Source organism: Salmo salar, chromosome 17, assembly GCF_965601325.2.
Source record: "Salmo salar chromosome 17, fSalSal1, whole genome shotgun sequence".
Taxonomy (NCBI): domain Eukaryota; kingdom Metazoa; phylum Chordata; class Actinopteri; order Salmoniformes; family Salmonidae; genus Salmo; species Salmo salar.
In genome coordinates, this window is record NC_138307.1 from 2,587,247 (window position 1) to 3,163,962 (window position 576,716).

General features: G+C 42.4%; 1 protein-coding gene across 2 annotated transcripts; it reads left to right on the top strand.

Annotated features, from left to right (window-relative positions):
- Window positions 1-4,677: 4,677 nt before the first annotated feature.
- On the top strand, window positions 4,678-438,168 carry ncam2a (neural cell adhesion molecule 2a). Of its 2 annotated transcripts, XM_014151337.3 has the most exons (17): window positions 4,678-5,053; window positions 294,599-294,673; window positions 319,810-320,016; window positions 322,413-322,568; window positions 325,098-325,235; window positions 340,724-340,841; window positions 345,437-345,606; window positions 348,830-348,975; window positions 352,678-352,828; window positions 356,161-356,348; window positions 356,638-356,734; window positions 360,784-360,957; window positions 367,130-367,371; window positions 383,036-383,210; window positions 429,158-429,365; window positions 433,450-433,566; window positions 434,989-438,168. In XM_014151337.3, exons 1-17 carry the CDS (start codon window positions 5,011-5,013, stop codon window positions 435,101-435,103), a joined length of 2,520 nt encoding a protein of 839 aa, XP_014006812.3. In that variant the 5' UTR covers window positions 4,678-5,010; the 3' UTR covers window positions 435,104-438,168. The 2 variants fall into 2 exon arrangements, with proteins under 2 accessions (XP_014006812.3, XP_014006813.3); XM_014151338.3 differs by lacking the exon at window positions 433,450-433,566 and having other exon boundaries at window positions 4,689-5,053.
- Window positions 438,169-576,716: the final 138,548 nt, after the last annotated feature.

Sequence of the window (576,716 nt, forward strand, 5' to 3'; positions counted from 1 at the left end):
TGCTGACAGTTTATCACAGAGTCACTGTTATTTTGCCACAGAACACAAGAAGGAAAGACAATTCTGTTAAATATCAGCTTCCTCCTGATGTATGATGACTCATAACTGTTTAGCTAGATCAGTATGGATTACTTATCATTTACCCGCTGTCATGCTGAACATGCTGAACTGAATATTGGGAGCAATTATGTGACGTTTATCTTGTGTATACAGGCTACGGAGAGGATCTTCCCTTCCTAGGGATTTTCATTTCATTCCTAGGAGGTGCTGTGTTTGAATTAGATGAAGAGGGGAGATGAATTTGGTAAGAATGAGTCATTCACAATATTTACTTTACGACATTACAGTCAACAGAAATCAATTGTGAAGCGAAATTAAATGTATCTAGCTATATTCTGTGTGAGTATGTGACTGTGTTGTGAATCTTGGTTTGAGTAAAATCCACTGTTGTCAGAATGTGAATCTTTCATTTTCACACTTCATTTTAAAATGAACGCTACATTCAAGTAGTGATGGGAAACCAAGGCTTTCGGAACCCTTTGGGGCTTTCACCAAATTGTCCCGAAAAATTGTTAATTACTCAGAGCTTTTAACACAATCCACATTAGTGACATCTGCTGATCAGGAAAATCTTTCAACATGTTTGATGTTTATATAGACTTGTTTCCCATTGTGTTACATATCTATATCTCCAAGATGCTTTACTATATCCTAATTCTATATTGTATATGTAGGGCAGACAATTGACTACTTCCATTCCACATTATAGCAATATCAGAGTTTGCAATATTGGGTTCCATGAGCTTATGTGTATGTATTTTCTCAAAATCTAAAGGCACAACCTAGATTTGAGCCAATGTCTTAAGTAGCTGGACATGTTATTACTCCAACATCGTGAAAGTGACAAACTGACACGTTTTCATTTTCGTGGAAAACAACTTTATATAGAAAGAGTACCTTTGATTTGACGGCCTGCACATGCGCAGTTTGGCGTGAGATGACCGTTTGACCCAATGACGTGTTTCTACGCATGAGCTTAGCTAGCCAACGTCAGTATGACATCGCGTACAAGCATGATCAGGGATTTCTATTAGAGAAGTAGTTTCTACATATTTTCATACTAAACCGTCTTTGTAAATACTGTTCTTTATTCTTGCAGTTCATGACACAGTGTGTACACTGCTTTTTTCATTTAGCCCACGCCTGAAAGTTATAACCTCAATGGCACTGCTGAAGTGGGCCACATGACACAGAGAGCAATAGGGAACAGCTGTTGTGATGTGTTACCACAGAGAACCTGGTCTCTGACTCGGGACGGACATTGTAACAGCAGTCTTCATGCATCGCTTGTGCAGTTGACCGGTGCCACTATACAGTATGTCATCATCACCAAATGTTCTCTTGTTAGTCACGATTCGCAACAGGGTGTTATATCAGTGTGTTGTACATTTTCTGGCACCACACACACATGCATGCAAATGAACACACACAAACACAAATATGCCCACACACACACACGTGTAACACACACAGTTTCACCCTACACAAACCTCCATTTACACACACACACACGCAAACATACACACAAACACACACACACACACTGTATCTGACAAATTCCAGTCAATAACCGCTGGCCAGGGGAATAAAGAGATGGAGCTAGTGAACAAGAAAGTGTAGAAAGGAAGGGAGTAGCACACATGTGCACACACACACACACACACACACACACACACACACACACACACACACACACACACACACACACACACACACTCTGACGTACACACAATGCTATTGATTACAGACTATCACAAAATGGGTTGCCAGGGCAACAACCGAGTTTCTGGGGGGACACTGTTGATGAGCCAGTAAACAGATCCCTTGTGATGATTGTGGCTGTGGAGATCTGGTTACCATACTATCGCCTTCCAGTCGCTCTAGAAAACATCAAGGTACTGCTTCGACTTCTTCCAAGGCAGATCCCCATGAGGAGAAACAACCCAGCGTGTCTGTTTGGTCACCAAAACACATCTCTGCTTCCCAAATGGCACCCTTTATAGTGCACTACTTTTGACCAGAGACCATAGTGCCATTTAGGACACACTCATTGAGCGGCATCTAATTGGAACGAACAGGAGGGGCATCCCAGCAGTTGTGTGGGCTAAAAGAACTAGAAGTCAGGTAAATAAAGGAGAGATTTATTTTCCTAAAGCTTGAAGCCCTAGTAGATTATATCTTTGAGGATGTGTCAGGGATACTGAATTTTAGACTTGATTTGGCTTGTTCCCTTCAGCTCCTAGTGGAGCAAAGGGCCTCAATGGTTCATCTCCAGCGAACTCTGTTCTGGGAGGTTTTCTTGACCACATTCTGGGTGTTTTTTAGGGCACATGCTTACTGTCTGATTGACATCCCCTCTGTCGTTATCGTTAGACTGAAACAAGGGTGATAATGTCTTTGCACAGCTTAATTTATGGATATATTTGATCCAATCATCACTAAGCCATCTGCTTGCATGAAGAGTAGTGATCAGATCTACTTTTTGCATATGCAACCTTCGGCTGACACCACATGCTTGTGCCAGTGTGTGCCATCTGAATGACTTTGCTCTGGCAGTGTGTTGGGACCATCGGGTTGTTTTCTTAAGCTACTGGATTGATTAGACATAAACCAGAATGGCTTAGGTGTTTTGACTAGTGATGCTGCAAGGGTGTGTTGTTGAATGAGCGGTGCTGCTGCAGTGTCATAGGCCAGCCATACTGTAGTGAGTGGAGCTGTCTATGGTGCTGAAATGGATGCTCTTCATTCACACCAATGTCCCTAATAGTGGCACAGGGTGTTAGAGGAGCCCGTTTTTATATAACCCCCCCGCCTCACCACCCCCACCACCAGACAGGCCCCAGTTCTCCATATTCTATTAGAGTATGATAAAGTAGCTATGTCTAAAATAAAACGGCTCAGGCACAACATAAAGCTAGCATGACAATGTTTCTATTCTTGCTCAACTTCTGCTACGTTTCCTTGAAAGCATGTTCCAACCCAGATATTTAGAGAGACAACATGAACATAAAAATGGCCTCTTTCCCACAGTACGAAGGCAACAAAATGTTTTCACAGCGCAATCCTGGTGCATAAATGTCAATGGAGTTAATGGACGTCACGGCTATTCCTTTGAGACAAGAGGCTGAATGGCTGCGTTTTGTGTTTCTTTTCTACCTCATATTGTTAGAGGGCAGAGATATATTTTATATTCTTCTGGGCTGAATGGCTTTGAACTTTAAGAGCTCAGTGGGCAAAAGGAGCAACACAATTACCAACCTTTTAAAGAGTGATTTAGCCTTAGACACCATGACAGTGGCAGTGGCAGCGGTTAAGTTGCATAACTTTCATTTTTTAGGCAGAAACCACAACCACTTGTTCTGAGGAGAATGGTGAAGTGTGTCAAGTGCTTTGATATTGTTATTGTCACACATCTCAAATAGCATCTTGATACCGCCTAAATATAGTGAGGAATCTGCTGACTTACATGATGTCACTTTCACACCTTTCCTCAGCTACATTTGTGTTCATATTACCATTGAATGTGTCTTGGGTTGTTAGCATGCACTGCCAGATGAAAGAACTACAATAGACGGGTGTAGAATATATTAATGAATTGATCAAGACTACCTGTGTGTGTGGGAGAGGGAGAGAGAGTGTTTGTGGTGTAGGAGGGGGCATGATACATGTGGGGTCACTATCCTATGAATTTCAGACTCTAATGTCAATCATATCCACATACACAGTTAATTCGTAAAATGTAGTGTCAACTGTGAAGTTTGGTGGAAGAGGAACAATGGTTGTTCATGGTTTGGGCTAGGTCCCTTAGTTCGAGAGAAGGGGAACCTCAATGCTACAGCATACAATGACATTTTAGATGATTCTGTGCTTCTAACTTTGTGGCAACAGTTTGGGTAAGGCCCTTTCCTATTTCAGCATGACAATGCCCCATGCACAAAATGAGGTCCATACAGAAATGGTTTGTCAAGATTGTTGTGGAAGAACTTGACTGGCCTGCACAGAGCCCTGACCTCAACCCCATTCAACACCTTTGGGATGAATTGGACGCTGGTGGCGAGCCAGGCCTAATTGCCCAACAACAGTGCCCAACCTCACTAATGCTCTTGTGGCTGAATGTGCCTGCAGCAATGTTCCAACATGTTCCAATATCTAGGAAAGCCTTCTAAAAAGAGTGGAGGCTGTTATAGCAGCAAAGGAGGGACCAACTCTATATTAATGCTCATTATTTTGGAATGAGATGTTCGATGTATCATGCAGATTTAGTTTGGATAGCATACTGCAAGTGAGTTACAAGGTGTGTGCCAAGAAACAATCAAATTAAAAAATTACAAATATTTTTTTCAAGCTGAATGTGCATATCATTCGTACAAACATACAGCCAGCCATTCGCTGTTCTCGTGTGTGCGCGCGCGTGCCTGATAGAGAGAGAGAGGACAGGGAGAAGAGACCTGCGGTAGGGACAGTTCTCTCCACAACCCGTAAATAATGAAACGGTTCATGTCACACGGATTTATTCATTAAGATGTGACACTGCAAGTTGCACAGTCCATCATCCATCATCCGTTAGTTTGACTTTTAAAACATAGCTCCCTAACAAATTATTGAACAATAATTTAAACTATTTTTTTTTTTTTTATAAACCATAGTGAAACAATTATTGGAGTGATCTGGACCTTTAAATGAAAGTTACTTCCTCTTTTTTTCTAGAGGGGTATAGTGAGTGATGCTGTATAAATGCGGACTGCTCAGTTGAGTCAGGCAACGAAGGAGTAAAAAGTAAGCGCGAGCTGTGGAGCAAGCGCGCGCGTCAGAGAGGGAGCGAGAGAACGCCAGCGGACCTCAAGACGGAGGACGAACGGAGTGTCACGGTTCCTGCTATAATAACAGCTACTAAAAAACCTCCGCTAACAGCGAACGCTGGAAGCAGTCCGTCAGCCAAACCTGCTCAAAATGATTCTCCAACTCCTATGGTTTCTTGTCTGCGGCAGTCAAGGTAGGGAGAAATGTTTCTTGGCGTTGTGGACTTCGTGGATAAGTTGCTGTATTCGCCTACACTTGTCCATATCCCTATCTGCGGGAACAGTTATATTAGGGAGATGTGGGAGAAGGACCGCAGAGAGCGAGCAAGAGAGAGAGGGGCGGATTGCTTGACCGCTGGTGTTTTGTAGTTTCAGCACGTCTTCCAAAGATTGGAATGCTTGCTTTTTGAGAAGGGGATTATCAAGACCCCTTTGACTTCACTAAACTGTTCTGGTGTTTTTATTCAGATATTGAATGTGACATCCATCGATTGGTAGAGTAGCTATATCTGGTATAAAAAAAAATATTCAATAGGAGAGAAAGATTTGTGGATAGATGCATGTGGTTGTGGAACGACATCAGTAGGATGTGCTTTGTTTCGTTTTTTAATTTATTTTTATCAAGGAGAACAACAAATCGCAAAAAGCAGTGTTATGATATGGGTGATTGTCTAGGGACAGCAGAAGGTGTCCGTGGCATGCAGTTGGCAATGCGCAGATTATTTAGCTGTATTTTGTTAACACACAGCGCATCATAACACAACAACCTCAGGGACAGTTATTTAAATTCAAACTGTTTATTCTTTGATTGATAAATAACTACGCTTTTGTGGAACAATTCAAAGGCATCATTACCCTCAAGTGTTTAGCATTTAAAATGCATTAATTTATATCCTAGGCTTTCGAATGGGTGATGGAGACTCGGTGCAGAATTTGCATTCTTCACAGTGACAGAGTATCGATGATTTAACAAGAACTGAGTAGGTATAGACTAAAACTGTAGATGGATTAGTTTTGGGTGAACATGTAATCCCAGAATTGGGCACATGGACATGTATGAATGGCGAGAAGGATTGCTCACCCATGAGAGCGATTGCATGTCACTAGCGCATCAAGGGACACATCAAACCCGGTTACATTATCATGCTTGGCTTTTTAGTGTCCAACGGTACCTCTGAAGTTAGCGTTCAATTGCGGGCAGTCAAGCACTACGCTTGGCCACATTCGTTTTCTTACGTGGAACGGCAGGTGGGGGTAGAGCGCTGCAAATTAATATTCAGTCAGAGGATAGGCTATATATGATTGTAAAATTAGGCTTGTGGCCAATCCGAAGAGAAGGGCATTCGTTTTTGAGATGCCTCTACCACAGACTATGTTTTTTTCAAATCTCTAATGTCTCCCATTTATGAAATGTATGGTTGTGAAAAAAATATTTTACTGCAAAAGTGGTTATATTTATAGATATTGTGACACTCCCCCTAAACTCAAAATGTGCAGAATAATGTCTGGCTGGAGGGGGGATTGGCCACAAACTCATGTAACCCAATATCGCAAGCTCTGATATTGCACAAAATGTGGGATACAAGTAGTCAGTTGTACGCCCTACATACACAAACAAAAAACATTAGGATATCTTATTGCATATTGGAAATATAGACCTGGAAACATAGATACAATAGGCAGAAATATTAACTATGAATATTTAGGATGATGGTGAGGTTTACTTTTTGGTAGCTGATTAATAGACAACTTTCCAAGTCAAATGTGCTCCCTTTCAGTGCTGTATGGTCCTGCCTGGCAAAAATACATAGGCCTACAATTCCATGTGTTTTGATGTTGTGGTTATTGTAATCAGCTCTAAAGAAAGCAAGTGGGCTCAGACATCAATTACATTTTTTGGGGGGGTCCAAGGTTCCTTGACGGATTGTGTATCTTTAGCCTCTACTCATGCAATTTAGTTAGGGGCCACCACAGAGTATCTTTGGGGCCACCCTGGATTTAGCCACAAGTCCAATATGGTGTCCAAAATCCAATATGGCTACCATAATACCATTTGATGAAGGTCAAATCATGTGTAAATATGAATGTTGTGTATATGAGGCTTTTTTCTGAGTAGTGTAGCACTCATGCGCATAAAGATTGTTTTTTTTCCTGAACTCAATATGGTCAACATAATTACACTCAGACACCGTTGCCTGGATATAAATTTCCCTAATTGATTTTGTATTGTTATTCTGTCTTAATTAAAATGTTTTCATACGGCTCTTGGTTTAACTAGGACTATGAGTGGCACTGCCATGCCTCGTGTTTGAATGGCTAAAGCCAACTAGCATTTCAATGTCTGTAACCATTGTGTATGGGGAGGATGCAATCACATAGGATTGCAAGCTCATAAGGCAGGTTTTCACCACATTGAACCAACACACCGTTCCAATGTCAATGCCATCCTGAATCTCCCAGGACTGTCCTCAATACGCCCACTCCATCAGTCCCCCCTCTGGCAGTTAATAAAGACAGACACCATGGAACTGGACTGCCACATGTCAGTATGCCGTTCAACAGCCGAAATGCCATCTGGAAAGTGCTGCCGTGCATTGCCCTCATATGCACCTATTTTGCTACCACCCGTGGCTAGCCTCTTGAGGATACCCTACCCTATACCCTACAAAATGCCACAGCGCATTTTGAAAAAAATTCGTTCCCATTTTCAACGGCCTACTAATCAAACTCAGAAGCTAGGACATGCATATACTTATTATATATGGATAGCAAACACCCTAAAGTTTCTAAAACTGTTTGAATGGTGTCTGTGAGTATAACAGAACTCCTATGGCAGTCAAAACCCCGAGACCGATTGAAACAGGAAGTGGAATTCAGAATTGTGGACTCGACTTCTCATCTTTCCCTATTAATCACACCGTTAACAATGGTTCAGTGAGCACTTCCTATTGCTTCCACTAGATGTCGCCAGTCTTTTCACAGTGGTTTGAGCCTTATACAGTCGAAACTCAGTGAATGAGACGCGTTGGAAATTGGTCACAAGGGATGGGCCATCACCATTATGACGCCGGCGGCCATGTCTACCCCCACCTTTGGAAACGGTTTGAAACACAATGAAATCATCCCCCTCGAATCTTATTGGCTCTCTTGGTGTTACAGGCCCTGAAGATTAATGTTTTACAACGTTTGACATGTTTGAACGAACCTAAATGGGAAAAAAACGTTTTATTTCGAAACGGCTGTGCCGCGCCCGGCAGAGTATTTGGATACAGCATTCAGACGCGCTAACAACAGAAAGCTAATGGAACATAAATGATGGACTTTTTCGACCGAAAATACATCTGTTGTGGACCTGGGATTCCTGGAAGTGCTTTCTGATGAAGACAACTAAAGGTAGGCGATTATTGACAATATTATACAAGATGAGATGTGACATGCGATTGTTCCAAGATGGTGCCGAGCTCGGTTTATTAGCTCATTTTCTGTGTATCGCATCTCCTTTTATCGCAAAGTGTGATTACCCAGTAAAGTTAATGTAAAATCTGGTATGACAGGTGTTCTCAAGAGATATTCATCTATAAATGTTAGATTGACAATATAAATTTAAAAAATCGTTTTCGAATAGTAATAAATGGAATTATGCGCTGTTTTCCGGGACGCATTTGAGGGGAAAATAGTCAGTCAACGTTACGCGCCGATGTAAAATGCTGTTTTTATATATAAATATGACCTTTATTGAACAAAAGAATGCATGCATTGTATAACATGATGGCCTAGGTGTGTCATCTGATGAAGTTTGTAAAAGGTTAGTGCTGCATTTAGCTGTTTTTTGGTTATTTGTGACGCAAGTGGTTGGTCAGAAAATGGCTATGTTGCTGCTTTTTACGATGGACTCATCTAACATAATCTAATGATTTGCTTTTCCTGTAAAACCTTTTTGAAATCGGACGACGTGGGTCGATTCAGGAGAGGTGTATCTATAAAAAAAAAAAAAAAAATATTACTTAAAAAAAATATATATATATGATTTTTTTTTAATGCTAATTGGCGATATGATTTTTCGCTGGATTTTGATCCCGCTAACGGGATCAGACGCTGAAGAGGCTAGCCAGCCCATGTGACACCTGAACTGGACTTTTATGTGAAGAATGAGCATTGGTCTGAAACTGTTCAGTCATCCCTATAAGGACATATGGCAAACTAGAGGTCCCTTAGGATGGTCAAACTTAAACAAAAATGCTGTACCTGATTGTGTATGTTGACTGGCGATTGACTGCAGTTGTGCATGGTGGTTGGGGATTGACTTGTGCACCATGCTTTATCAGCTCCACCTCCTCTGCAAGCCCTTTACTTTCCATCAATGCCTATGGATCATCTTCAAATGTATGTGTGTGGAGCTGGGCTATGTCCCTCATAACCAATGCCTCATAGTCATAGTCTATGACCTACACTCTAACCTGAGGTCACCCTCACAGGGTCTGTCACTCTGCTCATCTCCTGCTGGGTCCAGACCATAATCACAGCCAACTATCCACAGTAAATATCGACCAAATATTCATCCTACCCGACTTCTAAAGGAATATGTAGGACGTGACCTGCAATACTTTTTGCCACGTTCAACAAAACTACAACCGCTGGTCAATTAGGAGTTGGAAAGATCTAAGAGCAGGTCTGTTTATGACAGCCCCTTCACAGACTCTCTCCTTCACAACCAGACAACCAACCATTCCACTACTGGAGAGTCCCCAGCATTATTCAGGCTCAGATAACATTCCAGTTAGTCAATGGGTCTTGTTGGCATGCAAGCTGCATCTGCTGAGTGCCTGCACCCAACTGTTGTAAAAATGGAAACTGATCAGCACACAGCCCTGAATACCCTGCCAGTCATACAGGAAGGATGTTGCCCTTGTCGCTGCAGTTTTCCCAGAAAGAGCAGTTAGCTGTGCAACCTGGTCAGGGCCCATAACTACAACCACTATTGGCTAATTTGTATTAGAGGTCGACCGATTAATTGGCAGGGCCGATTTCAAGTTTTCATAACAATCGGTAATCAGCCTTTTTGGACACTGATTATGGCCGATTACATTGCAATCCACGAGGAAACTGCGTGGCAGGCTGACTACCTGTTACGTGAGTGCAGCAAGGAGCCAAGGTAAGTTGCTAGCTAGCATTAAACTTATCTTATAAAAAAAACAATCAATCTTCACATAATCACTAGTTAACTACACATGGTTGATGCATATAATCAATGCGGTGCATGTTAATTTATCATCGAATCACTTCAACTTCGCCAAACGGGTGACGATTTAACAAATGCGCATTCACGAAAAATGTACCTAACCATAAACATCAATGCCTTTCTTAAAATCAATACACAGAAGTATATATTTTTTAAACCTGCATTTTTAGTTAAAAGAAATTCATGTTAACTGTGAACTAATTTGCCAGAATTTTACATAAATTATGACAACATTGAAGGTTGTGCAATGTAACAGCAATATTTAGACTTAGGGATGCCACCCGTTCGATAAAATACGTAACGGTTCCATATTTCACTGAAAGAATAAACATTTTGTTTTCAAAATGATAGTTTCCGGATTTGACCATTTTAATAACCAAAGGCTCGTATTTCTGTTTATTATATTATAATTAAGTCTATGATTTGATAGAGTAGTCTGACTGAGCGGTGGTGGGCAGCAGCAGGCTCGTAAGCATGAATTCAAACAGGACTTTACTGCGTTTGCCAGCAGCTCTTAGCAATGCTTGAAGCACAGCACTGTTTGTGACTTCAAGCCTATCAACTCCCGAGATTAGGCTGTCAATGCTACAGTGCCTATAAAAACATCCAATAGTCAAAGGTATATCTAATACAAATGGTATAGCGAGAAGTAGTTGACACCTCATAATTCCTATAATAACTACAACCTAAAACTTCTTAACTGGGAATATGTTCTGAGCAAGGAACTTAAACATTAGCTTTTTTACATGGCACATATTGCAAATTTTGCACTGTTTTTGCATTATTTAAACCAAATTGAACATGTTTCATTATTTATTTTAGACTAAATACATTTTATTTATGTATTATATTATTTTAAAATAAAAGCGTTCATTCAGTATTGTTGTAATTGTCAGTATTACAAATATATACATGTAAAAATGGTCTTAAAATTATTATTTTTTTCAATCGGTATCGGCTTTTTTTTGGTCCTTTCATAATCGGTCAACCTCTACTTTGTATCCTCCCCCTGTTAGGACACACTCATGTCCTGTCACCTCAAATACTTTGAATCAACCTTGCACACTTAGTTTCAGTGGTGAAAAGAGGGGAGATTGTACAGTACATATACGCTACTGGAGTGTCTGACTTGTATTACAGGTTGCTTTCCTGTAACTTGGTTACGCTACTACTGTATGTGCTTGTGTTGTAAAAAAACATGAACACACATTGTAAAGCTAGTTTGCTTCTGCTATTCAAACACGAGGCATGGCAGTGCCTCTCATAGTTAAGGTTATGTCAAGAGTCGTATGAAACCCTTTTAATAAAGACAGAATAACACAATACAAAATTAACCAGGGCAATTTATATCCAGGCAATGGTGTCTGAGTGTAATTGTTGGCCTTATTTGATTTGGATTAAAAATGTTTTTGTGTAAATTAGTCTTTATGGTCATGATTGGTATTATGCTAGCCATGTTGGATTATGGATGCCATATTGGATTTGAGGCTAAATCCAGGGTGACCCCAAAAATAATCTGTGGTGGCCCCTGACTAAATTGCATGAGTAGAGGCTAAAGGAACCCTGGACCCCCCAAAGCATTTAATTTTGATGTCTGAGGCCACTTGTATTCTTTAGAGCCGATTTTACAATAGCCACAACATCAGAAGACATGTAAAAAAAAAAAATAATAATAAATTTGTAAAAACACCAGGAAATCACCTTCAAATGATTTAGAATTTTGGAAATCTGTTCCCAAGTATTCCGACATATAATTGACACGTGATCACATACAATTGTAAGCAAGGTTCGAAATTATGTTTTAATTAAATATTATCGGTTTGGGTTTATTGCGGTCAATTTGAAGTCTACAAATGATTTGTAGTTATGTTCCGGACCCCGACCATCCGCTCAAGGAAATATTAGCCCGTGGCTGAATCTAGTTGATGATCCCTGCTGTACAGACTTCATTATTTCAGTTGGCTTTCTTCTGACTCAGAACTAAATGGTATATTATAGTTGCCTTTGTGTGCTTTAAACATATTTTACAGTTGACAAATAACTCCCATTCCCTGGCACCTCTGACATTGACAAAACTTTCTCACATTGTCACATTGTCTCAACAGAGGTCCCCCTGGTCCCTCTAGCTATATCCAACCCACCTTACGATGCACTTTTGGCTTTTACAACCTTTCAGGAATTAAGTTCGCTATTTGTTCGCTATGCCATTTGAGAGAGGATTATTTTTTTTTGCCTGGGCAGAGTGTTCTCTCTGTTAGAGCAACATTAGCATTAGAAATCCCAGCGAGGCTTCCTCTCGGCAGGTCATCGGTTATGCATCCTTGAAGGTTTATGTATTTAGAGTTTTTCCGGTGCTCAGTGAAATGAATTATATGCTCCTCCATGCTCGCCCAGAGACCATCCAGTGAGATGTTAAGTGGCATAATTAAGATATTTCTTTGATTCACTGGGAGACATGTCAGCGGCAGAGGATTTAAAAGATTTATGCCCCTGTGCACTCTTTGCACTGTGGAGACGTACGTGCACAGACATAGGTATGTATGTATGTCTTCATCTACACTGATTGAAGTGGATTTAGCAAGTGACATCAACAATGAATCATAGCTTTCACCTGGTCAGTCTGTCATGGTGTTCCTAATGTTTTGTACACTCAGTGTATATACATGCTCCTGTATCTGTGTGTGTGTGTGCTGTCCTCTCGGTTGTGTGTGTGTGTGTGTGTTATATTACAAGCACATATAGGTGAACCGGTTTGTGTCAAGAACTGCAATGTTGCTTTGTTTTTAATGCTCCACAGTTTCTCGTGTGTATTAGGAATGGTCCACCACCCAAAGGACATCCAGCCAACTTGACACAACTGTAGGAAGCATTGGAGTCAACATGGGCCAGCATCCCTGTGGAACGCTTTTGACACCTTGCAGAGTCCATGCCCGATGAATTAAGGCTGTTCTGAGGGCGAAGGGGGGTGCAACTCAATATTAGGAAGGTGTTCCTAATGTTTTGTAAACTCTGTGTATACACACACACACACACACACACACACACACACACACACACACACACACACACACACACACACACACACACACACAGTTTCGTCGTCAGAGCCTCAAGCTGAACCAACACCTTTTCCAATGCATTCCTAGCAAAAATCACACCATATTAATTTCTGCATGAACGTATTAGGCTAACATTCTCTGGGAATAGTTGAGCACACACAATCCTTTTACATTATGTAACGCCACTCAGAAAGTCCCATTAAAGACATGCAAAAGCTGTTCACATAAGGAATGGCCCGTGTCTTCGCTCGGCGCGCACAGGAATTGATTGCATTATTTGATTAATAGAGTGGGAAGGGGGGAACACATATACAGACGCGCATATGAAAATGGAATGGCCCCCGGAGGGGAATCGCATATGAAAAATCAATTTAAAGAAGGACTGGAGTCAGCAGGGCCTCCGAAATCGTACAAAGGCCAATCTCAATGTTATGGATATGCTATTTATTTCACCCTTTCTTAGCTCCTTTTTGATTTTTCATATGTCCTTTAGCAGTCAATCCCGTAATGTTTTAGAATTGGGGGGCGGAATTTGCATAGATAAGAAAAAAAAAAAGACTGCACACAGTTCATCGGCACTCTTGAGATACAGTATGTGTGGATATACATATGGAAGATCTATAAACTAGTGCAGTTTGCATCTGTAGGGAGTAAGTGGCAATGTAGCATAAAGGGAGAACATAAAGCTGCCAGAAAGGTTTGAGAATCAATTTGTTGGATTTGACATTGATAATGGACAGCTTCAAACTTTGTACTTATGTTAATGCTTAGTAAATCTGTCTCTTTGAGCCACATGCTATGCAACGACTGAGTCATTCTACCGGGGTTCAATACATTGACACACAGATCTAACATATACACTATATATACAAAAGTATGTGGACACCCCTTCAAATGAGGGGATTCGGCTATTTCAGCCACACCCGTTACAGACAGGTGTATCAAATCAAGCACACAGCCATGTAATCTCCATAGACAAACATTGGCAGTAGAATGGCCCGTACTGAAGAGCTCAGTGACTTTCAACGTTGCACTGTCATAGGATGTCACCTTTCGAAAAAGTCAATTCAGAATACAATAACATTCTAGAGGACTCTGTGCTTCCAACTTTGTGGTAACAGTTTGGGGAAGGCCCTTTCCTGTTTCAGCATGACAATGGCCCTGTGCACAAAGCGAGGTCCATACAGAAATGGTTTGTTGAGATCGGTGTGGAAGAACTTGACTGGCATGCACAGAGCACTGACTTTAATTGGAACAATTGCAATGAATTGGAACGCCGATTGCGAGCCAGGCCTAATTGCCCAACATCAGTGAGGGCCCAACCTCACTAATGCACTTGTGGCTGAATGGAAACAAGTCCCTTCAGCAATGTTCCAACGTCTAGTGGAAAGCCTTCCCAGAGGAGTGAAGGCTGTTATAGCAGCAAAGGATGCGACAAAATCCATTTTAATACCCATGATTTTGGAGTGAGATGTTTGATGTGTAGGTGTCCACATACATTTGGTCATGTAGTGTATATTCGCTGTGTGTTTGAACATTGCTTTGCATAGGGATGTTGTAGATTGTTTGCTTTTATGAGTTACAGGTAAAACTCTTTCTTCCCAGCTTTCTTCCACCTGCTTATACATACAGTTGAAGTCAGAAGTTTACATACATTTATGTTGGAGTCATTTAAGCTAGTTTTTCAACCACTCCACAAATGTATTGTTAACAAACTATAGTTTTGGCAAGTCGGTTAAGACATCTACTTTGTGCATGACACAAGTCATTTTTCCAACAATTGTTTACAAACAGATTATTTCACTGTATCACAATTCCAGTGGGTCAGAAGTTCACATACACTAAGTTGACTGTGCCTTTAAACAGCTTGGAAAATTCCAGAAAATGTTGTCATGGCTTTAGAAGCTTCTGATAGGCTATTTGACATCATTTGAGTCAATTGGAGGTGTACCTGTGGATGTATTTCAATGGCCTACCTTCCAACTCAGTGTCTCTTTGCTTGACATAATGGGAAAATCAAAAGAAATGAGCCAAGATCGCAGAAAATAAATTGTAGACCTCCACAAGTCTGGTTCATCCTTGGGAGAAATGTTCAAATGCTTGAAGTTACCAGGTTCATCTGTACAAACAATAGTACGCAAGTATAAACGCCATGGGACCACGTAGCCGTCATACTTCTCAGGAAGGAGACATGTTCTGTCTCCTAGAGATGAACGTGCTTTGGTGCGAAAAGTGCAAATCAATCCCAGAACAACAGCAAAGGACCTTGTGTCCTATATCGACATAACCTGAAAGGCCGCTCAGCAAGGAAGAAGCCACTGCTCCAAAACCGCCATAAAAAAGCCAGACGACGGTTTGCAACTGCACATGGGGACAAAGATCGTACTTTTTGGAGAAATGTCCTCTGGTCTGATGAAACAAGAATATAACTGTTTGGCCATAATGACCATCATTATGTTTGGAGGAGAAAGGGGGACGCTTGCAAGCCGAAGAACACCCTCCCAACCGTGAAGCACGGGGGTGGCAGCATCATGTTATGGGAATGCTTTGCTGCAGGAGGGACTGGTGCACTTCACAAAATAAATGGCATCATGAGGAAAGAAAATTATGTGGATATATTGACGCAACATCTCAAGACATCAGTCAGGAAGTTAAAGCTTAGTCGCAAATGGGTCTTCCAAATGGACAATGACCCTAAGCATACTTCCAAAGTTGTGGCATAATGGCTTAAGGACAACAAAGTCAAGGTATTGGAGTGGACAGAGTAGCCTATTGGTTAGAGTGTAGGACTTGTAACCGAAAGGTTGCAAGATCGAATCCCTGAGCTGACAAGATAAAAATCTGTCATTCTGCTCCTGAACAAGGCAGTTAACCCACTGTTCCTAGGCCATCATTGAAAATAAGATTTTGTTCTAAACTGACTTGCCTAGTTAAATAAAGGTAAAAAAAACTGAAGCCCTGACCTCAACCCTATAGAACATTTCTGGGCAGAACTGAAAAGGCGTGTGCGAGCAAGGAGGCCTACAAACCTGACTCAGTTACACCTGCTCTGTCAGGAGGAATGGGCCAAAATTCACCCAACTTATTGTTGGAAACTTGTGGAGAGCCACCCAAAATGTTTGACCCAAGTTAAACAATTTAAAGGCAATGCTACCAAATACTAATTGCGTGTATGTAAACTTCTGACCCACTGGGAATGTGATGAAAGAAATAAAAGCTGTATAAATCATTCTCTCTACTATTATTCTGACATTTCACGTTCTTAAAATGAAATGGTGATCATACCTGACCTAAGACAGGGAATTGTTACTAGGATTAAATGTCAGGAATTGTGAAACTGAGTTTAAATGTATTTGGCTAAGGTGTATGTAAACTTCCGACTTCAACTGTATGTTTTATACTGCATGTGAGTTCAGTAACAAGTAAAACGTGTGTGTGTGTGTGTGTGTGTGTGTGTGTGTGTGTGTGTGTGTGTGTGTGTGTGTGTGTGTGTGTGTGTGTGTGTGTGTGTGTGTGTGTGTGTGTGTGTGTGTGTGTGTGTGTGTGTGTGTGTGTGTGTGTGTGTGTGTGTGTGTGTGTGTGTGTGTGTGTGTGTGTGTGTGTGAAAAAGGAATGGGAAAGCAGGGGTAAAAAAAAAGCAAGAGGGAGGCTAAGAGAGGGATAGAAGAGATATTAAGTTTAGATTCATTCAATTGAAGTGAATCCGATTGCATCTAGTCAAATTGCGTTCGGCAGAATGCAGTCTGGCTGTGCCAAAATTAATCAACAGTAATTGAATCTTGCCGGGACAGAATTGTTTTAGGACAGACTGACGTGATTGGAAGAGGCAGCTGCATGTTACGTTCTAACGTGTTCCCGTGGTTTATTCTGTCCTCTACAGGGGTCCTTGGGTCTGGCTTTGTCTTATAGTCAGGCAGTCTAATGGGCACCACAGAGGTGCAGAGGCAGCAGGGTTAGGCCCCGGGCTCCTTATTATAGACTGGGGGGAGGCAGGGACTGGTTCCCCTGACAGGGGCACAGAGGAAGATGGGATGTACTAACTCAAAGACTTGGGCACACACACACACACACACACACACACACACACACACACACACACACACACACACACACACACACACACACACACACCGGCCATCAATCCAAAGCCTTTAGGCCTACATCTCTCTTGTCCCACTCTTGGGGTCCACTGTGTTGTAGGCCGGGGCATGGCACTGGCGGGCATGATTAAATGAAGCATTGAGGGCGGTAAGGATGGCAGTGCAGCTTCACAATGGGACTGTGTAGGGATGACCCAGTTAGATAGTATTAATAACTTTATAACTGTGATTGGAGGAGCCACATTGGACCATTGTCAGAGCAGAGGGGTCATGCCCATTGAAACTGATGGGGCATGTGCCCTCTTTCCATTTGGATAATAAAAATATACAAGCTAAAGGTTATTGTACACCATATTTATTTTAAGTTTTTTTTGGACACTGGCAATGGACACGCCTAAAGCTCTGCAAAACAATATAACTTTCCCAGAGAGGTGCAAAGACGGGGAGTGTGGACAGACACTGGAGACAGACAAGCGTAAAACAAGCGTTGTCGATTCACTTCAAAAACAAGTTTATCTTGACGAGACAAAAGCGTCGCACTGAAGTCCTGCAGGTTGTAAAATAGATTGGTCCCAAACCAAACGGAACCGTATCGACAGCGAATTGGTAAAACCAATTGACAGATGGAAAGCCAGAGACTGACAACCTCAGACACTGACAACCTGCCAGGGCAGATAGATTGAGACAATCGCAGAGAGATTATAGACTACAGTACTGTAAGATCGTTGGGAAGTGTATATCGACTGGCAAAGAGAAACCATACCATCCCGCCTTTTAGAGCTGATGCCAGACCTTATCCAGTAAAAGTGTGGAGTAAGCAAATAAAGCGCTTTGTTATTGGACGGTCAATCAGGGAGATGGAGAATGGGACTAATGCTAAAGATGGCAGTGTTGGGCTAGCAGACACTAAAGAGCTGGTGCAAGATTCTGCATTGATTTCCCCCTTACTCAGTCACCCAGACCCAGACAGCCTCACTACACACACCCATCATAATGAAGAGGCGAGAGAAGGAGAGAAAGGAAGTGTCGTGTTGCACGTGCATGGTCTATAAAATTCACATGCATGCAGATAGACAAGCAGAAGCACACACACACACATATGCAGGTATTGCACACATTCACAATTGTAGATAGACACATACATTCAAAACATGTATCGCTTTCTCCTGTTGTCTCTTGCACTCTCCCCTTCTCGACTGTTTCAATTAAATTTGCTTTATTGGCATGATAACTCAGTAATTTACACAGGAACATTTTAAATCAATAGCAACAGGGATAAAATATAATCCTGCTGTACTACAAATAACAATTATCCTAATTAACTTCACAGTAATGAGAGCAATAACAAAACAGAAATAACGGCATACATTTATTTATACCTATTGTTCCGGTCATTGTCCCTTAGCTTGTGGCAGGAAGCCACATGTTGGCCTGCCAACATAGCACAATGTGGCTTCTCTCCCAATCGGTTTTTCTGTTAGGATTCATGTTCTTTGTATTGGTTGATAATCACTGGGTAGAATATTGTTTTCAACTCTCTTGGTTTCAGGTTGATGTGAAAATGCTTTCTCTATGTCTTCCGGATAAGTAACTCTCGAAGGGATATTTGGCCTCGGCTATGAGTATGGGGTTAATGTATGCACTCTTTCTCTGTCGGTCTCTCTCCCTCTCTCTTTCCCTTTCTGTCTCTTCAGTCTCCCTATCTCTTGCCTATCCCAACCTAATCTCTCTTCCCTCCTCTCTTTACCTCCCTCCCTCCCTCCCTTAGAGTGGGGGAACAGAACAAGGAGCTCCTGGCTCGTCTCCTGCTGGTTAATTAACCCAAACTGTGATTGATGGGCTCTCCAGCGAGTGCCACGGGCTGCCTGCCATTGACCTGCCCGGGAACACGGCCCCAGTCTGCCAATCACAGCTCAGAATTACTAATGGGGCGTAAACTTAGCCCACCACCGCCTCACTTTGGCATGTCCCAACAGAGACATAGGCTGTCTACAGCTGGTTTGTGTTCATTATGGCATGCAAAATATGATTATTTAAAACGTTTTGCAATGGAAAGTAATTGTTTCTCATTACATAGGCCTAACACCTGGGTTGTGTTCATTAGGGCACTCAACAGACGATCATTTAAAACAGTTGTGCAACAGAAATTGAAAGCTAATGTTTTTTATTGGACAATTCCAGTTAGTCCATCCCTGTTTCTGTCTGTTTTCTTCTGCTTGGTGCCGGGTGTCCCCGTGTTATGGACCAATCCTTGTGTCTGTTTGATTTCTTGTGTTTGGCCTCTGGTCGTCTCACCTCCTGCTGAAATGGAGCTGAAGAAAGACTAGAGATGGAGTCTGGTCATATTTGCAGATTCTCAAATTTCATGCCCAGTGCCAAGCGTCTTGTTTATGGGCAGTGCTTTATGAGGGGAGAGAAGATGGAGGGAGGGAGGACACTTGATACATGCCATGCCCTGCTTCAGAGAAACTTCTCAGAAGTCCAGTACCTTCTGCCACTGTGTAGGGGCTTTAAACAAAATCCCCCTGTACGTGTGGGTAAGGCTGTGTAACACGACTGGGCATTCCACTGAGGTTCTCTCTCGTACTCGTCATGGTCCGGCTACTCTCGTCTCAGTTCTTGAGGTCCGCAGAGAGGAGATATCTCGATTCTCCCTACGTGAACGGTTTCTAAAGCAGAGTCTGTTTGTCTTCACAGAGGAAGTTAATGATGTTTGTTATTGCTGAGACTCATTACACATATTAATACTGTAGATAAGGATTTAGTTTGACTTTTTACACTTTCTCTATTTTCCCACAATGCCTCTGGGATCATACCCACGTCTTCCAGGTCAAGCCGAGGTTCAAAATTCTCTCACTGTTTTAGTGTCTACTCGACTTCTCTCGTTAGTCTTTCAACAATTCAACGGGGCGGCCTCGCCAGGTGTGTCGGGCAGACAGTAGGCGTTATTATTATCTTTGACATGCATCTCTTATTTTTCTTTGTCTCCTCCGTTATTCCCCACTGGGATCGAGTTTCTCTTTCCGCCAACAACGCGTGGATGCGTAACCATGGACGATGGTGCATGCACCTCTTCCGTGAGAATACAATTCATTAATTCTCATCCAGTATTTACTTAGCTGTGTGTGTGTGTGTGTGTGTGTGTGTGTGTGTGTGTGTGTGTGTGTGTGTGTGTGTGTGTGTGTGTGTGTGTGTGTGTGTGTGTGTGTGTGTGTGTGTGTGTGTGTGTGTGTGTGTGTGTGTGTGTGTGTGTGTGTGTGTGTGTGTGTGTGTGTGTGTGTGTGTGTGTGTGTGTGCTAGTCCTGTTTATGGACATATTGCTGCTCCAGATGGAGTAACAGCTTCTCCCCAGGTGTCGATCTAACTCTCTCTCTCTCTCTCTCTCTCTTCCTGGTAAAATTCACCTGGGCCATAGCATGCCACTGGGACACCTGACAGATTATCTTTGTAGATATACCTGACTTCCCCCTTTCCCTCAGGTGCTAGTTCCGCAAGCTAATCTTGCAAGAAAACAATTTGAATTCATGAGAATGTGTTATTCCCTGTTTATACAACGGAAGGGTCTAATGCTGATTACCACCGGCTAAATCTATGACATTAAAATGCCTATTTACTCTGTTCCATCTGACTGCGCAATCCACTGTCTCATCAGCCTAGCCAGGCAATTTATAAACTTGATCTCCACTATAAAAGCATCTAGATATTATCTCATATTTCGTTTAGACTAACATTTAGTGTCGGGATCAGACAGGCAGGCAGCTTTTCTCAGCTAGTCGAAATCATGGATCCGCATGTGCAGCTAGTTTGCGGTCTTTCCAGCTTCAGTTTGAAGTGATTGTGTTAGCTGTGTTGTTGGCTAGCTCCTCTGAACAACAGTGTCCTGACGAGAGAGCACATTTTCTATGCCAGGCAAAATTGTGCATCATTAGCTCATTGCTATGGATGTATACAAATAAATGTAACTAGAAAACAGCTTAAACAAACGCAAATGCAGCTACTTTGCTGTTATTGACGTGACTAAGTTAGCCGTTGATGGCTAGCTAGCAAGCAAGGGATAAGAACGTTGCCAGCCAGTATGACAATGGAACATTTAGAGCGAATGACGTCTCTTGCAACCGAACCGATAGAACGAACGACCAGCCAGCTTGGGTAGCAACCCTAAATTTGTGTCGGAACTATATCTTGTGGAAGAATGAAATAGTATGAATAAATTAATCAAAATAATATTTTTGATGAAAATAAGGATATTTGAATATGTTGGTAAGTCCTCCAATGCTCAGACACTGTGTACACGTTCATCTGAGGACTATTCTCTGGAGTTAAGAACTAGAAGGTAGAAGATTGGAATCTTGTCCACTGAATTATTTCTGTATCCAGTTGATATTCAATTGTCTGATACTTTTATATTTGTGGTCTTGCCAATGAAGTGTACGCGCAAGCCACTGAAGTAGGTTTGAAATGATTTGACTTTCAAATGATGGAGGAAGGGAGAGAGCGATGCAAGCCTTTTGAAGGGTCTTGGATACCATGCATGCCCACATTCCTCTCCTGAACATAAACCCCTTGTTGATGGCTGTTGTACTGACTGGTATAAAGAACCCCACAGGGACCTGGGCCAGCTTAGCAACTGAGCAACCACAGTAAACACACACAAAGCCAAAATTGAGGATCCGTCGAATATCCAAGACTGGCAGTTCTAACTTGATTTGGACAAAATAACAGGATCAATCCAATTGGTACTTGTGAGGGGCAGTTCACCAACAAAGTGATATGGATAGAGCACTGTCCATGTAACCATCTGGGTCTCAGTAGGTGTAGGAGTGTTGATCAATAATCCGTTTTTCCCTTTAAATCATAATGAGAGGGAACCTGATCCTAGATCAGCACTAGCATTTAGACTGTAGTCCATCATTTCTGTGGCTTTTAGGAAATATGTATTTTAAGCTTCCTGCTCCTTATCCACATGGCAGTGGTAAGCAACATGGGGAATAAGACATCATTTCTGGACTCCGGGCTGAAATCAGAGCAACAAATGGACAAAAGAAATGCTCTGCAGCGCCACTCTGGAGTCAATAAGAACAATATCAACATACAGCCAGACTGCCAGGGGAGGATGTAGCCAGCTAGAGCGCCCTTGAGGCTGGTTCCCAAGTGGCACCCTATTCCCTTTATAGTGTACTACTTTTGACAAGGACCCATAGGACTCTGCTCAAAAGTGGTGCACTATATAGAGAATAGGGTGCAAGTTTGGACACAGCCTAAGAGGTGGTGGTGGTCAAAGCCACATTTAATAGAGTTTCTCAGACGATAGGGTAGTTTCATTTGAAACAGTCACGCAACATAAAGCCCAAGTAGAAATGGTTAGACTCTCAGTAGGCCTTGGACGTCACTGGCAGTCCTGGAATGGAATTACCTGGGTGAAACTGGGATTGTGTGTGTGTGTGTGTGTGTGTGTGTGTGTGTGTGTGTGTGTGTGTGTGTGTGTGTGTGTGTGTGTGTGTGTGTGTGCGCGCGCACTCACGGCCACCCACCCACCCATTCACCTTTGTCCATCTCCCCTGAGGGGTATGATGCCCGGTCTGACTTAATCATAAGAGGACAAAGACACAGTTACACAGAGGCACCACCTCACCCTGGAATTCAGACCTCATTTCCCTGTTTTTTTTTGAGAGATGGGACTCAATCTCTATTTCTCACACTCTTTCTCCTTTTCTCTCTACATTTTCACTCTCCTACTGCACCTCCTGGGGTTACTATGAAGACTAGTAGGGCTGATAGTGTGTGCTATTCTCCATATTGTCGTTAACGCTCACCTGACTACATGCATATTAGATTTACTCTTTCTTGTTATGTCTCACTCTCTCCTCTCTTGCTCATTCTTTCTTTGTCTGTTTCTTTCTTTCTTTCTCTCTCTCACACACACACACACACACACACTTGTGGGAAGGAAGGATTAACAGAATGACTACTCATAAAACTGTACAGAAAGTACAGCATCTGCTTCAAGTGCTACAGTACCACACCTCTCCCTCATGCAAAGGGACAATCACAACCTACTTCTTTGTGCTATTTGAGTGAACATGGACAGCAGAGTGAATACCTATGCTTTTCTATAGCCATTTCTGAGCTCGGTACCTGGCACCACTTATAAGATATGAATGATTTCTTTTGTCGGCTTATGAACACGCATGACCTCTGCCTGTCTGCCTGGTCTTTAGCAGAAATAATAGTCATAGTTTAATGGAGAATTCTATTGGTAGGACTACAGTTCCACACGTTGGAATTGAATGCTGAATGATTGTCATTATGTTTAAAAATCCCAAAATCGAATCAAACATTTTTTGAGGATAATGGTTATTTCAACCTTTTTTTATTGTTTGGCATGATGCGTTTACAGTAGCATATTTTTACTGTCATCACAATATTTTTCTGCAGACGTAACACTTCTTTAATATATTTTGTATTTATTAGGATCCCCATTGGCTGCTGCTTCTGTGTGCATGGCAGTCTGCAATATGTTGGTGGATAGAGGATGCTTATTATGCTTATTTATAAACTCTTACCTAACAGCGTGCCACTGATGACGTGCTTTCTAGAATCTTCCTCCAGAGTCTAGAATTTCCCCCTCTTATATTTTATAGGTGGGCCTACCTAGCTTACCTAACTTCGCCCTAGTTCTACCGCCCGACTGATTACGCAACACTTTACAAGGAAACACTTTTCGAGAAAGACAAGCGATACTCCCTCTTGTCACTGTCAGTGTGCATTGCACCTCTTGAGAGGTCCATTTGTTTGAGGGTGCAAGTGTCCCGCAAGATGAGAGGTGATGAGACCAGAAATGTATGCCGTGATGAAGTGTGTCGTGTTAAGCCGGGTGAGGCATCACCATGGCGTTGGTGGATGCTCCGTCTCCCTGCTGCTGAAGGGACCAGTTTACCTGTAATAGATTGGAAGGACTCCAAACAGTTCAGACTCTCCTACTGTACTGTAGCACCTGGGGCCCAATATATCAAGCATCTGAGAGTAAGAGTGCTTATTTAGGATCGGTTTTGTCTTGTAGATCCCAATGAATACGATTACATGGATCCTAGATCAGCACTCTTATTTTGAGATGTCTGATATATACATCCCCTGAGCGCTGAGATGCACAGATGGGCCTACCTACGCTAAGCAGGCTGTCATGTGAATATGAGTGCTGCTGAAATGATTGGTTATACTGTATACACCGCTTCGGCTATCATTCTGTGAAATTTGACACCGTTTCTGTGTAAATGAAATGTGATGGATATCCAAATCTCATCCATAAGGTGGAACATGAGATGACGTGAGACAGTACAAGGGAGAGAGTTGATATTAGTGTTCGGGTGAAAACCAAGGTCTGTGTGTGTACGTATCGCTGTGTTTGTGTGCGCGTGTTCGAGATGTGTTAATGTGTGTTTTTAATCTGTGAATTTTGCTTACTCTCTGGTTCTCAATGTGTCAAATTGCTCCTCTATGGCTGGTGTCCCTGAGTATTGACTCACGCTGCTGCTCTCACATCTTACGGCATCAGCAAAACGGCATGCAAAACAGTCCACACGCTGACATGATCTGTTCCTGGATCCCACTCATTAGTCATTAGCTGTACTGCTCTCCTCCAGATGTCATCAATCTATCACCCCTTTGCTGGCTAAATGTGTTGTTCAGCTAGATATACCACCACACACTAACATATAGCCTTAGTACCAGCAGACATACCAGTACACACAAGCATAGTGTATACAATTTACACTACATGGCCAAAGGTATGTGGACACCTGCTTGTTGAAAATCTCATTCCAAAATCATGGGCATTAATATGGAGTTGGTCCCCCTTTGCTGCTATAACAGCCTCCACTCTTCTGGGAAGGCTTTCCACTAGATGTTGGAACATTGCTGCAGGGACTTGCTTTCACTAAGCCACAAGAGCCTTAGTGAGGTCGGACACTGATGTTGGGTGATTAGGCCTGGCTCGCAGTTGGCGTTCCAATTCATCCCCAAGGTGTTCGATGGATTTGAGGTCCGGGCTCTTTACAGGCCAGTCAAGTTCTTCCACACCGATCTCGAGAAACCATTTCTGTATGGACCTCGCTTTTGTGCACAGGGCCATTGTCATGCTGAAACAGGAAAAGGCCTTCCCCAAACTTTTACCATAAAGTTGGAAGCACAGACTCGTTGAGAATGTCATTGTATGCTGTTGCTTCAAGATTTCCCTTCAATGGAACTAAGGGGCCTAGGGACGAACCATGTAAAACATCCCCAGACCATTATTCCTCATCCACCAAACTTTACAGTTGGCACTATGTATTTGGGCAGGTAGCGTTCTCCTGGCACCCACCAAACCCAGATTCGGCCATCGGACTGGACTGCCAGATGGTGAAGTGTGATTCATCACACCAGACAACGCGTTTCCAGTGCTCCAGAGTCCAATGGCGACGAGCTTTACACCACTCCAGCCGACGCTTGGCATTGTGTATGGTGAACTTAGGCTTGTGAGCGGCTGCTCATGAAGCTCCCAACTAACAGTGATTGTGCTGACGTTGCTTGCAGAGGCAGTTTGAAACTCGGTAGTGAGTGTTGCAACCAAAGACAGACGATTTTTACATTCTACACGGTTCAGCACTCGTCGGCCCCGTTCTGTGAGCTTGTGTGGCCTACCACTTTGCAGCTTAGCCGTTGTTGCTCCTAGACATTTCCACTTCACAATAACATCCTATGATGGTGCCATGTTTAAAGTCACTGAGCTCTTCAGTACTGGCCATTCTACTGCCAGTGTTTGTTTATGGAGATTGCATGGCTGTGTGCTCTATTTTATACACCTGTCAGCATCGGGTGTGGCTGACATAATGTCCACATACTTTTGGCCATGTATTGTATGATCAGAGGGCTACATCCTAACTTGATTTATGCAACTCAGACTTTTGCATAAACATGCATTGGTGCTAATGGGAGATGTATAAATACAACCTAATTGAGCCGATATGTTAATCTCTACAACCAGAACCAGTGCCAGAATATGACCTGATACAACCTAAATTTAAGCTATAAGGTCTTGTGAACATTTTTAAGAATGTGAACGGTACCAAACTGAGTTAATAAATTCTAAAGAGCTCTACTGTGAAGTAAATAATGGTGTCTGTGTAGATAATTGTCTTCGATGTGATTGATTTCTACCACCACTAACTTCTACACACCATTAACACATTCACTGATTTACAGATTGAATGTATCTTGTCTGCAAGGATGTGTGTATTTACATTAATGCGTGTGTGTGCACGTACATGTCTGCCCGAGTGTACAGTTGAAGTCGGATGTTTACATACACCTTAGCCAAATACATTTAAACTCAGTTTTTCACAATTCCTGACATTTAATCCAAGCAAAAAATTCCTGTCTTAGGTCAGTTAGGATCAACACTTTATTATTCTGATATTTCACATTCTTAAAATAGAGTGATTTATTTCAGCTCTTATTTCTTAAATCACATTCCCAGTGGGTCAGAAGTTTACATACACTCAATTAGTATTTGGTAGCATTGCCTTTATAATTGATTAACTTGGGTCAAACATTTCGGGTAGCCTTCCACAAGCTTCCCACAATAAATTGGGTGAATTTTGGCCCATTCCACCTGACAGAGCTGGTGTAACTGAGTCAGGTTTGTAGGCCTCCTTGCTCGCACACACTCATTCAGTTCTGCCCACAAATTTTCTATAGGATTGAGGTCAGGGCTTTGTGATGGCCACTGCAATACCTTGACTTTGTTGTCCTTAAGCCATTTTGCCACAACTTTGGAAGTATGCTTGGGGTCATTGTCCATTTGGAAGACCCATTTGCGACCAAGCTTTAATTTCCTGACTGATGTCTTGAGATGTTGCTTCAATATGTTCACATCATTTTCCATCCTCATGATGCCATCTATTTTGTGAAGTGCACCAGTCCCTCCTGCAGCAAAGCACCCCCACAACATGATGCTGCCATCCCCGTGCTTCACGGTTGGGATGGTGTACTTCGGCTTGCAAGCCTCCCCCTTCTTCCTTGCTGAGCGGCCTTTGAAGTTATGTCGATATAGGACTCGTTTTACTGTGGATATAGATACTTTTGTACCTGTTTAATCCAGCATCTTCACAAGGTCCTTTGCTGTTGTTCTGGGATTGATTTGCACTTTTCGCACCAAAGTACGTTCACCTGTAGGAGACAGAACACGTCTCCTTCCTGAGCGGTATGACGGCTATGTGGTCCCATGGTGTTTATGCTTCCGTACTATTGTTTGTACAGATGAACGTGGTACCTTCAGGCGTTTGGAAATTGCTCCCAAGGATGAACCAGACTTGAGGTCTACAATATCTTTGTTTGAGGTCTTGGCTGATTTCTTTTGATTTTCCCATCATGTCAAGCAAAGAGGCACTGGGTTTGAAGGTAGACCTTGAAATACATCCACAGGTACACCTCCAAATTGACTCAAATGATGTCAATTAGCCTATCAGAAGCTTCTAAAGACATTACATAATTTTCTGGAATTTTCCAAGCTGTTTAAAGTCACTGTCAACTTAGTGTATGTAAACTTCTGACCCACTGGAATTGTGATACAGTGAAATAATCTGTTTGTAAACAATTGTTGGAAAAATGACTTGTGTCATGCACGAAGTAGATGTCCTAACCAACTTGCCAAAATTATAGTTTGTTAATAACAAGAAATTTGTGGAGTGGTTGAAAAACTAGTTTTAATGACTCCAACCTAAGTGTATGTAAAATTCCGACTTCAAATGTATGTGAGTCATGCACAGAAAGGGGAGCTTTTGTTTGTACTGCTGGGCCAGTGATTCTATCACGGCTAATCTGCCGGTAGTGGAATTGTGCTGTGAGCTAATAGATGAGTCGGCTCCACTTCATCTCCCTCTACAGGGAGCCACTGGGGTGGAGAGAGGGGGTCCACGGCTCTGGATCTCTGGGTCTGTGTGAGTGGGTGTGTGTAGCACTCCCAGTCTGTGTGTGTCACTGTGTATGTTTTTGTATGTGCCCTGGCCCCAGTAAGATCACTATCTCAGTGATGACCTATAGTTACCCCTGCGTCCCCAGGCACTGCAGCAATTATAGAGGACAAGTGAGGGCGCAGATACATGGTGGGGCAGTGTGTGTTTGTGTACGGCTGTGTGTCTCTGTCTATGTGTGTGTGAGTTGCATGTGCAAATACATGCTCCCACCTATTGATTTCTAGTTATCCACACAAGTGAGTTTTTCCACAGATATGCAAAGAGCAGTGGCCTGTCAACCTGAAAGGAGATGAAGCCTTTCCACCACATAGAGTACGAGCTCTAGACACACACGCACGCGCACGCGCACACACACAGCACATTCAAGTTGCATGCAGGATATTAAAATAAAAGTAAACAAATTCAACTAACGTACTGCTAGTCTTTCTGGAGTGGGTCCCTCTTAATCTCTGTGGAGTGGCATACGGATGCTGAGGTGTGTATGGATACCTAGCCCCTTTAAGCAGTGTGTGTGTCCCTTAGAATCTTTAAACAGTAGTGTGTGTGTGTGTGTGTGTAGTTATTTGGCTGTTGCTGATGTGTCTATTTGTGTGTTAGGAGAGTGTCGACAGGGACTGAGGGGGGACTGAGTATGGCAGAGTGGGGTTGTAGGGAGGAGACGTTGATTTACGACCTGCTTTTAATCAGCCCGCAGAAAATGTTATTAGAAACCGCTCACCCCAACTCTCACACTCCTCACCACCTGGAAATGAAACTGCCTGCACAATGGCACTCTGGGATAGCCATTGGTAGTTAGTCCTGGAGATCACCTGTTAGTGAGCCACGGGAAAGGAGGGATGGGGAGGGTAGGAGCTGTGAAAGTGTTGTATTGGTGAATGGGATCTGCAGAGGCAGGGATTGATGGAGGAAGGGGGTAGCACATGGAGGTAAGAAACAAAGGCGGCTCTCGAGTGGCGCAGCGGTCTAAGGCACTGCATCTCAGTGCATGAAACTGTGCGACACCCTGGCTCGAATCCACATCCGGCCGTGATTGGTAGTCCCATAGGGCAGCGCACAATTGGCCCAGCGTTGTCCGGGTTTGGCCAGAGTAGGCTGTCATTGTAAATAAGAATTTGTTTGTAACTGACTTGACTAGTTAAAAAAAAGAGTGGTGTTGGTGCATGACATATGACAGAGAGGGATGAAAATGGAAGAAAGGACAGTAAAAACAGTAGAAAGCAGTGAGTCTTGATAGATGCTGCTTTGTGGGTGTCTAGGGGATATGCAGATGGTATACAGGAGTGGGCACCCATGCCCTGTCATTGCACCTTAGAGCAGTTTGCTGAGCTATAGTGATGGTGGATATCTCTGGCTTGTGCTCAGCTCTCTGTTTGACGTCAGTGCTGCTGCCACTGGCCTCGCCTGGGAGCGTTCAGCATGACAGGAGAGAACAAAACGCGTGCGCACACACACACACTGCAGTCTCCAATCTCCTAATGCTGTTGACAGTCCAGGATAAGACCATTCATTATTAACTAACCCCTCACTGTGTTTTGATTTACCTGTCGCTCTAGTGTGTGTGTGTGTGTGTGTGTGTGTTTGGGGGGGTACCTGATTGTTTGCTTGTGTGTGTGTGTGTGGGGGGGAGTACATGTTTGTTTTGTGTGTATTTCTTGGTTTGTTTGACTGTAAATGGATCGTGCATATCTGGCTGTTTGTTTTCACTGTGTTTGTGTTCCTGCTTCAGCATGTGAAATTTCTCAATTCTGGCTGTCACAGCACAGCATAATTGAGCATCAGCCAGCCGCAAGCTCTTCTGTTGGCAAACCGAGTGTATGCATTGTGCTTACACCAACCTGTGTGTGTGTGTGTGTGGTGTGGTGTGTGTCTCTCTCTCTCTCTCTCTGTCTCTGTCTCTGTCTCTGTAATAGTCAAGTTGAACATAGTGCCAGTGTTTTAGTCACCGTTACAAAAAGCAGTTAGTTGCCTGCCAAAACATCTAAGACAGTTTGAACAAAATAAATGTTTTACCTTTCTAAATTCTTTTGTCATTTATAAACTGTAAGTTGACTCAATTGTAATCACTGTTTCAGCTGTAAGGAATCTGTTTCAAATTGACATCAATCCAATTTTATTAGACACTTACTTCATTTGCAGACAGTCTTATTCAGAGTGACTTACTGGAGCAATTAGCATTAAATGCCTCACTTAAGGGTACAGTGACAGATTTTTCACCTTGTTGGCTGGGGGATTTGAACCAGCAACCTCTTGGTTACTGGCCCAAGGCTCTTAACCGCTAGGCTACCTGGTGCAGATCAATACATGCGGATCAGTAAGCACATTGATTGCCTAAGTGCCGTGTTAACATTAGTGATGGGGGGGAAATCGAAAGTTAAATATTGGGATTTTATTTTTGACTGTATCGTATCGTTTTGACAATATCGCAATATTTTTTTTCTGAGCTATTTGGCTGTACCTGTTCCAAAACTCCAATATTTTTCCTTCATACATTTAGCTTGTGTTCCGTTTTCTTTTTAAATAGGGAGCCGACATATGATGAGCAATATGTTTGGAACATCGAATCACCATAAAATCACAGAATCGCAATGCATATAGAATTGTGAGAATCATAAGAATCACAAAACATAGTGCCTTAAAGTATTCACACCCTTTGACTTTTACCACAATTTGTTTTGTTACAGCCTGAATAAAACATTGATTCCATTGAGATTGTCACTGGCCTACACACAATACCCCATAATTTTAAAGTGGAATAATATTTTTTCGAAAAATGAGAAGCTGAAATGTCTAAAGTCAATAAGTATTCAATCCCTTTTTTTATGGCAAGCCTAAATAAATTCAGGAGTAAAAAAGTGCTTAACAAGTCACATAATAATTTGCATGGACTCACACTGTGTGCAATAATAGTGTTTAACGTGATTACCTCATCACTGTACCACTGTGCTGTAAGAGGGGGCTTTGCAAAAGTATTCACCCCCCCTTGGCATTTTTCCTATTTTGTTGCATTACAAGCTGTAATTCAAAAGAGTCCAAATTGGTGAAGTGAAATGAAAAAAATAACTTGTTTCAAAAAATTATAGAAAATAAAAAACGGAAAAGTGGTGCGTGCATATGCTATGAAGGCCCTAAATAAGATCTGGTGCAACCAATTACCTTCAGAAGTCACATAATTAGTTAAATTGCACACAGGTGGACTTTATTTAAGTGTCACATGATCTGTCATATGCTCTCAGTGTGTATATATACACCTGTTCTGAAAGGCCCCATAGTGTGCAACAAGCAATGGGCACCACCAAGCAAGCAGCATCATGAAGACCAAGGAGCTCTCCAAACAGGTCAGGGACAAAGTTGTGGAGAAGTACAGATCAGAGTTGGGTTATCAAACAATATCCAAAACTTTGAACATCCCACTGAGCACCATTAAATCCATTACTAAAAAATGGTAAGAATATGGCACCACAACAAACCTGCCAAGAGAGGGCCGCCCACAAAAACTCTTTCAGTCTTCCAGAGATTTGAGACTGGGAGGGAGGTTCACCTTCCAGCAGGACAATGACCCTAAGCATACTGCTAAAGTAACACTCGAGGGGTTTAAGGGTAAACATTTAAATGTCTTGGAATGGCCTAGTCAAAGCCCAGACCTCAATCCAATTGAGAATCTGTGGTATGACTTAAAGATTGCTGTACAGGAGCTGGAGCAGTTTTGCCTTGAAGAATGGGCAAAAATCCCAGTGGCTAGATGTGCCAAGCTTATAGAGACATACCCCAAGAGACTTGCAGCTATAATTGCTCCAAAAGGTGGCTCTACAAACTATTGACTTTGGGGGGTGAATAGTTATGCACACAAGTTTGTTGTCTTATTTCTTGTCTGTTTCACACACAAAAGAAATTGCGTTTTCAAAGTGGTAGGCATGTTGTGTAAATCAAATGATACAAACCCCCCAAAAATCTATGTTAATTCCAGGTTGTAAGGAAACAAAATAGGAAAAATGCCAAGGGGGTGAATACTTTCGCAAGCCACTGTACATACAATCTTTAAGGTCCCTCTGTCGAGCAGTGAATTACATACACAGATTCAACCACCAAAAACAGGGACGTTTTCCAATGCCTCCCAAAGAAAAGGGCCCCTATTGGTAGATATTTTTCTTTTTAAAAGCCGACATTTTATATCCCTTTGAGCATGGTGAAGTTTTTAATTACACTTTGGATGGTGTATCAGTCACTACAGGCGTCTCTCCTAACTCCGTGCCCGAGAGGAAGGAAATCGCTCAGGGATTTCAGCATGAGGCCAATGGTGACTTTAAAACAGTTACAGAGTTTAATATCTGTGATAGAAGAAAACTGAGGATGGATCAACAACATTGTAGTTACTCCACAATACTAACATAATTGACAGTGAAATGAAGGAAACTTGTACAGAATAAAAAATATTCCAAAACTTGCATCTTGTTTGCAACAAGGCACTAAAGTAATACTGCAAAACGTTTGGCAAAGTAATTCACTTTTTGTCCTGAATACAAAGTGTTATGTTTCATGGCAAATAAAAAAAAACACATTACTGAGTACCACTCTCCATATTTTCAAGCATGGTGGTGACTGCATCATGTTATTGGTATGCTTGTAATCTTTAAGGAATGGGGAGTTTTTCAGGATAAACAAAAAATCCGAAATGGAGCTAAACCCAGGCAAAATCCTAAAGGAAAACCTGATTGTCTGCTTTCCACCAGACACTGCGAGATTAATTCAGCTTTCAGCAGTACAATAACCTAAAACACTGGAGTTGCTTACCAAGAGAGTGAGTTTCCTGAGTGGCCGAGTTAGTTTTGACTTAAATCTACTTAAAACCTGGGCTGCCCGAGTGGCGCAGTGGTCTAAGGCACTGCATCACAGTGCTAGCTGTGCCACTAGGGATTATGGGTTTGAGTCCAGGCTCTGTCGCAGCCATCTGTAACCGGGAGACCCATGGGGCGGCGCACAATTGGCCCAGCGTAGTCCGGGTTAGGGGAGGGTTTGGCCGGCAGGGATGTCCTTGTCCCATTGTGCATTAGCGACTCCTGTGGCGGGCCGGGCGCAGTGCACGCTGATACGGTTGCCAGGTGTACAGTGTTTCTTCCGACACATTGATTCGGCTGGCTTCCGGGTTAAGTGGGCATTGTGTCAACAAGCAGTGCGGCTAGGCTGAGTTGTGTTTCGCAGGACGCACGGCCCTCGACCTTCGCCTCTCCTGAGTTCATACGGGAGTTGCAGGGATGAAACAAGACTGTAACTACCAATTGGATACCATGAAAAAGGGGTAAAACATTTTTATGAAATCTATTTAAATCTATGGCAAGATCTGAAAACAGCTATGATCTACAACTGATTTGATAGACCTTGAAGAGTTCTGACAATAATAATGGGCAAATGTTGAACAATCCAGGTGTGGAAAGCTCTTAGTGACTTACCCAGAAATAACTCACAGCTGTAATCCCTGCCAAAGGTGCTTCTACAAAGCGGTGTGAATACTTATGTCAATTAGATATTTCTGTATTTCGTTTTCAATAAATTTGCTAATATTTCTAAAAACATGTTTTCACGTTATCATTATGGGGTATTGTGTGTAGATGTGTGAGAACATTATTAATACATGTTTAATTCAGGCTGTAACACAACAAAATGTGGAATAAATCCAGGGGTATGAATACTTTCTGAAGAACTGTATATCGGCATCAAAGTATTGCAATTCCCAGCCCTATTTTGCATGCAGTGTTGGTCTGATCCACACTTGTTTTATCAGTGAGCAGTGCTGAGCACACTGATCCTGCTCAAGGGGTGAGCTTGTTGTATTCTTCTAACACGATTTGAAGGTACTGTAACGGGATGCAGATGGTGTCTATCAGAGGGAGAATAGATTAATCCTGGATCAATGGATGGATGAGAGGGAAAAGGGGTAGGGAGACCGAAGGAGAGGGGGAAAGGGAGAGAGATTACAAACAAAAGGGGAAGAAGGAGGTAGGCCTAGTTGCATGCAAAACACACCTCATCTGCAGGCAATTACTTTTGCTCTTCTCTCATGCTCTTTCTCTCTCTCCCTCCCTTTACTCACTCACTCACTCACTCACTCACTCACTCACTCACTCACTCACTCACTCACTCACTCACTCACTCACTCACTCACTCACTCACTCACACCCCAGCACAACAGACTTTCACTGCCTCGTTAATGTTGTCTGTGTCTCCCAGAGGGTGGCACATGGCAAGCACGATTGTAAAGTTTCCTGTTAAATGCCATCTGTGCCAGCCCCCAGGCCACCACTGTGCTTTTAGAGAGCTGTGTGTGTCACCACAGAAGCCTGATGTACCAGGGACCATCTATTCTCTAATGTTGTGAAGTTTGTGTCACCACGACAGATCTCGGCGTACCAGGGACCTTCTATTTTCTTGTGTTTTGAAGTCTCACAGCACCCAACAACTGTATCTTAACAGTGTGAAAACCACCAGGGTTGGTTGTCTCCTAGCCCAGCAGTGTTAGAGAGATTGTGAACTTGTCAGGTATGGCTGTACTGTGACAGCGTTACATGGATTCCGCCATGAAGGAGTGATACAACAGGGATGGCATTACCTGTGAGAATGGGATGTTTGCTGGGGCAACTGTCCCTATTTGATCCATGTGATGGCGAGACTTGACAAATGCACTGTAAAACATAAGTTGCACCTTCGTCACTGTTTGAACGTTCTCAAGTTGTCTTCCGCCATAGTGCTGCCCAAAATTTGTGATAAGCCGGATAATTTGAATTGAGGCAAATGACTGTTTCGTCAAAATTACACTAGTCGCCTGGAAATACTATGACATTGCTAAATTAGACAAATATTTAGTAGGAGACAACTTTGCTATCGTTATCATGTCATAAAATGTACTTTAGATAGATGGCAATGTTTTCATTTGCTAGCTAATTTAGTCCAAAATAGCTAGCAGTGCTATTGTCAGCTAGCTGAAATCCGGTGGTCTCCCCTCAATCTTAGCTAGCTAGCTAACGACATACTGCATAAAAAGTAAATATGCAACAACAAAATTATGACAAAAGGTTTTCCTACTAATTATATGCCCCTTTTGAAAAATATAATTGTATATCCAAGCCACTGTTATGCACTTTTGATAATCTTTCTCAGCGCTCATTGACAACGCTCAGAATATTCAGTCGGGCATCAGTCCTAAAACTAATGTTAAAAAAAATTGTAACGGAATGTGCAACCCATGAATAGTGTGGACTTAAGTCTGCACGGACTCTAGTCTGCTTGTGTGCCTGTAGCTAGGATATAATTCTGATAATATGTAGATGTGAATAGCATTATATTTCTGTCTAGACTGTGAACCTCCAAATTCTAGGGCTATGAAAAGTAGTGCGTTGTATAGTTAAACTGGTTGTCAGTTTTACATTCAAACTTGTGAAAGATTGACTTTTTCTATTCTGGGGCATCATTTAGGCTGTTTTTGTCCTACTTTACCCACTCACTGTATCATGTCAATTTGTAACTACTCTGGAGATGATGGTAATGGAACTCTCAACGTCCGGAACACAAAAGGAGGGTTCATTAGCTCCAACCGTTCCACCATGTTCACAACCCCCCCCCCCCCCCCCCCCTGTAAGCCTTTTAACGCTGTAGGGTTCAGTTGCTCCTCTCCTCCATCTGGGAGGGGAAAAGAAGGAGGGAGGGAGAGATGAAGCACAGCGGAGGAACACAGGCTAATTTCATTTGCAGCTGTTCATCATGTGCGCAGAGCATAATTTATTTAAAGAGATAAGGCACTAATGCTATCAGCCTGCACCGCTGCTGGGCTGTGCCAGAGCCCTGTGACGTGTGTGTGTGTGCTTGTCTTCTAATGTGTAGCTTCTTGTGTATGTTAGCGTGCGTTTGTGTGTTTGTGTTGCCATCTTGCATGTGCTTGTGTGTGTCTGGTTCTAGGTGGGGATTGGAGGGTGTTTGCTTATCTTCACACTCTGTCTGGTTTTGTGTTTGCTCTCCTGGCTTTAACCCAGTGTTTTGTAGATTTTGGGTAATGAGATATGTAATCGTTTGGGATACAGCAGGACGGGGACACACACACACACACAGCTTGGTCTACTTTTACTGTGCCTGTAAAACTCTGGTCACAAGGTATAAGGCCTCGGGCTTACTCTCCCTCTAATATTTACATTATTAACTGGGTTTGTTCCTTTAGAGATGTGGAACAGACATTTCCTGATCATAATGTCATACCTGTAATAGCCTAGGTTTAAAAACTAGCCTCATAGGGACACATTAGATAGAAGCGATTGAGTGGAGACTTGTAGAAAGAGATGCAGTAAGGTTAGTAACAGGATTGGAGTGGTGAAGATAAGACTAGTTGTATCTCTCTACTGATAGCCAAGGCCAATTTTCCATTCCCCACTACTGCTCCTCCCCCCTCTCTCTCCCTTCTCTTTGGATAAATCAGAGGCTGGATGAGATTTTCTTTTCCCACGACTGCTGTTCTGGACCCTGCTGCAGCTCTCCCTCCCTCTCGATCGCTCTCCCTCCCTCTCGATCGCTCTACCTCCCTCTCGTTCGCTCTCCCTCCCTCTCGTTCGCTCTCCCTCCCTCTCGATCGCTCTCTCTCGATCGCTCTCGCTCGCTCTCCTTCTCTCTCGATCGCTCTCCCTCCCTCTCGATCGCTCTCCCTCCCTCTCGTTCGCTCTCCCTCCCTCTCGTTCGCTCTCCCTCCCTCTCGATCGCTCTCTCTCGATCGCTCTCGCTCGCTCTCCTTCTCTCTCGATCGCTCTCCCTCTCTCTCGATCGCTCTCTCTCTCTCGATCTCGATATATCTCGATATCTCTCTGATGTTCACACTGTACAGTCGTGGCCAAAATTTTTGAGAATGAAACAAATATTAATTTTCACAAAGTATGCTGCCTCAGTTTGTATGATGGCAATTTGCATATACTCCAGAATGTTATGAAGAGTGATCAGATGAATTGCAATTAATTGCAAAGTCCCTCTTTGCCATACAAATGAACTGAATCCCCCAAAAACATTTCCACTGCATTTCAGCCCTGCCACAAAAGGACCAGCTGACATCATGTCATTGATTCTTTCGTTAACACAGGTGTGAGTGTTGACGAGGACAAGGCTGGAGATCACTCTGTCATGCTGATTGAGTTCAAATAACAGACTGGAAGCTTCAAAAGGAGGGTGGTGCTTGGAATCATTGTTCTTCCTCTGTCAACCATGGTTACCTGCAAGGAAACACATGCCGTCATCATTGCTTTGCACAAAAAAAGGGCTTCACAGGCAAGGACATTGCTGCCAGTAAGATTGCACCTAAATCAACCATTTATCGGATCATCAACAACTTCAAGGAGAGCGGTTCAATTGTTGTGAAGAAGGCTTCAGGGCACCCAAGAAAGTCCAACAAGTGCCAGGACCGTCTCCTAAAGTTGATTCAGCTGCGGAATCGGGGCACCACCAGTACAGAGCTTGCTCAGGAATGGCAGCAGGCAGGTGTGAGTGCATCTGCACGCACAGTGAGGTGAAGGAGGATGGCCTGGTGTCAAGAAGGGCAGCAAAGAAGCCACTTCTCTCCAGGAAAAACATCAGGGACAGACTGATATTCTGCAAAAGGTACAGGGATTGGACTCCTGAGGACTGGGGTAAAGTCATTTTCTCTGATTAATCCCCTTTCCGATTGTTTGGGGCATCCGGAAGAAAGCTTGTCCGGAGAAGACAAGGTGAGCGCTACCATCAGTCCTGTGTCATGCCAACGGTAAAGCATCCTGAGACCATTCATGTGTGGGGTTGCTTCTCAGCCAAGGGAGTGGGCTCACTCACAATTTTGCCTAAGAACACATCCATGAATAAAGAATGGTACCAACACATCCTCCGAGAGCAACTTCTCCAATCCATCCAGGAACAGTTTGGTGACGAACATTGCCTTTTCCAGCATGATGGAGCACCTTACCATAAGGCAAAAGTGATAACTAAGTGGCTCGGGGAACAAAGCATTGATATTTTGGGTCCATGGCCAGGAAACTCCCCAGACCTTAATCCCATTGAGAATTTGTGGTCAATCCTCAAGAGGCAGGTGGAAAAACAAAAACAACAAATTCCGACAAGCTCCAAGCATTGATTATGCAAGAATGGGCTGCCACCAGTCAGGATGTGGCCCAGAAGTTAATTGACAGCATGCCAGGGCGGATTGCAGAGGTCTTGAAAAAGAAGGGTCAACACTGCAAATATTGACTCTTTGCATCAACTTCATGTAATTGTCATTAAAAGCCTTTGACACTTATAAAAGGCATGTAATTATACTTCTGTATTCCATAGTAACATCTGACAAAAATATCTAAAGACACTGAAGCAGCAAACTTTGTGGAAATTAATATTTGTGTCATTCTCAAAACTTTTTGCCACAACTGTACTACGAAACAAACACACACTCCCTTGCCTTCCACCTGTTCCCTCACACAACCCCTGCAGCTGCACAGCAATCTACCTGCACACACACATTTTCCTTCTCTCTTTCCTCATCACTCAAACCACCCCAGCTCTCTCTGTCTCTCTCTCATGCTCTATCCCCCTAGTGCTTATCTTTCACACTACCATCCTCCCACCTCCTCCCCCTTCCCCTCTTTCTCTCTCTCTTCACCAGAACTCAAATGGTTCTTATTGATCAGTTTAATCTAAAGCGTTAGAATCCAATACCGCCTGTATTTTCTGCTTCATGCACCGCAGCCACTCGATAGCGTTTAGACACTGAGGATGTGTGCGTGCGTGCGCCTGTCTGTGACAGGAAGCCAGCGGGATGTCAGCGAGTGCACTGTGAAATGCATGGTGGGAAGGAGGAGGACTGCCTCCTGCTAATGAAGTTAGCTACCATACATGGTTCTCCTCTCGCTGTCAGCTTTGACAAAAACAAATCTACTTGTTTTTTTCTCACACCATTCTAGCCTTATTTACCCATCTGCTCCTCTCTCCTATTCACTCCCTCGTTCTCTATCGTTGGCAATACGTCAGACAAACTGTCATGCTCGTGGTGGGAGAAAGTGATTTCCATTTGAATTAACGGGAGCTTGTGGCGCTGGAGCACGTTAACGGCAGCAAATGAACGCCTGTCAAAACAAGCTCCAACTTAAATGATCTGTCTATTCATCAGATAATTGACCATTAGGCTTGACATATACTTCATGGCCAAAATTGTGTGGACACATACTTGTCAAACATCTCATTCCAAAATAATGGGCAATAATATGGAGTTGGTCCCCACTTCGCTGCTATAACAGCCTCCACTCTTCTGGGAAGGCTTTCAACTAGATGTTGGAACAGTGCTGCGGGGACTTGTTTACATTTAGCCACAAGAGCATTAGTTATGTCGGTTACTGATATTGGGTGATTAAGGCCTGGCTTGCAGTCAGCATTCCAATTTATCCTAGCCCGAACCATGAAAAACAGCCCCAGATGATTATTCCTCCTCCACCAAACTTTACAGTTGGCACTATGCATTCGGGCAGGTAGTGTTCTCCTGGCATCCGCCAAACCCAGGTTCGTCCATCAGACTGCCAGCTGGTGATGCGTGATTCATCACTCAGAGAACGCGTTTCCACTGCTCCAGAGTCCAATGGAAGCGAGATTTACACCACTCCAGCCGACACTTGGTATTGCGCAAGGTGATCTTAGGCTTGTGTGCGACTGCTCGGCCATGGAAACCCATTTCATGAAGCTCCCGACAAACAGTTATTGTGCTGACGTTGCTTCCATAGGCAGTTTGGAACTCTGTAATGCGTTGCAACCGAGGACAGACAATTTTTACACACTACGTGCTTCAACGCTCGTCGGAGTGTTTCTGTCTGTAATAAGGACCTTATTGTTGGGAAACTCATTCTGATTGGCTGGCCCTGGCTCTTCAGTTTGTCGGCCTGGCTCCCAAGTGGGTGGGCTCCTGCCTAGTTGTGAAATTCATAGATAAGGGACAAATTAATTTATTTCAATTGACAGATTTCCTTTTATATGAACTATAACTCAGCAAGATCTTTTAAATGGTTGCGTTTTATATTTTTTTTCAGTATATAAGATAGAGGCTTAGTTCTCTCTCTCTCTGTGTGTGTGTGTGTGTGTGTGTGTGTGTGTGTGTGTGTGTGTGTGTGTGTGTGTGTGTGTGTGTGTGTGTGTGTGTGTGTGTGTGTGTGTGTGTGTGTGTGTGTGTGTGTGTGTGTGTGTGTGTGTGTGTGTGTGTGTGTGTGTGTGTGTGTGTGTGTGTGTGTGTGTGTGTGTGTGTGTGTGTGGAGAGAGCCCTGGAGTCAGTGTAGTTGTGAGCATAGACAGAGGAAACAGGTGGTGGCAGAGTTCTGATCCTAATGCATCTGAATGTCTGTGAGAACGACCTGTCTGATCACATCAAAACATACAAGGACTCCCTCCGTCTGCATGCCTTTGATGATTATGCGTCAGCGTCTCTCCAAGAGTCTCTCTATCTCTCTCTCATTCTTTCTCTCTCGCTATCCCTCTCTCTTTCTTTTCTTTTTCTCTCTTTATTTTCTCTCTCTCCTCTCTGATCTCTCCATCTCGCTGTCCTCTTTCATTCAATGCAATTTGTTGTTGTTACTTTAGGAGTTTGTCCTTCGGTTTGTCATGGCTCTGTACACGGAGTATGCCAAACATTAGGAACACCTTCCTAGTATTGAGTTGCACCCACCCCCCTTTTTTGCCCTCAGAACAGTCTGAATTTGTCAGGCCATGGACTCTACAAGGTGTCGAAAGCATTCCACAGGGATGCTGGCCCATGTTGACGGCAATGCGTCACACAGTTGTGTCAAGTTGGCTGGATGTCCTTTGGGTGGTGGACCATTCTTGATACACACATGAAATTGTTGAGATTGAAAAACAGTTCATGACACAAACCGGTGCGCTTGGCAACTACTACCATACCCTGTTCAAAGGCACTTAAATATTTTGTCATGCCGATTCACCCTCTGAATGGCACACATACATAATCCATGTCTCAAAGCTTAAAAATTATTCTTTAACCTTTCTCCTCCTGTTCATTAACACTGATTTGATTGTCTTTAACAAGTGACATCAATAAGGTATCATTGCTTTCACCTGGATTGGCCTGGTCAGTCTGTCATGGAAAGAGCATCTCTTGAAACCACTTTATTCTTCTGAGGGGTGTTTTTCGACAGCTCTGTTTTGATCTCAGTGGAAGTGTGTGCATTAGTGTTGCACAGTATACCGTTCTTCTGTCAAATGTGTCTCACATCGTATACTGATGGAGAAGATCAAGTCTATCAGTGCAGCCATTGTCCCATTGACAGTGTGAGCACACCGTGCATGCTTCTTGCCTGCTCCACTTACTCATTGCTAGCTAGTCCATCCTGAGGAACCTGGGAGTCTGGGCTGCATCATGTTAGCTCCCCACTCATGCTGCACAGAAGTTAACATACTTGAATAATTCAACACGGCCGGTATCAAATCAAACTTTATTTTTATATAGCACATTTCAGACATGAATACAACACAGTGCACTTCACAGGAAAAAACGAATAAACAATGAAAATATTTACTACACAAACATAAGAGGATAAAAGTTTTAAGTATCAATTTAAAACTGAAAGACTAAAAAAGCCCCATAAGGAAAAGCAAGGCTAAAAAATATGTCCACAGCTTTGAACCCCATCAGGTTCTCTGGCAGACTATTCCAGAGGCAGGGGGCATAGTAATAAAAAAGCTGCCTCTCCATGCCTCTTGATCGGTAGAAATGGTAGCATAAATGGCAAAATGGCACTCCACATGACAAAGTTTGTCGACTCCTGATGTAGCCTATCCGGTAGAAAGAGTAGTAGCCTATGTCTTTTTCTGTAGCCAACAGACTGGAGACCAAAATTATTACAATGTTATGAGAGACACTTTTACGCACCTCCAATCAAATGGCACCCTACCATATAAAAATAAGACACCATATCCTAAAAACAGGACAGGTCAAAATAATAAAATGGACCATATGGGATGAAATTACCACTCACGACTGCCTTCGGGGAGTTTCACTCTGTGGGCTAAGTTTGTATTTGTCCATTTTTGATGAGCTGATCATAGCAAAGATGAAAATAATTCAGCATTTACCGCTATGTTGATTCTCATTGCAAATAGGCTCAAGACAACTCTGTAGCTGATTTTCAGATCTTAAATAATCTAAATGGTTAGTGTTAAGCATTTGTCAGGAATCAGGACTAATATAGCCAATGCAACTGCCTGTTTTTTTTTTTACAAATAGTAGGCCTACCATGTGGATGGTCATTCGTAACATAACAGCGAGTACTTTTATAACATGAGTGCTACTTCTATGCAAATGTTGTTGATCAGTACAATAAGTCCCAAATGGAAGGGAAACTCTTTGTCAGCTGTAGCTCCATAGACTCCACTGAAATCAGCCAAAACAAGTTCAATAACTTAATGCATTGTAACGCCCTGGCCATAGAGAGGGGTTTTTTGTTCTTTATTTTGGTTAGGCCAGGGTGTTACATTGGGTGGGCGTTCTATGTTCCTTTTTCTATGTTTTGGTATTTCTTTGTTTTGGGCCATGTGTGTGGCTCCCAATCAGGCACAGCTGAAGCTCGTTGCTGCTGATTGGGAGTCACACATAAGGAGCATGTTTTTCCTTTGGGTTTTGTGGGTAATTGTTTCTGTTTTGAGTATTTTCCAAACAGGACTGTTTGCTGTCGTTTGTTCATTTTGTAGTGTTCTCTTGTTTATTTGAATTAAAATTCTAATGATGAACACATCCTCTGCTGCACCTTGGTTCCCTCTTCCAGACAGCCGTTACATGCATGCACACAATCCTATTGAAATATGTATTCACCTGTATTGTGAATAGGCCTAAGCTACAGTACATTTTGATTTACCCAGTTTATCGATAGATATTTACCATTCAAATAAGTGATTAACATTGTTAGGTACACTACCGTTCAAAAGTTTGGGGTCACTTAGAAATGTCCTTGTTTTTAAAATAAGCACATTTTTTTTGTCCATTAAAATAACATATAATTGATCAGAAATACAGTGTAGACATTGTTAATGTTGTAAATGTCAATTGTAGCTGGAAACGGCAGATTTTTTATGGAATATCTACATAGGCGTACAGAGGCCCATTATCAGCAACCTTCACTCCTGTGTTCCAATGACGCGTTGTATTAGCTAATCCAAGTTTATCATTTTGAAAGGCTAATTGAAATAGTACCCGCAAAACACCAGTCTCAACATCAACAGTGAAGAGGCGACTCCGGGATACTGGCCTTCTAGGCAGAGTTCTTCTGTCCAGTGTCTGTGTTCTTTTGCACATCTTAATCTTTTCTTTTTATTGGCCAGTCTGAGATATGGCTTTTTCTTTGCAACTCTGCCTAGAAGGCCAGCATCCCGGAGTCACCTCTTCACTGTTGATGTTGAGACTGGTGTTTTACGGGTTTTATTTAATGAAGCTGCCAGTTGAGGACTTGTGAAGCATCTGTTTCTCAAACTAGACACTCTAATGTACTTGACCTCTTGCTCAGTTGTGCACCGGGGCCTCCCACTCTTTCTATTCTGGTTAGAGCCAGTTTGCGCTGTTCTGTGAAGGGAGTAGTACACAACGTTATACGAGATCTTCCGTTACTTGGACATTTCTCACATGGAATAGCCTTCATTTCTCAGAACAAGAATAGACTGACGAGTTTCAGAAGGAAGTCCTTTGTGAGCCTGTAATCGAACCCACAAATGCTGATGCTCCAGATACTCAACTAGTCGAAAGAAGGCCAGTTTTATTTCTTCTTTTATCAAAACAACAGTTTTCAGCTGTGCTAACGTCATTTCAAAAGGGTTTTCTAATGATCAATTAGCCTTTTAAAATTATAATCTTGGATTAGCTAACACAACGTGCCATTGGAAACAGGAGTGATGGTTGCTGATAATGGGCCTCTGTACGCCTAAAATAAGCCATTTCCAGCTACAATTGTCATTTACAACATTAACAATGTCTACACTATATTTCTGATCAATTTGCTGTTCTTTTAATGGACAAAAAATGTGCTTTTCTTTAAAAAACAAGGACATTTCTAAGTGACCCCAAACATTTGAGTGGTAGTGTATACGCAACATGTAAATGTAATATAAACGCAACATGTAAAGTGTTGGTCTCATGTTTCATGTGCTAAAATGAAATAATCCATATGCACTAAAAGCGTATTTCTCTCAAATTTTGTGCACAAATATTTACATCCTTGTCAGTGAGCATTTCCCCTTTGCCAGGATAACCCATACACCTGACAGGGTGGCATATCAAGAAGCTGATTAAACAGAATGATCATTACACAATAAAAGGCCACTCTAAAATGTGCAGTTTTGTCACACAACACCATGCCACAGATGTCTCAAGTTTTGAGGGAGCGTGCAATTGGCATGCTGACTGCAGGAATGTCCACCAGAGCTGTTGCCAGATAATTGAATGTTAATTTCCCTACCATAACGTTGTTTTAGAGAAATTGGCAAAATGTACAACTGGCCTCTCTATCCGTAGACCACGTTTAACCATGCCAGCCCAGGATCTCCACATCCGTCTTCTTCACTTGCGGGATCATCTGAGACCAGCCACCCGGACAGCTGATGAAACTGAGGAGTATTTCTGTCTGTAATAAAACCAGGCCCAGCAATGGCTGCACCCCTGCTCAGTCATGTGAAATCCATAGATTAGGGCCTAATTAATTTATTTCAATTGATTGATGTCCATATATGAACTGTAACTCAGTAAAATTGTTGAAATTGTTGTGTTTTATATTTTTATTCAGTATAGTTAGGTTGCTAAAAACTAAGTCAAATTGACTGTATAATGGAAGGCCCAGTATCTGCTGGTTTCTGGATTTTCCTTTCAATTAAGACATAGACAACCAGATGAGTGGAGTTCCTTACTAACCAGTGACCTTAATTCATCAATCAAGTACAAGGGAGGAGCGAAAACTCGCAGACACTGAGCCCTCCGTGGAATGAGTTTGACACATGGTATAATTGATTCATTAATGCATATATTGCTGTCTCAGAAAAAATGCCATCAACATTTTCACAATTAAAGATATTCAATTCAAAAGATGCGCAACAATTGAACAGCGGAGTAGCTGAGTTTTTCTGTCTGGATCAAATGCCATTCTGTGACTGGTTAATACGCCTTCTTTTTTTGCTTTGGTTGTTGTGTATGTGCATGTCTGTTTTATGTGTACGTGTGTGTGCAGAGGTGGGTAGAGTACTGAAAATCTGTACTTAAGTAAAAGTGCTGTTACTTAGATTGTAATTTGCTCAAGTAAATAGCCCTCTTAAGAAACTAAAGTAAAATATTAAGTATCCGGTCAGACAGTACTACTTACAAATTTAGTTTGGATTATTTTTTACACCTTATTGTAAACTGTGAACGCAAACAAAAATAACAACTTAGTGCAATTGATTTTACATTCATTTATTTTTTAAGCCTGCCAGCACCATCTTGCAACACAGGTAGTCTCCAATGAAGACTGACATCAACGTCTTGTAGGCTGTACAGTTTCAATTAGTCAAAGTTGACTTAATATCTTGCAGAAACCACATTTCCATCCACAGTTTTCATGTGATGTAAAGTCATACCATATTTCTCAGCTGAGAAATGGTGGTGGAAATACCTTTTTATGTGAAAATATTGATTTAATAACCATATCGAAATAAACTTGTCCTGTGATGACATGGTGTGTGTGTGTGTGGTCCTTCCACTACGACTCGGGGAACCATGCAGTTTATTAGGTTACAGATTAAATAAATTACACTTTCACCACACTGTGGTGAACCACAAACTTCATAAGGTTTAAGCTTGATGCCTCTTTCCAATAAATGTCGAGGGCCTTATTCTGCTGACATGATGAAGGATGCGTGACTGCCGTTTTGACAAAAACATTCTCGCTCTTATCTATAATCTCATCATGTAGACTAGCATCCCCGCAGAGCCTACCCACACTGTATCTGCGAGCTGTTGACTAAAGTGCAAGTGCCAAGACAAGAGTAAATGCGATTGAAACACTGAACATGAGATTTTTATTCGGTTCATGTGAGCGGAAAAGCGTGCACTACGTCATCACGCTCTGAATTTTATCTGCAACAAGACAGTTTGGTGGAAAGACACCACTGGTGGGAAAATGCATATCTTTTCTTTATGCAGATTATAGAAAATTAGCATGAAAATCTGTCACAAATTGGATTGAAACCTAGCTAATGTGCTCAATTCCATCCAGACATTGGAATAATTTCAATAGCATTAATTAGCAATAATTACAATTAGAGCTCCAAGACAGGATTGTGTCGAGGCACAGATCTGGGAAAGGGTACCAAAACATTCTGCAGCATTGAAGGTCCACAAGAACACAGTGGCCTCATCATTCTTAAATGGAAGAAGCTTGGAACCACCAAGACTCTTCCTAGAGCTGGCCGCCTGGCCAAACTGAGCAATCGGGGGAGAAGGGCCTTGGTCAGGGAGGTGACCAAGAACCCGATGGTCACTCTGACAGAGCTCCAGAGTTCCTCTGTGGAGATGGGAGAACCTTCCAGAAGGACAACCATCTCTGTAGCACTCCACCAGTCAGGCCTTTATGATAGAGTGACCAGACGGAAGCCATTACTTAGTAAAAGGCACTTGGAGTTTGCCAAAAGGCACCTAAAGGAATATCAGACCATGAGAAACAAGATTCTCTGGTCTGATGAAACCAAGATTGAACTCTTTGGTCTGAATGCCAAGAGTCACATTTGGAGGAAACCTGGCACCATCCACTACGGTGAAGCATGATGGTGGCAGCATCATGCTGTGGGGATGTTTTTCAGCGGTAGGGACTAGGAGACTAGTCAGGATCGAGGCAAGATGAACGGAGCAAAGTACAGAGATACTTGAAGATACCTTCTCCAGAGTGCTCAGGACGTCAGACTGGGGTGACGGTTTACATTCCAACAGGACACTGACCCTAAGCACAAGCCATGACAATGCAGGAGTGGTTTAGGGACAAGTCTCTGAATGTCCTTGAGTGGCCCAGCCAGAGCCCGGACTTGAACCCGATCAAACATCTCTGGAGAGACCTGGAAATAGCTGTGCAGCAACGCTGCCCATCCTACCCGACAGTGCTTGAGAGGATCTGCAGAGAAGAATGGGAGAAACTCCCCAAATACAGGTGTCCCAAGCTTGTAGCGTCATACCTAAGAAGACTCGAGGCAATGGACAAGAGTTTTGATGACGATATTTATAATACATTTTATTAGTCAATGGGTCGTGAAACATTTTACATACGTAAGGGGGAACCAATAGTATTGATTCATGAAAAAATTATCAAATTTGGAGTAACAAGGTTTTCATTCGACAGCTACGATATAATCATATAAATCTATGCAACTAAAGTTACTTCCTTCAGAAATAGTACAAGTACAGCCCACAGAGTAACAAGAAAAGTACTACTTTGTCCCAAAATTTTGTTAAGTACATTGTCGCGTCGTTGACTATCATTAAATATGAAGATTGTATATGTAACCGATGTGAAATGGCTAGTTAGTTAACGGTGGTGCGCGCTAATAGCGTTTCAATCAGTGACGTCACTCGCTCTGAGACTTGAAGTAGGGTTTCCCCTTGCGTTGCAAGGGCTGCGGCTTTTGTGGCGCGATGGGTAACGATGCTTCGGTGGGTGTCAGTTGTTGATGTGTGCAAGGGTCCCTGGTTCGAGCCCGGGTTGGGGCGAAGAGAGGGACGGAACCTACACTGTTATATATATTATCAAGTCAATTCTCAGTGTAATTTAATTACGCGATTAAACTAGTCATGTAACTTTAATTATTAACTAGGAAGTCGGGGCACCACGGAAAAATGTTGTTTACAGCGTCAATTTCCCGAATATATCTCTGAATATAAATTTTCATATCTTATCAAAACAGTTGCTTATTAACCTCTTGGGGCTATGTGGGACGCTAGCGTGCCACCCGTGGTGCACCCTATCAACAGCAGGTGCATTTCAAGAGCGGCAAATTTGAAACCAAATAAATGTCAAAATTCATTCAATTTTTCAAACATACAACTATCTTACACCCTTTGAAAGATAAACATCTCCTTAATCTAACCACGTTGTCCGATTTCAAAAAGGTTTTACGGCGAAAGCATATAGTTAGATTATGTTAGGAGAGTACATTGACAATAGCTGTGTGTAATGTTTTGTCAATTCAAAGACAGGCGTCACCAAAACCATAAAACCAGCTAAAATGATGCACTAACCTTTGACAATCTCCATCAGATGACACTCCTAGGACATTATGTTAGACAATACATGCATTTTTAGTTCTATCAAGTTCATATTTATATCCAAAAACAGCGTTTTACTATGGCGTTGATGTTCAGGAAATCGTTTCCCTCCAATAACCGGCAGTCAAGTCAGCGTCACAAATTAAATAATTAAAATTAGAAAACATTGGTAAAATATTATATTGTCATTTAAAGAATTATAGATTTACATCTCTTGAACGCAATCGACTTGCCAGATTTAAAAATAACCTTACTGGGAAATCACACTTTGCAATAATCTGAGCACTGCGCCCAGAAAAATATGCTTTGCGATACAGACTGACCGCCATGTTGGAGAGATCTAAAATCGAAAATACTATGTAAATAATCCATTACCTTTGATTCTCTTCATCAGATGTCACTTCCAGGAATCCCAGGTCCATAACGAATGTAGTTTTGTTCAAAAAAGCTCATCATTTATGTCCAAAAAGCTCCGTGTTGTTAGCACATGATCTAAGCCCGACGGACTTCACTTCATGAACGAGGGGAAAAAATATATTTACGTTCGTTCAAACATGTCAAATGTTGTACAGCATAAATCATTAGTGCCTTTTTTAACCAGAACATGAATAATATTCAAGGTGGACGAATGCATTCTCTTTTAAAACGTATTGGAACGAGGGTACCCAACATGACCTCGCGCGCTAGAGTCTAATCGGCCATCACCGTTCCAAGGCTCTTGTTCGGTCAGATCTCACAGTAGAAGACTCAAAACACTTTGTAAAGGCTGGTGACATCTAGTGGAAGCAATAGGAAGTGCCAAAACATTAATAAGCCCCTGTGTGTTTCAATGGCATAGGCTTAAAGGTAATTCAACACATCAGGTATCCACTTCCTGTCAGAATCTGTCTCAGGGTTTTGCCTGCCAAATGAGTTCTGTTATACTCACAGACACCATTCAAACAGTTTTAGAAACTTTAGGGTATTTTCTATCCATATATAATAAGTATATGCATATTCTAGTTACTGGGTAGGATTAGTAACCAGATTAAATCGGGTACGTTTTTTTATCCAGCCGTGAAAATACTGCCCCCTAGCCCCAACAGGTTAATGCATTTTACCTCATCAGTTCGCAAACCCTTGGATATCTACACAAATCGTAGCATAGAATCATGAATCGGCAATATACAAATTGTCTTAATTATTTATTTACTAACTTAATCACAGAATTACACACACACACACACACACACACACACACACACACACACACACACACACACACACACACACACAATTAGTTACATTACATTACATTTAAGTCATTTAGCAGACTCTCTTATCCAGAGCGACTTACAAAATGGTGCATTCACCTTATGATATCCAGTGGAACAACCACTTTACAATAGTGCATCTAAATATTTTAAGGGGGGGGGGGGGGGTTAGAAGGATTACTTTATCCTATCCTTGGGGTTTCAGGTGTCTCCGGAAGGTGGTGATTGACTCCGCTGTCCTGGCGTCGTGAGGGAGCTTGTTCCACCATTGGGGTGCCAGAGCAGCGAACAGTTTTGACTGGGCTGAGTGGGAACTGTGCTTCCTCAGAGGTAGGGGGCCAGCAGGCCAGTGGTGGATGAACGCAGTGCCCTTGTTTGGGTGTAGGGCCTGATCAGAGCCTGAAGGTATGGAGGTGCCGTTCCCTTCACAGCTCCGTAGGCAATCACCATGGTCTTGTAGCGGATGCGAGCTTCAACTGGAAGCCAGTGGAGAGAGCGGAGGAGCGGGGTGACGTGAGAGAACTTGGGAAGGTTGAACACCAGACGGGCTGCGGCGTTCTGGATGAGTTGTAGGGGTTTAATGGCACAGGCAGGGAGCCCAGCCAACAGCGAGTTGCAGTAATCCAGACGGGAGATGACAAGTGCCTGGATTAGGACCTGCGCCGCTTCCTGTGTGAGGCAGGGTCGTACTCTGCGAATGTTGTAGAGCATGAACCTACAGGATCGGGTCACCGCCTTGATGTTAGTGGAGAACGACAGGGTGTTGTCCAGGATCACGCCAAGGTTCTTAGCACTCTGGGAGGAGGACACAAGGGAGTTGTCAACCGTGATGGCGAGATCATGGAACGGGCAGTCCTTCCCCGGGAGGAAGAGCAGCTCCGTCTTGCCGAGGTTCAGCTTGAGCTGGTGATCCGTCATCCACATTGATATGTCTGACAGACATGCAGAGATGCGATTCGCCGCCTGGTTATCAGAAGGGGGAAAGGAGAAGATTAATTGTGTGTCGTCTGCATAGCAATGATAGGAGAGACCATGTGAGGATATGACAGAGCCAAGTGACTTGGTGTATAGCGAGAATAGGAGAGGGCCTAGAACAGAGCCCTGGGGGACACCAGTGGTGAGAGCGCATGGTGCGGAGACAGATTCTCGCCACGCCACCTGGTAGGAGCGACCTGTCAGGTAGGACGCAATCCAAGCGTGGGCCGCGCCGGAGATGCCCAACTCGGAGAGGGTGGAGAGGAGGATCTGATGGTTCACAGTATCAAAGGCAGCAGATAGGTCTAGAAGTATGAGAGCAGAGGAGAGAGAGTTAGCTTTAGCAGTGCGGAGAGCCTCCGTGACACAGAGAAGAGCAGTCTCAGTTGAATGCCCAGTCTTGAAACCTGACTGATTAGGATCAAGAAGGTCATTCTGAGAGAGATAGCAGGAGAGCTGGCCAAGGACGGCACGTTCAAGAGTTTTGGAGAGAAAAGAAAGAAGGGATACTGGTCTGTAGTTGTTGACATCGGAGGGATCGAGTGTAGGCTTTTTCAGAAAAATTTTAGTTCATACATTTGGAATTACATGATACAAAGAAAAAGTCCCTAGCGGATGAAAATTATATGATGGCTTGGTTGACAAAGGAAAGGGGGTGGGGACCACTCAAGAGCAGGAGATTCATAGCTGATAACTACACTCATAGAAATTGCTAATACTTTGAATATGAACAACCGCTCATTCGAAAATAAATAGCAATTTACATATTTACGAGTGTATGTCTTGTTGTCTCTCTGTGGTCGCTGGTCCATCTGCTGGAGAGAGTCAGTCGACAGAAAGTCTCTGGTTGTGTTCATAATGGATACGTCAGGCGTACCAAAGGTTTTCGCATAGAATAATGTTTCGGCGGTTGTCGGTATTCTTGTCCAAGGCTTCGTACATTTCCGGCTGCAGATTGATAGTTCGACGGCTTAGGATTTCTTTCTTCTGTAAGAGTTTTTAACCATTTCCAGCCATGTAGACAATGCTCCACGCTGTATGGTCTTGTCTTTTGGTAGAGTTGTAGTGCCAACCATTTGAACATGTATCTAGCTACCTCTTCATATTTTCTGGTCTTAGAAATTCAACCATTTGCAACCTTAGCTTAAACCGTGGTTTGCGTGGTCTGGTGTGAATTGCATCACATGGGCTTTTATACTTGGGTAGAAAAGGGCGTCTCATCATGTTTGTGCCCACCTGGGCGTGGCTATTGACTGTGCATAAGTTACAATAAAACAACCAATTCTCATTTAGAAGACTAAATCACATTGTTATCTTTTCAAAAGTATTCTTATTCATTCATCTTATACAACCTTCAGATGTAAACCTGACAGCTGGGAAATGTACACATTAAGAGATGTAGTTGTGTGTTTTCTGTCCTTCATGAGATCACCAAATGAAACACACTCAACATGACTGTTCCTTAAGTGTCCACGGACCATTCCCACATTCTCAAAAATATAAATATTGTTTAATTCTCCCATTTTGAGGATTATGAGTTTTGGCAAGAGAAGCTCTTTTTTCTTCATAGATTCTCTCCCTCAATACTGCATGGCAGTTTCTACCAGGTATTTATGACCATTGTAAAACCTGATGTGGGAGAGAGAGTGAGGGAGAGGGGGAGCCACGATATACACCCAAAAAGGGCCACGTCGTGACATGTAATGCATTACTTGTAGCGCGTTACACACACACACACACACACACACACACACACACACACACACACACACACACACACACACACACACACACACACACACTTGCTTGTGCATCTTTGTGAACCTATGTGTGAGTGTTTTGGTGGGGGGGTTGTATGTGTGTAGGACAGAGATCAGTGTAAAATTAAGGTAGGAAGTCATCATGCTCTCATAAAGCTGTCAAACTGCAGTCTTTTCCCAACCACTGGACTATTACAGGGCTATCAAATGGCTACCATAATGCAGTCACCAGGCCAGCACACACACTCCCAAGTCATTCCTCACAGGCGTCTCCTTAATAACATCCCCTAGTCTTTGTCCCTCCTTTCTCTGTGTGTGTGTGTGTGTGTGTGTGTGTGTGTGTGTGTGTGGGTGTGTGTGTGTGTGTGTGTGTACTTTTGCCTCTGGCTTTCTGTCACTGCATTCCCTCTCTCACTTTCTGTCTTACTCTATCTGGTTGGGTCCTGTCTCATGAGCCTCCAGTCCTAGCCCTGCCCCTGGTGTGTGATTACAGTTGATACGCTTCCCCAGCTACCCCTCACCACTCTGAGGGAGCTAGGAGGGAGCTGTCCAGCTGCCAGGGCTGAATTGTGCCTCTAAGGAGCTCCACTCTAGTGCTACTCCAGTGCTGTCCATGGTGCTGAATATAGTTAGCAAGGATAACTAGCTTAATCTGTGCTGCTGGCTATTTTAGCAATGGGTCCTGTTTCTCCCATTGTAAGTAGGTGGAGACGTTCACATTTTAATAGGGATGTTGATGTGATTGATTGATTTTAGTAGTGACATATTTGCAGGTGGGCGTTTTTAGACAGAAGGAGAGAGATATAGAGAATAAGAGGGTGTGTGTGAATGAGAGCAAGAGTGACAGGGAGACAGGAAGCAAGCGAGAGAGCTTCAGAGAGAGCATGAATGAGAGTGAAAGAGAGGAAAATACAAGCCAGGCTTTGAACAACAAACTCCTTCAGGGAGTGTATAAGTACGTACAGTATGTGTCACTTAAAAAAACAGTTGTATTGGTCCTTTATCTCAATATCAAATTGTTTCTGGTTAATAATTACTGTAAGTACCTTACTGTGATTGTTTAGTAGTGGCATGAGTGGGGAATGGAAAAATGAAATCTAGCTGTTAATAGCAATGAGGTGTGGAACTTTGTTATTGGTCTAACTAATTTACTACATCCCACCAAAAACAGGCTGAAATTTCAGGCGGTCTTTTCAAACAGCTCTTTCACTAAAAGGGCATTATCATAATTTTCACAGTACTATTTCAACCCCATATTGTTGTAAAATATGTAAAACACATGAATATCATGTTTTTGACTGCACTGGGCCTTTTAAGCATTCCGTAATCACATCTCTCACTCGAAGAGGACCAGAAGCTCATCTCTTGGGAGTGCACTCAGAAGGATTTATCTAGACTATAGAGAGAAAACATAAAGATGGTAGGGAGGGGAATCTGTGTTGTGAGAATGTAAAATGAGAAGTGAACTGTGTGTCTGAGTCTCAAATGTTTGTTGTGTGTGTGTAGGAGCGTGTTTCTCTCTGTGTGTTTGTGACTGTGGTTCAAAGACGTGCTCCACACAGCAGGGGTGCCTAGTGCCTCGGGTCTCAATAGGCTCATACGGCAACATCCTCTCCCCACTGTGGGAAATACAGCAATGATATATCCTCTATCTCCACAGAGATGTAACACGATGATGTAATAAAGTCCATAGAGACGTTTTATAATTCTATGCTGGAATTGGAACTAGAGCCATTTTGAGACATTATATGGAAAAACAACACAACAGCAGCTGGGTTTCTATCAATCACCAATGTATATATGATTCATTTAAATGATAAAAACATCAGTAAATGACATATATTGGGTCTTAAAGGGTTGGACTTTGTTATGATGCCCGTATTCGTAAAGCATCTCACAGTAGAGTGCTGATCTAAGATCAGTTTTGCATTTTAAATTCTAATGAATGCAGAGGGTGGACCTGATCCTAGATCCTAGCACTCTTTATGAATACAGGTCCTGAACCACCAATTAGAATATGTGCTATGCTAGTCTTCAAGGAATGTCTGAGTCAAATAATCGTCTTGCTCTATTTGATGCCGATTACAGTGTGGCATTGGAGTTTTCACTAGACATAATGTCTCTAGAAGATTTACCATCGAGCAGAATTTAACGACACTAATCTGATAAGACGTTTAATCAAGATCAAGTGGAGCTGAGATTAGGCTGTTTTAAACCAGTTATAGCTGCTTCTCCCGACAAACTGTATCTGTGTCTTAAATAGCACTCTATTGCCTATAAAGGGCACTACTTTTGCCCAGAGCCATAATGACCCTGGTCAAAAGTAGTGCACTAAATAATTTATAGGATGCCCTTTGAGAAGCTTTTAGGGACTCAGCGGAAGTAACCTATTAGTAATTGTTATTGCTGATCTGTGTAACTTCCATGACTTTGTGACTTCCATGAGTTTGTGTAACACGCATGAGTGTGCGCTTACATTACATGCATACGCCTGTGTGTTACACAAACTCATGGAGTGTAAGCGCACACACTCATGCACGTAGGCTTGTAAGCGTTCACACACACATATGAACACACACACCTTACCTCTTCCAATAATCATGAAGTATCTTTGAGAGAGGTTGCCTATACATAGTTTGGGGTCATGACATCACCCACATTGCCTCTAGTGGGCTAATGTTTTAAAAAACTAGTAGGGGAAAGAGATAAGTAAGAAATAGCTGATATGGAGACTGTTTGATAGAGAGAGTGGGGGTGAGGTAGAGCCAGAAATTAAGGGCAGGAGAGGAGGGGTGAGGAATGAGAGCAAGAGGGAGATGAAGAGAGGAGGGTAGATGATTGAGAGGGAGAACAGAGAGAAGGATGGCAGGAGTTGAGAGTTCATTAATATTAAAGATCCTGTTTGAACGTTTAATTATAAGCCTCAGTGATTTCCCGAGCTCTTAACTTTCACAATGTTCATCTAGCACTCTGTTCCTCTGACGCACACGTCAGCACAATGCAAAAAGCTGTTTTATTTTATCGAATGCCACTTTAAACAGATGTAATAAACGTCACTACCGCCGGCAATGACTCTGGCTGTCTCGCTATAACACGCCGACTTTAATCATTTTTATTTTATAGGTTTTATTTCATCTCGTCATATGGTAAAGGAATAGAACGATCTCTCGTTGTTCATTTGGGTGGGTGTGTGTGTGGTTTTCCCTCTTCCTCCCTCCTACCTGGCCAGTGAAGATGAACACGAAAGTGTCCCTCAAAAGTCGTAGGAAGTATGCATGCATAAACAACAACAGCAAACCCACAAGAGTGGCCACTAATATTGAATAGGTCCTCCTCATCCACCTCATTATCATCTTCAGCATAATTGTGATCAAAACAACAAACTAGGAATTAATCACTCTCCCGTTGTTATACCGACAAACATTTCAAGCCTTTTTGGACTTTTGAGTGGACTAGGAGGCTTTATAAAAACACTACAAAGTAAAATTCCAACCCCGCATTGTTGATTTGTTATTGTTTGTTTGCATTTTCAGTATTTCTCTCTATTTTATATGCATCCCTAATTTTGTTGTTAATTGCTATCTAACCTTTAACTAGGTTTAGCGACATTTTGTGATTTACAAATGGTGGTGGCATGACAATAACAATTAACTACTTCAACACAGCAAACACTCTGTTTTCCCCCTGTTAATTATCTTCTCAAAAGCACCTTTGGAAAGTGAACAAATGACGACGCAACTCAATTGGTGTCTGCGTGCTCAGTCGCTGATGATGGCCAGACAAAGAACGTTGAGACAGCGAGGAAATCAGTGGACAAAGTAACAGAAATAATTTTGATGCCCCTTTTTGCTGGACAGACGTGTAATGTGTAGGCACTCTATTCCAGAATACTTAAACCGTGAGGAAGTCATCTCAACTCAATATAAGGAAGGTGTTCGTAATGTTTGCCATACTCAGTGTATATCTAAATCATTTTCTTAATACTATTTTAAGTGGTACGGTCCATCTTCCAGTCTATTCCTTTCCGTAGTACAATTGTTTTAAAATAAAGATAATAGATCATTGGTTTGGAACTCCATGATGTCTGAATATAGGCCTACTTTCTGAGATTTTAAATAGAAGACACAAAACATAAGGTTCTGTCTTTCCTTTTGCCTTGGACTCCAGCGAGTGACAACTGATCCTTTGAAAATGAGACCGCCCTGTTTAAGGAACAAATTTGTCTCTCTTGTAAATTTAATGCACTTTTCAGAAAAAGTATTGCCACTTAAGTCATCTTGTCTTGAGTACAATTATTTAGTAAAATATAATAGCCCTAAAAAGATGCCATTTTGTCATGTGGCTCAGTTGGTAGAGCATGGTGTTTGCAACGCCAGGGTTGTGGGTTCGATTCCCACGGGGGACCAGTACGGAGAAAAAATGTATGAAATGTATACATTCACTACTGTAAGTCACTCTGGATAAGAGCGTCTGCTAAATGACTAAAATGTAAATGCAAAATGTTCTCACAATCTCTTGCCCCTCTTTGTCACCCTGGCATGGCACTGATTGGATACAGACAGTTAATTTGAATATCTGATGAACTATCATCCAATTAGTGACTTGCTGATTGTAGGACCTGCTGTAGCAAAGCAGGTCTTCATTTATGTAGAAGCCTCTGCTCTGCGCTAATGTTGGCATCCTCTGTCTGTGTGTGGTGTGTCCGTACCTGCATGCCCATGTGTTTTTGTCTTCAAGTGTGTGTGTGTGTGTGTGTGTGTGTGTGTGTGTGTGTGTTTCTCACGCGTTGTGTGTTCCTTCATGTGTAGGTGTGTGAATGGAGCACTGCTGTGGATGTTAAACACACGGCCAACCTTGGCCTGTTCAAGGGCACTCATTCACATTCAGCGGAATTTAAACACCTGCATGTGGTCGCCAGGGAAACCGGGAATCTGGGCGCTCTCAGGAACCTCATTAGCATATGCGCATAGCTTCCAAGTTCAAGGATATAAATTAACTTACATGTACCCATAAATATGTATCTGGCTTCATGTTCACTTCAGAAAGCTGCCTTTGATTTAAGGGATTGCATGGTGACCCTGGAGTTCTCTGTAATTGTTGCTTTATCCAAGTGAAATATGTGATAAATGCAGTTGTATGTAGTATAAAACTATAAATAGCTTTTCTATTATGTATGAACCTAGATGTATCTGGTTACCGCTTTTGTATTACTTCTCGCAATTGTAAATTGGTTGTCTTGAAAAATTAAACTGGTGTCCCTGCAGGCCACTTGGATCTCCTTTTGTGGGTGTGTTTTTGCGTCTACATTATTTTCACAATATGGACCATTTAGGGGTGTGAATGTTGGGATCCTTAACGTAAAGAAAAATCTGTAATAGAAAAACAATGTTTTTTTTGGGGGGGGGGGGGGGGGTTCCCCATAAAATGTTTATCACAGTGCAGTTGGCTCGCCTGCTCTTTCTCATTGACACACACTTGCATCAAAAGCAGTCTTTGGTCTGTTGCGTGTAGAATATCCTAGCCTATTCATTGGTGATGGGCCCTGCTTTACTGAAGTTGCGAGACATTGCAAGGCAAGAAATTGCAAGATGCAGCTTTAGATTGCCAATAGATATGCCTAAAGTAGAGTTATGACCTGCCTATACTTTGTCCCTCCCCGCTCGCTCCGTCCCTCCCTAGCTCACTAAGAAAGATCAGAGTGTTTGTGTTCTCGGAAGTATGGCAACTAATCAGTCGATTCCTAGCAGACGATTCCTACCAATAAAAAAAGCTATGTCCTTCTCTGACTTTTCCTAAATGTTTTGTATTTTACATTGCTTATTTGTCAGAATTTTGAAATGTTTAGAGCCTTTTCTTCAGTTCTTTTCATACTTATATACATTGTGTGTGTGTGTACACATATGTGGGCACCCCTTAAAATGAATGGATTCAGTCATTTCAGCCATACCCGTTGCTGACAGGTGTATAAAATCGACCACACAGCCATGCCATCTCTATAGCCAAACATTGGCAGTAGAATGGCCTCACTAATGAGCTCAGTGACTTTCGATGTGGCACCGTCATAGGATACCACCTTTCCAACAAGTCAGTTTGTCATATTTCTGCCCTGCTAGAGCTGCCCTGGTCAACAGTAAGTGCTGTTATTGTGAAGTGGAAAGCAAGTCCCCGCAGCAATGTTCCAACATCTAGCAGAAAGCCATCCCAGAAGAGTGGAGGCTGTTTATAGCAGCAAAGGGAGTCCAACTATTAATGCCCATGATTTTTGGAATAAGATGTTCAACGAGCAGGTGTCCACATACTTCTGGTCATGTTGTGTACCTATTCACAACTTAACCAGCCAAGACAAATGTGCTGTAGGAAGTTGGTACCCAGATAGGCGCTAATGTCTCTCTCTCTCCACACTGAATGAATGATGAATGGGCAATTAATTGTCCACGTTACTTGACAATTAAAGGGTGAAGAGGTCGATTTAATTTAGAAAAACAATAGTGTAATGATGAGATTATTATGTCTATTTGTCAGCATTGGCGCTCATGTTTATAGCAAATCATTTGACAGAGCGCCTTGCGGGTTGATATCATTCTCTTTTAAATTTTACTTTGTAAAAAGAAGCATTTACAGGACTATTTTTATTTACTATAATTATATTACTAATCAAATGTATTGTAAGGGAAACGGAAACGTCTTTGACTCTCTCCTAGTTGATGAGTAAAGGGACGCAAAACGATGCCAGTCAGCCTGCACAGCTGGCCCATGGAAACTAATTTCACATCTAATAGTTAGCCAAAACTAAAGACAATCTGATGAGTGACAATATTATCAGTTGTCAAATTGTAAATTTAGAGAGAGCTTGGAATTGACAAAGGCAGTGAAAGGAGCAGCACTTTATCAAATCAAATTTATATAGCCCTTCTTACATCAGCTGATATCACAAAGTGCTGTCCAGAAACCCAGCCTAAAACCCCAAACAGCAAGCAATGCAGGTGTAGAAGCACGGTGGCTAGGAAAAACTCCCTAGAAAGGCCAAAACCTAGGAAGAAACCTAGAGAGGAACCAGGCTATGAGGGGTGGCCAGTCCTCTTCTGGCTGTGCCGGGTGGAGATTATAACAGCACATGGCCTAGATGTTCAAATGTTCATAAATGACCAGCATTGTCAAATAATAATAATCATAGTAGTTGTCGAGGGTGCAACAAGTCAGTAACACAAGAGTAAGTGTCAGTTGGCTTTTTCATAGCCGAACTTTGAGAGTATCTCTACCGCTCCTGCTGTCTCTAGAGAGTTGAAAACAGCAGGTCTGGGACAGGTAGCACGTCCGGTGAATATGTCAGGGTTACAGCAGGTCTGGGACAACAGGTCTGGGACAGGTAGAACGTCCGGTGAACAGGTCAGGGTTCCATAGCTGCAGGCAGAACAGTTGGAACTGGAGCAGCAGCATGGCCAGGTGAACTGGGGACAGCAAGGAGTCATCAAGCCAGGTAGTCCTGAGGCATGGTCCTAGGGCTCAGGTCCTCCGAGAGAGAGAAAGAAAGAGAAAGAGAGAATTAGAGAGAGCATATTTAAATTCACACAGGACACTGGAAAAGACAAGAGAAATACTCCAGATGTGACAGACTGACCCTAGCCCCCCGACACATAAACTACTGCAGCATAAATACTGGAGCTGAGACAATTATATAACAATAATTATCAAATCTTCCTTCGGAGTCACATGCATGTAAAACTTATTTTTTTTAAATTATTATTCTAAAATGGATGAAATTGCTTTTCCTCATCGGTCTACAGACAATATCCCACAATGACAAAGCAAAAACCGGTTTTCAGAAATGTTTGCACATTTATAAAAAACAAAAAACAAAACATTTAAATATCACATTTACATAAGTATTCAGACCCTTTACTCTACTTTGTTGAAGTACCTTTTGGCAGTGATTACAGCCTCGAGTCTTCTTAGGTTTGATGCTGAAAGGTTGGCACACCTGTATTTGGGGAGTTTTTCCCATTCTTGTATACAGATCCTCTTAAGCTCTGTCAGGCTGGATAGGGAGCGTCGCTGCACAGCTATGTTCAGATCTCATGAAATGTTTGATCGGGTTCAAGTCATGGCTCTGGCTGGGCCACTTAAGGACATTCAGAGACTTGTCCCTAGGCCACTCCTGTGTTGTCTTGGCTGTGTGCTTAGGATTGCTGTGCTGTTTGAAGGTGAACCTTCACCCCACAATGAAGTCCTGAGTGCTCTGAAGCAGGTTTTCATCATGGATCTCTCTGTGCTTTGCTCCGTTCATCTTTCCCTCTATCCTGACTAGTCTCCCAGTCCCTGCCGCTGAAAAACATCCCCACATCATGATGCTGTCACCACCATGCTTCACAGAAGGGATGGTGCCAGGTTTCCTCCAAACATGACACTTGGCATCAGACCAGAGAATCTTGTTTCTTATGGTCTGAGAGTCTTTTAGGTGCCTTTTGGCAAACTCCAAGAGGGCTGTCATGTGCCTTTTTTACTGAGTGGAAAAGGGAAGGGGTCTGAATACTTCCTGTCTGTGTGTGTGTGTGTGTGTGTGTGTGTGTGTGTGTGTGTGTGTGTGTGTGTGTGTGTGTGTGTGTGTGTGTGTGTGTGTGTGTGTGTGTGTGTGTGTGTGTGTGTGTGTGTGTGTGTGTGTGTGTGTGTGTGTGTGTGTGTGTGTGTGTGTATACAGATGAAGTCGGAAGTTTACATACACCTTAGCCAAATACATTTAAACTCAGGTTTTCAATTCCTGACATTTAATCCTAGTAAGAATTCCCTGTTTTAGGTCAGTTAGGACCACCACTTCATTTTAAGAATGTGAAATGTCAGAATAATAGTAGAGAGAATGATTTATTTCAGCTTTTATCACATTCCCAGTGGGTCAGAAGTTTACATACACTCAATTAGTTTTTGGTAGCATTGCCTTTAAATTGTTTAACTTGGGTCAAACGTTTCGGGTAACTTTCCACAAGCTTCACACAATAAGGTGGTTGAATTTTGACCCATTCCTCCTGACAGAGTTGGTGTAACTGAGTCAGGTTTGAAGGCCTACTTGCTCGCACATGCTTTTTCAGTTCTGCCCACACATTTTCTATAGGATTGAGGTCAGGGCTTTGTGATGGCCACTCCAATACCTTGACTTTGTTGTCCTTAAGCCATTTTGCCACAACTTTGGAAGTATGCTTGGGGTCATTGTCCATTAGGAAGACCCATTTGCGACCAAGCTTTAACTTCCTGACTGATGTTTTTTCAGTATATCCACATAATTTTCCATCCTCATGATGGATTTTGTGAAGTGCACCAGTCCCTCCTGCAGCAAAGCACCCCCACAACATGATGCTGCCACCCCACTGCTTCACGGTTGGGATGGTGTTCTTCAGCTTGCAAGCGTCCCCCTTTTTCCTCCAAACATAACGATGGTCATTATGGCCAAACAGTTATATTTTTGTTTCATCAGACCAGAGGAAATTTCTCCAAAAAGTACGATCTTTGTCCCCATGTGCAGTTGCAAACCATAGTCTGTTTTTTTTATGGCGGTTTTGGAGCAGTGGCTTCTTCCTTGCTGAGCGGCCTTTAAGGTTATGTCGATATAGGACTTGTTTTGCTGTGGTTATAGATACTTTTGTACTCGCTTCCTCCAGCATCTTCACAATGTCATTTGCTGTTGTTCTGGGATTGATCTGCACTTTTTGCACCAAAGCACGTTCATCTCTAGGAGACAGAACATGTCTCCTTCCTGAGCGGTATGACAGCTGCATGGTCCCATGGTGTTTATACTTGCTTACTATTGTTTGTGCAAATTAACGTGGTACCTTCAGGCGATTGGAAATTGCTCCCAAGGATGAATCACTTTGGAGGTCTACAATTTATTTTCTGAGGTCTTGGCTGATTTCTTTTGATTTTCCCATCATGTCAAGCAAAGATGCATTGAGTTTGAAGGTAGGCCTTGAAATACATCCACAGGTACACCTCCAATTGACGCAAATTATGTCAATTGGCCTATCAGAAGCTTCTAAAGCCATGACATCACTTTCTGGAATTTTCCAAGCTGTTTAAAGGCACAGTCAATTTAGTGTATGTAAACTTCTGACCCACTGGAATTGTGATACAGTGAATTTTAAGTGAAATAATCTGTCTGGAAACAATTGTTAGGAAAATTACGTGTGTCATGCACAAAGTAGATGTTCTAACCAACTTGCCAAAACTGTAGTTTGTTAACAATAAATTTGTAGAGTGGTTGAAACAGGAGTTTTAGTGACTCCAACCTAAGTGTATGTAAACTTCCAACTTCAACTGTATATGTGTGTATGTGTGTGTGTGTGTACCGCTGTTTCTTTGACACTTACCTTTGTCAAATAACTCTCAATTCAAGAGGTGCCGTGCTATTTCCAAATATCTCCTTTCCAAGAATATCCACACTGTCCAAGCGTTAAGCGCATAACCACTCGCGCAGCAGCAATGCTCTGGCTACTAAGCAAAGACTACTAACATAACAAACTGAAAATAGGCTATTATTTTTTTTTTGTTTAAATACATTTTGTTATTTCCACAATGTTTTTTTAGACCTATCAAAATACATTTATATTTGTGATTTTAACTCTTGAACTAGTGTTTTTTCTTTTTTTCTTTTAGCCTAGAGTAACAAACGAATGAAAATACTCTTATGTTCATTGGCAGGAACTGGTGTCGATAATAGGCTGTAGACCTACGTTTTTAACGAGGTCTTTGTAGAATTATACAAAATATATCCTTGACTTTATCTAAACAAATTACTACTGTTCTTATATTTTTACGTGGATATATTTCCACAAATATTTCTTAATGTAATTCATCCTTTACAATTGTTTATGCACTATTTGTCAAGCGTTGGTGCTAATGTTTGTGCACCTTGTGGGTTTATATGCATCTGATGCGTATGCTAAAGAGGACGCCCGGCAACGTTCTCAACGTTCTTTAGCGGGTACTTATAAACTGAAAGGCCAGATGGTTCTAGTGTTAAAAAGCCGTTGTGTACCCTTACAGACAAACGAACAGGCCGTAGCCGAGGCGCTTTCAATGGCATATGACTGTCGTAGGACCGGGCAAATTGCCGTGGAATTTTATGATTGTTTTCAGAAACACCCCCCCCCCTCAATAAAAAGGCAATTTAAACGTTAAGCAAAATTGTCCATTTGTCACATCCCTACGTCCAACAGTACTGAGTGCTAAGACGAGCCCAGTAATCATGTGAAATAAAAAGCACTCTTCCTGGCTCCAGCTCGATAATAACACAAGCAAGGGGCAGAGACTTCAAATGTCACAACCGGCAGTATATCCATCCGCTTGTTAGCAACCGCAGGGGTTAGTGCTGTTGCTGGCCCACTAGGCACACACGTCAATTTTTTTTCATTGAAATGACGTGAAAACATTGATTCAACCAGTGTGTGTGCCCAGTGGGATGGCATTAAGAACCAAGACTTTTTCTTTTTCACCCAGCTCAAGAGGAAGATGAGGCATTAAGAGGGCTCGGCTCTCTTCCTCTTTCTTTCTTCTTTAAGGAGAAAGGGATGTTTGAGGGAAGGAAAGATGAAAGGAGCTGCCATTCAAGCTGGCTTCAATGGAGGTGTTGGCTGTATGTGAAAGGGTTGAGAGACGGCACTCGTGGAGAGAGGAGAGATGGAAGGGGGGATAGAGAGATGGTTAAAGAAAGGGGGAAAGAGGTAGGGAGGGAGACAGGAAGGGAGAAAGGGGGAACAAGCTGTGGCGTAAGAGGGAGGGAGAGAGTGATGGTAAGGAGGGAAAGAGGTAAGTTGAACTAGAGAAAGGCAACACCTGTGGCGAGATGGAGGGAGCGAGCAAAACAGCAAAAGACAGATGGAGGGGGTAGAGTTAATAGGTAGAACCGCCCTAACAGTGAGGACTGCACACCTGCTTTATGCACCAACAGGAGGCCTTTCCTGCCCGCTAGTCATTCATTGAGTATGCCATACAGGCCTTTATTCAGCCTGCTATGGAAGAGTGCGAAAGCTACGACTCTCACATGTATGTGTTCAGGTTAATAGAGGGTTCTGACAGTGCAGGCTTGAATGGATGCATATGTACTGTGGGTCATGTTAGGGACAATGTGAGTAGATGTATAGTACCCAAAATACAATACATTGAATGGATGGATCTATTTGAAGTGTTTTTTTTTTCACTAGTGAACTCTGCATCACGACTCGGGATATGACCTAGGTGCAGACACAGGGGGCGGATATTTTGATACTCAGAATATTTATTATGCAAAGGGCAGGCAGAGGTTCGTAATCCAAGGCAGCGTCAAACAGGGACAGAACGGCAGGTTTAGGCTCAGGACAGGCAGAGAGGTCAGATCCGGGAAGACTAGAAAAACAAACTTGAGAAACGGGAAACACGCTGGTAAGACCTGACAAGACCAACTGGCATAGACAAACGGAAAGCGCAGGTATAAATACCCCGGAGATAATATGGACAAATGGGAGACACCTGTTGGGGGGTGGAGACCATCACAAGACAGGTGAAACAGATCAGGATGTGACAGTAAGATGTTCCTATGGGTTATGTCAGTCAAGGCCAATGTGAGTAGATACAGTACATACAATACAAACATTATTGTCCATTCAGAGTCATTGAATGTTTGTTAAACGTAACCATCCAATGTCCATATGGGATATACTGTGTAGAGATTACTCACATGGACATACTATAACAGTGTGAAAGTTGCACTGTAAAGCTATGGTGGTGTGACGGGGAAGGGTGTGGTGTGGGTGTCACTGACAAGTCCCTTTAAAGGGGCAATCAGCAGTTGCTACAACCATTTTGGACTTATAAATTAAAGATATGTACCCATTGGTTCTTAAAGATTATAACTTAGAAATGCCTCATGAGCTTTGTTCATCTGTCGTACCCCATCAGAACCCAAAATATAAGCTTGTTTTACTCCAACCTTTGTAAATAAAGAAAATGTAAACAAACACTATATTGCCCCAAAACATGGTTAAAATTCTAAATTGATCCTTGCATCCATAGTGCTGTCTATGAATTCAAGAGTGGTTATGTTTCTCCAGCCCCACCCCTCATTTCTTTTACCGACTAGGGGCGGGGACCGCTTTGTTATTGTTTCTACTGCTGATTGCCCCTTTAATACTTGACAATGATGGGGATCTAAGAGAGATCACAGTGGGAAGTTGGGGTGAGAAGATATCTATTTTTCGCTCTCTCTGACACACACACACACACACACACTATATGAGTGGAAATTTTACTCCACCTCAGATAGTTAAATAGAACTAAATATCTTAGTAATGCTCCACTTCCTGCCATCTGGGCCAGATGCATATTCATTGTATTGCTGCTACAGCAATAGGCTCATACATATAAAACATTATACACAGAGCTCTGGGCAAATGCTACAAATTGGGTTTCATCTCATGTCACATTCACAGAATCTCACAATCTTGAAGACGCACGCACACACAACGCACGCACACACACTCTTTATCTCTGTAACCTGATTCTACACACTGTGTGTATTTGTGTGTGGTGGTGGTTGGAATAATATGTGTGGCATGTGGGCTTCTATAGTGTGCGTGGCCAAGTCATTAGAATGGGCCCCGAGGGAGAGGCTTTGATAAGGGGACAGTTTATAAACAGCTCTCTTGTGACCCTAAAGTGCTTTGTTTTTGTCAATGTCCCTCTTAGACATGCACAGTCACACAGACGCAAACATGCAGGGATACATGCACACACACAGACTCTGAAGCGTGCAAGCACACATCAACAAACAGATTTCTACACACATACACACACAGACAAACAATTGCATTACAATAAACTCCAGGTTTAAAGTAGTGTCCTCCACTCACAGGATATGATAGGATAGAAGAGTTTTCCCAATGTCACCTAGAGCATTGTATGCAGGTGATATTACTTCAGCATAGTTAGTACAGCTGCGATTACTACAATGGTCATTCAATATGTCCATTGGGCATACTGAACTATACATGGGCTGGCGGCCATCTGGTAGCTTCTGGTTTAATGTAAGATTGTGTTTTTTTCAACTAGCTATATAGTGGTTATCAGTGTTCTTAACAAGGTTGTGTGACTACTACAGTACAGTAAGGCTCTTATCTCTCTGGTAAATAGTGATTTAAAGTCACTGATTGGCCACTCGGCCACTCCTTGATTAGAAGGAAAGAATGAAAGCCATTAGTATAGCACTCCTCCAGGTCTTGAGTTGAATAGCCCTGCTGTACAGCTAACAGTAGCTGGACATGGGAGGAGAGGATCCACACAAGCTATTTTAACATATCTGAGCTAAGCTAACCTAAACCTTTTAAGGCCAGAGTGGATGAGTGCATCTAACAGAGCAATAGATGATACCTGTATAATGTTACAGCGCAGAGGCACAGAGTGCCTCATCAGCGGTGTGATGACACAGAGAAGTAGACCTATACAAACGGTCTCTTTGCATAAGAGGTGAACAGGGAAGCTCTGATGAGAGTTTTAGTGGGTGGTCATATTTCTCCAGGTCCTAATAAACATGGGACTAATGGATGACGCTTAGAGTAGTGGTTAGAGAGAAAGAGGCTCTTATTTCTAAATATATACTTGTAAATTGTACCTTTGACAAGCGGATGCATGCGCGCACACTTGTTTTTTTCTGTCCTAATTTACTCCTCTCTTTGTCCTCTCTATAACCTCTCTATAATCTTTCTTGCCCTCTTGCTCTACTCTCTACCGCTCTCTCTACCTCTGTGGCTGCTGTGGTTTGCTTCCACACCTGCACACTGTGCATATGAGACATGACAAGTGTGAATGATTCAGATGAATTGAGTTGGGCTCCAGCCTGCTGGAAAGCAAGATGAATAGAGAGGGATAGAGTGAGATAAAGAGAGACAGATTTAGAGAGGGAGAGAAGGAGATGGAATTGAGAGAGGGTGAGCGAGAGATGGAGAGATAATGTGAGAGAGAGGAAGATGGAGAGAAAAGGAGAGAGAGAGGGAGATGTTACTGAACTCAATCTGAACTACCCCCCCACCCACTCAACATCTTCCCACCCTCCATCTCACACATGCCCATATCAACCACCAACCCACCAGAGCTGTCAAGCTGTTAACTGAAGCTATCCTTGAGTAGCACCAAAATAAATACAATTTCCGCCTTTCCTCATTAATAAACAATGTAAATCTCTCTCTTTTTATTTTTCTCTCTCCTGTTGTTGCTATGTTTTCCTGCTGAGAATGCGAGTTAATGCATTCTGGTAGGGAGACGCATGCATGCTAGTGTGTGTGTGTGTGTGTGTGTGTGTGTGTGTGTGTGTGTGTGTGTGTGTGTGTGTGGTCCTCCGCCAAACTGACAGTCAATTAGCGTGATGAGAAGTGACAGCTAGCGACCGAGTAGAGCCCTAGCTAGTGGCCTCTTGGCTGATAAGACAGGTCGGGACAGGCCATGTACATACTCTTTCACACACACAGAGACACACGATGGAAAGAGACAAAAGGTGTTTAACGTGAGTAAAACATTTAATAAAAACGTTTTAGATCACAAACGTCCACACTGTCGTAACCAGTTGTGTCAGGTTAGGGCTAATAAGTTCTGACTTGTTCTTCAGGGTTAGACGTGGCTTTCCTTGTTGTCGATCAGAAAGTTAAAACTGATTAAATTATCTGTTGCAGCGTTTGTGTAATTTAAGACAAGTGAATTTAAAGTGCATCAACAGCAATATTACATAAACCATCTTGACATGTGTCAACGTAGATTTCCTATCAAATTTTGGAAACTTCTCCCTTTTGGAAACAACAATTTAGCATATCTTAGTTCCATTGATCTATGTTGGAATCATGAGGGATCGCTTCCATTGACTAAAAGGGGTCCAATATTTACACAACACCCCATTGCTGTAAAAAGCACGGCTAGGTGTAATGTAATTGAACGTATCCCATGTTGGAATCATGGGAATAATTTTTGACTGGGGGATTGTGACAGAAAAATTAGGTATTCACCTTATTTGTTGGATATGTAACAATTATTTACCTAAACAGTGAGATATTTCTGTCCTGCTAATGCTGAGTTTTATCGTGTCCACTCTAGCATCCTGGTGATAACCTACAGCTGGCCTTCCAGTGGCAGGATGTGGGGTGGTTGTGACTGGGATAGAGAGGATTAGAACAAAGGCCTCAATGGTTCTTAGACATCCTGACCTGGGAAATTAGGCCAGGGTCGAGGGTTAAGATAACGCCAGGGGCAGATAAAGACAGGATGAGCCCAAAGTGGCTTATGGTGCCTCCCAATCTATATGGGAGGGGTGGAACCAAGCATTCTGGGTATTAGCTATATAAACTGTGCATTTTCTGTAAAGGGTAGGCTCTCAGCCTAACAGTCAGAACAAGACTGCTGGGCTGACGGCTTAATTATTGCAATAATGAATCTATATTAAATAAAGATGATTGTTTGAAGAAATTACCAAGTCTCTCTCAGTACTGAATTTCCACGACAGGATCCAGTATCTTCGCTCCTGAACTGTAAATGCACTGCTGGCTGTAGTGTCGTTTAGTGGATCCCGGGCTTGTTCACTCTATATTGAAATCACGGGGAATCTCTTCCCATAGAGATCCTATTCAATTATTAAACTATATGTTATTCTATGTCACTTCCATTGACTGAAGGGTCCAATATCTAATAATGCACTGTTTGGTTTAGTGTATCCCAGGCCATTTCACTACCTTTTCCAATCTTCTCCACTCTGCCCCGCATTGTCCACACCACGGGGACTGGATCAGGGCTGGTCAGCACCTGATAAATTAGATCAATGATAGTCACTGTACCGAGAGTCTCGGGGAAGTGGGAAGGGGGAGAGAGAGAGGTAGGGAGGGAGATAAATAGAGGGACGCCGTCTAATGGCCTTGAAACAGAAAAACAGTGATGGGAGGGAAGAGAAGAAGAGAGGGAATAAAGGATGAGAGAGACAAGGAGAGATGGGGGTAGATGTACACACAGAGAGAGAGTTGGGGGAGGGGGGAAAAGAAAGGTAGACGAAGAACGAGGAGGGAAGAAGGAGGAGGAGAGAACGCCTCTCACTAACAGTCACCAGTTACATACTGTCTGTAAAACTGAGATTTGAGGCATTGCCACTTTGTACTATGTCTATTTACACTTCAGCTAACTTCAAAACGACACTATGATCTCAAGTGTTGTTTTAGCTTTAGCTTGATTGCAGACCTGTGTTATGGATCAAGTGAAGTATCTCTACCGTACCAAGATTGCAAATGAGAGAATTGAATGCAGTAGCTGCATCTTTAGTGGTGTAATATGGATTCTCGTTTCTTTGCTAGTTGCTGTTATTGAGACTCCGGTTTCAGTCTCTCTTTCTTCTTCCTGAGTTGTGAGGATGAGACGGCAGTCATTGTAGGATCAAAGGTAGCGCTAGACTGTTGTCTGAGATGCCTAATCAGAAATCCAGTCAGAGCTCTTCCTGACTTCAGTGTGTGTGTGCTTGGTCTGTGCACATCTGTTGTTGACGCGATGTTGTTTACACTTTTGAAAGCTTTCCATTTCATCTTCTTTCCCCTTGTTTACTCTGTGTTTGATGACGCCATGTCTTCATACATTAGCAGGATGTATTGAAGTGGTTGACAAGTGGCACTAAATGATGATTCCATACTCTGTTAATAGGACTGAAGTTAGAAAGACCTAAGACCTGTGAATAACAGCAGCAACTCTAAATATTTTACTCTAAATTGTAAAGCACTGTCAAAACATTGGGGAAGTGTTAGTGCAGGGCTAGGCAACATATGGCCATTCAATCTGGCCCGTGGGAGATTTAAGTAAAAATAAAATAAATACACTCCAGGCCATTCTAGAACGTCTAAAACTATATACAAAGTATGTTGGAATTATAATGGCCCGCAAATTGCTTTTGACGAACAAATCCGTCCCCCAAAAATTTGTGTGGGCCTTTCGCTGAGTTTTGAAATCACAAAAATGTATTGCCCACCCCTGGGTTAGTGGATAGTCCTGTACTTACATTTCTTTCTTGCACTAACCCGCTCACTTGTCTTTTCTTACAAGCAGGGATTTCCCTGATAAGCTGTTTTATTTATGAAAGTTTACCAAACTGTGATATTTTATCCTTTTTTTCAACATTGAGTCCAACTGAGACCATTGAGCCCTGCATTTTACAGTTACACAAAATTGACAAAATAATAAAATACATACACATTCAAGAAAAACAAGCACATTCCTCAGCAGAGAGGGTGCAAAGAAACTAAATGCTGTTTTTCCTAATTCTGACGGAATTTGAGGTTGTCTTACCTTACTTAGTTGAATGCACAGATTGTTTTGGATAAGAGCATCTGCAAAATAAATGTAAATTGTAATATAGGTCAGTTGAACAATTTGTTGTAGTTAAACATTTACAAACGGTGTGTAAGGGGACTCGGACAATAAAGTGCTACCCAGTGTTGGTTACAGGTGGTCGCTGCCACCATTCATTTTGATAGCTTACTTGAGTTGTAAAAAAAAAGAAAAGGAATACAGGGTATGAGCGTAGCCACAACGTGGCTAATTAGATACGCGAGAGAGATGAAATGTCTTCCATTGAAACAAGCCGTTCAGGTGCAAAGGAGAAATTGGCTTGTTAGCGTAATTAGCCAGATCGCTTGCAAAGCCGCGGCTCATCTAAAAGAGAAATTAGAGAGCGAGGGAGTAAAAAAGAGAGGGAATGGAGTGTAGAAGAGGTGTCATTTGTAAAAAAAAATGTACCACCTACAGAGAAAGATGTAGAGAAAACCCTACCCCTGTCTGTAATCTTTCGCCACCAGAGGATCATTTCTGTTACCCTGGAAACAAGGAATGAGGCATTCTAGTTTGAAAACTTTTACAAGCCCCCCTGCCCACACAATCTGAGATCGTTTGGTAGCTACCAGAAAACTTCCAGAAAACATTTGATGCATGGCAATAACATTACTATGAATTTATCTTAAGGTAAGAAGGATCCACATGAACAATTAGGATTCAGCCCATAGACACAGACAAAGGAGTTCCCAACACTGAAGACCACACAGATGACTCATGACCTCTCACACTGTAGTTGATAGAATACTGCTCCTTTGATCAGGGGTAGCGAACCTGTAGACAAAGGCTGTCTGGGTCTGGGCCGTGAACATCTAACACAGATCCATGGCCAGTAACTGGCTAACCCTGTTGTGCACCCAACTTAATTATTATCTAACTCTGTGTTCCCTACAAAACAATAGAAATCCCAAATGGTACCCTATAGGGGACCTGGTCAAAAGTAGTGCACTATGTAAGGAATAGAGTGCCATTTAGGATGGAGACACATTTCCAACTCTACCTAAGCTTGAGTAAAATTGAGGGAGTGAGTTAGTATGCAGTCGATAGAGACTGCAGAGAGAGGGGAGGAGAGGGAGAGAGAGAGAGAATACAATTACAAGCAATTACTGCACAGGGCTTTCAAAACAACGAAGAAAAGATGCAGAGATGAGTGGGTGGGTGTATTGAGGCTGTGTGTGTGTATGTATGCAGGTAAAGATTGACATGTTCACCCGCCTCTGCCTCATATTAAACAGTGAACAACACACCAAGCCATGCACACAAACACACCAAGCCAAACACAATCACCAGCGAGAGGCCAAAGACTGGGTGCAGAGCCCTGTTGAACTACTGTATATTACCACCCTGACTGTAGGGCAACAAGCCCCAGGTCTGAACACAACGTTGAATCAACGTCAGTCCTACCCAGTACCCACTACATGCAGGCATGGCGGGGCGGAAAGACCATCATTCACTTATGCCTTGACAAAACACCCCATTTGCATACAAATATGTCATATTTGCATAGCGGTGGTGGCGCTGGAATGGAATTTGCATGTGAGACATGGAGACCGGAGCAAAAGTATTCACGTGCAACGACAGGCATGTGTTAATACTTAATGTAACTGTCCTCGCTGCTTTTGGGTCGGCATGGCCTCGGCTAGTTGTCTGTCGACTGCAAAGCTGTAACGAAGGACAAAGTCATTAGAATTCTCGCCATCGCTCATTTGAATTCTCACTGTTTCTGTCCCACATCCAAAAGCTATAAGCTTGAGCCCGATCCATCATTGTTTCCGTCTCCTCCAAACAACTAGCACATATCTCTCGCTCTCTCTCGATATCGCTCTCGCTCTCTCGCTCTCTTTCTCGCTCTCCTTGTCTCTTTTTTTCTTTAACTCACTCTATATCCCCCCATCCCTCATTTTCAACCACGTCAATCTCTCCTCCCCTCACTCTCTCAGGCGCCAACCCTCTATTTCTCTACTCGAGTCACAGTATTAATTTCTTAAATTCCCTTTCAAAACCCGACAACGTTCTCCCATTTCAATTGGACTCTCTTAACAGTATACCAATGCTTATCGTCTTCCCACCCACTTTCACCAGATATCACATTATCAGTGACTCTGCCCTAGGAGTATTGACTCATGGTGTCTCTGAATCTCAGGCGGTGTCCCGAATGGCACTCTATTCCCTACATAGTGCACTACTTGTGACCAGAGCCATATGGGCCCTGGTCAAAGGTATTACACTCTACATGGACTAGGGTGCCATTTGAGACACACCCTCAGTTAGTATGGACTCACAGACCCTGACAGTCTCTGAATATGACGGGATCCTATTCAGAATGCTAAATTGCCTCGGTGTATAACACAATGAAGGCCCGGTTCCATTGAAAAAGGCCACCAGTGGCCCCGGGCGGGCATTAACATTATCACGAATATAAACCTTCTCTAACTGTGGTAATAGAGGAGTCAGAATGGGGAGTACTTTTGTACTCCTTAATATGGGGAGTACTGAGGGAGAATGATTAGCATTTTCATGATTCATCAAGGGAGATTGAGGGGATTTTGGATTGAGTGATGATGAGTTGGCAAATGGCTGCATCTTCTGGTGTGTAGTGTGGTGCTGAGTTTGAAGCGACTGTCATTGATACGTCTATGCTGATGGTGTTAGTTGTATTGTATCGCTTCAGGTCTTGTTTAGGTATATTCTTGTACATTTTAGATACCATTGAAGTTTGGCCATGTACTTGACATTTTACAATCTGACACATGCACATACACACGTGTAGACAGGCGCGCACACACACACAGACACCAACAAATTGCTTATCCTTCTCCCACGTAAAGTTGTTGATTATGGATAACAGCTTGGGTGTCACGTCCTGACCAGTATAAGGGTTATTTCTTATTGTAGTTTGGTCAGGACGTGGCAGAGGCTATTTGTTTTATGTGGTTCGGTGTGGTGGTTTATTTAGTAGGGCGTTTGATTTATTATTTCCAGGTTTTTGGTTAATGTTTGTATTTCTGTGGTCTCTGGTCTTTTGTATTTCTATGTCTGGTTTATTGGGGTTGGACTCTCAATTGGAGGCAGGTGTTTTCTCCTTGCCTCTGATTGGGAGTCCTATATATGGGTATGTGTTTGGTTTAGTGTTTGTGGGAGATTGTTTCTTGTTTTGCATGTGTGAGCCTGACAAGACTGTTTTGTTGTTCGTGCGTTCTTTGTTGTTTTTTGGTGTTCACTTTATCTTAAAATAAATACAAGATGAGCATCCACATTCCTGCTGCGTTTTGGTCCTCCATTCCCGACGACAACCGTTACATTGGGCCTTTGGACGAAGGCCTGATGGATAGATTAGACCCTGGGCACGGAGCACTTGGCCATCATTCACTTATTGGATCATTTGAAAAATAATAATTTTAAATATTAGATGTCAGTATCATAGCTAATTCCTGTCCCAATTTTCAAATGGTCCATCTGGAGAGAGAGTGAGTGAGAGAGCAAGACACAGAACGAGAAAGAAAGAGAAACAGAGAGGTATAAAAAGAGAAATATATATTTTCCTTTCCCCTAACCCTACCACCCCTCACCTAATTGGAATAAACTAATAGACAACAACACTTACGCTTCTACTTACAGCTTATACATACTATATACAGTACTAGTCAAATGTTTGGACACACACTCATTCAAGGGTTTTCTTTTTTTAAAACATTTTCTACATTGTAGAATAATAGTGAAGACACAAACTATGAAATAACACATATTGAATCATGTAGTAACCGAAAGTGTTAAACAAATCAAAATATATTTCATATTTGAGATTCAAAGTAGCCACCCTTTGCCTTTGACAACTTTGCGCACTCTTGGCATTCTCTCAACCAGCTTCATGAGGTAGTCACCTGGAATGCATTAAAATGAACAGGTGTGCATTGTTTGTGGAATTTCTTTCCTTAATGTGTTTGAGCCAATCAGTTGTGTTGTGACAAGGTAGGGGTGGTATACAGATGATAGCCCTATTTGTTAAAAGACAGAGTCCATATTATGACAAGAACAGCTCAAATAAGCAAAGAGAAACAACAGTCCATCATTACTTTAAGACATGAAGGTCAGTCAATCTGGAAAATGTCAAGAACTTTGAATGTTTCTTCAAGTGCAGTCATTAAAACCATCAAGCGCTATGTCACAGATAATGTCGTTGTGTTGAAGGGAGGACCAATACGCAGCGGGAATGTGGATACTCGTCTTTTTAATAAAACATGAGCAAAGCATCCACAGGAAAAACCAATAAACAATACTCACGACAAGAACAGTGTGGCAGGCTAAACAAAAGCAGTGCTCACAAACAACTACCCACAACCACAAAGAAAAACACACACCTGTTTATAGGACTCCCAATCAGAGGCAACTAGAAACACCTGCCTCCAATTGAGAGTCCAGCACCCAACCTACATATAGAAAACCTACCTAGAACCTACACACAACACAAACCCTCTGCCACATCCTGACCAAAACTAATACAATTACTCCCTCTGCTGGTCAGGACGTGACACGCTATGATGAAACTGGCTATCATGAGGACCGCCACAGGAAAGGAAGACCCAGAGTTACCTCTGCTGCAGAGGATAAGTTCAATAGAATGAACTGCACCTCCCTGACCAAGGCCCTTCTCCCCCAATTGCTCAGTTTGGCCCGGGCGGCCAGCTCTAGGAAGAGTCTTGGTGAATCCAAACTTCTTCTATTTAAAAATGATGGAGGACACTGTGTTATTGGGGACCTTCAATGCTGCGGACATTTTTTGGAACCCTTCCCCAGATCTGTGCCTCGACACAATCCTGTCTCGGCGTTCAACGGACAACTCCTTCAACCTCATGGCTTGGTTTTTGCCCTGACATGCACTGTCAACTGTGGGACCTTATATAGACAGGTGTGTGCCTTTCCAAATCATGTCCAGTCAATGGAATTTACCACAGGTGGACTCCAATCAATTTGTAGAAACCTCTCAAGGATGATCAATGGAAACAGGATGCACCTGAGCTCAATTTCGAGTCTCATAATAGTCTGGATACTTAGTGGCAAGAACAAGTATGTGAACCCTTTGGAAATACTTGGATTTCTGCATAAATTGGTCTTAAAATTTGATCTGATCTTCATCTAGGTCACAGCAATAGACAAACATAGTCTGCTTAGATGAATAACACACAAACAACCATATGTTTTCATGTCTTTATTGAACACACCGTGTAAACATTCACAGTGCAGGGTGGAAAACATATGTGAACCCTTGGATTTAATAACAGGTTGCTCCTTCTTTGGCAGCAATAACCTCAACCAAATGTTTTCTGTAGTTGCGGATCAGACCTGCACATTTACGCCTGCACAACGGTCAGGAGAAATTTTGGACCATTCCTGTTTACCAAACTGTTTCAGTTCAGCAATATTCTTGGGATGTCTGGTGTGAACTGCTCTCTTGAGGTCATGCCACAGCATCTCAATCGGGTTGAGGTCAGGACACTGACTGGTCCACTCCAGAAGGCCTTTTTCTTCTGTTAAAGCCATTCTGCTGTTAAAGCCATTCTGTGTTTTGGGTCGTTGTCCTGTTGCATCACCCAACTTCTGTTGAGCTTCAATTGGTGGACAGCCTAACATTCTCCTGCAAAATGCCTTGATAAACTTGGGAATTCATTTTTCTGTTGATGATAGCAAGCTGTCTAGGCCCTGAGGCAGCAAAGCTGCCCCAAACCAAGATGCTCCCTCCACCATACTTTACAGTTGGGATGAGGTTTTGATGTTGGTGTGCTGTGCCTTTTTTTCCCCCCACACATAGTGTGTTCCTTCCAAACAACTCAAATGTAGTTTCCTCTGTCCACAGAATATTTTGCCAGTAGCGCTGTGGAACATCCTTTTGCACTTTTGCAAACTTCAGACGTGCAGCAATGTTTTTTTTGGACAGCAGTGGCTTCTTCCATGGTGTCCTTCCATGGTGTCCTCTGTTGACATGTTGTAGACTTGTCAACAGAGATGTTAGCATGTTCCAGAGATTTCTGTAAGTCTTTATCTGACACTCTAAATTTCTAAAAACTCATTCTGCGCAGTGCTCTTGCAGTCATCATTACAGGATGGCCACTCCTAGGGAGAGTAGCAACAGTGCTGAACTTTCTCCATTTATAGACAATTTGTCTTACTGTGGACTGATGAACATCAATGCTTTTAGAGATACTTTTGGAACCCTTTCCAGCTTTATGCAAGTCAACAATTCTTAATCGTAGGTCTTTTGAGATCTCTTTTGTTCAAGGCATGGTTCACATCAGGCAATGCTTCTTGTGAATAGCAAACTCAAATTTGAGATATATTTTATATATAGGGCAAGGCAGCTCTAACCAATATCTCGTCTCATTGATTGGACTTCAAGTTAGGTGACTCCTGACTCCAATTAGCGTTTGGAGAAGTCATTAGCCTAGGGGTTATAATTTTCCAACCTACACTGTGAATGTTTAAATTATGTATTCAATATAGACAAGAAAAATACAATAATTTGTGTGTTATTAATTTAAGCACACTGTTGTCTATTGTTGTGACTTAGATGAAGATCAGATCAAATGTGATGACCATTTTATGCAGAAATCCAGGTAATTCCAAAGGGTTCACATACTTTTTCTTGCCACTTGAATGACACTTCCAATTTTGGCGGAAATACCGGGAGAAAATATGATTTATTCTCGCGATGGAACATTTATATAATACCGGGAAAATATGAAACCCTAATATCCATAGGCCTATCCTTCCCTCTCTCATTCATTCTTTTCTCATGTGAGCAGAGAGAGGGGCTGTCAACAGTTTAATGAAAAATGTTTCATTGTGAAAACATGTTACTATCAATGTTCCTAAACAGATTTCACTTGGTTTCCCAAATTAATCACTGGGTAGCTACAGGAACAGGGTAGGAGAGCCCATGGCATACAGAGTTTGTGCGGAATATCAGCTGTCGCGTGGTGAGGTGAGAGGCTCCATGCTCCTCAAACAGTGGTTGATGTGTGGAGTGAAATAACCGTTCCTGCCCATTTGATAATGGGCCATTTTTATTGTGAACTAATTTGATATATTAGTAAAGACCATATCAAATTGAGAATAGTCTGATGCGTGAATATATGATCACTTGATGAGAGAACGGCGTGTGCTGCATGAGGCAAGGTGTCACGTCCTGACCCTTGTAAGAGGTCATTTTCCATAGTAGAGTGGTCAGGGCGTGACAGGTGGTTGTTTTGGGTGGTTTTGGGTTTTCTGTTTATATGTGGGCTTTTTCTAGATTTCTATTTCTATGTTTTGGCCAGGTATGGTTTCCAATCAGAGGCAGGTGTCTATCGTTGTCTCTGATTGGAAGCCATACTTAGGCAGCCTGTTTTTCCTTTGGGTTTTGTGGGTAGTTGTTTTCCGTTTTGTCAGAGTGTACCTTAGGGAACTGTTGTCAGTCGTTTTATTGTTTTGGTTCAAGTGTCTTCATTAAAAGTTTAAATATGAGCACTATACACGCTGCGCCTTGGTCTACTCATTCTGACACTTGTGACACAAGGAGCGCAAGCTTTTTTTTGCGACTTTCTCCAATCGTCAATAGCCTATAGTCGCATCATGCATCCCATATATCTTTTGATTTCTAAGGCATTCAAAGGTTTTTATCATTTACAGCTAAAGTTGCCAAATAACTTTAACGTATAGGACCTGTTTCAAATGATCACTTTCACGCTCAACATAGCCACTTCATATGTGCATTCGCTCCGGAATATGAAAAAATATCCTTTCTATTTTATTCAGCTAAGTTAAATATTCTTCTTACTATAAAATCATAGTATATAAAATAATGTCACGGGACTTATAAGCTTATCTTGTTTGCTAAATGAACAAGCCTACAGCCTATGGCATGGTGCATAGCGAGATAAGTAGGCCAACTCATTATGTTCTTCTGAAATACATTTTCTTCATATCATTATGTTTCTTTAGACCTGCCTAAAATAAATCATGGATTTATTGTGATGGTGTATATTCAATTGATTTATAAGACTTTTTTTTAAATGTAGACGTTCCAAGGCGCGCATCAGCGGCTTATATAGCGGCTTGGAGGCCTGGATATGCTAAACATTTGTATGTTAATTAACGGTCAATTACTGTGAGACCAGCAGTTTTTTTCTATGACAATAATTTGCTGACAATGTCATGACCACCACAGCCCTACTCCTCTCTCTTTCAAAATATCACTTTTTTTCATATGCCTTGTTCTCATTCCCTCCACTCCATGGGTTGAAGTGCTAGGTAGAGCTATGATAGTCATCCATTCTGATTAGGCTAACATTGGCCACAGCAGGTGATCTCTATATGCGAGTATAGCCATCTACTGCATGATGGCTGAAAGCCATGTCACATGCTGTTTCATTCTATTCTGGAGTGTTCATGAGGCTTCCTCCCACATAGCTACAAAGGCATGCGATGTGAGTCACACCTAACCAACCAACCAACCCCATAGCTTTTCAATCATTTTTTAAATTTCCTCTTTAGGAAAAAATAGACATCTGGCAGGTGTGTTGTTGAGATAAACCCTTATTGATTGGGTTTTGTCTCAAGGTTTGGAAATGTAGCATTGATGTGGAGAATGGCGCATGTTCAGTCATGGCATTGGTACCACATGGTTCGGTTGACACCAAGTGGCAATGTTTTCATGGCGTTTTGGAGGGTATAGCACATGGTGGCTCAATAAAGACTACATTTACCTCAATGCGAAAGGTGGACATAAAGCATTGTGAAACCCAGAAATTGCTAATCTGCAAGACACACTGCTGCTGAGATATTGAGATAATAGGTCGGTGTCATTTGTCTACTGCACTCTCTTACACCCACATACGCTCTCATCGGATCTTGTATGGATCTGAGTCTAGGGGCTCACACGGTTTGATCTGCACAAGGATTTCCAAGCACCCCCCACACACCTTCACTTCCCCTGCTTACCTCCTTTTCCTCTAAGCATCCTTCAGAGCTGCCTGAAAAGGACATCAAAGGCATATCGGCAATCACTAACACCCCCCCCCCCCCCCCGGTTCCATTAAAGTTTCTCCTTCTTTAACGAATTACAGCACCTCGCCTTATCCTAGGGACCCTAGTGATCTCCCCCCACCCTCCCCTCCCCTTTTCTTCCTTTCCCTCCATCCATCTATTGATCAAACTCTCTGCCAACCGCCGAAGTAAACTTTTTCGCTCTCTTCTTTTTTTGCCCCCGCCATCTTGGCGATTCCCAGTAGCACCCTGATGAGCAGTGTCGGTGAGCAGAAGCCTGATTACGAGAACGTTAGCGGAGATGCTAATTAGTCCTCGACTGGAGAAGGATATCATTAAGGAGAACTGTAGGAGCCCAGGGGGGAACTCAGGTTGTCAGAGGGAGGGGTGTTGCTGGTTGCTGTTGCTTGTTGTACACCAATGCGTCTGAGGGTGGAAAGTTTTGCTCGACATATTCAAATGAGTCGGTGAAGATCCAGCACAAATTAAAAATATTAAGTCATGGCAATATTAGTGTTTGTTTTGTTCTATAATGAAAAAATGTTATGCTAAAGAAACATCCCTTTGATTTTTACACTACCTGGATCAGATTGCCGTTGAACTAATTAATGTATTTATCTCTTTCTCCCTCCATCATGCTTGCTGATGGTCATGGATCTGTCTACATAGGTAAGTCAACCATGATTCATTCCTTTGCCTACACGTACAAAACCTTGCCGCTGGCAATTATTGGCTCTGGTCACCCCAGTACCCCTGTCTACACACACAGACACACACACACACACACACACACACACACACACACACACACACACACACACACACACACACACACACACACACACACCAGTAATAGCATTAATATCTATTTTGCACTCAGATGAATGGACCCACCTGCAGTGTTACACCTCTCTGCAAAGTGAGAGCAACATATGGCTCATAACAAAGAAGAGATTTGTTGTTACATATTAAATCTGACAGATTGTGTTTGAACTGCCGCAGGAGTGTGTGGTGTATTTAGAATGCATGAAGAAAACCATTTATCACTTAGAGACGGCGAATGCTGTTGGCTGTTCGTGTGAAAGAGGTTCCATACGCAGAAGTGATTTGTTTGTGTGTGCATGTTTGCGTGTGCCTGTTTGCGTGTGTGTGTGTGTCTGGGTGTGCGTGCGTGCGTGCATATTTATTTATGTACAGTTAAAGTCCGAAATGTACATACACCTTAGCCAAATACATTTAAACTCAGTTTTTCACAATTACTGGCATTTAATCCTAGTAAAAATTCCCTGTCTTAAGTCAGCTGGATCACCACTTAATTTTAAGAATTTGAAATGTCAGAATAACAGTAGAGATAATTATTTATTTCAGCTTTTATTTATTTTATCACATTCCTAGTGGGTCAGAAGTTTACGTACACTCAATTAGTATTTGGTAGCATTGCCTTTAAATTGTTTAACCTTGGTCAAATGTTTTGGGTAGTCTTCCACAAGCTTCCCACAATAAGTTGGGTGAACTTTGGCCCATTCCTCCTGACAGAGCAGGTGTAACTGAGTCAGGTTTGTAGGTCTCCTTACTCGCACACGCTTTTTCAGTTCTGCCCACAATTTTTCTATGGGATTGAGGTCAGGGCTTTGTGATGTCCACTCCAATACCTTGACTTTGTTGTCCTTAAGTCATTTTGACACAACTTTGGAAGTATGCTTGGGGTCATTGTCCATTTGGAAGATCCATTTGCGACCAAGCTTTAACCTCCTGACTGATGTCTTGAGATGTTGCGTCAATATATCCACATAATTTTCCATCCTCATGATGCCATCTATTTTGTGAAGTGCACCAGTCCCTCCTGCAGCAAAGCACCCCCACAACATGGTGCTACCACCCCCGTGCTTCATGGTTGGGATGGTGTTCTTCGGCTTGCAAGCCTCCCTCTTTTTCCTCCAAACATAACGATGGTCATTATGGCCAAACAGTTCTATTTTTGTTTCATTTGACCAGAGGACATTTTTCCAAAAAGTACAATCTTTGTCCCCATGTGCAGTTGCAAACCATAGTCTGGCTTTTTATATGGCGGTTTTGGAGCAGTGGCTTCTTCCTTGCTGAGCGGCCTTTCAGGTTACGTCGATATAGGACTCGTTTCACTCTGGATATAGATACTTTTGTACCTGTTTCCTCCTGCATCACCACAAGGTCCTTTGCTGTTGTTCTGGGATTGATTTGCACTTTTCGCACTAAAGTACGTTTATCTCTAGGAGACAACGCGTCTCCTTCCTTAGCTGTATGACGGCTGCGTGGTCCCATTGTGTTTATACTTGCGTACTATTGTTTGTACAGATGAACGTGGTACCTTCAGGCATTTGGAAATTGCTCCAAAGGATGAACTCGACTTGTGGAGGTCTACAATTTCTTTTCTGAGGTCTTGGCTGATTTCTTTTGAATTTCCCATGATGCCAAGCAAAGAGGCACTGAGTTTGAAGGTAGGCCTTGAAATACATCCACAGGTACACCTCCAATTGACTCAAATGATGTCAATTAGCCTATCAGAAGCTTCTAACGCCATGACATAATTTTCTGGAATTTTCCAAGCTGTTTAAAAGCACAGTCAATTTAGTGTATGTAAACTTCTGACCCACTGGAATTGTGATACAGTGAATTATATGTGAAATAATCTGTCTGTAAACAATTGTTGGAACAATTACTTGTGTCATGTACAAAGTAGATGTCCTACCCGACTTGCCAAAACTATAGTTTGTTAATAGGCGGGACGAATTCGTCCCACCTACGTAACAGCCAGTGTAATCCAGTGGCGCGATTTTCAAAACGTTAAAAATCCTATTACTTCAATTTCTCAAACATATGACTATTTTACAGCCATTTAAAGACAAGACTCTCGTTAATCTAACCACACTGTCCGATTTCAAAAAGGCTTTACCACGAAAGCAAAACATTAGATTATGTCAGCAGAGTACCAAGCCAGAAATAATCAGACACCCATTTTTCAAGCCAGCATATAATGTCACCAAAACCCAGAAGACAGCTAAATGCAGCACTCACCTTTGATGATCTTCATCAGATGACAACCCTAGGACATTATGTTATACAATACATGCATGTTTTGTTCAATCAAGTTCATATTTATATCAAAAAACAGCTTTTTACATTAGCATGTGACGTTCAGAACTAGCATACCCCCGCAAACTTCCGGGGAATTCGCTAACATTTTACTAAATTACTCACGATAAACGTTCACAAAAATGCATAACAATTATTTTAAGAATTATAGATACAGACCTCCTCTATGCACTCGATATGTCCGATTTTAAAATAGCTTTTTGGTGAAAGCACATTTTGCAATATTCTAAGTACATAGCCCAGGCTTCACGGGCTCGCTATTTAGACACCCGGCAAGTTTAGCACTCACCATAATCATATTTACTATTATAAAAGTTTGATTACCTTTTGTTGTCTTCATCAGAATGCACACCCAGGACTGCTATTTCAATAACAAATGTTGGTTTGGTCCAAAATAATCCATCGTTATATCCGAATAGCGGCGTTTTGTTCGTGCGTTCCAGACACTATCCGAAATAGTAAAGAAGTGTCACGCGTATGGCGCAATTCGTGACAATAAAATTCTAAATATTCCATTACCGTACTTCGAAGCATGTCAACCGCTGTTTAAAATCAATTTTTACGACACTTTTCTCGTAGAAAAGCGATAATATTCCGACAGGGAATCTCCTTTTCGGCAAACAGAGGAAAAAATCCCAAAGGCGGGGGCGGTCGGGGTCACGCGCATAAGCCCGTGTCCCTTGATCGGCCACTTGAGAAAGGCGATAATGTGTTTCAGCCTGGGGCTGGAATGACGACATTCTGTTTTTTCCCGGGCTCTGAGCGCCTATGGACGACGTGGGAAGTGTCACGTTAGAGCAGAGATCCTTAGTAAATGATAGAGATGGAAAAGAAGTTCAACAAATGGTCAGACAGGCCACTTCCTGTAAAGGAATCTCTCAGGTTTTGACCTGCCATTTGAGTTCTGTTATACTCACAGACACCATTCAAACAGTTTTAGAAAATTTAGGGTGTTTTCTATCCATATGTAATAAGTATATGCATATTCTAGTTACTGGGTAGGAGTGGTAACCAGATTAAATCGGGTATGTTTTTTATCCAGCCGTGTCAATACTGCCCCCTAGCCCTAACAGGTTGCAATACATTTGCGGAGTGGTTGAAAAATGAATTTAATGATTCCAACCTAAGTGTATGTAAACTTCCGACTTAACCTGTATGTATCTATGTGCATATGCGTGTGTGTCCAGTGCACATGAGTGTGTCCAGTGCACATGAGTGTGTGCAGTGCACATGAGTTTGTCCATAATGTGTGTGTTTCTTCACACTATGGCTCGCATCAGAAACGTTTGATGAGAGATTTGACATCAACTGCTCTACTGTACACTGGCTTTCCTGCATGTGCGTTAGACATTAGTAATTGTTTGGGTTATTGTTATGGCCTCCATTGTGTGTCACGATTCCTGGTAGTTGCACTTTTTCTTCTCACACACGCACACACACACCCCCCTTCATAATGATTGATTCCAGTGTTAAACAGAATATTAATTTAAGGCATGCGACTGTAGTGTTTTTCTTGCTGTCACTAATAATGATGGCACTGTCTGGGATGTAAAATAATTGTATTGTTACTGAATTGAGTCTGCTTTGAGACTATAGGGATTTCATTTGCAATATAGAGCATTGACGGTTCATCTTCAACTACTTTGAAGCAAATTTAGTTGTTGGTTTTTTACTTCGCTGTAGTAAAGCTTAACTTTTTAATGCCCAGAGCTGTAGATTATATCATGTTATGGCTAGGGGGCAGTATTTTCACGGCTGGATAAAAAACGTACCCGATTTAACCTGTTAGGGCTAGGGGGCAGTATTTACACCGCCGGATAAAAAACGTACCCAATTTAATCTGGTTACCACTCCTACCCAGTAACTAGAATATGCATATACTTATTACATATGGATAGAAAACACCCTAAAGTTTCTAAAACTGTTTGAATGGTGTCTGTGAGTATAACAGAGGCAAAAACCTGAGAAGGTTTCATGCAGGCAGTGGCCTGTCTGACAAGGTGTTGTTGTTCTTGCTTCTGTTTATTGAAGAGTCAGGATCTTAGCTGTAACGTGACATTTCCCACAGCTCCAATAGGCTCTCAGAGCCCGGGAAAAACCTGAACGATGACGAGGCAGCCTCAGGCTGAAACACATAATCGCATTTGCCAAGTGGCCCATCAGAGGACAATGGAATTAGGCGCGTGCCCGATTCGACCCAGTGATATATTTTCCTTCGGCTGTTTATCTAATTGCAGATTCCCGGTCGGAATATTATCGCTTTTTTTACGAGAAAAATGGCATAAAAATTGATTTTAAACAGCGGTTGACATGCTTCGAAGTACGGTAATTAAATATTTAGAAATCTTTTGTCACGAAATGCGCCGTGCGCGCGACCGTTATTTACCATTGGGATAGTGTCTGGGACGCACGAACAAAACGTCGCTGTTGGAACATAACTATGGATTATTTTGGACCAAACCTACATTTGTTATTGAAGTAGAAGTCCTGGGAGTGCATTCTGACGAAGAACAGGAAAAGTAAGACCATTTTTCTAATAGTAAATCTGATATTGGTGAGTGCTAAACCTGCTGGGTGTCTAAATAGCTAGACCTGTGATGCCGGGCTATGTACTTAGAATATTGCAAAATGTGCTTTCACCGAAAAGCTATTTTAAAATCGGACATATCGAGTGCATAGAGGAGTAATGTATCTATAATTCTTAAAATAATTGTTATGCTTTTTGTGAACGTTTATCGTGAGTAATTTAGTAAATTGTTAGTAAATTCGGCGGAAGTTTGCGGGGGGTATGCTAGTTCTGAACGTCACATGCTAATGTAAAAAGCTGTTTTTTGATATAAATATGAACTTGATTGAACAAAACATGCATGTATTGTATAACATAATGTCCTAGGTGTGTCATCTGATGAAGATCATCAAAGGTTAGTGCTGCATTTAGCTGTCTTCTGGGTTTTTGTGACATTATATGCTAGCTTGAAAAATGGGTGTCTGATTATTTCTGGCTTGATACTCTGCTGACATAATCTAATGTTTTGCTTTCGCTGTAAAGCCTTTTTGAAATCGGACAGTGTGGTTAGATAAAGGAGAGTCTTGTCTTTAAAATGCTGTGAAATAGTCATATGTTTGAAAAATTGAAGTTTTTGTATTTTTGAGGAATTTGTAATTCGCGCCACGCCTATCATTGGATATTGGAGCAGGTGTTCCGCTAGCGGAACGTCTAGATGTAAGAGGATATTTTACACTGGGGGTCATTAACCCCTTAGTCCTGGGTTTGGAATGATCATTCAAGAAGTGTGTTTTTTAGGAGAGAAACTTCCTTTCTTCCTTCCTTCCCCCCCTCATCTCATGAAATGTTCCTTGGAAGTAGGCCCGAGAACCAGGCTATCATTAGTCTTAGATAATTTTTCCTAATATACACAGGGTAATGTTGTCTGCTATGTGGCAATGGGAAAATGTAGATTCCTTCTTCCTTTTGCAACAGTGCAGTGTGGAACTTACCCTGCTAATAACACCAATCAGTTAGCTCGGCAACGGCAGCACCAGGCTCTCTCATTGGGCCATAATATGCTTGGATGGACTACAAGCTGTTCCAAAGCCGTTTGTTGTCGGTCACCAGATGTAGTCCAAAAAGCCCCTGGAAGTACCTGGATGCTCATAAAGACTCTGGGAAGAATGTTCTGTGGACAGATGATTCAAAAGTACGACTTTTTGGACGACATTGGTCCCATTATGCCTGAAAAACCAAATGCTGCATTACACAGTAAGAACCTCATAACAACGGTCCAGCATGGTACTGATAGTGTGATGGTTTGGGAATGGTTTGCTGCCTCAGGACCTGGACGACATGCCTTAATAGAAGGACATTCTCCTGTAGAGAATTCTACAGGAGAATGTCAGGCCATCCGTCTGTGAGCTGAAGCTGAAGCGCTGCTGGGTCATGCAGCAAAACAATGATCCAAAACACACAATCAAGGCTACCTGAAAATGGCTAAACAGCAACACATTTCAAGTTTTGGAATGGCCTAGTCGAAGTCCAGACATAATGTTGTGGCAGGACTTGAAATGCGCCGTTCATGCTTGAAAACCTACAAATGTCGCTGAGTTAAATCAGATCTGCATGTATGAGTGGGCCAAAATTCCTCCACAGCAATATGAAACTGATCATCAACTACAGGAATCATTTGGTTGCAGTCATTGCAGCTAAAGGTGGGACAAATAGTTATTGAGTATAAGGGGGCAACTACTTTTTCACACAGGGGAATTGGGTGTTGCATAACTTTGTTAATTAAATAAATCAAATACGTATCAACGCAGGTTTCCTTTACCTAATATTAGGTTTTGGTTGATGATCTGATAATTCACTTTCAATAATATGCAGAAATATAGAAAATCAGAAAGGGGGAAAATACTTTTTCATGGCACTGTACATAATTAGATCCAGAAGCCATTATGAACTCACTGAGAGGACCATTCTGATTCGACTTGTTATTTTATAGACAGGTTTAAGTACCTGTCTATTAGAGATGGGCTACAATACAATGCCTCTACTGTAGTCAATCATCCTTCTCCATCAGTCTCTTTTAATACCTTGCTTAAACGCAGCCACCCTAATGGCACCTGCAACCAAGCTGAGCCGCAAATCGTACCCTATTACCTTTATAGAGCCGCTACTTTTGACCAGGGCCCATAGGGAGATCCATATGGGCAATAGGGTGCCATTTGGAACACATGCCCCCCCCTCCCAAGTCTCGCACCAGACTTTAAAATTTATACTTTTCCAGTGTAATGCTGTTCTCCGGGAGTTCGAAAGGTTACCTTTTATCCCCAAAGATCGCACATTACCACGCTAAGTGCTTTTTTTACGGCCTCCCTGCCATCGCCCAAGCTTAAACCTGCCCGCCGATATATTAAAAGCCTTTTTCTAAGTAGTAGGGCGTTTAATAAGGATGCGTCCGTAACTACCTATCCTCTCTCCTTTCTCTCTCCACAAATCTCTGTCAATGTTTTATCTCCTGTATTTTCTTTTAACACTCAACTCTCGTCTCTCGTCTTTTTAGTGTCTTTATTTTTTTATTTTTTATTATTTTTTTGTGAATGCATAAAATGGCAATGTGCTCTCGTAAAGAGTGCTTATTGCACCTTTGATATCAATATTAAGAAGGAATGGAATCGGGTTGTGCTTGGTGTTTGGCGTCAGTGGTTTGGCAGTCGTCCCTCTTAGATTGAAGCTCATCTAGGCTCTCGTCTCATATTCAGCTCGTACTGATGGAGATGTTGGCAGACAGAGGGCAGAAGATTCCGGAGTCTCCTTGAATGCCTTGATTATGTGATGAAAGCACTGGCTCAATCACACAGAGCCAGCCTCTGCTGGAAATGAAAAGGGCTGTGTTCCAAATGGCACCCTATTGCCTTTATTTGCACTACTTTTGACCAGAGCCCTATAGGCCCTGGTCAAAAGTAGTGCAATACATAGGGATTAGGGTACCATTTGGGAAGCAAACCACAGAAGAGGGAGAAAATATAGCAACAGTGTCTGGAGAAGCAGCCGGTCTGATCCCGCCGTTTATGAATCAGTGAGACCAAATGTAGCCATGATCAAAACCAGCAGTCATTCTATGAATCAATGATGAGTTTGAGTGTGAATGATTGTTGCTGTGCCAGGAAATAGAACCAACCAAGCACACATAACCCAGTGTCTTTGCTTCCACTCAAATAAGTGTTCAACCAGAAAATGACAACTTTATGATCAGAAAATTATTATGCCAACCAAAAAACTAAGTCTTTATGATAACCCATGAAACGTTTTGCTTACTGGGAATCACTGTTTTTAACCAGGTAGCCTATGACAAATAATGTAATCACAATTCAGGGTCCCAGAGGTTCCACGTGTACAGTATATCCATAACTGGCCTCGTGCTTTCTCATTACGAGATGAAGGTTACTGACAAGCTACGGTGCATCTGCTTTTGAGGCAACACACACGCTCACGCTCACACACACACACACACACACACACACACACACACACACACACACACACACACACACACACAGCAGGAAGCCATTTACCCCTCCCCCGTTCCCCAGGTACATTATTGATTGACTACTCGGTTGGAGTGTCATCCTCTGCCGTGCTGTTCTCTGTACTGTTTTCTCCGGCTTGGTGAAGGTCAATCCCTGCAGAGTCTAACACTTCAAAAAGAAAGATAACTTTACTCATATTCTCTACAGCAAGCAGCAGGGTAAGGATTGTGTATCGAAGGGTAAAGAGTTTATCAGCTGGATTGGGGATGGTTCGGGATGGTTCGATCCGTATGTGGGCTGTTGGAGACATGCGGTCCCATTGGGGGGGTTATGGGGCGTGAGAGCAGTGGGTAGGTGTTGGGTTGAATCGGTTTTGTTGCATTGACGGCGCAATTGAAGTCTACCTATTGATCTGCTATCGATCTGCAGGTGAGTGGTAGATAAGCTGATCGACAGGCCCAGACAAGCTGTTGACGTTTCCGACAGCTGCGGATGACGATGAAGGACGGCGAGGACGCCACAAAGTCACACGTCTGCCCAAAGTCATCGCTGTCGCTGTTCAAGTCAGACAACATTGTCTATCTACAGTAACTACCCTTAGACAGTAAGAGGACTCACCTCATTCCCTTGGCTACCAACACTGTAATTGGAGCCTAGATGAAATTAGCCATCATCTGCGTCAAGGTAAATATATTTTCCCTGACAGGGCCAAATCAATCAATTGATCAATTTTTATTTGATAAAGCAATGGAGGTGTCAGGTAGAGTTGTAAATGTAATGGATGGGAAATCAATGCAACAAAGAAATATATGCAATGTGAAACGTAGGCTAAGTTAATTTAGAGCTGTGTTCCATTTTGAAGGTCTTACATTCATCGATAAAACAAATAGCTTTCCATGTTAGTCATGATTTTTGTTTAGAGGCTATGACAAAGTTCAAGGATGTTACCTCAAACAACTCCAATCATCTGGGTTGTTGTAACATATCATTATTTATTGAAGACATATTGTACTTTTTCATTGTTTAGGGATGACGGTAATTAAGCCTGTTTTGAACGTGTGAGGCTAACAATGCCAATCCAAAATGGCCGCCTAAGACTAAAAAATAAAAGCCAAATTTAAGACTTCGGACACCAGCTTACTTCTGACCTGTGAATACACTGAAGAAAAAAACATAATGGCTAATACAATACTACAGCACAGCTAACACAGCCAAGCTTTGCCACAGGCTTGGAAAACAAAGGTAAGACGCCTAGCTCTGTTCTCGGCTGCGAAACTTCACAAAGCTGTAAATGGCAATTATATCATAAATAATGGATAGTACTTCAGCCAAACAGTTAGCCGGTCCCTCTGGTGCCGACTCTCCCTGGAGGCTAATGGTTATGGCTTAACGGACTCGCACGGTCAAACAAGCTCAGATGCGCTCTAGCTCTGGGGTTTTTTGCCACCCTTTGCAGCTTGGTTGTTCTCAGATCTCTGGACACCCTTGCTCTGAGAACTTCTATCGTAGCAGTGATGTGTTTTCTCTTGCTCCCTTTCACTTTTTCTCTCTCAATTTCTATCAGAGGAGCAAGGAAGCTTTCTTTGAAAGGGAATAGGAGATATTATGCAGCTAGTCACACTTCCAGACTATGTTAACTCATCTACAGTGGGATTTCTCTCCCTCCCTCCTTTTCTCTCTCTGCCTCTCTCTCTCTGTCTCTCTGTGGGGAACGTTAGCCACCCACCCAGGCTGACAAGAACATGAGGGAAGAAATGAGGGCTCAAGGGGAAGAAAAAGAAAGGGAAGGAGTACAAGAGTACAAGGGGAGGGAGGTGGGGTAGGAGGGAGAGAGGAGGTCATAGGAAGGAGATGTGAAAAGTTACCCCAGTGGGCAAGCAGCTTTGGTCGGTCTTATGTGGCCTCCTTTTTCTCCCATCATCCAGGGTACCATTTCCTTAGGCGGATGTAGTAGCATAATGCTATCCTCTGATTGTATCCCAAATGGCACCCTGGTCTCTATATAGTGCTCTACTTTTGACCAGCGCTAGTTTCTAAAAGTAGTTCAATATATAGGGAATATGGTGCCATTTGGGATGCACATTATTTCTCCATGCTTTTCCCCCTCCATCTCAAATCTGGTGGTTCAGGCATCTTGGGAGGTGGTTTGTGTAATAAATAGCTTCTCCTTTGCTATGCTGATTAAATATTTTGATTTATTTGCATTGTTAAGTTGGGGAAAAAAGGTATGGAAATGGCTATTGTTTCCTTCACAACTAATATATCATATATATTCCAGGTTCTTACCATTCTCAGGCCATCTCTTTATGCTCACTGGTTGGCTGTCCCTGTCGCCACACACTCACGCAGGCACACATACATACATACATACATACATACATACATACATACATACATACATACATACATACAGTTGAAGTCGGAAGTTTACATACACCTTAGCCAAATACATTTAAACTCCGTTTTTCACAATGCCTGACATTTAATCCAGGTAAAAATTCCCTGTCTTAGGTCAGTTAGGATCACCATTTCCACAAGCTTCCCACAATAAGTTGGGTGAATTTTGGCCCATTCCTTCTGACAGAGCTGGTGTAACTGAGTCAGGTTTGTAGGCCTCCTTGCTCGCACATGCTTTTTCAGTTCTGCCCACACATTTTCGATAGGATTGAGGTCAGGGCTTTGTTATGGCCACTCCAATACCTTGACTTTGTTGTCCTTAAGCCATTTTGCCACACATTTGGAAGTATGCTTGAGGTCATTGTCCATTTGGAAGACCCATTTACGACCAAGCTAACTTCCTGACTGATACTTACATACTAATGTTTGTACAAATGAACGTGGTACCTTCAGGCATTTAGAAATTGCTCCCAAGTATGAACCAGACTTGTGGAGGTCTACCATTTTTTCTGAGGTCTTGGCTGATTTCTTTTGATTTTTCCCATGATGTCAAGCAAAGAGACACTGAGTTTGAAGGTAGGCCTTGAAATACATCCACAGGTACACCTCCAATTGACTCAAATTATGTCAAGTGGCCTATCAGAAGCTTCTAAAGCCATGATGTAATTTTCTGGAATTTTCCAAGCTGTTTAAAGGCACAGTCAATTTAGTATATGTAAACTTCTGACCCACTGGAATTGTGATACAGTGAATTATGAGTGAAATAATCTGTTTGTAAACAATTGTTGGAAAAAATTACTTGTGTCATGCACAAAGTAGATGTCCTAACCGACTTGCCAAAACTATGGTTTGTTATCAAGAAATTTGTGGATTGGTTGAAAAACGAGTTTTAAAGACTCCAACCTAAGTGAATGTAAACTTCCGGCTTCAACTGTACATACATACAGTGGCTTGCGAAAGTATTAACCCCTCTTGGCATTTTTCCTGTTTTGTTGCCTTACACCCTGGAATTAAAATAGATTTGAGGGGTTTGTATCATTTGATTTACACAACATGCCTACCACTTTGAAGATGCAAAATATTTTTTCTTGTGACACAAACAAGAAATAAGACAAAAAAATAGAACATGAGCGTGCATAACTATTCACCCCCCCCCAAAAGTCAATACTTTGTAGAGTCACCTTTTGCAGCAATCACAGCTGCAAGTCTCTTGGGGTATGTCTCTATAAGTTTGGCACATCCAGCCACTGGGATTTTTGCCCATTCAATGCAAAACTGCTCCAGCTTCTTCAAGTTGGATGGGTTCCGCTGGTGTACAGAAATCTTTGTCATACTACAGATTCTCAATTGGATTGAGGTCTGGGAATTGACTAGGCCATTCCAAGAAATTTAAATGTTTCCCCTTAAACCACTCGAGTGTTGCTTTAGCAGTATGCTTAGGGTCATTGTCCTGCTGGAAGGTGAACCTACGTCCCAGTCTCAAATCTCTGGAAGGCTGAAACAGGTTTCCCTCAATTTCCCTGTATTTAGAGCCATCCATCATTCCTTCAATTCTGACCAGTTTCTCAGTCCCTGCCGATGAAAAACATCCCCACTGCATGATGCTGCCACCACCGTGCTTCACTGTGGGGATGGTGTTCTCGGGTGATGAGAGGTGTTGGGTTTGCGCCAGACATAGCGTTTTCCTTGATGGCCAAAAAGCTCAACTTTTGTCTCATCTGACCAGAGTACCTTCTTCCATATGTTTGGGGAGTCTCCCACATGCTTTTTGGCGAACACAAAACATGTTTGCTTATTTTTTTATGGCCACTCTTCCGTATAGCCCAGCTCTATGGAGTGTTCGGCTTAAAGTGGTCCTATGAACAGATACTCCAATCTCCGCTGTGGAGCTTTGCAGGTCCTTCAGGGTTATCATTGGTCTCTTTGTTGCCTCTCAGATTAATGCCTGGTCCATGAGTTTTGGTGGGCGGCCCTCTGTTGGCAGATTTGTTGTGGTGCCATATTCTTTCCATGTTTTAATAAAGGATTTACATTTTACATTTACATTTTAGTAATTTAGCAGACACTCTTATCCAGAGCGACTTACAGTTGCGAATACATACATTTCATTTCATGCATTTTTTTTTTTGTACTGGCCCCCCATGGGAAACGAACCCACAACCCTGGCGTTGCACACACCATGCTGGCGTTGCAAACACCATGCTCTACCAACTGAGCCACACATTGCATAATGGTGCATAATGGATTTAATCGTGCTCCATGGGATGATCAAAGTTTTTGATATTATTTTATAACCCAACCCTGATCTGTACTTCTCCACAACTTTGTCCCTGACCTGTTTGGAGAGCTCCTTGGTCTTCATGGTGCCGCTTGCTTGGTGGTGCCCCTTGCTTTGTGGTGTTGACAAGTGTGTGTGTATATATATACTGAGATCATGTGACAGATCATGTGACACTTAGCTTGCACACAGGTGTACTTTATTTAACTAATTACACAGGTGTACTTTATTTAACTAATTACATGTCTTCTGAAGGTAATTGGTTGCATCAGATCTTATTTAGGGGCTTCCTAGCAAGGGGGTAAATACATATGCACGCACCACTTTTCCATTTTGAAATTTTTTTGTTTTTACTATTTTGTGTGTGTCCATTACATGAAATCCAAATAAAAATCTATTTACATTACAGGTTGTAATGCAACAAAATAGGAAAAAAGCCAAGGGGGAGAATACTTTTGCAAGGCACTGTACACCCATGCACACACACACACCCCACCCCACCCCACCTCTCATAAGTAGAACCAGAGTGAAGGGCATGTGCCCCCTGGCTCCCCCCTGCTCCCTCTCCCTCCCCTCTGGCTGCTCATGGCTGGGTTATTGATGGCCCTTCACAGGAGCAGTGATGGGATCAGCCCTTGCCTCATCACAGGACAGGGGACCTGCTGCTGCTGCGGTTGAATCCCCATTTCATCAGTTCTACAGCACACACACACACACATACAGTATCTACTTATATTTCCAACACAACTCACACCCAAATGTAATCTTGTTTTCACACAGACACATTTTATCTAAAAAATCATCAGTCTTAAGACAATGTGTTTTCTCTCTACTCAAATGTGGCATTCGAGTCCCACCAATATTATTTGTTCCAACATTGTATCACTTGGCGTTTCACTCTTACCATCCTTTTTTACAACTCTGTATGCTGTAGAATATGGATATGTTCAACATTGTATTTCTTGACAATCTGCGTTTCCATTAGCCATCAATTGCCCACTTTTGACCCCACCAATTCTTTTTTAAGCCGATAATTAAAACTGTTGCCGCCAAAACTGACTGGGAGAAGAAAAAAAATCCCATTGCAAAATAATGCTTTTTATTAATTGATGGAAATACCAGATGATGGAAATACATTTGACCATCATGCTTGTCGGTCTATAGGTTCATTTGCATAATTTAGTTAACTTAAATTGGCCTGTGTGTATTTTTGTTAGTCATCATGTAATCTTATTTATCCAACACAACTATCACACAATTACAGCATACAGAGCCTATTTTGAGTGGGATTTCTCCTGCAGCTCCTCAGCTGATTGCTGCTGGAGTAAAACATGAGCTTTTATAAGCCCATTCAGTGCGTAACAATTCTAGATGCGTGATAACAGTTTTGGTGCACGATTAAAAATGCCTGTTTTTATTTCTCAAACCATTCTAGTGCAGGCAACAGGCTATCATCGCGTCACCCACCACTGTACCATGTCAGCTGGAGGCAGTATGCATTTTGAAAATATCCTTTTTGTAAAAAAAATGAAATATATATATATATAAAATATTTATTTTACCCCTTTTTTTTCTCCCCAATTGGTAGTTACCATCTTGTCCAATCGCTGCAACTCCCATATGGACTCGGGAGAGGGGAAGGTCGAGAGCCATGCGTCCTCTGAAACATGACCCTGTCAAGCCACACTGCTTCTTGATACGTTGCTCGCTTAACCCGGAAGCCAGCCACACCAATGTGTTGGAGGAAACACTGTACATCTGGCGACCGTGCCAGCGTGCATGCGCCTGGCCTGCCACAAGATTGCAATGGGACTAGGACATCCTGGCCGGCCAAACCCTCTCCTAACCTGGACGATGCTGGGCCAATTGTGCGAATGGAACTCATAACTTATAGGCCAATGCAGCAGTAAGCCTATAATTTCCATTGCTCTTTCACACCAAGGATTGGTGATTATCGAGAGGGTGATTGTTGGAAAGATTTTTCAAGTAGCTTGCTGTGAGGAACTATAGTTTTAATATACACTGAACAAAAATATAAATGCAACATGTAAAGTGTTGGTCCCATGTTTCATGAGCTGAAATAAAAGATCCCAGAAATGTTCCATACGCACCAATAGCTTATTTCTCTAAAATGTTGTGCACACATTTGTTTACATTCCTGTTAGTGAGCATTTCTTCTTTGCCAAGATAATCCATCCACCTGACAGATTAAACAGCAGGATCATTACACAGGTGCACCTTGTGCTGGGGATAATAAAAGGCCACTCTGTGCAGTTTTGTCACAACACATTGCCACAGATGTCTCAGGTTTTGAGGGAGCATGACTGCAAGAATGTGCACCAGAGCTGTTGCCAGAGAATAGAATGTTCATTCATAATTGAGTGTTCATTCATCTACCATAAGCAGCCTCCAACGTCATTTTAGAGAATTTGGCAGTCCGTCCATCCAGCATCACAACCGCAGACCACGTGTATCCGCGCCAGCCCCGGACCTCCACATCCGTCTTCTTCACCTGCGGGATCGTCTGAGACCAGCCACCTGGACAGCTGATGAAACAGAGTATTGCTGTCTGTAATAAAGACCTTTTGTGGGAAAAAAACTAATTCTGATTGGTAGGGCCTGGCTCCCCAGTGGGTGGGCCTTGCTCCCAAGCGGGAGGCCCTATGCCCTCACAGGCACACCCATGGATGCGCCCCTGCCCAGTCATGGGAAATCTATGGATTAGGGCATAATTCATTTCAATTGACAGATTTTCTTATATGACCTGTAACTCGGTAAAATCATTGAAATTGTTCAATGTTGCATTTATATTTTTGATCAGTATATTATAATTCGCAATGAATGTTAAAACACTTTTCTACATTTCTGCACTGCAGGCCAGATACTTCTATGCATTCTCAGGTGCTCGTGCTCCCTCAACATTATCAGGACAGAGAAACCAGACACATGCTCATTGTTCATATGGTGATCTCCAAACAAAAGACAAAACATTTACAAATGTCATAAATTATGGTTATGAAATTAAGCAAAACTTGTTTCTCATAAGTGTAGCAGATTGTAAACTCTGCAAACAACATTTCCACTCCGAGAATGAGAATGGTAAATGACTGTAATTAATGTATGGATTAACAGAAATGAATATAACCAAATTACGGGATTAACGGTACATTTACTACTGGTGACATACACTACATACAGTAAAGTATGTGGACACCCCTTCAAATTAGTGGATTTGGCTATTTCATTGGTACAATGGCCTTACTGAAGAGCTCAGTGACATTCAACGTGGCACCCTCATAGGATGCCACATTTCCAATAAGTCAATTCATAAATTTTCTGCCCTGCTAGAGCTGCCCTGGTCAACTGTAAGAGCTGTTATTGTGAAGTGGAAACGTCTAGGAGCAACAATGGCTCAGCCGCAAAGTGGTAGCCCACACAAGCTCACAGAACGGGAGTGCTGAAGCGCGTAGTGCTTACAAATCGTCTGTCCTCAATTGCAACACTCACTACTAAGTTCAAAACTGCCTCTGGAAGCAACGTCAGCACAATAACTGTTCGTCGGGAGCTTCATGAAATGTGTTTCCATTGCCGAGCAGCCGCACACAAGCCTAAGATCACCATGCGCAATGCCAATGATTTTGGAACAAGATGTTCGACAAGCATATGTCCACATACTTTTGGTCACGTAGTGTATGTAATGGGAAATTGATAAACATTTTTTTTAATCAAAGGGCGAGCAATTCACACAATGAAACAATGAATGCGCAAGAATTGGCGGGAGACAGCAGAGCCATTCTGGAGAGAGACTCGCCTATATCTTCGCCACACACCCCTTCCCTTCTTCTTGTCAACATTACACCCAAGACGCATTATCTTAAAAAAATGTTTTTGATGCTTTTCACTGACAGCTACAACTCAATAATCAGCTAGGCCTATTGCCACCCGTGCTGCCCAAATCGCAGTCTTCTCAAATAAGCCTACGAGCTTGTGATTAGTAGCAATCACAGCTATTTCATTATTTTATTTGTTTCTGTATAGACAGGAGTAATTATATAATTTTGGCACATTTATTTACATTTACTCCCCTATTGGACCCACCGCTATGCCATTTATATCAACTTTCTTTCGTTGTTCAGAAGCCAAAGACACAATCCTAGTCATATAATCAACCCATCCTAGTTGTTGCATCTTTAGATTCCCCCTCTTTCTAAGTTTCTAAGAGATTTATCATCTCTGTCACATATGGACCCGCTATCAGGTGTGCTGTTTAGGATGGTATTTTCCCACAAATTGCATTTTGGCAGATTTTTGAAAATGATGTTTTATTGGCTGCTTCATTACATGAGTTGCATGTTCTATTATGATGCATTACCATAATCTAAACGTGATTTATGTCATTCTGATCATTGTGGGTGTATGCCCTAATTGGCTATGAACCCAATGCATATGGGTCCGGTGAATCTCTCAAATGGCCGGTAAATTTCCTAACAGAACTCCTGTTCACCAATGCACATACCATACTTTCTTACCACTTGTAAACAACCTGAAGAATATGATTTGATCCAACATTGTATCTTTTGACAATTCACTCTTAGCTTCCTTTCTTACTACTCTGTATGCCGCGAACAATCTCCTGAATGAGTATGTAATCGCAACATCTCTCTCTTGCTCTCTCTCTCTCTCTCTTACACATACAATGAGTGTGTAATGGAAGCATCGACCCATAGCCACAGCACAGCCCTTCCATATGCTCTACCTCATACATGATTTAACCACGCGGCCACGATATGCTGGCTCCTGGAGCAGAAGCTCATCGCCAGGGTCATTACTGGGATCCGTCCGTAATGGCACGCTATTCATTATGTAGTGCTTTTGGTCAGAAGTAGTACACTATAGGGAATAGGGTGCCATTTAGGACACACACACTGTTTAGACGCAACATTGATTTGTTTTGGAAACCCGTTAATACTGTAATTGCTGGCTTTAGTCTCCAATTAGCATACACTTCCATATGTATGATTAAGATCCCCATATATTATCATCATCGTAAATGCTCACTACTTCAGCTAGCGTAGCGCAGCACAAAGAGCTAATGCATATTAACGTCGAAGGGAGGGAGACGTGAAGGGAGACCCATAGCCACGGGAAGTAGGGGTGATGGGGGTGCTTTATCTATAAAAATATATATCACAAATGTAGTCCACTGGTCCTTTACCAGTATTAGCGGACTGATATAGACATCGGTAGCAGGGGGGAAAAAATCTGCATCCCTGCTTTGGCAAAAAAGATAGTTTTATAATTCCAGGAATCCATTGGAATTGTAAGAGTTATTGCCCTGTCCCTTTCTCTGCGATTTTGTTATTCTAATGGAATCTAGAAATAACAAAACCCTGACTTAAACATTTACATCAAAATGTGCAAAGTTATAGGCAAAGACTCAAAACATCCACATCAAATCAAATATTTTTCTTTATCAAAATGTGACATGGAAAACAAATACAAATATACATTACTGTCTTGTACATAGGCTGGTCATCTAGGGTTGTACCTGTAGACTTTCCATCAACATGAAGGAAAGCAATGCACAATACAGTAATTAAGTACATTGAGACATCAAGTGGTATATGATGTGGCTTAGTTGGTAAATGTTGTGGGGTCAATTCCCACAGAGGTCCAGTGCGAAAAAGTATGAAAATGTATGCTCTGGATAAGTGTCAACAAAAATGGAAAAGGAATGAACAGATCTTTTCAGTTTTCACATAGATATAATTTGCAGTTGCAAAGTATTTTAAGAAACTGGAAAACTTATATCAAGCAAGTGTTTTTATATTTTATTCCAAGTTTTATCAGATTAACTGTTTGGTACAGACTATTATTAGATTCAAGTTACTTATGCTGGTTTCACCCCCCCCCCCCCCCCCCCCCCCCCGTTGGAAAAATAAATCGCAGCACTCTGTCTCTTTTTCTTTCTCTCCTTCCTTAGATTAAATGTTTGCCCCTCTTCCATCTCTCTATGACCTAATTAGTTGTGTTATAAATCAAATAACCCCTGGACTGTAATGGTGTGAGTTATGAAGATGCGTTGACCTTCGACCACTGGGATGTTATTTGACCTTAGCTGCTCACCATATAATGGACCTTGGCAAGTTCCTGTTGTTGTCCTTTGAGCGAGCTGATTGTTGACTGCTTACTGGATGCCTATACTATAGAGCTTTGAAGGCTCTCTGTCTGTATGCATGATTTGTAAATGTTTAAAATAACATGCCTATAGTAAAGAGCATTAAATCCTAGGGAAATGTGAGGTAAATGTTTATTTCAAACAGTGTTTGTATATTTTGACCAAGATGGTTGGATAGCTTATTCCTTCAATGTTTAATTCCCTCTGGTGGGAAATAGCATTGACAGATGCAAAAGAGGCAAACACTTAGAACATTTGGCCCAAACTTTTATGAAGCCCAAAAACAGTTTTCTCTCTGTCCTATTCCTTCAGTGGTCCAAATGTATTTAGTGAAGTCCAGTCTACCCACAGTGATAGGGCAGTGAGCCAAGCTACTGTTTTTAACTGTGTATTTGTTGGCTGCTATTTAGTCTATATGACAGCCTGACTGCTGGTTAGAGGGAAACGAAGATGCCAACTTTTCTCTAATAGGAGCAGGCCTAGCCCAAGTGCATTGTGGGAGACCGCGAGCAGATGGTCTGATTGGAGGAAAGACTACGATGATAAGATGGCCCTGAGCGAGCGCTCCCTCCATCCACTGACTTTCCGTTCTGTTCATTCTAAGCTAGGGCATCCACCTGTACCTTTCTCTCATCCTTTCCCCTGTTCTGTTCATCCTGTCTTTTCTCTTGAATAGAGATGACAGGATGGCCCCGAGCAAGCACTCCTCCATCGCCCGCCTTCTGTTTACTCTCAGCTAGGCCTTGTACCTTTCTCTCCTCCTTTCACTCTGACTGTCTCACCCTGCCGTGGGCCTTTTTGTAGGCAACAATATAGGCTTGTGTGTGTGTGTGTGTATTTTTATTTTTTACCCCTTTTTCTCCCCAATTTTGTGGCATCCAATTGGTAGTTACAGACTTGTTTGTACAGGAGTTGCAGGGATGAGATGACTCGGGAGAGGCGAAGGTCAAGAGCCGTGCGTCCTTCAAAACACAAACCAACCAAGCCACACTGCTTCTTGACACAATGCCCACTTAACCCGGAAGCTAGCCACACCAATGTATCAGAGGAAACACCGTTCACCTGGCAACTGTGTCAGCTTGCACTGTGCCCGGCCCGCCACAGGAGTCGCTGGTGCGCGATGAGACAAGGACATCCCTGCCGGCCAAACTTTCCCCTAACCTGGACGACGCTGGGCCAATTGTGCACTGCTCCATGGGCCTCCCGGTTGCGGTCGGCTGCAACAGAGCCTGGACTCGAACCCAGAATTTCTAGTGGCACAGCTAGCACTGCGATGCAGTGCCTTAGACCACTGCGCCACTCAGGAGGTGTATACATTTTTCTATCATAATTTCAACCGATAACTTGCCTCCTTTCAATAATTTTGTTAATCCCTTCTCTTATCGTGGACTGTCTCACCCTACCTTGGGCATTGACAAAATTTTGTTGCTAACAATATGGGGAGGAAAACGATAGCCTATACTCGGGTTGAATTGAGATTTTGTTTGTGTGAATACTTTTTTCCCTATTATCCATTGAAAGGGATATCTCAATTCCCCAGTATCACACCAAAAAGTCTTAATCGATTGTATGTGGGTGGCATTAAATGAGCATGAGTCTCGATGCATGCCTTCTCAAAGATTAGCCCAAGCACCTTTGGAATAGATCCATAACAAAACATGTACAACATAAGAAAATAACACTGTTACAAGTTGAATAATTTGTTTTGGTGACACTCTGGATGCTTTGACATGGACAGGTGGAGAGGAGATGTATTCAAAGCCTTGGAACGCATTACCAGACACAGTAGTTATTTAAATGCATCCCAACGATCTGACGGGAGGTAGCAGTCTTACACACACGAGCACGGGCACGCACATAGCCAAACGCTAACAACGGAACATGACTCCTTTGACACAAACAGAAGGTGCTGTTTTTCAGTCTTACAAACATTCCTCCCTTCAACAAACATAAGGTCACTGGCGGTATAAGCAGGAAGAGCATGGAATGTGCCATGTAGGAAAGATTATCTATTATATTGAGAAGATGGTTGACTGACCGCTCTAACAATGGAAATACATGTCGGCAAAGGTGAAAGGCATTAGGAGGCGAGATCAGGTGGGCACATTCTAGCCAATGAGAGTGCAGATACGCAAGTGAGGCACAACTCCAAAAAAAAACAGGCATCTGATATAAAATAGTTTTCTCAAAGTTGCCTGAATATCATGTGCATTACACTTATATCAGCACACTCATAACACTAACCATTATGAAACGTCTATTCGATCAAATAAGCCTCACGTATCAAAATAGCGATTCACTTGGTTTGCTTAACCCTTATTTTCACGCTGAGAGATTTTGGTTGGAGTTGACCCTCTCGCTTTGCCTCTTCCTCTCTTCAGTAGAAGTGTCAGAGGACCTTGAGGGATGGTTGAAAGGTTAGAGGTCAACTGGCAAACATGGACAGTGTGAACAAAGCAAAACTGACAGAATAAAAATAAGTAAACTTTTAACAACATGGCTAAAAGTGTAAGCATTAAGAGGGGTGCTAAAATTCACTCAACACCGAAGCACAAGCACGCAGCAATGTATTTTTCAAAAGAACATTCTCACTCGTGGTTTTAAAACATCAATATTTGAGACACGCTTTCTCTTTTCTCATCGGTGCGTGTTTGAGCGGCTCCCGCAGCAGGTGCCAGACAAAGGGTCTTTATTTGTCCTGGAGGGACAGTGTTACATTGGAAGTTGACTAGATGGAAATTAGAAAGTTAAATAACATTCCTCAGAATCACTCTAAGTGCTTTATGACAAGGGATTTGGGGGGAGCTAGCAGTAAATTCCATTAAATTGCAAAATTATATAGCCAAAATTTGTTTACTCCTATCTATACAAACATTTAATAAAATAATTCAAAATAGGCTACTAGATCAGAAAGTATGATTTGTCCACAGAGGATCATTAACATAAAAAAAGTGGATTGTTTTAAATTGCAAAGAAAGGACAACTCTTTTTTGCAAACAGTGGTTGATTTATATTATTAGCCTAAATTATGACTATCCAATCCTATCATCATATTAGGAATAGTAGACTATCTCACATAGTGCAATTGGAAAGTATTCAGACCCTTTGAGTTTTTGAACATTTTGTTACTTTACAGCCTTTTATTCTAAAATTGATTAAATTGTTTCTTTTCCCTCATCATTCTACACACAATACCCAATAATGACAAAGCAAAAATAGTTTTTAGAAAACATTTAAAAGAAAATCATATCTGAAATATCAAATTTCCCTAAGTTTTCAGACCCTTTACTCTACTTTGTTGAAGCACCTTTGGCAGAGATTTCAGCCTCGAGTCTTCTTTGGTATGACGCTACAAGCGTGACACACCTGTATTTCGGGAGTTTCTCCCATTCTTCTCTGCAGATCCTCTCAAGCTCTCAGGTTGGATGGGGAGTGTTGCCGCACAGCTATTTTCATGTCTATCCAGAGATGTTCAATCGGGTTCAAGTCAGGGCTCTGGCTGGGCCACAAAGACATTGAGACTTGTCCCGAAGCCACTCCTGCGTTGTCTTGGCTGTGTGCTTAGGGTCGTTGTCCTGTTGGAAGGTGAACCTTCACCCTAGTCTGAGGTCCTGAGCGCTCTGGAGCAGGGTTTCATCAAGGATCTCTCTGTACTTTGCTCTGTTCATCTTTCCCTCAAACCTGACTAATCTCAAAGTCCTTGTCGCTGAAAAACATCCCCACAGCATGGTGGTGGCAGCATCACGCTTCACGTAGAGATGGTGCCAGGTTTCCTCAAGACGTAAAAAATAGTAGCTATTTTTAATCGTGGCCATAGTTTTTTTTTATACGTGATTGCCTTTACAATTGTTGCGCAATGATTCGGCTTATTAAAGCACGTTTCACTCCAGCAGCAACAAACAGCTGTTTGAGCTGTATCACCTCTCGTGCTACATCGACTGGTATTTCAATCAATGAGTATGCTAAAATGTATTATCTCACAATGGGATTTTTTTCTAATGCCTAACAATTGTCCAGTGCCAATTTTATCGCCTTTTAATTTTTTTATTGGCCAAAAGCCGGCTTTTACTGGCTAAAATAAACCCTGGTGTATGTGTGTGTGTCTAGTCCCAGCCCGGTCAGTGATAGACAGCTCCTGGCAGGCCCCCCAGGCGATGAGTCTTAAATACAGCGCTGCGAGCCAGAGAGGAGTTCCACTGCCCAGGGCTATGCCAGCTGCTGCACTGATACTCTCCGCAGGGGTGCCAACGCTGCGCCATTGTGTATGTGTATTGTGTGTGAGTGTGTGTCTCGGAGAAAGAAAAGAGTTCAGACCGTTAACTTTTAATTATGTCGCTTTTTTTGTTCTGCGACTCATTCAGCCACAAACAAATGTTCAGATAGCTACAGTTGAAGTCGGAAGTTTACATACACCTTAGCCAAATACATTTAAACTCAGTTTTTCACAATTCCTGACATTTAATCTTAGTAAGAATTCCCTGTCTTAGGTCAGTTAGGATCACCACTTTATTTTAAGAATGTGAAATGTCAGAATAATAGTAGAGAAACATTTTTTTCAGCTTTTATTTATTTCATCACATTCCCAGTGGGTCAGAAGTTTACATACACTCAATTAGTATTTGGTAGCATTGCCTTTAAATTGTTTAACTTGGGTCAAACGTTTCAGGTAGCCTTCCACAATAAGTTGGGTGAATTTTGGCCCATTCCTCCTGACAGAGCTGGTGTAACTGAGTCAGGTTTGTAGGCCTCCTTGCTCGCACACGCTTTTTCAGTTCTGCCCACAAATGTTCTATAGGATTGAGGTCAGGGCTGTGATGGCCACTCCATGTTGTCCTTCAGTCATTTCCTCATGATGCCATCTATTTTGTAAAGTGCACCAGTCCCTCCTGCAGCAAAGCACCCCTACAACATGATGCTGCTACCCCCGTGCTTCACGGTTGGGATGGTGTTCTTCGGCTTGCAAGCCTCCCCCTTTTTCCTCTAAAAATAACGATGGTCATTATGGCCAAACAGTTATTTTTTTGTTTCATCAGACAAGAGGACATTTCTCCGAAACGTAAGATCTTTGTCCCCGTGTGCAGTTGCAAACCGTAGTCTGGCTTTATGGCGGTTTTGGAGCAGTGGCTTCTTCCTTGCTGATCGGCCTTTCAGGTTATGTCGATATAGGACCAGTTTTACTCTGGATATAGATACTTTTGTACCCGTTTCCTCCAGCATCTTCACAAGGTCCTTTGCTGTTTTTCTGGGATTGATTTGCACTTTTCGCACCAAAGTACATTTATCTCTAGGAGACAGAACGCGTCTCCTTCCTGAATGGTATGACGACTGCGTGGTCCCATGGTGTTTATACTTGCATACTATTGTTTGTACAGATGAACGTGGTACCTTCAGGCGTTTGGAAATTGTTCCCAAGGATGAACCAGACTTGTGGAGGTCTACAATTTATTTTCTGAGGTCTTGGCTGATTTCTTTTGATTTTCCCATGATGTCAAGCAAAGAGGCACTGAGTTTGAAGGTAGGCCTTGAAATACATCCAATTGACTCAAATGATGTCAATTAGCCTATCAGAAGCTTCTAAAGCCATGACATTTTGTGGAATTTTCAGTCAACTTAGTGTATGTAAACTTCTGACCCACTGGAATTGTGATACAGTGAATTATGAGTGAAATAATCTGTCTGTAAACAATTGTTTGAAAAAATACTTGTCATGCACAAAGTAGATGTCCTACCCGACTTGCCAAAACTATAGTTTGTTAACAACACATTTGTGGAGTGGTTGAAAAATGAGTTAATGACTTTTAAACTCCCGACTTCAACTGTATATTGGTTGGGAGCTATTGTTTCCGGTTTTAATTAAGTACCTGCTATTGTGGTTAATTAGCTAGCACTTGTCTGCTTTCATTTTGCGTTAATTTACATCTGAGTCAATTGGTGCCGTTTTACCCGTGCGCAACTGCTGAATCACTTCCACTACCTTGATCACATTATGAATAGTTATTAGGGATGCAAGGTGTTTTGTGAAATCACTGATTCTGCGCAGTCAGACTGCAATGGAGTTGATCTCAAACACAATCCATTATTAGGTACGGAAGAATCCTGAGTCACGTGATATGAGGGAGAAACTTTGCATTTAAGGGGATTGGCCTGAGAAAAGTGCTGGGTAGAATTACTGCTGTACATCACCTTGTATCCTAAACATCTACTCATGTCACTACAATCTGTGCATTGCCTTGCCTAAGGTGATCCCTTAGATGTGCTGTTCATGTAGCCTGTAGTGAGAGGTGTTAGTCTGTACCAGTGTTGGGAACCTAGCCCTAAGAAAAGTGCACAGCTGAATTAGGACCATACTTAAGACTTTGCTGGATTGGACACTTGTCTCAGGTAGTGGGAGGCTCCCATTGTGGCTCAGTAGTCTAAGGCACTGCATCTCAGTCCGAGGCATCACTGCATACCCTTGTTCGATTCCAGGCTGTATCCCAACCGGCCGTGATTGGGAGTCCCATAGGGCGGCGCACAATTGGCCCAGCATCGTCCGGGTTAGGGGTTGGCCGTTGTTGTAAATAAGAATTTGTTCTTAACTGACATTCCTAGTTAAATAAAGAAAATATAGCACTCACTGCAGCTTACCACCTCAATCCAACCAAGTCAAACGCCACTTCCTTATTCCTTAGGTTCCTGTAAACACCACCTGACTGACCAGCGACCCTGACGACGTGAACAGTGTTTCCTCGCTACGTGCGGGATCTAATTCTGTCCTGTGATTGGATGTGAGAGAAGCATTAGAGAAGGGATAGAGTGCAGGCTGTGCTTAGCACATATCAGCAGTCAACACGCCCACACAGTGTGAGATGGTGGCTCTGCATCACGTTTGCTCATCCATGTCCTACTCCTGCTGGGTCTTGACGTGTGTATGCACATACGTATCTGTAATGCATACCCAGCTGTAGCAAATGTTTTGTATTTGTACTCGGAAGATAGAATTAAGGTGTTTTAAAAGTAACAATCCCACTCATCCTGCATGCTAGACTACCTGGACCCAAGCAGTCCATCTTCCACTGCAGGTCTGTGTGTCCCAAATGGCACCTTATTCCCTACATAGTGCACTAACTTTGACCTGAGCCCTATGGACCCTGGTCAAAAGCAGGGCACTGCATATGGAATAGGGTGACATTTGGGATGCACCCTAAATCACGGAAATTCCACTCAACAACCTTGCTTATGGTACGAGCCCAACATCAAGACTACGGTGTGCATTGTTTTCACGCCATCATGATCCCAAAGGATGCTTCATTGTGTCCGTCGCTAAAATTGCAGGTTTCTAGTTTGTGCATGCATATTTTTGCATGTGTGGCCAGTAGTGTTGTCACGATAGCCAAACTGACTTCCATACCAGGTTTAGTATCACAATTATTTATACCGTCACAATACTCACTACCAAAACAATGCCACTGCAAAATAGGCACTTGATCTATACAAAAACTCAGCTACTGCTCTGTTCAATCGTTGGGCATCTTTTGAGTTTAATGTCATTACACATTTCAGAGACTGCCATATTCATTAATGAATCAATTTTACCTTGTTTTTAACCAATTTATTTGAATGGTTAACCTCTGCTGATAAACTGAGTAAATCAAGAGATTGCCTAGGCCTATTCACAATACAGGTGAATGCATATCGTAGCAGGCTCAAGGGTGTGGGGTTTCCATGTCACCAAGTTTAATAACAAAACATGCACCAGTAGCACAAATAGAATGCAAATGGGGAATTTATTAGGGATTTTGGTACACTGGGGAAGGGGGAAAATTCACCAATCACCTCAGTCCAGAAGCTGTGCGTGTTGTCCGTTCCGTTTGCCAGGGGTAATCCTCACACTCGGGTCCTCAGCCAATCTGGTACACAAGGGGGGTAATCCGACAGTCCAGGTTACAACGGGTAATCTCACAGATATTGCTCTCTGTTCTTCCACTCTTCATAACATTCCTGGCTCTCTCCTACTATGCCCCTTTTGTGCAGGCTGCTTCCTCCTTTACACCCAAGCACTCCCTGGCTTAACGACACACAGCCTTGCCTTGTTGGGGCAGGAAGTCCATATAAGGCTCGGGGTTGGAGCGAGCAGGTTGCAAGATATCTCCCCTCAATAACCAGTGTGTGCATGCATTGAGTTATTGCACTTGTTTTGGCTGATTTCATGGGGCTAAAGATGACTATTCCATTTGGGACTTATTTTATTGTACTGATCAACAATATTAGCATAGAAGTAGCTTACTTTAACCAGTAATGACGTACTGTAATTCATGAGGCAAGAGGGAGGCAATAGATCATCTTTGGGAGAGCGAGATCGATTTAGTGATTAAATAACGTTTTGGTGGCAGTCAGCTTTGAAATCAGCATATTTTGCATTATGATTTGCATATTATTACAGAGTACCAGAAGGTAGTGAATTGATAACTTCAGCTGTAAGCTAGCAAGAAGAGTTAGCCTACAAAGCTGGAAGCTACCAGTATCTTCTTGCATCGTAAAGTGTTCTAGCCTGTATTGACATTGTTTTGCGAACAGTAATTAACAGTTTCAACATATCTACATTATTCAAGTGTGTTAACTTCTGTGCATCATGAGTGGGGATTTAAACATGATGTAGCCCAGACTCCCAGTGGAGGCTAAGTGTAGCAGGCAAGGTGCTTTCGCGCTCTAAGGGGGACATCGGCTGTGCTGATAGAGTATACTGTGCAACACTAGTGGCCAGTGATCACAGCCACCTGGAAATTCTCTTCCACCTGGAAATTACCCAAGTCATTGCAAAATGTGAGGTAGAGGCCCTATGCACAGCAGGAAAACTGAGTACCTCAAATTCATAGACAGTGCTATGGATGCAAGGACCATCCAATGACAAAATGTAACTTTTAACCATATTTTTGGGCTATACAGTTTTTGTTTACATTTACTGTTTACTAACATTGGAGTAAAACAAGCTTATATTTTGGGTTCTGATAGGGTGCAACATTTAACTAAGCTCATGAGACATTTACCAGTTATTTCTCCAAGAATCAATGGGTACATCATAATTTATAAGTACAAAAATGAATGTTTCCCCTTTAACACTTTGTGCAGAATATTGAATGACCAACTCCATGTCACAGGTGTCATTTATTCAATGTCTATCCTCTTCCTACACCTCCAACCCGCTAGGATGTGCCCCAAATCACACCCTCTATATAGGGAAAAGAGTTCCATTTGGGACACAGACCAGAAGAGCCAGTCTGACACTGCTGCTTGAATATCTGTTTCTGTCTGATTTTAAAATGACTGTCTTAACATGGGATGTCTCCCAAATTGCTCACTATTCCCTATATAGTGCACTACTCTGGTCAAAAGTAGTGCACTATGTAGGGAATAGAGTGTCATCTGGGATGAACACGTGGGTTTTAGCTCGATGGTTATATATCCTGTCTCCCCCAGGACTATCCAGCAAGGACCATCCCCACTGAACTAATCACATACATACATACATACATACATACATACATACATACATACATACATACATACATACATACATACATACATACATACATACAGTTGAAGTCGGAAAACTTGTTTTTCAACTACTCCACAAATGTCTTGTTAACAAACTATAGTTTTGGCAAGTCGGTTAGGACTACTTTGTGCATGACACAAGTAATTTTTCTAACAATTGTTTACAGACAGATTATTTCACTTATAATTTACTGTATCACAATTCCAGTGGGTCAGAAGTTTACATGCACTAAGTTGACTGTGCCTTTAAACAGCTTGGAAAAATCCAGAAAATGATGTCATGGTTTTAGAAGCTTCTAATAGGCTAATTGACATAATTTGAGTCCATTTGGAGGTGTACCTGTGGATGTATTTCAAGGCCTACCTTCAAACTCAGTGCCTTTTTGCTTGAAATCATGGGAAAATCTAAAGAAATCAGCCAAGACCTCAGAAAAAAATGGTAGACCTCCACAAGTCTGGTTCATCCTTGGGTGCAATTTACAAACGCCTGAAGGTAACACGTTCATCTGTACAAACAATAGTACGCAAGTATAAACACATGGGACCACGCAGCCATCATACCGCTCAGGAAGGAGACACGTTCTGTCTCCTAGAGATGAAGGTGCAAATCAATCCCATAACAACAGGAAAGGACCTTGTGAAGATGCTGGAGGAAACAGGTACAAAAGTATCTATATCCACAGTAAAACGAGTCCTATGTTGACATAACCTGAAAGGCCACACAGCAAGGAAGAAGCCACTGCTCCAAAAACGCCATAAATAAGCCAGACTACGGTTTGCAACTGCACATGGGGACAAAGATCGTTTTTTTGGAGAAATGTCCTCTGGTCTGATGAAACAGTAATAGAACTGTTTGACCATAATGACCGTCGTTATGTTTGGAGGAAAAAGGGGGAGGCTTGCAAGCAGAAGACCATCATCCCAACCGTGAAGCACGGGGTGGCAGCATCATGTTGTGGGGGTGCTTTGCTGCAGGAGGGTCTGGTGCACTTCACACAATAGATGGCATCATGAGGAAGGAAAATTATGTGGATATATTGAATCAACATCTCAAGACATCAGTCAGGAATTTAAAGCTTAGGTCTTCCAAATGGACAATGACCCCAAGCATACTTCCAAAGTTGTGGAAAAATAGCTTAAGGACAACAAAGTCAGGGTACTGGAGTGGCCATCACAAAGCCCTGACCTCAAAATTTGTGGGCAGAACTGAAAAAGCGTGTGGGAGCATGGAGGCCGACAAACCTGACTCAGTTACTCCTGTTACACCATTCAGGAGGAATGAGGCAAAATTCACCCAACTTATTGTGGGAAGCTTGTGGAAGGCTACCGGAAACGTTTGACCAAAGTTAAACAATTTAAAGGCAATGCTACCAAATACTAATTGAGTGTATGTAAACTTCTGACCCACTGGGTGATGAAAGAAATAAAAGCTGAAATAAATCATTCTCTCTATTATTCTGACATTTCACATTCTTAAGATAAAGTAGTGAGCCTAACTGACCTAAGACAGGGAATTTTTACTAGGTTAAATGTCAGGAATTGTGAAAAACTGAGTTTAAATGTATATGCCGTATGTAAACTTCTGACTTTAACTGTATATATATATATATATATATATATATATATATATCTTTTTTTTTTACTTAACTAGGCAAGTCAGTCAAGAACAAATTCTTATTTTCAATGACGGCCTAGGAACAGTGGGTTAACTGCTTTGTTCAGGGGCAGAACAACAGATTTTTACCTGGTCAGCTCTGGGATTCGCTCTTGCAACCTTTTGGTTACAAGTCCAACGCTCTAGCCACTAGGCTACCTGCCGCACCGATACATACATACATACATACATACATACATACATACATACACAATGGTGATTAGTGGGATGAAGCGGATGTGTGGACAGGGTCCTCGGTCCTTCATTTTGCTAATTGCTGCAGTATTGGATACAATTTGAATTATGATCCATTATAGGGAGGAGGGAGCCCTATGGCACACTGCTGTGCTCAGACCAGGCCAGATCAACAGATCATTCTCCCAGTGATGTATCTGTTGGAGGGGAAGAGTAGAGATCAGAAATAAAGGATGACAAAGCGAGTGCAGAGCGATAAATCAGGCGACTCAATGTGAAAGGAGCGTGAAAGACATGTTCACATCCATCCTTGTCCAAACCGGCATGGCCACCCTTCTCTCTGTCTCTCGCTCTCTGTCTCGCTCTCTCTCTCTCTCTCTCTCTCTCTCTCTCTCTCTCTCTCTCTCGGGGAGCCATGTCTCAATGACATTTTCATAGGGCCGGCCTGTAATTTTATGTAAGGTTAGCTGTTCTCTGAGCACAAAGCCAGAACGCTGTAAAAGCAAACAGAGGGAGAAAAAAGAACAAATTGCTCTTTTAACTTGCCCGGACAAGAGGTGCTCTTTTAAGTATATTAAGACAAAGTACAAATGGTGCTACAGTGTCACTAACCTGAGCAGAGGGGTAGGGGACTGTGACTAAATCTAATAGAAAAACATAACACTAGGTACGTCCCTAATGGCAGCTTATTTCGTACATAGTGAACTACTTTTGACCAGGGCTCATGTAGGGATTTGTGTGCCGTTTTGGACGAGGTTACTGATAGCAGAGGATTGATTAGAATCAACAACAAAGGGGGAAGGTCATCTTTTAGTTTTAGTCTGCCCTCAAAATAAATACAAGAAAAACATACACAGACAAGTGCCGACAAGCATTCACCCACTAACCACACACACACACTCCATCCTTTATGATTATGGCTGTCATAAAGAGCCCTCTGGTGATGAATGGCAACACCTGTCTGGGCGGTAGAATGCCATGTAATGGCCGGCATCAGGACCAGGGGGGTGTGTCTCCGCTAATGGAGGAACATGGCCTACAGGACTGTGGTGAGAGATAGAGAGCGTGTGTCTCTGTACATGGGTGCGTGCCTCCATGCGCATGCTTGTGGGTTCGTGTGTGCGCATGTGTTCCCTCCGTAGCCCAGTGCAGCCGTGCAGCCCATCCACAGCTGGCATTCCACAGATAGACAGGTAGCTCAGGTGGCCAACAGAGTCCCAGATGCACACGAACATGTTAGCGAAAACGTGTTTTCACTGTACGCATGTACTTTATCACTATTTTCACAATTTTTATCACTATTATCACTATTTTGTCATGTCGTTTTGCTTATCTGTGTGTGTATTTTGTTATGTTTGCTATATAGCCCTCACAGTAGTTATTCTGTGTGACTTTTCAGCTACCATAGTTGATATGGCCAGAGTTTGGTAGAGGTCTTTGAACTCAACAAGTGCTTTTGTATGTTAGTGCATGTATCCTCGTCTCTGTTGTTGGTATGGCTTCAGTGGCCCTCTCGCTGGCAAGCTCTCAAATCATTGAGCCAGTTAACAGTAGTCTCTTCCTATGGGCTGCTGGTGCAGCTGACTCATGCTGAATTCCACCCCATTTTCACCCCTAGGATTTAATAGATATACAGTAAGCATAATGATAATCACTTCACATTGTATTCTGATTGGCTGGGTGGAAATATTGAAATGAAGAATAGATACCTGCACACTGACGAATGACTGGATAATTCATCAGTGTCCCGGTATCTATTCTTGATTCAGTTTATCTTTTGGTACCGAGGACATGCAAGTTATTGGATGTGCGTATACTACGTTTAAAACTGGATGGGAATATTACCATATTTCTTAGCCTTTCCAATAATGTCAGATCTGCAGGAGAGCCTAGCTGGTAGAGGCTAGTGGTTGATTTAGATACACATAACTTACTGTAATAAAGCAGATTTATCTGCTCTCTTCTGTTACTGTAACAACCCCCAGCCTGGTGTGAAAGGAGTGTTAACGATGGACTATGCCAGAGATGTGTGATTACACTCAGCCGCTCCAGACTGCAGCATGGTGTGAAACTGCAGACACTGTAACTGTGAGAATGAGCTCCTGGCGCAGCCCGTTACCATCTTACTGAGTCTCAACATTTGGAGTCTGTTGTTTCCCTCATTATCATATAGGTACAGTGCAAAGTCTCCCCTATGTACAGATCTAGGATCAGCTTCCCCTCCCCAAATCCTAACCTTAATCATTAGTTGGGGAAATGCCAAACTGAACCACCCTCAGCTTCACTCTACTCCCTTATCATGTAACTACAACAGGAAGCTTCAAGCCAGTCAATGATGGGCAGAAAACCAGATGGCGCCAATGGCTCAAAGGAGAATGCATGCAAGGAGCAATGGGAAGAAGATGAGAAAGAGTGAATTAAAAGAGTGAATTAAAGTGGGATAACTCTGCAGGAAGAGAGGGAAATGTCATGTGCTATCGGAGGAAGCAAAATACAACAGAGCGAACGGAAGGAAAACACATTTACTTCATCAGAGAACTAGAGAGGGAGAAAGAGAATGAAATTGAGTCTGAGCAGGAGAAAAAAAAGAGAACAAGAGTGAAAGAGAGTGGAAAGAGAGAGGTAGAGCGAGACTACATCAAACCCTGCCTCACAGGCTTTGTCCTTATTTCTCACCCTGTCATTCTAAGCCACCCCCACTGTCGATAACCTCCACTTGCTCCCTAACCCCTCCGTCTCCGATACCCCCACCCACCTCATATCCAGTCCATAGCAGCTGGTAGCATACACCCGTCCCCGTTCCCCACACATTCCCGTCCAGGTCCAGACCACCTCTCACCAGCTGGATTGAAACTTGTTTTGGCTTCATGTCCATTTAGGCTTAACGCCATCTCCAATGGCGTATCGATACATTTAAGTGGTAGGAGGGAGTGGTAAGGGAAAAACAAAGTCTTGGCTTCAGCCGGGTTGCAATGGACCCAGAGTAGAGTTCAGCCAACCAACAGAGGTACGAAAGGTTTGATTGTGGAGTGAGCTTCAAGGGGGTAGTGTGTGCAGACGTCTGTTGTGTTGCTATGGAGGAAGGCAGGCCGTCATCAAGGATTTTTACCCATGCTTGAGCAGACTTTATTATTTATTAAACTAGGTAAGTCAGTTAAGAACAAAGTCTTATTTACAATGACTGCCAACCCCTGCCAAACCCAGACAATGCTCGGCCAATTGTGCACTGCCCTGTGATGCAGCCTGGATTCGAACCAGGGACTGCAGTGATGCCTCTTGCACTGAGATGCAGTGCCTTAGACCGCTGCGGTGTGTGTGTGTGTATATATATATATATATACACACACACACACTTTTGTATATACACTTTTGGTATATCAAGTCATCTTCTTCATGCATAGATGAGTCGATTATTACCAGTGACTGATGCTTCCCGTACTGTCACTCGGGGAAGACTCTAACCTTTATCTATTTTTATCTCCAATAAGAATTCCGTCTTTCGACGTAACTTGTCCCAGTAACATGCCTTTTGATCTTTCGTAATTAACGTTGACTGAAGCGGCACGTTTGATCGGCTGCCGTGTTTTTACTTCGGCTTGAAGTATGCCTTGAAATACTGTCAACCCGTGGTGAATAGCGGTACATAACAATGGTGAAAGCGGCAAATAGTGGTTAGCCTATTTTCGACGACCTAATGGAATGTTCTGAGAACATTCACATAACATATTTTGGTTTGCTAGCTTTCCTCTCCTACCTGTAGCAATGGTGAAGCAGCAAACAATGGTTAGCCTAGTGTCTCTGGCACCTTTCCTACAACCTAATGGAACGTTCTGAGAACATTCACATAACCTATTTTTGGTTTGCTGGGTAGTCTCTCTAGCAGGCTGTATGATTTATGTTGGCTGTTGATGAAATATAAATATATCAGAAGAGGAGGCTTGGGGACAGTCTGGGAGATGGGACATTTGTAACTATCAGTGCCCTGATGTAGTATCTCAGAGTTCAAGAGGTGAGCCACTACATACATTATCTATATCTAGATATGATGTAGTATCTTCGGTCCAGAAATGTAGGTTTTGGGATCCTTTATCTATAGGCCCGACAGCAGAGTCTTCCCTTTTTCTCCTCATAATTAATTTGGTTAGTCTTCTGCCTGGCAAAACGGTTGTTTTTCAGAATGGATATTTAAGTCCTGGCTTTTTGTGGAAGCCATGGGATTTTTGGGAAGCTTAGGGTTGTGAACTTTGGTGTTCTGGCTATATTCCCCAATCTGGCCCTCACGGTATCATAGCCAATTAATTCTCCCCATGTTCAATTTGGCAAAATATGTCTTCACCTAATTCAGTAATAGCTGATGTGTAGTGAGTGTTATAGTACAAAACGGCAGTAAATGTTGATACTTGAGAAGTACAGTATACTCTACATGCAATATATTATCATCATTGTCTTTACGTTCTGTCCCTCTTTCTCCCTTTCACTCTCCTCTCACTTCCTCATTCTACTTTTCACTCTCCCCCTCTCCTTATCTCTCTGTCATCCTGCTCATCCCTCTCCCAGAGGAGGAACAGTACAGTGTGTCCTTCACCAGTCTCAGTGGAAATATGAGGGGAGCAGCTCCATTGACAGCCACCCTGCATCATACCAAAATGCCAGTATCTCGCTCGCTCGGCCTGTCCCTCTCTCTCTCTCTCTCTCTCTCTCCCCCTCTCCCTCCCTCTCCCCGTCTCTTGCAGATTTAAGCCTCTTGCTCACTTGCTATTTATATTTCTCTGTATTATGTGGCAGCAACAGGATTTCTTAGGCCTAAACCATGTTCATATCACCACCACCAACCTTGGGCCATGGGGTTTTCATTCAAAAAAGATTGGACATGATCCACATACTTTATGTGAATGAATGATAGTATGAGTGGCAGTAGTAGTAGTTGTACTTTATTGATCCCAAGGATAAATAGATACATTCCCTGGCCTATGTAGGCCTATTGTCATAGGCTTTTCACAAATATAAAAATAACTTGTAAATCCGTTTTTGATTGAATCTTAGTTTTTATATTGTGATATGTTTACCATGAAACAATGGCAACAGAGCGCAATATAGGGTGCCTTTATTGCCCTTTTTTATGAGTGTATGAATTCATTCTTTGCTTGTCGTTTGGTTTTTATTGGGCCCAAGCCATGTCTTCCCAGCCCTTTGCTCCTGGCTTGGTCCATGACATTGGGAGCCAAGGTGCCCTATACTGTGGTTTTACTGCTTTACGAAACAAAGACAGTCCAGTCCTAAGTTTAATGACAGAAATGGGATGTGTCCCACATGGTGCCCTATTCCTTATAGTGCATTTGTTTTGACCAGAGCCCTATGAGTTTCTCTAAGGGGGGGGGGGGGGGGGGTTCCACTCAAAGTTCTCCTCAATCACTAGCTCTTAGACTAATGAGTTCTTCCTGGGTTTATTTCATTACTTTTAATGGCTTTGTAATTGTGTGCGTTTAAAAAGATTCAGAGTAAAAAAACAATTATGGATACACACACACTGTCACACACATATACACACACACACACTCAAAAAGCACTCCCCTCAGCCATTGTCATTAAGCGAAAGGGCATTTAAATGGAGTGATTGAGTGATTGGCTGATTTGGATCCAATCAAGAGTAATTTTACCCTGTGTGACAGACCTTTAAAGAGCCTGTGTGTCCCAAATGGCACCCTATTCCCTATATAGTGCAGTACTTTTGAACAGGGCCCATAGGCCTCTGGTCAAAAGTAGTGCATCATGTAAGGAATAGGGTGCATTACTCTCTAACGGCACATGAAAAAAAGGATTCAGGAAAAAAGTTATGGTATTGGCCAATAAAGGAATTGCACTGTCGCTACCAAGAAAACATAACAATATTTGACCGTATACTTAGAATTTAAGTTCATAACAAGAATATACTGAGAATTGAAGAACACATAAAAAAATTGTCACAAACACATATTTTGCAGATGTTATTGAGGGTGTAGCAAAATGCTTGTGATTTATTACCCTTAGCTATTTTTGTAAAGATTTTCGCAGTTAAAGAATTCATAATAACTCATTACAGTGGACTCATTATGAGGTGTAAAGAAACAACCCAGTGAGATGCCCTCAGTTCAATAGACTTAAGGTTTGAGTTGTTAGACCAGGGCAGCATGACTTGAAGCATGCAGAGTCTGAACTTTCTCTGAAGTCTCCAGTTGCCCTATTAGGCCCATCTACTATTGTTCCCATTACAGGAACCCAGATCAACTTCCATCCTGCCTTTTCTTCCTGCTGGGTGAAAGTGAAAGACAGGAGAAAGGAAGGAGAGGAGATGAGAAAGAGATTGCAAGAGAGAGGGAGTCTGAGCAGGAGAGCGAAACAGAGACGAGTGAGAGAAATACGGGGAAGAGACTTATTGAGCGTCTGAGCAACAGAGAAAGAATGAGTGTAAGAGAAAGATTGAAAGTCTAATTACAAGAGATAATTCTCAGAGAGAGAAAGAACAAGAGAGATGTATTTGGAAAGAAAAGGAACACACACCTTGCTGTCTAATTAGCCCTCATGGCCTGGTTTCACTCCTTCATTCCCCTCCCTGCACACGCTTCCACTCACCCCCCACCAAGGCCTCTGGAGGCCCTCTAATCAGGCTCAATTGGAAAGATGGATTTTTCTAAATGAGTCTTTCATGTAACACTTTAACGTTTCTTTTTTAACTAATTATATTAGCAAGCCTGACCATTCCTGTCAGGGGGGAAAGCTGGGAATATTTCTCTGGACTGTTCTTGAATTAGGCAAACAAATCAGAACAACGCCGTTGGGAAATGTAGTTTTGATAAACTGAGACAGAGTTGGTTTGGTAGAGGAAGTCAACATCCCGTTATTGGAATATTTATGTTGGTTAGGTACTCTGTACTATGAGATCTTGTTGCTGTAGAATAGCGAACTGTCTCTAGGTTGTGGTTGCTATTTATGTCAGGATAAGACCTAAGATATTGTGTTGATGTTGCATTGAATGTTGTCTTAAAGGGATAGTTCAGTGAAATTACAGATCTGTATTTGCTCCCTTACCTTGAAAGTAGGCTATGGACAAGGTGAGACAGCACTGTTACTTTAATAAATGTCCATTGCTTTGGTAAAACTATCTAATCTTACAGTATCTTATCCATTTCTATCTCAGCTGCACACTCTTCTTTTGTTCTTTCGCTCTTCACCTCTCCTCGCCCTCCCACTCTCGGAATGTTAACAGTAAAAGTGGTAGCCCTGAGACTGGTTGCCATAGAAACAGCAGTGGTATTTTAGTCTGACAATGAGTGGTTAATTATGGGATGCTATATGAAAAGCCTTTTGGAATGGGTAGCTGTATCCATAGAGATAAAATGTGTTTCTATTTCTATAGTTGTGACAGACTTGGTAACCCACGGTAACCTAATGCAGACAGTGGTGCCTGGAGATGTAGGTATACTCAAATCTGTACATAAAATTATCAATCCCATATTGGTATTTCACAGTCAGGTCAACAAACTGTATTGGCCTGGATATTTTCTTATATACAGTGCCTTATACAGTATATATACAGTATTCACATCCCTTTTCCACATTTTGTTGCGTTACAGCCTGAATTGAGATTTCGTGTCACTGATCTACACACAATACCCCATAATGTTGAAGGAGAATTTTGCTTGTTAAAAATTTTAGAAATGCATAAAAAATGAAAAGCTGAAATGTCTTGAGTCAATAAGTATTCAACCCCTTTGTTATGGCAAGGCTAAATAAGTTAAGGAGTTAAAATGTGCTAAACAAATCGCATGATAAGTTGCATGGACTCATTCTGTGTTCAATAACAGTGGTTAACATTTTTAATGACTACCCCATCTCTGTATCCCACACATACAATTATCTGTAAGGTCCGTCAATTGAGTAGTGCATTTTAAGTACTGATTCAACCACAACGACCAGGGAGGTTTTCCAATACCCCGCAAAGAAGGGCACCAATCGGTACAGTAGATGTGTAAAAATAAAAAAGCAGACCCTGAATATCCCTGCATGGTGAAGTTATTAATTTCACTTTGGATGGTGTATCAATAAACCCAGTCACTGCAAAGATACAGGCGTCCTTCCTAACTCGGTTGCCTGAGAGGAAGGAAACTGCTCATTGATTTCACCATGAGGCCAATGTTGATTTTAAACCAGTTACAAAATGTAATGGTTGTGATATGAGAACTGAGGATGGATCAACAACATTGTAGCTACTCCACAATACTAACCTAAAAGACAGAGTGAAAAGAATGAAGCCTGTACAGAATAAAACATATTCCAAAGAATGCATCCTGTTTGCACACAAGGAACTTAAGTAATACTGCAAAGAATGTGGCAAAGAAATTCACTTTTTGTCCTGAATACAAAGCGGTATGTTTAGGGCAAATCCATTACATCAGATCACTGAGTACCACTCTTCATATTTTCAAATATGGTGGTGGCTGCATAATGTTATGGGTATGCTTGTCATCGATAAGGACTAGGGATTTTCTTAGGATAAAAATAAATGGAATACAGCACTGAAAGAGTCCTAGAGGAAAATCTGGTTGTCTGCTTTCCAACAGACACTGAGAGACTAATTCAGCAGCACAGTAACCTAAAACACATGCCAAATCTACACTGGGGTTGCTTACCAAAGACAGCATTGAATGTTCCTGAGTGGCCTAGTTACAGTTTTGACTTAAATTAGGTTTGAAAATCTATGGCAAAACTTTAAAATGGCTGTGTAGCAATGATCAGCAATCAACTGGACAGAGCTTTAAGAATTAAACAAATAATTATGGGCAAATATTGTAGAATCCAGGTGTGCAATGCTCTTAGAGACTTACCCTAAAATAGTCACAGCTGTAATCGCCACCAAAGGAGCTTTTACAAAGTATTGACTCAAGGGTGTAAATACTAATGGGATCGTTCTGTATTTCATTTTCAGTAAATTTGCTAAAATTCTGAAGCCATGTTTTCACTTTGTCGTTATGGGGTATTGTGTGTCGATGGGTGAGATTTTTAAATTTATTTAATACATTTTAGAATAAGGCTGTAACAGTGGTCACCAACCTGTCTATCACGATCGACTGGTCTCGCTAAGGCTTTCCTAGTCGATCACCAAACATTTCTGTAAAAGAACAACAACGATAAAGCCTTGCGTTCTTATTTGTTTTGCGCTGTTGGTGGTAGGTGCACTTGATTCAGCAACCCTAGAGCCGGGAAGGCAAAGTAGTAGACCTCTGCCTACCCGGCAGGCCCAGACAGCACATCAAGTGCACCTATAGGACTACCGCTGGCCAATCAGATAGCTCAGGTCACTGTCTACACAGTTTTCTTCGAGCCATACACTGTAAAAAGAAGACTCGAATGCACAGCTGCCTGGACACCGTATGTGGATTGATTGCCCCCCATCTATCTTCAGAGCTCGTGCTGTTAGGTGACCTAAGCTGGAACATGCTTAATTAACACCCCAGCCATCCTACAATCTAAGCTTGATGCTCTCAATCTCACACAAATTATTAATGAACCCACCAGGTACAACCCCAAATCCGTAAACACGGGCACCCTCATAGATATCATTCTGCTGTCTTCAACCAGGATCTCAGCGATCACCATCTTAAATAAGCATGCCCCATTCAAAAAATGTAGAACCAAGAACAGATGTAGCCCTTGGTTCACTCCAGACCTACCTGCCCTTGACCAGCACAAAAACATCCTGTGATGTACTGCATTAGCATCGAATAGCCCCCGCGATATAGAACTTTTCAGGGAAGTTAGGAACCAATATACACAGGCAGTTAGGAAGCAAAGGCTTTTTTTACCCTTTTTTTTTACCCGGACTTGGGAGAGGCAAAGGTCAAGAGCCATGCGTCCTCCGAAACACAACCCAACTTAGCCACACTGCTTCTTGACACAATGCACATCCAATCCAGAAGCCAGCCGCACCAATGTGTCAGAGGAAACACCGTACACCTGGAGACCTGGTCAGCGTGCACTGCGCCCAGCCTGCCACAGGAGTCACTAGTGAGCGATGAGACAAGGATATCCCTGCCGGCCAAACCCTCCCTAACCCGGACAACGCTTGGCCAATTGTGCGGCGCACCATGCACTGCAGTGCAGCCACCCGGGAGGCCCAAGGCTAGCTTTTTCAAACAGAAATGTGCATCCTGTAGCACTAACTCCAAAACGTTCTGGGACACTAAAGTCCATGGAGAATAAGAGCATCTCCTCCCAGCTGCCCACTGCACTGAGGCTAGGAAACACTGTCACCACAAATAAATCCGCAATAATTGAAAATTTCAATAAGCATTTTTCTACGGCTGGCCATGCTTTCCACCTGGCTACCCCTACCCCAGTCAACAGCCCTGCACCCCTCACTGCAACTTTCCCAAGCCCCCATTTCTCCTTCACCCAAATCCAGATAGCTGATGTTCTGAAAGAGCTTCATAATCGGGACCCCTACAAATCAGCAGGGCTAGACAATCTGGACCCTCTCTTCCTAAAATGATCCACCGAAATTGTTGCAACCCCTATTACTAGCTTGTTCAACCTGTCTTTCGTATCATCTGAGATCCCCGAAGATTGGAAAGCTGCCGCGGTCATCCCCCTCTTCAAAGGGGGAGACACTCTAGACCCAAACTGCTTAAGACCAATATCTATCCTACCATGCCTTTCTAAGGTCTTCAAAAGCCAAGTTAACAAACAGATCACCGACCATTTTGAATCCCACCGTACCTTCTCCGCTATGCAATCTGGTTTCTGAGCTGGTCATGGGTGCACCTCAGCCACGTTCAAGGTCCTAAACGATATCATAACCGCCATCGATAACAGACAATACTGTGCAGCTCTATTCACCGACCTGGCCAAGGCTTTCGACTCTGTCAATCACCACATTCTTATCGGCTGACTCAACAACCTTGGTTTCTCAAATGACTGCCTCGCTTGGTCCACCAACTACTTCTCAGATAGAGTTCAGTGTGTTAAATCAGAGGTTCTGTGGTAGTCTCTATGGGTGTGCCACAGGGTTCAATCCTTGGGCTGACTCTTTTCTCTGTATACATCAATGATGTCGCTCTTGCTGCTGGTGATTCTCTGATCCACCTCTATGCAGATGACACCATTCTGAATACTTCTGGCCCTTCTTTGGACACTGTGTTAATTAACCTCCAGACGAGCTTCAATGCAATACAACTCTCCTTCCATGGCCTCCAACTAATCTTAAATGCAAGCAAAACTAAATGCTTGCTCTTCAACCGATCGCTGCCCACACCTACCCACCCGTCCAGCATCACTACTCTGGACGGTTCTGACTTAGAATATGTGGACAACTACAAATACCTAGGTGTCTGATTAGACTGTAAACTCTCCTTCCAGACTCACATTAAGCATCTCCAATCCAAAATTACATTTAGAATCGGCTTCCTATTTCGCAACAAAGCATCCTTCACTCATGCTGCCAAACATACCCTCGTAAAACTGACCATCCTACCGGCCCTTGACTTCGGCGATGTCATTTACAAAACAGCCTCCAACACTCTACTCAGCAAATTGGATACAGTCTATCACAGTGCCATCTGTTTTGTCACCAAAGCCCCATATACTACCCACCACTGCGACCTGTATGCTCTCGTTGGCTGGCCCTCGCTTCATATCCGTCGCCAAACCCACTGGCTCCAGGTCATCTATAAGTCATTGCTAGGTAAAGCCCCGCCTTATCTCAGCTCACTGGTCACCGTAGCAGCACCCACCCGCAGCACGCACTCCAGCAGGTATATTTCATTGTTCACCCCAAAGCCAATTCCTCATTCGGCCGCCTTTCCTTCCAGTTCTCTGCTACCAATGACTAGAACGAACTGCAAAAAAAAATCACTGAAGCTGGAGACTCATATCTCCCTCACTAGGTTTAAGCACCAGCTGTGAGAGCAGCTCACAGATCACTGCACCTGTACATAGCCAATCTGTAAATAGCCCATCCAACCACCTCATCACCATATTGTTATTTATTTGCTCCTTTGCACCCCAGTATCGCTACTTGCACACTCATCTTCTGCACATCTATCACCCCAGTGTTTCTTTTGCCATACTGTAATAATTTCGCCACTATGGCCTATTTATTGCCTCACCCCCTTTATCCTACCTCATTTGCATACACTTATACTTTCTCTATTGTATTAGTGGCTGTATGTTTGTTTATTCCATGTGTGACTCTGTCTTGTTGTTTGTGTCGCACTGCTTTGCTTTATCTTGGCTAGGTCGCAGTTGTAAATGAGAACTTGTTCTCAACTAGCCTACCTGGTTAAATAAAGGTGAAATAAAAAACAATAAAAAAACAGCAAAGTTGCTACTGTGAGATTTCAAAACATTTAAAACCATTACTAGAGAGACTCAATGAATACAGCAAAGAGCTCCTGTTTTTTTAGTAAGTTCATGTTTAAGTTGTTATTCAACACTGTCAACACTTTGTTTAACACCTGTTTAAGCCATAACATGTGTGTTCTTACTTCCACTCACGCTATAACCAATGCTGCAATAAATGAGTATAGCAAAGTGTTCCGATAAGCTTGCGTTGTTATTATTAGCGTCTTGTGTCTTTTTAATATCAAGGAATATTTCATTTTCTGTGGTCATAGGAGTAACAACACGAATTAGTGCATGAGACAGAAATAATGTAGTGTGACTTGAGTTTCACCATTAGCTGGAAAACTGTGTCCTCTTTTGTCAGTAGAGGGAGGAAGAGTGGAAGCACGGTGAGTTGGGTGAGAGGTAGCCTCACCGCTGCTCCCTCTCTCCCCCCTCAGACTGACTATCAGATGCAGGCCATCAGTCCAGTAAAACAAAAAAAGCTAAATATTATGCTCACTTAGCTGTGCCTTACAAGTAATACAGCAAATTATCTATTACCAGTGTGATCATGTACCCATATTTTTTAAATATTATTTCAAAATGGTCTGAGAACAACAACATTGGCAGGGCAATTCAAGCATAGCCAATATGCAGTGATAATGTATTGGGCCTATAACCTACTGCACAAACCTCATTGTTTAATGATGCGTACTGTAGGCTTACATTTTTTAAGTCATTTAAAAAAATTCTCTGAACAGGAAGATCTCGGCTTGCATTTTGACCCAGAAAATGACCTCGAATAACAAAAGGTTGGTGACCACTGCTGTAACACAAAAAAATGTGGAATAAGTCAAGGGGTATGAATACTTTAAGGCACTGTATATCAGTTAGCTATCCATGTATATTATCAGCAGTTCCTTAATAAGTCACACTATCATTGTTGTGACTAGTTTATAATCTTAAATCTAAAGTAGAAATGAAGAAATAACACCACGTGAAAATCAAAACATGAAATAGTTTTTTGGTTTAAATGCAAAAATGAGAACAAAAAACAAGCAATTCTTCAGTTTATGTTTCCGATTGCTCCGTTTTAGTGCAGAAAATTGTCAGGGATTTCTTCGTCGTCAGACGATATAGCGAAATCATCGTCGGAAAAAGAGGACCAATATGCAGCAGAGTTGAGATAGTTCATTTTGAACATTTAATAAACTCAAAAATGAACATACAAAATAACAAAACGAACTCACGATTACTAGACAGTCCTGTTAGGCTCACACACGCTAAACAAGAAACAATCTCCCACAAATACACAGACAAACACACCCAACTAATATAGGACATCCAATCAAAGGCAACACCACACAGCTGCCTTCAATTGGAAGTCCACCCCAATTAACCAAACATAGACATACAACCAGCTAGATCAACATAGAAATACGTAAACAAGGAACAGTGCCCAAAAACCCCGGAATACTTAAATCAAATGCCCTTTTAGAAAAAACACCACCCCGAACCACATAAAACAAATACCCTCTGCCACGTCCTGACCAAACTACAATAACAATTAACCCTTATACTGGCCAGGACGTGACAGTACCCCCCCCTAAAGGTGCTAACCCCGGAAGCACCTCAAAAATAACAAAAACCCCAAACAACAACAAAAAAATCCCCCTAACTAAAGGGAGGGAAGGGAGGGTGGCTGCCGTCAACGACGGCACTGTGCTACACCCCCCCTCCCCAACCCACCTATATCTGGAGGTGGCTCTGGTTCTGGCAGTTCCGGGCAGACGACCCACCCCGGTAGCTCCGGGTAGACGGGCCACTCGGGCTGGGCCGGAGGACAGTCGGGCCACTCTGGCAGACCCAGAAGACAGTCGGGCCACTCTGGCAGACCCGGAAGACAGTCGGGCCACTCTGGCAGACCCGGAAGACAGTCGGGCCACTCTGGCAGACCCTGAAGACAGTCGGGCCACTCTGGAAGACCCGGAAGACAGTCGGGCCACTCTGGCAGACCCAGAAGACAGTCGGGCCACTCTGGCAGACCCGGAAGACAGTCGGGCCACTCTGGCAGACCCGGAAGACAGTCGGGCCACTCTGGCAGACCCGGAAGACAGTCGGGCCACTCTGGCATCGCCGGGCAGTCTGGCATCGCCGGGCAATCTGGCCACTCTGGCATCGCCGGGCAGTCTGGCCACTCTGGCATCTCCGGGCAGTCTGGCCACTCTGGCATCGCCGGGCAGTCTGGCCACTCTGGCATCTCCGGGCAGTCTGGCCACTCTGGCATCTCCGGGCAGTCTGGCCACTCTGGCATCTCCGGGCAGTCTGGCCACTCTGGCATCTCCGGGCAGTCTGGCCACTCTGGCATCTCCGGGCAGTCTGGCCACTCTGGCATCTCCGGGCAGTCTGGCCACTCTGGCAGCTCCTGACTAGTGGGTGGCTCTGGCGACTCTTCACTGACGGGCGGCTCTGGCAATTCTTGACTGACGGGCAGTTCTGGCGACTCTTGACTGACGGGCAGTTCTGGCGACTCTTGACTGACGGGCAGTTCTGGCGACTCTTGACTGACGGGCAGTTCTGGCGACTCTTGACTGACGGCAGTTCTGGCGACTCTTGACTGACGGGCAGCTCTAGCGACGTCGGACTGGGATGACGCACTTGAAGCCTGGTGCTGGTACTGGACGTACCAGACTGGGAACACGCACCTCCAGGCTAGTGTGGGGAGCGGGAACAGGACGAGTTGGACTGGGCTGACGCACTTCCGGGTCTGCACGAGAGACAGGAGCTGGAAACCCAGGGCTATGGAGGCGCACAGGCGGTCTTGATCTTACCTCCTGCACAACCCGTCCTGGCTGGATGGAACTAGTAGCCCTGTACGAGCGGGGTGCTTGTACAGGGCGGACTGGGCTGTGCAGGGGCCTGATGGTAGCCGTGCGTAGAGCGGGAGTTGGGTAGCCTGGTCCTCGGAGACGTACCGGCGACCAGATGCGCTGCGCAGGCATCCTCCTACCAGGCTGGATGCCCGCTCTAGCACGGCACCTGCGAAGGGCTGGAATAACGCGCACCGGACTGTGTGTGCGTATGGGTGAGATAGTGCGCTCCTCAGCGAAACATGGCGCTCTCCACCTCATACGCTCCTCCATATAACCACGGGTAGCTGGCTTCCGGCTCTTCCTAGGCCTAGCCAAACTACCCGTGTGCCCCCCCCAAAAAAAATCTTGGGGGTGCCTCTCGTGCTTCAACGCCAGTCGTGATCCTCGGAAACGTTCCCGGTCCTTACCAGCCATTCTCCATGGGCCCTCTCCAGCCATAACTTGATCCCATGTCCATTTCTCCCTTTTGTCCAATTCAAAATCCCACTGCTCCTTCCTCTGCTGCTTGGTCCTGGTTTGGTGGGAGATTCTGTCAGGGATTTCTTCGTCGTCAGACGATATACATTTACATTACATTTAAGTCATTTAGCAGACGCTCTTATCCAGAGCGACTTACAAAATGGTGCATTCACCTTATGATATCCAGTGGAACAACCACTTTACAATAGTGCATCTAAATCTTTTAAGGGGGGGGGGGGGGTTAGAAGGATTACTTTATCCTATCCTAGGTATTCCTTAAAGTGGTGGGGTTTCAGGTGTCTCCGGAAGGTGGTGATTGACTCCGCTGTCCTGGCGTCGTGAGGGAGCTTGTTCCACCATTGTGGTGCCAGAGAAGCGAACAGTTTTGACTGGGCTGAGCGGGAACTGTGCTTCCTCAGAGGTAGGGGGGCCAGCCGGCCAGTGGTGGATGAACGCAGTGCCCTTGTTTGGGTGTAGGGCCTGATCAGAGCCTGAAGGTATGGAGGTGCCGTTCCCTTCACAGCTCCGTAGGCAATCACCATGGTCTTGTAGCGGATGCGAGCTTCAACTGGAAGCCAGTGGAGAGAGCGGAGGAGCGGGGTGACGTGAGAGAACTTGGGAAGGTTGAACACCAGACGGGCTGCGGCGTTCTGGATGAGTTGTAGGGGTTTAATGGCACAGGCAGGGAGCCCAGCCAACAGCGAGTTGCAGTAATCCAGACGGGAGATGACAAGTGCCTGGATTAGGACCTGCGCCGCTTCCTGTGTGAGGCAGGGTCGTACTCTGCGAATGTTGTAGAGCATGAACCTACAGGATCGGGTCACCGCCTTGATGTTAGTGGAGAACGACAGGGTGTTGTCCAGGATCACGCCAAGGTTCTTAGCACTCTGGGAGGAGGACACAAGGGAGTTGTCAACCGTGATGGCGAGATCATTGAACGGGCTGTCCTTCCCCGGGAGGAAGAGCAGCTCCGTCTTGCCGAGGTTCAGCTTGAGCTGGTGATCCGTCATCCACACTGATATGTCTGACAGACATGCAGAGATGCGATTCGCCGCCTGGTTATCAGAAGGGGGAAAGGAGAAGATTAATTGTGTGTCGTCTGCATAGCAATGATAGGAGAGACCATGTGAGGATATGACAGAGCCAAGTGACTTGGTGTATAGCGAGAATAGGAGAGGGCCTAGAACAGAGCCCTGGGGGACACCAGTGGTGAGAGCGCATGGTGCGGAGACAGATTCTCGCCACGCCACCTGGTAGGAGCGACCTGTCAGGTAGGACGCAATCCAAGCGTGGGCCGCGCCGGAGATGCCCAACTCGGAGAGGGTGGAGAGGAGGATCTGATGGTTCACAGTATCAAAGGCAGCAGATAGGTCTAGAAGGATGAGAGCAGAGGAGAGAGAGTTAGCTTTAGCAGTGCGGAGAGCCTCCGTGACACAGAGAAGAGCAGTCTCAGTTGAATGCCCAGTCTTGAAACCTGACTGATTAGGATCAAGAAGGTCATTCTGAGAGAGATAGCAGGAGAGCTGGCCAAGGACGGCACGTTCAAGAGTTTTGGAGAGAAAAGAAAGAAGGGATACTGGTCTGTAGTTGTTGACATCGGAGGGATCGAGTGTAGGTTTTTTCAGAAGGGGTGCAACTCTCGCTCTCTTGAAGACGGAAGGGACGTAGCCAGCGGTCAAGGATGAGTTGATGAGCGAGGTGAGGAAGGGGAGAAGGTCTCCGGAAATGGTCTGGAGAAGAGAGGAGGGGATAGGGTCAAGTGGGCAGGTTGTTGGGCGGCCGGCCGTCACAAGACGCGAGATTTCATCTGGAGAGAGAGGGGAGAAAGAGGTCAAAGCACAGGGTAGGGCAGTGTGAGCAGGACCAGCGGTGTCGTTTGACTTAGCAAACGAGGATTGGATATCGTCAACCTTCTTTTCAAAATGGTTGACGAAGTCATCCGCAGAGAGGGAGGAGGGGGGGGGGAGGAGGATTCAGGAGGGAGGAGAAGGTAGCAAAGAGCTTCCTAGGGTTAGAGGCAGTTGCTTGGAATTTAGAGTGGTAGAAAGTGGCTTTAGCAGCAGAGACAGAAGAGGAGAATGTAGAGAGGAGTGAGTGAAAGGATGCCAGGTCCGCAGGGAGGCGAGTTTTCCTCCATTTCCGCTCGGCTGCCCGGAGCCTTGTTCTGTGAGCTCGTAGTGAGTCGTCGAGCCACGGAGCAGGAGGGGAGGACCGAGCCGGCCTGGAGGATAGGGGACAGAGGAAATCAAAGGATGCAGAGAGGGAGGAGAGGAGGGTTGAGGAGGCAGAATCAGGAGATAGGTTGGAGAAGGTTTGAGCAGAGGGAAGAGATGATAGGATGGAAGAGGAGAGAGTAGCGGGAGAGAGAGAGCGAAGGTTGGGACGGCGCAATACCATCCGAGTAGGGGCAGAGTGAGAAGTGTTGGATGAGAGCAAGAGGGAAAAGGATACAAGGTAGTGGTCAGAGATTTGGAGGGGAGTTGCAATGAGATTAGTGGAAGAACAGCATCTAGTAAAGATGAGGTCAAGCGTATTGCCTGCCTTGTGAGTAGGGGGGGAAGGTGAGAGGGTGAGGTCAAAAGAGGAGAGGAGTGGAAAGAAGGAGGCAGAGAGGAATGAGTCAAAGGTAGACGTGGGGAGGTTAAAGTCACCCAGAACTGTGAGAGGTGAGCCATCCTCAGGAAAGGAACTTATCAAGGTGTCAAGCTCATTGATGAACTCTCCAAGGGAACCTGGAGGGCGATAAATGATAAGGATGTTAAGCTTGAAAGGGCTGGTAACTGTGACAGCATGGAATTCAAATGAGGAGATAGACAGATGGGTCAGGGGAGAAAGAGAGAATGTCCACTTGGGAGAGATGAGGATTCCAGTGCCACCACCCCGCTGGCTCGATGCTCTAGGGGTATGCGAGAACACGTGGGCAGACGAAGAGAGAGCAGTAGGAGTAGCAGTGTTATCTGTGGTAATCCATGTTTCCGTCAGCGCCAGGAAGTCTAGGGACTGGAGGGTAGCATAGGCTGAGATGAACTCAGCCTTGTTGGCTGCAGACCGGCAGTTCCAGAGGCTGCCGGAGACCTGGAACTCCACGTGGGTCGTGCGCGCTGGGACCACCAGGTTAGAGTGGCAGCGGCCACGCGGTGTGAAGCGTTTGTATGGCCTGTGCAGAGAGGAGAGAACAGGGATAGACAGACACATAGTTGACAAGCTACAGAAGTGTTGTTTCTTGTATTATTGTCTCCTATGTCTTTAGAGAACTGTTTCACTTTGATATCCTTTTTCTTCTGTCCTGATTTTCTCTTTCTTTTCTTCTGTTAACTAGATATTCTTTGTTGTTCTTCGTTAGCTAGCTAGCTTCTTCCAAAAGAGTCCCTAGCAACTGCTTAGCAACTGGTAAACAATTCAGCTTGCTAAGATAACTACAATTTTATGAAAAATAGTTATTTTTCAAAAGCCTATCTTCTTTGTTTGTTGCTTGTTTTTTCTCCTATTCAGTCTTGCAGTTTTCTTTTGCTTTTTTCCGATGTACTTCACTCTAAAAACCATGTAAATTTCAATATTTGTAGGAGCTCATTTTTCAGCTGCTGCTGCTCAAATTGGAGTTCCGGAACTTCAGATATAGCGAAATCATCGTCGGCAAAAGAGGACCAACATGCAGCAGAGTTGAGATAGTTCATTTTGAACATTTAATAAACTCAAAAATGAACATACAAAATAACAAAACGAACTCACGATTACTAGACAGTCCTGTTAGGCTCACACACGCTAAACAAGAAACAATCTCCCACAAATACACAGACAAACACACCCAACTAATATAGGACTTCCAATCAAAGGCAACACCACACAGCTGCCTTCAATTGGAAGTCCACCCCAATTAACCAAACATAGACATACAACCAGCTAGATCAACATAGAAATACGTAAACAAGGAACAGTGCCCAAAAACCCCGGAATACTTAAATCAAATGCCCTTTTAGAAAAAACACCACCCCGAAGCACATAAACCAAATACCCTCTGCCACGTCCTGACCAAACTACAATAACAATTAACCCTTATACTGGCCAGGACGTGACAAAAATAAGTTATCAGCATGGTCCAGTATGGATGTGAAATGACATAGACATACAACCATATCAGTATGTGAAAGTTAAAATGGAGGAAGTTGTATTGAAATTTGCCAGACTTTTTGCATGATTTCTCTATTATACTACATATTTGATACAACGTATACCTCTACTTCTTTGATACGCATCAGTGGGGATTAAGAACTAAGTATACGCCCACTGAAAAAAAAGTGTATACGGTGTATTCTCTTCACTACACCACTGAATGCAGATATAATCCCTGAGATATTTCCCCAGTAAAAAAAAAGATATTCAAATCCAGTGTACAGGCTCCTCTCGAATCCAGTGTGATTGTGAATTAACCTTTTGAATTGGCCATTTTATTCAACATAAATGAGCCAAAAGGCATTATGCTTTGTGTAAAATATTCAGCTATTCTTGGAAGACTAGATTCAATAACGGAGATGTTGCGTTTGTCTTGTGTATTTTGATCATGCTTTTTAAATCACACTTAAATAGGAGAAGATACAAGTGTAAGCTGCCGAGTGCTTTTCTTGATCCACTTTGAATTTGTCAAAGGTGTGCACTTCTTTCAACATAAACATGTAAACTCTCTCAATTGCTTTCTCCTAACCCCTTGTGACAAGGCATACAAATGATGTATAATACAGTGGGAATGATAACATAGCACTATTTTTTATGGAGGCGAACTGTGCTTGACTTCCAATATGTGGGGGCGGCAGGTAGTCACCGAATATGGGGGCGGCAGGTAGCCTAGTGGTTAGAGCGTTGGACTAGTAACCGAAAGGTTGCGAGATTGAATCCCTGAGCTGACAAGGTAAAAATCTGTCATTCTGCCCCTGAACAAGGCAGTTAACCCACAAGAATTTGTTCTTAACTGACTTGCCTGGTTAAATAAAGGTAAAATGTGATCTGTATTCCAGTATGTCCTAACAAACCCATCCCAGCAGCAACCAACAAGTGTCCCATTCCCACCATCCTCGAGTAGGCAAATCACCCCATGACTAGACAAGATATCCAAAGTTCTATCACTTTGATTCGGTTCAGTATAGTGACAGCCTGCCATTAAAGTTCTACCTCACTTTTTCTTTTTTGTTTTCTTGGTCTTGCGGATGGACTCGGTCTCATATTATTTTTATTAGCATTGTGTTTTTATCTCATATGTGGTCATCGTGCACATTTTTTTATCAATGGATTTGGAGTCAGGGGCAATTGTCCAAATAAGTAAACTAATGATGGGTTGCCAGATTGGTACATGCTGAAAGTGGATAACTAGCCAGTGGACGGTGATCCAGAGGGCATTAGGCAAAGTTTCACCCCATGTTAGCGAGTAATTGGAACATTCACTGCAAGAGCGGCTTGCTTTGTAGGATTTAGCATGGTGGCTATTTTAAGTGCTCTTTTTTAACTGTAATTTCTGCTTATTCAGTGGTCATCAAACATTTTCAGGGTATGTTAAAACAAACTGCAATTAACAATGGAGATTAAGTGTGTTAGCTAATACTGTAGTCCCACTGTTCATCCTGAAATTATCAAGAATGAAGGTAAGACCCAGATGCAGACAACATCGAATTAACAATTGTTTAATAATCTAACGGGCAGGCAATTGACAGGTCAAGGCAGGCAGGGGTGGGGCAACGGTACCGGACGGCAGGCAGGGTCAGGTTAGGCAGAGGTACAGGTAGGCAGGCGGGCTCAGGGTCAGGCAGAGTGGTCAGGCAGGTGGGCTCAGTCAGGACAGGCAAGGGTCAAACCCAGGAGGGCGAGGAAAAGAAAGACTGGGAAAGCAGGCGCTGAAACAAACGCAGGTTGACTTGACAAATTGGCAACAGACAGATAACACCGGTTTAAATACACAGGGGATAATGGGGAAGATGGGCGACACCTGGAGGGAGGTGGAGACAATCACAAAGATCAGGGTGTGACAGAAGTTATTTACCATTTAATGTGGCTACTGTATGTCTTTGTCTTTGAGTGTGTTTGTCTAACTTCTAGCTATATACTCTGCCTGCCTACCTGAGTCAAATAGATACATATGTCAAATCATTTCAAATATTTTAGCTTGGTTCAGTTTCACCTGTGCAGTGGAACCAATGGAAAAGTGCCAAAACTACACCTCTAATAGGTTAATGTACTTGACATACATGTTTGTCCCAGGTCTGAGTTTATAAACGTGTATTTGCATGCACTACACGTTTGCGTTGGAGTATTTTTGACACTGACGGCATCACATAAAAGCCCCCCCAAAAAAACTCAAATCCACTTACTTACCACCACTCTTTTTAAAGGGGGCGTAGAGGACGTGGCCGAGATGTAAGCGCCGCAAGCGATACACACACACACACACACACACACACACACACACACACACACACACACACACACACACACACACACACACACACACACACACACACACACACACACTTGGTGCCTGCTGTTTTGCTAAGCTAGAGGGCCAGGGGGCTTCGTGACAGGACTTATATGTGATCTATAATGTATGAGTTGGAAGGTGGAAGAAGGTATAGGTAAGGAGGGGATGGGGATTGTGGCAGCTAGCACAGGGGATGGATGTGTGAGCAAAAAAACTCAGGCGGTGACAGGGGGCCACCGTGGCGTGTACATGCCACTCTGTCTTAATCAGCCGTGACATCCACAATGAGAGGGAGTGATGGGATGCTGGGTGAGGGCTGGATGGGGGAGGGGGAGGAAGGGTTTGCTCTCCCATGGGTCTTTGCACTTGTCTACAGTAGCCAGAGTGTAGGAGGGAGAGTATGGAGGGAGGGAGAAACCTGCCCAGATATAGAGGATTGATCCGTCGACTCGGATGCCTCAGTGTCTCATGGCTCGGATCCCCGCCGCCCAACCTTTATCAGTTAATTGGGCCTAGAGCTGCACGTCTTGGCCAACAGGTTTCCGTGGCGATGACTCGATATGTCCCTGGAGATGGGGTCAGGCGGGTTGTCTACTAAATAGTCATCTCACTGAGTTGTTGAGATCCATCGTCACTTTGATGGCTAGGAACAGCTTCTCTTCAGGACACTTCAAGTCCCCTCCATCTTTTGATCTCCACCTGAGAAAGATAAAGCGGAAAAGTTCAACAGCGTTCTCGAACCTCACTCTTGTGAACATGAGATGTTTGTTGGATGAGCTGCTTTGTATTCCCGAGACACATTCCTCTATACCTGACCTGTCTCAACTAAATCACTGTCAATTGTTTCACCTGAGCAGAAAGCTGTATACGATCCTCGAATTCTCAGAAGATGGTCTAAAAAATACTTCAGCTGCTTAAGACAACACGTTGATTGCAGGGATGTAGAGAAGGATAAAAGCATAGAAACGCCTTTCATAAATGTTTTGGGTTGGTGAATAAATAGCATTTGCATACATATTATACCAAATTAGCATTATTAGCATTAGCGTCTATGTTACTCGCCACCCACCTATCTTGACCTGCGTTCAGCGTTTACCCACAGTATGTTTTACCTCTGCTTCTGGTTGGTCTGTTGGCAGCTGGCCTCACAGCTGACACATGATGACAGTATGTAGATTAGAGGCCACTAAACAACATCGCTGTGATAATGTGCTAATCACTGTCATCATCACAGACTTTGGGGAACCCATGAGCTTGTGTAGCTACTGCTAGTGTAGCTAATGCTAAATCACATCAGGTTAAATTGCTGTTGTCGTGTCTTTGGGGGTACCATTAAACTGAAGACATGTTTATCAATTAGCTCCCTGTAATTATTATCACGCGATTAACTTGATTAATCGTTTAATTGTAATTAACTAGGAGATTGGGGCACCAAGGAGAATATTCAGATTACAAAGCTATAATTTTCCTAATATAACTTTCCTGTACTATAATATTCTATTCTATTATAGTATAGGCCGATTATCTTCTGGTTTAAATGGTGTATTTTACCTCGAGTCCAGTCTCATTCCAAACGTCGTAAATTGTTGTATCTGCACGAACCCAGTCTTTACTAAAATCATCCATACATCAATTGTCTTACAATCATTTATTTACTACACTAAGTAATTAACAGAAAACATACAAACAGTAATTATCGTCACAAAGGATTGGTATAGTAATGTGCGCTAATGGCTAACAGGCATGGCTGGTCTGTTAGACAATGGGTCATAAACGGTCAGCTGAGAAGTTACACAGAGTTCATTAATATTAACAATTGACAATTGAAGGCTCACTCATTCGGGAACAATTGCAATCAATATATATTTACGCTCAGTGTGTCGTCGTTCTTTGTTGGAGAGTTCGGTTCTGTTGGGGAGTTTTCTCCGCGTTCTCTCTCTCTCTCTCTCGGTTAGAATGGATCTTTCAGAGCGACATTCATTAACGTCGTCATAGAATGGATGTTTCGTTGGTCTTCGCGTTCGATGATATAATTTACTTAGCTGCAGACTAATAATTAATATCAAAGACGTGTTCTTATTCTGTCGGTATCAATAGTCTAAAAGTTAACCACGTGGTATGGTTCACTTTCAGTAGAGGAATTGGATGGTAAAACCTATTGGCCATGGAGTGGAGGCCTGGTCTGAAGAAATGTAAATCAGGGGGTGTTTTATAGTGCCCATCGAACAGGCTTGTCAAATGACGCCTGGTCCTGTATGTGTCCCTGGGGCGTGCCTATGACTGAGCTAGACTTGGTTACAGAAATACAATTCTATCACATTAACATCAGTACAATAGCATCTCAATGTATTATAAAAGCTTTATCCTTATTAATACATTCTATACACCCATTATGATGCAAGTCTCAAGCTGAGGCTATTATATAAACAGTTTTATGGTAATATGGCTATATTGTCTCTTCTGAGTATCACAAAATTGTACCAAGCGGATCAGTTCGTAGCTGGATTCTTCACCAATCTTTCATACCTTCTCCAGAACACAAAATGTCGCTTGGCTGTCCAATTCTATGAGTTGGAAGAATTTCCTGTGTCTCTCTATGGGCCATGTGGCCAGAGACTCTCCTGGAATTTTAGAGTTTTTACAACCCTTTACACACAGGGCCTGGGTTGGGGGGAAGGTAGGTTGGGTGGTGGTGCAAAAGGGAGGGGGTCAACTGTCCTCCCTGTACCAAAAGAGGCCAACGTCATGACACTGTCATTCACGCTGTTAGCGTTACCATTCTGTCTCAATTATTTTGACCAACCTTAATTGATTTTAATTCAAAACCCATGGTTATACCCAATGCCTTTGCTGTGAGGTTCTATGACTATGATCATGCATTGACATTTGAAGTGACAGCTATTTCTTAACCCTGGCAGTCTCAGTGACCAAGATAGGTGTGCCTCTTGCAGGTTTACTTGTTATTAGACAATTATGCATGTAGTGAATGTGAGCTTTGAAAGTTACCGTCTTTTCACTCAAGTCGAAAATCCGTTGAGATGTTACCTTGTGTTTTCACTGCCCTCAGGAGTATTCCTTCTCACGCTAATGGTGTGCTAACGCAGTGGTTCCCAAACTGTGGGGCAGAAGGGTCTCTGTTCCTCTTGTCATGTTAGTCATTGCATATCATAGAGAGCTATTTGTAAGTTGTTAGAAATGTCCAGATCAACTAGCCCATGTCAGCTAATATTTTTGTATTTAGGTTTATTAGCCCAAAGATATTGTTGTAATTTTTGTCATTAAAATATCACATGAATACACATTAGCCATTGCTTTAAAACTGCATAATGTTATTTGCACCCCTTGACAAATTATATAGAATTGCAGGAAATACGATTTAAACCTGCAAAATGTCCTCCGTCCACCAACAAGAAGGTTGTGAACAGATTGTGTCACGAACGGTGCTTGTGCTCACAGAAATAGACGTGGTGCGTGCGCATGCACGTAGGATGTTCCCCAATACCTTAAGGGGGCCCTGAGTGAAGTTTGTGAACCCCTGTGCTAATGCACAATACAAAAGGACAAAACCCATCTGTTTCTCTGAAATCAATCACTTTCTCTATTCTCTTCAGGATGTTCTCAATGTTAGAAGCTCCTTGATCGTTTGTTATGGCTAGTGATAATTGTGTTCTAGTTGAGTGGATGTATCTTGTGACCCTAATGATAGAATGCAGCGAGTGAAGAAAGAATTGAGTCACCATGGACACTGATCTACTGCCCCTGGTAAATAGCTTAACGGAGAGGAGAGGCAAAATACTTGGTGCTCGTTCATCGGTGATGATCTAAGAAACATCTGAACGTCTAAACAAAATGGAAATGATCATATTAATGCAGATTAAGGAATCTGGTTCAGAACCTAAACCAGTACATTAGCTCAGTCTGGTCCCTCAGTCAGGGAGAGAGGCTTTGGGTCGCTGGAAGTAATTAGTTAGTCTGACCAGTCTAATGAATCCTGGCCTATTCCTTGAGACAATGGTCAGGCCTGGCATACATCTTGGAAGTCAAAAGTGGCTTCCCGTCCTTGTATCCGTTTATTCATTTGCACTGATCTGACGGAACTGGATGGGTGTATTCCAATCCTCTGGCAAGCACCTGTCCATTCCCCTTCACTTTTCCCCTTTTTTTTGGCCTCAGTGCAGATTCACACAAGGACAGCAGGAGAGGAAGCTACTTCAAACTATTGAGATTCAGCCCTGGTCTGCCTTCACATGCCTGCCAGAGCACGGACACCGCCACTGGGGGCCCATCTCCCACAGCATGCCGGGTAACCGGACTAAGCATGTGTCTGATGTTCTTCTCAAGGTTTCAATTACCGTAAATCACAATGCTCCACTGTCATAAAAAAATATATGAGCGGCCACTTTTTTATGGTGGGATAAAATGTGATTCAGAGATGGAATGGCTAGAATGGATCTGTGGAGGGCTTTTGGCTTTTATGGCTGTCACATGGAGCTACTTCTGTGGCGTTCACTGCATGGGCAACGAAAACAGATGGACATGCAACGCTTAGCGTCTTTCAACACTGTGTAATTGTGTGCACAAGTGTAATTCTATACAATTACATTGTGTGTGTTCGCGTGTGTCCCTTTCTCTGGATCCATTGATGACCACCTTTCACAATGCATGCTTTATATGTGGTCTGACTGATAGGTCACGTCACTCTCTGCTCAATGGGCACACGCTGTGCACTTACTGAGCATTGTCCTTGGTGGTGTGATATTGAACAAGGCTAATTATTGTTTCAAATGCGGGTGCCATTTCTCCTAAAGCGATGGAATACTCACTCACTCTCCTTTCTACTCTATTTTAACTCTGTATGATAGGCTGAAGTAATCTAACAGCGAATGAGAGACTGGTAAACGACTTAAACCTGGTCGAATTGTTAATGTCCAATCGGCATTTTAGTAAAGGCAAACCATTTTAAAGTCTAGTAAATGGTAGGGTTTGAACAGTACCATGGAGAAATCATCACATTTGCTTTGTGAGGTAAAATGACCCTTTTGGTGGCAATTTGTTCTGCTCACTCTACCTCGATAGTAGTAATTTATACTACTCAATTATAGACCTCTCTCCAATCTCTGCTCAAGTAATTTTGGCCTCAAAGAAAAACATAGGGTGTTTCCACCTTAAAAAGCACAAGAAAGAGGATTTTGACCCAAAAAATAAATAAATATATTAAAGGGATAGTTCACCTAAATTACAAAATGACATTGGTTTCCTTACACTGTTTACAGTCTATGGAAAAGGAATGACAGAAATCCATGCTTTGGTTTTGTTGTCCACTGTTACAAATGCTAACTTTTTAGCACACATCCAATGCAAGTCAGTGGTACCTATATTGACATTTTCATGTCTCATGTCCAAATCATTCAAACATATCTTTATTTAAGCAGGTAAGTTGACTGAGAACACATTCTCATTGACAGCAACAACCTGGGGAATAGTTACAGGGGAGATGAATGTACCAATTGTAAACTGGGGATGATTAGGTGACAGTATGAGGGCCAGATTGGGAATTTAGCCAGGACACCAAGGTTAACACCCCTACTCTTATGATAAGTGCCATAGGATCTTTAATGACCACAGAGAGTCAGGACACCCATTTAACATCCCATCTGAAAGACAGCACCCTACACAGGGCAATGTCCCCAATCACTGCCCTGGGGCATTGGGATAGTTTTGACCAGAGGAAAGAGTGCCTCCTACTGGACCTACAACACCACTTCCAGCAGCATCTGGTCTCCCATCTAGGGACCAACCCTGCTTAGCTTCAGAAGTAAACTAGCAGTGGGATGCAGGGTGGCATGCTGCTGGCATACTTTTTTTATTGTGTAACTCAATGATGTTACGTAGATGATTTGCATATGAAGCGCAAAATTGCTAAAATAGGTACACTACATGGCCGTTGATTATCTCAATTCAAAATCATGGGCATTAATATGGAGTTGGTCCCCCCCATTGCAGCTATAACAGCCTCCACTCTTCTGGGAAGGCTTTCCACTAGATGTTGTAACATTGCTGCAGGGACTTGCTTCCATTCAGCGTTGAGCATTAGTGAGGTCAGGTGCTAATGTTGGGCGATTAAGCCTGGCTCGCACTTGGCATTCCAATTCATCCCAAAGGTGTTCGATGGGGTTGAGGTCAAGGCTCTGTGCAGGCCAGTCAAGTTCTTCCACACTGATCTCGACAAACCAGAATCGTCTAGGATGTTAATATTTCCCTTCACTGGAACTAAGGGTCCTAGCCCGAACCATGAAAAACAGCCACAGACCATTATTCCTACAGTTGGCACTATGCATTCGGGCAGGTAGCGTTCTCCTGGCATCCGCCAAACCCAGATTCGTCCGTCGGACTGCCAGATGGTGAAGCGGGATTTATCACTCCAGAGAATGCATTTTAACTGCTCCAGAGTCCAATGGTTGCGAGCTTTACACCACTCCAGGCAACCCTTGGCATTGCACATGGTCAGCCATGGAAACCCATTTCATGTAGCTCCTGATGAACAAGTTCTTGTGCTGACGTTGCTTCCAGAGGCAGTTTGGAAGTTCGTAGTGAGTGTTGCTACTGAGGATAGACAATTTTTTACATGCTACGCACTTCAGCACTGGGCGGTCCCATTCTGTGAGCTTGTGTGGCCTACTAATTTGCCCCTGAGCCGTTGTTACTCCTAGATGTTTCCACTTCACAATAACAGCACTAACAGTTGACCGGGGAAGCTCTAGCAGGGCAGAAATTTGACGAAGTGACTTTCTACGTTGAATATCACTGAGCTCTTCAGTAAGGGCATTCTACTGTCAATGTTTGTCTATGGAGATTGCATGGCTGGGTGCTCAATTTTAAATACCTGTCAGCAACTGGTGTGTCTGAAATAACCGAATCCACATACTTTTGGCCATGTAATGTACCCCTGACTTGCAGTGGACAACATAACCAAAGCATGGATTGCTGTCATACCTTGTCCAAAGACTGCTTACAGTGTAAGGAAACCAATTTGTCATTTTGTAATGTGGGTGAGCTATTCCTTTTCCATTGAGGGGGGATTCTAGAAAATACAATTGTAAAAATCACCTGGAACAGCACCATCTATTGGTCAGAACCTGGTAGTTGCAGAATGTTGCCAAATTGCCAAATTCACTGAGAATGCATTACATAGGATGAAGAAACAATTCTCTGAGCCGTAACTCTATACTACTTGTCAAACATATAACTGATATTGTGTACTCATTGTTGGGATTGTGGTCGGGGGTCCGTGGGTGGCATTTGCAAATTGGATTCCTCATGTCTGACTCATAGTTACATTTTACATTTTAGTCATTTAGCAGACGCTCTTATCCAGAGCGACTTACAGTAGTGAATGCATACATTTCATAAAAATGTATCTCCGTACTAGTTAGAAAAACGTTTCCTCCAAATTCGATGTTATGTACTATATTTACTGAATATTTTATGAATCTAATCATTTAAAATGGCCAATTTGGGTGCAATCAGTAATTTCTCAGAGATCAAATTATATTTCAACAAAATAATGGTGCAGGAATGCTAGTCTTATCTGATTCTAACTACACAAACAATTTCCAAACAATCTGAGATGGTGGGTGTCATGTTTTGCTGAAATGACATGGAATGACCCCACAGTCACTTTCTTCATTTAAGAACACCATTTATTTTAAATACTGTAATGTTCAGATTTTGGGGAATGTACAATATTTGAAGAATACACACCAATTTGAACTGTTTTGTTACATTAAATGCAGTAAATGCATCATGTTTCCCTGCAGATAATTATTGGTGCCGATAAGCAGTTGGAGCTTTCAAGCACAGCATTTGCAGGTAATAGTAATGCCTAATTCCTAGGGAATGAAGTTCTGGCTAGCACTGAGCTGCCCTGCCTCGTAGGTGATGTCATTTACAGGCATTTTAATCTTAACGAGGTGTGTGGAGGCCTGAGTGTTCTAATTAAATGTTCTGTGTTTGGCCTGTCACTTTGTCACTAGTCTACATGGATAGAGTTGTCCAAACACTTAATTGATGTTAACCTCGTAAGATAAGGAATGAATTCAGCACTGGATATACTGCAGTGACCTGTGGCAGAAGTTGAACTTGAACACATTTCCTATCTGGTTCCAAGGCAAGCTTACAAACATCAGTCCCAAGAGGGTTTACTCGCCTGGAACATACTCACCATGTACTTATGCTAGGGGCATAATATACTTATTGAAGTTAGAGCTATTCCAAGTATGTCAAACCAAATGTCAAACTCAGTATTGCAAGGTTGTGAAAGAGATTGCTTTCCTCCCTTGCGATGCCCAATCTTGATTGTCTTACTTTGCTTTTTTCAGTGCGACACAATCTCATAAAAGCAGCGGATTGCTGTATTTGTTTGGTCTTGAATGCTGTGCTACATTTCATGACCTTCTTTGCCTGTCACACAATAGGGGAGATTGATTGAGGTTGAGACAAACATTGCCGCTCTTCAAGAGTATCTGGGAATGTAATTCTCCAGTTGAGAATTGTAATTCACTGCAGGCTGATACACTGACATTTTCTAATTTAAAGTGAATTGATGATTACATTGAATAGGAAGGAGAGGTGAAAATGCATGAGGGTTGGGTGTGGCCTGTCCATTTCTTCCACAACCAAAATGCATATTGTAGTCTGACTTCAAGGAAAATGTCTCAGTTGAATGGACAATAGCCCCCTCGCTAGCCTGTGTCCAAGTGTCCAATTAGACAGGAAGGAGCACACGATGAGACACACACACACACACACACACACACACACACACACACACACACACACACACACACACACACACACACAAACACCCCTCCTCAAACACCAGCCCCAAACACACACACATTTACCTGGTGTCTCTTGAGCCAGCGTGTAGCAAACGTTGATATTAACATGCAACATTGAGGTTCATCTCAGTGGAATGTGCAACGGCGTTGGAGGCCATCCTTTAAGTTGATTCAGTGTGTGGGCCTACTTGTCTCTATCGGAGCAGTTACCGAGATGTTTTTGATCAGGCAGTTAAAAGGGACGCCCGTTGATCAGCGTGTACTTATTATACGCCCCCTGGTGTGTGGGTGTGTGTGTCTGTGCTTGTGTCTGTTCAACCTCACTCTGCTGTTATTATTAGAGTGTTGGGTCAGGTGAAGCGGAGGGTGCCATTCCCTACAGACCCCCACCTCCCCTGAGCTTCTCTCGTTTCTCTCCGTGGAAATATATCCTTTCATTACTTTGCTTTCATCTGATCAGCCGCTAATTGGCACTCTATAAGGTGTGTGTGTGTGTGTGTGTGTGTGTGTGTGTGTGTGTGTGTGTGTGTGTGTGTGTGTGTGTGTGTGTGTGTGTGTGTGTGTGTGTGTGTGTGTGTGTGTGTGATGCTTTCATTGCACCATACCTTCCAATTACTTTCTACACAGTTTTTGTTATTATTCTATATTCTTTTAAAGAAGACTTTTATCACAGTCTCCTTTATGGTTGCCTGCACACTCGCATATAATTACATGTGTAATTTAGTTTGATTAACTAAGTAAGTGTAGAACACGTTATACACGTTATTAATAGTACATCAGATGGTCATGGTTTTGAGAAGACGAGAACAGAACATTCAGTCTTTTATGCTAGCTTGATGTTTCATGTACAGAAAGGGGTGAAATACGCTATTAGTGGTGTTGCATTTCTGAGGTCACGGGTTTGAAAAGCATCAGAACAGAACATTGTATTCAGTCGTTTGTGCTAGCTGGGCTTGTAATGCACTACACCGTAAAATCTGTATAAGTAATGTACACTACAAGGTGAGGTGAAGAACATGTCAGTGAGTCCTTATTACCTTACGAGAACCAATGGCTTTGTTCAATTTATCGGTCTTCCCTCCCAAAGTGTGCTTTGTTCACTTCCCTTCATTTGAAGGAAATTACTGATATAAGAAATGTTAGAATATCCCAGTAGCCTATGCCTCCACCATTTATATGCTTTTAGATTTGTGGAAAATGGTGAATCAGTATACACTTCAGGAGGAAGGAGATATTATTTGTAAGCACTCAATGAGTCAAGGGCACAACTGGAATACATGTATAAGTACACTATTAGTAGGACATCAAGAGTCCTGAAATTGAAACGCAACTGAGATAATGGAATTTAAAACCTTTAACTTTGAAAACAGCACAGCAGACATTCTTCTTTTCCCTTCATATTAGATCTTAATTTTGTCAAGGTCCTGTGAGTATCTTGGATTTGCATAAAACCCTCTAATTTCATTTGGGGAAAAAGCACATAACATCTCATTCATTAGTTTATGTTAGCTACGCATGCAACACACAACACTACAAAGTCCATGGTCAATGAATCCTCTACATCTGACACCATTCATATTTCTAAGGAAGGAGTATTTTTCATCTAATGCAAATGTACAGATTAAGACCAGGGTTTAGAGGGATTTAGAGAAGGCATGGAGCCGGTGTCCACTGGGACTAGTGGGGGATTGTGGCAGTATTAGTGAGATATCAGTAGCCAAACACACTATCATTGTGTTTTTCCTACTCTCCCAGTGCCACAGGTTAAACAGAGAGAGAGGGGCTAAGCAGCAACCTCAGCCACCGGGCTCTCTCTCAACCCCACACTGGCTTTACAGCTGGCAAACAACAATAAGCGGGTGAGATTAAAAAAGGGAAGAAGACAAGGAGAAGGAGATAACGAGAAAGTGGGAGAGATTGAGAGAGAAAGAGAGAACGAGAATCAGAAATTGGGAGACAAAAACTCAGAAAGAGAGAGCAGAGGAGAACTCCTTTAAAGCCTAAGCTCTCTGAAGACAGGCCGTATTGGGTGCGAGACATCACCTCTCCTCTTATTCTCATGCTGTATCGCACACCTCTGGATCGGACCCAGGTCCGTTAGAGCTCCCTGAACACAGAGAGAGCAGGAACAAAGGGATGAGTCTTATCGGTGTTGGCACGAGGCAGGAAGAGGCTGTGAGGGAGAATCTCTCTCTTCCTCTCTCTTTCTCTCCTTTTGCTCTCGTTCTTTCTTTTTTTCTTTCTTTTCAAGGGGCTTTATTGGCATGGGAATCATATTACATTGCCAAAACAAGTGAAATAAACAATAACTAATTAACAGTAAACATTACACTCACAAAAGTTACAAAAGAATAAACACTCACAAAAGTTACAAAATAATAAAGACATTTCAAATGTCATTATGTCTATATCGAGTGTTGCAACAATGTGCAAATAGTTAACCTGTTAGGGCTAGGGGGCAGCATTTGCACGTCTGGATAAAAAAAATGTACCCGATTTAATCTGGTTACTAATCCTACCCAGTAACTAGAATATGCATATACTTATTATATATGGATAGAAAACACTCTAAAGTTTCTAAAACTGTTTGAATGGTGTCTGTGAGTATAACAGAACTCATTTGGCAGGCAAAACCCTGAGACATTTTCTGACAGGAAGTGGATACCTGATGTGTTGTATTGACTTTAAACCTATCCCATTGAAAAACACAGGGGCTTAGGAATATTTTGGCACTTCCTATTGCTTCCACTAGATGTCACCAGCCTTTACAAAGTGTTTTGAGTCTTCTGGAGGGAGATCTGACCGAACAAGAGCCATGGAACGATGATGTCCCATTAGACACCTGGCGCGCGAGTTCATGTTGGGTACCCTCGTTCCAATACGTTATAAAAGAGTATGCATTCGTCCACCTTGAATATTATTCATGTTCTGGTTAAAAAAGGCCCTAATGATTTATGCTATACAACGTTTGACATGTTTGAACGAACGTAAATATATTTTTTCCCCTCGTTCATGACGAGAAGTCCGGCTGGCTTAGATCATGTGCTAACAAGACGGAGATTTTTGGACATAAATGATGAGCTTTTTTGAACAAAACTACATTCGTTATGGACCTGTGATACCTGGAAGTGACATCTGATGAAGAGAATCAAAGATAATGGATTATTTACATAGTATTTTCGATTTTAGATCTCCCCAACATGACGTCTAGTCTGTATCGCAACGCGTATTTTTCTGGGCGCAGTGCTCAGATTATTGCAAAGTGTGATTTCCCAGTAAGGTTATTTTTAAATCTGGCAAGTTGATTGCGTTCAAGAGATGTAAATCTATAATTCTTTAAATGACAATATAATATTTTACCAATGTTTTCTAATTTTAATTATTTAATTTGTTACGCTGACTTGACTGCCGGTTATTGGAGGGAAACGATTTCCTCAACATCAATGCCATAGTAAAACGCTGTTTTTGGATATAAATATGAACTTGATAGAACTAAAAATGCATGCATTGTCTAACATAATGTCCTAGGAGTGTCATCTGATGGAGATTGTAAAAGGTTAGTGCATCATTTTAGCTGGTTTTATGGTTTTGGTGACCCTGTCTTTGACTTGACAAAACATTACACACAACTCTTGTAAATGTACTGTCCTAACATACTCTAAATTTATGCTTTCGCCGTAAAACCTTTTTGAAATCGTAAAACGTGGTTAGATTAAGGAGATGTTTATCTTTCAAAGGGTGTAAAATAGTTGTATGTTTGAAAAATTTGAATTTTGACATTTATTTGGATTCAAATTTGCCGCTCTTGAAATGCACCTGCTGTTGATGGAGTGCACCACGGGTGGCACGCTAGCGTCCCACCTAGCCCATAGAGGTTAAAGTACAAAAGGGAAAATAAATAAACATAAATATGGGTTGTATTTACAATGGTATTTGTTCTTCATTGGTTGCACATTTCTTGTGTTATTTCACCCAATAGATATGGGTGAAATCTGAGGGAAATATGTGTCTCTAATATGGTCATACATTTGGCAGGAGGTTAGGAAGTGCAGCTCAATTTCCACCTACATTTGTGGGCAGTGTGTATGTAGCCTGTCTTCTCTTGAGAGCCTGGTCTCTCTTTCCTTTCTCAACCACTCTCTCAGCCTCTCTCGCTCACTCATTGACTCATTATCTATATATCTCCCCTCTCTCTTCCCTCTCCCCATCTCTCTCACACCCTTTTTTCTCTGTGCCTCTCTCCCTCTCTTGCAATTGCCTGCAGATGTTCTATTCATTCCACAAGCATAGCGTGGGTGGAAGTGTTCTACTTACAGAACAGTTATTGTCAGTGTACAGACACATACACACACACAAACACGTGGGTAGTAGGACTGTGTTGTTCTCCATGATTGCAGCTGACGTTCTCCCGCTTTCTTATATTTGCTTTCTTTTTACCAGTCCGGGCTTGTAAAGCAGGGAATACACTCCTCCATTGTCTGACAGACTGTTTATGCATCCCAAATGGCACCCTATTCCCTACATAGTGTACAACTTTTGACCTGGGCCTGTAACAACAATGCTTCTTGGAGTAGAAGTGCTGATCTTAGATCAGTTTTGCCTTTTAGATCAATGAGTAGGATTATATGGACATATTCTAGATCAATACTCCTACTCTAAAATAACTCTGGTCAAAAGTAGTGCACTATATACATAATAGGGTGTCATTTGGGACCCCACATCATTTAGAATCAAAGCTAATAGTTCTTAAGGCCATCCTGACATACCATTATTGCTACTGGGAGAAAGGTGAAGATGGCTATTGTACTCTAGGGACTTTTTGTGTTGGCCTGGCTTTTCAGCTTTCAAATTCCATGTTGTGTCTAGTCCATAGCTTGTTGTGTAGAGGAAAGATGAAGAAAAGGTACCCATTAATTAATGAAATGAGGCAATTCCAACATTTTCTTGGGAAGGCATTTTTCTAGTTTGAACATGTTGTAAACACTAGGCCCTTACACCTATTAAATCACTTATAGTTCTGTTAAGAGAGGAAGGATGCATTTTAAAACTATTCAAGAGCCCTAGTCTCCATCAGCTGTCTCTATACAGTGCATTCAGAAATAATTACATTCCGACCCCTTGACTTTTTCCACATTTTTAAATAAAAACAATTACATTTAAAAAATCCTCAATCTACACACAATACCCCATAATGACAAAGCGAAAACAGGTTTTTGGAATTTTTGCAAATGTATTAAAAATAAAAAACAGATACCTTATTTACATATGCATCTAGCCCATTTGCTATGAGATTCAAAATCCTGTTTCCATTGATCATCCTTGAGCTGTTTCTGAAACTTAAATGGAGTCCACCTGTGGTAAATTCAATTGATTGGGCATGATTCGGAAAGGAACACACCTGTCTATAAAAGGTCCCACAGTTGACAGTGCATGTCAGAGCAAAAACCAAGCCATGAGGTTGAAGGAATTGTCCATAGAGCTCCGAGACAGGATTGTGTCGAGGCAAAGATCTGGGGAAGGGTAACAAAACATTTCAAGGTCCCCAAGAACACAGTGGCCTCCATCATTCTTAAATGGAAGAAGTTTGGAACCACCAAGACTCTTCCTAGAACTGGCCGCCCAGCCAAACTGATCAATCAGGGGAGAAGGGCCTTGATCCTTGATTAAAAACCTGCTCCAGAGCGCTCAGGACAACGACCCTAAGCACACAGCCAAGACAACGCAGGAGTTGCTTCGGGACAAGTGTCTTTTGTCCTTAAGTGGCCCAGCCAGAGCCTGGACTTGAACCCGATCTAACGTCTCTGGAGAGACTCCCCAAATACAGGTGTGCCAAACTTGTAGTGTCATACCCAAGAAGACTGGATGCTGTAATCACTGCCAAAGGTACTTCAACAAAGTACTGAGTAATGTGTCTGGATACTTATGTAAATGTGATATTTCAGGGGGTTTTTTTATATATAAATTGGCAAACATTTCTAAAAAGCAGTTTTTGCTTTGTCATTAAGGGGTATTGTGTGCAGATTGATGATGGGAAAAAACAATTCAATACGTTTTTGAATAAGGCTGTAGTTAAACAAAATGTGGATAAAGTCAAGTGGTCTGAATACTTTCCGAAGGCACTGTATCTCCTGACCATAAATCCTTCTTCAGGTCAATAATGACCCTGGCAGTCAAGGCAGTGACAACAAAGAGATAATGAAGTCCTAGTCAATGAGCGCATCTCATCAATCACCATCCAGATAAATGTCCAGCAGTATGTCCAGTAATTACTTGTGTAACACCTCAGCTACTTTGTATCAGCAGTCCCAGCCCATGTTCCTCATAATACATGGACTCTTGGGACTAGCTGGGGACAGAAGACTGAGTCATGTTTATTAGTGCACTCTGTAGCAAAAGTTTTTTTTGCAAGGGAAAACGAAAATATGTGTTTCTGATTGGGCGAGTCAAGGTAGTCCTTACCTGTTTCAGTAAAAAAAAAATAATGAACATGTGGATCTCCCGACACCCATTCGAAGGAACAATGTAATTGGCGCGTGTCCAATTGCACGCGCCAGTGTTTATCCGATTACAGAATATGAGTGCAATAATGGTACCGTATCACAATGCTACTGTATCACATCTATGTCATAGGCAATCAACAGTTTGGGGGGGCATAATGAATAGTTAGGATGAAGAAAAGATGTGTATGGATTGTATAGACTGTAAAGTATTGATATGGGATGGTTCAATGTCCTACCAACACTGAATGTACAAAACATTAAGAACACCTGCTCTTTCCATGACAGACTGGCCAGGTGAATCCAGGTGAAAGCTATGATCTCTTATTAATGTCACTTGTTAAATCATGTAGATGAAGGGGAGGAGACAGGTTATAGAAGGATTTTCAAGCCTTGAGACAATTGAGACATGGCTTGTGTATGTGTGCCATTCAGAGGGTGAATGGGCAAGACAAAATATATACGTGCCTTTGAACGGGGTATGGTAGCAGGTACCAGGCGCACAGGTTTGTGTCAAGAACTGCAACGTTACTGGGATTTTCACGCTCAACAGTTCGCCGTGTGTATCAACAATGGTTCACCACCCAAAGGACATCCAGCCAACTTGACACAAATGTGGGAAGCATTGGAGTCAACATGGGCCAGCACCCCATCCACTGATCCCACTCCAGCCATTACCATGAGCCCGTCCTCCCCAGTTAAGGTGCCACCAACCTCCTGTGACATCAACTCAAAATGTCAAAGTCAGAGTGGCCCTCTCCCTGAGACAGAGAAGGCAATTTAAGTTTTTCTTTACGGATTTATTTCTCTCTCCCCCTCTCCACCTCAAATTGCCCGATTGATGAGGGGTAAGACACCTGGAGAGGCAATGCCGATCGATACCCCAGCAGGCCTGGGAAATAGAAGGGTCACACCCACACCACAGAGTGAGTGATGGTGATTGGACCAGGGCCAAAAATAGCCCGCATGTCTGCCCTGCCCCCTATGCCCCCTTCCTGTCTTTGAAACTACAGTTCCCATTCAATATGTGTTTGTTTGAAAAATTCTACTCATCAGGAAGGTATGGACTGTTTTGTTTCTGTCAAATCGTCATTATAAAACAAATGTATATACATTCCGATGTACATTGCTAACCATCTTACTTACTGTTCAATAGTAAGTAGTTCAGTCGTAGATTGGCACAGTAGTTCAATATGTATTTGCTGTATGAAGCACTTTCTAGTGTAAATGTCCCTTGTTATAAACCACAGTATATACCACCATTGTTAAGTACATACACATGCACTGCAATCAATTGCATTTGTTGTTGTTTCTTCCCCTCCATGGTTTAATTCTGTGGCTATATAATTGCATGGTGGTACTTGTAGTTTGTTACGGGACCTGTAGTTTATTATGGCGCTTACAACACTGTTTATACGTCTTTGTGTTTGTTTTGTTCCCAGTCGCACCCCAAGGGCAGGTGAAAGGCAATATGCTGCTTGTCTCCTGTCTGGCAACCCACATTCATAGTCAGAACATTCAGACTCTCTCTCTTTCTTTGTTTGCTGTGTGGATGTGCCGTTCCACTGATGGAAAATCACTCCCTCACTCGAACGTGGAGGAATACTCCCTGGACACCAGTCCCCGCAATATGGGGCCAGCCAGCACTGCTCTTCTCTAAATAAACAGTGCTCCATCCTAAACTCCTAAATAAATATGCTGTCTATCTCCAACGACAAGGTAAATACACTCTCCATCTCTCTCTGACAGAATAACTACCCTCTCTATCTGTCTACCCAAAAGGAGAGAGAGAGAGACTTTCTATCGTACAGGGAGATAAGAACCTGGGGAGGCTCCGTAAACCATATCCATATTGAGAATGTGAGCCAAGAGTTTCTCCAGGTCAGGGTGTACATGGTCTGGAAAAACTCACACACTTTTTTTTTCTCATCACATGACCTAACCAGTAAAGATTCCAGGCCATAATTGTACCTTAGCTGGGCCCAGAGTTTTTTCCTGAGCATGTAGTAAGCATGGTCCTGGCTGGCCCTTTTTATTTTATAATTTTTTATTTAACCTTTATTTAACTAGGCAAGTCAGTTAAGAACAAATTATTATTTACAATGACGACTTACACCGGCCAAACCCGGACGACGCCCTAATGATAACCTTGATGGAGGAATGGCGCCGAAGGGGACAGCCGCCGTTTTACGGGTTCCTGACCAATTGTGCTATTTTATGGGGGGTTTTTGCTGGAAAGATTTTGCACGGGACACACACACAAACACATAAAGTACATTAACATTCCTTCACACTCTTCACATACTCTGCTGCTACTCTGTTTATAATCTATGTATAGTCACTTTACCACTCCCCTACCTATATTTACATATTACCTCGACTAACCCATACCGCTGCACTCAGTACCTGTACCCCTTGTATATAGCTTTGTGAGGTATTTTATTGTGTAACTATTTTTCCTAGTTTATTTCTTTAGCACATTTTTCTTTCCCAATAATGCAGAGTTTTTACAAAGTAAGTAAGTGCTTATAAGTAACCATTTCACGATATTCAGCGCATGTGATAAATACATTTATGATTTAAAATTATATATTTTTTTAAATACAATAAAATTCAAGCCAGAGACAGTACTTATAAACATTTCATAAGGTTTAGGCTGGATGCCCCAGTCCACGAGTTGCAATGCGACCGCCACCAGCCTTCATGTGAGTCAGTCAACGTTTGTGTCTAATGGATATCAGTCACTCTACAAATGTCCTTACCGAGTCCTACCCCATCTGTCACCATCCTAGTCCTCGATGTGCTAAAAAGGAACATCCAGCTGTGGGAGTGTCTCACTTTTGCTTCATTTAATGTCTCTACAATTTTCACTGGCGCAAGGTAGCGATTTCAACATCCACACAGATGTGGATTCATTCTCCATTTTTATGAATATGAAGATTGGAGGTGTTTTAACACATGGTTAAGCAGCCGAGTGACACCTCGTTGACTAGAAAATATAGTTACTATGGAATCAAAAGGAAGGTAGTGCTACAACACCTGTTTCCAATCCCCCAAATTGCAATGAAGTGCAATTTAGTGTGTTAAATATGGAGATTATGTTGCACAGAGTTGTTCCTCGTGAAGATTGATGTAAATGAATAAAAATGAGTCATTTAGGGGTGATAGAATAGTACTGGGAAAGGTATTTGGGGAACGGGTTGAAGGACAGGTCTAGTTTAAACTTGACAAAATGGCTGTCGTGTGGTTGGCAGATGTGCTGAGAGAGAGAGAGGGCGAGAAAGAGAGCTTGTGTAAATGTAATAATTATACAGTATTTCAGGTGATTCTGAGGGGAGAGATTGGAGAATGGAAGGGAGGAAAGAAAGTTAGAGGAAGTGTACATGTACCTCAGCTCAAAGAAGTAAGAAAAGACAGAGGTGTGTGTGTGTGTGTGTGTGTGTGTGTGTGTGTGTGTGTGTGTGTGTGTGTGTGTGTGTGTGTGTGTGTGTGTGTGTGTGTGTGTGTGTGTGTGTGTGTGTGTGTGTGTGTGTGTGTGTGTGTGTGTGTGTGTGTGTGTGTGTGTGTGTTCCTGTCCGGATGTCCCCAGTGTACTTTATGTGATGAAATCAGTGACCTCTGCGCACACACATACACACCTGTTTGTTTTAATATCCTTGTGGGGACCAAACAATTGATTCCCATTCAAAATCCTATTTCCCTAAACCCTAATTCTAACCCAAACACTAATTGTAACCTTAACCCTATGCCTAAAATAGTATTTTTCTTTGTGGGGACTGGCGAAATGTCCCCACCTGTTTTACTATCCTTGTGAGGACTTCTCGTCCCCACAAAGATAGTAAAACCAAACACACACTCACACACACACACCTTACCGAACTCTGAAACTTTATCTTCCTGCAGCTTGACTGTAACACATTGGACCAGATGAAATCAATCAGACATAATAGATAACAGGGCATCTCTCCATCTCTCTCACTCTCTCTCAGTAGTTTTATGTACTGGATGTTTTCACTGGTAGAACTTTGAGTTGTACCTGCAAGGTTTGATATGACCTTGCAGCGTGGCAGGGATTTGGTGGTGGGCAGAGAGCTGGCCAGGCTAGATGCCAAGCCAAACCTCCTTGACATTCATGGCCAGTGTTAGTGAAGGATGGGGCAAGAGCAAGCGAGGGAGGGAGGGATAGAGAGAGAGATGCGGTAGAGGGAGAGCGATATATTGGGGTAGAGAGATGGGGAGAGGGAGATGAACAGAGTCAGAGAGCGCTCCATGGTGGTTCGGGAACCTGAGCTACATCACCGGGGGTTATGATGCAGGAAGAGAAATGGTGCTGCTTACTGACCTGTGTCTTATCCCCCTTTCTCTCTCTCTTTCTCTCTCTAACACACATACGCCTACAAGTAACTACCGAAATAAATGAAGCGCCAACATAAAGTGTCTTAATAGGGCGTTGGGCCACCACGAACCACCAGAACAGCTTCACTGCACTTTGGCATAGATTCTACAAGTGTCTGGAACTCTATTGGCGGGATACAATACCATTCTTCCATGAGAACTTCCATAATTTGGTCTTTTGTTGATGGTGGTGGAAAACGCTGTCTCATGCGCCACGCCAGAATCTCTCATAAGTGTTCAATTGAGTTGATATCTGGTGACTGGGACGACAATGGCATATGGTTTACATTGTTTTCATGCTCATCAAACAATTTAGTGACCATTCGTGCCCTGTGGATGGGGGCATTGTCATCCTATGGGGGCATAGCCATGATAGCCAAAATAATGGTCTGCCGATTATTTTATACATGACCCTAAGCATGTTGGGATGTTAATTGCTTAATTAACTAAGGCACCACACCTACTTTGTATCCCTCATTTACTCAAGGGTTTCCATTATTTTGGCAGTTACATGTATATCCATAATGTCCCTGTATCTATCACACATACAGTATCTCTAACCCACATCCCTCTATATTTTTTATTCTTTTGTCTCTCTCTCCTCATACTGTTAAATCTTTGTTTTGTTTAACCTATGATCTTGTAAGTCATAATTTTAACAACTCAGGTCGATACTCTGATTACATATTTTATTTCCTCATAGGTACTATGCAATAATTGGACCACAAACTCACGTTTGTATTATATCATTGGTATTGAGCTGATATAACCTTGAATTGCTATAGGAAGGATCACACAGCTACTCTAATTAAGGCTAGCAGAGGGTTATTCCCTATATAGTGCACTGTTTTGGACCAAAGGTAGTGAACTATGAAGGGATTGGATCAGAGGATTGCTGAAACATGACTGAGAATCAATCACTAATGCTTTCCACACTTATTACCATTGTCATTGAACCTACACTGAATCACAGGTCTTACACCATATAGTGTAAGGACAGAGTTGCACACTGCCACACACACACACACACACACACACACACACACACACACACACACACACACACACACACACACACACACTTGCACGCACTTGCACTTGCACACACACACACACACACACGCACGCACGCACGCACTTGCACTTGCACACACACACACACACACACACACACACACACACACACACACACACACACACACACACACACACACACACACACACACATATAATATACAGTACATGGAGTGTACAAAACATTAAGAACTCTTTCCATGACAAATAATGACCAGGTGAATCCAGGTGGAAGCTATGATCCCTTATTGATGTCACTTGTTAATAAATCCACTTCAAATCAGTGTAGATGAAGGGAGGAGACAGGTTAACCCTTTACTGTCCCACGCATCTATATTCCTGTATGCAGAGTGAATTAATTCCATCCATACCTTTTTCCAACACTACAGTACACCAATCCCATTTGTTGTCTCTGTTTGTTTACTTCCACTGTAAAATGGCACTTGTTTGTTGTAGTCTGCCTCATGTTAGCCCTAGTTGATATAGCCTAGTTTGTGTTTGTGTGAGTATACAGCCCTACTCATCGTGTTGACTATTGTAAAAGTATCTCTTGCAGGAGACTTTATGATCAATGGAAATGTTATTACATTTATTGTTTCAACATTGAGACTAACTGCCTTGTCTCAGACACCAAAATGACCTGATAAAATAGGTTTGTCTGGAAAGTGGTCTGATCTGTCTCTCACCTCAGATGTCCCTCAAACGCACACACACACACACACACACACACACACACACACACACGCACACACGCACACACGCACACACCTCTGTCCCTATCTTCACCAGCAGGGTGAAGAATCAGGACAGAATGGATCTCTCTCCTCTGTCGAATTCTCTCTATCCTCTGTCCCTCTCTCTCTTTCTACTCTGTCCCTTTCTGTCTCTTTATCCTCTGTCCCTCTCACTCTCCTTTCTCCTATGTCACTGTCACTCCATCTAGACAGACACACTTTATTAGAACATAACCATGTCCTCCCCATCCAGCTAGTAGGAAAGTAAAGACCTCGTCCGCCAGGAAGAGCCTTTACTCGCAAGTAGTCTCAAGGAGTTTTCCAAGATAATAATCATGTTGATGGACTGAGTCTCTATGGCTTGTGCTAATACAACTGGACAGAGTCTGGGAATGGGATAGCATGCCTTGTAAATTAGATGTGACATGCATACGGTCGGTGATGGAGGATGCTGATGATGTGTGTATTCCCCTCAAACTGTTATTAAGATCTAAAGGACCTCTCTCTATGTAACATCACCACCTGCTGGGATATGTAAAACACACACACACACACACACCAGTCAACACAGTAAAAACCTGCCAACACACACACACACAGCCTTAGAGCTCCAATTACTTTCTGTATTGTTAATTTTTTTTGTACATTTATTTAACTAGGCAAGTCAGTTAAGAACATAACTGCAGTTTCCTCTGCTTGGAGCAACAGTGAAGTGGGCAGGGCAGTAGACAGGATGGCATTGTCTCCCTCAATCCGTGCAATGGCTACTGCTATAGGTTTCAGGAGTTTCAGGCTGCTAACAGTGGCTTGCGAAAGTATTCACCCTCCTTCGCATTTTTCCTATTTTGTTGCCTATTTTGTTGCGACCTGGAATTAAAATAGATTTTTTTTTGTGGTTTTGTATCATTTGATTTACACAACATGCCTACCAGTTTGAAGATGCAAACTATTTTTCCTTTTGAAACAAACAAGAAATAAGACAAAAAACAGAACTTGAGCGTGCATAACTATTCACTCCCCCAAAGTCAATACGTTGTAGAGCCAGCTTTTGCAGCAATTACAGCTGCAAGTCTCTTGGGGTATGTCTCTATAAGCTTGGCACATCTAGCCACTGGGATTTTTGCCCATTCTTCAAGGCAAAACTGCTCCAGCTCCTTCAAGTTGGATGGGTTTGGCTGGTGTACAGCAATCTTTAAATCATACCACATATTCTCAATTGGATTGAGGTCTGGGCTTTGACTAGTCCATTCTAAGACATTTAAGTGTTTCACCTTAAACCACTCGAGTGTTGCTTTAGCAGTATGCTTAGGGTCATTGTCCTACTGGAAGGTGAACCTCCGTCCCAGTCTCAAATCTCTGGAAGACTGAAACAAGTTTCCCTCAATAATTTCCCTGTATTTAGAGCCATCCATCATTCCTTCAATTCTGACCAGTTTCTCAGTCCCTGCCAATGAATAACATCCCCACAGCATGATGCTGCCACCACCATGCTTCACTGTGGGGATGGTGTTCTCGGGGTGATGAGAGGTGTTGGGTTTGCACCAGACATAGCGTTTTCCTTGATGGCCATAAAGCTCAATCTTAGTCTCATCTGACAAGAGTACCTTCTTCCATATGTTTGGGGAGTCCCCCACATGCCTTTTGGCAAACACCAAATGTGTTTGCTTATTTTTTTCTTTAAGCAATGGCTTTTTTTCTGGCCACTCTTCCGTAAAGCCCAGCTCTGTGGAGTGTACAGCTTAAAGTGGTCTTATGGACAGATACTCCAATCTCCGCTATGGAGCTTTGCAGCACCTTCAGGGTTATCTTTGGTCTCTTTGTTGCCTCTCTGATTAATGCCCTCCTTGCCTGGTCTGTGGGTCTTGGTGGGTGGCCCTCTCTTGGCAGGTTTGTTGTGGTGCATATTCTTAAAAATAATGTAATAATGGATTTAATGGTGCTTTGTGGGATGTTCAACGTTTTGGATATTTTTTTAGAACCCCACCCTGATCTGTACTTCTCCGCTACTTTGTTCCTGACCTGTTTGGAGAGCTCCTTGGTCTTCATAGTGCCGCTTGCTTGGTGGTGCCCTTGCTTTGTGGTGTTGCAGACTCTGGGGCCTTTCAGAACAGGTGTATATGCACTGTGATCATGAGACAGATTATGTGACACTTAGATTGCACACAGGTGGAGTTTATTTAATTGGTTGCACCAGATCTTATTTAGGGGCTTCATAGCAAAGGGGGTGAATACATATGCACACATTTTTTTTTTCTTCATTTTACTTCACCAATTTGGACTATTTTGTGTATGTCCATTACATGAAATCCAAATAAAAATGTATTTAAATTGCAGGTTGTAGTGAAACAAAATAGGAAAAATGCCAAGGAGGATGAATACTTTTGCAAGGCACTGTACCACTCTTTCTCAAATTACATCATCCAGGGGGATCCTCTTGATGGGTCTGTCCATATCGGCAGACTGCGATATGTCCATTTCTTGGAGAGACTCCTTCCCCTCCAGGAGACTGTCAAACATGAAGACAACACCACCCCTACGGGTGTTGCTGGGCATCTTCAATGTGGTGCTCTTATTCTTCTCACTTTGCTTGGTGAGGTAGATTGCTACTATAACTTGTTTGCCCTTCACATACCTAACCATTTCCTTGGCTCTTTTGTAGAGTGTATCCATTGTTTTCAGTGCCATGATGTCCTTGAAGAGCAAATTTAATGCATGAGCAGCACAGCCAATGGATGTGATGTGAGGGTAGGACTCCTCCACTTTAGACCAAGCAGCCTTCATGTTCTCAACATTGTCTGTCACTTGTGCAAATACCTTCTGTGGGCCAAGGTCATTGATGACTGCCTTCAGCTCATTTGCAGTGTTAGAGACCGGTGTGTCTGTTGTCCCTTGTGTTTGTGCTCTTGTAGATTACAGGAGGGCTAGCTCGGGAACATTTGAAAATTGATTTTAAAGAACTGATTTTGGCATTACAAGACTCCTAAAAACAGCCAATAATTTCAGGTCCAGTACCATCGTTGGGCCGTGGGTGTGAAAGATTCTGCAGACTGCTGGCATTGCACATCTGGCTAAAAGACTACTGTAGCTCTGCTGGAGTAACTTTTATTGATAACTTTGACACCTTCTGGAAACAGAAGATACTCTACAGGAGACCATCCAAATCATCTTGGCTCCTGGACTCTGTCCATGCATTTCAAGGCTGTGTTGAAACAATGACTGGTAAATGATCCAAGACCAGCTCTGTTAATCCCTACCATTGTGACAATGAGTCGTCATAATGCTGCATCAAATGTACATGATCTTAGGGGCATTGGCAAACACAATGTAAGTAATTTAATGTATGTACCCCTAATTGAACTGAATACATCTGTTTATCCTACAGCTATTGTAAGCAGTAATCATGAGCCTATAAACCAGAGTTACACTGTTAGCACTGAGGCGGTGTGCCATAGTAGGAAGTCCACTTCGTTGCAGCTCACCCTGCACTATCAGCTCCAATGTAAATAACATGAGTAAGTCTACTTCTGATAAGCTTTCCAGTAAAGCATTAAAACAATCAAGCAACCCAGAAAAGTGCTAAAAATAGCCCATATTAACATATGTAGCTTAAGAAACAAGGTCCATGAAGTCAATAACTTGCTTGTAACAGATGACATTCATATTCTGACTATCTCTGAAACTCACTTAGATAATACCTTTGATACAGTGGTAGCAATACATGGTTATAACATCTCCCGGAAATAGAAACGCTAACGGAGGCAGTCTATATTCAGAACCACATTCCTGTAAAGTGTATAGACAATCTAATGTTAAATTCTGTTGAAGTAATATGGCTACAGATTCATCTGCCTCACCTAAAGCCCATTCTGGTGGGAAGCTGCTATAGACCACTAAGTGCTAACAGTCAGTATCTGTATAATATGTGTGAAATGCTTGATATTGTATGTGATATCAACAGAGAATTATATTTTCTGGGTGATTTAAATATTGACTCGATATCATCAAGCTGCCCATCAGGAGAAGAAATTCAAACTGTAAGCAGTGCCTGCAACCTGGATCAGGTTGTCAGTCAACCTACCAGGGTAGTTACAAATGGCACAGGAATTAAATCAACATGTATTGATCACATCTTTACTAACACTGCAGATATTTGCTTTAAAGCAGTATCCAAATCCATAGGATGTAGTGATCACAGTATAATAGCCATATCTAGGAAAACCAAAGTTCCGAAGGCTGGGCCTAATTTTGTGTATAAGAGGTCATACAATATGTTTAGTTGTGATTCATATGTTGATGATGTAAATAATATTTGCTGGTCTGTGGTGTGTAATGAGGAGCAACCAGACGCTGCACTTGTCTTATTTATGAAACGACTTATTTCAGTTACTAATAAGCACGCACCCATTAAGAAAATGACTGTAAAAACTGTTAAATCCCCTTAGATTGATGATGAATTGAAAAAATTGTATGGTTGAGGGATGAGGCAAAAGGTATGGCAATTAAGTCTGGCAGCCCAACTGATTGGCAAACATACTGCATATTACAAAATCATGTGACTAAACTAAATAAAAATAAAATTAAAATACACTATGAAACAAAGAGAAATTATATGAAGAATGATAGTAAAAAGCTTTGGGGCACCTTAGTACGTAAATTCACACAGTACGTAAATTCTCATCGTAAACATTGATCAATATAGAAGTGTAATGCACAGAATTATAGATACACTTCTCCTAAATGTAATCGCTTTGTCAGATTTCAAAAAAGGTTCACGGCGAAAGCACAATTTGCAATAATCTGAGTACAGCCCAGATGACACTAACAATTAGCAAACAGAATCCCGCCATCTTGGAATCAATAAAACTAAGAAATTACATTATAAATATTCACTTACCTTTAAATATCTTCATCAGAAGGCACTCCCAGGAATCCCAGCTCCACAATAAATGTTCGATAAAGTTCATATTTATTTCCAAATAATCCATTTTGTTTGCGCATTAGGTTCACTATCCAAATCCACTACGCGCGTGCTTACTTAGTCCAGACGAAAAGTCAAAAAAGTTATACTACAGTTTGTAGAAACATGTCAAACGATGTATAGAATCAATCTTTATGTTGTTTTTATCATATACCTTGAATAGAATTCCAACCGGACCTATCCGTTCTCTTTAGGAGTGAATATGAACTCAGCTCGCTCCCAAGTCATTGCGCGTGACTTGAGCCCATGCCTATAATGGGACACCAGTTTACCACAGCTGGTATTCCCTTCAAAATCACCATAGAATCTTCAAACACCGTTCTAAAGACTGCTGAAATCTAGTGGAAGCTTTAGGAAGTGCAAAATGAACCCTAAGTCACTGTATACAGTCAAGGCAATCACTTGAAAGGACTACAAGCACCAGACTTCCCACTTCCTGCTTGACTTTTTCTCAGGTTTTTGCCTGCCATATGAGTTCTGTTATACTCACAGACACCATTCAAACAGTTTTAGAAACTTCAGAGTGTTTTCTATCCAAATCTACTAATAATATGCATATTCTAGTTTCTGGGACCTGTTTAAATTGGATACGTTTTTCATCTGGCCGTGAAAATACTGCCCCCAAGCCCTAAGAGGATATGCATGGTTAAACGAATCTGTGGCCACCAGACAGATTTTGACACCAATACTATACTATCCAGTAGCAGCTCACTTTGTTGAAGCTAACCATCCAATCTCCTCCCTCAAATACACAGGCATTGAGCATGTTGCTCTACCAAGGAGAGGAGGTACCATCAAGATCCTACTACTACAAAGGGAGGCTTACTGGATATCCTATCTAAAACATTGACCCCTAGTCTGACTATTGACTTTGATCTCAGACTCTTCTTATGAACAATTCTCTCTATTTTATGAACAAGTCTTATAAATTGATATATTCTTTCTACAGTTTATCAGCGTACACCTGATATGTTCGCCCTGATGATGATGTTTATTATGCATTATGGTTGAACCTAAAGATTACATGTAACATCAAAATAAAATGAAATAGGAAACAATTAAATATGTGAAATTGAATTAAGAAATGTATGTTGATGCTAATATTACGTACAATATTCAATTATGTTTCCATATGTTAACAATAGCCTAATATATTCCATAAACTATTGTTTTTTTTAACAGTTTCACTCAATTCCTTCTATTTAACTTAATAATTATGACACACCCCTCACTATTGTTATTGGTTGCACTAATTGCACTGTTTGTCTACATAACCTGGTTCAAGCATTCATGACATTACCCTGATGAAGGCACAGTGATGCCAAAACGTTGGTGATTTACCCAATACATTTCTGGGAGTTTTTATATTGAGTGTGCTACTCTATTTATTTTTATAGCTTACAGTTTATTTGCCGTTAGTCAGCACCTCAACGTAAAATAATTTTCGTTGGGTGTGCGCCAGTTCATGTTTTTTATTTGAGAAGGCATTTTTGCCACCAAAAAACAACAACATTTTGATTAAAAAAAATTGTTTACGTTCAAACGGCTTTCCTGTGAAGTAGTGACCCACAACATATGCCTAGTTTCCTGATACGGGTCACATGTGTCCATTTATAATCTATGCAAGAATCAGAATGCATGATCTGTCACCAGTACTTGAAAATATGTGAATAAAACAGTAAATACATGATGCTCCACACATACATATGGTGTGCTATAGTAGAAACGGCAACACGATATACAGAAACTATAAAGATAACATAATAAGGCACTTATTTTGATAGGAACGCACACATATCCAAAGTTATTATTAGTAAGGAAAACAACAATGAATACAATGCGGGCGCCAGCAGGAAAATATGTCGGGGGTTTGTGCAAGTTCTGTTCTGACTGGAGATGCGCAAATGTCTGCATACTTGATCTGGGTTCACACCGGGATGGTGCTTGTCCGGCTCAGTAAAGCCTCAAACGTAAATTGTTCACAACAGTGAAATGGGGTACTTCTATGTGAATTAATGAGGTGGTGGAACACACCCCAATTCAAACTATTATAAAATAATTATTTGAAATTGACAAGTTGAAACATCCTATAGGTAAAATACCAGGCAGCGTGCCTTGGTTTAAGGACAGCATGGGTTAACTGTCCAGTTGCGTAACAATCACATTTTGGAACAGTGAGTGCATTCTGACGCACATACACTATATACAAAATGTGTGGACACCCCTTCAAATTAGTGGATTTGGCTACTTCAGTCACACCTGTTGCTGACAGGTGTATAAGATCGAGCACACAGCCATGCAATCTCTGTAGACAAACATTGGTAGTAGAATGGCCTTACTGAAGAGCTCAGTGTCTTTCAACGTGGCAACACCTTCAGGTCAGTTCATCAAATGTTTGCCCTGCTAGAGCTGCCCCTGTCAACTGTAATTGCTGTTATTGTGAAGTGGAAACGTCTAGGAGCAAAAACGGCTCAGCCGTGAAGTAGTAGGCCACACAAGCTCACAGAATGGGACCGCCGAGTCCTGAAGCGCATAACAATTGTCTGTCCTTGGTTTCAACACTCACTACAGAGTTCCAAACTGCCTCTAAAAGCAAAGTCAGCACAATAACTTGTCGGGAGCTTCATGAAATGGGTTTCAATGGCTGAGTAGCTGCACACAAACCTAAAATCACCAAGCGTCGGCTGGAGTGGTGTAAAGCTTGCCGCTATTGGACTCTAGAGCAGTGGAAACACGTTCTCTGGAGTGATGAATCACACTTCACCATCTAGCAGTCCGACAGACTAATCAGGGTTTGGCGGATGCCAGGAGAATGCTACCTGCCCCAATTCATAGTGCCAACTGTAAAGTTTGGTGGAGGAGAAATAATGGTCTGGGGCTATTTTTCATGGTTCAGGCTCATCCCCTTAGTTCCAGTGAAGGGGAATCTTAACGTTACAGCATACAATGACATTCTAGATGATTCTGGTTTGTCGAGATCGGTGTGGAAGAACCTGACTGGCCTTCACAGAGCCCTGACCTCAACCCCATTAAACACCTTTGGGATGAACTGGAACACCGACTGCGAGCCAGACCTAATCACCCAACATCAGTGCCCGACCTCACTAATGCTCTTGTGGCTGAATGGAATCAAGTCCCTGCATCAATGTTCCAACATCTAGTGGAAAGCCTTCCCTGAAGAGTGGAGGCTGATATAGAAGCAAAGGGGGGGACCCCTATTAACGCCAAATTAATGCTAGTTTTGGAATGTGATGTTCAACGCACAGGTGTCCACATTATTTTGGTCATGTAGTGTTAAAAAAAAACTCACCCTGGGGCAACCGTTAGAGATATTTGGAACTCACATGTGACAAGGTTAATAAAATGATGGTAGTGACTGCCCATTACTGCTTATCACTTATTAACCATTATTTATCCACATTACTTTACTTTAATAAAATATTTCAGTCGTATATTAATTACATTTGTTTTATTTGATGACTTTATCATTTCATTCCATGTCATCATCAAGTCTCTATAGAGCTGCTGCCCTTGCTGTTTTGACAAAATCACAATTTTAGTAGTTCTTCAAAGTAGGTAAGGCATACTTTTATGACTGCTGAATAGCAATTATCAATCACTTAGATCATGTATTTCTTTGGTAGAGATACATCATGAAGCTTTTTATCCCTCTCGGTCACGTGTTCTCTGTTCTCTCTTCTCTCTGTGTCTGCGCCACTCAGACCGCAATGGATTATGGTTATTGTAGTTAGTTTAGTGCAGAAAATGTGGTAATTATGTAGAATATTGTCCTGTTGGAAACTACAACTCCCTAATAGATTGCACCGTTCGGGCCTGATCTGTTTTATCTCTAGGGAAACTGGGCGTCGAGTTCACAGAAACACCCCAAACGAAATGGAATTCAAATAATTGAACCTATGTCAGTGAATGTGTTGCTTAAAAACAAAAAATGACCAACATTTTGGTTAATCGCTCAGCACTACTGTACGATCACCCCAACACAGTAGCTCAACTATTTAGAGCTTACGCTGACAAAAACACACAGACACACACACGCACACCTCCCCTCCACACCGCTATCCCCCACCGCACACAGAATCAAGTTGATTGGGTGGATATAGAGCAATTTTTGGGAGAAAGCATGAAACGGGGTCAGCCCTGTAGACATTACTCTGCCTCCCTAAACAGAAACACAAGCTAAGTAAGAAAGAAAATAAAAAGTCAATAAATCCATCAGGCTAAATGCCAGCGCAATGCTAAGGAAATGTCATTGCCTCTTTGTAATGGCTTCGTGTTGAAGGGGACAGAGCTGTGTAGCAGACTGCCTGGTTCGAAAGGCATAGAGGCATATGGCATGTAAAGCCACAAGTTGATACCATTACGCAAGACCTCATCAGAGGCAGGGAGGGAGGAGGGTGTCTGTGTCTTTGTCTATGTGTGTATACCGGGATGGTGATACGCTCTGGTGACACATCCACCAGCATCTGTCTCCCACTCGGCTTCATTGTGCCCAACACTCACACCACTCCTCGCGTCTCAATTAATATTTAGCCTTCAAATCACACACACACACACACACACACACACACACACACACACACACACACACACACACACACACACACACACACACACACACCCACAGGTCTGGCTCTCTAGCACCCGCACGGTTCTTACTTTGATGTTTGTACATGTTCCCCCTCCATTTCGGACTAAATATTTTGAACGCACACCATGGCGTGTTAGAGTCCACGGAGAGGGATGACGGAAGGTCTATAGGCCGAGAGGTCTGAAAGCACACGACCCTAACGTAACGTTTAGATTTTTGGGGGCGGGAGGGTAGATACTAAGCTTTAATATTGCAATTAGTTTGTAGGTTCCATCTGTAATTGTCTGAATCATTTCCAATCCCCCATTTTTGTATATATATATATATACAGTTGAAGTCGGAAGTTTACATACACCTTAGCCAAATACATTTAAACTCAGTTTTTCACAGTTCCTGACATTTAATCATAGTAAAAATTCCCTGTCTTAGGTCAGTTAGGATCACCACTTTATTTAAAGAATGTGAAATGTCAGAATAATATTTATTTCAGCTTTCATTTCTTTCATCACATTCCCAGTGGGTCATAAGTTTACATACACTCAATTCGTATTTGGTAGCATTGCCTTTAAATTGTTTAACTTGGGTCAAACGTTTCAGGTAGCCTTCCACAAGCTTCCCACAATAAATTGGGTGAATTTTGGTCCTTTCCTCCTGACAGAGCTGGTGTAACTGAGTCAGGTTTGTAGGCCTCCTTACTCGCACAAGCTTTTTCAGTTCTGCCCACAAATCTTCTATAGGATGGAGGTCAGGGCTTTGTGATGGCCACTCCAATACCTTGACTTTGTTGTCCTTCAGCCATTTTGCCACAACTTTGGAAGTATGCTTGGGGTCATTGTCCATTTGGAAGACCCATTTGCGACCAAGCTTTAACTTCCTGACTGATGTCTTGAGATGTTGCTTCAATATATCCACATCATTTTCCATCTTCATGAAGCTATCTATTTTTTGAAGTGCATCAGTCCCTCCTGCAGCAAAGTACCCCCACAACATGATGCTGGATTCCCGCTGCTTCCCGGTTGGGATGGTGTTCTTTGGCTTGCAAGTCTCCCCCTTTTTCCTCCAAACATAACGATGGTCATTATGGCCAAACATTTCTATTATTATTTCATCAGACCAGAGGACATTTCTCCAAAAAGTATGATCTTTGTCCCCAAATTTTCTTCTGAGGTCTTGGCTGATTTGTTTTGATTTTCCCATAATGTCAAGCAAAGAGGCACTGAGTTTGAAGGTAGGCCTTGAAATATATCCACAGGTACACCTTCAATTGACTCAAATTATGTCAATTAGTCTATCAGAAGCTTTGAAAGCAATGACATCAATTTCTGGGATTTTCCAAGCTGGTTAAAAGCACAGTCAATTTAGTGTATGTAAACTTCTGACCCACTGGAATTGTGATACAGTGAATAATAAGTGAAATAATCTGTCTGTACATTTTTGGGGGAAAAATTACTTTTGTCATGCACAAAGTAGATATCCTAACCGACTTGCCAAAACTATAGTTTTAATGAAGAAGAAATTTGTGGAGTGGTTGAAAAACGAGTTTTAATGACTCCAACCTAAGTGTATGTAAACTTCCGACTTCAACTGTATATATATATATATATATATATATATATATATATATATATATATATATATATATATATATATATATATACTGCTAAAAAAAACTAAGGGAACACTAAAATAACACATCCTAGATCTGAATGAATGAAATAATCTTATTAAATACTTTATTAAATACTTTTTTCTTTACATAGTTGAATGTGCTGACAACAAAATCACACAAAAATAATAAATGGAAATCCAATTTATCAACCCATGGAGGTCTGGATTTGGAGTCACACTCAAAATTAAAGTGGAAAACCACACTACAGGCTGATCCAACTTTGATGTAATGTCCTTAAAACAAGTCAAAATGAGGCTCAGTAGTGTGTGTGGCCTCCACGTGCCCGTATGACCTCCCTACAACGCCTGGGCATGCTCCTGATGAGGTGGCGGATGGTCTCCTGAGGGATCTCCTCCCAGACCTGGACTAAAGCATCCGCCAACTCCTGGACAGTCTGTGGTGCAACATGGTGTTGGTGGATGGAGCGAGATATGATGTCCCAGATGTGCTTAATTGGATTCAGGTCTGGGGAACGGGCGGGCCAGTCCATAGCATCACTGCCTTCCTCTTGCAGGAACTGCTGACACACTCCAGCTACATAAGGTCTAGCATTGTCTTGCATTAGGAGGAACCCAGGGCCAACCGCACCAGCATATGGTCTCACAAGGGGTCTGAGGATCTCATCTCGGTACCTAATGGCAGTCAGGCTACCTCTGGCGAGCACATGGAGGGCTGTGCGGCCCCCCAAAGAAATGCCACCCCACACCATGACTGACCCACCGCCAAACCGGTCATGCTGGAGGATGTTGCAGGCAGCAGAACGTTCTCCACGGTGTCTCCAGACTCTGTCACGTCTGTCACGTGCTCAGTGTGAACCTGCTTTCATCTGTGAAGAGCACAGGGCACCAGTGGCGAATTTGCCAGTCTTGGTGTTCTCTGGCAAATGCCAAACGTCCTGCACGGTGTTGGGCTGTAAGCACAACCCCCACCTATGGACGTCGGGCCCTCATACCACCCTCATGGTGTCTGTTTCTGACCGTTTGAGCAGAGACATCCACATTTGTGGCCTGCTGGAGGTCATTTTGCAGGGTTCTGGCAGTGCTCCTCCTGCTCCTCCTTGCACAAAGGCGAAGGTAGTGGTCCTGCTACTGGGTTGTTGCCCTCCTACGACCTCCTCCAGGTCTCCTGATGTACTGGCCTGTCTCCTGGTAGCGCCTCCATGCTCTGGACACTACGCTGACAGACACAGCAAACCTTCTTGCCACAGCTCGCATTGATGTGCCATCCTGGAAGAGCTGCACTACCTGAGCCACTTGTGTGGGTTGTAGACTCCGTCTCATGCTACCACTAGAGTGAAAGCACCGCCAGCATTCAAAAGTGACCAAAACATCAGCCAGGAAGCATAGGAACTGAGAAGTGGTCTGTGGTCACCACCTGCAGAACCACTCCTTTATTGGGGGTGTCTTGCTAATTGCCTATAATTTCCACCTGTTGTCTATTCCATTTGCACAACAGCATGTGAAATGTATTGCCAATCAGTGTTGCTTCCTAAGTGAACAGTTTGAATTCACAGAAGTGTGATTGACTTGGAGTTACATTGTGTTGTTTAAGAGTTCCCTTTATTTTTTTTAGCAGTATATATATATATCTCACACACACACACACACACACACAGACACACAGACAGACAGACAATGCATTTGGAAAGTATTCAGAGCTCTTGACTTTTCCACATTTTGTTACATTACAGCCTTATTCTAAAACAATCTACACACAATACACCATAATGACAAAGCAAAAACAGGTTTTGAGATGTATTTGAAGTATTCAGACCCTTTACTCAGTGCTTTGTTGAAGCACCTTTGGCAGCGATTACAGCCATCTTTGGTATGATGCTACAAACTTGGCACACCTGTATTTGGAGAGTTTCTCCCATTCTTCTCTGCAGATCCTCTCAAGCGCTGACAGGTTGGATGGGAACATTGCTGCACAGGTCTTTTCAGGTCTCTCCAGAGATGTTTGTTTGGGTTCAAGTCCAGGCTCTGGCTGAGCCATTCAAGGACATTCAGAGACTTGTCCCGAAGCCACTCCTGCGTTGTCTTTTTTATTTATTTAACTAAGCAAGTCAGTTAAGAACAAATTCGTATTTACAATGACATCCTAGGAACAGTGGGTTAACTGCCTTGTTCCGGGGTAGAACAACAGGTTTTTACCTTGTTAGCTCGAGGATTCGATCTAGCAACCTTTTGGTTACTGGCCCAACGCTCTAACCACTAGGCTACCTGTTGCCTTGTCTTTACTCTGTGATTAGGGTCGTATCCTGTTGGAAGGTGAACCGTCGCCCCAGTCTGAGGTCCTGAGTGCTTAGGAGCATGTTTTCATCAAGGATCTCTCTGTACTTTGCTCCTTTCATCTTTCTCTCAACCTGACTAGTCTCCCAGTCCCTGCTGCTGAAAAACACCCAGATGGTGCCAGGTTTCCTACAGACGAGACACATGGTATTCAGGCCAAAAAGTTCCATCTTTGTCTCATCAGACCAGAGAATCTTGTTTCTCGTGGTCTGAGAGTCTTTAGGTTGCTTTTGGCAAACCCCAAGCGGGCTGTCATGTGCCTTTTACTGAGGAGTGGCTTCCGTCTGGCCGCTCTACCATAAAGGCCTGATTGGTGGAGTGCTGCAGAGATGGTTGTAATTCTGGAAGAGTTTCCCATCTCCACAGAGGTACTCTAGAGCTCTGTCAGAGTGATCAAGTTCCCTGACCAAGGCCCTTCTCCCCCGATTGTTCAGTTTGGCTGGGCGACAAGCTCTAGGAAGAGTCTTGGTGGTTCCAAACTTCTTCCGTTTAACCCTCCTGCTGTATTCCGATCGAATTGGACCGATTTTCTTTCTGAAAAATGTAGTTCATTTAGTCTGATTTGTCATAATGTTCCATGACTTTGTCCACACAGGGCATCTGAACATGCAAAATACATTTGGATGATTTTCATACAATTTTGGGTTTTTTATTTAACGTTTGTACACCTGTGGTGTTCCCGGTCAAAAATGACCGGTCATTAGAAATGAATGGGTGAGACTACACTTAGTGTATAAAATTGAGTTCAGGCACATGCCCATTCATCAGCTGTACACACTTCTTCTCCCAGACCCCCACATGCATGTGTGCTTGAGTGCGCTTACGCACACGCGCACACACACACACACACACACACCTCACTCCCCTTCTTGGCTTCCATGGCAACCCCCACGGGAACCTTCCCCCAATATAATATTTCCCCCACGAGAACCACACCTGTTGGCATTCTCCCAAACAATGGCAACATTGTTTCAATAATATATAGAACTTTTCCCACACCTCTGGTATATAAAGCTTTTTTGAGGCCTTGCTCACAATTCATTATGTGGCTGCACAATGACCAAACAATATACTGTATGTGAGGCTCTTGATCATATCTTTGATCATGACACTGGTGAGGAGGAGAGAGGCCAGCAAACAGAGAGTGAAGATGCATTAGAGGAGGAAGTGTCAGAAGTTGAAGACAACACAGAATATGATCCAGACCAAGAGACAACCAATGTGGAACAATACAGTGATGAGGAAGAGGGCCCTGCTGAGGTTGTTGTTACATTACGGTCAAAGAATGGGAATTTGTCCTGGTCTTCATCCCCACCTGAGAGGAGAGGTCGGCTGTCAGCTGAAAATGTTATCAGGATGACCCCAGGGCCAATGAGATATGCCATATCCTGGTTTGATGACACAAAATCCTGCCAATATTTAAAAATTTGAAATGGTTTCAAAACAAATGTGCTTGTTAAACATTGACACAAAGTATTCTCTGATAAATAGCACTATGTTTCATCTGAGTATTTGTTATAGTGAAAATAATCCATACATTATGCTTTTTTTTACTCAAAAACGAGTTGTATGAGCTCGTATGGCCTGTAATATTTACAATAACTTAACGTGTCAACATTAGGTGATAATATATGTATTATTAAGGATTTATAATCAGCTATAATGGGGCGGTCATTTTGGACTGAGAACACAGAATTAATTAACATGAAACAAACACAACAGGAGGGTTAAGAATGATGGAGGCCACTGTGTTCTTGGGGACCTTCAATGCTGCAGAAATTTGTTGGTACTCTTCCCCAGACACAATCCTGTCTCGGAGCTCTACGGACAGTTCCTTCGACTTCATGGCTTGGTTTTTGCTCTGACGTGCACTGTCAACTGTGTGACCTTATATAGACAGATGTGTGCCTTTCCAAATCATGTTCAATCAATTGATTTTTACCACAGGTGGACTCCATTCAAGTTGTAGAAACATCTCAAGGATGATCAATGGAAACAGGATGCACCTGAGCTAAATTTAGAGTCTCATAGAAAACGGTCTGAATACTTATGTAAATAAGGTATCTGTTTTTTTTTATTTATACATTTGCAAAAAAATCTAAAAACCTGTTTTACCTTTGCCATTATGGGGTATTCTGTGTAGATTGGTGAGGAATTGCATTTATTTAATTTATTTTAGAATAAGGCTGTAACATAACATTTGGAAAAAGGAAGGGGCTGAATACTTTACTAAGTCACTATATATAAACACCTTTTAATAAGATGTCATGTTGCTGAAGTGCTGTCAGTTCCACTTTAAATGCAACAATGTTTCACACTTATAAATTATTTTTCAAAGAGATGGCTAACAGCAAGCCCACTGCAATAAAAAAAAGAACTTTCCAATCACCAGATAATAATTTGAAACTTGACTTCTTGTTGAAATGTATTCTTGAAAACAACAAATTAGCAGCAACATCCCAAAATGTTTATAGTTCCATATCCCTTCAAACATTCGACCTCCAGCTGCGTTCCCCCTCTAGCACCAGGGTCAGCACACTCTCAAATGTTGTTTTTTAACATTATTGTAAGCCTGCCACACACACACTATATGATACATTTATTAAACATAAGAATGAGTGTGAGTTTGTCACAACCTGGCTCATGGGAAGTGACAAGGAGCTCTTATAGGACCAGGGCACAAATAATAATAAATGATTTTGCTCTTTACCTAGGCATCTTACGTTTTAAACCTTATTTGTTAGTCAAAAATTGTGAATAACTCACCTTAGGCTAATGAGAAGGGTGTGCTTGAAAGGATGCACATAACTCTGCAGTGTTGGGTTGTATTGGAGAGAGTCTCAGTCTTAAATAAATTTCCACACACAGTCTGTGCCTGTATTTAGTTTTCATGCTAGTGAGGACCGAGAATCCATTCTCACATAGGTACGTGGTTGCAAAGGTCATCAGTGTCTTAACAGCGCAATTTGCCAAGGCAGGATACTCTGAGCGCAGCCCAATCCAGAAATCTGGCCGTGATTTAAATTCAATTTTCACAGAACCACTTATTGCAATTTTGATGAGACTCTCTTGTTCAGATATCGGTAAGTGGACAAGAGGCAGGGCATGAAAGGGATAACAAATCCAGTTGTTTGTGTCGTCCGTTTCGGGAAAGTACCTGCGTATTTGTGCACCCAGCTCACTCAGGTGCTTCACTATATCACATTTGACATTGTCCGTAAGCTTGAGTTCATTTCTATACAAAAAAATCATACAATGATGGAAAGACCTGTATGTTGTCCGTGTTAAAACTTTGGGATAGGTGGGACATTAGCGTCCCACCTGGCCAACAGCCGGTGAAATTGCAGAGCGCGAAATTCAAATTAAATTACTATAAATATTTAACTTTCATGAAATCACAAGTTCAATATATCAAAATACAGCTTAACTTGTTGTTAATCCAGCCAAGGTGTCAGATTTTAAAAAGGCTTTACGGCGAAAGCAAACCATGCGATTATCTGAGGACAGCGTCCAGCACACAAATGCATAAAAAATCATATTCAACCAGGGAGTTGCGACACGAAAGTCAGAAATAGCAATATAATATATGCCTTACCTTTGAAGATCTTCTTCTGTTGGCACTCCAAAATGTCCCAGTTACATTACAAATTATCCTTTTGTTCAATAAATTCATTCTTTATATCCATAAAAACTCAGTTTAGCTGGCGCGCTTCAGTCAATAATCCACTCGGTTTCCTTCCTTCAAAATGCATACAAAATGAATCCCAAACATTACCAATAAACTTATCCAAACAAGTCAATCAACGTTTATAATCAATCCTTAGGTACCCTAATACGCAAATAAACAATAAAATTTAAGACAGAGAATCGTTATTGTCTTTACCGGAGATAAACAAAAAGAATATGCTCTCTCAGCCATGCGCTTGGAAACACTACAGCTAAAATGGGAGCCACTAGAAAAACTACAACTTCTCCCTCATTTTTACAAAAACCAGCCTGAAACACTTTCTAACAACTGTTGACATCTAGTGGAAGCCCTAGGAACTGCAATCGGGGAAGATTTCGCCCTATTATAAAAGTGCCAGGCATTGAAATCAGTGGTATGCTGAATTTTGTTTTATTTTTTATGGTTTGTCCTCTGAGTTTTGCCTGCCATTTCAGTTCTCTTTTACTCACAGACATTATGTTAACAGTTGTAGAAACATTCGTGTTCTCTATCCAAATCTACCAATGATATGCATATCATAGCTTCTGGGCCTGAGTAGCAGGCAGTTTACTTTGGGCACACCTTTCATCCGGACGTCAAAATACCGCCCCCTATCCCAAAGAAGTTTTAATGCAGACAGAAAAGAGCTCCAAATTCTTAATCATAGCCTCAATTTTGACTATAGTTGCGGAAAGACCCTGTAATCCTAGATTCAGATCGTTCAGGTGAGAAAAAACATCACCCAGATTGGCCAGTCGTGTGAGAAATTCGTCATCATGCAAGCAGTCAGACAAGTGAAAATTATGGTCAGTAAAGAAAACTTTAGCTCGTCTCTCAATAAAAAAAAATCTGTCAATACTTTGCCCCTTGATAATCAGCACACTTCTGAATGTTTAAAAGCGTTACATGGTCGCAGCCCATATCATTGCATAGTGCAGAAAATAAGACAGCGCTACAGGGAGACAGGACGTACAGCTGATCATCCTCGCAGTGGCAGACCATGTGTAACAACACCTGCACAGGATCGGTACATCCGAACATCACACCTGCGGGACAGGTACAGGATGGCAACAATAACTGCCCGAGTTACACCAGGAACGCACAATTCCTCCATCAGTGCTCAGACTGTCCGCAATATGCTGAGAGAGGCTGGACTGAGGGCTTGTAGGCCTGTTGTAAGGCAGGTCCTCACCAGACATCACTGGCAACAACATCGCCTATGGGCACAAACCCACCGTCGCTGGACCAGACAGGACTGGCAAAAAGTGCTCTTCTCTGACGAGTCGTGGTTTTGTCTCACCAGGCGTCATGGTCGGATTTGCGTTTATCGTTGAAGGAATGAGTGTTACACCGAGGCCTGTACTTTAAAAAATATATATATATATTCGACTTTCTAACATTCCCTATCTTGAATTGCATACTGTATTTGTAGTATATTTCTTTATCAGTAGTTGTATTTTATTGTTTTCCTGATTTTTATTTTTATTTTACAATCCCTAACATGGATAGTATTGGGTATTCCATTATTTGACTCCTCTATGGAAACTTTTGTAATATTTAGAATAGCCATGGAGTAGTATTGATGTCTCGGAAACAGTTGGTTATCAATATATAGTTTATCGACTACGAGAGCTTCACATTTCCCTTTTAATCTATTCACCTTGAAGAGTGGGTAGAGAACTTTGTGCCGTTCTGCAATTTCCTTCGGGAACTGATCATTCATGCTTATTTTCGTGCCAGCGAGTTTTTTGCCCAGGCTTTTAACCATTATTTGTTTGCAGTGATTGGGCACTGATATTTCTGTCATCTATGTCCTAAAAGGTGTATAGGTTAGAGTTTAATTTTGTTGACAGTATCGCCTAGGATATGTTGCGCTTGAAAAATTATTATTTCACCACACTTTCAGGATCTTCACCCTCATTTTCTTTGATACCAGTAAGTACCAGATTTTCTCTCATATTCGAGTCTGTATTTCAAGTAAGGCTTCTCTCAGAAACATGTTGTCCTTTTTAAGTCCTTTAACGTCCATTTCAATAGTATTGACTGTACCCGTTAGCTTGTTTTTTCTCTCTCCATTGTCACAGCTCTTTCGTCACTCATCTCGAAGGTCACCTTCAACTTCTTTATATCTTCAGGTATTTATCAACTTTAGTGATTCGGTTTCTACACTTCCCAGGGGTGAAAAGCATGGGTCCATCGGAGTCTCATATTCTTTTGGGGATTGGTTCTCCATACTTACTCTCCGACATATTTGGGTGTTGATTGTATTGGTGGTATTGGTCAATATATTTCTCTAGCCTTATAATTCGTTTTGTGATGTAATCCAGATTGAAGGTTATTGCCCACGAGTATGTGGAGTTAAGTGCTCATATTTAGTCAAATTTACAGATATTGTGTATTACGTTTTTATCTTCAGGCATTCTGCACCGCTGTCTTCAGTCCGCGATGACACCACACTGTAAAATTAAACCAGACAAATGCCACAGCAGGCAGATCTGGTGACTGGGCAGGACACTGCAGTAAGCTGATTTCTCTTATGTTCGTGGAACCATTTCTGCACAATCCTATCCTTGTGGTGTGGGGCATTATCCTGCCTTGAAGGGATGAACCTGATTGGCAATGATGTTCAGATATCCTGTGGCATTCAAACGTTGCTCCACTTTTATAAAGGAGCCCAATGTGTGCCATGAAAACACACCCTACACCACCACCAGCCTGCAATGTTGACACGCAACATGGATGGATGCTTACCTACACTCATGGTTTTTGCCATACCCTAGTCCTCTCATCAGCATGAAACAGCAGGAACCGGGATTCATCAGACCAGACAATGTTTGTCTAATTCTCCAGTGTCCAGTGTTTTCGTTCCTTAGTCCACTGCAACCTCAGTTTCTTGGATTTTGCTGAAAGACATGAACTCTAAGGTCGTCGGCTGCCATACCCCATTCGTGTCAAGGTACGATGAGTTTTGCATTCTTTTATGGGTCTTTGGGCATCAATGTTGTATTGGACTGTCAGTTGACTAACTGTTGCTCTGCACAATTTTTGTCAGCCTCCTTTATCCTCTTTCATCAATGACCCATTTTCGTCCGTTGGCCTACCGTTGGTTGGCTGGATGCCCTTTCGGTGGTGGACCATTCTTGATACACACGGTAAACTGTTGAGCGTTTAAAACCCAGCAGCGTTCAGTTCTTGACACACTCAAACCGGTGTGCCTGGCACCTACTACCAAACCCAGTTCAAAGGAACTTCAATCTTTTGTCTTGCCCATTCACCCTCTGAATGGCATACATTCACAATACATGTCTCAATTGTCTCGAGGCTTAAAAAAAGTATTCTCCCCTTCATCTACACTGATTGTAAGTGGATTTAACCGGTGACATCAATAAGGGATCATAGCTTTCACCTGTTCAGTCTGTCATATTTCGCACACTCAGTGTATAATATGGCTGATCATGGTTGTCAAGGTTTTGAGGATGCAGCAGTGAGTGTCACCTCTGGCACCTCACCATCATAATCTGTGGATGAAATGTATGTAATACAGTGGAGAGGCTGGATGAAAGCTTTAGGATTATCGATGGCTAAGGCAATACTCAAAGGTCAGATTAGCTAGCACCTTTACGTTAATTTTGAAGTGGAAGCTTATGTCAAAAACATGTTTTATGGATCCCAGGCTACCACAGACAGTTTTAAAAAGGCAAACTACACTGCTCAAAAAAATAAAGGGAACACTTAAACAACACAATGTAACTCCAAGTCAATCACACTTCTGTGAAATCAAACTGCCCACTTAGGAAGCAACACTGATTGACAATACATTTCACATGCTGTTGTGCAAATGGAGTAGACAACAGGTGGAAATTATAGGCAATTAGCAAGAAACCCCCAATTAAGGAGTGGTTCTGCAGGTGGTGACCACAGACCACTTCTCAGTTCCTATGCTTCCTGGCTGATGTTTTGGTCACTTTTGAATGCTGGCGGTGCTTTCACTCTAGTGGTAGAATGAGACGGAGTCTACAACCCACACAAGTGGCTCAGGTAGTGCAGCTCATCCACATCAATGCGAGCTGTGGCAAGAAGGTTTTCTGTGTCTGTCAGCGTAGTGTCAGTGCACAGCCCTCCATGTGCTCGCCAGAGGTAGCCTGACTGCCATTAGGTACCGAGATGAGATCCTCAGACCCCTTGTGAGACCATATGCTGGTGCGGTTGGCCCTGGGTTCCTCCTAATGCAAGACAATGCTAGACCTCATGTGGCTGGAGTGTGTCAGCAGTTCCTGCAAGAGGAAGGCATTGATGCTATGGACTGGCCCGCCCGTTCCCCAGACCTGAATCCAATTGAGCACATCTGGGACATCATGTCTCGCTCCATCCACCAACGCCACGTTGCACCACAGACTGTCCAGGAGTTTGCGGATGCTTTAGTCCAGGTCTGGGAGGAGATCCCTCAGGAGACCATCCGCCACCTCACCAGGAGCATGCCCAGGCATTGTAGGGAGGTCATACAGGCACGTGGAGGCCACACACACTACCGAGCCTCATTTTGACTTGTTTTAAGGACATTACATCAAAGTTGGATCAGCCTGTAGTGTGGTTTTCCACTTTAATTTTGAGTGTGACTCCAAATCCAGACCTCCATGGGTTGATAAATTGGATTTCCATTGATTATTTTTGTGTGATTTTGTTGTCAGCACATTCAACTATGTAAAGAAAAAAGTATTTAATAAGATTATTTCTTTCATTCAGATCTAGGATGTGTTGTTTAAGTGTTCCCTTTTTTTTTGAGCAGTATATTTTTACTAGTAAGGCTTGGGGTTTACAAAGTTCAAAACAAGCACACGAGACAAACAAGACAAAAGAGTCCCATCTATTGGTGAGGTGAGCAAGATGGCCGCCACCGCCAGTAGGTTGCCCGTCTTTAGGTTTCCCATCTTGTCGGTCAATCGTTGGTAAATGCTGCCTCGCCACTGGCACAGGGGGAAAGAACAGAGCATGGGGTCGGTGGAGCATTCTCTCAGATACACGCAGTCACTCACTCAGTTCAGGAAATTGACCAACCCTTAATTATCTGGTCAATAGCGGGCGTTGTGCATTGTAGCACTCATCGTTCGGCTCTGTCATCCATCCCCTCCATGTGGCAGCATGGCTCGGTTGCGGATACGTAGCATGGCAACATGGCTTCAGTCGTGGTCGATGTTCTCACCAGCAGAAGAGAAAAGGAAGTGCTCTGGGAGCTTCTTTATCATCAGGCTCAGGTGTAGAAGCTCCCAGGTGTGTCGGGAAGATGCAGAAAAGAGGACACAGTTAATTAAGAAAACAGACGGCAAACCAAAATCACCTCAAAAGATGATAATAACATATAAGCTACGGCTACGGCATCTTACATTTGAGTGAAGTGTATGGTGAAGTGTAGTGTGAATCAGGGGTGTAATTTCAGCTAAATCTAGGGTATCCAAAGATTTTTTTTCAAAGTTCACAGTCATATACTGCATTTGTACACATTTTAAAAACTTAGCTGCTGTAGCTTCATTCACCTCAAACACATCATACAGCAATTAGCTGCTACGCCCTTGCTCAGCACCGGGATTAAAACTTTACTGAACAAAAATATAAACGCAACATGCAACAATTTTACTGAGTTACAGTTCATATGTGACTCACCACCTGTCATATTTGAAATTGTGTTTGTTACATTAGATAAAGTTAGAGACTCATAGCTACAAAATGGTATATCATACACTGCATTTTTGAGGAACAATGGCAAAGTAATTCTGCTTTGAAAGTTGATACATTTAAACTCACTTTTGATAAAATGGCCTTTGAATGTTTTGGTATCTCGTTCTTTGTCTACACCCTCTTAAGCTTTATCCTTACCCATCTCATTTCGGTCTCGGAGCGTTCATAGTGCACACGTGACGCTCTGGCCGATGATTTGTTTACGTATGGATAACATGAAAACAGCCTAACCAGTTCTGTTGGCAACAATTTCATTACGCTTTTTTGCAGACGTTTACTGACCCTGGCCATGTTAAACGGGTGTTGTACACTTTAGCTTAAGACATGTAGCTAGCTAGGTAAAAAAATGTATCTAGCTAGGTAAACAACGTGTAAGATCACATACGTCACGTAATGTTAGCTAACGAGCCAGCCACTAACGTTAGCTAGTTAAACAACAATGAACACAGTGCCAAATCATGTCCTTACCACCTTGCATGAATATACTGGGAGCTAACCAATCAGGTTCAATGTTAGCTAGCTAACATTAAGCTCTAACTAGAAAAGCAAACGGCTCTGGGATATGACTAATAATGTCAGCTAGGGAACCAGCCAGCTAACGTTAGCTAGCTAGCTAACAGGACACTTGAAACCACTTTCTGTCAAAATTAGAAACGTGTAATATCTGAAAATGTAGCATGTAGCTAGCTGACGCTAGACTGTTTTACCTGTATACATCATCATGCATGATGGAAGCGTCTCCCTGTCACGAATTCCATGCCACAGCTGCCCTTAGTTTGAAGATGTAATCCAGAGACAAGTGATTTATCCATCTCTTTAGCTATCATACTCTAATTCCACTGATTTCAAAACTTTATCCTCCAGAAAGTGGAGCGCAACACTTATGCATCTCCACTACACAATACATTAAAGAAAATGATTACCAACAGACTGACCAGCTCAAATAGACAGAAGCCTTCTATATGGCAGACCAATCCGAACTCCTCTCTCGGCATGTCCAGCCCACTCATTATCTCAGCCAATTATGGCTAGTGGGAAGGTTGTTGGTTTTTCTGTGGCTTAATAACCAACAAGGCTCGTAATTTAACAATTGTATTCGTATTTACAGATGGCTTACAAGTTCGTTATTAAGAAAGAGCTGCAAAATCTGAACCCATACAAATCAGCCGGGCTAGACAATCTGGACCCTCTCTTTCTGAAATTATCTGCCGAAATTGTTGCAACCCCAATTACTAGCCTGTTCAATCTCTCTTTTGTATCGTCTGAGATTCCCAAAGATTGGAAAGCTGCCGCGGTCATCCCCCTCTTGAAAAGGGGTGACACTCTAGACCCAAACTGCTATAGACCTATATCTATCCTACCCTGCCACGGATTTCGACTCTGTCAATCACCACATTCTTATTGGCAGACTCGACAGTCTTGGTTTCTCAAATGATTGCCTCGCCTGGTTTACCAACTACTTCTCTGATAGAGTTCAGTGTGTCAAATTGGAGGGCCTGTTGTCAGGACCTCTGGCAGTCTCTATGGGTGTGCCACAGGGTTCAATTCTCGGGCCAACTCTCTTCTCTGTATACATCAATAATGTTGCTCTTGCTGCTGGTGATTCTCTGATCCACCTCTACGCAGACGACACCATTCTGAATACTTCTGGCCCCTCTTTGGACACTGTGTTAACTAACCTCCAGACGAGCTTCAATGCCATACAACTCTCCTTCCGTGGCCTCCAACTGCTCTTAAATGCAAGTAAAACTAAATGCATGCTATTCAATCGATCACTGCCTGCACCCTCTCGCCCGTCCAGCATCACTACTCTGGACGGCACTGACTTAGAATACGTGGACAACTACAAATACCTTGGTGTCTGGTAAGACTGTAAACTCTCCTTCCAGACTCACATTAACCTCTATGGGCTAGGTGGGACGCTAGCGTGCCACCCGTGGTGCACTCCATCAACAGCAGGTGCATTTCAAGAGCGGCAAATTTGAATCCAAATAAATGTCAAAATTCAAATTTTTCAAACATACAACTATTTTACACCCTTTGAAAGATAAACATCTCCTTAATCTAACCACGTTTTACGATTTCAAAAAGGTTTTACGGCGAAAGCATAAATTTAGAGTATGTTAGGACAGTACATTTACAAGTCAAAGACAGGGTCACCAAAACCATAAAACCAGCTAAAATGATGCACTAACCTTTTACAATCTCCATCAGATGACACTCCTAGGACATTATGTTAGACAATGCATGCATTTTTAGTTCTATCAAGTTCATATTTATATCCAAAAATAGCGTTTTACTATGGCATTGATGTTGAGGAAATCGTTTCCCTCCAATAACCGGCAGTCAAGTCAGCGTCACAAATTAAATAATTAAAATTAGAAAACATTGGTAAAATATTATATTGTCATTTAAAGAATTATAGATTTACATCTCTTGAACGCAATCAACTTGCCAGATTTAAAAATAACCTTACTGGGAAATCACACTTTGCAATAATCTGAGCACTGCGCCCAGAAAAATACGCGTTGCGATACAGACTAGACGTCATGTTGGGGAGATCTAAAATCGAAAATACTATGTAAATAATCCATTACCTTTGATTCTCTTCATCAGATGTCACTTCCAGGTATCACAGGTCCATAACGAATGTAGTTTTGTTCAAAAAAGCTCATCATTTATGTCCAAAAATCTCCGTCTTGTTAGCACATGATCTAAGCCAGCCGGACTTCTCGTCATGAACGAGGGGAAAAAATATATTCCCGTTCGTTCAAACATGTCAAACGTTGTATAGCATAAATCATTAGGGCCTTTTTTAACCAGAACATGAATAATATTCAAGGTGGACGAATGCATACTCTTTTATAACGTATTGGAACGAGGGTACCCAACATGAACTCGCGCGCCAGGTGTCTAATGGGACATCATCGTTCCATGGCTCTTGTTCGGTCAGATCTCCCTCCAGAAGACTCAAAACACTTTGTAAAGGCTGGTGACATCTAGTGGAAGCAATAGGAAGTGCCAAAATATTCCTCAGCCCCTGTGTTTTTGAATGGGATAGGTTTAAAGTCAATACAACACATCAGGTATCCACTTCCTGTCAGAAAATGTCTCAGGGTTTTGCCTGCCAAATGAGTTCTGTTATACCCACAGACACCATTCAAACAGTTTTAGAAACTTTAGAGTGTTTTCTATCCATATATAATAAGTATATGCATATTCTAGTTACTGGGTAGGATTAGTAACCAGATTAAATCGGGTACATTTTTTTTATCCAGACGTGCAAATGCTGCCCCCTAGCCCTAACAGGTTAAGCATCTCCAATCCAAAATTAAATCTAGAATCGGCTTCCTATATCGCAACAAAGCATCCTTCACTCATGCTGCCAAACATACCCTCGTAAAACTGACCATCCTACCGATCCTCGACTTTGGTGATGTCATCTATAAAATGGCCTCCAACACTCTACTCAACAAACTGGATGCAGTCTATCACAGTGCCATCCGTTTCGTCACCAAAGCCCCATACACTACCCACCACTGCGACCTGTACGCTCTCGTTGGTTGGCCCTCGCTTCATACTCGTCGCCAAACCCACTGGCTACAGGTTATCTACAAGTCTCTGCTAGGTAAAGCCCCGCCTTACCTCAGGTCACTGGTCACCATAGTAGCACCCACTCGTAGCACGCGCTCCAGCAGGTATATCACTGGTCACCCCCAAAGCCAATTCCTCCTTTGGTCATCTTTCCTTCCTGTTCTCTGCTGCCAATAACTGGAACGAACTGTAAATCTCTGAAGCTGGAGACTCATATCTCCCTCACTAGCTTTAAGCACCAGCTGTCAGAGCAGCTCACAGATCCCTGCACCTGTACATAGCCCATCTGTAAACAGCCCATCTAGCTACCTACCTCTTCCCCATACTGTATTTATTTATTTATCTTGCTCCTTTGCACCCCAGTATCTCTACTTGCACTTTCATCTTCTGCACATCTACCATTCTAGTGTTTAATTGTTATATTGTAATTACTTCGCCACCATGGCCTATTTATTGCCTTAACTTACCTCATTTGCACTCACTGTGTATAGACTTTTTGTTTTCTTTTGTTCTGCTGTATTATTGACTGTATGTTTTGTTTATTCCATGTGTAACTCTGTGTTGTTGTATGTGTCGAATTGCTATGCTTTATCTTGGCCAGGTCGCAGTTGCAAATGAGAACTTGTTCTCAACTAGCCTACCTGGTTAAATAAAGTTGAAATAAAATAAAAAATTAAGGCACAAAGGTTATTCAAGTTCACATGTTCGAGAAGGCATTTCTGCCAAAAAAGAAATTTTGATCAAAAATATAAAAATTACGTTCACATGGCTCTCCTGTCTAGTTGTGACCTGCGACATATGCCTAGTTCCCTGAATTGGGTCACATATTAGGAAATCTGTCAATTTAAATAAATACATTTGGCCATAATCTATGGATTTCACATGACTGGGCAGGAGCACAGCCATGGGTGGGCCTGGGAGGGCATACGTCCACCCACTTGGGAGTCAGGCCCACCCACTGGGGAGCCAGGTCCAGCCAATCAGAATTCGTTTTTCCCCACAAAAGGGCTTAATTACAGAAAGAAATACTCCTCAGTTTCATCAGCTGTCCGGGTGGTTGGTCTCAGAAGATCCCACAGGTCCTGGGCTGGTGTGGTTACACGTGATCTGCAGTTGTGAGGCTGGTTGGGCGTTCTGCCAAATTCTCTAAAACAACTTTGGAGGTGGCTTATGGCAGAGAAATTAACATTAAATTCTCTGACAACAGCTTTAGTGGACATTCTTGCAGTCAGCATGCCAATTGCACGCTCCCTCAAAGCTTGAGACATCTGTGGCATTGTGATGGATGACACAACTGTATATGTTAGAGTGGTCTTTTATTGTCCCCAGCACAAGGTGCACCTGTGTAATGATCATGCCGTTTAATCAGCTTCTTGATATGCCACACCTGTTAGGTGGATGGATTTTTATCTTGGCAAAGGAGGAATGCTTACTAACAAGGATTTAAACAAATTTATGCACAAAATTTGAGAGAAATAAGAGTTTTGTCCCTCTGTAAAATGTACCTAGCGTCCTAGGCACCTACAACCATCTTCCACCTCTTCACTGTTTTCAGAGGAAAGTTCACCCGCCAGGTGGTCCTAAAACATGCTCTCTACTACCCCAAAACTGCCTGACTGTCCACTGAGCTATCCGCATGGTCCTAAAGCCAGCCTTTTAATCGGGTTTGGAATGATTTTAGTAGCCTATTTTAAATTGTTGGTGTTGAATTAGGGTATAGCGACTTCCATACTCTGCCATACCCAATTTACACCCCTGGTATGAATGGTGCAATAATATCACATCGTTAAGGATGTTAGGATGTTGCCTAAGTTCTTAAGAATTCATATGGGGTGTGAGCAAGGTGAGAAATAATTGTGTGTGAAATGTACATTCGTTTTTTTCTTCTTTCTTTCTCTGTCATCCTGTCTTCCTTGGAATCCTTTCTCCTGTCCAATGGCAATCCTTCCCTCTTCCTCACTGACTACCCAGGTAAGAAATTGTTTCTACGTTAAAAACAGGACTGAAATGCCGTTTTCAATGTGGCTGTACAGACCGCTGATACCAGTCCGACTGACTGGTATTTTGCTTCATGCTATGAATGTGATTGTGTTTTTTCTTGCATGTTGAACTGTCAAGTCTAGCTTTCTGTGCGACTTGATGAGACATATTTGAATTCAAATCTGTTTTGAGTCCTTATAGTGGATGTATGAATCCTGTGCTGACTGGAAAAATGGTGACTATAACATTTAACAGTCCTGCTCCAGGTCTTTGCTGCACCAGATCTCACAACACACATTAACATGATACCACAATCATCAAGATGACCTGAAATGTGCCCAAATACTCACCACTTAGGTAATTTGGGATCCTTTTGTGTACATCACCCTACAGGCCTGAATAGCCTGTCACGTCTTTTATTGGGCAGGGGAGAGTCTTACAGCCTTTCCATTGACTTTATGCTTCAATAGAGAGCAAGACCCAGGATTAAGTAGAGATTGTATAGGCCTTTAGTTTGTGGCATTCTGGACAACATGCAATCAATTTGGCCCATGGCAGACGGATCAAAAAAGGTAAAGCATTAAAGAAGTGCCCCTGGGGTAGCAACACAAAGCTGTCAATCAAAGTGCCCCAAGGTGTGTGTGTGGGCATGCATGTGGCTGTCTTTGATCTTTCTCCAGCAATCTTTGAGAAGATTTAGACCTACCCGCTGTCGGTTTCAATTGCCTATCAATCCTGGAGGCGTGTGCGTGTGCGTGTGCGGTCTCCCAGCAGGAGACGCTAAGCTTGCTTTCCTTATAGGACAGAGAGCTGAACCACAGATTGATCCATCCCTAAAGAGTATTGATGCTCTTTTGCTAGAACACTCTTATTCAATGTGTTGACGCCTTTCGTAGGGAGGCTGTACGTATGAAACAATATACTAAATGACACACTGTAGCAAATATAATATTTTCAAAGGTAATATTTTAATATTGTAATATTTTCAAAGGTGTGTGTGTACATACTGTACGTGCATACATGTCTTTCTATAAATAATGGACCCAATGTGTGTCTAAAATGTTTTGAAACAAAAATGTAAATGATTTTCATGCAGTTCCACATGTGTACTTAGAGGAAATAAAATATATGCAAATTGACCCATAACTCCACCTATACAACAACATAGGGCTAGGACTATACATCCTTTAAGCAGGGTTCATACTGCACTTTCAGGGCAGTAATGAGTGGAGAACAGGAGGGCTTCTTAAAGAAAAAGTAACAGGTCTGTGAGAGCCGGAATTCTTACTGGTTGGTAGGTGATCAAATACTTATGTCATGCAATAAAATGCAAATTATTTACTTAAAAATCATACAATGTGATTTTCTGGATTTTTGTTTTAGATTCCGTCTCTCACAGTTGAAGTGTACCTATGATAAAAATTACAGACCTCTACATGCTTTCTAAGTAGGAAAACCTGCAAAATCGGCAGTATATCAAATACTTGTTCTCCCCACTGTAGTTTTGTTAGCCAATGCTAACTAGCGTTAGCACAATAACTGGAAGTCTTTGGGTATCTGCTAGCATAACATAAAAATGCTATCCACAAGTTCATCTGATTCTGGGGAAGTAGATAAATGGCCTCATTGCCAAAATCCCAAAGTATCCCTTTAATGACAGTATAGATTTAGGTTTTAAGTATCAAGGTAAGGTGACTCTTTTGGTTTGCCCATGAAAACTGTTTTCACCCGGTAACATAAGAAGACACAAAATGTTACGTAGTTGCACTTCATTTCTGAGATCTCTATAGAAAAAAACTGTCTGACAGCTAGATTCAGGAGTCTTACAGGGTTTACGTTCAATGTCTAATTTTAACTGATTAATGCTTAATATATGATAGAATAACAACTTACACTGCCAAAAGGACAGAAAAGTAATGTTTTATTTCACACGATTTTGGACAAAACCGTGAAGACACCAACCATGATAAAGGATAAAAAATGTTATTGAATATAGCCATGACCCCCCCCCCCCCCCGTCTTAATGTAATGACATGAAACAGCTGTAACAAGTTGTCCAGTGTAGGAAACCCTCAATAGTACCTTAGTTCATATAAAGACCCACATGCAGAACATTGCATATCACATAGGCAACACTGTGTGATAGTTATAAGATAAACAGAAATGTATCGAAGGGTCATCCGTCACATGTCTAACATTGTTTTAACGCTGTTTCAACATTATTGTACAGTTGAGTAACATTACAAGCAGGAGGCCACTGCAGTCTCTATTTGGTTGTGCGTCCCAAATGGCAACTTATTTCTTACATAGTGCACTACTTTTGACCAGATTCTTATCGCCCCTAGTCAGAAAGAGTGCACTTATAGGGAAAAGGGTGCCATTTGCGACGCAATCCTTGTCTGAAGATGCTCCATCTCTTAATCCTTTTACAGGATTACAAGCCGCATTGTCCTCTTTCTCTCCCCTCTCTTTTTTCTCTCCTCTCCCCCTCCTCCTTGTCCCACACTTTCTGATAGCTAGGTGTCAGGGCTCAGTACGGATTACCCAGTAATATGGTCTACTGTATGCATGGGGTTTTGGGGAACCCCACTGTAGCCGCCGAGAGTGATTGTCGGATTTGCACTTTGTTGTTTATTGTAAATTGTCATTTTACGTCAACGTTTGTGATAATGGGTAATAGTATGTCCGAGTGGTGTCAAAGCAACTGTGCAGTAGATGGGAACAGGGTAAGGGGTTTGGTGAGTTTTGAAGTGTGCATGTGTGTGTGTGTGTGTGTGTGTGTGTGTGTGTGTGTGTGTGTGTGTGTGTGTGTGTGTGTGTGTGTGTGTGTGTGTGTGTGTGTGTGTGTGTGTGTGTGTGCGCACTTGCGATTGTTTTCATGCATGCAATAGTGTGCGTGCGCATATCAGTGCATCTCTATATAGACAATGCTTTTTTCCAGGTCTAGCCGTGATCACAAGCTGTAACAAGGAAAATGTGCAAACTGTTCTTGTAATTAGAACATTGATCTGCGTCACTTCTCAACTAAGAGGACACAGTCATCTGATATCAAAGGCCATAATGGAGTGTGTGCTTCATTCTCATCAGACTAATATACTAGAGTGGTAATCAATGGTAGATCAATGGTAGAGTGGTAATCAATGTGTTGTGACTGTCAAACAGTTATCAAAGTTATGTATCACATGTTCTCTCTCTCACACACTTACATGCATGCACACACACACACACATAGCAGTTATACATGATCACCAACACAGCACATGAATTCCTTCAGAGCAAATTGCTGTTCTTCCACCCACACTAATCATGTTGTTGTCATGTAGTTGTCTCTGAGAGGGTTTTCTTATCCACCCCTGAGTCTTTCAGTCTGTGCTCTGTATGCCCACCCCATTCACATTGTTTCTCTTCCACATTGATTTCTCTCTCTCTCTCATATCCTCTTCACCACCTTTGTGTCTATCTCCCACTGTGATTATTCTTTCGCGCTCTCCCTCTTTTTTGATCAGTCTCTAGATCTCATTCTCGAATCCCCTCCACCTGCTTTGTGTATTTCCCACAGACTATTATCTCTTTCGCTCTCTCATCCCCCTCTCTTTCCCTCCCCCCTCTGTTATCCTTTTATCTAGTTCTCACTGGGACACCTCTCTTTATTGCTGTATACTATAGTGTTATATCTGCCACCCACAAACAATGCGTCATATCATATCTCCATTATTCTGCACAGGGATCCAGTGACCGCCACCATTTAGGTCTTTCTGTGACATGCCTGTAACTATGTGTAACTTTGCACTAAGTTTGTTCTCCATCGATTAATGAACTGCACTGTGAATGAGTGTGTCTTCGTGTGTGTGTCCACACACACACACACACACACACACACACACACACACACACACACACACACACACACACACACACACGAAGACACACACACAAGATGTTCGATTAGCAGATACCCACCCATAGAGGGATTAAGTGGACTTCAAAGTGCACAGGGGTCAATATTGGGCACTCCAGACCTCAGTGGTAAAACGTTTGTTGACAATATTGATTGGGGTTAAGGGGTCAAGTAAACAGAATTGAGCATAATGTTCAAGGCTCAAGGCCTCCTTATGCTAGAATGGGGATAGGGACACACTACGTTATACAGTAGCTAGCAGATGTGGGTCAAATACATGGGCTATTTGATATCCTTCAAATACTTGTTTCACTTTTTTTTAAGGTTTTTGAAGGAAAACCAGGAGGTTATTATCAATGCAGATTACAGAGCCTGTTCATAGCATCCCTAACATCATGCATTGTAAGTAACATAAAAAATAGATACTCATTATCCTCCCTATCTGTCCACATCTCATTTCACTATTATATCTCTCGCTTAGACTGCCACTCTTCTGCATTCCATCCCTTTCTCCTAATTTGTACCTCTGAGAGTGTTTTGCTTGGCTCGCCGCACCCTTTTTCCGCTGAGGTGCTTGAATGGACGGATGACACTGGAGTGGAGAGACACTAAAAAATTATGAGGCAGCTGTCTGTGTCTGTCTGAATCCCAAATTGTACCCTATTCTCTATGTAGTACACTACTTTTGACCATGGCCCATAGGACCAGAGCATAGAGTCCTGGTCAAAAGTGTGCTCTGTATAGGGAATCGGTTGCCATGTGGGATACACTGAGTGCTTTATCTGAAGGACTGGAGAAGCATTGATCTGTGCAGCTTGGCCCTTTGCAGCCATTTGCAGTTTTACAAAGGGTAAGAAGAACAGCTTTTGTAGGCACTTCGATCCTGCTGTACCTCAGTGTGTGTGTGTGTGTGTGTGTGTGTGTGTGTGTGTGTGTGTGTGTGTGTGTGTGTGTGTGTGGAAAACCCTTACAGTCCCTCTCCTGAACACTAACTGAAAGCCGTCTCTAACTCTTGAAAAAAGTAGCCTACCTGCCCCCAACTCTGCCTGATGTGGGGGATGGGTCCCCATTGTTTACAGACTAGTCTGTTTGCACCTCTGGAGCTCTCCAGTTAAATGCCACACTCAGTGACCTTTTGCTTGGGACATTTGACTGCCCATCACCACCTTTGACCCTGCCCACCGGCATCTCCTCAGGGCAGGTAGGACCATTGCCAATAGGCAGGTGGGACCGGGACAAGTATAAAAGCACAGTCCAAGCTCAGTCTTCAGCAGGCAATGACCGATAGTGATGGGCCGTTTAGTAGAAAGATTTGTTATTTTGACTGATTTCGTTCAGTGAGTCAGCAATGCTCAGAGCATGCATGACCCCCCCTATCGGCGAACGATGAACTGAAAACTCTGAAGTGTCCTGATTCTACAAGCCTCTCTTTCACGTTGTTCACCATAAGCAGGGAGGAAGAGGAAAAGCGAGAGGTTTCACTCCTGCCAAAATCTGTCCAAAATAAGCCTAATGCGTGTCTATGGGTTTATTTTCGACCTAAGGAAACTAGACTGTAAATTTGTAGTTAATGGAAAACGAACAGACAAGCGGCAAATCAGAAGATCACAGAGGAGGGGAGGCAGGAGTTGATTGACCAACACAGGGGTAATGGAGAGACTGAAGAACAATATGTAGGGGAAACACACACTGAAGTGCGTACACACACACACACACACACACACACACACACACACACACACACACACACACACACTGAAGCCCATGTACACACACGCACACACACAGTACATGCCTTAACTGAGACAAACTGTAGCCATTAGAGGGGTTATTCTTGCTGTGCTGCTCCGCTATCTAAAGAAGGGATTGTCCCAGCACTTAATCAGTGAATAGATGCAGTCGGCAGCTCCTGGGGTATCTGGCAGATCAATCTAGGGAAGGACCCGCTGTGGAAGTGGAGGGAGGTGAAGGAGGGAGAGGGTGTAGGGGGAGGGGCGGAGGTGAGGTGTGTGGGGGAGCGAGGGTCATGTTTGTGTGTGTGTTTCTGTTCGTGTGTGTGTGTGTTTTATTTTACAGTACGCTGTGCAGAATAGAGAGGGTAGAGTTGAGAATGAACAATCCAAACTACGATATCGACTTACCTGCCCCAAACAATAAACTAGCTCAGGTCTAATAGGACTTAAAGTAAAAAATGGCTTTCCATTTTACCCCTGTGTGGCTCCATGACATGAAGATAAATATCCCACAATATGTATACCCCTGCTACTACTATGTTATCTGACTACCTGTTTCTTCGCAGTGTTATGTACTCTGTCTTGAATATTGTAGCGCAACTAGAAGTGGTGTCCATAAAGATCAGATCATTTACTTAGGATTCTATATATGGGGCGGCAGGTAGCCTAGTGGTTAGAGCGTTGGACTAGTAACCGGAAGGTTGCAAGATTGAATCCCTGAGCTGACAAGGTAAAAATCTGTCGTTCTGCCCCTGAACAAGGCAGTTAACCCACTGTTCCTAGGCCGTCATTGAAAATAAGAGTTTGTTCTTAACTGACTTGCCTAGTAAAATAAAATATATATACATGTACACAGAACAAAAATATATACACAACATGTAAAGTGCTGGTTTCATGAGATAAAATAAAAGATCCCAGAAATGTACAAATTTGTCACTAAGAGCATTTTATTCTTTGTCAAGATGATCCATCCACCTGACAGGTGTGTAATATCAAGAAGCTAATTAAACAGCATGATCATTGCACAGGTGCAATGTCCAAGAGAGCTGTTGCCAGATAATTTAATGTTCATTTCTCTACCATTTCTCTACCATTAACTACTAATGTCATTTTAGAGAATTTGGCAGTACGTCCAACCAGCCTCACAACCGTAGACCAAGTGTAACCACACCAGCCCAGGACCACCACGTCCAGTCTCTTCACCTACGGGATCGTCGGAGGGGGGGATTTCTGTCTGTAATAAAGCCCTATTGTGGGGAAAAATTGATTGGGTTTTTGCCCAGTCATGTGAAATCCATAGATGAATGTGTTTATATCAATTTACTGATTTCTTTATATGAATTGTAACTCAGTAAATTATTTGAAATTGTTGCATTTATATTCTTGTTCAGTAGAAATCTTTGGTGGTGTCCATTTTTCTTTAAATACTTTTGCCTTGTTAGTAAATGTGTCTGTCATACTTGGAAAATATATATTTGTATATATTGTAGTGCCATAAGTTTGTTATCTGGTATGACAGCTGTCATCAGAATGAATGGCATAGCGGCAGTGGGAGTGAGCGTAATTTATTGAGGAAAGTTTGACGTTCAATGACTGGGATATGTGGTTGTCTTACCTACATTAGTTATATTCACTGACTGCAAAGTGTCTGCTAAATCACAACATTTTAATGGAAATGTTGCTTTCTCACAATATAATACTGTAGGTGATATGCTAGCAGAGGTATTGTATGTGAGATAAGACTGTGTATCTGGTCCCAGTATGCGGTAGGAAGGTATGAGTCTATAGACCACAGACCTCCTATAATGGCATACTGGTCATTTCAAATCCAATTCACTACATTTTTATCACCTATCACTGTAATTTGTGTGTGCATAATTGAAACAATATTGAATTTATGGGAGTGAGTGTAGTTTAAAGGAGGCCCATAGGTAGAAAGCACACACACGCGCACACATACAGTACCAGTCAAATGTTTGGGCATACAATCTCATTCAAGGGTTTTTCTTTATTTTTACTATTTTCTACATTGTAGAATAATAATGAAGAAATCAAAACTATGAAATAACACAAATGGAATCATGTAGTAAACAAAAAGAGTTAAACAAATCAAAATATATTTTATATTTGAGATTCTTCAAAGTAGCCACCCTTTGCCTTGATGACAGCTTTGCACACTCTTGGCATTCTCTCAACCAGCTTCATGAGGTAGTCACCTGGAATGCATTTCGATTAACAGGTGTGCTTTGTTAAAAGTTAATTTGTGGAATTTCTTTCCTTCTTAATGTGTTTGAGCCAATCAGTTGTGTTGTTACAAGGTATGGGTGGAATACAAAACATAGCCTTATTTGGTAAAAGACCAAGTCCATATTATGGCAAGAACAGCTCAAATAAGCAAAGAGAAATGACAGTCCATCATTAAGACATGAAGGTCAGTCAATCCATAACATTTCAAGAACTTTAAAAGTTTCTTCAAGTGCAGTCGCAAAAACCATCAAGCGCTTTGATGAAACTGGCTCTCATGAGGACCGCCACAGAAAGGAAGACCCAGAGTTATCTTTGCTGCAGAGGATAAGTTCAGAGGACAAGCCCAAATAAATGCTTCATGTGTCTGATCAAGTAACAGAAGGTCGGAAACTTTCCGGTACATTTCTAGAATCTTTCCGGAAATTTTCCATCGGAAGTTAAGCCCGGGAATTTGGGGAATTTTGGGATGAGGGAAGGAAAAGTGACAACCTCCTACACACAAAGGTCTGCTATAAAGATAGAGTAGGACACAAATGGGAGAATTGGGAGATGGGGGAATGAGGAATGATAGATAGTAAGGCCACTTTGGTTTTCTTTCATTGAGAGATTGGCTTTGTGAGGAAGGACACTCTTACTAGACCTTAATGACTGTGCTTGTCAGAGAGCTTGCTGTCAAACAGCGCCATACTGTGATGCACTATACTAAGTTTAGAAAGTGCTGGATATTTAACAGCGACAGTGGGTCACCATGACCTGGCTGGTTGTTGACAGGAAGAGAAAGACAAAGACAGTGAATGAATGACGTGAAGATAATATAAATGGGAGATGTAGTTGATGCACAGTACTAGTCAAAAGCTGGGACACACCTACTCATTCAATGTTTATTTTATATTTTTTTATTATTTTCTACATTGTAAAATTCTAGTGAAGACACCAAAAGTATGAAATAACACATATAGAATAATGTAGTAAACAAAAATGTGTTTTATATTCTTCAAAGTAGCCACCCTTTGCCTTGAAGACTGCTTTGCACACTCTTGGCATTCTTTCAACCAGCTTCATGAGGAATGCTTTTCCAACAGTCTTGAAGGAGTTCCCACATATGCTGAGCACTTGTTGGCTGCTTTTCCTTCACTCTGCGGTCTAACTCATCCCAAACTATCTCAATTGGGTTGAGGTCTGGTGATTCTGGAGGCCAGGTCATCTGATGCAGCACTCCATCACACTCCTTGGTAAAATAGCCCTTACACAACCTGGAGGTGTGTTTTTGGTCATTGTCCTGTTGAAAAACAAATGATAGTCCTACTTAGCGCAAACCAGAAGGGATGGTGTATTGCTGCAGAATGTTGTGGTAGCCATGCTGGTTAAGTGTGCCTTGAATTCTAAATACATCACTGACAGTGTCACCAGCAAAGCACCCCCACACCATCACACCTCCTCCTCCATGCGTCACGGTTGGAACCACACATGCGGAGATCATCCGTTTACCTACTCTGCGTCTGGAACCAAAAGTCTCACATTTGGACTAATCAGACCAAACGACAGATTTCCACCTGTTTAAGGTCCATTGATTGTGTTTCTTGGCCCAAGCAAGTCTCTTCTTATTATTGGCGTCCTTTAGTAGTGGTTTCTTTGTAGTAATTCGACCATGAAGGCCTGATTCACGCAGGCTCCTCTGAACAATTGATGTTGAGATGTGTCTGTTACTTGAACTCTGTTAAGCATTTATTTGGGCTGAAATTTCTGAGGTTGGTAACTCTAATGAACTTATCCTCTGCAGCCGTGTGTTTTGGGTCATTGTCATGCTGGAATACACATCCACGACCCCTTTTCAATGCCCTGGCTGAGGGAAGGAGGTTCTCACCCAAGATTTGACGGTACATGGCCCCGTCCATTGTCCCTTTGATGCGGTGAAGTTGTCCTGTCCCCTTAGCAGAAAAACACCCCCAAAGCATAATGTTTCCACCTCCATGTTTGACGATGGGGATGGTGTTCTTGGGGTCATAGGCAGCATTCCTCCTCCTCCAAACACGGCGAGTTGAGTTGATGCCAAAGAGCTCCATTTTGGTCTCATCTGACCACAAGACTTTCACCCAGTTGTCCTCTGAATCATTCAGATGTTGACTGGCAAACTTCAAACGGGCATGTATATGTGCTTTCTTGAGCAGGGGGACCTTGTGGGCGCTGCAGGATTTCAGTCCTTCACGGCGTAGTGTGTTACCAATTGTTTTCTTGGTGACTATGGTCCCAGCTGCCTTGAGATCATTGACAAGATCCTCCCGTGTAGTTCTGGGCTGATTCCTCACCGTTCTCATGATCATTGCAACTCCATGAGGTGAGATCTTGCATGGAGCCCCAGGCCGAGAGAGATTGACAGTTCTTTTGTGTTTCTTCCATTTGCGAATAATCGCACCAACTGTTGTCACCTTCTCCCCAAGCTGCTTGGCAATGGTCTTGTAGCCCTTTCCAGCCTTGTGTAGGTCTACAATCTTGTCCCTGACATCCTTGGAGAGCTCTTTGGTCTTGGCCATGGTGGAGAGTTTGGAATCTGATTGATTGATTGCTTCTGTGGACAGGTGTCTTTTATACAGGTAACAAGCTGAGATTAGGAGCACTCCTGGGAGCCAGAAATCTTTCTGATTGAGAGGGGGTCAAATACTTATTTCCCTCATTAAAATGTAAATCAATTTATAACATTTTTGACATGCGTTTTTCTGGATTTTTGTGTTGTTATTCTGTCTCTCACTGTTCAAATAAACCTACCATTAAAATTATAGACAGATAATTTCTTTGTCAGTGGGCAAACGTACAAAATCAGCAGGGGATCAAATACTTTTTTCCCTCGCTGTATGTAAATGAAAAGGATTGTTCATAACGTCGTATTGTCATCCTCCCTTGGATACAATTTTTAAGTTTTACTGGGATGGGAGTCGATTGAGGTTTGGTGAAAGAGCACGTGGTCTCCTTCTGCAGTGGCCCCCGAAATAGATCTACCCCGAGTCCCTTCCCTGCCAGCCTGCGTGTGGGTCCTGTCGGCTCAGCCATTCTATAGTTTCATGGATCACTTCCCTCAGCATTTCCTTATTATGCCGACATCATCAACAGGGTGGAAGAAGGAAGGGAAAAGGCAGCAGTGCCGCACAGGACAGATGGCTCACTTTGATGATGCGTCTTTGATGTGCCTTGGTGTTGGCACCGTTTCAGACATCCCGGCTAATTTGACAGCCCACTTCGTCATCCGTCAAAGTTGCGATGCAGGCGTTGGGGGGGAAAAACAACAAAAGCAGCAATCAAACATGAGGTTTACAGGCAATCAATCACACTAAAGCTTGGCGATATGGACGAAAATGCATATCGGGAAAAATTTGATGAATTGATGCTATAATGATAAATAGAACGATAAGTTTAGAACATTAATGTGCATCACAGTTTTTTTATCATCCTTTAAACTACTATTACTACTAGTTTCTATTTAATTTCAAACTTCACATTTCTCTATTATAGGAGACTTATCATAATGAACGATATCAGCAAAATGTCTGCTATAAGTGTTTGGCATGGTCGGTGTCAATCATTTTCAGTTTATCGTCCTAGCTTAAAATCATCTTCGGTCTTTGAGTTGGACGTCTCTCTGTGATCTGCCTTGACAGATCATATTGACATAGTTATAGAGGCTGGGGATATAGGTATTTGATTCCAAGAGCCCGGGTTGCATCTATGATCCATGTTAATTAAAAATACACAAAGAAATGCTGAGGATTTCATCCAAGATATTTATTCCCACTGTAATTCCTTCTCATTCAGGCTCTGGTGGCAATTTGTGATTGGCTTCATGGTTGACATCACGCCACTGCCCTGTGGCCCGCTTGAATATTAGAGTGAGATGGCATCCCGAAAAGTGTTGAATTGCCGTCACGAACTTGGTGTATTGAATTTGTTATGAATAAATATAACAATCATAGCCCTAGTGAAGTTGAAACGGGTAAATACAGTATTCAACTCTCTGACATCCATGTCCTTCTGTGTAGTGCCTTTTCTGCTTCACCCTTCATCCTCGGTACCTCTTCTCACATAATGTTACCTTGCAACCCACGCACCGCTGTTGTCGAGCTCTCCATATTGTAAATGTAACCTCCATCACTTCAATTGTAAAGGTCAATGCAGATGACAAATTAAAACATTTAAAGATGAATTTGCATGCATTTGACCTTATCTTGAAATGTGCCACCTTGATCATAATAGCTTGACATAAACCATGTTTCCATTCAACCTTTTTAAGCAAGTAAAGGACGTGGGATAAAAAAAATCACAACAGACCAAATTTGACGGTAAACTTTCAAATGTTGACAAAACAAAATACGCTAGACAAGGTGGGATCTTTTTGTGTCATTAAAATGTATTATGCGGGAAATGGCAGTAGAATCACTTTAATGTGCAAATATTGATATAATAACCTGGAGTCACACGACGACATGGGTGGTCCTCCCACTACGACTCTGGAAAGCATGCAGTTTATTATGCTACAGATGAAATAAGTTATGATGAACAACACAGGGTGGTGAAAGTGCATGGTGATAAGCTTGATGCTCCTTTCCAATTAATATCGAGGGTCTTAATCTGTTGACATGATGATTGATGCTTGGCTGCTGTTTGACAAATAAAACATGTCTCTCTCTTAATAATATCATCATGTAAGATATAACCACACTGTATGGAAGCTGTTGGCTAGAGTGCATGTACCAATACCAGCACATTCACTATATAACACAATGTTTTTTGTGATAAAACCAAGAAAACCCATTGAACTTGTATTTTTTTTTCGGTACATGGGAATTTAACCTCAAAAGTTATTTTTATGTGCTCTACGTCATCACGCATATCCTTTTATCCGCAACAAGTCAATTTGATGGTAATATCTCTGGTTGGAAAATGTACGTATTGTTTTTTTGCAGATTTCAAAATATTCGTATAGTGTACAATTTCCTCATACCCCATCATCTCTCCAGAAGCCATTACATCACATTGGTTGCATTCCAGGTCGTCTTGCATTGTCATATTCATTTGGTTCCTGATATAATTAACCCAGTGTGACTGCAATAAAGTCATCCTGTAATGCGGTCCTTCTGAGAGAGAGCCCAAAGTCAATATTTTAAGATAAAGGGAGAATGTGGATACAGCATGAAGAGCGACGCAGACAGTAATAATGAATCCAAAACAGATGTTAAAGGAAGGAGAGGAAGAAATCCTTATGGGCCATTAGATGGATTGTTGGCTACAGTTGGAACAATTAAATGAAGGTGGCTCAGTGACATAAATTGAAGTCTGCTAAAGGCCCGGGCCGTGTACTCCCATGCCTCAGCGCCGTAATGGAAGCCCGGCGCTAGCCCAAAGTATTCATCACCATCACATCTAATACTCTTTCGATAATATTGCAACACGAAGGAGGTATTAGTCAGACATTCTCCCCCAAAATGAAAACACTGCATTATTTCAAGGTTTTGGAGGGTTATTTTGGCAGCCAGATTTGTGACTCATATGATGGAATCTAATCTATTTAGGCATACAATGAGGAACTGGGACAGAAAAATACAGGACTGTCAATGTAGTGCACACATATTGCTCCAGGAGGTTGATTAACACAAGAGTTTTTATAAGGTACTCAAGTTGTCATATGACACAAGTGTGCTTGGATGATGGCAAGCCTCTATGCTGGCTCCAAATAAAGGAAGCACAGGACACAACATTGCAGACTGTTGAGGACTAATAAAAGATCTGAGGAAACAGTTTGACTAAGAAATGTAACTTTTTTAATTTCACTATATATTCATAATTGTCTTAGTCATTGCATGGTTGTTGTTTATGTATATTGTGACTCACTGATACCGGCTGTATGAAAGAAAAGGGATTTTAAAAAAGGGCCAATTTGTGTTGTGTATATACACAATTTTGTGTCTTCATACAGCTGCCAAAAGTTGATAAAGAACCCTTTTCAACTTCAAAGTCCTTGTGTGAACTTTCTAAGATCAGCAATTTGTTCAAGAGTGAACAGTAATTTGCCCCGGGACAACAGCTTTGAAAAATCAGCCGTTTTCATGAACAGACCATTTGGTTGTTACTGGGAAAAACGCACGCTTTTGCACAAAATATTTCACCCATATGATGTGTGATACAAGTAATGTATTCCACTGCCTTGGGATAAGCTAACCTAAGGGAGTATCACCAATGCCATTTTCTCAATTAAACAGTGTTAATCTCTCAATAATTATGCATGTCATTAGTCATTAAAGCTGCAAAAGCTGCAGCCTGTAAGGGTATAAATAATATGATATGATGTCTTAATTTAATTATGTATCCAGATGCATCATCATTTCATATTACTGTAAGTTATTGCTTACACAATGCCCAAGTAGACATTGCCTGCTTGTCGAAACGGGTGGTAAAGGGGAAAACATTCATTAGCAGCCATTTATATACATGTTACATATACTATGGATGACTTATGTGCCTCAAGGCATGAAGATTATTAAGTAAGTAAGTAAGTAAGTCAATAATTTAGAATGGTTGTGGATTCTCTGACATTATGCTTGGGTCTCCTGGGGGGGTCTCCTTAGGGGTTTCAAAACAGTAACCTACTGAAACCAAACCTTTATAACAATAACATTTCACTATGTACTGGTAACTAGTTCAGTTAAATCTGACTATGCAAAGTAAGAAGAGAAACAGAGAAAGTGCATAACACAGCCCTTTTAAAACATCATAGTTGGTAGATCCCACTGTAGAATTAAAATCAAACTCGCACTGCAGAAACCCACCCAGCAAACTGACAGCATGTTTAATTTCATACTGGGTTCTTGGCCCCAAGAATCTATATTAAGAGGGGTCAATGAAGTCCCTTCAGAGGAGTTTTAATGGTATGTATTGAGGTGAGGAAGAAAACATTTCACCTCATTGGTAGGGGTTAATGCCAAGGGCGGTCACATGTCAAACTGGGTCATGGAGAACATCTGCAGCTGCCTGGATATAAAACTGTGTGTGTGTGTGTGTGTGTGTGTGTGTGTGTGTGTGTGTGTGTGTGTGTGTGTGTGTGTGTGTGTGTGTGTGTGTGTGTGTGTGTGTGTGTGTGTGTGTGTGTGTGTGTGTGTGTGTGTGCGCATTGCATTGTGCATTCTAGAGTAGGGAAAGGTGGGCACTTTCATTAGTGGAACACTGAAGTACATACAACTGTATTACAAAGAGTTGATAACAAGTATTCACTAAAAGAAAAAAGATACGTGTACAAAGAAGAGCAGAACAATATCACAGACAGTGCCAAATGAAAATACTCCACCTTCATTCAGCTGTTTAAAAAATAACATGAGTCATTATCTACCAAGCCTTTGAAATCCATACGTTAACACAAATCCCATCTTTAGAGACATTACAAAAGGAATATTCCCCTTGAAGAGAGAGAGAGACATATCGACATGTCTGCCACACATTTTTGCTACATTTGAACAGTGGAGTTGAGTGAAATGTTGATTGGCACATGTCAACTGAAGGACAGCTAAGGTGCCACATCTCAAACTGAATACTGCAATCCAGTGTACACTTTTTCTTCATGACACCTGTGACTGAAACCATTATGAAACACTCAACAAGCCAACCGGATAACCACAATGTAGCAAAATCAACATATAAAAACAGTGTGCAGTTGCTTGCTATGTGACTATGTTCTCTTGGATGAACATTCCTTGATCATAGATTTGTCAGAATTACCCTTCAATGGACGATCAAACATCATCATCTTCATAATTTATCTGACAACACCACTGAACCTCTAAAAACAGTAATCACTTAGCTTTTTTCCTTTAGCTCATCTCTAACCCCATGACTGTAATTAACACCAATTATTATAATTATAATCAACCTTAATTGACAACCTGTGGTTGCCTGACAAAGAACAATAGGGTTGATCACCCTAGCTGAGCACGACTCTATCATCACTCAGCCCACCATCCACCCACAGCAATATTCCGAAAGCTGTCATTACATCTATGGAATATAATTACTAGCCGGCATTCAATCTAATCAATCCTCCCAACTGGCCTCTATATTCTGTGATATCTATTGGCATTTATTGGATCCTAAGCCTTGAATTAGCCAGAATAGCATCATTTCATCATGACCATATTGCTGTAGTAAAAATAGATTTGGTCTCTGTCTTAAATGGCACCCTATTCCCTGTATTGTGCACTTATTTTGACCAGAACCCTATGGGCACTGGTAAAAAGTAGGGCATTATGTAGGGAATGTGGTGACATTTGGGACACACCCTTAGTGATGCACATCTGTCAAGCACTCCTTGTAGATAAACCGGAAAGATCAGTCTACCTGGGGCATGAATGGATTCTTAAACAATTTCAGACTGCTAACAGATTGGTGGTGACCAAGATCCAATTGTGTCAGAGTTACACCTTTGTGAGTTACACCTTTTGTAATTTTGGCTGCATAGTGTTATGGTTTTTGTCCTCATTAATAGCCAAATCGGGTCAATTGAAGCAACTGAATTGCAAGGTCATGATCCATGGTGGGAAAACAACTTTGTTCAATCTGCTGCTTCCTATTTCACTAAGCACAGGGAGTCTAAGAAACCAAGGAAAGAAAGAGAGAGAGAAAATGGAGAGGGAAAAGAGACAGAGAAAGAGAATGTCAGAATAAGGAAGAAATAATAAGGCAAGAAAGAGTTGCAGTGAATATTGACTGCCGAGGTGGGGAAACCAAACCGTGAATATTGACTGCTGAGGTGGGGAAACCAAACCGTTTATTCCAAGTTAAAGAGAACATAAAATGTAGACAGACAGACAGACAAAAACACCATTAAGCAAGGGAACAGAGAGACATACAGCTGTAGTCAGAAGTTTACATACACTTAGGTTGGAGTCAATAAAACTCGTTTTTCAACAACTCCACAAATTTCTTGTTAACAAACTATAGTTTTGGCAAGTCGGTTAAGACATCTACTTTGTGCATGACACAAGTACATTTTCCAATAATTGTTTACAGACAGATTATTTCACTGTATCTCAATTCCAGTGGGTCAGAAGTTTACATACACTATGTTGACTGTGCCTTTAAACAGCTTGGAAAACTCCAGAAAATGATGTCATGGCTTTAGAATCTTCTGATAGGCTAATTGACATAATTTGAGTCAATTGGAGGTGTACCTGTGGATGTATTTCAAGGCCTACCTTCAAACTCAGTGCCTCTTTGCTTGACATCATGGGGAAAAAAATCCTTGGGAAAGCCTTGGGAGCAATTTCCAAACGTCTGAACGTACCACGTTCATCTGTACAAACAATAGTATGCAAGTATAAACACCATGGGACCACGCAGCCTTTATACCGCTCAGGAAGGAGACGCGTTCTGTCTACTAGAGATGAAAGCACTTTGGTGCGAAAATTGCAAATCAATCCCAGAACAACAGCAAAGGACCTTGTGAAGATGCTGGAGGAAACAGGTACAAAGGTATCTATATCCACAGTAAAACTGGTCCTATGTTGACATAACCTGAAAGGCCGCTCAGCATGGAAGAAGCCACTGCTTCAAAACCGCCATAAAAAGCCAGACTACGGTTTGCAACTGCACATCGGGACAAAGATTGTACTTTTTGGAGAAATGTCCTCTGGTCTGATGAAACAAAAATAGAACTGGTTGGCCATAATGACCATCGTTATGTTTGGAGGAAAAAGGGGGAGGCTTGCAAGCCGAAGAACACCATCCCAACTGTGAAGCACGGGGGTGGCAGCATCATGTTGTGGGTGTCACGCCCTGACCTGAGAGAGAGGGTTTGTTTCTCTATGTGGTTAGGTCAGGGTGTGGGGTGGGCATTCTATGATGTCTATTTCTTTGTTTTGAGCCAAGTATGGTTCCTAATCAGAGGCAGCTGTCTATCGTTGTCTCTGATTAGGAATCATACTTAGGCAGCCTTTCCCCACCTGTTAGTTGTGGGGATCTTATTTTTGTAATGCTTGTTAAGCCTGCAAGACATTACGGTCATTGTCATTGTTTATTCTTTTGTTTGTAGTTTTCTGATTTTTTATTAAATACAAAGATGAACACTCACCACGCTGCACCTTGGTCTACTCCCTTTGACGGTCGTGACAGTGGGGGTGCTTTGCTTCAGGAGGGACTGGTGCACTTCACAAAATAGATGGCATCATGAGGCAGGAAAGTTATGTGGATATATTGAAGCAACATCTCAAGACATCAGTCAGGAAGTTAAAGCTTGGTCGCAAATGGGTCTTCCAAATGGACAATGACCCCAAGCATACTTCCAAAGTTGTGGCAAAATGGCTTGAGGACAACAAAGTCAAGGTATTGGCGAGGCCATCACAAAGGCTACCCGAAACGTTTGACCCAAGTTCAACAATTTAAAGGCAATGATACCAAATGCTATTGAGTGTATGTAAACTTCTGACCCACGGGGAATATGATGAAAGAAATTCAAGATAAAATAAATAATTCTCTCTACTATTATTCTGACATTTCACATTCTCAAAATAAAGTGGTGATCCTAACTGACCTAGACAGGGAATTTTTACTAGGATTAAATGTCAGGAATTGTGAAAAACTGAGTTTAAATGTCTTTGGCTAAGGTGTATGTAAACTTCCGACTTCAACTGTAAATCCAAGAGAGAGCACATGAAAGCAGTAGAGCGGGAAGGAGGGAGACAGAGAGAGAGGAGGGAGAGAAAGAGGATAGCTGAAGGGTGCAAGCGGCCGGGCCTAATGTCGGACTGACAGGTGATAAAGATTAGGTTGTCAGAGTACAGGAGGGGCTGTCAGCGTGCCTGTGTGCAAGCTTCGCCTCCCGCTGACAGATACAAGAGCGGCATTCTGCACACCAGGAAAAAAGAACACTGCAATTGTATCTCCCCCCCCATCGCCTTTCCCAGCAATTAGCAGATGTGTGAATCCGGGCCAACTGCAGTTTATCCATTTCTGCTACATTTAGCAGGAGGGTTTTTCAAAGTTTTCTCCATACTGTGGTCTACACTCGTGGTCAATAAGCTACGCTACGCTATGAAGATCAATACGATTTAGGTTGATGCTAAGAGACTACTTAACACTTACATTACCAAGAATATAGATCGATAAAGAATAATTCTGCACATTTGTATCCTCTGTTATGCTTATCTCTACAGTGTATTGTACATCACGTCCACTTAATTTGAGTATTGAGAAAAGACTCAATAAGGTGTAGTACTTGCCTTCTCCAGACAGAGTAAACTGTCTTCAAGAATTACATGATCAAACCTTGTGTATGGCTATTCTATAGGATCGTTGTGGGTTTTTTACCGACTGAGTTAAAACCTCAATTTTATGTTAGCAAGCTGAGCTAAAGCCTAAGCTTATTAAATAAAACTAAAGATAAAATAAGTCGAGCGAAAACTACTAAGTAATTTTATGCAACCGCACACTGTATGGACACATAGTCGGATAAGCTTCAACCTCTGTGTAAAGTATATTCTACTGAGGTATTCGTCACTGCTAATTTGTATGTTGTGAGTTATAGCAATCGGTCTTTCATATTAGGTTCCAGATTGATTCTGGCTAGCCTGTGTTGGCTTGGGAGCGTAGTCATCTGTTTATGGTCAAATTTATCCAGCCTCAGCCGGATAAACACTGGTCATGCCAGCCAATCAGAACAGAAAGGTCACTATCGTCCATCAGCGCAACTCAAGGCATGACTGATATACACTACATCACCGAAAGTATGTGGACACCTGCTCGTCGAACATCTCATTCCAAGATCATGGGCATTAATATGGAGTTGGCCCCCCCTTTGCTAATATAACAGCCTCCACTCTTCTGGGAAAGCTTTCCACAAGACGATGGAACATTGCTTCCGGGACTTTCTTCCATTCAACCACAAGAGCATTAGTGATGTCGGGCAATGATGTTGGACGATTAGGCCTTGCTTGCAGTTGGCATTCCAATTCATCCCAAAGGTGTAAGATGGGGTTGAGGTCAGGGCTGTATGCAGGCCAGTCAAGTTTTTACACACCGATCTCAACAAACCATTTCTATATGAACCTTGCATTGTGCATGGGGGCATTCTCATGCATTCTCATGTGGAAACAGGAAAGGGCCTTCACCAAACTGTTGCACCAACGTTGGAAGAACAGATTCGTCTAGAATGTCATTGTATGCTGAAGTGTTAAGATTTCGCTTCACTGGAACTAAGGGACCTAGCCCGAACCATGAAAAGCAGCCCCAGACCATTATTCCTCCTCCACCAAACTTTACAGTGGACACTATGTATTTGGGCAGGTAGCATTCTCCTGGCATCCGCCAAACCCAGATTTGTCCGTCGGACTGCTAGATGGTGAAGTGTGATTCATCACTCGAGAATGCATCTCCACTGCTCCAGAGTCCAATGGCAGCGAGCTTTACACCACTCCAGCCAATGCTTGGCATTGCACATGGTGATCTTAGGCTTGCGTGCAGCTGCTTGGCCATGGAAACCCATTTCATTAAACTCCCGACGAACAGTTCTTGTGCTGACGTAGCTTCCAGAGGCAGTTTGGAACTCGGTAGTGAGTGTTGCAACCGAGGACAGACAATTTTTTTCAGCACTCTGCGGTCCCGTTCTTGGAGCTTGTGTGGCCTACCACTTCGCAGCTGAGTCGTTGTTACTCCTAGACATTTCCACTTCACAATAACAGCACTTACAGTTCACCGGGGCAGCTCTAGCAGGGCATGAATTTGATGAACTGACTTGTTGGAAAGCTGGCATCCTATGACGTGCCACGTTGAAAGTCACTGAGCTCTTCAGTAAGACCATTCTACTGCCAATGTTTTAATACGGATATTGCATGGCTGTGTGCTTGATTTTAAACACCTGTCAGCAACGGGTGTGGCTAAAATAGTCAAATCCACAAATTTTAAGGGGTGTCCACATACTGAGCTACATCCCTGTAGCTCAGTTGGTAGAGCATGGTGTTTGCAACGCATGGTGTTTGCAATGCCAGGGTTGTGGGTTCGATTCCCACGGGGGGCCAGCACAGAAAAAAAAATGTATGAAATGAAATGAAATGTATGCATTCACTACTGTAAGTCGCTCTGGATAAGAGCGTCTGCTAAATGACTAAAATGTAAATGTAAATATATTTTATCAGTGTATTATTAGACATGTCTCGCACATATCTCACTGTCTGTACATACAGATGGAAAACAATGTGATACATGGGCTGACAGGGTCCAGGGTAGTTTTCTAGTACTCTAGATGAGTGCCCTTTTTCTACTGTGATCTGAAAGCAATGATACTTGGACAAGGAGAGCAAAAGTACAGTTGATGTAGAAAACTACAAAGACCAAAACTACTACTCTTGTTCTATAGACTCAACACTACAACACTCACGTGGCAGTAGCACCATATTCCAAAAGGCCCAGTGATTAAACTCTTGACCCAGCATTCCTGTCTTCCTCTCAACGCTCGGGTGGAGAGCATATGATGATACCAAGGTCAGAGTCAAGAGCAAACATATCCGGCACGGGAGAGGAGGCGGGGCATTCTAAAAAACGGAGGGGGGAAAGTTCGGAATTGATTATTGTATGCTTAATTAACACAATCCCTTTGTCTTCAGGCTCCGACGGAGGCAATTTGCAGGCATTCTACAGAAAAAAAGCGAGGAGACAATTAATTAAATGCTCAAAAAATGGGTGTTGAAAATGAGAGTGAAATGGATGCCTTTTGATATTAAAAAAATTAAAGACCTCGGGTTGGGGAGAGGAGGGGGAGGAGGGGGGAAGGATAATTGTTTGACTTTGAGGGCAGGCCTAGTCTTATTCTCAACTAAGTGACTTGGTCGGAGGGAAGGCCATAACGGTTTAATTACGGTCTGAAAAAACAGGGAGCAGTCATTGAGTATTAAATAAAGAAGAGGGAAGGTCAGGGTCGTATGTATATACAGTACCAGTCAGAAGTTTGGACACACCTACTCATTCAAGTTTTTTTGTTGTATTTTTTTTAACTATTTTCCACGTTGTAGAATAATAGTAAAGACATCAACACTATGAAATAACACATATGGAATCATTTAGCAACCATATTTAGTATTTTATATTTGAGATTCTTCAAAGTAGCCACCATTTGCCTTGATGACAGCTTTGCACACTCTTGGCATTCTCGCAAACAGCTTCATGAGGTAGTCACCTGGAATGCATTTAAATTAACAGGTGTGCCTTGTTAAAAGTACATTTGTGGAATTTCTTCCCTTCTTAATGCGTTTGAGCCAATCAGTTGTGTTGTTACAAGGTAGGGGTGGTATACAGAACATAGCCCTATTTGTTAAAATACGAAGTCCATATTATGGCAAGAACAGCTCAAATAACCAAATATAAACGACAGTCCTTTAAGTACTTAAGTACTTTAAGACATGAAGCTCAGTCAATCCAGAAAATTTCAAGAACTGAAAGTTTATTTAAGTGCAGTCACAACAAACATCAGGCGCTGTGATGAAACTGGCTCTCATGAGGACCTCCACAGGAAAGGAAGAACCAGAGTTACCTCTGCTGCAGAGGATAATTTCATTAGAGTTACCAACCTCAGAAATTGCAGCAAAATAAACATTGAATGAGTAGGTGTGTCCAAACTTTTGACTAGTATTGTATATCTCCAACTATATCTCCCATTTATATTATCTTCACCTGCGTCATTCATTCACTGTCTTTGTCTTTCTCTTCCTGTCAACAACTAGCCAGGTCATGGTGACCCACTGTCACCGTTAAATATCCAGCACTTTCTAAACTCAGTATAGTGCATCACAGTCGCTGTTTGACAGCAAGCTCTCTGACAAGCACAGTCATTAAGGTCTCACAAAGCCAATCTCTCAACGAAAGAAAGTAAGGCCACTTTGGTTATCTATCCTTCCTCATTCCCCCCATCTCCCAATTCTGTCCATTTGTGTCCTACTCTGTCTTTATAGCAGCCCTTTGTGTGTAGGAGTTTGTCACTTTTTCACCTTGTCAACACCTGGTCCTCCAGTGGTCAAAGAGACACTTTGAATCATCACATCTCTCCCCACCATCCATTTGGTCCACTTCTGTGTCCTTTATCAATCGCCGTTTGCTTCAGACACACACACTCAAACACACTCCAAACCTGTTAACATTCATTGCTGGGAAAGGTGAGAGTGGAAAACAATTGTGCACACCTGCAAGCTAACAGTAAAATATCCATTGGGTCTCATCCCCTGATACATTTAGTAGATTCTCATTGTGCTAACAACTGACCCTGTTGAGTGTACTAGGATTGTAACGCTGCAGGATGGCTGTCTACCATTGTGAATACTTTTCTCGCCCGTGATAATAGGTTTGGAGTAGAAAGACGAAGTGAACTAGCCAACACAGCCTGGCTCATCCAGCAGTTAACACCCACTTAACTAACCCTCATCCTTGACCATCGAAATAGAGCCTGTTGGGCGACACAGCATGCAATTTGATTAGCGACACAGTGACAAGCATTTGTCGGACGTCAGTAGAGTGACTTTGTACAGGCAGATCAGGTCGAGGAGGGAGGGGTGGCGAAATGGAAGGGGGCGAGGTAAGGGCAAAATTAGGAGTGGAGAGTCATTAAGGGCATTCATTAAGCGGTTCAGAGCAGGGGGACGTTCTTTGTAACAACGGTCCACGATTGCAATTACTGTACTTCGCTTTCTGATGGCTATATTAAGGGGTAATTGTTTGCGGTCTGAATGGAAGAGATGCATGCTGGGGGTCAAGTGGGTATGGGTTCACCATCATCCTGCTTTTGTACTATTTGTAGAAAGATAATGCCATATAATAGCTAATATAATAGCTCTGTGGGATGGCTATCCTCTGCTCCAACCTCTCCAAGTACTGTACATTGGGCAGCAAAGTAATCTATAGAATAGCTCAAATGACCTTTGTTTACTATATTAAAAGTTGAGATTTGTTATTTGAGTGAGCAAGCACAGGGCACATTCTCTCCCCTCTATCGGTGTATTGAGTTTACCCTCCACCTGTTCTTTCTCTCTCTCTCTCTCTCTCTCTCTCTCTCTCTCTCTCTCTCTCTCTCGCTCTCTCTCTCTCTTTCTCTCTCTCTCTCTCTCCAACTGTATCTGGTGTAGGTCAGGCAGACGTTAATCAAGTCAAGTGTTGTGTTAAAACGTAAAGATGCACCGCAGGACTGGACTGGGAGTAAACAAAATGCATTCTGGGAAAGCCAAAGCGAGGGCGCACTGACAGCACTCGTCCTGAAGGCAGAAGCTACTGCCGCCCAACGGTCAAAGACAGCCCGCTCATTAGGAAGGATTAGGCATCCGCCTATGGCGGTAGATTGACGAGGATAGCATTTTATGAGCTAAACTGACCAAGACGCACCTCCAACAACACATAAAACCTCACATAATTCTGCCCAAAAACAATTACAATTTCTCTCAACCAGTGGCATATGGGCTTTTTATGTGAGCACTGATGCCACCCTGTGATAAGCAGTGCCCACTTTGTCAAAGTGAGAATGGACAATATTTATATTGTCCATTCCCAGCGCGCCTCTCCAGGGTGCTTTGGAGAGATGCATCGCTGTGGTGCTCCACCAACGTTCCGTCCAAAAAATAATATAACATAAATCATCTAGCAGATATAGGATATGGTAGAAAGAGTATGTTGCTTTTTCTGTAGACTACAGGCTGGAGATACTGTAATGAGACAATCTTTTTACATCATGGAGGTTTCTCTGATCAAATAGCCTAACCTAAATGGCACTCAATCAATTAAAAAAATGTGCTGACATGTTAACAAACACCATATCCTAAAAACAGTACAGGCCAAAGTAAAATGGAAAATATGGAGCTGACAATCAAGCTACTCACAACTGCTGTCAAGGAGTTTCATCCCGTGGGCTAAATTGTCATGATCAGTGGTTTCAAGTTTGTATCCATACATTTTTGACAAGTTGATCATAGCGAAAAATAAAATACTTTGCATTTCCCGCTGTGTAAACACATTGCAAATTGGCTCAGGATAACTCCTCCTGATAAAGTTTGGTAGGTGATATTCAGAGCTTAAATAGCCAAATTGATGAATCAGGACTAATAAAGCCAATGATAAGGCCTGTTTTCGAAGCGGTGGGCCTACCACATGGATGGGCATTCCTAAAATTCTACTTCAGGCAACACTGTAGGCTATACCTCAGTAACCACAGACCTTTTGGACATCTTGGTCCTGTCCAGACTGGACGTCTTTTTTTGGTGCAGTCCAGACCGGCCTTGATTTCCATGCCCACGGACGTTGGTTTTTGGTCCGGATCAAGTTTGTACCAATCATAGATGTCTGTCTGGTTCAGATTTGGTGCGGTACGGACTGGTCTTGATTTCAACATCCACGGGCATTGATTTTTGGTCAGGTTCAAACGAAATCTGAACCAATCATAGGCGGCTGTGTTTGGTTCAGATTTTGTCCGGTCTGGACCAGCCTTGATTTGACCCAAATAAATGACGTCTTTTTAATATTAATTCAGAACCCAAAATTAACCTGATTTCAACGCTCTGAAAATACGTCTTTCCACCTTTCATTCAGAACATAAATTGAACCTAACTTCAAAATATTTTAGATATATATTCTAGTTATGCATCGGGCTGCAATTTTATTGTCTTGCCTAGGGTGGCAGAACAGCCAGGAGCGTCCCTGCCAACGGTAGTGTAGTTGTGGCTCCCTTTTGAGTTGCATGTGCCATTTTACAATCAGGAACAGGGAAGGATTTACACTGAACAAAAATATAAACACAACATGTAAAGTGTTAGTCCTGTGTTTCATGAGCAGAAATAAAAAGATCCCAGAAATGTTACATACGCCCAAAAAGCTTATTTCTCTCAATTGTTGGCACAAATTAGTTTACTGTTGTTTACTGTTAGTGAGCATTTCTCCTTGACCAATATAATCCATCTATACACCTGACAGGTATGGCATATCATTAAGCTGATTAAGCAGCATGATCATTACACAGGTGCACCTTGTGCTGGCCACTCTAAAATATGCAGATACAATGCCACCACAGATGTCTCAAGTTTTGAGGGAGGGTCCAATTGGCATGCTGACTGCAGGAATGTCCACCAGAGCTGTTGCCAGATCATTTAATGTTCATTTCTCCACCATAGGCCACCTTCCAATGTCGTTTCAGTTAATTTGGCAGTACGTCCAGCAGACCACAACCGCAGACCACGTGTAACCACTCCAGCCCAGGACCTCCACATCCGGTTTGTTCACCTACGGGATTGTCTGAGACCACCCACTTGGACAGCTGATGAAACTGAGGAATATTTCTGGCTGCAATAAAGCCCTTTTGTGGGGAAAAGTCATTCTTATTGGCTGGTCCTGGCTCCCCAGTGAGTGGGTGCGCCCAGAACTTACATGAACTATAGCTTGGTAAAATTGTGGCATTGTAACGGTCGTCGTATATAGTAAACCAAGGCGCAGCGGGTTGAGTGCTCATATTAACCTTTATTAGAACACTTAATGAAACAAAACAAGAAAACGAACAGACGTACAGTATTGCAGGCTAAACACAGCAGTGCAAAAACAACTTCCCACCAAGGACAGGTGAAAACAGGGCTACCTAAGTATGACTCCCAATCAGCAACAACAATGTACAGCTGTTCCTGATTGTGAGCCATACCAGGCCAACACAAAGAAATACACAACATAGACAGAGCATAGAAATACAAAACGTAGAACATAACCAAAAACCCCAGAATACTTTAAACAAACACCCCTCTACATAAACACATATCCCAACAAACCCCGAACCACATAAAACAAACACCCCCCTGCCACGTCCTGACCAAACTACAATAACAAATAACCCCTTTACTGGTCAGGACGTGACATGCATGTTGCATTTATATTTTTGTTCAGTATAGATTAAAAACTCTGTGAATATTAAGGCAGAATACATACTCTACATTATGCAACGTCATATTCAATACGAAGTATGATGAGTTAATAATCACTCATGTGTTCTCCGTAGTGTAACAAAGCTGCACTGCACAAGAGATTTTGCAATGCCATTAATCCATTCCATCAATTGGATGATCCTCCTCTCACTCTCTCTCTCTCTCTCCTGGTGTTTTCTCACAGCTCTTGTCATATTAACAAGTCAATAAGGGATACCTCTGACATTCCATCACATTACATAGGGACTCACTACTGGTAGGGTTTGTGTGAAGCTCAGCATTAGCCAGGCTGTCACTCCTTAATTAGGTTTGTTCAGAGACGTGTGCTAGACTGTGGTAGATTTACTTCAATGAGGAGATACTGAGCCTCTATGGAGCCGTCATGACTTCCGACTGCTTAGATTGACTATAGAGGAGAGGTTGAGGGAGCCTGGATGGATGCGACTGCATGTTTTCTATCTATAGTGCTGACTTCCTCCCCCGCAATGCTGCATAGTGAGCATCCCTCTCTTTCCTGTCCTCTTTTATATGATCTAATGGTTGACTACATTTTCTATGCCACTCCTCTTTAACTTATCTGATCTCTCTCTCTCTCTCTCTCTCTCTCTCTCTCTCTCTCTCTCTCTCTGTCATACATTTTTATGCTGCTCCTCTGTAGCTTATCTCACCTCCCTCTCTACATCCCACTGTGCCAGCTTGTTTGATAACCCATGTTGTATTCTCTCTGGGTGGCATCACTGACACATGGCACTACATTGGCACATCATCTCTCCCTCTGCCACCTAGACAAACGTGCAGGGCCTGTAATCCTGCACTGATCAACCATAGGGCTCGGATCAAATGTAGTGCATTATATAGGGAATGGGGTGCCATTTCGGACTCTGCATCTCTTTATTACGATGCATTTATACTGGCCTGGTCCTGCATTTGTAATGTTATGTAATTATTGGACAGTTTCCATAGGCGTACATCTATGAGTTGCTCTGGGATCAGGGTTTGATATGATGGGTTTGGTATGGCTCTCCATTGGATAGAGGTTCTACCAATTTCTGCACCAAAGCTGATTGCTATAATCAGCTGATTTACACTTTACCGTGAGTGGTCCTTAGTACAACTACAATCTTGCTATACCTGCTGTGAGTATAATGTATCAGTTGTGTGTGTGCATGTGCATGTGGGTGAGTAGAGTGAGACAAAAAGTACAAGGGGGAGATTATATGCATGCATTTGTGTGTTTCTTTGAACCCAATCAAATAATATAATTGTTTTGAAACACCTTGGCTCTCCAAATTTGGTTGCCCTCGCGGTAAAGACCAGTAATATATTCCGCTCGCTACTGCCAAAAACAGAATACATCAGGGATGATTTACCCCAGTGTACGGAACAATTGAATTCAGAAGAAAAGACCCTTGCTTTCTGAATAAGATTTAGAGGATTCCATTAGGGTATTTGGAAAGAAATAAATATTAAGGCGAAGAAGTACAAATCTCTTTATCGGTAATCCGGTTCAACATAAAACATGCTTTAACTGATGAATAAGCTTACCGCCATAACACAGAATTTTTTCCTGTCATAGATAATTTAGGGACATTAAGAAGAAGCAGGCTGGAAGATACATTCCCTTCCGGAAAGATCACTGTGTTTATAGTCAATGTGCCCAGATATGTTTTATATAGGGAAAAGCAGCCACCACTCCATGGAAGTTGAACTATTCAGTATTGTTAGCTCTAGGACAGTGTTTCCCAACCCTGGTCCTCCGCATTTTCCTTGTAGCCCTGGACAAACGCACCTCGTTGAAGATTAGTTGAAAAGTTGAATCAGTTGTGCTTGTCCAGGGTTACAATAAAAATGTGTACTGTTGAGGATACTTGAGGACCAAGGTTGGGAAACACTGCTCTCGGTTATTTACTAATCCTGCTTTGGGGGCTGAAACTGTCCCATGTAGGCTACCAATGACTGTACAGTATATCTATGAGTCATGTGATTGATTTCTTTAAATGTAATAGTTTCAGCACTGTCCCCGTCAAATCAGTCACATTGGGAGGTTATACATTTCAAACAGAGCTGACACTGCCCAAAACATTGCACAGTATGCGTTTTGGAATGTCTTCAAAGCTTTTGCCACGTACTGTATACTCAACTATCCTAAAGGCTATCCAATACCCAAGGCCTTTGAAAGTGGTCCTCACTTTGCAGTAAGATCATGAGATGTGAATACAAAAAACTCAAACTTCAAAATAACCACTTCTTGATTAATCTCTATATGTTTGGTTGTTTGTTTTTCCATTGGGAGCACTGATAAATTGATAGAAATCTGTAGATTAACATTTGACAAAACATGAAGAAAATCGAATGTTTTTGGGGTTAATTGAAGGATAACCTTGTTTTCAACGTCTGCCTGGAAAGTAATCAGATTGAGATTGTAGAGAAAGAAATCACAACATACCCAAAGGCAGTTTGCAGAGGACGTAGCTAAATGAAAACGTATGTGTGTCTTTGTATTGTTTGTGTGTGTGTGTGTGTGTGTGTGTGTGTGTGTGTGTGTGTGTGTGTGTGTGTGTGTGTGTGTGTGTGTGTGTGTGTGTGCGTTGTTTGTGTGTGTGTGTGTGTTGTATGTCGTTCATGTGCGTGTGTGTGTGCATGCATGCTTGCATGTGTGATTGTGTGTGGATTGGTAGTAGAAAGGGTAGCAGTGGTGGTGCTGTATGGCAGATCAGCAGATGGTTGAAATGTGCGCCTGATTGTTGGTTTGGACCCTTTCGAGGTCTTGTTTCAGAACTCACAGCCCCAGAAATGTGAAAGAATAATAGAGGAAGAAAGTGACACCTAGGGCTGATATGGTGACCGTATTACAGCCACACCGGCAGTCACGAGTCATGACGGCAGTCAAATTCCATGTGACCTTTTAGTCACCATAATTAGGTTTCTCCAAGCTCTGATGCTGCTGATGGTCATTAGTAGCCTACCAAACTTGCTAACTGTCTGGTACTCAGCACTCTATTGTCCCTCTAATCACTCTGACATCAATGCAAATGTAATCGAAAATCTAATTTAACACTTCATGAGAGCCCATGAGAAATGTAGAAAATACAAGAAATAAAGAAATACCCTGGACTGAGTTGGCGTGGCCAAACTTTTGACTGGTACTGTATATTATTTTGTATATGTAAAGACAATATTAAATCAAGAATAGTGTGTTGGGTGACAATATTAGCCTATCACAAATGATGTACAGTCACTTGCGAATGATACCCAAGCTTGAGGAAAACAGTGTTGCTTTATTAAACTGTCACACACTTCATGTAGCCAAGCCCATAGGCCTACCGTATATGTTTTCATAAGGTTTGTATCACAACAACTGGCATACATAAGCAGTGCCTGGATTTCAAGTTTGGGGAAGATAATTTTCACCATAAAAATGCACCTTTCTAATAAAACCATTACATGCATGATCACATTTGTGGTCACTTTTGAGAATGGTGCTTTCTTGCTAATGGAACATTCACGCGTATAGCCTACTGCCATGTGTGCATTGCTGCGCTTATAATGTGAAGAAATAGCCTAAAAGTGTATCAACATTTTAAGCTGATCGTTCGTCTGTTTTGTCAGGCTCATTGCTTAAAACAGTTTTTTTGATGCAAGTGGTTTTATTAATTTGGGATCTACCCCATCCCACAACTATCCCAGACTATGTTTGGATTATTTATTTCTTGTACAGAATAGAAGAGGTCAACTTTTGTACTATGGGGGTGTCGTGACGTGACTACCATTAATGTGATGCCTATTACGTAATTGAATCAATGAACTATGTTTAATTATTACGTGATAAAATGTATCACGTAACAATTAACTCATTAGTCATTTGGGGCACCACGGGAAAAGTTTGTTTAATGAGTTACCGTTTCCCGAATTAACTCAAGAATATATCAGAATATCTCGATCATAACAGTCAATCATTTCCTCATATCAGTCTCATTCTGAACGTCACATAATCTGTAAATCTTCACGAACCCTAACCTAAATGATGAATCAGCGATACACAAATTGGCTTAATTACTTATTTACTAACTAAATAATCACACATAAATACATAAAAACACACAGTATAGGTTGAATTGATTACTAACATAATGCAATAAAGTCCCTAGTGGACTAACCCGATATGATGGCTTGTTACACAAAATTGAGGATTCAGAAAGAGAGACAAAGGGAATGACAAAGGAATTCAACTATCGTACATACAGTTGAATAATATGCTCACCATAAATATGAATATTTAGCACACTAACAACCGCTCATTTGGATTTAGAAATGCAACATATGTTTATGCTTAGATGTCTTTCTGTCTTCCCACTCAATGTTCACTGGGAAGTTATCGAGGAATGTAAGACTCTGGTTGTGTAAGTCTCCGGTTGTCCACCAGAGGTAACAATGTCCTTTGTAGTTGTAGTAGGCTTCTTTGTTCTGGAAGTGTTCATTAGAATGGATACATCAGAGTACCACACGGTGGTGCGAGGGAACTATTCTTCCCCTCTCATCTTCGGTCGAGTTTCCTAGACTACGTTACATGCAGAGTTGCAGGCAGTGCATGTCTTAGTCTAGTCTTCTTCTTCTCTGTTGAAAGTTTCAGAGTTTCTAACCATTTTGTAACGTTCAGCTCACACTGTGTCACGCTGGTCTGTAGAGATTTAACCATTTGTAACGTATTCAGCTTGAGCTGCACGTATACTAGTCTGATGTAATTTTTGTTATGAGTCCTTTATAAGCACTCTGGCAAAAGGGGCGTTCCATCCTATTGGCATAATATCTGTGCTCAAGTGGGCGTGGTTACTGACTGGGTAAAACTTTATATGACAACAATTATCTCATTTAGAAGGCTAAAATCAAATTACTATCTTTTCACAAATAGTTTCATATTTAATCATATAAGTTGTACAACATTTAGATTTGTATACAAATGTATACGTTTACATTTGTATTGTTTGGGTCCCCACCAACCATTTCCCACATTCTTTATGTTAGAAATATTGTTTCATTACCCAATTTTGGATGTTGGAGTTTTGGCGGCAGATTCTCTCTCTACACACATCAGATTCCTTTCTTCAATACTGCAGGGCCCGAGAGAGAAAGTTTTATCTTTGATCGTCACCCAGGAGAGAAAGAGAGTTTGGCTATCTGTCAGCCATTGGCCTAGCTGATCCGGCACCTTTGATCCTTACCCAGGAAGGAAAGTCATGACGGGATAGTAGATTGACATAGGCTAGTGTTTTTGCTGTTCGTTAGGCCTACTCATCTTGTTGACTGACGAAAAGCAAATGTGGACAGGTTTTCCAATATCTTCAATATGCATCTCGGAATTGGATAAGGAAGCACGCAGTTTCATACCCGATGTGTCTGTCTTCACTTGTAGGCTGTGAGAAAGACCCGATCAGGTGACTGAGAGCCACGTGAGTGAGAGGTGCTTCGGCACGCAGCCAGGAGAAAGGAATTATAATTATTATATTCAGCCCAAGGGTACAACGGCAACTGGCCGCAAAAGCATGTATTTTTTTAGGGGGCATTACAGCCACACAAAGGGGATGAAGCTGGGAAATTCAAAGAATTATCAAGTGCTGGTAAATTGTGAATGAGCGACTCATCATTAGAGTTGCATCATGCAGCCTTAGAATGTGTAAAAAAATCTTAAAATATAGCCCAACATTTACTAAAGTTACATAAATAACTCTAAATTAAGCATATTGGAGTAACTGTTTCTTTGTTAACTGCTCAACACAGAATAGCCGCATGTGCGCACTCTCTCAAATTGTTTGGAGAAAATATCCATGGAATTCTAAGCAAATATTGTCTGCGAGATGAACTAGCGTAGCCCACAGCCATATGGCATAGCCAGATCAGGGCCTAACATAAGGACAACTTAGAGTATGCTATTCTGTTCTTCTGAAATAGACTACATTTTCTTCATATCATGTTTGTTTAGACCTGTCTAAAATAAATAATGGATTTATTGTGATGGTGTAGGCTATATTACATGGATTTATTATACTTTTTTTACATTTAGATGTTCCAAAGGTCTTTTAATTAATGGTCAATTACCGTGAGACAGGCAGTTATTTGCTTGACAATCACCGGCTGACAAAATTTCATGACCACCACATCCCTAGTGGCACCCATCCCTCGGTACCTCCCCTGTTAACAGAGAGAGAGAGAGAGAGAGAGAGAGTTAATAATACCCTCTCAAAAGGTTAATCACCCAACACAGTAAGCAAGTTACTCACTCTCGCTCACTCACAACCAGCAGTCATAATCGTAACTCCAGAAACTGCCTGGGCACAGTGCTCGAGTCATCCGTCCAAGCACATTGGCACCAGTCCCCACCCACAGTAAAGCAATAGGGAACCCACTTGTCTCACAGTATGGCGTGGGTGAGTGCGAGTGTGTGTACCGACTGTCTTAATTGAAATGTAACGACATGCCACAAGTAGAGACCCAGAGGCAAAACATTTCTCCTCCTCTTTCCCCTCCTCTGCCCTGCTCTCTTTCCCCTTTAGGGAGATGACACCACTACCCACAACCCCATGACGTTTGTGTCTCTCTCGCTAGCTCTCCTGCAAGCTAGCTTGCTAGCTCATTAGTGACTTGTTGTGTGCAGATTGCGCCTTGATTGTTTACTAACCCTCCGTTTTTGATCTCAATGCTATGTGTCCTGAGGGGGCTCTTGCTCTCTTGTTCACACTACAAAAACACACGCACACACACAAATATTTCTGCACGTATTCACACACACGCAGATGCACGTGTTCCGCTACCGCCATACTCTCACTGCTCACATTACTTCCATATTTCAGTTAATGGTTCTGTTATGTGTTGAGATTACCAGGGCAGAAATGGAGGATTTCTTTGCTGGGGATAATCCTAATTGTCGTCTTCATCCGATCTGAACCCTTTATGATACTATTGTATCAGATAACTGGTATAATGTCTCGGGTGGTTCTGATTCCTATCCCAGCTAGCACATAACGTCCTGAGAACCATATGTTTCTTAGAGCTTGGTGAGAGCATGGTTGCCCTATGGTTATTTTGCATACAACCTTAGCATAACTTTCTGGGAATTGTGTAGAATAGTTACTTGGCTTTGGAACATTCTCAGCAGGAACTTGACAAAAAACACAATTTTCTTCCTATTTCATTAGTTTAACAGAACGTTTCCCTAAAGTTTATTAACATTTATTTTTGGTAATGTTCTAGGAATGTTCTCCAACTGTTTGACAATGGGAATGTTCTCCAATTGTTCAGAGAACGTTAAGAAACAACATTCTTCTGTAGGAATTTCAGTACTTCAGCATAATGTTTCCTTATGGTTTTATTTAAAGTAATATTCTCACTGTTCAGAGAATATTAAGAAAATGTTCCATTAAAACCACAATAAAACTTTAGTGACGAGTAAATGAATGTTATTTAAAAACATTCTTACATTCCATTTTCATCATCGACAAAACTCTCTCTAACCTCTATCTTGTTAAGTGTATTCAGGAGTGGTGCCGTGCCCTCTAATTGGCCACACCTGATCCTAAGAAATGATTGTTTCCTTTGAAATGGGGTCTGTTAGTGTAACGATCGTCAAAAGGAGTAGACCAAGGTGCAGCGTGGTATGTGTTCATCTTGATATTTATTTTAAATTTGAACACTTAAACAAAATAATAAACAATGGAAAAACTACCGTCACATCTTGCAGGCTTTACAAAGCAGTACAAAAATAAGATCGCACAACTCAAGGAGGGAAAAGGGCTGCCTAAGTATTGTTCCCAATCAGAGACAACGATAGGCAGCTGCCTCTGATTGGAAACCATACCTGTCCAAAACATAGAAATATAAACCACAGAATGTCCACCCCACACCCTGACCTAACAACATAGAGAAATAAACCGTCTCTCTCAGGTCAGGGCGTGACAGTACCCCCCCACAAAGGTGTGGACTCCCGGCCGCAAACCTGAAGCTATAGGGGAGGGTCCGGGTGGGCATTTATACTTGGCAGCGGCTCTGGTTCGGGGCATAGCCCCCACCCCGCCCGCTGATCCCCCCGCTTCTGTGTCGCCGGAGGAACCAGACTGTGGATCATCGCCGGCGGCTCTGAACTGCGGACCGCCGCTGAAGACTCTGGGCTGCAGGCCGCCGCTGAAGACTCCGGGCTGCAGACTGCCGCTGACTGTGGACCGCCGCTGAAGACTCCGGACTGGGGAGCGTCGCTGGAGGCTCCGGACTGGGGAGCGGCGCTGGAGGCTCCGGACTGGGGAGCGGCGCTGGAGGCTCCGGACTGGGGAGCGGCGCTGGAGGCTCCGGACTGGGGAGCGGCGCTGGAGGCTCCGGACTGGGGAGCGGCGCTGGAGGCTCCGGACTGGGGAGCGGCGCTGGAGGCTCCGGACTGGGGAGCGTCGCTGGAGGCTCCGGACTGGGGAGCGTCGCTGGAGGCTCCGGACTGGGGAGCGTCGCTGGAGGCGCCGCACTGGGGAGCGTCGCTGGAGGCTCCGGACTGGAGAGCGTCGCTGTAGGCTCCGGACTGGAGAGCGTCGCTGTAGGCTCCGGACTGGAGACTGTCGCTGCAGGCTGCGGGCCATGGATTATCACTGGAGGCTTTGTGCCATGGATCATCCCTACAGGCTCCGGGCCATGGATCATCACTGGAGGCTTCATGCCATGGATCATCACTGGAGGCTTCGGACCATTGATCATCACTGGAGGTTTCCTACGTGGAGCTGGAACCGGTCTCACCGGACTGGGGAGACGCACAGCAGACTGGGTGCGCAGAGCAGGCACAGGGTATCCTGGGCCGTGGAGGCGCATTGGAGGTCTGGAGCTTAGGGCTGGCACACCCCGTCCTGGCTGGATGGTTATTTTAGCCCAGCAAGGGTGGAGCGCTGGCACAGGACGAACTGGTTTGTGCTGGTGAACGGGGGGTACCGTGCATAGAGCTGGCGCAGGATACCCTGGGCCGAAGAGACGCACTGGAGACCAGGAATGCTGAGCCAGCACACTACTTCCTGGCTGACAGCCAACTCTAGCACAGCAACGGTGAGGAGCTTGCACCGAGAGCACCGGGCTGTGAGTGCGCACTGGCAACACAGTGCGCATCACCGCATAACACGGTGCTTGCTCGGTCACTCGCTCACCACGGTAAGCATGGGGAGTTGACTCAGGTCTCAACCCCGACTTCACCAATCTCCCCGTGTGCCCCCCCAAAAAATGTTTTGGGGCGCTGCCTCTCAGGCTTCCGTTGTTTCCTTGCCTGTTCCTCTCAGTATCGCCGTTCCGCTTTCGCTGCCTCTATCTCCTCTTGCGGACGACGATACTCCCCAGGCCTTGTCCAGGGTCCAGCCCCATCCAGGATTTCCTCCCAGGTCCAGTCATCCAGCCCACGCTGCTTGGTCCTTTGGTTCTGTAATGGCCGTCGTCAGATTGAGACCAAGGTGCAGCGGAGGATGTGTTCATATTAAGGATTTTAATAAACGAATGAACACTATACAAAAAGAAAACACGACAAGGAATGACAGCCGAACAGTCCTGTCAGGATTAACAAACCTAGACAGAAAACATTCACCCACAAACCCCAAAGGAAAAACAGGCTGCCTATGTATGACTCTCAATCAGCAACAACGATCTACACCTGTTCCTGGTTGAGAGCCATACACGGCCAAAACAAAGAAAACCACCAACATAGAAAAAGAAACCTAGAACGCCCACCCATGTCACACCCTGGCCTAACCAAAAATAGAGAACAAAAAACCCTCTCTATGGCCAGGGCGTTACAGGTGGTAGGATCTTCTGTAACGATCGTCAAAAGGAGTAGACCAAGGTGCAGCGTGGTATGTGTTCATCTTGATATTTATTTTAAATCTGAACACTTAAACAAAATAATAAACAATGGAAAAACGACCGTCACGTCTTGCAGGCTCTACAAAGCAGTACAAAAATAAGATCCCAAATAAACCGTCTCTCAGGTCAGGGCATGACAGTTAGATTAAAATGACTAAAATGAACAGCTTTGTATGCTTAAGAAAATATGGCACGCTACCTCCATCCTGTTGGCACTAATTCCCTAATTCCATGGATAGAGAACAGAAGGTTATAGATTTGAATCTCACTGATGCCGTTTCACAATAAAAAAAAAAGAAAAGCGTTTCCATCAGGGGCGGAAATCCCGGGGGGGACGGGGGGGACACGACCCCCCCATCCTTGGAAAAATATGATTTGTCCCCCCCAATATATCACTGAAACATAACTATGTAATTTAAATAATATTAATAATACGCAATGAAAGCAATTGTGCTGATTATAGACACTTAATAGCGCGTTTTTAAGTTTCAAAGGCACTCAATGAACGTAACTGAAGTGAGGTTAATCCAGTCAATTGCGCACACACACTAGCTGAATATGCAGAGCTAGCGCGCAAATATTAACTATTAAGCTAGCTAGTACCTATTCCATTTATGTGGACTCGTCAAAGATGGAATCTTTGCTATCGTCAATTTATTCCAAGATCAGCATGCAGATGATGTAAGTTAGTGCTTCAAAGTCCCTGCGATAAGGTTAGCGATAAACTGAAGTCCAAACTGAACAGAACTACACTCTCTTCTACCATTGTCTTAAATATATTTAATGGTCTCGTTGCAAAAGCTAAATTGTCGCAAGGGAACTTTTATTTATTTATTTTATTTCACCTTTATTTAACCCGGGTAGCAAAGATTATAGCAAACACCACTGAAACGGAATTGGTACTCGCTAGCTTTGCAAATTCAGCTATTGTTGGAAGCCAGCCAATATGAAACAAACTATTAAAATTACAAAAGGTTGCAGCATATGTTGTGTAAATGGTGAACTCATACAGCTGTCAACTCTTGTCATTTGAATCCGTTTCACATTTGCTAGCTACCTTTTAGATCGAAGCCCAAATAGAATGATAAAAGATATGATAGAAGCCCATCTCCTACTGTAAATAACCTACACACTGTGTGTGTGTGTAGCCAGCCAGGTAGAAAAATGGCAGAAAAATAAAAGACGGACATCAGAGTATTTTTCAGTACACCAAAACGCAAAGTAAGAACCCTAGTAGCCTAATATCTCAAAGACTAGTTGATAAAATGTTCATAAGAAAGAAATGAAATTCTAATGGAAATGTTTCACAATGATGTCATTAGGCAGAGCAGGCAACAGATGGCACACAGACAGCAGAGTTGGGGACAGATATGCAGGGACAGACTGGCAGAGACAGGGAGTCTCAGGTAAGTTTGTTGAGTCTTTGTTTGGCAACATTATGAAAGGTTCTCCATTTTTTTTACTTGTAAAATAGGAACATAATTGGAAAATGCCAATGGATACCCCCACTCTCAACTTAAACTGGTGACTGAACTAAGATTTGTTAAAGGCAATGGTATTGCTGTTGTGATTAGTTGTGTAGTTTTGGGTACCGGTAGTTAGGAGTACGGCAAACACCTTATTTCTTTGGTTCCTAAATATACATTTGCCATATTACAATGTAGGCTATGTGTTACAGCACTACTTTTGGTGTCCTCCTCAGGAATTGCTCTTGAGAAAATTTTATGTAATTGTCCCATCCAAAGTTGATATCAGATTTTCGCCCCTGGTTTCCATATGCCCTATCTGTATTTTGAGTAAAAAATAATAAAAAATAACCCAAAATAAGCTAGCAGTGTTATTGAAACATTCAGTGAAAGTTATTTAAGTTATTTAAAAACATCCAAATAACCTATACTTTCTCAGAGCGTTAATAGAACCTCCCAGGAAAACTTCCAAGAAACCGGAGTAAAACATTATCTAAACCTCCCTGCAACCTAAAAATAAACGTTCACAAAATAGGTTTTTAACCTAGTGATGAGGAACAACGCTCGTCGTCTCCCTCCAGAATATCTATGGTAATGCTAAATCTGAGTCGTGTGGGAGGAAAACACATTTTATGGAAATCAAATGTGATACAGAAAACAAACAATACACACACACACACAAACAAAACGGAGCGCGAGTCTGGCCCCCATCCACCGCGGCTTATTTCACGCCAGGGCACAGCGATTAGCATTACATTAATAAACCACACTTTTGGAAAGAGAGGGGTGATTACAGAAACAAATAATATGACGGCGGGTGGAGACACGTGTCGGCGATAATATCATGACTAACTGACATTTGGTATTCACAACCTCCGTCTTGGCATTCACTAGCTCCGCTTAACGGATAAGGTTTTGTTAATTATCAAACCGCGGAGACCCGACCACGAGGACAACAAAACTGTACCAATCATGATAATGACGTTGGGGGGGTGCAGACCCTACATTTCATGTGTATAAAATGCAATGTCAATATGTTTAGTGGTCTGGCTGGTAATTTTCTAGGCAACTGTTTCATCCACTCACAAAAAGAGAGGGCACATCATTTGTACACTGACAACAATAAATGCCACATTTTAGAAAGAAGGAACAAAAAAGGAAGGAAGGAAGGAAGGAAGGAAGGAAGGAAGGAAGGAAGGAAGGAAGGAAGGAAGAAGGAAGGAAGGAAGGAAGGAAGGAAGGAAGGAAGGAAGGAAGGAAGGAAGGAAGGAAGGAAGGAAGGAAGGAAGGAAGGAAGGAAGGAAGGAAGGAAGGAAGGAAGGAAGGAAGGAAAAAGAAGGAATCATGTTTGTGTCAAGTCATTCTTACTTATTCTTATTCATACTTTGCCACCATGGCATTTTTTTGCCTTTACCTCCCTTATCTCACATCATTTGCTCACATTGTATATAGTCTTATTTTTTTTAATATTTTTTTTCTACTGCATCATTGATTGTATGTTGTTTTACTCCATGTGTAACTCTGTGTTTTTGTATGTTGTCGAACTGCTTTGCTTTATCTTGGCCAGGTCGCAATTGTAAATGAGAACTTGTTCTCAACTTGCCTACCTGGTTAAATAAAGGTGAAATAAAAAAAGAAATAAAATTCTTAGTGAAACATAATCCATACAGGATTAATTGACACATTTTCAGTGTAATAAAAAATTTGAACAATTTCACAAAAACAAACAATGTAATCTTTAAGCATTATTCCTGTGTGTCTTTATTGTCCCTGTATGTATCTTTATACTGCTGACAAATCCAATTTCCCTTGTAGGGGTTAATAAAGTGTATTCATTAATTCGAGGTTTATTGTCTCCCCATTGAGTACTGACCCAAAACATATTATGGTGACCAATTTACAATTAAATACATTTCTACATCCCCTCAGTTGTTTGCAATTATGAAGGTATTGTCAGGTCACAAATAATATTTATTTATTTAACCCTTATCTTACAAATTGTCTGAGAACACACTTTCAATACAGCAACTAGCTGGGAAATAGTTGCAGAGGAGAGGGCATGAATGAGCCAATTAGAACTGTGAGTCCCCAGACTATATCATTCAATTACAAAACATTCCCTTTACGTTCCAAGTGACACCCTATTCACGGGAAAGTGCACTCCTTTTGACTGAGGCCCATTGGGCTCTTGTCAAAAGTAGTATAACTTAAAGGGAATAGGGTGTCATTTGGGATGCAGACTCCATTGATGGAGTGAAACACATCTTAGTCTACCTTTTCGATGTACTGTAGCTACATATTTCCATCTCCAATGAGCACTATGGACATCCTTTCACATTGGGCCCTTAGAAAAGGCAGAATGTGCCCGCAAAGCTGCCAAGAAATAAGAGACTTCCAGATGAGAGAGGGCCGCAGACACACATGGGCTGTCAGTAATAATGACCCATCTCCTGGCAGACCAAAGAACCGTGACTGGCCCTCATTCCCAGCTCCAGGGCAGGCTGGACCGATAAGGGCGGCCAGGCAGCTAGGCAGTCTGCCCCCCATAATGTATGCTCCTGTGCTACTCAACTGACAGGAATCCACAGTGGGTTGAACACTTTTATTATAGGCACTGCATTGTGTATCACTTTTACTGTACTGTAGGCTCTGTTGTCTAAGCTGGAGACCTTACTTGTAAATGTTGAAATTTCCCGAACCAAATGGTTAATAGTGGTCTTAAACTCTATAGTGTGTATTTTGTGTAGGGAGAGAGAGAGAACCAGTTGGTTGGAGGAGAGAGAAACAATGATGGATTGGGCTCAAGCTAATAGCTTTTGGATGTGGGGAAGGATGGCGAGCTGGGACACAGGAGACGGAGTTGGGTATCTGTTGATTTCCACACAGCAGATGAACCATGTATTAAGCATGTTGTACCGCTCCCCACTCTAAATGGTAATGCCAGAGGTTCTAGCGCTCTAGGTCCATGGCTGCCAGAGATGGCATGCATATGTAACAGTTACACATGACTGTCATTCAGCACAAACTGTGACAGAGTTTGTATGTGGTCAAACAACTCGACCATGCCACATGAGGCCAGAGTGACATTGCATGCAGAATGGAAATGCTGCCAAGACGGTGTCCTGGACTCACTCCCTGTGTAGATGGAGAAAGTGTGAGTGTGTGTCTGAGAGATGTAGGTGTGGAGTGCAGCTGTCGCAGCCTTCTGCTGGCGGTCAAGCCTGGTGGTTAGTCTGGCCACTTGCATTGGACCTCATGGTGCCGTTCATCCAATCGGCTCAGACTTCACACGCCATTGAGCCAATCAGCTTGGACTTGCATGTGTGATTATGCTTTGGCCCTCTCTCTCTCAGGTTTGGAATGTGTTGACTTGGACCAGTGTGGATGCTTTGAGGCCTCTGTCTCTACTCTCAGCCAACACACACAGATACAAAGACTCACACAAACCATCTCCCCCTCCCCCACCTCACACACTGACTGACAGACAGATATCTGGATCGGGAATGCTTTGTGTTGGCTCATGATCTATGCTGATGAGAAATTAACCATTTGACATTTGTGAGACATTAATGAGACATTAATCACATGTTAATGTCTGTCTGGTGAACACGTCTATTCAGCTGCTGAGTGTGTGTGTGTGTGTGTCCGTGTGTGTGTTTAGCTTGTCAGGACACACTGGGGGCAAGTGGTGAACCGACATACTGCCTCTTCAGATGTAACCATCACTCTGGTGGTAGAGAGAGAGTGTGTGTGTGTGTGTGTGTGTGTGTGTGTGTGTGTGTGTGTGTGTGTGTGTGTGTGTGTGTGTGTGTGTGTGTGTGTGTGTGTGTGTGTGTGTGTGTGTGTGTGTGTGTGTGTGTGTGTGTGTGTGTGTGTGTGTGTGTGTGTGTGTTGGATGAACAGATTTTCTTTTACCTATTAATTCCACATGGTTACAGGGTTTAAACAGAAGCAAATCAAAGGGTTACGTTTAGGTATTCATTTAGAGTGGTTAAGGTTAGCACTATGGTTTGGGGAAAGCTGAGTATCAACAAGTACTCTCACTGCTTGCTAGAGAATTGTGAACTGCTGTGGGGCAGTGGTCTCAGGAGTGTGTTCTGGCTCTGAGCCTCATGAGTTTGAGCCCAGTGCTGTGCCATTTCTTTGGGTGAGTGCCTGACGAAGGCATATATTGACGTCTTCAGGACCTTTTTAAATGTCCGAAATTAACGTCTCTTTCTTGGTACCAGCCTGGTTCTCACTACCGTCTATCAGCAGTGTTTTCTTGGTACTTCAGTTATATCCTCAACTATCCCAGCACAACTGGGCCGGTAGGATATGTGATGTTGAGGTGAGCCTAGAAGCAGGGAGGTATTTGCGTGACTACACTAAGTGTAACTTGCTCTGGATAAGAGCATCTGCTAAATTACTAAAATCTCAAATCATATGTTTGGAAATCTCCCTGTGCTGCTGAGGCACTGCTGTGTGTGTGTGGGTCACCGACCATGGACGCAAGCCCCGGGTAGCCTCTTACTGAGTTATAATGGGATTTTCTGTATAGGGATGAGAGGCTAGCGAGTGTGTGTGTGTACAGGTGTCTACCGTGGCTTGTTAGACAAACACACACCCACACACGTCAGCCCACTCAGTGTAAGCAGAAAAAAACAAACCCACTCTCCAGTCCATGGCCACACATTCACAAACAGAAAGACCACCTACACATTACACTCCAATACTCACACACACGTAAACACACACTCATACTCACGCACAATCACGGACAGACACACACACGCACACTCCAACACTTAAACAAACACATTTGCTTACATTCACTTACACACACACACACACACACACACAGACACATACACACACACACACACACACGCACGCACGCACGCACGCACATACACACACACCTATTAATCAACAAAATCCCAATCCTCAAGTCTTCAATTTCCTATTTTAATAATTAATTTTAACTATGTTAGCCATATTGACCGAGTTGCTCAGACAGTATGTCAAATAAGACAAGAAACAATAGTAATCACATTAATTAACCATTTAAAATGATTGCACCGAGATTGCAGCCAGACAGAGTTTAATGGATATTGTGTGTGTGTGTTCGCTCAGTGAAACAAGGTCGAAGTCCAGGTCTGAGGACTTATTAAAAATGATCTGAACCCAGTCCGCCACATTTGATTTATGAGATTGCCATGCCTCGCGGGGTCCCAAAGTTTTCTGGTGTCCCGGTGTAATTAATGGAATGTAGAACGTGTGACTTAGATTCCACCAGACCGCAAAGTTGCTAGAGTACTGGGAGACTTCCTCCAGCCCTCCTCTCCTCCCCCAGGTTGGTTTCCCGCTGTGATGACTGTTATTGACGGTTGGCGCCCGCACTCCGGACGGGGACCTTAATGAGATGGTGTCTGTGTGGTTAGCCCATCTCTCTCTCTTTCTCTGTCTGTGTGTTTATCTTTTCTCTGTCTCTTTTCTCTTTTATCCATCTCTCTCTCTTTCTCTATTTGTCTTTCAGTTTCTTGCTCTGTTTCTCACTCTGTTTTGTGGAAAGACACACTTTAAATGCACTGGCACATGCATTGCTGTTCTAACAATGAGCCTGTAGAGAAAATATTGGACTTCAATACAGGGGCAGAATGGCCTTGATGTTACGTAATGTTTACTCCTGCTCTTCATTGGAGTGTGTAATCTGTGTAACCTGTGGAATCGACATGCATCTTTTCCTTGTGTGTGCTTGTACATGCTTACGTGTGTGTGTGTGTGTGTGTGTGTGTGTGTGTGTGTGTGTGTGTGTGTGTGTGTGTGTGTGTGTGTGTGTGTGTGTGTGTGTGTGTGTGTGTGTGTGTGTGTGGATATGTGTGTGTGACTCATTATGCAGACCGACCATCTGTTGCCTGCTCGGCTCTGCCCCTATTCAGATGGATGAGGAGCACGGGGTTGTCTGTCTTTGCATTTCATTAGCTGTGTGTTTTCCTGCTCTAACTCATTAAGCCACACAGCCAGAGCAGTCACTCAAGCCCTGGGACCCATTTAGACAGGACGGACATGCGCTCAGACAGCTATCAGCAGACTGGGGTCCTCGCAAAGCCAGACAGGCACAAATGCAGCCAGCCGTAGCCCTGCAGGAGCCCTATAGGCAGATGGTTAGACAGGGAACATAGTAAACAGTTTGGAGCAGAGTAGGCCTGGCACAAGGGATGGCACAGTGTCTCCAGCCTGATATCCTTCTTTCCATCCTTCCTTTGTTCGTTCCTTCATTGTATTATTCCATTCCTTTGCTTCTTTACTACTTTTATTATTTCCTTCTTTCCTTCCTTCCCTCATGCCGTCCTTCCTTCCTCCCTTCCTTCCTTCCCTGCTTCTTCCTCCTTTTCATTCCTTTCCTCCTTTCCTTAATTTATACGTTTCATCCTACAAACATACTCACCCACTCTCCAGTCCATGGCCATACATTCACAAACAGAAAGACCACCTACACATACACTCCAATACTCACACACAAGCAAAAACACACTCTCAGTATTCACCCATTCATGATCCTTTTCACCTACACATATTCATTTAAGACCAGAGAAAGAAATTGTTGAAAAGTTGTGCGACTCAAATGACTCATTACTGCTCTCCATTATTTCCACTGTCACATTTCACACATTACTGATGTCAACTGAGGACAGCCAGAACTGCACACACTTTCAGGTCAACATCAGACAACAATAACTCATCCATTAAAGTACAGTACTATACTCCAACATCAGGCCGCTTTTCTGGCTCACCCAACAGGCTATATAAAGCAGGAGACAATAGAGTCACTCTCTCTAGACTTGGAATAGATCCCACTCCAGGCAAAGCTCCAGTAATATCGGACTATCGCTCAAATAGGAATTAGAGTCCAAGGCAGATTGTGAATAGTACATTTACTTTAGCCCAGAATGGGACAGATCAATAGTAGATATTCCCACCGGCACAGGCTTGACTAGCAGCAATGGGTTATTGTCAAGGGTGTGTGTGTGTGCGTGCGTGTGTGTGTGTGGGGGGGGGGCATGTGTTTGCTTGCATGCCTCTTTGGATGTTAGTGATGTACCACTGTATTAAATTATTCTACAACATAATTATAACAATTGCTCTTTGAAACAGAGCAAAGTAACTAGCCCACTTACATGTCAGTTCTATACAGAACAATCAAACTCCATTTCAACCTGGCTTATTGTCAGGGTCTCCTTGTCTGCATCCAAAATGGTCCCCTATTTCCCATGTAGTGCACTACTTTTCACAAGGGCCCATGTGGCTCTGGTCAATAGGATGCAATTTGGGACACACTATTGTCTTTGCCCACAGGAAAAAAATACTATATTATTTAATGTTTTGTTTTTGCGGACTTTATACTGTATTATTCACTGACGTATACTATTGCATACTGTAGTATTTTACAGTTTACTGGAGTATAAATACTGTAGTAAAAGAAAATGGTAGTATATACCATAGTATTTACTGTAGTGGTTTTGTGGACATTACTGTAGTATATAGAAGTGGGGGCTTTCTCTATGAGGAAACCTACTGGAGAAATACCTATAAGTAGGTAGGACTGGGGTCTGAATGGATAGGTCAGAGCTTCTGCTCTTTTCTATAACCTGTAAGGAACACTATATATGGTCTATACTTGGCATGTACACTACCTAGTTGTACCCCCTTTTGCCCTCAGAACCAGTTCAATTAGTCGGGGCTTGGACTCTTCAAGGTGTTGAAAGCGTTTCAAAGGGATGTTGGCCCATGTTGACTCCAATGCTTACCACAGTTATGTCAAGTTGGCTGGATGTCCTTTGAAGTGGTAGACCATTCTTGATACACATGGGAAACTGTTGAGTGTGAAAAACCCAGCAGCGTTGTAGTTCTTGATACATTCAAACTGGTGTGCTTGGCATCTACTACCATACCCTGTTCAAAGGCACTTAAATATTTTGTCATACCCATTCACCATCTGAATGGCACACCTACACAATCCATGTCTCAATTGTCTCAAGGTTTAAAAATCCTCCTTTAACCTGTCTCCTCCCCTTCTCATCTACATGATTTAACAAGTGACATCAATAAGGGATCATAGCTTTCACATGGTCAGTCTATGTCATGAAAAAAGCTGGTGTTTTGTACACTCAGCATAGGTTTCTCACTCACACATTGAAATATGGGGCAGGGGAATGGGCAGGGTATATGCACATTAAATTCTGTATTATTACTATGGTTAAGAAACTGCAGTGCTTTTGCAGACATTACTGTAGTATTTACTAGTGTTTTTATACTACACAATTCTGTAGTAAGTACTACACATGATCGAGGGATACTACAGTGTGTAGTATATTATTCTACAGTATACAAAAATGTATTACATAATTATATGGTAAGTACTATTGTATTCTATTGTAAACCGTAGTATTTTTTCATGTGGGGGTGTGAATTGAGGGATGTTTAAAGCACTGAGTCCCTTTGCATTGTGGGTGCAGAGCATTGTGGGTGCCGTCCTGCCAATATGCTGTCAAAGCAGTGAATGGAAATGAACACACACACACACAAAGTGTCTGTTTTATCCCGAGGTCAGAGCCTTCCTTTAGAGCTAGGCTCAGACACAGAGGTAAAAATACGTAGACTGACAGAACCCTGTTTCCTGCCAACATAGCAGGAATGCAGTCCAACATGGCACCAATTAGTACCATGCTAATGAACAGCGGGCATTGAGGTTTGTCTCTTTACCAGAGAGCTTATAGTGTTATTCACATTGTTATTCCATGCCCGGTACAGGCACCTTGTCCAGGGGGTGATGTGTGGGTATATAAAGTGTGTGTGTTTAATGCTGACAGGTGTGTGTGTGTGTGTGTGTGTGTGTGTGTGTGTGTGTGTGTGTGTGTGTGTGTGTGTGTGTGTGTGTGTGTGTGTGTGTGTGTGTGTGTGTGTGTGTGTGTGTGTGTGTGTGTGTGTGTGTGTGCGCGTGCATCTTTCCTGCCTGTGTGTATGTGTTTGTCTAGGTGTGTGTGTTTTTTACGCTGGTAGCAAAGAATTGAGGTGGGGTACTGAGTGAATGTGTATTTTAGGAGATGGTGTTGGCTCTGGGAGCTGCCAGGTAAACACATGGAGGATGAGTCAAGGGTAGGCCGGCCGGCTATTCGAGTAATACCCATGCTTTCAGCCAAATGTACGTGTGTGTGTGTGTGTGTGTGTGTGTGTGTGTGTGTGTGTGTGTGTGTGTGTGTGTGTGTGTGTGTGTGTGTGTGTGTGTGTGTGTGTGTGTGTGTGTGTGTGTGTGTGTGTGTGTGTGCTTGAGCGTGCACTTTGTGTGTGTGTATCACTCCACATTCATTGACGAGGTAAAAGGAGCAAGGGAGGATGGTGTTGAGGAGTGGGGGACATAGGGATGAAGAACAGGGAGTGTGGAGATTAGGAGGAGGTATTGGATCAGCCATCTGTCTCTCTATGTTTCAATGAAGGCAGTGTAGTCCGGGCGGTGGTGGGGAACTAGCAGTCAAAACAGTTAAGCCAGATCAACTGTATAGTGTAATTTTTGGGCCTTTTATTCCCCAGACTCTGCAAGACTGAAGTCAGTCTCCAAATTGGCCATGAAACTCACAATTTGTCCAGACTCTTTACCCTTTTACCCTATTTATCCAGAATTCATACAATACTATGAGAAAAGAAAAGACTAATCGAAATGGCTGTCTTGACACTTGCTCTTCAATTTCAATGTGTGACTCCCATTTCGGTGCTGTAAAAAGGCAAAAATGTGTCACTTGAGAAGAGAGAGAAAAAGCAGCATGTTTTATAGAAGTTTATATTATTCACACTGTTTCTGTTGAGCTGAAGCCTCGTGCTGTCCCTTACAAAAATCTACCATGGTACTATTATGGTTATTTCATTCATACCATGGTACTACTATGGTACTTTCACTTATACCATGGTATAGTCTGAATCATGGAAATGTACCATTGGTTTTAGCTTTGAGGTATGATGGTACTACCACGGTACTGGCATTGTACCTAATCATTGCCATGGTATTGCATCATTTATACCATGGTATAAATCTGAATCATGGAAATGTATTATGATCTTAGCTTTGAAGGATGATGGTACTGCCATGCACCTAAATAATACCATGATATTGCACCATTTATACCATGGTAGATGTAGATTATGGAAATACCATACTCATCATATGGTACCATCTTAATTCATTTTGCGTTGGGCATGTTTCTGAAGTCAGTCAGGCTACTATTGTTAGTCCTAGTTTGTCTGTAACATCAAAGAAAAAGGGAAACGGTGTGAAAAGGGCAGTGTCGTGTTCGAGACCACCTAACGCAAGACCGATTCAAGGCCAAGACCGGAGCGATTCAAGTCCGAGTCAAAACCAAGAGTGGAGGGTGGGCGAGACCGAGTCACGACCAAGACCGGGAGGGGGACGAGAGGTCCGAGACTGAGTCAAGACCGAGACTAGAAAAATGCGAGTCCAATTCAAGACCATGACTGTAATTTTGTCAAGTCGCCTCCATAAGAATGCAAAATGTCCAGTATTTCTGTGTTCATATTTCAGAGGAACATTTGTATTCTTTAGACATTCAGAATGGTGAAACAATTTATGCTGAGGGCAAAAGAGCTACTATATAAATGTTTACTAACCCGAACACAATGGGGAACAATGAGGGCCTTTCTACGCTTTCAGAGAAAGGTTAAGAATTTATGAAATAATAATAATTATATTATTCTTTTCAATGTTGTTCTGATTTAATCTCTTCAGTTTTTGTTAGAAAGGAAAATGTTAACATTGAAGAGAGAACATTATCCAATCAGGATATTTCTTTGGTGGTCTCTGGGGAGATAAATCTAACTAGCTAAGTCAGCTATTGGCTAAGCCATCAGAAGCTAGGTAGAAGGCATATGTAATTCAACTGTATTAGGAAAAATGTTGGAGTGACATTGGACTCAACCAATCACATTGACTTGTAATGGCCAACAGGTAACTGTGCAATAGTGAGCAGTAGTTATCCCACAGTCTAGCTAGCTAGCTTTTGTTGTAGGCTAGTTTGCAGCGGCTGCAGCAGGTGTTATCGAAGTGAATGGTGTTGCTAATTTGTTAGCTTCTCCCTTTTCAAGAACAACTTTCAACAGCTTATTGCAGCTTTTATTGTTAGCCATCTCTTTGAAAATAACTTGTGTGTGAAACATTGTTGCATTTAAACTTAAGATCACCGGTAACTTACTTAAACTTTGATTGGGAAATGCTTAGCCTAATGGTTGTGTTTTTGTTTGGGACCTACTGTCTTATTATGTCCGAATGAATGAACTGCTGTCTTTCCATCTGGCCCTATGCAGTGATGTAGTGGTGCCTGGAGAAGTGGGCCCTGTGTGAAGGAAAGGTGCCCTGTGTGGAAAAATCTTATGTTTGCCTATAGATTAAAAAAATAAAAAAATACATGTTTAAACATATCAGGAGACCGTTTTTGAGGTCTGGGAAAAATCTATAAAATCTATATTTGTAGGGTGTAGTTGCCCTTTAATTCAATTGAGCATAACAAATGCCCTCCCCATTGATGCACATCAGCATTATATAATTATGTCAGGTAGGCCTACATTGCAGTCAACATTTAATTGGGATGGTTTTTTGGGAAAGCCTTGCCAAATGTTTATGCAAACAGTGCATGATGACTGGATTGCACTTTGCAAATAGCCTACTAACCAAGGCTAAGGACCATGCTTTGTTAATACCTGGTTTGCATACCCATTGTTGCTTTAGTTAGCATTTACTGGTAGATATCATAAGTTAGAGGCGAAAGAAACGCACACCTATTTAGGCGAGGTGCTGGCTAGCGGAGTGGAACACTTAAAAAAAATAAAGGAGAGCCGCACACTCTAGGAGCTCAGATGCAAAAATATGTTTGTCCAATATTTCGACAGACAAGCTGTCTTCATCAGGGTATAATGACAAACACTGCAAAGGTCTTTCCTACCTACCGGCTACCGATGTCATTCTTCTGTGAGCTGCTCCATGCGACAACCAGTTGAGAGCTGTACGCTCTTGCAGCCTGCAGATTATATTCCGCTGAAACTAGGTTATGTGTGCTGCGCACATGTGAATATATTTCACATGCTTTGGGATTGTGTAGGCTACTTTGTGCATGCAGGATTTCTCTGTTGTACAACATATTTAATAAGTTGTATACCTATACTACACTACATTGAAACGCAACAGAAGGAATTAAGAAGTGAGTATGGGCAATTCCCACAAAAAAAAGTGGGTTTAAGGCATATACCTGCATATAGCCTCCACTACACCACTGGCCCTTTTTGTTTTACAAAAAGTGCACTCTCCTACATGAGTGCGCTGCTATTACAGTTGTTGTCCTTTCAACATCACAAGCCTGTCACACACTGAAGGTCCAATAGGTTCGCCACTACGCATACATGTCTATAATAGATATAAAGACTTACAATTGTTCCATCTTCCCTTCACTACTAGTGAGTGCACATAGCAATTTCCCATGCTCTTCCCTACCAGGGAGTCAAAGAACTTTGAACAAGGTTTGAGGATATTTTTCAATGAAAGTAAAAGACACTAATGTTACAAGTAAAGTAGGAATCCTTTCAATAGATTTCAATAGGTGATAACATATTAATGTTTCAAGAATGGAGTTCATATATTTGGCCTGGCAAAGTGATTTTATGCGCTAACTTAATGGAAGCTGATAATTATGAGTTTTTTGCTGGTCTCGGGAAGAAATGATGAGTCCTCACTGTCAGAGACCAAGTGAAGACCAAGTAAAAATGTATCACCAAGATAAGACCGAGACACTCATTATGTGGTCATGAGACCGGACTTGAGACCGGTCTCGAGTACCACAACACTGGAGAAAGGGGCAATACATTCTGTATTAACTGTACTGTTTTTTGCTCATGTTTGGGTTCCCTGTGTTGCCAACCTGAAATGTGGCAGAATGTAAGATATATGGTAGCCTAATCTTATTTATAGTCAAGGGGTGTTGCGCTTGTTTCGGCCTGCTTCAAGCGCTCTCGCACTAACATGCCTAGTCAGTCAGTTGAATGAGAGAGACAACTGAAGAGAGAAGCACCAGATAAACAAAATATTATAAACGTTATTTATTTTATTTAACCTTTATTTAACTTGGCAAGTCAGTTAAGAACAAATTCTTATTTACAATGACAGTCTACAACGACTCTAGCTTGATACAGAGACAGCCTAACTACCATCCACGGGATCTTTAGAAAGTCATTCCTTCACCTTGTGATCCATTGAGATGGGAACACTAGGGTGCCATTGTGTGATATCACCTGAGGTACTGTATCTCATGCATTTTCTAATCTAAGTGAAGGCAACTGAGGACTTTGACGCCTACAAACCCTAACCCGGACGACACTGGGCCAATTGTGCGCCCCGTATGGGACTCCCAATCACTTCCGGTTGTGATACAGCCTGGAATTGAACCAGGGTCTGTAGTGATGATGTTTTGATAGTTTAAATCATTTATAAAGTCTCTTAGCATAGAAGCTAGAGTCATCAAAAATTAGCTCCAGTCAAGTTAGCCTGTCGTTGTCATGGCAACAAGACAAACGTTCACACAGAGTGTAAACAATGGGAAACAATGTAACTTGCTGTTTTTAGGGATATGTTGAGAATTACATTATGAAAATGTATCTATGAGATAAGCTGATTATTAGCTTTTTACAAATTGTTTTGTAGTATTTTGGCTATTTAGAATTGTATAAGAGTAGCCAAGTCAGTTGAATGAGAGAGAGCCAACTGAAAACAATATTGAAGAGAGAATCACCAGATAAACTATTTAAAATCTTTAAGGTTTCAGACTCCATTGTTCTCACCATACCCTATCCATGTCCCTAGGTACTCTACTAGATACTCTACTAGATACTCTACTACTCTACTAGACCATGTCTGTTGTGGTTTTTCACGATGAGCTAAAGGGGTTAAAGAGTGTACACTAGACCTACGCTTTGCCATTGCAGAGCAAGTAGTCAATGTTGCATAATGTGTGTACCATAAATTACTACGTTTTTGGTCACTTTACCCGAAAAATGGTGGGACACAGACTATCAAACAGAGATAAGGACAGAGTGATACATAGAGACAGACAGAGGCACAGAAAGAGACAGAGACACACAAGGACATAGAGAGAGACACAGAGATACACACAGCACTATCGCCTAACTACCATCCGCGGGATCTTTAGAAAGTCATTCCATCACCTTGTGATCCATTGAGATGGGAACACTAGGGTGCCATTGTCTGATATCACCTGAGGTACTGTATCTCATGCATTTTCTAATCTAAGTGAAGGCAACTGAGGACTTCGACGCCTCCTTTCTCCTCTCCCTGTAGAGCACCCCTTACAAAAATCTACCATGGCAGTACAATGAAAGAAATACCATGGTACTATCATTTGATCACTATCATGGCAGGAAAATACAATGGTATTGCAACAGTACCATGGTATTTTCTTACCATGGTAGTGACCCCCAAAAATATGATACCGTAGTACCATAAGTCTTTTTTTTTTATTGTACTACCATGGTATATTTATGTAAGGGGTGCCCTACAGGGAGAGGAGACTGAAGGCTTCAAAGTCCTCCGTTGCCTTCACTTAGATTAGAAAATACATTACATACAGTACCGCAGGTGATATCACACAATGGCACCCTAGTGTTCCCATCTCAATGGATCACAAGGTGTTGGAATGACTCAGTCTAAAGGTCCTGTGGATAGTAGTTAGTCGATAGTGCTGTGTATACAGTATCTCTGTGTCCTTGTGTGTCTCTGTCTATCTCTGTGCCTGTGTCTGTCTCCATTTATCACTCTGTCGCTATCTCTGTTTACCAGTCTCTGTGTCTCTCTGTGTGTGAATTTGAACCATGTGGGTATGGAAGGAGGCTACTCAGTTGAATGTATGGGGTCACCACTGTGCCAATGTACACGGTCACTGACATAACCGTTCAGGGGGTGACCCAATACATTCAGCTGACAAGCCTAAGTATTATTATTCAGGTTATTACTTATAAATATCAATCAACAAATTAAGAAATGCCAGGTTGTAAAGAATCTGTCGCATTTTTTTTTGACACAATATTAACAGAGTCAAAATAAAGACAAATGCCTACCTTGTCCTTGTCTGTTGTCTTTTCTGCATAAGAAATATTTGCATAATGTCACAAACCCTCCTGCTGTCATATTTTGGCATTGTCATATGTTCTTTAAAGAGAGGATGCCATAATAAGATAAATAATGTAGGCTAAGCTACTGAAACAAGGCATTTTACAAGATTAAATCATGACATGAGTGTTTGATTTTTATTGAAGAGATGGCATCCAGACTGGACACTTTAACAAACTGGACACTTTCTGAATGGACATGTAGGCCTATAGAGAGAATCAGCGAACTCACACATGCACACCCCCGTAAAAGCACCCGTCAATCAAAGCCACCAGCAAATGTCAGACACAAGCAAAAACTTCTCCTTTTAAATCAAATAAAATTGTATTTGTCACATGCGCTGAATAAAACAGGTGTAGGTCTTACAGTGAAATGCTTACTTACAAGCCCTTAACCAACAATGCAGTTCAAGAAATGGAGTTAAGAAAATATTGACTAAATATATATATATTTTTACTTTAATAAGTAACAAAATAACAATAATGTGGCTATATACAGGGGGTACCGGTACCAAATCAATGTGGGGGGGTACAGGTTAGTCAAGGTAAATTTGTACATGCCGGTAGGGGTAAAATGACTATGCGTAGATAATAAACAGTGAGTAGCAGCAGTGTAAAAACAAAGGGGGGTATCAATGTAAATTGTCCGGGGTGGACATTTGATGAATTGTTCAGCAGTCTTATGGCTTTGGGGTAGAAGCTGTTAAGGATCCTTTTGGACCTAGACTTGGAGCTCTGGCACCACTTGCCGTGGGATAGCAGAGAGATCAGTATTGGGTGATTGGAATCTTTGACAATTTTTTGGGCCTTTCTCTGACACCGCTTAGTATAGAGGTCCTGGATGGCAGGAAGCTTGGCCCCAGTGATGTACTGGGCCGTATGCGCTACCCTCTGTAGCGCCTTACAGTCGAATGCCGAGCAGTTGCCATACCAGGCGGTGATGCAACCGGTCAGGATGCTCTCGATGGTGCAGCTGTAGAACTTTGAGGATATGCAGACCCATGCCAAACCTTTCAAGTCTCCTGAGGGGGAAAAGGTGTTGTCGTGCCCTCTTCACAACTGTCTTGGTGTGTTTGGACTAGTGATGCATCGATATGACATTTGTGGCCGATACCGATATCCAATATTTTCCATGACAAAAAAAAACAATACCGATAACCGATATTTAACATTTTAGCGGCCTTTTAAGCATTCTATTACAGTTAAATAGTTAACACACACACATGGACGCAGCGGTCTAAGGCACTGCATCTCAGTGCAAGAGGCGTCACTACAGTCCCTGGTTTGAATCCAGGCTGTATCACATCTGGCTGAGATTGGGAGTCCCATAGGGCGGCGCACAATTGGCCCAGTGTCGTCCGGGCCATCATTGTAAATAAGAATTTGTTCTTAACAGACTTGCCTAGTTAAATGAAGGTTACACACACACACACACACACACACACACACACACACACACACACACACACACACACACACACACACACACACACACACACACACACACACACACACACCACTGACCAAAAAGTTATTTTGTTGGCATTTACTTATGTCCCCATTACTAGTAAAACATAATCAAAACCTATTTATTTAACTTACTTGCTGTGCTGTTTCGTTGTTCATTTGTTCAGGCGTTTCATTCTCAACCAGGATTTCTATGGAACGCCGTTTGGGTCTTTGCGTGTCAAAAAAGATACACGTCAAATAACACTATTTACTATCTAATTGTCACCATCATTGCTACACTGTCTCAATCCATATGAGACTTTGGTCAAATACATATACAGTATTTTTAAATACTTGAGATGCACTAAATTTAGGTAGCCAGTGGTAAAATGGAACAGCCACAAAAGACCAAGCTATATCAAGTATTTGAAGGGTTACACTTTGATAGTCCTGCTCCACAGATGATCATCTATCAAACCATATGTTGATAAACAACTGCTTGCTAAGGTTACAGTTAGGGTTAGGTTTAGAATAAGGGTTAGTGTAAGGGTTAAGTTTAGGGTTAGGATAAGGGTTAAGGTTAGTGTTAGTAGATAGTCTGTAGAGCGTCTAATGATGGACTATCCAAATAAAGTGTTACCGTTTGAAAGGTCTGGTTTGTAGCATGTTCCTTTAGTCACTTCTATTATAAGTAATGAGTTGGCTTTGATTAAAGCCTCATATTTTCACATTGCTATTTGTGGATTCACATGTGGCCGTTTACAACTCCTCTTCTTCTCCCACCCCCTCCTCCTATCACACCCTCCTCCTCTTCCTCTCACACCCTCCTCTTCCTCCTCTCCCACCCTCCTTCTCCTCCTCTTAGGAGCCCCCTAGGTGGGAGTGATGGATGAACAGAATAAAACCATCAGAGGAGTTCAAATCCATGTCAGGGACTGGGTCAGTGTGTGGATGAATATTAGTGAATGAGAATCAAAGGGGAAATAGAGCATGGGAATATGACCACATTAGGCACATCAGCTAAATGAAACGCAACATTTTATGGGCCATTTACAATAATTGAAATGGAAATATGCCTTTGAACTTTATAATGTCCAGGTTCGTAGACATACTTCAAAGTATTCCTCTTAGCTTCTTGAAGAGCAAAGGGACTCAACAATGCATCTCCAGTGAACCCTATTCTGGGCAGTTTTCTTGCCTCCAGGTGATTTTATCTGCATTGATCCTTCTCCATGTCGTCTTTGGCCGGTTAACCTTTCTTTTTTGCCATGTCCAGGTTCAGCCACTTTAATCTCAAACAATCACTGTACAATCTAATTTAGCTTGTGTATAATGCAATGATTTACGATTTTGTCTCTTGTGATTGCAATGCACAGTCACTCTTCTGCACAACATTTATGGGGTCAGATTTTTTTTTCAGAGCACATTTCCTAGCCTGTCTCAATGTCACACAGCATCAGCCTCACCCGCACCATGCAATTGTTAGCAACTCCACAATGAGTGTATGTCACCCGGTCAACTGTCTCGACGGTGACCACGGGTCAGCGGTCTCTCAGGCTGCATTTCCTTCGCCGCATGACACCGGCCCATCCCTGGACCACCGGCCTCAGCTGCGCCCTGACACAGGCTCCGACCAGTCAGTTGAACTGGGTCAGTGAGCTTTCACACATTATTAAGGCCCCTGACTGAACATCCAGTGCCCACGCACAGACTGACTGACCACATGAACCCCATTGTCACAAGTGTAGACGCTGTTTCAAAAGTTTGACCCAATAACACCACGCTATGCATGGTTGGGTCATCCCTAGTACTCCCATTCTCCCATATCAGAAAAGTTGTAGACACTGGAAAAGACAGACGATTGGCTTAGTCAGGGCCAGTTTGCGCCGTACTTTTAGTTTGCGCCTTACTTTAATACTTTAAATAGGGCTGTAGAGTTCACACGCTAGTGCAGGCTTTTCGACGGGCCCTTCAATACTGTATGTTCATTAGATAGGATTTAATGTAGGATTGATGACTCATCATCGCCATGGCTCTTAATATTCATGCTAACCCCGAAAGTATAAAGGGTGATTCCATCCCAGCGTGACCTGAAAATGTTTTTGGTATCTCAGATTGTTCTGGCAACTCTCACATAGAAACTTAATTGGGAGGAAGGATGTTTGATATGCTTTTTTTGTATTCAGTTTAAAAAATAATAAGTATCATGATGAAATTGCCCGTTTTAAGCTCTATACATGAGACAAACATCATCTTGGTGCCATTATACTTTTATTTAACTAGGCAAGTCAGTTAAGAACACATTTTTATTTACAATGACGGCCTACACCGGCCAAACCCGGGCGACACTGGGCCAATTCTGCACCGCCTATAGGACCTATGGGAATCACGGCCGGTTGTGATACAGCCTCGATTCAAACCAGGGTGTCTGTAGTGACGCCTCTAGCACTGAGACGCAGTGCCCTAGATCGCCGCGCCACTCATGAACCAGAAAGTAATCATCATAGTGGGTCAATTTCCACAACAACTAAGAGCGTTGAAGCGTGAGGCTCAACTTCTCCACTGTTTTGGTGCCCTGGCTACCACACTGTGAACAGCGTGAAGTGAACCCGTGCACAATGCCATAAACTGTGTATGACTGTGTGAGAGCGAAGTGTTGCATTTCGCTCATCTCAATATCCTAGCTTATTCATTGATCATAGGCTCTACTTTACTGAGGTTGCGAGACATTGCAAGCCAAGAAATTGTGAGATGCATCATTCCATTGTAAGATACAGCCTTTGATTGCCGATAGGTAGGCCTAGTGCACGGGTCTGACTCTGTCTGCCTGGTGGCGGACCGGCCTAGACTGTGCCTTTCCCCTCTCTCTCCGTCCCTCACTAGCTCACTATGAAAGATGCTAGACTTTGTGTTATCGGAATCACGACAACTAAATCAGTCACCTCAGTTCCAAAAATGCTGGAGACTAAGGAATTGATTACGAGAGTCGACATGCAAAGAATCGAGCAGTGAATTATTTTGGAGTCGACTATCCGCCACAACGTCATCGTTGTTAATAGTTGGAAAAATGGTAGAGAAAGGCAAGTGACAATAGCGAAGTCCTTTATTGCAATACTTTGAGAAGTTAAATGTGAAGAAAAGGCAAACTTTGCAAGGTGGAATTGAGGTACAGTATTGGTAGTACAGGTGCAGTGCTTTACCATCTGAATGGCATGCACCGTAAGAGCCAAACCATTTCTGGAAGCACTGCAGCTGCATTGTGAATTCACATGGAATTTCATATATTTTTCTAATCGTTTTAACTGAAATTCTCCCCTCCAAAGAAGTACAATTTAAATGTACTTTTGAGATATTCACATTAATATTTTTTATGTTAAATAAATGAATGTGAACATTTGTATTTCAGAATCTAGACATACTCCATATTTTAGAGCAAGATGTTGTCTGTATCATGTACAGATCAAGGATCATAGGGTCTTACTTCGGAAAGTATTCAGACCCTTTGACTTTTTTCATTTTGTTACGTTACAGCCTTATTCTAAATTATATTAAATAGTTTTTTTTCCTCATCAATCTACACACAATACCCCATAATGACAAAGCCAAAACAAGTTGAAATCCTTGATCATTTATTAAAATTTAAAAACAGAAATATCACATTTACTTAAGTATTCAGACCCTTTACTCAGTACTCTGTTGAAGCACCTTTGGCAGCGATTACAGCCCCGCATCTTCTTGGGTATGACACTACAAGCTTGTATACCACCCCTACCTTGTCACAACACAAATGATTGGCTGAAACGCATTAACAAGGAAAGAAATTCCACAAGTTAACGTTTAACAAGGCACACCTATTATTTGAAATGCATTCCAGTTGACTACCTCACGAAGCTAGTTGTGAGAATGCCAAGAGTGTGCAAAGCTGTCATCAAGGCAAAGGGTGGCTACTTTGAAGAATCTCAAATATAAAATATATTTTGATTTGTTTAGCACTTTTTTGATTACTACATGATTCCATGTGTGTTGTTTCATAGTTTTGATGTCTTCACTATTATTCTACAATGTAGAAAATAGTCAAAATAAAGAAAAACCCTGGAATGATTAGGTGAGTCCAAACATTTTGACTCTTACTGTGTGTATATATACTGCTCAAAAAAATAAAGGGAACACTTAAACAACACAATGTAACTCCAAGTCAATCACACTTCTGTGAAATCAAACTGTCCACTTAGGAAGCAACATGATTGACAATACATTTCTCATGCTGTTATGCAAATGGAATAGACAACAGGTGGAAATTATAGGCAATAAGCAAGACACCCCCAATAAAGGAGTGGTTCTGCAGGTGGAGACCACAGACCACTTCTCAGTTCCTATGCTTCCTGGCTGATGTTTTGGTCACTTTTGAATGCTGGCGGTGCTTTCACTCTAGTGGTAGCATGAGACGGAGTCTACAACCCACACAAGTGGCTCAGGTAGCGCAGCTCATCCAGGATGGCACATCAATGCGAGCTGTGGCAAGAAGGTTTGCTGTGTCTGTCAGCGTAGTGTCCAGAGCATGGAGGCGCTACCAGGAGACAGGCCAGTACATCAGGAGACGTGGAGGAGGCCGTAGGAGGGCAACAACCCAGCAGCAGGACCGCTACCTCCGCCTTTTTGCAAGGAGGAGCAGGAGAAGCACTGCCAGAGCCCTGCAAAATGACCTCCAGCAGGCCACAAATGTGCATGTGTCTGCTCAAACGGTCAGAAACAGACTCCATGAGGGTGGTATGAGGGCCCGACGTCCACAGGTGGGGGTTGTGCTTACAGCCCAACACCGTGCAGGACGTTTGGCATTTGCCAGAGAACACCAAGATTGGCAAATTCGCCACTGGCGCCCTGTGCTCTTCACAGATGAAAGCAGGTTCACACTGAGCACGTGACAGACGTGACAGAGTCTGGAGACACCGTGGAGAACGTTCTGCTGCCTGCAACATCCTCCAGCATGACCGGTTTGGCGGTGGGTCAGTCATGGTGTGGGGTGGCATTTCTTTGGGGGGGCCGCACAGCCCTCCATGTGCTCGCCAGAGGTAGCCTGACTGCCATTAGGTACCGAGATGAGATCCTCAGACCCCTTGTGAGAACATATGCTGGTGCGGTTGGCCCTGGGTTCCTCCTAATGCAAGACAATGCTAGCCTCATGTGGCTGGAGTGTGTCAGCAGTTCCTGCAAGAGGAAGGCATTGATGCTATGGACTGGCCCGCCCATTCCCCAGACCTGAATCCAATTGAGCACATCTGGGACATCATGTCTCGCTCCATCCACCAACGCCACGTTGCACCACAGACTGTCCAGGAGTTTGAGGATGCTTTAGTCCAGGTCTGGGAGGAGATCCCTCAGGAGACCATCCGCCACCTCATCAGGAGCATGCCCAGGCGTTGTAGGGAGGTCATACAGGCAAGTGGAGGCCACACACACTACTGAGCCTCATTTTGACTTGTTTTATGGACATTACATCAAAGTTGGATGAGCCTGTAGTGTGGTTTTCCACTTTAATTTTGAGTGTGACTCCAAATCCAGACCTCCATGGGTTGATAAATTGGATTTCCATTGATTATTTTTGTGTGATTTTGTTGTCAGCACATTCAACTATGTAAAGAAAAAAGTATTTAATAAGATTATATCTTTCATTCAGATCTAGGATGTGTTGTTTAAGTGTTCCCTTTATTTTTTTGAGCAGTTAATATATGTATATATATATACAGTGGGGAGAACAAGTATTTCATACACTGCCAATTTTGCAGGTTTTCCTACTTACAAAGCATGTAGAGGACTGTAATTTTGATCATAGGTACACTTCAACTGTGAGAGACAGAATCTAAAACAAAATCCAGAAAATCACATCGTATGATTTTTAAATAATTAATTTGCATTTTATTGCATGACATAAGTATTTGATACATCAGAAAAGCAGAACTTAATATTTGGTACAGAAACCTTTGTTTGCAATTACAGAGATCATACGTTTCCTGTAGTTCTTGACCAGGTTTGCACACACTGCAGCAGGGATTTTGGCCCACTCCTCCATACAGACCTTCTCCAGATCCTTCAGGTTTCGGGGCTGTCGCTGGGCAATACGGACTCTCAGCTCCCTCCAAAGATTTTCTATTGGGTTCAGGTCTGGAGACTGGCTAGGCCACTCCAGGACCTTGAGATGCTTCTTACGGAGCCACTCCTTAGTTGCCCTGGCTGTGTGTTTCGGGTCGTTGTCATGCTGGAAGACCCAGCCACAACCCATCTTCAATGCTCTTACTGAGGGAATGAGGTTGTTGGCCAAGATCTCGCGATACATGGCCCCATCCATCCTCCCCTCAATATGGTGCAGTCGTCCTGTCCCCTTTGCAGAAAATCATCCCCAAAGAATGATGTTTCCACCTCCATGCTTTACGGTTGGGATGGTGTTCTTGGTGTTGTACTCTTCCTTCTTCTTCCTCCAAACACGGCGAGTGGAGTTTAGACCAAAAAGCTCTATTTTTGTCTCATCAGACCACATGACCTCCCATTCCTCCTCTGGATCATCCAGATGGTCATTGGCAAACTTCAGACGGGCCTGGACATGCGCTGGCTTGACCAGGGGGACCTTGCGTGCGCTGCAGGATTTTAATCCATGACGGCGTAGTGTGTTACTAATGGTTTTCTTTGAGACTGTGGTCCCAGCTCTCTTCAGGTCATTGACCAGGTCCTGCTGTGTAGTTCTGGGCTGATCCCTCACCTTCCTCATGATCATTGATGCCCCACGAGGTGAGATCTTGCATGGAGCCCCAGACTGAGGGTGATTGACCGTCATCTTGAACTTCTTCCATTTTCTAATAATTGCGCCAACAATTGTTGCCTTCTCACCAAGCTGCTTGCCTATTGTCCTGTAGCCCACCCCAGCCTTGTGCAGGTCTACAATTTTATCCCTGATGTCTTTACACAGCTCTCTGGTCTTGGCCATTGTGGAGAGGTTGGAGTCTGTTTGATTGAGTGTGTGGACAGGTGTCTTTTATACAGGTAACGAGTTCAAACAGGTGCAGTTAATACAGGTAATGGGTGGAGAACAGGAGGGCTTCTTAAAGAAAAACTAACAGGTCTGTGAGAGCCGGAATTCTTACTGGTTGGTAGGTGATCAAATAATTATGTCATGCAATAAAATGCAAATGAATTACTTAAAAATCATACATTGGATTTTCTGGATTTTTGTTTTAGATTCCGTCTCTCACAGTTGAAGTGTACCTATGATAAAAATTACAGACCTCTACATGCTTTGTAAGTAGGAAAACCTGCAAAATCGGCAGTTTATCAAATACTTGTTCTCCCCACTGTATATATATATATATATATATATATATATATATATATATATATATATAGTTATTCTATAATGTAATTATATTGCAATTCGATGTTACAAACACATTGCTCACCATATGTCTTCTCCATAGGGGCAAGAGAGACATGCGAAAACAAGTTTTGATCAGTCATGAAAATAAAAGTGCTGAAAAGGGTGGCTGGTAGCCTTGTGGTTAATTAAGAGTGTTGGGCCAGCCGGCTAGGTGAGTAAGGCGCTTAAAAACTTCTTAGGGATCAAATCCCGATTTGACAACATCTGGTGAAATGGCACAGCGCCAAATTCAAATTAAATTACTAGAAATATTTAACTTTCATACAATCACAAGTGCAATACACCAAATTAAAGCTTTACTTCTTGTTAATCTAGCCACCATGTCAGATTTCAAAAAGGCTTTACGGCGAAAGCAAACCATGCTATTATCTGAGGACAGCACCCCATCAAACAAACACAGACAATCATATTTCATCCCGCCAGGCACGACACAAATCTCAGAAATAATGATATAATTCATGCCTTACCTTTGATGAGCTTCTTCTGTTGTCACTCCAATATGTCCCATAAACATCACAAATGGTCCTTTTGTTTGATTAATTCCATCGTTATATATCAAAAATGTCAATTTATTTGGCGCGTTTGATCCAGAAAAACACCGGTTCCAACTTGCGCAACATGACTACAAAATATCTAATAAGTTACCTGTAATCTTTGTCCAAACATTTCAAACAACTTTCCTAATACAACTTTAGGTATTTTTTTACGTAAATAATCGATAAAATGTAAGATGGGATAAAATACAGGATGAAAACAAAGTGGAGCGAGCTTTTAGATCGCGCGCCTCTAACAAACAGTACACTTCACTCGACTCTCATTCTGAACTGCCCTACTTCTTCATTTCTCAAAGGAAAAACATCAACCAATTTCTAAAGACTGTTGACATCCAGTGGAAGCAATAGGAACTGCAAGTGCCTTAGAAATCTAGATCCCTATAGAAAACTCATTGAAAAGAGAGTGACCTCAAAAAAAAAAAAAAATCCTGGATGGTTTGTCCTCGGGGTTTCGCCTGCCAAATAAGTTCTGTTATACTCACAGACATCATTCAAACAGTTTTAGGGAGTTCTATGCATATCCTAGCTTCTGGGCCTGAGTAGCAGGCAGTTTACTTTGGGCACGCTTTTCATCCGGACGTGAAAATACCGCCCCTAGCCTAGAGAGGTTAACCCTAATTGTTCCTGTACATCGCTCTGGATAAGAGCATCTCCTAAATGACTAAAATGTAAATGCAAAATGTGTCAAAACAAATTGTCTCTCTATTTAAAAAGAAGATGGTGAACAAGCTATGAAGGAAAAATACTGGGGTTTTGGTGCAGGTACAGCCAACTAGCGCAAAAATAATATTACTATGTTGTCAAAACGATAGATCATTCAAATGTATATACCGATATGTAACTGTATCGATATTCCCCCCAATCACCAGGAGGTACTCTCTGGGGGGGCTCTAATAAACCCACTTCTTGTTTTCTTTACGTTTGATAGATCCACATTTATGATTCCAATATGGATGAAGTATAGTTGTTGGGCTCGAGGTTAGGACATGCATGCCCCTCAGAATGCTACCTGTCAAGGGAACATGTACTTTTGAAATGAAATTCAAAGGAGCTTGGGTAGGAGGATGAAAAGGTAGGGAGGAAAGAGATGGTGTATCAGAATGTTAGCAAATCATAAAATAAGATTATTTTTAAAATAGTTAGCATCTGTGAAATCCAAAGAATCTAGGACTCCTTTATAGCCATGTTATTTATTAATCAACCTTTCTGAAGAGCACTGCACCCCCAAGGCCCCTATCTGCTAACACTGCTCAATCTCCTTTCATTCTTAAACAGACAAGACTGTCGAACAACACTTATATGTTCACATATTTGAAGCGTGTTTTAAAAAAAAAATGTATTTGCCATGGACGATAATCGAGAATCGATCAGACTCGACGGGCGAATGCAGTCACAGCTAAAGATGAGTTGAATCCTCTTTTTGTGCATCTTTCCCTGGGATTTGGTGCTTGAGGTGCTTAAAGTACTTGAATTTGGCACTCTGAAATTCCAGTACTGGAATACCTTGAAAATCTGACATTTTCTCAAGTTGGTATTTGACAAGTGAGAGACAGAAATTTATTAAATACGTTAATATGAAAAATATTTGAAAAGTGTGTTGGTCTTGCAAATGAAATCCTCACATATTTCGCGCTCTGGTTGCCAGGCGAGCTCGCTCATTCCACCCACAATGGCACTCAGCCAGGCAGGTACAGAACGGACTTATTAGGCACCGCAAAACATCACATCAATAGCTAAAATGCCAGGCAAATGTAGTTATAATCCTGCCTGGCAGGATATTACCCAAACAGGCATGTAGTGGAGGGTAAACACCTTTTACGCACCTTTTTATTTGTGACATACCTCGACTCTTGCCATGTAAACAGACATTCTCCAAACAAAAACCCCCTGACTGTCGGAGAATGAGTGTTCAACTGGTAAATAGTTGCAGATATTTCAGTCAGATGTCTCCCTAACTAGCTAGCTAGCTCAAAGGCTTTGGCTGTTAGCCAGGTAGCTAGCTATAACTAGCTGGATGAAGGATGAAATTAGAAGCTAATGTTGAATGGAGCTTGACCTCAGCAGGTGCAGTTGACTGAAATGAAGGTAGCTATAATCAAAATATGGACTACTATAAATTGTCATATCAAAATACCTTTTATTTACAGATAGTAGTGAGACAGACAGTGCGGAGTCAGGCTGCAATGAAGCAGGCAAAGGTGATACAAAGAGAGAGGAAGCATTGAATCAAGCAGGGAGAGAGGTTATTAGTATACAGTGGTTCCCAAACTTGGGGTTTGGGATCCATGTGGGGTCCCCTAAAATGTAATCTGAGAGAATCTTTAATCTTATCAAACATATGAATTACTTGTTTATCTTGAAACGGGTGTAGAATTCAAATAAGGGCCTTATACACTCTCAGCATTCACGTTCATGTCATGATGTGTTAGGACAGCCTGTGGTACCTAACATTTTGTGAATATAAAGACAATTTTGATATTATTATCATGTACACTGAACAAAAATATATATGCAACATGCAGCAATTTCTAAGATTTTAGTTACAGTACATATTAGGAAATCAGTCAACATCATCAGTACTGACTTCCCACTCATGTATGCAGTAAATAAGTTGTGAAACTTGTTTTATTGAGTAGAGCTTGTAAGGGAGTGATGAATAGTAAGTTAGTTTTCTTTTATGTGGTTGTAGCCATATACTACCACCTGGTGGCGATTATAAACAATTGCATAATAGGAACTAATACAAATTGATAGTCCTTGAAAATAAATATTAGTGCTTGTAAAAGTACTTGAAACTCCTTGAATTTTACTTGTCACTGTTTGTACGAACCCTGAGCCAAGCCTCCTTTGTTCTAACTGTCATTCACTGAGGCTCACAGTCGTTTCTCTCTCAGAAGAGTGAGAAAACCATGGCAGTCGAGATGGATTCCCAGCGACAATAGCGGGAGAAAAAGGCCACAATGAATAATAGAGGAGGCCATCAAGTGATAACGGCGACAGAGAACAGAGCTCATTAACGACGAGGGACAAACTGCAAAGGAGAGGAAAACTTTACTTTGTATTTTATTTTTTTATTTTTTTGTCAGCGCGTCGTTCCCTAAAGACAGGAGAATATTCAGCTGCCTAGCAACTGTTGTAGGCTGTATTTAATGTTCTAAAATAAATAAGTTAGAATTAGTGTCTATTGGTGTCAGTGCTCATTGTCCGCTGTCACTATTGTGTTTGTGTCAGTGAAATGATCCAAAGAGTAAAAACTTTTTACGCACGCATGCACACGCACAATACTACAATGTGCGTACACACACACACACACACACACACACACACACACACACACACACACACACACACACACACACACACACACACACACACACACACACACACACACACACACACACACACACACACCACACACACACACACACACACACACACACACCATCAACAAACAGCAATGCATGTAGATGCCTTTCCAACTTTCGAGGCTCATACATTCCATGTGTCCTGGTGGAGTAGCTCGTTTCAAATGGTAATCAGAAAGGAAGAGAACCATCCAGTTCTGAGAGCAGCGCTCTGCCTCTTCTCAGCTCTTCATAACACAATTATTGCTCGCCGTCAAAGCCACCCATGACGCCCATTGTCTTCGGGCATCCACCGTGCAGTGGCGGGAGCCCGCATCATCTCCCACTCCACCCGAAAACAAACAATGATCCACAAACAACAACAACAACTGGAAACAGCCAACAAAAGACAGAGGAGATAAAGGGAGGGGACACATTTGAGCGTCGCGCAAAGCCAGCAGGGGCCAGCTATTCTCCCACAGACGTTAGCACATTAGCGTGGTAAAGCTTGCCAGTCACTCATTGTAGGAAGAATGCCTCTTCTGAGTATAGCACAATGGGTAGACAACAACCAGATAATGCTAGGCCGTAGCCATCCAACCACCATTTTTATACAGGATAACTGTCTGAATAAAGAGAGGGAAAAGGAAAATAAATGACAACAAAAGGACTTTGTCATGGCAAGTCTCCTCCGTAGATCAGATGGGAATAGGTTGGAAACTGTTGCTATGTCTATTATGGAGACTTGAGTGGATTGACACACTTTCCAAACCCAAGCTAGTGTGACAAAGCAATGCTCTTGTTTGTTCCATTATGTTTTTATCCGGGTCAAATCTGTCGAAGAGTCTTCGCACAGTGATTCACATATGCCCAGCTATCTATCTTCCCGAGCATGACTCAGAACATTTCCTTCCTGCAACTTATCCGACAGGGAAGCAGTATAGTGCGTTACCCCCATGCCTCCCGACACAGCCAGCCAGGGCTAGTGGAAGAGTAGGTGGCCCATCAAACTTTAATGACCGGTAGCTGGATCAAACAGGAGGCTGATATACGGCGGGAGAGTGTGTGTCATTAACTTGAATGAGCCAAGAGGAGGAGAGGAGTGAGGTACGTGAAGGGGGGCACTTTCATGAGGCCCCCTTCCCCACTGATTTAGTGGCAGACTGATTTAGTCAGTCAGCTCCTACAGCAGTTCATTAAAGTGAAGTAAGTACCTGATTCCCGTCCCTCGACTGTTTTTTGATGACTTGGCAATGCATGATGGATAAATGTATTTGGTCGATATTCCAACGTGTGCTATTGTCTTTTGTTTCACAACTGACTACTGCCTACTATAGAACACCATTGTATAGTAGCTAGTCAGTAGGTATTCATAGTAAATGTTTTTGTTCGATATCTTGACATGTGCTACAGTGCTTTGTTTTTCTACTCTACAATATGCCAGGCTGTAGGTACAAAACCATTGCTAAGTATACTGAACGAAAATATAAAACGTAACATGCAACAATTTTAACTATTTTACTGAGTTACAGTTCATAAAAGTCAGTCATTTGAAATAAATTACTTAGGCCCTAATCTATGGATTCCACATGACTGGCCAGGAGCGCCAATTGCACACTCCCTCAAAACTTGAGATATCTGTGGCATTGTGACAACTTTTATTGTCTCTCCTTTTATTGTCCTCAGCACAAGGTGCACCTGTGTAATGATCATGCTATTTAATCAGCTTCTTGATATGCTACACCTAGCAGGTGGATGGATTGTCTTAGCGAAGGACAAATGCTCACTAACAGGGATGTAAACATTTTGTGCATATGGAACATTTCTGGGATATTATATTTCAGCTCATGAAACATGAGACGAACACTTTACATGTTGCTTTTATATTTTTGTTAAGTATAGTTAGTGAGTAGGTATCCATAGCAAAATGATGACAGTAATATGTAGGCCTATTTATTGTAGCAAAATTTAGTGTTTAGCCTAGTTTCTGCCCAAAATGTTCTTCCGTTTTCACCTTCTATTTTCCTATTAATGTATTTTAATTTCCTTCTTTGGTATATTCCCCAGATTCACTTTAATTAAATTCATACAAATGATATTATAAGAATTTCATTTGCAAATTAGACAGATGTTTTCCAGCTACCATCATGAATATGCTAATGCTAAAGCTGGAGGATATGTTGACTTTTCAGTGTCGGTGGTGACAATTATCTAAGTCATTGGTACCAAGAAAAATATTGTGTGTCTGTGTGTGTGCATGTGCACGTGTGTGCGTACATGCATGCATTTGTATGTGCTCACTGGTGTGTATGCACATATATGTATGAATGTGTGAACATAATTGCATGCTTGAGAGTGTGTGTGTGTATTTATATATGTGTGTGTATGCGCTCACCTCCATATGCATGTTTCCATACCTTTATCTCAAATAGGATCCTAGAGTGTATATTTCTTTGACAGTGGTAATTGAAAGCCATGCTGTGTCCAGTCTATGTATGCAGATGCACACGTTCCTCCCATCCATCGGAGAGAGAGGGAGTGGAGGAGAAGGGAGAGAGTTAGGAAGGAGGGATGAGGCACTCGTCCATGCGCTCAGACTCCTATTTAATGTGCCTATCAGAGCACCAGCAGCAGCCACTCACACATCATACACACACTCCACTGAGCCCATGCATCTGATACACTGGGCATGTTCATGCACAAACACGCACAATGAAGAATAATGATGTGCATCTGTTCTGAATACATTCCGATGGAAACACATATACTCGACTTACATATAATGCTTACACAACGTATAGCCTGAACACATTCATATACAGTACATATCCACATATGCATGCTCACACACGCATTCTCTTTTTTTCTTTCTTTCTTTCTCTCTCCACACATACACACACAAATAATTGAAAAAGACCATTCCACTGTGACATTTGGATAGCTAAAGAAAATGTTGACAGCTCTGGCATTTCTTGCCAATTTCAAAGTGGTGGCATCACCCTCCCAAAGACATGGCATTTAGCCAGACGATGGAGATGGTTTCCCATGGCAACAGGTTTCCATATATCTAAACGGAGATCATCACAGTGAAAATCCCCTCCAATATAATTGATTTACACTAAAATGTAACAAATGAAAATTTGAAAAATATTAAAGGAGGCAAAAAATCCTTCACACATAAATCATAATATACAGACAGTGCCTTCAGAAAGTATTCACACCCCTTTACTTTGTTCCACATTGTGTTGTTACAAAGTGGGATTAAAATGAATTGAATTGTCATTTTTTTTGTCAACAATCTACACAAAATACTCTGTCAAAGTGGAAGAAAAATATATATATAAAAAATATAACTAACATATCTTGACTAGGTAGTCAACCCCCTCAGTCAATACATGTTAGAATTACCTTTGGCAGTGATTACAGCTGTGAGTTTTTCTGTGTAAGTCTCTAAGAGCTTTGCACACCTGGATTGAACAATATTTGCACATTATTATTTTTAATTCTTCAAGCTCTGTCAAGTTGGTAGTTGATCATTGCTAGACAGCCATTTTCAAGTCTTGCCATAGACTTTCAAGCCGATTTAAGTCCAAACTGTAACTAGGCCACTCAGGAATATTCAATGTTGTATTGGTAAGCAACTCCAGTATATATTTGGCCTTGTGTTTAATGTTATTGTCCGCTGAAAGTTGAGTTTGTCTCCCAGTGTCTGTTGGAAATGTAGACTGAACCAGGTTTTCCACCAGGATTGTGCCTGTTCTTAGCTCTATTCCATTTCTTTTGATCTTTGATCTTAAAAAACTCCCTAGTCCTTGCCGATGACAAGCATACCCATAACATGATGCAGCCACCACCATGCTTGAAAATATGAAGAATAGTACTCAGTGATGTGTTGTGTTGCATTTGCCCCAAACAAATCAAATCAAATGTATTTATAAAGCCCTTCTTACATCAGCTGATATCTCAAAGTGCTGTACAGAAACCCAGCCTAAAACCCCAAACAGCAAGCAATGCAGCTGTAGAAGCACGGTGGCTAGGAAAAACTCCCTAGAATGGCCAGAACCTAGGAAGAAACCTAGAGAGGAACCAGGCTATAAGGGGTGGCCAGTCCTCTTCTGGCTGTGCCGGGTGGAGATTATAACAGAACATGGCAAAGATGTTCAAGTGTTCATAGATGACCAGCAGGGTCAAATAATAATAATCACAGTGGTTTTGAGGGTGCAACAGGTCAGCACCTCAGGACTAAATGTCAGCTGGCTTTTCGTAGCTGATCACATTCAGAGTATCTCTACCGCTCCTGCTGTCTCTAGAGAGTTGAAAACAGCAGGTCTGGGACAGGTAGCACATCTGGTGAACAGGTCAGGGTTCCATAGCCGCAGGCAGAACAGTTGAAACTGGAGCAGCAGAACGCTTTGTATTCAGGGCAGAAAGTACATTTATTTGCCACATTTGCAGTTTTACTTTAGTGCCTTATTGCAAACAGGATGCATGTTTTTGGAATATTTTTATTCTGTACAGGCTTCCTTCTTTTCCCTTTGTCAATTAAGTTAGTAATGTGGAATATCTACAAGTTGTCCATCCTCAATTTTCTCCTATCACTGCCATTAAACTCTGAAACTGTTTTAAAGTCACGCCTCATGGTGAAATCCCTGAGCGGTGTCCTTCCTCTCTGGCAACTTAGTTAGGAAGGATGGCTGAATCTTTGTAGTGACAGTGTTAATTCTTACACCATCCAAAGTGTAATTTCTTCTTTGCAAGGCATTGGAAAACCTCCTTGGTCTTTGTAGTTTAACATGTGTTTGAAATTCACTGCTCGACTGAGGGACCTTATAGATAATTGTATGTGTGAGGTACAGAGATGAGGTAGTCATTCCCCCCCAAAAAACGTAATTCCTCTTTGACATTACGGGGTATTGTGTGTAGGCCAGTGACAAAACATCTCTATTTAATCCATTTAAAATTCAGGCTGTAACTTGACAAAATGTAAAGAAAAATCAAGGGGTATAAATACTGTACTTTCTGAAGCTACTGTACATAATATATGACCAATTGTTTATTTGTAGTCCTTATGAATCGCCCTTATGCAAAATCAAATGTCTCCTCTCCTTTCCTCCTGTCCAAGCCCTTTCTGTCCCTTTTCATCAACTCCCCACCCCTCTGCTCCCTTGCCCCCCTGCCCCGCCCCCTCCTCCGCTCCCCTGCCTTGCCCCCTCCTCCGCTCCCCTGCCCCATCCCCTCCACTGCTCCCCTGCCCCCTCCTCTCCTCGGCTCCCCCCGCCCTCTCCCCTCTGCTCCCCTGCCCTGTCCCCTCCTCTCCCTTACCCTCTCCTCCTCTCCACACCTGTCAGACTTTTGTAGCCTAGAGGAAGCCCCTTGCACAAAGACTGAGGAAATACAGAGGACTCTGCTATGGTTACATTGATAGGATTTTACTTTCTTGTCATCTTAAACCTGACCAGAGAAAGGCTAAATATGTCTGGAGTGGTCACAAAAAGTAGGATTTTTTTGTTGTTGTAGACAATCACCCAGTGAGAAATTCCCAATAAAACCCTTTTTCTCATTCTTATTGATGCTGCAACTATACCTTTATCTCTTGGTAGAGCATAGATGAAAATAAATAAATATATTTTCTACATCCTTAGAATAGAAATCCCCATTGTAATATTTTCTCAAAGGATGTGTCACCATTATACAGGCACACAATGAACTTTATTGCTTTTGAAATGGCTTACAAAAGGACTCGGACATTGTGTGTGTGTACGTGCAGCCTTTTTAGCCACTTGTCAAGTAGACTTGATTTTTTTATTTGTCCGAAAGCTCAAGTCACTTGTCCCCACAAAAAAATATCTGTAACACCACTGGCTAAAATGTGACTGAAAATGATGTTGTATGATCCAAGGAACCACTTCACAAAATACATTTCAGGGAAATCTTGACAGCATAGGAGTTACTTGTCAATTAAGCTATTCTAAGAATATATACACTGCTCAAAAAAATAAAGGGAACACTTAAACAACACAATGTAACTCCAAGTCAATCACACTTCTGTGAAATCAAACTGTCCACTTAGGAAGCAACACTGATTGACAATACATTTCACATGCTGTTGTGCAAATGGAATAGACAACAGGTGGAAATTATAGGCAATTAGCAAGACACCCCCAATAAAGGAGTGGTTCTGCAGGTGGGGACCACAGACCACTTCTCAGTTCCTATGCTTCCTGGCTGATGTTTTGGTCACTTTTGAATGCTGGCGGTGCTTTCACTCTAGTGGTAGCATGAGCCGGAGTCTACAACTCACACAAGTGGCTCAGGTAGTGCAGCTCATCCAGGATGGCACATCAATGCGAGCTGTGGCAAGAAGGTTTGCTGTGTCTGTCAGCGTAGTGTCCAGAGCATGGAGGCGCTACCAGGAGACAGGCCAGTACATCAGGAGACGTGGAGGAGGCCGTAGGAGGGCAACAACCCAGCAGCAGGACCGCTACCTCCGCCTTTTTGCAAGGAGGAGCAGGAGAAGCACTGCCAGAGCCCTGCAAAATGACCTCCAGCAGGCCACAAATGTGCATGTGTCTGCTCAAACGGTCAGAAACAGACTCCATGAGGGTGGTATGAGGGCCCGACGTCCACAGGTGGGGGTTGTGCTTACAGCCCAACACCGTGCAGGACGTTTGGCATTTGCCAGAAAACACCAAGATTGGCAAATTCACCACTGGCGCCCTGTGCTCTTCACAGATGAAAGCAGGTTCACACTGAGCACATGTGACAGACGTGACAGAGTCTGGAGACGCCGTGGAGAACGTTCTGCTGCCTGCAACATCCTCCAGCATGACTGGTTTGGCGGTGGGTCAGTCATGGTGTGGGGTGGCATTTCTTTGGGGGGCCGCACAGCCCTCCATGTGCTCGCCAGAGGTAGCTTGACTGCCATTAGGTACCGAGATGAGATCCTCAGACCCCTTGTGAGACCATATGCTGGTGCGGTTGGCCAAGGGTTCCTCCTAATGCAAGACAATGCTAGACCTCATGTGGCTGGAGTGTGTCAGCAGTTCCTGCAAGAGGAAGGCATTGATGCTATGGACTGGCCCGCCCATTCCCCAGACCTGAATCCAATTAAGCACATCTGGGACATCATGTCTCGCTCTATCTACCAATGCCACGTTGCACCACAGACTGTCCAGGAGTTGGCGGATGCTTTAGTCCAGGTCTGGGAGGAGATCCCTCAGGAGACCATCCGCCACCTCATCAGGAGCATGCCCAGGCGTTGTAGGGAGGTCATACAGGCACGTGAAGGCCACACACACTACTGAGCCTCATTTTGACTTGTTTTAAGGACATTACATCAACGTTGGATCAGCCTGTAGTGTGGTTTTCCACTTTAATTTTGAGTCTGACTCCAAATCCAGACCTCCATGGGTTGATAAATTGGATTTCCATTGATTATTTTTGTGTGATTTTGTTGTCAGCACATTCAACTATGTAAAGCAAAATGTATTTAATTTGATTATTTCTTTCATTCAGATCTAGGATGTGTTGTTTAAGTGTTCCCTTGATTTTTTTGAGCAGTATATTTTTTACTTTGTCAGAATGACATGGCCAGTATTGAATAGAGGAGAATCCTAGCCAATTTTGAGAGCTTGAGAGTGTTTTACAAGCAGAATATGCAGCATTGGTTTCATTAACTGCGCACCCATATCAACTGCGTGTTGGCCATTTGCGGTTATACACGAGTGCCGGTGGAAAGTTATTTTAGGACATCGGACATGACATGACATTAATGCATGCTAATAGCTAAATAGTTAACTAGTGAGAGAACCATCCAAACAATACAATGTTTTGAATTGGCCCTCTACACTGAGGCTACTGAACATTGCTCTTTCCTTGACAGATACTGACCAGGTGAATCCAGGTGAAAGCTATGATCCCTTATTGATATCACTTTTTAAATCCACTTCAATCAATGTAGATGAAGGGGAGGAGACAGGTTAAAGATGGATTTTTAAGCCTTGAGACAATTGAGACAAATTGTGTATGTGTGCCATTCAGAAAGTGAATGGGCAAGACAAAATATTTAAGTACCTTTGAACACGGTATGGTTGTAGGTGCCAGGCACACCGGTTTGCATCAAGAATTGCAATGCTGCTGGGTTTTTCATGCTCAGCAGTTTTTCTGTGTGTATCAAGAATGGCCCAGCCAGTTAACTTGACACAACTGTGAGAAGCATTGGAGTTAACATGGGCCAGCATCCCTGTGGAATGATTTCGACACCTCGTAGAGACCATGCCCCACCAAAAGGGTGCAACTCAATAATAGGAAGGCATTCTTAATGTTTTGTACACTCTCTATAGTTAGGCTGTTGTATATCATTATTTTACCTGCTACACAAATGTCTCTCTCTGTCGCTCGCTTTCTCTCTCTCTCCTCTGGCAACGGACCACTGGCACCTACGCATGCCAGATGCAACCGCCATGATTTTTCCAGGATTTTCATTGTTGACCAAAAATGTGCTATTACTGGGCAAATAACTCACAAACAATTATTATCAACAAATGTGCAAACGCGAGTAGGCTTGCTTTGATCTAAAAAACGCAGGTCATGACTGCATGATTGAAAGACCACATGTGACATCAATGCAGGCCTACAATAATTATACTCTAATGCGCTCTGCAGAGATTGGGGGGACAGTGAGCAAAACATCACATCCCGAGGACACTTTGATCCTGTTATGATCGGAGTAGCCTAATTGTTTTATATTGTGATTTTTGTGTGATTATTTTAAAAAAATGTACTTGTCCATTCGGACAAATGTTAATGTCAAGCCCTGAGCATATGTTGGCAATCATACAATAATATATTTGATTGAAGCAATGGGTCTGGAAGTGATGGCAGCAACTAGCTCTTTTTGTATTGTCTTGTCCCCCTACACTGCTGTTGTCAGTCTGTGTACTTACAGCACAGCATACAAAACAACTCCACTTTAGTGATGGGGAAATAGAGAGAAAGATTTAGAGGTTGGGGTGGAGAGTAGAGAGAGTGAGAAAGGAGGGGAGAGCAAGAGAGAGAGGAGTGGTGAGGAAAATATAAGAGGGAGGAGAGAGCAAGGGTGAGCAGAGGGGACGAGAGAAGTAGAAGAGAAGAGTGGAGAGAAAAACAGAGGAGTAAAGAGAGCAGGAGAATTTGGAGTGGAATGAGAGGATACATGTGTCAGTGTGGGAGATAGTGGGACCTGGTCAGATATTCAGACACCATCCCTTTTTCCACATTCTGTTACGTTACAGCCTTATGTATTGCATTAGTTTTCCCCCCCCTAATCAATCTACACACAATACCCCATAAAGACAAAGCAAAAACAGGTTTTTGCACATTTTTGCAAATGTATTCAAAATAAAAAACAGAAATACCTTATTTACATAAGTATGCAGACCCTTTGCTATGAGACTCGAAATTGAGCTCAGGTGCATCCTGTTTCCATTGATCATCCTTGAGATGTTTCTACAACTTGATTGGAGTCCACCTGTGGTAAATTCAATTGATTGGACATGATTTGGAAAGGCACACATACCTGTCTATATAAGGTCCCACAGTTGAAAGTGCATGTCAGAGCAAAAACCAAGCCATGGGGTCGAAGGACTTGTCCATAGAGCTCCGAAACTGGACTGTGTCGAGGCACAGATCTGGGGAAAGGTACCAAAAAAATCTCTACATCATTGAAGGTCCCCAAGAACACAGTGGCCTCCATCATTCTTAAATGGAAGAAGTTTGGAAACACCAAGACTCTTCCAAGAGCTGGCCGCCAGGCCAAACTGAGCAATCGGGGGAGAAGGGCCTTGGTCAGGGAGGTGACCAAGAACCCGATGTTCACGCTGACAGAATGACCATCCAGAGGTCCTCTGTGGAGCTGGGAGAACCTTCCAGAAGGCCAACTATCTGTGCAGCACTCCATCAATCAGGTCTTTATGGTGGAGTAAAATGCACATGACAGCCCGCTTGTGGTTTGACAAAAAGCACCTAAAAGGACACTGACCAAGATTGAAGTCTTTGGCCTGAATACCAAGCATCACATCTGGAGGAAACCTGGCATCATCCCTATGGTGATGCATGGTGGTGGCAGCATCATGCTGTGGGGATGTTTTTCAGTGGCAGTGAATGGGAGACTAGTTAGGATCAAGGGAAATTTCATCACATTCCCAGTGGGTCAGAAGTTTACATACACTCAGTATTTGGTAGCATTGCCTTTAAATTGTTTAACTTTGGTCAAACGTTTCGGGTAGCCTTCCACAAGTTTCCCACAATAAGTTGGGTGAATTTTGGCCCATTCCACTTCACAGAGCTGGTGTATCTGAGTCAGGTTTGTAGGCCTGCCTGCTTGCTTGCACACGCTTTTTCAGTTCTGACCACAAATTCTCTATAGGATTGAGGTCAGGGCTTTGTGATGGCCACTCCAATACCTTGACTTTGTTGTCCTTAAGCCATTTTGCCACAACTTTGGAAATATGCTTGGGGTCATTGTCCATTTGGAAGACCCATTTGCAACCAAGCTTTAACTTCCTGACTGATGTTGCTTCAATATATCCACCATTTTCCTTACTCATGATGCCATCTATTTTGTAAAGTGCACCAGTCCCTTCTGCAGAAAAGCACCCCCACAACAGGATGCTGACATCCCCGTGCTTCACGGTTGCGATGGTGTACTTCGGCTTGCAAGCCTCCCCCTTTTTCCTCCAAACATAACGATGTTCATTATGGCCAAACAGTTCTATTTTTGTATCATCAGACCAGAGGACATTTCTCCAAAAAGTCGATCTTTGTCCCCATGTGCAGTTGCAAACAGTAGTCTGGCTTTTTTATGGTAGTTTTGGAGCAGTGGCTTCTTCCATGCTGAGCGGCCTTTCAAGTAATGTCGATATAGGACTCGTTTTACTGTGGATATAGATACTTTTGTACCTGTTTCCTCCAGCATCTTCACAAGGTCCTTTGCTGCTGTTCTGGGATTGATTTGCATCTCTAGGAGACAGAACGCGTCTCCTTCCTGAGCGATATGACAGCTGCGTGGTCCCATGGTGTTTATACTTGCGTACTATTGTTTGTACAGATGAACGTGTTACCTTCAGGCATTTGGAAATTGCTCCAAAGGATGAACCAGATTTGTGGAGGTCTACAATTTTATTTCTGAGGTCTTGGCTGATTCTTTTGATTTTTCCATGATGTCAAGCAAAGAGGCAATGAGTTTGAAGGTAGGCCTTGAAATACATCCACTGTTACACCTCCAATTGACTCAAATTATGTCAATTAGCCTATCAGAAGCTTCTAAAGCCATGACATCATTTTCTGGAATTTTCCAAGCTGTTTAAAGGCACAGTCAATTTAGTGTATGTAAACTTCTGACCTACTGGAATTGTGATACAGTGAATTATAAGTGAAATAATCTGTCTGAAAGCAATTGTTGGAAAAATGACTTGTGCCATGCACAAAGTGGATGTCCTAACCGACTTGCCAAAACTATAGTTTGTCAACAAGAAATTTGTGGAGTGATTGAAAAACTAGTTTTAATGACTCCAACCTAACTGTATGTAAACTTCCGACTTCAACTGTAAGTAAATGTGATATTTAAATATTATTTAAAAAAATTATTCTAATTGTGCAAACATTTCAAAAACCTTTTTTTGCTTTGTCATTATGGGGTATTGTGTGTAGATTGATGAGGGGAAAAACACTATTTCAATCAATTTTAGAATAAGGCTGTAACATTACAAAATGCGGAGAAACTAATGGGTTCTGAATATTTTCCGAATGCACTGTATCTGGGCATTATGTCACGATGGTGCCACCCTGCCCTGGTGTGATAGGAACTCGTTCTCAAGGCTTGCGCTGACAGCCTAATGACAGTGAGCGGCGGCCCTTGACAGATACAGCACCAGTCACACCATGAATCTGTCAGAGAGAGACAAGGATAAAGAGAGAGATGGAGAGGCAACGACAGAGCGGCAGAGCGGCAGAGCGAGAGAGACTGGAAGAGAGGAAGAGAAAATTATAGATAAAGAGGCTGAGACATAACAGACAAATAAATCAGTGATTAGGTGACTTTTGACAGAGTGAGAAAAGACAAAAAAGAAAAGGGAAAAGATGAGGCAAGGAGATGAGGGAAAGACCATTAGGAGAGGGAGAAAATAAGGGAAGAGGGATGTGGGAGGAGACATTAATGGAGGTGAGGACATGAAAAGAGAGGCCATTTGTTAGTTATTTATTTAACACATTATATCTCATTATATTGGTCCCTTGTTCATAGTGATAATGTGATTTAAAGCCCTCAGTATGTTCATAATTATCCCATGGGCAAATGTAAAAAACATTTTTTTTAGAAGAACACAATGGATTCTAAACTGACTCGTGGTTTTATATGAGTATTCAATGTGTAAAATCCCCCCCTCCACTTACCCTTTCTCTCTATGTAATCCCATTAATGATACATTTCGGATTTAATGTAATCTGGATTACAATTGAATCCGTACTCTGTTGGAATCCAGTTGATATTTTAACACCTGAATACAATGAGAAACATTTACACACGTAATTCAGATTCCATTGTAATCTTGTATCCGGTTTACATGCATCACATTCACAATGTAGTAATCTGTTTCCATTACAACAGCTCCACAAACCTGCACCAATCAGAGGAGGACACAGGCACTTGACCTTGTATCAACCCTCTCTATTACAATCAATTGACCTTTGACCTTTTGATGTCTATTAAGGTCTCATGAGATCCCCATCTCCTCCCTGATACACCCCTAAAGTCCCCCGTTCCTCCCCCGATCCCTCCACCCTGCTTAGCAATGCTAAAGCATAGTGACCCCTTCTTACAGGTGAAATTAATTCCCTAGCATCTAGGATAATTGCCTTGTCTCAGGCACGAGGCGGAGAGACAAGTGAGTACACACAATCACGCTGTCACCACGGCAATGATGACAATGGCCGTTTCTGTTTCTTCACAGAACCAAATCACATCAGTCGTTCAGTTGTTTAGGCATTGATGGTGCAGCTTGTTGAAAAGAAACATTAAGATTCCGACACTTATGGCAAATCAGGCTGACTGGAATGGCTGGCTGTTATCTTCTCGCTTTGCTTTTTTGTTGCTTTACAAGAGGCTTCTTTTGCCCTGAATTATTCATTGTTGTATAGAGATGCAGAAGATCAAAGGAACTGTGGATAGTGCTGAGAGGCCCGATAGTGCTTTGCATCTTTAATCGAAACAGGGCTCAAAACAGTTATTTGTTTCTCAGCATAACAATATTTTCTACAGAGCAATTAGGTCGGATTGGAATCTGACACATTGCTCCCAATCAGAAAAAAATGCTTGTTTCACTTCCTTCTTTTGGCTTTTGTCAATGGTATCCCATTCAACGACACTCCACGCCTCCGATCCATTCACTAACAAAGTCAATTTTGTGAGATGAGAAGAAGCAGGTTCAATAGACTTTCAATTTAATGGTTGTTCATGTCCTGTCGCGTTAATGGGTTTTATACTGTAAGAAGGGGCTCTGGGTTAAAAAGGAGAGCAATACTCCACCATGGTATTACTTTATCATGCATTGGTGAGAATGAAGGATTGGCAAATTATATATATGTATGTGTGTGAGTGTGTGTGCGTGCGTGCGGTTCAGTCTGCAAACATCATTGACTCATTAATTTATCGAGACATAATGGGTTCCATAATGAATTCCATTCTCTGAAACATGACAGGGTACAACAGTGTTTCCTCTGGATTATATTGCAGCCAGGTGGTTCTTCAAGGTCCTCTCATTCGCATCAAGAAGCCAGTTTGAAAAATACTATGGTACAAACAGGGTCATATTAGTGTATATTGTAGAAAAACATAGCAAAAAAAATTGCCACGGAAAAGTGTTTCTTATTGGACAAGTTCGGGTGAATTCGGTTCCCTCTTTAAATCAGCTTTATTTTGTTTGATGCTTAATAAATACAACCCTAGTCTATATAGAAATGAGCCCAAGAGAACACTCTCTTCCTCTCCGTTAGCTTCTACGAGTTTTCAACTGAGTCCCAAATGGCACCATATTTCCTATGTAGTGCACTTTTTGACCAGAAATTATAAGGCTCTGGTCAAAAGTGGTGCAGTGTGTGGAGAATAGGGTGCCATTTGGGATGCAGTCACTTTGACTAGGGTCTAATTACCCCACACGCGGCAGAGAGGTCCGGATATCTATCAAAGAAGGGATTAGGGAGAGCTAGACGCCACAAAAAGAACATATGCCTCTCGGAGCTCCAGTTCCACTCAGCAGGTCCCAACCCCTCATTGCATAAATGTGAGTCGACACTGAATATTCAACACAACCCAAGAACCCGAGACCTCGAGGGCCACAGCGTGGGTGCAACTGAGTAGAGCAGAGTGAAGAAGCCAAATGTGCAGAGACGAAGAAGGTCTCGTCCTCGGTGCACTAGACTGCAGATTGTTGTAGAGTGCAGTTTTTCTGGGAAATATTTAAAAAAGAATGATTTCCTCACAAGCATGGGTTCAGTTCTCTAGATATACTCAAGGGTTTCATACCAGCATGTTGAGAGTTGGGTTATTCACTTTTTTAATAACCTTTCAGTTTGGCAATGTTTTAGGACAATCATTTACAAAGGTACTCCCCTTTCTTTGCAATGTCTGGTCTCAACTGAGCATGTGGTGTGTGATAGAGAAGTTCAGCAACTAAACAAATAAATAGACATGCATGTTCAAAACCAGTACAGTGCATATACAGAAAATAACTGAACTCTGAAACTCTTTGTTGCACGGTAGTTTAGTGCTTGGTGCAGGTCTTCACTGTCATTTTTTTTATTTATTTGAAGCCCAGTCCTGGACTAAACAGCATGCTCAATGAAGAATCTCCACTGAATTAGCTTTTTACTCCAGGACTAGGCTAAATCGGTGTCTGACAAACCGGCCCTGAGAGGCAGGCTGTAGACTAAAGATGAGTCATTTTGACGAGTGAGCGATCTGATAGGTCCTCTCAGTGTAATGGATGAAAGTCTCCTCTCTGTGTCTCGGTAGTGAGCCTCATCACACAGCAGGTACACTAATCGAGCGTTATCGGGGGCAAATGGGGCATGAAGGCGCCATTCATACAAATTAAGATCATATACAGCACTCTGCGGCTGTCGGAGCTCCATCACTCTCTCCTGCTCTGATTATTTGGCCGTTCAAACGCAGGGCGATATTTTCTGTTGAAAACTGAAAAATCACAGATCTCCGCCCAAAATATTGTATTTTTCACTAGTGTGATTTCAGTTATTGATTATTAAAATGATGGTACTGTGATTTTAATCTGCATTTCTTACATATCTTCAGTGATTTAATTAAGCTGATAATTGCTTTATTGAGGGACGTTTTACTTGCAATGGCTGTGATATGTGCTTGTCTTACCTACCTCAGTTTAATACACTCACTGTGTCACTCTGGATAAGTTTCTGCTAAATGAACGAAATGTAAATTTAAAACTGGGTCGATTTGGAATTCAGTGCCACTGTACTTCAGAACTGATTATCCCCAAACATGTACCTGTTTATTATTCTGCTGCCTACGGCGCTGTGGAAATAAAGTAAAAATGTTTTCCTTCGATTCTCTTCAAAATGTCTTCATTCTGAAAAGGGGACACATTAAATCAGTTGGTTAGACGTCCAGCTCTGAGAGAGTGGGCGGCCATTTATAATGCGCTGATTGCCCTAATCATGTGACAGGGGACCTTTTCCCCACTGATGGAGGAGCTGATTAATGCAGAGTGAAGGGCTTGCTTCTGAAATGGCACCTTATTCTCTTTGTAGTGCACTACTTTTCACCAGAGCCCTGGTCAAAAGTAGTGCACTTCAAAGGGAATAAGATGCCATTTGGGACGGAGTAGGGAATAGGGTGTCATTCTGGACGCAATCAAAGTGTTATAGGACATGGACAGCTAACAGCTAGCTTCTTATCAATTACATACTTTACCTCAGCTCCACTCTTAGAATATTCAGTTATTAGCCTAATGTAGCTGCTGGACTAAGAAGAGACAGAGTTATGGTGAGTCACATAATTCATAGTCAAAATAGGGATGCTTAATTAGTTGTTTTTCTTGTCTATTATTTAAAAAATATGTACATGTAAATCTCATTGATACTTCTCTTTTTTGTTGTTGCAGAGAGTTGTTACTTTGACGTACCTACTGCAGGTATAGCAATTTTACCCTGTGTGGAATGGTAATAACATGATTGACATACATGCAGTGTCTATATAAGGTGTGGATTGAAAGGTGGTCATGCTATTAGCAGCTGAAATAGTATGTTATGAAGTCAGAGCTAAAACTGTGCTTTTGATTGACACAGCATGGAGGAAGCTGAGTCCCAGGCTAAGAGCTGTGTTTGACAGGGCTGGATGGTTGCCACTCTAGCCTATGTGTTGGCTGTGTGGGGATTGCAGTGTCACTGGGTAAGTGGTGTTTAACTGCTGTCGCTACTATGAGCCTATAGCATGAGCCAGTGCTGTAGCATGAGACAGTGTGGAGTCGTTTAGAAGGGATATGACTGGGATTTAGTCTCACTAGGAGACTATCACATGGTGGCAGAGCCTGCTTGGAACAGAAATAGCTGGGGTGGGTTCAGCGTGCTCTGATTAGTTTGTGTTTACCAAAGGAATTTGGATCTAACAGATTTGGATCAAAAATGGTCATTCGTTGAGATCTGGTCGGGCAGGTGTGTTTCATTTATATTTTCATGGACATGCACGGACACACGCACGCACACACACATCTGCTCAGTGACCTGGCAGGAAACTGTGCAAGAGTAGTCAACAGGCAGCATCAGGCTATGCTTATGCTTAGTGCTTTCACTACAATTTAAGTCAGGGTCCTTGAGCTGAACTACATAGGTGATCCTGGCTGATTATAATTATACAGAAGGTTGATGAATACTCCTCATCCACCTTGCGCTGACAATCTCATCATGTCAAAGTCTCTAGAAACTTCTCTACTGCTAATCTGTTTGTGTAACATGGCAAATCGGCTAGTTGCGTCCCTTACCGCTAACGTTCCCTGAAATGTTGTTTGCAGAAATGTTGATATATTTGCAATTTCCCATTCAAATAAACCTAATAAAGTAAATAGAGTAAAGTGAACAATGGTAGCTGTGTGTTGTCACAGGCTTTTACTGGAAGATTTCTTCATTTCTCCTGAAGCATCATCAGCATGCTTCCTGGAAATGCTGTTTTGTTTTTGTTTTGTTCAGCTCCTGCAGAGAGAGAAAGAGAATGTGGGGTTAGCACTACAAAGTGTGGGTGATAATCACTGTGAAATCCCCATTAAAGAGGAGAGAGACAGAGGGAGATAAATAGTGATGGAGAGAGAGACTGCAAACAGATATGGAGAGAGATAACAATGAAAAAGTGGGGAAGAGAGTGGGAGTGAGAGACAGACAAAGACTAAAAGAGTGAGTTAGAAAGACAGCATGAGAGATAGAAGGATTTAGGGGAGTTAGAGAGAGGAAGGAAGGCAGATATCGAGAGAGCGAGGGGCAGAGTCTACGTGTAAGAGAGAGATGGATGGGAGACGGGAGAGAGGGAGATGATTCCGAATGTAAGACAGAGATATAGGGATGGGGGAGATGGTGACAAGAGGGACATCTCTGAGCAGCGTTACCTGTATTTATAGTTGCAGAATCTCTGTGATCCGCTTGACAAAGCCCAGCACGCCTGAAGGGCTGATGTAGACATACACAGAAACATGTGGCAGATCCTGATTTAATTAACCCAGGGAGAGAGGGAGGGAAGGAGGGAGGGAGATAAAGGAGAAAGAGAGATAAGGATGACAGACCGAGGACTTTCGGTGACGCAACTTAGGAAATGGCTGCCTAGTTTTTTGTACAGCACATCGGTTGGGTATTTCCCCCTAAATTCAAGTATTTACTCTGAGAATTAAAATAACTTACACAAAATGGAAAAGGGGAAAATGGGAAAAGGTCGTGGAGCTACAACAATAGCACGTAACAAGATAGCAGAACATATAATCGTTGACGAAACAGAGATGGCTAATGCTAGCGCAAATAAGCTAGCAGCAGCAAAATAACCCTCATTTCGTGAGGTGATAAAGGAAGAATTGCACGAGGCTCTCACAGGCTTACGAGAGGAACTTTGAGAAGATGTATGAAAATAACTGAGTTCAAGAAGGACATTAACCAGAAACAAGAATGGGGGATGCAGAACAGCGCATTGGGGAAACGGACACATGGAACACTGCAGTCAAGGAAATACTTGAACAGTCTTTGAAAAGCCATCGCGCACTAGAGGCAAAACTGACGAACTCGAAGGTTTTTCACGTCGAAACAACAATATACTTAATTCTGCGGCATTGGGAGCAGAAAAAGACGCTATGCCCAAATTTGTGGAAGGTCTATTCAAAGAAATACTTGAAGACGACACTGACCTGGGAATCGAGAAAGCAGACCTAGCTCTGGCCTCAAAACCCCCCAGCGGCGCCCCACCAAGATCCATAGTAGTACGGTTCCTACAATTCTCAGTCAAAGAGAAAGTCTTACGTGCAGCCTGGAAAACCCCTGTTAACTTCCAAGGCCAATGAGTGTTCTTTGATCATGACTACGCCGGAGAGATACTGAAAAGAAGGAAGGAATACAGCCCCATCAAGAAAACACTTAAAGAGAACGGTATTGGCTTCCAAACACCATTCCCGGAAAAAGTGTGGGTATTTCTGGATAATGCCCGGTTTACATGCGAGCATGCAGACAAGGTGGCTGAGGACCTGAAGTCGAGGGGCATCCCAGTGGAGTATGCCACCAGGAGAAAGGTGTCTTCACCAGCGGATTGACTCGAGCAGGCCCTCCCATGGATCATTGTCGGTGAGCAGATTCACGGAAAAAGAGGGAAATCACCTCGGCGAGAGGCCGTTCACATCCGAGAGAGACTCAGCCATTTCCAACCAGAAGATAGAGGACACTGAATCAGATTTAACAGACTTAATAGTTACCGCGAGCTGTTAAGACATATTGGGTTGTTACAGCTGACTTTGCAATAGGTAAAATGTCTCCCCTATTGTGCTTTATGGACATATTATGTATGGTCATGTTAATAACATATCTAGTGACAGAAGGGCATATCAAGAGGAGGATTCATAATATGCACGCATGACCAACACTACCGGTCAAAAGTTTTAGAACAGTAACCAAAAAAAGTGTTACCCTCGTCCCACCCTAGTCAACCGCCAGTGGAATCCCGTGGCGCGAAAATGCTATAACTTCAATTTCTCAAACATATGACTATTTTACACCATTTTAAAGACAAGACTCTCGTTAATCTAACCACACTGTCCGATTTCAAAAAGGCAAAACATTAGATTATGTCAGCAGAGTACCCAGCCAGAAATAATCAGACACCCATTTTTCAAGCTAGCATATAATGTCACAAAAACCAAAACCACAGCTAAATGCAGCACTAACCTTTGATGATCTTCATCAGATGACACTCCTAGGACATTATGTTATACAATACATGCATGTTTTGTTCAATCAAGTTCATATTTATATCAAAAACAGGTTTTTACATTAGCATGTGACGTTCAGAACTAGCATTCCCACCGAACACTTCCGGTGAATTTACTAAATTACTCACGATAAACGTTCACAAAAAACATAACAATTATTTTAAGAATTATAGATACAGAACTCCTTTATGCAATCGCGGTGTCCGATTTTAAAATAGCTTTTCGATGAAAGCACATTTTGCAATATTCTGAGTAGATAGCCCGGCCATCACAGGCTAGCTATTTTGACACCCACCAAGTTTGGTACTCACCAAACTCAGATTTACTATAAGAAAAATTGGATTACCTTTGCTGTTCTTCGTCAGAATGCACTCCCAGGACTTCTACTTCAACACCAAATTTTGGTTTGGTTCCAAATAATCCATAGTTATATCCAAATAGCGGCGTTTTGTTTGTGCGTTCAAGACACTATCCGAAGGGTGACGCGCCGGCGCATATCGTGACAAAAAAATTAAAAATATTCCATTACCGTACTTCGAAGCATGTCAAACGCTGTTTAAAATACATTTTTATGCGATTTTTCTCGTAAAATAGCAATAATATTCCGACCGGGAGTCGTTGTTTTCGTTCAAAGACTGAAAAAGTAAAATGGACTCTTCACGTGCACGCGCGCACCCGTCTCATTGTTCTCAGATCGACCACTTACCAAATGCGCTACTGTTTTTCAGCCAGTAGCTGCAGAGTCATCATTCAACGTTCTGGCGCCTTCTGAGAGCCTATGGGAGCCTTAGAAAGTGTCACGTTACAGCAGAGATCCTCTGTTTTGGATGAGATGACAAAGAAGGCCAAGAAATGGTCAGAGAGGGCGCTTCCTGTTTGGAATCTTCTCAGGTTTTTGCCTGCCATATGAGTTCTGTTATACTCACAGACACCATTCAAACAGTTTTAGAAACTTTAGGGTGTTTTCTATCCAAATCAAACAATTATATGCATATTCTAGTTACTGGGCAGGAGTAGTAACCAGATTAAATCGGGTACGTTTTTTATCCGGCCGTGCAAATACTGCCCCCTATCCCCAACAGGTTAACACGATTTTAAACTCAAAATTGGACAGCGCTAAATAGGAAAATTAACCTAGTTGCTAAAAAAGATCAATAGGATATTGCAGGATTTAGGACTGCTTGATGTATGGTGTGACATCCACATGACAGATACAGATAGGGAATATACTTTTTACTCAGCCCGCCACACTGAATACTCCAGGTTAGATTACTTTTTCATGTGCAATGCAGATCGACACAAGCTTAAGGATTGTTGGATCAGGCAGAGCGATTTATCAGATCATAATGGAGTTTACTTTACTCTACACCTAGATAGCAAACCAATAAATACTCTATGGAGGCTTAATACAAATATGCTGAATGATCCAGCATTCAAGGAATCAATAAAGACAGAATTGAACGTCTATCTGGAGAATAATGATAACAGGCAAGTATCTTATGCTTCATTGTTTGATGCAGCTACGGCGGTTATTAGAGGAAAGATCATAGCCACATCATCTCTCAAGAAAAATATTAAAGCACAGAAACAGCTGAAAGTACAGGAAACATTAAGAAATGTAGAACGATATCATAGTCATTACAAAGACCCTCTTATAGTACGAGAGATTCAAAAGGTAAAACAGGAAGTTGACCAGATTTATAGTGAAGAAGTAGAGAAAAAGCTCAGGTTCCTGAAACAACGATATTATGAAGCCGGCTCATAGACAACAAAATTACTAGCATGGAGACTCAGGAAACAACAAGCACAGAATACCATTTTCAAAATAAAAGACCCCAAAACAAAGAAGATGACATGCAAATTGGATGAAATACAGAATGCATTTGAATGATATTACACAAATCTGTACAAGCAACCAGAGAAGGCAGATGCACAGACAATAGAGCATTTTTTGAACTCACTTGATCTCCCCTCAGTTGGGACGGAGCAGAATGATAGACTTACTTTAGAAATAACTACTGAATAAATTACTAATGCAATTTCTAATCTAAAAGTAAACAAATCTCCAGGCACTGATGGCTTCCCTTCAGAATGGTTTAAAGCCTTCAGAGAACAACTAACACCTCTAATTCAGGCCTGTTTTACTGGACTCTGTGGGAGGGTGGGGGGGTCTTCCACCATCGTGGCGAGAAGCCATCATATCTGTAACCCCAAAGAAGGGTAAAGATAAGAAGGAATATAGACATATTGCAATTCTTAACAGGGATTATAAACTATATGCATCAATAATAGCCAAAAGAATGGAAGACACAATCCCAGAATTGATTGACGGGGATCAAACTGGTTTCATACGAAATAGGCAGACACAGGACAACATAAGGAGAACACTACATGTCATGAACCACATTACTCAGAATAAGACAAGTGCTATATTAATCAGTCTACATGCTGAAAAAAGCATTTGATTCAATGGGATGGGATTATCTATTCCAAGTTATGGAAAGATTTGGTTTCAACAAAGAAGTGCATCAAAACATTGTTTTTTATTTAACTAGGGAAGTCAATTAAGAACAAATTGTTATTGACAATGACAACCTACCGGGAAACAGTGGGTTATCTGCCTTGTTCATGGGCAGAACGACAGATTTTTACCTTGTCAGGTCAGGGATTCGATCCTGCAACCTTTCGGTTACTGGTCCAACGCTCTAACCACTAGGCTACCTGCCGACTACTAGAATAAAGATAAATGGACATTTGTCACGAACAATAAAATTAGAGCGAGTGGCAAGATAATGCTGTAATATTTTCTCCTTGTACATTAAGCCATTAGCACAGGCAATAAGACAGGGCCCATCTTTAGAGGGAATAACAATAAGAGGCAGTGAACATAAGATATGCATGTATGCTGATGACGTTCTGTTTTTAAAACATGATGGATGTTTTACAAACATTTGGAAAATATTCAGGGTATGTGCTTAACGTACGCAAGACCCAAGCCCTAGTATATAATTATACCCCACAGGAAGAGCTGAAATGTCTGTATAACTTCTAGTGGACCTCTTCATCCATTCAATTTATTGGAGTAAATTTACCAAAAGATTCACCCAAACTTTATGACATGAATAACGATCACATCAACAAGAAAATATATGATGACCTGGACAGGTGGAATTCACTTCCCTTGGATCTTAGTAGTAGAATTGAAACAATAAAAATGAACATCCTGCCGAGGTTACTGTATTTGTTCCAATCACTGCCCATAGAATTCCCGCCTAAACAGTTTAGGTAATGGGATAAACGGATATCAAGGTTTATCTGGAACAGTAAGAGACCAAGAATTAGATATACGACATTTCAATTACCAAAAAACATTGGGGGTATGGCCTTACCAAACCTAAAAGATAATTTTGTGTCAGCCCAGTTGAGACCTCTGGTGTGTTGGTGCAATTCTGAATATGAATCCAAATGGAAAGACATCGAGAATACTTTGACAGAGACACCCATACAGTCAGTTTTGGGAAATAAGGACATGGTAATAGAAATATACAATAGACAAAATCAGTGGATTAATTTCTCTCTGAAGACATGGTTTAGGGTAGTTAAGCAAAATCATTTAGACAGAGAGGTCAAACTGCTGAGTTGGAATTTCAGGATAGCAGTGGACGCAGAAAGGCATCACATCATTCAGTTCAATTATAAGGAATGGGGGCTTAGAGAACTTCCAGGACCTAAGTAAGAAAACATGGCTTGGATAAACAAGATTTTTACAGATACCTACAAGTTTGACACTATTTCTTAAGGGAGATAAAAGTGATTGACAATCGAGCACCTTAATCTTTTTTGTTGTTCTTTTAGTTTATTTGTACTTTCTTTGTGTTCCTCAATAAAAACAAAGTAAAACATTTTAATAAATAAAAAGACAACGGACCAAGAAATAGGAGGAGAGTCAACTAGACAGAGAGGGAGAGAGAAAGAGAGGCCAAGAAATACTGGCCTAGTTAACAAGAGAGAGTGAAAATCAGTGAGAGAGAGAGAGCAAGAGAGAGAAAAATTGTCAGCAAGAGAGAGTCAACGAGAGAGGAAGCGGAAAAGAGATACAGTAGGTTATAGAATGACTGAGAGTCTTAGAAAGAGAACAAGAGAGGAAAATAGAATGAGTGGGAGGAGATAGAGAACAAAATGGAGAAAGAGGGGTAGACAGAGGAAATAAAACAGAGAGTGCATTGTTACGATGCCCCACTGTATTTTCCAATCCTAATCTCATTTATATTTTGAAAGAGACAATTTTGAGGATGTTATCTCCTACCTATGTTTACCGGGGCATGTCCCGCATTTTAGCTAATACATTTCTATAAATACATAGGAAAATACTGGAACCAATGTGATTACTCTCTATTTTTCTCTATCGCAGTGTGACACCACAGTTTTCAGACAATATGTTATAGAAATTGGCTTGTGAATGGGGAGGTGTTAGGGGCACCGACAACTCTGTTGAGGTCACAATGGTCACAATCGTGAATGTGTGTCTCTCAATGCCCGTGTTCCCCCCATCACCCCATCATCCTGGGTGAATAGAAAACCATTTTGATGCCTGACAGACGTGGGGCCGTCTGAAATAAGTGATTGCAAGGCATTAATTAAAAAACCCAAATGGACATCCTGCTAATAGGTGCTATTGCTTTCATTATTTACTTATTTTTATTTTCCACAGTTCTACCAGACTATGGTCTGTATACAGTTGAAGTCGGAAGTTTACATACACCTTAGCCAAATACATTTAAACTCAGTTTTTCACAATTCCTGACATTTAATTCTGACATTTAATAATTAACATAAAATTCCCTGTCTTAGGTCAGTTAGGATCACCACTTTATTTTAAGAATGTGAAATGTCAGAATAATAGTAGAAAAAAATATTTATTTCAGCTTTTATTTCTTTCATCACATTCCCAGTGGGTCAGAAGTTTACATCCACTTAATTAGTATTTGATAGCATTGCCTTTAAATTGTTTCATTTGGGTCAAACGTTTTGGGTGGCCTTCCACAAGCTTCCCACAATAAGTTGGGTGAATGTTTGCCCATTCCTCCTGACAGAGCTGGTGTAACTGAGACAGGTTTGTAGGCCTCCTTGCTCGCACACGCTTTTTCAGTTCCACCCACACATCTATGCGATTGAGGTCAGGGCTTTGTGATGGCCACTCCAATACCTTGACTTTGTTGTCCTTAAGCCATTTTGCCACAACTTTGGAAGTATGCTTGGAGTCATTGTCCATTTGGAAGACCCATTTGCAACCAAGCTTTAACTTCCTGACTGATGTCTTGAGATGTTGCTTCAATATATCCACATAATTTTCCTGCCTCATGATGCCATCTATTTTGTGAAGTGCACCAGTCCCTCCTGCAGCAAAGAACCCCCACAACATGATGCTGCCACCCCCGTGCTTCACGGTTGGGATGGTGTTCTTCGGTTTGCAAGCCTCCCCCTTTTTCCTCCAAACATAACGATGGTCATTTTCGCCAAAAAGTTATATTTTTCTTTCATCAGACCCGAGGACATTTCTCCAAAAAGTACAATCTTTGTCCCCATGTGCAACTGCAAACCGAACTGTTTTATTTTTATGGTGGTTTTGGAGCAGTGGCATCTTCCTTGCTGAGCGGCCTTTCAGGTTATGTCGATATATAGGACTCGTTTTACTGTGGATATAGATACTTTTGTACCTGTTTCCTCCAGCATCTTCACAAGGTCCTTTGCTGTTGTTCTGGGATTGATTCGCACTTTTCGCACCAAGGTACGTTCAACTCTAGGAGACAGAACTCGTCTCCTTCCTGAGCGGTATGACGGCTGCATGGTCTCATGGTGTTTATACTTGTGTACTATTGTTTGTACAGATGAACATGGTACCTTCAGGCATTTGGAAAGTGCTCCCAAGGATGAACCAGATTTGTGGAGATTTACACATTTTTGGTCAGAGGACTTGGCTAATTTCTTTTGATTTTCCCATGATGTCAAGCAAAGAGGCACTGAGTTTGAAGGTAGGCCTTGAAATACATCCACAGGTACACCTCCAATTGACTCGAATTATGTCAATTAGTCTATCAGAAGCTTCTAAAGCCATGACATCATTTTCTGGTATTTTCCAAGCTGTTTAAAGGCACAGTCAACTTAGTGTATGTAAACCTCTGACCCACTGGAATTGTGATACAATGAATTATAAGTGAAATAGTCTATCTGTAAACAATTGCTGGAAAAATTACTTGTGTCATGCACAAAGTAGATGTCCTAACCGACTTGCTAAAAACTATAGTTTGTTAACAAGAAATTTGGGGAGTGGTTGAAAAACGTGTTTTAATGACTTCCAACTTCAACTGTGTAGCTTACAATCAGTCTTTTTCGGGTTCATACAATTGCTGTGCTCCAATTCTTTGTACACTTTCACCCTATAAGTGTGTATTGGGCTGGAGAGAATTTCTGCTATTTTTATTACACCAATCGGGGACTGTATGACTGTGTTTCGAACTTTCAACAAACTTTACTGAGCATGTCAGTCAGCTACAGTACATCAAGTAAGTTATTTCCATTTCCTGTGTAACATCAATATTTCTACAGAGTGCACACTTTGGGAGAATGGTATATTGGGACACAATAATATGATATACTGAAAAAAGATTTTTCTGAGTTACAGTTCGTATAAGATAATCAGTCAATTGAAATAAATTCATAAGACTCTAATCTATGGATTTCATGTGACTGGACAGGGGTGCAGCCTTGGGTGGGTGTTGGATGGCAGCTCATGGTAGAGAAGTGAACATTACATTCTCTGGCAACAGTTCTGGTGGACATTCCTGCAGTCTGCATTCCAATTGCACGCTCCCTCAAAACTTGAGACGTCTGTGGCATTGTGTTGTGTGACAAAACTGCACATTTGAAAGTGGCTATTTATTGCCCCCAGCACAAAGTGCACCTGTGTAATGATTACACAGTTTATTCCGCTTCTTGATATGCCACACCTGTCAGGTGGATGGATTATCTTGGCAAAGGAGAAATGCTCATTACATTTGAGAGAAATAATCTTTTCGTGCTTACAGAACATTTCTGGGGGGGTGCAAACCCGAAATGGCATTCGAACGGCGACAGTTCAGTGGACGAGTTTGGCAGTGTGTTGTGAACATACTCAACCTAGACGAGGAACTTGCTCCAGTTGCTGGCCTGGGTGGAGACAAAACAGCGGAGGAACTTCTCCAGCTCCTCGATGGCCCGCTCCGTCCGTGGGTTGAACGCCGAGGAAAGACTCACTGACGCCCCCAACAGGGAGCAGAAGGCTTTCCAATACCGTGCAATGAACTGGGGCCCACGATCCAAGACAATGTCCTGGGGAATTGCTCTGGTGACAGGTGGAACCATGACATGCACATCTATTCCTCAAGATTGACTGAATCAATGGCAAAGTGCTTCCATGTATAATTGCGAATGCTGTATTACCACTGTGAAGTTTGGTGGACGTTGTTCAAAGACATTAACTGTTGGAGTGTTTGTTGCTTGTGTGTGTTTCTGTGGACATTGTTCTCTTCAAGGACAATTGACTGTTTATTTAAGTGTTCATTTCTCTAGTTGTTGTGTGTGTGTGTGTGTGTGTGTGTGTGTGTGTGTGTGTGTGTGTGTGTGTGTGTGTGTGTGTGTGTGTGCGCGCGCGCGTGCGGTGAAAGACAGTTTATTGTCCGGAGCTGGTAACCCAAGGTCACACTCCAGCATTAAAACCTCCAAATAGAGACAGATAACATTTCTAAGGGCAGCCACACACACACACAGCAGCCACATGCACTTGGATGTATGGGGCCTCTCAGACAAAACATGTCAATTGACCCACACCATAACTTTGGACAAAGGGAGTGATACTCTCCTTGAATATTAAACCCAGAATGTTCAGAAAGTAATCCTACATCCACAGTATGGTACTAGACCGTGAAGACTGTGTGTTTGTGTGTGTCTGTGTGTGCTGAGCCCGTTCCAGGCACAAGCGACATAAGTGGTCCTCTGCCACTAGGGTGCCCCCAACCAAAGAAACTCAGTCAGGGTCTCAACTCGCAGTGCATTCGGAAAGTAGTCAGACCCCTTGACATTCTCCACATTTCGTTACGTTACAGCCTTATTCTGTAACGTAACAACACCTGGCCGCGCTGCTGCTCCAGTTTCAACTGTTCTGGCCGTGCTGCTGCTCCAGTTTCAACTGTTCTGCCTGCGGCTATGGAACCCTGACCTGTTCACCGGACGTGCTACCTGTCCCAGACCTTCTGTTTTCAACTCTCTAGAGACAGCAGGAGCGGTAGAGATACTCTGAATGATCGGCTATGAAAGGCCAACTGACATTTACTCCTGAGGTGCTGACCTGTTGCACCCTCGACAAACACTGTGATTACCATTATTTGACCCTGCTGGTCATCTATGAACATTTGAACATCTTGGCCATGTTCTGTTATAATCTCCACCCGGCACAGCCAGAAGAGGACTGGCCACCCCTCATAGCCTGGTTCCTCTCTATTGTTCTTCCTAGGTTCTGGCCTTTCTAGGGAGTTTTTCCTAGCCACTGTGCTTCTACTGTCATAGGCGTCGTAAGGATTGGACCAAGGCACAGCGGGTAAAGTGCTCATCTTTATTTTAAGTAACGTGAACACTTAAACAAAATAAACAAAACGACGAACCAGTTCCGTAAGGCAACACAGGCTATACAGGAAAACAACCACCCACAAAACACAAGTGAAACAAAACCCAACTAAATATGGCCTCCAATTAGAGGCAACGACAACCAGCTGCCACTATTTGGAGGTCCTACCAAAACCCCAACATAGAAATAGAAAACTAGATTTAAGCATAGAAATAGAAAACATAGAACCAGAAACACACAAAACAAACACCCCCTGCCACGTCCTGACCAAACTACAATGAAAAAATAACCCCTTTACTGGTCAGGACGTGACATCTACACCTGCATTGCTTGCTGTTTTGGGTTTTAGGCTGGGTTTCTGTACAGCAATTTGTGACATCAGCTGATGTAAGAAGGGCTTTATAAATACATTTGATTGATTGATTGATTCTAAAATGGGTTAAAATAAAAAATAATCCTCATCAATCTACCCACAATACCCCATAATGATAATAATTACAGTTTTTTAAAATGTTTGCAAATTTTTAAAAATTGTAAAACAGAAATACCATAAATACATAAGTATTCAGACACTTTGCCATGAGACTCAAAATTGAGCTCTGGGGCATCATGTTTCCATTGATCATCATTGAGATGCTTCTACAACTTGATTGGAGTCCATCTGTGGTAAATTCAATTGATTGGATATGATTTGGTAGGCACACACTTGACTTATATAAAGTCCCGTAGTTGACAGTGCATGTCAGAGCAAAAAACAATCCATGAGGTCAAAGGAATTGTCCGTAGAGCTCCGAGACGGAATTATGTCAAGGCACAGATCTGGGGAAGGGTACCAAGAAATGTCTGCAGAATTGAAGGTCACCAATAACACAGTGGCCTCCATCATTCTTAAATGGAAGAAGTTTGGAAGACTAACCCTAATCCGAACTGAGCAATTGGAGGACAAGGGCTTTGGTCAGGGAGGTGACCAAGAACCCGATAGTCACCCAGACAGAGCTCCGGAGTTCCTCTGTTGAGATGGGAGAACCTTCCAAAAGGACCACCATCTCTGCAGCACTCCACCAATCAGGCCTTTATGTTAGAGTGGCCAGACGGAAGCCACTCCTCAGTAAAAGGCACATGACAGCCCGCTTGGAGTTTTCCAAAAGGCACATAAAGACTCTCAGACCATGAGAAACAATATTCTCCAGTTTGATGAAACCAAGATTGAACTCTTTTGCCTGAATGCCACGCTTTATGTTTCAGAGGAAACCTGGCACCATCCCTACGGTGAAGCATGTTGGTGGCAGCATCATGCTGTGGGGATGTTTTCAGCAGCAGTGACTGGCATAACAGTCAGGATCGAGGGAAAGATGAACGGAGAAAAATACAGAGATCCTTGTTGAAAACCTGCTCCAGAGTGCTCATGACTTCAGACTGGGGCGAAGGTTCACCTTCCAACAGGACAACAACCCTAAGCACACAGCCAAGACAATGGAGTGGCTTCGGGACAAGTCTCTGAATGTGCTTGAGTGGACCAGCCAGAGCCCAGACTTGAACCTGATCGAACATCTGCGGAGAGACCTGAAAATAGCTGTGCAGCGATGCTCCCCATCCAACCTGGCAGAGCTAGAGAGGATCTGCAGACAAGAATGTGAGAAACTCTCCGAATACAGGTGTGCCAAGCTTGTAGCATCATACCCAAGAAGACTCGAGGCTGTAATCGCTGCCAAAGGTGCTTCAACAAAGTACTGAGTAAAGGGTCTGAATACTTATGTAAATGTGATTTTTCAGTTTTGTGTTTTGTATAAATGTGCAAACATTTCTAAAAACCTTTTTTGCTTTGTTATTATGGGGAATTGTGTGTAGATTTCTTTTTGATTTCTTTTTTAGAATGAGCCTGTAACGTAACAAAATGTGAAAAAAGTCAAGGGGTCTGAATACCAGGGGCCCTGACCTGATATTGTAAATAATTCTCATTTAGATATCATATTAACATGGCATAAGTCATTACAAATGTTTTGAATTGCAGGAAATTATTTACACGTTTTGCTTAGGGCCCCCAAAAGGCTAGACAGCCCTGTGTGTGTGTGTGTGTGTGTGTGTGTGTGGGTCTATGCTCGCGTGCATGTGTGCGTATGAATCCATTTATCGGAGTCCAAGCAAATAGAGGGTGGTCTCTCTCCATCTCCACGAGGCCAGCTTGCGGTATAAGAGGCTTAAAGAAAGGAGAAGGAAATTGGAAAAGCAATGGGTGAGCAATGCATCGAGGGATGGCGCGAGAGGGAAAGAAAGAGAGCTAGTTCTGCCTGGGACCATACATGAGCTGATATGTCAGGACGATTGGACATGGTTTGGTGACGAGCCACCACTGTCGTGTCCAGAGGAATGGATGCCATAGTGACAGGACGAGGAGTGAGACGGATGGATGGATGGACAGACAGATGTGTCCGAGCATCAGTCACCTACTCTCTTTCTTCCCTACCAGTACAGTAATTGATTGACTAGAGTGCCCAATATATTGCATAGGATTGGTTTTGCATTATTTTCCTACAGTAGTCCCATTCTGTAACAGTCTCCGTTACTTCCATTGCTTGGCATTCTAAACAAACACCCCTGCGTAGAGCGTGTGTATTAGCAGTAATTGAGCACACAGTGCAAATGTGCCCCGAGGCGAGACTGAAAGAGACTGCTCAGCTGTAATTCCCTGTGATTTCACAGAGGACTTGAAGGCGTTCCAGGCGCCCCCCTTGACATCACATAGCTGGTGTACAACATACACACACACACACACACACACACACACACACACACACACACACACACACACACACACACACACACACACACACACACACACACACACACACACACACACACACACACACACACACACACACACCAGGCAGCCCCCTCGACACAGAGCTACTGTACAGCATCAGAGGAAAGGAAAGTAAAGTACATTCTGGGTAATTTCCTCAACTACGTGACCACAGGCTGTGAGGTGACATGCAAACACAATGGTGTGTTGAGGAATGAAACCTCAAGGGGTTATGACTGGGGGGAAGTGGGGGATCTGGGTTATTCTATCGTTTGAGGAAAGAGGGAGAGATGAGTGTGGGAGTATGTGATTGACATAGCAGCTTGAGGTGTTTTATATTGGCCTGTTGATTGGGCCTTCTTATTAATTAAATAGTTATTTTATGTCTTCACATTCCATTGCGTGAGGATTGCACAGTCCCTTGTGGAGGATATGGCAACAATTATAATTTGGGATGATAGTAGAAGATGATTGCAAAAGTGACACTGCCAGACAATGTCGGTTTTCATAACATTCTGAATATCTTAAATGGGTACAAATCCATATAGCTTGACTGACATAATTTAAATAATAGTCAATGATAGAGAAAAATATATATATTGAATCAACACCCACCATTGTTGTCATCAGTTGTGTAATGGCTCATTTATTTCCCCATTTGATCCATTGCGAGTGCTATAGCAACACTTTGCAGTGTTTGCCTCTGCGTTGTGACACTTCCTATCAAACCAAATGTTATTTGTCACCTGCTTCATGAACAGCTGGTGTAGACTAACAGTAAAATGCTTACTTACGAGCCCTTCCCAACAATGCAGAGAGAAAATAAATTGAAAAAGAATAACACTGTCACGTCCTGGCCAGTATAAGGTTAATTGTTTTGTAGTTTGGTCAGGACGTGGCAGAGGGTATTTGTTTTATGTGGTTCGGGGTGGTGTGTTTGTGTAAAGGGTGTTTGATTTAGTATTTCCGGGTTTTTGGTTGATGGTCTATGTGTTTGTATTCTATGGTTAGTCTGGTGTGTGTGTTTCTATGTTTGGTTAATTGGGGTTGGGACTCTCAGTTGAAGGCAGGTGTTGTCTATCTGCCTTTGATTGAGAGTCCCATATATTAGGGTGTGTTTGTGTGTGTGATTTGTGGGTGATTGTTCTGTGTTGAGCTTTGCTTTGCCAGACTGTTTGTTAGTTGTTCGTTTTTTGGTTTTGTTATTTTGTATGTTCATTTTTGAAGATAATTAAAAATCAAGATGAGCATTCACGTACCTGCTGCGTTTTGGTCCTCATTCACCGACGACAACTGTGACAAACACAAGGAATAAATACACAATGAGTGATGATAACTTGGCTATATACATGGGGTACCAGTACAGAGTATATGTGCAGGGGTACCAGGTAATTGAGGTAGATACAGTATGTACATAGCGAGATAGATAATAAACAGTAACATCAGTGTATGTTATTAGGCAAAAGAGATAATTGCAAAAAGGGTCAATGCAGATAGTCCGTGTAGCTATTGGTTAACTATTTAATTAACTATTTAGCATTCTTAAAGCTTAGGGGTTGAAGCTGTTACGGGGAAATAGTCATTTAGGCACGTTACCTGGCGTTCTTGGACACAGGGACTATGGTGGTCAGGGTTGAAAATATCAGTGAAGACACTTGCCAGCTGGTGAGCACATGCTCTGTGTATGTGTCCTGATAATCCACCTGCCGAAAATCTGGTGTTTCTGTGTCAAACGGTTTTGTTACATTTCAGTCTTCTGTGATGTATATAAAGTGTAATATTGGATTGCAAACTCAAAATGTAATACATTTCAACTCTATATCTGACATGGTACAAGTGTCTTCTTTTTAAAGCCCAAAACCATGTGTGTGAGGTGTATATTTTTGTTTGAAAGGAGATTTGTTAAAGACTACCAAGAAACACTCTGTTTGACCCTGATTCAGCCCACTGCAGTAAAAGGGTAAAAGTCTTACTCACATCAGCTACGGAGAGAGTAATAACACAGTCCGGAACAGCTGGTGCTCTCATGCATAGTTCAGCGTTGCTAGCCTCGAAGCGTGTATAGAAGGTATTTAGCTCATCTGGTAGGCTAACGTCACTGGACAGTTCGCGGCTGAGTTTCCCTTCGTAATCTGTGATAGTTTGCAAGCCCTGCCACATCCGACAAGTGTCAGAGCCAATGTAGTAGGATTAGATCTTGGTACTGTATTGACGCTTTGCCTGTTTGGTGGTTTGTCAGAGGCGTAGTGGGATTTTTTATAAGCTTCCGGATTAGTGTCCCGCTCATTGAAAGTGACAGTTTTAGCCTTTAGCTCAGTGAGGATGTTCCCTGTAATCCATGGTCAACCTTTCGGTTACTGGCCTAATAACCACTAGGCTACCTGTCACCCCAAAGAGGCTTTGGTATTCACCTGTCTGAGGGTCTGCTCATGTGAGACAAGGGGAGGAAACCTGAGGTGCTAAGTCTGGTGTGTTTGACACAATAGTTGCGAAGAAACAAAGTGAGAGTGGGGTATCAGCATGTATTACATATACCAACCATGGCTAAGGTAAACGCTGACGTTCTAAATACTTTTTGTTCATATCAACGTTTTATCACCACTGTACATGTAGCCTGCCTCGCCTCCAAGAGAATAAGATATTTCGGAATTATCACATGTGGTGAGTATTATGGCTTGGATAGGTTTTAGCCTGGTCGGGACAGAGGAGAGTGAGAACAGGGTGGATCCAAGTCATGTAAGCAACAAAGTGAGTTTGTGCGGATGATCAGATTAAATGGAGTGTGTGAGTAATCAGATATATTGTGTGCAGAGACTGTGGCATGAGTAAGGTGAGGTTGTAAATATGGGTTATCGTAAACTATGGAGCTAGACATGATCATATAGGTTTATGCTTCGGCAGCATCTACGCGTGGAATGTTACGTGGATGGACCAGCTGTTGATCTCCTTCTAAAACGTGGTTGCATTTGTATAAACTTCAAGTATTACTAACTGCAAACCCCCTTAAAATGGTTTCACCCAAATCTGGCAACACTGTTTAGCTTTCGCGCTACGACTAGGCAGTATGCTAGTATTTGAGGGGAAAACATTTTATTTGCTTTGTGAGTCATCAAAAAATGTAAACGACTTGTCAAGTCATGTGCTCCGGTTCTTGTTTACAATGTAACAAGCACATTGAAGATTTGTAATATTCTGAAAGTGGCCAAAATATGTTGATCTTATTCGGGCAGTGGGCGCAGCAATCTTTGACTTTGTTTATTTGTGTTTTATAGTGAATGGCATTCTGGGGTTAGGGAGTTTTTCCTTGTCAAACATAAACAAACATGGCTGCCATCATAAAGAATGTAGCCGCTATTAGCTTAGCTGACGCATATCTCCTTTCTATACAATATTACATTTCTCCCTTGTGCTCACCAGAGATGTGGTACATTGTAAACTAATCTAGCTGTTAGGTCGCAAACATTTTTTCTTGTCAGCGCAACCTGTTATTTAAACTGGTTTATAGAATTATTTTGGCTGTGGATGTTTTCCGTGTGATGCTTGGATGATGAAAATCTGAAGACCTATATTTTCCATCAATACAAAACATTGTTTAGATGCTTTTCAGACAACAATGATGTTTAAACAAGTTGGTCATACGTTCTGTTGCTACTGTTCCAATTACATATTTGTGATGGTACCCTGCAGGGACCGCTCAACAATGATCATAAATACAGTTGAAGTCGGAAGTTTACATACACTTAGGTTGGAGTCAATAAAACTTGTTTTTATACCACTCCCCAAATTTCTTGTTAACAACTATAGTTTTGGCAATTCGGTTAGGACATCTACTTGATGCATGACACAAGTAATTTTTCCAACAATTGTTTACAGACAGATTATTTCACTTATGATTCACTGAATCACAATTTCAGTGGGTCAGAAGTTTACATACACTAAGTTGACTGTGCCTTTAATAAACAGCTTGGAAAATTCCAGAATATGATGTCATGGCTTTAGAAGCTTTTGATAGGCTAATTGACATCATTTGAGTCAATTGGAGGTGTACCTGTGGATGTATTTCAAGGCCTACCTTCAAACTCATTGCCTCTTTGCTTGACATCCTAGGAAAATCAAAAGAATCAGCCAAGACCTCCACAAGTCTGGTTCATCCTTTGGAGCAATTTCCAAACGCCTAAAGGTACCACGTTCATCTGTACAAACAATAGTACACAAGTATAAACACCATGGGACCACGCAGCCGTCATTCCACTCAGGAAGGAGACGCGTTCTGTCTCATACAGATGAACGTACTTGTGTAAATCAATCCCAGAACAACAGCAAAGGACCTTGTGAAGATGCTGGAGGAAACAGGTACAAAAGTATCTATATCCACAGTAAAACGAGTCCTATATCAACATAATCTGAATGGCCGCTCAGCAAGGAAGAAGTCACTGCTCCAAAACCGCCATACAAAAGCCAGACTACGGTTTGCAACTGCACATGGGGACAAAGATCGTACTTTTTGGAGAAATGTCCTCTGGTCTGATGAAACAAAAATAGAACTGTTTGGCCATAATGATCATCGTTATGTTTGGAGGAAAAAGGGGGTGGCTTGCAATCCGAAGAACACCATCCCAACCGTGAAGCACGGGGGTGGCAGCATCATGTTGTGGGGGTGCTTTGCTGCAGGAGGGACTGGTGCACTTCATAAAATAGATGGCATCATGAGGCAGGAAAATTATGTGGATATATTGAAGCAACATCTCAAGACATCAGTCAGGAAGTTAAAGCTTGGTCGCAAATGGGTCTTCCAAATGGACAATGACCCCAAGCATGCTTCCAAAGTTGTGGCACAATGGCTTAAGGACAACAAAGTCAAGGTATTGGAGTGGCCATCACAAAGCCCTGACCTCAATCCTATAGAAAATGTGTCGGCAGAACTGAAAAAGCGTGTGCGAGCAAGGAGGCCTACAAACCTGACTCAGTTACACCAGCTCTGTCAGGAGGAATGGGCCAAATTCACCCAACTTCTTGTGGAAGGCTACCCAAAACGTTTGTCCCAAGTTAAACAATTTAAAGGCAATGCTACCAAATACTAATTGAGTGTATGTAAACTTCTGACCCACTGGGATTGTGATGAAAGAAATAAAAGCTGAAATAATTCATTCTCTCTACTATTATTCTGACATTTCACATTCTTAAAATAAAGTGTTGATCCTAACTGACCTAAGACAGGGAATTGTTACTAGGATTAAATGTCAGGAATTGAAAAACTGAGTTTAAATGTATTTGGCTAAGGTGTATGTAAACATCTGACTTCAACTGTATGCGATCATACGCGTCAAAGGGTTAATGAAGCCGGTGACTGATGTGGTAAACAATACTGTAGCTGTGCATCCTCTTCATCGGGCCACTTTTGTATTGAAAGCATCACTGGTACTTCCTGTTTTAAGTTTTTGCTTGTAAACAGGTATTGGCTGGTAGTTAATGATGCAGTGGCGATGAAGGGAGGGGTGGAGTCTGTGTGTGTGGGTGCGCATCGGGCCAGAGTCTGTTTGCGCATGTTTGTCTGCGTGTGTGTATGTGTATCTGCGTACGTGCATATGTGTCCTCTGCTCATTAATCAGCCAGACGGCGCGACTGTAAGGTATGGCAGACGGTAGACTTGTTACCTCTGAGAGCAGGGGCACCGGGCACAGCTGGAGCTCTGTGTCACAGGGAAGAGGAGTAAGTGGGGCAGAGCTGAGATGAGAGGACATAACTGGCAACTCTAATATAGTGCTACCCTGGGGATGGGACATTGTGTGCGTTTGCGGGGGGTGGGGCCGGGGGAGAATGGACAGTTGGAGGATATAGACTGAACAAAAACATAAACCCAACATGTAAAGTGTTGGTCACATGTTTCATGAGCTGAAATAATAATTTTCCATACGCACAAAAAGCTTATTTATTTAGTGAGCTATTCTCCTTTTCCAATATAATCCATCCACCTGACAGGTGTGACATATCAAGAAGCAGATTAAACAGCATTATCATTACACAGGTGAAGTTTTAAAGGCCACTTTAAAATGTGCAGTTCTGTCACACAACACAATGCCACAGATGTCTCAAGTTTTGAGGGAGCGTGCAATTGGCATGCTGACTGCAGGAATGTCCACCAGAGCTGTTGCCAGTGAATTGAATGTTCATTTCTCTACCATAAGCTACCTCCAACATCGTTTTAGAGATTTTGGTAGTACATCCAACCGGCCTCACAACCACAGACCCTGTGTAACCACCCCAGCCCAGGACCTCCACATCCGGCTTCTTCATCTGCGGGATCGTATGAGCGGGGGTGGGAGGGGGTGCTGAGGAGTATTTCTGTCTATAATGAAGCCTTTTTGTGGGAAAAAAACATATTCTGATTGGCTGTGCCACTGCCCAGTCATGTGAAATCCATAGATTAGGGCTTAATAAATGTATTTCAATTTACTGATTTCCTTATATGAACTGTAACTCAGTAAAATCTTTGAAATTGTTGCATGTTGTGTTTATTTTTTTGTTCAGTATAGATAAATCACAACCCTTGTGAAATAGATGTGTATTACCAGGCATGCAGCAAAGTGGTGGCATTACAGTAGTGTTCGCCTACTGCCATCTATAGGCAGCACTCTGTCACAGCAAATTCCTTAGAGTGTGCGCGTGTGCGTGTGCGTGTGCGTGTGCGTGTGCATGTGCGTGTGCGTGTGTGTGTGTGTGTGTGTGTGTGTGTACGTGTGTACGTGTGTACGTGCATGTGTGTGTGTGCACATCTACAGAACATAAACACAAACTGTAGCAAAATAAAATAAGAGATTGAAAGAAGTGATAATCAAAGGATAGCCAGACGGAGAGAGAGAGAGAGAGAGAGAGAGGGAGAGTGAGAGTGAGAGTGAGAGTGAGAGTGAGAGTGAGAGTGAGAGTGAGAGTGAGAGTGAGAGTGAGAGAGAGAGAGAAGATTAAAGGTGCTTTCTCCTCCACTGCCTTTGGTGTCACCCCTAACTAGATTCACGCTATTCTTCTCTGGCGGCCGCTGTGTCCCAAATGACACCCTATTCACTATTTAGTGCACTACTTTTGACCAGGGCCCATAAGACCAGCTCACAGGCCTATGGTCAAAAAAAGTGCACAATATAGAGAATAGGGTTCCATTTGGGATGCAGACTTGGCTCAGGAAGGCATAAGCGGCAAGCAAGGCACTTAACCTCTTGGGGCTAGGTGGGACGCTAGCGTGCCACCTGTGGTGCACTCCATCAACAGCAGGTGCATTTCAAGAGCGGCAAATTTGAATCCAAATAAATGTCAAAATTCAAATTTTTCAAAAATACAACTATGTTACACCATTTGAAAGATAAACATCTCCTTAATCTAACCACGTTTTACGATTTCAAAAAGGTTTTACGGCGAAAGCATAAAATTAGAGTATGTTAGGACAGTACATTTACAAGAGTTGTGTGTAATGTTTTGTCAAGTCAAAGACAGGGTCACCAAAACCATAAAACCAGCTAAAATGATACACTAACCTTTTACAATCTCCATCAGATGACACTCCTAGGACATTATGTTAGACAATGCATGCATTTTTAGTTCTATCAAGTTCATATTTATATACAAAAACAGCGTTTTACTATGGCATTGATGTTGAGGAAATCGTTTCCCTCCAATAACCGGCAGTCAAGTCAGCGTCACAAATTAAATAATTAAAATTAGAAAACATTGGTAAAATATTATATTGTCATTTAAAGAATTATAGATTTACATCTTTTGAACGCAATCAACTTGCCAGATTTAAAAATAACCTTACTGGGAAATCACACTTTGCAATAATCTGAGCACTGTGCCCAGAAAAATACGCGTTGCGATACAGACTAGACGTCATGTTGGGGAGATCTAAAATCGAAAATACTATGTAAATAATCCATTACCTTTGATTCTCTTCATCAGATGTCACTTCCAGGTATCACAGGTCCATAACGAATGTAGTTTTGTTCAAAAAAGCTCATCATTTATGTCCAAAAATCTCCGTCTCGTTAGCACATGATGTAAGCCAGCCGGACTTCTCGTCATGAACGAGGGGAAAAAATATATTTCCGTTCGTTCAAACATGTCAAACGTTGTATAGCATAAATCATTAGGGCCTTTTTTAACCAGAACATGAATAATATTCAAGGTGGACGAATGCATAGCCTTTTATAACGTATTGGAACGAGGGTACCCAACATGAAGTAGCGCGCCAGGTGTCTAATGGGACATCACCGTTCCATGGCTCTTGTTCGGTCAGATCTCCCTCCAGAAGACTCAAAACACTTTGTAAAGGCTGGTGACATCTAGTGGAAGCAATAGGAAGTGCCAAAATATTCCTAAACCCCTGTGTTTTTCAATGGGATAGGTTTAAAGTCAATACAACACATCAGGTATCCACTTCCTGTCAGAAAATGTCTCAGGGTTTTGCCTGCCAAATGAGTTCTGTTATACTCACAGACACCATTCAAACAGTTTTGGAAACTTTAGAGTGTTTTCTATCCATATATAATAAGTATATGCATATTCTAGTTACTGGGTAGGATTAGTAACCAGATTAAATCGGGTACATTTTTTTTATCCAGACGTGCAAATGCTGCCCCCTAGACCCAACAGGTTAAGTACAACTTGCAATGATGTGCAGCCGAACATCTACATTCGAATTGTGTGTGTGATTTCAAGCTTTTATATGGTAAAAGGAAGTGTTTGTCACAACTCCACTCATTACCTAGTCCTTCATCCTATGTGAACCTCAGCATGATACCCTATTGTGTTGTAGTAGTAGTCTCCGAGCAAAACGGGAAAGGCGTAGGATTAGGCCTCATAATTTGAAGTATTCGAGCGTCATAGAATGGTACAGTGGTTCTTCCTCAAAACGTTACGAGCTGATGCCACGACCGTTAGTGGTAGATGGTGGCATTCTGTCATTGTACCACAGTATCACAAGGGGGAGTTAAACGCTGATCTATCGGCAGTCTAAACTGTGGCACAAATTGACTATCTTTTTAGAAATTAATAGAGGTGTTTTCAGTCTGAGAGTCTCTCCTCTGGCGCTAGAGTCCTACATCAGGCAACACTAACAAAAACTGTCAGTGGTCCTGGAGTTAAGAGAGAAGTTGGGTAAATACAATGGGGGAATTTCACTTGACATGTGGACTGACGATTTTAGAAAAATAGGCACGGTGGGCTTTTGGTTTCTCTATAGAGGGTATAAACGGAAATCGTTCTAAATAACAAACTTTTGTCAAGAATGGCCCCATTGTCAAGAATGGCCTTTTCCCCTTTATTCAGATTACAATCATTCACTTTCGGTTATTTGAAACGAAATCATCTCCAAAATATCATTATTTTTTAAACAAGTCTTAGAAAGTTTGTTGCAATTTCAGTTGAAAGGATCAAGTTTTTTTGTTGTTTTTTTTTTAAATCTCCTAAAATGACATACCCAAATCTAACTGCCTGTAGATCAGGACCTGAAGCAAGGATATGCATATACTTGATACCATTTGAAAGGAAACACTTTGAAGTTTGTGGAAATGTGAAATTAATGTAGGAGAATACAACACATTAGATCTGGTAAAAGATAATACATAGAAAAAAAAACATGCATTTTCTCATCTATTTTTTTTCATCATCTTTGAAATGCAAGAGAAAGGCCATTATATCGCTTAGAAGTCTAGATGGCAGCAGTGTATGTGCAACGTTTTAGACTGATCCAATGAACCATTGCATTACTGTTAAAAATGTTGTATCAAGTCTGCCCAAATGTGCCGAATTGGTCAATTGATACATTTTCAAGTACATAACTATAGAGAACATACAAAAATGATATGGTAGTAAAAAAAATCAGTTTACACACTCCCAGGAATGTCATAAATGATGGATAATTAGCTTCCCTTCAGAAAAGACACTAACCTTCACACATCTAGATTGGGGGGACTGGGGTAGACACAGCAGGGGGTCAAACTGTAGAACCCAGTTCCTACACTTGAATCTAAAAATGTATTTTATCAAACAAAACTATTCTACATTTTATCTCTGGGACCCTCAGGATGACAAATCGGAGCAAGATTACTGAATATAAGTACATTATTTACCTTAGGAGGTGAATGTATCAAACCAGTTTCCGTGTTAAAAGTTTTTTGTTGTTGTGCACTCTCCTCAAACAATAGCATGGCATTTGTTCACTGTAATAGCTACTGTAATAATTGAAGCTTTCTGCCCATATAAGACATGTCTAAGTCCTGGGAAATGTTCTTGTTACTTACAGCGTCATGCTATTCACATTAGCACACGTTAGCTCAACCATCCCGCAGTGGGGACAGCGATCCCATAAAGTAAAAACATAAATAAAAATGAGGAACTTGTCTGTTGGCCCTGCATTAGAGACCAAAATTGGTTAAATAAAATTGTGATAACTAAAAATATATACCAGTTTCATTTAAGGACCAAAAAATTGACAGCTGTGCCATATTGATTGCAAAATAGTTGGGAAGAGATTTTTGATGTACCGATTCCATGGCACAATGCTTTATAAATTGACACGCAATTTTCCGTATATTATAATCTACTGTATTCTGGTTTAACATTCTGAATTAATGATTATATTGAAGATAGAAGCCGCCTCTTAATGAGTTCCGAGAGCCGATCTGTTATCCAATGATTTTATTATTATAATCAACCCTGCATTATAATTATATAAAATCCCCTTAGATATTCTCACAGACCAGATTTTCCCTCATGAAAAATGTTGTGTGTGTTCAATTATTTGTGACGTTGTGGTTACAATGAAAAATGTAAACAGCATTATGTGCAATTTTTTTTTAGATGCTGTGTTTTTATTTACATTAGTGATGGAAAGCATGTTTACAAACACTTGTCATAAGTGTACTGTAGCAGATGTAGCCCATCATGCAAACAATGTTTCCATGCTGGGCTATTAGCAGGACAATCGACTCTTCATATTTACAAAATGGTAATTTAATAGCCTGGCTACTGTAGGTGTGAAAATCCCCCCAACTTGCAATGTATTATTTCAACTACATTTTAGTTGCACTTACCCCCAGCCCCACGACCACGGGTAAAACCTGAGATGATCAATGTATTTGATCAATGTATTTGTTGCATTGATGTATGGTCAATTTCTCAAGCCAATGTCTTGATGGCCTTCACCAGTTCATCTTTGCTTGTAGGCTTGGCAGAGTTATGGATTAATGTTTTCAGTTGATGCCAAACAAGTTCGATCAGGTTTAAATCAGGAGACCTACATGTAGAGATAAAAAAATATAGGCCTACTGTAGGTGACATGAGTCTCACTAGTGTTGAGTAATGTGCTGTTAAAAGTGTTGTAGGTCTTTTATTTATTTTTATTTAAACTTTATTTTACTACATGAAGGTCTACTTACTCTGACGGCATCTTGACACAATTTATGCCCACATTTGCAATGCAAACCCGGGCGGCAGTGTGTGTTGGGTCATTGTCTGCATTTGGAGAAGAAAAAAATACATTTAGCCTAACAGCCAACATTAGGTGCAAATCAGAAATATACATGTAAATAGGCCTATGCATAACAAAATATTGCTATCATCCTACCTTGAAAGAAATTATATGGTCCCAGAAACATGATTTCTTCCTCAAAGAAATCTCGAGCCATGATACCTGAAAAAGGAGGCAACAGTGAATTATTGTGGAACACATAGCAGTCTGTGAGGTGTAGGATACAATATTTTATGTACCTTTTGCTTTGTAAATAGCTAAACTTACCATCAAAAATCAAATATGGGCCTGGTCCCTGGCGAGAAATTACTACAAACATCATGCAACCGTACAGTATTTCTTCATCAACATATTTATGCTATCGTTAATAAAATAATGGTAAAAATACTCTTTCAAAATGCAGATGTTTATTTAAACTATCAGCAGGACAATAGACTCTTGCTGAGTTTAGAGACATGAAATATATTAATGGATCCATAAAAAATTACTATGGGCAAGAAAAAAAATATATATACAGTGCCTTGCAAAAGAACTCACCCTGTTACAACCTGTAATTTAAAAAGATTTTTATTTGGATTTCATGTAATGGACATACACAAAGTAGTCAAAATTGGTGAAGTGAAATGAAAAAAAGAACTTGTTTACATTTTTTTTAAATAAAAATCGGAAAAGTGGTGCGTGCATATGTATTCACCCCCTTTGCTATGAAGCCCCTAAATAAGATATGGTGCAACCAATTACATTCAGAAGTCACATAATTAGTTAAATAAAGTCCACCTGTGTGCAATCTAAGTGTCACATGATCTGTCACATGATCTCAGTATATATACACCTGTCCTGAAAGGCCCCAGAGTCTGCCACACCCCTAAGGTAGGGGCACCACCAAGTAAGCGGCACCATGAAGACCAAGGAGCTCGCCAAACAGGTCAGGAACAAAATTGTGGAGAAGTACAGATCAGGGTTGGGTTATAAAAAAATATCAGAAACTTTGAACATCCCACGGAGCACCATTAAATCCATTATTAAAAATAGAAAGAATATGGCATCACAACAAACCTGCCAAGAGAGGGTTGCCCACCAAAACTCACGGACCAGGCAAGGAGGTCATTAATCAGAGAGGCAACAAAGAGACCAAAGATAACCCTGAACATGCTGCAAAGTGCATAGGACCACTTTAAGCCATACACTCCACAGAGCTGCGCTTTACAGGAAGAGTGGCCAGAAAAAGATAAGTAAACATGTTTGGTGTTTGCCAAAAGGCATGTGGGAGACTCTCCAAACATATGGAAGAAGGTACTCTGGTCAGATGAGACAAAAATTGAGCTTTTTGGCCATCAAGGAAAACGCTATGTCTGGCGCAAACCCAACACCTCTCATCACCCAGAGAATATCATGTGGGGATGTTTTCATCGCAGGGACTGGGAAACTGGTCAGAATTGAAGGAATGATGGATGGTGCTAAATACAGGGAAATTCTTGAGGGAAACCTGTTTCATATATATATATATGTATGTGTGTGTGTGTGTGTGTGTATGTGTGTATGTATATATATATATATATATATATATATATATATATATATATATATATATATATATATATAATATATATATATATATATATATGTGTGTGTATGTGTGTATGTATATATATATATATATATATATATATATATATATATATATATATATGTATGTGTCTTACAGAGCCTTTCCATAAGTACACTTAAGTTTTTTCAACTGTCTTCTGACTGTGATTAGAGCGACGTTGATGTTGTGCGGTGATGACAGCAGATTCCGGATTGCCTTTGCCGATCGCTCATCATCTTCAACCATCAGTGTGTCAATGGCTTGAATAGTCTCGCTGGAAATGGAATACCATGGTAGATGATGTGTTTTTGATTGATGGCCATTATTAGAAATAGTCAAATGCATTTGTGAGTTCAATTGCTTTATTGTTGAATTATTTAAGGCGCCTTTCTCTTCTCTGTGCTGGAGTTCTTTAAAGAATAAAGTGGCTAATGAAGGCAACACATTGTTGCTTACTGGAACACCCTACGTCATCCAATTGTTATAATAGGATTTGAAGCAATAGCCTACCCGTGTGTGGTCAACTATTTCAGCACCGTTTTGCACTGCTCTGAGACAAGCATGGGGACTGGTCTCGATAAATCAATGTTAGGATTATTTTGCTCTTCACTCGCAGTCACTTAGTAGCCTACTCCCGACCGGTCACGTTGTAACAGTGCCAACTTTTGAAAGCCAGTCACCGCTTCCCTCCCACCTCCTATGTTAACAAAACTTTTTTCTTTCTTATTATCCTATTTTCTCTTCCTGAGTTTTCTTGTGTGTGTATATACTAATCTTTTTTCTCTTTCTCTCTCTCCTCATAGCTGTTCTGCAGGTGTCCATATCCTTGAACAAGGTGGAGCTAAGTGTGGGAGAGTCCAAGTTCTTCAAATGCACAGGTAAGATGGCTGTGGTGAACGGAACATGCTTGTTTGGGTGTTATATCGAATGTAAATGTGGATATGTCATCCTGAATGCAGGGTGAGATGGGCGATAGGTTGGATGGAGGTGGATGGAACTGTTGTTTGGGTGACATGGTTGCCTCCCATCACATACATAACCATCCCTCCCAACCAATGGTTTCAACCCTCTCCCCAGCCCTATCTGCCCCTGTTTGGGGGGGTCTATGTGCCATGGGCCCCAAGCCAAGTGCCTGCAGCTCTGTAGAGGGGTAGTGTGGGCTGGCAGCGTTTTGGTTCACAGTCACACCCCTGTTGTGTCCCTGTCTTCTCCTGCCAGCACAGAGCAGCATGGAGCTAACAGCAGAGGGACAGGGAGGAAAGGGGCAGGGAGAAGGAATGGCTGAGGGTTGTGGGGGGAGTGAGGGGTGGAGATGGTGAGGAAAGCTTATGGACAGAGGACAGGAACAGAGGGCGGTGGGTGGAGGGAGATAGGGGTGAGGAGAGTGGCAGGGAGAAAGATGGGGTGAGAACGGTGGGGAGATGGGCAGGGGGAAAAGGGTGGGGTGAGGTAGGGCGAGAGAAACATGGTAAGGTGAGAAGAGCATAGGAACAGGAAGGAGTGGGGCAGGGAGAAGGATGGGGTGAGAAAGGTGTTGGGAAGAAAGGCAAGGGGAGAAGGATGGGGTGAAAGTGGGGGATAAATGGGTAGGATCAGAGAAGAGGGATGGGAGAGAGAGAGGGGTGGGTTAGAGAATGGGGAGAAAGGGTGAGGAGAAAACGGAGGCACACACACACACATACACACAGTCTACAATAACTAACCATGTGGGGACACATTTTCAGTCCCATTCAAAATCCTATTTTCCCTAACCCTAACCTTAACCCTAAACACACACACACACACACACACACACACACACACACACACACACACACACACACACACACACACACACACACACACACACAGTCCTCTATAACTAACCTTGCAGGGACCCACAATTCACTCCCATTCAATATCCTATTTTCCCTAAACCTATCCCTAAACCTAATTATAACCCTGACACTAATTTTAAATCTTAACCTTAAACCTAAACCCCCTAGCATTTGACCTTGTGGGGGACTAACATAATGTCCCCAGTTGGTCAAAACATTTCCGTTGTCAGGATCTCTGGTCCCCACAAGTATAGTTAACCTCTATGGGCTAGGTGGGACGCTTGCGTCCCACCTACGTAACAGCCACTGCCAGCCTGTGGCGCGATTTTCAAAACCTTAAAAATCCTATTACTTCAATTTCTCAAACATATGACTATTTTACAGCCATTTAAAGACAAGACTCTCGTTAATCTAACCACACTGTCCGATTTCAAAAAGGCTTTACAACGAAAGCAAAACATTAGATTATGTCAGCAGAGTACCAAGCCAGAAATAATCAGACACCCATTTTTCAAGCCAGCATATAATGTCACCAAAACCCAGAAGACAGCTAAATGCAGCACTCACCTTTGATGATCTTCATCAGATGACAACCCTAGGACATTATGTTATACAATACATGCATGTTTTGTTCAATCAAGTTCATATTTATATCAAAAACCATCTTTTTACATTAGCATGTGACGTTCAGAACTAGCATACCCCCCCGCAAACTTCCGGGGAATTCGCTAACATTTTACTAAATTACTCACGATAAACGTTCACAAAAAGCATAACAATTATTTTAAGAATTATAGATACAGACCTCCTCTATGCACTCGATATGTCCGATTTTAAAATAGCTTTTTGGTGAAAGCACATTTTGCAATATTCTAAGTACATAGCCCAGGCATCACGGGCTCGCTATTTAGACACCCGGTAAGTTTAGCACTCACCATAATCATATTTACTATTATAAAAGTTTGATTACCTTTTGTTGTCTTCGTCAGAATGCACACCCAGGACTGCTACTTCAATAACAAATGTTGGTTTGGTCCAAAATAATCCATCGTTATATCCGAATAGCGGCGTTTTGTTCGTGCGTTCCAGACACTATCCGAAATAGTAAAGAAGTGTCAGGCGCATGGCGCAATTCGTGACAATAAAATTCTAAATATTCCATTACCGTACTTCGAAGCATGTCAACCGCTGTTTAAAATCAATTTTTACGACATTTTTCTCGTAGAAAAGCGATAATATTCCGACAGGGAATCTCCTTTTCGGCAAACAGAGGAAAAAATCCCAAAGGCGGGGGCGGTCGGGGTCACGCGCATAAGCCCAGTGTCCCTTGATCGGCCACTTGAGAAAGGCGATAATGTGTTTCAGCCTGGGGCTGGAATGACGACATTCTGTTTTTTCCCGGGCTCTGAGCGCCTATGGACGACGTGGGAAGTGTCACGTTAGAGCAGAGATCCTTAGTAAATGATAGAGATGGAAAAGAAGTTCAAGAAATGGTCAGACAGGCCACTTCCTGTAAAGGAATCTCTCAGGTTTTGACCTGCCATTTGAGTTCTGTTATACTCACAGACACCATTCAAACAGTTTTAGAATATTTAGGGTGTTTTCTATCCATATGTAATAAGTATATGCATATTCTAGTTACTGGGTAGGAGTGGTAACCAGATTAAATCGGGTATGTTTTTTATCCAGCCGTGTCAATACTGCCCCCTAGCCCTAACAGGTTAAACACATCCAGCAAACTGCACGGCTTATTTGCTTGCCATTTTTCACTATTAAAAATAGTATTATAGAGTTCTGTCAGTGTTTAATCAGATGTCATTGCTAAGTGGTGCCTCTCAGTGCTCCACTCTGGCTCGAGTTCCACTTTAACCACATGCTGGTTGGCTGACATGTCAAAATATGTTTTACTTCAGGTGAATACCTCTCCCAGAGACATACAAATAGAACTACCTCGTGTAGTATTTTACCAGTGTCCCAGCCTTCAGACAATCCCTGCACCTCATGTTAGCTCAACAGATCCGTCTGCAGACAATATAGAGGATGCTGGAGAATGGAAGCTTTATAGCATATCCCTCCTCCACTGGCCTCAATGACTGAGGTTCAATTTATTGCCAAGGGGTGCAGTGACCTCTCAGTTTTCCTTTCACAGCCAAGGCAGTTCATACATACACACACCTGCATGGATACAGTGTGCAAGCACACAGGCATACATAAACAAGCACACACTCACACATACAGAGTAAGAGCGAGAAGGAGTTAGTTAGGCAGAGAGAGAGAGCGAGACAGAGAACCACTGAAGGAGCAGTAATTGTCTCATGTGTGTTGACTATTTGGATGACTCCCAGTGTCCTGAAGTATTCTCTGAGAGTGTGTGTATGTACCTGTGTGCGGCTCATAATAATGGCTGGAACGGAGTGAACGTAGGAACCAATTGTTTGATGTATTTGATACCATTCCACTAATTCCACTCCAGCCATTACCACGAGCCCGTCCTCCCCAGTTAAGATGCCACCAACCTCCTGTAGTGTGTGCGAAGTGGTCCCTGAACGTGTGCCCCGCTGACACCCAGACACTGAGGCATTGTGGGAAAAACCTCAGAAGACCTGTGTCACCGACCGTGAAAGGGCAGGAACAGTTCTCTAATGGTCTAATCGTATCAAAGACATATTGTATATGTGAGGATAGAAAGATGATATAGATATACAGTAAGTATGTATGGGATATGCTCTATGGTTACTGATTTATAGATATTTCATTAAACAAAAATATGGGTGCATGTACACACACAGGGACACACAGATCTACACAAAAACACAAATAATCAAAGTAATCTAATTATATCTAATGAAAAATTGCAATTAACCAACTCATTGCATTTGGAATGCATATATACCTTCATGCTTTCACAAAGGATGTAATACTGTAATATAATAGAGTATTACTGGGATCCTAAATTGCCCTCTATTTCACCCTTCAACTCATTTATCCATGCCTTATGAGCGAGAGAGGGAGAACATGTCACTGATTGTAAATGGATTTCCTAGAGTTCCCCCGGTCTCTCTCTCCACATGTTCATTACTGAGCCTCAACACCACCTCAGGTCTGCCACCTCTCTCTCTCACACACACACACACACACACACACACACACTACTGTACATACTCTTTCTCGTCACACACACACACACTTTTTCTCGTTTCTGCTACACCACAGGAGGTTGGTGGCACCTTAATTGGGGAGGACGGGCTTATGGTAATGGATAGAGCGCAATCAGTGGAATGGTATCAAATACATCAATCACATGGTTTCCGTGTGTTTGATGCCATTCCATTTGCGCCGTTCCGGACATTATTATGAGCCATCCTCCACTTACAGTGCCTTGCAAAAGTATTCATCCCCCTGTGGCGTTTTTCCTATTTTGTTGGATAACAACCTGCAATTGAATTATATTTTTTATTTGGATTTTATGTAATGGACATACACAAAATAGTCAAAATTGGTGAAGTGAAATGAAAAAAATTACTTTCAAAAAATATATATTTTTTATTACACAACAGAAATGTGGTGTGTGCATATGTATTCACCCCTTTGCTATGAAGCCCCTAAATAAGATCTGGTGCAACCAATTACCTTCAGAAGTCACATAATTTGTTAAATAAAGTCCACCTGTGTGCCATCTAAGTGTCACATGATCAGTCACATGATCTCAGTATATATAAACCTGTTCTGAATGGCCCCAGAGTCTGCAACACCACTAAGCAAGGGGCACCACCAAGCAAGTGACACCATAAAGACCAAGGAGCTCTCCAAACAGGTCAGGAACAAAGTAGTGGAGAAGTAAAGATCAGGGTTGGGTTATAAAAAAATATCAGAAACTTTGAACATCCCACAGAGCACCATTAAATACATTATTAAAACATGTAAAGAATATGCACCACAACAAACTTACCAAGAGAGGGCCGCCCACCAAAAATCACGGACCAGGCAAGAGGACATTAATCAGAGAGACAACAAAGAGACCAAAGATAACCCTGAAGGTGCTGCAAAGCTCCACAGCGGAGATTGGAGTATCTGTCCATAGGACCACTTTAAGCCATACACTCCACAGAGCTGGGCTTTACAGGAAGAGTGGCCAGAAAGAAGCCATTGCTTAAAGAAAAAAATCTGCAAACACATTTGGTGTTCACAGAAAGGCATGTGGGAGACTCCCCAAACATATGGAAGAAGGTACTCTGGTCAGATGAGAATAAAATTGAGCTTTTTGGCCATCAAGGAAAACGCTATGTCTGGCGCAAACCCAACACCTCATCAGCCAGCCCGAGAACACCATCCCCACAGTGAAGCATGGTGGTGGCAGCATCATGCTGTGGGGATGTTATTCATCGGCAGGGACTGAGAAACTGGTCAGAATTGAAGGAATGATGGATGTCGCTAAATACAGGGAAATTATTAAGGTAAACCTGTTTCAGTCTTCCAGAGATTTGAGACTGGGACGGAGATTCACCTTCCAGTAGGACAATGACCCTAAGCATACTGCTAAAGCAACACTTGAATGGTTTAAAGAGAAACATTTAAATGTCTTGGAATGGCCTAGTCAAAGCCCAGACCTCAATCCAATTGAGAATATGTGGTATGATTTAAAGATTGCTGTACACCAGCGGAACCCATCCTACTTGAAGGAGCTGGAGCAGTTTTGCCTTGAAGAATGGGCAAAAATACCAGTGGCTACATGTGCCAAGCTTATAGAGACATACCCCAAGAGACTTGCAGCTGTAATTGCTGCAAAAAGTGGCTCTACAAAGTATTGACTCTGGGGTGACTAGTTATGCACGCTCAAGTGTTCTGTATTTCTAGTTTTTTTTTCCACAATAAAACATATTTTGCATCTTCAAAGTGGTAGGCATGTTGTGTAAATCAAATGATACAACCCCCCCCAAAAAAAATGTATTCCAGGGTGTAAGGCAACAAAATAGCAAAAATGCCAAGGGGGTGAATACTTTTGCAAGCCACTGTAGCATCCTCCACTGTGCAACACATACTATATGCCACTACACACACATCTCCCGACTCGCCTGGCCTCTCCCAGTAAAGCTGAATCAATCACAGTCAAGACGTGTGTGTGTGCGTGCGTGCTTGTGTGTGTGACGAGTAGGTGTCTAATTTTAGTACCCACCCATCAAGGGGCACATCCACACAATAATACACATCTCAAGGGAGTGCAATAGCCACTTCATTTCAGCCTGACTATATTGGTCCCTCTCCCCTGCAGAGAAGCATTTAACTGTAATCATAAACAGGAACATGGCAATGGCATGTTTAAAATAGATTTAAAATAATCAAATACGTACTGTATGCAGACAAGGATAAACAGAATAGGCACATGTCTCACTGGCGTGCCATTGAGATATGTGCCTATTCTGTTTATCCTTGTCTGCATACAGTACGTATTTGATTATTTTAAATCTATTTTAAAATGCATTAAAGAAAGTTTGGAATTAGATTAATGGTAGAATAAACCTGCAATATGTAACTTTTTGGGAGGTTTTAGGCTCAAAAGCTCTAAATTGCTAGTGGTCATCCAATGTGATACATTAACAGTATTGTGCAATACTTTATTCTAACATTAATCTAGCCTGCCTGAGAGCCGGTGTATTCATTAGCTGTGCACAATCTGTGCGTAATCAGCTCTAACGTGTAGCGGTATGATAGCTAGCTAGTTGAGCTCATGTTCACACTTTGCTAGCGGAGCTAGTTAGTTGACAGACATGACTGATTCGAGGGGAAAAAGACCTGACCCAGCAGCAGCTACAGATATAAGATCTTAATTTGATCTCCCTGTTGCAGGAGAAATGCAAAACTTGTAGCGTATTTGAGGTTTAAAAAGGCTTCTGAAGTTTGTAATTTCCAATCTGAAATGTCAGGCTTAATTTTCCCTCATGAAAAATGTCCATTAAATATAATCCACATAATAATTCACATTTCCTGTTGCTGCAGGATTATCACTCTGCTGTAGCAAACTGGCTTATATTAAGATATGTACTCTAAACCAAAGAAACAGAACTTTAGAAAGCATACTGGTGAAAGGGGTAAGCGATAGAGCCCGGGCCAAGATGAGAGTAAACCTGATTCGCGTTCACACAGTGGAGAAAACTAAGAGTTGAAGGGATTCAAAACCTAACAGAGTTGGCATTTTCTCTGCTGAAAAGGTAAGCTAGATAATATATCTTAATAGCTATAAGGTGAAATGACGGTTTAGTCGTAACAATCTGGCTAAATTATGTGTATAGATAACGTTACTTGACCTTGTTATATTTCGGATGTCTGTGCTCCTCAAACCATGCTGATATTAGCTAGCTAGCTACTTCAAACACTACTCTACTGGCACAGAATAGACATGATCATAAAGCCCAGTTCAGATACATAAGATGAGAAAGGACGCAACGGTTTGTTGGATCTTAAAGTTTAACTTTTTTATATTATCATGTCGTCGGCTGGAGTTTCAGAAATTCAACATGTAGTTTGCGAAGAGACGGATACATTTAGCTAATCAAATAACTAACGTTCCATGTTTTGCCAAGCAGCTAAGTAGGCTTGCCAAGTCGAATTCTAACTAGCTATTTTGCTGCACATAGCTAGCCTAGCATGCTGATATTTATCTGACAAGTCAATGTACCCTGTTTCTGGTGCATGTGTGCATGACACTTGTTTTCTACAATACCTTGCTACAGCAAGTGGCCACATTGTTTAAAAGTTTCCATCACATCATTGGAAAGAGTTACCTTTTAAACTGTGCCAACTGAATGACCTTTCTTTAGTCAGCTGTTGTACAACACAACATTCTAAAACTGGATAGTATTTATGTCTTGTCTCATGTCGGCTGTTGGATCTGAACTGGGCTTCATTACTTGATGTCAAAGCTTTGAACCTGAAATAATATTTTTCAGTCATGAAAGGAATAAATCGACTCCAGCCCCATCATTGTCAAGTATTGGAGCAGAATTTAGGCATCTATGTAGGTATGCTGTTTAGGAAAATTAACTACCTAGGATTTACTTTGAGTATTGATTACATATGTACTATCCCAATATTAGCCTACTGCAGTGTAATGAACACGAGGGAGACAGAGAGTTGGTTTCAAGTGCAAGAGGTGTTTAATGTAAAGGACCACATGAGGAGGAAGGGAGCTGGGTCCAGGGGCAGGCCGCAGGTCATACACAGGGGGTCCCAAAAGGCAACAGTACAGGCAGGGAAAAGGCTAGTAACGTTGTCCGGGAGATCAGGCAATAGGTGAGTATCAGGAAATCCATTAGGCTAAGGTACAGGCAGGGAATAGGCAAAAGGTGTCGTTAGTGAGGCAGGCAAAAACTATCATACACGGGAGGAGTATATTACTGGAAACAGAACTCTGAAGAGAAGTGTGTCAAATACAAACAATACCTCACAAAGATGGGGTGCAAAGAACTGAACTAAATAGGGTGTGATAATGACATACAGTTGTGTGAAAAGGTGATCAGAATTCGGGTGATTGGGATCTGGAGAGTGAGCTGCGTTCAGGGGATATACTTTGTGTGTGAGAGTGTGAGCTGGAAAGTGAGCTGTGTTCAGGGGATCTACGTGTATGAGAGTGTGAGTTGGAAGCAGACGTTACACACACAGATTACTGCTATTCCCCATTTGAGCTGTGTGGTTGAGATGTAGACAAACCTAGCCCAAAAGATACACATGTATTGAGTGTATAAAACTGTAAAATGAAATTATTTTTGAATGATTGGAAACATTAGTTCTTCATTCTGCCAAATGACCTTATCCAATGTTGAGAAAAAAAACTTACTCCCTTCATCCTAAACGGAATGTATTTACCCTGGAAATCTAAGACTGATGGTCATCAAAGGCAATTCTCCCTTTGCAGAATATCAAATGGTAAAATCGTAATCTGGATTGGGATTGATGGGGCATGTTTGATTTGTTGTCTATCTAGGTCAGGGATTGGCAACTCCAGTCCCTTGGGGTCGTAGTGCAGTCACACTTTTCCCCCATCCCTAGCAAGCACAGCTGATTAAACTAATTGCATTCAAAAATGAAGATCATGATTTGTTGATTATTGGAGTCAGGTGTGTACCCTGGGGCTGAGGCAAAAGTGTGACACTAATCAGGCCCCGAGGACCCGAGTAGGCCAACCCTTATCTAGATCTGAGCTGTAATCCTTCAAGAATCACATGTATGTTTGTTTATTCCATGTGTAACTCTGTGTTGTTTGTGTCGCACTGCTTTGCTTTATCTTGTCCAGGTTGCAGTTGTAAATGAGAACTTGTTCTCAACTGGCCTACCTGGTTAAATAAAGGGGAAATAAAAAAATAATTTAAAAAACGTACTCAGTTCCTCCAGTCTATGACACTGGAACCCTACGGGCAGCACTATAACCATCGTTCCAGCCGTGGAGAAGGCGAAGGGCAACATGTACGTGTTAGTTTACCTATCGGTTGTGAAAAAGATTTGTATGACGTAAAACCCCAAAATTACAATTTATTAGAACTCATCACAATATAGTACATGTTATTGATGTTATATTTTCAACATGCACTGAGTATACAAAACATTAAGAACACCTGCTCTTTCTATGACAGACTGAACAGGTGAATCCAGGTGAAAGATATGACCCTTTGATGTCACTTGTTAAATCGTCTTAAATCAGTGTAGATGAAGGGGAGGAGACAGGTTAAAGAAGGATTTTAAAGCCTTGCGACAATTGAAACATGAATTGTGTGCCCTTCAGAGGGTGAATGGTCAAGACAAAAGATTTAAGTGCCTTTGAACGACGTGCCAGGTGCACCAGTTTGTGTCAAGAACTGCAACACTGCAGAGTTTTTCATGTTCAACAGTTTCCCATATGTATCAAGAACGATCCACCACCCAAAGGACATCCAGCCAATTTGAAACAAGTGTGGGAAGGATGGAGTCAACATGGGCCAGCATCACAGTGGAATGCTGGACACCTTGAAGAGTCTAATCGAATTGAGGCTGTTCAGAGGGCAGTGGGGGGGTGCAACTCAATATTAGGAAAGAATATTAGGAAGGTGTCCTTAATGTGTTGTACACTCAGTATGTTAACACTACAGTTAAGCACTGATAGTAATGAAATTCTATAGAAAAAAATACTCACTAAATATAAAAATACTCACTAAATAAAAGAGACTCTGCAATATTAAGTCTCAAAGGTGAATGGTCTAGGCATTGAAAACTGAAAAGGATTACATCTACAGTACCAGTCAAAAGTTTGGACAAGGGTTTTTCTTTACTTTTAATATTTTCTACATTGTAGAATAATAGTGAAGACAACATAACTATGAAATAACACATATGGAAATATTTAGTAACCAAAAAAGTGTTAAACAAATCAAACTATATTTTAGATTCTACAAAGTAGCCACCCTTTGCCCATTTGACAGCTTTGCACACTCTTGGTATTCTCTCAACCAGCTTCATGAGGAATACCTTTCCAAACAGTCTTGAAGGAGTTCCCGAATATGCTGAGCACTTGTTGGCTGCCTTTCCTTCACTCTGCGTCCAACTTATCCCAAACCATCTCAATTGAGTTGTGGTCAGGTGATTTTGGAAGCCAGGTTATCTGATGCAGCACCATCACTCTCCTCCTTGGTCAAATAGCCCTAACACAGCCTGGAGGTATGTTGGGTCATTGTCCTGTTGAAAAACAAATAATAGTCCCGCTAAGCGCAAACCAGATGGGATGGCGTATCGCTGCAGAATGCTGTGGTAGCCATGCTGGTTAAGTGTGCTTTGAATTCTCTATGAACTCTAATGCACTTATCCTCTGCAGCAGAGGTAACTCTGGGTCTTCCTTTCCTGTGGCGGTCCTCATGAGAGCCAGTTTCATCATAGCGCTTGATGGTTTTTGCGACTGCACTTGAAGAAAGTTCTTGACATTTTTCTCTTTGCTCATTTGAGCTGTTCTTGCCATAATATGGACATAGTATTTTTCCAAATTGGGCTATCTTCTGTATACCACCCCTACCTTGTAACAACACAACTGATTGTGATGTAAAAAAATGAATCCAGGTAGACGGGAAGCGGCCAGCTCCACCAACTCACCCGTTTCTTCAAAGGACAGCTCTTGCAATTTAGCCTGTAATGATTTACTTACCTTCATCTCAGCCAGCCTCTACGCAACCGTCTAGCCACGACTCCTTGACATTGCTAACGTGAGTATTTGTTATTACAATCTAAAAACGAGAATTATAGCCGGTGTATAACATTTTTATTACCTTTTCTGAAGACATTGTTACTAAAATGGAATCGAGTTGTCTTCAATCTGGTCTCAAATTTTCAGACTTGGGTTGTCACTAGTTACCACAACCACGAAATGGGCTATACTGGCTTTCCACTAGATAATACAGCCACAAAGTCTTCGGGTGGATGTTGAAGCGACGTCATCCCAGCGGCGACTACCAATGAGAGTTGGGGTTTCTGGGATATCATGTTCAAATCTAGAAAAATTGCCAGAGGGGGTCTCCATAAACACTTGTAAACACATAGTTACACAGTGAAGCTTTAATGTTTGACTGTCAGATGGAAATTTAAATATTGATATCTTAATAATTGTATGTAATTCACTAATATATTAAAAGTTATGCAGCTTCGCAGGTCAGTGAATAAATATGAATATATATTGGCAGATGAGGCTATGTGTATGGAAATGGTAGCTCATGAGTTTTGACAGATTTACATAGAAATTAAGGGAAAACCTTGTCACATCTGACCCACTGTCTGAAATAGTTGTTATTGGACTGATATCCTCATCCTTACACGTCTTTCCTTTTTGCTATATGTGATATCACACTACACACACCAACACCATATACAGTCGTGGCCAAAAGTTTTGAGAATGACACAAATATTCATTTTCACAAAGTCTGCTGCCTCAGTTTGTATGATGGCAATTTGCATATACTCCAGAATGTTATGAAGAGTGATCAGATGAATTGCAATTAATTGCAAAGTCCCTCTTTGCCATGCAAATGATCTGAATCCCTAAAAAATATTTGCACTGCATTTCAGCCCTGCCACAAAAGGACCAGGTGACATAATGTCAGTGATTCTCTCGTTAACACAGGTGTGAGTGTTGACGAGGACAAGGTTGGAGATCACTCCTGTCATGCTGATTGAGTTCAAATAACAGACTGGAAGCTTCAAAAGGAGGGTGATGCTTGAAATCATTGTTCTTCCTCTGCCAACCATGGTTACCTGCAAGGAAACACGTGCAGTCATCATTGCTTTGCACAAAAAGGGTTTAACAGGCAAGGATATTGCTGCCGGTAAGATTGCACTTAAATCAACCATTTATCGGATCATCAAGCACTTCAAGGAGAGTGGTTCAATTGTTGTGAAGAAGGCTTCAGGGCACCCAAGAAAGTCCAGCAAGCGCCAGGACCGTCTCCTAAAGTTGATTCAGCTGCGGGATCGGGGCACCACCAGTACAGAGCTTGCTCAGGAATGGCAACAGGCAGGTGTGAGTGCATCTGCACGCACAGTGAAGCGAGGACTTTTGGAGGATGGCCTGGTTTCAAGAAGGGTGGCAAAGAAGCCACTTTTCTCCAGGAAAAACATCAGGGACAGACTGATATTCTGCAAAAGGTACAGGGATTGGACTGCTGAGGACTGGGGTAAAGTCATTTTCTCTGTGATAAATCCCCTTTCCGATTGTTTGGGGCATCTGGAAAAAAGCTTGTCCGGAGAAGACAAGGTGAGCGCTACCATCAGTCCTGTGTCATGCCAACAGTAAAGCATCCTGACACCATTCATGTGTGGGGTTGCTTCTCAGCTAAGGGAGTGGGCTCACTCACAATTTTGCCTAAGAACACAGCCATGAATAAAGAATGGTACCAACACATCCTCCGAGAGCAACTTCTCCCTACCATCCAGGAACAGTTTGGTGACGAACAATGCCTTTTCCAGCATGATGAAGCACCTTGCCATAAGGCAAAAGTGATAACTAAGTGCCTCGGGGAACAAAACATCAATATTTTGGGTCCATGGCCAGGAAACTCCCCGGACCTTAATCCCATTGAGAACTTGTGGTCAATCCTCAAGAGGCGGGTGGACAAACAAAACCCCACAAATTCTGACAAACTCCAAGCATTGATTGTGCAAGAATGGGCTGCCATCAGTCAGGATGTGGCCCAGAAGTTAATTGACAGCATGCCAGGGCGGAATTGCAGAGGTCTTTAACCTCTATGGGCTAGGTGGGACGCTAGCGTGCCACCCGTGGTGCACTCCATCAACAGCAGGTGCATTTCAAGAGCGGCAAATTTGAATCCAAATAATTGTCAAAATTCAAATCTTTCAAAAATACAACTATTTTACACCATTTGAAAGATAAACATCTCCTTAATCTAACCACGTTTTACGATTTCAAAAAGGTTTTACGGCGAAAGCATAAATTTAGAGTATGTTAGGACAGTACATTTACAAGAGTTGTGTGTAATGTTTTGTCAAGTCAAAGACAGGGTCACCAAAACCATAAAACCAGCTAAAATGATGCACTAACCTTTTACAATCTCCATCAGATGACACTCCTAGGACATTATGTTAGACAATGCATGCATTTTTAGTTCTATCAAGTTCATATTTATATCCAAAAACAGCGTTTTACTATGGCATTGATGTTGAGGAAATCGTTTCCCTCCAATAACCGGCAGTCAAGTCAGCGTAACAAATTAAATAATTAAAATTAGAAAACATTTGGTAAAATATTATATTGTCATTTAAAGAATTATAGATTTACATCTCTTGAACTCAATCAACTTGCCAGATTTAAAAATAACCTTACTGGGAAATCACACTTTGCAATAATCTGAGCACTGCGCCCAGAAAAATACGCGTTGCGATACAGACTAGACGTCATGTTGGGGAGATCTAAAATCGAAAATACTATGTAAATAATCCATTACCTTTGATTCTCTTCATCAGATGTCACTTCCAGGTATCACAGGTCCATAACGAATGTAGTTTTGTTCAAAAAAGCTCATCATTTATGTCCAAAAATCTCTGTCTTGTTAGCACATGATCTAAGCCAGCCGGACTTCTCGTCATGAACGAGGGGAAAAAATATATTTCCGTTCGTTCAAACATGTCAAACGTTGTATAGCATAAATCATTAGGGCCTTTTTTAACCAGAACATGAATAATATTCAAGGTGGACGAATGCATACTCTTTTATAACGTATTGGAACGAGGGTACCCAACATGAACTCGCGCGCCAGGTGTCTAATGGGACATCATCGTTCCATGGCTCTTGTTCGGTCAGATCTCCCTCCAGAAGACTCAAAACACTTTGTAAAGGCTGGTGACATCTAGTGGAAGCAATAGGAAGTGCCAAAATATTCCTCAGCCCCTGTGTTTTTCAATGGGATAGGTTTAAAGTCAATACAACACATCAGGTATCCACTTCCTGTCAGAAAATGTCTCAGGGTTTTGCCTGCCAAATGAGTTATGTTATACTCACAGACACCATTCAAACAGTTTTAGAAACTTTAGAGTGTTTTCTATCCATATATAATAAGTATATGCATATTGTAGTTACTGGGTAGGATTAGTAACCAGATTAAATCGGGTACATTTTTTTTATCCAGACGTGCAAATGCTGCCCCCTAGCCCTAACAGGTTAAAAAGCAGAGTCAACACTGCAAATATTGACTCTTTGCATCAACTTCATGTAATTGTCAATAAAAGCCTTTGACACTTATGAAATGCTTGTAATTATACTTCAGTATTCCATATTAGCATCTGACAAAAATATCTAAAAGACACTGAAGCAGCAAACTTTGGAAATTAATATTTGTGTCATTCTCAAAACTTTTGGCCATGACCTTATACAAAAGTATGTGGACACCCCTTCAAATTTGTGGACTCGGATATTTCAGCCACACCTGTTGCTACCAGGTGTATAAAATCAAGCACACCGACATGCAATCTCCATAGACAAACATTGGCAGTAGAATGGCCTTACTGAAGAGCTTAGTGACTTTCAACTTGGCACCCTTATAGGATGTCACCTTTCCAACAAGTCAGTTCATAAAAATTCTGCCCTGCTAGTGCTGCCGCGGTCAACTGTAAGTCGAATCAAACCAAATTAAATTAAACGTTAGTTGTCACATGCGCCGAATACAACAAGTGTAGACTTTACCGTGAAATGGTTCCTTACAAGCCTTTAACCAGTGCAGTTCAAGAAGAAGAAAATATTTACCAAGTAGACTAAAATAAAAAGTAATAATAAAAAGTAACAAAATAAGAATAACAATAACGAGGCTATGTACAGGATAGTTGAGGTAAATCTGTACAGTTGCAGTCAGAAGTTTACATACACTTAGGTTGGAGTCGTTGAAACTCGTTTTTCAACCACTCCACAAATGTCTTGTTAACAAACTATAGTTTTGGCAAGTCGGTTAGGACATCTACTTTGTGCATGACAAAAGTCATTTTTCCAACAATTGTTTACAGACAGATTATTTCACTTATAATTCACTGTATCTCAATTCCAGTGGGTCAGAAGTTTACATAAATTAAGTTGATTGTGCCTTTAAACAGCTTGGAAAATTGGGGACGAAGATCGTACTTTTTGGAGAAATGTCCTCTGGGCTGATGAAACAAGAATAGAACTGTTTGGCCATAATGACCATCATTATGTTTGGAGGAAAAGGGGGAGGCTTCCAAGCCAAAGAACAGCATTCCAACCGTGAAGCACGGGGGTGGCAGCGTCATGTTGTGGGGGTGCTTTGCTGCAGGAGGGACTGTTGCACTTTACAAAACAGATGGCATCATGAGGCAGGAAAATTATGTGGATATATTGATGCAACATCTCAAGACATCAGTCAGGAAGTTAAAGCTTGGTCGCAAATGGGTCTTCCAAATGGACAATGACCCCAAGCATACTTCCAAAGTTGTGGCAAAATGGCTTAAGGACAACAATGTCAAGTTATTGGAGTGGCCATCACAAAGCCCTGACCTCAATCCTATAGAACATTTGTGGGCAGAACTGAAAAAGTGTGTGCGAGCAAGGAGGCCTACAAACCTGACTCAGTTACACCAGCTCTGTGAGGAGGAATGAGCCAAAATTTACCCAATTTATTGTGGGAAGCTTGTGGAAGGCTACCCAAAATGCTTTACCTAAGTTAAACAATTTAAAGGCAATGCTACCAAATACTAATTGAGTATATGTAAACTTCTAACCCACTAGGAATGTGATGAAAGAAATAAAAGCTGAAATAAATCATTCTATCTGCTATTATTCTGACATTTCACATTCTTAAAATAAAGTGTTGCTCCTAACTGACCTAAATCAGGGAATTCTTACTAGGATTAAATGTCAGGAATTGTGAAAAACTGAGTTTAAATGTAGTTGGCTAAGGTGTATGTTAACGTCTGACTTCAACTGTACATTCCCCAACCAGAAGCCATCGATTACAGGCAACATCTGCACTGAGCTAAAGATTAGAGCTGCCGCTTTCAAAGAGCGGGACTCTATCCCGGATGCTTATAAGAAATCCTGCTCTGCCCTCTGACGAACCATCAAACAGGCAAAGCCTCAATACAGGACTAAGATTGAATCGTACTACACTGGCTCCGACGCTCATTGGATGTGGCAAGGCTTCCAAACTATTACAGACTACAAAGCGAAGCACAGCCGCATGCTGCCCAGTGATACGAGCCTACAAGACGAGCTGAATTACTTCTATGCTCGCTTCTAGGCAAGTAACACTGAAGCATGCATGAGAGGATCAGCTGTTCTGGATGACAGTGTGATCACACTCTCTAGCTGATATGAGTGAGACCTTTAAACAGGACAAAATTCACAAGGCCACAGGGCCAGATGGATTGCCAGGACGTGTACCCCGAGCATGCGCTGACCATCTGGCAAGTGTCTTCACTGACGTTTTCAACCTCTCCCTGTCCGAGTCTGTAATACCAACATGTTTCAAGCAGACCACCATAGTCCTTGTGCCCAAGAACACTAAGGTAACCTGCCTAAATGACTACCGACCCATAGCACTCACGTCTGTAACATGAAGTGCTTTAAAAAGCTGGTCATGTATTACATCAACACCATTATCCCAGAAACCCTAGAATCACGGGCCGCCCCCTGGTGCTAAGGGTATGTAACAACACATCCGCCACGCTGATCCTCAACACGGGGGCCCCTCAGGGGTGTGTGCTCAGTCCTCTCCTGTACTCCCTGTTCACTCATGACTGCATGGCCAGGCACGACTCCAACACCATCATTAAGTTTGCCGATGACAGAACATTGGTAGGCCTGATCACCAACAACGACGAGACAGCCTATAGGGAAGAGGTCAGAGACCAGTGCCAGTACAACAACCTCTCAACGTAATCAAGACAAAGGAGATGATTGTGGACTACAGGAAAAGGAGTACCGAGCAGGCCCCCATTCTCCATCGACAGGGCTGTAGTGGAGCAGGTTGAGAGCTTCAAGTTCCTTGGTGTCAGCATCACCAACAAACAAAAATTTTCCAAGCACACCAAGACAGTTGTGAAGAGGGCACAACAAAACCTATTCCCCCTCAGGAGACTGAAAAGATTTGGCATGGGTCCTTAGATCCTCAAAAGGTTCTACAGCTGCACTGGCGAGAGCATCCTGACTAGTTGCATCACTGCCTGGTATGGCAACTGCTCGGCCTACGACCGCAAGGCACTACAGAGGGAAGTGCGTACGGCCCAGTACATCACTGGGGCCAATCTTCCTGCCATCCAGGACCTTTATAGCAGGTGGTGTCAGAGGCAGAGTTGCGAAGAAAAAAACATATCTCAGACTGGCCCATAAAAGATGAAGATGGGCAAAAGAACACAGACACTGGACAGAGGAACTCTGCCTAGAAGGCCAGCATCCCGGAGTCATCTTTTCACTGTTGATGTTGAGACTGGTGTTTTGCGGATACTATTTACTGAAGCTGCCAGTTAAGGACTTGTGAGGCGTCAGTTTCTCAAACTAGACACTCTAATGTACTTGTCCTGTTGCTCAGTTGTGCACCTGGGCCTCCCACTCCTCTTTCTATTCTTGTTAGAGCCTGTTTGCACTGTTCTGTGAAGGGAGTAGTACACAGCGTTGTATGACATCTTCAGTTTCTTGGCAATTTCTCGCATGGAATAGCCTTAATTTCTCAGAACAAGAATAGACTGACGAGTTTCAGAAGAAAGTCCTTTGTTTCTGGTGATTTTGAGCCTGTAATCAAACCCACAAATGCTAACACTCCAGATACGTAACTAGTCTAAAGAAGGCCAGTGTCACGATCGTCAAAAGGAGTGGCACAAAGTGCAGCGTGGTAAGTGTTCATCGTTGTAATTTATTCTACCTCCGAACACTACAAACAAAAGAATAAACAATGAATATGACCGTCCCGTCTTGCAGGCTATAACAAGCAATACAAAATTAAGATCCCACAACTACAGGTGGGGAAAGGCTGCCTATGTATGATTCCTAATCAGAGACAACGATAGACAGCTGCCTCTGATTAGGAACCATACTCGGCTCAAAACAAAGAAATAGAAACCATAGAATGCCCACCCCACACCCTGACCTCACCACAGAGAAACAAACCCTCTCTCTCAGGTCAGGGTGTGACAGCCAGTTTTATTGCTTCTTTATCAGGACAGTTTTCAGCTGTGCTAGCATAAATGCAAAAGTGTTTTCTAATGATCAATTGGCCTTTTAAAATCATAAACTTGGATTAGCTAACAGGAGTGATGGTTGCTGATAATGGGCCTATGTAGATATTCCATTAAAATTCAGTTGTTTCCAGCTACAATAGTCATTTACAACCTTATCAATGTCTATACTGTATTTCTGATCAATTTGATGTTAATTTACTGGACAAAAATGAGCTTTTCTTTCAAAAACAAGAACATTTCTAAGTGACCCTAAACTTTTGAACGGTAGTGTTCATACACGTTTTTTTTTTATATATTTCCTTTATTACTTTCCAACCCTACTACCCCTCCCCCAATTGGAGCAAACTAGTGAACAACAATGCGTATGCCTGTATTTCCAGCTTATACATACTTTATACATCTTTTTTACAATAGTTTTTTTTGTTTGTTTTTAACTCTTGTCCTTCCTCTACCTCTCCCATATATTTATGATGTCCATCCGGTTTTATTTGCCATATATTTCAAACTGTGCTCTTTCAAAAAAAAATCTTAACTTATACACATTTTATGGGCACAGTATGTTTTACATTAGTTAGCTTGTTATTAGTCCCAACCTTCAGCTCCATTCAACCCCTCCCATCTATCTCTTTACACCTTCCATATTGGATTTCTATTTGACATATATTTTTCAACTGTACTGTGATGTTACACAAACATTCTGAACTTTTCTATTCTCATTGTTCCTACAGATTGTAAATTGAAAATAAACATTTTTGCCAAAAGTATTATTACATTATTGATTGACTGACTTTTCAGATAGCACAACTGGGCAATCTGCAGGGTTAGCTCCAGGTAAATGTTGCAATTATTCAGCCATTCCTGGATCTGTGACCAAAAACAAGCTACATATGGACAGTACCAAAACAAATTATCTAAGGATTCTGCCTCTTCGCAGCAAAATCTGCAGAGCTGGGAAGGTTGTATCCCCTATGTAAATAACATTCTGTTGGTTGCAAGAATTCTGTATAATAAGAATAATAAGAATTTTGAATCCAGCATGGTTTTGCGTATCAGTTCATAAACCGTGTGCCATGGAATTGGTACGTCAAAAATCTCTTCCCTTCTATTTTGCAATCTATATGGCACGGCTGCCAATTTTTGGGTCCTTAAATGAAACTGGTATACTTTTTTTATTTCTCACAATTTTCTTTAACCAATTATGGTCTTTAATGCAGAGCCGACAGACAAGTTCCTTACTTTTCCCCCCCTTCTACTTTCCTCTTCCATATTTGCGGTTATGCTGCAATTAGTTGGTTGTAATTTTGGTTAGCTGCATGTATGACAACTCCACCTGTGGTATTTATGATATCATTTACAAAGATTATACCTATTTTATCAATTAGTATATTGGAGTTTAACCACAATATTTGTTGTATTATTTGTTCTTTCTTTTTTGGTGGATTAAATTGAAATTGCAAACAACTTTCTATGGCTTGTTTTAAAAATAGCGATATTTGGGAGATTATTTATTTGTCAAATGACTGAAAGTGAGAGATTGTAATCGGAATAAAGGGAAAAAAGGCCCTTCTTGAACATAGGTTGTGTCATAGGCGTCGTAAGGATTGGACCAAGGCGCAGTGGGTAAAGTGCTCATCTTCTTAATTTATTTAAAGTAACGTGAACACTTAAACAAAACGACGAAACAGTTCCGTAAGGCACACAGGCTATACAGAAAATAACCACCCACAAAACACAAGTGAAACAAACCCCAACTAAATATGGCCACCAATTGGAGATCCTACCAAAACACCAACATAGAAAACTAGATTTAAACATAGAAAACATAGAACCTAAACCAGAAACACACAAAACAAACACCCCCTGCCACGCCCTGACCAAACTACAATGACAAATAACCCCTTTTATTGGTCAGGACATGACAGGTTGAGGCATTCTTACTAATTTGCTAGAGAACCAGTTTGGATTTAAATATAACTTTTGCATGACTGAAGCCTTTAGTGAGAGGTCTAATGCGTTAATATTTAATAAATTCTGCCCTCCAAATTCATATTCATTATATAAATAGGCCCGTTTTAATTTTGTCTGGCTTGCCATTCCAAATAAAATAGATTTTTTTTTTCTCATATAATAAAACACTTTTAAGTGTAGGCAAGACCATAAGCAAATAGGTAAACTAGGATATGACTAAAGCCTTAATAACAAATAAAAAGTTATTTACCTTTCCATGGCAGCAAGATCTTACCTATTTTTGCTACATTTCTATAAAAATGTATTGGAGTGAGAATTTATTTATTCAGGATATGTATATCTACATCACCATTAGACCATTTTATTGGTAAACTACACAGTAAAGTAAAAGTAGTATTTTTTTTTTTATGATCCATTATGTAATATAGTACAGAAACATGTTCTAGATCCTCTGAGGCTGTGGAGGGATCCAAGTTGTTGATTTAAAAGAAAACATGAATCATCAGTGTACAATGACACCTTTGTTTTTAAGTCCTGTATTTCTAATCCCTTGATATTATTGTTTGATCTGATTTTAATAGCTAACATTTCGATGGCCATAGTAAATACAGTTGAAGTCAGAAGTTTACATATACATTTAAACTCAGTTTTTCACAATTCCTGACATTTAATTCTCGTAAAAATGTCCTGTCTTAGGTCAGTGAGGATCACCACTTTTCTTTTAAGAATGTGAAATGTCAGAATAACAGTAGAGAATGATATATTTCAACTTTTCTTTCTTTCATCACATCCCCGGTGGGTCAGAAGTTTGCATACACTCAATTAGTATTTGGTAGCATTGCCTTTAAATTGGTTAACTTGGGACAAATGTTTCAGGTAGCCTTCCACAAGCTTCCCACAATAAGTTCCTCCTGCCAGAGCTGGTGTAACTGAGTCAGGTTTGTAGGCCTCCTTGCTCGCACACACTTTTTCAGTTCTGCCCACACATTTTCTATGGGATTGAGGTCAGAGCTTTGTGATGGCCACTCCAATACCTTAACTTTGTTGTCCTTCAGCCATTTTGCCACAACTTTGGAAGTATGCTTGGGGTCATTGTCCATTTGGAAGACGCACTTGTGACCAAGCATTAACTTCTTGACTGATGTCTTGAGATGTTGCTTCAATATATCCACATAATTTTCCTGCCTCATGATGCCATCTATTTTGTGAAGTGCAATAGTCCCTCCTACAACAAAGCACCCCCACAACATGATGCTGTTCTTCAGCTTGTAAGCCTCCCCCTTTTTCCTCCAAACATAACGATGGTCATTATGGCCAAACAGTTATATTCTTGTTTCATCAGACCAGAGGACATTTCTCGAAAATGTAAAATCTTTGTCCCCATGTGCAGTTGCAAACCGTAGGCTGTTTTTTTTTATGGCGGTTTTGGAGCAGGGGCTTCTTCCTTGCCGAGCGGCCTTTCAGGTTATGTCGATATAGGACTCGTTTTACTGTGAATATACAAACTTTTGTACCTGTTTACTCCAGCATCTTCACAAGGTCCTTTGCTGTTGCTCTGGGATTGATTTGCACTTTTAACACCAAAGTATGTTCATCTCTAGGCGACAGAACGCGTCTCCTTCCTGAGCGGTATGACGGCTGTGTGATCCCATGGTGTTTATACTTCCGTACTATTGTTTGTACAGATGAACGTGGTACCTTCAGGCGTTTGGAAGTTGCTCCCAAGGATGAACCAGAATTGTGGAGGTCTACAATTTTTTTTCTGAGGTCTTAGTTGATTTATTTTGATTTTCCCATGATGTCAAGCAAAGAGGCACTGAGTTTGAAGGTAGGCCTTGAAATACATCCACAGGTACACCTCCAATTGACTCAAATGATGTCAATTAGCCTATCAGAAGCTTCTAAAGCCATGACATCATTTTCTGGAATTTTCCAAGCAGTTTAAAGGCACAGTCAACTTAATGTATGTAAACTTCTGACCCACTGGAATTGAGATACAGTGAATTATAAGTGAAATAATCTGTCTGTAAACATTTGTTGGAGAAATTACTGTCATGCACAAAGTAGATGTCCTAACCGACTTGCCAAAACTATAGTTTTATAACAAGAAATTTGGGGAGTGGTTGAAAAACAAGTTTTAATGATTTCCAGCCTAAGTGTATGTAAACTTCTGACTTCAACTGTAGATATGCCGATAGTGGACAGTTTTTTTTTTAACACTTTCTGAGATGTAGCCATTATTTGTTATTTTACACCTAGTGTTACTATACATTATTTTAACCCATTTTATAAGAGTTTCTCCAAAATTGAAATGTTCCAGGCATTTATATATAAACTCCAGTTGTACTTTATCAAAAGCCGTTTCTAAGTACGCTATGAATAGCAGGCCTGGTTTCCCAGATTTTTTTATAGTGTTCTGTTGTTTCCAGTACTTGCCTCATATTATCTCCAATGTATCACTCATGTAAAAAACCTGTCTGATTAGAATGAATAATGTCCGACAATACCTTTTCAATTCTTTGTGCTATACATTTTGCTAGAATTTTTGCATCACAACATGTCACACATTTTTTTACAGACTGGGTCTTTATATTTCCCATGTGTATCCTGTTTCAGTAATAATGAAATTAGACCTTGTTGAGTGTCTGATAATCTACCATTTACATATAAGTGGTTAAAACATGCTTATAACAGTCCTCTGAGTATATCAAAAAAGGACTTAAAGGCTTTAACTGCATCAAGAAGTTCCTCCTCTGTAATTTCACCTTCACATGAGTCTTTCTGTATGGCTGTTCATTTTACATTATTAATAGAAAAAAGCCATACAATTAGCTTCGGTTAGAGGAGATGGAGGACACTGAAACGAAAACATATTCCTGGATAGCTGAACATTCTTAATAGTGGAAATGATTTCTGATTTACTTTTGAAATCATCAAACAATGATTCTGCTGTCTCTAATAAGGCCTCTTTTACCATTTCTCCATCCTGGAACAGTTTCTTGTGCTTTGCTAGTATGCGACTCACCTGACATGATGCAATCGTGGCTGCCTTTGATTTTGAGCTTGGCTTTGGAAATATCGATTTTTGGCCACCTAGTTGAGACTTCAACTCTTACTTTTCTCTTCTGTAGTTCACTTTTAGCTGGAAAGTCACTTTCATATTTCCTGTGAACAGTTTTGAAATGCCTCTGTCACGTCCTGACCAGCAGGTGGAGTAGGTGTATAAGTTTTGGTCAGGGCGTGGCAGAAGGAGTGTGTTTTGTATGTTCTGTCTAGGTTGGGTTGTTCTATGTATAGTTAATTGGGGTGGACTTCCAATTGAAGGCAGGTGTGTGGTGTTGCCTTTGATTGGGAGTCCTATATTAGTTGGGTGTGTTTGTCTGTGTGTTTGTGGGGAATTGTTTGTGAGCACTGCTTGTTGAGCCTGCAACACTGTCGTGAGTCCTGTTTATTGTTTTGTTTTTTCCTGTGGATGCTGTTCGTTTTTTTCCCATGAAAAGAATGAGTATCCACATACCCGCTGCATTTTGGTCTTCCCTTCAACAACACGACGAAATCCGTGACAGCCTCTCGACATTTCCCTTCTTAGCAACGTTTGAATGCCAGATCAGACACACACATTTTGAATTTATTGTGGTGAAAAAATAATCTTCCTCCCACTCACTGTGAAAGTGGTAGATTTTCAATTTCTTGCTGCTTGGTCCAGCACTCAAATTAAAAACGTAACTGCAACTTCACAAAACAAATGTCGTAAAAAAAATGACTAGCACTGGAACAACAAATAATATTCTGTTACAGGTCTGTTTTATTACATTTTTATTTCACCTTTATTTAACCAGGTAGGCTAGTTGAGAACAAGTTCTCATTTGCAACTGCGACCTGGTCAAGATAAAGCATAGCAACTCGACACATACAGGTCTCACTATCGTGGAAACGGAAACGTACTAACTGCAGACGGTTTCTATGGTAGCGAACAGTTTGGAAAACAAATGTAGCAACTATATTTTTTATTTTATGTAAATCAAGCAGTTTATTTTATTTTGGCGGTGCGATAATATTCAAGAAAGAAGCTAATCTGTGAGCAAAGCTTACGGTGCTTCAGAACTGTGGACCTTTATTTTTAAGCAGACTCAATGGTAACACTGTGAATTGCAAAAATATATATTTTTATGTCCATACATTTTTAAAACGTTTATGCGGTCTACTAGAAAGAAGTTCGCTGTCGAACGCGATCGACGTCCTGGGCACCAATGCTCTAGAAAGTGTGTAAATCATTAAACTGCACTTTCTGCTACTTGTCTCCAAAGTGGGATAACACGTTTAACAATTTTCAAAGAAGCATAACTTTCCCATGTTGAAAAAGAGCTGATTAGGCTACCATTTATTTCAGGTGTGCTTATGAATATATAAGTGGAACTAATGGTGGGGTACTCAAGGGGAGGTTTGGGAAATACTGCTCTATAGTCTACTACTTGGCTTGGTTCTTTTTACAGTTCCTTAATGTTACCTATAAGTTCTCTCTCCCTCCCCAGTGATCGGCGAGCCAGTGAAGTTGGAGTGGTTTAACCCCCAGGGGGAGCGTATCGTGTCATCCCAGCGTGTGGCCCTGCACACCGGGGAGGACAGCTCCAGGCTGACCATCTACAACGCTGTAGTGGAGGACGCGGGCATCTACCGCTGCCAGACCACCGACGCCCAGGGACAGACACAGGAGGCCACCATGGTGCTGGAGATGTACCGTGAGTGTCACTTACATGCATATGTAACAGAGAAGAACACACACACCACACTCTCTGCATTCCCTCTGTATCCATTCCAGCCTCTGTAGGGTCCTCCAGACATACAAAGGCATGAGTTGAATACATCGCCGTCTCCTCTGTTAGATCATAAAGATACACCATATTTACATTTCATTGCACCGCTGTACCCACTTGCCCATTAAAGAGTATAATGATTGTTCGCTGGGTCTGGCGGTGTGTGTGATGGATAGTACTGAATGTGTGTAGGCGACGGAGGCAAGCTCTAATCGTATGGGAGAGGGAATCTTATGTGGTCGTTAATGGGACGTGATACACGGAGGAGTTCTGCCGCTGGTAGCCATCTGGCAGACGCTTGATTTGGATCACCGGTGTGGTGTGTGTACTGTGTGTGTATGTACATATGCACACAGGCATGCCCACGCACGCCTCCACACACACACACACACGTGTGCACGCACACACACACCCCCCTCTGGAGTGCGCTTACCTTTCTCACCCGCTCCACAAGTCCCCCTACCTCCTCTGACCTCCTCTCTCACGCACTACAGCTTGGCAGCCGTATCCATGACAACGTCAGTCAGCCACCGTTCAGCTCTGTGTGTTCAGTAAGTATGAGAAGTAACAGGGAGATTAGTCACCTGAAGGGCTTGAGCATACCCAGCACCCATCTGAGGCGATACCGAACATGATATTCTTGTGATAAACACCACATGTTATGAAAAATGGAAGCCACTGTAAATGTGCTGTACATGACCATTTGTGAGTCGTGACATTCTGCATACACACGTGCACACGTCTTGACATTATTATATGCGTTCGTGCATCACAACTCACAACCTGACGAAAGCTATCCATATTCAAACTCAAATTATAGCTTTATTATAGCTTACGGATGAAAGACTATAATTATCTGCACTGCTGAGTAATTGACAGGTGTAGAGTTTCCAGCACCGGCCAACAGAGATCCACATAGGAGACAGTGGAGGCAGTCGATGTCCCACCTGAGGGAGATCCAAGAAAATTGGCTTGTCACCCCACTTTGACAGTTGCCCTTGCAGCTATGTGGGCAATGACTGAAGAGAAATTCTCACTGTGCTACCAATTTGACGGTGTCAAGCGAGCGGTAGACTGTTACACGAGAGGATTTGTTTTTCTTACTGATTTTCTTGTCGAGCAGGGTAACGACAAAGGATACGGGAAATGAAAACAAGTACAGCAACGTGTTTGAATCCCAGGGAGAGAATTGGGGGAAGGAGAGAGAGGGGGTATGAGAGAGAGAGAGAGGAAGTGAGGGAATTAAATGGATGGCGAGAGAGAGAGAAAGCTGGAGAGAGAGGGGTGAGTGAATTTGAGAGTGAGGTGGTGAGAGAAGGAGAGGGAGAGAATGAGAGAGAGGGGGGTAAGGGAATTAAAGGGACTGACAGAGCACAAGAGAGGGGGTGAGGGAATGAGATACAGAGAGACCAAATGACGGATTGAGAAAATGAAAAACAAAATGTATACACGAACAGCTCTAAAACGTGCCGTGGAATGAAACCGGCAGATGAGGAGGGTTGAATCTCACATTCAGAGTCAGGAGGATGCAAGGCACGTTAAAGAGCAGCGAGGAGAAAAAAGCAAGTTTTGGAGAGCCGCCTGACATAAATCACATTGCAAAATGCTAATGTGCTAGGTTGCAGAGTGATCTAGTGGAAGGGACTGAAATAGATAGGGCCATGCACGTGATTTATGCACACTTTCATTTTGCCACACACAGTGGATAACCCGGTGGTGTTACACACTCCACGTGCCACACACACGCACACACACAACATTTTTCTCTCCATACACACATACGGCGTGTGATAAGTCGACGGAACTAGCCAGCACTACGGGTTCTGAGAGGGTGGTGGAGTGTTTTATAAGAGAGGAGAAACGCAGGTTCTAAGTCAGCTTTCCCCAGGTGAAATCTATCAACCACCTGCCAGGGCTTGTCAGACAGGTGCCACAGCTTTAAACCGGCACAAGTTGAATCAATCATTTGATTACAAACAGAACATTCGGGGTGGGAGGATTCATTCAATATGCTGTGAGAATGTTTATGGGACTATTTTGGACCACAGATAATCTGAGTTGTCTCAGTGGTGTTGAACCATAGACAATATGTAAAACAGTTTGTTCTATAGAATGGAGTTAACTCTCTACTCACCTGCAGGGTTTCCCAAACTCGGTCTCTGTTCCAAAGTCCACCCTCACCTACTACTTAGAACGAGGCAATGTACTGGCCATGCATTCTAAATGGTATACTTGCGTGAATATTGTAACATAATCTCTCCTGGAAAGACATGTCTCTAATGTGACTTCACTTCCTGTTACCTAATTTCCTATGTTGACAGAGAAGCTGACATTCCGCGACGTGAGGTCCCCCCAGGAGTTCCGTCACGGCGAGGCGGCAGAGGTGGTGTGTGACGTCATCGCCTCGCCGGCACCTGCAGTCTCTTGGTTCTACCAAAAGGGCTTCAAGAGCATGGAGATCACAGAGGAGCACTACAGTAAGTCTGCTTATGGTCATTTGATACTTGCTGCCTCTGTTGATGTGCTGGAAAACCTTATTTGCTTGTTAAAATAAGGACCTAATTACCAGTTGGTTAATTAAAGCCTAACTTTGTAAAGTGCATACTGTAGCTACCATAATAGCAACATAACTTGACTCTTGAAAAGTAATCTATTGAGCAGTACAGACCATATAGAAATAATTTTCATGTGAACATGTCATTGGATACGTTTGATCCACATATTTGTTATTTTTTTGGGCCCACTCTTTGATGGTATTTTACAGTCTGCTTTTAATGAAGCAGCTGATTATTACATTATCATTGATTTCAGAAGCCAATTAACGGTTTGCTAGCGCATCAAAATATTTAACATTAAATGAATTCAGTTTATATGTCAGATTGCTTCACACACCGTTTCGAGACATCAGTTGAATAAATGTGCTTACTAGTGTGTCCCAAATGGCACCCTATTCCCTATGTAGTGCACTACTTTTGACAAGTGCCCTATGGGCCCTGTTCAAACATAGTGCACTATACAGGGAATAGGGTGCCTTTTGGGATGTAACCTATGTAAACAAACCAATATTATGAAAAATATATTCCCCAGATTCTGTCAGGGGTTTGAGGCTATAAATAGCAAGTTCTAACAATAAAAGCCACAGCATGTGATTTCATTAAACATATTGTTGGACAATAAAACATGTTAACGAGCCTGCCTAGAAGATGGAGAGTAGAGGATGCAAATGTCAGTCGGTGGTCTGATGCTCGCTGCCATGTTGTTGAGATCTGTGGGAATCACATCTTCCTTTCTTCATGGCTACTGAATAGTGAAAGAACAGAATATTATTATTATTATTATTATTTATTTTTACTTTATTTTGTATTATTTTTTCACTTATTTTTTGTGTGCTTATGTTGTTGACATACAGTATGTTGGGATATGAAGGGGATATTCCATCTGTCTTGAACACTGATACTATAAGTGACAGCACAGGAAATTATTCCTTCATATTTCTCTACTTTACTTTTTCTTCATTAAATGAGTTCTTTCAGATCATTTCTCCTAAAAGGAAAGGAAACAAAGTGTTGTATACTATTGGAACACATCCTGTAACTAAGGAGGAATGGAGAAGGAAAGAACGGTGTCTTAGATTGGAACACATCCTATGGCTTAGAAAGAAAGGAGAAGAGAAAGTTGTTTTAGACTATTAGAACTATCAGGTTTCAGGTAAGACCCAAGTGCAGACAGTGTTAAAGTAACAATGTTTATTACAACAACAGGGGCAGGCAAACAACAGGTCAAGGCAGGCAGGGGTCGATCCAGAGTAGTGGGGCAAAGGTACAGGACGGCAGGTAGGCCCAGGGTCAGGTCAGGCAGAGGTCGGTAATCCAGAGTCGGGGCACAGGACCGCAGGCAGGCCCAGGGTCAGGTCAGGAAGAGGTCGGTAATCCAGAGTAGAGGCACAGGATGGCAGGCAGGCTCAGAGTCAGGACAGACAAGGGTCAAAACCAGGAGGGCGAGGATAAAGAGAGACTGGGGAAAAGCAGGAGCTGAGACAAAACGCAGGCTGACTTGAACAAACAAAATGAACTGACACACAGACAGAAAACGTGATAAGTGGGGAAGATGGGCGACACCTGGAGGGTGGTGGAGACAAGGACAGGTGAAACAGATCAGGGCGTGACAAGAACACATTCGGGGGCTAGAATGATAGGAGAGGGAAAGTAATGTATCTTAGATTATTGGAACACATCTTGGGGCTGAGAAAGAACGGAGAAGAAATGAAATGTATCTTTGACTATTGGAAACCTTCATGGCTCGTTCATGATGGACAGAAGTTAATTTGCAGGTTCAGACTTGTTTACCAATACTCTGTCACCCAATCATTACTTTTCCTCCTCCTACACTTTCCCCCTCATCCACCCATCACATAGACAGACTTCCTGGGCTGATTAGGAAAAAGATTTGTTTGAAATCTTTGAATGTAGTTAGGTTTATTAATTGAATTTCAAAGTGCGTTGAAGGGAAGGGCCTATCTCCCCTTGCCGTGCGGTAATGATTAAAGGTAGAGATGGCAGTGTATTTTTTTTATTCTACGCTAATTACGGGACAAGGTTATAAATACCTTTGCGCTTGACAGAGAGAGATAGGGTTCTCACTTATCTGCCAGTGACAACAATAAAGGATGGGAAACTTTTTGTGAACTGCAGACCTAATTACTAAAGTATTTATCTCACATCGCTTAGCTAACTTTATTTTTAAAAGCTAAAAATGGTGAAGGTTTATGAAAATATTATTTGATAGAAAGTATGTGACTGGAGTCATGAGACTTCCTTTCTATTGTTTTCCTTGTATCTTTCTTTCCATATTTCCCGTCTCTTTCTAACTCTCTACCCCTCTCGTTCAACCTTTCTTTCTCATGCTCTATCCCCCTATATCTCTCTCTATCGCTCCCCTGTCACTCTATCTCTACGCCCCCCCCCCCCCCCACCCTCTATTTCTCTCCTGCCCTCTCTCCTGTGAAGGCAGGTTCCAGGTGCTGCCCAACAACAACCTGCAGATCCACAAGGTGACCAAAGCGGACGAGGGCGTGTACCGCTGCGAAGCGCGAGTGGAGGCCCGCGGCGAGATCGACTTTGTTGACATCGAGGTAGTGGTGAATGGTGAGTAGCTATTGCGTCCACTGTAGCTAATACCTATCCAGTCATATGCAGGGGTGAACGAAGAGTTAGCCACCTAGTTAGCATAGCATACCTACTCTCCCCTTGACTATCATATCCAAAACGTTCAGATATATATGTAACCTTGGTTCTCTGAAGGATCAAAGCTCAACAACTCAGAATCATTCAAACGTAACCTACCCAGACATATTTTTCCTCTCACAGTAGCAGCCGGGCCTGATCTCAGAACAGACTTATGAAGACTAGCGTAGCATACAGTACGGCTACCTGCTCTCGTTTTGCACATATCAAAAGCCTATCTGACCATATACAGTGGTCCCTTCTACAATAGCAGCCATACAGCAGTGGTGTTAAGGATGAGAAGCCCTATACAGAGCCACATTGTAAAGCTCTCTTAGGCCAGGCACTGGGGCGTATCGATCGGTGGCATACAGAATTGTTGCTCCTCTCAGGGTGAGAATAGAGTCACCTAGTGAGACAGAATCATTCACCCCTCCTACACTCCACAGTTACAGCGCTGACACAGGCACAGGTTTGCCAGCTCCTAAACAATCGCACCCCAGGACCACGGGCAAAATGAAACGCTTATCGGTCCAGAGACACTTGGTCTCACACAAAGCAGGAACGTCTGTCTTCGGTGGCGGGGATTGGATTGTCAATAGTGGCAAAAATCTCTGCTCTGATTCAATTCGGGTTCTCTTTTGAGTTATTGACACAAAGATAATCATACCTGGTGTGTAAGAATTGGGTCATTGATTCAGAATTAATCGTGTTTATTGTGTAGGTCACAGGAGGTTGGTGTCACCTTAATTGGGGAGAACGGGCTCGTGGTAAGTTGCTTGAGCAGAATTTGTGGAATGGTATCAAACACATGGTTTCCTTGTGTTTGATGCCATTTCATTTGCTCCATTCCGGACATTATTATGAGCCGTTTTCCCCTCAGCAGCATCCTGTGGTGTAGGTGGAAGTGTGATGGACAGCGGTTTGATTCTAGGTCTCCTGCGTGTTACAAGACTATTAGCCAACTGAGGTGAGGCCTGGGCAAGATATTGGATGGCCAGTGCAAGTTCAGGTCTCAAGCAAGGTTACTCATCACGCAAGTGTAGTTTCAAACCACCATCGCTACAAAGGCAGTGGCTCCAACAGAACTGTGGAGTCACTGAATTGTACTGTGTTGAACATAAGATCTGAGCATTCACCTCAGATCGGCATAGTTTGAGAGAAAGAACAGACTCACTGATCTAGACAGGCTCGTTATAGAGCTACTTAATGATGGTCAGTTTGGCTGCCACCGCTCCTTTGATTTCCTATATACTCCCACTATTTCTGTGATTGAAGATTTCAATTAACGCCAGCTCGGGGTTTTGTAGCTCAAAAAGCAAAAGGTTGTCATTTTTAATTACCTAATTTGTTCTCAGCAAGGCCCCAGAGAAGCCAGGAAGGCGAGCCACCTCAGAGCGTTTCGGGAGTGATTGAAATGTGATCTCTCGTGAGCTATAAGCACAGGTTATGCATGAGCGCCCACAATATTGTCTCGGCTATCTAGCTCTTCCCACCTAATGTAATGAACGCACTCGGCAAAAAAAAAAACACGGATTGCGTTCAATTTAGAGCACCACTTATAGTTGTGAGGAAGATCCAATAAGCTTGCTCATTGAGGCGAGTCCTATTATCCGCCTGGCAACATGACACCCGCGATCCGGCTACGGAGATGGGACAGTCCACCGCCGCCATCACTATGGAGTGTGTCCGACTGAGAGAAGGAAAAACTCAGAAGTAACCCACTCGGCACAAACTGGTTGAATCAATGTTGTTTCAGTGTAATTTGTCAACTTATTGTGACGTGGAATCTACGTGGAAAATACATTGGATTTGAAAAAAAAGTCATCAACTGAATTATTTTTATTTGTATGTATTTATTTTTTCAAGGGGTGATCAGCTTTAATATTGCAGATAGATTGTGGCTTCTATCAGTGTAATTGTGTGCATAATTTCCAATCCCCATATATGTTTTGTAAACATATACATTACCAGTCAAAAGTTTGTACACTCATTCCAGGGTTTTTCTCTATTTTTACTATTTTCTACATTGTAGAATAATAGTGAAGACATCAGAACTATGAACTATGTTTAACACTTTTTTTGGTTACTTCATGATTTCATATGTGTTATTTCATAGTTGTGATGTCTTCACTATTATTCAACAATGTAGAAAATAGTAAAAATAAAGAAAAACACTTGGATGAGTTTTTGTGTCCAAACTTTTGACTGGTACTGGTACTGTATGTATTATTTTACGTATTTACACTACCGTCAGGACAACAATTTTCAGCTGTGCTTACATAATTGCAAAATAGTTTTCAAATGATCAATTAGTCTTTTAAAATGATGCACTTGGATTAGCTAACACAACGTGCCATTGGAACACAGGAGTGATGGTTGCTGAGTCTCTCTACACCTATGTAGATATTCCATAAATAAATCTACCGTTTCCAGCTTCAATAGTCATTTACAACATTTACAATGTCTACACTGTATTTCTGATCAATTTGATGTTATTTTAATGGACAATTTTTTTACAACTTTTCTTTCAAAAACAAGGACATTTCTAAGTGACCCCAAACTTTTGAACGGTAGTGTATATCCCCTATCTACGCAAGAGTGAAGACTCGCTCTGTCACAACTCCTGCTTGCAGACACACATGGGCTCTGGCATTTGCAACCGTTTTCCTTACTCACTCATTTAACTCATCACGCTTTTCCAATCAAACAGGCAACCCATTTTCCTACACAACAATAAAAATAGAATACAAATTATTTTACAACATTCCCTAACTTGAATACTATAGTGTAGTTATAATTTCTTTATTCATTGTTATATTTTATTATTTCATTGAGAGTGGATACAGTATTTTGCGTCATTCTGCAATTTAAAGTTGGCGAGTCTTTTGCCCGGGTTTTTAACCACTACTCTGTCTTTAAAGGATGCAATCGCTGTTCTCTCTGTCCAAAACGATGTACGTGTTTAGGATTAATTTGGTCAACAATGTAGCCTAGGATCTGCAGTGCTTTAACCATGAATTATTTCACTACTCTCTCTGGCTCCTCACCTTCATTCTCTTTAATTCCGGTAAGCACCAGATTTTCACCCATTGATGTTGTCTGTACAGTTGAATTCGGAAGTTTACATACACTTAGGTTGGAGTCATTAAAACTCGTTTTTCAAACACTCCACAAATGTCTTGTTAACAAGCTATAGTTTTGGCAAGTCGGTTAGGACATCTACTTTGTGCATGACAATTACGCAGTAATATTTCCAACAATTGTTTACAGACAGATTATTTCGCTTATAATTCACTGTATCTCAATTCCAGTGGGTCAGAAGTTTACACACACTAAATTTACTGTGCATTTAAACAGCTTGGAAAATTCCAGAAAATGATGTCATGGCTTTAGGACCTACTGATAGGCTAATTTACATAATTTTAGTCAATTGGAGGTGTACCTGTGGATGTATTTCAAGGCCTACCTTCAAACTCAGTGCATCTTTGCTTGACATCATGGAAAAATCAAAAGAAATCAGCCAAGACCTCAGAAAACAATTGTAGACCTCCACAAGTCTGGTTCATCCTTGGGAGCAATATCCAAATGCCTGAAGGTACCACGTTCATCTGTACAAACAATAGTACGCAAGTATAAACGCCATGGGACCACGCAGCCGTCATACCGCCCAGGAAGGAGATGCGTTCTGTCTCCTAGAGATGAATGTACTTTGGTGCGAGAAGTGCAATTCAATCCCAGAACAACAGCAAAGGACCTTGTGAAGATGCTGGATGAAACAGGTACAAAAGTATCTATATCCACTCCTATATCGACATAACCTGAAAGGCCACTCACGAAAGGAGATGCCACTGCTCAAAAAAACGCCATAAAAAAGCTAGACTACGGTTGGAACTGCACATGGGGACAAAGATCGTACTTTTTGGAGAAATGTCCTCTGGTCTGATGAAACAAGAATATAACTGTTTGGCCATAATGACCATCGTTATGTTTGGAGGAAAAAGGGGGAGGCTTGCAAGCCAAAGAATACCATCCCAACCGTAAAGCACGGGGGTGGCAGCATCATGTTGTGGGGGTGCTTTGCTGCAGGAGGGACTGCAGGAGGGACTGGTGCACAAAATAGATGGCATCATGTGGCAGGAAAATTATGTGGATATATTGAAGCAACATCTCAAGACATCAGTCAGGAAGTTAAAGTTTGATTGTAAATGGGTCTTCCAAATGGACAATGACCACAAGCATACTTCCAAAGTTGTGGCAAAATTGCTTAAGGACAACAAAGTCAAGGTATTGGAGTGGCCCTCACAAAGCCCTGACCTCAATCCTACAGAAAATTTGTGGGCAGAACTGAAAAAGTGTGTGCGAACAAGGAGGCCTACAAACCGGACGCAGTTACACCAGCTCTGTCAGGAGGAATGGGCCAAAATTCACCCAACTTATTGTGGGAAGCTTGTGGAAGGCTACTGCTCCAAAAACATTTGACCGAAGTTAAACAGTTTAAAGGCAATGCTACCAAATACTAATTGAGTGTATCAAAACTTCTGACCCACTGGGAATGTGTTGAAATAAAAGTTGAAAAAAATCACTCTCTACTATACTATTATTCTGACATTTCACATTCAAATAAAGTGGTGATCCTAACTGACCTAAAACAGGGAATTTTTACTCAGATTAAATGTCAGGAATTGTTAAAAACATTTTGCATAAATGTACTTGGCTAAGGTGTATGTAAACTTCCGACTTCAACTTTATATCAAGTAGGGATTCACTCAACAAATTGTTCTCTCTTAAGTTCGTTAAAGTCAGCTTCAATAACATTGACTGTACCATTCAGCTTTTCAGTTTCCTTTTCCAGTGTCGCGGCTTTCTCATCACTCATTTCAAGGCTCTTCTTCACCTCATGTATCTTTAAGGACTAACTCAGGTACGCCTAATTTATAAATTTGAGATTTTAGCAGTTTGATTTCCACGCTTACCGTGGTGGTGAAAATATGTAATCTGTGTCAATCGAAGAGTCTCTTATTGCATTTTTTTGTTTTAGAAGTTGGTTCTCCATTCCTTACGTGTTTACCCTCCGCCATGTTCTGACTGCGTTGGTAGTGTTTGTCGATAAAATTCTCCAGCCTAACAAGTTGGTTTGAGTTATTTTCCAGTTTTGATGTTGTTGCTCACGAGTGAGCAGATCAGCGTAAAAGTATTATTATTTGGTCAGTTTAGGGACATTCATTTCTAAGCTTTTTCACAAGGCATTCTGCACCGCCAACTTCAGTCCGCCATCTTTCACTGCCACCAACGGAAATTGTTGATTTAAGGGTGAAATTTCAACCACAGGATTATGTCACAAAAAAACAAACCTTATATGAAATATTTTGCATTTGTACCTTTAATCTTGAAGTTCTCCGTCCCGTATGCGGAATCAACATCCAGCTTAAAATCATTTCGCCATATTCATAACCGAACAATAGAAAAATGTCTTTTTTTTTTCAAATATAGGACGATTTTATATCGTTTTATAGATACACCTCTCCTGAATCGAACCACGTTGTCCGATTTCAAAAAGGCTTTACAGCAAAAGCAAAACATTAGATAATGTTAGAGGAGTATATCGTCAAAGTATTCACATAGCCATTTTCCGACCAACCACATGCATCACAAATAACCAAAAAACAGCTAAATGCAGCACTAACCTTTGACAATCTTCATCAGATGACACTCCTAGGACATCATGTTACACAATACATGCATTATTTTGTTCGATAAAGTTCACATTTATATATAAAAACAGCATTTTACATCGGCGCGTGACGTTGACTAACTATTTTCCCTCAAATGCATCCGGTGAAACAGCGCTACAATTTACTAAATTACTATTCGAAAACATTTTTAACCTCTTACATCTAGACGTTCCGCTAGCGGAACACCTGCTCCAATATCCAATGATAGGCGTGGCGCGAATTACAAATTCCTCAAAAATACAAAAACTTCAATTTTTCAAACATATGACTATTTCACAGCATTTTAAAGACAAGACTCTCCTTTATCTAACCACACTGTCCAATTTCAAAAAGGCTTTACAGCGAAAGCAAAACATTAGATTATGTCAGCAGAATACCAAGCCAGAAATAATCAGACACCCATTTTTCAAGCTAGCATATAATGTCACAAAAACCCAGAAGACAGCTAAATGCAGCACTAACCTTTGATGATCTTCATCAGATGACACACCTAGGACATTATGTTATACAATACATGCATGTTTTGTTCAATCAAGTTCATATTTATATCAAAAAACAGCTTTTTACATTAGCATGTGACGTTCAGAACTAGCATACCCCCCGCAAACTTCCGGAGGAATTTGCTAACAATTTACTAAATTACTCACGATAAACGTTCACAAAAAGCATAACAATTATTTTAAGAATTATAGATACAGAACTCCTCTATGCACTCTATGTCCGATTTTAAAATAGCTTTTTGGTGAAAGCACATTTTGCAATATTCTAAGTACATAGCCCAGCCATCACGGGCTAGCTATTTAGACACCCGGCAAGTTTAGCACTCACCAATATCAGATTTACTATTATAAAAGTTTGATTACCTTTTGTTGTCTTCGTCAGAATGCACTCCCAGGACTGCTACTTCAATAACAAATGTTGGTTTGGTCCAAAATAATCCATCGTTATATCCGAATAGCGGCGTTTTGTTCGTGCGTCCCAGACACTATCCGAAATGGTAAATCAGGGTCGTGTGCATGGCGCAATTCGTGACAAAAAAAATCTAAATATTCCATTACCGTACTTTGAAGCATGTCAACCGCTGTTTACAATCCATTTTTATGCCATTTTTCTCGTAAAAAAGCGATAATATTCCGACCGGGAATGTCCATTTAGCTAAACAGAGGAAAGAAAACAAAGCTTTCGGTCGACGCGGGCACGAGCCTGAGTCTCACAGTACTGTAACCAGCCACTACCCAAACGCGCTACTTTTTTTCAGCCAGAGCCTGCAAAGCCACGATTCAGTATTCTTGCCGCCTTCTGAGAGCCTATGGCAGCCGTAGGAAGTGTCACGGGACAGCTAAGATCCTCACTCTTCAATAAACAGAGACAAGAAGAACGACACCTTGTCAGACAGGCCACTTCCTGCATGAAATCTTCTCAGGTTTTTGCCTGCCATATGAGTTCAGTTATACTCACAGACACCATTCAAACAGTTTTAGAAACTTTGGAGTGTGTTCTATCCAAAGCCAATAATTATATGCATATTCTAGTTACTGGGCAGGAGTAGTAACCAGATTAAATCGGGTACGTTTTTTATCCAGCCGTGAAAATACTGCGCCCTAGCCATAACAGGTTAAAATGTAATATTGTCATTCTAAGAATTATAGATTAACATCTCGTGAAAGCACCCGCAATGCCAGATTTAAAAATAACTTTACTGGGTAATCACACTTTGCGATAAAAGGGGATGCGATACTCAGAAAAATAGGCTACCGTTACAGGTCAGCGCCATCTTGGAACAATCGCATATCAAATCTACTCTTGTATACTATTGTAAATAATCCCTTACCTTTGATTATCTTCATCAGAAGGCACTTCCAGGGATTCCCAGGTCCACAAAAAATGTATTTTCGTTCAAAAAAGTTAGTCCTTTATGTCCCAATAGCTTCTTGTTGTTAGTGCGTTCTGAAGGCTGCTCCAAATGTACCGTCGTCCGCGGGACTTCTCTCTCACCAAAATGCTAAAAAAATATATTTAATTTCGTTCAAACATGTCAAACGTTGTATAACATAAATCTTTAGGGCCTTTTTCAACCAGAGCTCCAATAATATTCAAGGGGGACGGCTGCATTGTCTTTCAAAACGTTTCGAAAGGGGAGGGTAGCCAGGGGCACCCGCGTCATAATAGTAACGACCCTCCCCATGTGACCAAGATCAACAGCCTCTCATTCAGTCAGTTTTCACAGTAAAAGACTCAAACCACTTTGTAAAGACTGGGGACATCAAGTGGAAGTCATAGGAAGTGCTCAATGAACCATAGCTCACGGTGTGATTTATAGGCAAAGTGATGAAGTTGAGTCCGCAATTCAGAATTCCACATCCTGTTACGATCTGTCTTGGGGTTTTGACTGCCATATGAGTTCTGTTATACTCACAGACACCATTCAAACCGTTTTAGAAACTTTCGGGTGTTTTCTATCCACAACTATTAATTATATGCATATCCTAGCTTCTGAGTTTGAGTAGGAGGCTGTTTAAAATGGGCACGTATTTCTTTCAAAAATCGCTGTAGCGCCCCCTATCCTAGGCGACCGTCAAGAGGTTAAAACAATGTCAGATTTTCAATGTAATATCCACAATCAGAAAAAAATAACAATAGCCTGGGTAGATTGATTAGATTGGAGGCAATTTGTTTTTACCGCCCACACACACACCTGCATATACAGTCGAGGCCAAAAGTTTTGAGAAAGACACAAATATTAATTTCCACAAAGTTTGCTGCTTCAGTGTCTTTAGATATTTTTGCCAGATGTTACTATGGAATACTGAAGTATAATTACATGCATTTCATAAGTTTCAAGGGCTTTTATTGACAATTACATGAAGTTGATGCAAAGAGTCAATATTTGCAGTGTTGTCCCTTCTTTTTAAAGACCTCTGCAATCTGCCCTGGCATGCTGTCAATCAACTTCTGGGCCACATCCTGACTGATGGCAGCCCATTCTTGCATAATCAATGCTTGGAGTTTGTCAGAATTTGTGGGTTTTTGTTTGTCTATCTGCCTCTTGAGGATTTGACCACAAGTTCTCAATGGGATTAAGGTCCGGGGAGTTTTCTGGCCATGGACCCAAAATATCAATGTTTTGTTCCCAGAGCCACTTAGTTATCACTTTTGCCTTATGGCAAGTTGCTCCATCATGCTGGAAAAGGCATTGTTCGTCACCAAACTGTTCCTGGATGGTTTGGAGAAGTTGCTCTCGGAGGATGTGTTGGTACCATTCTTTATTCATGGCTGTGTTCTTAGGCAAAATTGTGAGTGAGCCCACTCCCTTAGCTGAGAAGCAACCCCACACATGAATGGTGTCAGGATGCTTTACTGTTGGCATGACACAGGACTGATGGTAGCGCTCACCTTGTCTTCTCCGGACAAGCTTTTTTCCGGATGCCCCAAACAACACACTCACACCTGTGTTAACGAGAGAATCACTGACATGATGTCAGCTGGTCCTTTATTGGCAGGGCTGAAATGCAGTGGAAATGTTTTTTTGTGATTCAGTTCATTTGCATGACAAAGAGGGACTTTGCAATTGATTGCAATTCATCTGATCACTCTTCATAACATTCTGGAGTATATGCAAATTGCCATCATACAAACTGAGGCAGCAGACTTTGTGAAAATTAATATTTGTGTCATTCTCAAAACTGTTGGTCACGACTGTACACACAATCCACCCGTCTATAAATTTCACATTTTGTTACATTTACAGCCTTATTGTAAAATGTATTAAATAGATTTTTTTTCCTCATCAATCTACATACAATACCCCATGATGACAAAGCAAAAAATAGGCTTTTAGAAATGTTAGCAAATTTTAAAAATACATTTAAAAAAGATCACATTTACATAAGTATTCAGACCCTTGAGTGCCTTTGGCAGCGATTACAGCTTTGAGTCTTCTTGGATATGACGCTACAAGCTTTGCACACCTGTATTTGGGGAGTTTCTCACATTCTTCTCTACAGATCCTCTCAAGCTCTGCCAGGTTGGATGAGGAGCGTTGCTGCACAGGTATTTTCAGGTCTCTCCAGTAATGTTCGAACGGGTTGAAGTCCGGGCTCTAGATGGGCCACTCAAGGACATTGAGACTTGTCCCGAAGCCACTCCTGCGTTGTCTTGGCTGTGTGCTTAGGGTCATTGTCCTGTTGGAAGGTGGAACTTCGCCCCAGTCTGAGGTCCTGAGCTCTCTAGAGCAGGTTTTCATCAAGGATCTCGCTGTACTTTTCTCTGTTAATCTTTCCCTTAATCCTGACTAGTCTCCCAGTCCCTTCTGCTGAAAAACATCCCCACAGCATGATGCTGCCACCACCACGCTTCACCATATGGATGGTGCCAGGTTTCCTCCAGAGTTCACATTTGGTTTCATCAGACCAGAGAATCTTGTTTCTCATGGTCTGAGAGTATTTAGGTGCCTTTTTGCAAACTCTAGTGGGCTGTCATGTGCCTTTTACTGAGGAGTGGCTTCCACCTGGCAACTCTACCATAAAGGCCTGATTGGTGGAGTGCTGCATAGATGGTTGTCATTCTGGAAGGTCCTCCCATCTCCACAGAGGAACTCTGGAGCTCTGTCAGAGTAATCATCAGGTTCTTGGTCGCCACCCTGACCAAGCCACCCTGCTCAGTTTGGCCAGGCGGCCAGCTCTAGGTGGTTCCAAATTTTTTGGTACCCTTCCCCAGATCTGTGCCTTGACACAATCCTGTCTCGGAGCTCTAAGGACAATTCCTTTGACCTCATGGCTTGGTTTTTGCTCTGACATGCGCGGTCAACTGTGGGACCTTATATAGACAGGTCTGTGCCTTTCTAAATCATGTCCAATCAATTTACTTTAACACAGGTGGACTCCAATCTAGCTGTAGAAACATCTAAAGGATGATCAATGGAAACAGGACGCACCTGCGCTCAATTTCGAGTCTCATAGCAATGGGTCTGAATACATGTAAATAAGGTATCTGCTTTTTATTTGTAATACTTGTTTTTGCTTTGTCATTATGGGGTATTGTGTGTACATTGATTAGGGAAAACATTATTTAATCCATTTTAGAATAAGGCTGTAACGTAACAAAAAATGGAAATGGTCTGAATACTTTCCGAGTGCACTGGATGTAACCACATCGACTTGGATGAAATATCTCATCCTAGTTTGTGTGGTTCCTCCTTCTGAAAATACCCAATCTGTGGCACAACCTCTTCCAGGTCCTTATTCTTATAATAATATGCATATTATGTTCTAAAAGAGCAAGGATTTCCTTTTTACTAAAGCCTTTTCTAAAGTATAGTTTCACCAGTCATCTAACTCAGGCATTTCAAAGAACAGCATCAGGGAACCAAGGAGGCATGGAATTAATCAGCAAAAACCCATACTTTAATCTTGAATTATAACTGTGACTTTATTCACAAAATGTTGCCAATATATTATTGATGTATTGCTACTCTATTTTCAAAATATTGGCACTTTATTCTCAAAATATTGCCACTTTATTCTCGAAGTATTTCAAGTTAACATACTATCCTTGCAAAAACAGTACCACCACCCTTTATTTTTTTCTCTTCACTTAGACCTAATACTCTTCTCTACAAACTGCGCTAGAATCCCGTTTAAATAGTCTTTTTTCATTTGATACTTGGGAACCTAACCGCAAAAGTAATTTTTATGTACACTACGTCATCACGCACTTTATAAGCAACAAGTCAATTTGATGGAAACACATCTCTAGTGGGAACATTTGCACATTGTTTTTATGCAGATTTTAGAATATTTGCATGAAAATCTCTCGCCAATTGGATGGAAACCTAGTTAATGTTATTATAAATAATTTCTTGTGTAATCATAGAAAGCGTGCATAGCTCATCGCAGGTCTGTGGTGATCTTCACAATTGCTGTAATACTGTACTCAGAATTTCGATTGGCATTGATCATGTAATGTAATCTCAACTGCAATACAGGTCATTTGGTTCTGCTATTAGATAAAGCACAGTGAAATCACATTCATCTGTTGTATAAATTAACAAAATGTCTGACATTGTATACCCATTTGAACTTTGCTGTGCTTTTAAACGGTTGAAAGTGCAGTGATATACATTTAGGTGACAACTAAACCAAAAATCTGACGTTATTCCATTTTAGAATGTGGATGTGCTTTTAGATGGTTGAAAGCATAGTGAGAACACATTGGAAAATTCAACAAACTTTTTGAGAAGGGGAATATAGGTTGTAATCTCATTTATCAAGGTCTCAACCAAAAATTATCCACGTTAAAAAAAGATGGTGTGCCCAGTGGGAGCTTTCTTAGAGGGAGGAAATAAGGAGAGACTAAGACTAACCTAAGGAGGGGAACACTAAGTAGAACGGAGGGAAGGAAACCCCTCTAAAGAGCCCAAAGTAAGGCCCTCCTAAGAAGCATAGATACTATATGTGGTCCTAATGGAATTTGAAGTATAGTCATTCGTGCCCTAAGAAGTGAACTAGATCTTAGGAGACAATAAGTGAAACACTAAAGAAAGAAACACTCAAAGTAGGGCCCCAAGTAAGATAAATACAAGGTCCTTCTGGACTTTGAAGTGTAGTCATTTGTGTGTTTTACTCAGTCTGTAACACAGCTTGTTCCAAAGTGTGTATAATTTTCCCCAAGCCTCAGAATTATATATGAAACTATAGATTCAACCAACTAGTCGTGTAAAATAGGATAGGATAAAGTAATCCTTCTAACCCCCCCCCCCCCCTTAAAAGATTTAGATGCACTATTGTAAAGTGGTTGTTCCACTGGATATCATAAGGTGAATGCACCAATTTGTAAGTCGCTCTGGATAAGAGCGTCTGCTAAATGACTTAAATGTAAATGTAAAACATAGTTAGAAGTTTAGTTGAGGGGGGAATCATTGCATCAGTCAGTTTGTCAGTCAGTACAGAGTTGGTCTATAATGGAGTAAACTGCGATACGGCTACAATGTTTTTGATTAGTATTAGCATTGACATTATCATGCAGACAGTGTGGCTAGTCTAGCGTACCCTTCCATCTCAGACTCCGACATTATCATCAAAGCGAGAGATAGAGGAGGAAGTGGCAGAGGGCTAGCCTCCCGCTGATTGGCTAGTGGATAGGGGTCAACTCAGCAGGGTGTCCTCCTCCTCTTCTGATTGGCTGGCTGAAAAGAAAACGTTGCCGGTGAAGAGGCTGAGTCATTTGAGGCTGATACCCATCAGCTACACCTGTCCTTTCCTCAACGTTTCCAATTGAAGCAACTTTTAAATGCAAATGGAGTTGTAGCCTTTTCAAACTCATCATTGTTCAGACGACCTTCAGAAATAAGTTTGATTTAGGTAGATTTTTGAACCATTTTTTTGGTGATTGATTACAGTCAATTACACTGCATGATCAAAAAATGAATTAGTTAATTTATATGTGTTAGTGTGTGCGTGCGTGCTTGTGCATGTGTGCATGCAAATGTGTGCATTTTTGTGCATTTTTGGTCTATTGCCATATGTTTGTGTGCACAAGGGAGCATGAGTTTCCCCCCCATATATCTCTCAACCGTTCTTCTTCTCCAAGTCTTTGAAATTGAAATGATAAAGGAGATTAAACATGTATTATCTCGGCTACTTAGTGTGTTGCTGATTTGCTCTTTTGATGTCTCTGTGCCTAGCATGGGTCTCCCATTAACTCAGCTGTTTTCAATGAGGCTCACTGATTTGGGAATGGACTGTATCGGATCAGGGACTTGAGAGAATGGTGTTCGATTGGCAAGCAAATCAATGTCTTATCTTGTCTGAGAGAGAGACATTCTGTCTCAGCTCAACCTGGGGCACAGTAGTACAGAATAAAACACATGCTATTGATATTGCTTGGTCGTTTCAATAGCCTGAAGCTTGAAACGTTTTTATATTCATATACAGTGGGGTCCCTTGATAAAGATGAGCAATAATGATTCAAATACTGAGTTATGCTATTTTATATACATATATACTAATACAATTGCTTAGAGAAAGAGGTTTTGTTTAACAAGTAATACTTTTTTCTCAAAAAGCTAGAGGTCCAAATTATTGACACCCCTATAGATTCTTGTACATAAAGTAGTCACAAGTATAGTATTTGGTCCCATATTCCAAGCACTCAATCACTATGTCAAGCTTGTGACTACAAATTTGTTGGATGCATTTTCAGTTCATTTTGGTTGTGTTTTAGATAATTTTGTTCCCAATTGAAGTTAATGGTACATTTCTTTTTATTGTAAATAAGAATAGAATGTTTCTAAACACGTCTACATTAATGTGGATGATACCATGATTACAGATAACCCTGAGTGAATTGTGAATAATGATGAGTGAGAAAGTTGAAGTGTGCGGATGTGTGTGGGGGGTTGTGTGTGTGCATGCATGCGTGTGTATGTGTGTCTGTTTAGGCGCAGGTGCGTATGTTCACATGTGCAACTGTTTGAGAGAGCGAGAGACATACAGAGAGTGATTGAGAGTAGACAGAGAAATGGACTGTGCAGTCCGAGTGAGAACAGATAAACAGAGTTGTAATATAGAGCTGTCACCGGCCTGTCAGTAAGCTGACTATCAGCCAGCAGTCTGGGATGGCTCTCCTTTCACTGCTGTGAGATGACAGCTCATGTTGATTGCATGGCAGTATGGCAGTGACACATTTCATTGGCTACGTAATGGACAGTAAGACCTCAAAATCCATCTGTATATGTGTGTGGAAGACAACTTCTCGTCGATGTTTTGCTCTGTCTTTTTCTTATCGTTCCTTAGGTAATTGTCCCCCACGATGGATCTGTCTCCGTTCATTCATACATACGTTAATCACACGCAATATCTCGGACAACACTAGCTCGGACACCACGAGCTTGGGACAAAACTTGGGTGAATGATGTGTCTTGCCATAGAGATCCAGCATTTACAAACTAATTTGCCCTGGGGGGGGGGGTGTTCTGGCTACACACAGAGTTCAGGTTCAATAGGGAAGAATACAGCTACTGCTTTCATACAGGCTAACCAGTTAGGGCTAGGACAACAGCCTAAATTCTAGTTATTGCTGTTAGCCTGAATAAACAGTTAAGCTTGGTTGACTTGCTACACATGCTAGCTACCACTATTAGCTTGATTAACCAGCTAGGCTAGGATGACTGGCTAAATGCTAGCTCAATGTTAGCCTGGTTAACTAGCTAGGATGACAGGCTAAATGCTAGCTACCATTGCTAGCCTGGTTACCTGTCTACCTGTCCCTTGGAAGACTGCACAGTGACACTACAGTGTCCCCATTTCCCCTCTATTAAGGACAAGACAGTCCAACATAAACATTGACCGTGCACGGTAAATCACTTGGTGTTGATGAACGGTGGCAAATCAACATGTAGAATCTTTTGGAAATTGGGAAAAAAATGTGGCTGATATTCTATGGTCAGAGGCAATAGGATGAGCACTCTCTGCACAACCACTGTGCAACGGCGGGCATTCGTGTTGATCTGTATTGTTCTTATGTCGCAACAATCTTAATTTGAAGAGGGGGTGGGGAAGGTTACAGTGCTAATTTCCTGTGTGCATATTGTTTCACTGCCGCTGTTTTGCTCTCCTATGTGTAATTTGGTGAAGTTCTCCTTATCACTTACTGTAACCTTTTGTCTTGTTCCCATAGTTCCTCCTGTGCTGTCGATGCTACAGCAGTCATTCAATGCCACAGCTGATTACCAGGAGTCAGTGACTTTCACCTGCGTCACATCGGGATCCCCCGACCCTGAGGTCACCTGGCACAGGTATAGTTAGCCCCTACACACTAAGTCATGGTTGTGTTCATTAAGCACAAAACGGAAGAACACAGGTGAGGCACTACCTGCACTTCAATAAGAAACGCTGGTTTTCATTTTCCCATTGCAAAATGTTTTGCTACCTACCTTGTGACCTAATAAACATGATTGTTTCCTTTTCATACATCTAAACTTCTATATGCTTGTGGCTTGGCGAACCAAATGCAATCCAGCCATTCTTTGACAAAACTATTAGCCAACCAGACCACTAGCTCAACCACATTTGGCGTATGTTTTGATTTATATTATGGCGACGTCACCGACTGTAGTCTGGTTTATCTATCACTGTTACAGATTAGTGGCTCCTTCAATGTTCTAAATGGCGCGCACACACACACACACACACTCTCTTCACAAGCCAGTGCTGTCGACAGACACTGTAAACGATGACATCGAGGTGACACTGTGACATATCCTTCTAGAGTGAGCCGCCACCTGTACCGTGTGTCACATTAGTCACACCTGCAACAGTAACATATGTTACATCTAACACACTTATTCATTCATTCATACAACAGCTGTTGCATATATCCTGAACCTGAGTGACACACTCATTAGCATGTTCTTAGAAGCTATAATAACAGGGTTGTGTTCATTAGGCACCAAATGGAAGAAAACAGTCTGAAACAAAGAGCAACAATTTGGGCTTGTTCAATGAGAAATGCAGATTTAAAACGCAAAACGCTTTAAAGCACTTTTAATTGTATGCCCTAATGAACACAAACCAGTTATCCTGTACAGATGTTGGATCTTAATTTGACCAGTATTTGTCTGAGCAAAAATAATCCTGCAGAACGGGATTTGAAGGTTTAGTCCATAATGTTGCTTGATCGGTGGTTAGGCGATTAGCTGGACAAAAGTAGGATGCATGAAAAGTGCAATACTGTTACTGTGTGTAAGTGCAGGTTTTCAGTGAATTTATGTACATCGTAATCTGCATTTTCTGTGGTGCAGGAAAATTCTCAGCAACAAAAGAGTGATCAAATGAAGATCCAACATCTGTAACTTTTTGTTAGCTGTGTGGAGTTAATGACAGCGAAGAGGCGACTCCAGGATGCTTTCCTTCTAGGCAGAGTTCCTCTGTCCACTGTCCAGTGTTCTTTTGCCCATTTTAATCTTTTCTTTTTATTGGCCAGTCTGAGATATGGCTTTTTCTTTGCAACTCTGCCTAGAAGGCTAGCATCCCAGAGTCGCCTCTTCACTGTTGACGTTGAGACTGATGTTTTGCGGGTACTATTTAATGAAGCTGCCAGTTGAGTACTCTGTTTCTCAAACTAGACACTCTAATGTAATTGTCGTCTTGCTTGGTTGTGCACCTTGGCCTCCCACTCCTCTTTCTATTCTGGTTAGAGCCAGTTTGCGCTGTTCTGTGAAGGGAGTAGTACACAGCGTTGTACGAGATCTTCAGTTTTGGCAATTTCTCGCATGGAATAGCCTTCATTTCTCAGAACAAGAATAGACTGATGAGTTTAAGAAGAAAGGTCTTTGTTTCTGGCCATTTTAAGCCTGTAATCGAACCCACAAATGCTGATGCTCCAGATTCTCAACTAGTCTAAAGAAGGCCAGTTTTATTGCTTATTTAATCAGAACAACAGTTTTCAGCTGTGCTAACATAATTGCAAAAAGGTTTTCTAATGATCAATTAGCCTTTTAAAATGATAAACTTGGATTAGTTAATACAACGTGTCATTGGAACACAGGAGTGAAGGTTGCTGATAATGGGCCTCTGTACGCCTTTGTAGATATTCCATAAAAAATCTGCCGTTTCCAACTACAATAGTCATTTACAACATTAACGATGTCTACACTGTATTTCTGATCAATTTGATGTTATTTTAATGGACCAAAAAATTTGCTTTTCTTTCAAAAACAAGGACATTTCTAAGTGACCCCAAACTTTTGAACGGTAGTGTATGTCAGAGCGACATTGGACTAAGATAGTGGCATAGTATAATACAGTATATACATATGAGAGGGGTGATGCAATATTTACACACAATTAAAGTGACTAAGATACCGTAGAATAGTATAGAAGTACAGTTTATACATATGAGATGAGTAATGCAAGACACGGAAACATTGTTAAAGTGGCTAGTGATCCATTTCTAAAAGTGGCCAGTGATTCCTAATCTATGTCTATAGGCAGCAGTCTCTGATGTGTTAGTGATGGCTGTTTTGCAGTCTGATAACCTTGAGATAGAAGCTGTTTTTCAGTCTCTTGGCCCCAGCTTTGATGTACCTGTACTTACCTCGCCTTCTGGATGATTGTGGGGTGAACAGGCAGTGGCTCGGGTGGTTGATGTCATTCCTATGGTATCGGGTGCTGTAGGTGTCCAGGAGGGTGGGAAGTTTGCCCCCGGTGATGCGTTGGGCAGACTGCATCACCCTCAGGAGAGCTTTGCAGGTTTGGTTGGTGCAGTTGCCGTACCAGGCAGTGATACAGCCTGACAGAATGCTCTCAATTGTGCATCTGTAAAAGTTTGCGAGGGTTTTAGGGGTTACGCCACATTTCTTTAGCCTGCTGAGGTTGAAGAGGTGCTGTTGCGCCTTCTTCACCACACTGTCTGCGTGTGTTGACCATTTCAGTTTAAAAACCAAGGCCCAACGTGGGAAAGGCTGGGGGTGAGAAACACAGGTCTGGAAACAGAGAGGGGGGTTGTTGTCTTCCTGTGAAGAGGGCAGAACAAGCCCCAAAAAGTTACAAGTGTAATGTAATAATTGGAGTGGCTAGAGATACTTGAGAGATTTGGGAAACTTAAGGAGGTATCCCAAATGTACTTTCATATATATACTGCTCTATCAAACGCTAATACAGTTGTGTGGAAGGAATGTTGTGTACATGTCAAAGTTCAATTTTCAACTTTCAGAAGAAAAGTCTAAACTGTGCCATGCATATAACCTTTGGAGTGGCTCCAAATAAAACAGCTTTTGTATTGGCTGTGGGAAGGATTTTGACTGACATTGTTTTTGTTCCCCCGTCTCAAATTCACTCATGTAATAGCTTTTCTATCAATGGGAGAGATGGAGTTATAATTGGCCATGTAATTACAGAAAGCAATTGAAATGTTAAATCTATGTTTATCCTGTGAAAATTATATCTCGATGTGCCTCGCCTTGCAATACTGGCTTGTCTAATCGCTCCATGTAGACTGTCACACTGTATTGAGCTCAAATAAATGGTTTAGAAAGCTCTGGTTTTTAACCATCCTGACCACCAGGCTTGACTTTGTACTGTGATCACATCATCATACACTCTTAGAAAAAAAGCTGCTACCAAGGGTTCTTTGGCTGTTCACTCTTTGAAGGACCCTTTTGGTTGCAGGTAAAACCCTTTTGGGCTCCATGCAAAACCCAGGGTTCTGCATGGAACCAAAATGAGTTCTACCTGGAACCAAAAAGGGTCCTAACTGGAACCAAAATGGTTTCTCCTATGGGAACAGCCTAACCCCTTTGGAACCTTTTTGTCTTAAGAGTGCACTGTCCTCTCTGTTCCACTTTGAACACTACTCCACACAACTCAACCCTGACTGTAACTCCACCCTGACTGCAGCTTCAACCTAACACTTTGATCATCACTCCACACACTGACCACAGGTCATCACTGACCACAACTCAACTCTGACTACAACTCTACTATGCCCATTGTGTCCTCTTCACCATGACAACTGCAATCTGACCACAGTGCCACCATAACCATAACCCCTCCCTCCCCCTCACACTGGTTTGCAAGACTGCACTACTAACCATTCTGGTATTAAAGAGCTAGAGAACACCTTTCTCTTCTTCTTTCGCTCACCCCTCCCCCTTCCCCTCCTCCCTCAGTTACATTTCCTGCTGTGGTGTTTCCACCTGGCTGGCTGTCTGTGCCTGCTTTCAGTCATTCATAGACTGATACAGTCAGTGTAATTTCCTGTGCATGCCACTCCACAAACCAGCTTGGACACACACACACACACACACACACACACACACACACACACACACACACACACACACACACACACACACACACACACACACACACACACACACAGTTCTTAATTTCCTCCCTGGCTCTCTCCAGCCTTATTACTATACCTCAATGTTTCTCCCAGTCCACTTTCAATTATCCTCCCTCTCTCTTGCTCTCTCTTTCCTTGAGAGATGTAGTTTTAACACCATTATAATGTGTATGGTTTTGGTGGCTGGGGGGGACGTGTGTGCATATAGATACACGTTTTATCTCTATGTTTGCATGTGTGTGTAGTTGAATTGGTTGCGCACCTCTATCCTATTTGTTTTTTATATGTATTTTCTTTACCTTTATTTAATTAGGCAAGTCAGTTAAGAACAAATTCTTATTTACAACGATGGCCCATGCCGGCCAAACCCTAACCCGGACGACACTGGGCCAATTGTGCGCCGCCCTATGGGACTCCCAATGACGGCCGGTAGTGATACAGCCTGGAATCGAACCAGGGTCTGTAGTGATGCCTCTAGCACTGAGATGCAGTGCCTTAGACCGCTGCGCCACTCAGGAGCCCAATCTGTTTCTCTGTACACAGGAAGGGCCAGCAGTTGGAGAGGTCAGAGCAGTATGTCCTCAACACCATGGAGGGAGGCAGGAGTACCCTGACCATCCGCAACATCATCCAAGGGGACGGGGGCAGCTATACCTGCCGAGCCACCAACAAGGCCGGGGTGGAGGAGAGGGAGCTCTTCCTCAAAGTGTTCGGTGAGTGTAGCAGCATGTCCTTCGTGGGCATCCCTATTTAAGTTATGACATTCTCAAATTGAAGTAAACATGTCAAATGGTCTCACGTCGCATTTAATAATTACAACCAAAATATAATGTCCTTATCAGCCGTCTTGATGTCATGAAAAAAACATTGCTACCTGAATTTTATATGGTTATTTGATGTTGCTTCGACCAAAAAAACATAATTGGACCAAGAATTGGTCATTTTAACATACCAATTTACTTTTGCTCAGTTACTTTTCAATTCGTTTTTCTTTAGATTTCTATAGGCTGTAGGCACTGTAGAAAGCTTTTAACATGTTTACTGTGTATTCCTGGATGTTCCTAGAGAGTGTAAAGTCTTTGACCTTTTGCACGTCTCTATGAATAAAAATCCATATGGATTGGAATGAAAGACGTTGGGTCTTTAGAGACAAAAACTGCATGTTCCGCCATAGGCAATAGGCACTATAAGAATCTACATGTTTCCTGTGCGTTAAAAGCAACATAAACTGCATATTCCTGAGTATTACCAAAGATTTTTATAAATAACCCAAGATGGACCACAGCCTGTCATTTCCAATGGGAACAAATTAGTCATAGTGGGCAGAACAAGCATGGAGAGGGGCAGAACCAAGCATGAGTGTTCTAGAATGTATTTTCATATTTCCGTTAGGGGGAATGCCTACTCTGTGAAGTGCGTGTGTGTGTGTAATAACTATATTCACCCCTTTTTTCACTTCGGGTAAGGGTAAAATCGACAAAACTTAGTCCACTCTGTTCGTAAGAGATTATAGTTTTGGGAGCAGAACTGTTTCATCGATGAGAACATTTGCATAATGTCGGCCAAAATCCATCTTCTCCCACTGCCGGCCACTGGGATTCCTCTCATCACCATATTTGGTATTGAGTGTAAACGCCAACCTGATCCATCACACTTCCACATCCGGTGAAATATCTGGCTCATTGTTCGATCTGTGGTGTTACTGGATGTTTCTAGTGAGTGTACAGTCCTTGAACTTATGTGACCTCATGTGTGTCTATGAATATTAATAGATATTGATTTGAATATTAGGTGTTTTCGTCTTGAGCGCTACAAACAGCCAATTCCTATTCACCATGGAAAAATATTATTTCAGAGGAAAACTTTCACCATACAGCCACTACCTCAACCAATCATCCAACAACTTGAATCTAGTACAATTCCAGACTGAAAAAAATACATCTCATTTATTGTAGAATCGGTGACACCCTGTTCATAAAAGTTTCAATTTATATTTTCATAAAGCTGCCAGCATATTTCCTCCCTGATTATTCCGATGGAGCTCTTTCCTCTTTATGAAAATATATGGAGATTTATGATCTAGTCATCAAGATCCTTTCAAGGCCCAGGCTCCGGTTGGTCTTCAAAATGCATATTTAAATTAAGAAGATAGCGGAGGGCTTGAGTTTTGTTTTGCAAAGTGCAGCGGGGAAACACAGTTGTAAGAGTTTTATTACCCCTGCAAGTTGAGAGAGCAGGAGATGAAGAGAAGAGAGGGATTTGTCATTGAGAGTTTATGCCACATTTCTTGGTGTTTCACAGGGTTGAGTTTTTGTGGCCTCTTGTGTTTGGTGTCACACGAAGCAGCTGCACTGGCCAACATCTGGACTACCATGATATATATGGTAGTTGAAATGCTGGATTGAAATGGGAATCTAATCTTCATGTTAAAAAACTTGAAGCAAAAGCTTATTTTACACAATAATGTGTATAAGAGAAGACCTTGATGAAGGTATTGGCAAAATGTTTACAATAAACCAAACTTTCATTGTGCTACCAAGAGTCGCTTAATATCTTTTCATCTTCAGCTTGCTCCACTGATCAGGTATTCATCTGTAAAGGAGAAGACACACTTGCACAGAATTGACCATCTGTTATAAAGGTTGTAGATAAGCTTAAGCCCATTCCCATATCATATTGATGAATACTATCATATTTCACTTGAAGGGGGTAAGCTATTGTTTATCCTTTACAGCACCTTTCCCACCCTGGAGTTATTGTATGAATCATAGGCCTCATCTCTGTATCGCTTCTTGGTTCCCACTAGGGCCTCTGGGTGTAAAAAAGAAAAAAAAAAGTGCTGAGGTACTTAAGGCAGGTCTCAAGGCCACGTTTGAAAGTATTTATCTTACCTTGAAAAATAATCTCCATCGAAATATTAGTGACTTGTTACTTCTGTCAAAAGATAATTGTTTATGCTTCCATTTTTGGCTCTTCAATGACTAGGCGAATTGAACTATGTAGCTCTAAAGGCCTAAAGAAAATCATTGATTTTGTGTGTTTGTATGTGTGCGTGTATGTGTTGGTGCATATACAGTAGGCATAGGTGTGTGTATGACCCCATTACGTGACAAGCTCTAAATCCTCTTAGATGGCTCATCCACCCTAAGGTTCACTCTTTTTGAAATTACAAACGACTTCTTGATTTCGCCAAGACCGCCTTAATGCTTTTTATCGAGGGCGAAAAAGGGTTTGGTTGGTCAAAAAAGGGTTTGCCTGTACACCACGTGTCTCGTCGCTAAACACCCCCATCGGCAGCTAGCCAGCATAATGCTGTGTCTGTTAAGAAGCCAGAGGATCCACAGAAGGAATTAAATAGACTGTATATAAAGAATATATGAAAGAGGAAAAAACTTCTGTTGAAGAGAAAGAGGAGAAGTAAAGATATTGTGAGAAAGAGGTTGTGAGGGAGTAGGGAGACAACACAAAGTCCTAGTTGTTTGTCTGGGCATGGTGTGGACTCAAATGTAAGGATTACTTTGTCTTGAGGCTATAAACTGCGATGCACAACTCTACTTTCATAAATGGAAAAGTATGATTCTGAACAGTAGATTTAGATTGTATGACCTCAATAGTCAAGCCCATAGTCGTCCATCCTCCAATACCTGGTGTTAGCCCTAGGCGTCTCCTGTCTTCAATTATTGTCTTTCTCTCTATCTTTCTTTCTTCCTTTCACTCTTCATCCCTATCTCTTTCATCCCCCCTCTCTTTCTCTCCTTCATCCCTATCTCTATCTCTTTCATCCCCCCTCTTTCTCTCCTTCTCTCTTTCCTCTATCTCTCTTGGTCTCTCCTCCTCTCCCTCTCTCTATTTCCCTCTCCTTTATCTATCTTGGACTCTCTCCCCCTTCTCTCTCCCTCTCTTTCAATCTATCTCTTTCTCTCTCTGTCCCTCCAGTCCAGCCACACATCACCCAGCTGCGTAACGTGACGGCGGTAGAGGGCAGCGCCGCCATGATCTCCTGCGTGGCTGAGGGAGAGCCACTGCCTGAGATCTCCTGGAGGAGAGCCAACGATGGTCGGAGCTTCACCGACGGAGACAAGGTAACACTGGGCTGTCCCCTGCTCTTACTTCCGCCCCCCTTTTCGTTGTATGTTGCCTACTGTTGCACTCTACTGGTACCCATTTCACCCTCTCTAGACAAACACAGTCACAAGCAAGCACGCACATGCTCACACACGCACACACACACGTGTGCGCACACACACACACACATACACACACACACACACACACACACACACACACACACACACACACACACACACACACAGACAAGGTAACCCCGTTGTCCCTGCTTTTACTGTCCATCTTCCACTCACTTCATACTGCCTACAGTCACACAAAGTACTTTCCTCAACCCTCTCTCACCACCTATTTCATGCACAGACACACATGCACAGACCAGTTGCCCGGTATTAACAAAGAACATATCTGAGGAGAATGCTCATCTTTGAAGATGGATGTGACTGCGTCATAGAGTAATTCTCAGCACAGACATTTTTTTAGTATACGCTTTGTGGTCCCAGTAATTCCAACATCTTCTTAGGATTCTTTTAGAGGCACTACGTTATATCCACCATGCAATAAGGTACAGTATATATGAAGTAAAAGATGGTTAATTGTGTTACTTAACTAAGAGAGAAAGGTAGGCCATAGGGTAAGCTACCTCATCCAAAGATTAGTTCTACTCACGGTGTATCAAGGTTGGATGCCATTGATGACTCATTTGAAACAAAACCATGTTGGTCAGGACTGGGATGTTTTCAATGAAGACCATTAATCTCTGAGATTCTCGGAGCGTACATTGTGCCTCAACAGACAGAGGTTAAAGAAATGCTCTCAACATGGCTAAGAGTAAACAGACAGCTACCCTGTGTTTTTCTGTCATTTTCTCAGTAGCAGCCGAGCACTAATGCTTTTCGAGAGGCGCTGCATTAGCAAAGATGGCTTCCACTTTCCACGGGAAAAAGGTCAATGGCTGAGATAAATGAATGTGTGCGTTGGCGCCAACCGCTCGGCTTTATAAATCAAGGCACTGAATGAGAGTAAATACTTCTTCGCGCGCGGAGGCAAATGCAATTATGGAAATGTGAGCGCTGTGCAACACACCTAAATGTATGGGAAAGAACAAACAGGGCTTTCTGCATACTGCTGCCTTGATTGATGGCCATGGTCATTAGGTGTAAAGCTACTCGCCTCTTCTTTCAATTTACATCTGCATATCCAGACACAGCCAGCACACTACTCTCTATTCTCTTATCCAGTACCATAAAACGTCCATAAAACATAACGCCACTACTTTACGTCGGGGTAATGTAGCAAGAGCATTGTTTTGTTTTGTCTCCTTTTTGCCGTCGCTAGCATATTTGTTTCTCATTGAAGCACATACAAACCCAGCAAACTAGTTGAGAAACAGTGTACGCTGGCTGAAAGTCAATGATACATAGTAACAGAGCATTGTGGGTTTCTGTTTACCTGTTTTCTCATCTCAATGCCACTGGCGAGGTTATGATAGCACTAGCAGCAAGCCACAGCAGCTCCCCATTCACGGCAGCTTAATAGGGTCTTACAGCAAGCCGGCACTCCCAAGGGCAACAGGCACAGCCACTATCTTTACTGAAGAAAGAGGATAAGAAAAGATGTGGCATCTTCTTTTAACTGATCCAGAGCCAGCACTAATACCATCGGAGAAGTTCGTATGGGCTTACTTGGAGTTCAGCTTTGGAGATATCTTATTTAACATCATGTGTGATCATTGCAGGGTGTAGGAGGGCATGTTCAGTTTCCTCACATCAGATGAAGAGGACTTCCAATGATCTGCTCTCCATCTTTCATCTTCCACCTACCTTTACCTCTCTCTTTTTCTCTCTCTCTCTACCTATCTCTCTTTGTCTCCCTCTTGCTATGTGGGCTTTCTGTCTCATACTCTCTCTCTTTCTCCTTCCTTCTGGCTGTGTCTGAGTGTGTGCTCCTGCAGTGCCTCCTGTCCGTGTCAGCTCCTCTGCACTGCATATCAAACAGGCTAATGTCTCCCTCCCTCCCTCCCTCACTCTCCCTCCTCCCTTTCCTCCCCCCATCGGCTCCCTCCTTCTCCCTAGAGAGAGCATCCCTTCCTCAGCCAGGTGAACCTGGGAATAAATAACCCAAATATAGGAGAGAGCGCAAGAGAGAATGCACAAAGCCCAGAGTCAGCATTCTCTTCCTCTGGCAAATTTGCTCTGCTTTCTGCCCCCCTGTTTATTTGACAGCATTTATATTCATTCCAAATTCAATGGTCAGTTCCACTCCTGAATTGTTCAAATGGAATGTGGAGGGCACCTGCTGTATATGTGCAGTAGCACACTGTGACCATGCTACTGAAAGCACCACTTTCATAGCCAACCACAATTTTATAAAAAATAATCACGTTCAAGGAAAAACCAGGATCAAACCAACTTGAATCTACACAAGTGACGATTCACCCGAGATCAAACCAACTTTACGATACCCTTTATCACTCCTTAAAGGGAGGCCTCTTTAACCTGGCAGTAGCAAGAGACTGTGTGAGATTGTTTCAATCTGAAATGACTGCAAGAGACTTCAGTCAGTGCTGATACAACTGAGGCATTATAATGGGCATTAACAGGGGGCGTTGGGGCTGGCGTTGGGAGTACTAGAAATGAGCTGTATATGCATCGATTGTCTAGGGAGATCTATAGAGTGGGCGTCGTAGTCTGTGTGAGTCTGCCACATCCACACACTGCAGGGGCAAGCTTCCAGGAGACACCAGGGCTCAAGACTGAAGGAGAAGGGAGAACAATGACACAGAGACTGGTCCCAGTGGGGGGAGAGATGTCTATAGGCCAAATTAGACCTGGCATGGGAACTCCGGGGGTTACGACAGCAGTCTTCTGAGTGCTGGGCCCAAGTCCTGCTGGTGTCTAACCCTAGCACTTGATTAATCAATGGCAGTCACTATCTGCTTAGGGAGTCTGCACAGCTAGCAGACCTGTGTTCAAATAGTATTTGTTTTCTTTCAAATATTAAAATAACCAATGGAGTAGTCCCAAAAGTGCAATCCCTGCCCATCTGGCACTCCAGACAGGCTTGATCAAACTCTCAAAGTATTTGAAGAACCCAAAAGATTTCCTTTCTAAGTGATGATCACCCTGAGCTAGTTTGTCTTTGTTAAGTATCATTGATGATTACAAGGAATGATTGCTGCTCCCAATCTAAATGACCCTCGGCTTCAAATTGAGACCATCTGTCTTCACAGTTCTCTATCTAATTATTGCAAATCAATTGATAGTCAATCACATTAATCCTAGCCAGAGTCGTAAAACTGATTTTACATCAGATACTTGGTTTGACTTAGTGTCAGGGGGGTTTAACGGTTATGAAGGTGTGTAAGGTTGTTATGAAGTAAAAAGTCAACAGATAAAAAGTGTATGGATTTCATTTTTTTATTTAACCAGGGAAGTCAATTAAGAACAAATTATTATTTACAATGACGGCCTAGGAACAGTGCCTTGTTCAGGGGCAGAACGACAGATTTTTACCTTGTCAGCTCGGGGATTCGATCTAGCAACCTTTCGGTTACTGGCCCAACGCTCCAACAACTAGGTTACCTGCCGCCCCGGCTGGATGGATGGAGTGGATGAAGCAAATTCTTCACGAGATGTACAGTATGCAATAAATTCACAATCCATTTGTGTGTGTGTGTGTTTGCGTGCATGTGTGCTTATGCATGTGTGTGTGCACAGAGCCAAGATGGACGTATGGATGTGCGGGGCCGCCATGGCAAGTCCATGTTGACCATCAGTGGGGTGAAGCTTACTGACTTGGGCCGTTTTGACTGTGAGGCCCTCAGCAGGATCGGGGGCCACCAAAAGAGCATGTTCCTCGATATAGAGTGTAAGTACAGTTGGAGAACAAAAACATACATGCCTGCGCTGATACGGTACACACACAACTTTGCACATCTGCACAGTATTCACACAAAGGGAATGGAGCACAGCCGCTACCTCACTTTTTAACCAAGGTGCATGAATTGAGGAGCAAACTGAAGTAGAGATAAGATTCTCTATTGGAGGACAATGGAAGTTAATATAAAAGCTTCTTCATTATTTCATCTAAAACCAATACAACTTGTTTGCACATGCAAAGTGTCAAAACCACACACACACAAAGCTGCTTTCTTGTAAGATTCCATTGTTGAACACTGTTTCTGTTATCCCTTTTTAGCAAATGCTTGATTAATCACAACACAGTTGCCTGCCCCCCAAAAAGGCTAATTAGTAGGAGGATATCCTGCTGCATTATTTATCCCATATTACACACACACACTTCCTGGTGAAAAAACGGCTTCCTCCAGTACTCTTTAATAATAAGATTAAAGCTAAAGATCTCACCATCTCATTTCAGAACACAGTTCAATTTAATCCAATGGTGCTTTAACCCTTTGATTTGTACAATCACATATTTGTGATCATTGTTGAGTGGTCCCTGCAGCGTACCATCACAAATATGTGATTGGAACAGAAGTAACAGAACATTTGATGCAACAAACATGTCTAAACAGCATTTTTGTCTAAAAAAAACATCTAAACAATGTTTTGTACTGATGGGAAATAAAGGTTTTCACCTTTTATTGTAAAAGATAAATGTGCACTTCATCATCCAAACATAACACAGAACACATCCACAGCCAAACTCCATAAACCAGTCTAAATAACAAGTTGTCCTGACAAAAAAAAACAACATAAGTTAGCGACCTAAAAGCTAGACTTGTTTACAATGTACCACATCCCGGTGAACACAAGGGAGAAATGTAATATTGTTTAGAAAATAGCTAACAGCAGATAAATTCTTTGATGGCAGCCATGTTTGTTTGTTTGACAAGCGAAAACTCCATAATCCCAGAATGCCATTCACTATAAAACGCAAACAAACATAGTCAAAGATGGCTTTGCCCATTTCCTGAAAAATATGAACTTAGTTTGGCCACTTTTCAGCATACTACAAATCTTCGATGTACAAGAACCGGAGCACATGACTTAACAAGTCGTTTACCATTTTTGACAAATCACAAAGATCACAGATCATTACCCCAAATACAAGCCTACTGCCTAGCCTAACCGTAGCGCGAAAGCTAGACAGGGATGAAACCATTTTAGGGGGGGTTTGTGGGCGGGTTCATTACATTTTTGGGGGGTTTTTCAAGTCCATGGGAGGTAGAAATGAGGGAAGGTATTGTGGGGAGATATTACTATGATGGGGAATTTATCAATACATGGGGGAAAACACAGGAGAAGTTTATAAGCTAAATGAAAATAAAACCCCTGGAGGGGAGATCTGAGCTGGCAACCCTGAGGTACCATAGTTCCAATCTGATGCCGCGTTCAAAACAACTGGGAAATCTCCGTCTTCCGACTTCAGTGAGTTCAAGACAACTGGGAGCTCAGGAGAAAGAAAAACTAACTCAGACTGGGGAAAAAAATGTTGAATGGTCATCCAACTTGGAATTCCAACTTGGAAACTTGGGCCTCTAACTAGAGCTCGGACTTTCTGACCTGAAGATCACTGACGTCATGTATTTTTCCCAGGTCCCAGTTGTCTTGGAATCACCATAAGTCAGTCGAGTGTACTATACCTTCACCTCGTTTTGTTATAACATCTTTGCAACCAGAATGCATTGTATGATATCCACAAACATGGTGCCACACACAGCTGGTAATTAGCTTAGCATTAGCTCATCATAATCAGTAAAACTTTTTAAAAGTATTTTACACATATCACGTGTGTCCATTACAATCTATATAAGAATTGGAATGCATGATTTGTCACCAGTACTTGAAAACGTGAATAAAACAGTAAATCAATTATGATCCATACATATGGTATGCTGCAATAGGAATGACAACACAATAAGGCACTTACACTGATAGGAATGCACACATGTCCAAAGTTATAAACAACAATGAAGTCAATGCAGGTGCCAGCCAGAAACTGTACAAGGCCTGTTCTGACTAGAGATGCGCAATGTCTTCATACTTGATCTGGGGAAAAACTGGGGAGGTGCTTGGGCTCTCGTTGAAGAGAGAAGTTTGTCCGGATCAGTAAAGTCTCAAAGATAAATTGTCAGCAGTGAAACAGTGAAATAGGCTACTTCTTATGTGAATTAATGAGGAGGCGGAACACACCTCAATTCAAACTGTTGTTAGAAAATAATACAAAATTGACAATTTGAAACACAGCCAATAGATAATTAGCAGGCAGCGTGCCTTGGTTTTAGGGCAGCGTAGGTTAACTGTCCTGTTGCGTAACAATCACATTTTGAAATAGTGAGTGCATTATGATATCACACGCAAAAATAAACTCACGCTGGGGCGACCGTTAGAGATATTTGGAACTCGTGTGAAAAGGTTAATGGCATGAAACATACATGTAGTAATTTCCAAAGTAGATGTGCAATTGCACCAAGTAACTACATAGTCCCAGGTTTCTGTCTTTTCTAACAAACGTGCTATAAATGGCATCCTTTGAGGTGAGCATGCATGACATCACTGCCCTCACTTTTCTCCAGCCACCCTTGGCAGTGCCACACCCTCAGAGCAGTGACCCACCATGCCCTCGCTCAACACATGACAGTTTGAAAGTAGAGGGACAAAAATCGTCCCCAAGAGGTGTGTGATTGAGCGTAGATGCGGCGGGGGCTAAGCCAACTGTCGCCGCGGAGCTAATAATCGTATTTTTTAAGTCTGTGGCGGGACTAGAGGAGGAGGTAGCATAAAGCATAAAACATACCATAATGCCACTCTACTGACTACTGGGCAAGTGCAGTGGCGAGCAGGGATGGCGAGCGGCCCCCAATGCAGTGGGGTGGATCATTCATTAGCGCCCATCCAGCTCAGCACCACAGATGCACACATTCTCTCACACACACACACACACACACACACACACACACAAACACACAACGACACACACACACTCGGGAAGAGTATCGTAATGGAGATCTCTCGCCCAGCATGAGGTGTCTTCAATAAGTTCAGGCTTCCTTTGAACTTTAGGGAGAGTGTATTGAGGCATTCATGAGACACTCTCTCTTTTCCCTTTGTGTGATTATGCTTAAACCCAACAACCCGTTTTTTGGATTTTGATCATCTCAGATTTTTTAATTTTTTAATTGCCTGGTTTTGCATGACTTGGAAGCTAACCGACCAATCATGTTGTGTCTGGGATAGACATGCCCAAGTTCCAGACCAACCAAACCATCTTTTACTCGTGGGAGGGCAACCCGGTGAACATCAGCTGTGACGTCAAGTCCAACCCTCCCGCCACCATGCTATGGAGGAGAGAGCGCCTCACCATCTCGGCCGAAGGCACTGCCAACATACGTGTCCACACAATCAACGGCAAGTCCCTGCTAGAGGTGGGTATAGGAAGCAAAAGGGCACCTACTGGTAACAGTCTAACTTCAGAAATTAAAATCATGGCCACCTTATCATCCCTGGCTTCCAAGTGGTCTATTCAACTCCTTTCCTCTCCTCTGCAATCCCTAGGTCATTGCCAACTTACCTGGTAAAAAAGGACTGAATGAAAGAAACAATGCTTTATACTGGCTGATATAGTGTTACCCAAAGTCTTCACTTAGTGTAATGCCACTGTCAGTGTATTGACTCAGATCTGGTCTTTGTGCTCACTCAAATGTTTGTCCCTAGGTCACCCCGGTGTCCGACAGGGATTTCGGACGCTACAACTGCACGGCACGTAACAACATCGGAGCGAAATACCAGGAGTTTATCTTGGCCCAGGCAGGTAAGTGCTGGCCACATAAAGTAACCAATCCCCCCCTCATTATAGCACATTGGGCTTTCCCTTGATATCATACAGTACACATTGAATCGGGTAAACCATGCACCTCAACATATCAAAGTTCATCCATCAACCAAATAGTTCCAACTATGTGTCATCCATGTGGCATGATTAACCAAATATCGCCGCAGTCAACCAATGAAATATCTAGTGCTGACCCAAGCAACAAAGCGTCACTTCACTGGAAGCCCAGATAGTATCTTCCAACTGTTTTGCACCCCTCTCGCTCTCTTTTGTTGTTGATAACTCCTTGTTTGCTGTTACCATGGTAGTAAATTCCATAACCACCCCCCCCCCCCCAACCTCTATTTAGCCTAATCTAAAATGGTTCTCACTGATTTAATGTACTGTAGCTCCTAAGTACAGTTTATGTTTAGAAAAAACGCATTCTAACTATTCAACTTTAGCGACTTCTATGACTTATTTGGAAGATACAGTATGTGCTGGATTTGAGAATCAATTGTTGAATCTGGCTTTGTGCACAGACCTTCATAGCTCAAACTTCCCTTTGTGTCTGCGTGTGTGTGCATGTGTGCATTTATTCTAGTGTGTTTGTGTGAATGCTGCATATCAGTGTGTACGTGGCTGCATGTACTGTATGTACGTGTGTGCGTTTATGCTTGCCCAGATAGTATCTTCCAACTGTTTGCACCCCTCTCACTCTGTTTTGTTGTTGATAACCTCCTTATTTGCCATTTCCATGGCAGTAAATACCTTAACCCCCCCAAAACCACCCCCCCACCTCTATTTAGCCTAAACTAATCTCAAATAGTGCTCGCTGATTTAAAGTAGTTCCCCCTATTTACTAAAGTACCCCCTAATTTACGGTGCATAGCGCAGGCTAATATACAGTAATGCAGTCCAATTCATTTTAGTACAGATTCAGTTACTTCAAACACAGAGCCTCTGAGAAGTAGAATTCTGAGAAAAAGGACTTAAGATGTAGTTTTAAGAGACATTCTTCCACACACATTCCCACATACGTATGCATTTCCGCATTCACACACACTCACGTCGGAACACACACTTCAAACACACAGAGATACCTTTACAAACTCTCTCTCTGTCACACACACACAGCCACACACACTAAAGAAAAGTAAACAAGTCTTCGCTCATTTAAGATTCAGAACTCTTTACCCCTCTCTCGCAATGAATGGAGTGTCGCTAGGTTTGGGGATCCATGAAATGAAACAACGGTTCCTTCACGCACACACTCTCCCGCCCATCAGTTTGATTCGGTTTTAAAGTCTGATCATTAAAGAGAGAGGAAACTCTAGTGTAATAACTCTAGATAGAAGACTGTGAGCCAACCCAATCAGCCAATAACCCCGCTAAATGCTAACACTTGATTCATGATCAGTTCGTTCCTATGGAAAGCATAAGCTAACCCGCTTATGCAACTCTTTATGTAACTTGAATGATATTTTAAATGTTATTGATGCAAGTAAATGGCAGATCATAGTTGAAAAGTCAAGCATTATCCCTGATGTTAAGAAGATTTGGGCCGGAATTCACAAAGTCTCTCAGAGTAGGAGTGCTGAACTAGGATCAGGTCCACCCTCTTATTCATTATGGCTTAAAAGGCAAAATCAGATCAGTACTCTGAGACGCAGGCTACTCTGAGACGCATCGTGAATACGGTCTCTGATGTATTACTCAAGATATTATGGGGTTGTGCCAAGTTAACTTCTTGGGGTTATGTGGGACGCTAGCGTGCCACCCGTGGTGCACCCTATCAACAGCAGGTGGATTTCAAGAGCGGCAAATTTGAAACCAAATAAATGTCAAAATTCAAATTTTTCAAACATACAACTATCTTACACCCTTTGAAAGATAAACATCTCCTTAATCTAACCACGTTGTCCGATTTCAAAAAGGTTTTACGGCGAAAGCATAAAGTTAGATTATGTTAGGAGAGTACATTGACAATAGCTGTGTGTAATGTTTTGTCAATTCAAAGACAGGGTCACCAAAACCATAAAACCAGCTAAAATGATGCACTAACCTTTTACAATCTCCATCAGATGACACTCCTAGGACATTATGTTAGACAATGCATGCATTTTTAGTTCTATCAAGTTCATATTTATATCCAAAAACAGAGTTTTACTATGGCATTGATGTTGAGGAAATCGTTTCCCTCCAATAACCGGCAGTCAAGTCAGCACCACAAATTAAATAATTAAAATTAGAAAACATTGGTAAAATATTATATTGTCATTTAAAGAATTATAGATTTACATCTCTTGAACGCAATCAACTTGCCAGATTTAAAAATAACCTTACTGGGAAATCACACTTTGCAATAATCTGAGCACTGCGCCCAGAAAAATATGCTTTGCTATACAGACAAACGGCCATGTTGGAGAGATCTAAAATCGAAAATACTATGTAAATAATCCATTACCTTTGATTCTCTTCATCAGATGTCACTTCCAGGAATCCCAGGTCCATAACGAATGTAGTTTTGTTCAAAAAAGCTCATCATTTATATCCAAAAAGCTCCGTGTTGTTAGCACATGATCTAAGCCAGCCGGACTTCTCGTCATGAACGAGGGGAAAAAATATATTTACGTTCGTTCAAACATGTCAAACGTTGTATAGCATAAATCATTAGTGCCTTTTTTAACCAGAACATGAATAATATTCAAGGTGGACGAATGCATTCTCTTTTATAACGTATTGGAACGAGGGTACCCAACATGAACTCGCGCGCCAGAGTCTAATCGGCCATCACCGTTCCATGGCTCTTGTTCGGTCAGATCTCACAATAAAAGACTCAAAACACTTTGTAAAGGCTGGTGACATCTAGTGGAAGCAATACATTAATCAACCCCTGTGTGTTTCAATGGCATAGGCTTAAAGGTAATTCAACACATCAGGTATCCACTTCCTGTCAGAAAATGTCTCAGGGTTTTGCCTGCCAAACGAGTTCTGTTATACTCACAGACACCATTCAAACAGTTTTAGAAACTTTAGGGTGTTTTCTATCCATATATAATAAGTATATGCATATTCTAGTTACTGGGTAGGATTAGTAACCAGATTAAATCGGGTACGTTTTTTTATCCAGCCGTGAAAATACTGCCCCCTAGCCCCAACAGGTTAAAATGCAGTGTATATAAGGATTGACGCTGAAGCCTTGAACTGCCTATACCCACAGTGTTAGCAAAGAGAGTTCAATTTGTCTCCCTTCCCACTCTAACTTTGTGTCATATCGCAACAGAGATCGAAAGAAATACAGTTTAGGTGTAAATAATAACTTGTCGCTAGATACACATTGTAACTATTCAACTTTAGCAACGTGAACGACTTATTGAGTAGGTATGTGCTGGGTTTTCAGAATCAATTGTTGAATCAGGCTTCGTACATAGATCTTCATAGCTCAAACTTTGCTTTTATCCATATGGTAGATGGTTTCCCTTTGTGTGTGTGTGCATTATACTAGTGTGTGTGCAGGCTGCATATCAGTGTGTACGTTTGTGCGTTTATGCTTGTGTGTCTATGTGTGTGCCCAATTGCGTGTAGCTCCACAACCGTGCTGAAAGTCCTCTCTCTCCTTAATGTATTCCTGGTCTTATAAAAGAGAGGCTCTGTAGGACAGCAACGGTTTCTTTTGATTTGCTCGAAGCCCCGTGGCTCCACCAGATAAAAGGGAAGTGTTTGTGTGATAACGGGATTGAGTCAACCGCTGATAAATATAATGGCCTTGGCTTTTTTTAACTTCGCCTGAACACTGTGTGTGGGTTAACACAAAGCATTCTGCATCGCAAAACCCAATAAGCCTGAGTTGCCATAGCGACATCTTTGTATCACGTGTGAGAGTTTTGATTTGCCAATAACGACACACCAGCGATATTATGTTTCCGTAACAAATAGAGACGTCAATGTAATGTTTCTGAAGGGTTACCGGAACTGATGTTTGGATGTGTGTTGTTTCAATGGGGGACGGTTATGAGTGTGACACCTATTTCTCTGCCTTTTTCCAGACGTGCCCTCGAACCCGTACTCGGTGCGCTTGTCGGCCGTGTCGCAGCGCATCGCCACGGTGACATTCATGAAACCCGACTCACATGGCGGTGTACCCATTGGCCACTACCTGGTCAACTACAAGGAAGTGCGCTCGCAGGACTGGAGAGACGTCAAGTCTCATGGTGTCCAGAGTGAGTGTGTTTCCCTATTTCCCCTGTTTTGATCTTCATTATCCCTATTCTGATCATTATCGCTGTCGTTATGTCGTCATCATTGTTATTTTCATTCCCATCATCATCTACATCAAAAGGGACATCATTTTCGTCATCTTCAACACCATCTTTGTCATCATCAATCCCTCATTGCCTGGTTCCTCTCTAGGTTTCTTCCTAGGTTTTTGGCCTTTCTAGGGAGTTTTTCCTAGGGAGTTTTTCCTAGCCACCGTGCTTCTTTCACATGCATTGCTTGCTGTTTGGGGTTTTAGGCTGGGTTTCTGTACAGCACTTTGAGATATCAGCTGATGTACGAAGGGCTATATAAATACATTTGATTTGATTTTGATTTGATCAATCATCATCGTCATAAAAATGTACAATCGTCATCATCAATGGTACGGACATTCTAGATGGCCGTCTCCACTATAGCGACACACCTCACATATTTTCTCACATTTACACGCCTTACATTTACTCAGACCAAAAAAAGCTGCCGTGTTCAGGGACTAGGTAAGGTTAGGTCTTTCACTGCAAGGTCCTGCCCACCTAAGTCAGACTAAGACCCCTCATCCTTGATGAACCTTTGTTTTCCGCACATTAGTTCCCGTCCTCACACACACATACTGAACCAGTGAACCAGCCAAACAAGCATGAACAGGAAGCCGTCGCTACTTGCGGCAAGCCTCCACAAGATCAGGAGGTGTCCTACACTCTGGTCATAGAGCCTATGAAAGGGAGGGAGAGAGGGAGGGGTAGAGGGAGGGAGGGGGAGAGGGGTAGAGGGAGGGTGGGGCAGATAACCAGCAGGTCTGAAAAGCAACTGTCTTTCTCTTTCCCTTTCCACTCTGGCTCCATGACTCCAAATTGATTTTGGAGGCACTCAAGGGAGTGTGTGTGTGTGATGTGGAGGGCTTCAAAAAAAGAGCACCTCAGAAGGACGAATTCTCAGACGATAAGCAGGTCTGACAAACTTGAAGGGCTTATCGCTAATATCCCTCATTTTGGAGTCAATTACAATAGTGAGCTGGAACGCGGAGAATGCTGAGCAGCATGGGAGCATTGAGGGATAGAGAGAGAACAAAGTGATGTATACAGGCAGTGAGAACAGAAATAAAGACAAAGGGAGTTAAAGAGGATAGAATGAAAGAGAAAATATGAGGAAGATGGAGAGAAAATAATAAAAATGTAGATTTTAGAGAGAAAGGGGGAGATTTGGGAGAGGGAGATATTCGAAAGAGATGTACAGTGAGAAAGACATCAAGGTTGTGAAGTATATTGTATGAATTCTTAATTTGTGTTAGTTCTTGTGTTCCACCCCCACCTGTTTAACCAACTTCCTTGTGACGCGGTGGCACGTTAACGGAGATAGCCAAATCAACTAATTACCAGTTGCAAATTGACATTTAATATTCGGAGCCTCTTCAGGGCCTTAATAGTAATGATGCACATTTGCACTATAAAACAGCTCTGTGTATAATGAGTTGGCACAATTTGTACATCTGAATGCCAGTGGCGCTCACTAAAGGTCTCGTCAAACCCCTGGTAGAGCCAAAATGTTAGCAAATAGCTCATTTTGTATTTAGATCCCCCATTATACAATTGCAAAGCAACCATTACCCTTAGCGCACAAGTTGCAAAACAACAACCTTCACCCAAGTTCAGCGAATGCCTAACTCGGCATGAACGTTCTTTTGTGATTTCTACGTGACAAACTATGAAAGCTATGTAAATTACTTTATTGTGGAATTTACATAGAAATCTATGATTTTGGGCTGACTGCTGAGAAAATGTTATTAAGCTCTACTGATTAATGTATTGCTATTTTAGGAGTGGTTGTATGATCTAATGTGTTTGTTAGAGAACGACTGATATGGATTTTGTAAGGTTTTTTGGGTGTCAAGTAGGCTGATGGCCAATTTTTTAGGCCGATATTCAATATCATTAAAGTTGAAAATGTTCAAGATGTTATTGACAGATGCTTATCATTTACATTTACATTTAAGTCATTTAGCAGACGCTCTTATCCAGAGCGACTTACAAATTGGTGCATTCACCTTATGATATCCAGTGGAACAACCACTTTACAATAGTGCATCTAAATCTTTTAAGGGGGGGGGGGGGGGGGGGTTAGAAGGATTACTTTATCCTATCCTAGGTATTCCTTAAAGAGGTGGGGTTTCAGGTGTCTCCGGAAGGTGGTGATTGACTCCGCTGTCCTGGCGTCGTGAGGGAGCTTGTTCCACCATTGGGGTGCCATTTCACTGCACACTGTGAAGTTGTCACATAGTATACCGGTAGTCCCTTGTTCCATGTGTTGGTAGAGTTTCAGCGTTCCAAAGAGGTTACAGTGACATGTTGTCCTACTCCGAACATTGATGCTGAGGCTTTACTATCTACTGATCCCTGGGAATCAACAATGGAGTACTGCTGCAATCATGCTGTTTCCACACAAACAGCACTCCCACATATTGCTTTAGAGCCCTTACAGCGTTACCTTCTGTACTATCTCTCTGGCCATGAATGGAAGGAGGCAGGGAGGAGGTATGCTAGCTAGCTCAGCTGCAGTGGATTACTCACCCAACACAGCTAGGCACACAGATCCCCCTGTGGCACTCCACAATGGTACGTACCACCCCCTGTATTGACAAGAGAGTGGTCCTGATAGGAACAGGGGATTTGTGGCACTAGCATTAGTTTTACCGTATGCTGAGGTCCCCCCTTTGACGCATAGTGGTGTTAGCGGCTCTGTTAGTGATTAGCTTTAGCGTCGCTGGCGACCCCGCCCCCTCGCATTCACTGATAGTGGTGTTTGTGGCACTGTTAGCGATGCTGTTAGCGCACTAAGCCAGCTTGTTTTCCAGGTGTAACAAAGAGGCGCTGGGGTGGATTAGTGGGATTCAACAGTGACGAGTGGGAGGTGGTAGGCGTCTCTCTCATACACACACCCACAGCGTGAGAGGTTTCACTCTCGCAGCTGTCTGTTTCGCTGTCACTCCACTTGTCAAAAAATCTGTGTCCGTCTGTATCCCTCTGACTTTCTATGTATTTCTATGTATTTCTCTCTTTTTCTATTTGTATCTAACTCTTATACTGTCTGTCTTTTTCCCTTGTCTCTACCTCTGTCTGTCTGACTGTACAGTTGAAGTCGGAAGTTTACATACACCTTAGCCAAATACATTTAAACTCAGTTTTTCACAACTCCTGACATTTAATCTGAGTAAAAATTCCCTATCTTAGGTCAGTTAGGATCACCACTTTATTTTAAGAATGCGAAATGTCAGAATAATACACTGCTCAAAAAAATAAAGGGAACACTTAAACAACACATCCTAGATCTGAATGAAATATATAATCTTATTAAATACTTTTTTCTTTACATAGTTGAATGTGCTGACAACAAAATCACACAAAAATAATCAATGGAAATCCAATTTATCAACCGATGGAGGTCTGGATTTGGAGTCACACTCAAAATTAAAGTGGAAAACCACACTACAGGCTGATCCAACTTTGATGTAATGTCCTTAAAACAAGTCAAAATGAGGCTCAGTAGTGTGTGTGGCCTCCACGTGCCTGTATGACCTCCCTACAACACCTGGGCATGCTCCTGATGAGGTGGCGGATGGTCTCCTGAGGGATCTCCTCCCAGACCTGGACTAAAGCATCCGCCAATTCCTGGACAGTGTGGTGCAATGTGGCGTTGGTGGATGGAGCGAGACATGATGTCCCAGATGTGCTCAATTGGATTCAGGTCTGGGGAACGGGCGGGCCAGTCCATAGCAGCAATGCCTTCCTCTTGCAGGAACTGCTGACACACTCCAGCCACATGAGTCTAGCATTGTCTTGCATTAGGAGGAACCCAGGGCCAACCGCACCAGCATATGGTCTCACAAGGGGTCTGAGGATCTCATCTCGGTACCTAAAGGCAGTCAGGCTACCTCTGGCGAGCACATGGAGGGCTGTGTGGCCCCCCAAAGAAATGCCACCCCACACCATGACTGACCCACCGCCAAACCGGTCATGCTGGAGGATGTTGTAGGCAGCAGAACGTTCTCCACGGCGTCTCCAGACTCTGTCACGTCTGTCACGTGCTCAGTGTGAACCTGCTTTCATCTGTGAAGAGCACAGGGCGCCAGTGGCAAATTTGCCGATCTTGGTGTTCTCTAGCAAATGCCAAACGTCCTGCACGGTGTTGGGCTGTAAGCACAACCCCCACCTGTGGACGTCGGGCCCTCATACCACCCTCATGGAGTCTGTTTCTGACCGTTTGAGCAGACACATGCACATTTGTGGCCTGCTGGAGGTCATTTTGCAGGGCTCTGGCAGTGCTCCTCCTGCTCCTCCTTGCACAAAGGCGGAGGTAGCGGTCCTGCTGCTGGGTTGTTGCCCTCCTACGGCCTCCTCCACGTCTCCTGATGTACTGGCCTGTCTCCTGGTAGCGCCTCCATGCTCTGGACACTACGCTGACAGACACAGCAAACCTTCTTGCCACAGCTCGCATTGATGTGCCATCCTGGATGAGCTGCACTACCTGAGCCACTTGTGTGGGTTGTAGACTCCGTCTCATGCTACCACTAGAGTGAAAGCACCGCCAGCATTCAAAAGTGACCAAAACATCAGCCAGGAAGCATAGGAACTGAGAAGTGGTCTGTGGTCTCCACCTGCAGAACCGCTCCTTTATTGGGGGTGTCTTGCTTATTGCCTCTAATTTCCACCTGTTGTCTATTCCATTTGCACAACAGCATGTGATATTTATTGTCAATCAGTGTTGCTTCCTAAGTGGACAGTTTGATTTCACAGAAGTGTGATTGACTTGGAGTTACATTGTGTTGTTTAAGTGTTCCCTTTATTTTTTTGAGCAGTATAGTAGAGAGAATGACTTTCAGCTTTTATTTCTTTCATCACATTCCCAGTGGGTCAGAAGTTTACATACACTCAATTAGTATTTGGTAGTATTGCCTTTAAATTGTTTAACTTGGGTCAATAATTTTGTGTAGCCTTCCACAAGCTTCCAACAGTAAGTTGGATGAACTTTGGCCCATTCCTCCTGACAGAGCTGGTGTAACTGAGTCAGGTTTGTAGGCCTCCTTGCTCGCACACGCTTTTTCAGTTCTGCCCACAAATTTTATATAGGATTGAGGTCAGGGCTTTGTGATGGCCACCCCAATACCTTTACTCTGTTGACCTTAAGCCATTTTGCCACAACTTTGGAAGTATGCTTGGGGTCATTGTCCATTTGGAAGACCCATTTGCGACCAAGCTTTAACTTCCTGACTGATGTCTTGAGATGTTGCTTCAATATATCCACATAACTTTCCTACCTCATGATGTCATCTATTTTGTGAAGTGCACCAGTCCCTCCTGCAGCAAAGGTACCTGTTTCCTCCAGCATCTTCACAAGGTCCTTTGCTGTTGTTCTGGGATTGATTTGCACTTTTCGCACCAAAGTACGTTCATATCTAGGAGACAGAATGCGTCTCCTTCCTGAGTGGTATGACGGCTGTTTGGTCTCATGGTGTTTATACTTCCGTACTATTGTTTGTACAGATGAACATGGTACCTTCAGGCATTCGGAAATTGCTCCCAAGAATGAACCAGACTTGTGGAGGTCTACAATTTTTTTTCCAAGGTCTTGGCTGATTTCTTTTGATTTTCCCATGATGGCAAGCAAAGTAGCACTGAGTTTGAAGGTAGGCCTTGAAAGACATCCACAGGTAGACCTCCAATTGACTCAAATGATGTCAATTAGCCTCTCAGAAGCTTCTTAAGCTATGGCATAATTTTCAGGAATTTTTCAAGCTATTTAAAGTCACGGTGAACTTGGTTCATGTAAACTTCTGACCCACTGGAATTGTGATACAGTGAATTATAAATTAAATAATCTGTGTAAACAATTGTAGGAAAAATTACTTGTCATGCACAAAGTAGATGTCCTAACCGACTTGCCAAAACTATAGTTTGTTAACAAGAAATGTGTGGAGTTGTTGAAAAATCAGTTTTTATGATTCCAACCTAAGTGTATATAAACTCCGACTTCAACTGTATTTCTGTCTCTCCGTCTGTCTGTCTTTCTCAATCTCTCTCGCTCTACCTCTCTGTCTGTCTGCAAACAAACTAACAAACGCTCTCCCTGGTTCTCCCCCTACAGCGATAGTACTGCTGACAGGCCTAGAGCCCAACACCACCTACGAAGTGCGAGTGGCTGCAGTCAATGGGAAGGGCCAGGGAGAGTTCAGCCACACGGAGTCCTTCCAGACTCTACCCATACGTGAGCCCAGCCCCCCGGCAGTGCATGGCCAGAGAGGAATGGGGAAGGCTTACCGGCTGGGCCTTGTCAAGCAAGACGACGGGGGCATGCCCATCGTGGAGTACATTGTCAAGTACAAGACAGTGAGTAGCTGGATGTCAGGATTGCCAATAAATACTACCATACACTCTTAGAAAAAATGGTGTTTAGTAGAACCATAAGGTTTTTCAATTTCGTCCCCATTGGGGAAACTTTTTTGGTGCTAGGTAGAACCCTTTGCAGAAGGTTCTACCTAGAACCTTTTATGAAGCGATCACCTGGAACCCTCTATGAAGGGTTCTACCTAGAACCCTCTATGAAGGGTTCTTCCTGAAACGGTTTTATCTTTGAAGGGTTCTTCCTAGAATCCTCCATGAACGGTTCAACTAGCTTTATTTGCATATGTTTATGACGATACATTACATGCACTTAGTGTACAAAACATTAAGAACACCTGCTCTTTTCATGACAGAGTGACCAGGTAAATCTAGGTGAAAGCAAGAACTCTTTTATCCTCTTAAGCAGGGGAGTCAAACTCAGTCCATGGATTGCCTAGTGTCATTCCGTGGAATGAGTTTGACACGTACTCTAAAGGTTCTACCGAGAACCCTTTTATTTTTGAATGGTTCTTCCTAGAACCCTCTATGAACAATTATACCAAGAACCTTTTTATAATTGAAGGGTTCTTCTTAGAACCCTCCATGAACTGTTCAGCTAGCTTTCTTTGCATATGTTTTATTATATGCACATTATATGCACTGCTCTTTCCATGACATAGACTGACCAGGTGAATCCAAGTGAAAGCTATGATCCCGTATAATACCACTTGTTAAATCCATTTCAATCAGTGTTGATGAAGACGAGGAGACAGGTTAAAGACATAGTTTTAAGTCGAGACAATTGAGACATGGATTGTGTATGTGTGCCATTCAGAGGCCGAATGGGCAAGACAAAACATTTAAGTGCCTTTGAACAGGGTATGGTTTGCGTCAAGAACTGCAATGCTGCTGGGTTTTTCACGCTCAACAGTTTCCCGTGTGTATCAAGAATGGTCCACCACCAAAAGAACCTCCAGCCACTGTGGAAAGCATTGGAGTCAACAAGGGCCGGTATCCCTGTGGAACGCTTTCGACACCTTGTAGTCCATGCGGACATGGCTAAGAACCACAGTATTTACGGGCTGCCAGTGCCCCTGAACAATTTGGTCCACACATTTTCAACCACACGATTACCACCGAGTCAAAACACAATCACTGGACCACTTTTTTTTCCTAGTCTAATGATAAAAGATAATGCTGCATACCTCCACTAGCAGTGTCAATCGCATTACTTTGACAGGGTGTGCGCGCACGCATATGCTCTATTTTTCAATGCCTAAAAATAATAAGTACACTAGCTTTGTTTATGTCTGCTTTGAAGTGTTTGATCCCAGGCTGTGTCACAACCGGCCGTGACCAGGAGTCCCATAGGGCTGCGCACAATTGGCCCAGCGTCATCCGGGTTAGGGGATAGTATGGCCTGGGGGCCTACTTGACTCATCGAGCTCTAGCGACTCCTTGTGGCGGGCCGGGCGCCTGCAGGCTCACTTCGGTCGTCAGTAGAGCGGTGTTTCCTCCGACACGTTGGTGCGGGTGGGTGTTAACCTCTATGGGCTAGGTGGGACGCAAGCGTCCCACCCGTGGTGCACTCCATCAACAGCAGGTGCATTTCAAGAGCGGCAAATTTGAATCCAAATAAATGTCAAAATTCAAATTTTTCAAACATACAACTATTTTACACCCTTTGAAAGATAAACATCTCCTTAATCTAACCACGTTTTACGATTTCAAAAAGGTTTTACGGCGAAAGCATAAATTTAGAGTATGTTAGGACAGTACATTTACAAGAGTTGTGTGTAATGTTTTGTCAATTCAAAGACAGGGTCACCAAAACCATAAAACCAGCTAAAATGATGCACTAACCTTTTACAATCTCCATCAGATGACACTCCTAGGACATTATGTTAGACAATGCATGCATTTTTAGTTCTATCAAGTTCATATTTATATCCAAAAACAGCGTTTTACTATGGCATTGATGTTGAGGAAATCGTTTCCCTCCAATAACCGGCAGTCAAGTCAGCACCACAAATTAAATAATTAAAATTAGAAAACATTGGTAAAATATTATATTGTCATTTAAAGAATTATAGATTTACATCTCTTGAACGCAATCAACTTGCCAGATTTAAAAATAACCTTACTGGGAAATCACACTTTGCAATAATCTGAGCACTGCGCCCAGAAAAATACGCGTTGCGATACAGACTAGCCGTCATGTTGGGGAGATCTAAAATCGAAAATACTATGTAAATAATCCATTACCTTTGATTCTCTTCATCAGATGTCACTTCCAGGTATCACAGGTCCATAACGAATGTAGTTTTGTTCAAAAAAGCTCATCATTTATATCCAAAAATCTCCGTCTTGTTAGCACATGATCTAAGCCCGCCGGACTTCACTTCATGAACGAGGGGAAAAAATATATTTACGTTCGTTCAAACATGTCAAACGTTGTATAGCATAAATCATTAGGGCTTTTTTTAACCAGAACATGAATAATATTCAAGGTGGACGAATGCATCCTCTTTTATAACGTATTGGAACGAGGGTACCCAACATGAACTCGCGCGCCAGGTGTCTAATGGGCCATCATCGTTCCATGACTCTTGTTCGGTCAGATCTCCCTCCAGAAGACTCAAAAGACTTTGTAAAGGCTGGTGACATCTAGTGGAAGCAATAGGAAGTGCCAAAATATTCCTCAGCCCCTGTGTTTTTCAATGGCATAGGTTTAAAGGTAATACAACACATCAGGTATCCACTTCCTGTCAGAAAATGTCTCAGGGTTTTGCCTGCCAAATGAGTTCTGTTATACTCACAGACGCCATTCAAACAGTTTTAGAAAATTTAGGGTGTTTTCTATCCATATATAATAAGTATATGCATATTCTAGTTACTGGGTAGGATTAGTAACCAGATTAAATCGGGTACATTTTTTTATCCAGCCGTGCAAATACTGCCCCCTAGCCCCAACAGGTTAAGAAGCGTGGTTTGGCCGGTCATGTTTTGGAGGACGCATGACTCGACCTTTGCCTCTCCCGAGCTTGTTGGGGCGTTGCATCGATGAGACAAGATCATAATTGGATAGCAATTGGATATCACAAAATTGGGGAGAAAAGGGGGTAAAAAAACATTACATTTTTATTGCACTGTTTAGTTAAAAAATGTATCTAGTAGGCGCAAATATCAACATAATAGGCTCATCTATATTGCGAAGGCGTTGTGTTGAATCTAGCCGTTCGTTCATTTTGGTAGAGTGCGTCCCCTTATTTGGTTATCAGATATTCTCAAAAACACGTGGCTCTCGAAAGATGATTATCTACCTCAGTAGTGTGAATTTTACTTGAAGCCACACTGAGTATGACATCCTGGCATTTAAAGCATACTAAATTTTCTGTCACATACTATAACATTTGCATACCCAAAATACCTACTATTTATAATGCTAGTACAGCTATTCGGACACAGCCATTCACTGTGTCTCAGATACTACATACTGATAGGCATGCTTGCAGATACACTATACATACAAATGTACATACTCACCCACAAACAAACACATTCATATTAACCTAGTCTCTCCCTTTCCCTATCTCTCTCACACTCAAACGCACATACAGTGGGGGAAAAAAGTATTTGATCCCCTGCTGATTTTGTACGTTTGCCCACTGACAAAGAAAGGATCCGTCTATAATTTTAATGGTAGGTTTATTTGAACCGTGAGAGAGAGAATAACAGCAAAAATATCCAGAAAAACGCATGTCAAAAATGTTATAAATTGATTTGCATTTTAATGAGGGAAATAAGTGTTTGACCCCCTCTCAATCAGAAAGATTTCTGGCTCCCAGGTGTCTATTATACAGGTAACGAGCTGAGATTAGGAGCACACTCTTAGAGGGAGTGCTCCTAACCGTAGCTTGTTACCTGTAAAAAAGACACCTGTCCACAGAAGCAATCAATCAATCAGATTCCAACCTGTCCACCATGGCCAAGACCAAAGAGCTCTCCAAGGATGTCAGGGACACGATTGTAGACCTACACAAGGCTGGAATGGGCTACAAGACCATCGCCAAGCAGCTTGGTGAGAAGGTGACAACATTTGGTGCGATTATTCGCAAATGGAAGAAACACAAAAGAACTGTCAATCTCCCTCGGCCTGGGGCGCCATGCAAGATCTCACCTCGTGGAGTTGCAATGATCATGAGAACGGTGAGGAATCAGCCCAGAACTGCACGGGAGGATCTTGTCAATGATCTCAAGGCAGCTGGGACCATAGTCACCAAGAAAACAATTGGTAACACACTACGCCGTGAAGGACTGAAATCCTGCTGCGCCCGCAAGGTCCCCCTGCTCAAGAATACATATACAGGCCCATCTGAAGTCTGCCAATGAACATCTGAATGACTCAGAGGACAACTGGTGAAAGTGTTGTGGACAGATGAAACCAAAATGGAGCTCTTTGGCATCAACTCAACTCGCCGTGTTTGGAGGAGGAGGAATGCTGCCTATGACCCCAAGAACACCATCTCCACCGTCAAACATGGAGATGGAAACATTATGCTTTGGGGGTGTTTTTCTGCTAAGGGGACAGGCCAACTTCACCGCATCGAAGGGACGATGGACGGGGCCATGTACCGTCAAATCTTTTCAATGCCCTCAGCCAGGGCATTGAAAATGGGTCGTGGATGGGTATTCCAGCATGACAATGACCCGAAACACACGGCCAAGGCAACAAAGGAGTGGCTCAAGAAGAAGCACATGAAGGTCCTGGAGTGGCCTAGCCAGTCTCCAGACATTAATCCCATAGAAAATCTGTGGAGGGAGCTGAAGGTTCGAGTTGCCAAACGTCAGCCTCGAAGCCTTAATGACTTGGAGAAGATCTGCAAAGAGGAGTGGGACAAAATCCCTCCTGAGATGTGTGCAAACCTGGTGGCCAACTACAAGAAACATCTGACCTCTGATTGCCAACAAGGGTTTTGCCACCACGTACTAAGTCATGTTTTGCAGAGGGGTCAAATACTTATTTCCCTCATTAAAATGCAAATCATTTTATAAAATATTTGACATGCGTTTTTCTGGATTTTTTTGTTGTTATTCTGTCTCACTGTTCAAATAAACCTACTATTAAAATTATAGACTGATCATTTCTTTGTAAGTGGGCAAACGTACAAAATCAGCAGGGGATGAAATACCTTTCCCCCCACTGTACACAAGTTGATCTATGAGATTTGATGTAACTAATGCTAATATGTCCATGCTGGTGTGTCTCTGTCTCATTGGGAGGCTGACAACTGGGTGTAGTTATACTATAGCAGATGAAAGTGTGTGTGTGGAGAGAAGGTCAGGGATTCTCCAGCAGGCCCTTTGAAGGCCAAATGCAGGGGAACGAGGGGAAGAATAGGACAATCCTCCACACCCCAGTAATCCCACCATTCATCCTCCTCTCTCTCACACTGTGACCCTGACTCAGACGAACACGCACAGGCAGGAGGGCATACACAGATGCACATATATGCACTCTCTTACACAAACACATACACACATACAGTGTGCATACAAATGTTCATGCGCACACACACACACACACACACACATATTTGTATTAACACACACAGTCACCCGTATCTAACTGCTTTCCAATGCTGGGCTGGCCTTAGCTTTATTCCACATTATTTCAACTACCATGACTCTGAAAAATGAAACCATGGCCCATTTCCTAAAGCCTATTCCACACTATTATCTCTCGCTCTTCTATTTTGACATTTTATGGAAGAATCCTAGGACACTAAATGGTTGAATATGCATTTGGCACGCTGTCAAGGCACAGGCCTCACACTGTGACACTTCACTCTGTTCTCCTATGATGAGATAAGAAGCTGATTTAAGAAAGGTAAAGAAAGTAAAGGAGGAGAGGGAAGGAGAGGAAAGGGGAAACAAGTAAATAACTGGGTGGTGTACGGAGAGGAAAGAAAAGCGAAAGGAAAGGAAATAAAGGATAAGAAAGACAGGAAGAAAGAAAGGATGAAAGAAAAGAAAGAAGCTAGGTGGCAATGGTGACCTGAGTCGTCATTTGTAACACACGAGAAGTGAATTTCTCTGTTGTTGTGGAAATGTAAAATAAACTGTGGAAATGTGTTTAGCCTATTTAACCCTTTGAGACATAGGAGAACAGGGCTGTAATCATTCAACAGTGGGATCATTCTACAGCGGTCCCTGCAGCGTAGACTCAAACCAGTGTGATTAGAACACTTCATTATAACATCTAGTTACGATTCACACTCAGCATTTGAGCTGGCCACTGTTTTTTCACAGAAACATTTTGTACAAACACAGTCTTTACAACTTTATATCCCCAATGTGAGCAGTTTATTTTCAGATGCAATGTTCAGACATTCACAGAAATAGGAAAAGCATAACACAATTCTCATCCAAATTACAAAATGTAGGCTACATTAGTCCTAGCGCTAACTGAGGAAAAGAGTGAGCTAACACAATCGGTCATATTTAGCTAACTTTCGGCTGACAGAAACCATAATATAAATTAGCTAATAGCAATTACTATTTACAATTTATCACATGACAAGTGAGCTCACCCCAATTGCTATGGCGGTCATAAAATTCGGCCACTGGGTAATTGTCATGCAAATGACTGCCGGTCTCACGGTAGACCGTCATTGTAAATAAGAATTTGCTCTTAACTGACTTCCCTAGTTAAATAAAATAAAATTGACCGTTAATTAACATAAACACATTTAGCATGTCCAGTCCTCCACACATACTAACCACTGAGGAAACATTTACATTTTTAAAAAGTGTAATAAATTCATTTAATATACACCATCACATTAAATCATTTATTTTAGGCGGGTCTAAAGGAACATTATGATATGAAGAAAATGTATTTCAGTATGTTATCTGGTTATGCGCCATGCCATAGGTTAGCTCATTTAGCAGACAAGATATGCTTAAAATCCAATGCCATTATTTTATATTATATGATTGAACTTATTCCAGAGTGAGTGCACATATGAAGTGGCTATGTTGAGCATAAAAGTCATAATTTAAAACAGGTCTTATAAACTAGATTGAAAGTTATTTAGCAACTTTAGTTGTGAATGATACAAACATTACGATGTCTTAGAAATGAAAACATATATGGTTTGTATGATGCGACTATAGGCTATTAATGATTTGAAAAAGTTGCAAAAAAGCTTGCGCTCTGTTCCTTGCCTCAGGCTGCACATACTGTTCTCTCATCAAGTGATCATATTTTCACCCATCAGACTATTCTGATTTTTTTTTTTAGAATGGTCCATTATCAAAGGGGCAGGGGAAAAAGACATGTCATCCATATGCACTCAAATAGCAAATGAAGGCCGCTTTCCCTCGGTTCATTTTTCAATCATAGCGGTTAAGCAATTCTGGTTTTATAGCAGAACAATGCTTAATATTAGCAGCTGAGAAATAAATATAGCAGCAGTAGAAGTCTGGGATCGTCCTCTTTTAAGTGGCAACCATCAAAACTCTTCTTTTTCAAGGAATTGCATATAGAAATGTCTGGGCTTATAAAAACACTTGTTTCACTCCACCCATCAACCAATGTTTGAGGACCATGGAGCCTCTCCTGTGCGACAGGTGATATTCCACCCAAACTCTGGATGCCATTGGCTCTCCAACCCTGTTCCTGCAGCTATCCAGTGCTTAATAACCTCTTGGGGCTAGGTGGGACGCTAGCGTGCCACCCGTGGTGCACTCCATCAACAGCAGGTACATTTCAAGAAGCGGCACATTGGAATCCAATTAAATGTCAAAATTCAAATTTTTCAAAAATACAACTATTTTACACCATTTGAAAGATAAACATCTCCTTAATCTAACCACGTTTTACGATTTCAAAAAGGTTTTACGGCGAAAGCATAAATTTAGAGTATGTTAGGACAGTACATTTACAAGAGTTGTGTGTAATGTTTTGTCAAGTCAAAGACAGGGTCACCAAAACCATAAAACCAGCTAAAATGATGCACTAACCTTTTACAATCTCCATCAGATGACACTCCTAGGACATTATGTTAGACAATGCATGCATTTTTAGTTCTATCAAGTTCATATTTATATCCAAAAACAGCGTTTTACTATGGCATTGATGTTGAGGAAATCCTTTCCCTCCAATAACCGGCAGTCAAGTCAGCGTCACAAATTAAATAATTAAAATTAGAAAACATTGGTAAAATATTATATTGTCATTTAAAGAATTATAGATTTACATCTCTTGAACTCAATCAACTTGCCAGATTTAAAAATAACCTTACTGGGAAATCACACTTTGCAATAATCTGAGCACTGCGCCCAGAAAAATACGCGTTGCGATACAGACTAGACGTCATGTTGGGGAGATCTAAAATCGAAAATACTATGTAAATAATCCATTACCTTTGATTCTCTTCATCAGATGTCACTTCCAGGTATCACAGGTCCATAACGAATGTAGTTTTGTTCAAAAAAGCTCATCATTTATGTCCAAAAATCTCCGTCTCGTTAGCACATGATGTTAGCCAGCCGGACTTCTCGTCATGAACGAGGGGAAAAAATATATTTCCGTTCGTTCAAACATGTCAAACGTTGTATAGCATAAATCATTAGGGCCTTTTTTAACCAGAACATGAATAATATTCAAGGTGGACGAATGCATACTCTTTTATAACGTATTGGAACGAGGGTACCCAACATGAACTCGCGCGCCAGGTGTCTAATGGGACATCATCGTTCCATGGCTCTTGTTCGGTCAGATCTCCCTCCAGAAGACTCAAAACACTTTGTAAAGGCTGGTGACATCTAGTGGAAGCAATAGAAAGTGCCAAAATATTCCTCAGCCCCTGTGTTTTTCAATGGGATAGGTTTAAAGTCAATACAACACATCAGGTATCCACTTCCTGTCAGAAAATGTCTCAGGGTTTTGCCTGCCAAATGAGTTCTGTTATACTCACAGACACCATTCAAACAGTTTTAGAAACTTTAGAGTGTTTTCTATCCATATATAATAAGTATATGCATATTCTAGTTACTGGGTAGGATTAGTAACCAGATTAAATCGGGTACATTTTTTTTATCCAGACGTGCAAATGCTGCCCCCTAGACCCAACAGGTTAATTTGGGAAACCAAGTGAAATCGTTTCGGGAACATCGATAGTAACATGTTTTCACTTTGAAAAGTATTTAATTAAACTGTCGACAGCCCCTCTGTGAGCTCAAGAGAGGAATAGAGGAGATGGAAACACACGGTATTGTGACATTCTGTAGCTAAGAGAAATGTCAGACAATTAATTATGAACATATAAAACATGCCCTACTACTAGGCTATTCAAAATCCAATACAAAATCACTATAATTGTAGGCTAACTATTTAAGCCGCCCTGCACAATCAATGAACCAACAGCATTGCCAAGTGTCATATTCGTGTATGTAGGTGGCAGGAAAGTCAGGCGCGGGAGAAACCAAATTGGTTAATCTGGAGTATTTAATGAAAAAACAAACTCCAAAACCAAAGTACAAAATAACATGGGTAAAATATACCCGTCGCACACCGATACAAAAACACACGTAACATAATATCACAAACAATCACCGACAAGGACATGAGGGGAAACAGAGGGTTAAATACACAACATGATTAATGAGATTGGAAACAGGTGTGTAGGAAGACGAGACAAAACCAATGGAAAATGAAAAACTGATCAATGATGGCTAGAAGACCGGTGACGTCGACGGCCGAGCACCACCCGAGCAAGGAGGGGTATCGACTTCGGCAGAAGTCATGACACCTAGGCCTATATGTTCTCTCCCAGACTCATGGATAAAAGGTTTGGAGCGTAGAATAAGGTAACCAGTCCATCCAGTATGCATAATAATACTTTTAGATGTTTACTCGAAAGACGAGTGAATCATCCCTTCACTTCGTTTTGCTATAACATTATTGGTCTGACAAACGTTTACGTGACACCCAGAATGAATGAATGGTGTCAACAAAAAATAGCATAGCATTAGCTCATCATAATCAGTACAACTTTCTAATAAAGTATTTTACACACATCATACAGTGCATTTCACATTTTTATGTTGTAGCCTTATTCTAAAATGTATTAAATTGTATTTTTTCCTCATCAATCTACACAAAATACCCCATAATGACAAAGCAAAAACCATTTTTTTGCTGCACAGGTATTTTCATTTCTCTCCAGAGATGTTTGATCAGGTTCAAGTCTGAGCTCTGGCTGGGCCCACATTCAGGGACATTTAGAGACTTGTCCCGAAGCCACTCCTGCATTGTCTTGGCTGTGTGCTTAGTGTCATTGTCCTGTTGGAAGGTGAACCTTTGCCCCAGTCTGAGGTCCTGAGTGCTCTGGAGCAGGTTTTCATCAAAGATCTCTCTGTACTTTGCTTTGTTCATCTTTCTCTCGATCCTAACTAGTCTCCCAGTACCTGCCGCTGAAAAACATCCCTGCAGCATGATGCTGCTACCACTATGCTTCACCGTAGGAATGGTGGCAGGTTTTTTCCAGATGTGACGCTTGGCATTCATGCCAAAGAGTCCAATCTTAGTTACATCAGACCAAAGAATCGTGTTTCTCATGCTCTGAGAGTCCTTTAGGTGCCGTTTGGCAAACTCCAAGCAGGCTGTCTTGTGCCTTTTACTGAGGAGCAGCTTCTGTCTGGCCACTCTACCATAAAGGCCAGATTGGTGGAGTGCTGCAGAAATGGTTGTCCTTCTGGAAAGTTCTCCAATCTCCACAGAGGAACTGGAGCTCTGTCAGAGTGACCATTGGGTCACCATTCTGACCAAGTTCCTTCTCCCCCGATTGCTCAGTTTGGCCAGGCGTCCAGCTCTAGAAAGAGCTTAGTGGTTCCAAACTTCTTTCATTTAAGAATGATGGAGGCCGATGTGGTCTTGGGGACCTTAAATGCTGCAGAAATGTTTTGGTACCCTTCTCCATATCTGTGCCCTGACACTATCCTGTCTCGGAGCTCAACCTCCTGGCTTTGTTTCTGCTCTGACATGCATTGTCAACTGTGGGACCTTATATAGACAGGTGTGTGCCTTTCCAAATCATGTCCAATCAATTGAATTTACCACAAGTGGTAAATTGCAGAAACATCTCAAGGATAATCAATGGACACAGGATGCACCTGAGATCAATTGCGTGTGCCATAGTAAAAGGTCTGAATACTTATGTAAATAAGGTATTTCTGGTTTTTATTTTTATACATTTGCAAAAAAAAAAAATGTTTTCACTTTGTCATTATGGGGCATTGTTGTTTTTTTAATTTAATACATTTTAGAATAAGGCTGTAATGTAACAAAATGTGGGAAAAGTGAAGATCTGAATACTTTCGGAATGCACTGTATGTGTCTATTACAATCTATGCAAGAATCGGAATGCATGATTTGTCACCAGTACTTGAAAATATGTGAATACAAAATTACCGAATTATTACCAAACAGCCCATTTTCCACAAAGAAGTTGCGTGTGCCGGTGATGATTTGTCATCACATATGGTTTGTGTCTACCGTTGTGGCTAGATGGAGTAGCTAGACCTACAACAGCTCAATCTAGTGGTCGCATCGGGGACAACAGTTGTTGACAATTGTATCATTGGTAGCTAAGCCTAACCCTAACCTTTTTCCTTAACCTTAATCTCTTAACCTTCTACGTTAACTCACCTAACCTGATGTGTTAGTTCCCTAACCTGCCACAATAATTCACCTAACCAGCTATGTAAACAAACTATCTGTGGAGACAAATCATCAGTATCACCACACCGACAGCCAATCCACGTCACCCCTGACACGCACTTGGAGCCATTCGGTGTTGTTGTTTATGTACGTAGCAAGTGGGCTAAGCTGTGGCATTAGCAATGTCTTTCAAAAGGAGGCAACTCACAAATGCAGAAATTCTGGAGATTTTGGGGAATTCTGACAATGAGTCTGAGTATAAAAGTGAGGAATCATACTCTGACAGTGACAGTGAGGAGCTGCCCCCCAACCTTGTGGCTACTGAGAACCCTGAATCTGAGGACTCCTTGCCTACTGATGATGTCCAAGATCCCTCTCAAGATGCTGGTGGTGATGGAGGCAGACCATCAGTTGGTGTAGTACAGGAATTCTGTTGCAGCTGGAAGGCCGCCAGCCATTTCACCTCTCCTGGCCCTGCTGTTGGCATTGAGTCCCAGTCTGGAGTGCAAAGCCCCTTGCCATCTCCCTCCGAGGCAGAGTGCTTCAAGCTGTTTCTGACAGAGGAGCTGGTGGGAAACATAGTGGAGGAGACCAATCGCTATGCCTTAGAGCTACAGGAGAAGAGAGATCCACATGATTGGTATAAAACCTCATGGGACAGAGATAGGTCAAACCAGACTGTGTGCTTGACTATAATCACAAAATGTGGGCAGTGGATAAGGCGGATATGATAAACAGGTTTGTGGCATGAGCAAAATCATCAGGTGGTTTAAAAATATATAGGTCACCGCCAGCTAGTGAAGTGAGATGATTATTGAACAAGGTTTTTTGTAATTGGGCAGAGGTTCACATACAAATCAAATACAGTTCCATTATGCAATTATATTGACTATCTCACCCACCTCTCAACTCCCTCATCTTCACTCCCTCATCCTCATCACTCCCTCTCCAAACAGTATGTTGCTAGCATACAAAATCTGGGCTCAATCTTCAGCAATAAATATGTCCAGTTCCAGTTATGATGTTGGCAAATGATTTTCAATACTGTTTGTGTGTGTGTGGTTTCTGGAAGTACAGGAAAAAATAGGAATTATTAGTCATTATAATGCAATATCAGGATATAGCAATAAAACAACATTACAATGAAGTAACATAATAACACTTCTATAAAATAATAAGTTGCATTGACAACATGACAATTTGAATTATATAAGAAGTAACTGAACAGTAACTGAAGAGCTCCACAAGGGAGCAGGGCAGGGCAGAGCTATGCTGAACAGGCCAATGCAATGGTCATGGTAAGGCCAGTGCAGCTTCAAAGGATACAACACAAGCTAATACTTCTCTGAAGCCATTAGCATTGTTTTACAGAGCTAATAGAAGAATGTAGCTACATATGCACAAAGTATAACACCATAAAGGTTATGAAATGAATTAACCTCACGTGTCTGCGGCTATAAAGGAATACACACAGAATACATTATACTCCATACAAATACTCAGCAAAAAAAAAGAGACATCGTTTCTTCAGGATGCTGTCTTTCAAAGATAATTCATAAAAATCCAAATAACGTCACAGATCTTCATTGTAAAAGGGTTTAAACACTGTTTCCCATGCTTGTTCAATGAACCATAAACAATTAATGAACATGTACCTGTGGAACGGTCGTTAAGACACTAACAGCTTACAGACGGTGGGCAATTAAGGTAACAGTTATGGAAACTTAGGACACTAAAGAGGCCTTTCTACTGACTCTGAGAACCCCCAAAAGAAAGATGCCCAGGGTCCCTGCTCATCTGCGTGAACGTGCCTTAGGCATGCTGCAAGGAGGCATGAGGACTGCAGATGTGGCCAGGGCAATAAATTGCAATGTCCGTACTGCTGTGAGACGCCTAAGACAGCGCTACAGGGAGACAGGACGTACAGCTGGATAGTACTCGCAGTGGCAGACCACGTGTAACAACACCTGCACAGGATCGGTACATCCAAACATCATACCTATGGGAGAGGTACAGGATGGCAACAACAAGTGCCCAAGTTACACCAGGAAAGCACAATCCCTCGATCAGTGCTCAGATTGCCCGCAATAGGCTGAGAGAGGCTGGACTGAGGGCTTGTAGGCCTGTTGTAAGGCAGGTCCTCACCAGACATCTCCAGCAACAACGTCGCCTATGGGCACAAACCCACCGTCGCTGGACCAGACAGGGCTGGCAAAAACTGCTCTTCACTGACGAGTCGCGATTTTGTCTCACCAGTGGGGATGGTCGGATTTGCGTTTATCGTTGAAGGAATGAGCGTTACTCCGAGGCCTGTACTCTGGAGCGGGATCGATTTGGAGGTGGAGGGTCCATCATGGTCTAGGGCGGTGTGTCACAGCATCATCGGACTGAGCTTGTTGTCATTGCAGGCAATCTCAGCGCTGTGCGTTACAGGGAAGACATCCTCCTCCCTCATGTGGTACCCTTTCTGCAGGCTCATCCTGACATGACCCTCCAGCATGACAATGCCACCAGCCATACTGCTCGTTCTGTGAGTGATTTCCTGCAAGACAGGAATGTCAGTGTTCTGCCATGGCCAGCGAAGAGGCCAGATCTCAATCCCATTGAGCACGTCTGGGACCTGTTGGATCGGAGCGTGAGGGCTAGAGCCATTTCCCACCAGAAATGTCAGTGAACTTGCAGGTGCCTTGATGGAAGAGTGGGGTAACATCTCACAGCAAGAACTGGCAAATCTAGTGCAGTCCATGAGGAGGAGATGCACTGCAGTACTTAATGCCGCTGGTGGCCACACCAGATACTGACTGTTACTTTTGATTTTGACCCCCCCCCCCCTTTGTTCATGGACACATTGTTCAATTTCTGTTAGTCACATGTTTGTGGAACTTCAGTTTGTCTCAGATGTTGAATCTTGTTATGTTCATAGAAATATTTACACATGTTAAGTTTGCTGAAAATAAACGCAGTTGACAGTGAGAGGACATTTCTTTTTTTGCTGAGTTTACATACGGTGTGCTACAGTATAAATGACAGAACACGATATACAGAAATGTTATTATCGTAAGCTAATAAGGCACTTTGATAGGAAGGCACACATGTACAAAGTTATTATTAACAAGGAAAACAACAATGAAGAGAATGCAGGAGCCAGGGGGAAAAGTTTGTGCAGGTTCTGTTCTGACTGGAGATGTGCAAATGTCTGCATACTTGACCTGGGGAAACACTGAGGGAGTGCTTGGGCTCTCAATGAAGAGAGAAGTTTGTCTGGCTCACCTTACATTAGCATAGCATGCCGCAAACGTAAATTGTCTTTCACAGTGAAATGGGCTACTTCTATGTGAATTGATGATGAGGCAGTACGCACCTAATTTCAAACTGTTTGTTGTTGCTCCTAGATGTTTCCACTTCACAATAACAGCACTTACAGTTGACTGGGGCAGCTCTAGCAGGGCAGAAATTTGACAAACTGACTTATTTGATGGTGGCATCCTTTGACAGTGCCACGTTGAAAGTCACTGAGCTCTTCAGTAAGGCTATTCTACTGCAAGTGTTTGTCTATGGAGATTGTATGTCTGTGTGCTCGATGGTATACATCTGTCAGCAACAGTTGTAGCTGAAATAGCCTAATCCACTATTTTTAAGGGGTGTCCACCTACTGTTGGCCATGTAGTGTACTTTGATCTATATTTGATTTGAATTTGATCATATAAAGATGATGTGTATACAAAGGCTGTAACTCACTGAGCGTATTTGTTCTCGTACTGTCATTAACACTCTCTCTCGCTCTCCCCCTCTCTCTTTTATCCTTTCTTCTTCCTCCCTCCCTCCCTCCCTCATACCCTGTTCCCCATCTAACCCTCTGTCTCTCTCCCTCTCTTACCCTCCCCTTTCTCTCTCTTTGCTTCTCTCCCTCTGCTCTCTCCACCCTCCTTCCCCTCTTCATAGGACAAGGAGGAGCAGTGGATGACAAAGCTGGTTTCGGGGCAGCAAGACTTTGCCCTGCTGCAGCCGCTGCAGTGGAACACTCGCTACGAGGTGGAGATCACGGCTCGCAACATCAAGGGCCTCTCGGAGCCCACCTTTTACCAGTTCTTCATGCCCCAGAAACCAGACATCACAGGTACAGACAGTTGTAGGACCTGCATGTTCAAGCATGCACACACAGACAGTCGTGTGCACACACTGACAATAATCCTTAAACAGTTCTGTACAGACACACACAGTTGTGTTTATATCCACTGACACTCACAGATTCACGCACACACACACACACACACTAGTGGTGGCTGGTGACACTTGAATTGGGGAGGACGGGCTCATAGTAATGTCTGGAATGGAATTAATGGAATGCTCTCAAACGCATCACACAGCTGGTTTCCATGTGTTTGATACCATTACATTCATTATTATGAGCTGTCCTCCCCCTACCAGCCTCCAGTGACACACACTGCTGGAAGCAAACATATACAGTGCCTTCAGAATGTATTCTGACCGCCTGTTTTTCTTCAGCAAACTACACACAATACCTCATAATGAGAAAGCGAAAACAGGTTTTTAGAAATGTTTGCAAATTTAATAAAATAAAAAACAGATACCTTATTTACATAAGTATTCAGCTCCTTTGCTATGTGACTCGATATTGGGCTCAGGTGCATTCTGTTTCCATTGATCATCCTTGAGATGTTTCTACAACTCGATTGGAGTCCACCTGTGGTAAATTCAATTGATTGGACATGATTTGGAAAGGCACAGACCTGCCTATCTAAGGTCCCGCAGTTGACAGTGCATGTCAGAGCAAAAACCAAGCTATGAGGTCGAAGGAATTGTCCGTAGAGCTCCGAGACAGGACTGTGTCGAGGCACAGATCAGGGCAAGAGTACCAAAACAATTCTGCAGCATTGAAGGTCCCCAAGAACACAGTGGCCTCCATCATTTTTAAATGGAAGATGTTTGGGACCACCAAAACTGAGCAATCTTGGGAGAAGGGCCTTGGTCATGTGGGTGACCAAGAACCTGATGGTCACTCTGTCAGAGCTCTCGAGTTCCTCTGTGGAGATGGGAGAACCTTCCAAAAGGACAACCATCTCTGCAGCACTCCACCAATCAGGCCTTTATGGTAGAGTGGCCAGACAGAAGCCACTCCTCAGTAAAAGGCATATGACAGCCTGCTTGGTGTTTGCCAAAAGGCACCTAAAGACTCTCAGACCATGAGAATGCATCACGTCTGGAGGAAACCTGGCACCATCCCTATGGTGAAGCATGGTGGTGGCAGCATCATGCTGTGGGGATGTTTTTCAGCTGCAGGGACTCTGGGACTAGTTAGGATTGAGGCAAAGATTAACTGAGCAAAGTACAGAGAGCTCAGGATCTCAGACTGGGGCGACGGTTTACCTTCCAACAGGACAACGACCCTAAGGACACAGCCAATGCAACGCAGGAGTGGCTTCGGGACAAGTCTCTAAATGCCCTTGAGTGGCCCTTTCAGATCCCGTACTTGAACCCAATCGAACATCTCTGGAGAGACCTGAAAATAGCTGTGCAGCAACTCTCCCCATCAAACCCTCCAACAGGACAACGGCCCTAAGCACACAGCCAAGACAACGTAGGAGTGACTTCGGGACAATCTCTGAATGTCCCAGAGCCCGTACTTGAACCCAATCGAACATCTCTGGAGAGACCTGAAAATAGCTGTGCAGCGACGCTCCCCGTCCAACCCGACAGAGAAGAAAGTTGTGTCCAGCTTGTCGCGTCATACCCAAGAAGGCTCAATGCTGTAATCGCTGCCAAAGGTGCTTCAACAAAGTATTGAGTAAAGGGTCTGAATACTTATGTAAATGTGATATTTAATTATTATTATTTTATTTTATTTTTTGCAAAAAAATGTAAACCTGTTTTTGCTTTGTCATTATGGGGTATTGTGTATAGATTGATGAGGGGGAAATAAAACAATTGAATACATTTTAGAATAAGGCTGTAACGTAACAAATCTGGAAAAAGTCAAGGGGTCTGAATACTTTCTGAAGGCACTGTACACACTGTACTGTACCTACTCACCCAGGTAAACCCACTGTAGAGTTATGAGCACACACTCCAATCACCTTGTATTGGGGTTATGTGTGGGCAAAGGGAGCAGGATCAAATGAAGAGAGCGTTGGGGTTTGATTAGGCCATGCTGTTCGTAGAGAGTATCTGTCTGTGCCTTTGAAAAGTCCAACTCTTAATGTTCCTGGGAGAGAAGACTTCTGAGGCCCACTGTAGGATGCTTATCATTTTCAAACAGCGCCCAGAGTTTTATATAAGACCATACACAAACCATCACAAAGGGAACAGTTTACAGTGAGTTACCACTTCCATATGTAGGCCCCCCTGTAGAGTCTGGTTAAAATAACAGGGAGAGCATGTTTTCTTTGGTGTTTACTCTTTCTGTTTCTTAGGTCGTTTCTCCTGCTGCTCATGAAGGAGCGAATGTTTGCCTCTCTCATTACTGGAGTGGCTAAACTGCCTTTGAGTTTGTGTGTGTTCACGTGTGCGTGTTGGTGTGTGTGTGTGCGCTGCTCCTTAAATGGAAAACAAGGCTGAGAACACAGTGCTTAAGCCGAGTCATTTCGATTGGCTGTCCCCTCTCGTTTGTGAACAGAGGGTTAGGGAGACCGGGGGCAAAAAAAATCCCAGATTATTTCCTGTTGAAGAGAGAGAGAAAGGAGTGGCCAAAATGGACCAATGACAATGGAGTCCTGTAACCTGTCAGTATTTGTCATTAATCGCCACCCGTGGGGTCTATTCAGAAGGGTGAAATGTTAAAGAAAATAAGATAAATGTATTTTCTAGAATAGATATTATTGTCTATCGAATAGGGATTCGTGACAGCTCTATTCATTATATTTATTACTGCAACCTTCTGGGTAGTTCCCCTCACTGAACACACCCAAATTGTTTGACTTTTGATATTGTAGTGACACCATTAGATGCCTTCCTGCAGTGTATCTGATATGCTGTATAACCTCCAAGGATCTACTTTATGCCTCTCTCTGTGTTTCTTTTCTGAACAATCTCTCTATTTAATTCTCCCTCTTTATGCATTATGCATTCCCTGGTTCTGAAATTGTCGCTTTTCTTTTTTCCACCGCTTTTCTTTCTCTCTCCTAGTTTGTCTTGCAATGAACTGCCACTACACCTCCCCTCTCTCTGCCTCCTTACTTTTTTCCGTCCATGAACTCCCCTTTGAAATATGTCATTGATTGCCACTATGCCCTTGGTTCCTTTTCAATTTACTCTCCTTCCCTCTATCCTTCTTAAATCATGGCATTCCTCCACTCACTTTAGACCTCCTGAATCACTATAGAGTCTTCCCTCTTTCCCTCCGAAATCCTCTCTCATCCCGGTTGTTTCTTTTTGAATGATCTCCTTTCTGTGGGATTTTTGGCATCCGTCTTGGTTTTATGTCCCCTGTGTGTTTACGATATGGCCTGATGGATATCAATGAAACGGAACGTTTTGTATGTTGAATGATATGGCGAGTGTTTGTCTCTGTTTAAAGCTACTAATCATTCATTCTCCTGTACAATATCATAGACTACACACTTACAATACACACCAGTGGTGTTGGTTTAAATCAATTGAACAGAACAGAAAGGCCCGCAAACTATGCACTCCTTATAACATCTTTAAAGGATCATTAAAGCTGTAAGTTGTACCACTCTTCACTGGTATTGTAAACTTGTAAAATATTCCCATTGATTTTGGAAGAATACAACATATGCATGCTTAAACTATTTTAGTACAATGCTGCTGTTGCTATCAAAATAATAATAATGATGCCCATTAATGTAACAGCAGCTCTCATGAATTCATTTTTTTCCCCCAGAGGAAAAAAAGACGGTTATGTACAGCCAATTATCTTGAACACGCCCTACTCCCCAAAAAACTCACAAGCATGTACATACAAAACACTCAACACTGTTGCAATACATTTTTTCATCAAGAGTAATTTCAGTTTGGAGATAAACTGTGTTGGGGAAGCAGCCTAGAAATGCTGTGAAAATGTTTACTCTCTTACTGAGCCAGTTAGGGATCTTGGTGGAGACAAAAAGAGTTGCAGGCTAATCCGTTCCCTATTTTTTTTTATCCATTCCCTCAGATGTTTATTTGTTCCCTGTTTTCCTTATGTAGGCTATCATGTTGTTCCCACTTGCCGATAACATATTGCAGCCTAAATATAATTATATTTAGTAAATTACATGCTTCAAATGGTGATGGTTACTTAACATTTAATAGCTTATTTCCAGTTTGTCTTTTCATATGCCTCCAAATCATAAGGGCAAATAATAGCTAACGGATGTGAAAAACCCCTCAATTCGCCTAAGTAATTTCTATAGCCTGAAAAGCCAGGAGCCTCACTGGCAGTCATAACTGAATGATGTACAGTACCAGTCAAAAGTTTAGAGACACCTACTTTTCAAGGGTTTTTCTTTATTTGTACTATTTTCTACATTGTTGAATAATAGTAAAGACATCAAAACAATGAAATAACACATATTGTCACGTTCGTCGTATGGAGTGGACCAACACGCAGCGGGAATGTAAGTGCTCATCTTCTTCTTTATTTATAAAGAAACGTGATACAAAAACACTTAAACAAAACAACGACGAGAAACAGTCCTGTAAGGCATACAGCTAAACACGGAACAACTACCCACAAATCCCAATGAAAACACACCCCTCTTAAATAGGACCTTCAATTAGAGGCAACGAGGAACAGCTGCCTCCAATTGAAGGTCAACCCAATAAACTACATAGAAATAGATAAACTAGAACAAACATAGAAATAGACTAACATAGAACATTGCCCAACAAACCCCGAAACACACTAAACAAACAGCCCCTACCACGCCCTGACCAAACTATAATAACAAACAACCCCTTTTACTGGTCAGGACGTGACACATATGGAATCTTGTGTTAAACAAATCCCAATATATTTTATATTTGAGGTTCTTCAAAGTACCAACCCTTTGCCTTGATGACAGCTTTGCACACTCTTGGTATTCTCTCAACTGTCATAGTCGTGTGTGTAGGTGGCTGGATAAACCAACTTGGTTAAACTGGAGTAGTTTAATTAACAAAAAAACAAACTCCAAAACCAAAGTACAAAAATAACATGGGTAAAAATAACCCGTCGCACTCTGATACAAAATACACGAGTACATAACTCACAAACAATCACTGACAAGGACATGAGGGGAAACAGAGGGTTAAATACACAACATGTAATGAATGGGATTGGAACCAGGTGTGTAGGAAGACAAGACAAAACCAATGGAAAATGAAAAACTGATCAATGATGGCTAGAAGACCGGTGACGTCGACGGCCGAGCACCACCCGAACAAGGAGGGGCATCGACTTCGGCAGAAGTCATGACATCAACAAGCTTCATGAGGTAGTCACCTGGAATGCATTTCAATTAACAGGTGTGCCTTGTTAAAAGTTAATTGGTGGAATTTATTTCCTTAATGCATTTGAGCCAATCAGTTGTGTTGTAACAAGGTATGGGGTGGTATACAGAAGATAGCCCTATTTGGTAAAAGACCAAGTCCATATTATGACAAGAACAGCTCAAATAAGCAAAGAAAAAAGACAGTCCATCAATACTTTAAATAAGACACGAAGGTCATGAAGAACTTTGAACATTTCTTCAAGTGCAGTCGCAAAAACCATCAAGCGCTATGATGAAACTGGCTCTCATGAGGACCGGCACAGGAAAGGAAGACCCAGAGTTACCTCTGCTGCATAGGATAGGTTCATTAGAGTTACCAGCCTCAGAAATTGCAGCCCAAATAAATTCTTCCCAGAATTCAAGTAACATACATTTCAATATCAGGTGTTCAGGAGACTGCGTGAGTCAGGCCTTTATGGTCGAAGTGCTGCAAAGAAACCACTACTAAAGGAAACCAATAATAAGAAGAGACTAGCTTGGGCCAAGAAACACAAGCAATGAACATTAGACCCATGGAAATTTGTCCTTTGGTCTGATGAGTCCAAGTTTTAGATTTTTGATTCCAACCGTTGTGTTTTTGTGAGACGCAGAGTCGGTGAACGGATCATCTCCGCATGTGTGATTCCCACTGTGAAGCATGGAAGAGGTGTGGGGGTGCTTTGCTGGTGACTCTATCTGTGATTTATTTTGAATTCAAGGCACACTTAATCAGCATGGCTACCACAGCATTCTGCACTGATACGCCATCCCATCTGGTTTGCGCTCAGTGGGACTATCATTTGTTTTTCAACAGGACAATGACCCAACACACCTCCAGGCTGTGTAAGGGCTATTTGACCAACATGTAGGGTGATGGAGTGCTGCATCAGATGACCTGGCCTCCACATTCGCCTGACCTCAAACCAATTGAGATGGTTTGAGATGAGTTGGACCGCAGAGTGAAGGAAAAGCAGCTAACAAGTGCTCAGCATATGTGAGAACTCCTTCAAGACTGTTGGGAAAGCATTCCAGTTGAAACTGGTTGAGAGAATGCCAAGAGTGTGCAAAGCTGTCATCAAGGCATGGGGTGGGTACTTTGAAGAATCTGAAATATAAAACATGTTTTGATTTGTTTACCACTTTTTTTGGTTACAACATGATTAAATCAAATCAAAATCAAATTTTATTTGTCACATGCGCCGAATACAACAAGTGTAGACCTTACAGTTACAAGCCCTTAACCAACAATGCAGCTTGCACCTGTTCCAGGACATTTCTGGGGGGAATGACTCCTCACCCTCCGATCCAACAGGTCCCAGACGTGCTCAATGGGATTGAGATCCGGGCTCTTCGCTGGCCATGTCAGAACACTGACAGTCCTGTCTTGCAGGAAATCACTCTCAGAATTAGCAGTATGGCTGGTGGCATTGTCATGCTGGAGGGTCATGTCAGGATGAGCCGACAGGATGGGTACCACATGAGGGAGGAGGATGTCTTCAACGCACAGCGTTGAGATTGCCTGCAATGACAACAAGCTCAGTCCGATGATGCTGTGACACACCGCCCCAGACCATGACGGACCCTCCACCTCCAAATCGATCCCGCTCCAGAGTATAGGCCTCGGTGTAACGCTCATTCCTTCGACGATAAACGTAAATCCGACCATCATCCTTGGTGAGACAAAACCGTGACTCGTCAGTGAAGAGCAGTTTTTGCCAGTTCTGTCTGGTCCAGCGACGGTGGGTTTGTGCCCATAGGCGACGTTGTTGCTGGAGATGTCTGGTGAGGACCTGCCTTACAATAGGCGTACAAGCCCTCAGTCCAGCCTCTCTCCGCCTATTGCAGACAGTCTGAGCACTGACGGAGGGATTGTGCGTTCCTGGTGTAACTCGGGCAGTTGTTGTTGCCATCCTGTACCTGTCCCACAGGGGTGATGTTCGGATGTACCGATCCTGTACATGTGTTGTTACACGTGGTCTGCCACTGCAAAGACGATCAGCTGTACGTCCTTTCTCCCTGTAGCGCTGTCTTAGGTGTCTCACAGCAGTACGGACATTGCAATTTATTGCCCTGGCAACATCTGCAGTCCTCATGCCTCCTTGCAGCATGCCTAAGGCACGTTCACGCAGATGAGCAGGGACCCTGGGCATCTTTCTTTTGGTGTTTTTCAGAGTCAGTAGAAAGGCCTCTTTAGTGTCCTAAGTTTTCATAACTGTGCCCTTAATTGCCTACTGTCTGTAAGCTGTTAGTGACTTCATGTCCATTCCACGGGTGCATGTTCATTAATTGTTTGTTGTTCATTGAACAAGCATGGGAAACAGTGTTTAAACCCTTTTACAATGAAGATCTGTGAAGTTATTTGGATTTTTATGAATTATCTTTGAAAGACAGGGTCCTGAAAAAGGGACGTTTTTTTGTTGTTGGTGAGTTTATATACAATTGGGTAGAGTTATTAAAGTGACTTATGCATAGATAATAACAGAGAGTAGCAGTAGCATATAAGAGGTGGGGTGGGGTGGGGGGAGGGGCAATGCAAGTAGTCTGGGTGGCCATTTAATTAAATGTTCAGTAGTCTTATGGCTTGGGGGTAGAAGCTGTTTAGAAGCCTCTTGGACCTAGACTTGGCGCTTCGGTACCGCTTGCCATTTGGTAGCAGAGAGAACAGTCTATGACTAGGGTGGCTGGAGTCTTTGAAAAATTCTTGGGGCCTTCCTCTGAAACCGCCTGGTAGAGAGGTCCTGAATGGCAGGAAGCTTGGCCCCAGTGATGTACTGGGCCGTTTGCACTACCCTCTCTAGTGCCTTGCGGTCGGAGGCCGAGCAGTTGCCATACCTGGCTGCGATGCAACCAGTCAGGATGCTCTTGATGTTGCAGCTGTAGAACCTTTGATGATTTGAGGACCCATGCCAAATCTTTTCAGTCTCCTGAGGGGGAATAGTTTTTGTCATGCCGTCTTCGTGTTGGCTAGGCAGGTTAACATCTTGTGTGACTTAGCCAATTATGTATGTCTTACTTCATCGTTTTTATGCCTTCACTATTATTCTACGATGTAGAAAATAGAAAAATAAAGAAAAACCACCTGAATGAGTGATTGTGTCCAAACTTTTGACTGGTACTCTATGTTTACAATGCAAACCAAATAGGCTACACTTTGTGCAAACTCATATTTATGCTACTTGGACAACTACGAACAGTTGTCAATTTTGGGTGTTTACCCCTCGTGCTTAAAGTTAGGGCCATATAAGTCCAGTAAAACATGCTGCATCCAAACACCTGATGTGTTTTTGTTGTTTACAATTGTGCATGTGACTCATCTGAGGCAGAAAGGAAAGGCATGCAAATGTATTGTGCATCATTTCCAAGACTTCGGTGTTAAAAGGTGTAATTATGCGCTCTTATCCCTGCGCTAGGCAGGTGAACATCTTGTGTGACGTACCAGGCACAGATAGAGCAATCTATGTTCATAACTAACTAAAACTGATAGCTATTTGCTTTGTTGCGATGACAATACATTCACCTGGAAATTAGCTAATTGCCAGGCCAGAGTAGGTAGCTGAAGAACTCCTTCGGAATATAGATATAAACAGCTAAGGTCAAGAAAGAGGAATTCCTGCCTAGGGATGAAAAATGCATCATTGAACCATATTTGCACCTTGAGTGGTTTTAAACGCCCGTTACTAATATGCCCTTATGATTCGGAGGCATATGAAAATAAGCTATTGAATGGTCATTGATCACCATTTGAAGCATTTAGGCTGCATTATGTTATTGGCCAAGTGGGACCGTCATGGTAGCCTACATAAAGAGAAGAGGGAACGACTACAAAATCGTAGGGAACGGATAAAAAGAAAGAGGGAACGGATTAGTATAGCTGTTTTTTTTTATCTCTGCCATGACCCTTAAGGGGCTCTGTGCTTTCTCTAACATTTCTAGGCAATAATCCTTGGTGGAGCCTCTGAATATGACAGAAACTCTCTGAAAGGACAGACCTTGTCAAGTCACTATGATTACAGTCGTTCGGTTGTCAGGTATCCCATTTAGGTGACCATTTTGACTCGTTTGAGACGTGTGATTTAACAAGTGGCTGATTCTAGGCCCTATCACTCTCCCTTCCCAGGAACACTTTTATCTGTGCTTTACAGCAATCACCACACCGTCGAGCCCAAATGGCCAGCCCCATTTCGTTCCACAACCCTAGCGGCAACGAGGGTACTTTGCTCTTTAAAAGCGTGTTCGGTGGTAACGCTCCGTTTAGGTTCGCCATTTGGAGTTGCGTGCAGGCCAGTTCTCGGGGCCTTTTCGTGAGTCATCGTTCTTGACGAATTGTTGGAGAGTGGTTAAGGAGAGAAAGTGCCTGGATGTCTGTCTAATGTGACCTTTGGTCTTGGATATGGAAGAGATGTAGTATACCATATAAACGGAACACTGTAAAAGCACTGGGATAAAGTGTGAAAGGAGGGCTAAACTTTTGGTCGTGGCAATTTTGTCTCATAACTGCAAGGAGAATGTTTAAAATTACATTATAGAGTAGATATTATAATACATGCAATTTAAGCATTAAAGTGCAAAGTTATACACTTCTTAGTTTGCTTGAAATAGCATGATAATAATGATTTGCAGACAACACTAGTTTAAAACAACATTATAATAGTCTTTGTTGGTTCTTCCATTTCCTGATTATTGAAGTGTACTTCAGCTATGTTAAGGCTCTTTAATTCAGCCTTAGTAATGGTGGATATTCATCATTCCTCTTATCTCTTGAATAAGAGGATCTGGTGTGGGTGTGCTGATTCTCTTCTAAGGCTTTCTCTAATGGAGTAGCAATACTTCCCCATGGCATAGAGCACAAAGTGTCCCCTCAAGTCTAGCTATGATGGTGTCACACTCACACACCCACTCACAGTAATGTTTATCCCTAAAATCCATTAGCACCCGCAAGTTTTCACCCAATCAATGGCTCCCGTTTAGTCATCGTTAATCGACTGACTACCTCTCAGATCTAATCAAGTGCAACTCAATGAGTTCTCAGGCCTAATGAGATGATGTCAGAGACGTAGATGTATACGGATGGCTCCCACTCCAAGAGAGATGCAGGATGACTAGCATTAACAGACTGTCAAATTGAGCCTCTAATGGGCTAATAAATCAAAGGAGGTGCTTTCTAGATGAATCACATGGAATAAGCAGACAGGGAAATTGATACACATCGACATTGGTTTGATAGGATATACCGTAGAGTAGAAGACTAGGACTACACACAATTAGCGAGTTTTAAGCTAATTAGCTAACAAACGTCGTCATTTCCGGTCTTTTCTACTACTATGAGCTGATTTGTCACTACTTGGATTATTTTAAGAGGATAAGATCAAAAGCTATACGGTATAGAGTTCTATTCCCTCACTGTGGCTCTGGAACTGATATGCTCTCTGTTATTCTCAAAGGCCTCAAAGACATAACTCGGCACTGTGAAAGGAAGTAGTAGTTGTGTTCTGAAGCCGAGCCCAGGTAATACATTTGGTGGAATAGATTGGAATGAATTTCGAAACACACACAAGGTAGGCAGCTAGAGCAGCTAACCCCAGAGGCACTTGACAGCAGAACAAGACTTGTCCTTGTTCCCCTTTTCTGTTTTCCCTCCTTTTTTCTTTTTCATTGTTTTCAGTCGAGAGATCTAGCTACCACGAGACCTTGAGACACCCCCGCTCTCATCGTTTGAACATTGCAAGGCACCTAATAGACATTTACAACATGTTTCTGTCAAGATTTGAATTACATTCACTTGGCGAGGATTCTTTTTCATTTCACCTTATTGCTCAGCAAATTGGAAATCGGAGGTGTGAAAACTCAAAAAGCACTATGTATTTCCCCCTGGCTTCCTTCCTTGGTCCCGCTCATTTGAAATGTGTTGCTTCACATCCATTGATTCCCTCCAATAATACAGAGATCAAACCAGGCTCGCAGTGGAATGCAAGGCAAATGACTGCTGAGCTACCTGCTCAAGAAAGATTGATACGGTTTAGAAAGTATGTGCCACTGTGACGAAAAGCGACACTCTTAATGGGTTCTCTCCCTTGGAATGCCCCATTTTCAATCACAAACTATTTCTAATTTACTATATTTGCTTTGACAATGTGCTTTCCACTATTTGAACCGAGGTCAGTGAACCATCATACCCAGTTGGCAAATTTTGACATTGGACGTTATAATGACATTGCTTCCTACTTGTAAACTGGTTTATAGTTATAGAGATGTCAAATTACAACCAGGTAAACGTTTCCACAACCCCCAAACTTTACGACAATAAAGTGATGCACTAATAACATGTTTTGTCTCTTTTGCTTCCTGTAATTGTCTTGATCCACAAGGATCTGCCCTGTCCTTCAAGAGACTATAATTGACCAGTTAAGTTGTATTACTATGATTACAAGGGGATTAAAGCTGTAGAGGGCCAGAGCCACCAGCCTCCAAACCAAAGGAGTGGATTGGACAGGAACCAGGATGTGTGCAGAATATGACTAGCACAAAAGTGTAATACCCTTCTGTGGCTATGACCAAATTCTCATAATGTCCTATTTAGAAGGCAACTAGGCGTAAATAAAAGTAATTTGTGTCTCTTCTATGTCCTTAAATAATATTTTTTTGTTCAGAATGGGGTTTGTAGCTCAAGGAAGGTCAATCATCCATTATTGTTTGTGTATTCCGTAGTTTTCTCTTTTCATAACACGATGGCTTTTGTGTGATTATTTTATTCAATTGATTTTAATTGATTTAGCTCAATTCATCCTTTATTTGTTTAACTGTTTTATTTCTACCAATGCGGAATTGATTGCATTCATTGACGAGGTCTTCAAGCCTCACCTCTACCGCCAAAGAAAAACAGATCCACATTAGGCTGTCTATTATTGTCTGGGGGAAAAAATCGAAATCTATTGAATCTTTCACAAAGATTTGCCCTGACCAACCTTCAGATGTGTATTCAGAGCAGTTATTAGTAATCTGAACACATATGATTTTATACACAAACGATGTCAGTGTTACATTAAAACAGACAATTGAACTGAGTTTCAATGCACTCTGAGAGCAAAATAGTTCAATACAACATTGCGTGGTTTTAATGAGAAAAGGTCAATAAGGTCAAAAAATGTGTATCATTGTTCCGTTTACCCTTGAGGAGTACTTGCAAAGCTATGTATGCATCTCAAATGGCAGCCTATTCTCCATGTACTGCACTACCACTGGGGCGGCAGGTAGCCTAGTGGTTAGAGCGTTGGGCCAGTAACCAAAAGGTTGCTGGATCGAATACCCGAGCTGACAAGGTAAAATCTGTTGTTCTGCCCCTGAACAAGGCAGTTCCCCAGTAGGCTGTCATTGTAAAAAAAATCAAAAATACTGCTCACTTGGCCAAAAGTAGTGCACGATAAATGGGTGTCATTTGGGATGCAAGCTAACGTTCTTCATGGGAGACAGGAAAGTGGTTACTATCTACTAAGCTCTGGCTCATCTACCTTCAAAATAATTCAGATACATTTGCCGACAGAGAGAGCCCTGTGGCGGAGGGGAAATATTGATCCAATCAAAGAGGTTTGTTGCTGCCTCACGTCCCATGATGCAACACTAAAAACACACTACTTTAATTAAAATTCCTAGCCACCAGGCTCTTTCTTTCTCCCTCTCTCTCACTCAATCTTCCATCTCTATTCCCTCTCTTCCTTGCGCTAAGCTGCTTGTTAGCTCTGACTGTGCTTGCCACCTATTGCTCCCGCCGCCAGCGTCGTTCGTTCTCATTCGGGGGCGTCTGTAGGTGTTCGGCTCTGACCCCATACCACATGCTCTATTTGATAAACACCAAGGTCACTGGTGCTCACAATCAGAAAACACCAGGGGTGTGTCCCGAATGGCATCCTTAACCCCATGGAGTGCACTACAGTAGTGGGATGCAGCCCAGATGAGGAGAGGAATCTGAGCTAACTGCTTCAGTGTGTATTCGCATAATATGAGATTAGATATTTTCGCTGGGGTAAAAAAAAAGTATGTGGAAATTGCTGGGGTAGCTTTCAGTAAGGGGTATTGTATGTGTTTGGTTATGACCACCTTTGTTCAGGTTACCGGCGTAGGTTATGGCTCACAGTGTCTGTCTGTTTGTATGTACAGTTGAAGTCGGAAGTTTACATACACCTTAGCCAACTACATTTAAACTCAGTTTTTCACAATTCCTGACATTTATTCCTAGTAAAATTCCCTGTCTTAGGTCAGTTAGGATCACCACTTTATTTTAAGAATGTGAAATGCCAGAATAATAGCAGAGAGAATTATTTATTTCAGCTTTTATTTCTTTCATCACATTCCCAGTGGGTCAGAAGTTTACATACACTCAATTAGTATTTGGTAGCATTGCCTTTATATTGTTGAACTTGGGTCAAACGTTTCGGGTAGCATTCCACAATCTTCCCACAATAAGTTTGGTGAATTTTGGCCCGTTACTCCTGACAGAGCTGGTGTAACTGAGTCAGGTTTCTAGGCCTCCTTGCTCGCACACACTTTTGCAGTTCTTCCCATAAATGATCTATAGGATTGAGGTCAGGGCTTTGTGATGGCCAATCCAGTACCTTGACTTTGTTGTACTTAAGCAATTTTGCCACAACTTTGGAAGTATGCTTGGGGTCATTGTCCATTTGGAAGACCCATTTGCGAACAAGCTTTAACTTCTTGACTGATGTCTTGAGATGTTGCTTCAATATATCCACATCACTTTCCTCCTCATGATGCCATCTATTTTGTGAAGTGCACCAGTCACTCCTGCAGCAAAGCACCCCCACAACATGATGCTGCCACCCCCGTGCTTCACAGTTGGGATAGTGTTCTTCGGGCTTGCAAGCCTCCCCCTTTTTCCTCCAAACATAACGATGGTCATTAGGGCGAAACAGTTCTATTTTTGTTACATCAGACCAGAGGACATTTCTCCAAAAATACGATCTTTGTCAGTTGCAAACCGTAGTCTGGCTTTTTTTTATGCCAGTTTTGGAGCAGTGGCTTCTTCCTTTCTGAGCGGCCTTTCAGTTTATGTGGATATAGATATTTTTGTACCTGTTTCCTCCAGCATCTTCACAAGGTCCTTTGCTGTTATTCTGGCATTGATTTGCACTTTTTGCACCAAAGTACGTTCATCTCTAGGAGACAGAACGTGTCTCCTTCCTGAGCGGTATGATGGCTGTGTGGTCCCATGGTGTTTATACTTGCATACTATTGTTTGTACAGATGAACGTGGTACCTTCAGGCATTTGGAAATTGGTCCCAAAGATGAACCAGACTTGTGGAGGTCTACAATTTATTTTCTGAGGTCTTGGCTGATTTCTTTTGATTTTCCCATGATGTCAAGCAAAGAGGCATTGAGTTTGAAGGTAGGCCTTGAAATACATCCAAAGGTACACCTCCAATTGACTCAAATGATGTCAATTAGCCTATCAGTAGCTTCTAAAGCCATGATATCATTTTCTGGAATTTTCCAAACTGTTTAAAGGCACAGTCAGCTTAGTGTTTGATAACTTCTGACCCACTGCAATTGTGATACAGTGAATTATAAGTGAAATAATCTGTCTGTGCCTGGAGTATATGACTATGATATGTGCATCTGTCTGGGTTGGTTACAGGATCCTGGGGTGTGTAGTATCTCAGACTATGCATATCTGGCTTGGTGAGTGACAGTGTTGTCCCTGTCCCTCTTGTCCTGCCTTAATCTAACCACACTGTCCGATTTCAAAAAGGCTTTACAACGAAAGCAAAACATTAGATTATGTCAGGAGAGTGCCCAGCCAGAAATAATCAGACACCCATTTTTCAAGCTAGCATATAATGTCACAAAAACCCAAACCACAGCTAAATGCAGCACTAACCTTTTATGATCTTCATCAGATGACACACCTAGGACATTATGTTATACAATACATGCATGTCTGTTCAATCAAGTTCATATTTATATCAAAAAACAGCTTTTTACATTAGCATGTGACGTTCAGAAAAAGCATACTTCCGGGGAATTTACTAACAGTTTGCTAAATTACTCACGATAAACGTTCACAAAAAGCATAACAATTATTTTAAGAATTATAGATACATTACTCCTCTATGCACTCGATATGTCCGATTTTAAAATAGCTTTTCGGATGAAGCACATTTTGCAATATTCTAAGTACATAGCCCAGCCATCACGGCTAGCTATTTAGACACCCGGCAAGATTAGCCTTCACCAAAATCCTATTTCCTATAAGAAAAATGTTCTTACCTTTCCTGTTCTTCGTCAGAATGCACTCCCAGGACTTCTACTTCAATAACAAATGTAGGTTTGGTCCCAAATAATCCATCGTTATATCCAAATATCCTCTGTTTTGTTCGTGCGTTCTAGAGACTATACGAATGGTAAATAACGGTCGTGCGCATGGCGCATGGCGTGACAAAAAATGTCTAAATATTCCATTACCGTACTTCGAAGCATGTCAACCGCTGTTTAAAACCAATTTTTATGCCATTTATCTCGTAGAAAAGCGATAATATTCCGACCGGGAATCTGCAATAAGCTAAACAGCCGAATGAAATTTCTCCACGGGGGCGAATCGTGCACGCGCCTCATTCAATGGTCCTCTGATCGGCCACTTGGATAAGGCGATAATCTGTTTCAGCCAGAGGCTGCCTCGTCATCGTTCAGGTTTTTCCCGGGTTCTGAGAGCCTATTGGAGCCCTGGGAATTGTCACGTTACAGCTAAGATCCTTACTCTTCAATAAACAGATGCAAGACGCACGACTCCTTGTCAGACAGGGCACTTCCTGCATGAAACCTTGTCAGGTTTTTGCCTGCCATAGGAGTTCTGTTATACTCACAGACACCATTCAAACAGTTTTAGAAACTTTAGGGTGTTTTCTATCCAAACCTGAACAATAATATGCATATTCTAGCTTCTGAGTTGGTGTAGGAGGCAGTTAAAAATGGGCACATATTTTTTCCAAAATTCTCAATACTGCCCCCTAGCCCAAACAGGTTAAACTATTAGCACAGAGCTCGGACACAAATGCACACCCCACAAGAAATAGGTCTCTTCACCATTTTCTTTTATATATATACTGTATACAGTGGTGTAATAATGTTATATGATGTATTGTTTTATCTTTTGATTTGTGTAATGTAAGTGCGTTAATGTGTTTGGACCCCAGGAAGAGTAGCTGCTGCCTTGGCAGCTAATGGCGATCCATAATAAATACAAAATAGACTGTCTGAGTAACCCACACAGACACCAGACAGAAAGAACACAGTCACTCACAGTAACCTGCAAACAGAGAACCAATAACGCAAACAGACATAATACAAATAATACAGTAAAATACCCCAGTTCCACAACAGAGACTGTTAACCTGTTGGGGCTAGGGGGCAGCATTTGCACGTCTGGATAAAAAAAATGTACCCGATTTAATCTGGTTACTAATCCTACCCAGTAACTAGAATATGCATATACTTATTATATATGGATAGAAAACACTCTAAAGTTTCTAAAACTGTTTGAATGGTGTCTGTGAGTATAACAGAACTCATTTGGCAGGCAAAACCCTGAGACATTTTCTGACAGGAAGTGGATACCTGATGTGTTGTATTGACTTTAAACCTATCCCATTGAAAAACACAGGGGTTTAGGAATATTTTGGCACTTCCTATTGCTTCCACTAGATGTCACCAGCCTTTACAAAGTGTTTTGAGTCTTCTGGAGGGAGATCTGACCGAACAAGAGCCATGGAACGATGATGTCCCATTAGACACCTGGCGCGCGAGTTCATGTTGGGTACCCTCCTTCCAATACGTTATAAAAGAGTATGCATTCGTCCACCTTGAATATTATTCATGTTCTGGTTAAAAAAGGCCCTAATGATTTATGCTATACAACGTTTGACATGTTTGAACGAACGGAAATATATTTTTTCCCCTCGTTCATGACGAGAAGTCCGGCTGGCTTACATCATGTGCTAACGAGATGGAGATTTTTGGACATAAATGATGAGCTTTTTTGAACAAAACTACATTCGTTATGGACCTGTGATACCTGGAAGTGACATCTGATGAAGAGAATCAAAGGTAATGGATTATTTACATAGTATTTTCGATTTTAGATCTCCCCAACATGACGTCTAGTCTGTATCGCAACGCGTATTTTTCTGGGCGCAGTGCTCAGATTATTGCAAAGTGTGATTTCCCAGTAAGGTTATTTTTAAATCTGGCAAGTTGATTGCGTTCAAGAGATGTAAATCTATAATTCTTTAAATGACAATATAATATTTTACCAATGTTTTCTAATTTTAATTATTTAATTTGTGACGCTGACTTGACTGCCGGTTATTGGAGGGAAACGATTTCCTCAACATCAATGCCATAGTAAAACGCTGTTTTTGGATATAAATATGAACTTGATAGAACTAAAAATGCATGCATTGTCTAACATAATGTCCTAGGAGTGTCATCTGATGGAGATTGTAAAAGGTTAGTGCATCATTTTAGCTGGTTTTATGGTTTTGGTGACCCTGTCTTTGACTTGACAAAACATTACACACAACTCTTGTAAATGTACTGTCCTAACATACTCTAAATTTATGCTTTCGCCGTAAAACCTTTTTGAAATCGTAAAACGTGGTTAGATTAAGGAGATGTTTATCTTTCAAATGGTGTAAAATAGTTGTATTTTTGAAAAATTTGAATTTTGACATTTATTTGGATTCAAATTTGCCGCTCTTGAAATGCACCTGCTGTTGATGGAGTGCACCACGGGTGGCACGCTAGCGTCCCACCTAGCCCCAAGAGGTTAAGGAGAGTCTTGTCTTTAAATAGCTGTAAAGTAGTCATATGTTTGAGAAATTGAAGTAATAGTATTTCAAACGATTCAAAAATCGCGCCACTGAATTCAGGTGGCTGTTACGTAGGTGGGACGAATTCGTCCCGCCTTGCCCATAGAGGTTAATGGACTGCTCTGTGCGTTCAGCTTGTCAACACTTCTTAAAAAAACAAGTAGTGATGAAGTCAATTTCTTCTCCACTTTGAGCCATGAGAGATGTAAATGCATAATATTTATGTTAGCTCCCCATGTACATTTAAGGGCCTGCCATGCTGCCCTGTTCTGAGACAATTGTAATTTTCCTAATCCCTCTTTGTGGCACCTGACCACACAACTGAACCATAGTCCAGGTGCGACAAAACAAGGGTCTGTAGGACCTGCCTTGTTGATAGTGTTAACCTCTATGGGCTAGGTGGGACGCAAGAGTCCCACCCCTGGTACACCCTATCAACAGCAGGTGAAATATCAAGGGCGCCAAATTTGAAAACAATTAAATGTCATAATTCAAATTTCTCAAACATACAACTATCTTACACCCTTTGAAAGATAAACATCTCCTTAATCTAACCACGTTGTCCGATTTCAAAAAGGCTTTACGGCGAAAGCATTAAGTTAGATTATGTTAGGACAGTACATTGAAAATAGCTGTGTGTAATGTTTGGTCAATGCAAAGACAGGCGTCACCAAAAGCAGAAAACCAGCTAAAATTATGCAATAACCTTTGACAATCTTCATCAGATGACACTCCTAGGACATTATGTTAGACAATACATGCATTTTTTGTTCTATCAAGTTCATATTTATATCCAAAAACAGCGTTTTACTATGGCGTTGATGTTGAGGAAATATTTTCCCTCCAATACCGCCAGTCAATCAGCACAACAAATTAAATAATTACTATTCGAAAACATTGGTAAAATATTATATTGTCATTCAAAGAATTATAGATTAACATCTTGTGAGCGCAACCGCATTGCCAGATTTAAAAATAACTTTACTGGGAAATCACACTTTGCAATAATCTGAGTACTGCGCCCAGAAAAATAGGCTTTGCGATACAGACTAGGCGCCATGTTGGAGAGATCTAAATTCAAAAATACTGATTATCTTCATCAGAAGGAACTTCCAGGAATCCCAGGTCCATAACAAATGTAGTTTTGTTTGAAAAAGCTCATAATTTATGTCCAAAAAGCTCCGTGTTGTTAGCGCGTCCTGTAGGCTACTCAAAAACATGAACGACGCCCGCCGGACTTGTCTTCATCAAAGAGGGAAAAAAAAATATTTACGTTCGTTCAAACGTTGTATAGCATAAATCATTAGGGCCTTTTTCAATCAGAACTTCAATAATATTCAAGGCGGACGATTGCATTCTCTTTTAAAACGTATTGGAACGAGAGTACCCAAACATGCACTCGCGGCCAGAGTAGTATCGGCCATCCGCTTATGACCAACGTTCCAAGTCTCTTGTTCGGTCAGTTTTCACAGTAGAAGACTCAAACCACTTTGTAAAGACTGGTGACATCTAGTGGATGGCGTAGGAAGTGCTCAATGATTAATACGTCCCTGTGTGTTTCAATGGCATAGGCTTAAAAGTAATTCAACACATCAGGTATCCACTTCCTGTCAGAATTTGTCTCAGGGTTTTGACTGCCATATGAGTTGTGTTATACTTACAGACACCATTCAAACAGTTTTAGAAAATTCAGAGTTTTCTATCCAAATATGTTAATAATATGCATATCCTAGCTTCTGAGTTGGTGTAGGAGGCAGTTAAAAATGGGCACATATTTTTTCAAAATTCTCAATACTGCCCCCTAGCCCCAACAGGTTTTAAGAACGCAGAGCAGCGCTTTATGTCAACATGTTTTGACCATGACAGTTTACAATCCAGTGTTACTCCAAGCAGTTTAGTCACCTCAACTAGCTCAATTTCCACATTATTCATTACAATATTTAGTTGTGGTTTAGATTTGTCTCAAATGTAATGCTTTTAGTTTTTGAAATGTCTAACTTATTCCTTTCCACCCATTCTGAAACTAACTGCAGCTCTTTGTTAATGTCTTCTGTGTTCTTTTAGACAGGTAACTCTTTATCCACAATATAGCAGGGGGTGTAAAGCCATAACACATACTTTTTCCCAGCAGCAGACTATGATCGATAATGTCAAAAGCCGCACTGAAGTCTTAGAAAACAGCTCCCACAATCAATTTCTCTCAGCCAATCATCTGTCATTTGTGTAAGTGCCATGCTTGTTCGATGTCCTTACCTATAAGCGTGCTGAAAGTCTGTTTACTGTAAAATAGCATTGTATCTGGTCAAACACATTTTTCCAAAAGTTTACTAAAGGTTAGTAACAGGCTGATTGGTCAGCTATTTGAGACAGTAAAGGGGGCTTTACTATTCTTGGTTAGCGGAATTACTTTTTCTCCCTTCCAGGCCTGAGGGCACACACTTTTTAGTAGGCTTAGATTGAAGATATTGCAAATAGGGCTGGCAATATCGTCCGCTATTATCCTCAGTAATTTCCCATCCAAGTTGTCAGACCCCGGTGGCTTGTCATTTTTTTTACTTCTTCCACACTCACTTTACGGAATTAAAAATTACAATGCTTGCCTTTCATAATTTGATCAGTTATACTTGGATAGTTGGTTAGTATTTGCTGCTGGCATGTCTTGCCTAAGTTCGCTAATATTGGCAATAAAGAAATCATTAAAGTAGTTGGCAATATCAGTGGGCTTTGCGATGAATGAGCCATCTGATTCAATAAATGATGGAGCTGAGTTTAATTTTTTTTTCCCAAAATGTAATTTAACGTACTCCAAAGCTTTTATCTATCATTCTTTATATCATGTGTTTTTGTTCCTTCTTCTTCTTTTTATTCAGTTTAGTCACATGATTTCTCAATTTGCAGTTTGCAATTTATATTTTATTTCACCTTTATTTAACCAGGTAGGCTAGTTGAGAACAAGTTCTCATTTACAATTGCGACTGGGCCAAGATTAAGCAAAGCAGTTCGACACATACAACAACACAGAGTTACACATGGAATAAACAAACATACAGTCAATAATACAGTAGAAAAAGTCTATATACAGTGTGTGCAAATGAGGTAAGATAAAGGGAGGTAAGGCAATAAATACGCCATGGTGGGGAAGTAATTACAATATACCAATTAAACACTGGAGTGATAGATGTGCAGAAGATGAATGTGCAAATAGAGATACACTGAGGGGAAAAAAGTATTTGATCCCCTGCTGATTTTGTACGTTTGCCCACTGACAAAGAAATGATCAGTCTATAATTTTAATGGTAGGTTTATTTGAAAAGTGAGAGACAGAATAAAAACAAAACAATCCAGAAAAACGCATGTCAAAAATGTTATAAATTGATTTGCATTTTAATGAGGGAAATAAGTATTTGACCCCTCTGCAAAACATCACATAGTACTTGGTGGCAAAACCTTTGTTGGCAATCACAGAGGTCAGACGTTTCTTGTAGTTGGCCACCAGGTTTGCACACATCTCAGGAGGGATTTTGTCCCACTCCTCTTTGCAGATCTTCTCCAAGTCATTAAGGTTTCGAGGCTGACGTTTGGCAACTCAAACCTTCAGCTCCCTCCACAGATTTTCTATGGGATTAAGGTCTGGAGATTGGCTAGGACACTCCAGGACCTTAATGTGCTTCTTCTTGAGCCACTCCTTTGTTGCCTTGGCCGTGTGTTTTGGGTCATTGTCATGCTGGAATACCCATCCACGACCCATTTTCAATGCCCTGCCTGAGGGAAGGAGGTTCTCACCCAAGATTTGACGGTACATGGCCCCGTCCATCGTCCCTTTGATGCGGTGAAGTTGTCCTGTCCCCTTAGCAGAAAAGCACTCCCAAAGCATAATGTTTCCACCTCCATGTTTGACAGTGTGGATGGTGTTCTTGGGGTCATGGGCAGCATTCCTCCTTCTCCAAACACGGGGAGTTGAGTTGATGCCAAAGCGCTCTATTTTGGTCTCATCTGACCACAACACTTTCACCCAGTTGTCCTCTGAATCATTCAGATGTTCATTGGCAAACTTCAGACGGGCATGTATATGTGCTTTCTTGAGCAGGGGGACCTTGCGTGCGCTGCAGGATTTCAGTCCTTCACGGCGTAGTGTGTTACAAATTGTTTTCTTGGTGACTATCGTCCCAGCTGCCTTGAGATCATTGACAAGATCCTCCCGTGTAGTTCTGGGCTGATTCCTCACCGTTCTCATGATCATTGCAACTCCACGAGGTGAGATCTTGCATGGAGCCCCAGGCCGAGGGAGATTGACAGTTCTTTTGTGTTTCTTCCATTTGCGAATAATCGCACCAACTGTTGTCACCTTCTCACCAAGCTGCTTGGCGATGGTCTTGTAGCCCATTCCAGCCTTGTGTGGGTCTACAATCTTGTCCCTGACATTCTTGGAGAGCTCTTTGGTCTTGGCCATGGTGGAGAGTTTGGAATCTGATTGATTCTGTGGACAGGTGTCTTTTATACAGGTAACAAGCTGAGATTCGGAGCACTCCCTTTAAGAGTGTGCTCCTAATCTCAGCTCGTTACCTGTATAAAAGACACCTGGGAGCCAGAAATCTTTCTGACTGAGAGGGGGTCAAATACTTATTTCCCTCATTAAAATGCAAATCAATTTATAACATTTATGACATGCGTTTTTCTCGATTTTTTGTTGTTGTTATTCTGTCTCTCACTGTTCAAATAAACCTACCATTAAAATTAAATACTGATCATTTCTTTGTCAGTGGGCAAATGTACAAAATCAGCAGGGGATCAAATACTTTTTTCCCTCACTGTATGGGGTGCAAAGGAGCAGATAAATAAAATAAATACAGTATTGGGATGGGGTAGTTGGATGGGCTATTTACAGATGGGCTATGTACAGGTGCAGTGATCTGTGAACTGCTCTGACAGCTGGTGCTTAAAGCTAGTGAGGGAGATATGAGTCGCCAGCTTCAGTGATTTTTGCAGTTCATTTTAGTCATTGGCTTCAGAGAACTGGAAGAAAAAGCGGCCAAAGGAGGAATTGGCTTTGGGGGTGACCAGTAAGATATACCTGCTGGAGCGCGTGCTATTGGTGGATGCTGCTATGGTGACCAGTGAGCTGAGATAAGGCTGGGATTTACCTAGCAAAGACTTGTAGATGACCTGGAGCCAGTGGGTTTGGCGACGAGTATGAAGCGAGGGCCAGCCAACGAGAGCGTACAGGTTGCAGTGGTGGGTAGTATATGGGGCTTTGGTGACAAAACAGATGGCACTGTGATAGACTGCATCCAATTTGCTGAGTAGAGTGTTGGAGGCTATTTTGTAAATGACATCGCCGAAGTCGATGATCGGTAGGATGGTCAGTTTTACAAGGTTATGTTTGTCAGCATGAGTGAAGGATGCTTTGTTGCGAAATAGGAAGCCGATTTATAGATTTCATTTTTGATTGGAGATGCTTAATGTGAGTCTGGAATGAGAGTTTACAGTCTAGCCAGACACCTAGGTATTTGTAGTTGTCCACATATTCTAAGTCAGAACCGTCCAGAGTAGTGATGCTGGACGGGTGGGCAGGTGCAGGCAGCGATCGGTTGAAGAGCATGCATTTAGTTTTACTTGCATTTAAGAGCAGTTGGAGGCCACAGAAAGAGAGTTGTATGGCATTGAAGCTCATCTGGAAGTTAGTTAAGACAGTGCCCAAAGAGGGGCCAGAAGTATGCAGAATGGTGTCGTCTACATTGATGTATACAGAGAAGAGAGTCGGCCCAAGAATTAAACACTGTGGCACCCCCATAGAGACTGCCAGAGGTCTGGACAACAGGCCCTCCGATTTGACACACTGAACTCTATCAGAGAAGTAGTTGGTGAACCAGGCGAGGCAGTCATTTGAGAAGCCAAGGCTGTTGAGTCTGCCAATAAGAATGTGGTGATTGACAGAGTCGAAAGCCTTGGCCAGGTCGATGAATACGGCTGCACAGTAATGTCTCTTATCAATGGTGGTTATGATATCGTTTAGGACCTTGAGCGTGGCTGACGTGCACCCATGACCAGCTCTGAAACCAGATTCCATAGCGGAGAAGGTACGGTGGGATTCGAAATGGTCGGTAATCTGTTTGTTAACTTGGCTTTCTTAAAAAGGCAGTGTAGGATCGATATAGGTCTGTAGCAGTTTGGGTCTAGAGTGTATCCCACTTTGAAGAGGGGGATGACCGCGGCAGCTTTCCAATCTTTGGGAATCTCAGACGATACGAAAGAGGTTGAACAGGCTAGTAATAGGGGTTGCAACAATTTCGGCAGATAATTTTAAAAAGAAAGGGTCCAGATTGTCTAGCCCAGCTGATTTGTAGGGGTCCAGATTTTGCAGCTCTTTCAGAACATCAGCTATCTGGATTTGGGTGAAGGAGAAATGAGGGAGGCTTGGGCGAGTTGCTGTGGGGGATGCAGGGCAGTTGAACGGGGTAGGGGTAGCCAGGTGGAAAGCATGGCCAGCCGTAGAAAAATGCTTATTGAAAATCTCAATTATTTTGGATTATTCGTTGGTGACAATGTTTCCTAGCCTCAGTGCAGTGGGCAGCTGGAAGGATGTGCTCTTGTTCTTCATGTACTTTACAGTGTCCCAGAACTTTTTTGAGTTTGTGCTACAGGATGCAAATTTCTGTTTGAAAAAGCTAGCCTTAGCTTTCCTAACTGCCTGTGTATATTGGTTCCTGACTTCCCTGAAAAGTTGCATATCGCGGGGGCTATTCGATGCTAATGCAGTTCACCACAGGATGTTTTTGTGCTGGTCAAGGGCAGTCAGGTCTGGAGTGAACCAAGGGCTGTATCTGTTCCTGGTTCTATATTTTTTGAATGGGGCATGCTTATTTAAAATGGTGAGGAAGGCACTTTTAATGAATAACCAGGCATCCTCTACTGACGGTTTGAGGTCAATAGCCTTCCAGGATATCCGGGCCGGGTCGATTAAAAGGGCCTGCTCGCTGTAGTGTTTAGCGAGCATTTGACTTGTGATGAGGGGTGGTTGTTTGACCGCAGACCCATTACAGATGCAGGCAATGAGGCAATGATCACTGAGATCTTGGTTGAAAACAGCAGAGGTGTATTTGGATTGGAAGTTGGTTAGGATGATATCTATGAGGGTGCCTGTGTTTACGGATTTGGGGTTGTACCTGGTAGGTTCATTGATAATTTGTGTGAGATTGAGGGCATCAAGCTTAGATTGTAGGATGGCTGGGGTGTTAAGCATGTCCCAGTTTAGGTCACCTAGCAGCACAAGCTCTGAAGATAGATGGGGGCAATCAATTCACAAATGGTGTCCAGGGCACAGCTGGGGGCGGATGGTGGTATATAGCAAGCGGCAACGGTGAGAGACTTGTTTCTGGAAAGGTGGATTTTTAAAAGTAGAAGCTCGAATTATTTGGGTACAGACCTGGATAGTGAGACAGAACTCCGCAGGCTATCTCTGCAGTAGATTGCAACTCTGCCCCCTTTGGCAGTTCTATCTTGTCGGAAAATGTTGTAGTTAGGGATGGAAATTTCAGGGGTTTTGGTGGTCTTCCTAAGCCAGGATTCAGACATGGCTAGGACATCCGGGTTGGCAGAGTGTGCTAAAGCAGTGAATAAAACAAAATTAGGGAGTAGGCTTCTAATATTAACATGCATGAAACCAAGGCTTTTACGGTTAAAGAAGTCAACAAATTAGAGCACCTGGGGAATAGGAGTGGAGCTAGGCACTGCAGGGATTAACCTCTACATCACCGGAAGAACAGAGGAGGAGTAGGATAAGGGTACGTCTAAAGGCTATAAGAACCGGTCATCTAGTACGTTTGGAACAGAGAGTAAATGGAGCAGGTTTCTGGGCACGATAGAATAGATTCAAGGCATAATGTACAGACAGAGGTATGGTAGGATGTTAATACATTGGAGGTAAACCCTGGCATTGTGTGTTGATGGGAAAGAGATATTGTCTCTAGAAACATTTAAACCAACTGATGTCACCGCATGTGTGGGAGATGGAACTAAAGGATTGGCTAAGCCATATTGAGCAGGGATAGAGGCTCTACAGTGAAATAAGACAATAATCACTAACCAGAACAGCAATGGACAAGGCATTTTGACATTAGGGAGAGGCATGCGTAGCCAAGTGATCATAGGAGTCCAGTGAGTAGTTAGGCTGGCTGGAGACACGGCGATTCAGACAGCTAGCAGGCCCGGGGCTAGCAAGCTAGCAGAAGGGCCTTAGAGGGACGTCGCAACGGAGGAAGTCTGTTATAGCCTCCTCTTGCAGTTACGTCGAATAGACCAGTCGTGATGGAGTAGTAGGGTTCCGTGTAGCAAAGGGGTTCAGTCCAATTGGCAAAATAGGTATAGTGGCCCAAGCAATTGGCCGATGGATCTCTTCAGCTAACAGTCCAATATGCTCTAGACAGCTAGCGGGCTGGGGTTAGCAGGCTAGCAGATGGGCATTCAGGGGACGTTGCGACGGAGGGGCCTGTTGGGAAATAAACCCTTGGGCAGATTATGTCAGTAGTCTAGTCGTGATGGATAAGCAGGGCTTCGTGTAGTGAAAGGGGGCCGAGCCAATTGGCAAATAGGTATAGTGGCCCAAGAAATTGGCGGATGGACCTATTCAGCAAACAGTCCGATATTCTCTAGACAGCTAGCGGGCCGTGGCTAGCAGATGGGCATTCAGGGGACGTCGCGTCGTAGGACCCAGTTGAATAAGCCCCTCGGGCAGATTACGTCGGTAGTCCAGTCGTGGAGGAGCTCTGTACTGGCAGTAAAAGGGGTCTGGGCCAATTGGTAAAATAGGTTGATGGACCTCTTCAGCTAGCCGGGAGATGGGCCTAGCATGGGCTAGCTTCAGGCTTATTGGTGCTTGCTTCAGGACAGAGGTGTTAGCCGGGAGTAGCCACTCGGATAGCAGCTAGCTAGCTGCGATGATCCAGGTGAAAAGGTTCAGAGCTTGCGATAGGAATCTGGGGATATGGAGAGAAAATAGGTCCAGTATGCTCTAGTTTGAATCGCATTGTGCAAATTGGCGAGAGATTTCCGAGCTAAAGGTTAGCTGATGACCTCTAGCAGTGGTTAGCTGACTACTAGCTAGTAGCAAGTTAGCTGGCTAGCTTCTGTTGGGGGATTCCGGTTCCGAAGTAAAGAAAAATACTTTCGAAAAAAGCAGATCCACACAACATTGGGTGAGGCGGGTTGCAGCAGAGTATTTTGAAGTTGAGGTTTAGAAAAATATATAAAAGGATATGCGAAGAAAAATATATAAAAATATATATACATGACAGGATGAGGACAAGGACAAATTCCTCATCAAACCACAGGGATTTAACAATTTTTGCAGTGATTTTCTTAATGGCTACATGCTTATTAGTAACTGGTATAAGCATTTTCATAAAGGTGTCAGGTGAGGCGTCTGGTTGCTCCTCATTACACACCAAAGACCAACAAATATTTTTTACATCAACAACATAGGAATCACTACAAAACATATTGTATTACCTCTTACACACTATTAGGCCCAGCTATTGGAACTTCGGTTTTCCTAGATGTGGCTACTATATTGTGATCACCACATCTGATGGATTTGTATACTGCTTTAAAGCACATTTGTGTATCGTGACGTGACTATCATTAATGTGATGACTGCTATTTATTGAATAATTACCTACTACATTGAATTAATTTAATCAAGTAATAATCATGTGACATCTATCTCATTAGGGATTTGGGGCACCACGGTTAAAGTATGTTTAACCTCTCTAGGGTCGGCGGGACGAAATCGTCCCACCTACTCAACAGCCAGTTGAATCCCGTGGTGCGTTATTCAAATACCTTAGAAATGCTATTACTTCAATTTCTCAAACATATGACTATTTTACACCATTTTAAAGACAAGACTCTCGTTAATCTAACCACACTGTCCGATTTCAAAAAGGCTTTACAACGAAAGCAAAACATTAGATTATGTCAGCAGAGTACCCAGCCAGAAATAATCAGACACCCATTTTTCAAGCTAACATATAATGTCACATAAACCCAAACCGCAGCTAAATGCAGCACTAACCTTTGATGATCTTCATCAGATGACAACCCTAGGACATTATGTTATACAATACATGCATGTTTTGTTCAATCAAGTTCATATTTATATAAAAAAACAGCTTTTTACATTAGCATGTGACGTTCAGAACTAGCATACCCCCGGCAAACTTCCGGTGAATTTACTAAATTACTCACGATAAACGTTCACAAAAAACATAACAATTATTTTAAGAATTATAGATACAGAACTCCTCTATGCACTCGCTATGTCCGATTTTAAAATAGCTTTTCGGTGAAAGCACATTTTGCAATATTCTGAGTAGATAGCCCGGCATCACAGGGCTAGCTATTTAGACACCCACCAAGTTTAGCACTTACCAAAATCAGATTTACGGTAAGAAAAATGTTATTACCTTTGCTGTTCTTCGTCAGAATGCACTCCCAGGACTTCTACTTCAATAACAAATGTTGGTTTGGTTCAAAATAATCCATAGTTATGTTCAAATATCCTCTGTTTTGTTCGTGCGTTCAAGACACTATCCGAATGGTAAAGAAGGGTGACGCGCACAACGCATTTCGTGACAAAGAATTTCTAAATATTCCATTACCGTACTTCGAAGCATGTCAACCGCTGTTTAAAATCAATTTTTATGCAATTTTTCTCGTAAAAAAGCGATAATATTCCGACCGGGAAAGCGTGTTTACGTACAAAGACGAAAGAAAATAAAACATGGGGTCGACTCGTGCACGAGCCTCAGTCTGATGGTACTCTGACCGGCCACTATCCAAACGCACTAATGTTTTTCAACCAGAGGCTGGAATTACATCATTCAGCTTTTTCCCGGGTTCTGAGAGCCTATGGGAGCCTTAGGAAGTGTCACGTTACAGCAAAGATCCTCAGTTTTCAATAAACAGAGCCAAGAAGAACAAGAACTTGTCAGACAGGCCACTTCCTGTAAGGAATCTTCTCAGGTTTTTGCCTGCCATATGAGTTCTGTTATACTCACAGACACCATTCAAACAGTTTTAGAAACTTTAGGGTGTTTTCTATCCAAAGCCAGTAATTATATGCATATTCTAGTTACTGGGCAGGAGTAGTAACCAGATTAAATCGGGTACGTTTTTTATCCGGCCGTGCAAATACTGCCCCCTATCCCCAACAGGTTAATGAGTTACCATTTCCCAAATTAATTAATTAATTAATTAGATATCATACCGGTCACTAATTAATAATTTCCTCATATCAATCTCATTCTGAACATCGTAGACTCCGTAAATCTGCAAAAACCTGGGTCTCACTGATCATTCCATACCGCAAAAATTGATTTGATTATTTATTTACTAACAAGCTAAAGGATAACATAAGCTACACACACACACACACATGGTGTAGGTTATTGATTAGAAACGTAATACGATGACAACAGGTCCCTCGCTGACCAACACAATATGACACGTGTTACACAAGATGGAGATTTAACGAGAGAGAGAGAGCAAGAGCGAAAGAGAAGCAACACTTGGATACATTTGTAAACTACGCTTAATTTAGCTTGAATACCTTGCCCTGAACTGCCACTCTTATGGGTAAGAAGTAATGCATGTATTTACATGTTGAAGGTCTTTGTTGGGTATCTCTGTTGGGCCCAGGCCATCGGGGGCAAAGTTCCGCTTGGTGAGAAGGGGCCTGTTCCTCGGTGTAAGTCTGATTGTCCACAAGATGTCACAATGTTACTTGTACTCATTCTGGAAGAGGGGTCTTTTGAGGACGGCTAATAAGCCGTGTAGATGATCCCAGAGTGGCATTGATTGTTGAGAGGTTCCTTTTGTCTTCAACCTCGTGTTGCGTTTCGGGATCGTGACTAATCTTAGACCTCAGCTGCAGCTCGTGGTCATTCTAGTCTGCCACATATTTCCTCAGGATTCTGACAATTGTCTGGTTGCTCATTTCTACCCTGCCGGAGCTCCTAGGGTGGTGCTCAATGTGGAGTTTAGCTTTGACTCCCAGGAGCCACCACAGTTCGGTTATTAGAGCTGCCCAAAAATGGGTTCCTCTGTCACTGTCCACGGTTTCTCCTAACAGGCCGAAATGACTGAAAAAGTGGTTGAGCAAAAGAACAGTCATGGTTTCTGCTGTGTCATTGGTTACGGGCAGGCACTCCACCCACTTTGTGAATGCGCAAGTCACTGTGCGGAGATACTTGTTGCCTCTTGCTGACCTGGCAACTGGGCCTACCCAGTCGTTCTGGATCGAGCTCTGTGAAGTGTTGCAAGGGTGCTCTATGAAGTGGCTTGGAGGGTTGAAACTGGCAGCAAACTAGACACCCCCTCACGTATTGTGGCATGTCTTGTTCCATGTGAGGCCAGTGGGCCACCTGTCGCAATGTTTCACATGTAGCCTTGACCCCCCTATGGCCTCCACATGGCTCGTCGTGGGCATGAGCTATCATTATCCCCCTCTGTGTTTTAGGAACCACCTACCTTCGTGTGGCATCGGTTTCTTAAACATACACTTGTAGATGACCTACTGGTTTGAGGTGCTGTTTACTTGCGTACAGTGAACGCAAGTCGTGTGAGCCTGCCAAAGCTAGTTCGGACACTGGGTGATTAACAGGATCAGACCGGAAAGCCATCAAAGTGGCAAGGGACTCATCTTAGTGTTGCTTTGCTACCAGGTCACCATTCCGGAATGAATGAGTTAGCAACACATTATTATGTTCTGCGGTGCTACATGGCTACGTGTTACCATGGGCGCCTCAGTGATCATTGCTTCCGGAGTATCGAACACCCAAGGGGTGACGTGAATTGCACCGGATTTCGCCATGATGTCGGCATGGTCGTGGCCAAGTTTGTCACGACCAGGTGATTAGAAGTGTCCTTTGACTTTCTTCCAATGCGCCTGTATGTCGTGTTTGGTTATGAGGTTGTTGCAAGTTAGAATGAGCTCTTTGTTTTTCACTTCTTTGGCCACTCGAAGTAGTCTTTTGTTTCCAAAACGACAAGTGGCATAAGAAGTTGAGTCTGGCGTAGTTTGAGTTGGTGCAGATTGCCAGTTCCGACAAGTCGTGTTTCACCGCTGTTTGCTGGCTGGTCTTGTTGCCTAGCTGAAATTGAACAGGTTTGCGCGGAATGTCATTGTGCCATACCAATCCCACCCCAGTTTGCAAGTGATCTAGATGACGGTAAGAAGAGTCATCCACAAATGCCATCGGCATGCCAAGAGTGAGACTTGACAATCCATCAGCGGTACCAAACAATCAATTAAATCTATCCCAGTCAGCATCTGTTCAGTGTCAATGCACAGGGTGGATAAGTGACATGCTTTTCAAGTTCAGTTTTAGTAGGAGACCTTTGGTTAGAGGCAAGATAGCTTGAGTGAATACTCAAAGTACTGTGTTGCAACGTTCCGTTTTCAACGTTTTGCTGGGTCCACTGCTCTTTTGAGATATGAGGGAAATAGTCGAACCCGAATCTATCAGCCCATCACAGGTCAAACAGTCCTATAAGACTGCTTTAAGGTATGGCCTATTCGAGGAGGTTTTTCTCGTCATATCCCCAACAAAGTGGATTGGGTTGGAAGAATGGAGCGGTTGGTTATCCGTGTCGATTTTCAAGATGGATAAGCCACCTTCATGACCCAGTGGGTCCTCTTTTGGAATGGGAGAGGAATCAGCTGTTGCAACGCTGCTTACTTTGTGCATCTCCACATCTGTATCAGAGTCTGTAGACAAAACCTGTGGGCTTGTTTTTAGATCAAGCGGGCCCTGGACATGGATTTGAGTGAAAGGAGTGAATTTGACGTCCTCGCGAAAGGACGTCCTCGCGAAAGGAGGGAATTTCTGCGGACTCGTTCTCCGGCAATTTTACGCCTAGTCATGGTGACTTATCCTTGTTCTCTTTCTCAAATTTCTTCCGCTGCAGTACATCTCTAATCAGAGCTTCTAGAGAACTTCTGTTGACGTATTGATTAGTTGGACCCTTTGTTGCTCTTGTTACCCTTGTGCCCTGACCCTTTGTTATTGTTAGGTGCAGGAACGTGGCGGCCAAGTCGATCTCTACGGGACCTGTTTGGTTGTGGACATTTTCTATTGCTATCATTACCGGTGTGGTGGTTGTTTGGTAGCCACCCACCTTGTGCGTCATCTTTTGCCACTTCTGTCCCTGATGCTGCACCTTCCAATTGTAGTGATTGTTCCCCCCAAGCTTGAAATTCGAGTTGTTCAGGCTCTTAGCCCGGCTTGCTTTCAATGCTTCAAAAGCTGTGCTCACAAGCTCTCGGAGTGCCGAGATTGGCAAACCAACGTGGGCAGTAGGGCCCAAGTAGTTAATGAAGTTGGGATGCATGTTTGACAGAAACATTTGTTTGAATGGCAATAGCTCTTCCATTCCTGTTTCAGTGAGCATGCCAAAGTAAGTTGGACGAAACCTATGATACTAGGCTTGTGGGTGTTCATTCCGAGCTTGTTTGCCATTGTTAGCCAATGAGCTGTCATGTTTGCAAGTCGCAGCACCACGGAATTCTATTTTCAAAGCTGTGGCAAGTTTAGTGTAGTTGTTTTGCACGTGTTGCTGTTGTAGACGAATGAACCTTGTCACGTGTCTGTTGGACGTTCCCTTCAACAGGTAAAGCCTGTCAGTATTTCTAATGTTAGGGTAGCCATCCAAGGCGTTCCCTGAGCTCCAGTTGCGAGCTAGGTTGCTCGGTTGGGTCCCGCGATAGTCCCGCGATACAGCGTGACTGTTCTGGAGTTCCTCCAGATGGTACCTAAGGGTGGTACTCTGCTGCATTGCAGTCCACTTGGGAGCTTAGGGTATTTATTTTAGACTCCGTTTGGTCTCATACTTATCTGTCATGATTTGCAGGGAGAGCTCTCGAGTGCGGAGCAAGAGATTCAGTGATGAGATGTCCTCTGCTTGCTTAGAGGTCACTCGCTTCGGTCAAGTTAATATCTCCTCAAATTTCTAAAATCGGCTGGCCCTATGTCCTCGCTCATGAAATTAATAATGACTGAAGTCTACTCACTTCTGAAACGTGAGCGACAGAAATAGTACTATGTTTGGCCCAACTAGTCTATTTCTCAGAAAACCTAAACATCGGCCGGCTCATATGCCCTGGTTCGTAGTATTTAGTAATTCTCCCTTACACACTAACTTTCGTCAGATATACAACACCATAGTCAATCTCTCCCTACTAGTATCTGGATGAAAAAGAAACCACACACACACACAACTCTCAACAATAATCCTGCCAACAGCTCCATTTTTGTATAACGTATCTTGCTACACAATTCCTATAGACTGAATTCAACACTAAGGCCTAGATTTATCTTAGATTCCTCGCACGGGGCTCCAATATGTTGTGACGTGACTATCATTAATGTGATGACCTCTATTTAGCGAATAATTACCTACTATGTTGAATTTTTACTTGATTAAATTAATAATGTAACAATTAACTCATTGGGGATTTGGGGCACCACGAGAAAAGTTTGTTTAATGAGTTACCATCTCCCTAATTAACCTCTCTGGGCTAGGCGGGACGAATTCGTCCCACCTACGCAACAGCCAGTGTAATCCAGTGGCGCGATTTTCAAATACCTTAGAAATGCTATTACTTCAATTTCTCAAACATATGACTATTTTACAGCATTTTAAAGACAAGACTCTCATTAATCTAACCACAATGTCCGATTTCAAAAAGGCTTTACAACGAAAGCAAAACATTAGATTATGTCAGCAGAGTACCCAGCCAGAAATAATCAGACACCCATTTTTCAAGCTAGCATATAATGTCACAAAAACCCAGAAGACAGCTAAATGCAGCACTAACCTTTGATGATCTTAATCAGATGACACACCTAGGACATTATGTTTTACAATACATGCATGTTTTGTTCAATCAAGTTCATATTTATATCCTGTAGGTTCATGCTCTACAACATTCGCAGAGTACGACCCTGCCTCACACAGGAAGCGGCGCAGGTCCTAATCCAGGCACTTGTCATCTCCCGTCTGGATTACTGCAACTCGCTGTTGGCTGGGCTCCCTGCCTGTGCCATTAAACCCCTACAACTCATCCAGAACGCCGCAGCCCGTCTGGTGTTCAACCTTCCCAAGTTCTCTCACGTCACCCCGCTCCTCCGCTCTCTCCACTGGCTTCCAGTTGAAACTCGCATCCGCTACAAGACCATGGTGATTGCCTACGGAGCTGTGAAGGGAACGGCACCTCCATACCTTCAGGCTCTGATCAGGCCCTACACCCAAACAAGGGCACTGCGTTCATCCACCACTGGCCTGCTGGCCCCCCTACCTCTGAGGAAGCACAGTTCCCGCTCAGCCCAGTCAAAACTGTTCGCTGCTCTGGCACCCCAATGGTGGAACAAGCTCCCTCACGACGCCAGGACAGCGGAGTCAATCACCACCTTCCGGAGACACCTGAAACCCCACCTCTTTAAGGAATACCTAGGATAGGATAAAGTAATCCTTCTAACCCCCCCCCCCCCCCTTAAAAGATTTAGATGCACTATTGTAAAGTGGTTGTTCCACTGGATATCATAAGGTGAATGCACCATTTTGTAAGTCGCTCTGGATAAGAGCGTCTGCTAAATGACTTAAATGTAAATGTAAATATCAAAAACCAGCTTTTTACATTAGCATGTGATGTTCAGAACTAGCATACCCCCCGCAAACCTCCGGTGAATTTACTAAATTACTCACGATAAACGTTCACAAAAAACATAACAATTATTTTAAGAATTATAGATACAGAACTCCTTTGTGCAATCGAGGTGTCCGATTTTAAAATAGCTTTTCGGTGAAAGCACATTTTGCAATATTCTCAGTAGATAGCCCAGCCATCACGGCTAGCCATTTAGACACCGACCAAGTTTAGCCCTGACCAAACTCCGTTTTACTATTACAAAAGTTTGATTACCTTTGTTGTCTTCGTCAGAATGCACTCCCAGGACTGCTACTTCAATAACAAATGTTGGTTTGGTCCAAAATAATCCATCGTTATATCCAAATAGCGGTGTTTTGTTAGTGCGTTCCAAGACACTATCCGAAGTGTAAATAAGGGTCACGAGCATGGCGCAATTCGTGACAAAAAAAATCTAAATATTCCATTACCGTACTTCGAAGCATGTCAACCGCTGTTTAAAATCCATTTTTATGCCATTTTTCTCGTAAAAACGCGATAATATTCCGACCGGCAATCTGCGTTTAGGTAAACAGAGGAAAGAAAACAAAGCATTCGGTCGACGCGGGCACGCGCCTGAGTCTCACAGTACTGTAACCAGCCACTACCCAAAACGCTCAGCCAGAGCCTGCAAAGCCACAATTCAGCTTTTTGCCGCCTTCTGAGAGCCCATTGGAGCCGTAGGAAGTGTCACGTAACAGCAGAGATCCTTTGTTTTGGATAGAGATGACAAAGAAGGCCAAGAAATGGTCAGACAGGGTACTTCCTGTACAGAATCTTCTCAGGTTTTGACCTGCCATTTGAGTTCTGTTATACTCAGACACCATTCAAACAGTTTTAGAAACTTTGGAGTGTTTTCTATCCAAAGCCAATAATTATATGCATATTCTAGTTACTGGGCAGGAGTAGTAACCAGATTAACCTGTTGGGGCTCGGGGGCAGTATTGAGAAATTTTGAAAAAAATATGTGCCCATTTTTAACTGCCTCCTACACCAACTCAGAAGCTAGGATATGCATATTATTAACACATTCGGATAGAAAACACTCTGAATTTTCTAAAACAGTTTGAATGGTGTCTGTAAGTATAACAAAACTCATATTGCAGGCAAAAACCTGTGAAAAATAGATCAAATTTTTTTTTGTGACTGTACTATTTAGTGTCATTGTTTTATAGATACCATAGTGAGAAAGGATTCATTTCGCAACTCCTACGGCTTCCACTAGATGTCAACGATCTTTATAAAGTTGTTTGAAGCGTCTATGATGAACAGAGACCGGATGGCAATGAAGAGAAGTTGACCTCCCTGGGATGTCGTCACTTCATTATTGGCTGCACCTGCGCAATCATGTGATGCGATACATTTTTCAAAGACGTTTTTCAAGACACAGGAGAGGTCGGGTTGAAACATTACTGATGTTTCACGTTAAAAATGGCTCTAAAGATTGATGCTAAACAACGTTTGACATGTTTGAACAATGTAAATAGATTTTTTTTTTTACTTTTCGCCGTGACTCCCCCCCCCCGCGCTACTTTTTAGTAGCCTACCGAAGCGCTAACAACATGGAACAACTTGGAGTTATTTGGACATCAATTATGAACTTTGTCAAAAGAAACCACATTTGTAGTGGACCTGGGATTTCTAGAAGTGCCAATGGATGAAGATAATCAAAGGTAAGGGAATATTGACAATAGTAATTTTGATATTACATGGTTACAGATGGTGCTAACCTGTATAGCCTAGCCTATTGTTCTTAGCACAGCACCCGGTTTATTGCAAATTGTGATTTCCCAGTAAAGTTATTTTGAAATCTGGCATTGCATTAGCATTTACGAAATGTTAAACTATGAATATTTGAATGACAATAATATAATTTACCAATGTTATCGAATAGTAATTTTGTGATTTGTAACGTTGTTCACCGGAAGCATTTGAGAGAAAAAAAAATCTGATTTTCACCGCTTCGGTAAAATGCTGTTTTTGGATATAAATATGAACTTGATGGAACAAAAAATGCATGTATTGTGTAACATAATGTCTTAGGAGTGTCATCTGAGGAAGATTGTCAAAGGTTGGTGCATAATTCTAGCTGGTTATCCGCTTATGGTGACGCCTGTCTTTGAATTGACAAAACATTACACACAGCTATTTTCAATGTACTCTCCTAACATAACCTAACTTTATGCTTTCGCCGTAAAGCCTCTTTGAAATCGGACAATGTGGTTGGATTTAGGAGATGTTTATCTTTCAAATTGTGAGAAATAGTTGATTGTTTGAGAAATTGAAATTATTAGATTCTTGCAGTTTTTGAATTTCCCGCCGTGGTCTCTTGACAATGAATCCCGATATCGGGATAAGATCCCCAACAGGTTAAATCGGGTAGGTTTTTTTATCCAGCCGTGTCAATACTGCCCCCTAGCCCTAACAGGTTAACTCAAGAATACATAGATATCATATCAGTCACTAATTATTCATTTCCTTATATCAGTCTCATTCTGAACGTCGTAGACTCCACAAATCTGCACACACCCGGGTCTCATGGATCATTCCATACCACACAAATTGATTTGATTATTTATTTACTAACAAGCTAAAAGATAAAATAAGACACACGCACACACACGGTATAGGTTATTGATTAGAAACGTAATACAGTGACAACAGGTCCCTAGTGGACCAACACAATATGACACGTTACACAAGATGGAGATTTAACCTCTCTGGGCTAGGCGGGACGAATTCGTCCCACCTACGTAACAGCCACTTTAAGCCTGTGGCGCGATTTTCAAAACCTTAAAAATCCTATTACTTCAATTTCTCAAACATATGACTATTTTACAGCTATTTAAAGACAAGACTCTTGTTAATCTAACCACACTGTCCGATTTCAAAAAGGCTTTACAACGAAAGCAAAACATTAGATTATGTCAGCAGAGTACCAAGCCAGAAATAATCAGACACCCATTTTTCAAGCCAGCATATAATGTCACCAAAACCCAGAAGACAGCTAAATGCAGCACTCACCTTTGATGATCTTCATCAGATGACAACCCTAGGACATTATGTTATACAATACATGCATGTTTTGTTCAATCAAGTTCATATTTATATCAAAAAACAGCTTTTTACATTAGCATGTGACGTTCAGAACTAGCATACCCCCCGCAAACTTCCGGGGAATTCGCTAACATTTTACTAAATTACTCACGATAAACGTTCACAAAAAGCATAACAATTATTTTAAGAATTATAGATACAGACCTCCTCTATGCACTCGATATGTCCGATTTTAAAATAGCTTTTTGGTGAAAGCACATTTTGCAATATTCTAAGTACATAGCCCAGGCATCACGGGCTCGCTATTTAGACACCCGGCAAGTTTAGCACTCACCATAATCATATTTACTATTATAAAAGTTTGATTACCTTTTGTTGTCTTCGTCAGAATGCACTCCCAGGACTGCTACTTCAATAACAAATGTTGGTTTGGTCCAAAATAATCCATCGTTATATCCGAATAGCGGCGTTTTGTTCGTGCGTTCCAGACACTATCCGAAATGGTAAAGAAGGGTTGTGCGCATGGCGCAATTCGTGACAATAAAATTCTAAATATTCCATTACCGTACTTCGAAGCATGTCAACCGCTGTTTAAAATCAATTTTTACGCCATTTTTCTCGTAGAAAAGCGATAATATTCTGACAGGGAATCTCCTTTTCGGCAAACAGAGGAAAAAATCACAAAGGCGGGGGCGGTCGGGTCACGCGCATAAGCCCAGAGTCCCTTGATCGGCCACTTGAGAAAGGCGATAATGTGTTTCAGCCTGGGGCTGGGATGACGACATTCTGTTTTTTCCCGGGCTCAGAGCGCCTATGGACGACGTAGGAAGTGTCCCGTTAGAGCAGAGATCCTTAGTAAAAGATAGAGATGGAAAAGAAGTTCAAGAAATGGTCAGACAGGCCACTTCCTGTAAAGGAATCTCTCAGGTTTTGACCTGCCATTTGAGTTCTGTTATACTCACAGACACCATTCAAACAGTTTTAGAAACTTTAGGGTGTTTTCTATCCATATGTAATAAGTATATGCATATTCTAGTTACTGGGTAGGAGTGGTAACCAGATTAAATCGGGTATGTTTTTTATCCAGCCGTGTCAATACCGCCCCCTAGCCCTAACAGGTTAAAGAGAGAGAGGAAGAGAGAAAGAGAAGCAACATTTGGATACATTTGTAAACTACGCTTAGTTTAGCCCTAATACCTTGCACCGAACTGCCTCTAAGAAGTAATACATGTATTTACGTGTTGAAGTTCTTCATTGGGTATCTCTGTTGGGCCCAGGCCTTCGTGGGCAAAGTTCCGCTTGGTGAGAAGGTGCCTGTTCCTCGGGGTAAGTCTCTGATTGTCCACAAGATGTCACAATGTTACTTGTACTCATTCTGGAAGAGGGGTCTTTTGAGGACGGCTAATCAACCGTGTAGATGATTCCAGAGTGGTATTGATTGTTGAGAGGTTCCGTTTGTCTTCAACCTCATGTTGCGTTTCGGGATCATGACTAATTGTAGACCTCAGCTGCAGTTCGTGGTCATTCTAGTCTGATATGTTAACTTCTTTGGGATGGGGGGCGGTATTTTGACGTCCGGATGAAAAGCGGGCCCAAAGTAAACTGCCTGCTACTCAGGCCCAGAAGCTAGGATATGCATATAATTGGTAGATTTGGATAGAAAACACTCTAAAGTTTCGAAAAATGTTAAAATAATTTCTGTGAGTATAACAGAACTGAAACCCCGAGGACAAACCATCCCCCCCCAAAAAAATATTTCATCCTTCCACTGATTTCAATGGCTGGCATTTTTATAATAGGGTGAAATCGTTCCCGATTGCAGTTCCTAGGTCTTCCACTAGATATCAACAGTCTTTAGAAAGAGTTTCATGCTGGTTTTTGTAAAAAAGAGGCAGAAATTGTAGTTTTTCTAGGTGGCTCCCATTTTGGCTGTAGTGTTTCCAAGCACGTGAATGAGAGCGCGTTCTTTGGTATTTTTCTCCGGTAAAGACAATAACGATTCTCCGTCTTAAATTTGATTGTTTATTTGCGTATTAGGGAACCTAAGGTTTGATTATAAACGTTGATTGACTTGTTTGTATAAGTTTATTGGTAACGTTTGGGATTAATTTCGTATGCATTTTGGAGGGAAACAGAGTGGATTATTGACTGAAGCGCGCCAGCTAAACTGAGTTTTTATGGATATAAAGAAGGACTTTATCGAACAAAATAACCATTTGTAATGTAACTGGGACCTTTTGGAGTGCCAACAGAAGAAGATCTTCAAAGGTAAGGCATATATTATATCCCTATTTCTGACTTTCGTGTCGCAACTCCCTGGCTGAAAATGATTTGTTATGCATTTGTGTGCTGGGTGCTGTCCTCAGATAATCGCATGGTTTGCTTTTGCCGTAAAGCCTTTTTGATATCTGACATGGTGGCTGGATTAACAACAAGTTAAGCTTTATTTTGATGTATTGCACATGAACGTTTAATATTTATAGTAATTTAATTTGAATTTGGCGCCATGCAATTTCACTGGAAGGTGTCAAAATGGGACGCTAGCATCCCACAGATCCACAAGAAGTTAATTCTTAACACAAATGCTTTATACCCTCGGTTAAAAGGGGGCTTTTACGTCATGCTGATACGCTCTCTAGGTTCCCTGGGGCGTGACTAATTACAAGGCAAGGTATCACAATTGACTATAATCTTGTTAGAGAACTAAAATCACAATCTTATCGTCACAAAACCATTGTCTTTTTCCTGCATATTTTCTACTCAACGTGAAGTATGTTAACCTGTTGGGGCTAGGGGGCAGTATTTTCACGGCTGGATAAATAAACGTACCCGATTTAATCTGGTTACTAATCCTACCCAGTAACTAGAATATGCATATACTTATTATATATGGATAGAAAACACAATAAAGTTTCTAAAACTGTTTGAATGGTGTCTGTGAGTATAACAGAACTCATTTGGCAGGCAAAACCCTGAGACATTTTCTGACAGTAAGTGGATACCTGATGTGTTGAATTACCTTTAAGCCTATGCCATTGAAACACACAGGGGTTGATTAATGTTTTGGCACTTCCTATTGCTTCCACTAGATGTCACCAGCCTTTACAAAGTGTTTTGAGTCTTTTACTGTGAGATCTGACCGAACAAGAGCCATGGAACGGTGATGGCCGATTAGACTCTGGCGCGCGAGTTCATGTTGGGTACCCTCGTTCCAATACGTTATACAAGAGAATGCATTCGTCCACCTTGAATATTATTCATGTTCTGGTTAAAAAAGGCACTAATGATTTATGCTATACAACGTTTGACATGTTTGAACGAACGTAAATATATTTTTTCCCCTCGTTCATGACGAGAATTCCAGCTGGCTTAGATCATGTGCTAACAACACGGAGCTTTTTGGATATAAATGATGAGCTTTTTTGAACAAAACTACATTCGTTATGGACCTGGGATTCCTGGAAGTGACATCTGATGAAGAGAATCAAAGGTAATGGATTATTTACATAGTATTTTCGATTTTAGATCTCTCCAACATGGCCGTTTGCTATACAGACAAAGCATCTTTTTCTGGGCGCAGTGCTCAGATTATTGCAAAGTGTGATTTCCCAGTAAGGTTATTTTTAAATCTGGCAAGTTGATTGCGTTCAAGAGATGTAAATCTATAATTCTTTAAATGACAATATAATATTTTACCAATGTTTTCTAATTTTAATTATTTAATTTGTGGTGCTGACTTGACTGCCGGTTATTGGAGGGAAACGATTTCCTCAACATCAATGCCATAGTAAAACGCTGTTTTTGGATATAAATATGAACTTGATAGAACTAAAAATGCATGCATTGTCTAACATAATGTCCTAGGAGTGTCATCTGATGGAGATTGTAAAAGGTTAGTGCATCATTTTAGCTGGTTTTATGGTTTTGGTGACGCCTGGCTTTGAATTGACAAAACATTACACACAGCTATTGTCAATGTACTCTCCTAACATAATCTAACTTTATGCTTTCGCCGTAAAATCTTTTTGAAATCGGACAACGTGGTTAGATTAAGGAGATGTTTATCTTTCAAAGGGTGTAAGATAGTTGTATGTTTGAAAAATTTGAATTTTGACATTTATTTGGTTTCAAATTTGCCGCTCTTGAAATGCACCTGCTGTTGATAGGGTGCACCACGGGTGGCACGCTAGCGTCCCACATAGCCCCAAGAAGTTAACGTCCCACCTACTCAACAGCCAGTGGAATCCCGTGGCGCGATATTCAAATACCTTAGAAATGCTATTACTTCAATTTCTCAAACATATGACTATTTTACACCATTTTAAAGACAAGACTCTCGTTAATCTAACCACACTGTCCGATTTCAAAAAGGCTTTACAACGAAAGCAAAACATTAGATTATGTCAGCAGAGTACCCAGCCAGAAATAATCAGACACCCATTTTTCAAGCTAACATATAATGTCACAAAAACCAAAAGCACAGCTAAATGCAGCTCTAACCTTTGATGATCTTCATCAGATGACACTCCTAGGACATTATGTTATACAATACATGCATGTTTTGTTCAATCAAGTTCATATTTATATCAAAAACCAGCTTTTTACATTAGCATGTGACTAGTATGTGACTAGCATTCCCACCGAACACTTCCGGTGAATTTACTAAATTACTCACGATAAACGTTCACAAAAAACATAACAATTATTTAAAAAATTATAGATACAGAACTCCTTTATGCAATCGCTATGTCCGATTTTAAAATAGCTTTTCGGTGAAAGCACATTTTGCAATATTCTGAGTAGATAGCCCGGCCATCACAGGCTAGCTATTTTGACACCCACCAAGTTTGGTACTCACCAAACTCAGATTTACTATAAGAAAAATTGGATTACCTTTGCTGTTCTTCGTCAGAATGCACTCCCAGGACTTCTACTTCAATAACAAATGTTGGTTTGGTTCCAAATAATCCATAGTTATATCCAAATAGCGGCGTTTTGTTCGTGCGTTCAAGACACTATCCGAAGGGTAAAGAAGGGTGACCCGCCCGGCGCGTTCCGTGACAAAAAAATTCAAAATATTCCATTACCGTACTTCGAAGCATGTCAAACGCTGTTTAACCTCTCTAGGCTAGGCGGGACGAATTCGTCCCACCTACGTAACAGCCACTGCTATCCTGTGGCGCGATTTTCAAAACCTTAAAAATCCTATTACTTCAATTTCTCAAACATATGACTATTTTACAGCCATTTAAAGACAAGACTCTCGTTAATCTAACCACACTGTCCGATTTCAAAAAGGCTTTACAACGAAAGCAAAACATTAGATTATGTCAGCAGAGTACCAAGCCAGAAATAATCAGACACCCATTTTTCAAGCCAGCATATAATGTCACCAAAACCCAGAAGACAGCTAAATGCAGCACTCACCTTTGATGATCTTCATCAGATGACAACCCTAGGACATTATGTTATACAATACATGCATGTTTTGTTCAATCAAGTTCATATTTATATCAAAAACCAGCTTTTTACATTAGCATGTGACGTTCAGAACTAGCATACCCCCCGCAAACTTCCGGGGAATTCGCTAACATTTTACTAAATTACTCACGATAAACGTTCACAAAAAGCATAACAATTATTTTAAGAATTATAGATACAGACCTCCTCTATGCACTCGATATGTCCGATTTTAAAATAGCTTTTTGGTGAAAGCACATTTTGCAATATTCTAAGTACATAGCCCAGGCATCACTGGCTCGCTATTTAGACACCCGGCAAGTTTAGCACTCACCATAATCATATTTACTATTCTAAAAGTTTCATTACCTTTTGTTGTCTTCGTCAGAATACACAGCCAGGACTGCTACTTCAATAACAAATGTTGGTTTGGTCCAAAATAATCCATCGTTATATCCGAATAGCGGCGTTTTGTTCGTGCGTTCCAGACACTATCCGAAATAGTAAAGAAGTGTCACGCGCATGGCGCAATTCGTGACAATAAAATTCTAAATATTCCATTACCGTACTTCGAAGCATGTCAACCGCTGTTTAAAATCAATTTTTACGACATTTTTCTCGTAGAAAAGCGATAATATTCCGACAGGGAATCTCCTTTTCGGCAAACAGAGGAAAAAATCCCAAAGGAGGGGGCGGTCGGGGTCACGCGCATAAGCCAGTGTCCCTTGATCGGCCACTTGAGAATGGCGATAATGTGTTTCAGCCTGGGGCTGGAATGACGACATTCTGTTTTTTCCCGGGCTCTGAGCGCCTATGGACGACGTGGGAAGTGTCACGTTAGAGCAGAGATCCTTAGTAAATGATAGAGATGGAAAAGAAGTTCAACAAATGGTCAGACAGGCCACTTCCTGTAAAGGAATCTCTCAGGTTTTGACCTGCCATTTGAGTTCTGTTATACTCACAGACACCATTCAAACAGTTTTAGAAAATTTAGGGTGTTTTCTATCCATATGTAATAAGTATATGCATATTCTAGTTACTGGGTAGGAGTGGTAACCAGATTAAATCGGGTATGTTTTTTATCCAGCCGTATCAATACTGCCCCCTAGCCCTAACAGGTTAAAATCAATTTTTATGCGATTTTTCTCGTAAAAAAAGCGATAAAATTCCGACCGGGAAACCCTGTTTTCGTTCAAAGAAAATGTAAACATGGTGGAGTCTCGTGTATGCGCCATGGCCTACAAAGTCATCATTCAACGTTCTGGCGCCTTCTGAGAGCCTATGGGAGCGTTAGAAAATGTCACGTTATGCCAGAGATCCCCTGTTTTGGATAGAGATGATCAAGAAGGCCAAGAAATGGTCAGAGAGGGCGCTTCCTGTTTGGAATCTTCTCAGGTTTTGGCCTGCCAAATGAGTTCTGTTATACTCACAGACAACATTCAAACAGTTTTAGAAACTTTAGGGTGTTTTCTATCCAAATCAAACAATGATATGCATATTCTAGTTTCTGGGCAGGAGTAGTAACCAGATTAAATCGGGTACGTTTTTTATCTGGCCGTGCAAATACTGCCCCCTATCCCCAACAGGTTAACATGATATGATATGACAGTATGAAAATTCTTCAAGTTCCAATGTTTTCATTGTAAAGTCTTCATGCAACTTTTAATGACATAACAAAATGGACCTTCATATTCCAAATTCCAACTGTCATCATTCCCAACAGTCGGTTGTGGAAATATATTGTCCCAGTGTCTATTGTTTGATGTTGTAGTTTTTGGCCGGCAAAATCTTCATAAGGCACACAGACATTCCAATCGCCCAAACTAGACCCCAAAAGGAATCATCTGCTGCCTATGGTTTACGATCAACGTGAGGTGTCATAAAACCCCCACATCAATCCCTCTGCGGGAGAGACGGGGCTCTGTAGAGCTGATCCACTGTAACCTGATCCTTGGATCCTCACAGGAGAGTCATGACAACGGGTAGGTTGATTGATAACCTGAACCAGGTTGCAGGCATTGGTTACGGTTTGAAGCTTTTTCTTGAGTTGGCAGCTTGATGAAAGACAGTTAATATTTAAATCACCCAGAAAATGTACCTCTGTTGATATCACATACATTATCAAGCACATACTGACTTAGGACTTGGTGGTCTATAGCAGCTTCCCACAGAGCTTTCTCTTTGTTTCTCCCATCTTAGCAGACTACCTGTTCAGCAGCTTTGGCCTGGGGGCGGTTGTGATGTGGCTCAGCCCAGGTTATATCACCTTGATGTGTGTCTGATGCCTGTATAACTTGTTGAGTGACAATACTCTCTCTCCATCCAGGATAATCCCTGTTCAGTGGCCTTAGGCTCGGGCCTGTGGATGGCCTGGGTTATATTAATATGTTGTGTATCACTTACTCTTTCTCTGTAACTCGTTGAGTGACAGTACTCTCTCTCTGTCTGGCCTCCATCCAGCAGACTCCCTGTTCAGCGGCCTGGGGCTGGGGCCTGTCGTGGGCCTGGGCCTGGTCGGCCTCCTCCTGGTCCTCGTGGTGGTTGACGTCAGCTGCTACTTCCTGCGCCAGTGCGGCCTGCTCATGTGTATCACGCGCAAGCTCTGCAGCAAGAAGACGGCCACCAGCGGCAAGAGCAAGGAGATGGAGGAGGGAAAGGCCGCCTACCTGTGAGTGGACCTTTGAACTGCGAAGACTGACCTTGTGTTATAGAATGTGTGATGTGACATTGTCAGGCAGTTAGTCGCAAGCTATTGTTCACTCGCTCACTCACTCACTTGCTTACTCACTCACTCCCTCATTCACTGACTCCCTTACTCACTCACTCAGAGTGCGTCTCAATTCTTTCTACTTCCTTTTCCCTCATACGTTCTGATCTGGAAGAATTGGAAAGGTGAAAGTTAATCCTCCATTTGGTTTCAGACATTATTATTTTCACCTGTCCAAACTTTACATATAATTGCAGATGATGGAAAGTAAGCCAATTGAGACGCACGCAACGGCAGTTTATATCTCACCCGGTCACTCCCCACTGTCAAAATATGTTAATCACTCATTCAATCATTTAATGCTCACTACGCAGAAATATACTCGGTACAGTTTGTTTTTTCATGTGAACTTGTATGTGGTATGTTTGGTGTGTATGCACGCACTTGTGTGTTTGTACGTGCGTGCATGTGTGTCCATATGTTTGTTTGTGGCGTGTGTGCACATGCATGTGTATGTGTGATAGAGGGGAATAATACAAGACTGTGTCTAAATCTAGGTAACAGTGTGTGCGTATCTGTGTTCAGGCTTCACTGAGCATGCCATTGCAAAACCACAGCTATTACTGTTTACCTCCACTTTCCTTCCCATGAAACTGGAGTTTCATTTGAAACAGCATGAATAATTAATAAATGCAAGATAGGACTGATGACTCTAGCACAGTAGAATGGATGTAGAGTGAGAGTGAAAGAGCAATAAAGATTGGGAAAGATGGAAAGAGAGAGTGGGGGGTTGGGGAGAACGAGAGATAAAGAGAGTGAAAGAGGAATAAAGTGGAGAGAGGGATATAGGGAGAAAGATGGATAGAGTGGGAGAGTTGTCAGTATGTCTCTCCAAGCCAAGGGAAGGGAAGAGCCTAACAAGACAGCGTGTAGCTAGACTGAACATTGTGCTGAGTCACAGGGAGGTGTAATGGAGTCTGCGCGTGTGTGTGCGTGCTTGCGACTGACTGGTCGTGGGTGGGTGCGTGCGACTGTCTGGTCAGTGGGTGGGTGGGTGATATCTTCCTGCTGAGACTGCAGACTGCCTCAGGCCTTTCTACACATCTGAGGGATTTGGATTAATGGAAAGTAGGAGATGCTTTAAGTTTCAGATGCTAATTCAAGTCCACCACGGTGCTTAAGTGGTGCTAAGATGGGATTCTGAGTCTTAGAGATGTGTTGAATGTTCTGTAGGATTGTATAAGTTATGTAAGACACATGTAAATGGTACACCTTCTCATGACAGTAAGTGGTAAATTGGAAAGAGTTGATAGTAAAATTTGGATAGTAAAATTTGATTCTGATGGAGCTGACTTGTGTAGGGTTGTGCTACGTAATTCACGTATGGTTGTGCTGGTCATGTCTATGACGCGAAGAATACAGCGTGTTTTACCAGTTTGCTTTGGGCAGCATCTCATTCCAAAAAGTTGTTCCCTTCCTTGCAGCCTTGCTAGATCTGATTTTAAAATGGGTGTAAGCAAAATAGAAGAAGCTAGCTGGAGCTACTACTTACACCAACTCAATTGTCTCAGATCTGCAGGGGGGTTGAACAAGGGCAGAGGGAAAGGGACAACAACCAGCCCGTATTTGTTCCCACACAATAGCGGCCCACTTTATATTTCCAAAAGAATCACATTATAATTAAATAATTTGATTAAATTAAAATAACTTTAATTCACTGGCTAATTAACTATTAATTGATTTCAGGAATGCATGCTTTCAGCATTTTTAGGTGACGAAGCATACAAATGTGCATTAGCAATGTATAATTATTTAATTGCATATTTGATGTGTTTTTGCCTGCCATAATTCATTTTGTATTGAGCAAGGACGTGCTTATGTGGAAAAGGTGTTAATCAACAGTTTGTGTCCTTTTTAATAGATTCACATTGTGTTTCTATACAAACAAAATACATTCCTAATCATAATATTTTATTTAGCTTATATAGTGCTTTTCAGTACAAAAAATAATCTCAAAGTGCTAAAAAAAGCTAAATAAACAAGCACAGCATTGTAAAAACAAATGAACACACGTCCAAATAGAGAGAAATCTATTTGGGGACATAATATTACTATGAATAACATTAGGATGGAATAAATTAAACCAACACCCAACATGATTGATTAACCCATTTGTGTCTTCTACCGAGATAAATGTACAACTCATCTCCTATACTTAATTATTGTTTAGCATTTTAAGCACTGTACACTTTTCACTAAGTGGCAAATATAGTGGCAAAGTAACTGACCATGTTTTTTTTAGGTTTGTAAGATTAGTTCTGCATCTTGGAGGAAATAGTAATTGAGTTATCTTTGGCTTAGGAGTGTTGTCTTATGTTATAGGTTATAATAGGATATGTAAGGTCTGGCGGGACTTGAGGACTGCACTTTTGCTTCGTAAAAGGTATGGTTTATATGTGTTTCCTACATGCTGTTTGGACTCGTTTCTCCCTTGTGTTTAAAGCAGGGTTCTCAAACTACAAGCCCGTAGGCCAAATGCGGCCCGCAAGCTGCTTTAATGTGGATGGTACTTGTCAATTGTCTCTACATGTTTATGTTCGGCATTCTCAGACTGTTTGAGGACTGAACCTTACGCTGGGAATACACTACACAATTCTAAAATCTTAACAACTTGGACGTGCGCCGATTTCCTTGTCCCAAATATTTAATTCTGTCCATCCTCAACCCCAGGTTGCTCACATTACACAATGATTCCCTATTTGATCTTGCCCTGAGTTTCTTGGTTGTCATAGGAAAAAAATGCTGACACGCAAACAGTGAACTGGTTTATTAGTGTGCACATTGTGTGCAGAAACTTTTTTTTTTAAAGAGACCGAGGAGCAGAATATGGACTTAATTCTATATTATCATTATTATTTCATATTTTCTTTTTGGTTTTGATCATGCTAGGATGCAGATGTAATATTGGTGCCCCAGCTGGGTGGAGATTTCACTTAAGGACCAATGGAATGGTCTAAAATAAGCAAACTCCGCTCATCCGGGTCACCGGGCCATATAAAACGAACTTGCCCATTGAAAAGGCATTGTGCTCTCTCCACAGCTCCACCAATCTATCTTCCATCACCTCAGTCCACACGGTGTGTGTTGCTGTTGCTTTCTTCTTCGCCATCATTGTTGGTCTCACATGCTGAGCCCTCATTGGCCATTGTCAGCAGTCCTTGCCCAATCGCGTCGTAGCACTGCACATACTACAAGATGTACGACCAAAAGTCTGAAAATTATCGGACAACCGACAGGGATCTGGAGAACTGAACAGCCATCATCGGTGTGTCCTTGACTCGCTCAAACTTCGTGAGTCCCAACGTACTAATCCTAGCCCTAGTTCATAGAATTTCACCCCGATCATGGAAATTTGTCTGGGACGGCAAAAAATGTGGCGAATTTGTGGCCAAAAAAATTGAGTAGTGTATGCCCGGCATTGTGGACTTTTCAGGCTTATTATAGGACATCGGCCCCCTCAGAGTCACTACTGACATACTGTGGAGCTTAACACCCAAACCCCCTGAGATAGGAAGTGGTTGAACCCAGGGCCAGTCAGGTTCCCCCGACTCAGCCCAATCCAATCCCTTTGGATTGTCAGCAAGCCCCAAAGCACTGGTGTGGATAGCCTTATTGGCGAGATTAACATTGTCGGAGGAAGGAGCAAGCGAGGGAACGAGAGAGACTTCCCCACTGTGCCTTGGTGTCACTTGGAGGCTCTGTAGATTACAGACAGGCACACTGAGATATCTCCTCCGCCTTCTGTGTGAGGGTTAAGTATACAGGGTTGCATGGAGACATGGCCGCTGGAGATATCATAGAAGTAAAGGAGAGACGAGAACAGGAAAGCGCTGCTTCTGTCTGCTTTGTGTCACAAAGGGATTTGCTGATGTGTGGTGTGTGTGTGTGTGTGTGTGTGTGTGTGTGTGTGTGTGTGTGTGTGTGTGTGTGTGTGTGTGTGTGTGCACGCACGTGCATGCTCATGCCTGTGTGTGTTTGTGCGTAGGGGCGATGGGTCCAAGGATCCTATCGTTGAGATGAGAACGGAAGAGGAGAGAATAACTAACCACGATGGGAGCCCAGTGCACGAACCCAACGAGACTACACCTCTCACAGAGCCTGAGTAAGGAACCAGAACCACTAGGGTTCTAAGGCCCTGTCCACCCTAATGCTGCGTTTAGATGGTACGAGGTAGACGGCAAATCGGATGTCATTGTTTTCAATGACAGCACAATGGTAAATGCCCGTTGAGCCAGGTGGTGAATGCCGTCAGTAGCCACGGTAGAAGGGACTTGCCCCGCAGAGTTCAAATATTTTGACCTTTGCAGTAGTGTTGTTTTCTACCGGATGTTAATTTGCACTTATTGTTTACTGAAATTACCATAGCAACGCATACTGTCGTGTTGGCTTGCTTTTGACGTCACCCTTTTTCTTGCGTTCTTGTCCAGCTATGCTCACTGGTATGACGTTATTTTGTGTCCCTCGTCTAAACGTAGCATAATGTAACCCCAACCTAACCCAAATATGCAGCCCTATTAGTAGAAAATGGCACTTTAGCTGAAGTTGACAGGAAGCATAAGGAGTTGGTGTTTTAGTGTGTTTTCTAGGTCTTGGTTTATGGTGTTGCCCTTGCACTCACTTAACTGATATCATTTATGGACATGGTTATAGGTTGTAGTGGTGGACTGGACATATAGTCGTGGAAATGTGCTTTAGTATGAAAGAGTATGGTGAATTCAGGCCACATCCATGTCCAGTCAGTCAAGAGCCTTCTACAGTACATGGTTCAACAGCCAGGGGCCAAAGGTCAAAGTTTAGTTCATCTTACAGCAGGCCTCTTCAACCAAAGCGTGTCCCTTGCCAATGGGATCGTTGAACGCTACTGGATTTGATAGTTGTAGTGTTGTCTTTAATCGACTGAGCTTGTATGAGTACTGTAAATGAATCATGTGTAGATTGTTCGTTGTTGTATTTCCGGCGTTATAGATGAGGGATTGTTTTTGTTACATCATTTTTTGTTTGTGTATTTTTTTATGTATGTTCAGTAAGTGAATTGAGTGCTGTTGAAACTTGATATTATAAACCACTATATTAATATATTGATCAAGTAAATGTATTAATTAGACAGTCAGTCAGGTAGTGTTAACTTTGAATGTATTACATGCATTGAGTAGCAGTAGAGGGCCGCTACTTATGTTATGGATGCATCATTCTCCATCGTATTCACTCTATGCTGCCATGGAAACTACCACTCATCCCACCTCTTATAGTTCACCAATAAGGATGCATGCTCTGTATGCGTGTATGTAAATGCATTATCTAAATGTCATATCAAAATGTATAAGTTTCACAGGGTGATTAAGTCCTTTCACATTTCTATGTATTGATTGTTTGAGCGTCTTCTCTGTACTGTTACCGTAATTAACAATGAACAGCCATGGTCATGAGTGAGACGTGGGTTGAGTGAAATGTGTAGTTATAATTAACCCTTTCATCTGAGGTCTCTCACTCAGACGTGTCTGTCTCCTTTGTCTCTCTCCCACAGGAAGCTACCGCTGAAGGAGGAGAACGGGAAGGAGACGCTCAAGCCCGACATGATCGAGATCAAAGTGCACAGTGACAACAGCATCCACACAAAGCAAGACGACAGTAAAGCATAAAATGTGTGTGCCCTCTCGCCCCTCGCCGCAAACGAGAACATTTCGGAGCATCCTACCCTGAGACCAAAACACAGAATAAACACGACACATAAAAAAATATGATGATATCTCTTATATGTCCATAAGGGCCCAGAGAAAAATGAAAAGTGTAAATACAAATAATAGAGAGGAAGACCCCAACAACAAGCGTTTTTATGTGACTAATCAATGATGTTGTTTCTATCCAAGATGGCTCCAGTCGAAGACACTTCGTGTTGATCAGTGATTGTAATATTGTTTCGTTTTTTCCCTCTGACTTTGGTTTTGTTGTTGTTTTTTTATGCCTTGGCCGTTGCTTATCCATTGCTTTTATTTCTTTTCCTTCCCCCTCTTATTCAATCCCCATTTGCAAAAACACACCCGATCCTACACACATACATACACACACGAACACATACACACATACACACCAAAGCTCTCTGTATTAAGGATAAGTACCGCCACTATCGACTCCCACTCAAGTCTACTGTGCCTGGTAAAAAGATCTCCTACAGTAGCATTTACAGAGTAAGCTACCCTGTCCTCACTGCAGCAGTCTCGTCTGTATTCTATTGCGGCTCTGGTCTAAGATGTGATGTCTGGGCTGTCCTGTCTAATGCTTGTGTACTACGTTACATCCGCCCCTGTATGCCCACTCCTCTTTGAGCTTCCGGCTCAGAGAATGTTGAGCTAACTCATCGGTTATGCCACCCTTTTGATTTGTTTTTCTTTTAAAGAAGATGAAAAAATTAACAGGTACTGTAAAGGTGCCTTTGCACATTGTAGTGATACTCGTCTTGGTGTGTCTGAATGTGTCTGCTGTTATGAGTGTGAGAGCTATTTTTGTGTAAATATATTTAGCATATTTGATCAAAATCGTTTGCGTTAACTATGCAGACTGTCTCCATTATTTTACTAATGTACCATGTATTTCCATAAGGTGACAGCATGACAGGAAAAAAAATCTCTGATAACAGCTATTTGTTAGCCAGTCGGAAATAATCCCCCAAGATCCATTATAGTTCTAGGTGGTTACATCTGGGAGGACCACATGGTCTGTGTGGTCAGGAAGTTAGCCAGGAAATTTAAAATATTTTGAACAGAATATGAGCATAGTTACACCTGCCACTGTTGACCAATGAGCTGGCTTCATTGTAAGGATTGTGCAAGGTTGTGTTTTAGCACGGGTTTTGATGGTGATGCCATGAGTACTGCTGTTTTTTGGCAGAAAATGAATCTGTACCGGGCCCTTGGAGTTATAGGTAATGTTTCCTGTGTATTTGTTAACCGTCTTCATGGTGTATCTGTAACCAGGCTACAGCTCTTGTTATCTTGCACCTCAAAACACAACAATAAACAACAGAGACAATTTTGTGTTATTTTATGTTTACTCTGCTTTAAATTGAATGTTTTTGCCGTTCAATTTTTTTTAAATACATTTTTTCTCAAAGACAGGAAAAAAAACAGTTGATGTTGACATGAAATTGAAATGTGAAAATAATGTGGTTGTCATACAGTTCTGTGAGTAGTTATTGGGGGGAAAAAAGTAGTCTATAAAAAGAAAAAGACGGTCATGTCCAATATTGTTTGTTTAATTTGAAAGTTGTGCCATCATTCTATTGACTAAAGGCAAAAACCAATGAATGTTGAATTGTTCTGTTCTCAACTGTTAAAGACTAGACTTCAACACACGGGCACACACATGAAGTATTTCAGTCATGTTTTTTAGATACACTTAATTTATAGTTGATTTTAGTTTAATGCCAATATTAATGATCGAAAACCAATAACTTTTTTCTGTTCATTTTCTTTCTCTGATGTTGTCATGTAAATAGGTAAAGAAAAAAAAGATATTTTCCAAAGCTCTTATGTAAATAGACCCGGAAAAGATTAGTCTTTTTTCAAAAGCAAAAACAGGCTTTCTTGTGTGAACGCTCTCCAGCTGAAGAAATGCTTATTTTAGTTCTGGTCCGACAGTTCAGTGACGACGTGACAGTGGTCTTTACTATTCATCACTTTACCCTCAAGAAAACACACACACAGTGGGACCTTAGGTCACTTCACAGCATTTCAATGGAGGCTGTAATTAAGATAATAGCATGCCTTGGTTTTCCCACGGCCCATTGTCCCCCTGGACCCTTGCTGCAATGGCAACAGTGTAAACCATTAAATTAAAATGTAATAGGAGGCTTGTTTGCCATTAGCCGAGGGAGCGGTACACATGATCTTTGGTGACTGGACTGTTCCTTGCAGAGTCGACGTGACGGACACCGTCGTGCTGCCCATTAGTTTGTAATGACCCTGTCGTTAATTATACAGTGGCGCTGGGAATGCTGGGTAGTAGTAGTATTTGCCACTGCTTGAGAGCTAGGTGGACTCTGACAGTTAGCTCTGCTAGGGTAACGAGGGTTTTAGCACAGGCAGCATACAGTATTTGAGCACTGAAATGTGTGTGATACCGCGTGTGTATGCGTGCCTGTACATGTAAGTATAAGTCCATGTGTGCTGCGTGCGTGTGCTGTGTGTGTCTTAAGAATTTAAAAATGGATTATCATGTATATCGCTGTCATCAATTCTCTGGCTGGAGCGCTCTGCATGTGTGTCTGAGAATCCCCTCTACCCCTCTTTGCTCCATAGGTTTTACCCCATAAAACTGCCTTTGTTTTCTCTCCCAAAGCACGATTGGTAAACTGTACCTGCAGTCCTGGAGTTGCTCTGTAGCCTGTTAAGACAACTGTAAATAGGGAGCACATTGCCTGATGGCCATGAGATTTGTACATGTTATTTTATATCTGAATATGAGTCTATTCCCCCGTTCCCTCCTCCCACATCTCTCCCCCTCGGACTCCGTCTCAGTCTGTCTCCATAGAGAGTACTGGTGTGTTTCTAGCTCTGTGTATTGTGTCCCCGCCTCTTGTCCCCCCCAGACTGAGTGTGCTTACGCAGGGGGTGGAAACTGTCGATGTGGCCGTAACCCGTGGAACACCCTGTAACAAACCTCCTGTCATTTTATCAGCTGTAAATAAACATGTCCTGGTGAAAGATGATGCATGTGGGAGTCGGTCATTCAGTAGGTTTCATCTCATTGTTTTTTATCTTGGTTGTGGTTTTACTACATTTGGTGACCCGTGTGAGGAGAATTAAAGAATAATTGTTTGTGTCCCAAATGGTACCCTGAAGTGCACTATATAGGGAATAGGGTGTCATTTGGGACACCGGCATCCTCATACAGGGCACAGAGTGTAGTGGTGCAACACAACACTTGAATGGGAATTGATTCAAGGTCAGACCTGGGTTCAAATACATTCATATTTAAGCATTTGTATTTCAAACACTTATTTTCTTTGTATTGGTATATTTCCAAATACATTCCAATATTCAACTACTTGTATTTTCAAGGACAAAATATTCAAATACTCACTTCGAAATGTATGCAAAAGTAATTGAAATACAATAAATAGTATTTTAACTGAGAATACTCCCAAGACACCATTATTTTGCATGCTTTTGCACTTTATGCAAATTCAGTAAGTGCAGATTTCTAGATAAACCTCAATCGCATCGAGGTCGCTTCCAAACCATATCAGCCTGCCACGGATGACAGGGACCGAGCAAAACATAATCAACTCGATTCTATTTCAAGAGACAAAGTGTTTTATTAACGATAATTTACCAAAACAAACTTAGAGCTCTGCTCAAAGGGCTCCAAATGGTTCAAAATAAGAGACAACGAGAACTGAAGTCTTTTCTAACCAAGCTGCCCCCTCTTCAAACCTCATTTGAAGTTTATATATAACATGTACTCACACTACTTGCCTCTCTCCTCGCTGCTCTGTTTTCCCTACAAGAGGGCTCTGTTCACTGATGGTTTGATGTGACTTTGAGGGCTTCTCTCTGTTCTCTCGCGATGTTAATGGCCTTTTCACCAAATTGGCTGAAACCAGTTCAAGGTAGGGTGACCCAAATATGAAAAATGAATAACTGGTACATTGATCAAGTTTGATCATAAATGTATTGGTCCCCTCCCCCCATGTCAAACAATTTGAATCAGGAGGCAGGCATTACCATGGTTTTATTTCCGGCTTTATGCAAAAAAGACAGAAAATTACGATATGGTCATGCATGTGCAGTGCACATTAAGAGTGAAATTGCTTTATCAGTTGGGGAGAACATTCGATAGGTCTTGCCAGGAAGCTAATCCTGAAGACGGATGCTGTTCCATTGTTGACAGTGGATCTTGCAAGCGCTGACCATAATGTAAGTATCAGTGTTTGATGAGCCTGACATGTTAGCCAAAATTTTAGGGGGATTGGGGGCTAACGTTAGATAATGCAACTGTGGATGCTTTGACTTGTGAACCGTGTATTTTCTGTAACACACCTTATAGTCACTATATGGTTTTTGTTCTTCCATCCCTAAGCCCCCTACATTGAGTCTTAGAACTACCAGCACACAGCTGGCATGAAGGAATGTTGTCCACAAAAGGAGTTGCGGTGTGTATAGTATTTGTAAATTACCTCAAGTCATATTTTGCCATCTCCTTTTGACTTTCCACTATCACCAAGCTGTAATGATAGACATTTTAGAAAATTCAACATCTACTCTCTCTGCACAGCTTCCCAGGCAACCACCGCAGCTTGAATGCTGTGATATAAAATCAGCTTTCCCAAGGCAAAGAAGGGGGGATATGCTGTGAAGCGTGTGAAGACAGACCCAACATACTGTATGTCATTGTTATTCATTCATAGAATGAGTAGATCACTCCATCAACAAATTGATAGCATCATAACTCTGAATGGTAAATAAAAGGAAATCAAATTCATTAACCATTTTACAAAATATTACAGGCTCTTGGCTTTCCTCTTCAACGAGGTCACCCTTGATCCAGCACCATATATGAGGAAGCTGTGCGAGATGTCCATCCCAGGGCCCCTGTCTGCCCAGTGTGAGAGGCCTGACAAGGAGGAGGCCATAGATGGATTTGTCTACCTCTTCAATCTTGGGGGTGACTGAAGCCAAATGCTTGACTGAAGCCTACTTGACTGAAGTGGGATACATGGGTCCCCCTCCTGTCCCCCTCCCCTCCCCATCAATCTCTATAGTTGGTTGCATTTCCTAAAGCCTAAGTTATTCATTTTTACTTGAAAAACCCATAAAAAAAGAAACCTCCTCGCACTGTCAACTGAGTTTATTTTCAGCAAACATAACATGTGTAAATATTTGTATGAACATAACAAGATTCAACAACTGAGACATAAACTGAACAAGTTCCACAGACATGTGACTAACAGAAATTGAATAATATGTCCCTGAACAAAGGGGGGGTCAAAATCAAAAGTAACAGTCAGTATCTGATGTGGCCAGCAGCTGCATTAAGTACCGAAGTGCATCTCCTCATGGACTGCACCAGATTTGCCAGTTCTTGCTGTGAGATGTTACCCCACTCTTCCACTAAGGCACCTGCAAGGTCCCAGACATTTCTGGGGGGAATGGCCCTAGGCCTCACCCTCCAATCCAACAGGTCCCGGACGTGCTCAATGGGATTGAGATCTGGGCTCTTCGCTGGCCATGGCAGAACACTGACATTCCTGTCTTGCATTGTCATGCTGGAGGGTCATGTCACACCGCCCAAGACCATGACAGACCCTCGACCTCCAAATCGATCCCGCTCCAGAGTACAGGCCTCGGTGTAACGCACATTCCTTCTACGATAAACGCATATCCGACCATCACCCCTGGTGAGCCAGAACCGCGACTCGTCAGTGAAGAGCACTTTTTGCCAGTCCTGTCTGGTCCAGCGACGGTGGGTTTGTGCCCATAGGCGACGTTGTTGCCGGTGATGTCTGGTGAGGACCTGCCTTACAACAGGCCTACAAGCCCTCAGTCCAGCCTCTCTCAGCCTTTTGCGGACAGTCTGAGCACTGATGGAGGGATTGTGCGTTCCTGGTGTAACTCAGGCAGTTTTTGTTGCCATCCTGTACCTGTTCCGTAGATGTGATGTTCGGATGTACCGATCCTATGCAGGTGTTGTTACACGTGGTCTGCCACTGCGAGGACGATCAGCTGTCTGTCGTGTCTCCCTATTGCACTGTCTTAAGCGTCTCACAGCAGTACGGACATTGCAATTTATTGCCCTGGCCACATCTGCAGTCCTCATGCCTCCTTGCAGCATGCCTAAGGCACGTTCATGCAGATGAGCAGGGACCCTGGGCATCTTTCTTTTGGTGTTTTTCAGAGTAAGTTGAAAGGCCTCTTTAGTTTCTTAAGTTTTCATAACTGAGACCTTAATTGCCTACCGTCTATAAGCTGTTAGTGTTTTAACGACCGTTCTACAGGTGCATGTTCATTACTTGTTTATGAGTCATTGAACAAGCATGGGAAACAGTGTTTAAACCATTTACAATGAAGATCTGTGAAGTTATTTGGATTTTTACAAATTAACTTTGAAAGACGGGGTCCTGAAAAAGGGATGTTTGTTTTTTTGCTGAGTTTATATCACATTTTGTTTCTTCGTATTGTTTTTTTTCAAGCTTTCGGATGGGAGATGAATGTTAGAAATTGTACGATTCAATGAGTTGCACACTGTAGGCCGACCGGGTGCCTATATTAGGCTTGTGGCTCTACTTCTTTTTTTTATGTCAAATGATGTCTCACCATTATTTTGCACCTTTATTTCTCATGAGTGTTCATGTTGATCAATATTTTGTCTATGCTGGCCTATTGTAAATCAAATCAAACTTTATTTGTCACATGCGCCAAATACAACAAGTGTATACCTTACCGTGAAATGCTTACTTACAAGCCCGTAACCAACAGTGCAGTTCCAAAAAGAGTTAAGATAATATTTACCAAATAAACTAAAGTAAAAAATTATAAAGTAACGCAATAAAATAACAATAACGAGGCTATGTACAGGGGTAAAAAGCAAGTAGCAGCAGTGTACAAAACAAATGGAGGGGGCTGGAGGTGTCATTGTAAAATAGTCCGGTGGCAATTTGATTAATTGTTCAGCAGGTTTATGGCTTGGGGTAGAAGCTGTTAATGAGGGCCTGTTTGGCCCGCCTTTTCCTGCAGTCCACGATCAGTTCCTCACATTGAGGGAGAGGTTGTTGTTCTGGCACCACACTGCCAGGTCTCTGACCTCCTCCCTATAGGCCCTCCCTATAGTCTCATTGTTGTCGGTGATTAGGCCTACCACTGTTGTGTCGTCAGCAAGCTTAATGATGGTGTTTGGTCACGCAGTCATCGGTGAACAGGGAGTACAGGCGGGGACTAAGTACATACCCCTGATGGGCCCCAGTGTTGAGGATCAGCGTGGCAGACATGTTGTTGCCTACGCTTACCGCCTGGGGGCTGCCTGTCAGCAAGTCCAGGACCCAGTTGCAGAGGGAGGCGTTTAGTCCCAAGGGTGCTTAGCTTAGTGATGAGCTTCGTGGGCACTATGGTGTTGAACAATGAGCTGTAGTCAATGAACAGCATTTTCACATAAGTGTTCCTTTTGTCCAGGTGGGAAAGGGCAGTGTGGAGTCCGATTGAGATTGCATTCACTTCCTTGGGCACAGGGACTATGGTGGTCTGCTTGAAACATGTAGGTATTACAGACTTGGTCAGGGAGAGGTTGAAAATGTCAGTGATGACACTTACCAGTTGATCCGCGCATGCTTTGAGTACATGTCCTGGTTATCCGTCTGGCCCTGCGGCTTTGTGAATGTTGACCTGTTTAACCTCTATGGGCTAGGTGGGACGCTTGCGTCCCACCTACGTAACAGCCACTACCAGCCTGTGGCGCGATTTTCAAAACCTTCAAAATCCTATTACTTCAATTTCTCAAACATATGACTATTTTACAGCCATTTAAAGACAAGACTCTCGTTAATCTAACCACACTGTCCGATTTCAAAAAGGCTTTACAACGAAAGCAAAACATTACATTATGTCAGCAGAGTACCAAGCCAGAAATAATCAGACACCCATTTTTCAAGCCAGCATATAATGTCACCAAAACCCAGAAGACAGCTAAATGCAGCACTCACCTTTGATGATCTTCATCAGATGACAACCCTAGGACATTATGTTATACAATACATGCATGTTTTGTTCAATCAAGTTCATATTTATATCAAAAACCAGCTTTTTTACATTAGCATGTGACGTTCAGAACTAGCATACCCCCCGCAAACTTCCGGGGAATTCGCTAACATTTTACTAAATTACTCACGATAAACGTTCACAAAAAGCATAACAATTATTTTAAGAATTATAGATACAGACCTCCTCTATGCACTCGATATGTCCGATTTTAAAATAGCTTTTTGGTGAAAGCACATTTTGCAATATTCTAAGTACATAGCCCAGGCATCACGGGCTCGCTATTTAGACACCCGGCAAGTTTAGCACTCACCATAATCATATTTACTATTATAAAAGTTTGATTACCTTTTGTTGTCTTCGTCAGAATGCACACCCAGGACTGCTACTTCAATAACAAATGTTGGTTTGGTCCAAAATAATCCATCGTTATATCCGAATAGCGGCGTTTTGTTCGTGCGTTCCAGACACTATCCGAAATAGTAAAGAAGTGTCGCGCGCATGGCGCAATTCGTGACAATAAAATTCTAAATATTCCATTACCGTACTTCGAAGCATGTCAACCGCTGTTTAAAATCAATTTTTACGACATTTTTCTCGTAGAAAAGCGATAATATTCCGACAGGGAATCTCCTTTTCGGCAAACAGAGGAAAAAATCCCAAAGGCGGGGGCGGTCGGGGTCACGCGCATAAGCCCAGTGTCCCTTGATCGGCCACTTGAGAAAGGCGATAATGTGTTTCAGCCTGGGGCTGGAATGACGACATTCTGTTTTTTCCCGGGCTCTGAGCGCCTATGGACGACGTGGGAAGTGTCACGTTAGAGCAGAGATCCTTAGTAAATGATAGAGATGGAAAAGAAGTTCAAGAAATGGTCAGACAGGCCACTTCCTGTAAAGGAATCTCTCAGGTTTTGACCTGCCATTTGAGTTCTGTTATACTCACAGACACCATTCAAACAGTTTTAGAAAATTTAGGGTGTTTTCTATCCATATGTAATAAGTATATGCATATTCTAGTTACTGGGTAGGAGTGGTAACCAGATTAAATCGGGTATGTTTTTTATCCAGCCGTGTCAATACTGCCCCCTAGCCCTAACAGGTTAAAGGTCTTGCTCACATCGGCTACCGATAGAGTTATCACACAATCGTCCAGAACAGCTGTTGCTCTCGTGCAAGCTTCAGTATTGCTTGCCTCGAAGCATGCATAAAAGGCATTTAGCTCGTCTGGTAGGTTTGCGTCACTGGGCAGGTTGCGTCTGGGTTTCCCTGTGTAGTCCGTAATAGTTTTCAAGCCCTGCCAAATCCGACGAGCGTCAGAGCCGATGTAGTACGATTCAATCTTAATCTTGTATTGACGCTTTGCTTGTTTGATGGTTCGTCTGATGAATAGCGGGATTTCTTATAAGCGTTAGGATTAGTGTCCCGCTCCTTCAAAGCGGCAGCTCTAGCCTTTAGCTCAATGCGGATGTTGCCTGTAATCCATGACTTCTAACGGTCACTGTGGGGATGACATCGTCGATGCACTTAATTGATGAAGCCGATGACTGATGTAGTATACTCATCAATGCCATTGGATGAATCCCGGAATATATTCCAGTCTGTGTTAGCAAAACATTCCTGTAGCATAGCATTCACATCATCTGACCACTTCTGTATTGAGCGAGTCACTGGTACTTCCTGTTTTAGTTTTTGCTTGTAAGCAGGAATCAGGAGGATAGAATTATGTTCAGATTTGCCAAATGGAGGGCAGGGGAGAGCTTTGTATGCATCTCTGTGTGTGGATTAGAAGTAGTCTAGAGTTTTTTTTCCCTCTGGTTGCACATGTGGGGTGGCAGGGTGGAGTTTTTTTTCCTCTGGTTCCACATGTGGGGCGGCAGGGTAGCCTAGCGGTTAGAGCGTTGGACTAGTAACCGAAAAGGTTGCAAGATCGAACTCCCGAGCTGACAAGGTAAAAATTGGTTGTTCTGCCCCTGAACGAGGCAGTTTACCCACTGTTCCTAGGCCGTCAATGAAAATAAGAATTTGTTCTTACCTGACTTGCCTAGTTAAATAAAGGTAAAATAAATAATAAAATGTGACATGCTGGTAGAAATTAGGTAAAATGGATTTAAGTTTGCCTGCATTAAAGTCCCCGGCCACTAGGAGCACCGCTTCTGGATGAGCATTTTCCTGTTTGTTTATGGCCTTATAGAGTAGGTTAAGTGCAGTCTTAGCATCAGTTTGTGGTGGTAAATAGACAACAACAAATAATATAGAAGAGAACTCTCTTGGTAGATAGTGTGGTCTACAGCATAAGGTCAAATCAATTCAAATGTTATTAGTCACATACACATGGTTAGCAGATGATATTGCGAGTTTAGCGAAATGCTTGTTTTCCGACTGTGCAGCAATATCTAATAAGTAATCTAACAATTCCACAACAACTACCTAATACACACAAATCTAAGTTAAGGGATGGAATAAGAATATATACACATAAATATATGGATGAGCAATGATTGAGCGGCACAGGCCAGATGCAATAGAAGGTATAAACTACAGTATATACATATGGGATAAGTAATGCAAGATATGTAAACATTATTAAAGTGGCATTATTAAAGTGACTAGTGATCCATTTATTAAAGTGGCCAATGATTTCAAGTCTGTATGTATGCAGCAGCCTCTCTGTGTAAGTGATGGCTGTTTAACAGTCTGATGGCCTTGAGATAGAAGCTATTGTCAGTCTCTCGGTCCCAGCTTTGATGCAACTGTACTGACCTCGCCTTCTGGATGGTAGCGGGGTGAATAGGCAGTGGCTCGGATGATTGTTGTCCTTGATGATCTTTTTGGCCATCCTGTGACATCGGATGCTGTAGGTGTCCTGGAGGGCAGGTAGTTTGCCCCCGGTGATGCGTTGTGCAGACTGCACCACCCTCTGGAGAGCCCTGCGGTTGTGGGCGGTGCATGCCGTACCAGGCGGTGATACAGCCCGACAGGATGCTCTCAATTGTGCATCTGTAAAAGTTTGAGGGTTTAAGGTGACAAGCCAAATTTCCTCAGCCTCCTGAGGTTGAAGAGGAGCTGTTGTGCCTTCTTCACCACACTGTCTGTGTGGGTGGACCATTTCAGTTTGTCCGTGATGTGTACGCTGAGGAACTTAAAACTTTCCACCTTCTCCACTGCTGTCCCATCGATGTCGATAGGGAGTGCTCCCTCTGCTGTTTCCTGAAGTCCACGATCATCTCCTTTGTTTTGTTGATGTTGAGTGAACTTCTGAACACCAGAACAGCGATTAGCGAGCAGTAGGTACTCTACCTCAAGCGAGCAATACCTTGAGACTTCTTTAATATTAGACATCGCGCACCAGCTGTTATTGACAAATAGACACACCCCCACCCCTTGTCTTACCAGACATAGCTTCTCTGTCCATCCGGTGCATGGAAAATTGGGCCTGTTCCCAAGAAAGCAGTATATCCTTCGCGTCGGACTCGTTAAAGGAAAAAGCTTCTTCCAGTTCGATGTGAGTAATCGCTGTTCTGATGTCCAGAACTTATTTTCGGTCATAACAGACGATAGCAGCAACATTATGTACAAAATAAGTTAAAACTAAGTTACAAACAACACAAAAAAATGAACAAAATAGCACAGTTGGTTAGGAGCACGTAAAACGTCAGCCATCCTCTCCGTAAATGTTTGATCATTATATACAATTATGAACGTAGTGTCATTTATAATGGTAATGCAGAGCAACCAATAAATTGTCCAGTACACTTATTGAATGCAGTTTTCATGTACATTCCCTTATGTCTAAGCTTCTAAGGTGACTCAGGCTTTACTAATTATTGTGAAGAAGTGTATCAGTGAACTGTATCCTGTACATACTATTTAGGCTCGCAATGAAATGTAGCCCATTGTTTATCTTGTTACCTTGAAACAACCACAAGGGCGTTTTAAAGGGCTGTCAGTCAAGGTGAGCTCATGAATACAGTGCATTCGTAAAGTATTCAAACCCCTTGACTTTTTTCACATTTTGTTACGTTACAGCCTTATTCTAAAATAGTTTTTACCCAACTGTCAAGTTGGATGGGGTGCGTCACTGAACAGCTATTTTCAGGTCTCTCCAGAGATGTTCAAGTCCGGGCTCTGGCTGGGCCACACAAGGACATTCAGACACTAGTCCCGAAGCCACTCCTGCATTGTCTTGGCTGTGTGCTTAGGGTTGTTGTCCTGTTGGAAGGTGAACCTTCGCTCCAGTCTGAGGTCCTGAGTGGTCTGGAGAAAGTTTTCATCAAGGATCTCGCTGTACTTTGCTCTGTTCAACTTTCCCTCGATCCTGATGAGTCTCCCAGTCCCTGCTGCTGAAAAACATCCTCACAGCATGATACTGCCACCATGCTTCACCGTAGGGATGGTGCCAGGTTTCTTCCAGATGTAACACTTGGCATCCAGGCCAAAGAGTTCAATCTTGGTTTCATTAGACCAGAAAATCTTGTTTTTCATGGTCTCAGAGTCGTGAGGTACCTTTTGGCAAACTCCAAGCAGGCTGTCATGTGACTTTTACAGAGGAGTGGCTACCGTTTGGACACTCTACCGTAAACGCCTGATTGGTGGAGTGCTGCAGAGATGGTTGTCCTTCTGTAAGATTCTCCCAACTCCACAGAGAAACTCTGGAGCTCTGTCAGAGTGACCATCGGGTTCTTGGTGACCTCCCTGACCAAGGCCCTTCTTCCCTGATTGCTCAGTTTGGCAGGGCGGCCAGCTCTAGGAAGAGTCTTGGTGGTTACGAACTTCTTCCATTTAGGAATGATGGAGGCCACTATGTTCGTGGGGACCTTCAATGCTGCAGACATTTTTTGGTACCCTTCCCCAGATCTGTACCCCGACACAATCCTCTCAGAGCTCTACGGACAATTCCTTCAACCTCATGGCTTGGTTTTTGCTCTGACATGCACTGTCAAATGTGGGACCTTATATAGACAGGTGTGTGCCTTTCCAAATCATGTCCAATCAATTGAATTTACCACAGTGGACTCCACTTGGGCTCCTGAGTGGCGCAGAGGTCTAAAGCACTGCATCTCAGTGCTAGTGGTGTCACTACAGACCCTGGTTTGATTCCATGCTGTATCACAACCGGCCGTGATTGGGAGTCCCATGGGGCGGCGCACAATTGGCCCATAGTCGTTAGGGTTTGGCTGGGGTAGGCCGTCATTGTAAACAAGAATTTGTTCTTAACTAACTTGCCTGGTTAACCTCTATGGGCTAGGTGGGACGCTAGCGTGCCACCCGTGGTGCACTCCATCAACAGCAGGTGCATTTCAAGAGCGGCAAATTTGAATCCAAATAAATGTCAAAATTCAAATTTTTCAAACATACAACTATTTTACACCCTTTGAAAGATAAACATCTCCTTAATCTAACCACGTTTTACGATTTCAAAAAGGTTTTACGGCGAAAGCATAAATTTAGAGTATGTTAGGACAGTACATTTACAAGAGTTGTGTGTAATGTTTTGTCAAGTCAAAGACAGGGTCACCAAAACCATAAAACCAGCTAAAATGATGCACTAACCTTTTACAATCTCCATCAGATGACACTCCTAGGACATTATGTTAGACAATGCATGCATTTTTAGTTCTATCAAGTTCATATTTATATCCAAAAACAGCGTTTTACTATGGCATTGATGTTGAGGAAATCGTTTCCCTCCAATAACCGGCAGTCAAGTCAGCGTCACAAATTAAATAATTAAAATTAGAAAACATTGGTAAAATATTATATTGTCATTTAAAGAATTATAGATTTACATCTCTTGAACGCAATCAACTTGCCAGATTTAAAAATAACCTTACTGGGAAATCACACTTTGCAATAATCTGAGCACTGCGCCCAGAAAAATACGCGTTGCGATACAGACTAGACATCATGTTGGGGAGATCTAAAATCGAAAATACTATGTAAATAATCCATTACCTTTGATTCTCTTCATCAGATGTCACTTCCAGGTATCACAGGTCCATAACGAATGTAGTTTTGTTCAAAAAAGCTCATCATTTATGTCCAAAAATCTCCGTCTTGTTAGCACATGATCTAAGCCAGCCGGACTTCTCGTCATGAACAAGGGGAAAAAATATATTTACGTTCGTTCAAACATGTCAAACGTTGTATAGCATAAATCATTAGGGCCTTTTTTAACCAGAACATGAATAATATTCAAGGTGGACGAATGCATACTCTTTTATAACGTATTGGAACGAGGGTACCCAACATGAACTCGCGCGCCAAGTGTCTAATGGGACATCATCGTTCCATGGCTCTTGTTCGGTCAGATCTCCCTCCAGAAGACTCAAAACACTTTGTAAAGGCTGGTGACATCTAGTGGAAGCAATAGGAAGTGCCAAAATATTCCTCAGCCCCTGTGTTTTTCAATGGGATAGGTTTAAATGTAATACAACACATCAGGTATCCACTTCCTGTCAGAAAATGTCTCAGGGTTTTGCCTGCCAAATGAGTTCTGTTATACTCACAGACACCATTCAAACAGTTTTAGAAACTTTAGAGTGTTTTCTATCCATATATAATAAGTATATGCATAGTCTAGTTACTGGGTAGGATTAGTAACCAGATTAAATCGGGTACATTTTTTTTATCCAGACGTGCAAATGCTGCCCCCTAGCCCTAACAGGTTAAATAAAGGTTAAATAAAAATAAAATAAAAAGACCTGAAAATAGCTGTGCAGCAACGCTCCCCATCCAACTTGACAGAGCTTGAGAGGATCTGCAGAGAAGAATAGGAGAAACTCCCCAAATACAGGTGTGCCAAGCTTGTCGCGTCATACCCAAGAAGGCTCAAGGCTGTAATCGCTTCCAAACAAAGTCCAATCAATTGAATTTACCACAGGTGGACTCCAATCAAGTTCTAGAAACATCTCAAGGATGATCAACAGAAACAGGATGCACCTGAGCTCAATTTTGAGTCTCATAGCAAAGGGTCAGAATACTTGTGTAAAAAAGGTATTTGTTTTTTTATTTTTAATAAATATGCAAACATTTCTAAAAAATAGGTTTTTTCGCTTGGTCATTGTGGGGTATTGTGTGAAGATTTATGTGGAATAGATTTTTTTAATACATTTTGTAATACAGTTGTAATGTAACAAAATTTGGAAAAGTCAAGGGGTCTGAATACTTTCCGAATGTACTGTATAAACTCCCTGCCCACTCAGCCTGTTATTTCAGGCTTCATGATAGTTAGAGGTAAATTTCATTCAATTCTGAGAATTTTAATCCTTTGACACGTACTGTACCAACAAACGGATGTGATCATTCAACAGTGGTTCCTGCAGCGTACGCCCAAACCGGTGTGATTAGAATACTTATTTAGAATGCTCACTTTCGATTGACGCAACAGTCAGCGTTTGAGCTGGCCACTGTTTTTTCACAGAATATTTTTTCACAAACGCAGTCCTTACAATGTTAGGTACTTAATGTGACCAGTTCATTTTTGGATGCGGTGTTCAGACATTTACAGAAGTAGCGACAGCATAACAAAATCATCCAAATCGTAAAATGTAGGCTACATTAGTCCTAGCGCTAACTGAGGAAATATTTACAATCAGTCAAATTTAGATAACTCTTGGGTGACAGAAACCACAGTATGAATTAGCTAATAGCACTTAGCTACTATTTACAATTGATCGAAATAGTTGAGTGAAGCACTTTTTAAAAATCTAAAGTAATCTGACAATGGCTAGTTTGTGCGCGCCACCATGTTAGTTCTTTCGTGTCAACCAAAGATAAGAAGAGGAGACAAGACTCATCTTTCGAGTAAACTTCCAGAAGTGAATGAAGGGAAGTGAATGATCGTAGACGACACACCCCCTTCAGCATGCATACTGCAAACAGACATGCAGTATGCATGTTGAATGGGGTGTGTCGTCTACGATCAATCAATCACATTTATTTATAAGGCCCTTTTTACATCAGCTGATGTCACAAAGTGCTATACAGAAACCCAGTCTAAAACCCCAAACAGCAAGCAATGCAGATGTAGAAGCACGGTGGCAAGGAAAAACTCCCTAGAAAGGCGGGAACCTAGGAAGAAACCTAGAGAGGAATCAGGCTCTGAGGGGTGGCCAGTCCTCTTCTGTCTGTGCCGGGTGGAGATTATAACAGTACATGACCAAGATGTTCAAGCATAGATGACCAGCAGGGTCAAATAATAATAATCACGTGGTTGTAGAGGGTGCAACAGGTCAGCACCTCAGGAGTAAATGTCAACTGGCTTTTCATAGCCGATCATTCAGAGTTAGAGACAGCATGTACGGTAGAGAGAGAGTCGAAAACAGCAGGTCCGGGACAAGGTAGCATGTCCGGTGAACAGGTCAGGGTTCCATAGCCACAGGCAGAAAGTTGAAACTGGAGCAGCAGCATGGCCAGGTGGACTTGGGACAGCAAGGAGTCATCAGGTCAGGTAGTCCTTGAGGCATGGTCCTAGGGCTCAGGTCCTCCGAGAGAAGAGAAAGAGAGAGAGAGAGAGAGAAAATTATAGGGAGCATACTTAAATTCACACAGGACACCGGATAACACAGGAGAAATACTCCAGATATAACAGACTGACCTTAGCCCCACGACACAAACTACTGTAGTATAATTACTTGAGGGTGAGACAGGAGGGGTCGGGAGACACTGTGGCCCTCTCCGACTACACCCCCGAACAGGACCAACCAGGCAGGATATAACCCCACCCACTTTGCCAAAGCACAGCCCCCACATCACTAGAGAGATATCTTCAACCACCAACTTACTACCCTGAGACATGGCCGAGTATAGCCCACGAAGATCTCCGCCACGTTACGAACCAGAGCAGGGCGCCAACCTAGACAGGAAGATCACATCAGTGGCTCAACCCACTCAAGTGATGCACCCCTCCTAGGGACGACATGGAAGAGCACCAGTAAGCCAGTGACTCAGCCCCGGTAATAGGGTAATAGCTCAGGAAGGAGACGTGTTCTGTCTCCTAGAGATGAATGCACTTTGGTGCGAAAAAGTGCAAATCAATCCCAGAACAACAGCAAAGGACCTTGTGAAGACGCTAGAGGAAACAGGTACAACAGTATCTATATCCACAGTAAAACAAGTCCTATATCGACATAACCTGAAAGGCCGCTCAGCAAGGAAGAAGCCACTGCTCCAAAGCCGCCATAAAAAGCCAGACTACGGTTTGCAACAGCACATGGGGACAAAGATCGTACTTTTTGGAGAATTGTCCTCTGGTCTGATGAAACAAAAATAGAACTGTTTGGCCATAATGACCAGCGTTATGTTTGGAGGAAAAAGGAGGAGGCTTGCAAGCTGAGGAACACCATCCCAACAGTGAAGCACGGGGGTGGCAGCATCATGTTGTGGGGGTGCTTTGCTGCAGGAGGGACTGGTGCACTTCACAAAATAGATGACATCATGAGGTAGGAAAACTATGTGGATATATTGAAGCAACATCTCAAGACATCTGTCAGGAAGTTAAAGCTTGGTCGCAAATGGGTCTCCCAAATGGACAATAACCCCAAGCATACTTCCAAAGTTGTGGCAAAATGGCTTAACCTGTTGGGGGTAGAGCGCAGTATTTGCACGGCCGGATAAAAAACGTACCCGATTTAATCTGGTTATTACTACTGCCCAGAAACTAGAATATGCATATAAGTATTGGCTTTGGATAGAAAACACCCTAAAGTTTCTAAAACTGTTTGAATGGTGTCTGTGAGTATAACAGAACTCATATGGCAGGCAAAAACCTGAGAAGATTCCTTACAGGAAGTGACCTGTCTGACAAGTTCTTGTTCTTCTTGGCTCTCTTAAATGAAAACTGAGGATCTTTGCTGTAATGTGACACTTCCTACGGCTCCCATAGGCTCTCAGAAGACGGGAAAAAGCTGAATGATGTAATTCTGGCTGAAAAACATTAGCGCTTTTGGTAAGTGCTCTATCAGAGGACAATGGGACTGAGGCACGTGCACGAGTCGACCCCATGTTTTTATTTTCTCTCTCTTTGAACCTAAACATGCTTTCCCGGTCGGAATATTATCGCTTTTTTACGAGAAAAATGGCATAAAAATTTATTTTAAACAGCGGTTGACATGCTTCGAAGTATGGTAATGGTATATTTAGACATTTTTTGTCACGAAATGCGTCGTGCGTCACCCTTCTTTACCATTCGGATAGTGTCTTAAACGCACAAACAAAACAGAGGATATTTGAACATAACTATGGATTATTTTGAACCAAACCAACATTTGTTATTGAAGTAGAAGTCCTGGGAGTGCATTCTGATGAAGAACAGCAAAGGTAATAACATTTTTCTTATAGTAAATCTGACTTTGGTGAGGGCTAAACTTGGTGGGTGTCTAAATAGCTAGCCCTGTGATGCCGGGCTATCTACTTAGAATATTGCAAAATGTGCTTTCACCGAAAAGCTATTTTAAAATCGGACATAGCGAGTGCATAGAGGAGTTCTGTATCTATAATTCTTAAAATAAGTGTTATGTTTTTTGTGAACGTTTATCGTGAGTAGTTTAGTAAATTCACCGGAAGTTTGCGCGGGGTATGCTAGTTCTGAACGTCACATGCTAATGTAAAAAGCTGGGTTTTGATATAAATATGAACTTGATTGAACAAAACATGCATGTATTGTATAACATAATGTCCTAGGGTTGTCATCTGATGAAGATCATCAAAGGTTAGTGCTGCATTTAGCTGTGGTTTGGGTTTATGTGACATTATATGCTAGCTTGTAAAATGGGTGTCTGATTATTTCTGGCTGGGTACTCTGCTGACATAATCTAATGTTTTGCTTTCGTTGTAAAGCCTTTTTGAAATCGGACAGTGTGGTTAGATTAACGAGAGTCTTGTCTTTAAAATGGTGTAAAATAGTCATATGTTTGAATATCGCGCCACGGGATTCAACTGGCTGTTGAGTAGGTGGGACGCTTGCCCAGAGAGGTTAAAGTGGCATTATTTAAAGTTGCATTGTTTAAAGTGACTATTGATCCATTTATTAGTGTTCAGTGATTTTGGCTCAATGTAGATAGCAGCCTCTCTGAGTTAGTGATTGCTGTTTAGCAGTCTGATGGCCTTGAGCTTCTATCTAGAAGCTGTTTTTCAATCTCTCGGTCCCAGCTTTGATGCACCTGTACTGACCTCGCCTTCTGGATGTTAGCGGTATGAACAAGCAGTGGCTCAGGTGGTTGTTGTCCTTGATGATCTTTTTGGCCTTCCTGTGACATTCCAACAACTTATCCCGAGAGAGCATGTTTCCATGAAACAGAGTATGTTACAATCTCTGATGTCTCTCTGGAAGTCAACCCTTGCTCGTATTTCGTCTAATGGCTAAGCCATTGGGAAGCAGTGAACGACAGCAGATGTACTTGGGGCTGCAGGGAGGTGTGCACTATGACCATATGTTAATTACTGGGTGTGTTCAGTTGGGCCAATGACAGCGAGGAAGGTCTTTGTGTTCCGAGTGCATGACAAGGTACCTATGGCTGGGCTATAAAGGATAAACTGTTGTTTTATGCGTTTCATAAGTGAACACGATGATATACACAGACTCTCTCTTTTCTCGCTCTCCACCCCCCCTCTCTCTATCTTTCACACACTCACACACCCGCTTCCTCTGTCTAATGTCCTCCGCATGAACAGATGTCTCAGCGAGCCTTCAGTCAGGTACATTTCCCCCTAATCTCCCTGTTTTCAGAATCTCCCATGATGCTATGGGCTGACAGCACTTTAATCCGCACAATGAGAGAACGCTGGGAAGTTTGCAAGGGAATAGTTAATGTCACTGTTGCCTCAACTTACCACACACGCACACAGGCAGGCATACACAGTTACACATACACACAACCAAGCATATACACATAGACACACACTTACACACACAGGCTTTCAAATGCACACACACACACACACACACACACACACACACACACACACAGGCACACACACACCAAAGTCAGACTTTTCTTAAAGTGTGGAGAGGCCCCCCCAAACTCTATGCCACATGAGCAAATCCTCCGGTAAGCCTGTTGGCAGGTGCTGCCTCCCATCCTTAATCTTCACGCTTTCAGAATCTCCCACGATGCTGCAGGGGTTATCCTGAGGCTCGCCTTACCTCTGATAACGGGAGAGGAGGGGGAGGTCAGTGGCCCTGGAGGGACACGTGCAGATAACCACTTCCTAATTAAAGAGGGGGAGGGTTGTTCCGTTCCTCTGGCTGCAGCTTGCAGCTCACGCTTGGCTGCAGGCGTGCCGGTTGCAGGAGTGGAGCACCAGGGAGACCATCTTGACTGCAGCCGAAGCCCTGCCTTTATTTGGGTCCTCAGTCTCCCACAGCAGGTACTATCATGATGGGGATAGTGAGACACAAGCACTATTCATTTAAGAGCATGGTAATCCTACGAGGAAAAAAACAAACATAAAAAAAAAAAAGACAAATGAAAGCAGATCTGTTTATCTGTCAAAGACCTATTAGTGGTACTTGGAGCCAGAGTTCCTATGTTTGTGAGTGTACAGTATTATTCCCTAACTCTATAAGAAGAGGTGTTAACGTTGCACTGTTTGAATACATTGTTTTTAATGTCATAACATCATTTGAAGCATGTACGAAGGTAATACATGTATGAGCCTGTGAGTTTTCCGATGTGGCATGCATGCATGCATCGCACACTGGGCTTGCCAAGCACCCCGAGTCAATTATTTGTGTAGGAAGTGAGCACACTATGGAAACATCAATTGTACAGCACCAGCAAAGTATGTGAAAGCTTTCACTTGTCCCATTATTTATTTAGACTTTCTCACAGCCGAGGCATAACATCTGAGAAGTGTGCCATATTCAACATGATACAGTATCTCAGAGGAAGGGACAGCTTCAGTACTGAATGTGCTCAGTTTCTTTCCCTTTTCTCCCTCCCTCTCTCTCTTTTAGATTTGTTTTAGCTCAAAACAGGGTCAGGCCACCCACTCACAGCATTTTAATTGGTTATTGTCAGTGCCTGCGGAAATGAGTGTTGCCTTGCATAAAGTATCCAACATCAGTATCCAAAAACTTGCTGACGATTTGTTCAGACTTTAAATATTTTGTCAGTCACAGAAGCAAGCAATCTAGACTGACATTCGAGCTGAGAGTATTCCAGTCCTCTATATTTTACATTTACATTTACATTTTAGTAATTTAGCAGATGCTCTTATCCAGAGCAACTTACAGTAGTGAATGCATACATTTCATACATTTTTTTATCTTTTTTTTTTTCATACTGGCCTCCCGTGGGAAGCATATTTTAGAAATTGCCTATTGATTATGTTATTTTTTTTTACATTTCATTGACATACTTTACAAACAGAAAACATATTGTTAGATACCTTGTTGCTTTTACATTTCAATAGTTAAATTTATAGGATAGTTTTAACTTGCTTATCCTATACGACAAGATTGGGATAGGGACTGGATATAAAGTGAACAAACCATTAAAAAGCTATGAAATATTTAGCATACTTTTTGTAAGTGTAACTGTATCCAATGATTAAAGTGACAATCTGGGATTCAAACAACAACAATGTGAATCAATGGCTATATATCATACATTTCAAAAGTAAAAAAAAATGTAGGTAGCAACTACAGATTCCCCCTTTAAATCCTATAACAATTGTTATAGCAGTGAGTCCCTTGAATCACCTGTAACTGAATATATTCACTACCGTTCAAAAGTTTGGGGTCACTTAGAAATGTCCTTGTTTTTGAAAGAAAAGCTACTTTTTTGTCTATTAAAATAACATCAAATTGATCAGAAATACAGTGTAGATATTGTCAATGTTGTAAATGACTATCGTAGCTGGAAATGGCATATTTTTTTATGGAATATCTACATAGGCGTACAGAGGTCCATTATCAGCAACCGTCACTCCTGTGTTCCAATGGCACGTAGTGTTAGCTAATCCAAGTTTATCATTTTAAAAGGCTAATTGATCATTAGAAAACCCTTTTGCAATTATGTTAGCGCAGCTGAAAACTGTTGTGCTAATTAAAGAAACAATAAAACTGGCCTTCTTTAGACTAGTTGAGAATCTGGAGCATCAGCATTTGTTGCTTCGATTACAGGCTCAAAGTGGCCAGAAACAAAGAACTTTCTTCTGAAACTTGTCAGTCTATTCTTGTTCTGAGAGGTGAAGGCTATTCAGTGTGAGAAATGTCCAAGAAACTGAAGATCTCGTACAATGCTGTGTACTACTACCTTCACAGAACAGCGCGAACTGGCTCTAACCAGAATAGAAAGAGGAGTGGGAGGCCCAGGTGCACAACTGAGCAAGAGGACAAGTACATTAGAGTAGTGTCTAGTTTGAGAAACAGACGCCTCACAAGTCCTCAACTGGCAACTTCATTAAATAGTATCCGCAAAACACCAGTCTCAACGTCAACAGTGAAGAGGCGACTCCGGGATGCTGGCCTTCTAGGCAGAGTTGCAAAAAACATATCTCTGTCAGCTCATCGGCAATTCTCCTACCCCGATGCACTCACGCAACATGCAAAAGAAATCTAATCCAATTATTCCTCCGAATTTTTTATAAAACTCCACTGGGAGTCCATCGACCCCCGGTGCACGGCCGGGGGACATCTGGGTTATGGCTTCTGCCAGTTCATGGGACAACAGGGGAATGTCCATTTCATCCCTCTGTGCCATAGAGAGCTTAGGGAGTTCTGCAAACAAAACCTGAGCACATATAGGATCACACAGTTCTGCCCCATACAACTCAGTATAAAACTCCACAGTCCGCTCCCGTATCTCCCCCACCACAGAGGTTACCCACCCATCCGAAAGCCGTAGACAATGCATACCCTTGGCTTCACCACTCTGTCTTTCCAAACCAAGGAAGAAGGAGCTGGGAGCATCCATCTCCTTGAGCATGGAGAACCTAGTTCTTACAAGTGCCCCCTTTGCTTTAACCTGAAAAAAAACTGCCTAGGTCCCTACGTAATTCAGCTAAATTATCCTGGAAAGCTTACATAGCCTTGCCCCACCAGCTCTACCTCCATCTCACTAATACTACGTTCGAGTTCCCCTAAAACTCTCCAAGCCTCTGAGGATGAGAGAGCTGTATACTGTTGACAGAAAAGCCGGATCCCACCATTGACTCAGACTCATACTCCTCTCTTCGCTGCCCCCGCCATTCCCAAAAAGTCTGGAAACCTGAGCAAAAAGTGGCGTCTTGTAAGGGTTTTACATTAAACTTCCAATAGGATGCCTGCCGAGGCCCTGGTGAAATAGACAGCCGAGCCATGGTTATGTGATGATCCGAAAAACCCACCAGGAGAATGGTAACGCCCAACAGCCTATTGCTCTTATTCCTGAACATGTAAAATCAATCAAGCCGGGCTGCACTCACCCTTGCTCCAAAGACCTTCACCCATGTATACTGTCTTGTGTTGGGATGTCTAGTTCGCCAAACATCCACTAGGTCAAACTGCTTAATGATGTCCCTTAACATACCCACTGATCCTGAATGAGGCTCCTCCCCATTTCTATCTTTCTTAAAATCCATTGTGCAGGTCCAGTCCCCGCCGACCACCAGTGTCTCCTCAGGCACTACCTGTCAGAGTTCCTGTCTAAGACACCCAAATTGAAGTCCCCTCTCTCTCCCTGTGTTAGGCGCAAACACATTTATAAAGACACAACCCCTGTTGTTAATTTCTGCTTTTACTACAAGCAGTTGTCATGACGTTGCCCTCTTTGGGTTTTCTATGCACCATCCCCCTACCTCTGTCTCCCACACCCAGGCTCTGAGAGAGCAGTCGTAAATTCTTAAAGAGAATGTCCTGCCTCATGGCCACAGTATGGAGACAGAGTGGGTTTCATAGAAAGAACCAAGGGATTCTTCCACCTCACAGAACTGGAGAACCAAACGACATTCATGTTCTGGAGAAGTTATAAAAGATCGGTGAAGAATCCAGCTACGAACTGGTCCGTTTGGTACAATTTTGTGAAACTCATGAGAGACAATACGGCCACATTACCATGGCGCTGTTTATATAATAGCCTCAGTTGTGAGACTTACATCTAATGATTGTATGAAATGAATGAATAAGGATAAAGCTATTTGGAATATGTTGGGATGTTAATGTGAGAGAATTGTATTTCTGTTTAAAGTTTCATCAAGTCATCGGTATGCCCCCATGAACAGACGGGACCTGGCGTCATGAGACAGCCTTTTTCTGTTATTCCGAATATAACCCCCACCCAGGGTTTCTATCACCAGACCAGCTTACCTCGATAATGAGAGGGCCAAGGTTTGACCATGCATTCCTCTTTCTGAACTTTAACCATACCACGTGGTTAAACTCTTAGACTATTGATACCGACAGAATAATAACAAGTCTTTGATATGAATTACTAGTCTACAGCTAGGAATTCGGTATCATTGAACGCGAAGACCGACGAAACATCTGTCCTATAACGACATTAATGAATGTCACTTTGAAATATCCATTCTAACCGAGAGAGAGAGAACGCGAGGACAAACACTCCAACAGAACAAACTTTTCAACAAAGATCCCGACGACACACTGAGCGTAAATATATATATTGATTGCAATTGTTCCCGAATGAGTGAGCGTTCATGTGCAAAGGATTAGTATTTCATTTGTTATAATTATCAACTCTTATCAACCCTTTTGTCTAACAAGCCACCATGCCGGTTTAGCCCACTAGGGCACATTCTTCTATCATTTCTTGTAACGATATATCTACTGTTTGTTATGCATTTCTGTGAATTACTTAGTTAGTAAATAAATGATTTTAAGACAATTGATGTATAGATGACTCATAGTGAAGACTGGGTTTGTGCAGATAACCAACAATTTACGACGTTTGGAATGAGACTGACGAGGTAAACGAATACATCATTTGTTCTCATAGATCAGATATTATGATATCTGAAAGTTATATTAGGAAAATTATAACTTTGTAATCTGAATATTTTCCTTGGTGCCCCGACTTCCTAGTTAATTACAGTTACACGATTAATCAGTTTAATCGCGTAATAATAATTACAGAGAGTTATTTGATAAATATGTCTTCAGTTTTAATGATGCCAAAGACACGACACAGTCTACCCCTTAAACCTCCTTTGAGGAGCAAATTTTTACAGACAGACCAGGTACAAAAAGGACTGCCACCCTTGCAATAACATTTGTCCCATGGCTCAGCACACTTGCCCCTTTCCACCAAAGCCTCCAATTGACTTCATTCACCAAATCAGTATGCGTCTCCTGCAGAAACAAAACCTTTACTTTTTTTGTTCTACATATTCACTCAACACACTCCTCTTTCCCGCATCTCTGGCACCATTTATATTAAGCGAGCCTCCCCAAAGAGTCTCCATAAGAAGTGGGAGAAAAGCCAGCAAAGAAAGAGAGCAATGGCAAAGCTCAAAAAGCCCCAGTGCCAGAAATAAACCATTCATCTAAACAGCATCTGAAGGTAGACCTTTACCCACTTCCACAACATAAACCGTTTCCTGGGAGAGAGGACACCATGCCCCTCATACAAACTTTACCAGATCGCAAAAAAAAAGCCTCAAGATTAACTTTTTTCCCCTTAGTCTCATTCAGGAACCTTGACAGTTCCCTCACTGTATACTTTGACCCCTATTCCTGACTGGCTGTCAGCTCTGGACCCATTGAGGAGGAGTCTTAAAATAAATCCTCGTCCTCTTCCTCAGATTCACCTTCCTCCTCCTCATCTTCATCTCCCATCCTGAAGACCTGCCCTTTCTCTCTAGTCTCTCACACCAGCCTCTCTCCTCCTTTTCCTATCTTCTGCCCTTTTTCCTCTTCCCCATGACACCGTCCTCCACCCCCCCAGTTGCATCTCCTTCCCCACTATATTCTCCTCATCGACTAGCTTAAACAATTCTCTGCAATCTAAGTCAGAGTACATTTTTCATCAGTATGAAACAAATCATCATGTTAATACTGAGCACACCCCCATGGGTCAGCATGGTAGAAACAGACGCCTCACAAGTCCTCAAATGGCAGCCTCATTAAATATTACCCGCAAAACACCAGTCTCAATGTCAACAGCGAAGAGGCAACTCCGGGATGCTGGCCTTCTAGGCAGAGTTCCTCTGTCCACTGTCTGTGTTCTTTTGCCAATCTTAATCTTTTATTTTTATTGGCCAGTCTGAGATATGGCTTTTCTTTGCAACTCTGCCGAAAAGGCCAGCATCCCAAGAATAGACTGACGAGTTTCAGAAGAAAGTTCTTTGTTTCTGGCCACTTTGAGCCTGTAATCGAACCCACAAATGCTGATGCTCCAGAGACTCAACTAGTCTAAAGAAAGCCAGTTTAATTGCTTATTTAATCAGAACAACAGTTTTCAGCTGTGCTAACATAATTGCAAAAGGGTTTTCTAATGATCAATTAGCCTTTTAAAATGATAAACTTGGATTAACTAACACAACGTGCCATTGGAACACAGCAGTGACGGTTGCTGGTAATGGGCCTCTGTACGCCTATGTACATATTCCATAAAAAATTTGCCGTTTCTAGCTACAATAGTCATTTACAACATTAACAATGTCTACACTGTATTTATGACCAATTTGATGTTATTTTAATGGACAATTTTTTAAATGTTCTTTCAAAAACAAGGACATTTCTAAGTGACCCCAAACTTTTGAACGGTTGTGTATCTCAATGAACAGCCATCTGAGTGAGAGTGGGATAACATTAAACCATTGGACTTCATTGTTATGGACAGTGGAATTCACTTCCATTAGTAGGATGTGCCAAAGCTTCTCCACTCTCGGCTTGTGCAAATTCATATTGGATTTTTATTAAAATGCAAACCAACAGTAATAGAAGTGCCTCTGGGGTAGCTTTAAAAAAATCAATTTCCTAAACACCACACAATTACCCACCTAATTGTCTTATTGGATTGTATTACCGTTGAAGGTGATTCCAGTTCGACTGAGAGTCAACTTGACTGCCTATCTATGAATGCATTTGTTTGACTCTGCGAGGACTCGGGGACGATGAGCGCAGCGCTTGTGTCTTCTCATTACCAACAACAACGCCACTACGGCACCCCCATTGGGTAGCGGTTTGGGGGTCGGGGCTGCGTTTTAAACCCAAAACCACAAGACACTGCGTGAGTGCCGAGCGAGCTGGTACAAGTCAGCTCTGGCCATCAATTGGCCCTCCGGCGACTCAGTACCAAACTATTAATGAAGTCAGGTGAAGTCTGCCAAGGGAGCCAAAATACATCCATAATATTTGGAATTGGAACGTGAAGACAATAAGCCGGGCTCAGCTTTTCTAATGAGCCAGGGAGAGCGAGCAGACAGACAGGATTAATTAATTACAGGCTGACATTTATGGATAATAACCTTATGGTGGATAATACATTTGCATATTCATACCAAATGAATATGCATGAGTTCATCCAACATAAAAGAAAACAGGGAAGATGAACACATTTGATTACTGTCCACTACACACTGTAGTTCTTACTCTAGCTTTAACGTTGCTGTACCGCGTGTTAGGGAGAGGGGGTGGGGTGGTGGGTGGTTGGATGAAGACATGTTGGCTGGGTGGGGTTGGGGAAATGGGATGGGATGGGATGGGAGGTTAGGGGTGGAGGCCCACTTCTTTTTTGTTTTGTTGTTTGAATATTGTACGAATATTTGTTACCATTGTGTCTGTCCCCCCCCCCCCCCCAATAAAAAAGTCAAAAATAAAAGAAACATTTGTCCCATCCAGAAAATAGATGTTAAAAAACATGTCCTTTTTTTTACTGCTTGTAGCTGTCCATACTGTAACTGAAATGGGTAGTGAATATACAGTGGTGTAAAGCACTTAAGTAAAAATACTTTAAAGTACTACTTAAGTAGTTTGTTGGGGTATCTGTACTTTACTTTACTATTTATATTTTTGACAACTTTTACTTTTACTTCACTACATTCTGAGAAAAAAAAAAGTACTTTTTGCTCCATACATTTTTTCTGACACCCAAAAGTACTTTTTACATTTTGAATGCTTAGCAGGACAGGAAAATGGTCTAATTCACACACTTATCAAGAGAACATCCCTGGTCATCCCTACTGCCTCTGATCTGGCAGACTCCCTAAAAGCAAATGCTACGTTTGTAAATGATGTCTGAGTGTTGGAGTGCGTCCCTGGCTGTCCATACATTTTTAAAACATGAAAATGGTGCCGTCTGGTTTGCTTAATATAAGGAGTTTGAAATGATTAATACTTGTACTTTTACTTTTGATACTTAAGTATATTTTAGCAATTACATTTACTGTTGATATATTTAAAACCAAATACTTTTTTACTTTTACTCAAGCAGTATTTTACTGAGGCACTTTTACTTGAGTAATTTTCAATTAAGGTATCTTTACTTTTACTCAAGTATGGTAATTCGATACTTTTTCCACCACTGTGAATATATCAGCACAGGGAGTTGAACACACAGGCTGCATCCCAAATGGCAGCATATTCCCTATATATGCCCGATAGGCCCAGGTGAAAAGTAGTGCACTATGAAGAGAATAGACACCTTCAGTCAGGATAGATAGATCCAAATTCATGTTGAGTGTCTGATTGTAGTGTTGGCCTGTAGGAATTCATTTGCACATGCATGTATCAAGGCACAGGTACAATTTCAATCATGTTGATAAAATAATGTGTGCTCATGTAGGTTTATAGGTCAAACTAATTAAACATTGTGGTTATTAATTGGTTCCACTACAAAGAGCATGCGACTACATTAGATCTCCCTCATATTAATTGTCACAGTGGTAAAGGTCACACTAATTGGATATTGGATTAAAAAATGACCAACATGTTTTCTACCAATTGGCTAAGGGTACAGCCACAGAGGGATATTGAGTCAGAAAGTTATGGTTTGAGATAATGATGTTTCAATGGAATTCATCACTTGATGGATAATGGACACCAGAGAGGATTGTCCTTCAATTTCTCTGTGTGTCCGTAGCCTGAATGGTTTAGCTCCCATCAAATAGGGGACATTGATGCAATGTCCACAAATGACATTCCCTAAATTATGTTTGATATTGAATAGATCTTTATTTATCCTATATTTTGGGATATTGTGTCCCTTTCTCATTGGTTTTCGTCTAGTCTACAGCATCAATCACCATCTTGGTATGGATAATTAATCATTTTGAGGTTAAACATGGGAATATGTATCAATTTATCTTAGAACTACAAGAAATGCTATGATATTTCTTAATGTATGGGGTTGGTGGAAACTAACGAGGAAAACATAATCATGCCCACCATGCAGAGTCACCCCAATTTACCAATCAATGGAGTTCTTTCTGAAGCCAAAACCAATGAGATCATGGCATGCTGGTTCAACATCCAAAACCTCCAATCCAACCAAAGCCCTGGGTCTCCTGTCGAAAATGAAAACATGTGTCCGTTTCATCCCAATAGAGTCCCAGTAAGTGGATTAGTACCCGGCATCTCCACAGTGTTAAACCCACATGCCCCCTTGATAAGGACTTAACACAGAGTGAGGGGAGTGGCAATCCTGTTAGGCTAGGGCTGCGTCTCCACTTGCACCCTATTCCCTAGGTAGTGCACTTCTTTTGACCCTGGGCCCAATGGGTTCTGGTCAAAAATAGTGCACTATGTAGAGAATAGGGTGCCACTTAGGATGCACACCTGGCCTGTGGGACCACAGGGAGGAGGCCTGCGTCTGGGATGGGATGGGGAAATGGGCATAGTGATGATGGGCCTGAGGGGTATCACCGGAGGCTCTTGGCTAATCCTTACCACTGGGTCTCCCATGGGTCAATCGCTTCTGATACCAACGTCCGTCCACTTTCCTCTCAGGACCACCAAGAGGTTAGAAGAACAGCAGCAGAAGAACCAATGCCATGTTAGCCTGGTCCCATATCAGTTTGTGCTGTCTAGCCAACTATAGTAGTTTGGCATGGCAATGACCATCGGAGTTGGCAAGAGCACAAACAAATCTGGGACCAGGCTAACCAACTGTAGCTGAAGAACAAAGCTATGACGAGGTTAGCTAGGGTTGTGGTTGCATTTAACAATATAGTAGTAGTAAAAATGGAAACCGATACCTATAGCAGTATAGGGCTTTTAGCAAGTTAAAACATTTATCAACATCTCACGTACCTAACACAACATCATGACAAGAACACAAAACTTACACCAGTAAAACACCAGATCACCTTTGTTGACTTGAATCGGTCACAAGCTTCCTTTTGGATTGCCTCATCTGTTTAGAAATGCTTGTGTCCTCTACAATTTCTACTGCCTTTGCCTCTTCTATTCCCTCTACAGCCTTCGCCAGCACAGCATGGGTTCTGTGGCCAGCGGCCATCCTGTCCCTCACCAAAGAAATGCTTTATGTCACCTTTAGCGGGCACCGAAGGTGAAATGACATTTGAGTGCAGTGCCAAATGAGAGTGCAGTCTCCACTCAAACGCTCCTGTCAGAATTGATCACTGTTATTTCGGCATGGCGCAACAACGGGGTCCCGGGCGGCTCACCCCAATACTGCATTAAGTTAGTCCAGATAGGAGCCCTCAGCTTGGCCCCTACTGGATAAATATGATTAGAGGGGCCTAATAGCACATTGTGGGGAGAGCACTATAGTGTATGAAGGGAAGACCGAGAAGACACAGTCAGGACTTACCCTCTGTATCATCTCCCTCTCCTCTACCTCATCTCCTTCCCCCACTCTCTCAGTTCACTCTTTATTCATTGTCCCTCTCTCTCTCTCTTTATCTCTCCACATCAGAGTGTATTATGGCGTTACGGTCACCTTGGGGTGTGATGGGAACAGAATAGACTACTCAACAGACAGCGAAATCAAGTTAGCTGTTATTGGTTTTAGGCCCCACTGAATGATCAGGATTCTGTGAATGCACACACACCTACAGTACACACACACACCACATGCAGCATATACTTGAGAACTGCTCGCAACACAGAAAAAAGTTGACTTATGGAGAAATTTGCAAATACCCATGGCCATGACTGTGTTGTACAAAGAAGCAATAGATTTGCTACCAGAATAATAAGACAATGAATGGAGTGTGCAGCTCTTACCACGTTTTGAGAAATTGCAGGTAGGCTACGGGGCTTCTTGAGATAATAGCCATCATCTTTGCTGTGATTGGTTAAGAAACATACTCTTAATTGTTTCAGGAAGTTTATTGAATAGATGTGAAATAGCAGAAATCAAGTGCCATTTGTTGCAGAGTGCCTTTTATGTCCTTGTGACATTATGCGTGTACATTTTTTAATCAATAAATTACTCGGAGGCTATACATATGGAGTGTGCTACTCTCTTTGTTTTCATAGCTTACAGTTTATTTTCCGTTAGTCAGCACCTCTACACTAAATAATATTCTCTGGGTGTGCACCAGCTCATGCTTTTTATTAGACGTTTTGATAAAACACAACATTTAACAGTTGGATCACTTACATCTACACTCTAACATTCCAATTGTACTGTATTTTCATTCAAATTAATTAGTAGTTTTCTCTGAAAATCCCAATTGTGGCATGTCCCACATCATGTTTGTTTGACTTCTAGGAATATTTTAACTCACTTAACCTCATAATTTCCCCAAGTTTTCACCCTCATCGTAAAGCCCTAGTTATGTTGTTGCTTTGACAAAGTCATTTATGAAGATTCTTATTTTGTTCATGTCATTAGTAATTCATTTACATTTGTCCATCAGGTTTAAGGTCAACCCTGTTACATGAACTGCACTCTTGCTTTAATATGGTAAAACAAAAAATATATATTAAAAAGGAATATTTCACATCTAATAGTGTAATCATGTGTAAAAGCAGGTGAACTAGTGGAAAACAGTTTTTTATACATTCGGAGGATGAAAGCTAACAAAGATAATGAAAGCTGAATGTTCTGGGAACTTGATTTTAAAGTAGGTGGTGTCATGTAAAAATCTTCCCAGTCTGAAATAGTTCCCAATCGTTCTGATTGTGCTGTGATTGTGATGTCTTGTTGTAAAATGTTTCACAGTGTGAAAATGTTCCCAGTCAATAATTGTGCACGGGTCTGTGTGGATGGCTGAGCTCGTGCAGATGTTTCTCTCACACCCCCTATTTAGCTAGCTAACTAGCATAACTAGCTATAAACTGGTCGAGATGGCTTGTTCTCAGAGGTATGTAGTTTCAACTTGTTTTTATAGCTAGCTAGCTAACTAATATATGCACTGTCAATCGAAAATGTAGCGCCCAAGTCTCTCCTCACATCAACCATCAGCATTTTGACGCGCAAGTCCGGGTATTAATATGCTGACCACACGCTTCAAGCTTCTGATTGGTCAGAGTCAATACTCCTGGCCACCATTGATTGGCAGATGGTGTGAAGCAAATGAACGTGCCCACAGAACAGTTTTTTGAGGTCAAGGGAGAGTGTGAGAGAAGCATCCGCACGAGCTCAGCCATCCACAAAGAGCTGCACGTGCAATTATTGAACTGGGAACATTTTCACGCTCAAATAAATTTTACAGCATGACTTCACAATCACAACACAATCAGAACGATCAGGAAGTATTTTACGCTGGGAAGATCTTTACATGACAGGTGGCAGGTAGTTTCTGTGAAGGTTCACTTAGGTTCCTTACGTTCTAGGAATGAAATTGATCGATTATTTAAGGCATTAAATAACATATTTAGAATATTCTCTGCTGCAAAGTTTGGTTTTCTTAACACTCAGTCTAAAAGGTTGTTTAGAGGTTTCTGAATAACATTCTTAAAACTGTCACTGGGATTTTTAAAAACACTGCTAGCTTACTTTCAATTAACTTTTTTGAACTCCAAGCACAGATACAGATGTTGGATCTTAATTTGACCCCTTCATCGCAGTAGGAAAATAATCCTGCAGCAGGAGATTTTGAATGACTGATATTTAGAATCGCTGCCAGGGGGCCTGTCACGGACCCTCCATTACGCACACCTGGACCCCATTCCGACAGATTGTAATTGTTTAAATGTGCCCTTTGGTTTCCGTTGGGCTGTTGATTATTGTTCCCGTGTCCGTTGGTTGTGTGAGTACCTGTGCTGTGTTGGCTTTCGTACCACGTGTATTGCGCAGATGATTACGGGTCTCATCCCGTGTGGTATCATTGTGCGCTTGTGTATTTATTCGAGCTACTCCTCGCTCTTTTATTTGGATTTCAAACCTGTGTTTTGTATACTTGTTTGTATGGTCTTCGTCCCTGTGCCTTTACATGGCACGCTGTAATTTGGGTAAAATAAAAAAACTATTACGCATCCTACGCCTGTCTCCCGATCCCTTTATACCAACATGACAGAATAATCGACCATTAAGGGAGACAACGGGAATGGCCTGTCCGACGACGCTGTGACTGGTCTGTCCGGCGCCGCTGCAACTGCAGCAGCTGCAACTGTGCCCTCCAATATCGCCACAACTGGTCCGTTTGACGACGCAACTTCAGATTACGGGTCCCGTGTCGTATCATTGTGCACTGGTGTATTTATTCGAGGTACTCCTCGCTCTTTTGTTTGGTTTTCAACCCTCTGTTTTGTATACGTATTTGTATGGTCTTCGTCTCCGTGCCTTTACATGGCACGCTGTAATTTGGGTGAAATAAAAAAAAAATGCTGGATGCGGTGTTTGTATGCTTTACAACAACTTAGACTGCAGGTCCACTGGACGTTAGTTAAAGTAGGCTATGTGAAGGCTGCACCGTCTCTCGTGACTTATTATGTGGATTATAATACATTTACATTTGTACGGGGTATATTTATTTTTACTTAGGGAAAATCTATTTGTTCATCAACTGTTTTATTATTGTCACGCCTACTCCTGTTCCCTCTCTCCGGCGCTCAACGTCGCTGGTCTACTTACCACTGGTCCTAGCAACCCACATTACGCTCACCTAGCAACCATCATTATGCACACCTGGACTTCATCATTACCTTGATTACTTCCCCTTTATTTAGCTTTCAATTGCCTCAGTCTTCAGGCAGAATTGTTTTTTGTCCACATTCAGTACGCGTCTCCTGTTTTGTTTATCTGCTTATTCTCATTATTAAACTCACATTCTGCACTGCCGCTGTGTTCCAGTGGTTACAGCTGCTGACCCCGGCACTGATCTTTGAATTTTTGGAGTAACTAGTAGTTACTCTGTAGGCTGTACTGTTACTCAAGTAATTTCCATGTTAATGAAATCTGAGTGACAAAAAACATCAATGGGGGCCAGCTGAAAGTCCGGGCTCCTGGGCACGTGCCCTGCATGCCCAGTCGGTAATCGGCCATGATTACTACAAGTTTAGATAACTCGCTAGACCAGGGGTCTTCCACCATTTCTTGCCCAAGGACCAGGGATGTTGTGCTGCCATAGTGCAGGGGAGCGGCACTCCCTCACATTTACAATTTAAGAATACACAGAGAATGGTAAAATGATGTGTGACCACTTGATTACGGTGCTGTCCACCCTGATTCGAAGGATGCTCAAATCACTTAAAATAACCCACATCAAGATCTGTATGTCAGTTGCCTACACCTAATAGTCCTACTCATCACTTAGTATTATTAATATTATTATTATTACGAATAGAAGATTATCACTTCTCACAATGGTGCTCCTTTGCTAAAGTTTGATCAAAGCTGAATCAATGTCTCGCAAGATCACATAATGATTCATTTGCTTTTTGACATAACATAACCGAATATAATAGCATATGGTGACCGACCACCTTGATTCGGTTTTATGTTGCAAAATTCTAAATTGTGTTTTTTACATTGGATAAAAGCAGAGACACTGAGCTACAAAATGGTATATCATACACTGCATTTTTGAGGAACAATGGGAAAGTAATTCTGCTTTCAAAGTTCATAAACTTGTAACCTACATTTTGAGAAAATGGCATTTGAATGTTTTGGTACTACTGGTGGAGAGCTCTCCTTTGTCTACACCCATTCAGTATTGTTCACACCCTCTTAAGCCAGCCCCACCCATCTCTTTAAGGATTCACATATGAGGTAATGTGCTAAACAGTGAGTAGTGTAGTAAAGATTAAGGCTAAAAGTGGTAAAAGTAGTAGTTTACAATAAGGAAAAATTCCAGGTAAACAAAGTGTCAAGATAAAAAATATTTTATAAATATTAGATGACACTTACCAAGACACATTGGTCTAAACAGATGGGTCATGTGAAAGAAATGCTATAACCCTTAGCCACGTCTTGCTAAGTGGATGGGTCACTACAGAAGGTGTAAACGGTACAGCCGAATGGTTACTTGCATAGTAGCAATAGATAGTGTAAATATAAATAAATTAATATACAGTATTTACAAGAACAATATTAATAACAATATCAGTGATAGCAGAGGTAGTTATATGCATAAGATCAGGGGTAAAGTGTCTGAGCAGCGGGATAAAAAAATAAATAGTAGCAGCAACGTAGAGTTAGGACAGAGTCATGTGAATAGAGGCACTACAGATAGTGCTGATGACTGATCCGTCCGAACCACGCATAAACAAGGGAATCTATATTCAGAGAGCCTGTTTCTGTCCTGCCCTTGACTTTGGTGCAGGGCATGTGATGCCCATAGCCTCTTCGTCGCAAAACTCCATGATCTTCTCAAAAATATAAGTTTGTCTAGCTGTGTCCAGTCCAGGTGGTGCTTGTAAAGGCACACCATCTATGGGAGGAAGGATGTCAGCATTGCGCAGCAGCTGAAACCTAGTCCTGACTGAGTCCGAACGGTCCTTGGCGACAACACTAGGCTCCAGAGCATCAAAGCTGTAAAACAGGAAATAACCCCAAAAAATTACATTACAACCTTGCACAACATCAATTCACCTTCCAAGTTTAGATAAGAAGAATAAGCTCATACAATGCAATGAAAATGATATTCACCTGAAGTGCTGCTACTGCTTGATCTGTGGCAGCGGCCTAAAGTACGGAGTCAGGTGTTGTTGCCAGCCATAGTTTTCCACCAGCACCGTACCATCATCCAGTCCAAACAGCTGTGGGATGTTGACCCCTGTCACAGTGCTGTCCTTCACAATACCAGCAATCTCAGATGACGAGTTCACTCTGGTCTTTCTGAAGCGCTGCTTGATGAGGCCGAATCACCATTCGGGGGCAAACTTGGTGTGGTCTGTGATCAGGAGAGGGTCAGAAGGATAGTGCACCTGCAAACAACAAAAGAACATTAAGATAAATACAAATTCATTCTCTCACCCCTGTCGGTCTGTCTTTACACAGCTCAGTGAAAGGCATTTGCCTACTTTCCATAAAAACTCAGCAAAAAAAGAAACATTCTCTCACTGTCAACTGCGTTTATTTTCAGCAAACTTAAAATCTGTAAATATTTGTTGAACATAAGATTCAACAACTGAGACATAAACTGAACAAGTTCCACAGACATGTGACTAACAGAAATGAAATAATGTGTCCATGAACAAAGGGGGGTCAAATCAAAAGTAACAGTCAGTATCTGGTGTGGCCACCAGCTGCATTAAGTACTGCAGTGCATCTCCTCCTCATGGACTGCACCAGATTTGCCAGTTCTTGCTGTGAGATGTTACCCCACTCTTCCAACAAGGCACCTGCAAGTTCCCAGACATTTTCTGGGGGGAATGGCCCTAGCCCTCACCCTCCGATCCAACAGCTCCCAGACGTGCTCAATGGAATTGAGATCCGGGCTCTTTGCTGGCTATGGTAGAACACTGACATTCCTGTATTGCAGGAAATCATGAGCAGTATGGTTGGTGACATTGTCATGCTGGATGAGCCTGCCTGAAGGGTACCACATGAGGCTGGAGGATGTCTTCCCTGTAACGTTGAGATTGCCTACAATGACAACAAGCTCAGTCCGATGATGCTGTGACACACCGCCCCAGACCATGACGGACCCCCCACCTCCAAATTGATCCTGCTCCAGAGTACAGGCCTCGGTGTAACGCTCATTCCTTCGACGATAAACGCAAATCTGACCATCATCCCTGGTGAGACAAAACAGCGACTCGTCAGTAAAGAGCACTTTTTGCCAGCCCTGTCTGGTCCAGCAATAGTGGGTTTGTGTCCATAGGCGACGTTGTTTCCGGTGATGTCTGGTGAGGGCCTGCCTTACAACAGGCTTACAAGCCCTCAGTCCAGCCTCTCTCAGCCTATTGCGGACAGTCTGAGCACTGGTGGAGGTATTGTGCATTCCTGGTGTAACTCAGGCAGTTGTTGTTGCCATCTTGTACCTATCCCGCAGGTGTGATATTCGGATGTACCGATCCTGTGCAGGTGTTGTTACACGTGGTCTGCCACTGCGAGGACGATCAGCTGTCCGTCCCATCTCCCTGTAGCGCTGTCTTAGGCGTCCCACAGTACGGACATTGCAATGTATTGCCCTGACCACATCTGCAGTCCTCATGCCTCCTTGCAGCATGCCTAAGGCACGTTCACGCAGATGAGCAGGGACCCTGGGCATCTTTCTTTTGGGGTTTCTCAGAGTCAGTAGAAAGGCCTCTTTAGTGTCCTAAGTTTTCATAACTGTGACCTTAATTGCCTACCGTCTGTAAGCTGTTAGTGTCTTAACGACCGTTCCACAGGTGCATGTTCATTAATTGTTTATGGTTCATTGAACAAGCATGGGAAATAGTGTTTAAATCCTTTATAATGAAGATCTGTGAAGTTATTTGGATTTTTACAAATTATCCTTGAAAGACAGTGTCCTGAAAAAGGGACGTTCCTTTTTTTGCTGAGTTTATATACGCTAACCGTCAAATGTTAAAAACACCTACTCATTCAAGGGTTTTTCTTTATTTGTACTATTATTCTACATTGTAGAATAGTAGTGAAGACATCAAAACTATGAAATGACACATATGGAATCATGTAGTATTTCAGATTCTTCAAAGTAGCCAAAGTAACCTTCTATATGGCAGATCAATCTGAACTCCTCTCGGCATGTCCAGCCCACTCATTATCTCAGCCAATCGTAATTTAACAATTTTATTCGTATTTACAGATGGCATACACATTTGTTATTAAGGCCCTTAAAACTTCCAGAAGGCAATTTCTTCCAAAAACGCATTTTAATAAAAAAAATTAAGTAAACGTTTAAATGGCTCTCCTGTGAAGTCGTGACTTGAGACATACTCTAGTTTCCTGAAACGAGTCACATATAGTCCTACTGTAGCATAGTAGGGCGACAATATGTTACACCAAAACCACCACCTCAGTCAATTCTTATCTGAATAGTAAAAAAAAAATCCTCATGGCATATCAACATCCCTAGGGCTCCTGAGTGGCACAGCGGTCTATGGCGCTGCATCTCAGGGCTAGAGGCATCACTACAGACCCTGGTTCGATTCCAGGCTGTATCACAACCGGCCGTGATCGGGAGTCCCATAAGGCGGCGCACAATTGTCTCGGTTAGTGGATAGTTTAGCCAGGGTAGGCCGTCATTGTAAAATAAGAATTTGTTCTTAACTGACTTGCCTAGTTAAATAAAGGTTAAATAAAAAAATATAATGCGGCCAAGACTCAACTGTGCATGTCACCAGGCAGGATATATCCTTTGATTGAAACAAAATAGGTCTACAAGAAAGGCTAATAGTTTGTTAACACAATCTGCTCTAATTCGCTCACAAAACAGTATTTCAAGAAGATCCAAATGCATATTCCCATGAAACTGATTGTGATCAAATGATTGGCATACAGTTTAGACATTTCACCGGTAAAATGTAAAGAATTATCATTCATTATTGAAAGTGATGTCAGAACAGAAATTACAAGATTATGTTATAATACTGTTATTAAAACAAATGGTTGTTTTATGCAATATAATCGTTTTTTTTAGAACACTCATCTGTGTGTGTGGACTGAAAGTGGGCCTCTGGGAGATTTAATGCTGACAGAAGATTTACGATGCTTTGGGTGACATACCTAACAAGACCGCATTCCATTGCATGAGTTGGTGTTTCTGTTCTATAATAAGGTACCAGGGAGAGATGGCTCAGGGCCAGACCCTGGTTTCTACACAATGACAACAGTCTTTACAGAAGATACTGTCTGATGTGAATTATTAGTATCTTTCATACAAATCTTAACCTTGTGACCCATTCCATACATCTGTTGTTTGTCATTTGGAATAAAAGGGATGGACTGCTATAAAATGCTGTGTCTTAGTCCTGCTGGTTGGGCTCTCAATGAATCACCTACGGGGGCTCTTTGACAAGCTCCATTACTGCAGTAATTAAATAATAAAGTTTACTTTTTTCGAAGAAATGTAAAAGTCTCTCCTATTGATTACAATAATTCCACAACAAATTAGGCGATGAGGATGGGATGATGAACTTAATTTTTCTTTTTGTTCACAGTGAAATTCAGGTTAACCGTGCACGGGGAGTTGCATTAGGTGCAGCTGGGGAAAGCCACTCTCCACTATTTTGAGCATATGGCTGGGAGTGTCAGCTGAATGGATACATCATTTCGAACAGAATTGGATTAAGGGTTTCTTTCAATAATTGAATTTGAATGTGCACAGAATTTATAGTAGTAATTATACATTAATTGAACATTGATGTCGGAGTGGACAATCTATCAATAAGTGAAGATAAGAAAAAAAAAACATAAAAGCCTCTGTTGAGGGTACGCTCAGACCGAGGTCTTCCTTAAGAGGGCCACAGCTGGAGTAACTAGCAGGACTGAGTTGAGTTGATAAGAGTGTTCTTAAGTGAGGTATCCTTGGACATGATTGTTACTTAGCCAGTTGCGGGCTACCAAAAGTCCAGATCCGTGGTACTGGCTTGATCACAGTAGGACTGGTGAGGTTAAGGTATTGAATGAGAAACTAGAGTGCGGGTAAAGCCTAGTGAGGGCATTTGGCTTAGTGAAGGTCAAATTATAACGTGTAATGTTTTGATAAATGAGGTAAACAGGTATGACCTGGGTTACTATTGTTAGAGGCTATTGTGAGTGTTTTGTTTTGGGACCACTAATTAGGTAATACTTTGATAATATAGAAATCATGTGTGAGTAACCTTTGTAGAAGCGTTCTGTGTGGGCACGGTAGGTTGACTCTGTGTGAGTAACCTTTCAACGATGTTCTGTGTGGACATCTGACCAATCCTGTGTGGATGGTTATTTAGCAATGTTCTGTGTGAGCATTTGATCAAACCTGTGTGGGTGATCATTAAGGTTCTGTGTGAGCCTGAGAGAAATAACAATTAGTAGATATGTTAATGATATGCAATGGTTTAAAATAGTTAGGTACATATGTGAAAGCTATAAACCAAATCCACCTATAGAAGTAAGAAAATATTCCTGTAGGTGATAAAGATATTGTTTGGGAACAGTACTGTGTGAATGGGATATGAGAGTTGTGTGAGTATGGAAATAAGATATAGAAATGTGCATAATAAGATTATTGAAATCTGTTTAATAAATGTTGATATAATGTTAATTATGGGTTCCGTCCATCACTGCCCATCATAGAATATCACTGGGTGGTATTGAGAGCGGGATGTTATTTTATATCTGAAGAGAATTATTCCTACGACCCGCTGGGCAGTGTCCGGGAAACATCAGTTTTTGTGCTGAGCCAATGGATTTGGTTCATGTGAGTACCTAAGAATTTCTAACGTTCTGTATGGATTCTGTAAAGATATAAAAATATGATGAATTGTATGTGTGCATAATCAATTACTAGAGATTTGATAAAGTAATACTGGGAAGCAGCTTAAACAACCCATACGTAGACTTACGTAGGTTTTGAGTTGGTTCCTTTAAATGGATCATTTGATAAAGATGAGGTTTATGTCACACCCTGATCCGTTTCACCTGTCTTTGTGATTTTCTCCAACCGCCTCCAGGTGTCGCCCATCTCCTGTATATTTAGACCTGTGTTCTCTATTTCTCTGTTGCCAGTTCTTATTTGTTCAAGCCAACCAGCGTTTTGTGTCTCAGCTCCTGCTTTTTTCAGTTTCTCTTTTCTCGCCCTCCTGGTTTTTACCCTTGCCTGTCCTGACTCCGAGCCCGCCTGCCTGACCACTCTGCCTGCCCCTGACCCTAAGCCTGCCTGCCGAACTGTACCTTTGCCCCCCTCTGGATTACCGACCTCTGCCTTACCCTGACCCTGAGCCTGCCTGCTGTCGTGACGTTGTATTAGTTAATGTGACGACTGTTGCTCATCGAATGATTAACGGTTTATAATTGCGTGATTAAATGAATTAAGCAATGAATCAAGCAATTATTAACTCATTAACCTGGGGCACCATGGGGAAATTATTTTGATTGAGTTTCTATTTCCCAAATTAACTCAAAGGATATCAGAATATCGATTTTACAACAGTCGCTAAATTAATCAACCTCTTGTCTCATGTCTGAACGTCGCATAATCCAGGAATCTGCACGAACCCGGACTACACCAATGAGTTTACCACACCAATCTTAGTTGATTATTTATTTACTAGCAAGCTAAAATGATGATAAAAATACACATACACAAACACAGTCTAGGCTATTGATTAGGACTTAGTATAACGGGCCAACACACTATGGCACGTGTTACCCAAAATGGGGATTTAAAAGAGAGAGAAACAAAGAAAGTACACGAGAGAAATATACATTTGGGTTCATTTGTCAGCCATGCTTATTTAACCTGTTTGGGCTAGGGGGCAGTATTGAGAATTTTGGAAAAAATATGTGCCCATTTTTAACTGCCTCCTACACCAACTCAGAAGCTAGAATATGCATATTATTGTTCAGGTTTGGATAGAAAACACCCTAAAGTTTCTAAAACTGTTTGAATGGTGTCTGTGAGTATAACAGAACTCCTATGGCAGGCAAAAACCTGACAAGGTTTCATGCAGGAAGTGGCCTGTTTGATAAGGAGTCGTGCGTCTTGCATCTGTTTATTGAAGAGTAAAGATCTTAGCTGTAACGTGACAATTCCCAGGGCTCCAATAGGCTCTCAGAAGCCGGGAAAATCATGAAGGTTGACGAGGCAGCCTCAGGCTGAAACAGATTATCGCCTTATTCCAGTGTACCATTAGGTGACAATGGAATGAGGCGCGTGCGCGATTAGCCCCCCGTGGAGTATTTTCATTAGGCTGTTTAGTTTATTGCAGATTCCCGGTCGGAATATTATCGCTTTTCTACGAGATAAATGGCATAAAAATTGGTTTTAAACAGCGGTTGACATGCTTCGAAGTACGGTAATGGAATATTTAGACATTTTTTGTCACGCCATGCGCCATGCGCACGACCGTGGATTACCATTCTGATAGTGTCTAGAACGCACGAACAAAACGCCGCTATTCGGATATAACGATGGATTATTTTGGACCAAACCTACATTTGTTATTGAAGTAGAAGTCCTGGGAGTGCATTCTGACGAAGAACAGGAAAGGTAAGAACATTTTTCTTATAGGAAATGTGATTATGGTGAAGGCTAAACTTGCTGGGTGTCTAAATAGCTAGCCGTGATGGCTGGGCTATGTACTTAGAATATTGCAAAATGTGCTTCATCCGAAAAGCTATTTTAAAATCGGACATATCGAGTGCATAGAGGAGTAATGTATCTATAATTCTTAAAATAATTGTTATGCTTTTTGTGAACGTTTATCGTGAGTAATTTAGCAAACTGTTAGTAAATTCCCCGGAAGTTTGCGGGGGGTATGCTTTTTCTGAACGTCATGCTAATGTAAAAAGCAGTTTTTTGATATAAATATGAACTTGATTGAACAGACATGCATGTATTGTATAACATAATGTCCTAGGTGTGTCATCTGATGAAGATCATAAAAGGTTAGTGCTGCATTTAGCTGTGGTTTGGGTTTTTGGTGACATTATATGCTAGCTTGAAAAATGGGTGTCTGACTATTTCTGGCTGGGCACTCTCCTGACATAATCTAATGTTTTGCTTTCGTTGTAAAGCCTTTTTGAAATCGGACAGTGTGGTTAGATAAACGAGAGTCTTGTCTTTAAATAGCTGTAAAATAGTCATATGTTTGAGAAATTGAAGTAATAGTATTTCAAACGATTCAAAAATCACGCCACTGGATACAGGTGGCTGTTACGTAGGTGGGACGAATTCGTCCCGCCTAGCCCATAGAGGTTAAACCTAGCCTTGCCCCGAACTGCCGCTCTTATGGGTCAGAATATAATGATGTAATTACGTGTTGGAGGTCTCAGGTGGGAAGCTCCGCGTGGGTCGTTTAGGCTTCTCAATGACGCACTTCTCCGGCGCAACTCTCTGGTTGTCCTCACGATGTCAGTGTCCTTCTTGGCTTAGTGGTCTGATCCCTCGCCCTTGATCTGAAAGGGGTGTTCTGAGGACAGACAGCTCTGTAGCTCAGAGCTCACAGCTTAGGACTTGAACGGTGTAGATACCACGATTCAATGGAGAGTGGAGGCTGGGTGGTTCGGCTTGAATTCACCCACTTAGACACAGCTACTCGTCCGTAGCTCGTGTAGAAAAAGATTTCTTTGTCTTCAACCTTGTGTTTCGTTTTGGGGTTCGTTGACTTTGTTCGACCTTCGCTGCAGCTTGGGGTCACTTAGTCTGATATGTTAATTCTTCACTCTCCTGTCTTATACCCTCGGGTCAGAAGTGGGCGTAACCGCCTTTAGGGCAATTCTCTGGGCGTACCAAGTTAAGGGACAAGGCCTAGATTTGACTAAAATCCAATTTTAGACACTGACTTCACATTTCATCCTTACCAAAACATTCTCTTTGATTTGTATATTTTCCACACAACGTACAATGTATAAACATCAGGCATATACTGGGAAAACTCTTAAAGGTACAATGTTTTCATCTCTTAACCTTTAATAACAATACAAAAGTTACATACATTTTCATATTCCACCTCTCGTCATGACCACCATTGTGGCTGGCGGAAACCATTGTTCCAAAGTCCCTTTATTGCATGTTTAATGTTCTGAGGCCAGTTCTCCATTGTGAGGACAAAGGAATTTCTCTGTGGCCTAAGGTTTATTATGGGCGTGAGGGGTCATAAAACCCCCACATCTTCAGACCCCTAGATCTCTCCTCCTCTGTTGGGGGTTTGGGAGATAATCTGTAGGGTGGTGGTCTCCTGTACCCTGACCTGATCAGGACAGTCATGACACTGCTGCCCGGTACTGTTTCCCCACCTCTGGTGTACTGACCCCTGCCTGCCTTGACCTGTCTATTGCCTGCCCCTGTTGTGATATTAAAATATTGTTTATTTGATGCGGTCTGCATCTGGGACTTATGCATCTGCTACCACTCGTACTTGATAGTACGACCTGTCCGTGACTGACCCAGCAGACACGGATCAGCTGTGCAACGCCTTCTCCTCCCAAGGAGCCTCCATTGATAGGCACGAGGAATTGCTTTTTGGGCTGATTGAGGGGATCCAAACGTTGGCTGAGCGCCATGACTGGGCATTGGACATGCTGCTGGAGCAATTCCGCAGGTCATCTGGCGGGCAGCCTGCCACGGTGGTAACCCCACCGTCCCTCAGCAACTCGGCGGTTAGCAGCGCCACTCCACTGGCTACTCCACCTTCCTGGGAGCCCCGGGTCCCTCCTCCGGAACGCTTTAATGGAGAGCCTGTCGGGCGTTTTTAGCTCAGTGTGCCCTCATTTTAGAGCTTCAGCCCTCCTCCTTCCCATTGGATCTCTCCAAAATAACGTACCTCATCACGCTGATGTCTGGAAGGGCTCTCACCTGGGCTACCACCATATGGGAGCAGCAGCCAGACATAAGCGCGAGCCTGGAGGGGTTCATGGGAGAGGTAAGGAAAGTCTTTGATGCCTCGTTCTCCGGGAGAGAAGCTGCCCGGAAGCTAATCCAGCTCTGGCAGGACGCCCCCACTGTGGCCGACTATGCAGTGGATTTCTGTACGTTGGCAGCGGAGAGTGTGTTGAACCCGGAAGCACTGTTCGACATGTTCTTGCACGGCTTCTCGGAGGAGGTTAAGGAAGAGCTTGCGGCTCGGGAGTTACCCACAGATTTTCAGTCATTCATCGCTTTGACCATCCGCATCGATGGGCGATTGTGGGAACGATGGCTGGAGAGGAAATTCAATTTCACTCGCATGTCCAGGGATTCCACCTCGCCTACGAGTCATCCCGGAATTCCCCGACAGTCCCGTGGCCGAGAGCACCTGAGATTTTCTGACCTTCCTCGAGAGTCATAGAGGAGGGCCCAGGCACTGTTTCCCAAGCCCTTGCAACTAGGCAGGGCTGAGCTATCGCCAGCGGAACGGCCACTATGGAAAAGCACAAGGAGCTATCTGTATTGTGGGACTTTTGGTCATTTTGTGTCCTCCTGCCCCGTAAAAGACCAGGCTCACCGGTAGAAGTGAGTATTCTGGTGGGCCAGAATATGGGGAACTTTTCTGCTTCCCTTACTCGCACCCCTTTTCATGTCATTCTGCTGTGGGGAAACCAGTCCAAATCTCTCCAGGTCCTCATTGGCTCTGGGGCCGATGAGAGCTTTTTGGACGTCACTCTGGCTTCCCAGCTGAACATCCCCACTCAGCCCATCTCCATTCCTGTGGATGTTAGAGCATTGGACGGGTGCTCTATAGGGTGGGTTACCCATTAACACCACTCCCATCAACCTACGGGTGTCAGGGAATCACAGCAAGACCATTCAGTTCCTGCTCATCAAGTCCCCCCAGATCCCCATGGTTTAGGGATTCTCCTGGCTCCAGCGACACAACCCACTCATCAACTGGTCTACGGGTGCCATCATGGGCTGGAGTTCATGCTGCCACGCCCATTGTCTGAAGTCGGCGCAACCTGCCCCGGGATGTCTTCCTAGGTCCTCGGAGGTGGTTCCGGATCTTTCCGCCATTCCCACGGAGTACCAGATCTCCGGGAGTGTTCAGCAAGTACCGGGTCACTTCCCTTCTGCCGCACCGGCCATATGACTGCGGGATTGACCTTCTTCCTAGCACCACGCCGCCCAGGGGGAATCTGTACTCACTGTCGGGACCTGAAACCAAAGCCATGGAGGACTACATTGGGGACCCCCTAGCTACTGGATTTATCCGTCCCTCTTCCTCTCCCACTGGCGCAGAAATCTTCTTTGTGGAGAAGAAGGACAAGACGGGATCAGGTCAATATACTTCCAGGATACCCGGGCCAGGTCGATTAGAAAGGCCTGCTCACTGAAGTGTTTTAGGGAGCGTTTGACAGTGATGAGGGGTGGTCAGTTGACCGCGGACCCTTTACGCACGCAGGCCATGAGGCAGTGATCGCTGAGATCCTGGTTGAAGACAGCAGAGGTGTATTACGAGGGAAAGTTGGTCAGGATGATATCTAAGAGGGTGCCCATGGTTACAGATTTAGGGTTGTACCTGATAGGTTCCTTTATAATTTGTGTGAGATTGAGGTCATCTAGCTTAGATTGTAGGATGGCCGGGATGTTAAGCATGTCCCAGTTTAAGTCACCTAATAGTACGAACTCTGAAGATGGATGGGGGGCGATCAATTCACATATGGTGTCCAGGGCACAGCTGGGGGCTGAGGGGGGTCTATAGCAAGCGGCAATGGTGAGAGACTTGTTTCTGGAAAGGTGGGTTTTTAAAAGAAGAAGCTCAAAATTGTTTGGGCACAGACCTGATAGCCTGCAGAGTTCTGTCATACAATCTCTGCAGTAGATTGCAACTCCGCCCCCTTTGGCAGTTCTATCTTGTCGGAAAATGTTATAGTTAGGGATGGACATTTCTGGATTTTTGGTGGCCTTCCTAAGACAGGATTCAGACATGGCTAGGACATCCGGGTTGGCGGAGTGTGCTTAAGCAGTGAATAAAAAAAAAATTAGGGAGGAGTCTTCTAATGTTAGCATGCATGAAACCAAGGCTTTTAAGGCTACAGAAGTCAACAAATGAGAGCGCCTGGGGAATGGGAGTGATACTGGGGGATGCAGAGCCTGGGTTAACCTCTACATCATCAGAGGAACAGAGGAGGTGTAGGATAAGGGTACGGCTAAAGGCTATAAGAACTGGTCGTCTAGTGCGTTTGGAACAGAGAGTAAAAGCAGCAGATTTCTTGGCGCAGAAGAATACATTCAAGGCACAATGTGCAGACAAGGGTATGTTAGGATGTGAGTACAGTGGAGGTAAACCTAGGCATTGAGTGACGATGAGAGAGGTTTTATCTGTAGTTGCACCATTTAAGCCAGGTGAAGTCACCGCATGAGTGGGGGGTGGAACAAAAGGGCATTTTGAGCAGGGCTGGAGGCTCGACAGTGAAATAAGACAATAATCACTAACCAAAACTGCAATGGACAAGGCATATTGCCATTAGGGAGAGGCATGTGTAGCCGAGTGATCATAGGGTCCAGTGAGTAGCTAGGCCAACTGGAGACACGGCGATTCAGACAGCTAGCAGGCCAGGGATAGCAGGCTAGCAGATGGGCCTCAGGGGGACATCGCAACGGGAGAGCCTGTTGAAACCCCCTTGAACGGCTACGTCAGCAGACCAGTCGTGATGGATTGGCGGGGCTCCGTGTCGGTAGCAAAGGGTCCAGGCCAATTGGCAAATGAGGTATTGAAGCCCAGGAAATGTCTGATGGATCTCTTCGGCTAGCCGGGAGATGGGCCTAGCTCGAGGCTAGCTCCAGGCTAACTGGTGCTTGCTTCGGGACAGAGACTTTAGCCAGGAGTAGCCACTCGGATAGCAGCTAGCTAGCTGCGACGATCGAGAAATAGCAGGCCGATATGCTCTGGGTTGATATCGCGCTGTGCAGACTGGCAGGAATTGACCGGGCTGAGGCTAGCTGATGTCCTAGTTAATGGTGATGACCGCTAGCAGTGGCTAACTGACTACTAGCTAGTAGCTAGTTAGCTGGCGAGCTGCTGATGGGGGTTCCGGTTCTAAAGTATAAAAAATAGCAGATCCATACCACATTGGGTGAGGCGGGTTGTAGGAGAATATGTTGAAATTGAGATTAAAAATATTAAACATATATATGAAATATATTAGAAGAAAACGATATATACACGGGACGGGACAAGACAAAGACGTCTGACTGCTACGCCATCTTGGAACTATACCTGATAGTTTAAGCATTATTAAACTGTAAACAAAGTCTGGGCAATTGTCTCATAAACTGATTGGAGTGTGTCCACTTTTGGTTAACTTACCCTAACGATGTAACAATAAATCGCTTATTGGATTTTCTCTGTCTGGATACTAAATTTGAAATAAAACTGCCCTTAAAGCCTAAAAAAATGTTTTTCTTCTTCCCAGTATGAGAGGAGTTGCTATATTTATTGAATAAACCTTTTCCATAAAGTTAGAGCGAATTAAGATGGAATCTCGACGTATCTTATAATGTCGTACAAAGCCTATGGTATCCATCAAACTAGTTATCATTACAGGATTAATGTGATGTTGTAAAGTAAGTGAAATATGTTGCATGAGAAAACATAATCTGCTTTTATTGAAAAGCGCAAGATCTGTTTCCTAATCAATGAATGTCGACTTAACTCGTTGACTGCATAATCTATTCTTTTTGTGCTTGAGAGAATCTCTTCCGGAGACACGCTTGTCGTTATTATGTGCCAGATTTTAAGACTACAAACCATTGTAATTGGGTTATTTGGGGGATTTCTTCGTAATTTCAATAGCATTGGGTCTATAATATTGACTAAAATGTGGGTTTCTGATTGTAATTCAAGTATTGGTATGTTTTGCCTGGACAGATACTGCCGCTAATAACTGACCATAAAAACTGACAATTTTAACAGCTTGCTTAGTTCAACTTGAAAGGCTAATTTATTCAACATACAGTGGGGGAAAAAAGTATTTGATCCCCTGCTGATTTTGTACGTTTGCCCACTGACAAAGAAAGGATCAGTGTATAATTTTAATGGTAGGTTAATTTCAACAGTGAGAGACAGATTAACAACAAAAATATCCAGAAAAACGCATGTCAGAAATGTTAGTGATTTGCATTTTAATGAGGGAAATAAGTATTTGACCCCCTCTCAATTAGAAAGGTTTCTGGCTCACCAGGTGTCTTTTATACAGGTAACGAGCTGAGATTAGGAGCACACCTGTCCACAGAAGCAATCAATCAATCAGATTCCAAACTCTCCACCATGGCCAAGACCAAAGAGCTCTCCAAGGATGTCAGGGACAAGATTGTTGACCTACACAAGGCTGGAATGGGCTACAAGACCATCGCCAAGCAGCTTGGTGAGAAGGTGACAACATTTGGTGCGATAATTCGCAAATGGAAGAAACACAAAAGAACTGTCTATCTCCCTCGGCCTGGGGCTCCATGCAAGATCTCACCTAGTGGAGGTGCAATGATCATGAGAACGGTGAGGAATCAGCTCAGAACTACACGGGAGGAACTTGTCAATGATCTCAAGGCAGCTGGGACCATAGTCACCATGAAAACGATTGTTAACACCCTATGCCGTGAAGGACTGAAATCCTGCAGCGCCCGCAAGGTCCTCCTGCTCAAGAAAGCATGCCCGTCTGAAGTTTGCCAATGAACATCTGAATGATTCAGAGGACAACTGGGTGAAAGTGTTGTGGTCAGATGAGACCAAAATGGAACTCTTTGGCATCAACTCAACTCGCCGTGTTTGGAGGAGGAGGAATGCTGCCTATGACCCCAAGAACACCATCCCCACCGTCAAACATGGAGGTGGAAACATTATGCTTTGGGGGTGTTTTTCTGCTAAGCGGACAGGACAACTTCACCGCATCAAAGGGACGATGGACGGGGCCATGTACCGTCAAATCTTGGGTGAGAACCTCCTTCCCTCAGCCAGGGCATTGAAAATGGGTCGTGGATGGGTATTCCAGCATGACAATGACCCAAAACACACGGCCAAGGCAACAAAGGAGTGGCTCAAGAAGAAGCACATTAAGGTCCTGGAGTGGCCTAGCCAGTCTCCAGACCTTAATCCCATAGAAAATCTGTGGAGGGAGGTGAAGGTTTGAATTGCCAAATGTCAGCCTCGAAACCTTAATGACTTGGAGAAGATCTGCAAAGAGGAGTGGGACAAAATCCCTCCTGAGATAAGTGTAAACCTGGTGGCCAACTACAAGAAACGTCTGACCTCTGTGATTGCCAACAAGGGTTTTGCCACCAAGTACTAAGTCATGTTTTGCAGAGGGGTCAAATACTTATTTCCCTCGTAAAGAAAATACCCTTCAAAGGGGAAAAGAGAGGTTTGGAAGAGAAGAGGATAGAGCGTAAATCCTAGCTTGGCAGGAAAAAGATGATTGAATTGACTATGGAAATTGATATCTACAATGTTTGATTATTGATTACTTACATGATTCTTGTTAGAATACTGACCTTGATGTAATTACATGCTGAAATGTACCTGATTTGAATACTAGTAATATGATTGATAGTGACATGTCAATATTGATTGTTCGACTATTGTAACACTTTACTGATCCTCCTTGATAGCGAAAAAAAATGAAACATCACACTTTGTACAAATCTGTTTAGTATGCATTCACCATCACATGTACAGGAAATTATATTGTGAAATACAGTTTCATTAATGCTATTGAAATTGTATACTGCTCAAAAAAATAAAGGGAACACTTATACAACACAATGTAACTCCAAGTCAATCACACTTCTGTGAAATCAAACTGTCCACTTAGGAAGCAACACTGATTGACAATACATTCCACATGCTGTTGTGCAAATGGAATAGACAACAGGTGGAAATTATAGGCAATTAGCAAGACACCCCCAATAAAGGACTGGTTCTGCAGGTGGTGACCACAGACCACTTCTCAGTTCCTATGCTTCCTGGCTGATGTTTTGGTCACTTTTGAATGCTGGCGGTGCTTTCACTCTAGTGGTAGCATGAGACGGAGTCTACAACCCACACAAGTGGCTCAGGTAGTGCAGCTCATCCAGGATGGCACATCAATGCGAGCTGTGGCAAGAAGGTTTGCTGTGTCTGTCAGCGTAGTGTCCAGAGCACGGAGGCGCTTCCAGGACACAGGCCAGTACATCAGGAGATGTGGAGGAGGCCGTACGAGGGCAACAACCCAGCAGCAGGACCGCTACCTCCGCCTTTGTGCAAGGAGGAGCAGGGGGAGCACTGCCAGAGCCCTGCAAAATGACCTCCAGCAGGCCACAAATGTGCATGTGTCTGCTCAAACGGTCAGAAACAGACTCCATGAGGGTGGTATGAGTGCCCGACGTCCACAGGTGGGGGTTGTGCTTACAGCCCAACACCGTGCAGGACGTTTGGCATTTGCCGGAGAACACCAAGATTGGCAAATTCACCACTGGTGCCCTGTGCTCTTCACAGATGAAAGCAGGTTCACACTGAGCACATGTGACAGACGTGACAGAGTCTGGAGATGCCGTGGAGAACGTTCTGCTGCCTGCAACATCCTCCAGCATGACCGGTTTGGCTGTGGGTCAGTCATGGTGTGGGGTGGCATTTCCTTGGGGGGCCGCACAGCCCTCCATGTGCTCGCCAGAGGAAGCCTGACTGCCATTAAGTACCGAGATGAGATCCTCAGACCCCTTGTGAGACCATATGCTGGTGCGGTTGGCCCTGGGTTCCTCCTAATGCAAGACAATGCTAGACCTCATGTGGCTGGAGTGTGTCAGCAGTTCCTGCAAGAGGAAGGCATTGATGCTATGGACTGGCCCGCCCGTTCCCCAGACCTGAATCCAATTGAGCACATCTGGGACATCATGTCTCACTCCATCCACCAACGCCACGTTGCACCACAGACTGTCCAGGAGTTGGCGGATGCTTTAGTCCAGGTCTGAGAGGAGATCCCTCAGGAGACCATCCGCCACCTCATCAGGTGCATGCCCAGGCGTTGTAGGGAGGTCATACAGGCACGTGGAGGCCACACACACTACTAAGCCTCATTTTGACTTGTTTTAAGGACATTACATCAAAGTTGGATCAGCCTGTAGTGTGGTTTTCCACTTTAATTTTGAGTGTGACTCCAAATCCAGACCTCCATGGGTTGATAAATTGGATTTCCATTGATTATTATCGTGTGATTTTGTTGTCAGCACATTCAACTATGTAAAGAAAAAAGTATTTAATAAGAATATTTCATTCATTCAGATCTAGGATGTGTTATTTTAGTGTTCCCTTTATTTTTTGGAGCAGTGTATAATTATCCAAACACCATTTATCTTTTTATGAAATTGAGGGCATTGATAGATATTAAATCAACTTTAAATAAGACTGTAATTGAAACTGTACAGCCTACGGACTTTGTTTGATGTCTGTCTTCATTGGAGGCTGGCAGGCTTAAATAATGGTGCTGGCAGGCTTAAATAATACATGAATATCAAATCAATTGCACTAAGTTGTCCTTTTTGTTTATTGTCACAATAAGGTTTTAAAAATTACCAAACTAAATTTGTAACTAGTACTTAAGTAGTTTTCTGACCGAATAATATTTTACTCTTATTTGAGTAGTTTCTTAAGCATAGATTTTCAGTACTCTACCCACCTCAAATGACACATAACCTAACTATAGAACGTGGGTGAATATCCACACTGGAGAAAGCTTATCGTTCTACAGTAGGCCTACATCTGTCAATCAACTGATGGCCAAAATCAGCTCATCAACTCAGCCAGGGAAACACAAACAGTAGCCTTTTATTGGTTTTCATACCTTTCAATATATGACAATGGATAGGCTAACGGGTAGCCTACAAAATGTAGCTTGTGTTATTTCTTACATTATTAGCCTAGAATTGTTTTTGTGTTATTGCATACAACCGGGAATAACCTCTGGATATCAGAGTGGCGGTAACTCACCAGCATTACCAGCATTACGACCAGGAATACGACTTTACCAAATTGGATCCTTTGTTCGTACCCCCCAGGGCAATTGAACTGATTCCAGAGGCTGATCCAAAACACTGCCGGCGGAGGAGAGGTATTCGGAGTGGACTCATTGTCTGACTCAGGAGGCACACACCACCCACTGCTTCCAAGTATATTACTTGGTAAAATTACTCTGTAATGTTCAGTCTCTGGATTTCATTCCTGGATACCTTCCAGAGAGACATCAAGGATTGTAACATACTCTGTTTCACGGAAACAAGGCTCTCTCGGGATATACTGAGTCCGTACAGCCAGTTGGGTTCTCAGTTCATCGCGCTGACAGGAATAAAGATCTCTCCGGGAAGAAGAAGGGTGGGGGTATATTTTTCATGATTAACTACTCATGGTGTGATTGTGATAACATACAGAAACTAAAGTCCTTTTGTACACCCGACCTAGATTACCTCACAATCAAATGCCGTCCATATTACCTCCCAAGATAATTATCTTCTGTTATAGTCACAGCCGCGTATATTCCTCCTCAAGCCGATACCATGACGGCCCTCAAAATACTACACTGGACTCTATGAAAACTGTAAACCACATATCCTGAGGCCGCATTTATTGTAGCCGGGAATTTTAACAAAGCTAATCTAAGGAAAAAGCTACCGAAGTACTACCAACACATTGACTGTAGCACTCGCTCTGAGAAAACATTGGATCACTGTAACTCAGCTTTTTGAAATGCATCCTGAGGTTGAAGAGGCACTGTTGTGCCTTCTTCACCACACTGTCATTGTGGGTGGACCATTTCAGATTGTGAGTGATGTGTACACCGAGGAACTTGAAGATTTTCCCCTTTTCCACTGCGGTCTCGTCGATGTGGATAAGGGGGTGCTCCCTCTGCTGTTTCCTGAAGTCCACGATCAGCTCCTTTGTTTTGTTGATGTTGGGTGAGAGGTCATTTTCCTGGTACCACTCCGCCAGGGCCCTCACCTTCTCCCTGTACGCTGTCTCGTCAATCAATCAAATGTATTCATAAAGCCCTTCTTTCATCAGCTGATGTGACAAGTGCTGTACAGAAACCCAGCCTAAAACCCCAAACAGCAAGCAATGCAGGTGTAGAAGCACAGTGGTTAGGAAAAACTCCCTAGAAAGGCCAGAACCTAGGAAGAAACCTTGAGAGGAACCAGGCTATGAGGGGTGGCCAGTCCTCTTCTGTCTGTACTGGGTGGAGATTATAACAGAACATGGCCAAGATGTTCAAATGTTCATAGATGACCAGCAGGGTCAAATAATAATAATCACAGTGGTTGTCGAGGGTGCAACAGGTCAGCACCTCTGGAGTAAATGTCAGTTGGCTTTTCATAGCCGATTATTCAGAGTATCTCTACCACTCCTGCTGTCTCTAGAGAGTTGAAAACAGCAGATCTGGGACAGGTATCACGTCCGGTGAACAGGTCAGGGTTCCATAGCCACAGGCAGAACAGTTGAAACTGGAGCAGCAGCACGGCCAGGTGGACTGGGGACAGCAAGGAGTCATCAGGCCAAGTAGTCCTGAGGCATGGTCCTAGGGCACAGGTCCTGAGAGAGAGAGAGAGAGAGAGAGTTGCACAGGGCGGGGTTCAGACCCAGGGCCGCGAGTTTAAACATGAGCTTGGAGGGTACTATGGTGTTGAAGGCTGAGCTATAGTCAATGAACAGCATTCTTACATAGGTATTCCTCTTGTCCAAATGGGATGGGGCAGTGTGCAGTGCGATGGCGATTGCATCGTTTGTGGATCTATTGGGGCGGTATGTAAATTGAAGTGGATCTAGGGTGTAAGGTAAGATGGAGGTGATATGATCCTTAACTAGCCTCTCGAAGCACTTCATGATGGCAGAAGTGAGTGCTACGGGGTGATAGTCATTTAGTTCCGTTACCTTTGCTTTCTTGGGTATAGGAACAATGGTGGACATCTTGAAGCAAGTGGGGACAGCAGATAGGGAGAGATTGAATATGTCCGTAAACACTCCAGCCAGCTAGTTTGAGCATGCTCTGAAAATGCGGCTAGGGATACCGTCTGGGCTGGCAGCCTTGCGAGGGTTAACACGCTTAAATGTCTTACTCATCTCGGCCACAAAGAATGGTAGCCCACAGTCCTTGGGAGCAAGCCAGGTCAGTGGGACTTTGTTATACTCAAAGCGGGCGAAAGAAGGTGTTTAGCTTGTCTGGGGGCAAGACGTCAGTGTCTGCTGCATGGCTGATTTCCCCTTTGTAATCCGTGATTGTCTGTAGACCCTGCCACATACGTCTCGTGTCTGAGCCATTGACTTGCTACTCCACTTTGTCTCTGTACTGGTGGTTTGCCTGATTGATTGCCTTACAGATGTAATAACTACACTGTTTGCAATCAACCATATTCCCAGTCACATTGTCGTGGTTAAATTAAAACAAATCAAATGTTACGTTACATTCGCCGACTACAACAGCTGTAGTAGACCTTACTATGAAATGTTTACTTACAAGCCCTTAATCAACAATGCAGTTAATAAAATAGTTATGAAAATATTTGCTAAGTTAACTAAAGTAAAAAAAAATATATATAATGAGGCTAAACTCAGCAAAAAAAGAAACGGGATCTTGCAGGTGCCTTGGTGGAAGAGTGGGGTAACATCTCACAGCAAGAACCGGCAAATCTGGTGCAATCCATGAGGAGGAGATGCACTGCAGTACTTAATGCAGCTGGTGGCCACACCAGATACTGGCTGTTAATTTAGGTTTTGACCCCCCTTTGTTCAGGGGCACATTATTCCATTTCTGTTCGTCACATGTCTGGGGAACTTGTTCAGTTTATGTCTCAGTTGTTGAATCTTGTTATGTTCATACAAATATTTACACATGTTAAGTTTGCATAAAATAAACGCAGTTGACGGTGAGAGGACGTTTCTTATTTTGATTTTTTTGAGTTTATATACAGGGGGTGCCGGTACAGAGTCAATGTGCGAGGGTACAGGTTAGTCGAGGTAATTTTTACATGTAGGTTGAGGTAAAGTGACTATGCATAGATAATAAATAGCGAGTAGCAGCAGCGTATAAACAAAGTGGAGGGTTCCATGCAAATAGTCAGAGTGGCCATTTGATGAATGTTTCAGGAGTCTTATGGCTTGGGGGTAGAAGCTGTTAAGGAGACTTTTGGACCTAGACTTGACGCTCCAGTACCGCTTGCCGTGCGGTAGCAGAGAGAACAGTCGATGACTTGGGTGACTGGAGTCTTTGACAATATTTTGGGCCTTTCTCTAACACTGCCTAGTGTATAGGTCCTGGATGGACTACCCTCTGTAGCGTCTAACGGTCAGATGCTGAGCAGTTGCAATACCATGCAGTGATACAACCGGTCAGGATGGTGCAGCCAAATAACTTTTTGAGGATCTGGGGACCCATGCCAAATCTTTTCAGTCTTCTGAAGGGGAAAAGGTGTTGTCGTGCCCTCTTCATGACTGTCTTGATGTGTTTGGACCATAATAGTTTGTTGGTGATGTGGACACTAAGGAACTTGAAACTCTCGACCCGCTCCACTACAGCTCCGTCGATGTGAATGGGGGCACGTTCGGCCCTTCTTTCCTGTAGTCAATGATCAGCCCCTTTGTAAGCTCACGTTGAGGGAGAGGTTGTTGTCCTGACATCACACTTCCAGGTCTCTGACCTCCTCCCTATAGACCATCTCATCGTTGTCAGTGATCAGGCCTATAACCATTGTGTCGTCAGCAAACTTAATGATGGGGTTGGAGTCGTGCTTGGCCACACAGTCATGGGTGAACAGGGAGTACAGGAGGGACTAAGCACACACTTGTCTGGAAGCACTCCCCATCAGGAAGTCCAGGATACAGTTGCAGAGGGAGGTGTTTAGTCCCAGGGTCCTTAGCTTAGTGATAGCTTCTCACATAGGTGTTCCTTTTGTCCAGGTGAGAAAGGGCAGTGTGGCGTGTGACTGCATCATATGTGGATCTGTTGGTGTGGTATGCGAATTGGAGAGGGTCTAGAGTTTGAGATGATGGTGTTGATGTGTTCCATGACCAGCCTTTCAAAGCACTTCATGGCTACGACATGAGTGCCACGGCGTGTTAGTCATTTAGGCAGGTTACCTTCACTTTCTTGGGCACAGGGACTATGGTGGTCTGCTTGAAACATGTAGATATTACAGACTCGGTCAGGGAGAGGTTGAAAATATCAGTGAAGACACTTGCCAGTTGGTCTGTGCATTCTCTGAGTACACAGCCTGGTAATCCGTAACCCGCGGCCTTGTGAATGTTGACCTGTTCAAAGGTCTTGGGCAGCTCGTAGCTGGGTTTCCCTTTGTAGTCCCTAATAGTTTGAAAACCCTGCCACATCCGACGAGCATCAAAGACGGTGTAGTAGGATTCAATCTTAGTCCTGTATTGACGTTTGATGGTTCGTCTGAGGGCATAGCGGGATTTCTTATAAATGTCTGGATTAGTGTCCTGATCCTTGAAAGCAGCAGCTCTAGCCTTTAGCTCGGTGCGGATGTTGCCTGTAATCCATGGCTTCTGGTTGGGATATGTGCGTACGGTCACTGTGGGGGCGACGTCGTTAATGCTCTTATTGATGAAGCCGGTGACTGAGGTGGTATACTCCTCAATGCCAAAGGATGAATCCCGGAACATATTCCAGTCTGTGCTAGCAAAACAGTCCTGTAGCGTAGCATCTGCATCATCTGACCGCTTCCATATTGAGTGAGTCACTGGTACTTCCTGCTTTAGTCAGGATGATAGAATTATGGTCAGATTTTCCAAATGAGGGTTTTATTTACAAATAGACACACACCACCACCCCTCGTCTTACCGTACGTAGCTGTTCTGTCCTGCCGATGAACGTAAAACCCAGCCAACTGTATATTATCCGTGTCGTTGTTCAGCCACGATTTGGTGAAACATAAGCTATTACAATCTTTAATGTCCCGTTGGTAGGATAGTCTTGAACAGAGTTCATCCAGTTTATTCTCCATTGGTTGCACGTTGGCCAATAGAACGGATGGTAGAGGCGGGTTACCCACTCGCCAACGAATTCTCACAAGGCACCTGGATCTGTACCCCCTGTATCTCCGTCTTTTCTTCATGCGAGCAACAGTATAGCTTTTGTGTCAGTCATTAAAGAAACAAATATTCTTCCAGTCTGAGGTGAATAATCACTATTCTGATATCCAGGAGCTGTTTTTGGTCATAAGAAACTGTAGCAGCAACATTATGTACAAAATAAGTTACAAACAATGTAAAAAATAACACACAAAATAGCACAATTGGTTCAAAGCCTGTAAAACGGCAGATTTTTTGTTTGGATAGGTTTTAATAGCCACAGTGGGAACAACATACCCTAAACACTTCCTTATGAACTCAGTCACTGTGTCTGTGTATACGTCAATGCTATTCTCAGAGGCAACCCAGAACAAATCCCAGTCCATGTGATCAAAACAATCTTGATGCATGGATTCCGATTGGTCAGACCAGTGTTGAATAGACCTTAGCACTGGTACTTCCTGTTTGAGTTTCTGCCTATAGGAAGGGATGAGATTTGATTTGATTTGGCGAATGGGGGGTGGGGGAGGGTCTTGTAGCCATCCCGGAAAGGGGCTAACAATGGTCAAGAGTTTTTTGATGTGCGAGTACTACAGGCAATGTGTTGATAGAACTTCGGTAGTGTTTTCCTCAAATGTGCTGTTAAAATCCCCAGCAAAAATAAATACGACCTCAAGATATATGATTTCCAATTTGCACAAAGTCCAGTGTAGTTCTTTGAGGGCCGTCGTAGTATTGGCTTGAGGGGGAGTATACCCGGCTGTGACTATAACCAATGATAATTCTCTTGGGAGGTAATACGGTCGGCATTTGATTTGTGAGGTATTCTAGGTGGGGTGAACAAAAGGACTTGAGCTCCTGTACGTTATCACAATCACACTATGAGTAGTTAATAATCATGAAACACACACCAACACCTTTCTTCTTCCCGGATAGTTCTTTATTCCTTTCTGCGTAATGTACTGAGAACCTAACTGGCTGTATGGATGGGGACAGTATATCCAGAGAGAGCCCTGATTCCATGAAACAGAATATGTTACAGTCCCTGATGTCTCTCTGGAAGGAGATCCTCACCCTGAGCTCGTCTTCTTTATTGTCCAGGTACTGAACATTAGCGAGTAATATACCCGGAAGCGGTGGAGGGTGTGCATGCCTCTTGAGTCGGACTAGAAGTCCACTCCGAATGCCTCTTCTCCTCAAGTGCCGTCTTGGAGCAGCCTCTGGGATAAGTTCAATTGCCCTGGAATGTAGGAACAAAGGATCCAATTCGGTTAAGTTGTGTTTCTGGTTGTAATGCTGGTAAGTTACCATCGCTCTGATATCCAAAAGTTCTTTCCGGCTGTATGTAATAACACAAAAAACATTCTGGGCTAATAATGTAAGAAATAACACACAAAAAAACAAAATACTGCAAAGTTGCTTAGGAGCTAGAAGTACAATGTCATGTCTGTCGGCGCCATCTTCAGGTTGCAGTAATACGACCTAGGCCTAGAGTTTGATCGAGCAAGAGAGAAGATTATTGATAGCATGACCTGATCCCAATGACTTGACTGCCCCTCATGGAGAGAAAGAGAACTGCTAATTTTAAGTGTATCACAAGGCTCACAATGCTGCATCACATGGAAATACATTTGATTAGGCATTAATCCTTAAAAGTCTATTGAGTAACATAATGAAAAAAAAACATAACATTTGTCAGTTTAAGCTAGAGATATCTTCTTGTATGGGATGCGTATCAATCCACAACATCCGCCTATGTCAGACTTCCACATCTGCGGTGGGAAGTAGCCGAGCTACAACAATGCTTGTCAGACCACGAGACATCCCGAAAATCGGTCTTATCACAAAAATATCGGTATCGTCCGAACGTTTGAACAGACTACACACACACTATGGAAAGATGAGATTCTTTAACACAATTGGTGTTTTCCGTTTTACTCTACGACCCCCACAAATGTCACAGGACTCGTCTGAAGGTACAGTGCATAGAATTTTTCCACATTTTGTTACGTTACATCCTTATTTGGAAATTGATTCAATTGTTTTTGTTCCTCATTAATTGACACAAATACTTGCAAATGTGTAAAAATGTATTCAGACCCTTTACTCAGTACTTTGCTGAAGCACCGTTGGCAACGATTACACCCTAGAGTATTCTTGGGTAGGGTGCTACAAGCTTGGCACACCTGTATTTGGGACGTTCTCCCATTCTTATCTGCAGATCCTCTCAAGCTCTGACAGGTTGGATGGGGAGTGTTGCTGCACAGCTATTTTCATGTTTCTCCAGAGATGTTCAATCGGGTTCAAGTCCGGGCTCTGGTTCGGACACTCAAGGACATTCAGAGACTCCTGCGTTGTCTTGGGATGTGTGCTTAGGGTTGTTGTCCTGTTGGAAAATGAACCTTCGCCCCAATCTGAGGTCCTGAGTGCTCTGGAGCAGGTTTTCATCAAAGATCTCTCTGCACCCTGCTTCGTTCATCTTTCCCTCGATCCTGACTAGTCTCCCAGTCCCTGCCGCTGAAAAATATCCCTACAACATGATGCTGCCGCCACCATGCTTCACCGTAGTGATGGTGCCAGGTTTCCTCCAGATGTGTTACTTGGCATTCAGGCCAAATATTTCAATCTTGGTTTCATCAGAACAGCAAATCTTGTTTCTCGTGGTCTGAGAGTCTTTAGGTGCCTTTTGGAAAACTCCAAGAGAGCTGTCATGTACCTTTTACTGAGGAATGGCTTCAGCCTGGACACTACCATAAAGGCCTGATTGGTGGAGTGCTGCAGAGATGCTTGTCCTTCTGGAAGGTTCTCCCATCTCCACAGAGGAACTCTGGAGCTCTGTCAGAGTGACCATCTGGTTCTTGGTCAACTCCCTGACCAAGGCCCTTCTCCCCCAATTGCTCAGTTTGTCTGGGCGGGTAGCTCTAGGAAGGGTCAGGGGTGCCAAACCAGTTCCTTGAGAGCTACCTTCCTGTATGTTTTTGCTCCAACCCCAGTTGTAACTAACCTGATTCAGTTTATCAACTAGCTAATTATTAGAATCAGGTGTGCTAGATTAGGGTTGGAGTGTGAACCTACAGGATGGTAGCTCTCCAGGAACAGGGTTGGAGAGCCCTGGTCTAGGTGGTTCCAAATTTCTTCCATTTAAGAATGATGAAAGCCACTGTGTTCTTGGGGACCTTCAATGCTGTAGAAATGTGTTGGTACCCTTCCCCAGATTTGTGCCTCAACACAATACAGTCTTGGAGCTCTACGGACAATTCCTTTGAGCTCATGGCTGGGTTTTTGCTCTGACATGCACTGTCAACTGTGGGACCTTATATAGACAGGCGTGTGCCTTTCCAAATCATGTCCAATCAATTGAATTTACCACAGGTGGACTCCAATTAAGATGTAGAAACATCTCAAGTATGATCAATGGAAACAGGATGTACCTGAGCTCAATTTCAAGTCTCATACCAAAGGGTCTGAAGACTTATGTAAGTTAAGGTACCTGTTTTTCGTTTGTAATACATTTACAAAATGTCTAAAATCCTGTTTTCGCTTTCTCATTATGGGGTATTGTGTGTAGATTGATGATAAATGTTTTTATTTAATCCATTTTAGAATAAGGCTGTAATGTAACAAAATGTGGAAAAAGTTAAGGGGTCTAAATACTTTTTCGAATGCACTGTAACCTGGTAACAAAAAAAGGGGCGATATATATGCCAAAAACAAAGTATATATTTCCTGAGCTTTCGTATACTGTATCTCCTAGATATAAGACAAACACTTCAAAACCTTTTTCCTTATGATAAATGTGTTTGTTTTGACATACATTTTTGTATATAATGTTTACCTACAGGAGTCCTAAAAACAAGAAATCTATCAGCTAAATAATCCATAATATGGCCATCTTAAAAAAATTCTCCCCTCCAATTAATCATGCAAACACAGTTTTATATTTTGACCCCCATATAATTAACAACTTTTAGAGAGAGGGAGAGAGAGAAGGTGAGAGGGAAAAGGTGAGAGAGAAAAGGAGAGAGAGATGTGTGGACTTTCTGCTATATAATTTGTATTTTGGGGAACATTTTCCTTGATTGTCAACATTGCAATGGCTCACAAACGGTCGATGGAAATGTCAGCTAATTCCGAGAATTAAGTGCCATTATACATGACTTGCAAATTGCTGTGTTGCATTCTGTCACAGATGTGCCTCTAACTACAATGCACAGTCCCTCATCGGAACACGTTGTATATCAAATAAAGAGAAACCGGATGGGTAATTCTTTTTTAAAATGTATTAATTAAGGAGACCGGAATTCCAATCCCCCTTTAATTTTATTTACATTTTTTACAGGACAGATGTAAGCAGAGATGGGGAGCTAGATACAGACAAGGGCACAGCCGTCGAACCCCCATCGCCGAGGTGGCATGTGTGGTCCAGAGGGGGAGTTTAGACCACTACAGCAGACTTCAGTACCAGATGGGTTTTCTTAACAAGATTAACAGGAAATATTGGATTAAATTTCTTATTTTAGAAGGAAGTATGTTCATGGCAATGTAAACATGTGATTGATATGTCTGAAATAGCTCAAACAAATGTGCAGTATTAGGCAAACCAAATGAGAAGTGCAAGGCATTCCCAGTGTGAGAAAAAAATGGCATGTGACATAATAATGATGTCATATTCTGCTGTCATGAAGACGGCAGGGAAAGAGGTCACATTTTTGTTGTTAATTGGTCAGATAACTGGATTACAACCAGTTAAAAATGTATTATTCTGGTTGAAAAAGAGTCTAAAAAAACATCATTTTATAACCAGTATAACATGATCATGGCGCAACCAAAGACATAATAATGATGTCATTGCAACCAATTTTTCCCTCTGGGTTTTGATGTTCTAGTGTCATGCTTCGATTTAGATTTCCTTCTATTCCTAATGATTCTATGGGGGTTATGCAAATAGATGTTTAATGAGATGAGCTAATGATCCTCAGCTGATTGGTCGTGTGAGAGCGAGTAGGAACAGATCTTGATGTGTGAATAACATCCATTATATTGGAGTGTCCTTGAGCACTATGTAAATCTGTTGGGGATGTACTGTTTAAAACAGACTGTTTCCTCCTGTTGCGGAAACCTCTCTCTCTCTGTCTCTCTCTGTCTCCCTCCATCTCTCTCGCTCTCTCACAGTGTGGGAGGAACACCTGGAGCTCCGTGTTATGTGTACAAACGCTAACATCTGCTTCTCTTTGCCACACTGTTGCCCGGTGGTGAGGAATCCCCTCTCGTAGTCTTTGGGTGTTTGTGAGTGACACCGCCCTCTCCACATCATTTTCCCTTTATACTCTCTCAGGCCAATCTCCCCCAACCTCCTCTCACTCCCTGGTTAGCCAGCAGACTGCCGGTTCCCCACCTGCCCCCGACCTATCTTACCTGCCCAGGGTCGCAGACGGCCAGGGCTAACGTGACAGACACATCTGCTAATCAACTGACAAACCAGATACTCACCAGCTGTGTTCAGATGTAAGGGGTTGTTCAGTTTGACCTACAAGAGCCACATGATGCATCTCTGCTGACTGAGACAGACGGGCAGATGCACTAGGCTCCACAGAGGAAGGAGAGAGCGTCCTGACTTTAGCAACACCCTGATGGAGGAGAAGAGGGAACTTGGACACAAACTTGAAGCTGGAAGTTACTTTCAGATGTTTCGGGGTTGAAAACTATTTTCAAGGCCGTCAAATATGAAAAGTTGTTATCATTGCGACTACAAAAATGGCCTAATCAATGACAGTATTTCCATCGAGGCCTTTTGACCAGAAAGAGCTGCAGAGAGTAGATCCCAAACAAAACATTGGTTACTTTGAAAGTTTGGAATTGATAATAATATAGGCTTCCCTATTTCAGTGATGACGATCAATGCTAACACAATGGGAAGACAAACTGCTCCAGAGCTGCAGAGGATGCAACTCTCCAAACAATCTGCACAAACAAAAGCTAACCAAGCCCTCTCCGGCACTAATTGTTAATAAGAGGGTTCAGCGTAATTTATTTTTCCTTTGTTCGTCGCTCCAATTTACCCTCATGATTGTGTGCGCGTGTGTGTGTGTGTGTGTGTGTGTGTGCGTGTGTGTGTGCGTGTGTGTGTGTGTGTGTGTCCTTGGGGTCCAATCCAATCTAACACTTCTGTTTCCACTGGAAGAGCTTTTCAGCAATCATTCCCAACAGGCATTGAGGCAGGCAAGAGATTGAGAGACTCAAATACACAGTGTATTTCCATTTCCCACCTATTCCCTTCACTAACAGATGCGTTTCATATGTAAATGGGAGTGCACCTTTGAGACATTGTGATTGAGCTGTCGGCGAGGCAAAGTTCAACTCAGTTGTTGTAGTAGCTCTTGGTGGCTTTTGATGCAGCAGTGAAGAAGTCATGCAGTAGCATGGACATGGAACCACAGGGAGTCCCTTCATTTGCATATTGAAATAGACAGCTGCCAAACACAATTTCAGTCTTTATTGGTGTCTCTTTGAGCCTTGAGTGTTACCATTTAACGTGTGTTTTTACCAAGTACTACTGACTAACCAAACTACCAGAAAACAGTCATTTTCAATAGAAGGAGGTACAGTGAGGTAAAAAAGTATTTGATCCCCTGCTGGTTTTGTATGTTTGCCCACTGACAAAGAAATGATCGGTCTATAATTTTAATGGTAGGTTTATTTGAACAGTGAGAGACAGAATAACAAAAAAATCCAGAAAAAAGCATGTCAAAAATGATATAAATTGATTTGCATTTTAATGATAAAAATATAAGTATTTGACCCCCTCTCAATCAGAAAGATTCCTGGCTCCCAGGTGTCTTTTATACAGGTAACGAGCTGAGATTAGGAGCACACTCTTAAAGGGAGTGCTCCTAATCTCAGCTTGTTACCTGTATAAAAGACACCTGCCCACAGAAGCAATCAATCAGTCAGATTCCAAACTCTCCACCATGGCCAAGACCAAAGAGCTCTCCAAGGATGTCAGGGAGAAGATTGTAGACCTACACAAGGCTGGAATGGTCTACAAGACCATCGCCAAGCAGCTTGGTGAGAAGGTGACAACATTTGGTGCGATTATTCGCAAATGGAAGAAACACAAAAGAACTGTCAATATCCCTCGGCCTGGGGCTCCATGCAAGATCTCACCTAGTGGAGTTGCAATGATCATGAGAACGGTGAGGAATCAGCCCAGAACTACACGGGAGGATCTTGTCAATGATCTCAAAGCAGCTGTCACCATAGTCACCAAGAAAACAATTGGTAACACACTACGCCGTGAAGGACTGAAATCCTGCAGCGCCCGCAAGGTCGCCCTGCTCAAGAAAGCATGCCCGTCTGAAGTTTGCCAATGAACATCTGAATGATTCAGAGAACAACTGGGTGAAAGTGTTGTGGTCAGATGAGACCAAAATGGAGCTCTTTGGCATCAACTCAACTCGCCGTGTTTGGAGGAGGAAGAATGCTGCCTATGACCCCAAGAACACCATCCCCACCGTCAAACATGGAGGTGGAAACATTATGCTTTGGGAGTGTTTTTCTGCTAAGCGGACAGGACAACTTCACAGCATCAAAGGGACAATGGACTGGGCCATGTACCGTCAAATCTTGGGTGAGAACCTCCTTCACTCAGCCAGGGCATTGAAAATGGGTCGTGGATGGGTATTCCAGCATGACAATGACCCAAAACACACGGCCAAGGCAACAAAGGAGTGGCTCAAGAAGAAGCACGTAAAGGTCCTGGAGTGGCCTAGCCAGTCTCCAGACCATAATCCCCCAAAAAATCTGTGGAGGGAGCTGAAGGTTCGAGTTGCCAAACGTCAGCCTCGAAACCTTAATGACTTGGAGAAGATCTGCAAAGAGGAGTGGGACAAAATTCCTCCTGAGATGTATGCAAACCTGGTGGCCAACTACAAGAAGCGTCTGACCTCTGTGATTGCCAACAAGGGTTTTGCCACCAAGTACTAAGTCATGTTTTGCAGAGGGGTCAAATACTTATTTCCCTCATTAAAATGCAAATCAATTTATAACATTTTTGACATGCGTTTGTCTGGATTTTTTTGTTGTTATTCTGTCTCTCACTGTTCAAATAAACCTACCATTAAAATTATAGACTGATCATTTTTTTGTCATGGGGCAAACGTACAAAATCAGCAGGGGATCAAATACTTTTTTCCCTCACTGTAGTGTGAGGAGACAATGATATAGCTGTTCGCAACACAACACAAGTTGAGCAAGGTATAATTATGAAAATGATCGGGCACATGACGGCACGATAACCAATCAGGGAAGGGAAGGTCTTACTAGATAGCTTTGACATTGTACAGGATAGGCTACCACACAAGTTCTGTTTTGCATGGAGTATGGTGAAGTTTCCCATAGACGCTGATCTTGGGTCAGTTTAGCATTCTCCCCATTAATGGTTAAGGTTAGATCTTTACACAGGGAAAACTTCACCCCAGAGTGTTTTCCATGGTGTTCAGAAGAAACACCCACAAGGTGTGATGCCTTACTACAACGTAGTATGAAAACGTTATTCTATCAGTATTTATGAAATCGAAACTGTGTTACCATTAAAAATCCGTCTTTAACCTGTCTGCACCCCTTCATCTGCACTGATTGAAGTGGATTTAACAAGTGAGATGAATAAGGGATCATAGCTGTCACATGGTCAGTCTGTCATAGAAAAAGCAGGTGTTTGTAATGTTCATTGTATTTCTCCTATATTTAACCTGTTAGGGACAGACGTTCCACTAGCGGAACGCCTCACCAATATCCAATGGTAGAGCGTGGCGCAAAATACAAATACCTTAAAAATGCTGTAACTTCAATTTCTCAAACATATGACTATTTTACACCATTTTAAAGACAAGACTCTCGTTAATCTAACCACTTTGTCCGATTTCAAAAAGGCTTTACAGCGAAATCAAAACATTAGATTATGTCAGGAGAGTACCCTGCCAAAAATAATCACACAGCCATTTTCAAAGCAAGCATATATGTCACAAAAACCAAAACCACAGCTAAATGCAGCACTAACCTTTGATGATCTTCATCAGATGACACTCCTAGGACATTATGTTATACAATACATGCATGTTTTGTTCAATCAAGTTCATATTTATATCAAAAAACTGCTTTTTACATTAGCATGTGATGTTCAGAACTAGCATACCCACTGCAAACTTCCGGTGAATTTACTAAATTACTCACGATAAACGTTTACAAAAAACATAACAATTATTTTAAGAATTATAGATACAGAACTCCTTTATGCAATCGTGGTGTCAGATTTTAAAATAGCTTTTCGGCGAAAGCACATTTTGCAATATTCTGAGTAGATAGCTCGGCCATCACAGGCTAGCTAATTTGACACCCACCAAGTTTGGTGCTCACCAAACTCAGATTTACTATAAGAAAAATTGGATTACCTTTGCTGTTCTTCGTCAGAATGCACTCCCAGGACTTCTACGTCAACAACAAATGTTGTTTTGGTTCGAAATAATCCATAGTTATATCCAAATAGCTTCGTTTTGTTCGTGCGTTCATGTCAGTATCCGAAGGGTGACGTGCGGGCGCATTTCGTGACAAAAAATGTCAAAATATTCCATTACCATACTTCGAAGCATGTCAAACGCTGTTTAAAATCAATTTTTATGCGATTTTTCTCGTAAAATAGCACTAATATTCTAACCGGGCGACGTTATATTCATTCATAGACTGAAAGAAAAACATGGTGTCGTCTCGGGCACGCGCACTCCATTGTCATTGTTCCCTGCCTGACCACTGACAAAAACTCCTGCTTTTTTTCGCCCAGAGACTGCAGAGACGTCATTCCCGCTTTCTGGCACCTTCTGAGAGCCAATGGAAGCCTTAGAAAATGTCACGTTACAGCAGAGATGCTGTATTTTTGATAGAGATGCCCTAGAAGGAGAACAAATTGTCAGACAGGGCACTTCCTGTATGGAATCTTCTCAGGTTTTGGCCTGCCATATGAGTTCTGTTTTACTTACGAACACCATTCAAACAGTTTTAGAAACGTTAGGGTGATTTCTATCCAAATCTACTAATTATATGCATATTCTAGTTTCTGGGCAGGAGTAGTAACCAGATTAAATCGGGTATGTTTTTTATCCGGCTGTGAAAATACTGCCCCCTATCCCAAACAGGTTTTAAGCCTTGAGACAGTTGAGACATGGATTGTGTATGTGTTTCATTCAGAGGGTGAATGTGCAAGACAAAAGATTTAAGTGCTTTTGGATGGGGTATGGTAGTAGGTGCCAGGCTCAACGGTTTGAGTGTGTCAAGAACTACAATGCTGCTGGGTTTTTTACTCTCAACAGTTTCCTGTGTGTATCAAGAATGGTCCACCACCCAAAGGATATCCAGCCCACTTGACACAACTGTGGGAAGCATTGGAGTCAACATGGGCCAGCATCCCTGTTGAATGCTTTCGACACCTTGAAGAGTTCCATGCCCCGACTAATTGAGGCTGTTCTGTTCTGTGAAGAACCCTTTTTGGTTCCAGGTAGAACCCTTTTGGTTCCAGGTAGAACCCTTTTGGTTCTAGGTAGAATCCTTTCCACAGAGGGTTCTACATGGAACCCAAAATAGTTCTAACTGGAACCAAAAAGGGTTCTCTATGGGAACAGCCGAAGAACCCTTTTGGAATCCTTTTTTCTAAGAGTGTTTGATAGCACGGCAAATGATATGGACTCACAACTCGCAAAGCTGCCACACACACACTGTACACAAGCACAGCTATACATATACATTGATAGGCACGCTCAGTCTACCGCATGCCTAGGCTACTGCTGCTTAGGGTTATCTCTCACATGAGCGGGTTACTTTGGGAAAAGCATTTTTGTAATATTTATTAACCTGTTGGGTCTAGGGGGCAGCATTTGCACGTCTGGATAAAAAAAATGTACCCGATTTAATCTGGTTACTAATCCTACCCAGTAACTAGAATATGCATATACTTATTATATATGGATAGAAAACACTCTAAAGTTTCCAAAACTGTTTGAATGGTGTCTGTGAGTATAACAGAACTCATTTGGCAGGCAAAACCCTGAGACATTTTCTGACAGGAAGTGGATACCTGATGTGTTGTATTGACTTTAAACCTATCCCATTGAAAAACACAGGGGTTTAGGAATATTTTGGCACTTCCTATTGCTTCCACTAGATGTCACCAGCCTTTACAAAGTGTTTTGAGTCTTCTGGAGGGAGATCTGACCGAACAAGAGCCATGGAACGGTGATGTCCCATTAGACACCTGGCGCGCTACTTCATGTTGGGTACCCTCGTTCCAATACGTTATAAAAGACTATGCATTCGTCCACCTTGAATATTATTAATGTTCTGGTTAAAAAAGGCCCTAATGATTTATGCTATACAACGTTTGACATGTTTGAATGAACGGAAATATATTTTTTCCCCTCGTTCATGACGAGAAGTCCGGCTGGCTTACATCATGTGCTAACGAGACGGAGATTTTTGGACATAAATGATGAGCTTTTTTGAACAAAACTACATTCGTTATGGACCTGTGATACCTGGAAGTGACATCTGATGAAGAGAATCAAAGGTAATGGATTATTTACATAGTATTTTCGATTTTAGATCTCCCCAACATGACGTCTAGTCTGTATCGCAACGCGTATTTTTCTGGGCACAGTGCTCAGATTATTGCAAAGTGTGATTTCCCAGTAAGGTTATTTTTAAATCTGGCAAGTTGATTGCGTTCAAAAGATGTAAATCTATAATTCTTTAAATGACAATATAATATTTTACCAATGTTTTCTAATTTTAATTATTTAATTTGTGACGCTGACTTGACTGCCGGTTATTGGAGGGAAACGATTTCCTCAACATCAATGCCATAGTAAAACGCTGTTTTTGTATATAAATATCAACTTGATAGAACTAAAAATGCATGCATTGTCTAACATAATGTCCTAGGAGTGTCATCTGATGGAGATTGTAAAAGGTTAGTGCATCATTTTAGCTGGTTTTATGGTTTTGGTGACCCTGTCTTTGACTTGACAAAACATTACACACAACTCTTGTAAATGTACTGTCCTAACATACTCTAAATTTATGCTTTCGCCGTAAAACCTTTTTGAAATCGTAAAACGTGGTTAGATTAAGGAGATGTTTATCTTTCAAATGGTGTAACATAGTTGTATTTTTGAAAAATTTGAATTTTGACATTTATTTGGATTCAAATTTGCCGCTCTTGAAATGCACCTGCTGTTGATGGAGTGCACCACGGGTGGCACGCTAGCGTCCCACCTAGCCCCAAGAGGTTAATACTTCTTTACTCGTTTATACAGTAACTTGATTGCTGAAAGTCTGTCTCTTCACACACACACACACACACACACACACACACACACACACACACACACACACACACACACACACACACACACACACACACACACACACACACACACACACACACACACACACACACACACACACACAGGGAGAAAGTACCATAACAAAACTTCTGTTGGCTTCTCTTTACAGGGGGATAATAGTGTCTACCACTTGGCACTGATAGGCCTAAGAGGACATTTTTCACAAGATATCATAAACAACCTCTCCTTTTGTTTGCCAAAATTGGACCCACGGTGCCTTTCTACTTGTATAACACTGACATTTATTTTCTCCTTTTGCAGTTATTAATGATTATTTCCTGTAGGTCCATTTGACCTCTGTCCTATTGTAGTACTTACACCATGAAAATTATTGGCTCTATCGCAAATTGTCTTTCCCCGATTCCTTGCTTCCTGTCTCCTCACCTCCTTATTGAAGGAGAAGAACTCAGGACCCTCCCCTCAGGCCTTCTTCTCCAATGTGTTTTTTTTTGCAAAGGAGGCAAGGAGAGAGGGTGCAAGGAATCGAGGAAGGATGAATTGAGAAGAAGTCCATGTGTTGTTCCACAGCAGGTCAATCAACTGATTGATGGGGTCATGGTGACTGGCCAAAGTTAGCAATGATGTTATAAACTATGTGCACCATTTCTTTGTTAATCACGAGGAAGGCAAAACAATGATTCATTTTCCATTGTGATTACTGAAGTGGCATGAATAAGGGCAAGTTAACAATCTCCACCACAAGGCGCACCATTTCCTGATTGCTGGCCACACCCTGTTTGCTCTTGATTGACTCTTTGGCTTGATCAAACCATATCAGGAAGACTAAGTTGGATAGTATATCAGACAATGCTGTGGAAAAATGTAATTGCGGATGGAAGTACAACGTTTGACAAATATCTTAGAAGTACACACATGCTTCAGTTTACTAAAATAAGTTGAACATTGCGAAGAAGATGGTTTAATGGTGGCGGAAAGCTATGACGGTGTCACGACTCCTACCGTAGGTAGCTCCCCTCCTGTTCGGGTGGCGCTCGGCGGTCGTCGTCGCCGGCCTACTAGCTTCCACTGATTCCCTTTTCCCCCTTTTCGTTTATTGTGTGCACCTGTTTTTGGTTTGGACTGATTAGCCGGGCTATTTTAGCCAGGAGGCCCGCCTGCTCTGTGTGCGGGTTTATTTGATCGTTGTATAGCTTGTGAATGCACGCTCATTGTATTTTCAGGTGCGAGTGCATATTTTGCGCCGACCTGTTCTGTCCCATGTGTTTGGGCACTTTGGTTTTTGCGTGCGCTCTAGTTTGCTGTTGGGGCGGCTTGTGTTTTGCCGTTGTGTGTTTAATAAATAACACTACCCTGCATTCTCTGCTTCCTGCTCCTGACTCTGCACCCACTACGCCCAAGCATTACAGAATCCCGCACCATAATCCTGAATGGAGTCAGCAGGAGCAGCTGCCAACCCCCTACCCTCGATGGAAGAACGTGTTCTCCATCACACATCAGTTCTCCATCAGATCGGATCGGCGATGGAGCAGATGGAGAGGATGGACCGTTGGGAGAGGAGTGGCCTCCTCTCTCCACCTCCGGCTCCTCCGACTAATCCGCCTCCTCCCCCCTTCATCCGGCTCCGGCGCGCTTCGTCTTGCGCTCCCGAGGGAGTATGATGGAGCGGCGGCTGGGTGCCAGGGGTTTCTGCTCCAGCTCGAGCTGTACCTGGCCACCGTGAGACCTACTCCCTCGAGGGAGGAGAGTGAGTGCCCTCGTTTCATGCCTGACGGGCCGAGCTCTGGAGTGGGCCAACGTAGTCTGGAATGGTCCGGACTCGGCGAGGGATCACTACCCAGAGTTTACCTGCCGCTTTAGGGCTGTATTCGACCACCCTCCGGAGGGAAGAGCGGCTGGTGAGCGGCTATTCCACCTCAGGCAGGAGACGAGGAGCGCAAAGGACTTCGCGCTGGAGTTCCGGACCTTGGCTGCTGGGGCGGGGTGGAACGACAGGGCCCTGATAGACCATTACCGGTGTAGTCTCCGGGAGGACGTCCGCAGGGAGCTAGCGTGTCGGGACAGCACTCTCTCTCTCCACGAGCTCATCGACATGTCAATTCGACTGGACAATCTGCTGGCTGCCCACGGGCATTCTGAAAGGGTCCTGTCTGTTCCACCTCTGTGCACTCCCGCCCCTATTCCTATGGAGTTAGGGGGGGGGGGCGGTGCCGAGGGGTACCGGAGGAGGTGGCTCCTCCTGCACCAGCTGTGGTCGGAGAGGACACACGGCCGACCGGTGCTGGAGGAGCCAGTCTGGGAGTCGAGAGGGCAGGCAGATCACTTCTCGGTCACCCCAGGTGAGTCAGCACCAAACACACCCAGAACCCCCTGTCGGTCACATGTTCGTTGAAATTGTTTTTTCAGATTTTTTTCCCTCTTCCCAGCATAGGGCGCTAGTCGATTCAGGCGCAGCTGGGAACTTTATGGATCGCGCTCGCCATTAAACTGGGTATTCCGCTAGTGCGATAGATCCCCCTTCCCCGTGCACTCCCTAGATAGCCGGCCATTAGGGTCAGAGTTGGTCAGGGAGGCCACGGTTCCACTGGACATGGTGACGCAGGGGAATCATAAGGAACGGATTAGTCTCTTCCTTATCGACTCACCTGGGTTTCCGGTGGTGCTGGGGGTTCCCTGGCTGGCTAATCACAATCCCGTTTTTTTGTGGAGACAGGGGGTTCTCCAGGGGTGGTCAGAGAAGTGTTCAGGAAGGTGTATAGGAGTTTCCATCGGTGCTACGTCGTTGGAGAGTCCAGACCAGGTTTCCACTGTGCGCATTCCCCATGAATACATTTGGCGATTGCTTTCTGTAAGAAGAGGGCTACCAAATGACCACCTCATCGACAGGGGGATTGTGCGATAGATCTCCAGGTAAACGCTGTGCTTCCCAAGAGTCACGTGTACCCTTTGTCACAGGAGGAGATGTTGGCTATGGAGTTATATGTCACGGAATCTCTGGGACAGGGGTACATTCGGCCCTCCATTTCACCCGTCTCCTCGAGTTTCTTTTTTGTGAAGAAAAAGGAGGGAGGTCTGCGTCCGTGCATTGATTACAGAGGTCTAAATGCTATTACGGTGGGGTTTAGTTACCCGCTACCTCTCATCGCTACGACGGTGGAATCATTTCACGGAGCAAGGTTCTTCACAAAACTGGACCTCAGGAGCGCGTATAACCTGGTGCGTATCAAGGATGGAGACAAGTGGAAAACCGCATTTAGTACCACATCGGGCCATTATGAGTACCTCGTCATTCCGTATGGGTTAAAGAAGGCTCCAGCCGTCTTTCAATACTTTGTAGACGAGATTCTCAGGGACCTGCACGGGCAGGGAGTGGTTGTCTATATCGATGATATTCTGATATATTCCGCCACCCGCGCCGCGCATGTGTCTCTGGTGCACAAGGTGCTTGGGAGACTGCTGAAGCATGACCTATACGTCAAGGCTGAGAAGTGTGTGTTCTCCAAACGAGCCGTCTCCTTCCTGGGTTATCTCATTTCCACCACGGGGGTGGTGATGGAGTGTGACCGCGTTAATGCCGTGCGTAATTGGCCGACTCCAACCACGGTGAAGGAGGTGCAGCAGTTCTTTGGGTTTGCCAATTACTACCGGAGGTTTATCCAGGGTTTTGGCCAGGTAGCGGCTCCCATTATCTCACTGCTGAAGGGGGGGCCGGTGCGTTTGCGGTGGTCGACTGAGGCGGACAGAGCCTTCAAGAGGTTGAAGGCGCTGTTCACCGATGCACCCGTGTTGGCGCACCCGGACCCCTCTCTAGCTTTCATAGTGGAGGTGGACGCATCCGAGGTAGGGGTGGGTGCCGTGCTGTCACAGCGCTCAGGTACGCCACCTAAACTCCGCCCCTGCGCTTTCTTTTCGAAGAAGCTCGGTCCGGCGAAGTGTAACTATGATGTGGGGGACCGGGAGTTGTTAGCGGTGGAAAAGCCCTGAAGGTGTGGAGACACTGGCTTGAGGGGGCTAAGCACCCCATTCTCATCTGGACCGACCATCGGAACCTGGAGTATATCCTGGCAGCTAGGAGACTTAATCCGGGTCAGGCAAGGTGGGCCATGTTCTTCACCCGTTTCAGGTTTACGATTTCCTACAGACCGTGCTCCCTGAACACGAAGGCCGACGCGCTGTCCTGTCTCTATGACACAGAGGACCGGCCCATCGATCTGACTCCCATCATTCCAGCGTCTAGGCTGGTGGCACCGGTGGTATGGGAGGTGGACTCGGACATCGAGCGGGCGTTAAGGGTGGAACCTGCACCTTCACAGTGTCCCACGGGTCGCTTGTACGTGCCGTTTGGTGTTCGGGATCAATTGATTTGGTGGGCCCACACTCTACCCTCTTCGGGTCATCCGGATGTGGCGAGGACAGTGCGGGGTCTCAGGGGGAAGTACTGGTGGCCCACCTTGGCTAAGGACGTTAGGGTCTACGTCTCTTCCTGTTCGGTATGCGCCCAGAGTAAGGCTCCTAGGCACCTTCCGAGAGGGAAGTTTACAGCCCCTCCCCGTTCCACAATGGCCATGGTCTCACCTGTCAGTGGACTTCCTGACCGACTTCCCCCCGTCTCAGGGGAACACTACGGTCCTGGTTGTTGTGGATCGGTTTTCTAAGTCCTGCCATCTCCTCCCATTGCCCGGTCTCCCTACGGTCCTACAGACTGCAGAGGCCCTATTTACCCACGTCTTCCAGCACTACGGGGTGCCGGAGGACATTGTCTCTGATCGAGGGTCCCAGTTCACATCCAGGGTATGGAAGGCGTTTATGGAACGTCTGGGGGTCTTGATCAGCTTGACCTCCGGTTATCACCTTGAGAGTAATGGGCAAGCGGAGAGGGTGAACCAGAAGGTGGGCAGGTTTCTGCGGTGGTATTGCCAGGACCGGCCAGGGGAGCGGGCTTGGTACATCCCATGGGCAGAGTTGGCCCAGAACTCACTCCGTCACTCCTCTACTAACCTATCACCCTTTCAGTGTGTTTTGGGTTACCAACCGGTCCTGGCACCATGGCACCAGAGTCAGACCGAGGCTCCTGCGGTGGAGGAGTGGGTGCAGCGCTCCAAGGAGACCTGGAGAGCCGTCCAGGAATCCCTGAAACAAGCCAGTGGATGGCAGAAGAGGAGCGCTGACCGCCACCGCAGTGAGGCCCCCGTGTTCGTACCGGGGGACAGGGTCTGGCTCTCGACCCGGAACCTGCCCCTCCGCTTACCCTGCCAGAAGCCGGGGCCACAGTGTGTAAGGCCCTTCAAAGTCCTGAGGAGGATAAACGAGGTGTGTTATAGGTTACAACTCCCTTCCTATTACCGTATTAACCCCTCGTTTCATGTGTCCCTCCTCAGGCCGGTGGTAGCTGGTCCCCTGCAGGAAGGTGAGGTGCCGGAGGTCCATCCGCCCCCTCTGGACATCGGGGGGTCCCCGGCGTACACCATACGGGCCATTCTGGACTAGAGACGCCGGGTGAGGGGCCTGCAGTACCTCGTGGACTGGGAGGGGTACGGCCCGGAGGAGAGGTGCTGGGTACCGGTGGGGGACGTCTTGGACCCATCCCTGTTGAGGGATTTCCATTGCCTCCACCCGGATCGCCCTGCGCCTCGCCCTCCGGGTCGCCCTCGAGGCCGGTGTCGGCGCGCTGCGGGAGCCGCGTGTCGGGGGGAGGGGTACTGTCACAACTCCTACCGTAGGTAGCTCCCCCTCCTGTTTGGGTGGCGCTCGGCGGCCGTCGTCGTCGGTCTACTAGCTGCCACTGATTCCCTTTTCCCCCTTTTCGTTTATTGTGTGCACCTGTTTTTGATTTGGGCTGATTAGCCGGGCAATTTTAGCCAGGAGGCCCGCCGTGCAGGTTTATTTGATCGTTGTATAGTTTGTGAATAGCGTGAATAGCCAAATACGCTCATTGTATTTTGAGGTGCAAGTGCATATTTTTCGCCGACCTGTTCTGTCCCATGTGTTTGGGCACTTTGGTTTTTGTGTGCGCTCTAGTTCGCTGTTGGGGCGGCTTGTGTTTTGCCATTGTGTGTTTAATAAATAACACTACCCTGCATTCTCTGCTTCCTGCTCCTGACTCTGCACCCACAACGCCCAAGCATTACAGACGGGCACACACATCTTGCTCTGCACTCCCCCCACTGCAACACACAAGGTCTGTGTGTATGCACTTAAGGTCTGTGTGTACGTACATTCATGAATGTATCTGTATTAGTAAGCCTGCAAAGAATTTCTGAATCTCCAAGGTCAGTGTGGTGCAGAGTTATTTTCTTTATGTTGAGATGCTCTGTAGCAGAATGTTATTATGGGTGAGAAAAACCACTTAATTCACGCTGTCTGTTCGGATCAATGTCCTTGGGAGGGGGAACACGGTTTTGTACACAACCCAAAGGCCAGTCCATTAAGCTTTTCTGTCTTTCCTTGCAACGTATATTTTCTACAAACCAGCCATATTAACGACCTACAATCATTTCTGAGCCATCAGGTCGAGCCCTGCTCTGTCACTATTAGCAACTTGCTAACGTGCTTATTAGTGCCATTACACCACATTCAATACTGTAATCAGACTCTATCACGTCCTGCCTCATCTTGTCACACTGGAGTAATGGAATGATCTTGAGGCGGTGAATACGTTTAAACAACGTCTCAGTAACATTCAAAGAATGTGTCTAAATAGCCAATGGTGATAGGATTAGAGTTGGGTAAGAGTGGGGTCTATCTCCGAGTCAGATATCCCATGATCATTCAGGTTTATGGTCCATTATGGTCCCTTCCTGGTCTCCCCTGTAATTGGAATAAGGTCCGATTTGCACTGACAAGGAGTGGACATAGTAATCATGAAGTAGACCCACAGCGCCGAATCCCAACTTGAGATACTCTCAAGAGTCTGATAGATCTTGCATTTGTGCACAAATGTCCCCTTGATGGCAATGTATGATTTACGCAAATGTTTGAGCTATTGACATTTTTTCTCAGTTTAGAGATCAACCCATAGTTGGGAACTTATTTTTATATTTTTCTAGGAAATGTAACCTATAAAGGAGACACTTGTTCCCCTGTTACAAGACATTTAAACAGCATTCTACTCTACAGGACTCAATTTCTGCAACTCTCTATGCTGAACACAGGGGATAGCAATGTTTGGGATAATGAATACATTTTGGCAAAGAGAAAAAATCTCCCAAAGTGCAAAGTTCAAATGTTTCCTCTCGTGGCTAACCCAATTACACATTAACAACGAACAAAAGTGAGGCGCAGGGAATTCCCTTACATGCTGTTAGATGAAACACAAACATAAAGTGGAGACGTCTTTTCTTCAGGTGGGCTCCTCTCGGGAGCTTGTTATTCCTCGTGACCCATAAGGAGGGGTCAACCGACAGTTTAGGTCTGTGGAGCACCCTGCGGTGAGCTCGTCCCACCAAAGTACCTAAACAGATTCTCTCTTCCTCCTGCTTTTGTTTATCAGCCATCTTCCCACTCCAGGAAACCAAAAGAATAAGAATTATAAGCACCATTAATGAACTCCTCATCTGTGACTGAGTGTGAAATGTTTCCCATACAAAACCAGGGAGGAGGGTCATTTCAATCATATTTAATAGTTAGGTCAGTACCATCATTTAATAAAAAAGTGTTCAGAAACAAACACAAGCAATTATCTTACCTTCTGACACAGACTTGTTTTAATAATTACAACTAATTATAGATGTGGACTGGAATGATCTTGACACTGTCACGATGAGGTCTACTGTAACTACAGTATATGGTATTAGCTGGGGTTACTTCAGCATAATGTGTTGTGTGTTTTGCATCAGAAAGTGTCACTAGCTTAACACTCAGTCTGTTAAAGCTGCGTTCGTCTCCTGACTGTATAAAAGTCCCCAGGTGACAGTGTTAGACTCCCAAATGGCAACCTATTCCCTATGTAGTGCACTACTTTTGACCAGGGCCATAGGGGAAAACACTCTGGGTCAAAACTTGTGAACACGAGAACAAGTTTAAGCATCAGCCAATTAAAATTGTTTACGCAGTTGCACGTGAATAAAGGCCTATGCTAACCTTACCAAGTGGCCGTGATTATATTGTCACGTTTGACTTGGACTGGTGGATGTGTGGAATCAAGTGCAGGAGACAGAGGTGCTGGAGGTGAGTGTCTTTAATGATCCTACTCACACACACGCCGAAAAGCACAGGGTGCTATACAAAGTTCCAGTAATTGGTTAACTGCGCCCGTACAGCACAAACAAAATACACTTTCTAAGGCAAGGAGCGCAGCCCGGTAAATCCTTTCACAAAAAACAAACTATCGATCACACAACGTGGACAATAAACAATCCCACACAAAATCCCAACTGAAAACACACATTAAATAAGTCCCCACTAATGACATACACAAAACAGGTGCGGAACAGACAGACAAAACTAAACGACACAGAAACAACGATCGGTGGCAGCTAATAGGCCGGCGACGACGACCGCCGAGCGCCGCCCGACCGAGGAGGGGCGCCACTTTCGTTGGATCCTGTGACAGTACCCCTCCCCCGACGCCGGCCTCGGGGACGGCCCGGAAGGCGAGGCGCCGGCCGCCGGCGGCGACGGTGGAAGTCCAGCAGCATAGAGGGGTCCAGAACGTCCGCCGCCGGAACCCAGCACCTCTCCTCCGGACCGTACCCCTCCCAGTCCACGAGGTACTGCAGGCCCCCTACCCGACGTCGGGAGTCCAGGATGGCTCGGACTGTGTATGCCGGGCTCCCCCCGATGTCCAGGGGGGGCGGGGGGGCCTCCAGCACCTCACTGTCCTGCAGCGGACCAGCTACCACCGGCCTGAGGAGAGACACATGAAACGAGGGGTTAATACGGTAATACGAAGGAAGTTGTAACCTGTAACACACCTCGTTTATCCTCCTCAGGACTTTAAACGGCCCCACAAACCGCGGACCCAGCTTCCGGCAGGGCAGGCGGAGAGGCAGGTTCTGGGTCGAGAGCCAGACTCTATCCCCCGGGTTAAACACGGGGGCGTCACTGCGGTGGCGGTCAGCGCTCTCCTTGTGCCGTTCGCTCGCCCTCCTTAAACATTCCTGGACCGCGTTCCAGGTCTCCTGAGAGCGCTTGACCCATGCCTCCACCGCAGGAGCCTCCGTCTGGCTCTGTTGCCATGGCACCAGGACCGTCTGATACCCCAGCACCACCTGGAAGGGTGACAGATTAGTGGAGGAGTGGCGCTGAGAGTTCTGGGCCATCTTGGCCCATGGCATGAACTGCGCCCACTCCCCTGGCCGGTCCTGGCAATACGACCGCAGGAACCTGCCCACATCCTGGTTGATGCGCTCTACCTGCCCATTACTCTCGGGGTGGAACCCTGAGGTCAGGCTGACCGAGACCCCCAGCCTCTCCATAAACGATTTCCATACCCTGGACGTAAACTGGGGACCTCGATCAGATACGATGTCCTCGGGCACCCCATAGTGCCGGAAGACGTGAGTGAACAGGGCCTCCGCGGTCTGCAGGGCCGTAGGAAGACCGGGCAAAGGGAGCAGACAGCAGGACTTAGAGAACCTGTCCACAACGACCAGGATCGCCGTGTTCCCCTGAGACGGCGGGAGATCCGTAAGGAAATCAAATGAGAGGTGAGTCCAGGGCCGCTGTGGAACAGGGAGGGGCTGTAATTTCCCTCGAGGTAGGTGCCTAGGAGCCTTACACTGAGCGCATACTGAACAGGACGAGACATAACGCCGGACATCCTCAGCCAAGGTGGGCCACCAGTACCTCCCCTTCAGGCCCCGCACTGTCCGTTCCACCCCAGGATGACCCGTGGAGGGTAGAGTATGGGACCATCGGATCAGGCGATCGCGAACACCAAGCGGAACGTATTTCAGGCCCACGGGACACTGCGGCGGAGTAGGTTCTGATCGACCCGCCCGCTCGATGTCCGCATCCACCTCCCATACCACCGGTGCCACCAGACAGGAGGCGGGAAGTATGGGAGTAGGATCGATGGTCCGCTCCTCGGTGTCGTAGAGACGCGACAGTGCGTCAGCCTTCCGGTTCCGGGAACCTGGAATGTACGAGAGAGTGAAGTTAACCTCTATGGGCTAGGTGGGACGCTAGCGTGCCACCCGTGGTGCACTCCATCAACAGCAGGTGCATTTCAAGAGCGGCAAATTTGAATCCAAATAAATGTCAAAATTCAAATTTTTCAAACATACAACTATTTTACACCCTTTGAAAGATAAACATCTCCTTAATCTAACCACGTTTTACGATTTCAAAAAGGTTTTACGGCGAAAGCATAAATTTAGAGTATGTTAGGACAGTACATTTACAAGAGTTGTGTGTAATGTTTTGTCAAGTCAAAGACAGGGTCACCAAAACCATAAAACCAGCTAAAATGATGCACTAACCTTTCACAATCTCCATCAGATGACACTCCTAGGACATTATGTTAGACAATGCATGCATTTTTAGTTCTATCAAGTTCATATTTATATCCAAAAACAGCGTTTTACTATGGCATTGATGTTGAGGAAATCGTTTCCCTCCAATAACCGGCAGTCAAGTCAGCGTGACAAATTAAATAATTAAAATTAGAAAACATTGGTAAAATATTATATTGTCATTTAAAGAATTATAGATTTACATCTCTTGAACGCAATCAACTTGCCAGATTTAAAAATAACCTTACTGGGAAATCACACTTTGCAATAATCTGAGCACTGCGCCCAGAAAAATACGCGTTGCGATACAGACTAGACGTCATGTTGGGGAGATCTAAAATCGAAAATACTATGTAAATAATCCATTACCTTTGATTCTCTTCATCAGATGTCACTTCCAGGTATCACAGGTCCATAACGAATGTAGTTTTGTTCAAAAAAGCTCATCATTTATGTCCAAAAATCTCCGTCTTGTTAGCACATGATCTAAGCCAGCCGGACTTCTCGTCATGAACGAGGGGAAAAAATATATTTCCGTTCGTTCAAACATGTCAAACGTTGTATAGCATAAATCATTAGGGCCTTTTTTAACCAGAACATGAATAATATTCAAGGTGGACGAATGCATACTCTTTTATAACGTATTGGAACGAGGGTACCCAACATGAACTCGCGCGCCAGGTGTCTAATGGGACATCATCGTTCCATGGCTCTTGTTCGGTCAGATCTCCCTCCAGAAGACTCAAAACACTTTGTAAAGGCTGGTGACATATAGTGGAAGCAATAGGAAGTGCCAAAATATTCCTCAGCCCCTGTGTTTTTCAATGGGATAGGTTTAAATGTAATACAACACATCAGGTATCCACTTCCTGTCAGAAAATGTCTCAGGGTTTTGCCTGCCAAATGAGTTCTGTTATACTCACAGACACCATTCAAACAGTTTTAGAAACTTTAGAGTGTTTTCTATCCATATATAATAAGTATATGCATATTCTAGTTACTGGGTAGGATTAGTAACCAGATTAAATCGGGTACATTTTTTTTATCCAGACGTGCAAATGCTGCCCCCTAGCCCTAACAGGTTAAACCTCGTAAAAAACATGGCCCACCTCGCCTGACGGGGATTAAGCCTCCTCGCTGCCCGAATATACTCCAGGTTACGGTGGTCGGTCCAGATGAGAAAAGGGTGACGTGCCCCCTCAAGCCAATGTCTCCACACCGTCAAAGCCCTGACCACGGCTAACAGCTCCCGGTCCCCCACATCATAATTGCGCTCTGCCGGGCTCAGCTTCTTAGAAAAGAACGCGCATGGGTGGAGCTTCGGAGAAACGCCCGAACGCTGCGACAGCACAGCTCCTACCCCAGCCTCGGACGCGTCCACCTCCACTATGAATGGCAGAGAGGGGTCCGGATGCGCCAGGACAGGTGCATTGGTAAACAGAACCTTCAGACGATGGAAGGCTCTGTCCGCCTCTGCTGACCATCGTAGCCGCACCAGCCCCCCCTTCATCAGTGAGGTAATGGGAGCTGCTACCTGGCCAAAACCCCGGATAAACCTCCGATAATAATTAGCGAACCCCAAGAACCGCTGCACCTCCTTCACAGTGGCTGGGGTTGGCCAATTACGCACAGCCGTCACGCGGTCACACTCCACCTCCACCCCCGAGGTGGAAATGCGATATCCTAGAAATGAGACGGCTCTTTTGAAGAACTCACATTTCTCAGCCTTGACGTATAGGTTATGCTCCAGCAGCCGCCCAAGCACTTTACGGACCAGGGACACATGCTCGGCGCGTGTGGCGGAGCAGATCAGGATGTCATCGATGTACACCACCACACCCTGCCCGAGCATGTCCCTAAGGACCTCGTCCACAAAGGATTGGAAGACGGCGGGAGCATTCTTTAACCCATACGGCATGACGAGGTACTCATAATGGCCAGATGTGGTACTAAATGCGGTTTTCCACTCGTCTCCATCTCGGATACGCACCAAGTTATATGCACTCCTGAGATCCAATTTCGTGAAGAAGCGCGCCCCGTGAAATGACTCTACTGCCGTAGCAATGAGAGGTAGCGGGTAACTGAAACCCACTGTGATAGCATTTAGACCTCTATAGTCAATGCACGGGCGCAGACCTCCCTCCTTCTTCTTCACGAAAAAGAAGCTCGAGGAGACGGGGGATTTAGATGGCCGAATGTATCCCTGTCTCAAGGACTCAGTGACATATGTATCCATAGCCACTGTCTCCTCTTGAGACAGAGGATACACGTGACTCCTAGGAAGAACCGCGTCAGCCTGGAGGTTTATCGCACAATCCCCTCGTCGATGGGGTGGTAATAGAGTCGCCTTTGTCTTACTGAAAGCGATAGCCAAATCGGCATACTCTGAGGGAATGTGCACGGTGGAGACTTGGTCTGGACTCTCCACCGTGGTCGCACCGATGGAAACTCCTATGCACCTACCTGAGCACTCCCTCGACCACCCCGTTAGAGCCCTCTGCCCCCACGAAATCTGGGGGTTGTGTGTGGCTAGCCAGGGGATTCCCAGTACCACTGGGAACGCTGGGGAGTCAATGATGAACAGGCTGATACGCTCCACATGACCCCCCCACGTCTGCATAACCAGCGGCACTGTGACCTCCCCCACTTGGCCTGACCCTAGCGGTCGACTATCTAGGGCGTGTACGAGGAAGGGGTGGTCCAGCTGAACCAGGGGAATCCCTAACCTCTTCGCTAACCCACAGTCCATAAAACTCCCAGCTGCACCTGAATCGACTAGCGCCTTATACTGGAAGTGAGGGGAAACATTAGGAAAACAAACGGAGGTGTACAAGTGGTCGACAGGGGGCTCTGGGTGTGGCTGGTGCGGACTCACCTGGGGGGCCGAAGCAGTGCTCTGCCTGCCCTCCGAACTCCCGGAGGGACCTCTCCAGCACCGGTCCAGAGTGTGTCCTCTGCGTCCACATCGGGTGCAGGAGAGATCCCCCCTCCGGTCCTCCTCGGTGCAGCCCCCCCCTATCTCCATGGGCTGTGGAGCGGGAGGACTGGTAGGCGGAACGAACAGGCCCCGACTGGAACGTCCCCGGGCAGCCAGCAGGTTGTCCAATCTAATGGACAAATCCACCAGTTGGTCCAGAGTGGAGGTGTTGTCCCTACATGCCAGCTCCCGGCGGACGTCCTCGCGAAGGCTGCACCTATAGTGGTCTATCAGGGCCCGCTCGTTCCACCCCGATCCAGCGGCAAGAGTCCGGAATTCCAACGCGAAGTCCTGAGCGGTCCTCGTCTCCTGTCTCAGATGGAATAGTAGCTCACCCGCCGCCCTGCCCTCCGGGGGATGATCGAAAACCGCCCGGAAGCGGCGGGTGAACTCAGGGTGGTCACCCCGTGCCGAGTCTGGACCATCCCAGACCGCATTGGCCCATTCCAGGGCCCGACCCGTGAGACACGAGACGAGGACGCTCACCTTCTCTTCGTCGGAGGGAGGGGGGCGGACGGTCGCCAGGTACAGTTCCAGTTGGAGGAGGAACCCCTTGCACCCAGCGGCCGTCCCATCGAACTCCCTGGGAGGGGAAATCCGGATCCCGCTGGCACCCGCCTCCGTGGATGTGGGTAGGGGCGCAGGGTGAGGAACCGGAGCTGGTCCTGCTGGGGAGGCACTTCTCTCCCATCTCTCCAACCGGGCCAACACCTGGTCCATGGCCGAGCCTAGGCGGTGGAGGAGGCCGGCATGCTGGGAGACTTGCTCAGCCACGGATGGCGCTTCCGCTCCTGCTGACTCCATCAGTTTTGCGGTGCGGGATTCTGTCACGTTTGACTTGGACTGGTGGATGTGTGGAATCAAGTGCAGGAGACAGAGGTGCTGGAGGTGAGTGTCTTTAATGATCCTACTCACACACACGCCTGAAAAGCACAGGGTGCTATACAAAGTTCCAGTAATTGGTTAACTGCGCCCGTACAGCACAAACAAAATACACTTTCTAAGGCAAGGAGCGCAGCCCGGTAAATCCTTTCACAAAAAACAAACTATCGATCACACAACGTGGACAATAAACAATCCCGCACAAAATCCCAACTGAAAACACACATTAAATAAGTCCCCACTAATGACATACACAAAACAGGTGCGGAACAGACAGACAAAACTAAACGACACAGAAACAACGATCGGTGGCAGCTAATAGGCCGGCGACGACGACCGCCGAGCGCCGCCGACCGAGGAGGGGCGCCACTTTCGTTGGATCCTGTGACATATATCCAGTTCAAATATTGTACTAGCCAATTAAAATCATATATGTAGTTGGATGTAATAGAACACTTTTCCATGAGAGCATCCTTAAAAGCAGTCAAACAGCAACATCTGCTAATCAAACGTACTAAAACACTCACCAACTGAACAATTAGCACACAGTGTTGCGAGTCTGGCTCTTGGTGATTTTTGACGGCAAGTTCGTATCCCATTGTTTTTTTTCTATTTGCCAAGTCCATCAGGCTCTTCCACTTAAAAAAGTACTATAAACTTAAATGTTGTATAAACCTCCTTTATTTTTTCTGTCTAAAATCACATGAATGTGTGTGAAACGGATAAGCAAAAACGTGATAATATGTGAAAACGAGTCTTTTGTAATTTGTCTAACGTAACGTTAGTAAGTAGCCTAGTCAAAGGTATGATTGTCATGCAAAATTGGCACTCAACACTTGAGACATACCAAGTTAAGAGGAGCAACAGAAAACTTTGAATTTGGATGTTTAAATATATCCCTCTGTTGACCAAGTTTACCTAAACTCAGCAAAAAAAGAAACGTCCTCTCACTGTCAACTGCGTTCATTTTCAGCAAATGTAAATATTTTATTTAACAAGATTCAACAACAGAGACATAAACTTAACAAGTTCGACAGACATGTGACTAACAGAAATTGAATGATGTGTCCCTGAACAAAGGGTGGGTCAAAATCAAAAGTAACAGTCAGTATCTGGTGTGGCCACCAGCGGCATTAACCTGTTGGGTCTAGGGGGCAGCATTTGCACGTCTGGATAAAAAAAATGTACCCGATTTAATCTGGTTACTAATCCTACCCAGTAACTAGAATATGCATATACTTATTATATATGGATAGAAAACACTCTAAAGTTTCCAAAACTGTTTGAATGGTGTCTGTGAGTATAACAGAACTCATTTGGCAGGCAAAACCCTGAGACATTTTCTGACAGGAAGTGGATACCTGATGTGTTGTATTGACTTTAAACCTATCCCATTGAAAAACACAGGGGTTTAGGAATATTTTGGCACTTCCTATTGCTTCCACTAGATGTCACCAGCCTTTACAAAGTGTTTTGAGTCTTCTGGAGGGAGATCTGACCGAACAAGAGCCATGGAACGGTGATGTCCCATTAGACACCTGGCGCGCTAGTTCATGTTGGGTACCCTCGTTCCAATACGTTATAAAAGAGTATGCATTCGTCCACCTTGAATATTATTCATGTTCTGGTTAAAAAAGGCCCTAATGATTTATGCTATACAACGTTTGACATGTTTGAACGAACGGAAATATATTTTTTCCCCTCGTTCATGACGAGAAGTCCGGCTGGCTTACATCATGTGCTAACGAGACGGAGATTTTTGGACATAAATGATGAGCTTTTTTGAACAAAACTACATTCGTTATGGACCTGTGATACCTGGAAGTGACATCTGATGAAGAGAATCAAAGGTAATGGATTATTTACATAGTATTTTCGATTTTAGATCTCCCCAACATGACGTCTAGTCTGTATCGCAACGCGTATTTTTCTGGGCGCAGTGCTCAGATTATTGCAAAGTGTGATTTCCCAGTAAGGTTATTTTTAAATCTGGCAAGTTGATTGCGTTCAAGAGATGTAAATCTATAATTCTTTAAATGACAATATAATATTTTACCAATGTTTTCTAATTTTAATTATTTAATTTCTGACGCTGACTTGACTGCCGGTTATTGGAGGGAAACGATTTCCTCAACATCAATGCCATAGTAAAACGCTGTTTTTGTATATAAATATGAACTTGATAGAACTAAAAATGCATGCATTGTCTAACATAATGTCCTAGGAGTGTCATCTGATGGAGATTGTAAAAGGTTAGTGCATCATTTTAGCTGGTTTTATGGTTTTGGTGACCCTGTCTTTGACTTGACAAAACATTACACACAACTCTTGTAAATGTACTGTCCTAACATACTCTAAATTTATGCTTTCGCCGTAAAACCTTTTTGAAATCGTAAAACGTGGTTAGATTAAGGAGATGTTTATCTTTCAAATGGTGTAACATAGTTGTATTTTTGAAAAATTTGAATTTTGACATTTATTTGGATTCAAATTTGCCGCTCTTGAAATGCACCTGCTGTTGATGGAGTGCACCACGGGTGGCACGCTAGCGTCCCACCTAGCCCCAAGAGGTTAAGTACTGCGGTGCATCTCCTCCTTATGGACTGCACCAGATTTGCCAGTTCTTGCTGTGAGATGTTACCCCACTCTTCCATCAAGGCACTTGCAAGTTCACGGATGTTTCTGGGGAGGAATGGCCCTAGCCCTAGCCCTCACCCTCCAATCCAACAGGTCCCAGATGTGTTCAATGGGATTGAGATCCGGGCTCTTCGCTGGCCATGGCAGAACACTGACAATCCTGTCTTGCAGGAAATCACGCACAGAACGAGCAGTATGGCTGTTGGCATTGTCATGCTGGAGGGTCATGTCAGGATGAGCCTGAAGGAAGGGTACCGTATGAGGGAGGAGGATGTCTTCCCTGTAACGCATAGCGTTGAGATTGCCTGCAATGACAACAAGCTCAGTCCGACGATTCTGTGACACACCGCCCCAGACCATGACGGACCCTCCACCTCCAAATCGATCCCGCTCTAGAGTACAGGCCTCGGTGTAAATCTCAATCCTTCGACAATAAACGTGAACCCGACCATCACCCCTGGTGAGACAAAAACGCGACTTGTCAGTGAAGAGCACTTTTTGCCAGTCCTGTCTGGTCCAGCTACAGTGGGTTTGTGCCCATAGGCGACATTGTTGCCAGTGATGTGTGGTGAGGACCTGCCTTAAAACAGGCCTACAAGCCCTCAGTCCAGCCTCTCTCAGCCTATTGCGGACAGTCTGAGCACTGATGGAGGGATTGTGCATTCCTGGTGTAACTCCGGCAGTTGTTGTTGCCATCCTTTACCTTTCCCGCAGGTGTGATGTTCAGATGTACCGATCCTGTGCAGGTGTTGTTACACGTGGTCTGCCACTGCGAGGACGATCAGCTGTCCGTCCTGTCTCCCTGTATCACTGTCTTAAGCTTCTCACAGTACGGACATTGCAATTTATTGCCCTGGCCACATCTGCAGTTCTCATGCCTCCTTGCAGCATGCCTAAGGCACGTTCACGCAGATGAGCAGGGACCCTGGGCATCTTTCTTTTGGTGTTTTTCAGTCAGTAGAAAGGCCTCTTTAGTGGGAAACAGTGGGAAAGCATGGGAAACAGTGTTTAAACCCTTTACAATGAAGATCTGTGAAGTTATTTGGATTTTTACGAATTATCTTCGAAAGACAGGGTCCTGAAAAAGGGACGTTTTTGTTGAGTTTATTTTAAGAAATGCCATTGGTTTATGGTGAAAAGGTTTAAGATCTTTGATAGGATGATGCAGAATTTGTTACTGGAAATAATCACTGCCACCTGGTGAGGTGTCACATCCTGACCAGCAGGTGGAGTACATTTACATTTTACATTTTAGTCATTTAGCAGACGCTCTTATCCAGAGCGACTTACAGTAGTGAATGCATACATTTCAATTCATACATTTCCCCCCATACTGGCCCCCCATGGGAATCGAACCCAGAATCCTGGCGTTGCAAACACCATGCTCTACCAACTGAGCCACAGGGAGGCCAGTATGGGGGGGGGGGGGAAATGTAGGTGTACAAGTGTTGGTCAGGGCGTGGCAGAAGAAGTTGGGTTTTCTTTGTTCTGTCTAGGTTGGGTGTTTCTATGTAGAGGTAATTGGGGTGGACTTCCAATTGAAGGCAGCTGTGTGCTGTTGCCTTTGATTGGAAGTCCTATATTAGTTGGGTGGGTTTGTCTGTGTGTTTGTGGGGAATTGTTTGTGAGCACTGCTTTTTGGTTTAGCCTGCTACACTGTCATATCGTGAGTACTGTTCATTGTTTTGTTTATTGTTTTTTTCAGTGGATGTTTTACTCCTTTTTTTAAATAAAAAATATGAGCATCCATATTCCCGCTGCGCCTTGGTCCTCCTTTCAGCAGCACGATGGATTTTGTGACATGAGGTGAGGTTAGCATAGGGATAAATGTGGCAGGTTATATAATGGGAACAGTTAACATGTCGCCTTTGATCACAAGCAACTACGTCAATGTTTTTAATTGGCTGATGCTTAAACTCAAACAAACTTTTTCTAATATTCGCAAGTTTGGACCCACACTGCCTACTCCACTAGTTAGCCAATTAGCAGATTCCACTGAGATCAAACAAATCTGTGGTGTGTCAATTTTGGCACGACTAAAGCTAGAGACAAAAAATGCATGAATTCTTAGTGTTGTGATTAATGTTTGAGAGATATCCACATACAGGTGTGTGTGTGTGATACGATAAACGCACATTCAGTTATCGTTTGAAATGAGACTCCAAAATAATTCTGAGAGACTCCCAGAACATTGTGTTATTTTGTTTTTATCTCTTTTAGTTTTTGTTGTCGTTTAGGACATGCAAGGCGATTTATTGAAGGTGATTAGGACATCGCAGACTTGAGACGGCGAAGGCAATTGTGGGCTTCTTCAAAGGTGCTGTTGGGTGGCAAACCGGCGCTAGCACACGCTGTTTACCGCGTAGCATGGAGTTCCTCTCCCCGCCAAACGGGGTGCCGTTAATCATTCCTCATCAAAGGTCTCGCCTCACTTGGATAAAAACACGCCAGGGACCCCATCTTCAAAGGCCCCTCCAACTTTTTGAAAAGCCTATATGCCTCGTCAGTACTTGGAGTTTACATGAATTACCTCTTCACTACAGACCCCTGGACTTCCTGCTCCTTTTGGAGTATGGCTTGAAATATTTAGGAGGAATTGTGAGGAATCTGGGCACAATAGCGTGAGGATGAGCTGATGCACTCTGTCACCCAGTGTTGGTTGCTAATGTGGCACTTTAAAGGGCATTGATTCGGTTCTGCCTTGACTTGGTGCCAAGCACAGCGAGCAACCAAGTCAAACAGGGGGGGGTCATCTTGAACCCCTAGCTTGAGCTGTTGACGTATTCCGGTTCTTATTTGTGTCTGTTATGCATCTCCCACCCCAGCATTTATCATCCACAAACCTTAGACAGATGACACCCATGTATTCAATTAACCACAACCTCCACAGCGATAAATCACTATGTTGCCTTACAATTTTCTTTGCCCATATTAGCAGTAACACACAAACGCTTGCAGACTTACAAAAACAAACTAAGCAGATGGTTAACCATTCCTCACCTTAGGATATGGGAGAAAAACAATGTTTGGTTTATTATGTAGCATCCTGTTTGCAATTGGCTTTAGATATTCAGCATTCTATACTACATTTTAGCTTTTTTTGCAATTTCATGATATTCTGTTTCAGCTTGCCCTCAAGCCCAGGAGCTGAGAGGTCGACGCCCCCCTCAGAACTTGTTAAAGGGATGAATACCAGTTACCATGGCAACCCAGCAGGTTGGCTGAAGTCAGTTTAACCTTGAATAGCACACCAGAGAGAGGACAAAAGATGTGCACGACTGAAAATAAACTTTTCGTCCTTCTAGTGAGCGATAATTCTCTCCCTTTTGTGCCTCTTTTTTAACTCAATGTCTCAATCAATAAATATTTTGAAATGGAATTGCTTCTGTGCAATGACTCCCATCCCAAAACAACTAATATTGACAATGCTAAATTCAATGCTACTGTGGATTTTGGCTTATGTTTTTCCTAGCTCTCCGGAGAGTAAATGCAGAAAAACAAAATCTGTGTTTTGTGTTGGTCACATGGAAATGTTGGGCCACACAAGAACAAATTAAGGATATTGTTGTATGACAATTATGACTAAGACCTATGAGGCATTAGCCAAGTAATTTAAAAGTCCATTATAAAATCATGATTGTATATTTTTGTCTGTGTGAAAGTAATGACATGAGGCCATATTTTAAAACCTGCACTAAATTGTACTGAGAAGCCTGTCAAAAACAATATCTGGTGATTTTAATATCCACTGATGGTCTCAATGTATAGTTAGCTAGTTAATTGTGCATGGATTCACATTGGAGCAAACTGAAAAACACTTTTTACTTTATAAAAGCACAATGATTTGAACAGCTTTTGAAAAACTATCAACGAGATGTTGTTACTCATGTATTACAATGTAATAACTGCAGAGTCTACATCTTCCATCTGCGTATCTCAATTGAATAATAGGAAACCACTGGAAAATGAGCAACACTGTAAATAAATCCCAGCAAATAAATCCCCCGTTATTGCGATCCAGTCACTTTTCATTACGGCTTAGTTGGGAGGATTTTTCGCCTTGGAAGCCGAGACTCCATTTTGCGGCGGGTATAAGCAACCCTGTGCATCCTCTCACTCATGTCTAAAGGCAACTAATCTCCCCTTCCTGTGAGCAGAGAGACAAGATTACGGCGACGCTTTGTGTGCCTGTGTGGTGATTGCGGGACGAGAGTGAGACACGAGCTTGGGGCTAAGCCTCTGTGTTCTATTAGAGAAAATGGCAGATCCTATTACAAGGGTTGGTAATCTGGCTGGGGCCAGGGCTGTGTCCCAAATGACCCCTATTCCCTCCATAATTCACTACTTTTGACCAGGCCTTATTGGGCTCTGGTCAAATCTAGTGCACTATGTAGGGACTAGAGTGCCATTTGGCACGCAACCCTGGGCCATGGCAGTGTCCAGTGACCTTGCTGAATCCAACCAACCTCCTCTGGTAGATCAAAGTCAAAAACTGTTTTAGAGTTGGTGTTGTTCAGAGTTGGAGTCTTTGACTCTTGGAGTTGGTGTTGTTGTCGCTTGAAGTACAGTGCCTTCAGAAAGTATTCATACCCCTTGACTTATTCCACATTTTTGTTGTGTTACACTGAATTCAAAATAGTTTACATGTATTTTTTTCTCTCACCCATCTACACACAATACCTCATAATGACAGTGATAACATGTTAAGAAATTTTAGCAAGTTTATTGAAAATGGAGAACAGAAATATCTAATTTACATATGTATTCATGTTAGAATTAACTTTGGCAGTGATTACAGCTGTGAGTCTTTCTGGATAACTATCTAAGAGCGTTGCACACCTGGATTCTACAATATTTGGACATTATTCTTTAAAGAATTCTTCAAGCTTTGTCAAGTTGGTCGTTGATCATTGCTAGACAGCCATTCTTAAGACGATATAATTAAAAACTGCAACTAGGCCACTCAGGAACATTCAATGTTGTCTTGGTAAGCAAACTCCATTGTATATTTGGCCTTGTGTTTTAGGTTTTTGTCCTGCTGAAAGGTGAATTTGTCTCCCAGTGTCTGTTGGAAAGCAGACAACCAGGTTTTCATCTAGGATTTTGCCTGTGATTAGATCTATTCCATTTCTTTTTAGCTGAAAAAAAAAACTCTGAGGTCCTTGTCGATGACAAGCTTACCCATAACATGATGCAACCAGAACTATGCTTGAAAATATTTAGAATTGTACTCCGGGTGTCACGGGTGTCATAGGGATTAGATCAAAATGCAGCGGGAACGTGTAAACTCATCTTCTTATTTTATTAAAGAAGGAAAACAAAAGAAACACGTATACAAAAACAACAAACGACACTAAACAGTCCCGTCAGGTGCACGAACACAAAACAGGAATTAACTACCCACAAATCCCATAGGAAAAACACCCCTCTTAAATAGGACCTTCAATTAGAAGCAATGAGGAGCAGCTGCTTCCAATTGAAGGTCAACCCAAATAACACCACATAGAAATAGACATACTAGAACTAACATAGAAATAGACTAACAAGAACATTGCCCAACAAACCCCGAAACATTCTAAACAAACACCCCCTGCCACGCCCTGACCAAACTACAATAACAAACAACCTCTTTTACTGGTCAGGACGTGACACCGTGATGTGTTGTGTTTGCATAACACTTTGCATTCACGACATAAAGTTAATTTCGTTGCCACATAATTTGCTGTTTTACTTTAGTGCCTTGCAAACAGAATGCATGTTTTTAATATTTTTATTCTGTACAGGTGTCCTTTCCACTCTGTCATTTTGTGACATGGTGAGGTTGGACCCAGGTGCAGAGAAGAGACCAGACAAGGAATCAGTGGTTTAGTATGAACATAATACTTTACTGTGAAACGGAAAGATCACGGTGACACTGGGAAAACACTAAGTCTCAAAAACTCACTCAGGAGACAAACGCACACAGCCCACAATTCAAGCTCCAGCAAAGGACAGCAGAAAACACACCTCTTTTAACAGGGAAATCATAATGAGTAAATAGGACACACCTGAGTGTCATTAATGTCTCTAGGGCAGTCTCTGCCGCCCTCTGGTAGATTTTGGAAGAAGTGCACCCATCTACCAATAGGTGCACTTCTTTGAGGCATTGGAAAACCTCCCTTGTCTTTGTGGTTGAATCTGTGTTTGCAGAGGTGGAAAAAGTATCAAATTGTCATACTTGAGTAAAAGTGAATATACCTTAATAGAAAATGACTCAAGTAAAAGTGAAAGTCACCCAGTAAAATACTACTTGAGGCTAAGTCTATTGGTTTGAAATATACTTAAGCATCAAATGTCAATGTAATTGCCAAAATAAAGAAGTTTAAATCATTTCAAATTCCTTATATTAAGCATACCAGACGGCACCATCTGGTTGTTTTTTTTTTATTTACAGATAGCTAAGGGCACACTCCAACACTCAGCCATCATTTACAAATGAAGCATGTGTGTTTAGTGAACCCGCCAGATCAGAGGCTGTAAGGACGATCAGAGATGTTCTCTTTATGTGACTTGTTAAGCAAAGGTTTCCTCCTGAACTTATTCAGGCTTGCCATAACAAAGGGGTTAAATACTTCAATATTTTTTTATTAATATAATTACACTTTGACATTATGGGGTATAGTGTGTAGGCCATCTCAATTCAACCCATTTTAAATTCAGGCTGTAACACAACAAAATGTGGATAAAGTAAATGGGTGTGAATACTTTCTGAAGGCACTGTAAGTGACTGGAAGAAGTCAATCCTTTCATCGATGTGTGACTGTCCTAATATGGACACCGTACTATTAATCAATTATCTCGACAGATGGAACCCAAAAGACACATGAAAGAGAAACAGGGAATGTAAATGCAAATGAGATCTGATATGGCTGCCTCGACAGATCAATCTCATCATCATCAGATCAGATATACTGTATAGTGGATGAGCAAGACACATACAGTTGCTTGCGAAAGTATTCACCCCCTTGGCATTTTTACTATTTTGTTGCCTTACAACCTGGAATTAAAATAGATTTTTGGGGGGTTTGTATCATTTGATTTACACAACATCCCTACCACTTTGAAGATGCAAAATATGTTTTATTGTGGGGAAAAAAACAAGAAATAAGACAAAAAAACAGAAAACCTGAGCGTACATAAAGATTCACCCCCCCCCCCAAAAGTTAATACTTTGTACAGACACCGTTTGCAGAAATTACAGCTGCAAGTCTCTTGGGGTATGTCTCTATTAGCTTGGCATATCTAGCCACTGGGATTTTGGCCCATTCTTCAAGGCAAAACTGCTCCAGCTCCTTCAATTTGGGTGGGTTCCGCTGGTGTACAGCAATCTTTAAGTCATAGCACAGATTCTCAATTGGATTGAGGTCTGGGCTTTGACTAGGCCATTCCAAGACATTTAAATGTTTCACCTTAAACCATTCAATTGTTGCTTTAGCAGTATGCTTAGGGTCATTGTCCTGCTGGAAGGTGAACCTCTGTCTCAGTTTCAAATCTCTGGAAGACTGAAACAGGTTTCCCTCAATAATTTCCATGTATTTAGCGCCATCATTCCTTCAATTCTGACCAGTTTCCCAGTCCCTGCAGATGAAAAACATCCCCACAGCATGATGCTGCCACCACCATCATGCTTCCCTGTGGGGATGGTGTTCTCAAGGTTATGAGAGGTGTTGGGTTTGCGCCACACATAGCCAAAAAGCTACATTTTATTCTCATCTGACCCGAGTACCTTCTTCCATATGTTTGGGGATTCTCCCACATGCCTTTTGGCGAACACCAAACATGTTTGCTTATTTTTTTCTGGCCACTTCCATAAAGCCCAGCTCTGTGGAGTGTAGGCTTAAAGTGGTCCTATGGACAGATACTCCAATCTCCGCTGTGGAGCTTTGCAGCCCCATTCAGGGTTATCTTTGGTCACTTTGTTGCCTCTGTGATTAATGCCCTCTTTGCCTGGTCTGTGAGTTTTGGTGGGCGGCCCTCTCTTGGCAGGTTTGTTGTGGTGCCATATTCGTTAAATTTTTTTATAATGGATTTAATGGTGCTCTGTGGGATGTTCAAAGTTTCTGATATATTTTTATAAACCCAACCCTGATCTGTACTTCTCCAACAACTTTGTCCCTGACCTGTTTGGAGAGCTCCTTGGTCTTCATAGTGCCGCTTGCTTGGTGGTGCCCCTTGCTTAGTGGTGTTGCAGACTCTAGGGCCTTTCAGAACAGGTGTGTATGTATACTGAGATCATGTGACAGATCTTGTGACACTTAAATAAAGTCCACATGTGTGCAATCTAACTAATTATGTGACTTCTGAAGGTAATTGGTTGCACCAGATCTTATTTAGGGGCTTCATAGCAAAGGGGGTGAATACATATATACACACCCGTTTTCTTTTTTGTTTTTAAATAATTTAATTTTTTGAAACAAGTAATTTTTTTCATTTCACTTCACCAATTTGGACTCTTTTGTGTATGTCCATTACATGAAATCCAAATAAAAATGAATTTAAATTATAGGGTGTTTAGCAACAAAATAGGAAAAACTCCAAGGGGAGTGAATACTTTTGCAAGGCACTGAACAGTACCGTGCAAAAGTTTGGGGTCACTTAGAAATGTCCTTGTTTTTTTTGTCTATTAAAATAACATCAAATTGATCAGAAATACAGTGTAGACACTGTAATGTTGTAAACGGAAGATTTTTTATGGAATATCTACATAGGCGTACAGAGGCCCATTATCAGCAACCATCACTCCTGTGTTCCAATGGCACGTTGTATTAGCTAATCCAAGTTTATCATTTTAAAAGGCTAATTGATCATTAGAAAACCCTTTTGCAATTATGTTAGCACAGCTGAAAACTGTTGTTCTGATTAAAGAAGCAATAAAACTGGCCTTCTTTAGACTAGTTGAGTGTCTGGAGCATCAGCATTTGTGGGTCGATTACAGGCTCAAAATGGCTAGAAACAAAAAACTTTCTTCTGAAACTCATCAGTCTATTCTTGTCCTGAGAAATTAAGGCTATTCCATGCGAGAAACTGCCAAGAAAGTTAAGTTCTGGTACAACGCTGTGTACTACTCCCTTAACAGATCAGCGCAAACTGGCTCTAACCAGAATAGAAAGAGCAGTGGGAGGCCCCGGTGCACACCTGTGCAAGAGGACAAGTACATTAGAGTGTCTAGTTTGAGAAACAGATGCCTCACAAATCCTCAACTGGCAGCTTAATTTAATAGTGCCTGCAAAACACCAGTCTCAATGTCAACAGCGAAGAGGTGACTCCGGGATGCTGGCCTTCTAGGCAGAGTTCCTCTGTCTAGTGTCTGTGTTCTTTTGCCAATCTTAATCTTTTCTTTTTATTGGCCAGTCTGAGATATGGCTTTTTCTTTGCCACTGCCTAGAAGGCCAGCATCCCGGAGTCGACTCTTCACTGTTGACGTTGAGACTGGTGTTTTGCAGGTACTATTTAGTGAAGCTGCCTGTTGAGGACTTGTGAGGCATCTGTTTCTCAAACTAGACACTCTAATGTACTTGTCCTTTTTGATCAATTTGATGTTATTTTAATGGATTTAATGCACACACACTCATCATCATCACATACATCACATCATCACATACAATCATCATATACGCTGCTGCTACTCTGTTTGTCAGATATCCTGATCCCTAGTCACCTTACCGCATACATATCTACCCCTACCACTCCAGTATCCGTACACATTGTAAATATGGTATTGGCACTGACCCAGGAAATGTGTCACGCCCTAACCATAGAGAGCCCTCTGGGTTCTCTATGATGTATAGGTCAGAGCGTGACTAGGGGGGTTTCTAGCGTTTGTATTTCTATGTTGGTGGTTTGTATGGTTCCAAATTAGAGGCAACTGGTAATCGTTACCTCTAATTGGGGATCATATTTAGGTAGCCCTTTTTCCCAGCTGCGTTTGTGGGATATTGTTTTGTGTGAGTGCATTCAGCACCACGTAGTTCACGGTCGTTGTATGTTTATTGTTTTTGTTTAAGTTTCACTGTAAATAAATACGTGGAACCCAACTCAAGCTGCACCTTGGTCCGCTCATTACCTATGAACGTGACAAAATGACCCTGTATATTGCTTACATTCTTTCTCGTGTTTTTCTCATTTTTATTTTTCGGGAGTTTTTGTTCTACTTAACTTTTTTTATACCGTACTACTGATATTGATTGTTGGGAAAGAGCAAGAAAGGCATTTCACTGTACTTGTGCACATGACAATAAAAAACGTGAAACTTGAACCAAAATATGATTGAAAGAAGCAAAAGCACCTCACCAGACCCAGGTACTTTAGCTTTAGCCTCCTACAACTTGTATTAGTCAGCTCACCGGGCCGATTAATGAAATACAGGTCCAATTCACACATATTGGTAAACAGACAGAGCCACATGTGACTGGTGCCAGGAATCTCCCCACATGTGTAATAGTCACTGTGGTGACTTCCTTTTCCTGGGAGGAGTAATAGGTGTGATGTAGATTTAGGGATTTAGGATTATTTGAAACTTTGTGTTGGCTTTTTTTTGGTGAGTAAGTGGAAACAACGGTGCATAAGACACGGTCGGAAGTTATTCTAATGTAAATACTGCATTCATTGAAAAAAGTATCATATTGACCACATACCCTAAACCAACATAGTGCTTGTATCAAAGCCTGGGTGAGAAATCTGGATAGTCATTTGTTGGGGGCATGCGAAGGCTAATGCTTTGCAGTACGGTGGTCTTATTGTGGGTTGCAATATGATCAGAGACTTAGCGTTGGGGTCACCCACCCACTCTAAGCCATCACCTATTCAGGGATCCTTGTCATAGAAAGTAATGCACCGTAATGCTTTTTTCACAGCAAACATGTTTCGTGAAATTAGCCAACGAGTCAATTTATCCCGGATGAATGCTACTCACAAATACAAAAAGACTCCCTTAACTCCCTTTCTCCCTTCCTCATTCCCACTGCTATGGATGCGTCCCAAATGGTACCCTTTTTCCAATACAGTTCATTACTTTTGACTTGGGCCCAGATGGCTCTATAAAGGGGATAACGTACCATTTGGGATGCAGTTCTTATTTTATTTTGGATACACTGCTGTACTGTATACAGTGTGTGTTTGAAATAGTACTCCAAGCACATATACCATTTATCTACTGTACAGTATATGTGGTTGCTGTTATTGGGGTTTAGAGGGAATTTAATTACGGTTTGGCCTGACATCCGCCTTTCGAGCCGCACTCTCCTACAGCTATTCCACACAATGTAAAATTAAGATAATTTATAAGCCCCTTTGACTGACACATCGGTCAGAATGACTGAACGTCGAAGGGGAGAGAGAGTAAATGGAAACAGATAGGGAGGAGAAAAAAAGAAAGATGACTATCCCACAACAGGACTATCTCAGCGAGATATGAGTATCACGCACCGACAGGCACCTGGGTCGTTTGGGTGAGAGATGGGCCATGTGTGTGTGTGTATTTCACGTGTGTGTTTTGGTGAGAGGCATGAAACAACAGGAGCTCCCTGTGTAAACTCATACCGCCCCGCTGAAAGATGTGTTGTACACCACAGAACTCCTTAGGTATGCCCCGATTCCTGAAAGATGACCGACACACAACGGGACCCTGTGAAGCTCGTCGTGTAGTGAGAAATGGGGGAGTTTCCAGGGGGTATAACTTTACATTTGGTGTGTGTGTGTGTGTGTGTGTGTGTGTGTGTGTGTGTGTGTGTGTGTGTGTGTGTGTGTGTGCATGATCACAGTAACACTAGGGAACCTAGCTGACTCACTAGATATTGTATTTTTACAATGATTCATGATTGTCTGAAGTGGACGGTTAGCAATAACTTGTGTAGGCTATTGTGCAACGTACAACAGGGTGGTATTCATTAGTTTACACTGTCACAAAACTCTTTGCAATAGAAAACAAAATCAAGCATTCCTCATTAAACAAGTTTAGGTAGTGCCTCCCTGTTTGTCAGTTTCCATTCCGTTTTGTGCCAAATGAATAAAACTCTGATTTACGGTATATTCTACCTACCTGAATTGTAGTTTCATTTGATGATCTCCCTGGCACAATTGAGTTGCAGTCTAAAACTAGCCTAACTGGTCGTCTATACTTCCCTCCCACGTCAAACACTGGTCAGCATAACTCATGAAACTAATTTAATATAACTCAAACCACATGGTGTGCATATACAGTTGAAGTCGGAAGATTACATACACTTAAGGTTGGAGTGTATGTTTTTCAACCACTCCCCAAATTTCTTGTTAACCAACTATAGTTCTGGCAAGTCGGTTAGGACATCTACTTTGTGCATGACACAAGTAATTTTTCCAACAATTTTTATAGACAGATTATTTCACTTATGATTCATTGTATCACAATTCCAGTGGGTCAGAAGTTTACATACACTAAGTTGACTGTGCCTATAAACAGCTTGGAAAATTCCAGTAAATGATGTCATGGCTTTAGAAGCTTCTGATAGGCTAATTGACATCATTTGAGTCAATTGGAGGTGTACCTGTGGATGTATTTCAAGGCCTACCTTCAAACTCAGTGCCTCTTTACTCAGTGCCTCTTTAGAAATCAGCCAAGACCTCTGAAAATAAATTGTAGACCTCCACAAGTCTGGTTTATCCTTGGGAGAAATTTCCAAACACCTGAAGTTACCACGTTCATCTGTACAAACAATAGTACGCAAGTTTAAACACCATGGGACCACAAATCCGTCATACCGCTCAGGAAGGAGACGCATTCTGTCTCCTAGAGATGAACGTACTTTGGTGAGAAAAGTGCAAATCAATCCCAGAACAACAGCAAAGGTCCTTGTGAAGATGCTGGAGGAAACAGGTACAAAAGTATCTATATCCACAGTAAAACGAGTCCTATATCGACATAACCTGAAAGGCCGCTCAGCAAGGAAGAAACCACTGCTTCAAAACCGCCATAAAAAAGACTACGGTTTGCAACTGCACATGGGGACAAAGATTGTACTTTTTGGAGGAATGTCCTCTAGTCTAATGAAACAAAAATAGAACTGTTTGGCCATACTGACCATCATTATGTTTGGACGAAAATGGGGATGCTTGCAAGCCGAAGAACACCATACCAACCGTGAAGCATGGGGGTTGCAGCATCATGTTGTGGGGGTGCTTTGCTGCAGGAGGGACTGGTGCACTTCACAAAGTAGATAGCATCATGAGGAAGGGAAATTATGTGGCTATATTGAAGCAACATCTCAAGACATCAGTCAGGAAGTTAAAGCTTGGTTGCCAATGGGTCTTCCAAATGGACAATGACCCCAGGCATACTTCCAAAGTTGAGGCAAAATTGCTTAAGGACAACAAAGTCAAGGTATTGGAGTGGCCATCACAAAGCCCTGACCTCAATCCCATAGAACATCTTTGGGCAGAACTGAAAAAGCATGTGCGAGCAAGGAGGCCTACAAACCTGACTCAATTACGCCAGCTCTGTCAGGAGGAATGGGCCAAAATTCACCCAACTTATTGTGGGAAGCTTGTGGAAGGCTACCCGAGACATTTGACCCAAGTTAAACAATTATAAAGGCAATGCTACCAAATACTAATTGAGTGTATGTAAACTTCTGACCCACTGGGAATGTGATGAAAGAAACAAAAGCTGAAATAAATCATTCTCTTCTTTTATTCTGACATTTCACATACTTAAAATAAAGTGGTGATCCTAATTGACCTAAAACAGGGAATTTTTACTAGGATTAAATGTCAGGAATTGTGAAAATCTGAGTTTAAATGTGTTTGGCTAAGGTGTACGTAAACTTCTGACTTCAACTGTACATTTTTTTTTAAAAGTCTTTCAGGGTTTGTCGGCTGCCTCTACACCCAGTGGGCTGGGAACATTCTATTGTGGATTAATGAATCATTATTTTACATGCTCACACACAAACAAACATCGGTGCGCACATACAAACACTTTTTTTTTTCAAATATTTTTTTCACCTACATTTTAATCTAAATTCAATGTCATGGTGAAATGTTTTGTTGATTTCCTGTTGTATTCATGTTAGATGACGACTCAACCAAATATAAATCAAAAATAGACGTTGAACTGACGTCTGTTCCCAATGGAAAGTGTTGACACACACACACACACACACACACACACACACACACACACACACACACACACACACACACACACACACACACACACCACACACACACACACACACACACACACAAAAGGCATAACTAATCCACCACTCCCATAAAGCATGTGTTGGTTCTCAGCGATGCATCTGTCACCCTGACGTCCACTAGCTGGACACACCAGGCCTAATCCATCTGTGGTCTTCGTGGACGCTCTCACTGCCAACTGGATCCATCCCTAAACCACAGCAGAAGCCTTTGGATCAAATCCGAAGCTTCCACAAGCATGCTTTAATAAATGTTTATTTATGCTTTTGACGAATGTGTTCTCTGATGAATCAGAAGCCTGGACGGCTGGTTCTTTGATGTTGTTGGTTGAGCTCGATGTTCCAGTGAGAGAGAACTTTAATCCCAGACACCAAAGGCAGAATAGGAGGCCCTCCACTTTGATCTCGCTCATTTGAGAATTCCGGAATTTTCCACTGCTACGCCACCGTCGTAATCATATTGGATTGGAAATATCTGATCTTCCTTTTTAATCCTTCCTGTCCACTCTTGTATGGCCCGTTGACGCGCACGGCTCGTTGGAGCAACCTCATCCCGGTACGGACTATAGCGAGAGGAAGAGAGGGAGAGAGAGAGAATCTGTTTTTGCTGTAACATGGACTCTCCACCGTGATGAAACTTTGTTGCTCCTTTCTGACACAAGCAAGGTGTTGTAACAAACAAGTCTTTGGTTGCCTAGGCAACTCCCCCCTCTGCAGCAGCAGCACATGCAGTCAGGAGCGGAGGAGAGGATAAAATGTAAAAAAAAAATATATAAAATGCTATTCGAACAGTTATAACGGTGACTTTGGTCATTTGGCTGACCAATAACCATCATCCAAAATTCCATGACTGTCATAGGCCTAGTCATGGTACCGATACAGTATATCATCATGAATAAACTGGTACCATAGCCATTCCATAGGCCCTGTGACAGATTAATCTCTGGTCTGTTCTGGCTCGGACACACACACACACACACACACACACACACACACACACACATACACACACACACACACACACACACACACACACACACACACACACACACACACACACACACACACACAATCCAGGTCTGTAACTTGCTATGGTAAGGTACAGAATGATCAAACATCATGTAATACATTGTGTAATATATTTGTGTTTATATATAAGGATAAGGGGTATTCAAGTTGGTTGGAAAAAAGCCAGTGACTTCAATGTCAAATGCTGTATAGTGGATAGTGTTACTGCTGTTATGCCCAGTCCCATAGTGATGACACGTGTGTGCAGCCAAAGTGAAGGTTACAAGATCCTCTGTATCCCCCATCTTGTCAGGGTTCAAGTCTTTTATTGCTCTCTCTCTTTCACAGACACACAAACACACACACACATATACGCACACAAGAACACACTCTCTCTCCCCGACACACACACGTTCAGGAGAGCTCCCTTGGAGACACTCACTCCTGGTGTCTGGGCTATTAAAATGGCCTGTCCGTCAAGGGTATTTGTGTCTGATCCCAGCACATCTCTACTAGAGCAGACACCTCTGCCCAGAAACCACAGGGACCAGAAACCATAGCAACACTTTAAGGGGGTTGAAAATAAAATATAGTACTGTGACTACATTGAACTCACTCGATTGGCTACTGTGCAATAAAGTTAAGTATAGAACACTGCCAAGATTTTAATCTGGCATAGTGTATGATAATAAATGACCCTAGCACACCCACACCGCCCCAATGCTCTGCATTGCGTGACATGTTGATTACACGGTATATTATGTGGGTCTAGTATATAAATGTTTCTCTGCCCACATGAATATGTCTGCGTTCCAAGTAGTGCAAAAGTTGTGCACTACCCAGCAAACGGGACATCCTGAGGACATTCGGTGATGTTCCCATTAGGTCCCTTAAGGGTTTCGGCAAGACGTTATACCACTGACGTTTTGAGAACGTTCTAAGAATGTTGTGTGATGGTCCCAAGGGAATGTTTAAGACAGCTTGTCTGTCGAAACGTTGGTTATTAGGTTATTAAATTATTGCACCTGAGCTCCTAAAGTGTGCGGCTCTCCTTTTCAAGTGTTACTCCGCTAGCCAGCACCTCGCCTAAACAGGGTTGCGTTTCTTTCGCCTCCAGATTAATGTTGTCTGTGGGACCTTTGCTAAGTTCCTTGTACATTCCCATGTTGGGGCCTTTTTAGGATGTTCTCAGGACTGATGGTCCGAGGGGGATGTTCTCTAGGGGACTGTTACTGGTTTGTCCTGGGGACATTTTTGGGATATTATTGGGATGCTGTGTCATGGTCCCCTGGAGATTGTCGTCACATGATGGTCCCAGGTGTCCCAAAACATTATAAGTAATTAAATGGTATTGAGGGTTTAAGTATGCTGCTCAGCTAAAATAGTGTACAAATCTTTAATCAATGACATTGATTATATTTGACATGATCACTTAGTACTGACTTTTCAATATGACCCCATCTGAGATTAGAATTCACAATCTCTGGATTTGTGGTACGCTTATCTTTCTGCTGTGCCACAAAGTCCCCTACACATTCATTAACTATAATGCATATCTGCACTTAACAAAATAATGCTATCTGCACTGCTATTTTAAGTTATCAGTTGATCTGACTATTCTCTCATTGATTTCAATTACTTATTTCGGCAATTTGAGTTTGGGTTTTCAGTATAGTTGTCCAATGTTGGTGGGGCATACTATTCTATTTTAATGTTACTCCTGAATCACTACGATAAATATAATCGTTTTTCCTTCTTTGAAGTGCAAGGTGTTGGAATAGGCCTAAAGGTGAAATCCATAATTGATACAGACATTGTGGCGTAGCAGAAAGATCAGAATGACGTGAACCACGAGATTGTGATCGCAAATCCCAGGTAAGGACAAGTTTGAAATAATAATCACACACAATGCAATCATGTCAATATGTAAGTTGAAAACACTATGTTAAAAGTACTGTTTGTGTGTGGGTGTCCCTAGCGTTGCCAAAAGACAAAGAGCTGTGACTGGATCAGTGGTTCACCAATCAGGCCCTTGATTGGCTTGGCAACAGTAACAAGGGGTGACGTGTAATGACACTAGGATGCACATAAAACACATTCTTTGCGACCATCAGGTGACGTCCCTGGGTCAAAACAAGAACTAGACAAAAACCTCCAGGTAACCATTACGCAACATCCCAAGAACATTCAGGGGACCTTCGGGGGACTATGACACAACAATCTAAAAAAGTTTTAAAAACGTCACCGGGAAAAACCGGGGACTACACAAAACCTCCAGGGGACCATGACACAATGTCCTGATGACTTTAGAATATTTTGTGACGTCCTAATGACTCATTATTGCTTGCTGGGTACATAGAGAATAGGGTGCCATTTGGGATGCATACATACGCAAGCACACACACACACAGCTGCCTGTCATGAGTTAAATCAGCTCTGTGACAAACTAACTGTGAGTAAAGGAAAAGGTCAGCGTTGTGGATAAGAGTGGGATGTGTGTGCGTGGGTGTTTGTGCGAGCGTGTGTGCGTCTTTGACATCTGAACACCGTAGCTGCGTGCGGTGCGACATCACAAGGTTCCAGCGTACACAGACTTTCATCCCTGAGGTTCTACCCAGGGTTAGCCTCTTGTTTGTTTTGTTCCCCAGCAAGAAAACCAAAAACATCACACAAACAGAAGGGGGAAGTAACAAAGAGTCACTGACCAACAACCAAAACGAAACAGGTGGGGTTCTGAAAGACAGTCATGGGGCGTATCCACTGAAAGTTGCCTAGCAACAACAATTGGGACCTGAAAGACACCCACCATAAGCACCCACTAAATTTACCCAAGAAGAGGCAAAGAAAAAAAAAACACATCAAAATGAATGACAGGAAGCAAAATAAAATCAGACAAAGGAATGCTTTCTTTCTTCCAGAAATCAAATAAGGAGAGCCAGCTAAAGTTGTTGACGCTCCACATCTTTCAAGACAACTGGTGCACTGGGCCAGCCACTCTTAAATAGCACTCAGACCAGCACGGGTGAAACACCTTCCCACTAACAAGATGGCAACCAGCACAGGTGTTACACATACTGACTAATGAGGTGACACCAATCGGAGTGCCCTACGTGCTAACCAGCTATACGTGCAAAAGTCCAACCTCAAAACACAAATGGAAAAACCAAAACCGGTAACATATTGAGTACATCCCATCACAGAATTGTCCTTGAGTCAGGAGCTGTCCATGTTTCTGGACTGACTCAATCACTGCCACCATGCAGCCCTTATAGCCCTTTTAGCTCTTAGCTTAGTAGCCTACTAGCTGGTACAGGTAAATACATGCTCTAGAAGGAAAACAAATGAGCTACATGGCTTTCGGACTGTGTTATGCAATGGCAAATATACACATATTTAGTCAATACTACTTTCAACATAATTTGCTATACGGTTGCTAAGGAACAAAAAAACAGTATTGGTCTTGTAATTTCCACAAATGTACTTCAGTTTCATTGAATATACAGCTCAGCTTGATCATGCTGCATAATCAACGAAAGGAGAGTCACATTCAGACAGGGAGTCGGAGCTGAGTGAAGTCTGAAAATATGTTGTGTTTGCTTTCAAAGAAAAAGCAATGCAAAAAATGTATGCAATTATTTTCTTTTAAAGTGGCCCTAATTCTTTTAAAGCAAACACAACATATTTTAAGACTTCACTCAGCTACGACTCCCTGTCTGAATGTGACTCTCCTTTTATTGATTATGCAGCATGATCAAGCTGTCCTTTGTTTTGTATGAACAACATTTTCCCATAGGGTTCTAGTGGTCTTGTGGTGCAGGTTGGGTGTTGGCGTCCCTCACTCTCCCTCTATGGGGGTGGGAGAGAGAAAGAGAAGATGAAAGGGGAAGACAAAATGTAAATGTAAAATAGGGAGAGAAAAACAGAACGAGAGTGAGATTGGAAGGAAGAGGCAGAAAGAGAGAAAGTGAAATATAAAGAGAGGGGTGGAGAAAAAGAAATGGGGCATTTTTCAGCAGCAGCAGTGGAGGGTTGTTGGTGCAGAGATGAGGATTGAGGATCTCCTCAGCTTACTCGAGGCTGTCTACATGTTTGCTTGGAGGTCATAAAGCTGTGTTGATCTGTGAACTGTGTAGGCTACTTGCAAGATTTTTGGCCAGGGCCTGTCAAACAAACAAATTAACCTCTTCTCTTCTGTCAAGATGAGACCCACTAAGGCTGAAGGAGAATCCACCAGTACATATCATAAATCGTATAGAACTGTGTCTGTGTGTGTGTGTGTGTGTGTGTGTGTGTGTGTGTGTGTGTGTGTGTGTGTGTGTGTGTGTGTGTGTGTGTGTGTGTGTGTGTGTGTGTGTGTGTGTGTGTGTGTGTGTGTGTGTGTGTCTGTTTTTGTGTGCATGCTTTTGCATGTGTATGTACACTGAGTGTATAAAACATTAGGAACAGCTGCTCTTTCTATGACATAGACTGACCAGGTGAATCTAGGTGAAAGCTATGATCCCTTATTGATGTCACGGGTTAAATCCGCTTCAATCAGTGTAGATGAAGGGGAGGAGACAGGTTAAAGAACAAAATGTAAGCCTTGAGACAATTGAGACGTGGATTGTGTATATGTGCCATTCAGAGGGTGAACGGGCAAGACAAAATATTTAAGTGCCATTGAACGGGGTATGGTAGTAGGTGCCAGGCGCACCGGTTTGAGTGTGTCAAGAACTGTAAAGCTACTGGGTTTTTCCACACACAACAGTTTCCCGTGTGTATCAAGTATGGTCCACCACCCAAAGAACATCCATCCAACTTGTTTTGTATGCTCAGTGTATGTTTGGAGTTTGCATGTGTGTGTTTGTGCATTTGTCTCTGTGTGTGTATGTTCACATGTTGTCAACGTTTAAATAAATTGTACATGACTACTTTGGGAATTCTCTAGTCTCCAATTCTTTGAAGACCTATACTGATGTAGGATTTTTGTTTTGTTTTTTGGAGGTTGATCAGCTTTAATCAGACATAGGACCTTAATTTGAGACACTTATCTACAGCAGGAAAATAATCCTGCAACAACAGGAAATTTTAATTATGTGAATTATAATGAATTCCTTTTTTTGTAGGGATTGATTGAAAAGAGTGGTGCAAATCAAGTCTTGACATTTTAAAGTGGAAATTGCAAACTTTAGAAGCCTTTTTAAAACTTGAATACACTAGAAGTTTCACTTTCCTGCTGCACAGGAACATTCTCAGCAACAAAAGTGATCAAATTAAGATCCTACATCTGTAATTATCATATCGGTCACCCTCGAGAAAAAAACGAATTAAAACACACAACACAGTTTCTACCATTCTCCAAGTATTTTCCTAACACCATTTGTTAACTTCCCTTAGGGGAGCAACTGGCTGTGTTGATGGGGACTGCAGACCAACAAAAGTCGCTAAAAGTCACTCAAATATTTTCTTGAGCATGCAGAAGCGAGAGCTAAGAAATGTACCTGTCAAATTTCCCCATGATGACAGGTAATCTTGAGGGGTAGAAAGTGCCTGTTAATACTACTTAACTGGCCTGTGTGGCACAAAATGGACACAAAAATAGACGCCCTCGAGGGTGTTAAAATACCTTTAAGAGCTGCCATTTGCAAACCATACAATAATGGTGCTGAGAAATACTCTTTGTAGAAATGTTCATGAGTGGTTCAGAAGTTTATGGACCAAGCTCTCAAAAATTAGGTTTTTCCGGCTAGCCTCTCAAACACCTTGGCTGCTACTGACCAATAAACATTCACGTGGGCATGGTCTGGCACATGAATACATATAAATCAGACACGGTTATTCGTATTGAAACAAAACTTGATACACATGTTCCAAACACTGTCAAGACTTAGCATCTGCAAGAACAATCAGATCCACCAAATGGTGGCGCTATAACCTGTAGAGTCCAGTTCTGTGTGGCTTCATGGTGGCACTGTTGGACAGGAAAAAACATTCAAGCAAGCTCATTGGCTTATAACTGACATGTTATTTGGTAAATGTGGTAAGAAGTACAGATGTAGCTCATCCAAGGGTGATGTGCCAAAGCTTGAACCCCGACATCGTTGCTTGCAGCTATATTTTAATTTGTGGCTGTATGTGCAAGGGATTGGGTGTTTCTCTATGGATGTCACAGTATAGTTACAGTATAATGGAACATTGTGGAACAATGAACTTTTTAATGGTACAATAGGGTGATAATGGACTTACACTCTTGTAATTATAACACATAGTAGTCTGTGGAACTGCTCTGGCCAACATTTTTTTTCTCACTTTGATCCTCACAGCTGCGTAGTTTCTCTCATCCATCAAAGTGCTCTCTTTGATCCAGGTCCTGGTCACAAAGATGGATGAGTCCACAGAGTAGAGAGCATGGAACAGTCCGGGCCAACTGTAATCTCTCGATGGATGAGGCGCACACGAGCAAGCATGGACACACCCACCCACACACCCACACACACACACACACACACCCACCCACACACACACACACACGCGCGCACACACACACACACACTCACACACACACACACACACACACACAAAGACACACAGACATTTTTGCACACATGCAACACACACACACACACACACACACACACACACACACACACACACACACACACACACACACACACACACACACACACACACACACAGACACACACAGACACACACACACACACACACCTCCAAACCTTCACTCATTAGCCTCACAACCCTTTGAATTGAGAGTATATACCATACCAGATATAGATTCCCACTCATTCAATCAAATTGTCTAATAGGGAATACTTGTGTCCTATAATCACATGCTTTTACCCCTTCAAAATTGAACTATAATGTAGTCAATATGTACCAACAAGCCTATCTCCTATGGACTAGATTGACATTCCGCGTGGCTGTGTTGACAAGGGTAGCAGTCAATTAGCCGGTGTGCATGCAGCAGGTGGTTGAGTTAATTGGCAGGAGGGATGGATTGAGAAGAGAAAGGAAAAGAGAAGTCCTGCAGAGTGAGGAGTATTGACTCTGCTGCCGGCTACAGCTCAGCACATTATGGAAGAGGCAGAAAGCATATTGTCATCCCCCCCACGCTCCGCCATACTAATCATTCTTGCAAGACACTCCCTTTGTTACTACTGTATAAACTGGTCCACTTCCCAAAGGATCACTCTCTCTTTTTTTCCCCCTCTCTCTTTCTTTCTTTCTCTTTCCTCCCACAACCTCCCTCTCAAAAGTTTCATTTATTTTAATCTCACATTTTCCACTCCCTCTCTCTTTCTCTCCTCTTCACCCTCTGTTTGTCGCAGACTCCCCATATCCTCCCCCTCTTTATCAAATCTCCGCCCAGTCTTTCTTCGTCTCTCCCACAGATTCTCTCTTTCTCTATTTCTCCTCCTCCTCCCTTCCTTTGTGGAGGTGGATATTGATGTAAACACATTCAGGAGGCTGAGTGCTTCTTTATTAGATCTCCCCTCGGGGGTCTCTCTCTCTCTCTCTCTCTCTCTCTTTCTCTCCCCCTCGGACGCCCAGTGGCTATGGGAATTGACTTCACTTCCAATAGGCTTCTCCCTAGCCCACCAGTCCACCCACTGCCATGTCAATGAGATGCTGGGCTGCTCGATGAGATGCTCAGAGAGGGTGGGCTGGTAATGTCGTTTCCCACTGCAATGAAGATGAGGGGGATGGTTCTTGCCAGTTTGCTGGAAAATCAAGCAACAAATAGAATGGGCTATGTGAGAGGGAATTTGATGGAGCTTGTTTGTGTAAAGAGTGGAGTTAAGTGATGTGGAACGTGATTGGAGGATCTCATTTCCACCTAGCTTTCTCTGGTGGGACATCGTCCAATCATAGCTGGAATAACAACTTAAGTGTAACTTTGCATATACTCCCTGAGGTGACATCACCGAGACAGCCATAGTCATAATTTTCATGGCATCTGTAACGTTTTAACCTTGTTTTAACCCATCATATCGGTAATAATACTCTGTCATCCATGCTTCTCTCAACTGTTGTTGTCGCTGTTCTATCTCTTAGTTGATGTTTTTTACTGGAAGTTGATTTCAAACTATTTCTGAGCAGTGACATTTACTTTCATGGCTGAAGGTCTATGGTTTGCGTCCCAAATGGCACGTTACTCCCTATGTAGTGCACTACTTTTGACCAGGACCCATAGGGCTCTGGTCAAAAGTAGTGCACTACATAGGGAATAGGGTGCCATAGCAAATATTGGTGGTGCTGTTGTGGATGTGTTTCTAGTGTGGCCCTTATCTCTCTGTGTTTCTTTCTCCTGACCTTCTCTTCAAAGTGAATGAAAGGCATCTGTCTCACGCATAGATCAAAGTAGTGCAACCCGGGCACGGGAACCATTTTGCACTCATGTCACTTCCTCGACTTTAGACAAACAATAACCTTCACAACTCCAGTGTCCTCGTGATCTGTGAACAATATAATTAGGTAAATAATCATCAGCCACAGCACAACTGACTACTCATTTCAATAAACAATACTAACATTGGATTATTGTTCATTCATTTACAACATATTGACCCTAAATTGACGCCACACATCTATGCTTAGTAGGCTGCCTCATTCTTGTTGTGTGAGTTGTGGAGAATATAATAGGAGTCTAGAACACGTCATTTAATACGTCAAAGTGTATGCTCTTAACTGACGTCTCATTTGGTCTTCCTCTTTGAAAATGCTTGGACATGGCCCAGTGTCCCCACGTCCCAGTGTAGTAGTAGTACAGTTGTTGAGCATCGCTGTCCATGGTGCTGAAATCTAAGCCTTGGTAATATTCATTAGTGCACATTGTAGCAAAATGTTTTGTAAAGGAAAACTTAAACAAGCATTTCTTATTGGACAAGTTCACGTAGTCTCTCCCTGTTTCAGTTTGTTTTCACTGTTGGTGCCTCCCTGTCCTTTAAAGTATAAATATCATATCAAGGCTTCTGTCTGATTCAAATATAGCCTACCCATGTGAAGTTATTGACACTGAAGCCAAACATATCCTTCCTGTCAGGTTGCCTGAGTTTCATTTGAACATTTTGGGCTTCATAACATTCCTCCATTCTGCTTTCAAGTAATTCATGCGTCATTTCACAGTAGAGCAAAGTAGATACCATAAGATGATTGAAGTTGTCGGTGGCCAATGTCAGTGGCGTTTATAGGTTTTTGTTGGCAGCAGGTGTAATGGTCACATCAATGGCCAAGTGACTTGCTTGGCAGAGCTGTGTTAGAGAGGTATTGTGTAGCCCTGAAGGGAGACACGGGGATAGAGAAAGACGTCGAGAAAGGTTGTGCTATTGAATTTATTTGCTGACAGCTGACTGACCTTTCAGACGAGACGGAGAGGAAGAGACAGAGATGGATTCCTGCATGAGCCCTGGAAACCCAAATGCTCGCTCGCATGCACGGATGCGCGTGCACACTCACAAACGCATTTGCAAATGGATGCACACACACACCTGCACCTATACACATGAACAGGCTCATTGGAACGTTCATCTAGTGTTGATCTTGGTCTTCTTTAAGAATGTTAATGGAGGTGCTATTTACGTTACTTGTCGAACCCTTAGTTAGCATGACCAATTACAAGGTATTTGCATTTGTACTGAAGTGTACAGAAGGCTGCATTAGCTAGCATGGATTAAATGAGGCAGCGCTGATTTCCACTGTTGCCTTCATATAGTATGGAGCAAGCTCATTAATTTAGGGCTTCTCCCCAAGGCAGCAGGTCTGCTGGAGAGAAAGACAGGTGGGCTCCTCCACACAGCAAATTGTTCCCTGTTCTAATCAATTACCTGTTTCTCTGACCACACCGTGAAACTGCCATTCATAACGATATGTACTATTTTTACATAATATCACACAGCTAGGGAACCGAGCTAATGACGTACGAATGTCAATGAGAATGCTCTCACGCCCTCAACTCAACTAAAATGTAATCTCTCTCGCTACATCCCGAGGTGAGACACACAAATCACTAGTTCTTCTATCGGTTTCTCCACAGGAGTGAAGAGACCTCCCGGAGACAAGATAGGAAGAACATGGGAATGTTGTAGTGGGTGTTTGTGTATATATATATATATATATATATATATATATATATATATATATGCACTGGAGTTGCATCACGTTGTCCATTCATCTTCTGAATGGGCTTGGAATTATTTTCTTGGTCTTCTACCCACTTGGCCTTTAGTTTTTCCTGGCATTTCTTCCATTAGAATTCCCGTGGGATTCCAGGACAAAAAGGCTTTGGTTATAAGATTACTAAGAGGGATAGGTACATTCTACTAGTCTTCCTTCCAGAGTGCTAGAGTGCAGAGTATCGTGAAGATAAAAGGACATGAGAAATTAAACGTGACATACTCTGTGTTTCATTTGTCATCCTGCGAATTGATGGAAACACACAGAAATGTTCTGTATCTATGCTCCATTACTCTACATGAGCAATTACCCTTAGATACAGAACCTTATTGATTCCCTATAACTCATGCTTTGTGCTGATCCAAAGAGCAACAAAGGAGGGTGAAGTTGTCCCTAGACGCTGATCTCGGGTCAGTTTTGCATTTTAAACACTTATAGTTAAGTTTGGGATTAAGATGTCAAAGATGCTAATTTGTAGACTAACGGTACACGCACCCCCTTGTGGCTATCTATTGAACTGATGTGTCAAAACTGTCTTCTCGTGTCCCGAATACAACCCCCCTTGAACTCTCAGTGACCCGTGTCTCTCTCCTTCCACTCTCTCAGACAAATTGTCTTGTAGGAAGAGGAGGTGAGGGCAGGCAGAGATGGGAAGAGAAAAGGGCAAAAAGGAGGTTAAAGAGATGGGTGAGGGATAAAATGCTCTTGTCTTCTTCATCCTGACTCATCCCTTCAGTTTAGCACACCGTGACTTCGTCCCAAACTGCACCCTATATAGTACACTTTTGACCAGGACCCATTGTTGTACAAAGATATCAAATAAATAAATACATGTTTTATAAGTCTACTTCAACACAATAAATATCACAGTATGGTATGAGACAGTTGTTGAAATGAATTGTTTTGTATGGTGTTTATTCTATACAAGCAAGGTAATGTTGATTAGAACGTATTTACTCTATAGCATGCATACAGCTCCATTCAGTTCATAGTAAGTAATGCCTAACTTGTCTCACTAGAACTATATAGTATCACACTCAGATACACATAACATATTTGCTTGGTGACATCTCGTAACAGACAGAACCCATTGTTGCACAAAGATATCAAAGAAAAAATATATATATTTTGTTCAAGTGTAGAACCTGTGACGTCAAAGCCAACCCAAAATAATTTCAAGTTAATTAACATGTAGCGAAGAATACATATTCCCTTGATTCCATTTTTACTGACTGTTGTCTGGCATGATGGATGGTGTTGTCGTGCTTTCTTGAACCCTCTTTTATGGCGAGTATTTCCAGTGCCCTGTAACATCCGTAATTACATTCCCATCTGTCCTATCCCCGAATCCTCCATACATCATCATCACAACAATTCCATTAATTCCCACAGCGTTCCAAAAAAAGAACGAGGAGGGAGATAATGGCATTCAACGCATTGGACGAAACGTTGGACAAGGTTAATCACTCAAACCCATTTGTTTTGAAAGGGTTGGTGCTATAAAAGAGTATGAACAGGTGATAGGGATCTGTGTGTGTTGGATTTTAACCTCTACGGAGTGCCGCGCAGATCTTTGTGCCTCTCTTTCTCTCTCTTTCTGTGTTTGTATTCCCTTGGTATTTGGAAGGCGCTTTGTCACATGGGGGTGAACTTTAAACAGCGCGATCACAAGGGAAGTAATTATTGAAAGCTTTGAGGGAAAAAAACATGATTAAACAACAAAGACCATAACGACCAATGTGTTACGGACATCATCGGTCATCCTTGAAAGACTAATATTACTACTGCGTGTTATGTTATTAGGCTAGTTTGACAAGCTGGGAACACACAAATGTACACACATGCACTCACACAAGCACAAATGCACAAACGTCTGCACACACATCAGCATACACACACACAAACACACACACCCACTTCCTATTATACTCAACTAACAGTAACACAGCAAAGCTGTTCCAGCCAGGGAGGGGGGACGATAGCTCTATGGAGAAATATAGATGGATGGCTTATGTGATGTAAGAAAAAAAATGGAATTGGAGATTGATCACAGTCTGTGCCAAAATCAATAATATACCGTTTCATTTCCAAACAAGATGGGCTGTCTGCAGTGATAGATGGATCTACCTCCGTCACGTCCATCAGTGACACAGCAACGTGATCTACACACTGAAAGATTAACAAATAGTTTTGTAAAGAAAGATCACACTGATAATCATATCATGAGAGCGGTAAACAAAATATTTTCCTCTTCTCTTCTCCGGGAGACTCATTTGTTGTCTTTTCCTTTGCCTGCCATTCATGTAAGGTCCATTAAAAAGACAGACGTGGCTAGAAGAATAATTTTTCTTTGTCAAACTATATCTGCTCACCGCCTGTTACCTTTGGGGGGTTACATGCACCCTCACACACAAACAGCAGAGTTGGGCTCAATTAGAATTGAAGGCAGTCAATTCAGGAAGTGATTTGAATTTAAAATTCAGAAATGTAAAAACTTTTGAAATAAATTGCTTTTACTTTTCAGTTTATTGAAAAGCCATTGAAAACAAATGAAATGTTTTCAATTATTGAATTCTATTTTTATTTTACTTCCTGAAATGACTGCCTTCAATTCGAATTGAACCCAACCCTGGTGAGTGCATTTGTGTCAAATCAAATTGTATTTGTCACATGCGCCAAATACAACAGCTGTAGACCTCACAGTAAAATGCTTACTTAAAAGCCAACAATGCAGTTTTAAGAAAAATAAGTGTTAGAAAGTATTTACTAAAATAAATTGAAGTAAAAAATGTACAAATAAAGAAATAAAAAATAAGAAAATAGAAAATTAACAAATAATTAAAGAGCATCAACACATCCTTTACTGGGAGCAATCTCGGTCCTCTTTCTTGCAAACACAAGTGACAACCCCTCTTAATAACATCTTAGCCAGCTGTTGCCCCGAAAAGCTACCAGTTCAATAGTTGGGGTGAAAATACTTCACGCTAAGGAATGAGGTTAGCAATCCAACACTGTTACATACAGCAAATAATTAATACTGTGGTAGCGGAGTACAACCATTCACCTGCGTAGCATTGGTCTTCTGACATTCAGATAAATGTCAATGCACAGTACTCTCCAATAGTTAAAGTACAGTTGGGTTTGGTGTTGCTAGTTGAAATTAGAGACTCAGTTATTCTACTCTTACTGTAAACAACTGAACAAGCCTAAAATATGCAAAACTGTTAACAAAACGATTGCACATTAATAAAGGTAGTTGTGGCGTCAATGACTTGAACCAGCACTGAGGTTAATTTCTCCCCCCTTGTCTCTGCTTGTTCAAAGTTGAAGGACATATCACTCTGACAGCCTGCAGATAGATGTAAAGAACGATAGTAATAGATTCACCCATGTAATTGTTAATCATGCAGATATGTCAGGACATTGTAACGTATGAAGCTCATTCTAAAATACAGAACTGATTTTCTGTCCCAGGGCATTGCCATGTGGACAAGTTAATAAAGGGCTGGAACAAAAACATGTAAACTCCTGTCCTGTGTACAAGAGAACCTGTGGCAGTCATGACTAAATTTGCCCTCATGTACCTCTCAAGTTTATGAATGTTGGAGGTTAACCTCTATGGGCTAGGTGGGACGCTAGCGTGCCACCCGTGGTGCACTCCATCAACAGCAGGTGCATTTCAAGAGCGGCAAATTTGAATCCAAATAAATGTCAAAATTCACATTTTTCAAAAATACAACTATTTTACACCATTTGAAAGATAAACATCTCCTTAATCTAACCACGTTTTACGATTTCAAAAAGGTTTTACGGCGAAAGCATAAATTTAGAGTATGTTAGGACAGTACATTTACAAGAGTTGTGTGTAATGTTTTGTCAAGTCAAAGACCGGGTCACCAAAACCATAAAACCAGCTAAAATGATGCACTAACCTTTTACAATCTCCATCAGATGACACTCCTAGGACATTATGTTAGACAATGCATGCATTTTTAGTTCTATCAAGTTCATATTTATATCCAAAAACAGCGTTTTACTATGGCATTGATGTTGAGGAAATCGTTTCCCTCCAATAACCGGCAGTCAAGTCAGCGTGACAAATTAAATAATTAAAATTAGAAAACATTGGTAAAATATTATATTGTCATTTAAAGAATTATAGATTTACATCTCTTGAACGCAATCAACTTGCCAGATTTAAAAATAACCTTACTGGGAAATCACACTTTGCAATAATCTGAGCACTGCGCCCAGAAAAATACGCATTGCGATACAGACTAGACGTCATGTTGGGGAGATCTAAAATCGAAAATACTATGTAAATAATCCATTACCTTTGATTCTCTTCATCAGATGTCACTTCCAGGTATCACAGGTCCATAACGAATGTAGTTTTGTTCAAAAAAGCTCATCATTTATGTCCAAAAATCTCCGTCTTGTTAGCACATGATCTAAGCCAGCCGGACTTCTCGTCATGAACGAGGGGAAAAAATATATTTCCGTTCGTTCAAACATGTCAAACGTTGTATAGCATAAATCATTAGGGCCTTTTTTAACCAGAACATGAATAATATTCAAGGTGGACGAATGGATACTCTTTTATAACGTATTGGAACGAGGGTACCCAACATGAACTCGCGCGCCAGGTGTCTAATGGGACATCATCGTTCCATGGCTCTTGTTCGGTCAGATCTCCCTCCAGAAGACTCAAAACACTTTGTAAAGGCTGGTGACATCTAGTGGAAGCAATAGGAAGTGCCAAAATATTCCTCAGCCCCTGTGTTTTTCAATGGGATAGGTTTAAAGTCAATACAACACATCAGGTATCCACTTCCTGTCAGAAAATGTCTCAGGGTTTTGCCTGCCAAATGAGTTCTGTTATACTCACAGACACCATTCAAACAGTTTTAGAAACTTTAGAGTGTTTTCTATCCATATATAATAAGTATATGCATATTCTAGTTACTGGGTAGGATTAGTAACCAGATTAAATCGGGTACATTTATTTTATCCAGACGTGCAAATGCTGCCCCCTAGCCCTAACAGGTTTTAATCTCCTGGAGATGTCCCTCACTTACTTATTTTGTACAATGGACTGTGTTTTAAGGACTCATACACAGATACAGGAATGTTAATATTTATTCAAAATGACAAGTGTTGATGTCTCTACATGTTTTTGGTTTTGAGGCTTGGGCATCTGGTGCCTGTTGTTCATCTGTCTAATCCCCTGCAAGGAGAGAGAAAGGCATCAATATTACAATGCTCTATTCATTTAATTGAATATAAATTCCTGTTTGATATGCATTTATATAATTACATTGGACATGTTATCCTTTATCACATGCCAGTATTTGTATCCAATGCATTTAGCATAAAATTTGAGTTTATTGGCTCCTAACCAATTGTGCTATTTTGTGTGTTTTTTTGCATTGTTTGTAACTTATTTTGTACATAATGTTTCTGCCACCGTCACTTATGATCAAAAATAGCTTCAGGATATCAGAACAACAATTACTCACCTTGAACTGGACGTAGCTGTTTTCTTTAATGGTCAGAAGTGAAGGATTAAATGCTGCTCCCGGACCAAGCCCAAATCCCCGTCATTCGCATGAAGTGGAGACGCTGATACAGGGGACGCAGATCCGGGTGCCGTGTGAGAATTAGTCGGCGAGTGGGTAACGCACTTCTACCATCCCTCCTTTTGGCCAACGTTCAATCATTGGAAAATAAACTGGATGATCTCCGTTTGAGACTATCCTACCAACAGAACATTAAAAACTGTAATATCTTCTTTCACAGAGTAAGGCTGAACGACAATATGGAAAATATAATATTGGCTGGGTATTCCATGCATCAGCAAGACAGAACAGCTACCTCCGGTAAGACGAGAGCTGATGGTCTGTATCTATTTGTCAATAACAGCTGGTACGCAAAATGTAATATTAAAGAAGTCTCAAGGTTTTGCTGGCCTGAGGTAGAGTACCTCATGATAAGCTGTAGACCACACTCCTTACCGAGAGAGTTTATCTATATTTTTCTTAGCTGTCTATTTACCACCACAAATCTATGCTGGCACTAAGACCGCACTCAACGAGCTATATAAGGCCATAAGCAAACAAGAAAATACTCATCCAGAGGCGGTGCTCCTAGTGGCCGGGGACTCTAATGCAGGAAAACTTAAATCTGTTTTACCTCATTACTACCAGCAAGTCTCATGTGCAAACAGAGAAAAAAACTCTAGACCACCTTTACTCAACACAAAGAGATGCATACAAAGCTATCCCTTGCCCTTCATTTGAAAGATCAGACCATAATTCTATCCTCCTGATTCCTTCATACAAGCAAAAACCAAAGCAGGGAGTACCAGTGACTCGCTCACTACGGAAGTGGTCAGGTGACACAGATACTAAGGTAAAGGACTGTTTTGCTAGCACAGACTGGAATATGTTCCGGGATTCATCCGATGGCATTAAGGAGTATACCACATCAGTCACCGGCTTCATACATAAGTGCATCGATGACGTCATCCCCAGCTCTGACACTCGTCGGATGTGGTAGGGCTTGCAAACTATTACGCACTACAAAGGAAGCCCAATCAGGAGCTGCCCAGTGACACAAGCCTACCAGATCAGGCAAGCAACATTGAAGCATGCATTAGAGCATCAGCTGTTCCGGACGACTGTTGATCACACTCTCCATTGCCAATGTGAGTAAGACCTTTAAACAGGTCAAAATTCACATGGCCGCAGGGGCAGACAGATTACCAGAATGTGTACTCAGAGCATGCGTTGACCAACTGGCAAGTGTCCCTGACCGGGTCTGTAATACCTACATGTTTCAAGCAGACCAACATAGTCCATGTGCCCAACAACTCCAAGGTAACCTGCCTAACTGATTACTGACCTGAAGCACTCACGTCTGTAGCTTGTGCTTTGAAAGGCTGGTCATGGCTCACCTCAACACCATCATCCCAGAAACCCTAGACTAACTCCGACTCGCATTCCGCCCCAACAGATCCACAGATGACGCAATCTCTATTGCACTCCACACTGTCCTTTCCCACCTGGACAAAAGGAAAACCTATGTGAGAATGCTGTTCATTGACCACAGCTCAGCGTTCAACACCATAGTGCCCTCAAAGCTCATCACTAAGCTAAGAACCCTGGGACTAAACACCTCCCATCTGAAACTGGATCCTGAAATCCCTGATGGGCCAACCCCAGGTTGTAAGGGTAGGCAACAACACATCTGGCACGCTGATCCTCAACACGGGAGAACCTCAGGGGTGCGTGCTTAGTCCCCTGCCAAACTCCCTGTTCACCTACGACTACATGGCCAAGCACGATTTCAACACCATCATTAAGTTTGCCGACAACACAACGGTGGTACGCCTGATCACCGTTAATGATGAGAGAGCCTATAGGGAGGAGGTCAGAGACCTGGCAGTGTGGTGCCAGGACAACAACTTCTCCCTCAACGTGATCAAGGCAAAGGACCTGATCGTGGACTACAAGGCCGAGCATGTCCCCATTCACACTGACGGGACTGTAGTGGAGCAGGTTGAGAGCTTCAAGTTCCTTGGTGTCCACATCACCAACAAATTATCATAGTCCAAACACACCAAGACAGTCGTGAAGAGGGCACGACAACGCCTGTTCCCCCTCAGGAGACTGAAAAGATTTGGCATGGGTCCTCAGATCCTCAAAAAGTTCTACAGCTGCACCATCGAGAGGATCCTGACTGGTTACGTCACTGTTATGTATGGCAACTGCTCGGCATCCGACTGCAAGGTGCTAAAGAGGGTAGTGCCTACAGCCCATTACATCACTGGGGCCAAGCTTCCTGCCGTCCAGGACCTCTATACCAGGCGGTGTTAGAGGAAGACCCTAAAAATAGTCAAAGACTCCAGCCACCCTAGCCATAGACTGTTCTCTCTGCTACTGCACAGCAAGCAGTACCGGAGCGCCAAGTTTAGGTACAAAAGGCTCCTTACCTCCAAGCCATTGATAACCCCATTTTTTAAAGCTGCTGCTACTCGCTGTTTATTATCTTTGCATAGTCACTTTACCCCTACCTACATGTACAGTTGAAGTCAGAAGTTTACATACACTTAGGTTGGAGTCATTAAAACTTGTTTTTCAACCACTCCACAAATTTATTGTCAACAAACTATTGTTCTGGCAAGGCGGTTAGGACAACTACTTTGTGCATGACACAAGTCTTTTTTCCAACAATTGTTTACAGACAGATTATTTCACTTATAATTCATTGGATCACAATTCCAGTGGGGTAAAAGTTTACATACACTAAGTTGACTGTGCCTTTAAACAGCTTGGAAAAATCCAGAAAATGATGTCATTTTTAGAAGCTTCAGATAGGCTAATTGACATAATTTGAGTCAATTGGAGGTGTACCTGTGAATGTATTTCAAGGCCTACCTTCAAAGTCAGTGCCTCTTTGCTTGTCATCATGGGAAAATCAAAAGAAATCAGTGAAGACCTCAGAAAGAAAATTGTCGACCTCCACAAGTTTAGATCATCCTTGGGAGCAAATTCCAAACGCCTGAAGGTACCGTGTTCATCTGTATAAACAACATAGGACCATGCAGCCATCATACCGCTCAGGAAGGAGTCGCGTTCTGTCTCCTAGAGATGAACGTACTTTTGTGCGAAAAGTGCAAATCAATCCCAGAACAACAGCAAAGGACATTGTGAAGATGCTGGATGAAACAGTTACAAAGTATCTATATCCACAGTAAAACGAGTCCTATATCGACATTACGTGAAAGGCAGCTCAGCAAGGAAGAAGCCACTGCTCCAAAACCGCAATAAAAAAGCCAGACTACGTGTCACGTCCTGACCAGCAGAGGGCGTAATTGTGTTCGTTTTGGTCAGGATGTGGCAGGGGGTTTGTGTGTGTTAAATGTTGTGTGGGTGATTGGACTCCCAATTGAAGGCAGGTGTGTTGAGTTGCCTTTGATTGGGAGTCCTATATAGGAGTGTGTGTTTTTCTTTGGGGTTGTGGGTAGTTGTTTTTGCACTGTGTGTTGTGTGCCTGCAAAACTGTTCCTGTCTTCGTGAGTATCGTTTATTGTTTTCCCTGTGGATGCTTTACTTGTGTTTATTAAAAAAACTATGTGTATCCACATTCCCACTGCGCCTTGGTCCATTTCTGAAGACAGCTGTTACACTACGGTTTGCAACTGCACATGGGGACAAAGATCATAGTTTTTGGAGAAACGTCCTCTGGTATGATGAAACAAAAATAGAACTGTTTGGCAATAAAGACCATCGTTATGTTTGGAGGAAAAAGGGTGAGGCTTGCAAGCTGAAGGACACCATCCCAAATGTGAAGCATGGGGTTGGCAGCATTATGTTGTGGGGGTGCTTTGCTGAAGGAAGGACTGGTGCACTTTACAAAATAGATGGCATCATGAGGGAGGAAAAGTATGTGGATATATTGAAGCAACATCTCAAGACATCAGTCAGGAAGTTAAAGCTTGGTCACAAATGGGTCTTCCAAATGGACAATGACCCCAAGCATACTTCCAAAGTTGTGGCAAAATGGCTTAAGGACAAAGTTAAGGTATTGGAGTGGCCATCACAAAGCCCTGACCTCAAGCCTATAGAACATTTCTGGGCAGAACTGAAAAAGCGTGTGCGAGCAAGGAGGCCTACAAACCTGACTCAGTTACACCAGCACTGTCAGGAGGAATGGGCCAAAATTCACCCAATTTATTGTGGGAAGCTTGTGGAAGGCTACCTGAAACATTTGAACCAAGTTAAACAATTTAAAGGCAATGCTACCAAATACTAATTGAGTGTATGTAAACTTCTGACTAACTGTGAATGTAATGAAAGTAATACATCTCTACTATTATTCTGACATTTCACATCCTTAATTAAAATAAAATGGTGATCCTAACTGGCCTAAGACAGGGAATTTTTACTAGGATTAAATGTCAGGAATTGTGAAAAACTGAGTTTAAATGTATTTGGCTAAGGTCTATGTATACTTCCGACTTCAACTGTACATATTACCTCAATTACCTTGACTAACCTGTACCCCTGCATATTGACTCAGTACTAGTACCCCCTATATATGGACTTTGTTATTTTATTGTTACTTTTTTTAAACTTTAAAAAATATTTTCTAAATTAACTAAACTCTTATTTTTTCTTAACTGCATTGTTGGTTAAGGACTAGTAAGTTAGCGTTTCACGGTTTGGTCTACACACCTGTTGTATTCGGTGCATGTGACAAATAACATTTAATTTGATTTGAAGTAGCCTGGGGCTTCTTATGTTGTTAGATTGCATCATATCACCTTTCAGTATTAGTTATCAACAAGTGTAAAACCTTGTTAAAAAGAGGAGGAGCGGACCGTCGTTCCACATTTTATTTACACTGTGAAACTGTGTAAATAAACTGAATTACATAAATAAACTGAATTACAAAAAAAATAAAAAAATCGTGACGCAGAGGTGAAACATACACTGACTCAAAATTAATCTCCCACAAACTCAGGTGGGACAAACACCAACTTAAATATGACCTTCAATTAGAGATAATGATGACCAGCTGCCTCTAATTGGAGATCACCCCAAACAAAGCCCAACATAGAAATACAAAACTAGAACAACCCAACATAGATCTACAAAACTAGAACAACCCAACATAGAAAAATTAAACTACAACCCCCCCCCCCTGTCACGCCCTGACCTACTCAACCATAGAAAATAACAAATCAAATCAAATCAAATCAAATCAAATTTATTTTTATATAGCCCTTCGTACATCAGCTGATATTCTCAAAGTGCTGTACAGAAACCCAGCCTAAAACCCCAAACAGCAAGCAAAGCATGTGAAAGAAGCACGGTGGCTAGGAAAAACTCCCTAGGAAAAACTCCCTAGAAAGGCCAAAAACCTAGGAAGAAACCTAGAGAGGAACCAGGCTATGAGGGGTGGCCAGTCCTCTTCTGGCTGTGCAGGGTCGATATTAAAACAGAACATGGTCAAAATGTTAAAATGTTAAAATGTTCATAAATGACCAGCATGGTCAAATAATAATAATCATAGTAGTTGTCGAGGGTGCAACAAGCACGTCCGGTGAACAGGTCAGGGTTCCATAGCCGCAGGCAGAACAGTTGAAACTGGAGCAGCAGCACGGCCAGGTGGACTGGGTACAGCAAGGAGTCATCATACCAGGTAGTCCTGAGGCATGGTCCTAGGGCTCAACAGCTTACTATGGTCAGGACGTGTCAGTTATCCTGAACATCATTGTCATTTAATATTATGCACAGCTGTGGTAGTTGTATAAATTAATCACAATCTAAGCCTACTCATAAAAACATTAGCATTTCTAATGCAATATTAGCTTCCCAGTGAAACACCACTATTCTGGCTATTAATCATTCTTAAACAGTCAGCTAAATAAGATATTTTACTATCTCAAAAAATGCATGCAAGCTTAGCTGTCATATCCACAAAGATGGAGCTGCAGACCAAGCATTATGAGAGAGGAGGACCCTATACTGTAGGATAATTATTCTGGTCGATACCAACTTAATTCATGAACAGGTACTGAGGAGATCGATTCTGTTACTTTATATTCTTGTCAGATATTTCCATTTTGTGGTAGTTGTAAACGGAATTGCTAGCACTAGTTGTTCACGATCGGTGGAATGCGAATGTGTTGTCACGTGAAACAACCTTCGAATCCCGTCTTAAATGGCAGTTACCTACTGGAAAGTACTACCTACTAAGGTAGGTGTCTTGGAGGCAGGTGGGCAGCAGGCAATTGCCTTTGGATTGGGACACAGCCAATATGTCATCTTTAGTTCTGTGCTACAGCAGCACTAGGATACCATTCACCTGCTCAGTATCCTCACCAGTCTTCTAACTTTCAGATAAATAATAACCTTCAAAGGAAGTGTTACCCAACATTACTCTCCAATATATTCAAAGTACAGCACATAGAGAGAGAATATGTTCTCTTTAATTCTGTGCTACAGCTTCACTATACCATTTACCTGCTCATCATCCCCAATGGTCTTCATCTGCCTAACCCAGACCATCAGATTATTCATTATTCCCTGCAATCTCTATCAGATGAGTGTATGATTAAAGACTAAATGCATTTCCCGTCTAGACGGCCCAGGTTTTATTTCAATTTCAAACTTCTGCCCCAAAAAACTTTTCTGAAAGGTAATTTACTCTGCATGTGTAATGTGTTAAAAATCCACACGGTGAAAGAGAAGGAAATGAAAACGACAAGGGGGGAAAAACTACAGCAAAGTGATTATGCCGACACTATTAAACACTATTTCTTTTACAATGTCTCATTTATTGAATGTTGCGAGTGAAATGGGAGCTCTCCCCATCCATTCAGGGTTGGGTAGGTTAGTTTCTAAATGTAATCTGTTACAGTTACTAGTTAACGGTCCAAAATTGTAATCAGTAACGTAATTTTGGGATTACCTAAACTCAGTAACGTAATCAGTAACGTAATCTGATTTACATTAGAGAAAGACAAAATTGATTATTACCAATTTAATGACATCTATTGCAGGATAAATCAATGTTAGAGTTTACATAGCTGGATGTTGCATTTGACATTTACGTCATTTAGCAGACGTTCATATCCTGAGCAATTTACAGGCGCAATTAGGGTTCAGTGCCTTGCTCAAGGGAATATTGACAGATGTTTTACCTAGTTAGCTCGGGATTCGAACCAGTGAGCTTTTGTTTATTAGCCCAATGCCTGCCGCCATTTTACTTTATAGGTTGGTTATGTAGGCTTCTTCTAACCCATTGCTTTCTACTTTAATACAGATAATAATACGATTAGGCTATATCTTCACATTATAAACCAAACTCTGTCAGATTTCCAGTCATTCCAATTAATTTACCCCTTGATCTTCAAGAATATGACATGGAAATATGGAAATATAGATTAGGGACAAATTGTTTAACCTGAGCATAACCCAAAACGAAGGATTAATTAGCCTACTTTGTTTATGATTTTGGGCTCATTGCTTCGAGTTGAAAAAGGAGATACTGCTCTCATGGAATGACATGCTTTGAGCACTACCAACAAGTGAAATTTGAACGTGAAAAATATATGCTATATGCTGGATTTGCTATAGGCCTATTATTTACATTTTTGTTGGTGACACTTTGATATCACAATAATTTGCATCTGTTTAAATCTATCAAAAGTGTGAGTTTGAGTATTGGTCCATTAGTTCGTTAGGCCTATATATTTTTTTAAATCAGCATGAATTCAATTGAGCAATAAAATGATTCAAGTTTTTGACAGTATGGAGCACAATACTATGGAGGAACTCCCTCAAAATTTCACTCCATAGACTGGGATCCACACTATGCAGCTGTTGCAAGAGCTCATTTTTACTAGCTGTCCACTGGTCACAAAAACAATGATTGATAAGTAGCAAAGATCGGACACTTTTTTAACATTTTCGCATAATATGACATCTAACTGCCTATAGCTACGGACCTGAAGCAAGGATATGCATATTATTGATACCAATTGAAAGGAAACACTTTGAAGTTTGTGGAAATGTGAAATTAATGTAGGAGAATAAAACACATTACATCTGGTAAAAGATAACACAAAGAAAAAAACATGCGTTTCTTTTTTCTTTTCTTTTTTTATCATCTTTGAATTGCAAGAGAAAGGCCACAATGTATTATTCCAGTTTAGGCCCAATTTAGATTTTGGCCACTAGATGGCAGCAGTGTATGTGCAAAGTTTTAGACTGATCCAATAAACCATTGCATTTCTGTTCGAAATGTTGTATCATGTCTTCCCAAATGTGCCTAATTGGTTTAATGATACATTTTCAAGTTCATAACTGTGCACTCTCCTCAAACAATAGCTTGGTATTCTTTCACTGTAAAGCTATTGTAAATTGGAAAGTGCAGTTAGATTAACAAGAATTGAAGCTTTCTGCCCAGATATGTCTATGTCCTGGGAAATGTTCTTGTTACTTACAACCTCATGCTAATCACATTAGCGCACGTTAGCTCAACCGTCCCGCGGGGGGGAGGACCGATCCTGTATAGGTTCAACTATTTAAATTCAACAATTTTTGGATTTAAGTACATATATATGTTTGTGAACAGTCATCCACAACAACCACAATCTGTGAGGCGCAAATATCTAAATGAGAGAGTAGCAATGTGATTCACATCATTGCGCTATGTAGCATTTATTCGTTGAAAAATCTTTGGATTCCGTCAGCAGTAGCACCATTGGAAGACATAGCTTGGACTGTAGCCTAAAAGCCTGTTCCTGCTCTTTTCCCGCGATCCATTAATATACACATTTGGTGTGTCATCATAGTGATCTCTGAATCAGGGGCGAAAATCTGATATCAACTTTGGGGGGGACAATTACATGACATTTTCTCAAGAGCAATTCCAGAGGGGGACACCCAAAGTAGTGCTGTAACACATAGCCTACAATGTAATATGGTAAATGTATATTGAGGAACCAAAGAAATAAGGTGTTTGCCGTACTCCTAACTACCGGTACCCAAAACTACACAACTACTCACAACAGCAATACCATTGCCTTTAACAAATCTTAGTTCAGTCACCAGTTTAAGTTGAGAGTGGGGGTATCCATGGCATTTTCCAATTATGTTCCTATTTTACAAGTCCAAAAAATTGAGAACCTTTCATAATGTTGCCAAACAAGACTCAACAAACTTACTTACCTCCGTCTCTGCCAGTCTGTCCCTGCATATCTGTCCCCAACTCTGCTGTCTGTGTGCCATCTGTTGCCTGCTCTGCCTAATGACATCATTGTGAAACATTTCCATTAGAATTTCATTTCTTTCTTATGAACATTTTATCAACTAGTCTTTGAGATATTAGGCTACTAGGGTCCTTACTTTGCGTTTTGGTGTACTGAAAAATACTCTGATGTCCGTCTTTTATTTTTCTGCCATTTTTCTACCTGGCTGGCTGGCTACACACACACACAGTGTGTAGGTTATTTACAGTAGGAGATGGGATTCTATCATCTTATCTTTTATCATTCTATTTGGGCTTCGATCTAAAAGGTAGCTAGCAAATATGAAACGGATTAAAATTACAAGAGTTGACAGCTGTATGAGTTCACCATTTACACAACATATGCTGCAACCTTTTGTAATTTTAATAGTTTGTTTCATATTGGCTGGCTTCCAACAATAGCTGAATTTGCAAAGCAAGCGAGCACCAATTCCGTTTCAGTGGTGTTTGCTATAATCTTTGCTACCCGGGTTAAATAAAATAAATAAATAAAAGTTCCCTTGCGACAATTTAGCTTTTGCAACGAGACCATTAAATATATTTAAGACAATAGTAGAAGAAGAGTGTAGTTCTGTTCAGTTTGGACTTCAGTTTATCGCTAACCTTATCACAGGGACTTTGAAGCACTAACTTACATCATCTGCATGCTGATCTCTGAATAAATTGACGATAGCAAAGATTCCATCTTTGACGAGGCCACATAAATGGAATAGGTACTAGCTAGCTTAATAGTTCATATTTGCACGCTAGCTCTGCATATTCAGCAAGTGTGTGTGCGCGATTGACTGGATTAACTTTACGTCAGTTACGTTCATTGAGTGCCTTTCAGACAGTAGACACGACCCCTCTGTTACCTTGCCAGTGGATCAAACCATTGTGAGGAAAAGGGTGGGGGGGTCGCAATCTTTTGAAACTTAAAAACGCGCTATTAAGTGTCTATAATCACCACAATTGCTTTCATTGCGTATTATTAATATTATTTAAATTACATAGTTATGTTTCAGTGATATATTGGGGGGGGACAAATCATATTTTTCCCAGGATGGGGGGGTCGTGTCCCCCCCGTCCCCCCCGGGATTTCTGCCCCTGCTCTGAATTGTGGTCAGACTCGCTCAGGCGGAACAAACGCTACACTTGAGCCTTTTTCAATGTACCAACCTTTGCAGAGAATAGGCTAACCATGAGAAATTAGGAGACAGGAGAACATTAGGCATAAAGTTTTAAGTTAAATTGTACTAACAATGTAAAAAAAATCTTTAACAACCAACTGTAATTACAATGTACTTACCCATGAGCAAGCAACTTAATGTAACGTGAAGTGACATTTTAATTACTTTGTAGTTACAATGTAACCTTTACAGTACATAGTCTAACCAGGAGAAATAAAGAGACAGGAGAAACATTTTCAGTTTGATTTTTCTGTAATGGATTTGACAAAGATTCATACTCAAACCATTCAAATTCAATTGCCTATTTCAGACTCAAAGCAATAACTATTTTATTTAGTAAAACGTACTAGCACAGGCTGGTGGTAAAGCTATCAAGTAAACTAGCATATCCCTCTCATTCAGTAATGTAGCTAGCTAGCTAAGCACTGGCACAATGTCAACACATTTTCAACGTTTTCCAACAATAAACGTTACAAAATCATCATAAAATGCAGAAGGGTTGTATGCATACAATCCTGTGTTTTATGCAGAGACCAGTCAGAGGCCTCAAGCCATCTCTACAGAGAAGTACACGTGTACAAGTGAAGTGGGTGAATGGGTCATGCTCCTCCCATCACCTAACTTATCTTCTCCTGTGACCGTGGAGAGTATCTCTATCATGAGGAGTTGTATCACATAAGCTCCTTATCCCCATTCAGAAGCACCACTTCTGTGCTCTGCTTTCCATTTCAATCTGTTCTCAGTGTAATATAGTTTGCTTTACCTCCCTTCACATCCCTCTCTCTCTCTCCCAATGGGCAGATTCAGTCGCTGTTGTCTCTCTCTCCAATCTCTTTAGGCGTTTGTTTTTTATGCCGTCCCCAATGGTTGAAGAAGCTGGTGTCACGGGTCACCGGATCTGCTGAGAACTCCTCTTCCCTCTCTTTCATTTTCTCTCTCCCCCTATTGCCGGCACTCCGAGACCCCAGCTACTTTCGTCTTTTGTTGGAGATCCGCGGTGTCAACAACCTCTCCATGCACCGCGCGAGGGCGAATGACTAGCGCTCTCCAGCTGCGCCTTCAATTACCTGCTGTGCACCGAGATCATACAGGCCTCAGTGAACCATCGGAGATCTGCTGAGTTTCCTGGCACGCTGTATGCCAAATAGCTGCCAGTCGAGGAGGCACAGCATCTGTTAAGCCCTCAGTTTTTAAGGCAAACAGTTCGGTTGGAAAGAAAAGTAAGCTTTGCATTGGGTAGTAAGCATCCATAGTGATACAGCTTGACCTCTCTTGACATCTCACCCCAAAGAGTTTGGTTAATAGCCTTTAATTTGAATCGGTAGATTGTTACATTTATTATTCATGATTACTTCAGGCTTTCTGCTTTTTAACTTGTCTAAAGGAGAAATCCAGGCTTCTATCAATTGAAAAGGCTGCTGTTGGTTTTCAGCATATCACTTTTTTGCCCAGGGTGTTTAGCTGTGGCTGTAAATGTATGTTGGTTTGTTGCTGTAAACAAGTTGTTTACTGTCCTCTGTGAGCTGTGTAAATACAGAGTATTACAGTATGGTGTATTTATAATACCTAACCATCTCACTGAGCTATGTAAATACAGAGTATTACAGTATGTTGTATTTATAATACCTAACCGTCTCAGTGAGCTGTGTAAATACAGAGTATTACAGTATGTTGTATTTATAATACCTTACCGTCTCAGTGAGCTGTGTAAATACAGAGTATTACAGTATGTTGTATTTATAATACCTAACCGTCTCAGTGAGCTGTGTAAATACAGAGTATTACAGTATGTTGTATTTATAATACCTTACCGTCTCAGTGAGCTGTGTAAATACAGAGTATTACAGTATGTTGTATTTATAATACCTTACAGTCTCAGTGAGCTGCGCGCATATAATGGTTCTGCTATACCCTTATTAGCCTTTTCAATGAATGCTCTTTCAAATAAAGTATCTAAAACTAACCCCAGCCTCATCCCTACTCTCTCAAAGAGTCCACAACGTTACCCAATCTCAATCAATCGTGTTCTTGTGACCTCGAGAAACAAAACAAAAACACAATTGCTTGTACAAATGCAATACATGGGAAAAGTTAGAGTAGAAAAAGATCCAACTCTGAATCTCAGTCTTTGTTACAGTATTCTCACAAATTCAATAGTCTCTTGTTCCGCAGAGAATACAGAGAACAGAGCTAGTTGTACTATTTAAGTTCTCATTCACTGAGCGGATGTGAAAGACAAATGTCAATAATTCAAAGTCTTTCTCAGCTAGCTCTCCATCCAGACAATGTTGAGGCCTGAGCCTGAGGCATCGCATTCACCATCTTGGAGCGAGTCTACCTAATTTGTACGTTTGTATGGTGTCCATATTAGGACAGCCTCCGTCTCAGCAGGATACCGTACCTGTGTTTTAGTAGTGCTTCGACATGGTTATTCATGGTGTGTCTCTGTCGGCAAGAGCCAAGATGGATGGCTTATAGGTGAAGTAACATAATTAGCTGCTTAGCAATGCCAGGTACAGGACATGAACTTTCATTATTATTCATGTCCACAATTTCTTCCTCCCACCCCCCCACCCAGATCTCTATTATTAATTAGTCTCCCGTCTTTTTCAAAATGTAAATGTCTTAAAACTCAGACTCGTAAGAAGATAAGGGAAAACCCAGGTAGAGGAACACTTAATATGCCACTCAGTATCTTCAGTGAGACCTTATATCGACCTTATATAGACAGGTGTGTGCCTTTCCAAATCATGTCCAATCAATTCAATTTACCACAGGTGGACTCCGATGAAGTTGTAGAAACATCTCAAGGATGATCGATGAAAACAGGTTGCAGCTGAGCTCAATTTCGAGTCTCATACCAAAGGGTCTGAATACTTACGTAAATAAGTTATTTATGTTTTTTATTTTTAATACATTAGCAAAAACGTCAACAACAAAAAAATCTTTGTCATTATGGGATACTGTGTGTAGATTGATGAGGGGGAAAAAACAATTGAATCGATTTTAGACTAAGGCTGTAATGTAGCAAAATGTGGAAAGAGTCAAGGGGTCTGAATACTTTCCAAATGCACTGTATATACTGTAAAAATGTATGTCATAGTTACCAGACAACTCCATTACACCCAGAAGCTACTTCAACAAGTGAATGCTAGCGATGGCTAGCTATGCTAGCTATTCTACCTATCTGTCTTAATGAGTGTTAGCATGCTAATAGCACACCATGCGCATAAAAAAATATATTTTTAAGGGTATGTAGTAGGTTGATAAAGATATAACCAAAGTATGTTGTATCAGAAATGTCAAACAACATTCCCAGCAAATGAGAAAACAGTCATGGTATTTCATTTAAGAGAATGAACAGGTTTTAACAAGGCAACCTAAGTGGGTGGGGTATTTTGTTTTAAGCTGTTTTAAGGTGGTCATACTATGGATCATTTAGCTATTAGATTTAGAATTTTAGGACCCCTTTAGGTATCAAAAAATATTATTATCTACTATAGCCCAGAGAAACGCATTGAATAACACATAAGAAACAAGGTTTTGAAGTGTCTGTCCTATGTCTAGGAGATATAAGAAAGCTCAGGAAATTTTAGTGAGAAGACTGATTTTTGGGATGTCTCATGGTCTGACAAACACCGCTCTAGCTCTGCCACCTTTCACCGCAGATGCGGAAGTGCAACATAGGCGGATGTGATGTCTCTACTTTAATTCATGATGCACATTGAACTTCTTCGGGATCGGTGTCCCTTCCATGGGACAGTTGAGCTAACGTAGGCTAATGCGATTAGCATGAGGTTGTAAGTAATAAGAACATTTCCCAGGACATAGACATCTGATATTGGCAGAAAGCTTAAATTCTTGTTAGTCTAACTGCACTGTCCAATTTACAGTAGCTATTACAGTGAAAGAATACCATGCTATTTTTTGAGGAGAGTGCACAATTTTGAACATGAAAAGTTATTAATAAACAAATTATGCACATTTGGGCAGTCTTGATACAACATTTTCGACAGAAATGCAATGGTTCATTGGATCAATCTAAAACTTTGCACATACCATCTAGTGGCCTTTCTCTTGCATTTCAAAGAATGGTACAAAAAAATACAAAAGAATGGTTGTTTTTTTCTTTGTATTATCTCTTACCAGATCTATTGTGTTCTCCTACATTCCTTTCACATTTCCACAAACTTCAAAGTGTTTCCTTTCAAACAGTACTAAGAATATGCATATCCATGCTTCGGGTATGTCATTTCAGGCGAAAACAACTGCCACACTGGTATGTAGTATCATAATGCAAGAATTAATGACATTTTAGTCAATTGTGTATAAATGTATAGTCATTTGAGTATTGAAAATAACAATCTAAATGTCTGTCAATCTTTGTATGCATAGCTCTGTCTTGAATATCAGCACAACATCACCTACTGCTTCACAGAGGTGTGACTGAATGGGCGATGTGGAGAGGCTGAATTCTAGGTCCAAAAGGCTCCTTAACACCTTCTACCCCTAAGCCATAAGAAGACTGCTGAACAGTTCATCAAATGCCTACCCGGACTATTTGCATTTACCCCCTTTTTTTTACTCTGCTGCTACTCACTGTTTATTATCTATGCAAAGTCACTTTACCCCTACCTACATGTACATATGACATCAATTACCTCCACTAACGCGTACCCCCGCACATTGTCTCGGTACCGGTACCCCCTGTATACAGCCTTGTTATTTTATTGTTACTTTCTTTTTTACTTTAGTTTATTTTGAAAATCTTTTCTCATTCTGCACTGTTCGTAAGCATTTCATTTTCTCACTCTGCTTGTAAGTAAGCATTTCACGTTAAGGTCTACACCAGTTGTATTCGGTGCATGTGACAAATAACACTTGATTTGACAGTGAAACCTTTTGCATAGTGTTGTTAAAAGTGATGTCGGGGGTTGGGCCGGCATACAAGGGACAATAAAGTTGTCTTGGATTGTAATATCAGCTGACTGATAAGGAGTATTTCATATTGAATGTGTGAGGTTGACTTCAGTGGTTGTTGGTAGTTTATTCTGCTTAAATCTGAAGATCAAACAGCCTGTATGCAGGAGAGTGTATGAATGCCACTGCAGGCGAGATTGCACTTTCTGCTGTTTGTGTGAAGTCAGTCACAGACACAGACGATGTGAAATGAGGGTCGCACTCACAAAGACAACCTGTTCTTTTGTGCGTGTGTGTGTGTGTGTGTGTGTGTGTGTGTGTGTGTGTGTGTGTGTGTGTGTGTGTGTGTGTGTGTGTGTGTGTGTGTGTGTGTGTGTGTGTGTGTGTGTGTCTGTGTGCGTTTGTATGTTCATGTGAATGCAAGTAAGTGCTAAAGAGGAAAGCAAATATCGGATGTATAAGAAGACTGAAACTTAAGAAACTGAAGATATACTACAGCTTTAATTTAAATCTGATTTCTGTAAATATTTGCATGCATTTCTTCTCTGAAAAGAGAAAGTTGATTGATTTGTTTACACTAGCCTCCCCACAGGTGACAACAGAGAATTTAGAGTTTATATTTTGTTGCCTCTCCAATGACAAATTAGCACACAGGAACACTGCAAATTGCTAGGCTTCATTGCCAAGTCATCAACACAAATAGTACACATGAGTCTTTTCTGAAATGGCTCTAGTAGTGGGGTTCGGGAAAGACGTTGCACTAGAGTCGCGGCTGGTTTGAATCATTGCTAGGAACAGACACCATAATATCTGGTTTCGATATAGGACCGAGAAAAATGGACGAGTGGCTTTTCGCCCCATTAGCCAAGAGGAAAATTTCTCCCAGTCCCCTCAATTACTTTGGCACCTTCTTCCCCCAGGAGCGGCGCATCTTCCCCAAAGCCGTTTGTCATACCTGGGTCATCGCAAAGCATCGCCCTTCACTCTGGTCTTGTGTTTCCCCCACTGTCCTATGGCGAAAATGTAACTGTACACAGTGGTCTCAGATGGGAGCACACTACATGCATGTGGTAAGCTCTTGAAATCTTCCTGAGAGACTGTGTGTGTGTGTGTGTGTGTGTGTGTGTGTGTGTGTGTGTGTGTGTGTGTGTGTGTCTGTGTGTCTGTCACACACACACTCACACACACACACACACACACACACACACACACACACACACACACACACACACACACACACACACACAGACACACACACACACACACACACACACTGTGTCTGTGTTGAGTGTACGTATGCTCAACACAGGGACTGATGCTGAACACTACACCCACTTAAGCTACCATCCCTGCCTAATGACAGACAATTCCAACTTTTTGTCTCTCTTAAGCAGTTTGGATCATTTCCATAGAAATGAGTTTTAGATCTAGAGACGGACGCACACACGCACACACACACACACACACACACACACACACACACACACACACACACACACACACACACACACACACACACACACACACACACACACACACACACACACACACACACACACACACACACACACACACACACACACACACACACAGCAAACTCGTCCACCCCCACTCGTCCAGGCACAATCACTCAGAAACAATAAACACTCAACAAGGAAGTCAGAGGGAAGACGTGATGAGGAATGGATCTGAGGCTTCACTTCATGTTTACCAAAGAGCACAAACCACAGAGAGAGCGAGAGGGATGAGAGAATGAGAGTGAGAGAGAAAATGAGAGCGAGGGAATGAGAGAGGAAGTCGAACACAGCAAGAGGTTTCTCTGAATCTCTTTCAAAGTCCCTACTGTATATATCAGGGAGGCATATACGGACATAACAGGCATGTTGTGATTTTGGAGAATAGTATATGTTTGTAAATGGTCAGTGTGTTTAAAGATTGTGCTTTAGGAGTATTTGGTGCAGACCCTGTCAGGGCTGTAACTACAACGGCAAGTAGCATAGCGTTTAAAGTGTTAGGCCAGTAACCGAAAGGTTGCTGGTTCAAATACTCAAGGTGGACAAATCTGTCGATGTGCCCTTGAGTAAGGCCCTTAACTCTCATTTGCTCCAGGGGTGCCATACTACTATGGTTAAACAACATACTGTATTTCACTACACCTATCTGGTGTATGTGACAATCCTATTATTATTATTATTACATATGAGGACACCAAGGTCTGGACCTCTGTAACTTGCTCTAATTTAAACAATTTGAAATACAAATAATATATTGTTCACAATAAGAAAATCAATTACGGATCAACATCTAAATATTGCTCCCAGCGTTGATCAAAGCTCAGAACGCTTATATTCTTGATCTGAGTCCTAATCGTGCCTGCCTCTTTGCAAATGAGTGGAATCATGTTGTTCGGATTTGCCTTTTTTAGCAGCACATTCACCACTCTCTCAACTAACCACCCTCTCGTGGCACAGAGCCTGAGACGCGAAACGAACTACCCCAGCTCGGAGTCGGCGCAATAGGCAACTAGAGACGCTACTGACAGTGTGTTTGTGAGATGCCGGACTCCTGCTGTGTCTACAGACATCCCCCCCCCCTCCCAAACAAACAAACAACTGACTCTCGGAGAATGATGAGCAACTAGTAAATAAAAACAGCCAGTCAGGTGGCTAGCTGCCGGCAGAAACTTCTACTGCAATAATGTTCAAGGGCTCTGGCTAGTATTACTAAGTTAGCTAGAAGGGTGAAGTAAGAAGCTGACGTAAAACGGAGTCTACCTCAGCAGGAGCAAAAAATAGGCTACTAAGTTCTCATAATAACTTTGCTTTACAGAGAGTAGGCTACTGTGACAGACAGTGATGTGGCGCTCATTGGGGAGGCTGAGGCAGTCTTCAATTCATGCAGAAGGAAGAAGAGCAGAAAGAGAGTTTAGTACAGTGGTTCCCAAACCTGAGGTCGGGGCCCAATGTGGGGTCCCCTGAGAAAATCTGTACTAATCTTATCAAACAAGTTAGGAACTTAAAAAGAAGACATGTTTCAATATCAACATCTCCCCATCGCCTATCTTCCCTATAGGCCTAGGACTACATTAAAATGCTATCAAAATGCAAACAATACAGTTCTACATAATACGTTTTCGTTTATCGGCGGAGTTCATCTTATCCCAATCGACCACTGAAGTTTGAGGTTGACCCATTACCCACCTTTTTTTTACCACTACATCACTGATATTAATACAGAATCGTAAATAATATTCTAATACTTCATGTGAATGTGATAATACAATAATCTGTCTGCTACATTGATGTTTGTACGGAGCTTGATTAGTAATGCCTAGGAATACACATGTGAATGAGGATTTTATGCAATTCATAATGACAACTGACTGAAGAGTCACTGATGCTACGTGTCAGTGTGAATCGTTTCTCATATACCCCCCCCCCCCCCCTTCAGGGGTATAACAGCAATCAGACATAACAGCGCTGCTCATTGGGGCCATGACCCAACCTTTCCCCATCCCGGTCTCCGGGATGCCCTAATCTTCTCCCTAGCGGCCTGGCTCACACTAACAATCCACAGCGGCCATTAGGAACAAACGGAAGCCTCTTCTGTATCACTATTCACTTCCAGGGAGTACACTTTTTATAAGACCAGGATCGATCCCCGCCTCCCTCCCGTCCCTTTCGCCCGTGTAGTTAAAGGTGGGCGGGGGAGCCAGGGTGCTGGAAAATCTTCTAAATGTCACAGGTTGATGACTAAATTGGCACGCCGGCATGCAGGAACGGCAGGGGCTCTGGAAATGTAGCGAAGAAAATGGCATTTGGTGTCGGAACCACGAGGCACTCATCTGTGCTGACAGGCAGCGCAGCGGGCATTGTGAGCTAATGCCCACCTGTCTGATGCAGGTGCTGGAGACGGACGCTGTCTAACCCAATATCCATAGTGCACCTCTTACTCACAATGGCGGAGGACCTACTTAGCTCATGTTTGAGCCGGAGACTAATGTATTGTCAGGTGGGATTTAATAAAGTGAGGTGTGATACACACATACAGTACCTAGAATTAAACGTTAGCACGATAAAGATAACTTAAACATTTTGGAGTGTTTAACCTCAGCTTGAGCACTGTGGGATTTATGACTAACTTTACGAAAAATGTATTTGTTCAACATTGGATGGAGTAAATGAATCATAAACAGACCTGGGTTTGAATACTTACAAATATTACAAATATTTTCAAATACTTTCAGCGTTTGCTTGAGTCAGCCTGGAGGGCAAGTTGGGCTGGTTTGCAAATGTGGGACTTTTCTATTTTTGGATTGAACCATGCAAGCTCAAACAGGCAAAGATGACATCTTTTAATCGCGCTTCGAAGTAGTTGAAACCCAGGTCTGCTCAGAAAAAAATATATGCAACAGTAAAACCATATCACCTCTTTGAGGTTATCATAACCTCATTGGAATTCATTCAATAGACATTTTAATTGTTCTTTTAGTAAGTGGGTGATTTACCCTTTGGTGCCCTTCTTGTTAATCTCCTATAGATTATAATGATCTACTGGATTGCTCTACTTGATCTTTGACCTGGAATGCATCCCAAATTGCACTCTATTCCTTATGGGCCCTGGTCAAAATTAGTGCACTAAATAGGGAATAGGGTGCCATTTGGGACGTAACACTGATCTCAATAGTTATTCTGTAGCTTTACCAAATAGATTTCTTCTAATCAGTGTCCTACTGCTCTTTCCCGTACACAGGAGGGGAATGGGAACACAACAGACATTTTAAAGATGCAAAGCAGCCAACACCTTTTGTTATACCGACGATAAACTGAATTAGCATTTGTGCCAGTAAACTACATCCTGTTGTGTAATTTGCTATTTCACTTATCTATTCAGGTTTGAATGGGATGCAAAAACTACCAAGGCCTGGATTCAATTCGTAGTGCCAAAGATCAGCGTTATAGCCTGATTTAAATTTAAAGACATTGTTTCCACGTTAGTGGAGACTGCATTCGCAGTAGATGCTGCATATGTCGGCTCAATCGAAAATTACCTTTAAATTTCAACACTGATCTTTGGCGCTACGGATTGAATCCGGCCCTAAGTGCAATAATGACTTGTAAACAGGAATTTTAGGGCTGTGATAGGCCTTGAAGCTCTTGTCTCATGAGTGCTGTTCATGCACATTTTATCTACTTAAACAGTTGAAGTCGGAAGTTTACATACACCTTAGCCAAATACATTTTAACTCAGTTTTTCACAATTCCTGACATTTAATCCTAGGAAAAAATCCCAGTTAGGCCAGTTAAGATCACCACTTTATTTTAAGAATGTGAAATAGTAGAGAGAATGATTTATTTCAGCTTTTATTTCTTTCATCACATTCCCAGTGGGTCAGAAGTTTACATATACTCAATTAGTATTTGGTAGCATTGCCTTTAAATTGTTTACCTTGGGTCAAACGTTTCGGGTAGCCTTCCACAAGCTTCCCACAAAAAGTTGGGTACATTTTGGCCCATTCCTCCTGACAGAGCTGGTGTAACTGAGTCAGGTTTGTAGGCCTCCTTGCTCACTCACGCTTTTTCAGTTCTGCCCACAAATATTCTATAGGATTGAGGTCAGAGCTTTGTGATGGCCACTCCAATACCTTGACTTTGTTGTCCTTAAGCCATTTTGCCACAACTTTGGAAGTATGCTTGGTGTCATTGTCCATTTGGAAGACCCATTTGCGAACAAGCTTTAACTTCCTGACTGATGTCTTGAGATGTTGCTTCAATATATCCACATAATTTTCCCTACGTCATGATGCCATCTATTTTGTGAAGTGCACCAGTCCCTCCTGCAGCAAAGCACCCCCACATGATGCTGCCACCTCCGTGCTTCACAGTTGGGATGGTGTTCTTCGGCTTGCAAGCTTCCCCCTTTTTCTTCCAAACATAACGATGGTCATTATGGCCAAACAGTTCTATTTTGTTTCATCAGACCAGAGGACATTTCTCCAAAAAGTATGATCTTTGTCCCCATGTGCAGTTGCAAACTGTAGTCTGGCTTTTTTATTGCGGTTTTGGAGCAGTGGCTTCTTCCTTGCTGAGCGGCCTTTCAGGTTATGTCGATATAGGACTCGTTTTACTGTGGATATTGATACTTTTGTACCTGTTTCCTCCAGCATCTTCACAAGGTCTTTTGCTATTGTTCTGGGATTGATTTGCACTTTTCGCACCAAAGTACGTTCATCTCTAGGAGACAGAATGCGTCTCCTTCCTGAGCGGTATGACAGCTGCATGGGCCCATGTTGTTTATACTTGCGTACAGATGAACGTGGTACCTTCAGGCATTTGGAAATTGCTCCCAAGGATGAACCAGACTTGTGGAGGTCTACAATTTTTTTTCTTAGGTCTTGGCTGATTTCTGAGGTCTAGGCCTTGAAATACATCCACGGGTAAACCTCCAATTGATTCAAATGATGTCAATTTGTCTATCAGAATGTTCTAAAGCCATGACATAATTTTCTGGAATTTTCCAAGCTGTTTAAATGCACAGTCAACTTAGTGTATGTAAACTTCTGACTTCAACTGTAGTTGATGGAAATTCTAGAATTGTGCCACTCATTGTAAACAAGTGATTTCTGCAGTGATATTTATTTTTATTCATAGCTTACCGATTTGGCATGGTGGATGAACAGTTCTGAAGTTATTCAATTGATTTGATAACATTCAAAGTCAACAACTAAATTTTCTTATCGCTTGTAAATACATGATAATGAATCTGTTATTTTCATATTACCATGGTGATGTATTACTGTGGGGCGTGGGGGGGGGGGGGGGGGTGACTAATTGTACTGTTTCATAGTTTATTTAATCTCTTCCCTCTCATCCCTGCATCATCAATCGCAGTCTTTGTTTGTAATACTTTCAATATCTGCTTGATGTGAAAGTAGGCCCTATAATCCCAATTGTAAAGCGTATGCTTACATACATATACTTTAACAACTACGATGAAAGCAAATCCACCTATGCTATTCCTCATTCTTCTTATCCTATTTCACACCATCAGATATGTGCTTCAAGGTTCTAAGAACTTGAGGGCACACTTGTGGTATTCACAGTGCTGTAAACTCACCTGAATTCCCTGCAATGGTTGTATAGGAACTTAAAAGCTGACTTAGAGGAATTCATGATCCTGTAAACTTTGGACATTTATCTGAAACATATAAAGACATCAGATTAAATGTGTTTGAGCTAATAAAACTGTCTGATATCACATAGACTCATTATAAGGGGTGGATATAGGGTCTGAACGTGTGAAGTGAACATAGAGATGGATAGCGGCACACTTAGGAGGCGCTCTCTCTCTCTTCCATCTCTATGGAAGTGAATCACTTGACAATTGACCTTTTTATGCAAATGCTGATCTTAAATGAGCCATTGCATGATTTAGCCATGGCTTTGACCGGTAACATGTCAGAATCTCAAAGATATCTAACTTTGTGACTCTAGGTGGGTGCTACACATTGATGGTAGATGAAGTTTCTCCCATACCATCTGGAAAAGCACTATGTAAGACAGAGACGAGTACCCGCCAGTGAAATGATAGTTAATCAATTGCAGAGGGTGACGATCACAGAGATCCTGTAATTCCTAAAAATGTAATCTCTATGGTGAAGATAGTCTCCAAACATGAACTAGTAAGGTAAACTGGATCACAGTGTGTTTGTCTTGTTTTCAAGAGGAGCTGTGGTTATGCAGAATCGCATTTGCTACCCCATTACTGTCATAAGGTCATTTAGAATGATGAGCGCCCCCTGTGATTGGTATGTTTTTCTATCGGAGAGGAGAGGTCGCTGGGCTGATTATGCTACAGGCATCAGAGAGAGAGAAAGTGAGAGTGTGGAGGAGTAAATATGATTTGTTGTCTTGTATGAACTGGGGGGATGCGGGTCATCCTGTTCCTC

Coding starts and splice junctions, on each gene's coding strand:
- ncam2a (XM_014151337.3), top strand. CDS start 5,011: ATGATTCTCCAACTCCTATGGTTTCTTGTCTGCGGCAGTCAAG. Junction 294,674..319,809: donor CAAGTTCTTCAAATGCACAG/GTAAGATGGCTG, acceptor CTCCCTCCCCAG/TGATCGGCGAGCCAGTGAAG. Junction 367,372..383,035: donor ACATTGTCAAGTACAAGACA/GTGAGTAGCTGG, acceptor CCCTCTTCATAG/GACAAGGAGGAGCAGTGGAT.